Source organism: Rhipicephalus microplus, chromosome 9, assembly GCF_043290135.1.
Source record: "Rhipicephalus microplus isolate Deutch F79 chromosome 9, USDA_Rmic, whole genome shotgun sequence".
In the NCBI taxonomy this organism is placed as follows: Eukaryota; Metazoa; Arthropoda; class Arachnida; order Ixodida; family Ixodidae; genus Rhipicephalus; species Rhipicephalus microplus.
In genome coordinates, this window is record NC_134708.1 from 85,613,219 (window position 1) to 86,189,934 (window position 576,716).

General features: G+C 45.4%; 6 protein-coding genes and 2 non-coding genes across 19 annotated transcripts; 3 read left to right on the top strand and 5 right to left on the bottom strand.

The window, feature by feature from the left end:
- Positions 1-63,387: 63,387 nt before the first annotated feature.
- Positions 63,388-93,963, top strand: LOC119164709 (UPAR/Ly6 domain-containing protein bou). The gene is made up of 3 exons (XM_075874028.1): positions 63,388-63,716; positions 82,092-82,262; positions 86,828-93,963. Exons 1-3 carry the CDS (start codon positions 63,656-63,658, stop codon positions 87,064-87,066), a joined length of 471 nt encoding a protein of 156 aa, XP_075730143.1. The 5' UTR covers positions 63,388-63,655; the 3' UTR covers positions 87,067-93,963.
- TRNAT-CGU (transfer RNA threonine (anticodon CGU)) lies at positions 73,214-73,286 on the top strand. The gene has a single exon. It is a non-coding gene; the product is annotated as a tRNA-Thr (tRNA).
- Positions 93,964-95,806: 1,843 nt separating the features above from the next.
- Positions 95,807-173,960, bottom strand: LOC142771981 (intraflagellar transport protein 122 homolog). 2 transcript variants are annotated; one of them, XM_075874026.1, is made up of 27 exons: positions 172,928-173,960; positions 169,841-170,071; positions 167,855-167,931; positions 164,143-164,276; positions 161,084-161,163; positions 157,528-157,798; positions 152,752-152,890; positions 150,163-150,221; positions 149,855-150,004; positions 146,102-146,290; positions 143,941-144,057; positions 140,893-141,012; positions 136,701-136,819; positions 129,852-130,005; positions 127,315-127,473; positions 124,056-124,222; positions 119,770-119,941; positions 118,498-118,600; positions 118,282-118,428; positions 109,494-109,591; positions 108,514-108,614; positions 107,084-107,249; positions 105,492-105,603; positions 100,542-100,682; positions 98,778-98,854; positions 97,376-97,546; positions 95,807-96,842 (listed from the first exon to the last, which is right to left on the bottom strand). In XM_075874026.1, exons 1-27 carry the CDS (start codon positions 172,984-172,986, stop codon positions 96,753-96,755), a joined length of 3,603 nt encoding a protein of 1,200 aa, XP_075730141.1. In that variant the 5' UTR covers positions 172,987-173,960; the 3' UTR covers positions 95,807-96,752. The 2 variants fall into 2 exon arrangements, with proteins under 2 accessions (XP_075730141.1, XP_075730142.1); XM_075874027.1 differs by lacking the exons at positions 95,807-96,842; positions 97,376-97,546; positions 98,778-98,854; positions 105,492-105,603 and having other exon boundaries at positions 100,547-100,682.
- Positions 173,960-293,392, top strand: LOC142771980 (uncharacterized). Of its 3 annotated transcripts, none has more exons than XM_075874024.1 (7): positions 173,960-174,734; positions 261,119-261,239; positions 268,789-268,940; positions 269,233-269,418; positions 269,962-270,094; positions 271,306-274,904; positions 293,131-293,392. In XM_075874024.1, the coding sequence occupies exons 1-6, from the start codon at positions 174,576-174,578 to the stop codon at positions 274,887-274,889; spliced, it is 4,335 nt and encodes a 1,444-aa protein (XP_075730139.1). In that variant the 5' UTR covers positions 173,960-174,575; the 3' UTR covers positions 274,890-274,904; positions 293,131-293,392. The 3 variants fall into 3 exon arrangements, with proteins under 3 accessions (XP_075730139.1, XP_075730140.1, XP_075730138.1); XM_075874025.1 differs by having other exon boundaries at positions 271,306-274,326; XM_075874023.1 differs by lacking the exon at positions 293,131-293,392 and having other exon boundaries at positions 271,306-280,537.
- On the bottom strand, positions 181,096-181,169 carry TRNAN-GUU (transfer RNA asparagine (anticodon GUU)). The gene has a single exon. It is a non-coding gene; the product is annotated as a tRNA-Asn (tRNA).
- On the bottom strand, positions 191,602-206,573 carry LOC142771983 (uncharacterized). Of its 4 annotated transcripts, none has more exons than XM_075874030.1 (4): positions 206,158-206,573; positions 200,522-200,717; positions 196,386-196,436; positions 191,602-192,895 (listed from the first exon to the last, which is right to left on the bottom strand). In XM_075874030.1, exons 1-2 carry the CDS (start codon positions 206,344-206,346, stop codon positions 200,595-200,597), a joined length of 312 nt encoding a protein of 103 aa, XP_075730145.1. In that variant the 5' UTR covers positions 206,347-206,573; the 3' UTR covers positions 191,602-192,895; positions 196,386-196,436; positions 200,522-200,594. The 4 variants fall into 4 exon arrangements, with proteins under 4 accessions (XP_075730145.1, XP_075730147.1, XP_075730144.1 ...); XM_075874032.1 differs by lacking the exon at positions 196,386-196,436 and adding an exon at positions 205,557-205,636 and having other exon boundaries at positions 206,158-206,569; XM_075874029.1 differs by lacking the exon at positions 196,386-196,436.
- On the bottom strand, positions 285,188-438,128 carry LOC119163162 (DDB1- and CUL4-associated factor 1-like). 6 transcript variants are annotated; one of them, XR_012886222.1, is made up of 35 exons: positions 437,770-438,128; positions 427,901-428,122; positions 426,625-426,701; positions 421,636-421,709; positions 421,020-421,127; positions 399,826-400,014; positions 399,033-399,248; positions 393,131-393,307; positions 390,914-391,072; positions 385,617-385,657; positions 379,523-379,939; positions 377,038-377,427; positions 371,147-371,249; positions 369,630-369,749; positions 367,049-367,120; positions 362,126-362,207; positions 360,369-360,508; positions 359,576-359,657; positions 359,120-359,235; positions 354,865-354,957; positions 352,180-352,469; positions 345,226-345,363; positions 337,049-337,115; positions 325,674-325,745; positions 317,986-318,042; positions 317,187-317,269; positions 310,998-311,340; positions 310,097-310,298; positions 305,763-305,836; positions 300,069-300,161; positions 292,342-292,405; positions 291,978-291,998; positions 291,025-291,094; positions 286,842-286,963; positions 285,345-285,435 (listed from the first exon to the last, which is right to left on the bottom strand). XR_012886222.1 is itself a non-coding variant. In XM_075874022.1 (34 exons), the coding sequence occupies exons 2-34, from the start codon at positions 428,089-428,091 to the stop codon at positions 285,424-285,426; spliced, it is 4,443 nt and encodes a 1,480-aa protein (XP_075730137.1). In that variant the 5' UTR covers positions 428,092-428,122; positions 437,770-438,128; the 3' UTR covers positions 285,188-285,423. The 6 variants fall into 6 exon arrangements, 5 of the variants coding, with proteins under 5 accessions (XP_075730137.1, XP_075730134.1, XP_075730133.1 ...); XM_075874022.1 differs by lacking the exon at positions 291,025-291,094 and having other exon boundaries at positions 285,188-285,435; positions 286,842-286,966; positions 310,998-311,295; XM_075874019.1 differs by lacking the exon at positions 291,025-291,094 and having other exon boundaries at positions 285,188-285,435.
- A 92,289-nt stretch (positions 438,129-530,417) lies between these two features.
- Positions 530,418-531,206, bottom strand: LOC142772308 (ubiquitin-conjugating enzyme E2 Z-like). The gene has a single exon (XM_075874509.1). The coding sequence runs from the start codon at positions 531,204-531,206 to the stop codon at positions 530,418-530,420; it is 789 nt and encodes a 262-aa protein (XP_075730624.1).
- Between the last annotated feature and the right edge of the window lie 45,510 nt (positions 531,207-576,716).

A 576,716-nucleotide genomic window follows, 5' to 3' on the forward strand; every position in this document is an offset into this window, starting at 1 on the left:
GTGGATTAAGGAAAAGGAAAGCCCCCATGCCACCCGTCGCTACAACCTCTCGATGCGCATGCCCTGGTCGCGAGTTGTAAATCACCGGGCGTTTGTTCCCGCGTGCATTGTTTAAAGGGACACTAACGAGCAACAATGACTTGGTTTAGATTGACAAACTGCACTCTGATAAGTTCCGCTGTTATAAGTTCATTATTAGCGGAGAAAATCAAGGTCGAAGTTTAGTTTTCAAATTTCGTGCCGACGGCTCCACGCGTGACTGAGTGTTACATGACTAATTTCTTTATTTTTTGTATTTTCACTACATTGGCTCGATGAAATTTTCTGAAACTTCGCATGCTAGGCTTATAGCTCTCGCAGATGACAATGTACTTCATTTATATCGATTAGGAGCTACGTAGGACCCATTTATGGCGTCACGGTGTTTGTGCGGTATTTTCGAGGTGGCGTCTCCCCTCACATTTTCTTTTCGCGCGTTTTTTCGCTTACCAAGCGTCGTGTTGCAATAAGAGTGGGGTTTTCGGAATTGCGAAGCTGTGCTGTACTAATACGCGAGAAATTGTTGTTCTTTTTAGTGTTTGTTCCTTTAGGTGTTTCGGTAATTTATATTATAATTAAGAGGTATAGGCCGGTTGTAGAATAGAACTACAAGCGTCGAGCAATGGTGTGAGACTGGGAATGATATTAGATGAACACCGAAGAAAATGATCCCGCAAATAATAGCCACAAAACTTCCCCTGTGTTTCCAATAAACTAAACTAAACTCCGTTATACACAGCATATTCTAAGTAATTTCGCGCAACTGAGGAACCCCTAGAAACATTCGCACATTCACACAGTGTGAATGGGGTTCTCAAAGGGTTCCTAAGCTGCACTTATTTACTAACAATATGACGAATTACCGACTAACCCTTAAACAAGTTTTTATGTGATATACACTAGCAAACAGACGTGAGCTACAGGGGTGGTGGGTGGCCCGCTTTTCGCTAGACACCTGACCTGACCAAACTAAGGCAATGCAATGCATGACTTTCTGGCGTGGCGTCGCGCCCACTCTCTATGAGGGGAGAGAGAGGGCGCAACTTTGCGTAGCCGAGCGCCCTCTCCCTGTTTTGAAGTGAATATCGCCTGAGTATGTTTGATCAACATTTCTAGAGCAAGTTTATAACTTGTTCTATGTCAACGTTTCTAGATCAACGTTTCTATATCAAAGTTTTTGTGGAGCGAGGTCTGGGCGCACCTTAACTGATGACTCGAACACAGCTGCACAGCTGGTACGATCTCCCGGCTCACTTTGAGCGATTTGCGAAAGATATACAAGTTTATTTAGGAAAAAGCAGAAATAAAAAGTATTAGTGAGAAAGGCTGGGCGCTCGTGTGAAATTCGGATTTCCATGCACGTCTGGCAAAAGCGGTGCACACTATTGCTCGCTGAACAAATCACAATGCAAGCTGGAATATGGATGAGACCGTGAATATATTGCAGGTTTTTGAATACTGAATGAATTGAGCTAAAGAATGGCTTTACGCTGCAAACGCTAGCCTCAGCGCATTCTATGATATGCAGAAATGATGAAACTGACTAGCAAGAAGAGCTACCAGTGAAAGGACATTATGTAGAAACAGGATACGCGAGCGTTGCTATTTCCGCTTGTCTGGCGTCAGTGAAACTTCCGGTAACCGCATAAAAAGCCGGGGGGAGGTGAGGCAGGATGCGCCGTGAATCTGTTTTTTACAATGCTCCCCAGGTACCCTTGTCTCAATATTTCATCATCGTTATCGTCAGCTACAATCGATCACCTAAATTAATGTGTAGAAATATCAGGCTGGTTTGGGGGTTCATGCATGCCTATTGGAATTGGCGAGCGGAGGATGGGAGCGTACGTTTATCGCAACGTCCCCCTCCATATTGAGTCCATTTGTGGTGTATAGGCTTCAAGGGCTAACTCAATCACAGAATTAGCGTTAATGCGTGGCATCTGAGATTCGCGCGGCTCAAAGCGGATATCTGAAGTGCGCGTTCGTTGCACTGAAGCGCATTCTATTCCTCTTGTTCATGTCCGGAGATCTGGAAGCTCTGTCGCGTCCTAATGGTAGAAGAAGAACCCGAAACAGGGGGCATGCTCCTCGCACTCTTTCGTCCGGCCAATTAACGTCCGCTGAAATGGACAGTCCACTGAATTAACAGTTCGCTTAAAGCATCCCCTGCTGTAACTCCGAGATTTCAATGCGTATGATCGGTGAATATAGCGTACATGAATTGTACATGAATTGTGAACCCCCTCTTCAATTAATTTCAGAGTAATTCCATAACTTGTTATAAGTAATGTCACGACACTAATTTTAGGCAGCCGTAATCTGTAGTACAGTCTTATTACAATTTATGAGTCATTTTGGTAACTCTATTCAGAGTATAAACATGAACATGGAGTGGGCGTTATTTTGTCGTCCTTGAACTTGAACTCTGTGCACTCATAACTGCTTCGAGGCCTTCCCGAAAGGCTTAGCGCGAATTTCTTCGTCACGCTTTAGACTCATTGTTCGACTGCTGTGAAGTATAGTCAAGCACTTTGTCTTGTTCTGTCTCTCCTACCCTTCGTTTCCTCACGCGTAATTAGACGTACAATGCTCACAGCCAGGCAAAACCACGAGCCCCGTTTACCTTCCCTCATTCAGCGCGCACACACAAAGGTACATGAAAGATGCAGCTCCAGGCGTGACATTTACTTGTGGAGGAGACAACTGAAATGTTGATTCTTTCATCGTTTCATTCTTTTTATGTTTATTTGGTATTTTTTCTTAATTTTGTTCTTCCTTTTTGAACACGCAGCGCATCTACTGCGTCAAAACATTCCGATGCCTGCAGTACATTCCAAGAAGCCAACAATAGTTGCAATACACCGCTCAGGGAGGTCAAATTTCAACAACCTTGTCTCTCTTTTTTTCTTTGTTTCTTCTTTTTCTTATTGACAATGAGCTGTCGCCACATTGTACCAAGCGCAGGTGGGATACAATACAACGCAGCGAAAAACTATAGGAGTGCATATATGTTGCACATACTGTGGTCGTCCAATAAATTCATATAGAATACATGGTGAGCCATAGGACACTTCATCGAAGTTTTTTCTATTTTTTTTTTTTTGCGGGGATCGCCAACCAGAGTTGAAGCCAAACTAAGTAACTACATATACAATGGAAAGAAGGAATATGGGAACATTGCCAACGAAAAGCAAGAGTCACACTAGTAATTATACTTCAACTTGATTGATATCTTGGGTTTAACGTCCCAAAACCACTATATGATTATGAGAGACGCCGTAGTGGAGGGCTCCGGAAAGTTCTTCAACTTTGTCAGCGTAATTAAACTACATGACGAATTATAACTGGCCCAGAGTATATAGGGACATCACTTTATTATTACTTTAAAAAAAACAGTGGCATATTTTTGAAATTCCATCAACAAAGTTTGTCATTCGCGAACCAACACATGCACACTGCAGTGTATTCACATCACATATATGCATTGAAATCTGGTATTTTTGTGTGTGTGTGTGTTGCGCCGTCTGCCTCGTTTCTATGCCTGATGTCTAGCAGTCAGTGTGATGTGTCTTTATTATTTTTCTTTCATTTTCTTGGTCAATTTTTTCTGTGTCGTGAGAAACGCGGACGTTATATATACTTTGCCCTAAATTGTGAACGTAGTGAGTAATGTTTTTTTTTTAATGACTCGCTAGTATTGGCTGCATCAACCAAATTACCCGGCCGCAAAAGTGATTCATTGGGTAAGCCCTGGAGGCAAGAAGTGATTTAATTACTGTGACTTCACTGCTGCTGAGTTCGTTATAGGGACTGCACGGTGTTGGCCAAATGCCGCAGCAACAAAAAACACAACAGTGGCCAGTAATGGAAAATATTTGAAATATATATATAGAACATTTCAGAACGCCGCCACGGGCTCTTACAAAAGCAAATTAGAAAGAGTAAAAAAAAAGTTTGAGCGACGAAACGATGTCGCTGAAATCAAAATCAAGTTTTAGAACTGAAAAAAGAAATCAAGGAAAAGAAATCGCCTCTAGAATATGGCTCAAACGCGCCTGTTGTGTTGGATTATCTTGAAAGTCGGACAGCCAATGTGCAAGGAAGCAAAGTACGAAAAGGAGAAGTTGAGCAAATTGTGCTAATAAACTTCTATAATTTGTCATTTGCACGTTATTTTCGCGAATATACCATAGGAAAATTTAGGCTTATTTTGTCCAGAAAGAACGCTACGTAGCTGACGGAAAATTAATGATTGATATGTGGGGTTTAACGTACCAAAGCCACCATATGATTATGAGAGACGCCGTATAGTGGAGGGCTCCGGAAATTTCGACCACCTGGGGTTCTTGAACGTGCACCCAAATTGAGCACACGGGCCTACAACATTTCCGTCTCCATCGGAAATGCAGCCGACGCAGCCGGGATTCGATCCCGCGACCTGTGGGTCAGTGACGGAAAAGTAATCTTGGTCTGATATAGAAACTGAGAAGCAACGCTTTTCTAAATTTCGTGACAGCAAGAATTTGGGATTCTTTACGCACTTCGTATTCTCAATCTGAAAAAAAAAAAGCCATCTAACGTATCCGAGTGCTAACATATATAACGGAGGCGATCCACATGTCGTGCGGCCCTTTGCGCTCATATTGAATGTGTACAAAGGACCCGTATACTGGCCCATAAACGTCAAAATTATCATGGCGGAAATCTCAGATGCGTCATAAAACGCGGTAAAAAAAACCGTCTAATACCTGGTTCACAAACACGTGGCCCGCAGACGCCACGCGCGCGACCTGCGGCCCGCATATCACCATCTTCGTTTTTTTTTCTTTTTTATGCACGTGCATGAGCTGCACAGGCATGACTAATCTTATTGGGGGCACACCCCGCGGTCTATGTGTATTTATACACAACCGAGAAAGAAAATTCAGAATCGGCGTTCAGATTTTACTCCTCTTGAATGTCGAGATCGATATCGTGGTCATATCCCCCTTGGAAATGACTCATATATCACATATTAAACAGATCGTTCCAATGGCGACGTTACCTGACATTCTGTACAAGTTACCCCCCCCCCCTCCCGCTCCTCTCGCTATTCCTATTGACGTCGGTGTCTATAGGAATGGCACAAAGCCCATCGCAGATGACGTCGTGAAGACTATTAATGGCGGTGTGTTCCAATACTCGCTGTAAACGGCTAAATAGACAGCTAACTGGACGGCGGCCATCTTAAGTACCATTACAATTATATAGCCGGCAAAATAGACATATATATTCGAAAAGACCATCGCAGACAAAAACGATGCAGACTACTTTGCTGTCAAAACAAGCTCAGCGAACTGCTAGGACGGCTCGGATCTCACCTGAATGGTCGTCCGCACAGAAGCAGACACTTTTCCAGACGCTCAATGTGAGGCATGTTCAAATTTTTATAGCTTTGAACACGAAGTAAGCTCAAAGAAATATCAGTTACGTTTGTTTATCCTAGGTTTCTCTTCTCGATGCAAGATGGCGTCTCGTCACGTAAAAGCCATCCAGATCAAAGTTGTTATAAAAAAATATAAACCTCCTTGAGAGAATGAGATTTATTGATACATTCTGCTGATAAAAAAAAGGAGCTTGGCTTTCTACTTCGAGCCTCTTAGGTGAATGCACTGGAAACATTCCGACTTTCCTGACGTGTCACCGTTGGTCGTTGATCTTGAACGTACAGTCTTTACACATCCAATCGTGACCTTATTGCTTATACTTATTTCTTTTACCATAGAGCGAGCACTTTCCAGAAGGCCAACAATCATGCGTTGAAAGAGAAGCCGATCGGATGGGGGAGGCCGCGACGGGAACACTTGCGATGGCTGACAGATGTCCGTGGCCGTGACAGATGTCCGTGGCGTCAGTACACCTTCATTGAAGGAAGTTCAGCCCCGGCATTTTTTTTTTTAACGAAATATGTTGCTGACAAATGTTGGATATCCTGCATGCCTCATCGATTAACGATGTATGCCACGTGGTTCGAAGTACCGCGGGAATGACCTTTCAGGGAGGCTCTTAATGTTATCTGGAGCATACGTCGCAAAACCACGACATGATTGTGAAGAACGCCGTATACTGAAGGGCTCCGGAAATTTCGACCACCCGAGGTTCTTCGGCTACTGCAACATTTCGCTTCCGCTCAAATACGATCGCCGCAGCGGACATCGAACCCGCGACTTCCGGGCCGGCCGCAGACGTGGACGTTTAAGGAGGCTCTTGCAAATAGCGCGCACGTGGGTATTGCTGACATGTAGGCGTTGGCACAACGGTAATTCAAATACGTACATTTTATACTATGCACACTAGTTCACCCTTGATTGATTGATTGATTGATCGATCGCAGAGGCATGAGTTGCAAGGAGGGGGGGGGGGGGAGGTAGAAGGCTGGGGTGAAACTATGCGCGGTCGTGCGCGCGGACTTGCCGCCCCAAGTTGACCTCCCGTGTACGGCTATAGGCGGTACTCCGATGCTTGTGCTTGAAGTGTGCACACGACGGAAAACCGCGCTTATTCTAAATTATTGTTCACGGCTTCTGTTACGAAGTTCGTGCACGCGCTGCTCGTGGACGTCCTGCCTTATCGAAGACTCTATAGTCTCTTCGCTCGAGCAATTTTTTTTTTCATCGCGAGACAGACGAGGATGAAAGACCGAGAAACAGTCGTGTACAAACGAGCGCCACGTGCTGAAATGTGCGTGTTTCTCGGTCTTTCGTCCTCGTACGCTTCGCGGAGAAAAAATTCGCTCAATACTACGAACCCAACTGGCTTGCACTGAAGTCCTCTCTCGGTATGGTTCACCTATGGTGCCCCTACCACGTCCTCCTTTTCCCAACCTCTTCGCTGCCCTTTTTCATTCTGCGGTTGCAGCATTGCTGACATTCGATATGGCCAAAACGGTCATTCGGGAAAGCGAACCAACAGCGATTTTCTAGCCGGGAAATACGATACAGGTAAATACATGGCATCATATTAGGTGGAAGGAGACATGGACAATAATAATAATAATAATAATAATAATAATAATAACAAGAAGAAGAAGAAAAAACGATACTAACAAGAAGAAGAAGAAGAAGAAAAAACGATACTAACAAGAAGAAGAAGAAGAAACGATACTAACAAGAAGAAGAAGAAGGAACATTTCAGCTAGCTCTCTCTCCGAGTTTGTGAAATACGAGGAAACAGCGGAGGTGGTCGGCAAGCGCCACGTCGTAGAGAACGCACACTTCTTTCCTCACTTTTTTTTTTCGTTCTATTCATCCTTCCTGTTTCGTTACTTTTCATCGTTATCTTTTCGTACATTTTCTTTCTTCTTTCGTTATAATCTTTCTTTCTTTAATTATATACGGCCCCCTTTCTCCTTTCCCTTCTCCTTACTCATCTTTGCCGACGCTTGCCGTGTGATACTGCACATGGTTATGCAATCGTTTACCCGCTCACCATTACACCTCACCCTCCTCATCACCCCCCCCCCCCCCCGCGCGCGCGTGCTATACTATACTGTGCATGGCTAAGCAATGCCAAGAGCTGCTGGGTACGCATCCGCTATCTGTATCACTGACCGGCGAGTTGGCTGTCTACGACACCGGCCTCATTCAGGGCTTAAACATCACCGCTGCATAAAGGACTTCGCTGTGACACAACACCGCTTGCAACGCGCCGAAAGCTGATTACCACGCTACTTAACTGGCAGAGTGAAATGTAACTCACGTGTTGCAGGGTTGCTGTACTAGCAGGCACGACAGCCGGTGAGCGAGCTTTCAGCGGTTGTAGTGCCGGCAGCAGATGACGCAATGAAAGAACAAAGCCGTACTTCACCGACCGCCGCGCACACACAATCTATTCTATGGACGCGAACGTAGTACACGAACGACAAATGCGAGGTCGGGGTCGCTCCTGCTTCGACGACGGCGCTGGTAGCAGCTGTGCGCCCTTTCCGCAGCTACACGGCGTCGATGACGTCAGAGACGAGCCCCTGCGGTGCGCCGGTGCACCTCGTGCTCCACGTGCGAGCCGCCGCCTACGTCAGCCACGTTTGACGGGGGGAAAAAACGCGCGGGTTGAGCTACTGTAGTAGACGTAACGCGTGGCGCGGTTCCCTTCCTCTCTTTCCTGGAACAAGTTGACCAGACGCGATCTTTTCACTTTCGTTCGACGCGGCTGCGCTTTCCTGCGCAGACGATCCAGCGTTCTTTCTCTCGGACGGCGTGTACAGGTTACCTCGAACTTCGAGGACGCAAAGAGCGCGATCGGCCCGCTACTTTCCAGGACCTTGGAGACGGAAGCAGGGAAGTGTTGCGATCGGCTTCATCGTAAACAAGGTCTGCTGATCGATGACGTGATGGGTATACGTGCAAAGTGGAAACGGCGCTTGTTTTCACAAACGGTGCAACGGTGGCTAGGGTGCACGGTTGCTGACCCGATGGTCGCGGGTTCGATTACGGCCGCGGCTTTCGCATTTCTATGGAGGCGAAGCGGTAGATGCCCGTGTACTGCGCCATGTCAGTGCACTTTAAAGAACACCAGATGGACAAAATTTCCGGAGCCCTCCGCTATGCGGCGTCTCTCATAATGATATTGGGATTTTTGGGATGTAAAACTCTCCATATTATTATTAATTGGTACTGACTGAATACTACCAGAACCGAGCGTTGGGCGAGTTGGTAGTCTATTGTGGATGACATTTTGTGCAAAGAGAGAGAGAGCATAGACTGGCGCAGTCTGTGCTCTCTTCCTTTTTGTGCGTTTTCTTCTTTTTCTGCGCAAAATACCATCCACAAACACACGGGACAACCGCTAGACTTCAATCGTTGATGTTGTTTGAAAAACGGTTGGTGTCTGGAGGTTGTCCCGTGTCTTCATGTGCAGTCTTTGTGCGTGTTTGCTAGTATTATGGAGGCGTTCAGTCTAGAGCTAGAGCGCCGCAATCATGAAATTTATTCCCGCGAAGGTCTGGATAAAAGAATGTTGAAGCGGTGGCGAAAGGCGGGCAAGCAAATGTCAGTTAACTTTGTCATTTGATGGTTTCATGCAAGGCCTTTCCCGTCTCTCTCTCATATGTGGTTTTGTTCTGTGACGTCTGCTTTCGAAAAAAAAAAAAAAAAAAGTGCCGGTATTCGGTCTCTAGAATGAGCGCAATCCGAGCACCGATTTTGAAGTTTAGCATTCTTGCCCCACCGTCATGTTTGTACGCATTGTGATCGTAAGGGATGCCTCGCGAACACACATGCTGCAGACTCGACACGCCTGTTTAGTTAATAAAAACAGTGTTAATAATGGTAACAGGCGAGAAGAGATAGAGAGAGATAAGGGCCAAGTGAACGGAAGGGAGGTTAACCAGAAGAAGATTTTTGGCAATACAAACAGCGTTATTAATCGTAACAGGCGATAAGAGAAAGAGATAAGGGTCAAGTGAGCGGCAGGGAGGTTAACCAGAAGATTTTCGGCTTGCAACCCGGCACATGGAAAGGAGTAAGGGGCTTGAGGGGTAAGCTGGGATGGGGGTAAAAAGCAAGCAGCGATAAAAAATATTATTTATAAAAAAGGAAAAAAAATAACCACATGTACACGCGCTCAAGTACGGCCGTTTCATAGTCGTTTAACGAGGCTGGTCGACCACAAAAACTTCGGAAGCGCCATGTCGCTTTCTGGTTGCATGCTCGAACGAAAGCGGCTAGTTATCGAGGCATGCTGACAGCTGTTGTCTCTGGGAGCCGTTTTGTGCGGGCGATGACGCGGGACGTGCGAGATGCTTTCCTCGCTGCCGCAGTGAACAAGATCGCCCGCAGCACTGTCTGCCATTCCGATTTGGTACGCAGAGCTGTTCGGGAATTACACTCCAAGTAATAGGCAGCAACAGGAATGTTGCTTCGGAACGGAATGGTCCTGAAGGAACTTGAAGTCCCAAGACAACGTCACCACCTGTATTTCCTTTGTGCGCGTTTTCTCGCTTACCTAAGCGGGTTGCTTTCGGTATTATTAAAGTTAAACTCACGAGAACACTCGCTTTGCTTCTTAACGTTCAGGTATACGATTGCTGATTGGTCAGCAAAACTTAGGGCAAGCCTTCTATAGCAGAATAAAACGCAAATGATGTCGACTAAAGAGAACGGTGAGTAGAGCCGCGTGTGACTCTTTGGTGGGCTACGGATGTGCACGCAACTTGCTTGTGCCCTAGTTCTGCCATCGTGCGGCCTAACGCGGGCAAGATACATGGCGCATCAGGCGGATTAAACTTTCTACAGTGTCGATATGTATTTGGCTCAACCTCGGTTTGCAGCGTATCACTGCAGCCGATCACTTACTACGATGTTCAACTGGTCTCCTGACGTGTAGAGTTCTATAGCAAAACGTCAGAAATATTAAATTTCGTTTCTCAGAATGAATGCAAGCGAAATCTAATTGAGCACATATTTGGAGCCTGTAACTTCATTCTTTTAATGCCAAAAAGGAACACGACTGACGACAGGATAATGAAATATTGAACAATATGCTGACTGCAAATAATTGCTCAAACTCGTACAAACCAGCATGCATTATCTCATTCTCTTTGTTGGAAAGTAATAACGACTGCTTTGAAATTATGGAGCGAGTAGTTTGAAAAAAAAAATTGTAGACAGTGTACCATAATTAGCGCCTGAAGGGCCGGTAAATGTGTATACAATTAAACCATGTAGGTGTGGCAATGCGATTGGGTTTCCAAGAACATTCCGTCATTGTTGTGTACCACAGCTCTCCGGGGTATTCACGTGGCGCGCAAGGTCGCGACGTCAGTAACCCCCCCCCCCCCTCGCAAAACGTGGCGCTTCCTTCTCACCACTTCGTCACGTTCTATCATGGGACAACCTTGCTGTGACGCTTGTTTCCACGCTCCGTCACCCGCGAGCTCGTTCCTCCAATAAGGGTGCATGTATGTGCTCATGGATGTGCTAGTAGTGAGACGTGGACGCAATGGGCGCAGTTCCTGTGCACGTCTTGTGGCAGAACGTACATTCGTGTTGCTTCGCAAGTAGTACGGCAGCTTTCGGTTGCCTTCGATTTCTCTCGTTCGCATTTTTATCGCGTTTCGAGAGTTACCTGCGTAAAAACACGAACGGAAGAGCTGTTTCTTTGGTTTAAAGCGGCCCTGAAACACTTTCAAGGGCGAAGCTCCTTAGGTTGTGTGTCTGTCCATCCTCCGATGGTGCATGTAGCCACCGGTGGCACATACCCGAAAGAGCGGTTCTTAGAATGTCCGCTGGATGGCGGCACTTGTATATGATGAATACATGATGAAAAGATGTGAGATGGACGGTGTCTGGAGCGTTCACTAGATAGACGGACGAACGGATGGACATACAGATAGACGGACGGACTGATGGACGCACAAATAGACAGAGGGGCGGACGCACTAACGGACGGACGGACATACAGTGGGACGGCCGCACGAACAGATGCATGGACGAACGGAAGAACAGACGTACGGACGGATGCACCGACAGTCACATGGATGCACGGACGCACGGATGGATGCACGGATGGATGGAAGCAAGAATGAATGGGCGGACGAAAGCACGGACGGACTGACGAACGCTTCGCCCCACGAATCATTATTCACTCCGTGGATATGCTGCGATTTTTTTTTTTTTTTGAGTAACCATGCCCCGCCGTGGTGGTCTAGTGGCTAAGGTACTCGGCTGCTGACCCGCCGGTAGCGGGATAAAATCCCGGCTGCGGCGGCTGCATTCCCGATGGAGGCGGAAATGTAGGCCCGTGTGCTCATATGTGGGCGCACGTTAAAGAACACCAGGGGGTCGAAATTTCCGGAGCCCTCCACTACGGCGTCGCTCATAATCATATCGTGGTTTTGTGACGTTAAACCTCACAAATCAATCAATATTTTTTAATAATCATGAAATTAATTCACTGGAAAAGCATATTGACTCACAAATTCAACGCCGCAAAAATTTTAAGAATCCGTCCAGCACGAGCGGAGTTACAAATATTTGTCACACGCTGCAATCGCATTCTCTCTTCCCTCGCCATCATGTCAGCCCCACCTTAAGAACGCCCACTATGCCTTACGCAGATATTACGCGGACGTACGCAGATATTTTATCGGTTTTGTTATGTTGGTTTGCGATTTGGCCTTATCGTATGTGCCACGAAACTGTTTCATCTGTCAGTATATACTCCACAGCTTTCCGCATAAACTTCCGGTTGGTAGTAAGCGCTTGTCCCTGGCTGTCCTGTCCGCGTCTACAAAGTGCGCTCTTATTTCAAGCAATCTGTCTAACAGCTTCAACAATCTTGTCTGCGTCGGTCGAGGATCCAGTTTCATTTGCTGCGCGAGCAGACGAGTCGCTCTAAGTGCCATATCACCGGGTCCATCATTTGACGGGTACGTAAGTCAACTCGCACCTAGTCTAAACGCGCTCAATGAAGGCCGCATTACAAGCTGTTTATGTTGGGCGAGGGCACCGCATCGGTTGCAACCAAGGCGCTTGGCTCTGGACTCTCCGGCGAATGCTGAGGATTTCGCCTTCAAGCATTGAGAATACTGAGTGCACATTACTGTGAAATGTCTTTGAAGTTCTAGAGAGAATAATTATTTTCCGATGTATTGCCAATATATCTGAATACACTGATGGCAACCTGGGATGGGGTATCTTGAGTACAGCGCTTAAAAGCTGTCGTGGTATTCTAGCGAGATCTGCGACTGTATACCCATTACTGGACGGTTCTCAGGTCCTGTCGAGCTACTCTCGGTGGCTGATTGCCTGGTGAAATACCCAATCTTTTGCCTTGTAAATAAAGCTCATAATTATCAGTGGTACAGCTAAGACAGACGGCACATGTTCGATTTCAGCCTACGACAGCTCAATTTCGATTCGGGCGAAATGCAAGGACGCCAGTGTGGGTTGATTTAAGTGCACGTTGAAGGACACTAGGTGGTAAAAATCAATACGGTGTCCCCCTACTCAGGCTTCCGAGCGTAATCTCATCGTAATTTCGAGCGTGATACCCTAGAAATGAAAAGAACGCCAGACGGGCAGACTTTTATGGAGCCTTCCACTATACACCTTGCCTGCGATGAACCTATTCGTCCCAGCCCGAAGCTAGAAAAATACCCTCCCCCCAAGTTTCGTTGTGTGGAAAGGTACTTCAACAAAAAATAAATCATGAAATTATGTGTTTTTCTGCAACAGTCAGGGTCTTCATCAGTGCCCCCCCCCCCCCCCCAAAAAAAGAAAAAATCCCGATTACAAGCCTGTTATGCTTGGCTTAATTGTATACGTCATGAGAACCTATAGCGAGAGCAAATGACGTAAAACAGAAAAAGCACGCGCTATTCGTGACGTACGTGTGACAGAACTCACCTTATAGTGTCAGTTGTATGGTACGCTGTATTTAGCTGCGCTATAAGTTGCGTTGCTCCTCGCCGATTCTGCGGCACTGTGTCGTCCACTGTATACTCCCTTACAGATCGAACTGGCGATTTCCAATAAGCTGCGAAAAGTGTCTTCAACGCGAACTTGAGTGTCTCGACCAAACTACCGGCGGCCGACACTGATATTGTCTGGCTACAGGGCTATTATAACACCAAGTGCGGCACGACGATTCCCTTTACGATCGGATGTCTAGAGTAACAGAATACAACCTTGCATACTATATATATAGCAACGTACTTTCGTTCCAGGTGTCTATTCCCGCGTAAAACTGATGTGGTAGGCACCCGAGATCAAATCGCTCGGCGAAATGTGCTTTGCGTTTGCACGCTTCGAACTTCTTATCGCCATTACAGCCTCGTTTATTCGTGACGCGGGAGGCGCTATAGCGCATCGACGATAACGGTCCCAAGTTCGCCGCCCTCGAAATGCGCCATGTCTCCTCGTTTCTTCGAGCGTTATGACACATCACCCCGAATATCGAAGGACAGCTGCCGGCGTTCGCCGTCGGACATTGACGCGATAAAGAAAGCGGAGTTGTAAATGCTTACGAAGCCCCGTTTACTGATATCCAGAGTTGATTAACTTTCCGACGCAGTGAATTAGGTTGAAGGTTCTCGAACCTCCTAATTCTGTCGAGTCATATCTGAGGGAGAGAATGCAGGAAGGTTAACTATAGTCAATTACACAACCTAAAAATAATTACGGCGATTCTTTTTTTTTGGGGGGGGGGGATGCAAAGACCGAAGAAACAATCGAGCTGGTATAGGCCTTCTATCCTTTCTTTCAAATCACTCCTTTTCACCCTCCCTTTTCTTTCCCACCACTAGCTGTACCTCTAAACATGAATATCCTATATGTTTTACCATTTACCCTTCTCCTGACTCCCACTTCCCTTTCCCACAACCTTGTGTATTATACTAAACAAGGCTACTCTTCACCCTTTCCCACCCTCCTCCTCGCCCTGGCGCGAACCTTTTCCACTCTTTGTTATGCTCTGCCGTACATGGCTATGCAATGTTTCCTCTTCGCTTTTGCACATCTGCGCCAAGCTTTGAGCGATAGAGGCTTAACCGCGTTCGCCCACTTACGTGACTTCAAACATACCTTACGCGTATTTCCGGCGGGCTGTTTGTTCCCGTACAGACACATGTTCGTGTCTAGACCTTCCTGACAAATGCACAGCCGAGCGTAATATTTTAAGAAGAGCCGACGAGCTTTCAACTGGTAACGTTAACGCGGTTGCGCTAAAGAGCTCCTTTCGCAGGACTCCCGGCGTCTGTGTAGGCGTCATTGGTTGTGAGCGAAAAATGGTCATCTTGTCTGTGACTAGACTAAAGAATCGAGAAAGATTCAAAAAAAAAAAAGCCAGATCCCACATACAGTGGGAATCGATGATATGCGCCACGTATTTCAGCCTAAGATGATATGCGAAGCACGAATGAGGAAGGTTGATATGTCACCTTAAAATCAGCACAACGTTACAGGGCGGACGTAAACTGTGCCGCACATGACTTCCATATGATGGTAATCGTGTTTGGACGTTTCATTTACCTTCGTCGTCTGTTCACGTCACGTGATACCAAATTTGGTATATGTGGAGCTAGCGAAATGACCCCGAGCGCACCATGAGCGTGGTGTGCACGTAGCCACGACTTACATGACTTGCATATCATGATTACCACGTCAGGATGTTTCTTACGTTTGCCATGCAGTCATGTAATCTCAACGTTCCAAAACCAAGATGGCTATGAGAGACGCCGTAGTAGAGGGCTCCGCAAAATCCACCACCTGGGGTTTTTTAACGTGCACCTAAATCTAGGCCTCCAACATTTTCGCCTCCATCGAAGCCGACTTAGCCGGGATTCGATCCCGCGACCTTCAGGTTAGCAGTCTAACGCCATAAGTGCTTGACCACTGCGGCGGGGCTGAAAGATGAGAAGCTTGCAGACGTCAGATGGTTTGATGGGGCGACAAAAATAAGATATATATGAAATAAAAACCTTAGATGGACTCCACTTTCGCAGGTCTCAGCGAGGGCTGGTGGTCAACTGGCATGTCCTTGTTACCGCGGTGAATCAGTGATGGAAGGGACTTTTTCTGTTTGTAGCTGAAAAAGAATGTCACTCTGGAGCGCCTTTGGAGGAGGAAAAAAAAAAGGCTACTTTGCTGCAGCAATGATGTTGTTTAGCCATATCCCACTCAACCAGCACCCTGCCTTTTTTTTTCGACATAATCAATTATAGAAGTAACAATTCCCCATTTCAACACACTAACGTATGCCGAATCATGTTTCCCAATAACTTGTAAGGAATGGAACACCTTGGCTGCATTACTGACTCCATCCACTTTCAGAGCGTCCCGAAAACAATTGTTGCCTAATTACGCCTTTTGTTTTGTTCAATAACAGCTTTATTTTTTTCGTAGCATTCATCGCCATATATTTGGTAGCACGAAAACTCCGTCATAGCATGAATTCTGTTAATTTGTGGTCATATTGCTCCCACTCATTTGTCCTAATTGGTAATACAAGGTGGACGACAGGCACAGCAAAAAGGGGTGGGGTGCTGACACAGGCTTTGAGGGGGGGGAGTCATCCTTACCTCCTCTCCCCTCTGGATCCACTACTGAGTTCTTGTCGCATGAGTGAGATCAGGTCAGATAAACTGCAGACAAGCATACAAAGATGATAGCAGAGAAATTGTTTCCAGTTTTCTTGGGGTTTGCAAACTATTCAGACGATTAAAGTTCTTGGTCTTCATTTTCTAAGGGTCGTTTTAGAGGAGTTCGGAGCTTTTATAAACAAATATCACACTTTCGATCAGCGTGTAGCAATATTGGAGCAATTGGAGCAACATTTTTGTCACTCGTAGATTACAGTCCCTATAGATGTTCCCTGTTAGAAAAACAGAGGTAAATCTAGGGACATTATCGTGGATATATGATAGGCTGCCGCTCATGATTATGATAAATACAGAGGGCCATTACTAAAGGCGAATGAGGGAAAAGGCAAAATAAAATTGAAGAACACCTTGTAAATTCTGCTGAGCTCAGCGAAAGCTGTCGGTCATTTGACTGACTATGCCATGTCTCTTTTTTTCCCCGCTCCCTGTGGAATGGTGCACATGCGGAATGCGTGCGTGTTTTCTTTTTCAATTTTTTTTTCACCGCCAATCGCAGTGAGACGCGTGCCCAATCTGCGTCTGTTTGGTGCCAGTCCGTATTCTCGCGCATTGTGCAGATGTCATTCGCGTTCCAGTGCTCGTAAAGGCCCATTTATCCTGTCACTCCGCTCTTAAACACTTGCAGGCCTGCGTCGCGAATCTGGGCGAAGCGACCTTCTCGTGGGCGATTCTCCTCAACCATATACAAACCATCTTAGGGGAGGTCATCAAGGCCTCGCCCCACACTCTAAAAACTAAGAGAGTGCTGGGCACTCTTTTTGGGAGAGTACTTTCTTGTGCCATATTTCACTCTTTTTTCCAGAGTAAATCACCTCTTGCTGAGGCAGAGTACAGTGATCCCCCCGAACTGGTCAAAGACCTCCCCCTCAACAGAGTAAGATAACGCTGCCTGAAGCAGGGTAGCATGGCCCCATCGAAGAGAGTAACAGTACACCTTCAGCCCGAATTGGGCTTTTTAATTGTTTTTGACGGATCTCCGTGCGCGCAGATTGTGAAGATAGCTAAATACAAACACTATGACAAAAATGTAAATAAAAACGTGACTGAGAGGGGACTCGAACCTTCAGCCTCTAGATGCACTGCCGATTGCGACGGTAACCACTACACCATCCTGATTTTTCTTTTTCTTTATTATACACCACCCTAATAGGCGGATATATAATGGGCGTTTATTTCTTCATGTGATAAGTAATGTTGGTGACGCCTGCATTTTCTTGTTTAGACTCAGATTTGAGTGTCTCCGCGCTTTGCGAAACCAGCCTGACTATAGGTAATGTGTTTACTGTTTTTTTTTGTGCTTCATGAACTTAGAACGCTTATCCGGCACGTTCTTTTACAGTAGAAAAAAAAAGAATATTACTGCAGCAGATTATATGAACGTCATTTGCACTGCCTGGCTAAGTGGTTAGCCATTTCTGCGTACGAAACATTGCGCTTCTGCAATGTACACTAAACAATTTAGTTTGTTCACCTCCTTTGACATATTTTCGGTCATTATTGTTCACCTTCTGCGACTAAAGCTATAATACTTCACTGTAGCCCTGCCGTACGTTATGCTTACGGCACCATCGCCGTGTGCGATGGTCGTAGTGCAAAACATGAATATTAATATAAGAAGAATGTCACAGCCATTTGCGTTGAGTTTCGATCGTGACCGACTGGATGAGACAGTACACGCTTATTTCACTACACAGATCCAAAGCTAAAAAACTTGGATATTAAGAGTTCCAAGTGCCTTCCAGTGCGCTGAAATCCACTGGCGCGCTCTGAAAATGCTGTTCCTTTAGTTAATCATCTCTATCGTCTCACAAATATATGCAGTAAGTTTTACTACATATATGTGTGGTTATTAGATAGTGCTAATCACTCGCGGTGGGCCTACGCATCTAAAAGTAATCAAGAGCAAGAGTATAACTGCTCTTTACTCTCTCATAGCTGAAGAGGATACGGGCTTTTCATTCTCTCAAAAAGAGGAAGAGTAGATAGCTGTTTCACTCTCTCGCTTAATGCAGAGTGTAAATGTATTTCACTCTATCTGATGTTTTGCGAGAGTAGAAGAGCACTTTGAAGACCAACCTCGCCTTTTTACACCTGCGATACCCTCCGCAGTTTTTAGAGTGTATAGAGCTCAGACCCGGACTTGGGTTTCAAAATAAAAGTTTTTTTTCGCTCTCTTTCCCGCGTCAGAACTGTTAGTCAAAGGGAGACGGCACAGCTGGCCCCGCGCCAGGGGGCCGGGCTGACATCGGTCACCGCGAGTATGATAAGATAAAGATTTTCGTCTTAATCTGCAAGCCATGGTAACTAAAATATTTTTTGCGCGAGCACTTCCTACGAAGAGCTAAAGAGCGAAGCATGCAGAAACGTGCCGTCCTGTGTTAATCGTGGGCTAGAACCTAAGAACCTGCTTCAAACTTAGCGTTTAGTGCCGTTAGGTTAAATTATATTATTCGAACATAAAAAAAATTATGGGCAGCGACTCAAGCTGAGGTAGATCTTATCGCTATAGCCATATATGTTGACAAGACTGGTAGAGACACTAGTGCAAGTGCGGTTATCACTTGCAGCCCACTGAAAGTCAAATCCTACTACAATTTCAAGTGGCTACCACTTGTTTAAAACAACGACATTTGAACAGGCTTTGTTTCGAATTTTCAAAATATATTGTTCAGGTTCGATGGGTCATGGCAAATATGTCCATTTTTCTCTATATGTGATATATGTACTATTAGAATTCTGTTCGACAATAATAAACCTGAATCGCTATTCGCTTCGATCCTAAAATTCACCCTTCGCGCGAGCCTACATGTTTCCCATTGCACAGAGCGCAGCCATGTGCCAAAGCTTCACTTACACAAGCAACTTAATCGATTAAAATGTAGTGTAATTACACGATTTATACTTGCCGTAACATCATACTATAAAAAAATACGCACTGAGTCGTCGAAGTACGCTTTAGGGACAGGACATTACTATTGCGTTCAACTCTTAAAGGATCCCCTAATCGCAAGTGTGGTTGGCTATTAAAAAAAAATCGCAGCATATTTACGAGGTGAATAATGACGTGTGGGGTGAAGCGGACGGACGGATGGACGGATGCATGCACGGATGGACGAACGCATTGAATCACGGACTGACTGATGGACGCTTCACCACACTCATCATTTATTCACTCCGTGGATATCTTGTGACACCGTTTTTATTGACATCCAATGCAATGCAACTGGCTACTACGACGACACGGGACATGCGAGCCACGGTATAAGGAGCTTCGCCCATAAAGAAAGGGGGGGAGGGGGGGGGGTGGAGTTGAGCCTCTCACCCCTCCAGTGCTTGCCATCTGCGAAGAGCTTATCCAAAGATATAATGTTTTATTAATGAGGATTACCGCGGTACAGTTTGCGCTCGTTTTTTTTTTTTTTTCACCTTGCCCGTTTACGTCTGCGCTGTTCATGAACCACCTACTATCCAAATACTACGTCACCCTGTAAAGTCATACTACTCAAGTTACTAACTTTTAACTAAATAGTCAGTCGGTGAGCCTTCCATATCGGCTGTTTAGGCCACTCTCAGGCAAAATATTACCTGCACACTTGTAATACACACCTCTGGAACGGATTAATTTAATGTACGCGGCTCGGAACATGATGACCGAACAGTGACCGCATAATGTGTCTCATCTGCCCACAACATACGTATACAGTGACTGATGAAAAGCAACAAATGTTCACTCAACGTTGTTCTTAAAACACTGCATATGTTTCAAGAACAACGGTGTTCATACGTCACCATACGGAGCAGCGATGTATGCGCACAAGTCGGCGCAAAGATGTACAGCATAGCTATAAATATGCACTCCGAAATATGGTATCCAGAGCGACCACAGTAACGCCAAAGAAGAGCGCATCGAACGGTCAAACGATTTACCCGTACAACGTGTCCCATAATCGGCACTTGTCATGCATGAAGCGGCCGCGATAACCTGAATACATCGCGAGTCGGCTACAAATCGGTGAATAAGTAAAATAAGATATGCTACTGTCGTTAACCGCTCATGTAAACATGATATAACTTCGGCGCCGAGACAGCCCCCCTTCCTCATTGAAGAGAACTGCCTGTGTGTGTGTGTCGGGGAAGATACCAGAGCCAAGATCCCCCCTCAAGAAATTGTATGAGAGTGAGAGGGAAAAAAGTAATCAAACCGCTTCGTTGAACGGAGCTATACATGCACAATAAATCTATACAAGTTTACCAGAATGAAAGCTCTTTAGTTCACTAAAAACTCCGTTGAATGACGAACTTTTCTGCACTCCGCAAGCAGCTATGTTTCCCAGAAACCAGCATGCATTTCTTGTGTACTTCGCGCTTCAAAACAGACGATTATATTTTTGTTTTGCGATCATTTCACTACCTCGCGGGGTCTTTTAGAACTAATTCGCCATTGCAGGAACCTACTGCATGCAACTCTAAGTAGTGTACACGAAAAAAAAAGAAAACAGCAAAACATACGGCATTCAGTTAATGTCGATGCCTCGATCAGAGGCCACCGTACCTGGTGTGTGCGCCAATCAATGGGACTCTAAATGGAGTGTCGTCTGCTGTCGGCACCGCGTCGTCTGCGACGAGATATGAATGGCATATACGGTGAAACGAATGCGGAATACAGCGGTTGATTTCGATGCGTCGATAGTCAAATGGCCTCAGGCTTGGTCGCCGCCCTTGCGTCCTTCTAAATCTACGTAATAACGCGCGGTGCCGCTCGGTCTGCTGGGGGTGCCGTTGCGCAAGGACGCCTGGAACGCCGCCAACCCGACGCCGTATGAATCAACCAGTGGCCGCCCGAGCGCCACGCGAGAACTGGGCGCTATAGCAACGGCGTCGTGAACGGCTTTATTGTTACTCGGCCCTGTACCAACAATTCAGGCGTTGAACGACACCAATACGGCATTCTAAAAAACGTCCTAGACGACATTAGGGAGTTTTAGAATAGGTTCCCTAAATATTTGGGGCTTCAATGCCTTTGCCTAGGCACGCCTTGGGTTAAGCAGGTACGAAGAGTTTTCGAATAGGGTGTACGGCACTTTGGACACTAACCCAATGCTGGGTCACTCTAGTCTTGGCCGAGTGCCGTCACTTCAGCGGGTGCCGTCAAGTTTGTCTGGAGCAGAGCTTTTGGGGCAGAGTTTGGGGCTCTTGCTAAATTTGAGAAATAGCGTGCCCAACGCGAAACCCATATCTGGTTTGGATTTTGCGCATGCGCTGTCGTCTCGACGTTATTTTTTGGGGGCCCCTATTCGAAAACGTGCTACTTTCATATTTGCAACGCCGCCGGTTTCGCGTTGTAAGCACGTCAGCCGGGGGGCGCGGCACGTCGTCTGCTACGAAGGTGGGAAACGCGTGAACCGTGCTTGCACGATGATTCAGCTTGTGACGCTGTTCGGGAAACGAGTCGACCGTTCGGAGTACACGCGTTTTGATTGCCGTGCTTCCTGTGCACTCTGGCCTTGCCGGAAGTCGTCTCGAAATTTCAGTTTTATCCCAGTAGTTTCACCGGATGCAAAAGGAGGTCGGTGGAAGTATACGGCGCTAACGTCTGGTGGTCAGAATAAGCAGACGGGTCGCTAGACGGCGTCGTCTGGGTTACGGAGCACCGAAAAATCGATACTCGACAGCTATCTTTAGCGCGGCGCTTTGATCTCTTTTTCTATATTGTGGAAGCCGGGAAAGAATCGGGAAGGGAGGGGCGTACAGGGTTTCTACTGCTGTGATTGGTCACCTTGACGAGCGTATTCAAAGCGAAGGAATATATACAAGCGCTTCCGCACCAGTGAAGCTCGTAGAAAAATATTGTCAGGAATTGATATTCAGCGTGCCGCCACAAAATAGGCTGCATTCCTTTCCTCCTTAGCATCTTTTTTTTTTTTCTTGCCGACTGGCGTCACTATGAACTCTCGAGGTTATGTGCTTTAGTCGGGTACAACTTTAATGTCTGCGGCATTCAGGGCCGGCTGACACGCAGTGAGAGACAAAGCTTCTTGTTGGGCTAGTCTGTTCGTACATATGCTATGTCCGACAAGTGCGGTAAACCCACCCAAGAGCAGTCTAACTTAGGAAGAATTTTCTTCCGCATGCAGAACGTAAGTCTCCTCGCACGCCAAGTTTTGAGGGCTATCAACGCAGCCGTCGCTCTGGGGCTATGAGGAGAACACATAAACGGCCCGTTGTACTGGAAAGATATATATTAAGAGTGTGCAATATTTTGAGGGCTTGAGTTCAGAAGGCAAGTGCGACTGTTCGGGCAATGGCTGTCACTTGAACTTCTGAACAGCAGAAACGATGCCGCGGGAAGAAGAAGGCTTCGAGAATTATAATAGGTAACTGTCATAGGCTAAGGTACTCTGCTGTTGACCCGCAGGTCGTGGAATCGAATTCCGGCTGTGGCGGCTGCGTTTTCGGTGGAGGAGAAAATGCTGTAGGCCCGTGTGCTCAGATTTGGGTTCACGTTAAAGAGCCCCAGGAGGTCGGAATTTCCGGAGCCCGCAACTACGGTGCCTATCATAATCATATGGCGGTTTTGGGGCCTTAAACCCTACATATTTATCAATCAACTTTGTAGCATCTATATTGCAGCCCGTTTAATAAAACCTCCCATGTTGAGATATTTTTCTAGAATAGTTTTCTTCACTCTACCAGTTTCAAACAATGTTCCTTCACTCATTCTTGTGCATATATTTCGTGCACAACATGCATTTTTAAAGACGATACTTGATGACGTCTTTCTTGAGGTACTTCGACGCGAAAATTTTGGTCCATTTGTCCTTCTGTTTAGAAAGAATTTATTATCACAAATGTAAATAACACCCAACAAAACATTCCCTGTTTAGAAAAAGTTTATTTACAGCATGTACAGAACACAAAGGCTTCATACCATTCCAGTAACAGGGCACATACACTTCCCTTCTGTTTCTCCGCTTTAACGGTACTTCAAACGGAACCAATAGATACCCCCATACGGCCAACCCCTTCCGCAGTGCCCACCAATATTGCTCGGGTTTCAGCGTTCATACTTCCGCGATTGTCAATTCGCGATTGTCCGCGATCTGAGGCACCACAACAACACGTCAATATTCTGTATGTGTGGCTTTATACTAGCGAAGGCATACATAAGTAATTCTAAAGACCATAGCGTTTATCACGCTGCGCTAACAGTGCAACGCGATGCGCGAAAAGGCGAGTGTTTCCACCGCTTTGCTAAGACGACACGGTTGTTGCACCTGCCCGGCACTTTGCGTTCTACATCTTATCGCCTCCAAGACGGGCGCGCGCGCCTTCCTTCGTTTTCGAAGATTACAGCCAGATAGCGCTCGTGTCTATACGTGCCTCGATGTGCTCGTTCGCCTTCGCTGCACGGATCGAGACTCTCTAACGCAGCGCTTCTAGAATACAATTAACCGATTTTCTCACGCAGAACATCAAATAAACGTTTTGTTCCCTCTCTCCAGACGCAAGACTATCGTCTTTCGACGACATTTGCAGTGAAACATGCAGATATAGGGCCAATTTTTTTTTTGTGACAGCAATATTTGTTTTTTACACATGTATGAACGTTCCAGTAACGCTGGCGATGGAATTAGTCCTTTCGTTTTCAGTATGTTTGATATTTGTTGCCTCATAAAATATGCAGTTATAAACAAGGTAGAGTTAACTATTAGGCCTAGTGGGTGGTATATGCATAAATTTCGAAATACTCAATTGAAAATGAGACTTTTTTGGGATTCGTGTACATATCTTGTGGAATGACCCGCTTGCGATGCCGTAGTGGAGTGCTCCGGAAATTTCTACCACCTGTAGTTCTTTAACGTGCGCCAAAATCTGAGCACACGGGCCTACAGCATTTTCGCCTCCATCGAAAATGCAGCCGCCGCAGCCGGGATTCGATCTCACTATCTGCGGGTCAGCTGCCGAGTACCTTAGCCACTGGACCACAGCGGCGGGGTGCGAGGCAGGGAGGATGTGTGCATTAGGGCTCAACTGCGTCAGAATTCCCTCACTGTGGCCTTGTCAAAAAATAATTGTCTTTCCTGAGAATGTAATGTTTTAGCGTATGACAGTTGTGGGCTTATTTTGTGTTTTCTGCATTTCGAGAGTATAATAATAATAATAATAATAATAATAATAATAATAATAATAATAATAATGTTTTTCATTTCCACCAACATATATAGGGGGCGAGGATAAAATCGACTATCCGCTAGACTTATGTTTCCAACCCCTTGTGTACCTAAGGCAGCAACAGAACACAACAGTTGACAAAAATGTGCAACATTAACAAAATTAAAATTTTTTCAGCTTTCAAACACACTGCAGACGGCGGCGCTGACACGCACACACACAAAATGAAGCCCCCCACACGCACTGCTACAAACACATATAGAAATATAAATTAAATGTCCCAATATGTAAGTCGCAAAAAATGCACGTTATATGTGTATACGTAGATGTGTACGTTCTTCGAAATAAATCTTGTTGGGAGTGCAGCGTTCCTCTTTGCCCTCCTCTTGTCGTGTGTCGGAGATTTTTTGTTCTTTTAATTTTGCGCGACGTGATCAGTTGAAAATACTCGGTCGCCTGTCTGACTAAGCGCCACGATAAGAACATTCCTCACAGGTGCGATAGCTCGGGGCGCAGGTGGACCCGTGCGTTGACCATGGATCCGCGCCTGGGGGCAACTTGCACGCATGCACGAAAAACGGCGCGTGCGCACGCTTCCAGCCCGACAGCAAGAAGGATAAAAAAAAGAAGCCAGCTGCAGAGAGGTGGGAGCAGGTCTTGGCGGCATTCCGATCCATCATTACACAGCTCTGTTGGAGCACGACGCACAGAGCAAAGTGGGTCGTTCACTGAACTCGCACGCCGCGAGCCTGCAGCCGAGCTCGTATAGAAGTGTCGTTAGTGCTGTTGCCTAAGCCACGTGGAAGCGCGTGGCACGAATAGAAGAAATTCAGAAACGAAACTGGATTCAGAAAAACGAAACCACGGGGTTTTGTCATTCTCAAGAACTATTCACGACTAGTGTCGATTGCAGCAACAAGTGCCTCGGGTAAGCCTCAAAAACAGAGTGAAGCACCCTTACAAAAAAAAAAAAATCGTTAAAATCGAGCTCGTTATAGATAAGGGCAAAATTATATGAACAATATTTACCGATTTCACATTGATGTTTTTTCTCTTTTTTTCTCTTTATTTCATTAAATAGTTTTCTTCTTTTCGTAACAAAGTCAATATTCAACATTAAACCCTTGCTAAGCATCTTTGTGTATTTGCTCGTTAAGTTTACAAGTGCGTACATGACTGTATATATCTTTTTTTTCTTTAATTATGAGCTGAATCACATGTATAGATGAAAACATGTAAATGTACGTGAACAGATGTAGATATTTTGTATTAGTGTATAGATGGTAATGTTTTCCAATGTTGTATATATATATATATATATATATATATATATATATATATATATATATATATATATATATATATATATATATATATATATATATATATATATATAAGGGAAATAAGTGTATACCTAAGGGCTCGTTTTTCCGTGTTTTTTAACACAATAATAATGAGATATAACAGACAGTAAGCCAAGGAATGTACAGGGGAAGTTATTAACATTAATGGAATGTAAATAAGAAGAAAGAAAAGTGGATGAAAAAATTACCAACTGTAAGCAGGAGGCTGTTTTGAGGCTTCCTGCTTACAGTTGGTAATTTTTTCATCCACTTTTCTTTCTTCTTATTTACATTCCATTAATGTTAATAACTTCCCCTGTACATTCCTTGGCTTACTGTCTGTTATATCTCATTATATATATATATATATATATATATATATATATATATATAAGCTTATGAATATGCTAATGATATGTATTTCTTTCCATTTGTTTACATGCTGTACACTTATAATCAAATTAAGGGGACAGGAACCCCGTCAAGCTGCTGTTAGCATTTCTGCTCCTCGCTCTTGCATTTTATTTCTCTGCTGTAAAAAGAAAACGCCAAATAAGTTTGAAAACTTGAAACGTAGAACTGAATTGTAGTTATCCGCAACATCGTATATTGTGGGAGTTTGTGAACAGTTAAATAACTACAGATAACGTGTCACATGCCTCCCTTATCTTTCTTGTTAGCTGGCTTTATTAGGTTGTGTCTGACGGAAGAAGAAGCCTTTGATTCATTCCCGCGACAAGAAAGTACAGACAGTGTCACGAAGCCTTGTACCAGTGTCACACGCTGCACTGACGGTCCCCACGGAGCCCGATCAGGATCAAATTTCTTGACAGGAGTTTTGGCTACCTTCTGCAGCTTGCGTACCAATCGCTTCAGGAACAATATTGGAGCGGTCAGACTCACCACTGTGTGCCCAATGTAACGTCATAGAAGACATCAATCACGTCCTCTGTGAGCGCGCGATATACGCGTCAGAGAGGCATTCTCTGAAGATGGCCTTGAAACTACGACGGGACACAAACCTGGAGTTGACAGATATTCAGGCCCATGGCAGAACAACTCCCGTGCGTTGCACGCCACAAAAACGTTATAAATAATGTGTAGTACATGTATTATGTGTTCATCAGTGTATATATCATAGTCATCACTCGGTACCGGAAGTAGCATGTCAGGTGAAAAGCCAGGCAATGCTCTCCAGCTTTTGAATATATATATATATATATATATATATATATATATATATATATATATATATATATATATATATATATATATATATATATATATATATATATATATATATATATATATATATATATATATATATATATATATATATATATATATATGTGTGTGTGTGTGTGTGTGTGTGTGTGTGTGTGTGTGTGTGTGTGTGTGTGTGTGTGTGAATCTTTCTCTAAAGAGCCAATCATGATCGTGAAATTCGATTCGGATCGGACCCGCCGATAGAAAGTGACCGTGTTTGCACGTGACGTCATAGTCACAGCTCCATGACGCACTGGTTTACCATCATGACGACCTTAGTGCCGTCGATGCTGCATAATCAAATCGCGCTTGACCTCTTTCGATATAATGATGCGGCATGAATTTTACAGGGCCTCTGTCCGTTCATAACAAAAGAGCTTGCGAGTGAGCCTGGGACGTCAGAAACATTGCGTTTGCAGTGCGGTGGGTAAACGTGGCGGTTTCGGTGGCAATTTATTTCGGCGCGAGCGGGGGGAGTGGGGACTACTACACGGTCTGAAACGGGAGCCGGGCGTAGCGATGTTGTCGAGTGTCATTTTGTACTCTGTACACCACGGCAAAAAAAGAAAAAAACAAAAATCAAGAGACGGGAATGGGGGGCACAGGTTTAGTGTGTTACCCCCTTGGCTACGCCTCTGTTAGATGCCCCATGAAGCACGAAAGGCGACCATCGACATCAACAACAGTGCCTTAAAGAAATCATGCAATGACGTCACAGATCGCTGAAATTCATGACGTTGCATGACGTGTCGTCATCGCATGGCATACTCGGTTGGTCATTCGTGAGCCGATTGCCGATGAAAGTGGGGCATGGTAAGCTTGCAACGCCTCCGTTCCCTGAGGTGATGCAATAATAATAATAATAATAATAATAATAATAATAATAATAATAATAATAATAATAATAATAATAATAATAATAATAATAATATCTGTGGTTTTACGTCCCCAAGCCACGATATGATTATGCGAGAGACCGTGGTGGAGGGGTCCGGAAATTGTGACCACCTGTGGTGTTCTAAATCTAGGTACGCGGGCCTCGAAGATTATACTGCCTCCGTCGAAAATGCAGCCGCCGGAATTTGATCCCTCGGGCCATGACCACCAGACCACCGTGACGGGGCGAGGGGTTGCAAAACTACGCTGAAGCAAACATTTTCACGAGGCCCGCGAATTAATACAATCGACTGTGAAGGAAGAGGATATGGCTTTCTTGTCCGATTCCCATTTGTCGAATGCACAAAGGGTCCATTTGCGTTTGTTTAATGAAAATTACGACTCAGTGTGGGGAAATAAAGAAGAAAGGAAATGATCAAATTAAATTTTGTGGACTGTGCGGGTCAAAGTTGTGAAGCAACTATGAGAAACGTCGTAGCCATGAGAGTGTGTGTGTAGGGGGGGGGGGACGCAGGGGTAATTATCACTTCAGATTCATTTCGACCACCTGTGGTTAATTAGCGTGCGCCTATAACGAAGCACAGAAAGTTTTCCCACACTTTGCGCCCATAGAGATGATATCAGTTGTTTATTGCCTTGAGAATGGCAGTAAAAAAATCATAAAACGTGATCGCGCTCAAAGACCCCTTTTTCCGTCGAAGCCCAGCAATGCGCTTTCGAGAACAGTTTCTCACTTCGGCACATTCCTTACATACAGGTCCGCAAGAAATTCTGTCAAGGCCGGTTACGTATACGACCCCGAGGTGCGTTTCGCACATCGGGAGTGTATATGTGAAACAGTGTTTCACTTAATGCGGCACCCTCGTACGAAGAAGACACCGCTTGTCTAAGTCGGTGCGTACGTGCCACGAATAGGGTATACGCCGCTCCATCACGCGGCTCTAATAGCCATCTAGCACGGCTAAGAATGGAAACTTGGAAACGAAAATGTTGTAGGCCCGTGTGCTCATATTTGGTTGCACGTTAAAGAACCCCAGGTGGTCGAAATTTCCGGAGTCTTCTACTACGGCGTCTCTCATAGTCATAAGGTAATTTTTGGACGTTACACCCCACATATCAATTAAGAACGGAAACTTCAGCTATTTTTATGCGTTCATTTATGCTTGATGCAGGCCACATGTGGCACGAGGTTGAATAATTTAGAAGTACAAGGCAGGGGGGTCGACCCTCACGGTCTGCTGCAGAAAATGAACGCACTGGCCTCAGCAAAGTCGAATAATCGTTTTGCAATGGTCGCGTGTGCGCGCTTGCGTGTTTGCGAAATAGCTCTAAAGACCATCGCCCCACTCGAGACAGTTGACTACTTTTTGAAGGCCGATTTTAGTATATAAGACGCAATGATACCCATAAGATAATTACTTCATATTAACAATTACTTTTCTCATGTGTCTTCAATGTGATCGCATTACGTTAGAAATTACAGCTAACTAAAACTAATGACATTATCTTGCTATTGCTTTTGAGATGTAATATTACGACATAGAAATCGCTTTATCAAACGCCTTTCATTCTTGAACTCATACATGTACATGCACTTTATTCGCACCACATATTGGTTTATAGATTCAAATCTCGGAGATTGCCACTTGGTACTCCCATTGCCCTCACGTATACTCAAGCTTGATGTTTGGCAGTCAGATAAACTTTGTTTTGTTGATCGATATTTTATGTTACATTCCAAGAGACTGACGTGCTATATCTTGTTATAAAGTAAGTTGTAAAGGAAGAAGTAATTTTGTTCAAGTTACTCGCTCGAAGTAATTCATTATATTACTTAATTACCAAGCCACGAAAGTAATTCATTGTGTTACTTATTACGTTGACAAGTAATTTAATTGATGTAGAATTATTACAGCCACGCCTGTTCTGTATAGGCTCTTCTGGATGTGACACTTCGAGGGAGGGCGTTTGAAGGCGTGTACGTCATGTCATGGACGCAACTTCTTGACGTAGTGGGGCTCCAACATGGAGGCTTCGATGACGTCAGTAAATGCATGTTCATGAGGTGGTTAACCAGCTTGAATGTGATAACGACGCCGCGCTGGAGCGCGTTTTGCCTCCGTAGACGTATAACCTGCATGCACTGATGGCATTTAAGTGACGTCACCAACTTTGCGTTCCATTATTCTGGTCGTGTAACATGGCGCTTTCGGTGACGTTGCTATATGTAAGCTGTTATGCGTGTTCTACCATAAGTATACCAATGCCCGTGGTGTCATTAAAGTGGTTAGTACGTATAGTCTTCGCTTAATCTATTTTTTTTCTTAGATGTCACTTCATTTGTGGTGACCTGTTTTCCGGCAAATCAGTCGTTAAGACAATAACAATACCTCATTCTAACGTTTTCCTTCTTGTGAATAAGATTAATGGTGGCATTATTTCAACTCCCCAGTTCAATTACCGCGTGGCGTGCTTGCCATCACTAAGTGTGAAGTGTCGTAAGCATATTCCCCTTATTTATTTATTTATTTTACTACCTCAAGAACCTCCGCAGTGGGGGCATTACATGAGGGCTGGTACAAAAGATACACTTGGTACGAGCATACAAAGCTGACATGAGCTCCATGATCGCAAAAAAAAAAAAATACAAACGTTGGGCCAAGAACTTGTACAAAAATGTAAAATTCAGTGGACACGTGAGCTGTAAATATCAATCATAAATGCGAAGGACATCGAACAAAGAAACGGCACCAATATATCACACGATCCCGGGTGATATAAGCGACGACTTGAACTGGTCAAGGTTTCTTAATTGGACCACGTGATCTGGAAGATGGTTTTATTCCTTTGTTGTGCGTATAAAAAATGACTGCCTTATCTTTCATAATTGACTTTCCATCCTCTTCGTTCTGATCTTGTTCTAAAGTTGCGCGTTTCTTCGATAGAAGCAGCGTGTAGCAAAAGTACGCGAGTTGCTAGCGCAGTGTATACCCGCGAGTTAAAGGACTGTTTTTGAAATTTCGCCTCGTCGTGAACTTTGAACCCGTAGGAGTTTCAAAATTTCATATAAACTAGTTCCTTTCGATTCTCTTGCTGCTGGTTCCACCGAGAGCAAAGTTTTTTTACGACACATTGGTTCTTGGTAGTTTTCGACGCCAGCGCGTCGCTGGTGTTCACGTGGGCTAAACGACCGGTATTCGGTTCTGTAAAAGCGTCCCGGGTAAACGTGGCTAACATGGCCGAATCGTCTCGATTTTGACAGTTGAGGCGCTGTGTCCTGCGACCTTTCTCGCGAGCATGGGAATGTTAAAAAATAAAATATAAAAAGCGTGCATTAGTAAAAACAAAAAAGAAACAAATAACAGCATGCGAAACCATCTCCCCAACAGTAAGAATTCTTTTTTTTTTCTTCTTACAGTTGCCGTGTTCTCGCAAATCAAATAGGCTAATCCCCTACCCCGATAAAAAGAAAAAAGTCCCACACGTGCATGAGCATTGCAACAAAGTGCACGTTCTAAACTTCAAAATGGCAGAGGAAAAAAAAACAAACATTTTGAGCACTTGTCTCCCCTACGACAATGCCTTCGAAACAACGCAGGTATGGCATCGATAAAAACGTCAATAAGTGACGGCCTAGAGGAAATGAACTGCACTAGAAGCGGAAGTTGGGCTATTTGGTACATGGTTCATGCTTAGGAAGTAAAAGCAGCGCAAAAATAAAGACAAGGGCTGAGGAAGAGACGACAGGGCGCTGTCGTCTCTTTCTCAGTCCTCGTCTATATTTTTATCCTGTTTTTCTACCCAAACCTAACGAAAATTACGGTGGCACCCCAAGAGCCTTTATCGAGAAGGTGCATATTGCATTGCAATTACAATGAGATCTCTGACGTCAGAATTACTCGTAAGAAAAAAAAAATGAGCCTGACTTTACACCGGACATTTATAAGTGTTGTAGCTGCTTAATGGTGAAGTGTTCTTACGAAGCAAAATAGTAAATAAATAATAACGTAGATGATGATGATAATAATAAATATCAAACAGCTTCGCATTAGTGGTGCCAAGGACTGAAGGAAGACGGAGCTGGGCAGCTTTTTTTGCTCTCTGGATTCCCGTTTCTTTTTGCTTGTCACTGCGCCTTGTATCTATTCTTTATTTGTTTCTGGCAGCTTGTATCCTTTTTGTCCCCCTCCCCCCCTTCTTGCATTTTCTTCCATCTCTGCTTCTATTTATATATTTCTCTCTCTTTCTTTGGCCTTTTCTATTCCTTTCTGTGATGCTCTTTATGCACACTTTTCCTTCTCTCCATCACTTGTCTTTCTCACATACTTGTTACAGTTATGTGATTTTTTTTAAAGAAGAGAAAAGTGAGCCCCGTAAATTTTGTGCCGAGCCCCGCCGTGGTGGTCTTGTGGCCAAGGTACTTGGCTGCTGACCCACAGGTCGCGGTATGGAATCTGCAGGCTGCGGCGGCTGCATTTCAGATAGAGGCGGAAATGTTGTAGCCCCGTGTGCTCAGATTTGGGTGCATGTTAAAGAACCCCAGGTGGTCGAAATTTCTGGAGCCCTCCACTACGGCATTTCTCATAATCATATGGTGGTTTTGGGACGTTAAACCCCACGTATCAATCGATCAAATTTCGTGCCGACTGGGCACAACCGGTCGGCACGAAATCCAGAGAGCGAGTCCTACTTGTTACACTGTACAAGGCTACGTTGTGCTCAGCTGGCGTGCCTGGATATCTGAGTGGCTACAATGCTCGCCTTCTGATCATGAGTTTCAATCCCGCCATAATTTTTCTCCCTCACTCTATCTCTTTCTTTCTCTTCCTGCACTCATACCCTCCTCGCCTGTCAGCCTCAACGGCGGACAAGGCGGCACACGTGCTCGGCGAGCTAATCAGAAGATAAAGGGGAGGATGAACGGTGGCCATGCTGGTTCGTGATAATCACAGTTTTAGGTTCGCTCTGAAAGGACTAAAGCACTCGGCTTAAATGGTGGAGCTGTCAATAAAGGGAAGCCTTTCGCAGTACACAACTTGTATAGACGTCGCTGTGGTCGCCTTCTTCAAGTACCAGCTAGCTGAGATGCTGCGTTACCTCTTTATGGTAACCTCTTGCACGACCATGCGGAGCAAGAAACAATGACATCGGATTAGTACCGGCGCCCCTTCCAATTCTTTGTGTTGCCCCTTGACTTGGCTGGCAAACAGATGGAAGGGGGGATAGCACAAAATAATGCGAGGGGTGAATGACTCTCTGTCGTTCCTTGCACTGGCACTCTCAAATGCGATAAAATGCCACTGCGGCCGCCATCTTCAGGTATCCAGCGCACAACCTGTCTGTGACGAGCTAGTGACAGCTTAGTGTGTCTCAGCATTGCCACACAACTGTTTGTTGATAAATAAAAACTGTGAAGGAGGAAATAAGCAGAAGGACCGGGAGGAGGAGGAGGAGAAATGAAAGGAAGGGAGGTCAACCAGATGCACGTCCAGTTTGCTACCCTGCACTGGGGGAAGTGGTGAGGGGATCAAAAGAGAACAAAGAGAGGGGAGGTGAAGGACACCGTGTGGGTACATGTGACTGTGTCTATATATTGCACGCTTACAAACAGCCACTTAGTCCGGTCGACTTTAGAAAACCTAGCAATGCCCTCGTCGCTTTGCTGGCCTGCGACGCGTAGAGCCATGAACCGAGGACCTTCTTTTCGGAAAAAGGTCTGTTATCTATTCTTGTAACTTTTCGCGTACCACATTGCGTTTGCTCCCGAAGCGATCACATGAACGCAGGAGATGTTCTATTGTCTAGTCACTATCGCATGACTCACATCTAGAGCTATCTGCCATTCCTATGCGAAAGGAGTACGTCTTCGTGAAAGCTACTCCTAACCACAGGCGGCACAGTAAAGGTGCATCCCGGAGGGAGAGGTTCGATGGAACTTGAAGCTTTCTCGATGGGACCAATCTATGTAGGTGGTGGTTCCCAACACTGGGGTATCGAAGGCCCCTTGCAGCGTCGGTTCTCGACAAGGGTATTTGGTTTGCCTGTGCGTCCTCGTGGGCGGATGGGACAGCATCATCAGCAAGGTCGTTACCGACAATGCTACAATGTCACGGTAAGCACTGGAACACTACGTCATGTCCTGTCAATAAAACTTCGTGAAGCACTTCTCTCATTTCATTTACTAGTTGTTCGTGCGCCCTTTGTCATAAAGCTGATTGCAAGCTCTGAAGGGATGCCTTCGATTCGCAGAACACAGCCCGGAAGGGCAGGGAGGTTAGCCAGTTCTTAAACCTGCTGGCTATCCTGCGCTGGGGAAGTGGAAAAGGGGAGTGGAAGATGATAGGAAAGAGGTGGTTTTAAAAAGGGACTGCAATAGACGAGAAAATAAAGGGAAATCTAAAATAAGACACTGCTTAATGTATGTTGCTCAGACCAGTTGTCCGAAAAAAAGTAAAGAAAGCGTAGTAACGCTTTCAAAGCTTTCTGGGCTGAGGTTGCATTCGGTCGATGACCCAGAATCCATTGTCCCGGCAAAGGGCAATCATTCAGTCTATCTAGTGTATCTGTAAGTTCTTGTCTTGGCACCCAGAAGTTCTTGTCTTGGCACCGTTACCCCAGCAGGAACATCTATGGCATCCGTTTATGAAACCATATATCTAAATAAGCGTACTCTATACCGGTACGATGCGTTCCCTTATAATGCAAGCGACAAGGCTATACTGGGCAACAACGTTTCTTGGTGGCTACGGAGGCGGAAGTGAAATGAACTTTATTTGGTCCTGAAGAACTGGTGAGACCCCCCCCCCCCCCCTAAGAGGGGTCCACCGCAGTTGCTGGCCGCGTCAGCACCGGGACTGGAAGACCGTGGCGGAGCTTCTGCACGTGTAGCACTATGCGAAGTAGTTAGTCTGTTTTAGCGCGCGTGACGTAACGCCGTGGAAAGTCACGGGGGCGCACCATCAGCGTTTCATGTAGACGCAGACGCCGCTTAGCATTTGAGTTGTACGTTAAAAGGCGAGACTTTTCCACGCGTTCAAAAACACGAAGTCACAACAGATAAATTAAAAGAAATACGAATATTTTACAGATGTGAGCTGCGTCCTGTTTCAAATAGCTCTACGTAGAAAATGGAGGAATTTTTATGTTTCACGAAAAAAATACAAGCGATATTGTGGAACTACCTTCACTGGCGGTAGAGCTCACCCAATTTGACTCTGTAGCCTCCGCTCCGATGCCAAGAACTGCCATCACCGAAATAGGACCATGCCAGTGAAAAAGAGTCTCAGCACGTGTGGTACGAATCGGTTGTCGGTTAAAACGTTATGAGAAGAAAACCGAAATGTGTGGTTTCACGTGCCGAAGCCATGACACAATCGGGAAACAGCTGCGATTGTGGTCTCCAAATGATAGTTGACAACATGGAGTTTTTTTGTTTTTGTTTTTTTTACCGCGCACCTAAAACCAAGCAGACGAGCATTGAAACGCGGCAGGCTGTCTTGGTCTCTATCCGAAACCGCACCCACATGTTAGAGCAGCTCAACGACACGGTTCAGCCACCGCAAGGGTGGGTTATATCCGAAGGGATATGTCACAGCGAGTATGAAACATCGTCCCTGGATTAACGCTAAAAACAGCGTCTACTAGATACCAGCAAGCTGTTGCCAACAGACGCTCCTCACGCGCGAATAGCAGACGAACGTGATAGCCAGTTCTCGCGATGTACAGACAAGGGGCAGACCATACACCGGTGGAGAGGCGGCAGGACCTTCAAAATGTGGCGGCAGTAAATCCCGCAACAAGAAAACGGTACGCACCTTCTATCGACGGTCTCCTCGGGGAATCGATAATCCACGTCACGGGGCGCCCGGTCACACCTCCCGTCTCCTGCCGTGCACGTAGTCACAACACGCTCGCACGCACCTCTCCGTGCGTTGCCCCACTAGCGACCACGTCGACCCACGCGGCTCGCTCGTCTACGTCGAAATAACGTCCTTGAGGGACTTCGCGGGCGGCATGGCACGACGACCGTTCGTTTCACTCGCCACGAGAGGGGCGCATCTCGTGGCACTGGAGCGAAGCCGGTTATGAAGAGGCTTTGTTCGGTACACCCCCCTCACCCCCCCCACACCTGTCATACCCCATCATGTACCCCCTCACCCCCTTTTTTCAGTGCTTTCTGCTTCACGTCTACCTTCAGGGGTGAACTGGAAGAACAGCGAACCAACAAACGCTAATGACAGGTAGATGATTGTGGGGCTTGGCAGGTGGTTGGAAGGGAGAACTCGGCCTCTTGCTGGATCTGCCCGCTGCGTTGAGGAAGCCGGTGAGCTGCTCTCATCGTTGTAGTTTGAGAAAAGTGCGTTGCACCCCCCGCACCCTTCGCCCCCCCCCCCCCCCCCGATTTTCTCGGCTATTTTTTTCTTTCACAAGGAGTGCGTGGGGCATGTATACATACCACTCTGCCGGCATGCTTTTTCGTCTGATCGGCTCTCCAAGAGTCGAAACACTGCCTGTTCGAGCGTGCAGTATGAAACGGGATTTCGTGATGCACCTTTGTGAAGATAATGTTACCTGTATGGGTCGTCATCATCAGTACACTCTGCTGGGCGAGTCTGTTCAAAATGCATTGCAGGCCATAAACACTATACGACCGCTTAGCGCAAGTCGACGTACTATGAGTTGAGCTATATTAGAAGGGACTTGTTGAGAGCGCTAACTATCGACTTTTGACTGTGCAAATAGGTGGATTGACGAGACAGTTCTTTCTGACCTCTTCTTCTTTTTCTCTGCACAGCATAATAAAACGTCCTTCAAGTGCACCTTAGAGTGGGTCTATCGGGCATTGTATTGGGCTCTCAGTGTGCTTTTTTTTTTGTGCCAAGCAGGGGCAAATATAGTCTATGTGTCTGTCGACTCAATAAACGGTGAGTTAGCGCTAATTGGCATAAGCAAGCAAAGGACAAGCTGGGCGCTAAAAAATTAATAAGTTAACAGGCCGTGATACGGCACGCTGACTAGTCCAATAACAAGTAATGATTAGATTATGATCATGATGACCGAGCTGCACAATAATAATCTCCACCGAGGGAAGCGGCCAGACGCCTTGTGCTACACCTCCGCACATAAAGGCGGCCTTTCGAGCAGACGTGTAGGCAAGACGGAACATCTCGCTGTCATGCGTTGGCCCCGATAAATATGTAACCGCGCGTATCAAGCGAGACGCCCGGTGATTTGCATAAACTACGTGCGCGCGTAATCGAGAACGCGCCGGTGGTTTCGCTTCGTTCCAGATACCTGTTACCGCTGGTCCTTGTTGATATTTGCTTTATTTCGTACGCCTGCCACTCTTTATGAACCACAAGCAAGAAGCGGCTCGTGAAAGGCATGCCCGGACCTCCTGTTTCTCTAACGATCATACTTCCGGCTTCCCACTTTTTTTTCTAGTTTATTTCAGCTGCCGTGCTACAGCCGTTTTTCTTTGATCGATGGCCGAGCCCTTATTTTTTTGTCATTGTGCTAGTCGTCCTTCCTTTCAACCGCCTCTGTTCGGGTCTTAGACACATCCGATCGGCTGCGTAATACCTTATGCAACACCTAGCGTGCGCGCCTGCTCAGACCGCGAATATGTTACGTCATCGGGCACATAATAGCAACTGTGAAGTGAGACCAGCTCGATGAAGTTTGTCAGCCGCTAACGTAGGTTAAAGAAGGGGTGTGCTAACGATGATTTAAACAAACCAAGTGCCTTTGTAATTGAAAGTGCCTTGTGTTGCGAGCAGGTTGCGTTGTATATAGTTGACCCGGATATAGTCATAATTTAACCAGAAGCTGATTAAGAGTGTAGAATGATCACATATGAACAGAAATAATACGTACAGTCGTGGACACGCGCATGCACAAGTAGTGACCAGTATGCCCTCGTTGCAGGAACTGGAATAACAAGTTGATAAACGTCTTTCTTCACATTTACCTTACAATTCCTACTAATAAGATCGCTTACACATTCCTTGGCACCGTCGTCTGTTAGATCTCATTATTTAGCTGAGCTAGTTCCATGTGAAACATTATAACTTGTTAGCAACTAAAAAATTGCAATTTTTTTTAATGCAGAATGGTACACAAAGGGTCGATTTCTGTCAGAGAAAGGTCTTTAAAAAGTTAAAAGCAGCCGTTTTCAATAAACTGTTTTGAAATTCGGTGATTATTGGTATACTACGAGCGTTTCAAAACCATCTAGAAATATAATGGCAAACGCTAAAGCAACGAGAATTGTTTCAAAATAAAGATATCAAGATCGATACGCACCGAGTTTTGATGACCTGCAGATATTTTGTGCCATTTATCGTGCTAGTGGTTTCTTTTTTTTTTCATACGTACATGACAACAATGACAAATAAAATACTGATAAGATTGCATTTCACCTGCTTTTTGTTGTTGTAGGAATGATTATCATCACCAAAAAGAGCACCGTTTTTCACTACATGCGACCTAAATTCGTAAACTGTGGAGTTGACAGGGAAGTATTTTTCTTTTCTTCTTTCTTTGCGGCCAATATTTGTCTATTCAAACGTCGCCTACATCAGTGCAAGGCATTTCGTAAGATGAGGTGGGCATGGGTCGCAACATTACACAATTAGCCATAGATACAACACACAAGATGTATTTCAAGAATAACGCTCTAAGAAAGGACACCACGACAATACAATTGCACCGTTTCAATGCTTCGAGATAACAAACCATTTTTATAAAAACACATTTGACTAGTCATAACACGAAAATCATGACATGTATGTCATTACTGTCATGATTTAAATTTCATGGTCCTGCAGCTCTTGCGGCGGTTTCGTTCCCATGGCATGTTGCAAAACTTGTTTATGGTATTGCATGATTGCGTGGCGAACACAAGCGATAGACCCTAACATCAAAATCATGACATGCGTGTCATGTAACAACATGACTACATGCCACCCTCATGATGCGCTCACGGCCGTTTCGCTAGCGTCACATATACCAAATTTGATATTACAGTATGTGAATGAATGACGAAAGTATGTGACCGGTGCAAACATGAGAATCATGAGATGCGTATCGCGTAACAACATTACTACATGCCACGCTCATGATGCAGTGGCGGCCGTTTCGCTAACTTCATTTATACCAAATTTGGTATTACGGGACGTGAATGGATGAAGAATGTATGATACTGGTGCAAACATGATAAACATGAGATGTGTGTCATGTAACAACGTGACTACATTCTACGCTCATGATGCGCTCGCGGCCATTTCTCTAGCTTTACATGTGCCAAATTCGGTATTACGTGACGCGAATGGACGACACAGGTCAATGACACATCCAAACATCATAATCATGACATGCGTGTCATGTAAAAACATGACTACATGCCACCCTCATGATGCGCTCGCGGCCGTTTCGCTAACTCCACATATACTAAATTCGGTGTTACGTGACGTCAATGGATGACGAAATATATGACTGGTGCAAACGTGATAATCCTGACACGCGTGTCATGTAAGAACATGACACGATGTCACGCTCAGCGTGTTCGCGGCCGTTTCGCTAGCTCCACACATACTAAATTTGGTATCACGTGACGTGAATAGATGACGAAGGTAAACGACACATCCAAACATGATAATCATGACACGGAATTAAGTCATGTACGGCATTATTTACCTCTCACTTCGTAACGTGCTGATTCTAAAGTGACGTATCAACCTTTCTCATTCGTGCTTCGCATATCATTAATTCCCACTGTACGTGGGGTCTGCCAATTTTTTTTTTATTCGCGCGGCTACAGCAGTCACTTGATGTCGCTACGCTAGGAACGCAACTATGGCAATTCTTGCTCACTCAACTACTTGAGCCGTACTTTTATGTTAACACAATTCGTGCGACGCTAAAATGCATAAGCTTTTACCTTCGACATGAGACGAGCCTTAGCGAGTTTGACTTTCACCCTTCTGTTCTATACCACTACGATTTCCACCAAAGTTTGGGCCTATACAGACAGAGCCCGTAGCAAAGTGCTTCTGGCACTTGTTCAGCACTTCGGTGCTTCTGGGTTTCAGGATACACGATTTCGATGAGTAAAAATGACAATACAGCACAGCCGTGGCATCATTTAACACAACTGAAGCATTTTTTGTACGGTGTCCGCGCAAGAAGCGACAAACATTGATGCGACGCGGCTCCAGCAAACGTATAGACCTCCCATCACCGATAGCCGCCAGTCGCACTCGCCAGTATCATCTCTGGCTCTTATGCGAAAACCCAGAATTGCCAGAAATGCTTACAGAACCAATATGGGATAATGTTTCCGGCACACTGCATTCGCTTTTGCCAAGTCGTTAAGTAGTTGCTGCTAACGATAGAGCTACGTCAGTGCGCTGGCACAACTGCGCTGTATGTTGCGGTAATAACATCACAACACTGAATCAATTGCGTGAGCGTATCTATTGAATGAGCCTAGAGGCGTCTTAAACTTCCTCAGAAAGATCATCGCTCCCCTGCGGTCAGCGATGGATCCAGACCCTACCGTACGCAATCCGGACTTGGCGTCACCTTCGACGTCAACCTCAAGGAAGCGCAACAGCCGGGAGGACGACAGCACCAGTGACAGCACCGAACTGTACACGGCGAGTAGTGAACGACGATGATTTCATCCCTGCAGTGAAGCGTAAAGCTAAAAGGAGAATGGTCGGCGCGTCTTCGCCAGCTAGCCTCTCCACCGTCAAGGCAGTGTGCAGTCCCTAACGCCATACCATACTTTTTGTTCCTGTCTACTCTTCAATCAACCTGAAGAACATGAACAAGCAAGTAATATCTGCGCGTCTCGAGGCTATCGTGCCTAATGAGATAAAGGATATTCGGCTTAACCCACTGAAGAATATCTTGGCCATAGACGTTGAGCACCCGGCTGCACTACATACCTTGCGAACAGTCTCGGAGCTTGGAGGCATCAATCTCAGTGCCTACATTCCACAGGATAGTGACACGACGACGGGCGTCATTTATGACGTTGACATTTCCATACCGAACGCAGATTTTCCTGTGCTGATAAAGCCAGCTACTGAGGCAACGGACATATTGCAAGTATGCCGGCTTGGCAAATCCCGTTGCATCAAGGTGACCTTCAGAGGTGATTGCATCCCATCACATGCAAAGGTTGGTCACTTTCGTCACGTTGTCCGGCCTTACATCCCAAGGCCACTACAGTGCCACAACTGTCTAAAACTGGGTCATGTTAGTGCTGTGTGTAGCAACAAGCAAGCATGCCCACGTTGCGCCGGACCCCACAAAGCAGAGGCTTGCCAAGCAACTCTCCTAAAATGCCGCAACTGCAACGAGAACTATGAGACCTCATCCAAAAACTGTCCAGTACTCAAGAAGGAGAGGAGCATTCCGAGACAAATGATGAAAGACGGATCCTCACGAAAGGAAGCGGTAACGGTTGTTCAATGACGACGTTACCGTCGACGGCGGTGCTCGAAGAAAAGAAAGAGCAGTCCTGTGCCGAAAGTGCCTTCACTTACACCGCCACCGCCACCACCACCGACGCCAAGACCACAGCGACCTCCCCCGCCCCCGCCACCAGGTGGGGTACGTCCAGAGGTGCCGGAAGACACTGTGGCGCAACAGAGAACCTCTTGCTCTGACTGGCCCACTTTACCGCGGGTACACGTGTCTACAGAACCACAACACCGACAGTCAACAACGGATATGCCCCCAGCAGGCAGTCTATCCGCCCAAGAGGTACAGGTTTTCTCTGTATTGAGGTCGTTCGTGAGTGTTATTTGTACTCTCTTGCCTACAGATCCCTGCCGCTAAATGCGTGCTGCAAGTCTTCGACACACTAGAACCAATTCTTGCCGGACTTCAGTAACAAGATGGCGCACCATAGACCACATCAGTCTTTCCGAGAAAAATTCAAGCGTGCTTCCACAATTCAGTGGAACACCAGAGGTCTATAGTCAAGAATGCCTGAGTTTAGGCAGTTCATTTTCGCGAGTAAGTTTCCCATCATCGTCATTTGTGAACCACATTTTTAAAAAATACTTCGACTGTCGGGCTATGAATCGTTCGTTTCTTCATCATGCATTGAGCGAAGTCAAGTTGCTGTGTACATCCGTAAAGAACTCACTAATGTTCGCCAAAGAGTAGAGTCTCACAATGGAAATCACTACGTGTGTCTATATGTTAAAAAGAAGAAATTGTCGTTTACGCTGACAGGCGCATATATAGCGCCGTCACGTCGACTGGATTAACAGTTAATAATTGATATATTTGCAACGACCTCAGAACCTTGGATATTGATGGGTGACTTCAACGCCCATCATCCACTGTGGGGAAGCATCAGGACAAATCGAAAAGGCACGAACCTAGTTGATCTCGCATCAGAGCACCGGCTTCAGGTGCTGAACGACGGCAGCCCTACTTATCTCCGAGGAATAACTTACAGCAGTTGCCTGGACTTGACATTAGTGTCATATAGCATTGTCATGAATGTCCAATGGTTCAAAGATATTGAAACTCACGGCAGCGACCATATCCCCACGTACGTGACAGTCACAGGTCTGTACAATTCTTCTTCCCCTGGACACTCAAGACATATTGACTGGAAAGAGTATCAGATATCAGTGGAGAGCAGGTGCATGCACGAACCACCTGAATTCATTCAAGAAGTGATTTGTTGTGCGATGGAGATCTCCACAAAGATATGTTCGAAAGAATCGAGACGTACCGCACTTGAACAAGAGTTGGAACAACTTCGAGTGGTCCGCCGATGTGCCGAAAGACGATACAGACGCACAAAATCTATCTGTGACCTCAGAGAATCCAGACGCATTCAGAAAATATCCAGCGTTGAATGCACAAACTCCAGGAGCAACGATGGAAGAGTTTTTGTGACTCACTAGACCCTCGAAAGCCTTTGTCTACCGTGGGGAGGACTCTTCGAGGTATTCACTCACATCCGCAACAGCGTCACCATTCGCCGCTCTGGCGCTACATCAACGTCGCTCACAGCTTGATGTTTCTGGTGAATTTTGTGCAAAGATCGCCGGCGACATTTCTATACCGATCGATCTATTGCCACAGGACTTTTCAGTTGCACGAGATCAGCAAATGGAGGATGCATTCACTATGGAAGAACTTCATGCGGCATTGAACGCATGCAGACGCTCATCGTCCCCAGGTCCGGATGGAGTGACCTATATTTCCCTACGCCCCCTAGGCCCGCAGGCCCAGCGCTGTCTCCTGGACATTTTCAATAAGTCTTGGCTTGATGGAATGGTGCCTGATAAGTGGAAGTTCAGTCGCCTGGTGCCTTTGTTGAAGCCTGGAAAGTCTTCATTGGATTTGGCGTCATACCGGCCCATAGCACTTGCAAGCTGCGTCGGCAAGGTCATGGAGAGAGAGAGAGAGAGAGAGAGAGAGAGAAAACACAAGGAGAAAGGCAGGGAGGTTAACCAGGGCTGAGCCTCGGTAAGCTACCCTGCACTGGGAAAGGGGAGAGGGGAAGGAAAGTTATAGAGGAGGAGATAAAAGGTCACTGACTGGGCCAACGCGTAACAGTTTCACCATCACAAACGATGAAACAGGCCGGTGTCTTTGAGAAAATGCAACAGTGCTTTCGTTGCTTTTCGGAAATTTGATGGGCAGTGCCATGGTCCCAATACTTTCTCGACAGTGAAAACACTTCTGTCCAGTTGATTTAAAACACTGCGCAGTTGGAGCCTCTCGTTTGTGTATGACGGGAAGTAACATAAGTTCAATAGTCTCATCGACGGCGCAGTCGTTACACTCCGCGCTGTCGGCCATCCCTATCTTAAATGAGTAGGCATTGGTGAAGGCGACGCCCAGACTTAGACGGCACAACACTGTACCTTCCTCCCTAGAAAGACCAGAGGGTAGCCGCAGTCGTAGGGATGGATCGAGAGAATATAGTCGATGATGTGCGAACTGTGATGACTGCCACTCCTGGAGTGTCATGTCCTGCGCCTGCATACTTAGGTATCTAGCCGAGTCAATTCTAGATAAAGGTACGAACACACAGTTTGCTTGTACGTGTGCATTTCTGGCTGCTTCATCGGCGAGGTCATTGCCGGAGATACCGCAATGACTTGGTATCCACTGGAACACAACGTTGTGCCCTTGTTCGGTCGCATAGTGCAGCATTTCTCTGATCTCCCATACCAGTTGTTCGTAGGACCCGCGACGAAGTGCAGACGAAAGACGTTGTAGAGTGGCCTTGGAGTCACAGAATACTGCTCATCTATTAGCCGTTTGTTGCTTGATATAATCGATGGCACCTCGCAGGGCAACAATTTCCGAACCAGTCGATGTGCTCACGTGACAAAGTTTGTAAGTGATGTTGATGTGTCGCGATGGAATGACGGTGGCGCCGGTGGAGCTAGTCTGGGTGGTAGATCCATCCGTCTATACGTGGATTCTCTTAGCGTAGAAAGTGTGTAAACAGTCCAGAGTCGCTTGCTTCAAGCCCAAGGCAGAAAGGATTTTTTTCTATTTCTTATTCCTGGGACGGAAAGGCGCACGTCGCATTGTCGTAGGCTCCACAAGGTGGACGGTGAGCGCGCCAAGGGTATAAAACCGGATGGTAGCAAAGCGCGGTGGGAGCTGACGACCTTAGAGAAAGATGCGTGCGGCCGTTGTTCTGTCAGAAATGTCAAGTGGCTCGATACCATCCGTGAAATGTGCCGAATATGTGCTCTCAGCACGTCGGTTGTGACGTAAGTAGTAACCGGATGATCCCGAGCCAATATCACTGTTCCAGAGGTTTAGGTAGTTCGTGGTAGGCCGAGACAAACACGTAGTGCCTGTGCTTGCACGCTCTGAAGTGCTTGAATGTTTGTCTTGCAAGTTTTAGAAAGCAGAGGAGAACTGTAGCGCAGTACACCAATAAAAAGTGCTTGGTAAAGCAGTAGCATGGAACTCAATGACGGACCCCATCTTTTTCCAGCGATGACTTTCAGGACGTGTACAATAGATACCAGTTTCGCTTTCAAGCTAGTCACATGAGGGCTCCAGGAGAGGTCGCGGTCAACAATGACACCTAGAAAACGATGTCTATGCTTGCAAGAGATGGGCTGCTTATCGAGTAACTTGTCATCGCCTTGCGCGTGAAGGCCACCAGTGCACATTTTTCTGTTTAGACTGTTAGGCCTTGCGTGCGGAGATAGTCAGATGCTTGCGAGCTCGCGACGCTGCCCTCTGTATCCTTGCTCGAACTTGTAGGCGTGTCAATGCAGATGCCCGCAGATGTCATCAGCGTATATTAAAACACTGACTGTTTGGAAGAGCTTCCGCCAGGCCAAGCAAGGCAAAATTGAAAAGAACTGGCCTTAAAACACCACCTTGCGGGACGCCACGGCACGTGTAGTGGTCTGAGGTCGGGCCATCTTCAGTATATACAAAAAAGGATCTTCTTGTCAGGTAGCTTCTGATCCATCGAAACATTTGCCTTCGCAGTTGAATTAACAGCAGCGTGTTCAGTATAGCTTGATGGGAAACGTTGTCATATGCACCTTTCACATCAAGAAAGAGCGCAAGTGCTAGTCGTTTTCTAAATTTCTGCTGTTCTACTGATGACACCAAATCGATGACGTTGTCAATTGATTAACGGCCTCGTCGAAATCCCACACAGGTATAAAGGGAACATCCATTAGATAGGTGATGAAATCGTCAAGCTCTACGTCGGCAGACCCCCGGCAGTCGAACACCAGGAATACTTGGGTTCTCCCAACGAAGATCTTGACAGAGACTTTTCACAGCAAGAAATCAGGGCAGTCCTGCAGACTATCAAGACCAAGTCAGCTCCAGGTACCGCCAAAGTGTCCAACAAGATGCTCCGGAACCTGGACGACCAGGGAACGAGCCGTTTGACAGACTTCATCAACGAGTGCTGGAGAAACGGGAAGATACCCGAAAATCCGACGTGATCCTCATTCCTAAGCCGGGTAAACCCCTAGAAATCCAGAACATGCGGCCCATCTCCCTGAATTCTTGCGTCGGTAAAGTAATGGAGCATGCTTGCCTGAACAGGGTTAACGGCTACCTTGAGTCTAACAACGTATACCGCAGCAACATGATCGGCTTCAGAAGAGGGCTTTCCACACAAGATGCCATGATACAACTAAAGGAGCAAGTCATAGACCCCATTGGACGAGGCATGAGGGCAATAATCGGGCTAGACCTAAAGAAGGCCTTCGACATGGTCGAGCACGCAGCCATTCTAAAACGAATTGCGCAACTCGGCCTAGGCGAGCGCACGTACAAGTACATCAGAAATTTTCTTACGGGAAGAACTGCCACGGTTAGACTGGACGAGGAGGAGAGCATCCAAGTGGACATGGGCAGCGATGGCACACCGCAAGGGTCCGTCGTGTCACCGATGCTATTTAACCTCGTCATGATGGGATTATCAGAAAAAATTAGAGCGAATCGAAGGCATCAATCACACAATTTATGCAGACGACATTACGATTTGGACTACGCAAGACACCAGTGAAGGCGAGATGGAGAATAGACTTCAAGAGGCGGTATGGATGGCACCGGATTGGAATGCTCACCGGGGAAATCAGAACTGCTGCTATACCACCCCAAAAGACTAGGCATACATTGCAGAAACGTAGCAGAATTACACAAAAGAATCAGGATAACCACTATAAATGGCACGGCGATACCTTTGGTTCAGAAGATCGGAGTCCTGGGTCTCTAGATCGAAGCCAGGGGAACCAATGGGGAAACTATAACGCGCCTGGAAAAGAAAGTCATAGCGGCCGTTAGGCTAATACAAAGAGTATCCAATAAACGAAGGGGCATTAAAGAAAGGAACGTTGTACGACTCGTCCAGGCCTTCGCGATCAGCCATGTCGCGTACGTAGCGGCGTTCGTCCACTGGAACAAAGCCGAGAAAGACAAAGTTGACGCGCTGATTAGAAAAGCGTACAGAGCTGCGCTGGGTCTACAGCAATACACGAAGAATGAAAGGCTGCTACAACTCGCAGTACATAACACGCTGGACGAGATCGCTGAAGCACAAAGGATAGCGCAACTCGAACGATTGTCTGTAAACATGGCGGGTAGAGAAATCATGGAAAAGATCTCCATTAATTACCACGGAATTAAAGGTCCCAAGGCGCAGATTCACACGGACGTCCGGTCCGCGATAATTACGGAAAACATCCCAAAAAATATGCACCCTGCACACAACCTTGAGAGACGAAAAAGCCGCACGAAAATGATCCTTAAAAACCACGCCATGCGGGAGGGTGTGCTTTTTGTAGACGCCGCCCGGTATTCCCGAAATAAACATATCAGTAATAGGGTTGTGAATGGCTCCCTATTCGCAATGGCGGTCATAGACACAAAAGGGAAGACCTTGACCGCGGGCTCCGTAAGGACCAGATCGTCGGAGGCAGCGGAAGAAATGGTCATTGCACTGGCTGTAGTCAATGGTCGAAAACACGACAGATTATTGCCATTAGGAATTTCACAAAGGGATGGGTCTCCACCGAAGCAGCCAAAATCCTGAACCGCAGAGCAGAAGACTTCCGGAACGGCAAAATTGTACCCAAATACCTCAAGTGGATCCCGGCGCACATAGGGGAATTAAACATCGAAGACACAACCATCCCTCAAAACCTCAACGAGAAGGCCCACCGAACCGTGCGAGAACTAACCCACCATGACTCGGATAGCGACGGCCCGGCCCCCCGCACCCACCACATAAGTGGGGACGACTCCGGTGGAGGCGATGGGGACGATGGAGGTGATGACAATAATGAATATGCCATAAAAGACAACAGAGACAGACTGGTCACGTATCATGACATATTGGCACATTATAAGCGACAACGAGAAGAATATCCGCCACCGCACAAACAGCTAGACAGATCTCAAGAAACAGATTGGCGAAGATTGCAAACCAGAACCTTTTCAAATCCAGTACACCTGAACAGAGTAAATTCCAGACAATACCCGCAAACAAGCTGTACGTTCTGTAAGCACGAACACGCAGATATGGCACATATTCTATGGCAATGCACACAGGTCACAGTAATATACCGAGAGGACAATATAAAACCGGACCTTCTCGAGGAGCGTGGGCTAAGTGCGCTGAATAGCTCAGATCTGCACGACCAACTGTGGGCAATCCAGCGGGCCCGGAGAGCGGTGGGAAGGCTACGCCTCACCGCACAAAACGTCGGGGTGGCCTGAGCCCGGGCCGGTAACCCTGCAGGGTTTCCTTTTAAATAAAATTTTTCCGTCCGTCCGTCGAAATCCCGCCATGTAGTCGGGGTAAATGTTGTGCCGTTCAAGAAACCATTCCAGGCGCGTGAGAATCATGCGCTCCACGAGTTTCCCAACGCAGCTGGCGAGAGCTACAGGCCGGTATGATGTCAGCACCAGAGGGGACTTCCCTGCTTTTAGAAGTGGAACAAGACAGCTCCGTTTCCATTCTTGAGCAACGATGTCATCTTCCCATGACCGATTGAATAAATGTAGCAGTTGTCGTCTAGCTGCTTGGCCAAAGTGACGCAGAGTCGTATACGTTATCCCATCGGGCCCTGGTGAAGAAGAACGCCTACACAGTGTTAGTGCAGCTTCTAGCTCTTCCATAGAAAATTGAGCATCCATACTTATATCTCGTGGACCGGGGATATCGCTCAAAAGCACATCGGAGCATAGGACTGTCCCGCCGGTGATGTTCGCGCAAAAATCCTCTGCAACGTCAATTTCGCGGCGGTTGAAACGAAGTGCGAGAGCCTTGAAGGGATGACGTTGCATGGCGCCTGAGCGAAGACCCTGTAGAGTTCCCCATACATGAGACAATGGCTTGCGTTGGTCTAATGACTCACAAAAGCTTTTCCATCTTTGATTCTGCAGCTGGTCTATTTGGCGCTGTATTTTTTTCTTGGAGAGGATGCTGCTTACACGCACCGAATGGTACCTGGAACGTTACAACATCTATCCTGATGCTATGGCTGGCTTTCGACGAGGTCGGTCCTCAATTTATAGCGTCATTGACTTAGTGACCTCTGTTCAGCAACAGAAAGCTAAGAAGCGGCTGTCGGTAGCCCTGTTCTTAGACGTGAAAGGTGCCTATGACAACGTGACCCATGAGGCTGTTCTCAATGCTCTTGAAGCAGCTGTACTTGGAGGTCGTGTCTTTCGATGGGTAAGAAGCTACCTTACAAAGAGATCCATGTTCGTTCTAACTGAAGATGGGCCTACGAATAAGCATTTCACATGTCGTGGGGTGCCACAAGACGGCATTTTGAGTCCGACTCTTTTCAACCTGGTTCTGGTGGGGCTCACCAAAACGCTGCCACGGGCGCCTTATATAGCTCTCTAAGCTGATGATATCTGCATTTGGGCGTCCGGCGTAACACGGCCTCAAGTGCGCGCAAGGATACAGAAAGCGGCAACAATGACATCGGCATACCTTCGCCAGCAAGGTTTGACTGTCGCCACAGAAAAATGCGCAGTGGTGGTGTTTACACGCAAACCGATGTCTTTTTACCCATTGTGCATCGATGGTAGAGCAATCGCATATACGAGCAGTCATAAATTCTTAGGTGTCATCGTATATCGTCACCTAACCTGGAGCCCGCTTGTCGCATACCTAAAGAAAAAGCTTATTGGCATTGAAAATGTATGCAAGTTCGTCGCCGGAAAATTATGGGGCCCATCCGTGCACGAAGGCGGCGTCGCCAACGCTTGACTTACCACGAGGGCCCCCGGCGCGCGGCCCGCGGTGCCATGCGCCGAGGACCCACGCTAGAGACCACCGTTCGTGGCAACCGCCACGCGCAGAAGAGACTCCTTTCGCCCGCCACCAAGGCTCGCCTTCCGCCAGGAGTCACCGCCAGTGCTACACCACTGTAACATCCATAATGATGATGATAGTGGTACTCAACGCGAACACAACGCCATCTAATGCCCAGCTGTTGTAACTTGAATTGCGAAAACAAAGAGATCAGCTACACAAGCTATAACAAAAAAAACGCAACACATGTCCCTTCATAATGTCCGAGCACCACGACACCGCCGCCGGTCGACACTGCTGCACTGTCCGGCTCGACTTCACCTCAGTACCGGTCCCGCAACAGCAACGTTGCCGTCGGCGCGACGAACCGTCACTAGCGCCGACACGTCTTCCGGTTGCGACCAGCACTACCGAGGGCGCTGGACTGCTCGCAGTTGCGCATGTCCCAGGCATCTCCATCACCCGACCTTGCGACCGCATTCCTGGCCAGCGGCGCTGACGACGCGCAGAAGACAGCCAGCTGTAGATTACATCCCACCCGCTGCATACATTCCAAAACACTCGAAAGAAACAATGGAGCAGGGCCTAGGGAAGGGAGCTTCGGGCTTCTCCAGTACAGCCTTCCTGTCCTGTTCAACACGTGCAAGACTAACATCCGTGCACTACAGAGCGTACAAGCCCTCCGTCTTGGCCTTCCAAGACGCTCATCGAAAGTGGCAACTATTATTAACGCACAATAACAGCCGGTCACAACGCATATCATTGTCGAGACGCTGAGAGCGCACATTCGGCTTTTATCACGGCTACCGTCACATCATTTAGCGTCTTTGACAGCGCGGAGGCCCCATTCTTCGTTCTACGGTATTGTGACAAAACATCAGGACATATTACCATCTGGCTTCAAACTTGCGATACATCCGGTAGCTGCGTTATGGCGTCTACGTCAAGCTGACGTGTGCTTATCAGTTCCTAGAATCGTTAAGAAGGCACGCATGTCACCGCTAGCCCTGAAGCAATTGACTTTGCGTTTGCTGGACGAAAGGTACTTCGACCGCATACATGTTTACACCGATGGCTCCACTAATTCCAACAGCTCTACAGAAGCAGTGGTTGTTCCATCTGATAATGTGTTGCTTCGATACAAGTTCTCTCACACCACTACGTCGACAGCAGCAGAGCTCGCAGCGCTTCAAGGGGCAGTAAAGTATATTCCTCGGCAGCCACCTAACCAGTGGGCCATCTTTTGCAACTCGGGGTCAGCCTTACAGACACTACGGTTTGTTATTGTGATGCGGGTTCTTGTTGCTGATTTGTTTCTCCTGGTTGAGCCCCGGAGAGTTTTTCTAATAAGGACAAAGCCGTTTGCTTAACAAACAACACCTAAACATTTACTGCAGAACTGAAGCAAAACTCAAACACAAACTGCAAGAAATGAGTAGCTGGCTAAAAGCGGGATTTAGAAGGAAAACAAACATCTAAAGTCCCGAAACTGCCGACGGAAAGTCACAGCTACATGATGCAGTTCTGACGCGGTGATTCGGCGGTGCAGGGAAGAGAGCAAGTTCGATCTCACCAAAACGTTGCTGCTGTAATGGTGGCGACGGCGTGTACCGATGCTCGCTGGCGGCGACGATGGAACGGGACTCGCTCGGTGATGCCTGTGGCGGCCCAGATTCGCCCGATGAGGTGGCTGGTTGCAAGGCTCAGGCCCGTGACCCGAACTGCCGTTGCTGCACCCGCACCGGAATCTGCAGGCCTTGGTCTCGACCGTTGAGGCAGCTCGCCGTCCTTGGAAGGCGTTGTCCGGAGGTCCAGACCGGGTGAAGTCCAGAAGGCTCAGGTCTGCCACCCGACTGCCTGTCTTCAGCTCCCAGCTGTGACCTTCCTCTTGCCTCGTTCACCTCGAACTCCTAGCTCTTTTGCCCTTCAGGATTGGCTTCCTCTGGGGCACACTTGTCTCGTCCCGATTGGCCTTTCAAAACTCCGTGGTGATCAGCCATTGGCCCTTGTTTGCTTTATGGTCTTGGATGCTTGCGCTCCACGCTCTCACGTGTACCGGTCCTCGGCGTCGTCGTTGTTCAGGCGACCCAGCACGTGCACTCGGCCATCCTTTAATTTCGCGCACTTTTCAATCATTCACAATTACGCGCACCAGTCGCATCACCATCGCATCACAATGGCCCCCTTTCGAAGAAGTTTTTCCCGTTGAAAAACTGTCGTTCGATGCGCACCACACAAGCTATCACAACACACCGATGGCACCACACCGCTTCTTCGTTGACATGTCTCACGTCGAAACACCGAGTCCACAGAACGTAACATTCAACCAACAACAATAAAAAAAGTTTTTGGCAGCAACTAAGAACAGTACAAATACAGTCATTAACTCCAGTAACAGTCCACCACACAAGCATAACCTTGTAATAATAACACACAGAACATATTCACTGCCCACACCAACGCGAGACACTCCCGCTCGATTGTTGAGTAGTTCTGTTCTCGAGGCAGTAGCTGACGACTGGCGTATTTTACCGGGTATAAAACACCGTCGTGCTCTTGCATAAGGACTGCACCGATGCAAGAATCGGAGGCGTCACTGCGGAGTACAAATCCACGTTTGAGATCCGGAGCCTTTAAAATAGGTCCAGACGCCAGAGCTTGCTTTAGTGTTTCGAAAGCTGTCTGCCCTTCAATATTCCAATTGATCTTGTTACTCTCCCTTTTCTTTGTCATCTCTGTCAGAGGCCGTGCCTTCTCAGCGTAGTGAGGGATTAGATCACGATAATATCCTGCCAAGCCAAGAAACGAACGTAGTTGTTTCTTCGTAGTGGGTAATGGGGCTTTGGCGATTTTTATGATCGTGTCCTCTACCGGCTGAATTGTTCCATCTCCCAGTCGATGACCCAGGAACACAATCGACGTCATTCCAATCTCCGATTTCTGGGGCTTAATTTTGAGTCCTGCTTCTCGAATCCTATTCATCAGTTCACTCAGAGTCTGCATGTGTTCCTCCCAGGTTGTCGTAGCGACGAGAACATCATCGATATAATGAACGACGTTCGGGATGCCCTGAAGGAGACGTCTCATTAGCCGGGTAAACACTGCGGACGCTGTTTTGATACCGAATGGCATATAGAGGAAATGGTAGTGTCCCGATTGGGTGGAGAATGCCGTTTTTAGCCGGGATTCTTTGTCCAAGGGCACCTGCCAGTATCCTTTCGTAAGGTCAAACTTGGAGAAGAATTTTCTGGTGCCGATCTCTGTAAACAATACATCCGTTCTCGGAATTGGTTCTGCGTCGGAGACCAACACATCATTGATGCGACGGAAGTCGATGCAAGTACGGTAACTCTTATCGGGCTTCTTCACCAGCACCAATGGTGAGTTGTAAGGTGAGTCGGACCTTTCAATCACTCCGAGTCGCAGCATTTCTCCGACTTCTTTCTCAACTACCTCTTTCATTGCGAATGGTAACGGATATTGTGGAGTGTTGATAGGCTCGGACGTTGTCAGTTTAAGACGACACTCTAACAAGTTTGTCTTGCCGGGGACTTCGGAAAAGACGTCTTTATGGGTGGTTAGGAGCTCGTCAATTTCTTCCCTTTGTCTATTCCTGAGGTTAGGACCAAGCTTGATAGCTTCAGTACCAAAGCCCTCAGTAGCTTTAAAGGTAGGCACTGGCGTGTCTGTCTCTTCCTCTTCCACTACAATGAAAGATGCGGACTGGGGTGATATTTCTGGAGGACGCTCTTCGTAGCGTTTTAACATGTTTATATGGAACAGCTTGGTAGTATGTCCCATATCCAGCCAGTAGTCAGAGTCACCCTTCTTTCCTGTGACCCTGAAAGGTCCTTTCCAATGCATCATAAGCTTGTTTTCCGTCGAGGGAAGTAGTACGAGGGCGCGGTCTCCAACCTTTAGCCGACGCATCCGACTTCCCCGGTCATAGTATTTCTTCTGCGTTGTTTTAGCTCGTGACAGGTTTTCTTGTGCCAACTGCAATGTTTTTTCTAGGCGATCTCTGAGATCCAGGACATACCCATATGTTGTCTTCACTTCCTCGCTTTGATTGTCTCCGGTCCATAATTCTTTAAGTAGACTGAGAGGTCCTCGAACATTTCTACCGTAGATCAGCTCAAAAGGCGAAAATCCCAAGCTGGCTTGCGGGACTTCCCGGTACGCAAACAGGAATGGGGCTAATAGTCGGTCCCATGTCTTGGGTTCCTCTTGGCACAATTTACGCAACATTTGCTTTAGTGTGCCATTAAATCTCTCCACTAAGCCATTACACATGGGATGATAGGGTGTGGAGCTGAGATGCTTGATCGCCAACAAGTCATTGACCTCTCTCATTAGCTCCGATGTAAAGCATGATGCCTGATCACAAAGTACCTCACGCGGGAACCCGATTCGAGAAAACATCTCTACCAGTGCCTCGGCTACTGTGGCTGAATCGATGGATGGCAGGGCTATTGCATCTGGGTATCTAGTAGCGAAGTCCACTAGTGTTAGTATATATCGATTACCCATGTGTGATATTGGCTTTAAAGGCCCGATAATGTCCACTGCCACTCTTTCGAATGGGGTGTCTATCAAAGGCATTCGACCTAGTGGTGCCTTACCAACTCTGCTCTTGGGGTAGGTTCGTTGGCATGCGTCACAAGAGCGCACGTATCTCCTCACTGCCTCTTGAACTCCTGGCCAGTAAAATGATTGTAGAACACGATCAATCGTTCTTTTTATTCCTTGATGCCCCGACATCAGGGTTTCGTGCGCCAAAGTAAGCACTTGGCTGCGCAATCTTTGGGGCACTACTACTTGTTGAATCACCTTACCAGATGGTAGGTGATAATAGCGGTATAGCAGCCCCTTTTCTATCTCGAACGAATAGGACTTTGATCCTCCCTGTAGCCCTTGACCTACTTTACTCCTGCAAGAATCTAGGGTCTTGTCCTGTTTTTGAGCGGCACTAAGATCCTTTCGGGTCGTCTTCAAGGTGGGTACATCGATTTCAGATGAGATTGACCGTTGCTCTCGGATTTTGATACCAACCACTGAAGACTTCAGGGTACCATCCTCTCTATCTGCTCCTTTTCCACTCGCTATATAGTTGGGGTAGGTTTTTACCGGAATCCTTTCCTCCCACTTGGTATCGGGGTCATGGACTTCACGTGAACCTGGTACATTTCCGACAATAAGGTCGTAGAGTGGGTTTGTCATGCATTTGACAATAGATGTACCAGAAAAATAAGGTGAATGAATTTCCACCTCCGCCTCGGGAACGATGATGCTACTGCCATCGGCTAAGAATAGCGTAGCGGTAGTACCTATGAGGGCTTCATCGGGTACCAGAGAACGACGCACCACCAGTGTATTGCTACCCGTATCCCGCAACACTGAGACGGTTCGGCCAAAGATTCGGCCCTGTAACACGGGCATTTTGTGTGTGGCAAACTTCGGGTGAGTATTCACGGCGCCCGCCATGTCCTCTTCTTTGTCCGGTGAAAGCTTCACTTCCGTTGAGTGCTCCTCTGGCGACAAAAGACATGACGTCTTGTTGGCTGAACCGTTCTTCTTTGAGCAAGTTTTGGAATCATGCCCCGCCTTCTGACAATATCCACAGAAAGGTTGTTTTGGCCTTGATCGGCACTCCGATGCCCTGTGACCCATTTTGCCACATACAAAACAACGTACTGCTCCTCTCTCCGAGTAGCTACCACTTTTTTCCGTATTGCTTTTAAATTCCACTTTTTCTCGGAAAACTAACAGGTTGACTTGCCTCTGAGCTTCTAAAAAGTTATCTGAGGCCTCGGCCATGTCCTCTAGCTTGTTGAAGTTCTTTTCTCGCAGGAAAAGTGCCAAACGGTGATGACAGTTTCTTAAGAACTGTTTTTCTTTTTCGCGCGTCTCGAGCTCAAGCTGCTCCTTCTTGGCCTGCGTCTCCCGTTCCAACTGTTCCTTTCGAGCTTCTCGTTCCGCAGCCCGTTCCTCTCGTGCTCGTGCCTCCTTCTCCTCGTACCATGCTTTAAAATCCGCCCCATCAATTCCCATGCGATCCGCCAAGGCCATTAGCTCTCGCATATTCGACATGATGTCAACCGCGTCAATAAATGAAGGTGTCAAACCAACGGCTTTGTCCTGTCGCTGCGGACGCCAGTTTGTGATGCGGGTTCTTGTTGCTGATTTGTTTCTCCTGGTTGAGCCCCGGAGAGTTTTTCTAATAAGGACAAAGCCGTTTGCTTAACAAACAACACCTAAACATTTACTGCAGAACTGAAGCAAAACTCAAACACAAACTGCAAGAAATGAGTAGCTGGCTAAAAGCGGGATTTAGAAGGAAAACAAACATCTAAAGTCCCGAAACTGCCGACGGAAAGTCACAGCTACATGATGCAGTTCTGACGCGGTGATTCGGCGGTGCAGGGAAGAGAGCAAGTTCGATCTCACCAAAACGTTGCTGCTGTAATGGTGGCGACGGCGTGTACCGATGCTCGCTGGCGGCGACGATGGAACGGGACTCGCTCGGTGATGCCTGTGGCGGCCCAGATTCGCCCGATGAGGTGGCTGGTTGCAAGGCTCAGGCCCGTGACCCGAACTGCCGTTGCTGCACCCGCACCGGAATCTGCAGGCCTTGGTCTCGACCGTTGAGGCAGCTCGCCGTCCTTGGAAGGCGTTGTCCGGAGGTCCAGACCGGGTGAAGTCCAGAAGGCTCAGGTCTGCCACCCGACTGCCTGTCTTCAGCTCCCAGCTGTGACCTTCCTCTTGCCTCGTTCACCTCGAACTCCTAGCTCTTTTGCCCTTCAGGATTGGCTTCCTCTGGGGCACACTTGTCTCGTCCCGATTGGCCTTTCAAAACTCCGTGGTGATCAGCCATTGGCCCTTGTTTGCTTTATGGTCTTGGATGCTTGCGCTCCACGCTCTCACGTGTACCGGTCCTCGGCGTCGTCGTTGTTCAGGCGACCCAGCACGTGCACTCGGCCATCCTTTAATTTCGCGCACTTTTCAATCATTCACAATTACGCGCACCAGTCGCATCACCATCGCATCACAGTTATGCAGCACGGGTTGTACGGACAATTAGTATATCAGATAAGACACGACTACCGCGAAGCGCTCAAGGAAGGTCACGATATTGTATTTCAGTGGTTGCCGAGTCATTGCGGAATTGTCGGCAATGACCACGCGGATGAAGCTGCTCGATCGGCTCATGACCAAGACCTGCGTACGCCTATACGGCTCTTGAGAACGGACGCTGCAAGGCGACTACAATCACTTTCTCGCCGTATAACTCTCCTACAATGGAATACACCGGGTTTCTCCAACACGCACCTGTATTCGATCGACCCACACTTGCAACTTCGTTTGCCATCAGTGCTCCCACGATGAGCTGAAACTTTACTGTGTCGCATGAGGTTGGGTGTGGCATTTACGAATGCGTACTCTCGTCTCCTTGGAATGGCGAGCACTTCGGCATGCAACATCTGGGCCAGCGAGGAAACGCTTGAGCACATTCTATGCCATTGCCCAGCATACCAGTCTGAACGACGTATTATGGAAGCCAAGCTCCGTCAGCTGGATTTACGGCCGCTTACAGAAGAGAAGATTCTGGGACCTTGGCTGACGGTCTCCCATACACGCAAAGCCACGAAAGCCTTCTTGCACTTCCTAAGGACCACCAGACTTCACGACCGCTTGTGAAAGAACAGTGTGACACCATGCTGTGTAGTCTCGAGCTGACTATTCATCCTTCTCTTTCTTACTCCTCTTCTTTTCTATATCTTTCCTTTCTATTATTCTCTCTGTCCCCCACCCCAAGTGTAGGGTAGCCAACCGAGCCAAACTTGGTTAACCTCCCTGCGTTTCCTCTCTATTTATCTCTCTCTATCTCTCTCAGAAGACGTCGCCCTTTGGAACGAGCGAGAAATGGATACTAAACTTGACAGTAACTGCCGGTAAACTGTACCTGCTCCTCAGTCCACTTGATTTTTTCTTGCGGTTGTGAATTGTAGCAAAAACATAGCGCTGTTACCATTATCGCAATGGCGATCGTTACAGGCAGCAGTTATTTGTGTTTAATAATTGCGCAAATTTTAGTAGCAAGGGCGTTCCCGTCTATCTCGAGTACGCGACAAACAAAACCAAAGTTGAACCGTCAGTTCGCAAGTTCACTAGTTATTTACCAACCACTCTTCCCATAGGTCGGCGTGGCGCAGTGGTTAGTGTGTTTAGTTGGGAATCCGAAGGTTGCGCGTTCAAGTCTCCTTGGTCACGGTGGTTCTGACGCTGTTTCGCGCTCCAGCATTGCCGGCCCTCCACCATCCACCATACGCCACCATACACCATGTGCCACCGGTATTTCCAGCACCGTAATCCACCATTCCTATAAGGAACGTTTTTTCGTGGCCGCTTTGGGCTCGCAACTGCCACTTGCTCGCGGGACGAACGGTGCCTGCGCTGCTGCATCAAGCACGCCCCAGGACCGTATGCCGCAAAACATTCACGCTGCATCAACTGTAGCGGAAAACATTCCGCAAACGAGCCGCGCTGCCCTTCCTGGAAGCTCCAACGCAACGCCGCGATCATCATGGCCTCATCTGACGGCCCCGTGACTCGCCGCCAAGCCATGGAACATATTCCAGGACCCCGGGGAGCAGTGCGATGGTCATAGGGCCGCTCTTTCCGGGATGCGTTCACCGGAACCGGTGGTACGACCTCGGAAGCCGCCCTGCGACCTTCATCGAGTGCGCCCGTCATTCGCATGAACACGACGACGCCACTGCCCTCTGCAGTCGTGACCACGCGCTCGACGGTGACACAGACACAGTGCGCCTCTTTTGCCACCGTCTCCAAGAGTGTGATGACGACACACTGATGGCCCGCTTTCTCGACGCCCCTGCCGGCCTCGCGACGGACACAAAGATAGGCACACTAGCTACATGCGGCAATTCGTGCTGTACCCCGATGCTCCCAGTCGACTCTCTGGAGCGACGATTTTGCGATGCCGCCCTGGTCGCCTTGACACCTTGTGATTGGCCTTCCAAAGCGGCGCAACAATCGGAGTCACCTGGACTTACTCTGTGAGTTTCGAGGACACCAGTGTTCTTCTTGCTCAGGTTAATTCGTTCGCATAGCTGTGCCTTGCCTTTACCGGTCGGTGGCGCGTCGCGTTGGTTCGAGCGCGTGATGGGGAAGGCGAGTCCAATCAATCCCGTTTTCAATTTATCTTCTCTATACCTTTTCCATCCTATCCTTTTTATTACCATTACTCTATCCCTTTGCCGACCTGTTGATATGCCATCTTATATGAATAGACAGTTACGGGCGGCACATTTCTCTCTCTTTTTTTTCGTCTTTTTCATAATCACTTAGAGACCGCTGTGTCAATGGCGTTTGCCTGCTTGGGGGTGCTGCTGCTGTCGCGTGTTTTGTCAGTAATGGTGGTCGACACGGCCGACGGGGCAAAGTCGATTCGTCGCAGATTGACAGCGAAGTACCGCGTACGAGCAGTTTTCGACAGTGAAATCAGCGGAATGGAATACTACTCGCAAAGTATTCTAGGCAACTGAAGGACGCCCTCATCTACCTCGCTCCCCATATACTTTCTCCGGCAGCGCTAATTGTGTTCAAATCGCAGATTTGGAGCAGTTTCTCTGCGCCAGAGTCAAGTGCTCGCTCGCAGAGTCCATCGGCTGCTCCGACTCCGCCATTGGAATTCAACATAAAAACCACCAAGTGATGAAAGTGTTCCAACGTTTCTTTGAAAACACCAAGATTTGTGATCAATATTGAGCGCACTGGATTGGAAGGTGTGCACCGTGGCAATGTGTGTGCTCTGTCAAAACGAAAACTTTTGGACTGACTTATGTAGGACTGCTTATCGACACCACCTTTGCTGTTGACAGGTCCATGCAACGCGGTAAAGCGCCGGGTGTTTTCCGCATAGCGGGCATTCTGGGCATATTCTGCCGAATAGATTTTCCTAAGTAGACTCACACTTCGATATGTATTAGTCTGCAGCTGTCTCCATGGCAACCGACAGCACTCTACTGAGGTCTTTTGGTGTAGGGGTAAAATCCTCCTCAAGGCTCTCTGGTGTTCTGAGAGGCTCCATGGCCTCTGACAGTCTGGTTCCTTGTCGTTTTGTGCCCCCAGGTCGGCGCACGTTCGGGCATTGGCGTCGGCACAGCTTTATAGCCTATCTATCTATCTATCTATCTATCTATCTATCTATCTATCTATCTATCTATCTATCTATCTATCTATCTATCTATCTATCTATCTATCTATCTATCTATCTGGGTACTCTCCTGATCACCCCCTCAACTTGGCGAGAACCAAAATTAATATATGGGAGGGTAAGATGGTTTGGCGAATATGACACGCTGGTCAGTACATGAATAAATATCACAATCCCGTCGCGTACATCGTCAAGCACTTTACCCCAGACAGTGGCACATACCCACGGGCGGGTATGTGCTATGCGGTTATGTGCCACAGCCCACACGCGATTTTGACACTTATTATTTATACCCAGAAACGGCGACAACACACAAGGGTAATTTTGACGCGTGAGCGTTAACAAAAAGCTCACATGGTGGGAGGGAAACATTTATCGAGAAAAGCACTGAGAGTTGAACTAGAAATGCACTTGGGTGGTCTTCTTATTCCAGAAGTCTACATGAGATCATCGCTCCGGGCGCGGGCCACCAAGGAGCGCTCAGCATCGGTCGCGTTCACCCGAAAAAATGCAAAGTATAAGCGTCAGGGTCCCAGTAGGAATCGAAACCCAGCATTCTGCGTGGGAATCAACTGTTCTATCACGAAGCCGAAAGCAGGAACTGTTTTCGAATAGACCCTAATTTTTGTCAAACGTCAATAGTGGTTGCAGTGCTGCCTATCCAATTTTATAGACATTACTTATGTACTCATATGATACAGTCGTCACGTCGGGTCAACGTCAATTGTAGTTATAGTTGTCATCGGCAGAAGCTGACACAGCGAGCGATGGGAAAGGAAAATCATAGGTGTAGTTTAAAGGCAAGAGAACAGAATTGGTCAGGGAACAATCCGGGGTTAAGGATATCATAGTTGAAATCAAGAAGAAGAAATCGAGATGGGCCAGGCACGTAGCGCGTAGGCAGGATAACCGCTGGTCATTAAAGGTAACTCACTGAATTCCCAGAGCAGGCAAGTGGGTGAGGGAGAGACAGAAAGTTAGGTGGAAAGATAAGATTAGGTAGTTTGCGGGTACAAAGTGGCAGAAGCAATCACAGGACCGAGTTGACTGGTGAAACATGGGAGAGGCCCTTGTCCTGCTGTGGGCGTGGTCAGGCTGATAATGACGATTAAGCTGATTCATATAGGGCTACCATCCTCGCGAGCACCAGCGCTTCATATCAGCTTATAGTGTATGGTGTTGCTAATACTCGTGCTCCTGTTGACAAGTGCAAACAACTGGTTATATAGACATCTAGGTCTGTTTAACATATATGTCTGTGCGTGCAGCTTTTGTAAATATATTTATCATCATGTCATAACGTGTCACTCAATGAAAGTTAGTGCGGACCCCTTCCCTCCGCATGCTTCCTTCGCCGTTATCAACTGTCAATTTACATACCTCGTTTCGTGGCAGCGCTTTTCATACCGTGTGGCTGCTTATCGACGCTCGCTTATTCTCCTCCCCGATGCAAGGGAAACAGTGTCATCATTGAGGGTGTTTTTATTGCAATAGCAATTATTACATGGGCACTCTCGGCTGGATTTTGCCGCCGGCGTCGGCGTCGACATGGGCGTCGATGTCATGCACCGTATATGTATACGTATCTGTATATGTGGAAACGCTAGTAGGGAAAAAAATCCAGAAAAAACTACTCTGGCGTGCGGGAATCGAACGTGGAACCTCTGCGTCGTGAAATCGAGGTGTTAACCACTGAGCCACCCCGGAGCACATCCTTCGTCGTTCAAACGAGAAGCTACTTATATCTACCACTTACCGCTTCTCACGAGCATCTCTGGGAGGAATTGTGTTTTCAGCATTACCAGCAAGATGGCGCTATGAGCACGCGTTGCCATATCGTGCGGCGGCGCCCGCTCTAATCTCCTACGCGTACTTTGCCTGGCTTAGAGAAGGGGAGCGACGCTCCCTCGCGCGCCCTTACCCCTCGCGGCGGCGAGGAGGGGAAGGTCGTACGCCTTGGCTGGCCTCGGGCTTTACTTGGAACGATTCTGCTGTAGTTACCGGGTGCACAAAGGTCGCTGCAATGATTGCTGTCTCCGTTTGCGAAAAGCGTGCGCTTTGCAGACACAGCTAAGTAACAAATGAGACGCTTATTCACGTGCATCCGTACCTGTGAGTACGTTTTGTGTGTCATTTGTGCGTGAGGAACGTGGGGCATGTTTCAATCTGCTTTTCATTCTGCGCGTGACCTTTCAATTTGTTGCTATCGCGTTCGTTGCTTCCCCTTTCCAGCAAAGCTGTGACTCTTTTAATCGAATTGTATGTGCGTTGTTTGGTGCATCGATTCCGGTTTCGTCTGCTAATTAGCCGGTTTGATCACTCCGCTCTTGCTAGCAGTGACCGCCTTTCAGAAATTTCAAAGTGGCTGCAAAATATTCGCAGGAAGAAGTTGAATTCGCCCATTTGACTCAGCCGCTTATTTCTACTCGTTAAAAGGTAATTGTGTTAATATTATAATTACTCCCGTAATTAACGTTTCTACGTTTTCGAATATGTATTCTGCCACAGTAAAGAGAACGCCGCAGTTAGCATACCTCGTTTCTGTAGTTTTTCAATTATAGTGGACACATTTCTTCAGACAACCTGTATATTGTGAAGTTAGATCTAACCAAACTGAATTTTAAAGAAGTTTCACGAACGGGACCGTGGCCATTATTTACGGCCCGTCGGGTTGAAGAAAGGTACGCTTCGTAATAACTACGGTACACAGAAAGTAACATACTAAATTCCGCAGTTACCTAATGAGCAGCCCACCGTGATAACAATAATTGAAGAAAGTTCCTCCACTTATGTCTTGAAAAAAAAAAGACACACGCATTCCTTCTAAAAACACAAACACACTTTCATGCCACTTTCGATTTCTCTTTTTATCTCATGTACATAACTTGCATATGTGGCAGATATGCCTCTATTTTTTTTTCTTTTTGTGGCGGTTGTTGTGCATAAGTAGTTGTCCTTGTTATTTATGTGTTACTCACAATTATATACATATTTTGTGTTCTATAAAAATCCACTTCAAGAAAAATCTCAATGTTTGATTATAATGTATACATTCACATTTGTTTTGCTATGTATAATCCGTTATACAGGTGTCTACACGGGAGATTGGCGCTTTGTCAGGCTTTCTGCAATCGCCTTTACGCCGATCTTCTAGGAAGCTATGTATACTGTATCTCTAATTAATATGAAATTAAAAATGAAATGAAAAACACTGTCAAAGCAGTATAGACCAAAGAGGTTGTACTAAAACTATAACCTCCGTGTAGGCGTCATCGCCTTATATAAGCGGAAACATCCAGGGCACTCAGGGCACGGCAGGCAGCCTTAAAAATCCCGCGCCACGACTCGGATCCAACTCGCGTTGTCCGAACTCTCCCCACTCCAAACTCGCGGTTCAGCGCACTCTCCTTCAGGCGAGAGCCTCCGCGAACGTAGGGACTCCGGCCGCTAGGAGTGTCCCTATCATAGCTTGCGCAGGGGTCTCCTCATTCCCAATAAACAGCGTTAAATAACGGAGCGGCGAAAAAAACAAAGGAGGGAGCTAAACGAAATCAACGCAGAAACATGGCGGCTACCGGCCGTGCTGTCTCCGTCGTCCGCGACAGCGGCCGCAGCAGTAGAGACAGAGGGAGCGGGGCTTCGTACGCGCAACAATTTTGAAGAAGGAAAGAGAGCTTCGGTCTCGCCAGGGTTGGATCCTCGCGGTGGGAGGTTCGGACCGCTTCGGCGAACCTTCTCCTCCGTCGTCGATGGCTTACAGGATCAACGCCGTTGCATCGCTGGCGATCTTAGCCCTCTGCATGCGTGAAGGTGAGCCGCCCTTTCACACTTTCGCTCTTACTCTCGCGTTAAATTAAATATCTGCTGACTTTCACTCCCGGACTTGTATACGATTTGAGATTCGCACGGGAAGTTAGGATGTCTTCGGAGCAAACAGACCAGTTCACCTATGCGAAACTCGGCTGCGATTATGCTTGCGCCTGCAGATGAAAAAGCGTGCACCCCTGGTTTAGTTGCGCGCTCATTTGGTGTACTCTCGTAAGAGCTGCGCACGTGCAGCAGATACTGGCGCATACCAGAAGATATGCTGATACCGCGAGAGGCATATTGCTTAAGCTGTTGACGATGCTCCCGATTTGAACGGTATATGCGTAATAGTCAGCGCTGACATTCGCATTGAAAAGAGAAAGACGTGTGTGAGAGAATGTCGGCAGGTTATGTGCAAAACATAAAAAAGTATATCTTGGGAATTCTTAAGGAACTTAACCAAATGTAAATGTCCGTTTACAACAGACAGTTACTATAAATACTAAATTCAAATGCATGTTCATAGAATTGCTCTTTTCCACGTACAGTGCAATCGAATCACAAAAACGCAGTTAGTTTGTTACAGGACGAATCGTCGACCGATAATTCGGGTTTCAAAGGGGGCTGCCAAAATGCAGAAATAAATGGAAAGCCCGAAGCGGCAGCGTCTATAGGAAATTACGGCTGTCTTCCACAAGTGGCCGCAGTTTCTGACTCAACACTGGGTGTAAGGTTTTACAAATGGGGTAAACAGAAGTAAACCACACGCGCGTAAGATGGCGAATTGAGGGGCAAAAACTGATCTAGAATACAAACTTACAGAAAATGCGTCCTGAAAAGTGCAAGGACTGGAACAAAGCGCACCACTGACAGACGAAAGCTTTGAACACTATTTTATATATGAACATGAAATTTTATATATGACAAAAAAAAAACAGAATGCAGAGCACTGCCTACGCCTATTGTTTTACTAGTTTGCGCTTACAAGTTAGGATGTCTTCGGAGCAAACAGACCAGTTCACTTATGCGAAACTCGGCTGCGATTATGCTTGCGCCTGTCGTACCAACCAGCGATGCAGCAGGTTCCCTGCTGCATCGCTGGTTGGAACGACAGCCCGACGTGCCTGGCTACATGACTCCTGGTGAAGAAATGGGCTTCGACATCACAGAGGCCACTGCTACCATCCTCGTCAACGTTTACCCATCCTCAAGACCACTGGCTCGCATCCCACTTCGTTGTTTGTTTTTGGACTTTCTGCATTCAACGACAATGCATTTAAAATAAACACACACACACACACACACACACACACGCACACGCGCGCACACACACACACACACACACACACACACACACTCACACACACACACACACACACACACACACGCGCGCGCGCGCGCGCGCGCGCGCGAACTCCAAAAACTCAAGTGGGGGAAATACACTGCTGCTGCATATCCACCTGCTCATTCTTGAGAAGCTAACCAGTTTATTTATTACAGTTTCATGCCGCACTCACTAGGTTTTACCCACGTTATTTTTTTAACTAATTGGCTTTTTCAAAAAAAATAAAAAATTTGGGAAGTTTCCCCTCTTCATTTATGTTAGATTGGCTTGAGCCCGTTATACCTCCTGGTGGTACGGGCTACCCCCTTTTTTCCTTTAGTTATTTTCACATATAGGGGGCGTAAAACACACACACACACACACACACACACACACACACACACACACACACACACACACACACACACACACACACACATGCGTTGTCGTTATTATCGGTCAAAGCTTCCCTCAGCCGTGCTGAGAACGTGAGATGTTTAAAGTCATGACTGCGTTGTGCGATATTGACATCAGATGCTTACGTTGAAAATCAGGAGGACTTGCTATGTTTTCAAATGGTGCGAAAGTCTTCCACAAGTCTCAGTGACATTTTGCTTTTTCCCAACATCACTGTCGTGACTTTTTCAATGTTGTGACTTTTCCAAAAAAAAAAAAGACTTTTCCGGCCTATTTCACAATTTATAGATTTTAATCGCACGTGTCTAGAAATCAGGAGCACTTGGTCATATCATTTATTCCAGTCAGAGAACGAGTGAAAGTGAATGCGAAGCATTTCTTTGTGTACTGCAGGCTCTTTAGGGAATCTATCTATCTATCTATCTATCTATCTATCTATCTATCTATCTATCTATCTATCTATCTATCTATCTATCTATCTATCTATCTATCTATCTATCTATCTATCTATCTATCTATCTATCTATCTATCTATCTATCTATCTATCTAATCTGCTTACGTCTGGGTGCTCTCGTGATCGCATTCATAAGTTGAAGAAAACTGAAATTAGTACGGTTGGGCAAGAGGATTTGGCGAATATGTCTGGCTGATCACGACACGAAGAACGCAAATGTTTCGTCACGCACATCGTCAAACCCTTTCCTCTAGACACGTGTGGCACACACCCGTGACCACGGGTCGTTGTATGCGGGTGCGCGCCACAGGTGATTGACAGCCTATATGCACTCAGAAACGATCAGAACGGACCTTGACCTTTTAGACGCAAGGGCGATAAGAAACGCTGACGTCAGCAACGTTGACCCGATGAATGAAAAGAATAAATATCAGGGTCTCATCAGGAATCGAAACCAATAATTCCTCGTGACAATCCAGTGTTCGACCACAGAGCCATGCTAGGCCTCGCAACTGTTTTGGCAAGATACCGTTTGCAGGCGTAATGCTTGCACGTAACGTCAATTGCGATTCTATAAAGTTGGCTGCATAATTTTATAAACGTTGCATGTATATGTTACGGCTGTGAACAGCTAGTTATATAAAACATATGAGACTGTTAAACATATGTCTGTGCGTACATTTGTTTATATCCTTTGCGTGATTTCGTAACGTTTCGCTTTATAAAAAATGTATCCCACTCACCTTCCCTCGGCATAGTTCGTATAACGTCGATTCGAATGCAGGTACGTGAGATCTGCCAAATTTTCGCTATCGAAAGACTTTTGAGGAGAAAAAAAATCAAACGGAGCAAACCACACAATATGAATGTGTTTGAGTAATTTATTTCTGCAGACAATTTAATCTGGTGGTAATAAAAATGGATAAATCCTTGTTTTGACACTTCGGCTTTTCTTTTATACTTAAAGATTCCGCTGATCTGACATACCAAAAAAAAAAAAAACGTTGATGTTTGAACATAGTTTTCTCGAAAAGGTCATTGATTGATATGTGGGGTTTAACGTCCCCAAACCACTATATGATTATGAGAGACGCCGTAGTGGAGGGCTCCGGAAATTTAGACCACCTGGGGTTCTTTAACGTGCACCCAAATCTGAGCACATGGGCCTACAACATTTCCGCCTCCATCGGAAATGCAGCCGCCGCAGCCGGGATTCGAACCCGCGCCCTGCGGGTCAAAAGCCGAATACCTTAGCCACTAGACCACCGCGGCGGGAGTCGAAAAGGTCATTGCCATTTCTAATTTTTTTAGATATCTCTCGTAAGTCAATTCTATTGCCTGCCATTCTAAAAAAAAAACACGTTACATTATTTCTGTAGCTAACACGTTGGAGGTTTTAAAAAATTGCTGGAGTGGAAGTTATCGCCCAGGATTGAAGCCGCGCCCACCTTAAGATGGCGGCTGCGGCTTCCATCTTACTATGGGCATATAACGAGCTGTTGGCGTTCGGCGACTGAAAAGGAGCGTTTTCCTCGCACGCCCAACGCGTTTGACGAAGTGTCAGACATGGCCAACTCCGCCTATAGAGGCCGCGGCATTCAATATATGTGCTGCAGTCCAAACACAACTAAGGCAAAAGTTCAGGGGAAGATGAAAGCTTCGAGAGATGAAGACTTCGTAAACATAGGGCGTTGGCAAAACCGACGCTTCGACAAGCAGACTCGTAGTTTTCAAGGCGACAGTCTGGAAGAGAGCAAGTCTGGTTGACGAAACGACACTCCGTATTCCAAGAATTTTTTTATATCCCTTCAAACCGCATTTAAGTTGTTCAGTACAACTGCACGCTAATGACAAGGCCGTTATTTTGAAAGCAACATATGCGCAGCCACGTTGCGCGGTGCGGGGCAAGCTTTGTCTGGCGCACCAGCCGCTTGACATTGAGTGAACAACTCATAGCTGCGGCCATGGAGTTTCAATAATGCAGATGAAGCTCTGGCGCTAGAGTTTATGGGAGCTACAACGCATGGATATGTCTATAGCAAGACGCAAAATCAAGCATGGAATTATGAGTAGAACACGGATTTGTCTAGTTTTCGATCTTTCGACTCCATTTGGATCCGTATGAGCTAAAGCCACTTTTTCGCAAGACGAAATTCAGCAAATGCTCAGCAGTTCAACTTCCTCACCTTAGGCTTTTTTTAGACTCACCAATTCAAATCGGTTCACGAAGTTAACAACGATCCAGTTTTTTTGTTGTTTTTTTACCAAAACAAACGCCAAAACACCACATCAAACAAAGCCACAAGCGCAATCAAAGACCGCAAGCTCGAAGATAAGGCAAATTTGTGTATTACCATCATTCTTATGATGGCTGATTCTGAACGATCGGTGAACCAGTGCATCCTTTCTGTGATTGTCGGGAACGCTATGGCCGCAATCGCTCGAGGCTGCGGGTGTTCACATTGCATCATCGACGCTTCGATTGCGGGCGAGGTCAGCTTGCGCGCAAGTGTGACGGCGAATGAGATAGGAAACGTAACAGGGTGAAAAATAAAAGCTCATGACCGCAGATGAGTAACGTCTGAGTCCTTTTTCAAAGAGCAGCTGAGCTCCAAGTTGAAGCTGACCTTTGTATCATGCGAAGGGGAACTGTTCATACAAAAGTTCGGGGAGTGCATCGGCTCTATGATGCCATCTATATTAAGAGGTCTCTTTTGCAATGAGGTTCGTCGACTGGTTAAACACGAAGTATGTGGTTTAGCAGCAAAACTTTCTCGCTAAGTTGATGATTAATTTATTCTGTTTAGGAATGATCGTGTCCGTTTGCACCAACAACCTCTTCATGATGTTTAGAGAAGGCATTTCGACTGAAGTTTGCCTCGCGAATCGCCAAGAAAATAATTCCATTCGATTTCTATATCTACACTCCCGTTTGCAACATGATTACGTTTTCTCCATGGTCTCTCTTCCCGCGTTCCAATAAGCCACTTAATTCTCAGCTATTTTTCCGGTAACTAAAAACAAAAGTGGGCTTCGCCCAAGGAGGTTTTAAAAAACTGCGGTAGTGGAAATTATTGCCCAGGAGTGAAGCCGTACCAGTACCACCATAAGATGGCGGCAGCGGCTGCCATCTTACTAGGCGCATAAGGAGATGTTGACGTTTGCCAATTGAAAAGGAGCGTTTTCTTCGCAGGAATAACGAGTTTAACGAGGCAACTTTTTCAGGTCAGATAGTGCTCACTATCTAGAAGAATAAGGCTGGGGTGGATCACATCTGGTAAGCATTCTGAAATCATGAATGGTAATCTTCCACTAACCCTCAATGGGAAGATATATAACAGCTGCGTGTTGCCGGTGCTTACCTATACGGAGCAGAGACCTGGAACCTTATACAAAAAGGGTTCAGCCTAAATTGAAGACGAAGCAGCGATCGATCGAAAGGAAAACGATAGATGTAACCTCGAGAGACAAGAAAAGAGCAGAGCGGGCCAGGGAGCAAACCGGAGTTAACGATATCATATATAGTTGAAATGAAGAAGAAGAAATGGACATTGGCCGGGCACGTAGTCTGTAGGCAGGATAACCGCCGGTCATTAAGGGTAACTGACTGGATTCCCAGAGAAGGCAAGCGGGTTAGGGGGAGACAGAAGGTTAGGTGGGCAGATGAGATTAAGAAGTTTGCGGGTATAAAGTACCAGCAGCAAGCACAGGACTGAGTTGACTGGCGGAACATGAGAGAGGCTTTTGTCCTGCAGTGGACATAGTCAGGCTGATGATGATTGTGATAAGTGCATGTATAACTTCTATTAGCACTTGAAATAATGATAGTAAATCTAGACTGCGTGATCCGCCCGACTCTTGGCCGATCCCCCTGAGTGGGTACCAATCATCCAAGCAGCATCATCACCATCACAAAATGCAGGTCGCGGGATCGAATCCTGGCCGCGGCTGCCGCATTTTCGATTGAGGCGAGAATGCTTGAGGCCCGTGTGTTTAAATTTAGGTGCACGTTAAAGAACTCCAGGTGGTCGAAATTTCCGGAGCCCTTTACTATATACGGCGCCTCTCATAATCATCTGGTGGTTTTGGGGCATTGAACCCCCAAAATTAATGTGAATCATCATCAAATGGCATGCGTACTGCTTGGGGCCATGCCATTGTCGCACTACTGCCACGGGACACTTCATGATTCTAAAAAGGGGTGGCTGTAGTAATACAACATTTCTCAAACACTCGGAAAACACAGAAATGCATTAGCATGACAGAAGGAAGGCCACCTGCCTCGCTCTTTCACGAGTGTCCGCAAAGCGGAACTGCAGCTTTTAAAGACGATAGTCACTTTTTGGGGACCTTCGATGCAAAAATTTTTGCCTGTCTGCCTGTCTGTCTGTCTGTCTGTATGTCTGTCCGTCCGTCCGTCCGTCCGTCCGTCTGTCTGTCTGTCTGTACCGTACCGCTTATCACGCTGCACTGACCATGCAACGCTTGCACGAACAGGCAAGTGTTTCCAACGCTTTGCTAAAACAAAACGGTAATGGCACCTACCCGTCGCCTTGCGTTCTACACCATATCACCTCTGAGACGGTTGCGCACACCTTACTGAGAGCCACGCATTCCGTTTTCCAATAAAACTGTCAGATGGCGCTAATGTCTCACGTGTGACGTGACTTGATGCGCTAGCTCGCCTCCACTGCACGCTCGAGCCACTCTAACGCAGCGCATCTAGAATACCGTTCACCGATTTTCTTGCACAGAACACCAAATAAATTATTTGTTCACTCTCTCCACACACAAGACTATCGTCTTACGACGACATTTGCAGATTACATGCAGATACAGGGCCAATTTTTGTCTTAGTTTTGTTTTTGCCTTCATCTTTCTTCGGTGAATTATTTCACTTATGACCCCGCCGCGGTGTGGCTTAGTAACTAAGGCACTCGACTGCTCACCTGCAGGTCGCGTGATCGAATCCTGGCCGCGGCTGCCGCATTTTCGATGGAGGTGAGAACGCTGTAGGCCCGTGTGCTCCGATCCGGAGTCTCTCATAATCATATGGTGGTTTTGGGACGTTAAACCTCACATATCAACCAATCACATTTCATTTGTTAGCGCTCGTCCTCGGTCCTTCTTTCCCTACGTGCTCCGTTGTTTGTGCGCTGGTTATTTCAAGTACGCATCGATTCCAACTCGCCCGTCAGCGTGGTTTGTTGATTCGGAGCCAATCGTTTGGCTCGCAAACAACATGGTCCGTTCGGGACAGTTACACCAAACCGTGACCACCGCGTCGTTACAGCCCTGCGCGACCAGGTCTCGACAAACACGCAGTCGTCATTGAAACTTCAATAACACGCCAGAGGCTCAATGCGTTAACTCGTCAGCCCCGCCCATTCTACGTCATGAACATTGGTTTCCGCCCCCTCTGTTCGTATAACACTTAGCCGGCTTGACGTATATACGCCCTCCTTATTTTAGTATTTAATCTGTTTCACTCGGCAGGCTTCTCAGTGTTGTTTTCTTCTCAGTGACGCAAATTGATGACGCACGTGGCTTCTGCGCATGTGCAATGCTGCGTCAACGGGTGTGTGTTTTCCCTGCATGCACCGGAATTTAACCTTCGCAGAATCTGACGCACGCTGCTCCAAATTAGTAACGTAACCTGCAAAATGCGGCGATCTTGTTTAAGCATTCTAGAGATTGACCTTTGCAAGACCGACACCATGATTGTTACTACTGTGGCAGCAGTATGGGATAGCGCGATACTTCTGCGTCGTGCTTTAACTGTCCGCTTTTTTTTATTTTTTTAAAGGAATAAGTGGGGATGTGGATGAGTGAAAATTCCGGAAGAGGCGGGGCCACTGCCCCTCTACCTCCTAGCGCCGTCATTGAGCTTTACGTGGTCAAGCTATACGATCACGAGGTATACCGTGTAGGAGGACTGGATTATTAGTTGACTATACTTTAGCATGCACACATGTCTAAGTATCAATGCTCTCACGGCTGAAACGCGTGAACGCTAAGTAATGCCCGTACATTCGATTTTCAACATCTTCAGTTCACATAAGCGTAATTTTGACTCGGGGCATTTACGTCACAGCCAACATTACCTTTGGCGGCCAGACTATAGAATAGTGTAACACGACATGGTTATCTCGAGCAATTGCTAATAGCAATATTCATTCCTAATAATATTTATATATATACAGGGTGTTTCAGCTAAAGAGCACCAAGTAATAAAAAAAATAAAAATTAGTGCTATACGCTTCTATACAGCTAGCGCACTATTATTCTTAGCTGTATGTTGCACGTCAGTATATATATATATATATAAGGGAAAGAAGCGTGTACCTAAGGGCTCGTTTTTCCGTGTTTTTAACACAATATTAATGAGATATAACAGACAGTAATGCCAAGGAATGTACAGGGGAAGTTATTAAAATCAATGGAATATAAATAAGAAGAAAGCAAAGTGGATGAAAAAATTACCAACTGTGAGCTGGAATCGAACCTACGACCTTCGAATTACGCGTTCGATGCTCTAACCACTGAGCTATCACAGCGGCCCTCCCTCCATCCACTTTTTTGGGTTTATCTGTGAATTTAGAAGTAGGAGCGACAGTCAGCACCATCTATAAGCCAAACAAAGAGTGTGAAAACACTCTTATGCGCATGTTTGGCGTCACGTAGCACGTGAACTTAATATGAGCGGGCAGCTGATTAATTGTCCCTCTTATACAACCTAAACACACCAAGTCTGCCAGTACGAGACCCTCGTTCAATGAAATAAGGGAAAGAAGCGTATACCTAAGGGCTCGTTTTTCCGTGTTTTTAACACAATATTAATGAGATATAACAGACAGTAATGCCAAGGAATGTACAGGGGAAGTTATTAAAATCAATGGAATATAAATAAGAAGAAAGCAAAGTGGATGAAAAAATTACCAACTGTGAGCAGGAATCGAACCTACGACCTTCGAATTACGCGTTCGATGCTCTAACCACTGAGCTATCAATGTTATATCTCATTAATATTGTGTTAAAAACACGGAAAAACGAGCCCTTAGGTATACGCTTCTTTCCCTTATTTCATTGAACGAGGGTCTCGTACTGGCAGACTTGGTGTGTTTAGGTTGTAAAGAGGGACAATTAATCAGCTGCCCGCTCATATTAAGTTCACGTGCTACGTGACGCCAAACATGCGCATAAGAGTGTTTTCACACTCTTTGTTTGGCTTATAGATGGTGCTGACTGTCGCTCCTACTTCTAAATTCACAGATAAACCCAAAAAAGTGGATGGAGGGAGGGCCGCTGTGATAGCTCAGTGGTTAGAGCATCGAACGCGTAATTCGAAGGTCGTAGGTTCGATTCCTGCTCACAGTTGGTAATTTTTTCATCCACTTTGCTTTCTTCTTATTTATATTCCATTGATTTTAATAACTTCCCCTGTACATTCCTTGGCATTACTGTCTGTTATATCTCATATATATATATATATATATATATATATATATATATATATATATATATATATATATATATATATTTGATTCGCCAAGCACAGTAACTAAGAAATATTGCTTAATGAACTTTCTAAATACTGACTGAACTTCTTAAATATCCTTCCTTTATCAAAATGTCACCCTCTCCCCCACCATCATGTTTATCGTTGGCCCGAAAAGAAAAAAAGAAAGTCTGCCCTGCGTCGATTGCTGTCTCCGGTCTCGTATCTCAATGCACGTGGCAGCCGCTTTTACGTCGAAGTTTATTGCCTTCGTTTCTTTCTTTTGCCCCCCCCCCCTTCTTTTTTTAATGGTACCATTTAACCATCGCTTAATGTCCATCGTAGTCACCGATATCCAGTTCAAGTGATCTCTGTGCGTGAGAAGCCTTCGCTTATTCGTTCAACTTACATTTTAGGGCACTCAAAGCGCCGCGCGTTATGCAGCAATCACGTGGTATTGAATTTCGCGCACTTCAGACCCCGGGAAAAAATTAAGCAGCGTTGTTAAAATACCGTAACTAGAAAATTTTGTTGTTTCTGGATAAGAGCTACAAGTCTTGTATTGAATTTTTTTCTCCAGAGTCAGTATTAAAAAGTTCTTTAAGAAAAAAAACAATTACAGTGTTTGGCCGACCAAAAAATATTTTGACATGCTACATACATCTGAGAATAATACTGCGCTAGCTGGAGACGCGTAGCACTCATTAAAAAAAAATTATTGCTTGGTGCTTTTTAGCGCTGAAACACAACACACACACGTGTGTGTGTGTGTGTGTGTGTGTGTGTGTGTGTGTGTGTGTGTGTGTGTGTGTGTGTGCGTGCGTGTGTGTGTGTGTGTGTGTGTGTGTGTGTGTGTTCTCGCATTTCGTCAATCTAAATGCAACCGTTGTGGCCGGGAGTTGAACCCGTGCCGTCAGTCAACGCCTCCTATATAGGCATTGCCTCAGCATGTTAAACGCCTTATACCCGCTCAACTGCTGAGGCTATTTCTCTAATAACGGCGCACAGCGCTGGCCAGCCGCCTAATGAATACGAGGTTATCGTGGAGACTGCGCGAATCAGTAATTAGGCAATCGCACAGACGGATTGCCGACCGGGCACCAAGCGGTCATGTGCGGAGCCTTTGTTGCATGGCCCCACTTTTAACCGGGGAGTAATTAGTGCATGCACCACGTGCGAAATCTGTACATAACCTGAACACACGCTGAATGAGTGTATATGACTTTAATTACGAGGAAAGAACCGGAATTCGTCCGTTCTATGTGCGCCGGAATCGCGTGTGTCACGGAAATCGGTCGAATCCCGCTATGCGCCCCTGGTCCACTGAAAATGAAGGAGGGTCCTCACGGGCGGTGGACAGTAATTAAAATTTTAGGACAGACATAAGAAATAATTGAGGAATGTTTTAATGAACCATTGAAATTAATCCAGCGATAAACGTCGCGAGCTCATGCTTCACCCTTTATAGTTAAGGAAGTGTATACGGAGCGCTTTGGTGGCGTTTTATTATTATTATTTTTCAGTTTAAGTGACAAGTTCCAAACCCCATCCGCAAATGTTCGCATGCTTCTTATGTTGCCCAAAACTGCCACATGCTATATTAGTCGAAGTATAACGGTGGTATACCCCTTTTAACCGTAGTGTTCTGGGGTTCACAACTACCGCAGCGCCTCCCCCTTCTCCCTCCCCCCCCTACCCTTCATGTCCAGTTGACCAAGTCCGAAAAATGCAGTGGACGCAAACGGCCTGTCATTATTGGTTCAATACATTACGGGTGTAAAATTTACAAGTAAGCAGCTCAACGCAACAACAGGAGTGATTATGGTCGTCATCATCGTCAAATAGCAGTAGTGGTATATGGGGCAGAATTGGCGCCCACCTTTTAGGCGATGATAGGCCAACTCCTACTGCACCTCCGTACGCACGCCTATTATATATGGTTACAACACTCTCGGACATGCACCTTGGGGAGCGAAAGGCAGATACAGGCGCGAGCCCCATCTGGCCCCCCACTGAGAAAAATTGGAAGGCTCAGCCCCTCCCTCCAACTTTCGACAGTGGTCACTCTCGGCTGCACGGTTGAAAAACCTACAAGTTAGGCGTATTCTTCCATCACAACAGTGCTCACTTAATTATGTTCTTACGGGAGAATGAAATTATTAGGAGGCTATGTTACAACATAGTGAAATTTTGCCAACATTACCGCTGTGATAATTTTTCTTCCATGCTCTTACACACACACACGCATATATGTATGTGCCAGCTGATGGATGAGCTACGTTTGCCCCCCACTCAAGAAAGAGTTGGTCAGCGCTAGCTGCTGTGTTACAGCCGTCTAATGTAACATGCATGCCAACGGTGGCACGTCAGCCAGATGTATTTGTACACCTATTATTCGGCGACGGTATGCATGACAACAAGGTGCGCGTATAACGCTTATACGCAATGTGTTTCTAAACGCTCACCGCTTTCGTTTGTTGCAGTCTGGACGCACGCGTTATACCGTGTGGCCTCGCTGGTGGTGATTAATGGTCCGCACCGAATGAAGGAGAAAGGGTTTGTGATGTTCGATCCAGATATAGGGCACACGGAGCGAGACTCGATGAACGAGCGCATATTCTGCATGTATCGACGGTGGCGCGGCTGCCCGTCGGGTAGGTCAATCGTGGTAAATGGGTGGTCGGGACCGGTGTCTGCTCGTTGACAGTGTCTGGCGCTGACCATGCACGCAACGAAAAATGATTGGCGTAACAAGATATAGGAAGGTAGCAGAGAGGTTTGGAGAACAAACTGGGACCGTAATACTAGTTAACTGACGCCATGAAAAAAATTGTCCTGCGATGATAGCGTATTGAGTGTATATAATATAGGTAACCGACGGTCACATAAAAGTTGGAGCGACGTAGTCTGCTGCTCTTGGACGCACACTATAGAGTTTTTGGTTGGGTCGACACGGAAAAGCAAGCTAGTTGGTACCGATTTGCTCTTAAATAATTGAAACCTGACGAAGACAAGAACAATAAAGGAAACGACACACGTGCTTACGAAAACTAAAACAACTAAATTATTTATTTCTTGAAGAGAAAATGTACACGTAAGTCCGACCCTTGCGTGTCGCACTGTGCACAAAGCCAAAACAAACTCAGAAAAAAGAAAGATACAGCAATAAAGTTTTTATTTGTGAGTAAGCGCTCGTGTCGTTGCCTTTCTTATTTTTGTCGCGCTTCAATTACTTAAGAATGTTGATTGAGTCCACACCGACGGCAAGAGTGCTTTGCTCCTCCATTTAATTCATTTCAGCTTGCGCAATAATTACTACCAGAATTACAATTAAGAACAACTGCAATCAATGTCTAATATGTCATCCTTGCCTTGTCAATTGAGTTCGATAATACCGAAGAAACCAGGCACTCGATCAATCAACCTTTTCATCCTTCGTACACAGCCATCTTCATCCTTTCTCGTGCTTGGGATCGTCGGCGAGATTTTGTCCCGGACGGTGCACCCGTGTTCCATCACTGCTAGGAAAGGGGGCATCGTTGTTGTAGCTTGGGTGGGGCAAGTGGTATCTTTAGGAGGGCAAGGGCCCCTTTTGGCGCCCCCCTGCTGACACCCATGCCTAGGTGTAGGTAACGCGAATGGGGGGAAGGCAGCATGCCCCCCTACCCAATCACATAAAGAAGGATCCAAAGTCTGTCCTATACCTTTATTCATACTGAGAAGTTCTTTCCAGCGCGCGAACATTGGAAAAAAAAGGACGGAGTATAAAGAAGAGTTGGCGGCGCTCTTTTGTCTACTCTGTCCTTTTTTCCTATGTTCGCGCGCAGAATAATTAAGCTTGCCAGTACAACTACACAGCAGCTGGCCCAAGGTCCTACTCTTGTAAATTACCTCTACCCAGTCGTACCTCTCCCGCCATTTTATCGCGATGGCGTTAGAGAAATCCATCTTGATTATAGCAGCACCCTGAGCGACGAATAAAAAAAAAATGGCATATCCTACGTACAGTGGGAATCTATGATTTGAGAAGCACGAATGAGAAAGGTTGATATGTCACTTTAAAATCAGCACAACGTTACGAGGTGGCGGTATATGATGCCGTATACGACTTCCATGTCATGATTATCAAGTTTGGCGGTGTCCTTTATCTTCTTCATCTATTCACATCACGTGATACTAAATTTAGTATATGTGGAGCTAGTGAAACGCCCGCGAGCACGCTATGAGCGCGGTATGTTGTCATGTTCTTACATGACACGCGTGTCAGGATTATAATGCATTGCACCAGTCATATATTTCGTCATCCATTGACGTCACGTAACACCAAATTTGGTATATGGGGAGCTAGCAAAACGGCCGCGAGCGCATCATGAAGGGCCCAATATTCTCCAATGTAGCATTGACGCGCGCGCACGCTGGGCACAGCGACGATAGGTCAGCGAAACATGAGTACCCTATAGTTGGACACCAGGCGCGACCAGCGTCCGTTGACGCGGCCCGACGGTAACCGGCGCGACATGCTGCGTTTCGTGCCGATGCGTTACCCAGACTACACTTCGTCTCCCTCTTCTCGTGACGGAGGGACACCGGACGCGCTGAAACGCGCATGCGTCAAAGCAACGCAGCGTGACAACGCCAGCGTGACGCGACGAAATGAACGCCGGCGAGCACGCGCACCACGTCACGTCGAAATGTATTGGTGCCTTGACTGTGGAATGTAGTCATGCTCTCACATGACACGCATCTCATGATTATCATGTTTGCACCAGTCACATTCGTCATCCATTGGCGTCACGTTTGGTAAATGTGAAGCTAGCGAAACGGCCGCGAGTGCATCATGAGCGTAGCATGTATTCATGTTGCTACATCACATGCATCTCATGATTATCATGTTTGCACCAGTCACATACCTTCGTCATTCATTCACGTCCTGTAATACCAAATTTGGCGTTTGTGACGCTAGGGAAACGGCCGCGAGCGCATCATGAGCGCGGCATGTAGTCATGTTGTTACATGACATGCATGTCATGATTTTCATGGTACGGTCTGTCGCTTGTGTTCGCCATGCCATCGTGCCATACCATATCAGTTTTGTAACATGCCATGCGAACGAAAGCACTGCAAGAGCAACATGACCATGAAATGTAAATCATGAAATTCATGACATACATGTCTTGATTTTCATGTTATGGCTAGTCAACTGTGTTCTCCATACAGTCATGTTATGCCATACCAAATTTGGCATCAATACCGTTACCGAAACGGCCAGGAGAGCTCAAGTCAGATAGATAGATAGATAGATAGATAGATAGATAGATAGATAGATAGATAGATAGATAGATAGATAGATAGATAGATAGATAGATAGATAGATAGATAGATAGATACGTTCAAAATCACCGAAGTTCGTTAAGAAATGCTTCGCATTTAAAAAGTCACAGCATTGTGGCAAAGGCGAAGCAATAAACGTGATAGCAACAAATTGGGAGGTCACGCGAAGAATGGAAAGCAGGTCGGAATGTGCCCCGCGTTTCTCACGCACAAATAGCGCACGAAACGTACTCACAGGTACAGATGAACGCGAATAAACGTCTCAGTTGTTACTTCGCTGTGTCTGAAAAGCGCGCTCTTTTTGCAAACGGAGACTGGTGGTGGTGGTGGTGGTGGTATCTTTATTTCTCCAAGAAAACAAAATCGAGGGGACCAGCACAGAGACTGTGCAACGATTTCAGTGACATTTGTGCGCCTAGTAACTACAACAGAATCATTCCGGTGAAAGCCACGACCCTCCCCACCACGAGATAAGGGCGCGCGAGTGAGCGTCCACCCCCTCCTCCCCGCGGGGCAAAGTATGCGTGGGAGACGAGAGCGCACGCCGCCGCGTCGTGACGGTGTGGCGACGCGCGCTCGTTGTGACATCTTGCTGGTAATGCTGAAAACATTATAGCCCCCCCCCCCCCTCGAGATGTTCGTCATCAGTGGTATGTGGTAGATATAATTAGCTTGCCGTTTGAACGTTAAATGACGTGCCCCTCCGTGGCTCAGTGGTTAGCGCTTCGCACTCGCGTTTCAGAGGTCCCACATTCGATTCCGCGTGCTGGTGCCTTTTTAGATTTTTTTTCTTTCTTGCGTTTCCACATATACAGATACGTAAACATTTACGGTGAGTTATGGTGACGCCCACGCTGACGTCGACACCAGCGGCGAAATCCAGCCGAGAGTGCCCATATAATTGCTATCGCAATAAAGTAAGGTGCACAACCTTCTACCTTCTTTTCTTATAGTGCTCGTCCCTCAGTGCGCCTGCCAAAATCAACATTAATTCGTACTAACTTGCTCAAGTTTTAATTCTCATGCAGTTTAGAGAGATTGTTTCGCAGAATTTTCGGTGTCGGCATCGTTAATTGTGAGCGAAAAAACATCGTTGTCCGTAACCAAAAAATAGAGAAAGATGCAAATTAAGTGGCTAATAAACGTCTTCGTTTCGAATGCGAACGGCTTTGTGCGTGGCAAGCAGGTGGTCTACCACAGAGCTACGCCATTGCATGGCAGAAGCGTAGAATCGCGCCTGGCTTTGAAAACACGCGGATTGTGCAGTGATTAGGCGTTTCAAAGGCCCACCCTTTAAAACGCACCCAGACATATTTAATCATCAGCAGCAAAACGAGCAACAAACTGAGGAGCTGCAAAGGTTCGCTCGTTGCCTTATACGGACGCGCAGTGGTCCCTTCATTGATTCGCGAAAGGAAGTCATGGCCTATAGTGGGCACTGCACAACTGGACTTGCAGTAACCATTCTAGGACCGCTTGAAGCTGCCAGTGTTGCGCGCAACGACGTATGTTTCTTTGCGGCACGGTTGAGGCCTGCACCGAGAACCAAAGCAAGGCTAGCAATTGAAAAGACGATCGACGGGCGCGATTACGCTGTCGCGTTCTGTTCTTGAAGGCGAAGCTCAAGCAGCCTACAAGTTTCACATTAGGGCCAAGGCTTGTCCATGCACGTCCGCGGTGTCCGTTTCAACAGGGAGATGCGTGGATGTGAACGAAAAAAAAAATTCACAGCATATCCACGGAGTGAATGATGATGGGTGGGGCGAAGCGTCCGTCCGTTCGTTCTTGCTTCCGTCCGTCTGTGCGAACGTCCATCCATCCGTGTGTCCGTCCGCGCGGGCGTCCGCCCGTCTGTCTGTCTTTCCATCCGTACATCCAGTGAACACGTGTTCGCATACGGAACTGAAACGTTCCGTATGCGAGTCCAATAATTCCATATGTTTTCGTACGGAATCCATATGTTTTCCGTATATTTTACATATATTTTCCATATGTTTCCGTAATATTCTTACGGAACCATACGAAATTATTGGACATCGCATACGGCCCCGCCGCGATGGTCTAGTGGCTAAGGTACTCGGCTGCTAACCCGCAGGTCGCGGGTTCAAATCCCGGCTGCGGCGGCTGCATTTCCAATGGAGGCGGAAATGCTGTAGGCCCGTGTACTCAGATTTGGGTGCACGTTAAAGAACCCTAGGTGGTCAAAATTTCCGGAGCCCTCCACTACGGCGTCTCTCATAATTATATGGTGGTTTTGGGACGTTAAACCCCACATATCTGTCTTTCTATCTATCTATCTATCTATCTATCTATCTATCTATCTATCTATCTACCTACCTATCTATCTATCTATCTTTTCTTTTTCTGGCTCGACCAACGAGGTATTGCGGTGAAACTTTCTCGTCCGCTTCCAATCCCAGCTCTCCTAAAACGTGAATGCTTTTTACGGGATTAGATTCTCATTGCATTCCATTACGATATGAGAAGCTGTGTAGTTTCCGGGTTCTTGCGACATGCAGACGACCCCCGTGCATCTCATCTCTTTGCGAATATTCGATACGGTATACGTGGTATACGTGTACGCAGTCATGCAGCTAGTTGGGCCTCCAGCAACAGATCGGTACTCTTTCCGTTATCCTACAGATACTTTTTTCCTTTCGATTTCTTTTGACCGTTCTTGCTAATATCAATAGGGTAGGGGCGTAGGCAAAACTTTTTGGGGAGGAGGGAGTGGGCACTCTATTTGATCTAAAGTGGGGGTCGGGCAGGCAGACGTGGCACAAGCGCCACTTTGGGCTCTGTATTCCGTAGCGAAAAAAAGAAAATCGAGAAGGGGGCCTGGTCGAGGAGAAGTTGACGGACCTGGTCTGCCACCCCCTGGCTACGCCACTGATCCATGGCCTTCTTTCCATGTCGCGAGCACCAGCTTGGCGTCCCCATATTTTGTTTCAGGGTTACCAGATCAGCCTTATTTTGTCATCATACATAGCTTTCAAAACCTTAGAGATGGCTGATCAAACGCGATTACGAGTGATGCAGTAAAGAATCACGCGACGACGTCATCATTGTCACATAATTGCATCATCAAACGGCATCGTTGTTTGCTCAAAAGTAGATCGTGCAAAATCATGTGATGTTCGGAAACTTTACGTGGGAGGGGGGGGGGGGGGAGGGACAATACATCGACTGAAAAGGCTTCCGTGTTCGCGAATGGTATTAGGCGAATGCCCATACGCGACCCTCTGGAAGTCTTCTTTTTATTGTTTTGTATCTTTGTGTGCCAGCTGGTCAGACTTTTGAGATGTTGTTTCGAGTTGGGTGCGTCCAAAAGGCTGCATCTCTGTTGCGTGCAGCGTCGGCCATCAACTGCTACACGTGCAGCAGCGTGAACGGCACCAACCCGAACTGCCACGACCCGTTCCACCCGGCGCACGCGCGCTACGTGGTCGACTGCACCGTGCCCAAGGACGGTCACGTGGGACGCTTCCCCGCGCACTTCTGCGTCAAGGTCGTCGGCAGGACCCGTGAGTGTGCCCTCTCATACCCACCGCTTCTTTGTCGAGCGCAAGTATTCACCTTTTCATAAACGCCTTCCTGGGCGCCGCCATAGCCCTCCTTGGGCTGTGTGAATTGGCGCGTCCCCTCGAACATGCACTGACAACGCTGCGCCCTTAGCCTTTGTGCTCCCGCGCACAGCCCATCATGGCGGTGTTTTTTTTTTCCTTCCTGTGAAAAGGTGTATACGACAGTGACAATTCTTCTTGGCAGTACTATAGTGGCTGGAAACCTTTATACTTTTGTAGTCACTATAGCATTACTATAAAAGCTGGAAAACCTAAGCGCTTGCTAGCGTGCGCGCACCAGAAAACAGCACCCACTCTTATTTTCAATTTTCATGTCTACCTAGCTTTAATGAATAAAGCTTTCTTCATTATGAAAATAGAACAATTATGGCAAGTTGTTAGTGGAAAGAAATATTGTGCGTTTTAAATTTTTTCATTTTTTTTTTGGACAGCAGCACGTTTGCACGGTACACATGGCGTCCCCGATGCCGGCTGGATTACATGCGTCTTCAAGCTCGCTGTTTCGTTCTCAGAGAAAGATATACTCGAAACGCGACAGAAAACGCCTGTAATAACAGACTAAGCAAGTTATCTACAACGCTTACGCTGGGGTGAAGTGCTGTTAGCCCGAATTGTCCACGAATGACGCATGCTGCGGAGAAGTATATAGCATTCGTCGACTGTCGAGAAACCACCCCATGTTTCGAAAGTGAGTGTAACCTTAAGGAACTGTAAGCGCTATATCCTGTCTGCTTCTTCTTGTCCGCATTTTTTTGCGCGTTTAACCAAAATTTTAGACATGAACATAAACTAACTAGCCCAACTTGCCATCTTGCAGTAGAATTAAGAGCTCGTTTTTTTTTGCTTGACACAATACTGTGTTCTCTCTCTCTATTCTATATATATATATATATATATATATATATATATATATATATATATATATATATATACTCATGGCAGCGCACCCATACATGAAGACAGGCCAACTAGCGCCTGTTGCAGCCTTAATAGTGAGCGAGCAAAACAGTAATTGGAATTGAAATAGGCTGCAAGCTGCCGGACTACTATTGTAGTAACACGATTGTGCGGATACCCTCTACCGTAGCCTTCGCGCCACTGCCCAGATAAACTTTTCTGCCATTTGGGCCGGTAGGTACATGTAGTAGAAAACGAGAAAGAATGCGGACCACCGAAAAAAACAACAGGATTCCATGTTTGTAAACAGCGGTATAGGCGTCGTCGATATACCGAGGCGCGCAGTATCCGGTCAGCCGAAAGCTCGCCAACGTCCTCTATGATCACGCGACAACACGCGCAACAGATGCGAAGCCGAGCACAACGCGCAGGACACTCTCCAGCGTCGCTACAAATGCCTCAGTAAGCCGCCGCCGGCGCCTACCCCTGTTTACAAACATGGAATGGGTCTATAATCTGTATCTATCCTGTGGTTCACTTTGTCGTTTTTCGTGGAGATAAGAGCAGATTCACCTGTACGCGTTTGATTTCGCTTCCGCGGTCGGCGGCCGGCATTTGATACTTCTTTCGCTCCATACTATGATTTTTTTTCGCGCCAAAATTACTATGCGTGACTTCGCCCCGATTAAAAAAAATAAACAAGCCTCACGGTCGCACTAGTCATATTCTTTATTCAAAAAAAACCTTACAGGCCCAAGAACAGGGCATTGGGTAAGGCGGGGGGGAGGAATCGGAATGGTGCAGACACGTAACGAACAGTTTACAGGCAGGATCAGTGCAAGAACTACGAAAAACTATATATATATATATATATATATATATATATATATATATATATATATATATATATATATATATATATATATATATATATATATATATATATATAAATGAGATTAAAATTTAGGCTACACAGGGCGAGGTAAATTTGAGGGAATATAGCACTTGTTGATATGAACATGGCGACAGAGGGATACATTTTAAAATAAAAGACAAGGGGAATATAAATCACCGTTACGCAATGCACTCAGAATACAAAAACAGGGTCACATGGTGAACAGAGTGAGTAGCTGACGGCGAAATGTATCGGGATTAGATATAGAGGCTATTCAATCAGGGAGGTCGTCCAAAGACGAACGGCCCGAGGCAGTGGTGATGAATTGAATGCATTAGTTGACCCGTATATGCACATGAAGCTGGACTGATTATGCAATCTGCGTGAAAAAGAGTGAGGTGTTTGAAGCTGAAGCCGCGTTCGTTTATTAGAGGTAATATATTTCTGGAACAGACAGAGAAGAGCAATATTGCGACGGCTATCCAATGACGGCAGCTGAAGGTCTGATTTAATTTGCGTTATGTTTGACGTGATATCGTAGTTTCGTGATATGAAGCGGGCACCTCTATTTTGAATCCTTTCTACCATAATAATAAAGTAGTTTTGATGAGGAGACCAAATTGCTGAGGCGAATTCTAATATTGGCAGAATAAAGGTAAGAAAGGCTAGTTTTCGAATATTAGTAGGGGAATTTCTCAAGTTGCGGCATAGGTAGCCCAGTGAACGTGATGCTTTGGCACAGGTAGACTCGATATGTGAGGCCCATGAAAGATTCTCTGTGAGAAGAACACCTAGGTGTTTGTAGGAAGTGTGGGATATAAACCACACTAATGCATTGTGTAACTAATTCGATGCGCATGTCATAAACAACATGCATCATTTAAGTTTATTGGCCTTTTATTAAATTACGATAACAATAATTTTACTTATGTGTAACAACATGGACTCCAATTTCATCGTCCGTTTAAGTTTCGTGAATCTAAGCAGATGGCTTTTCTGTATTTGTGTGCATAGTATGTGTCTTGCTATGTAAGTGCATATAAACAGGTATATATAAAATGTAAGTATTTTGGAAGAGGGGGTGTTGCATTGCTACATCTAACCCCCGACTACGTCGCTCCCCCCCGCCTTCCCAATTTTCCCGTGCACAAGCTCCGACATGAGGGCGATTGCTTGTAGCGAGTAAAATGGGCTTCTCCACATTAAGCTCCTTACTGCGGTGAAACCAGCTTTCACGACCTGCGGCGAGCTGTACATGCATGTTCGGATCGACGTAGCAGGTGGTGGTGGTGGTGGTGGTGAAAACATTTAATAACCATTAAATGGTTACAGAGAGGTGATTGGGTTGGGGCCTTATTGGCCTCCTACCCTCACAGAACTAGGTGGAACCCCTATTCCGGGGCTCCATTGGCAAGCAACGCCGCCCGCGCCCGTTGAACCAGAGCCTCTTGGGCCTTCAGGTCTTGACAGCTGAGCAGGGCCGCCTCCCAGTCCTCTCTCGTGGGATTGGGGCAGGTGCCATAACTGCTTTCACAAGGACTGATCGCTCCGAGCATTTGCGAGTGCCGGTAACCAAGGGCGCCCGCACAATAGAATTTTCGCAGTGCCAATTCACCGTGCGGTGAGCACAGAAATACTGCACGGTCGTGGTCGACATGTAGGTTTTTTGAAAAAGTTTCACGTCCGCTAGTTGCTTGCTTGTGGCGTGCGGTAACCTACCGAGATGGCCGAAATCATTAGCTGAGGTTAATGCACGCTGCTTATCAACCATTATAGTACTAGGTCCCAAAACCGCAATACGAAAGACGCCGTCGTGGACGGCTCAGGAGATTTCAGCCACATGGGTTTCTTTAAAGGGACACTAAAGAGGAACACTGACTTAGTTTTGATTAGCAGAGTGCACTGTGAGATTTCTAATGTTATGTTTGACAATCATAAGTTCATTATTAGCGAAGAAAATCAAGGTTGAAGTTTCGCATTTAAGTTTTGCGCCAAAATTTCAGCGCATGACGTCAAAGTTTTCACAATGTATTCTTCATATTTTCGCGACATTGGCTCGATGAAATTTTATCAAACTTCGTATAGTTCTATAGCAGCCACAGATGACAATACGCTTCATTTTTATCGACTACGAGCAACATAGGACCCAGTAGACACCTTGAAAACCTACCACTTTGTCACGGTGTTTGGCGCGATCTCAAGGTGGTGTCTCCCCTCACTTTCTTTTAGCGCGTTTTTTTCGCTTACCAAGCGTCCTGTCGTTATAACAGTATTGTTGTCGGGATTGTAAAATTGTACGTTACTAATACGCGAAAAATCGCTTTCCTCTTCAGTATCTCTATACCACGCACCTAAATCAAAGCACACGGGCTTTCAACAATCAATCAAGCATATGGGCCTCCAGCCGTAGCAGGGGTTAGATTATGTGACCTTCAGGTAAACAGTCAAGTACCATAATCACTAGTCCACCACGGGCAAAGTGTGTGTGCTGTACGCAGATGCTGCTAAAACGTGCGAATATTTTTCTTAGGGGGGGGGGGGGGGGGCAACCCTTTTAAAGTGGTCATTTTTCGCTCTGTATGCCATGGGGAAAAAAAAATTCAGAGGGGGCGGGGAGGGACGAACCATGTGTGTCATTTAGTGGCTACGTCGCTGCACTGGTCCTTTCATTACAGCCACTTTATGCCTTCTCCAATGTTGTCCGATTCTCCAGTGGACACCAACATCGAGCTGGTGATCAGGATCTGCTCCCTGGAGACTATGGACAATTCGTGCGGCGTCTTCCGGTACGGGAACGACGTCCTGCGCGGTTGCATCTTGACGTGCAACAACGACGGCTGCAACGCAGCGCCGCCCCGTCTACAAGGCCACGCCTACGCAAGTTTGCTGCTCCATTTCCTATTGGCCGCCCTCGCCTCTTCCAGTAAAGTGCCGCTGACGTATCCCCCGTGATGGCCGGACTGCATATACTGAGCGAGAGATGCGCGAGTTCACTCCCCCCACAAGACTGTAGCCGATCCTGCGCCGCATGCTCCGACGCCCTAGTGTCTTGCATCTGTTGTGTACCACTCACTTAGCCTTGGCGACTGAATGGCCCAAATGGGGAGCGAATGGTCGACTGCCGGTTAAGCTTCTGAAAGTGAGGTAGATTGATAAAAAGGTAAAGGGCACAGGCGAAATAAAATAGTAGAAGTTATTTTCTAGCAGTATTGTTGATTAGAAAATATTGCCAGCTGGAAAGACTTGCACTTGAATAACTCATGCATGGATGAATGTCCAGTTGGATTTGGTAGATTTCCACGCTGAAATTTGGCCTCATACAAGCTTGATGTTAATTGACTTTCAGCTGACTTATAGCGTATATAGCTGGATTATCAAAAAACCGGAAATATTTTGCACTTAAAGTCAAAATTTCTTTTTTTTTTTCAGTTGGAGTTCAGCAATGTTTGAATAGGCTATAGCTGGATATTTAAGAAGTCATATAAGCCATCGAAGTCCTATGAGCCACCGAAAGATGCACGTGAACCTACCCACGCCCATTGGGTAGGTTCGTGTGCATCTGGACTTCTAAAGCTGTGTCCATTTGTAGACAGTTCGTCAAGAACAGAACTAAACGTCTAGGGTGGTGTGGCCACTGGGGACATTTGAGTACACTAACCATCCTTAAATATTCACAATTTTTTTGTATATATGCCTGTACACAACAAAACACATGCACATACGAATAGGGTCAGACCCCATGTCCTCATGAAGAAAAATTCTGGCGGTGTTTCTATCAGCTGAATACTCTTCCTTCTTTCAATTTTGAGCAGAATGCACACTTCTGAACGGACAAATTCATGTATTATGAACAATATTCGGCGCACGAGCAGTGAACTTGTAACAGCTCAGATTTTTGTGCAAGAAACAGGCTGCTCCCGGATCACAGTAACTTGTTCAAGGACTTTGCTGTCGTTGATTTCAAAGGCTTTGGACATTTGTCTAAATGAACTTGCTTTACAGAAGTACCCCATTGCATCTTTTTGCTACCAGAACAATTCGAACGAAACATTTTTCGTGAACACAGCCCGTGTTTCACAGAACTTGGTGCAGTGTTTGTAGAACCACAATACGAGCCCAAACTTGTACACTTCATGAAAAATTCAGGGCTATAAGCAGGTACAAAAACGCAAGCCCATAAAGGCCAATTCGAAAGAGTGTATCTCACCATTCTCATGACTTGCCAATGAATGAAGCACGTAGCAGCTTCACTTGAAGTAGAAGTTTGTGAACCCACAGATGTTAACAATTAGATCACCATGGTGAAAGTCAGTGTCTGCGGCACCCGCACTAGAAACAAACAATGCTGCTTACACTTGTACCTGGTAGCAAGCAAAAATTTCAAATGCTAGTCGGCCATTCGCTCGTACTAAACGAACTGCCTTGCATAGCCACCTCCTCGTTCAACATGGATGCATAGGTTGCCTGTTGAGCTTCAGTGGAGCCTTCTGTGTTTCTCGATGATGCCTGCCTAGTGCATCTGCACAATGTTCTCAGGAAATGTAGCCCTGATATCGAGACCCTGTGCTGCTGGTGCCCATACGTTCATGCATAAAATATGCAGGAGTACAGCTCAGTACCCCGACTTCAAAAAATTTGACTTTCGGAAAATGGCACCATTTTTAGGTGGCTGCTAGCTTTCGGTATCACCTGTTGCTAATGTGTGCAGGAGGCTATGGCTATTGTCGTCCAAGGTTTTTTCATTGTACTTCCAAGCCAAGTGATAAAGATGATTGCTCCCTGTTGTGAATATGGATATTTATATAGGTGGATACCTTGTTGTTTAAAAGAAACTCTTACTTCTTTGAATGTACTGCACTGTCAAATAGCCTGTAGTGTGCAAAGTACAGAGCCCACTTTCATATGCCTTCTTTGGCCATGCTTTTGATCCTCAAGAATGTGCCATGTGGTGCCGAGCACTCACTTTTACAAGTTGCATAATGAAAAAGTATACATAACCATGTGTGTCTGTAGGCATACATAATGAAAATTTACAGTACGCTAAAAAAACAACCAAAAACTAAGGAAATAAGTGCTGGTTTGTACTGCTGCGCTATGTATTTGTATTTTATGTGCGTATCCTTAAAGGGGCCAAATTAAGCATGTTGCGTTCATCGTTTCTTCTCGAATTGTGGAATGCACCAATATCATTGTCGGAGTGGCGATGCCAGACACAAAGCTGTTATATTACCATTTCTATGAAAAAAGCACACTGTTCTTGGACTAGAGCAACACTCACTGGCCATTTTTGTGATTGGAAGTGATGCACGGGGGAGCGCCAACACAGGTCGTACGTTTTCATTGGTGAGACGTGACAAGCCACACGTAATACTCATATGGTCCCTGATAGGCCACACCATAGTTCACCAAAAATTCCAAAAGTGCTTTTTATACTTCCCGAAATACAAGGGGATTGCCTTCAAATATGAAAATGTGAACACAATTTCAAAATGATGCTAGGAGTGCTGCACAACGACCACCATGAGGCGAGTTGTCCGGTTCGTATCTGTAAGAGGGGTGCGGTTGTTTGAACCAGCTTTTGATGTCAGTGGGAGAGTGAAATTGTAAAGAGAACCTTTTTTCTCATCGTCTGCTGCGCTTTTAAAGTTGGTCTATAACTTTCCTTATCAGGTGTAGCGATTTTTATCATTCTTTTTGCATTCACCGCAGTACTCAGTCCTACTTGAACTCTAGCGGTGCAGAATGCAGGTGAAAAAGCGTCGCAGGCCCCTTAATAGATTTCAATAACGAATTGCATAATGAAGCTCCTGTATAAGTGGTACTGCTCACAGAACGGTCATCTTGAGCATTTTATGCCCTTAATTGCATTTTCATCGCACAGGACGGTAGACAGCTTGTGTCTGCCATAATCATGTTTCTTGTTTCAGGTCAAATTAACTTTATGTTTGGCACACATATAGAAAAGTAAGAAAAAAAATAGGCAGGTGTAGGGAGGCCTTTTTTCACAATCACTGAATTACAGCATGTTTTTTTTCGTACATTTATGTAGTAGAAAAGCCAGCTGATGCATTCAACCATCTCTGGTTGTGCTGATGGTAGGATTACAGCTTTCTCAGCCACTGCAGCTAATAGCGAAAATTTGGGAATAGTAGCCCCACCTGCAGTGTTTCAAAGTATGTTCGCAACTTTGGTGCATGTTGCACCTTGATTTAAAGGACACTTCGACAGCCTTTTTTGTGTTTTGGAGGTTATGATTGCAAAAAAAAAAAAAAGCCAGTATGATTACTTCTACTTCTCACAAAGCCCATAAGGTGCACATCACTTATTAGCAATTTAATTTTTATGACCACTGCCTACAGTTTTTATGTATATGGCCAAAAAAAGTTATTTACATAAGTTAAGCTCCCCTCGTAGACAAGCATCTTACAGAGGTGACCTAAAAGAATTTATTCCATACTGCTGTTGTCGTGGATGACTTAATCCATTGAAGTAAAATGGGCCATTCACAAACAATCCTTTTGCTTTATTTTGACTACCAATAAATCTTTTACGAGAGCAGCTACAATAACTTGTAGTAGCTGAACCCTCTGTTTAAAGTAAACACTGTTGCATGCGCAAGAAATTCCTGTTTTGCATGGTACATCGTCTATACTGATGCATGCTACTTATTTTTTTACCATTGTGAATGTGTTACAGCTTCTTCATGCAAAATGAAACCTTGTCTAGGTGAATTTTTTTTTATTCAGAAAACTGCTAGTGTTTTTATATTTCTTTACAAGTGATTCAATGTTATTGTTGCAATATGTATTAGCAGTTCGTTTCTGACTTTCTCTGTTGCTACATTTCTTGTTTTAAAAGTTTCACAAAAGCGTAGGGAGACAACCCGTATAGTATATGAAGCTACATATGTACAAGCCAAAATGAAATTGTTGGACAATGTCACACAAAGAGTTAATGACACTGGTGTGCAGCATATCAAAATGAATACGGACTCACGCGTACATCTGCACTTTATACATCTGCAAAGAGCACACGCTACTATGCTTTGCATTACAAATGAAACTGATGTGCCTGCTAATGTTTATATAACACAGCTAGCAGTCAGAATATGATCTAAAAAAAATGACATACATATTCTTCTGAAAAGATTCACGCTTTATTCCAAGGGCAACATGATGAAGAAATGGGGCTATCAACAGCACAGCTTTACAAGGACTAGAGCTTTAATTAACTTTCTGCATGATGGTACATCCAAAATTTCAATGCAGCAGTGCTGATACAGGTTGTCATCAAGTACAACAACATATATCAATACAGACATTTGGAGTACTCAACACATGTCAGTACTAAAAAACAAATGACCTGGGAGCCCCAACACAGACAGCCAAATAGAAAGTTGGAGGTTGCCATAAAAGAGGGTCGCACCTATGCACTTAATAAAGGTACTGTGCCCAACAGTTTGGCAGTAGCCAAACAATGCCGAGTAACAATAGATCAAGAAAGCACAAAATGTGTCGCAACAGATGCAGATCACGAAATTTCTCGACACGCTCACTGTGCAAATTATGAGCACTGATTGCATTGTTTATGACCATATAAGAATCCTCATTGATTCTCGAGATAAATGTTTTCAACCTAGAACTGTTTACTCTGAAATTGCAGCGTCTATGACACTTACCGATTTGGCATTAGCTGAGTATGAAATGACTGCAAGGAATTTTTCTGGTAACCTCCCAACTACCCACAACTTACCTTACAGCAAAATTGTTCAGTCATCTTGATTAGTTATAACTAGAGCTGTGCGAATACCAAAGTTCTGGATGTGAAGCGAATTCGAATATTGAAGTATGAGAGCAAACAAAATACAATATTTTTCGAATGTTTGTGCATTATTTCTAGAATATTTTTAGAATACTTCAAAGTGAAATTGCAGAAAAAAAGTCGGAGAGGATTTCTGAGCATAATCTTAGAAGATGGCAACATGAAAGTGTTTCTTTTGGCCAGGCAGATGAAGTTCAGGTGGAGCGGTATTTTGTAATTGTCTTATCAAGAATGAGGCAGTGCAGAAACTGAACTGCATTTATGTATGACTTGTTGCAACCACAAAGTGCTGGCGACAGCATCTTACATGTGAAAGGCAGGGATGCTATTTCCTCAGCCTCGCCTTCTTCATGTAGTTTATGAATACACAAAGTTTATCGCTAGGCTCTTTAAAAAAACACCAGAATAAATTAACAACCAAGTAATGTAATAAGAAAATAAGTAATAAGAAAAAAATGACTATGCATGCAACAGGCCCTGAAAAATCGCAATGTGAAAAAATCATCAATACTCCCTTGACCATATTAGTACTGCAGCAAACCAACCTGACATTTTGATACTGAAGGAACCTAATCACTCCCCTCGACGGCATTAAGAATCAGACCAATTGCTCAAGCACGTGAGAACTCTTCCAGCATAGTGGCCACTTCACAATGAATCTTCCAGTCTACTAATCTCAACAGTTTGCATTGTGTCAGTACCTGGAGTGGTAGTTCTTAGCAAAAAATAAATGCAACTATAGTGCATAGAATAAAAGCAATTTTTAAATTTCACAGCTATCCAACCAAATTATTCGGATGAAAAGGCGGCAGAGATGAACATAAAATTATTGTAGACTGTAGAGCGAAGAAAATGCAACTCCAACGACAAACAGTACATGTTAGGGCGTCCTCACAAAAGAAATCACATACAGAACTGTTCAGTAGTATCACTACAATGAGGAAACAGCATTGATATGTGACTGCTACCTGCAGTTGAAGTTTTGATGCAGTGAGTTATGGTGCATGTGTGCACACATATTTTTTTTTTACGTTTTTCTTGTTCCTTTGGCGAGAACAATGTGCTTTGTTGGCACCTTTGTTTTGTGGTAAACGACTGGTCACACCATGTGTATAACAACTTGGTGGGCCTTGGAAAATATGCACGAGTTTAAGTATAACACTTCAACAATCGAAAATTTAAGAAACTATAAATCAGCTTCCTCAATGGTTTCTATGGGTGCACTATTCCCTTCAGCTGCAACTTACAGTGCATTTGCATAATCTATGTGTTTGAAAAAAAGTATTGCTTGAGGGTTCATAGAAAGTCGTCAAACCAATAAGGGCAATACATTTCTATAAAAGTAATCTAATAATAAATAAACTTGAACCTTCAAGGAATAGAGTGACGTAAGAGCAAACACAGAAAAGTGTTAATGCTCATCTTATTGTCTCGACTGTCCCATGCCAACATAATTATAAATAGGTTTCGAAATAACATGCTCTCTCCAGTCTTGAATAACTTAGCAATTTCGGTTTCCTCCACATAAGCCTATGCTGTTCTACTCGAGCCAAGGGGATGACTGTTGCAATGAACCAAAAGCCTTACATACTAGCAAAATATTCTATAGCAGGTTTGCTTGTAGCACCAAACAGTGGTTTACCTGTTTGCATATGACATGGCACAATTCAAGCAAGTACAGTTTGTGCAAGTGCCATTGTACATAAACATCATTTGTTACATTGAAAAGCACAACCCCACCCTGTTACTTTTTTTACCTTTAAATTTTATGCAGCAGTGTTAACAGTTACCGTTATAGCCAAGAACTGTTTTTTACGTCGTGGTTTGCTGTGAAGCCGTTTGTGACTGAGCATTTATGAAGTATCTGAGAATACTCAATGCAGCTGCGTGCAGTTTTCACGCGTGTATATTTGTTGAATGTAGTATGCCTCCGGCACCAGTTCTGGTTGTCCTGTTCTTTCTTCTCCGATGTTGTACTTTCCCATGAGCATGTGCCAATTATACGAATAAAGACATTTTCGGCTACTTCCCAAGCCTCAACTACGTTTTTAACTACAGAGACAACGAAACAAGATGGGACAAAGTGCTTTACAAGGCCGCAGAAGGGATTGCTCGAACACCTATAGAGGTGTTCCAAGTGTGAAGCAAATGCAAATATGTATTGAAGCTTGAGTTTGAATCAAATCAAGTGTAATTTTTTAATATTTCTTCAGTATTTTTTCAATAGTTTAAAGAAAAATTTACACAGAAAAGTTCGGGAGGATCTGTTAGCATAATCTTATGAGATAGTAACATGAAAGTGTTTCTTTTGGCTAGGTCGATGAAGCGCTCGAGGCGTGGTGTTCTCTAGTTGTCTCATCAAGAATGAAGCAACGCAGAGGCTGATTTGTACTGATTTACGAGATTTCAGGCAACTGATGCGAGGCCGGCAACATTTTAGCCAGAGCAGCAAAAGACAGTATTTCCTCAGCCTTTCCACTTCTTTCAACGTTCCTAGAGGGCCAACTCATGTGACAGGCCAAGAAGCGCTCCCTTTGAGTTAAGTGTTCCTAATCTGCCCAATAAACATGAATGTATAAAAACAGGTGAAATTCTGGATGCTTGAATTCGATTTTATTATTTTTGTTTCACACTTTCTGGTCCGAAACCGCATCAATTGAAGCTGCCAGCTCTGCCACGTAGGTTTCAACCAGCTCTTTTCTGAGACGATCTGTTTGTGGCAATAGCAGGGCCCGCAAAGCAGCTTTATCGCAATGCCGAAGTGAAATGCAGCGATCCATGTAAAAAATGTGAAGCGGCCGTACCAACGACGTAGTGCGGCAATGTGATTACGGATAAGTAGCGCAAATGCACGGAGGCATGGTAGGGGCAGTCAGCAAGTGCACCAGTACAGCTCAATCGCCAACAACTCTTGGTTGTCGCATGAAGCTATAAGCATCTTCAATGAATAAGCATCACCAACTACAAACTGTGCAGTAGTGCATGTGCCCCAGTGCTGTTTGTGGTACGCGTACGTCACAAATGCGCCATGTTGCTATTCATGCCGCTTCTTGACCACTAAGTGCATCGCAAAGACTCGCGCTGCTTTCATTAATGTAATCAGCTCACAATCGCCGCACCCGTGTGCAGTTAGGAATGAAGTGGGCAACATGAACACTTTCATGACAAACGCGTGCTTACGGTGCAGCAAGCACCCAGGCATGCAGTGACAGGGTCAGCTTAATTGGCGATGCACTGCACATTACTAGGAAGGATTCCCTTTACGCAGCAGCAAATGCTATGTATCGACGAAGTTTTAGCGATTGTTTACGCACACACACATATTGGTGAAAACTGGACGAGTCGTCTGCTTTTCTGCCCCAGTCGTCGTTTCCATACACGCTATGCGAGGTAGTCGTAATATATTCCGCACTTTGCTGGTATCAACGGCACTCATTACGAGATGCGAATTTGCGTAGCTAAGCAGGGTTCACGGCAGGTACCGAACGTATTTACGAGAGCTGGGGCACGCGCCAAAATGCCCGATAAGTGTGCGGGGAGGCATTGTAGCCATTTTGGATGTAACTGTGGCATATTGACCACTTGAACTGAATAGAAATGCAAGAATCTCTTTTTTCAAACTGCCTATATTGAATGATTTCATGGTCACCTAGGGAGTTCGATTGGCATAAATCTGGTACGAATCCAATCGAATAGTGACCACTATACGAAAAATATATGAAAATTCGAATATTTGCACAATCCCAGTTCTTTGTTCTTTATGCTTGAAGGTAAGTTCATCTGAGCCTGCTTGTCCTAAACTGATTACCACACACACAAAAAAGTTGGGAATGCAACAGTCCATAATTGACACTGTCAATAACAGCAAAAATAAAGTTAAATCTTTATTTGACACGGCAACTACTCATAGTACTTCTCAGATATTCAAACAAACTAACAGACGGGCAAACAAGTATATAAATAATTAAGTAACACTCTCAGAAACATGCTAAGCACATAAATATGTGTGATAGTTAGAGGTAAATTAAAAAAATTAGCAGTGGCTTAGCTCGGCTATGACAGGGTATACATAGGGTGAGCTGCGGATGGATGAAGGTACGGACCAGCGAGCAAGCACACGCGAGTCACGGGCCAGCCCGCAAGTGACGCGTCACTCCAGGAGCTTCCAGGCCTTCTCCGTAGCGCCAGCTGTGCACCGTGTGACGTCACAGCTCCTCGGGCATTCGCAACAAGGCTCTCGATAAGCCACACGAAACTACTCAAACTCTGCCAGCGTGGCTTATGCTACAAAAACAGTGAAAACTGTGCGATTTCTTAGTTAAAACGTAGTCTTCAAACTTAGGCTATGGCCACAGCTAGAACTCTGTTTTTTTTTTCTTTTTGTGTCTCAGTTCCATTTTTTGAATTTATGCTAGATTATTAAATGCTTTTTTCATATACTCCTTTCACATAACAAATTCAATTTAAAGATGAATAGGAGATGGTGGTGCACCCACTCGTGCCCGATGTTGGCAACTTAGTAGCGATGCTGAAAGAAACAGTAAGAGAGTCGAAGGCACACTGCAGAGTGCCAAAACATAATGTTACAAGTGCTTAACCTACATACTTCGACCAATGACGAGCAACAAACTGCTGTATCACTAGCAGGGGCTCGCCATCGGTCGCTTGGCTGCACTTTCTGGGTACCTTGCCAACCACGAAAACGTGAATACGTGACTGGGTATTCAACCCATGACCTCACATTCAGCAATGAACTGCCTTAGAAACAAGTCCATGATGACTCTATCGATACTTGCCTAAACAGCCCTACCAAAACTCTAGGCACCTGCATCCTCAAGCTTGGTCCTGCAGAATGGACAGGCATTGGTTTGAAGGGTGTGCATCTCAAAATCATCGCCGTGAAACACCTGCAAAGAGGACACAGTAAAACTAGTTAATTTGACAGTCGTTGATTCGGAAAACCGAGTCATTCTGACGTTTCCTTTAGTCCCAGCAAGCAAATGTACTACTTAGTGGCATCAAACTTTCATTAATTCAGTCATATTATTCCCCAACCTGGTTAATTCAGATGATGTTAGGAGCGCATTAAGCGTGAAGCACCGCTAATTTGCGATGCGAAGAAACGATGACTGTTCACAGACAGCCCATCTCTACCAGAGTGCATTTGCTGCATCTCTACCACAGTGCAATATACACTCAAACCTCGATATAACAAACCTGGTTATAATGAAATACTGGTTGTAACAAAGTAAATGAAAAATGGTCTTCTAATAGATACAGTATTAAGAATAGACCTTTATAATAAATTTTTGGGTATAAAGAACTTATTTTTGTATAATATGCAACTTTGTTATAATGAGGTTTGAGTGTTATTAGGCATGTCCCTAAACTTATTTGGCAAAGTATCAGTTGGGTGTGGTGGAATACAAGAACCTTTCACCTTGGCACAACTTGGACACGACACCACCACCACATCCGGCACGACATTTCTGTAGAAGCGGCAGCGCAAGGGTTCAGGCTGCTGGCAGATGACGACATCGCGGGGTCCCAGCATGGCCAGCCCTTCACGATCCAGAATCACTGGTACACCACCGGCCTCTTCTCCTGCTTCCTAAAGGAAAAAAAAAAGAAACACGCCCAACATGCATCACTACAGGTAACAATAGGCGAGCATTCCTGGGCAATGACTTAACCTTTGAGGTGTTTTGTACATGTACACACCTTCTTTTGCTGTTTGTGTTGAATAGTGGCTAAGACAAACTAATATATACAAATGTTTGGATGAATAAACCTTGTGCGTAATAGATGCGTCTTCGTTCAACTTCATTTTGAAGTGCACAGCTTTATACAATGACTTTGCTGACGGCACTACGATTGTTCTACAAGTGGTATGGCACATTGCTTTCAATGGGCCACAACAAAAGCATAATTTTTCTTAATTGAAATTAATACAACCGAAAGTGAAATTGCACTAAACAGTGTACCAGTAAAATACAGGCGAATAGGAAAATGGATACGAGGTCCTCTCTTTATAAGAGGCTGCGCTTTTTCAATAGATCTTTCAGCTTTGTTCTATTGGAAATAATCTATTTGTCGAAAAGTTTCAGGCAAGATCTGTAATATCATGAGCGAGATGGAAATTTGTACATTTTACGAAAAATTCAGAAGAGTTGGCAGGTATACTATTATGTCAATTTCAGGGGCTTACTTTGCCACCTTCCTCCCCAGAGTCACAGAGCCCCCCTCCCTCTGCCTATCATGTTAATTTATGAGGCCATCTTAGCCCCCCCCCCCTCCCTCTGCTCCCATCCATGTGCATGCCTATGTCTACGATCTCCTTTTTTTCACCTTTACTAGATCTGTGTTTCTGTATACTTTTTCTTTTACAGCAGTACGTATATTGCTTTAGAAGCGATGTACTCTTCCATCATCTGCTGCTAATAGTAGCTTAATCGAGGGTCCCATCCTTGTCTATTACTTTGTACTATCATTTGTATACTTTATGCTTTGTAATTAGCATGTGGTGTAATCATAAAACTGATTGATTGACTGATCAATCATTTTATCGCTGAACAACCGTAAGTCTGGCTTCACTGCAGAGTTTTTTTGTTTTGTGGGTGAGCTTACAGTAGATAAGCAAAGCTATGAAAGAAAAACAAACATTATAGGTATGTTTGTATCATGATGTCAAATTTAACTTGAAGTACTTTTAAAAAATTATTATCATTCTAGTATCAAGCCAATAACAACCTTCTCACACCTGTTGATAAAAGGTTTCTATGCTAGCACCTGGAATCTCGCACCTGCATACAAGCCTACACCACTAAATATGCTGAGCTTACCTCTAAGTTGGAGAGCTGGAAAGCAAAAGGGTCTTCATCTCCGGCATCACCATGATTTATTTGAAGTGTTTCAAACCCTGTTTGGGAATCAATCAATAATGTACATTACAACCTTAAATTTTTGTCAGACTAATACCATAGGCACTATTTAAACATCACAAAAGCACATCCTTACAGTGCCCATTCAACCAAACTAAGGCAGCACTTATTCATATAAGGCAGCACTGTTCAAGTGAAGACAAAATTCCAGCTGCACACACTGGGACTTGTGTTCAATGCTATAGAATGGAGATCGAATCTGCATTCTTAGTGTCATAGTCCTTATATGCACTGTTTCTGGAAATGTCTGAAGCAACAATTGTTTGGTTAACTGTGTCACAGGAAAGCTCACTTTACCACTATTAAAAGGGCCAATAGGACTCTTCTGAGCGCTTGAATTCAGCAGCGGCATTCTCACTAATAAACTATTTCAATTCACAAGTAGACACGATAAAATTTGAGCCCTTCAGTGCTTGTATACTACGTTTTGTGTGACACCAGCAGTATAAGTAGCAACACTTTTTTTTAAGTGTTTAGCAACACGTATACTCTGCATAAGCTGCACTGTGTTAACAAGAAGCATTGTCATAATATACTACATATCATAGTTGGTACATTACTATTACACCCAAACCAGTAAATATGGTAATGCGGTAAACAACACTTCTGGCTCGGTGTCGTGTTTGAATACAGCAGAAAAATTCACTAAAGCTGCATTATGCAAGTATGCTGCATTTGCTTGCTGGTGCAAAGAAGTTGATTAACACACACATATGCCCAGCAGCATTATACGAGTGTGCCTGGTTTTTTCTCATATAGTCATGCAGTACAAGAATGTTTTGAACAAAATGTGCCAGAGTACCATGGCACAGTACATAACTAAGTGCTGTCATTTACAGGTATTAGGTGCTTTCATACACAGTACTAAGTGCATTCACAGTATTAATTAATACTTGATTATTCCACAGCATTCATCAAGATATAATTATCCACAGTAATAATTAAGTGCTGTAATTCCCAGCAGCATGTTACTGGAACTGGCATCACAGTAGCGTGCAGTTGCAGCTATATCTGCAAGGTCTTTTTTTCCCGAGTAAGCACGTTTGTCCCGAGTTCCTATCAAAGGGGCCCAGCAAGACTTCTTTTAACATGGTAAAAATACACAGCCAATCGGCAATCAAGGCTCCTGCAAAGAGGCGAGCCAAAAATTGTAGTGCAGCATGTGACAAAAAACTCACTATTGAGTTTCGAAGACAAAAAATCGCTCGCTCTTCTCTCGACAAATGGTGCCATAGGCTAAACATTCACTGCATCATGAGCATGATGTCTACGGCCAGTGGCTGATCTGAGCAAAACGAGTTGCGCAGTTTACTACTTTTGCCACTAGGTGCCCCAACATGCATGCACTGCGCTATGGTCTATTGTGCTAGGATTACACATGATATAGAATTACACCAGTGCGCTGATGGCCACACTGAAAGTGAGCAGCACATCTTAAAAAAGAAAGAAAGAAAAAAAAATGTTCTCAATGTAATGTCACGTGCTGATTTGAACATAGCTACTTCTCGCATCTTTGTAATCGTCCCCCCAAGGACTATTGGATAGATCATTTGTGCAAATTCCCTGTGGAAAGGACACTGATGGCCGTGGGCAGAACTGAATTATTTTCTGAGAAAATTACACGATACGAATGAAACTTGCGCAGTGTAAATCACTCGCACATACCACTGATGATCTGTTGGCTCGGTGACTTTGGCCTGTCTTTCTTCGGCTCCTTCATCACCCTTGCCTTGCCTTCGAGAATTTCGAAGGCTTCGGCGTCCGAGATTCCCTCAGCCAAAGTGAACTCCACTAGGGGTAGGACCTCTGGATAAGGGGTGGGTCAGAACAAATGTGCGCAAGACCAGATCAGAAAGAGCTTCGGAGAATGAGTAAGCATCACTGAAGCCACTTCTTTGAACTGGCCCGACGTCATATTCGCAGCAGAGCCGCCAGCTCTGTTTTCAATAGGCAAATTCGTGCTTCTTTTATCCCAAGTTATCTGCCACCTTTTTTTTATTATGCACATCTTCTTCAGCAAATTTTGTTAACTTGCCACTCACATTTGCTGGTGGCATGTTTGTCAATCACTTCATGTAGCTGTGCGGTGGAAGTAAAGCGTACATTATTCATGCCCTATAAAAGGCGCAATGAACAGAGTGAAGACTACAATGCATACCATGTTAAAAAGTAAATATATGCTTTCGCTTATAATCACACATAATTTTTAAGTGAAAAAAATCACAGCATATCCACGAAGTGAATGATCATGAAGCGTCGCCAGCCGTGCTTCCGTCCGTCCGTTCTCGCTTCTGTCCGTCCATTAATGCGTCCGTCCGTCTGTCCATGCGTCCATCCGTCCGCGCGCCTATCCATCCGTCCGTCTGCTAGTCTGTCTGTTCGTCCGTCCGTGCGTCTATCTAGTGAATACTCTAAATACCACCATCTCTCATCTCGCATCCCCTGTGGCACACACCCGCCCGCTCTAGAGTGGGTATGTGCCACCAGTGGCTACGTACTACTGCATACATACAAGGGATGGACAGATCCACGCCTTAAGGAGCTTCGCCCCTAAATATAACTAAAACTATTTTTTTACCTTCCCTTTTGATCTGAGTGACCTTTATGTTATAATTAATTACCATCGAATATTAATAATTCGAACTCAAAGGGGCCCGAAAATTTGTTCGATTAAAAGAAGTTTGAAATAATGAAAGCTAAATGAACGGAGGGCTCACCATGCATTGGCGTATGTGCATTGAGCAAACACACGAGGGGGAAGTTTCAGAAGATTTACATCTATTCACAAATCACAGGATATCCGTCATCAATTGAAGTAATCGGTGATGCACGTCTGCACACATTTGCCTTGCAGCGAGTCAATCAATTTCACATGCAGCTTGCAAATCATATCTATTCCGGCTTCAGCAATCTCCTAGTAAGAGAAGTTGGGCGCGGCAATGTCCAGTGCCGACACTCTTTAAAGATGACGACAACGACTGCGTCTCCACTACTACCCTCTGCGTCGTAGCCGCAACGTCGCCATCTTTCCTATCCCGTCCTTACTTCCGTCATTCTCTGTCGTTCGCTGTCCCTGCGCCTCGCTCTCTCCCTCCTCTCTTTCTATCTCTTTATCTTTTAATCCTATCCTTTTAATCCCTCCTTTACTCCCCATCTCTCTTGAGATACTGTTGAGGTGTCCTCCCCCTGGGAGACAGTTACGGGGCTCACTTTTCTCTTCTTTTCATTTAAAATCACTCGCGCAGCATATGACGAGAAAAGAGGGGCAACTCCATGCAGAGAGAAGCAGATCGGCATTTGAGAGATAACTAACACTCCACAGCAGCTTTTTTTTTTGCTCTTTTCGCACGCGTCGTTGAAAAGAGAAGGGTTTATGTGGCAGGAACAGGAAAGGGGCAAGCGTGGCACCAGTGCTTGAGAGAGAGCCAACACTCCACCACAGCTTTCTTTCTTTTTCCTCTCTCTCTTTGTGCACAACGTTGAAAGGAGAAGGGTCTCCACGTGGCAGGGACGGAAAAGGAAGAAGCGTGGCGCAGGCGCGTCACAGATCGGCACTTGAGAGAGAGCAAACATTCTGCCGCAGCCTTTTCTTTCCTTTTGTTTTTTTCTTGCGTGCAGTGTTGAGGTGTAGGAGGAGCTGCTGTGGGATTGGGCATGGTGCTGAGAGCATTTTCGGAGCGCGGAGCTGCTGTGGGATTGGGCGTGGTGCTGAGAGCATTTTCGGAGCGCGGTATGTTCAAATTAACTATTGCAAGTGCTTCCGCGTTCGAACTAAAAGGCGTTTTCGCCCGTTGGAATAAATATAGCTTTGACGGGACCTCAGCGCGAGTTCGAACTAACCGGAAGTTCGAATTAAGCGTGTTCGAATTAATGAGATTTGGATGTATTATATTGAAATATATCTTTAAGAATGAGAATTATTGAATAGCCACTAGTTTTTAGACGGTTTTCTATGTCTTACTTCGGTGGCATCTGGCAAGTCTACTCTGCAATCACAATGCGCACAAGAGAATGGCACAGTCCAACAAGTGACATACGATAAATGTAACAAATAATGACTTATGTCTTGCTATGATGTGTAATCACTCCTGAATAACAACTGCATGAGCAAAATGTTTTCAAACTATGTTTAACCCTAGTTACATGTTTTCGTTCTCTCAAATTTCATTTGAATACTTTTTTGAAGGTGAAAAACCTGGAGGCACTGCACCGACCAAAGTAAAAGTTAACAATAAAAACAGAAAAAAAACGTTTTGGCTTCCACACGGAAGCCTAGTTCACAGTGAAATGAAAACATGTGTAAAGCAATTCGCCTTATGCATGTTTCAATATATCCCGCAGGCAGCACGCATATACTGACGGCAGATTACCATCGCTCCTGTTAAAAGTGCGCAGAGTGGTTTGTATCACGAGTGACTCAAGATAAAGACGCCGTGACAGCCCTTTTGAACGGCACCTCAAACAGCACATTTACGACGTTAACAAATAAAATGTTACATTCAGTGCCTTGGCTGAGCATGTGTCAGGTGGTCACACAATCGATTGCGGAAAGGCCTGTGTTCTCGCTAGAAAAAAAGGACTGTCACGACATCTTTATTTTGAGTCAATCGTGATACAAACCATTCTGTGCACTTTTAACAGGAGTGATGGTAATCTGCCGTCAATATATGTGTGCTGCCTGCATGATATATTGAAACATTCATAAGGCGAATTGTTTTACACATGTTTTCATTTCACTGTGAACTAGGCTTCCGTGTGGAAGCCGAAACGTCTTTTTTTTCTGTGTTTTTTCTTTTTAAGTGTTTATTTTGGTTGGTGCAGTGCTTCCAGGTTTTTTACCTTCAACCATGTATCATCCCGACCAGACGGGCTTCTGTCCAACTTTAAACTTCTTAATATGTTTGTGCAAAATGCTCTTTTATTTTTGCAGGATGTTTGAGTGCCCCCCTCCATCTACGTAAAATGCCTCTGCGGCAATGTATTAGTATTCTGCAAATAATGCTCTTTGTGTATGTCACCCACACATAATGAGCCCCTTGCTTACTCCAAACTGGCTTTGTTTCACCCGAATCTGCACCGACTTCACAAGCATGATCCAGTGGGAGCTAAACTGCGTTGCATCCTGTAAGCAAATGCAAGGGATAACCCTTTTTTTTCCATAATAGCTGCAGCCGATAAGGAACTTGCACATGTGTTTTCAAAATGATGTTCAAAAAAATAAAAAATTCCAGCCAGTTCCATCATGCCACCGCAGAGTTAAGCTGTCACCCCTTTTGTCTGGCTCTCAAGTTCTGGTAAAGTTTATTTTAAAGTGACCCTGCGATGCTTTTTCTTTTGCATACACAGTAACAGAAGTTATTAGCCTTCAAACTACAAAACCCCAGAAGAGAACGAGAAAAAAAAACATTCCCTTTTGCATTTTACTCCCCCACTGACATCGAAGGCTGGTAACAATTATGGCGCGCCTCCTACAGAGACATACCAGACAACTCACCACATGGTGGCTGTCGGGCAGCGCTCCTACAGACATTTTGCAATTGCAAATTTTCATATTTAAAAAGAGAAATCCTTTTCCTTTTGTATATGAGGGATTATAAAGAGTGATTTTATAATTTTTAGTGTATAACAGTGTGACCTATTCGAGACCATATGAATATTACGTGCGACCTGTCCCGTCAAACCAATCAAAATGTGATGAAATGTTACTTCTGATCACAAAAATAGCCTTTGAATGTCACTCGTTAGAAAACGGTGTGGTTTCTCTCTTGAAGTAAAATTACAGCAGCTTTTTTTTTTTGGCATTGCTAATTGTGCAATGATATCAGTGCACTCCACAGTTCAAGCAGTGAAAACTATATGCTTAATATGTCGCAGGGCTTCTTTGAGGATTTATTCTTTGCTTCTTGGTTCTTCAGGTTCAGGCATGTGAATTTCACGCAATTCCATTCGCAGCTGTGTGTGGACTCTACAGCAGCACTTCAGAGTGTTTGTTGCATATTTCACCCGTTCATTCATTTAAAACTTCTATCTCGGCTGCGTTGGAACTCGAGCAGCATTTCAAGCACTGCTGCTGTGTATGACGTGCGGCCACGCCCGTAACATTCCACCATGGCCACGACTCTCATAGTACTGTGTGCGACAGCAGACGATGCAGCTTTGTGTGTGTGACTACTCTTAAATTGACCATATTTTCGCAAACACCATTTGTTGTCGTCCTCTCACACCCTCCCCTTTTCCGAGTAAGCATACAACAGTGCGTGTCACGGTCTCCCCCTCCAAGTTAGCTTTACCCTCCATTCCCAAGACTCATGACTTCTATGAGATTACTTTTACTACTACTACTACTACTACTACTACTACTACTACTACTATAATGACAATGGTGGCAGCAGCTGACTAGGTCAGCTTTGTCGTAAAAAATGCCATGAGTTACACATTAAAACAACGTTTGATTCCATTGTAATTAAAAGTACCCATTAAACTTTATGTAAGCATATAACTTTCATAATTTATTTTTTCTCCCATGTCTTGAAAAATAAGGAACAAAAGTGTCTTAATGAGTTTTTCAATATCAACAGCTTTAGAAACAGCAGTATGTGGAGTTTGTTTGCCTACCAAAAGCGATGAAAGAATGAACGAATGGTTGGCTGCAGTTCACACAGCAACGGCCACGTTCGTTTACGAGAGGATTGGTTGAGGAACAGCGGTAGCAGAGAGGCAATAGGTCCTGCATTGAAGGGCAAGGTCAGCCAGAGAGACAAGATAAGACTTTGTGAACCCTGAATTACTATTTCACTGTTGTGACTTTAACAGCGTAGGTTCCATCAACAGACAAAATGATTCAGCGACCTTGAAATGATTACTTCAGCAACAAGGCAGAATTATAAAGGGTGTCTCATAAAAGCTGAGCCCAAGAGACTCAGTTGTAATCCTGATGCTACATTAGAAAAGTTAGCATTTGTCGCGGTGGTCTATAGTGGTCATGGTGCTTGATCGCTGACCCAGAGTTCCAGAAATCAAATCCCAGCTGGGGCGGTCACATTTTTGATGCAGGCGAAAATTTTCAAGGCCGGTGTGCTTAGTAGGTGCTTAGTGCCCTCCTCTATAGTGTATCTCATAATCATATCATGGTTTTACAATTATTATTATTAAAAAGTTTTGGACAAGGCTGGGTAACGTAAGAGCAGGTGGGCACATACGCTTGTCCCGACTAGGCTACGCTTTTACCTTTTCGCCCATCCCTCGATGTTTCTCAGCCTTTTTCTTTCTGCCACTTCTCTACACCTGTAGGCAAACCTCGATTATAACAGCTCTGCCATAAAAAACTCCTACAGTGCGTACATGCCACAGAAATTGTGCAAATCTTGCTACTTGGTACACTGGTCCACTAAATGTCAGCAAGAAAACACAAGGGCGATAAACACTGATTAGAGTCTGTACACTGCAGCATGCATGGTGATTTAGGGCATGTCGTTTCATGATAATGATCATTTTTCATTTACGACATATGGCGAACATAAACCGTGACAGCTCTGCACTAAAATGAGTTTGTACAGTTGAATTGGCAAAGAAATATCACACGATCCCCAGGCTCAGGCAATGATGAAGCAATGAAAGCTTTGTGTCTCGTGATTTACCTCCGGTGCAGCCAAAACTGATAAATAGCACGATAGTATTGCAAGTACATCTTTTCGATAACTAAAACTTGTAGAATTTAAGCAACATTTCTATTTAAAAGCAGTTATTGGACATCTTGCATTGCTTTTCAGTGAATACGCACGCATCTATAGTTGGTAAATAGCCATTTGATGGATGCGTTGGATGATCCTCCTATTATCAGTGCCCGGCAGGCTGACAGCAGTCTGTTGCTGCAACAAAAGAATAGCTATGGAAATGCGATGTATACGATCTTTGTGTAAAACTCCTATGAAAGTTTAATAAAAAGTAACAAGTGATGTGACACCTCAAGTTACCGAAACATGTCAACATAAATCACCCATAAAAGTACCAAAATGGTAATAAGCATGTTTCTAAATTACCGAAAAAGTAACGCATTACCAGGAATGGCATTACCGACAAAACTGCACAGAGTGGACTAAAAAAGCTCCACGGTAAAACATGTCCATTGCTCAGTTATTGCAAGTTACATTTTCCCACATCTTTACTACGTACATGAAAAGCAAGCCCGCCTTTCAGTGCAGACTTACTTGGGCATCGCTGAAGGGCTTTGATCGGACTGTCAGCGCAGCAAGGTCCAACGTGTCCCTGAATCGGAGTGGCACGTGGAGGTTCTGTAGCCGCTCGTAGCAGTGTCGGGCAAGCCGATGGGCGCCAAGGTTACGGCTCTGCTTGGACAGAGCATATAGCACGCCACTGTGTTGCAAGTGCATTAAGGATACAAGTCGTGTTGCGATCCCTGCGCTTTACAGAATACACTGCTCCTGACACTAGTGCACGACAGACATGAAAACTTGCAGACAATTCTATCATGGAAAAACAAGGGAGAAATGCCAGCACATGTTGGAATTATAAAAATATTGAAAGAAGGAACACTAGTAAACTTTGTTGCAGAAAATTTGCAGGTGCTCAACACCCAAAACAAATGTCCATTAGAAATTTAGAGATCAATTTGGTATGCTACTTATATAAAAAATCTGAAGGGGTGCTTTTTTTCTATTGCTGAATTAAAAATTTGATCTCCTAAGCATAAATGGTTATAAATTTTATTAATTCAGCAGCATTAGCATAATGACACCTACAATACTGACTGTCACTATACATTGCATCAATGAGTGAGTGCTCTTGGCTGCAAGCATTAGTCAATGACTAAGCAGGTCTTAAACATTAGGCTTCGAAGAAGTTACCAGAGCTCAATTTGTAATTTTTTTAAAGATCGGTTAGACTCAGACTATACTCAAATATGCAATCTTACAATGCAATTGATATTAACATGACGATTACAATCTGCGCATAGCAAAGCTGCAGAAGCTCACAAGTTGCATGTAGTAGTGATGGGCTCTACATGTAAGACCACGCAGATACGCATAGAATACAAAGATGGCATGAAAGAGGCTTGAAAAATGTCATGCTTCTCATGTAGCAATAGCATTAATGCTCAGCCATGCTAGCAGCTTGGCGCCTCACTGTGCACTATTTGCCGTACCGAGGCTACGAAGTGTGCAGGTGCTTTTCCTTTTAGTGCGTGTAAAGTTTCTCTTGCCATTGGATGTCATGCAGAAAACGAGTCTGAGACCAATATTCTCAAGAAGCTTCCCATTTTAGTTTGGATACGTCATTTCTTGGTTATTTTGAACTACTTGTAAGGTTCAGTTCAAATTGAACCACCGTACCAGTTGCAGGACAGTTAGTACCATTCGAAAATGGCAATATCGGTTCGTAATATGGTTAAAAGAAATGCTAAAGTGAAGCGTTAACCATGGTCGAAGGGTCACAGCTTTGGGCTTCCATGTTGCACTAAATGTTTTCAGGGCAAACCATCAAAAATGTAACAGTCTGAGCACTCACTTTTCTGCACATGTCGATGTTGCTCTCAATGCCGCAAAAACAGCCAGAAGCGAACACACAACATTTGAGCAATGCAATGAGCTTTAGAAAGTTCATGCCTTTCGAAGGATACACGAGTGAAACACCCCGTATTGACTGATGAATGAGCTGGTGGAACAGATAGCGAGACATGTTGAACAGGGCTTCGGGCAGGTATGCCGTGAACGGCTCCTCCTAATGGAGAGACGATGAAAAGCAGTCAATTCAAGTCCTGGCTAGTCCTAGTAGGATCGAATGTTGACGTGACGTTGCCGCAATATGACAAAGAACGTTGTGGCAACATTGCACACTACTCGCGAGTTTTTGCATCACAACACACTTCCTCAATCAATTCAAATTTGAAGATATCAAATTTGAATTGTTTACTTCTGTTTATTTTTAATTAGAACTATTACAGTTTCAGTTATGTATACTTTCAATGGGACCTGCACTAGCCTTTGGCTGTGGGACCATACAGTTTGTGCTTATTTTGTATAGGATATGAGTACAATAAAAATCATTCATTCATTCATTCATTCATTCATTCATTCCTCATCTTTAATGTAAAAGAACCTTTCTTGGGTGGAAAATATTTTAGCAAATGCAGAAGAAGATAAGTGAGGGTTGTAGACACCACAGCCTTATTTGCTTCTTCGCAATAATGCCTTGCACATAATTTCATCAACATGCCCAGAACACATTTAAAGTGCTTTTCGGCAAAGAACAGAGTCTGCAAAGTTAACCACAGTTGGGATGCATCTGAATGAACCTCTGGTACCTGTTAATCTTTTGCAAGAATTGCCATAAAAGAAGCACAATTTCAATTTGTTTTCATTTTTCTGGCTTCCGCCAAAAAAAATTCCACAAACAACATCCATTATTCACAGGGAAGCCGCACCAAATTAAATCATCAGAGTTATGTTAGGACACTGCCAAAAATGCCACATGTACATTATAAGGCAGCTGTCAAAAAGAAAAGACACCGTGCGAGATTGAAGTTTTAATTTTATCAGGTGTGAACCAGTACAGCATGCAATTTTCCAGAAAATAGCAAAACAAACAAGAATTGCTCACAATATAACGGTGAATGTTGTGGTAAATGTAGTAGACATCGGCCAGATCCTGAAGTTTCGCTGAGCGGCTTATTAGTGCTTCCTGGCTAGCAGCATCACCTGGAAATGCAAAAAGAAAAGTCCATCGGCTTGAATGTAAAATTGACTCCAACACCTTCTAGCACATGTGCTTTTGTAGTGAGGCCCCAAGGCTCTAAATTATCAGCCCTGTGTTAACTTGTAAGACTTCAGATTCATTTAAAGAATGTATAGGCATATTTTCTTGAAAATATAAAAAATCAACATCACCGAGTACAACTTGCAGCACCTTTACAGGATAACAATAGTTAAAATGACATTTTCTGAAACTATAGACAGTACTTTTCAAAAATAGGATCAATATAAAGAAAAGCAGATAATTGTGCAATTTCATTTTATCAGCCTTAAATAGTTTTACAACGTATGGATGTGCAGTAAAAATTACACGCAACATAATCCTCTCGTTGAAAAGTGAGATAATTATGGCATCTAAGCTAGTGGCATTGTTATATTTTTACTCTTGTTTATTACCACCTTTATATCTAATAAACAATATAAGGTAGCGATAAAAGCTACTGAAAATAATGTGATATCAGTACACAACCTTTTTTTTATGTAGTGAATTCAGTTGGTTTTATTGTCTACATAAAAATACTATGCAATTGCGGCATTAAACTTCAAAAAAAATTTTCTCAACTAAGACAAAACGTACTTGGATTATAAAATTGCTCTCCGAAAAGTTGATACGACTTCCAATCGTACGCGCGTTCCTGCAAATTTTTTTTTTGAACACCTTATGCTGTCACAGACGTCTCAACATAAGGCAAAAGTAACGTTGTGTCCACCTTCAGACTTTTATTTTGGAGCCTATTCACAAAACAGATGCAAAACAACCAATTTAGCAAATAGTACGTTTTATGGTGAGTTTTATAAAAATAATTCCTGCATTTGATCAACAATTGTCTTTTGTACTAAAATTCTCGAAAACACTACTATTTACTTAACATTACGAAGGTGCTATGGAGTAGTAAATATAAAGGTATTATAAGAGAATGACCTATAATGAAACCACGATGCTCAAAAAACACAAAAAAGAAAGTATTGAAAGAATGCCTGGAAAGACTGATTAATAGTCAATTTTTTTGTACCTGGTTTGTTAAACATTTTGTGAATTCAAATAGAGCTCACATATTCTAAAAACTTTTGTTGCTCAAATTACTTAGGGGAAATAATGTACAACTAAGATGTATATGTGTGTGACTTTCTTAAAGTTCTTTAGAGAAATTGATTTTTGTCGAGCACCACGATTGGTACTATTGGCGTGACCCATACACACTCGAACCCTTTATAAGAGAGACTGATCTAATAAACTGGGTATTAGACACACCACATGCCTACACTGCAATAAGGGTTGATAAGAAAATGCATACATGGCATCCAGCTTTAAGGGACACCTCATGTAAATTGCTAGAATTGCTTTCCGACTTATCTAAAGGGGCTCAAGTGTACTATGTTTGAACTATTCTGTTCAAAACTATGCAAACAAACCTTTATTCACTTTGAATTCACTTCAAAGCAATAATTTATTATCCACCGATCTGTAGACAATGTCTCTTGCTAAGAGAGAGGCTGGGGTGGGGGGTATGCAGAAAGTAAAAGAGAAACAGAAAGGTCGTCGAGGATTACGTTTGGATCGGCAGTTATCTTAGAGGCATATAACACTCTGCAAGCCCGACTGTCACCTGCTTTGAATCATCCTCTTTTAATATGCTGCCTCATAGTTGCACCTTTAGTAGCTGGTTTGAATGTCATAACATCAAGGCACAGATTCGCATTTTACTGCCTTTTGATCTAGAGTTATGAGTGGTTTATGCTGCCAAGGATGAACAACCAGTTGCAATACGGCGCTCACACTAATTTCCCTGTGTCAACTGTGTAGTTTTTACAATGCCACAACATGTGCAGTAATATGTTTGGAACAGTGGTGAACCATGTTGGCAATGTGAATTTGCCTAGTTGAACATTCTTTGTCGCAGTTTTCATGAATTATCATTCATTTGCGCCTTAGAAGAAGACTGAGTATCATGACTACTCCACAAACATTCTATCAGTGCATTTATAAAATATATTTTAGTTATCTATTATATGCATAATTAACCCTGTAGTATTAATGTAACCCAAGTATCAAATTGCCAACTGCCAACAAGTACTAACTAGCTTGATATGCCTTAGTTCTAAGTTTACATTTCTGTATCACTTTTAAGTAAAACCTCATTATTTCGAAGTCACTGGGGCTGTGGGAAATCTGCGAATTAAGTGGATTTCGAATTAACAGAAAATACAAAAAGTGGGGTGCAAAGAACTTGAAATTATTCAAAGTGTAATCAGAGCTGGTTGTTAGCAGCGCTGGCTAGTTTGCTGCTGTGAGGGATGTGTCTTCCAGCATTAAAGGGTCACAGTTTTGCGCAAACTAGAGGGAACGCCAAGACTCGCTACTTCAATTGCAAAAAAGAACAATAAAAACAAAACAAAAAAGGCGTAATCAACTAAAATGCGTGCCTGCGAAAAATAAAATGTCTTCACTGCAATACAGTAGTGACAAGCGGGTAGCGTGTTGCCTGCTCCTCGCTGCGTCAGCACGTCATGATGCAACTTTTCGCCCATACTTTCTAGTAAAATAAAAAAAATTGAGTAATAGACAGTGTGAAGAAATTCGCAATTTTTTGGCAGAAAACATGATCATTGAAGATTTCAAACAGAGTTTTCGAAGCAAGCATAGCAGGCAAGAACTCCTCCAGCAGTGCAAGTGCGCAAATTGCTGGTAAACAAGAGTCTGCATCCACTGTTCAGAAAGTCACTGTTTTGGAGTCTGAAGTGTCCGCTCTTGGAGACGCTCGGAACAGCCGTTGGTGAGTAGCCTCGGCCCCAGCTTGGCGTCGTGGTCTCGGTTCTGGCCTCTGGGCTCGCCCTCTGCAGATGCGCCATCGCAGCGAATCCCGCGAGCGCCAGACAATTCACCCTAAAACCTGCCAGGCTCACTTTACTATAATCCATAAAGCTGGCAGACGAGAGGGGGAAGAATTCACTACCTGCTCAAGTGATCGCGTCCCAAACCAGGCGGGGCAACCCTTTTACCTCCTGACCCAACCCGATACACACTCTTTGAAACAAGTCCTTTGGGACGCGTGTCTAAAAGACCATGTGAAACCACCTGGAACCTTTACGTAATCTCTGTCCTCAGGATAGCAAAGAGGTAGTCACATCTTATGTATTTGTCCCCATTCATATGGAGACAGGTACGTCGAAACGACCCTTACCCGCATGCAAACGTCCTCTGGCCCAAAAAACCCATCAGACTAAGTTTCCCTGAGGCAGTGCCTTCTGCAATCACAGCCATCTCAGGAAACGAGTCAGCATCCTTGCTGCCGAAGAGGGTGTGCACTGACAATGTGTTACCGCATCTTTTGTCACTTTCTGCAGCTTTATCGCTATACTCCATACAACTGACAGTTTGTTTCCAGACAGCTTGCCCATCCAAATCAGTACACCCTGATGGAAGTACCTCCGACTGTATACTCGATGCTTTGATGAGTGCGACTGTTCCTGCTGAGCTGAAGATGCTGCATCTGCCATGTGCCGAGAAATCAAATCATTTCGATTTTCAGCTAGGCTTGTGAACAACCAGCTGTAATCTCGAACTGGCCAACGACACAGTTATCACTATCCAGTTCAGCCGTGCATTCAATGTTTCTCATGCCAGGTATATTCTTTTTACAATAACTGTTTCCTGACCGCCGACACGTTTTGCCAGCAGAGTCTGAAGCTCACGCCTCTTTAATTGAACCTAAAGCAAAAGTATTTATATTTTATCGATACGCCTGTTTTCTTCCTTTGCCTCATGCTCTTTCGCTTCAGTCGGCCGCTTTTCCTCTTTTCCTGGCGCTCTTTAATAATTTCCATGATTCCTGAAGCTCGCTTTCATTTACTGCTGAGGCAAGTAATGCCTGAATGATCTGCAGTTTTTTTATGGCGTTCCCCATGTCCACTCCCAATTCCACGCATAGCAATAATAACTCAGGCTTGAGTAGTGAATTGAGGTCCATGACCACAAGCTCAGGCGTCAAACTCTTCTCCTGATCTATTCTCCATCGATATCACCAAGTGCAATTACGTAAATAGGCTGAAAATTGATGAAGAAAACCTGCCAGCTTCAAGCTTCAAATCTATCTTTAAAAGCCTGGCAAATCTTAAAGGGGAAAAGTCCGACACTCACGTTGCTGCAGTCATGGGTTCCGATGCATTGTCCCCACTTCAGCTGGCTGAAGTTGCAAAGTACAATACCGTCCCACTGCTGCCAACCAGTTGTTACGAAGAGAGAGGCCTCCAACAGTCTCTTGGGTAGTGTGTCGCGAGGGCCAACGCCAGGCAGGGAGCATCCAGGCAGTGGCAAGGCAGCCAGAAGGAAACAAAACATTTATGTTTACAACATATGTACAGAATGTAGATGAGGAAGCCGCTAGATCGGATGCCCTGGCCTATAAGAGGCCGGCGCATTTGATCTAGCGATGCCTTGGCCTCTCATAGGTGCCAAGACGCTCGAGGAGGAGTAGCGATGCCTCGGCCTCTTATAGGCACCGAGACGCTCGAGGAGAAGGGTGTAGCTACGTGCTTCCTACATATCCAGAGTCTCTGAGAGATGTTCCCAGTGTCTCAGGCGGACGCCGGTGTCCCTTGGAGGAAGGCTAGCAAGAGGGCGAGAGCACTGCACAACGCGAAACGCGTTCCACATGCTACTGCAGGCCAGTCGTGCGGTGGCTTCTAAGTAGTCTGGCTCCAGGTACTGCCTCTGGGAGCCTTTCAGCCAGTGGGCCACAGCACGTTTGTAACAATACGTATATTAAAATAGAGGTGTTGCACGTCGACAAAGGTTCAGACGCAGCTTGGCAAAATGTGCTTTATCAGGCAGGTCTGGCTAATGGCGAGCAGCGTGCGCGAGCTACTACTACAGCCACCGATCATCATCGTCTTCTTCATTACCAGCAGAGCGTCCGTTATTCAGATTCATTACAATTACTCCCCGCGAAATAAGGAGCCATTCTGGCGACCTATGGACAAGTAAACACGGGAGGGTCGTAGCAGGGCTTAAGTCTCGAGACGTGGACAATTTCCTGGCCACGACGACGTTGGTCAGAAGATGGTTCCAGTGGCTCAATGAGGTAATTCACTGGTGACGTTTTTTGTAGCACACGATATGGGCCGTGATACTTGGGGACCAACTTGGTAGAAAGGCCAGGTGTAGCAGAAGGGACATGCAGCCAGACGAGTGAACCTGGATCGTAGGAAGTAGTGTTATTTGATGCGTCATGGTGGTGCTTTAAGCATCCTTGGTCTTGGGTTGTGAACTATCTTGCCAGTTGGCGACATTCTTCAGCATATGTAGCGGCTTGAGACAAAGTCGTGGACTCTGAGGAGTCAGGTTTGTACGAAAGAATGGTGTCCATAGTGCAAGAAGGTTCGCGTCCATAAAGGAGGAAAAAAGGAGAGAACGCAGTAGTGCTTTGAATGGCGGTATTATAGGCGAACGTGAGAAACGGGAGCACTCGGTCCCAATTAGAGTGGTCTGACGAGATACACATAGAGAGCATGTCACCAAGGGTGCGGTTGAAGCGCTCTGTCATTCCATTGGTCTGGGGATGATAGGCGCTTGTAGCGCGGTGAACGACGTGGCACTCATGCAGCAATGCTGTGATGACGTCTGACAAGAATACGCGACCACGATCGCTTAGTAACTCCCGAGGTGCTCCATAACATAATACGATGTTGTGAAGAACGAAAGTCGCAACGTCTTTTGCTGTAAACGAAGGAAGGGATGAAGTTTCGGCATACCGCTTGAGATAGTTGACGGCAACTATGATCCAGCGGTTACCGTCAGCAGTGTTGGGAAGGGGACCATAGATATCGATGCCGACGCGGTCGAATGGTCGGGATGGGCATGGTAAGGGTAACAAGGTACCCCTGGCGTGATAAGGGGGAGTTTTTCGTCTCTGGCACGTCGAGCAGGCCTGAACGTATTGTCGTATAAAACGGTACATGCCACGCCAGTAATATTGGAGACGTATGCGAGAATAAGTCTTCAGGAAACCTGCGTGGCCACATTGGGGGTCGTCATGAAACGTGGAACAAATTTCGGATCACAGATGACGTGGAATCACGAGTAGCCACTGACGTCCACCGGGTGCGTAGTTGCGTCGGTACAGCACCTCGTCGCGAGTGGCGAAGTGCTCTACTTGCCGACGCAACGTGAGAGAATGGGGGGAAGTCGTCCGCCCAGCCAGGATGTCTAGAATCGAAGCAACCCAAGGGTCCTTGCGTTGCTCAGATGGCATGGTGATGGTGACCGCAGTGGCATCACAGGTTAGACTTTCGCAGCAGTCCGGGTCAGGGTGTAGGGGCGAACGGGATAGGGCGTCTGCGTCCGAATGTTTCCGGCCGGAGCGATAGATCACGCGAATATTATATTCTTGGAGGCGTAATGCCCATCGGGCGAGGCGACCGCTTAGATCCTTCAGTGACGACAACCAGCAGAGGGTGTGGTGGTCAGTCACGACGTCAAAAGGGCGCCCGTACACGTAAGGTCGAAATTTCTCTATCGCCCAAATAATGGCGAGGCATTCCTTTTCAGTGACGGAATAGTTGATTTCGGCTTTGCTAAGAGTTCGGCTTGCGTAGGCAACCACGTACTCTTGGAAGCTGTCTTTCTGCTGTGCAAGAATAGCGCCTAGCCCGACACCACTAGCATCGGTGTGGATCTCTGTGGGTGCCGATGGGTCGTAGTGTCGCAGAATAGGCGGCGACGTGAGGAGGCGGCGCAGTTCATTGAAAGAATCGTCACAGGTGGCAGACCAGGCTTAAAGGTCTCTATAGCCGGCGAGGAGTTTGGTCAAAGGAGGGATGATCATCGCGAAATTGCGGACGAAGCGCCGGAAGTAAGAGCAAAGGCCTATGAAGCTTCGGAGCTCTTTCATGGTGGTCGGTTTTGAAACGCTGAAACAGCTGTAAGTTTGGCAGGGTCAGGAAGAATGCCGTCTTTTGAAACCACGTGGCCAAGTATCGTAAGCTTCGAGCGGCGAAATGGCACTTCTTTACATTCAGTTGCAGCCCCGCGGCAGAAATACACGCGAGGACTTTCTCAAGGCGGATTAAATGGGTTGCGAAATCAGTTGAAAAGACGACAATATCATCTAAATAACAAAGGCAAACATTCGATTTGAGGCCACGAAGGATAGAGTCCATCATTCGCTCGAAAGTAGCTGGCGCGTTGCAGAAGCCGAAGGGCATGACTGTGAATTCGTAAAGCCCGTCGGGCGTGATGAAAGCTGTTTTTTCGCGATCGGCCTCTGCCATGGGTACCCGTTAGTATCCAGAGCGCAGATCTAAAGAAGAGAAAAATTCGGCTCCCTGTAGGCAGTCCAAGGCATCATCAATGCGTGGCAGCGGATAGACATCCTTGTACGTGATTCGGTTGAGACGTCGGCAGTCCACGCAAAACCTGATGGATCCGTCCTTCTTCTTCACCAATACAACTAGAGAGGCCCAGGGACTGCTTGACGGTTCGATTATGCCACGTGTCAGCATGTCGTCAACCTGTTCATTGATGGCACGGCGTTCGGTAGTTGACACACGATATGGACGCTGCCGTAATGGCGTCTCTTGACCGGTATCTATACGGTGAACAACAGATGACGCTCGACCTAAGGAAGGCTGATTGTGGTCAAATGAGGCTCGAAAACGCTGTAGGAGCTTGGTCAGCTGTTCCTGCTGCCCAGGCGTGAGGTTGCAATCAATGGACTTGCGGAATACATTCATAGGTTCATTAGCGTCAGTTGCGGGTGTAATGGCAGAAGTCGGTAAAAATGGCTTGTCTGGATAGATCGGGTCTTCGAAAATACAATTTAAGGTCTCGAGGCTTCCCAGACACTCGCCGCGTAGCAGGATGTACAAACAAGCAGAAACGTTGCACGCATAAAGTACCGTCGAACCATTGGAAAAGTTGATGACGGCAAACGGGAGGATGATGGTTCGGTGTTGCACACTAGCTATAGTTGGTTGGAACAGGAGCGTCGAGTTAGTGGCAGCAGGGGAAAACACAGGCACTAGGACGGCGGACAACGGCGCGATGCGGACGTCAGCTGCGGCAGACACTTTCGAGGGACTGTGGTGGTCAATATCAAGGCACGGATTCGTCAACAGGAGTTCAGCACGAGCGCAGTCGATGAGGGCCTGATGGGTAGAAAGGAAATCCCATCCTAGTATGACATCGTGAGATGAACGTGGGAGAACAACAAAGTTAACGGCGTACCAAACATCTTGAATAAGAACGCGTGCTGTGCACTGAGCTGTCGGCGCGTTGAAATGAGAGGTGGCTGTACGCAGAGCAAGATTCGTAAGCCGCGTTGTAACTTTTCTCAAACCACAACACAGTTTTTTATTACAATATCTTCTCTTCTACCTTGTGATGTCTTGTTAAATAACTACTGTGTGCTGTTTACATTTACATCATGTAATAAATCTGGTTACTGCTATTGTACTGATTCACAGTGCCACATTTCAGTATGCCATGCTTTTAATTTCTTATTTCACTGCATCCGATCCCTCATGTAAGAAGAGGGGGCTAGTCAAGCTGTTTTAGAGCAACTTTTACTCCTATCAATCTTCACATACTTAACATGACAGCAAAGATTCGATTCCATGCAATTGAAATGACTACTTACTCTCTCTGCTTGCAGACTCGAGAATCTGCCGAGAGAGTAGCCAGTAGTAGTAGCCAGCATCACGAAATCGACATTCATCGACGGCATACTGGGTGAGGCGTTCAAGCACCTTCAGTGCTTCATCCGGACGCCCAGCTTCGTAGAAAGCTGCAAAGAAATTAAGGGTTAGGGCACAACAAGGCACAGTGTCAATGCCGGGAAAAGAATGGCACCAACCTTTTTGGGCATCAACGAAACGATCGTGCTCTGCGAGCCAGTTTGCGTAGTCGCCAGAAATCTTCGCACGAAGCTCGGCATTCTGCCCGACAGCTGCAAATGCCTGTGGAGAGAATGCAGCCACTAGAACAAACTGGGCTTAACGTCATGATAGGTTAGCGATATCGACAAGAGCAGGCAATTTTCACGGCAAAGCCCAGGGCTAGGGGTGGCCAAAGTAGCTGGGTATTTATTACTGGCATTGCATAAAATAACCATTCTGCCCAAAACTTAAAGCCCTTTTAAAAGAGTACTGACACAAAACTGTGAAGGTGAAATAACTTGGGAGATAGATTTGTATGGACATATACACATCACCTACAAAATATCAACAGCTAACATAGCCGAAGTGTGCAAATACATATTCGAACTTCCGCATGGATTTTGAACAGTATTTGCTATTTATTCTGTTATATTTACACCCAAATTTTGCTATTTGAAGTATTGAGACTTCTTGGAAAAAATATAAATATATTATAACAAAAAATAAACAAAACAGTGATATATCAGCACGCAGTGTGCTTTGTCACGTATTTTGGGGTGTTGACGGGCGAAACTACTAGCTACTTCTATCGGTGTTCCAAGCAGTCGCTGAAGTGACATGACGTGCACTGGGCTTGGCCCCGGGTTTCCTGCCGATGCGTGAAATGCCCGTGCACTGTTCTGAGCAATCAGTGAGGGGCGCCATTCGGTGTTTGAAATTAACATACTGTGGCTTCCTTGCTTTCACATGTATGCTAGCGTGAAGTTTACGAAGTTCGAATTTGTCTTCTACAATGCGACACCATAAGCAGAGTTCAGCGCACTACGACTTCCGAGAGGCGAGTTCGAGCGCAGTGCGTAACCGCGGTATCCGTTGTTTCATACTACATATGTCATGCTCTATTGCAAGTGAAGAGAGTCGTTCCACGGTGCTTCAGAGTAAGGCACCGACCTTAAATGCGCCAGCCTTTTATAGGCACCGAGACCCTCGAAAAGGAGGGCACCGCCCGCTGTTGGACACGCGCAAAGTCTCTGACTGACGCCTCCAGTGTCTGTGAAGGACGCGTCAGTGTCTCTTAGAGGAAGGCCAGCAAACCGTGGTACCCGGTGTTTCACACTACATATGTCATGCTCTATCGCAAGTGCAGAGAGTCGTTCCACGGTGCTTCAGAATTGGCACGAAATGGGCTCTTTAATGCTATCTAATTAAAAGTGGTGGTTTTCTGCCACCAACAGCTCTGCTGTACCCACCTCGTCCCACTGGTCAGCCTCGACGTAGAGCTTGACGAGGCTTTCAGTGTCACCAATCCTTTGGAAAACATCGGCGGCGACCATGTGTTGCTTCTGGTTCACAAGCAGCCGAGCACAAAGGGTAAGAGCCTCCTTTTCACGTTTATCTAACCTCTGGGACAGATCGATGAGTCTGCGTAGAAAAACGAATGGGCTTCAGATAACTACTCTTGTACAAACATTCGAATGAGTATTATGGTATTAGAGTTCAATTAGAATTGAAATTAAATCATTGAAAATTTCAAAGCAATAGAAATGAACATGTTGCATGTTACTCTGCATGTAAATGCCCCCTGTGAAGATGGTTTCACTGCAGTAAGTAAGTGCTATGCGGCAAAAACATCTATAAAAAAATGAGCATTGCGGCGCAGTTTTATTTACAAGCTAAAATGAACATATCGCCCTCACATCGATTTACAGTTTTGTAAGTTAAAAAGCTTCTTATACCGGCTTATATGCTCTAAGTATTGCAAATTTTAAAGTGTAACATCCCTTGCACTCTACTAAAAGTCAAGTCCTGCTACTATTCAGTTATTGTTTCTTTCTTTGAACCAAAAAACATGTCATTTGTGCAGTCTTTGTTCCAATGTTTAAAAATACTGTGCAAGTTAGATGGGCGATCACAAGTATGCCCAGTTTTTTTTTATAATCACTGATATATACTGCTTTAATTAAATTCAAAATTATTCGCTTGAAATTCTATTGGAACCTAAAATTTACTATATGCACAAGCCTACAGATGTACATAATACCATTGAACTAATTAGTAGGAATATGAAGAAATCAAGTGAAGTAAATAGATTAACGACCAACAGGCCTCAGCAGACACAAGATGTTGAAGCCAATCACGGTGTTGGAGAAACAAGTATGAACGTGTCATATGCTCAAACACTTTTTAACATCTCGGATGTGAGATAATGGTAAAAAAAAATACCATTCAGAAAGAACGGGAATGCCACCTCCTCCTCTATTTCAATTAGATCTTGATTTCTGCACTAAGATGAACACACGAAAGAACACAGAAAAGGCGCTGCTAACAGTTGACTTATTGCAATGGTTGCAACAAAATACATAGTGCAGTGATGAGCCGACATACCAAGCACATATCCAGATAGATGTTTCACAAACACCGACAGTTCCTTTCTACATTGAAAGCAGTTATGAGATTACCACAGGGGTCACACACGGTGCTGTAGTTTTCCGCTGCTACCGCTGGTGTCCGTAAGCGCTCTCACACGAAATAAGAAAAAAAAGCTCAAATAAAAAATGCCAAGGACATAATGGGATTCTGACTCGGGTCCTGCGAGTCCAATGGGTCCAACCCGGGTCCAATGAAATTCTAATGGGTCCACTGCATGCCAGCCCAGTATTCTACCGCTGCGCCATGCCGGTGCTTTGGACTGATTCGCAAATTTGCCTTAGACAGGCTTGATGTCGGGAAAGAAATCCTGTTAATACGAGTACAGTCGAGCCCGCTTATAACGAACCTGAGCCTGACGCGGCATCCATTCGCTGTATCCCGAAGTTCGTAGTAAATAAAACACAGCTTTTAAAACGTTGCGAGTGAAAACACAAAACTTTTTGCCCAAAAAAGTCTGTGATGCACGTGTTTCGAAGAGCAGAAGCGATAAGGGAGGTCTAGATTTTATTTCAAACGGCAGCCTGCTCTTCACCGAGACCCACGGCATAAGCTGCATGAGGCACTGGCTCCTAAGTTTCGTCGTTCTCGCAATCCGATTCCTCCAAATCGCTCTTGCCGCGTACTTAATTCACAATGCCCTAATCTGTGCACGGTTCTGCGGTGTCAGCATCATCATCGACCATAATTAAACCATCGCAACTGATGTCCCACCCGCTCTGCCAGGTCGGAGTCAATGACGCGCTGCCACAAATCCCCGCCGGAGTTTTCCTGCTCGGAATCTTCAGGCTCGGCATCGGGCCCGACGTCGACGAAGTCGGCCTCGCGAAAACAGTTTCGCGCGCATGTAGCCATCACCGCCACTCACGAAATATTCACCATCTCCACATCTCAATACCAAGACACCCGAAGTGGCAAGCTGGCTACCAGGTGGTCAACAGGCATGAGCAAGCGCTCCGAAACGCGGCACCTAACGCGCGTTTTACGCCCAAGCCAAGGGGTCACACTTTCGAAGTTTTGCTGAGCGACAGGAAAAAGCATGCAAGGCTTTTTCTGGATTAACACGCCAGTCCGCCATCCTGATGACACACGCGCACCTAGAGCCAGCAAGACGCGGAACACACATGCCAGAATGTGTGGTACAGCTCTGGGCCCGTTTGCTGGTCAGAAAACAAAACTTCTGAATTCCAGTCAGCGTAGTTGACGTCGCGGAGCGGTGGAGACGGGTGAAAGAGTTGTGTCAAGAGAGGAGAGCCGATTTGTGAGAGAAGGGCGAGGAGTTGCGATAGAGTGAAGAGAGGGGAGGATGGGGCGGGAAGGCAACCTTGAAAACCAAAACACGCGGGAAGGAGGCAGGTTGGGCAGCTTGCTTGAAAGGTCCGCGAAACGCGCTACTCGCGCGTAGATGCACCCAGAGGTCTGAACACAGCTGCCTGGATCGGCGCGCGTGTGGTGTTCAAAGAATTGGCGGCCATGGTTGAAGAATTGTGTTGTTGCGTTGCCGGGTTCACGTGGCCTCACCGACTTCGATATTTCGCGATTCGTTCCACACAAATTAACAGCCGCTTTTACCCTTTCGCGCGCGTGTGGAGGGCATGCTGAGCCAAGTGCGAAGTAAGTGAGAAGAGGTCCTAAACACGAAAATAATCGCGAATTATCAGAGTGGGTGGGGTAGCATATGCGTGTGCACTAGAACGATGCGATAAGACAAGACGCAGACGATCGGATACAGACGATGTTGGCAAATGGTCTAGTCACTCTAGGCCAGCGACGTAATTGACAGTACCATTGATCAAAAACAGCGCAGATGGCTGACCGGTCTTCGAAATATGGGTGGAAGTGTGAAAACACGGGCCACATCTGGTGATGTGGGATGCTCGAAGTAGCGAGGGAGAAAGGACGGAAGGGTGCGTAACAAAGCGGTCGGGGAGAGGGGCAACCAGAGGGGGCGCAGAGGCGGGGTCAGCGTTTAACAAAAAGAATCTATGAGCACGTAGTCCTCGCCTTATCCATGGATGAAAGTGGTTTCCCGGGAAGTCGGCAGAGTGCTGACTCCGTTTGCGCTCAGAGACGTTCGTTGTAAGTGCGATTTTGTGTCATTGAAACAATGTATATTTTTATGGTCCTATGGATATTGTTCAATTTAAGCGAAAGTTCAGCCTAAGCGGCCCGTTATATGTGAGCTCGACTGTATTAAAGTGCTTTAAAGCAGCAAAGCAACAACCAGGCATCACACAATGCAAATTGTGTAATGAGCACAATTTCCAATGTTTCGACCCATTACAAAAGCCTGTTCTTGTTCCCCTATTAACTGTGGTGCATACCTACTTCAGGCGTAATTCTTCATCATCGTCAGCCACTTCATGAAAAATTGGCACAAAATTCCTTACAAATGTTAAGCGGATATCACGCATCTCCGAAGAATGGTGAAGAATAGCATAGTGAATGCTAGCCTACTACACAGAAGTTATGATTACTTAAGGCGTAGTGGGTACCCAGCAAGTGTGCTTGTAGCAGTTACCCAAAAAGTGTTTAAAAAAAGCTTCGAGAGGCTGCTCTTCCAGCTTTCGCTGTGACAGTGCTGCATGTACCGCGCAGGCTTGGGCTTGGCATTTTTTACTTATTTATGTGGTACGCCTTCGAGAGTTCACGAGCTAATTTGTTTTGGCTTCACGAAACATAGGCTCACACATGCATTTTTGGCAATGGGACAAAAAGTGGGCACCGCCAACTTTCTTTAGATTTTGTGTGCGCCCCCTTAACCGGTCAGTAACTCACCAAATCGCCCAGCAATAAGGAGCATATTCATCTACACTGCCTTTTGAACTGTTCTCACAAGTAGAAGCATAGTTGAAGAAGGGTCAGACACGTGCTTCCTTTTCGCTCTGTGATCTCTTACAGATGGGGCCGAGCCCAATGTAGCTACCACTGGTCGCTAGGCTATGCGCTTTTGCGCTGCCGTCGCATTTCAAGAACTCCATTGCACAATGCTCACAGAACAATCTCCGGGCTGAGAGCTTCATCGCACGCTCCTACGAGAACTACTGTTCTTATAATGTCCTGACTGTCTTCAGAGAGTTTGTTTGTGATCCTACTAGTCCTCACTTACATGTTAGTCCAGCCCTGTTTTCCTGCGATCTCGACTGCTTTCAGGGGTTCACCGGCCAGCAGGTAAAAGTCCGCAGCTGCCTTGGGGTCGTTGATACTGCGTGCCCACTCGGCTTTCTTCAGCATAAGCTGGCGTGTGTCCAGGGTCTCGTCTGAGCCAAGGTATTCCTGCAGGTGAAGGCAGAAAGAAGTCTGTTCAGTTGTTGAAATAAAGGGTTCCTGCAATACTTTTTCAACCTGGTCAGAAACTGCTGTCGATTGGTAGTCGAGGTTCCGATAAACACGAAAGCCAAACATCACAGCCCAGCACGTGGCATGGAATTAGCAACAAAATTTCAATGTCAGCTAGAAATTGCTTGCTCTTTTCTCAACAAATGATTACGCTTGTCCAAATATTCATGCGCTATGAATATTCGAACGAGCAGTTCAGTATTTGAATTTGCTTCGATGCGAATTTAAATTACTAAAAATTTTGAAGTATTCCAAATGAATTAGTAGGTGTATATTAGTTTGTGTGTAACCCCCCCCAGTGAAAATAGTTTCACTGCAGTAAAGGGGGCTATATCATGAATACAAATATGTAGAAAGAATCTGCAGTGTCGTGAAGCCCCACTTCAAGGTTCAATGAACATACATACTACTCTCGCATTTATTCATCATATTTTTTTTTTAAGTTTGAAAGCTTGTTACTCCAGCTAATACACTCTAAGTACAGCCAAACTACTTTATACGAGACAGTGATATGGAAGACAAATGGGTATAAGAGATGCCGGTATGCCTACAATAAAACATGGGAGATAGGAAAATGGATACAATGTCCCCTGTTTATGAGAGACATCCCATATAAAAGACAAGAACTGCTGCCCAGAGCATGCATTTTATAACAAGAACTGCTGCCCAGAGCATGCATTTTATAAAAGAGTTTAACTGTAAAGTAAATTTTAAAACCTGGTAAATTTTACAGGTTATCACTTGCATTCTACAGAAAGTTGCATGCTGCTGCTATTTGAAGTTGCTTGCACTTCCCTTCGAACTACAAAGAACGACATTTGTACACACCCTGTTTCAATAAAAAATATATAAATTGTGCAGGTTAGTGGGGTCATCATAAATATGTTCATTCTACTCAACAATGTGTGATATGCAGTGTTCGAGTTAGATTTGAAATTGTCTGATTAAATCGCTGTTCGCTTCGAACCTAGAATTGACTTAGCGCGCAAGCGGTAAGCCAAATGATGTCGTACACTTGAAATGAACTGCGTCATACCCAAAAGCACAGGAACACGGCTACTAATTCATTTGAGCTCCATGACCTGCACAGGTGCCATCGTGTACCACGAGGTGCCTCTACCACAGAGTTTCCTAAAATTACCTCAAGAAGACTCAGGCGCTGCGTGCAATCATTCAGCCAGTGTGAGAATGATGGGTAAATGATCTGTGCATAGCATGTCCCCTTCCTTTTTTTAATCATCTGTGTGCCACAGCAGAGTTCACAAACACTGCGAGTGTAGAGACATTGCAGCTAACAAGCACACAGCAGGTGAAGGTGACGAAACTGCCCACACCAATTAACCAACGGTCGCTTCCTGCATATACAGTTGAAGGCCCAACAACATGCGCATGATTTTGGAGCGACGACGACAAGATTTGCAGTCATCATGGCTGTCCCGAAGGGCCATCTATTGCTATAACGTTGCACGCATGTCACAGGTTTTCGGAAAACCAGAAAAAAAAAAAGATCTCTTGTCACCCAGAAAAGAGGGTGATGATTTAAGTGACATGGTAGCACCCCTGATTCTTGCAATCTGCTCTACATGCTTGTTATCTGCGCATACTTCAAGAAATGAAAATCATACAGGCTACCTTTTCTACAGTCACTTCTCATGCGAAGAGCAAGGTGATGGCTGTCTTTTGTCGTTAATCTTGTTATCAACCTTATAAATGACTTGTTTTGATGCTTCGGTTGTAGCTTGCAGCAATGATGGTTACTTGCTGCAATGTCAACGTCGTCTGACGTCGTCACAGTCGTTGCGTGAGGTTGCCACGAAGTTGGCAAAGTGTGTCGTAGCGCACCCTTCTGGCAGATACCACAGTTGCAATTGAACGATTGACAGACAAGAAAGCCACAAAACGCTTTTATGGAGTGCAGGGGGTGATGCAGAGACAGCTTGCAAAAGATAGCGCCATCAACCATCGAAGATGACGGAAGCGTAACAAAGAAGCTGTTTCCAAACAGTGTACGTGTTGGTTAGTTGCGCAAGGTTAAGCTACCCAACTTTTCTTTTTGAATTGCTGCATTTTTTTCTGATCCTGAAAAAGCTTTCATAAAATTTGCCCTGCATAATAGATGTACCCCCAACCTTGCTTCGATTTTCTGGAAAAAAAGTGAGTTCATTACGTGAGTATATGCAGTACTTTTTGCTATGATTTCATTCGTTAACATTACACTCTTTCATGGAATTATTTGTACATTTTTCTACTGTTATATCTTTTGTTTGACTGATACCTTTTGCTACCGTTGCTATGAAGTAGTACTTAATAACATAACTGCTTTGTTTATAGGAGGTCCCGACACAATCTCTTGACTATGGCACCTCCTTATGTATACTAGATGCCTGTAAGTTTCTCCCCACCTTCAATAATAAAATTATGATTTTGATTGTCAACTAAGACTGGTTTATTAACCCAAGATGCAGAATAGTGTGACAATCCCAGAATTGTGGGCTGTGCAAGGTAGCTCCACGAAACCAATTTAGTACGCTGGCTTGTGGTGCTGCAGTTACCACACGAAGGGGGAACCACTAAATGCACAAACGAGAAGCCCCCTGTAAAAGCAGTGCATGGCTCCCTCGTTGCAGGCGTGCAAGCATATCTCCTGCAGGGAGCCAACACCAGACAGGAGAGAGCTCATGTGGAGAAAGGCTGTCACAGGACAGTGAAGCGTGCTAGTGAAGCGGGCGGCGCCCGAATGGCTGCACGGCCGAAACGTGCGGTGCATGGCATGCACTGGGCAAAAAAGGCTTTGCTTCATCACCGCAGCTGCCATATTGCCATTTAATGACGGTTCCTGGCACTCGAGACGCAGGATGGGGCTGACACACATGCTTGTTGGGGAATGAGGCACTAAAGGGGAGGAGGGTGCTCTCGATTCCTACAACTAGAAATATTTAAGTTGATCAAACCGGATATCATATCGTCGATAGCTATCAACACCAGCAAATTTATTCGCATGGTAGCAGTGGCATTAGAGGTGCACCAACCTGAGCGAGTTCGAACATCCGCAGATCCGTGTACATGTCGACAGCCTTGGAGTTGCGGCCGGCCTTCTTGTACAGCCGAGCAGCCTCGGAGAACCGGCCCTGCTGGGCCATCACGTCTCCGAGCAGGGACTCTCGCTTCTCACCGCGGGCCTCTTGTTCCTGTCAAACAACATGAGACGTCGAGAATGCAATGCTCAGAAAACAATGTGCGAATTGAATGCAAAAATATGGCATTATGTACGAGGCCAGGCATGTTGTTGCAATGCAGTGTCAAAATTATGCTGACCAGAACTACGAAAAAAAAGGGGGCAGCCATCGCTAAATTTAGAAGAATTATCTAAAAATAGGAAAACTGAGCATTATTACGAGTTATCTGAAGACAAAGCACCTGCAACGAATATCGGGCTGATCAGTTGTCATTGCTCCTTCCAACTGAAAAAACATGCTTAGAAAATTACAGCATGACAAGATTAATTAGTGTGTCCCAGCTTCCCAAAGATAGCACGCAGATATCTATCCTTCATGACAACTTTAAGGGGGCAGGCTGGTTTTCGAGACCAAAAAGCAACAAAAAAATTAACTTATTAAAATTAACATATTTGGTTTCTGCAAGTATTTTTCTATCTCTGTGCAAATTTTCACACACCAGGAAGTGATAACATTTTTGTAATGTTATTCTAACTGTCCAGATTCTCGGTGCTGCTAAGATGCAGAACCTGCGAAAAAATGAGAAACTGGCTTCAAGGCTTCTTTATAATTTGCCGGCACCTGTGTCCGAGGCTCTACTACCAATTTATAAGCACCTTTATAAGGATTGCAAAACATGCGCACCATGATTGTTGCTTTTTGAAGAAGCTGTGTGTTTTCAGTTTGTTTCATTTTTCTCAAAAAAGTAAATTTACGACTGTTCAATTTTGAGGCCTCAATATTTCTGCAGCTAGGGCAGATACAACAATAATTCTTTTGCAATGAAAACCTGTATGTATGTAGAATTCAAGTATGGGAGCAGAATTTAGAGCACAGGCCTTTTCAATCAATTCTTCAACAAAATCGTAACACAATTCCAACTGCTTTTGAAAATTGATAGTTCATTTTGCAGTAAAATAACCAAGAAAGGCCTAAAAAGAAAGAAACTCTTGCATACTTTCAATCTATAGTCATTAGTCTATGTCGGCATATCTTAAATATCACTTTTAGTTAAGCACTTTTTTTTTTTATGGTGGCCTTAAACAATAGGGGGTAAACTTAAGTTATCTCAGGAACAAGATGAGTTACAGGAAAAGTAATTAAATATTTGAAATCAGCAGGAAAAACTTCATAATCCTGTGCAGTTTGATCAAGATCACTGAAGAAATAAACAAAAGTATGTCTAAGACCAGTCTGCACCCTTAAATAACTGCATATGTAGTGCTGACAAGCAACAGTGACGCACGATGCAAAAATTTCCTGTATATTGTTTGATGTATGTAAAAAATTTTGGTCTCGTGGGAAAAACACACTTATTTGTTTTTGCCGACATTAGCCGTACTACCATTTTTATTATCAAATATTAGAAAAATATTTTATTTGATTTCCACCTGGTTTTAATTTCTCAAATTGGCTTCATAGTTACGAATTTGACATTCACACACCCAAAGAGATGGCTGCGTTTGTTGAAAAGCGACGCTTTAAGGTCAGCTTCTTTTACTCAACTTTCCAGTTGAATGACTGCAGTTGGAAAGTTAGCGAACCAATCAGATGTACAGCAACAGGATATCTGTGTGCTTTAGTGGTGCAAGCAGACACAAACGACACCAACTGAAGGGAATTTCAGGGTGGCGACAAGCAGGCTGAGCAAGCCCGCCTGAACACAGCTAGCCGTAAGAGGCTTCTCAACAGCCAGTTACGATGGGTTCAACACTCTGTCAATTGCCGAAGACTGCCATCAGTTGGCTCGTTCCCTGACTAGCGAAGCCCAACATAGACAAAAAGCGTGACATGACGATATTCATCACCCAGCTACCGTATTTCCTGTTCGCACCCTTGTTTGACTACGCATACCCTCCACCCCTGAATTCCCTGGCCTTTCTTCTAAACTTCTGGCACGGTACCACGGTGCATACCGTGTCCTCGATGCCGCCTCACCGGCGAACTACATGTCGAGCCCTTTCCACAATTGCCAGACTTGTGCCATCGAAGACGCGAGACCATACATGTCGACCGCCTAAAGTCGTACAATGACCCCGTCACTCTACCTGCTCCCCGAGTTGCCAGGATGGCTACACTTCAAACCGGGGTTATTATAGTGGAACAGATGCACCATGGGGTATGCGCCTGTGAAAGAGGACAACAGAAGAGCAGTGCTGTGATTGCTCGAGAGCCTGGGCCATTTTTACCAGCCTTGCAATGCTTTATCATACAGTCCATGTTCATTGCAACCTCAGCCTATACGAACCTCATAACACCAGTGTGAATGAGCTAAAAGCTTTTTCACACTGGTGTACTACTGCAAAGAGCTCGTAACAGCTAATGTACTGTACAGCGGCAAGCAACCAGACCTGAAGTGAGCGGACCAAGCGAAGCATGGCAGGCTCCCCCAGCCTCACGGCAGCCCTTTTGGCCACAACGAGGTCGAGGGCCTCCAACGCCTCCTTCGCCAGATATCGCCAGTCCTCCTCGGGCACGCCCAAGCAGGCTATGGTGAGGGCTTCCCTGGGCACAATATGAATGCATTCACAGTTATACGAGACATCGAAGAGAAAACAAGATCTGTCATTTTAGGCAGATGATTACTACCCTTCAAGAATTGTGTCATTGAAAAGATGGAAAACTGAGAGGTCTAGGTCTTATTTATCTGGCTGTAGAGTCTTTCAACACACTGAACCGAACCGAACTCTGAATCGATTACTCACATGCCTAAAAATTTTTTAAAGAAAATAAAAATAATAGAGCTTGCTACTTTAGCATAAGGTAGCAAACAAGGTGCCTTTTCCTCATTTGTATATATCTTTCTCTTTCTACATACTTTAACTACAAATAACTCTCATATGCAAATAACATCATTCACACAGTTGAATGAACATGGGAATATCATGGCTCACTGGAATAAGACGGTCATACAAATTTAACAGTGATAATTGTTGGGGATTCGATGTTCCTTAACCATAATATGATTATGAGAGGCACAGTAGAGGAGTGCTCCGGATGATTTCAATCATCTGGGGTTCTTAAATGTGCATCTACATCTAACCACACGGGCCCCGAGCATTTCGCCACTGTAAAAATGCAGCCACCGGACTAGAATTCAATATCTCTGGGTCAGCACTCGAGCACCATAACTACTGGAACAGCGTGGCGGGTTTCCAGGCACATTATGCATGCATTCACATTCACATGATAGATCTCCGTGATAAAAAAAAAGCATTAAATTAGACAGACAATCACAGCTCTAGAATTCATCAACGCAAAGGAAGGGAACCAAGAGGTGTCATTTTTGTCAATAATGAAAGTACGAAGTTTTTTTAGCAATTCATCTTTACAATCCATCTTTACAGTAACTTTATCTGAACACTTTCATGCTTCCATCCAAAGCACAAATAATCTGCAATAATGCGTGAGAACTGTAAGCCATGCCACTCTGTGAAGGCGGATGAAAAGCAAACCTGTTCAGCACACGCAGAGTTGACACAGATTTTTCAACCATGGTTGATAAAATACCCTGCAAGTAAATCCGAAATGTGTCGTGAAAGTCCTGAAAGAGCACTAACTTAAAGTTTTCTATTTAAGCATCACAGTACTTTATTTACTCACATAACTTGTGCCCTCACATGATTTGCACAACCCTATTGTTTTGACAGGTTTAACAAAAAAGTACATATATTTACTCGTATATCTTGCACTTTTTGAACTGCCCGAGCCAGCTCCCCGGTGCACGCAAGAAGAGACTTGGGACCTTTGATGGGCGTGCCATGGAGTTTCCTAAAATTAACTGGAGGGGACTCTGGTGCTGTGATTGTTCAGTGACCATAAAAATGATGGGTAGTAAGTACACAGATTTGCCTAGTCTTCTTACTTGCGACCGGAAAATCGCACTTGTGGCTTCGTTTATTGCTGTGTTTTAGTTTTGTTTCAAAGGGAAGAACAAACCTTTTTGAACTTTGTGACCCTATTTAAAAAGGTAAGCCTAAGATATTAAGGTGATGAAGGGCAACTGCTGAACATTTGCTGATTTTGGTTTCGTGACAAAACAGCTTTAAGCCACGAAAACCCAAATGGAGCCAGAAGTACAAATATTAGACAAATCCGTGCACTGCCCACCATTCCCATGCTCGCTGAAGCGCCGTGCATTGCAGCACCCATAGACACTAGTGCCAGAGTTCCCTCTAGTGTATATTTAGAAAACTCTATGGGGCGCCCCTTATTGTAAAGCTGGGCGTCGTCGAAGAACCGGCCTTGCTGAGCCGAGCGCAGCCAGAGGGGCTGCGCGTGCCAAGTCGCTTCTTCTGAAGACTTCTCCCGAACAAGACTCCCTAGGACACTGTACCCGAACGGTCAAACCTCTCTGACAACGAAAAGCGAAATGTCGCAAAAAAAAAATGGCACACCTTTGCCGGAACTGCTCGAGCGTTTGCTTCTCTCTACTCCCCATCTCCACCACCGTGAGAATGCACGCTCGGATCACTGCGTCAGAGGCATACAAGGGCCTGTTGTGCCAACTGTTCACTTTGTTCTCTGCGTCCGTGCAGCAACGCATGCTGGGTTGACTTCGGAAGTTTAGGTTTTACCACCCGCTCGTCACGTTTTTACTACTCCCTCGCAATGAGCTACAATAATTACATACAAGGGGAAATTAAAGCTCGTTGTTATGAAGTTTGGCAAAGAAATTGGGAACCGTGCTGTCGCCAAGCACTTCAGCATGGAGTTTTTCGACATGTGACGTTTCACGCGATCGGTACCGGAGAAAGCAGAAGAGTGCACTCTTGCTAATACAAGTTCTCTACCGTTGAAGATGGCCTTTTTTATTATGTGCAAACACTTCGGTCCTCTAGTAACGTTGTGTTGTGGCACCTAGTTTCTCCCCACAAAGTAGAAAATAGTTTAAAAAAATAAAGCGTTCAAATGCGCTCAACAGAACCGAGGACGATGGCTTTTGGGTGGGCGGTGGGCGATGACAGTGGCCGTGACGATGATTCACAATCGGAGCTCTCTATCAGCGATTCCTACTATAACGTGCGTGACCACATCTTGCTGGTTAAAGCACACACAACTTCTGGTAAATCAACAAGTGAACTTATTTTGTGCTCCAATTCAATATTTATTTGTGTTTGTGTGTGTGTGTGTGTGTGTTTGTGTGAGTATACTACGGGCATTAGGATTATTGCACATTATATTGTATGCGTTCGCAAAATATCTGCGTAATTTGTGCACCACACCCCCTTCTCGAGAGCCCAATATCGCGAAAAAAAGTGTGAAATTTATGCAAGTAAATACAGTACTTAAGTCCTTTTTTCCCGTTATTCATTTTGCAACATGCATAATTTTGTCCGGCGTGCTGCATGTGCTTGGTGTTTTGTGTGCTACCTTAATTGGTGTTTGCAGTCTGCGTGTTCTCTTCTTAAGTTCTGGCGGGCCAGTGGTGAGTGGCTTAAGGGGAGACGCTCCTCGAAAGCACTTTTTTTTTGTTATTCAACTTAGAGCTTCAGAAATTGGACCACTGATGCAGTTTTTCCTCCTGATTCCAAATCTGTAATCAGTTTTTACATAAGTGCAATAGTTTGGGAGTTGTGTTTCAAGTAATGGTGAAACTTGATAAGTTTTCCGGGAACTTTCGCGCATACTAAATGTTCATGCAGAGAGTTGTTCAATGGCTCCTTTTGCTCCCTATTAGCCATAGAGTGCCGATATCTAGCTAGAAATTGTGCTCCAACTTTGAAACTATGAAAAAAACATCTGTGTAGCAAACTACCCTTTTTTTTCCACTCGACCACCATTAAATTTATTAATAGATATTTACAGCTGATAGGTTGTGCTGATTCAAGTAGATATCGGCACCCTACGCACTCTCCTCAATGTGTGTGCCAAATTTCGTCGTCGTATGACCATTCTAAGTGCCCGAAACACTTCCCGCAAAAAATGCAAATTGGCCAAAATTGCGAAATGAGAAAAACGCGTTTGAAAGTCTGTATTTACAAAAATGAAAAACGCAGTAGCACGAAACTTGTGCTGAACACATACACACATGTCCAGGGGGAATATCAGTTGTCTAAAACTCTCCAGCACCGTAGGTTTTCCCTTCCCGGCTGGTGCGGCAGGACTCTTCCACCCGGGCCCTCTTGGCTGCACTGCGACGGTGTGCCCTCGCCTCAGCGGTCTGACGCACATTCATCTTGTGCATGCGCATGCTGTCTCGGCGGTCGCTGAGGGTAACCAGGGCCTCCGAAGGAAGCACCCCAAGCTCTTCCAGCACCTTTTCAAAGCTCGCGTGGCCCCGGTTGAACCACAGGACTGCAATGGCTGTGGCTGTTTCCACAGCAGTCCGGGAAGCAAACCGGGTCTTTGGACACAGCAGCCATATTTTGCTGTTCAGGGACTCGGCCGCGTTCTGTGTCTTGCCGTGGAGGCACCGGGCAAGCAGCTTCGCATCTGTGAGACGCTTGTAGATTGGGAGGACTGCCAAACCCTGGGCCTTGGTCAGGAGGGGGGTGTGGCACGGTGCAGGCTGGCCCTGCGCCTCAGCACGTCGGTGCTTGCACCACGAGTCTGGGCCTGCAGGACAGAACTTGTGACTTCCAGCACCGTCTGTTGAGCACGAGTGCAAACATGAGGCCCATATGGCAGTGTACATCTTGTGGACATTTCCCCGATTGTTCACAATGGCCACCTGAAAGTAAGTTTGAAGCTTCTGGATGGTGGTCTCCTTCAGCTTCTCCCCTCGTGGAAGTGGCGTTGGCAGCTTCCGCAGGCCGGTGCCCAGACGTTTCGCCACGTGGTTGGTGCACTCCTCTTTTTCAATTGGAGTGTCAGGGTACACGTTGGCATCACAGACCCCGTTGTAGGCCTTGCTGTCTCCATCGCTTAGGAAGATGGTGAACCGCAGGGGTGTCTCATAGTCCACAGTCCTCTGCCAAATGCGCACTGCAGCTTCGGCCTCCATGGCATGCGAAGAACGGTCGCAATTCTTCTCACAAACGGGATGATGAAACGCCTGCCATGTTTCTTCATCGCCTCCCATGTCGTTATGCAAACTGCACGCCAGGCAGAAGTTGGAAAGCACTTCATAGTCCAGGCACAAACCAGTGTCCAAGGACACTACAGTTCCCACACCATTGTGGCTTTTGTGGCCTCTTTTTTGCCATGTGCCGTCAAACATGACTGGCACGTCACTGTTACCAGCCACCTCTTTGGTGACGCTGCGTGCCCTTTGCATGTTTTCACAGACAGCCTTCACTGCCGCACTGTGAATCTTTTTGCCGATAGCATGGAAGGTCTTATGGTGCATAGGGTTTGGCAATCCAACTACTGCACAAAATCGTGAAAGTTGCTCATGCCCGATACCGACGGCACGCGCTGCAAGCACCACTTTCAGGTTCACGGCAAAGGCGTCACGCGAACTCCCGCTGTCGTAGCTTCTGCTTGCACCGCGGCCGCCATCTGACGCGACCCGCTTCGACGAGTACGCGGACGAAAGGATGCTCTCCGAGCACTCCGCATTCTCGCAGTGTAGCTCCAGAAACGCCGAAAGGCCTTTCCGCTTTTTATTCGGTGCCCGAACTGCGAGTTTACTCTCGTGACAAACGGGGCATGCCGCGCCTGCGACGACGGCCGTCAATGCACCCAACTCGCACAGCACTACGCTTTCGGCACGATCGGCATTCGGCCTGACGTCGTTTTCGAATAACGCGATCTTTTTCTGCGATGCACTCACAAAATTCACTGCAGCGTTGATCTCGTCGTCGCAGTTGCCATGGTCGACGTTGCCGTGGTCGATGTTAGGCCTACCGGCCGCTGGCCCGTCGCGGACATTTTCGTTGGCGGTGGCTTTCTTGTACGTCCTCCGCCGCTTCCCTCTGAACTTGTTCTTACTTCTGTATTTCCGATGGTCGGCAACGGCCTTTTTCGGGCTTGCCATCGCACGAAAACAGCGAAAAATAACTCCGGAAAACAGTGAAGCGAACTACGGCAAGAAAACACGGGTGCTGTCAGCCAATGGCGGCCCTGCGTTAGTGGCGCGCGGTTTGAAACGGCGGGAAAAGACTGTTTTTGTTGCTTTTTTTTTAGATTTTTCGTGAACGTACGAGACTTCAAGAACCGGGATCGTGGAGAGTAAGGACAACTCTACACGAGCCAGCGGCCGCAATATGGCGGACAGCTCTCTTCGCGGCCCCGCGAGCACGTGAACAGCAGCCCGTTTTGTGTAAATTTCGTGATGCCGCGCGTCACTGCCGCTCACTCAGACGCGTTTTTCACTGACTTCTGATGCTTATTTCGCTGTGATATTTTCAGATGTCAAAATATAATGTATAAAGATGATAAAGCAACAAAAAACAGAAAAGGTGAAATTTGGAAAAAAAACGCGACTTTTCGACCCGCGTCTCCCCTTAATTTGCGTGGGACATACATTCTCGCTGATGCACAGGAAAAATACACGGAGCCATTGCCATGGACAACTTCACTTATGGATCAAATCCCGGCCCCGGCAGCCACATTTTTGCGGGAGGCGAGAACGCTCGAGGCCTGTGTACTTAGATTTAGGTGCAGGTTAGAGAACCCCAAATGATTAAAATTTCCGAAGCCCTCCACTGCGACGTCCTTCATAATCATATCGCAGTTTCGGGATTTCAAATCCCATGAATTATTACTATTATTAACTTCACTTATAAAAACAACACAAATACAGTTGAATCTTGGCACCTACATCATGGGTCATGCGAGTGTTAGGGTCATACAAGTTTACCAAAACTCTTAGCTAAGATGCATTTTGCACACAGTCACATTCCTTTGTAAGACACATTGATGTAACAGACAGTTGGGTACTAGAGACGCCAGTGTGCCTATAGTAAAATATGGGTTGATAAGAAAGTGAATTTGTGGTACCCTGCTTAAAGGAGACACCTCATGTAAGAAACAAGAATTGCTTACCAGTGCCTGTCTCTTACAAAGGGGTTCAAGTAAATGTGTTCCGCGTTGGAATAACTTGAACACTCTGCTGGCAGCATTAGGTATCACACAACTGTTGACTTTCACTGAGACCTCTCAAAAAAAGAGGGCACACCTGTGGCACCCTGTTATGAAGTTATTTTATGGAGCCTCAGTTTTTAACGGTATTCAAATCGGTGTTCTTTTTTTTTCCAGATGTGAGGAAGGAGGTGTTATGCCATTTTTAACGTACAATGACATACAGTACTGACCTGAAGCGGTTTTTCTCAATGTACTGGTACAGGCACGGCGACAGGGGAATCTCCACTGTGGTGACACTGTTGTGTTGGAGGCAAAAGAGCTTGCAGCCTCCAAAGCCAACCACAAAGCCCTGCATTTGGGTGAAGACAGGAACGAAATGGTTTGTCATTGGAGCTAAGTACTAACCATGGCAGTTACCGTATTTACAGAATTGTAGGCTGACCTACTTTGTCTTAATTTGATAATCCAAAGTTGGGGGTTGACCTAGAATCAAAAACTACTTTCGGTTGTGAAAGATTTCTGAAAAGATCTTCCCGTATTTTCGCGAGTTTTTGTGCACAGCTTTCAAGCACTGCCATGAAGCCACTTTGGGCACGCCAGAATTCAACTTGGTTTCCCTCGGAGACACCGTAAGAAATTTTTTTTTATGAGATGTGCTCCTGCGCCCTATTTTCGAGTTGATTTACAATCACACAAATACGGTATACGCGGACCAAATAAAAGCCACTAATAAACGACGCCAAGGGTGCAGACATGCCGAAAGGTACCACAGGACGCTGTGCTGACACTAGTGACAGAAACCTGGAATAAAAACATTTCACAAAATGCGATCTGGCAGTCAGGTACTAACGAATGAATGTGACAGGTAATTGGGCGACGAAAATCACAGGACACATTAGCTTTAGTGTCTGTCTATGGTGTAATACTTATGAAATAAATTGAATCAAATTAAAGCGACAGAAAAATCACCCTTTTTGGTCGGTGGGTACCCACTACATTCAAATCATCTAGTAAGTACTTTACCAATTTAGCTACGATGAATAAAGCTACGGTTCCCTTTCCACTTCATTGGGTATTGCCATGTGTCTAAACCGTGGGAGTGATAGCCAGCGCCACATGTTTGCCAAGGCAGCAAGTACAGAACACTCTCTTTGCAGTTTCATCCTGAAGCCTAGGCTTGTGTGAATATTCAAATACTTCAAATATTTGAACAACTGTATTCAAATTTAAATCACTGAAAACTTCGAAGTGTTCGAAGTAACTTCCTGTAAAAGTGGTTTTACTGCAGTGGAGGAATGTGAAGCCAAGAAAGCATCTATTTAAACTAGGCTTGTGCGAATAGTGAATATTTGGTTCGAAGCGAACTCGAAGTGTATAGTGATTTTGATCTAATAATTTCAAATTGAATTCGAATAGCATACATGAGATATAAAGAAAAATGGGCATATTGATCATGACGTAACTAACCTGCACAATATTCTTTTTTTAACTTCAAATAGGGTCTCTATTCGAATGCCATTTCTTTTTACCCTCGAAAGAAATCAAAACAAGTTTGTGAAGTAGCAGGATTTGACTTTCGGCAGGATGCGAGTTATAAGCGGTAAAATATGTAACATTTTAAACTGTATTATACTTAGAGCATAAGAGCTGTCATAACAAGCTTTTAAGCCTAACAAAATGAATGAATTTAAGGTGATATTTTATTTTAATGAGGCGTTGCTACACTTTTTTAAGAAGCCATGGAATGAATTCACTAATGAAGCTTATTGCCTCATGAATTCGCCACCACAAATAATTTTAGATTCCATCCAGGACAAGCGGAGTTGCAAAGATTTGTCGCACGCTGCAAGTGCATTCTTCTCATTTTGACAAAAACACTGGAAGCTAAGCAGGGAGAAATGGCACAGGGAAAGAAAACACGTCGTGCAATCTTTTTGAGCTTGTGGAGTCATTTGCCAAGAGAAGAGAGCCATTTCTAGCTAACTTTGAGAATTCATTCGCCATGCACTGCGCTAAAATATTTAGCTCGCGTGTCCTCAGTAGCCTAGACTACCGATCCCCAGCGCTTTCTGACAATGCTCAAAAGTGTTGCAGAGCCCCTTTAAATTTGAAAGGGGGGCTTTGTGGCAGAGCAGCTTTTTTTTTTTTTTTTCAACAGATGCTTTCACGGTTCAAAGCTTCTACACTGCACTGAAGGCACCTTTACGAGCATTACATTAAAAATTATACGGATTTATTCATTGCTCGCAGATACTTCAAAATTCTCAATAATTTAACCTCGAATCAAAGCAAATTCAAGTACCCTATTATTCATTCAAATATTCGAAGCATTCAAATATTCGCACAAGCCTAATTTAAACGTATAATAATCCAAATGTAAATCTTTCTAAAGATGGTTTCACTGCAGTACAAAGCGCTATGCCGTGAGAACATTTTCTAAAAATATTTTCTAACTGTCATGAAGCCCTATTCGAAGGTTAAATAAACATACTACCCCCAAATCGATTCATTTTTCTTTAATATTAAAAGCTTGTTAAATGTTGTTTCCATACTGGCTTATACGTCCTAAGTACAGTCGTATCCTGCTATAACAAAGTCAGCTACAACAAAATTTCCGCCACAACGAATAATTTTTTATTCCCCGTCAGCCGCCCATAGAAAAAAATGTAAAGAAAGTCTCATCGCAACGAATACCTTTTATAGATGTTTCCGCTACAACGAAGTTTTGGCGAGCACTACCACTTAAGAAAAAGGAACTTGCCAAGAATTTTCACGAAATTCCACTAGCAACTCGGCCATTTGTCGTTGGCTCGTGACATCCAGAGCTTGTGGCCGCATCACAACACCTGTGTCTTTATCGAAGATGCATCTTTTGGCACCAGATGCACATCCCGGTAAATGTTTCGCCATTGACATGCTCGGCGACAGGTCGCTCAGCCATCATTACCCTGATGGTGGGTTTGATGCACGTGCAGGTCACGGCAGAATTGTTCAAGAACTACTGCCATGTTTTTGACGTGGCGCTCAAAACAAAACTACAGCTCGTCATCACTAGCCCAGTGATAGTGAATGACATCCACGGCATTATGATAGCGCACACGAGGTCAGCACGCACCTAGTCCAAGTGCAACTACATTCTACCCCAACCACTGCGAACACGAATCCAGTCATGGTGATCACGGGTGACCACGAAAGTACGCGCACCGATTCGACCCAATACTGCTAACTGCAAGGTTGCAGACAAAACCGGGTCAATGCGGCGATGCAGTTCTGAAGGCACATGCTCGCCCAGCGCAGCGGCCACACATTAGAGAGCTTTAGTGCTGGGTACCGAAGCGGCTTGCATACTCAGGACGTTGGGATGGAGGCATTGCGCATGCACGAAACCCCAAGCACATGCGTCGTTAGAGCGCTGGGGCTAGATCGATAGGGAATACGCTGCGAAAGTGTGCAGCTAACACTGCCGCAGACTGAGAGCAATAAAAACGTAAAACGACCCAAAGCGTTACGGCTTTCCATTACGCTGCACACTCAGCATGCACCAAGGGTCGTCTGAATGTAGTATTTTCTCGTGTAAAGCCACCCGTGATTACAACCAGCACCCTCGACTGCAAATCGCGGGAGAAAGAAAAAAAGTGCCCGCATATTGATGCAAAACCGCCTTCTTTGTATTACAGTAAAGATGCGCCATGAAGCCAACTTATGCACCAAAATTCTCGTATAACTCGCACACCAACTTTAGCTCCTTTTAATTTCTGTATATTTTGATCATGTTACACACGACAAAAAATACTTCACTCGGTGTGCGGCCAGGTACGCCCAAGTTGGCAAGAGTTCAATGCATGTGCTTGCTGGGACCAAAGGATGAGTCATAATCACTAAATTTTGTAGCCTATATTTGAAATTTCGCTACAACGACATTCCACGACAACAAATTTTTTTACATGCCCTGTCAATTTCGTTGTACTAGGATTTGACTGTCGTAAATTTTACAATGTAACATATTTTACAGGTTATCACTTGTGTTCTACCGAAAGTCAAATCTTGCTGCTATCGAAAGTTTTTTCCACTTTCATTGAACCAAAAAAAAAAAAAGGCATTAGCACAGTCCTTGTTTCAAAGCTTTTAAAAAATACTATGCAGGTTTGATGGATCATGACAAATAGGCCCATTTTTCTTTATAAGTGATATACACCATTCACATTTGATTAAAAATTATTCAACCAAAATCACTATTTCCTTTAAGTTCACTTCGAACTTAAAATTCACTATTTACACAAGCCTACGGTGAAGTAGAACCTGTCCTTTAACATCCCACACATCTTACGAATCTGCGCATCTTCAACATTTTGCAGTCTTTTCATGCCAGGATATTGTGCAAGAAGCCTAAACTTCTACACTGATTGTCGAGATTACACCCACCTCCAGTTTTTGCCTCAGTACGGGGAACTCTCCAGCCTTGACAGCCAGCGCTCCGCCGCCTGTAAAGCAGAGAAGCTCGGCGTTCTCGGTGTTCCATGCCACGCTGTTGGCGTTGGGCTCCTAAACGAGGTAAAACATACACAAGTTGTGGGACTAAGTGCATTTCAGACTCTTCAAGATTAACTTGCATAATACCCGTAAGAGACAAAAATAAATAAATAAATAAATAAATATAGCCCGTTTCACGCTATAAAAACGGTCAGAAAACATATATACACACTCAAACCTCATTACAACGAAGTTGAAGGGGAAACACAAGTATTTCGTTATGTCCATTATTTTGTTATATCTATTATAACAGTTTTTGGCAATGTATGCTCAGATGGGCGCACACCTATAAGCATGCAAAGAAGGAAACCGCCTCATGGCCTGATGCACTGCTACGTGACCACACGTGAGACGGCAAATAAACACAGTCGGATATCATTAATTTGAGCACGCTTAGTTCGAACTTCCGGTCAATTTGAACTCACACTGCGGTACTGTCAAAGCTATGTGTATTCAATGGGCGGAAACGCCCTGTAATTCAAACAAGCAAGCACTTGTGACGGTTAATTCGAACATACCGCGCTCCGAAAATGCTCTCAGAACCATGCCCAATCTCGCAACAGCACCTCTCAACGGCACCTCTCAACGCTGCATGCAAAGAAGGAAAAGAAGAAAAGAAAAGACTGTGGTGGATTGTTTTCTCTCTCTCAAATGCCGATCTGCGACGCGCCTATGCCACGCTTCTTCCTTTTCCGTCTCTGCAAACAAAGACCCTTCTCCTTTCAAGGCCGCGCGGGGAGAGAGAGGAAAAAAAAAAGCTGTCGTGGTGAGTTGACTCTCTCTCGAATGCCAATCTGCTTCTCTCCGCGTGCAGATGCTCCTCCTTTCTCAGTGCAGAGGGTAGCAGCGTAGACGCAGTTGTTGCCGTCGTCTTTAGAGAGTGTTGGCAATGGACTTAGTCGCGCGCTACTACGCTTTGCAAACTACGTGCGAAATTGATTCACTCGTTGCAAGGCAAACATGTACAGACGTGCATCACCGATTACTTCAATTAATAACGGATGTCCTCCGATTTGTGAATAAATGTAAGTCTTCTGAAGCTTCTCCATTTTGTGTCCTTAAGGGGGCAGACTGCTCTTAGACATTTTTTGTTTATTTCTTCAGTGATCTTGATCAAACTGCACAGAATTATGCAGTTTTTTCTACTGATTTCAAATGTCGAATTAGTTTTTCTGTAACTCATCTTATTCCTGAGATAACTTAAACTCACTTCCTATTGTTTAAGGCCGCCATAGAAAAAAGGTGCTTAATTAAAGTGATATTTAAAATATCCTAACATAGACTAATAACTATAGATTGAAGTAATGCAAAAGTTTTTTGTTTTTAAGCCTTTCTTATTATTTTACTGCAAAATGAACTATTTATATTCAAAAGCAGTTGGAATCGTATTGAAATTTTGATCAGTAATTAATTAAAAAGGCTTGTTCTCTAAATTCTGCTCCCATACTTGCACCCTACACATATACAGGTTTCCATTGCAAAAAGAATTATTGTTGGGCAGCGAACAGTTGTAAATTTACTTTTTTGAGAAAAATGGAAAAAACTGAAAACACACAGCTTCTTAAAAAGCAACAATCATGGTGTGCATGTTTTGCAATCCTCATAAAGGTGCTCATAAATTGGTAGTAGAGCCTCGGACACAGGTGCCGGCAAATTATAAAGAGGCCTCGAAGTTGGTTCCCCATTTTTTGGCAGGTTCTGCATGTTAACAGCACCAAGAATCTGGACAGTTATAATGACATTACAACAAAATTACCCCTTCCTGGTGTGTAAAAATTTGCAGAGAGATAGTAAAATACTTGCAGATACCAAATATGTCAATTTTAAAAAATGATTTTTTTTTGTCACTTTTTGGTCCCAAAGAGCAGTCTGCCACCTTAATTGAGAGGAAAATCGCTTTGCATTGCAGCGCCGCTTCTTGGTCATGTGACCCGCTGAGCGCTTTCACAATCCTCTCCGCTGGCTGTGTGAGGACGGCTCTCTTGGCCCCGTGTGACGTGGCTGCAATGTCGGCGCGAGAGTTTTGAAAGAGCCGCGCCAAACGAGCGTCAAACTCAGCAGAAACCGATATACTTAACACACAACAGTCGTTTCCTTTTTGATAGACTATTTGATAGACTAACTTAGTTCATTATATCCATTTATCGGTCAATTTTACTTCATTGCAACGAGGTTTAAAATGCATGGTTCTCAATGGAGCTTTCAAGGGAAATTTCACTTACTTCAATACATCCATTATTTTGTTATATCCCGTTATGTTATAAGGAGGTTTGAGTGTATATTGATATTTGAATATATATTATTAAAAATAAATATATTCCATCACATATTATTTTAATTATTTCCTTATACACCCCGAATAATCATGTCATTGCCTCTTCTTTCTCATAATAGAATACTGCCAAGTGGTTGAGCCGGTAAGCAAGGCGGCGATCAAACTGTTAAAGATGAATGTTCTTGCGGAGCAAACTTGTGCTCAGATAATTAAGTAACACCTAATGTGTAAGCAAGTAAATATTGCCAGAAAATGACAAGTGTTGAGCATAGTTGTAAGCTGATAGTAATTTGACCGTTGGCAGAGTGGGTCATCTTTTTTACAATAACGGCAGAAGATTCCGCTGTTATTGTTAGTGCTTGTATTGGCTGGAGAATAAACTCGACTGCTCGTGTAATTCATGCATGCAGTCTTGTAAGAATGGTCTAAAACAATCAAGAAGTTTGTTTCCCAAGCATTGCGGCATGCTTTAGCATTGAAAGCAGTTTTTCGTCGGTGAAGCTCAATCTCAAATACATATAATCGTGGCAATATCAAGCACTTTGAAATAAAATTCTGCAAATATGACACATTTACAAACAGTCCATAATCATTTGTGTGCTAAGGGGTTATTCAGTCGACCTACGCATGAAACAAGCATGAGCAGCACAAGAGAGGCATGCTACCTGAAAGAGTAGCTGCCTGGAGTCCAGCTGGTAGACAAGGCAGGTGCCTTTTTCATCCACGACAGCTAGACGTGTGCGGTCAGCGCTGAGGTCCAGACAACGTACTGGACTGGTCACCTGCGTCGAGGATAAGAGTCGTTAAACAAGTTACGACGCTGAGAAAGAAATTTAGATGTAACGACACCAAGATTTCACCACAGACATGATCAATTTGGCCGACACACAGTGCCCACAGAAAGAAATTCATCAACTGAGGGCAAAGTAACAAACGCTTTCGCTTCCACTGTTCTTCACTATTTGTGACATGTCTGTGACATGTCATTTTCAGAAACAAGATTCATTGTAAAGTTGCACGAATATCTTGAGCAAGTGCATGTACCAGTTTCATGATAATTTTCTTTCCATGAGCAGTGTTCAACCACTTCAGCTGCAGATCCCTAAATAGCAGCTTAGCTGAGAAGTTAAAACAGACCAATGGTAACCACTGTGAGACACACATCATCATCATGTTGCTGTGAGCACACTTTATTGCTTGCACCCATTTCATGACTCAAAAAACAAAAAGGGAAGAAAGAAAGGTCAAATTGGAAGTCCCACAGTGCTAGTTTTCCAAGCGACTGGTGTCCTCCCAAACGACTTGAAAGCACCTAGCCAGACGTGTGCTCAAATCTATTTGGCCAGCACATACCTGATGGCAGCATCTCTCTGCCTCCCACAACACCAGCAGATGCTCAACCTTTTCCCCAGGATTCTGGTGAGCTGAGGTGCACCTAGAGGCATTCCCAAGTAATGGGGCCACTTTTCTGGATGAAGTGACTCTATTGTAAGACAAAAACTTATGGGTTTCCATTTGGCTATGAGAGTTTAACCCAATACCTCAGTCAAAAGGCAGACACTCTAACATTCAGACAGAGGAACGGCAGAATGAAGTTTCGAGTTGCTTGCGTGGACGCCCACCTTCCTTTGCAAAACTCGCTACACCGGACAGCCAAACCTAAAAATTAGGTTGCCTCTTAAAGAGCCACTCACCAGGTTTGACAATTTAGAGCTAACAAGTGCAATGTGTAGACGAGGCGTTCATGATCACGTCTGCCAAAGTTTGCTACGCTACACGCCGCGGAAATCGGTCAAATTGCAAGATGAACGCTGCTCCCCCCTCCCTTCTACCAGCGCGCGTCCTGAGAATGAGGGCATGACGTGCGAGTATGCTTGGCCCTAGGTACGCGGCAATGCAGTGACATTAGTCCTCTACGTAGACAACTCTGCTCTGACGTTGCAAACAGTAACATGTGATATGCAGAAATTATTTAACACGGCATGAGTAGTTTATGTAATTTGTTGCTTGAAAAGATCAATAAAACTCTAGATAAATAATGAGACGCAATAAGGGAATGTTTGCGTCTTTTTTTTATTTTTTTCCCACAAACTGCAAGGAGATGCGAAGCTAATGTGTCGGTGTTTCGCATGCGTTCGTGTCCCCGCGGTCAGCGCATGGTGCAGACGACCACCGTAGAATGCTCCTACGCGTTCGTGCACTCATTGTGCTCACCTATTCTACCGCGTCTAAGCCAGCGTTTGCAAACCATCCCACAGAAACAGGCAGAAGACCACAAAATAACGCTGGTCAACAAAGCAACGCCGCTCGCGTGCTCGAGGGTTGGACTTGTTCTGGCACGTTATGCGAACGTCACCTCTTGGTCACATGCCGGAGAGGGTGGGGAAGAGATTTGGCTTGCGAAGGCTACAAGGAGGAGCAGGAAGGGTTTCGAGCTCGCCTTCTTTCATTCTCGTTTCCCGCCGCTTCAAAAAACCTGTTTTTTCTGCTCGTGATGAACCGATTAAAAAAATTTTTGTAACAAAATGTTCCTCATCAGACACCCAAACACATCCACTGTCTAAATAAAATTTGGTATGGCACCTGGTGAGTGGCCCTCTAATGTTTTTCAACAGCCAATTGTTGGACCACATGAACGTGCAACTTAATTACGGCAGTGTAATTTCATGACCTTTACTTAATTTGCCCTCAGCAGTTTACTATGGTGACGAGTTCCTTCTGCAACAAAAATAACATCAGGTGCTTGTTTTGTGTCCTTCCCATACTACTTGCACTGCCGCTCAGGCACTGCACAGTTGCATATTCCCTAGCAGCTGAGGTGCACACCTTGATAAGAAACAATGGAAAAGGGTTGTCCAGTAGCAGCTGCAGCACCTGCCCGTCTCGCAGGCCAACCAGGAGGCCCTCGCGTCCCACAGGACCGCCGAGCGCCCGGATGTAGCGGATCGCCGACGACAGGACCCACTCCCGCTCACAGGCACCACCACGAAGACGCAAGCACTGCAGCCGCCGTTCCTGCAGTCAATGCAAAACTCACACTTAGCAGCTCTGAACTTCCTGAGAAGTTGCCAAATGCAATGTGCTATAAGTCAGCCGTGGTACAACAGCATGCTCTGTAATTCTAGGCAATAGATAAGAAAGCCCTGTGACAGTTTTTTGTAATCCGCACTGTATTTTTGACCAAGCAAATGAGAAAGAAAATGACTAACTGTGAGAAACAAAGGCAATTAAGTATAAACTAATACGGGGACATAACATTTGAAAAAAAAATTACACCATCTCGCACTAGAGGGAACCATGTGGAGATGCAAAGCAGTGCTGGTGTTCACTTTTGTTCATTTGTTGTTTCCATTTGTATGTTGCATTTGTGTGTGGAGTTGTGTTTAAGTTTTGTACCGCCATGTTACCCCCCTCCCATTTCTCTGTATTACCGTGTGTGTGTTGCAAACACTCAATGCTGCTAGGAGAGTGCAACGAAGCAAGCACGTGCAGCCTTATATATAAGCACACAGCTGTGGCGGAGAAATCAAAGGGAGAGGAGAAACAAAGTGGAGTCAGCGCTCTGTCAGATTTTTTACTCTACCTCCTCCTATCTCCTCGCACTCACTTGAGGAGATGGGGAGAGTTTGCACACGCTCAGTAATCGTGGCCACAACCCACACCTAACTGCTCCACCATAAACTGCTTTGCATCTAAAAAAATTTAGCTTCGCGATAAATTGCTAGCCTATTGAGAGAAAACTCTATCGTTTCTAACTACTTGCACTGCAATAACCGTACTCAATTCACCAGAACACATAACCATGTAACCCCAGGTTGGTACAAGCCACACTAGAGGTGTTTGCCATGGAATGCTAGAGCATGAATATAACCTAGACACTGTCCTGTTAAAAAAAAAGAAGCATCAAAACGGAACACAAATTGGTAACGATACCTTGATTTGTATGAGTTGGTTTGTCTTGGCAGTGTTCACATAATGCACAAACAACGAAGGCGAAAAAAGCACATACGACAGGACTGGTGCTGATTAGCACCAATCTTCGACATTTGCACATTTTACGAACGCTACCAGGAATCGGCAAAGTGCATGGGCATGCCACTTAGAGTCGACACAAACAAAAGCCGGATACACATATAATGTAACACAGCCTTCATCACCAGTTGCAGCATAACACCACATTGCCTGAATTAGCTTACTTTAAACGGGCCCTGAAACACTTTTTTGAGTAACTATGGAATTAATTTACTGGAAAAGCATATCACCTCACAGATTGAATGCCGCAAAAATTTTAAGAATCTGTTCAGTACGAGTAGAGTTACAAAGATCTGTCGCACACTAAAATCACATTCTCTCTTCTCTCGTCCCGACGAAAGCGCTGAAAGCTAAGCAGGAAAAGATGAAAGGGGCAAACAAAAACGTCACGTGTGCGTCGTGACCTTGCGCACTTTTTTTCTTTTTCTTTGAATATGCGGCTTTTTCAGTGCGCTCGCGCGTGGACAAGTGATGGCCTCTTGCGGCAGTCTCTGTAACAACCGAGTGCACCATGTTCAAATCAGCCAATGGCTTATTTGTTACTTATTGGGCTTATTTTCCGTGATTTGTCGAGAGAAAAGAAACATATTTTTAGCTAACTTCTATAATTTATTGTGAATTATAGGCCACGTGCTGCACTATAATATTTGGCTCACATGTTGTCGGGAGCCTCTACTATCGATCGGCAGCGTTATCTGACCATGCTCAAAAAGTGTTGCAGGGCCCCTTTAAAGAGCCATAGTACATACTCGAACATCATTTAGAATGTTAGGAGATCACATGCTGTGTTCACTGAACCAAGTTGCTTGCCAACCAACTTACTCCACTAAAAGTGCAACATTCGAACACATTGCCAACAACAAAAACAAAAGAACATCAGCAAAGAACCACGTGAAGATGAGGTGATAACCTCAATCACGGCTTCTTTATTCGTAGCGGCTGCACTTTTTGTTCCTCGACATTGCATGCACATTATGTACAAAGAATTGAGTAAGGAACATAACGAAATCATGAATTTTCATCACTTCTGAGCATTAGTACAGCTTTGAAGCCCTGTAAGTTGGTATCAAAGCATAAGCTCTTACGAGCCCACAACAAATGCAGATTTTGATGGTGCCATTTCCACCACCACTGGTGTTCGTCAAAACTGTCATGCACAAGGGGAAACAAAGAAAGAAATCAGGTTTCGAGCTGAAATAGATAAAAGGCAATCTCCAGTAGTACACTGCAGAGCCGTGCCAGTGCTTTAAACCCAATAAGTGTCATGTAGGGCGAGCAGCCACTTGAGTAGTCATGCCAGAAAGGTGTGGCAGAAATTTACAATCAGTCGGACCTCTTTATAAGAGACACTGATATAAGAGACAAATGGGTATAAGAGACACCAGTGTGCCTACAGTAAAGTACAGGTTGATAAAAAAATGCATACAAGGTACCCTGCTTATAAGAGACGTCACATATAATAGACAAAAATTGCTGCCCAGAGCACGTCTGTTATAAAGGGGCTTAACTGTAGCACCATGCGTCGATACACATGGTGTAATGAATGTGAGCTTTGCGGCCAATTGTATCAGTGCGCACTACAGTATGATCCCTGGCCATTCCCTTCTCACATAATGTATATTGCTATCCGTGACATGCATGCAACCTAATTAGAATTTCCATACATGAACATATGTGTTACGCCAAGTGATAGCCTTACTACATTTGTATCCCATAACATACTGCCACAAGCAAAATGTAAAGAAGGATGCGGGTCAACATCAGTCCGTCATGAGCAATAGCGTGACAGAATCAGCATAAACTGAAGACTACGAAGGAGATGATGCACGACTGTGGCACGTGTGAGCATGAGCATTCAAAACCACTAAGAAGCCTCCATGGTTATTCAGAAGAAAAAAGAAGAGTGGTGTTGAACAGGACAGTAGAGAGATGTAAAAGAGAAGTGCACAAGGGGAGGGAGTGAAATGTGAGAGGGGCGGCTCGCAGACTTCCTGCATGAAGGCTGCTGCAGGCTTTCACCTGGACACCGACCCAAACTTCTTCAATATTCTGGCATTTGTTAGGCGAACCTACGCCTCTGGCTCCGGGGCCAAGTGTCAGCAGGTGAACACCTACAGGGAATCCGGCTGTTGACCTCAACTCATCATATACTTCCTTCCCTCCGAGTTAGCATCACCACCGCATCTCCAGCCACCGCTGTCTGTGCTATAGTGCATCTCCACCATGCCTCTGTAGTCTCTTTTGTACAGCCCACGTCTACTGAATGAACTTTCTCATGAATGCATCTTTCTTGACTCTTCTTAACATCTGTTTTCATTTGTGCACTTGTTCCTGTTTTTGTAACTTGCTAGCTTCATGACTGTTTAAGTACTATATTGAGTGTCTGGCTGTTTGTATGCACAAATGGTTTCGTCTTTCACTTTTTGATGTTGGTTATGTGACCGTTTTTTTTTTATGAACCTACACGAGAGGGAATCGATTAAATACCCTTTTGATACAGCGATCATGCCAACAGGTGGCATGTGGTGCTATCAGAGGCGCACTAACCTGGCAAAGAACAAGGTGTTCGGAGCAGACAACCAGCAGCGTGCACTCCACCTTGCGGACAATCTTGTCTCGCAGCCTGTAGTGCATGTCGTTGGGCTCGGACGACTCGCTGCTCAGCTCGTACACCATGATTCGTTCGGGCAGCTGGACCTGCACTCGGCGCACGATGGGGGATTACACAAGTTACACAAGTTTCAAGCCTACGCAGTCACTGAAAAGCCTCAGGCAGCCAATAACCAAGATGGGTGAAGACTGCTGCCTACAATTTTTCCATGCAACAACAGTAAACAGTGCGCTGGTAAACTCACGGCAAGGCGGTGCTTGTAGATAGCCAGCTTCTTGACCAGGTCACGGCACTTGATTCGGACTGCAAGGTTATTAAGTCAACAATGGCACACATTAGAACTAATATGCAAATTCTGCACTCAGTGAAGCCTGCATTCATGCCGGCAAATGGAAAAGAATAAAAAAACTGAGCCGTAACCATCACTGCCAATGCAAGCACACAGCTGAATGCTAAAGTTAATGCCGTTATATAGGCTTGTGCAAATATTTGAATGCTTAGAATATTCTAACCAATAATGTAGCATTCATTATTTGCTGCTAATAGAATTCAAATGATTGAAAATTTTGATTTCAGACGAACGAATAAATGCACAATAATCGGCATATAACACCCAGTAAAGATAATTTCACTGCAGTGGAGGGGCACTAAGCTGAAAAAGCACTTGTTTAAATATATTAGTTGGGTGATTCCACGTAAGATTGAACAAAGCATGGCTAGTCGACCTCTTAAATTTATTTCAAAATTTTATATCTTTTTGCCTAATGAGTGGAAAGAAGAGGTCCGCAAATGGTGTTGCCGGAAAAAATTTTTTCGAAGCAGAGTAAATCAATAATGACGAAGAAATAGAGTGCCACACTTACCTGCTCTGCCGTTATTTCCAACTTCGTCGATGAATTACACAATATATGTTAAAACTACATACTTCGAACTTGTTTAGCTAAATATATGCGTATTTTTGCTTATGTTCACTACTCTGAGTAGTGCAGGTATTTATATAAAAAATCTTAAAAATCGTCCCGGAAAACATTTTTTCGCCTACTTTGCAGGCCTTAATTTCAAAAAGAGCCTACGACAGAGCGGTGAAAATTCAGCATTATTTTCTAAGCATGTTTAATTACAAAACTTCCAAAGCTTATATCAATTACACTTTTTAATAAAAAGGTACAATCGTGCTAACTTAAAGAAAACAGCACGCAAGAGAAGCTTCTGACAACAATTAAAAAAAAAACATTCTTGATATTTTTTAAACTTTTCTCACTTATTTTCTTGCACATCAGCTGTCACAATCAATAAAAGCATGTTGCATAATGTGGTTTCACTTGCAGTTACTGCTCATCAAATAATGCCCTTGTGCAAGAATAGGCGATTATACATCGGACTTCCTGCGTGCTAAATATAAAATGTAGGCTTTTACTGCAGTTCTTTAAAAGACAAACAGCACTGAAATACCTGTAGACTGCACTGAGCACGCCGATTTCGAAACTGTTTGGTCACGGGAGTGGCCATGAGTGCTGTATCAACGAGTAAGCAAGCGCGCACAGTCAGGCGTGTTCCGGGGAAAAGAGGGCTCGTTTTCGTGTCCTCAGGTGAATAGACTGCCGTGCAACCGGGCGTAACTTCCACTCATATGCATCGGTGTGCCAGTATTTTATCTGCCCATTGCTCGCCATGAGCCATGAGCTGTTAACACAAAGTGCAGACGTAGCAGACATTGTCTTACCCTTTTGTGTGTTCAAAGTAAACACATACAAAAGCGTGTCTAGAATAGGCTGGTATAATTAAACAAAAGGGTCCCGAGGCGACTGATGTGACTTGGGCACAGCAGGATTCCAGTGCACGTGCTTGGTGGGTAAACAAAGGTGATCAGCCAAGGCAACGTTTCCTTTTTCTACGACGAGATTTTACAGAACAGAGCCTTTTCGCTAGCACATCTGTAGCTGTGGTACCTATGCCACAATGCGTAAGCTAACCTGACGAAAGTGTGTTGAGCAGGTGAGCACCAGCATAAACGGCAACTGTTATCCCCTTCACTACGTCTACAAGCTGCCACAGGCGTGAAAGGCAGAGAATGCTGTACCACAGCCTCAAAAGTTGTGTTTTCATGACACGTGATCGCGAAAGAATCAGTCACGTAACAGGTGCCGTGAATTAGATTGCTACGTTGCCAGCATTCACAGGACAGAAAACGATTTCATTGTTTTTTCCTGAAGATCCCAAATATGACTTCGGCCTCTGCTTTTTTTGCTCCATGTAAGCTGAAAGAATACGGCAGGGACAAGTTACGTATAGTGGCGTAATACACAATACATGGGCTCAGATTAAGATTTGGTCGCTTGTGTGAATACAACTGTACTGACCCCACAAACCTTTTGTACGAAAAAAAAAAACGCACATGTATAAAGGTAGTGCGTATTCAGCAAGGGACACGCTGCATGACAACTTAGTGCCACTACAAGTCTTCTGTATCATCACCTTTTACGTCTAAAGTGACTCCAATCATCGATTCGCCATGGCGGGCAAGTGGTCACGATGGTGGCAGCGGTTATCCCGGTGGTGGTAGCCATGCTTCGATGGAAGCAAAACGCCAGAGACTCGAGTGCTTACATTAAGATACACATCAAGTTAAACCCCATCAATTATTATCAAGGCGTATATTACAGGTGGTTTAAACTTCTGGAGCCCTTCACTACAGCATCATCTCAATTATACTGTGGTTTCGAGGCATGGAGTGCTTACAAATATTAGATTATACAGTCAGTAATTACTAATTGTGAAAGCCAAGCACAGAAGCAAAGAAAGCTGTCTGTCTTGAAAACAAGGGGATGCACACCTTTCTCGTCAGTCACGAGGTGCTGAATGATGACATCCGTCATGTTGTCTCTGTATGCATACCGTTCGCGGTACAAGCTGTGCACTGTTGAGAAGCCCAGCTCAAAGTAGGCTATGGTGCCATCCTGACAACCCAGGGCCTGAAAAAGTAAAGCCAAATTCAGCGGGACACTTTAAACTCTCAACATCAAGACCACCAAGGAGCTGCAGAATGACGTTTTTAACACCGTTAAGCTTTACAAATAGCAGATGCAGGCACACCGGTTCACAGCATGTTTAGACTGAACTGTTTTCCAAGGTATCTCCTATGTATTGACCCAGTGAATGTCATTTGATAAAACATTTGTACTATTGTGCAAGTGCCAGTCTGCCATGTGCTAAGTAGCTAAGATTTCCATCAAAGTGCTCCTCTGCGATGGATGCTCACCCAAAATTACAATGGCGACATTGTCCAATCTTCAAGTGAAGACGCAATACTGGTTACACATGGTGGGTCTTGTATTATGCACGTAATTTTGTCACATCCACATTTTTTAATGTTGTAATACAGGCTAATTGCCTCTCTGCAATGTTTGATAAGGTAACTACTAAGCTTGTGCAAGTATTTGAGCCCTTTAAATATTCAAACGAATATTAACATACTCTAATTTGAATTGTTAAAAATTTATAAGTATCTGAAATAAACAAATACGTGATGTCACTGACAGCTTCTCTGCACTGGAGGCCCTAACATGGCGGCAACTGTGACTTTCTATTTCATTAGAGGGAGTCAGTGTGAGTCAGTGCAGAGGAGCACACAGAGTAGTTTGCAATCTTTGCAATCTTTTGCGCTCTCTCCGCTTTCTTATGTTCGCAAACCGCGCCAAGCAGGAACACCGAAGAACTTGAGAGGCACCGGCCCTAATCTGATGTCACCATTTCTCGGCACATTTGAGTAAGAGTTCATGCAGCATCTCAACCAGCTGGGACCCTAAGATGGCGGCCACGGTACCGTCAATGCGGAGTATGTAAAGTATAAATGTGAATTAGCTCGTCATTCACCCCCTGTAAAGGTGGTTTCACTGCCGTAGGAGGTTACTATACCATGATAGCATTTATCCCCCCCAAAAAAAGCCACACTGCCGCGAAGCCCCACTTCAAGGTTTAAAGGGGCGCTGCAACACTTTTTGAGCATGGTCAGAAAACGCTGTTGATCGGTAGTAAAGGCTCCCGAGAACACGCGAGCCAAATGTTATATCAGAGCATGCGGCCTAGAGTTCACAATAAATTACCAAAGTCAGCTGAAAATTGCCTTCTCTTCCCTCGACAAGTGACGGAAGACGCGAGAAAATCACACGTAGATTTCCCATCTATCAGGCATTGGCTGATTTGAACATGGTGCTACAGAGACTGCCGCAAGAGCCCGTCACTTGTCTACACATGAGCGCGTGATCGCCCTGAAAAAGCCGCATATCCAAAAAAAGAAAAAGAAGAAAAGTGCTCAAGGTCACGACCCGCACGTGACGTTTTTTATTTGCTCCTTCCATCCCTCTTTTCTTAGCTTCCAATGCTTTCGTCGGGACGAGAGAAGAGAGAATGTGATTGCAGTGTGCGACAAGTCTTTGTAACTCCGCTCGTACTGAACAAATTCTTAAAATTTTTGCAGCGTTGAATTTGTGAGGCAATACGCTTTTCCAGTGAAACAATTCCATGGTTACTCAAAAAAGTGTTTCAGGGCCTTTTTAAAGGGCCACTCACCAGGTTTGACAGTTTTGAACTGACAAGTGCAATGCGTAGATGAGGCATTCATGATCACGTCTGCCAAAATTTGCAACGCTATGCACCGCGGAAATGGGTCAAATTTCAAGATGAACGCTGCTCCCCCTTCCTTTTGCGGGCGTGCGCCCAGAGAATGAGGGCATGACGTGCGCGTATGAATAGCCCTATGTACACGGCAATGCAGTGACGTTGGTCCTCTACGTAGACGACTCTGCTCTGACGTTGCCAACAGTCGCATGTGACATGGCGAGAATTATTTAACATGACATGCATAGTTTATGTATTTGTCGGTTGAAGAGAATAATAAACCTCTAGATAAATAATGAGGCGCAAAAAGAAAATGTGAGCGTTTTTTTTTTTTCATTCCCCCCCCCCCCCCCCCCCCGTGAATTGCAATGAGATGCGGGGCTAATGTGCCAGCATTTCGCATGTGCTTGTGTCCTCGTGGTCAGCGCATCGAGCAGACGATAGCCGTGGGACGCTCCTACGCATTCACGCACTCATTGTGCTTATCTATTATACCGCGTCTAAACCAGCGTTTCCAAACCATCCCGCAGAAACAGACAGTAAACCTCAAAACAAAGCTGGTCAAAAAAAAAAAACTATGCTCACGTGCCCGGGGGTTGGGCTTGTTCGGGCACTTCATGCGCACGTGACCTCTTGGTCCGATGATAAAGAGGGTAGGGAAGAGATTTGACTTGCGAAGGCTACGTGGAGGAGTGGCAAGGGTTTCAAGCTCACTTCCTCTCATCCTCGTTTCACGCCGCTTCAAAAGAACTGTTTTCTCAGCTTGTAATTAACGGATTCAAGAAATTTTTGTGGCAAAATGTTCGTCATCAGACACCCAACAACTTCCATGGTCTAACTAAAATTTGGTATGGGGCCTGGTGAGTGGCCCTTTAAGGACCACATTATGCTCACATATATTCTTTTTTTAATTTAAAAGCCTGCTATGCCAGCTTATATGCTCTAAGTATAGTGAATTTTAATATGCTACATATTTTACAGGTGATCACCTGCATTCTACCAAATGTAAAATTCTGCTACTATTCGAATTTTATTCCACTATCTTTAAACCAAAAAGAATGACACTTGCACCAGCCTTGTTTCAATAAAAAAAAATTATACAGGTTAATTAGGTCATGGCAAATGTGCTAACTTTTTTCATACGGGATAATGCTACCCAAACTCGATTTGAAATTATTTAAACCAAATCACTATTCATTTCAAATTTGCTTCGAAGGTAAAATGTACTGTTCACATAAGTCTAGTAGCTGCATTTGAATTAGGCGAGCAAGCTAACTTCTACAAGGGCTAGCTTTTGCAATAATGAATGAAATACTTATTATATCACTGTTTCAGAAAACTAGAGAGTGGGTACACAAAACAAAAAAAACTGCCTGATGCAGCTTGAGGACCGTTCGGTGAGTAATGATCACATGATTACAGTATGTGAGAATGGCTGTGACTGGCGGAACTTTGAATGTGATGCAGCTGCAGACACCTGGCAGTAGGACAGGAAGAAAGGCATGGACAAATGCACTGCCAGCCTAATGAGCTGCAGGGTAAACAACATGTGCAAGCACATATCTAATGGTTAAAATGAGAACATAGAGCCCGGAATCAGTTCCATATAGAATGCTCTAACAGTACCACAAGCATATTAGTTGCTTCACATGAAACTGAATGTGTATCCAACTGCACACTACATAGACGCTTCAACAAGCACTTGGCTTTAGCTTTTGTGTAAGGCATTACAACTGCACTTAAATGTGGAATTTGAATTTTTTTCTTGGGTAATAAATTATGCAGGCTGTGCAAGTGAACCTCTCTTCTTTTTGACAGATGCCAGAATGCAGCGAGGTCTATATAAAATGAAGAAAAGAACTAAAGCAAGGACACTTCATATATGCTGACTAGTACAGCGCCAGTTCAAATGCGGATGTGGTGGTAGTGTTTTAACAGAGGCGAAATGGTATAACACCTTTCCAGACCCCTTCACAACGACATGCCTTGTAATCGTATCAAGGTTTCGGCATGTAAAATTCAACATACCACTATGTGCGTTTTAGATGCGAAGTAGCTCTTTAACTATCCTGTGTAACACCGTCCCTCCATACGAACACTCCCTGCGCCACAGGTGTTGGTGCGGTGGCAAGTAGGTCACGCTGCCACAGCATGTTGACGTCACGCTCCCCTCACAATGTGCACTGACGTCACTCTCTCCCTGTCCTGCCACACGCTCGCCGCGGCACCCCCAGCCGCCGCCTCGTCCATTTGCTCACCACACCTACAGCGACCACCGTTCGCTACACCGCGGACTCGTCGGTTCAGGCGCAATAAACCTGACGCACCTAATGTACACATTAAAACACGTCTGTACATGTCGCCAACCATCGCTCCAAGCGAATCTTCCCGCGCTCACATCAGCACCCGCATCAGCCCGTTCAACCCGTGACACCACCCGTGCGCAACGCTGCTGCTTCGCATCCTATCAGGGTTCCTTTTGGAAAGATGGTCCAAGTTTTTATCAGTTTGCAAGAGTATTTTTAATTTTAATATACTTAGGTTTCACCCACAAAAACTGTAACCAATGTTTGATGTAAATCACACAACAATGTTTGGAAAGATTAGTGAACGTTTGAGATGGTTTTTAACAGAACGATCTCCCAAAAAGAATAGACAATTTTACTTAACAGAACTATTACACACAGGACACAAATAATCAAGATTATTGATGAGCTTACATGAGCACCAGTGATAATGCTGCAATTTTTCCATGACTAATTAATAGAAGACAAGACATTCCACTGATGATGAACCGATTTATGTGCATGCCGCTTTTACTGCTATTTGAGAGGTGCTCTTGTGCCGAGCCCAAGTTCACTCAATGAAGTGTTTTATCGTTACTGACTGCATTAAAATTTTTTTGCCATCCCAACCCCCCCCCCTCCCCGACAATATTACTGCTGTTTTACTTTTTCAGTTACAAAAAAGAGCTGGAAATGCTCCTGCTCACCAGGTGGCTGGCGTCTGGGCGTGCCTGACAGCACCACACCCATGAGGCTTGTTGGGAGACGGGCCCGACGCATATGCCGTCTCGCGTGTAGACACGTGCCTCCCGGCACGAGCCGCCCACCACGAGGTACTCGCCACCGGGAAAATAGCTGACGAAGGTAGGGTCGAAGCCCAATGCCCGCTCGCGGCCAGTCTGCTGGCCCGCCATGTTGTAGAAGGTCAGAGTCTGTGCCCAGTCGGCCACGGCGAGAATGTCTCCGACGCCTTCTTCCCTGAGTCATTCAATCATCAATGGCAGCACATAAATCAAAGACGTCTTCAACCGCCTGCACTGCTCTTTCTTGTCACACTTATTGTACTGTCACTTAGTTCTAGCAGTGAAGAACGAAGCAGTCACGCCATTAACGATTCAGTTACACTTAAACTTCCTCATAACAAAGTTGTATCTCACCCAAAAATAAGTTTAGTATATCCGAAAATTTTTTATAAAGACAGTATTCCTAACACTACAGCTATTGCATGACTATTCTTTATTTACTTCGCTCCAACCAATATTTCATTATATCTGGGTTCATTATAATAATGTTTGAGTGTATACTTACTTAGACAATAGCTTTATACACTCTCAATCACCAGAACCAACCATTGGCATTGTTGGCTTCTAACATAAGCAATATAAACATCAGTGATGCCAACGATGTCACAACATGACGTCATCCGGACACCACGAATTGCGAAAATTTGTGCTATGATCATGAAGTCACTCTGACGCCACCATGATGTCACACTACGTCATGTCACATGACAACGTCACGACATGACATTGTCAAGTTACACTGACTGTGTGATCGTTTGGCGAATCGCGGAGGCAGTGCTACCCAACTTAAATGATTCGTGGTAGTGCCTTCAGATGGAGACGGGTAGTACCAACACATGAACTGTAAAAAAAAAAGGCGGTTTTCTTCTCTTTTGTGAATTCTGATGACACCACAATGAAGACAATAATAGGCACGTAACATGAAATGAACTGGTGAACATAGCAAAACCAAGCATGAAGCTTTAGAATGATATGGGGGGAGGAATATGTCCCTCGAATAATTACATTACATTACTATTTACATTACAGTTTTAAAAAAATGTTAGCCACAGCAGTGATGGAATGTTACAGTAGCTTCCATCAAACGGCTGAAAACCATCGGACAGCAAACCTGTTTAAGGTTTCCGTGGCATAGATAGAATTTTATTAAGTTGATGCAAGTCATTTTGGTTCTTGCACCGCACGCACCGTTTTCTGTGGTCCTCAATCGATGGGGCACTAAAGTATTACGCCTTATAAGTGCCCCATAACATTTTTACAAGATGATATAGAAAAGCTCCACAAAAGAGCTTATCGCCTCCTTTGAAACGAACCTATGCCGCAGTGAAACGAATCTATTGCTGCATAAGTTTTTAAAATCCATCCAGTATGAGCAGTTTCAAACATCTGCTGCACGCTGTAATTGCTTCCTCCTTTTTTTTGGGCCCCGCTGCGGTGGTCTAGTGGCTAAGGTACTTGGCTGCTGACCCGCAGGTCGCGGGATCGAATCCCGGCTGAGGCGGCTGCATTTCCGATGGAGGCGGAAATGTTGCAGGTCAGTGTGCTCACATTTGGGTGCACGTTAAAAAACCCCAGGTGGTCCAAATTTCCGGAGCCCTCCACTATGACGTCTCTCATAATCATATGGTGGCTTTGGGACATTAAACACCACATATCAATCATCATCTCTTCTTTCGTCCTGATGAAAACACTGGAAGCTATGCAAGAATGCATTGAATGAGGGAAGAAGGCATGTCACACGTGCTTAGTGGCCTTGCGAACTTTTTCTCTCTTTCTTTCTTTTCTTTGAAAACGTAGGTTTCAATCGCGTGCACACCTACAAACACACTGCGGCCTCCTGCAACAGACCCAGTAACTCCCGAGCACACCGTGCTCAAATCGGCTAGTGTGATACTTGGGCCTGTGCCACAGTGACTTTTGAGCATGTAGTATCATTTCTCAATGGCAGAGAGAAAGTGATCTTTAGCTGACTTAGAAAATTTATGTAAAATCCAGGCCGCATGCTGCGTTTTAATGTTGGGCTCGCATGTTCTCGAAAGCCTCGACTATTGATAAGCAGCGTTTTTTTTACCAAGCTGAACAAAAAGTGATGTACAGTCCCTTTGCTATCAAAGGGACTGTGCTATCTATCCTTTGCTATCAAAGAAACAAATATGCAGTGTTCAAAGATAATTATGGCCAACATAAAGATTCCGAGCAGAAATAAAACATAAAATTTCTTTCTATCTTAAAACAGGAGTGGTGTGGAGGATGGCCTCCTGCAGGTCCCACCAGAGAGCACTGTGGAGAAGCGAATGCTAACACAACGATCTCTCCAGCAGAGCAACGACCCTGTTTGTGTCCAACCTGAGGCGAAACATACGTCGATCGTTTCCGTAGTCCAAAGAACTGTCGAACACTTTTCCAACTCGAGCGGCTGGCATTCGAGTGAGCAGCCCTCGGGCGAACACGGGATCGCTCCTCTGGCCCCGGGCCATTAACCACCACTTTGTGACATAGCGTGGGTGCTCACATCAACTCCATCGGTGGTGGGTCTTGTTCTATTGACAGCACGATGCAGCTGTATTCCATGATTTGAACCCACAACGCCTTTCATACTCAGTGACAACTACCAATCATCGTAACTAGTCTGGTGATGAAACAGGGATGAATATGCTATATATATCAGTGCATACAGTGGGAAATTACGTTGGCAGATTATAATTAAAGTCGGAACAGTGATTCGTCTAGACTACGCCGTTTTGTGACAGCAGGATATGGCTGATGACAATGTTCCACTGGCAAAGAGCACTTGACAACAAATAGTTTAATGGTCCTGGTGGGCCTCTCATTGATCAGACAACACGAGCAATATGTAGCTTTGTGACAGCAAAGTAGTCATGATTCCACGTATGGGAACTGCCAAGAGACATAATTTTTGCTGTGTAATATATTTGTCTTCGCGATGTTGTCTAGTGGGTTATAATGTATTCATTGTCTATGAGGCCTGATGTTCATCGCACATACACTACTATATAAAAATTGTAGCGAGCTGGAATTGGGCACGTTGCATTCACATATAATGCACCATATGACATGTGAGCTTAGGTAATTATGTGGGCAATTAGTGATCTAAATTACTGGTCTAGGTTGAGTTAATAAGAGAGTTCAATGCTAACAGAAACAGTGAGGAATTTGCTCAAGGAAACCTCAAGGAGGGGAATAAGTGAAGTGAGGAAAGGCAACTGCAGGCGAATATTCAAAACACATGTTCAATGAAGTAAAAATTGTCTTTGTCTGCAGTCACAACAGACACTAAATAAACGCCAACAAAGGGAAAATTTTTTAATGCCTAGTTTGAAATGACTTTTTTGGCATCAGCTACTGACTTCTCCATCACTTACAGTAATTAGCAAATTACGCTTCTTGTTAAGCGCTCGAGATCTCTTAGAAGCACCTGACAGACCTCTCATCAACTTACTTCACAGGGTTCCAGCAGACTCCCCATACGGCCGCCTTCGGTCCACCAGGTCTGTCAATGCGCACGACTTCTTCACCAGACTGCAAGAAACGGCCACATTTAAGGCATACGCTTTCATTCACTCAACAGCTCAGCACAAAATTTAAATAACTTACCTTCCTTTTTGGTCTAAACAATAAACCTGTCACCCTAAAGATGACACAAATAAAAATTTTGACGAATGCTTTATGAGACTAAACTGATTTCATTTTTCCTTTTCAAGCAGTCAATCATCCTCTATCTCTGACTAATGACTGCTTTAAAAAAGAAAAACTGAAATCAATTTAGTCTGATGAAGCATTCTTCGAAAAGTGGTGGGACTTCTGAATATGCCTTAACCCTTTGTGGGTTCACCTACATTTTCCACATGATAACGGAAAGTAGGCCAGTGGAATATTAAAATGACGTGCTCAGATAAGCCACAATTCAATTTTCATTAAGATAAGGCCGTTAGTTTGCAAAAAAAAAAAAAAAGTGGCAATATGTGTCCCACTGACCCATGACGTGCCTTTGAAAAAGTGGGAAAACACCTGTCGCACTTAAAGTTTCTAAAAAAAAACTAAACTTCACCTCTGCCTCCTCTCTCAGCAGCTGCTGCTGCGCCCCTAGAGCGTCCAGCAGGAAACTACAGACATAGGCATACCCTCTCCCAGCGCACAGGGAAGGGTAAGCCGGTGTCATCGTAGAAGCAAAAAAAAAAAAAAAAAACACTGGACCGAGGGACCGAGGACGTACAAGATGGCTTTCGCACTACCAAGGCTACCAAGCACGGGGGAGAGGAGGGGCCACACACTGACGCGAGTGGTACTAGTTTAGCTATTTCCAAGAACTTTGGTCCCACTGCCTCATGAGCACCCCAAGCTGTGATCCGTCGCACGAAGAGGCTCGAAGCAAGTGGTCAAGCAGGGCACTTCAGAAATTGTTTTAAAAAAATTGGCCCCCGTATCCATATACTTCACTGCAAAAAACATCGAGGAGGAGTTGCATGAGATATGGACACCATGTGGCAGTAATGAAAAGAAACGAAAGCTTTTTAGAACGCAGAGCAGCGGGTAGAAGGCAGCATTGGGTCATTTTAGTGAAACGTCAGTAACACCTGTTTTCGTTCCTAACATCACGTTGTCAGCGCTGTGTAATAAACACTGCTGTCTTTAGATTTACGTATCCATGTATTTTTAAATAAAGACACACACTACCTCATACTCACATATTGATGTTGCGCTCAAATATGCACAATATTTGCTTTTTGATTGACAATATTCACTAGCACGGACTCAGCCAAGAGATCAAGAGGGGTGGGCTTTCAGCAAGGGGTTAAATGTTAGCTCGAGTGGCTGAATCGATTGACAGACAGACAAATAGAAAGACAGACAAACGAACCCAAATTTTTGTGCTGAGGTATCCCAAGAAAGACTATCTGTCTTTAAAAAAATTCTGGTGCAGCTTCTTTCTAACTGTGCTACACTGGGTACCTATTGTGCTGTGCCTGCAGCTTTGTCTAATTTCTTCATATAAACCAACCAGTCCAGCTCCTTTCTGTCTTCTGCCACAGTAGATAAGGATGAGCACCTGAATTATGCTTGCTTTTTACCCATATGTAAAATTATGGTTATTAATCAGGCAAGCCTCATCAATGTGGTTTCACTAAATGTACTTACCGAATCCTGTAAATGTACACATGAGCTTTATCCATCTCTGAGTTTTTGTCTTTTATCTTGTACATTTGTTCTCTTTTTCACTTTCTGACTGTCTAGAGCATCGATTACATCATTGTTCCTTTCTTTTTTCACACTCAACTTGAGAAATGTTTTAGTCACAGCTTTTGCTTTCATCGCCACTTACTATAGTGCCAAAAACTAAAGAAAGTTACAAAATAAATTCAAGGGTTTTCTCACTTATGACGCATTGTCCTGCGAAGTAGATACCAATTGAACTAGAAAAGGACATTTATGCATGCCTGCTATACAGTTAGTCCCAACAAGGAACTGCTTCATTTTCCATTCAAGTATTATTAGTGGGCATGGTTATTAGCTAATATGCGGTGCCATTTCTGAAATGAAAACCATAGATAAATACCAGAACTACTTCTCTCGAAAATTCATCAAACGAAAAACATGCCATAAGTTTTAAAGAACAAATAAATGATAATGACAAGGAAAGCATAGGAGATATTAGAAGTAATTTTAATGTATTGATACCACATATTAATACATTAATACCATGTATTGATACCATGTATTGTAAACATGCAAAATATTTTTTATAAGTTTCTTAAATGTTTCTGATCAACGGCAGCAAAAAATTATAGCACTGATGGTTGCATGGAGGGCGGAGGAAGCTTTGCCTGGAAAATAAAAAATGGGCAGGTTCGTTCCACTATCCCACTGTAATGCGAAGCAGTGAGAAAGGTATCTCTAACCTTGATTATTTTTAAGTAGGTGCGTTCATTGAGATGCCGGTGATTTGTACAGGCATTGGTTACTCCTTTTTGATCAATGGGCAACAAAAGGAAAAACACACCGGGAAGAACAAAGTACTATTGTAAGTATTGGAGCTAGTACTAGAGTGTTCTAGCAAGTGTTTCACACGTTGCAATGCACACTACAAGTGCACAGTCCAACAAGCCGCAACGGCCAAGCCAAATGCAGGGGGTAAAAAAAGGAAAACCTATGAAGAGATTGTCACGGTACACATGCAATACAGTTTAACATAGGAAGATGCAACAAAGATAGAAGAACACATCCAACACTTTCGAATGACAGCAAAGAGCACATCAATATCAACCACTGTTCAGTGCTGTTAGGGTGTCATGCAATTTAAATACATTAAGTGAAGACTTGAAATCACGCCCCATACCCAATATGCCCAAATTTTGCCACCCAATTGAGGGACAAGTTTAGTTAAGGCTGCAAAGTGTAACACAGGCTAGAAAACTTGCAGTGGCCTTTCTATCGAACCATTTTTTTTCTTCTCTGTATTCCTTCGTGCAAGTTGAACAAAAAATAGACAAACGAGCTTACTCTGCCACGGATGCTGACAGCGCCAGTCGCGAGTCCGAGTGCCAAGAACTGACCGTCGGGGTTCCATCCCGCGCTGGTGACTCTCCCGCTGGTGCGATGCTTGGAGACCGACTTTTGTTCTGAAGACCACAGCCCTGCACACCCATCATCTCAATAACATTGTCTGTAACGTTCAGGTGCCCTAGTTGTCTACAAAGCTGCACGTTGAAGGTGCCCCAAAACACTTTTCTAAGTAATAATTCGATATCCTAACTAAAGAAGCTTATTGCCTCACAAATGGACTGCCACACGAATTTTTCAAGATCCTTCGAGTATGAGCCGAGTTTTACAACTTTGCTGCATGCTTCCAACACTTTCTCTCGCCATTCGTACCAGCGAGCACATTCAAAGCTATGCAGGAGACAAGGATAATAAGGGGCTTTAAGCCGCGTCCACTGTTCAGCACACGTCACGAGCTTGAGCAGTTTTCTTTCTTTTTTTTTTTCTTAAAATACACATCTAACTCTCAGTGTTGTCACGAAGGAGCGTGTGGGAACTTCATGGCATCCCACAGCAGCTGTGGTAATTACGCAGCTGTCAATGCTTAAGTCACTAGTGGCTAAAGCACTCGGCTACTGACCTGCAGATCGTGGGATCAAATCCCGGCCGCGACAGCTGCATTTTCGACGAAGGCGAAAATGCTTGAGGCCCATGTGCTTAAATTTACATGCACGTTAAAGAACCCCAGGTGGTCGAAACTTTTAGAGCCCTCCACTACGACATCTCTCATAATAATATGGTGGTTTTGGCACGTTAAAGCCCAACAATTACATTATCACAGATGCTCCAGTCAGCCAATAGCCATGGACGTTAGGTTGATGGCACACTCACCGGGGTTTAATGCATCGTTTGTAGAGAGAACAGTGAGGGATTTCTAGCTCACTTTGAGAATTAATTTTCAATTCAAGGTGAGGTGCTCCGCAATGAAACCTTGCCCGCTTGTTCTCGGGAGCCTCGACAACCGATTGACGGTGTTCTCTAACCATTCTAAAAAACTGTTGCAAGGCCCCTTTAAACAGAATATTTAAGCCGTAAGCTGGTGCTGGGATCCACACACAGTTGCAGAAAAGTTCTTTATCAAGAATATACAGGGTGCTCTAAGAAATGTGTCTGAAAATACTCAAGACTAAAGAAAATACAATAATTGCTTGCTGAATTCACGACTACTTCTTCTAGAGCGACACATATCTAGAGACATCAGCTGACTAGATATGTCAGCTGATGTCTAATATGTCAGTGATGATATAAAATGACTAGACATCAGCTGCGGCTGTTGTTAAAGAAACTAACTTTTTAATTAGTGGAAGCAGGTCAACAGGTCAAATGAAAAAAAATTGAAGTCTTTTTTTTTTTTTTGCTAAAAGCCTATCGCCGCTTCGAGATTTTCAAAACGAGACCTGTGGCAGTTACGATGGAGTAATGAAATTCCACCAAAGTCACCCGTAAAACTGAAATCAAAGTGCCAGTAAGTACAACTAGCACATCACCAAGATTACATTAATGTTCATTACAATGATTGCAGTGGTGTTAGTTCTTTTACAACCCTTCTTGGACATGCACCATGTGTGGCACAATCGAAAGTGTGGCCTGCACACCCACGAGAAAAAATTGATAGATGGTTGATGCAACAACATTCGCTTATTCTATACCTCCCGGACGAGTGCAGTTATTGCACCCTCCTGCATTTCGGTTCAGGTTTCGCCTGCAATATTAGCCAAATTTCATCTCTCTAGTAGAATTACCAGTAACCGCTTTTGAAAATCACGAAGTGTCAGTGAGCTATTCTCAAGACGACCTTCATTTCTCCCGTGTGACTCAATTGCCTGACTCCCCTAATTAAAAAGTTAGTTTAGTTCCTTTAATTACCACCACAACTATGTCTTCAATCTTTTCAACATGTCTGCCACCACACACAAGGTAATTATGAAGGCAGCGAGCAAATGACATCATGTGAAACATAATGACGTCATGCTGGAAAATTTCCTGGCACATTTTATGAAACACTTTGTATAGTGATTAAGTAATATGTGTTAAGGTTATTAGGAAAAGTCTAGGTACCAAGAAGGCATTGAAAAATTAGAAGGCCCTAAAGCTTCGCCTTTCGGAGTTGAACGTGATAGCGACATCCTGTTCCTAGTGCATACTTCAAACACTTGGTGCATGAAACCTTTTCGAATTTACTATGCACCCACTACGTGGCCTTATGGAAAAAGGCACATTAGTGTGTCTGCCTCCTGTAGAGGAGTACCAGCTTTCAACCATAGAGCCAATATATTAATCGCATATTCTGACGCCCCAATGAACATTGGGGCATCAGAATATGCGATAACACATGAAATAGTGCATTATTACTGCACTATTTCATGTTGTATTGTGAAGTAAATTTACAGGACCCATGTGTTTATGAAGTATGAAAGCTACTCTGACTGAATTTCTAAACAGAGGAAGTTTTTTTCACTGTTTTCACAAGCAGAGGTGCAGCAGTGCGGTAGAACATCCTCTTGTGCCAGAAACAACCTGGGTTCAATCCCCACTCAGACCCCAACAACCCTGGTTTGGTCCGCGCTCTGCTGCAGGGTTCTTTACCATTTATGGTTCTCGACTTTTCGGTCACGCATAAGATGATCATTTTTCACTCACAACCAACGATGCCGATGCCGGAATTTATGCGAAACGAGCTCTTAAATATAACGCTATTACGTTACAAACTAATTCTTTGCTTGAATGTATGCGTGCAAGCTAAAATAAAGTGCTACAGCTGCAATGAGCAAAACTAGCACCAGTATCAGGCACCAGAGCGAGAATATTGCCAATGGTGAACCTTGTACTCTAGCTCGTCTAAACGAGAGCAGCAACCATAATTCAAGTGTTAAGGTTGGTTTGGTCAGTATTTCTCAGTCTGCATTTTGAAACCCACTTGTAATTTTGCTGCTCCCACAGATTGGAGACTTGCACAGCTATTTTTCCATCGAGGCAGTACAGCCTAGTGTGAACGTGCTCTGACAATGTAATGCATAGAGATAAATACATGCTTCGCAAGTGCACTGAACTTGAGATTTTTACATACATGAAACAAGTGAGGCAGACAGTAAAATGCAGCGTCGAGGAAAAATAAATGCAGTGTTGGGTGCAAGGTTAGATTTAGTTCAAGCTTGATTATAGAGAATGACAAAAGATTAAAAGTGGTACACTGGTACATTTAAATCAAAACTGAAACCAGTGCAAAAGATGGACAACTGAGTGGATCCCATCTTTCATGTTTTCCGTTGACGTCAGTCTGGTTTGATGGACTGTAATTATCACTGTATTGTACACAGCTTTTAATGCGAGATATGAGGCAACAAGAATTGTTCGGAAAATGCACACAGAAGTCCCAATATGATACCGAATAAAAGCTACTAATTGTTTCATAGCCAAACATTCCTCCAACAACAAAAAAAAAAAACTTACGATCTCATGCAATAACATGCAATAAACTTTATCCGACTTTGTCAGATATTTAGCGCCAGGAAAACAGATATACACAAGCACCACTTAATAAAAAGCCGAGTGAAAATATCAATTCTTAAGGATTAGCCCTGTACAACTTAGAGTCTTGTGGAGAACTACATGTTACTCCATGCAGTCTAATGGCATTATATTACACTACAAAATACATTGCCAGTGTGCTTACCAAAATCTGAGCAAGAACAGCTGACGAGAGTATGGGTTAGTGGGTTATAAGTCAGGCACTGAATGGAATCATGGTGTCTGAAAAAAAGGGGGAGAGAAATAGAAAGAGAGATGACAGCCCTTAGAAAAGGCAGTAACATTTCGTCTCCATTGCATGCACGGATGCTTCAGTGGTTAAATGAACACATATGAACATTGATGGCAAGATTCAATTATCCCAACAGAAATAGCAGGCACTACAGTTGTTCATTTGGAAAGACAGGCAGTGGTTAGTAAGAACAGCTGCAGCACAAGCCACGAAGCACGGCATCTTGAATAAGGTTTAGCAGCCTACATCGTGAGCTGTACATTCAGTAGCTAGAGCAGGCATCACATGCAAGCACTCACATATTCAGAAGCATGCTAAAAGGAAACACAACTCTACAAACGAAATAGTAGACCGAACTTAGAGTAGCCTCTTAATTTTGTAATAGCTGATGCCAGGTTCCAATTTGTTGATGCTATGCAATTATGCTCATGGTGTGCAGCAAAAATCAATGAATGTGTAAAATGCAGTTTCACACTTCCATGGTGCCATCCAGGTCTGCATATGAGTGCCACTTTTGAGCACTAAGACGTGGGTCTTAAACTTTTTTTTATAGTTGGGTGAACAGCACCAAATTTAATACACTCACTTGGTTTTTTCTGAAAAGTAGAGGACTAAAAGCAGGTTTTTCTACAGCTGCATTAGAGCTAGAGCATATTTCTTATGGGGAAATTTGGTGACGTTGCTTTGTCAAACAAAGACAAATGCCTATGGCAAAATTGCCAGAAAGCTGGTCTTGCCTGAGATACCACATTTATTTTCTTATAATGTAGATCACTAAATAATCATTTTCGATATTCATACATAGCATTAGGCAAAAAATGTTCGCTGATATTTGCATTCATTTTTTTTATTTTGCATGTAAAGTTGGTTGCAAACAATCGTATCAGCATGCCCGGATAGATGAGTTCCCTGGCACTTTAGCCACACATCATTTAGGTGGAGTGAACTTGTTAAAAGCACTGTAAGAAACATGTTTCTTTAATCTGTCTACCTTTTATTCTAATGTGGTAATTAAGGGGACAATAAATGTAAAAAAGAAGTTATATGAGAGCAAAAGCTCAATGGATGAAAACGTCTCAAATGGCAATATTATCAAGAGCAGGGCCCTGCTTATCGAGAAATTAGGCTAATTGTACCACATGATGTGCGTCATGAGTGAGAAATTTTAGAAATGATCCTGATGATGTGAAAGCGTACGACTACAAATATTCGCTAGTAATCAAACTAGCTGCAATAAACAACCTTAAATGTATTAAGAGCTATAATATTATGCTGCTTACCCATTTCAGTTTGATTTATAGAAAAAATACCCGCCTGGCATTACTATGGGGACAGAGTGAGTGGTTCAAAAGTTCCGTGTTTGCCTGGTCAGGCTGGACAGGTGGTGGGGCCCAGTTGAACAAAGCAAGCAGAAAATTGTTTATTGGCCGTTATTGCTGCTGTGGCTCCCGCTACTTTCGCTCTCTTGCTACTAGTGTCAGCGGCCACATAGTAAAGGTGGGCAACATTGGGCATGCCAACAGTGACGTGCAAAAGATCGCTGTCAGGCGGGTGATTTTAAGTGCGTTAATGCAATGCGGATGGTAAAATGTTATTTTATATCAAAATAAGCACTTTCTTAGCACAGAAGTAGCACTACGAGGTTTCTGGACCACTACTTCAACAATCAACGTCAACTTAATATTTGTCTTAAAGATTTCGAATTTGCAGGAAAAAAATGAATAAGTTTATTAAGTTTAGTTCAATTTACATAACTAATAAAAGAAAAATTTGAGACCCACATCTTTCATTAAGGTTTCTAAGAAAACATGAGAACAAAACCCGTGAAACTGCTCACTAGTAAAAGCAAACTATCTAGCGTCGTGCAGCCGCATTGACAAGATTGCACGATTTACGTACGAATACTTGAGGATTCCCTCGAGGCTTGCCGTCCAGATAATGACCTGCTTGTCCGCACCTCCAGATGCGAATCGTTTACCATCTTTAGCATAGGCCACGCAGTACACGGCGTCCTTGTGGCCTTTCAGCGGCTGGACGAGCGCACCGTCCGACGTGTCGTAAACGAGGACGCGCGTGCCAGCTGCGACTATGAGCTGACTGCCATCCGGCTTGAAGACCAGGTCATAAATACTGCACAGAAATGCATACCAGCCGGTCTATTAATGAGCATTAAATTATTGTCAATTACTAGAAGGAACCACCAAATCTTTTGAAAAGTGGTGAGGTACAGTAGTTACAGCCTTAAAGGATCGAAGGCGAGCTAACTCTGCCTTACAAGTCACCTGTATACCGAGACTGCTATGAGAAAGTGTGACACTCAGCAAATGGTGATATTTTATTTTGATATTAGTCAATTTTGTCACAGCGCGCCTACCGACATCGACACTAACTTGACGTCAGGCTACAGTACTAATCCTGGTGACTTCACGCAGCAGTCTGCATGAAGTCACCAAGATCACACAAAAATCACACACCAGTAACATAAAAATAAATGGCAGCTTCCGCGATGCCTTCTCGATCATCTGCTTGTGCCGTGTGGGCACCATCATCCAGCGTACCTATGAAGCGAGGTGTCTTGTATAGTGTACATGCACGCGAATACAAGATATACCCTTATCAGAGAGCACAGCAATCATTCAAAAAAGCGACATGTGGACAAGGATACATCACAAAAACTTGCGTGTGCACATACTATCACCTGGTGCCGCTGCTCATACGATATTGTGACGTCACAATACAGTCGGAACCAAAACTAGCTTTTAAAAGCTTACTATAATGAATTTTTCAGGGAGCACTCATTTTTACTGGTACATTTACCGGGGCTCTCGGCCGCGTGGCCTATCATTTGATGAAAAAAAAAAAACAATAATTGAAAAATTTCGTGACACTATTCCTTTAAATGTGAGAATCTATGGTCAACTAGTGTGTGACATCGCTTACCCCTTTTAGATGCCATCTGTTGAAAGGTGTCTGTAAATGCGTCATTCACAGATTATTTCAAGGCACTCGATGTTCTGTTGCAGCAAAGATGACATCAAAACACAAGGTTTTACTTGGATTAGAGTAATTAAAGTGAATGAATAGATACCCGAACATTAATTTAAGCTGAAGTCATTCATGTTGCCTTTCTTCATAAAAAGAATATAATTGCAGACTAGAAACACTGTGCAAGTTCGCTTGTTAATTCATTTATTCTTAAGCCGTAACCGACTATGAATATAGAAGTATTTTGCTCTTTCTAGGCAACTAGTCAACACAATTAGCAAAAACAAGCGATGCACACAAAGGGTTATGGTGCAGTGGTGACACCAATGGAGTGCACGGGGAAGCAGCAGCCGCCCGAAATTTATGCTTTTAAAACATTAAAAGCCCGTTATCGCATCTAGGCTGTTCTAGCACGGGGAAGTGCTGGGATCTCCACAAAACACCTGGAAAAGTTCTGCAAGACACATGAATATTCACAAAGAAACGTGCAATAATCGAGCACAATCGATATCATTACATCTTCCGCTTGTTTATTCCTGGATGCTAATACTGCAAAAGCACTTGAAAAATGTCAACTCATCAGCAGTGTAGAAGAACCTATTACATCATGAAACTGTCTACATATACATAAATAAAAAATTTCAATTACAAGGCCTGGCTACGAACTCGCACCTTCAACCGATTGATCTAAGCCGCTTGAGTGATAAGCATGTATTCAGTTAAAGATTAAAAACCATGGACCATCTCCCCGAAGGGAACCCTGATGAAATGCGAAGCAGCAGTGGTGCACACGGCGTTGACCGAGTTGAAACGGGCATCGACGCGGGTGCTAGAAGAACGGTTTGAAGCGAAACTCGGTGTAGCGTTAACTCGAGTGAACGTTCGTTTGAAACGCAAAGACACGGGAGGCGGGACGCGTTGAAGACGCTTGCGCTCGGTATCCTTTGCTCGCGTCTCGTCGGTGTTACCCGCGCGCCGTCTGTATTCTCCAACGCAATCGGTGTTACTGGTCTTTCACTTCCGACGCTTGCATTCGGCTTCCCTGGCTCGCGCCTCATCGGTGTTGCCGTCGCCATTCCCGAACGCGATCGGCTTCGCTAACCCTTGTAATGCCGGCGACAGCCAGGAAAGGTACACGCACATTAGCGGGAAGCATGCTGCGACGGCGTACCGCCCGTCGGCGCGATCGCGCGGCAAGCAGCGGCACGCTGTCCACAATGTCGGCGCCGCGAGATTTCCGAGGCGTGCGCAGCCCGCGCACCCGCTGGCTCGAGGCTTCTTTTCGATGACAAGGAGAGGTCGAGGTCACAGAACGCCTACCAGTTGGAGAGGTGGCGCGGGTGAAATGATTGCGACTAAGGTGCCTCGATTCACGCGCCACCGCTAGAGGAGCTAGCATCGAGGCACTCTAGATGCCAACGTGAGGAGTAAGTAGGCTCGAACGTTGCGAGCGGTGGAGAGGGCGAAGCGAAAGAGAGCTGACACACGGTGAGCACGCGGCAGGCGAGGAACGTCACCGTGCACTGCTAGGAGGGCGTGAGCTAGTTGGCCCCGCTCCAACACCTGTGGCGTGGGGAGCGGTGCGGACGGAGGGACAGCATTACACAGGCTGGTAGAAGAACTGCTTCGCGTCTAAAATACCCTTACCACTTGACAACATAAGCGAAGGAAAAACACGCACGATTTCTTGCAGGATTTAGTGTCGCGCAACAATGCAACAAGCGCTTAGATGTGACAAGCTTTACCGAGTCCAACATCGATTAGCATTCGATTTTATTGTGAAACACTGCGGCAACAGTCGCATCACAGTAGCTCGCATCACTGTAGTAAGATCCCGTTCAAGAGTTTCGTAAGCACTTCCAGCTTTCTAGAGACGGCACTCACAGAACGCCTATATACTACCATTTGCGGTGCTCCCAAGCATAGTTCTCTATTGCCAACGTAGGCGTTAGTGCGCCAATAAAGGTTGTCGGCGTTTGACAGCTGGCTAATTTAGCTTACCATTGCTCGTTATTTTCGCGGTCGTGGACTTTGTCTACCCAGAGCGCGACGGCTCGCATCGCTGCTCGCGGCGTGAACTCTTCGATCAGGATGTCCGTCGAAGATAGTTACAAGCCGAGAACGCAACTTCATAACACACGCGATGCTAACTGTCGCCATGACAACGCTTATTGCTGATGACAATGACCGTTGAGTTGTTGTGAAAGCTTTAAACGGTCTTTTTTTAGTAAACTCTAGCCGTAATAACTGTATATATAAACTAAAAAAACTTTTTTTGTTACGATTGTTCTACAGTAACTAAACAATTGTATTTATTAGTGAATATTTATTATGCTTAATGTCACGCTAAAACACTATTACTCTCTAAGTCTCACTTACCGATTTCGAAGGTCATGCTTTTTGCATATTGAAAAAGATTGCAGTCGTGAAATTGTAGCTTTTATATTATTTTAAGTCACAACTTTGAACATATTAAATTTATCTGTCAGGACAGTTATAATGGTTAATTTTACAACAACAAAATATAAGCACTGTGCATTGCGAAAACTTAGTCAACCATAATTTGTCCTAGCAACAATGAGCCAAGCAGCACAGAATAGTTGATAAGCAAAACAAATCGCGGCTCCTGTCTTCGGTCATGAACTCCCGGTTCAGAGAAATTATCACAGACCTCCTGCACATTTTATATGGCGTACACAATAGCGCTGCATTACATTGAAAGTATCAGTGTTCTAATTGAATCTTGTTTGCGGATACATGTAGGATGAACGACAGGCAATCGAGCGAGCCGTTAACCGTAACTAGCCGCAACTACACACTGGGCGTCCTTTCGGGCGAATTAACCGAATCGCTTTTAGGTTTTCAGAAATGTGACACGACAAGCTAAGTGTTACTTCGGCAATGAGACAGTGTCGAGCGCATGTTGCGACTAATAAAGCACGTCTGAAGCGTTGTTTTTGAAGCGAATCAGTCTCGTCGGCGCACCAAATCGACGAGCAGCCGACAGGTGCTGAGCTGATCGGTTGTTCCTGCCAGGTGATCTTCGTCTCTCAAAAAAACCAAGTGAAAGAGAGAGAGAAACGCAACAGTGAGAGAGAAGGCCTTAAAGGAGGGAGGAGTCGTGCACGTAGTCGCTGGCTGCTACGGCGGATGGGCGACGAGGCGGCAGCTGAGGCGAGATCACTGGGCTAAGTTCGTAACATGAGATCGGGCCGCTAAAATTAGCACCACTTTTCGGCGATGACGTCGTCTCCCCCTTCCGCAGCAGCCCAGCGCCGGAGAGCCTGCGGCGGCACTACACTGGGCGCCTCTTCTGACAGCGTGCTTGCCGCTGTCCACTACCACCGCGCAGTAATCGGGCGGCGGCGGTGGTAGCCGTCCCACACACACGTGCGTACGCTACAAACCAAAGTGATCGACGGAGTGACCACCACATGCCAGTGTCCCACGAAGAAACTCCGCATCTTCTCCGGACGAGTATTGGTCGACGACGGTGCGTCTACGGCTGTTTCGACGTATGTGCTCGACGGTGTTGCGCTGGGGTAGGGTTCCGATGTAGCGCGCTGTTCGTGGCTGATTCAACCGCGGATATATCGTAACGAGATACAAGTGGTGTGCCCTACGGTCGCAAAGACCGCCAAACTAAACCATGGTGGTGCAGCAAGACGCCGAACCGCCGCCCTCGGCTGCCGAGGAGAAAGGCGAGAAAAAACACAAGCTCAGACAGCGGTTCCAGGTGATTCGAAAGCTGGGGCAGGGAACGTACGGCAAGGTGCAATTGGCCATCAACAGGGCGACAAACCAAGAGGTGAGTCATCACCGGCTGCACTTCGCTAGACGTTGTTGCTTACTGCTCTCGTTCTATCTTTTCAAAAGTCGCCATCCGGGGTCGTTTTAAAACCCGTTTAAGCCGACGAATCCCCAAATCTGCGCGCGTACGTCTGCTTCTCGAAAACGCGTAGCAGACGACACCTACACGGACAGCTGTTTTGGTGCTCGAGGCGGTACCACATCAATCCGGATTTAACCGAACCTTGCGGGTTTTGACTTTAGCGGGTGTAGCTTGTCTGAGACAGCGGTCGGGTGCCTTTAATCGCTGCACCGTTTATCGCGTGAGTGGACTTCGATCGAAAGAAAAGCTGTGCACGGTGCCGCAGTGCCCATTGGGTTCCCGTGCGGAGAACACGCGTTCCAGTTTTCATTTTCGATTGCGTGATGGTGTCAGACGGTACGCGACTCGTTAACCTTGATCCCCCGGCAGATCCGTGCTCTCGCTAGAAAAAAAAAGAAGGTAATTCGCGTTTAGGTCTGGCGGATGCCGCGCAGCAATTTGAAACAATAAAGTGGTCAGGCGTCAATCAACCCCGCTCGGAAACGACCGATTGTGTCCTTCTATGCTTCGGATTGTTAGCCGCTGCAAATGACACCCGACCTGACTGATTCATGCGAAAGAATCTGTTGGCAATTTGCAGTGCTGTTTTACCGTTCGGTAATACAGTTCTGTCGTAATTGGCACGCCGCATTTTTTTTTTTTTGTTAGTCTGCAAGACCTCTGTAATAGCGATTTTGATAATCTCATCGCGTTGTGCGCTGTACAATGAGTTGCTCGCGTAGATGGTGACCACGACAGTACGGTGTTATCATACGTACTTCGAATACCAGCGCGGAAACTACGTAAACACACAGAAAAGATCGGACACAAGACGAGCGTTTTCTAACTACTAAAATTTATTGAACCAAGTGGAACTCACAAATAAACAACTCCACACGAGCGCAGGACTGACACGAGCGCAGTCACGCTGAAAAAAAAAAAAAAAAAAACTTGCTGAGCTCGCGTACATCGAAAATCTATCATGCAAACGAGATGTTTTCGAATAGTCAACCATCACGCACAATGTTGACGAAGTTTCCCCGAGTTCCCGAGTCACATAGTACGAACTGCACGCACTAACCTACATAAAATATTGTTATCTGCCACCGCCACGTCCTCCTGAATCAGGATACGCCGTAATTTTTGAGCCATGGACGCGCAACGGTAGTCAAAGTCGTCATGGGTCTCGACTGCTGGCCCAATGGTGGCGGGATCGAATCCCGGCCGCATTTTTGTTGCAGGTGAAGTACTGGAGGCCCGCGTACATTGATTTTAGCTGAACGTTAAACATCCCCAGGTGATCGAATGCTCCTGAGCCCTCCAGTACGGCGTCCCTCATAATCATATCGTGGTTTTGGGACGCGAAACCCAATCTAGCCGCCCTCGACTTCGTTTTCTCCTGGCCGTCTCGTTAATGGGATCTATACCGAAATTTGTGTGGCATACATAGCATGACTGTGTTAAGATCGTAAACGACAGGTCATAACATGAAAGTCACGACGTGCACGGCATGCCGCGGTTTTGCATTTGGTGACGTGCACGACATGCCTGTATGACAAACGTAAGTGGCGGGCGCAAACGTGAAAATCGTATCATGCATGTGATGTGCGGCACGACTTACATTCCACGCTCATATATTGCGCTCTCTTCCGTTTCGCAAGCTTGACATGTGCGGAATTTTCGTTGCTTCAAGAGTTCAAGATAATGATGGTTGTAAACGAGTAGTGGCGAAAAAACTATTAATATATGAAATTTTACGTCCCAAAACGTCAATATAATTATGAGAGACGCCGTATAGTGCAGAACTGCATAAAATTTGACCACCTGGTGTTCTCTAACGCGCACTCAGATCGCGCTGTATACGGGCCTCTACCATTTCACCGCCATCGAACCCGTGACCTCCGGGTCCGCAGCCGGGCACCCTAGCCACTGATCCTGATTTTACACTTCTACAACGCTAATATTACATATGTTAACACGGATTCTAGCCCGACATGACACCTGCATAGTGGGGTTGTGTGAACGAGTCTGAAGAACCACCGGGACTCTGTGGTAGAATACTCGAGCTGCCACGCAATGTCGCAGATTCAAATCCCATATGCTCTTCTAGACTCTCTATACTTCACTGGGGGGGAACTCGAATCCTGCAGAGTGGCCATGCATCGCGCTTTCGTAACGATGCGTAAACGGGTCTCTTCGATTGGCGCCTCGGAAGGCGTGAGTGTTGCGCCGTCTTGGCCGTATACTCGGGGGTGTAGTTTCTTTGTTGCCCGCTGCAACGCGCGTTGAAGGTCTCGTGTAAGCGACCCCTCGCAGTGGCATCCGTGGGTAGCCTTCCATCGCCGCGACGACCCGTTTTATTCCGCGTTGCGTCGTTCGTCCGTGCCGTACCGCGTCTGTTATCCCTGAATGCGTGCGCGCACCCACGACCTTTTTTTTTTTTTCGCGTCGGTCGTGCCTGCGCACTGTGGAGATCGACTTCGCAATGTATTGTTCTCTCATTGATCGTGCGAGTATTTATTGCGAGTCCGTCAATCCTAGGGTGTAGGAACAGGACCCGGATCGGCCGTGATAGTTACTGTATGTTAACTCTATTACTGTATATGACTCTTAGCCGTGAGCTAATGAAGCCGACCGACAATTAAGCCGAGGAACTCTCACGGGTCATTATTGTTTGGTTTCTTAGCTCTACTGATGAGTCTCGTTGAAAGTTGAATGAAATTAAGTGTACTAAAAATCGCTCTCTCCGTAGGCGGGATCCGAACCCACCTGAATGCCAGTACGACGTCACGGACTTCACACCTTTGTTTCTTCCCCCCCCCCCCCCTCCATATTCTGGCCACACTTGCTGGCTAAAATTTTTCCAAACTTGCGCTGTTAGACTATCACTCCCCCAGAACACGAAATAATTCTTTTTTTTTTTTTTCACCGAAAAATGAAGTTGGCCCGAGCGGACTGCCGTCAGAAGTTCGGGGTAAGCTGAAAACGGTGTCGCCACTTGCGCATTCTTGCTTGCCAAATGTGTTGTCGCTTCCATATTAGTTGAATTTAATTGCAACATGTGGGGCTCCCCGAACGGCTGTATAATCATAAGGGACGCCGTAGTGGAGGGCTCCAGCCATTTGCACCGTGGCATTTTTTTTTAACGTCAACTGACCCCGCATGGTACACGGTGCTTCGCCTCCATCGAAATGCGATCGCCGCGGTGGGCATTGAACCCGCGATTTCCGGATTAGCAGCCGAACACCGTAACCGGTACACCACCGCAGCAGACGAGTAGGTTATTTCGGTGTTATGAAATAGTAATTTCACTCGTATGTAAAATCTACTTTCTCCTGTGTTTGTCGGCGCAGCGTTTGAAAGTGGTTAAAGCGCCAGTTCCCTATGTGATCCCGCTATGGAGCATTAAACGAAGCCTTGTAGGAAGATACGTATTTGGATTTTGTATTCAAGGAATCATGAAAAAAAAAATGGCAGCATATCCACGGAGTGAATGATGGATAGTGGGGCGAAGCATGCGTCCGTCCATTCGTTCTGGCTTCCGTCCGTCCATGCATCGTGCGTCTGTGTAGCCGTCCGTGCGTCCATCCGCCCGTCCGTGCGTGCGTCTGTTCGTGCGTCCGCACGTTCATCTGTGCGTCCATGCATCCGCTCCTGCATGCGTCCGTCCGTGCAGTCATCCGTGCGTCCGTCCATGCATCTGTTTGTGTGTCCGTTCGCCCACCTATTCTACACTCCACTATCTCGCATCTTTTCATCATATATTCCCTTTATAGAGGCACCGCCATCCAGCGGACATTCCAAAGACTGAACGAGAGGAGGCACACGCACACTTTCTTACGGCTTGCGCTTCGTGTCTACTTCCCACCTTTAACCACCCCGAGTTCATGGTATATACTAGTTCACTGTATTCATTGCACTGCGGCCCAACGATCGCTAAACCTTTCTAAAATCTAGGAGGTTACGCCTAGCGAGTATAACGTAGCAACCCTTTCTTGTCTTCTGTGCGTTGTTGAACAATAAAAAAATTCGCAGCGTGCGCGTTAACTAAAAGCCGAACTCTCCTGTCTCTAATTTCCCCTTAGCAGCCATTGGCATGTACATTGAGCACTATTTTTTATTGTTCAACAACGCACAGAAGAAATCTCTCACTGGCGCCACCTTGGAGGTCAAAATGTTATACTTGTTACACACTACTACAATGGCTACGAGGGACGAACGGGTGCCGCTATAAGGAGCTTCGCCCCTAAAAAGTTCCGTTAGGTGAATCCTTCAATACAGAACTTAACTTCATGTAAGTTGACATTTTCACTCGCACAAGTCGTTGTTTTCAACGCAGACTTCAAGCGGCGCAGTTTGTGACGCATGAATGTATGCATTTCGCGATCTTTCACCCGACCGACCACAGACGTCCTTGGACATAGGTGATTTCGAATGGCGCTGCGGCTTCGGCACCCAATACCTTGGCGTGTGCCAGTATGAAATCTGTGGTGGACTCGTACGCCCATTTTCAAGCTGTCAGCGAAGTGATTGGCAGCAGGCGTTTTTTGTTTTTTTTTTTGTATTTATGGCAGTCATTGTGTACCGCGTTCGTTAAAAAGGAAGCTGTGGGGTGGAGAATCCGAAATCTACACATGAGCAGCTGCAAGACGTCGTGTTGTGGTGAAACGAGCTCGGTTCAACCAGCCGAAGGTTCCTCACACGCTCGGTGGGAATAGCGTTTTAACATCGCCATAATGTCGCCGGGAGTCGAACCTGCGGCTTCGTGCGCAGCTGGAGGACGTCTAAGCGACAGTGTAGGTTGATCACGCCTCTGAGAAATTCCTTCGAAAAATGATAAACAAATAGCAGGAGGAAGTTTTGCTTTAACACACATACACATAATGTATACCTTATTAACACAGCACCACGTGCTTGCGCAATGGCTAAATGGCGGCTCACACATTTAGCTTATCACTTCCCTCGTTGCTCTCCGTGTATGCGCATTGCGTACGCTTTCAGGAGCGTGAAAGATAGCATCACTCGAACCCCGCTCGAAATTCGTATTGTGCTCGGTCAGTGCTGTGTCGTTGAGCTCTAATGACACTGTGAAAGTGCGCGTTGACCTCTCGCTGGCAGCGGGGCAGCTACAGGTCGTCCCACATGTTCCTTCTCCTTGTGCCTTTCCAGGAGTCCGCGTCGTCTGCTTCGAGGGCCGAAGTTTATCGTCTGCTTCGCGCGCGCCTGCGCATTCAGTGGCACTCACGGTGCCGTTGTCTCGTTTATGTCTTTGACAATGGCGAATACTTGCGGTTGTTGTTTGCAGGGGGGGGGGGGGGGGGGGCTGGATCCTTCTTTGTTCAGGGTTAGCGGCCATGTCCAGCTCCCCTCCCCATCTCTCATCTGTGTGACCGGCAGACGCTGTTGGGCCGCATGGATGCCGTGCGAGCGGCTGCATGCCTTGTGGTCATTCCACTTCCTTTGTCGAAGAACGATGAAGAAGCGCCCGGGCGGGCACCCAAACCTTCTTGTACCCAGCAAACGACTAGGTAGCTAGGGGAGGATGCGGACGAAAGATGTGGTTCACGCGTGTGTTTTTTTCTTCCTTTTTTTTTGTTCCGTTTGTTTTTCTAGATTGTGCGAGGAACTACGGGGAAGCGAAAAGTAAACCGAACCAGCCATAGTTTTGAAAAACGTCGCCGATGAAAAGAATGGGCGGACGCGTGCATGCGGACAACGATTATGTTCGTCTGCTCTCTCGCGAAGCAGACAACAGAGCGCTTCTGCTGGTCTGGTGCAGAAGCTCAACAAAGCAATGGTTCTTGGGTCCTTTTTCTTTCTTTCTTTATTTTCTTATTTTGGTGCAACTTGTTCGCGGACAAAACACGCATATAGAACAATAATTTTCGGCGAATCGATCAGCCCGACAAATCCAGCTTTCTTGCATCGAACAAAAAACAAAAAAAAAAGGACGTGGCGTGAACGTAAACATGTACGATTTTGCCGACGTAGCAGAATTACGCCAATAATTTTGTCCTGAAAGCAAAACCACTTGCCTCCCCGAAATTTGTTTTCACCATAGCATAGAGACAGAGAAAATGACCATTTCAAGGGCTCCCCCCCCCCCCCCCCCCTGAAATCAAGAAGGTGCCCTTCTCCCCCGTAAAAAAAAAAAAAAAAAAAAAAAAAAACTGGCTACGCCCCTGCTTAGTAGTGGCTAGTTACGGTGAGCATATACAGTAACCCTAGTAGCGGATAAACTAATCATGGCATCCCAGAAAAAAAAAAAAAAACTTTTTCCGGAGTGAAAATATTGCGCCGCCCCCGGCAGGGCTCGAACCTCCAACCTTTCGGTTAACAGCCGAACGCGCTAGCCGATTGCGCCACAGAGGCTGGCTGACTGTATCGTGTGTAAAAATGGACGGACCTATTAACCCCAGATTAATTACTCAACATTAATGAATATTTCAACGGCAGCAGCATCGGGAGAAGTGTTGGCAGTGAAAAATAATATGACTGAACTACAGCGATTTTCGATTATCGCACAAACTCTCACCATAAATGGCAGTGTTGCTCCTGAAGGTAGCTAAATTACATTACTAACAATTTTTCTCCAGTTGTTTAAATTATAATTAATTTGAATAACTAACTGCACTTGTCTAAAATATAATCACATTGTATTAGTTTTTTTTGTTTTTGAAAAGTAATGGAATTGGGACGTATGTAACAAAAGTTAATCTTTTCGACGTGTGGTAGTGTGGGCAAGTTGCTATGACATGACGGTAGATATAGCGCGAGAACAGAACGACGACACAGGGACAGCACTCGTGTCCTTCTTGTCCCTTTATCGTCCTTCCGTTCTCGCGCTATGTCTACGGTCATGTCTTCGGTAATTAACCATTCGCAGCGCTTTTACACTAAATGTGCCCGCCGCGGCGGCTGCGTATTTGATGAAGGCGAAAAGGCTCGAAGACCCTGTGCTCAGATTTAGGCGCACGCCACTGAAGAACCTCAGGTGGTCGAAATTTCCGGAGCCCTTCACTACGGCGTCTCTCGTAACCATATCGAGGTTGGAGGACGTTAAACCCGATAACTTATTATTACAAAGAATTTTAATGACACTCGCTCAACTCGTTACGCGTGCTTTGGTATTTCGATCGTCTTTTTTGTTATTGTTTCCCTTTTCTGGTCTTTTTTTTTCTTTTTTTTTTGGCCGCAAGGGATGAGCACATGATGTATTTTATTCGAAAGTACTGGGAAAATGTGATGAGTTATTGCGTATTGCAAACGGTTTGCCGTCTTTCCTGAAGAGGTTTTCCTCCACCGCTCACTGTAACCACCGTTCCACCGAGGCAGACAATAAGTTCACTATAACAAAGGCTGAGCCTTTCCAGGTACAGTGGAAAGGCTCCGAGCTTTTTTTTTCCCCTTTTGTGCAGCCGTCGAGGGGCTTGGTTATTTTCATTGAAATGCCGAGAAAACGTTTGCCCCGGGGCCATGCGGTATGCGTCTTCACCGGCTCAAAGCTCGGCGTTTCGTGCGCGAAGGCTTTTCGATACAAAACCGATTGATGCGTGCGACCCCGGCGGCAGGTTTGAACTTTCCAAGTCGACGTGACGCATATATCCCGGGGTGTATAAATTGTGAAGACACAAAAGAAGCAGGCGCGAACTGTTGCTTACGAAAGTTCAGTAACCATCGGTAGAGCGATTCCTGCAGCGAACACCTTGTTGTTCCTTCGAAGCTTCAGCGTGACGGCTTTGCTGTGCTGTTGAAGCGAGCTTTAGGGTAAACAAGCCTCGTGGGGCGCCGTTCCGCGGAGAATGTTGACGCATGCCCCGACGGGATGCTGCGACCGCTTCCTTCCAAGGCGCGGCTCTCTTCTCGCTTCGTGTCTCCTCGTTGCCCTTTTCCGTACGCTGCGACAGCGGAGAAATAAGATTGATTAAACGCAGACCGTGCTCGCGTGCCTCGGAACACCCCATATTCGTTATGGACTGTTGCTCGCAACGACTTTAACAAAAACAAAAAAAAAGTGAAGAAGCTGTAGGACAAAGTACGAGCCCTGTAGTCACTCAAGCGGCTGTCTCGGTCGTCTGCTAAGCGAAACGCGTCGTCTGCAAACGGCTCGACATCGTCTGCTCTGTAGCTGTAGTCTGCCGTCTGCCTCGTCTGCCGTAGTGTTTCGAAGGGGAAACGGCCGTACTTCAGCGGCGATGCGGGCACGAAAAGCCAAAAATAACCGGCGCCGAGTTTGCCTCATTTGCTGCTGTTCTTCGCGTACCCGTGCCTTCTTGACAGCATAGTTGAGCGGCGCTGCGCGTATACCTTCGCGTAAGCGTGCGAAATTGAGACTTTTAAAGTCCGTCCAGCAGGCCTAACGAGTGAGGGTTAACTTTCCGTTTCGAGGAAAAGCGGACGAACAAGCGGATCGGTAGAAGTGAGCATAGGCAGTTGTTTTTAGCGTGCGTGTTTGCTTTTTGTGCGTGTGTGCCATATGAAAGGCAACCAGGTGAAATGGAGATTTAAAAGTCTGTCAGGCAGGCTTAACCAAGCGAGCTCCGCAGATGTTGACGCGACCGAGTTGCTAGGCCTAAGGTTTCTTTGTCGGGGAAAAGCGGAGCGAACAAGCGAACGCTGTGGAAGTAAGCAGTTGTTTTTAGCGTACGCGTTGCCTTTTTTTTTTTATTTCTGTGCTATATGGAAGAGAGCATTTTGTTCTGCCACATTACTTTCTGTAAGCGATGCGAATCACCCGAAATAGTTGTCGTGCGCTAAGTTCAACTAACCTACAGTCCGGGAAATGCACGCTTATTGTGAGAGCCGTGTAGACGTGTGTTCTATGCGAGTGGCGACACACACGTGGCCTCTGAAGCTCAGTTCCGTTTGACGAATGGGCTCACAGTGAAACAGTGACATTCGTTTTCATGCGAGCTACATTAGCGCATGCTTTTTTCCTACGTAACCTCAAAAAGCACATGGGACTCTTGTCTCGTTGTCTCTTTGGTTGTTTCGCGTGATTTCAGTTACCTGTGATTATCATGAATCTCCAGTTCTGGCCTACATCTATCCATCATTTTAGGCTGCATTTCAAAAACTGTTTTTCACTTCCCATCTTCGTACTCCCGGAAAGCCGGGGATGCAGGCCATCGTACACGAACAACGTCATCTCTTTATTCCCACAATTTTTTCGACCATTTTTTAAGCATGTTTTCCTGCCCCCCCCCCCCCCCCCCACACACACATACAAAACGGGGAACAGAGCACAGACCTATGCTGTAGTCCACTGTATAAAGCAATGTTCTGGGCGATACTGTATAGCAAAAGGAAGTAGAACAGTAAAGAGCGCTCTCAATGAAATGTCCAAGCCACAGCACGATGCACATAAACTGTCTTTTAACGTGTAAAACTTGAAACTACAGACAAAGAAACGGCCGCCTGGAAAGTGTCGTTTGCGCTTCGTTACATTAGGCGACGTATATAACGAGTGTGCCGTGTTCGTGATCTGCGCTGCAGATGCTGGAGTCTATAGATGACGGACTGACTGACCTCAGTACACGGAACTTTCGACCCTAGACAGCGCACGGTTGCGAGACGAGATTTAACTGTGTTCTTGGCGTGAAAGTTTGCAAGTAGGCGCTAATATAGAAAAATAACTGTTCGGTACGCGTCCCAAGACCAGGGTTTTGTCATATGCTCATGGACACCGTTGTAGAATGCACCAGAAATTTCGGCCACCTGGAGGTTATTTTAACACTCAAATTGAAGTGCACGGGCCTCCCCGTCGAAATTAGGCCGTCGCGATTCTATCTCGCGAATTTCAGGTCAGCAGTGGAGCGCCGTATAACCACTATGATGGGGCCACACCAGTACCACCGCTCAGGACTATACACCTTTTCACAGGAAGGAAAAAAAAAAACACCGCCATGATGGGCTGTGCGCGGGAGTACAAAGGCTAAGGGCGCAGCGTTGTCAGTGCATTTTCGAGGAGACGCGCCAATTTGCACTGCCCAAGGAGGGCTATGGCGGCGCCCGGGGAGGCGTTTATGAAAAGGTGAATAGTGTTCCTCTGTTTGACAGCACCGAAGTCAAGTCCCCGTGGACAGGGATGTACCATCACGCGGCAAAGACTTGCAATGGTGACGTCACGCGCGGTGTCCAAGCCGCGGGCGAACTTCTGTTTCGGTTCGGTCCTCGCGATTACTCAGCGTTCGGTGAGCTAAAAATTGAGCTATACGTATACTTCTTATGGGCGAGGAGGGGCATGCTGACAGGTATGCGACAACGCCAAACATGTGTCCGTGACGATGACTGTGTCGGTACCTTCGCTCTTTCGTGGTTCGTCTCCCCCGCGTATGATTCGACGCTGTGACTCATGGAGCTGGTGACGTCGGGCGGGCGCGTCCCTTTTTTTTGTCCTTTCGCCAGGAAAGAGTTGCCCCCGGCGTTTCGGCAGAGTTGCACCCGAAGAGTCAACTTGGCGCGCGCTTCGGCACCGGGTGTGGATCTTCACAGCGGACGCGTAATCGGTGGTGTGTACCGTTGCTGCTCTCGGAAGCCAATCGAGAGTAATATGCGCGAACGTGCTAGATACAAGCAACGCAGCGCAGAAAACGACATGGACCAGAAGACAATAAAACAAAAAACGGCACGGACTGTACATATATTAGGGGCGAAACTCGTTATGGCGTGGCTTGTGCGTCCCCCGTTGTCGTAGTGCGTAGTACAGCCGCGGTGGCGCATACCCGAGAGCGCGGGTATGTGTCACAAGGGATAGACGGGTATGTGCCACAGGAGAAGGAGAGAGACGATCGCGCGACTACGATCCCGATGAAAAGATGCGAGATGGCGTTACATGGAGTGTTCACTAGATAGATGGACGCACCGACGGATGGAAACAAGAACGGACGGAATAAAGCGCGGACGGATTGACGGACGCTTCGCCCAACTCATCACCATTCACTCCGTGGATATGCCGCGGTTTTGTTTTGTCCATGTCGTACTTTGTGTTGCGATACATTTGTAGCGTAGTGCCTTTCAGAATAACGCCTAATTGCTCTTGGGTGTAACAGCGATTTTGAGCGTAATGACTAAGCATAATGACTAAATGCTACAGCTTCAGACGCTCTTTCAAGCGTGATTAATTGAAGCGCGTTACCATAAGCATAATTAACGCATATTCACCCCGCGCGTAACCTTTGTGCGACAGCCGAGGGCTGTGTGACACTGCATACCTATAAAAACACAGTGGTACGAAATTTCGCACAACCCCGGTCGGTTAAAGTCACTCCTAAGTGCCCCTCACACGCACGCACACATGGTCAGGAATCCCAGGCATTTCGGCAGTCGAGGAAGTGTCCCACCAGGTGCCACCACTGAGTCACGTAATAACTTTCTAGCATACCGTCGGCTACGGTATAATGCTAGGAAGTTATTACGTGGTTTCGGCTCGAAAATCTCCGAGCATTTAAGTTTCGTGCGGGACATTATTTCGACTTGTCCAGACCCGAAGGTCGCGGTTTCGATCCCGGCTGCGATGGTCGCATTAATTTGAAAAAAAAAAAAATACACGGCGGACAGGAAAAGGACGGGCATGTCCCGTCCTTTTCCTGCTCGCCGTGTAAACCGACTAGCCTTATCAGCCACTTTGTTAGATCGCATTTAGATGGAGGCAAAAAGCCAAGGTGCCCGTGTGCGCGCTGACAGAGGGCGTTATAAGCGAACTCCATTTAAAGCCCCTAGATGTCTAGATCTAGGGGCTTTAACTCCATTTGGTGGAAATCATCTGAAGCTCTCGACGACGGCAATGCTCAATCATGTCGCCATTGTCGCTCGTCAATACCCCCAGCAGTTAATAAAAAATCACAGCATATCCACGAGTGAATGATGATGAGTGGTGCGAAGCGTCCGTCCGTTCAAGCTTCTGTCCGTTCGTCCATGCATCCGTCCGTGTCCGTCCGTGTGCCCGTCTGTCTGTTTGTCCGTGCTTCTGTCCGTGCATCTGGCCGTCTGTCCCTCCGCCTGTTCCTTTGTCTGCCCCTCTGTCTGTCTGTCTGTCTGTCTGCCCCTCTGTATGTCTGTCTGTCTGTCTGTCTGTCTGTCCCCCCGCCCGTCCCTCTGTCTGCCCCTCCGCCCGTCCCTCTGTCCCTCTGTCTGTCCCTCTATCCCTCTGTCTGTCTGCCCCTCTGTCTGTCCCTCCGTCCCTGTGTCTGTCCCTGTATACCTTTGTCTGTGTGGCCCTTTGTCTGTCTGTCTGTCTGTCCCTCCGTCCGTCTGTCTGTCTATCACTCACTCACACTATCGCCACGTTCTGAGTGAGTCATACAAGCAAGTGGTTAAGAACCGGTCACAAAAGACATGCATCGACAAACCCACGACTCTAGGAGCTTCACCCCTAAAACAAAGGCATTCTCTCATTGATTCATTCATTTATTTGTTAATTCATTCATTCCGGGAGTCGGCAGCTTATCATGCGGCCTTCGAGTTCTTGGCGTCTACGTTTTCGGGCAGTCATGCAGACGTGATAGACAAGCGCACTCCAGTGAAAAAAAGTAATAATCATAACATTAAACTAATAATACCGGGGCAGTGAGAGGTAAAAGAGAGAAGTCACCGTGCGATGCTTTCAACGAGCGTAAAAACTAAAAGGAAGGCATGCACATCTCGTATTCCACAGTCCGCGACAGGAAAGCGGGCAGACATGAAAGGTACAACGCAGCCGTGCTTTTTGATACGCGACCCGAAAAAGCTTCCGTCCGCTGACGCCCGCCGCGCACAGTCCGAGTGAACCGCGTGGGGGCGCAGTGTGCACGCTTTGACTAAAGCCCCTAGATGTGGCTTTAGCTTTGACGCGGCCGACACGGTCCGCCTCCTGGTGCTCTCGTAGCGACATCAAAAACGAACCCATCCCCCCTCCCCCCACAGTTTCGGCCAGTCTGACCTTCATCAGGAACATGTTGCTTGCACTCACATTTATACACTTTTGCACGAAAAATGAGAGGGAAAGAAAGACAAAGAGAGAGAGAGGGGGAGATGAGTAAGACTCCGAACCAAAATAAAGATTTAATGATCATAAAAAGAAAAGAAAGAAAGAAGTAACTCAGGAAAAAAGAAATACGAGGCTGAGCCATTTCTCCGCCTTCAAATAATATACGAACGTTTTATTATATGGTCTTCCTCTTCTATGCGCAAAAAGCCGATTCGCTACAGAATTAATTGGAACAACAGTGTATTTTTTTTACCGCAAGCCCACGCATATCTCGAAGTACATGTCACCCATTAATTCAATTCCGTTCAATGCTGACTTGGCAAAAAGTCGAGCAACTTGGTCCCTAAAGCGTTAACGCGTTCTTGCGTCCCCGGCCGCCCCATCGAAAAGATACAGGGAGAGGATGTATATCTCGAACTGTGCGCAACATTTGTGGTTTACGAAAGAATAGGTATGCCATAAATTGGCACGAACTACAACTCTGTAACACATACACTTGCCCTCAAGTCAATAATCAGAAAGTTAATTAACGAGTTTTTGTTAATTAGCATCTATAGTGTCGTGCTAACTGCGGCAAAGTATTTCCGACTTGGCGTGGAGTTCGTGTGCGAAAACGCAGGAGCCTTACTGTATAATAGGATTTCCATTAAAGAACACGTATTTTGTGTACGTGTGCGTTTGTGAAATCATCACTGATACCCCTGTCACACATTACGTTTTAATGTAAATCGAATGGAATGACATTTGCACCTAATGACATTAGGCGGTTGCTATAGCGTCATTGGAATCGAATGACTTACGCAATCGAAAGAGTTCGAGAAACACATTAACCGTCGCAGTCCAACCGAATGTGAGGTTTCCTCAGAGACTACCTGAAGGATGGCAATCGGCGTTCTCAATCGGACCCCGCCGTCGTGGAAACACGTTATTATTGTTGCTTTTTTAAGGCATCTATAAATTTTACGAGGTCAGGTGTATAGAAGGCTGTCGCAAAATATTTTTACTCTCCACCTCAGTCGCGTCTGGTTGCCGTCGCTGGCGGCCATAATGTAAGCAATAGAAAAAAAAGAACCCGCGAAAAACCACACCAAGACAGCGAAGAAGAACAACTACACAGGAGAAGCGCTGAACTTACAACTCTCCAGCGCTTGTGCTGTGTAGTTGTTCTTCTTCGCTGTCTTCGTGTGGTTTTTCGCTGGTTATTTCTTTTTCTTATTACTATGATCCAACTCGCCCAGAAAGCTTCGTTAATGTAAAGAACCAGACGCCTATGTGCACGTGTGTGAGTGTATCTCCAGCGATGACATCAAGTGGGCTATTTTTCTTAAAAATCAAGTGTCTTCTCCTACCTTAAGCACATTACTCGCACCGCCGATAACAAAGCAACTAAATGCGTTACTTGCTGCAGCTTGGCGCCGTTCATCGCCTCTGCTGTGTAAGCCGTGGGGTTTCTGTCCATTCTATCGGCTGTGGCTACCGGCTAAGCGGATGGCCTTGGTTTGTAGTTGCCATATGTTCTTCGATACAAGATTTCTATGCGTATTTATTTAGCGATGTGACTTCCCGCATTTGACGATAGTTATAGCGCGAGAACAAAACGACGACACAGAGACAAGAAGGACACGAAGGATGTCTCTGTGTCGTCGTTTCGTTCTCGCGCTGTAACTATCGTCACGCCATATACCAACTAGCCCAAGCTGCCACACTTCTAAGTTCCCGCACTTCTTTTAAAATAAACATCTTCACTTTCCCACCGCTGTACATTTTCCATGCAGGTCATTTCTTTTTTTTTTCTGAGTTATTGACATTGATATCATGAATGAATCGCATTACTTGAGAAGCATTTTTTCATGTGTAGCACATCCACGGACCGAGTGGCATTCGTTGCACCGAACGACATTCGAACCTAATGACATTAACACCTCCAGTGTGACAGGGGTGGGTATAACGCATTCTTTTCACCGCTCGCCCATCTTCTATAAGCGTACTTTCACGCCTCAGGAAAAAGTCAGTTTAGTGGAGCACGAAGACAGGACCCCCCCCCCCCCTTTTTTTTTTCGGAAAGGAGGTGGGGCAACTTTCATTTCGTCTTCCATTTTTTTCTTCCTACACGACCGCGCGCGTTGAAGGTTTTGACTTCAAGCCGTCCCGTCTGCGCTCGGTGTGTTTGGCGGTTTGGGTCAGTCTTCACACCGCACGTACGGTGCTCGTCTCCGAGCTCCCTCCCGTGTTTCTTGGCGTCAGTCCGGCGTCGTCGCCGAATACCTTGGCACGTCTCCGCGTCCCCACAGAACGTCCCGGTGACGCAGTCTGTGACGTGCGTCTTTTAGTTCTTCGTTCGCGTGCATGGTCACTCTGTCGTTTTTGAAAACGCTCCGCTCGGCGCCATCTGCTCCGTATTCCGCCCGCGGTGCTTTCCCGGAGTGACGCTCGCCATTTCGTTGCCCCCATTCTATTATAAGTTCCTACACATTCCTTTTGTTGCTTATTTTCTTCGTTGTTTTTTTGTACCGCTTGAGTTAATGTAAAGTATAGTAACGCAGGAAGTCCTCCTTGCTAAGAGAAAGCAGCATCAGTTGTTCGTGAAGCTTACCTTTCATAATCCATGATCTTATAATAATAATAATAATAATAATAATAATAATAATAATAATAATAATAATAATAATAATAATAATAATAATAATAATAATTGCCGTTGTACGTCGTATTCCTTAACGTGACCTTACGATGCACCGTGTACTGATGTAATTTGCGTCCGTCAAATGAAAGAAAAGCACAAGGACATTCTAAACTAATACGGCGATTTGGGCCAGTTGGTACATTAACTTCTTCGGGTAGGCGTGCAGCGCACGTGGCACAGACAAAGAACGTTCATATTTAAGCGATCGCAGTTTTTTTCTTCTGTCCACTCCGTCTGAAATCCGGAATCCTAAGGCCTCTAAGCGCTTTGTCTTGGGGCAGTTGTTTCTGGGCAGGTGTCGCTTTGAGTGGAAGAGGGTAAAGGTAGAGGTCTCTTATTCATTTAAAGAGGGTCGCCAATTCTGCTGCATAGGTATATATACTCAGCCGTACCTTTCACCTCTTCTGTTAATGCGCCGAGTTACGGCAGCAAATGTCCTTTGTTTTTCTCTCTATGATGGCGATCGTGGACCCTTGATGTCGCATTATCAAAAAGGGTTCACTGGCAGGCCTTTGTGAGCAGCGCGTCATCGCTTCGTTTTCGTTCTTGCACGCAATTTCAGAATTGGCTACTGGGGGGGGAGAGAGAGAGAATAGAAGGTCCAATCCCCCTCCCCGTGCACACGATTCTACCCTACTGAAAAATCCTGTACAAATAGGACCCGTATCATACGATGTTATTGGATACGGGGATTATGGGCCATATGGGGGATACAGGGATTATGGGCCATATGGGGGATACAGGGCTTATGGGGCATACAGGGGTATATGGGCCATACAGGAGTTAAGGGGTTTGTGGGTAATATAGGTGATAGGGGTCCGAGGAATTCTCCGGTCCTGCTGAAAATCATAATATAGTGCAAAAAAGAGAGAACAGTCACACAAAACCACACACCATATAATTTTAAGCAAGCATAAACTAGCCCAAAAACAAGTCCTTCCGCAGAACAACCCCGGTTACTTTGGGCAAGTAGTAAGGGTCATAAGTAATGTTTGCCTAAGCATGGTAATAAGGCTATGCCAGTTTATAAAGTGTAAAAAATATGAATATGCCACAATGGGCAATTTAATGGTGCTTCGAAAGTGCAGTTGATTAAAGGGGTGGAAGTGTTGTATGTAGTGTAGTGTCGGGACATTTGAGAAAAACAAGACAAATACTTTTGCATCCTCGAATTTATTTATATGATCAAACATTTTGCAAGGAAGTGTGTTTATCTTTCTCAGCCTGCTAGGTGCATGCATATCTGCTGGCCGATTCACAAATTTTGCAAAACCATTTGCTTAGTACTGGGCAAACACATGTAGCACTTACTAAATACTTTAGCTATTTGTTTAACTGTAAGTTAAAACATAAAGCAAAATACCATAAAGAGTACTGACACAAAATTTTGTGGCTAATATAGCCTACGACATCGATTCCCTTGAACATGCGTATATCTACAAATTGGATGAACAATTATAGCTCAGATGGCCAATTATATGAATATTAAAGTTTGCGTGCCTGAACCAGTGCTATATGCCGCATCTCGCATCATTGAATCACTGAAAGTGACCTGAAGCTGAGTCCCAACTTCCAGGTGCCACCATTGTTGCCGAGCTCAGAGTTGGCACAGCTACATTATTGACATCATAGTCGTTGTTGCCTTTTGGCCACACTTGTGCTAGCAGGCTACTATTCAGTGACTGCTGTGTCCATGCCTAATGTAAACATGTGGAACGTGAGGATGCCCCAAGAAAATCTTTGCACCCAAACGAGAACGATCAACTTGACGACAACGACATTGTGCTGCATATGCAGCAGCAAAAGAATGTGAGCACATAACGCAGGCAGCACGGAAGTGCGTCAGTGTTCTGTGTGTAAGGAGGAAGAAGAACAATACGCCATAGTGGACCATCTCTTAAGCCAGAAGCGCCGAGCGGGAGCTGTTTGCCCCAGCGGCTTGATTACTGTGTCGGTTGTCACCGCCCACTTTCACTATTGATAGACCTGCTGTGCAAGTGCTTACACCTGGAAGCCCCGTTTATGTGTACCATTTAGCACACTAGCTGGCATATATTTGTTGCATTCCGTGGCTCGTGTTCTCAGAGCTGTGCCAAGACAAAACTAGTCTGTAATAAACAGACAGCAATTGTCCATCTGTCCCATGCTGCAGCAAGCAATCCGCCACATTGTGACTAATAGGCTGTCAACAATGTTAATATTGCAAGACAAAAATTTGCGTCAGTACCTCTTTAAGCAATATTCACTAGCCACAACCTCCAAATTTCTCACTGCCAGGGCCCCGTTCAGGGGCACCTGTTTGTCCTCTTGATGCACAAATACTCCAACACGGGGCTACTATGAGGCTCTTGTTCTGAAGCTGAAGGACACTCCACAGGAGCTTTGTGGCCTCCTTGCATCACGACCGCAGCCTCGCCCACTGCTCCTTCTTCTGCCTCTCAAATGAACCTGCAGGAGAAAAATGTCTCTGTGATCGTTTTTTCTGGTGTGGGAGTTAACATCGTTACACTCACTCTCAAATTATTGCTTTAAAACTTAAAACTTACTAGCACAACTACTTCAAAGAACAAAGTTTCAATAGTGAAAACTGATCCAAGAGGTTCCACAATTTTGAATTCAAACAGGTAAATAGAAGGTCTCACAGAAGAATATGCGTGGAGCTCTAGGCACGTGCATGAGTTGTGATCTGTGGTCTTAGCACAGCATTTAGAAGGGCACATGTCTTTTCTACTGAGAACGAAAAATGGGGTGAAAAATGTGAAGTAAACAATAAGTAGGGGTACACAAATATTCATATTTTTGAATATCTTTTGAATAATGTTTGCTATTCGATTCAATTTGTACTGCAAATTTTGCTATTTGAACTATTATAACTTACCAGAGACAAAACAAAGTCAATGTCTGACTGATAGGGACCCTCCAAATTTTTAATATGTTTCACCTCATCACACTCGTATTGCGTGAAAGCTGCCTTTCTGGCTCTGCTACGGTCACAAATGTACTGACTCTAGAAAAGGTTGATCCTAACAAGGAGATGATAGGTGTGGCAGAGGCAAGGGCTTATTTATAGTGGTTTTTGACCTGAAATTTGATCAACTCTTCGGCTGCATGAAATCGTGCATATAAACACATTCGTGCATACATAAATTCAATTGTGCAGTGCCTTATTCTTTATAAGGCAACTACGAAATGCCACCTTACCAACACTTATCAATTTTGCCAAAAGGAAGACTTTCATCTCATAAGAATAAACATTGGAAGCCTCTCCAACTTTTTTCTAGAATTTCACATGAAGTATTTGAAAAAAATTCTAGAAGTATACAAGAAATTTCAGAAAAATATTCAATTTGCACACACACTTCAATATTAGAATTCACTTTGGCACACATACTATAACAATAAAGTTCAAGAGAAGTGGGAAAATCAGAAATAGTTGAGCATTTTATCGGACACTTGTGCCACAGAGAATTATTCTCCTTGTTCTTCAAGCACTTTGAAGATGTTGAAGCAGGCAAAACCATATAAAGCATAGCCAATTAAGGGCACACTTGCACCAGAGAGAGCTTTTCCTCCTGTTTTTCAAATGCCTTGATGGTAACATTTAATGTCCAGCAATTTAAGGGCCCCGGTCATCTACTGTCATCACTTAAATCGTTTTCAAATTGTTCTTATAAAGTGTAGCAGATGGCAGATATACAGGAATTAGGCATACTAAAATGGGCATTTCTTTCACAAATTCAGTATAGTATACACAACACTCTCCATGAAGCAATTTAAGTCGCCCAGCAACCCTTTTCGGGCATGGTCAGAAAATGCTGCCGAGGGTAGTCGAGACACCTGAGAGCATGTGAGACAGACATAATAGGGCAACACGCAGCTTGTTATTCATAATTTATTATCAGTCACCTGAAAAACGCTGTTTCTCCTGAACAAATAAGGCTCCGAATTCAACTGACTGCGCTTCAAGTGCAATGTGTACAACCGAAACCGGAGGCTGCCACATGCCCCTGCACCTGTTCGTGATTACACTGAAAAGAAGCCCCATGTTTGAAGAAAAAAAAGGGGGGGGGGGGGAATAAAAATAAAAGAGCTCAAGTTTAGAACGCACGTTGATAAAAAGGCATAGCTTCTTGTCCCCCAGTCATCCCCTCCCGCGTGGCTTTGAGTGAGCTCACTCGAACGAAAGGTAAAAGAAAGTACGTAAAGCATGTGACGAATTCCTGTAGCTCCGCTAGTACTTCGCAGATTGCAAAATTTTTTCCAACAGTCGATTTGGGATGAATAAGTTTCTCTAATGAAGACATTTGATGATTACTTGGAAAGGCTTTTCAGGGCTTCTTCATTACAAGGCAATGCGAACATGTGCCTGTAACATGAAGGTAGGAACTCTTCAACCTGATATGGTTTTGTTATGGCACAACGTAGTCATCACAATTCCAGCTTCCAGTTTTAAATTTAGTCGACCTGTTCCAAAACTTTACCCACTGTACAAACCACACCTTTAAATCAGTAAACTATTCAAAAATGAAGAAAATGCAATTATTATGTGAGCAAATACAGTACATGGATATAAAAAAGATAAGTGCAAGCAGCAGGAGTGTAAATGGCATGCATGAGGAATGTCGTGGAACTGGTAGAGATTAGTATTAATGCATCAACAGCAAACAAAACAAAAATTTTCAAAAAAAAAGCACAGCTGCCTACTTTGCTGTTTATGAGGGCCAGAACTGTAAGCGGCAGTCCCATCACTGGGTGCTGCCCCTCGAAAAGCAAAAAAAATTTATAATTAAGTCAGCTATAAAATAAGGTGATTCCACACAAGCATGCAACCACAGCTGACACAAATGAGCACTTAAACAGCATTAAAAAAGAAGCGCCCAAGCACAGCCCCTAATGAGCCCTTTGCAGCTACACGAGCTATCAATAGCTGTTTCTCTGAAGCATGCATGCTCCTGCACCCTCCTCTGAAAGAAGGCACCGCGCAATAGCCAGCATGCTTCACACCAAATGCTGGTGCAAAAGCCCCCCGAAAAAATGAGAACTCAGGACACAATGTCATGTGGAAGCCGCTACAGTGCTATGAGAAAAGCATGCAAGAAACTTATTCATTTCAAGCCTTTGCCTTTATTTTGCTATGCATGGATGAGTCATGTCAATATTCCTCGAACCAGGGTGCAAATGGCAACTATTGGCACCCTTGTTCAAGAATTATAGCAATTGAGAATCGATATTAGCAGTTACCTCTTTTGGATTCAATCTCACTTAACTCTACAAAACAAAACGCTGGTTAAAGCAAATGTGAGTGCTCCCAAGAGTGAAGGGTTTTTGTGTTGTTAGTGACTAATGACGAAGTCTGGTGAGTCAACTTACGAGTCCATTAAAATATAATTATCTTTTTCACCTATAGTTTCAGTGCTCCATAAAAGCAATATATTGCATAATAGGTGCTCCAGCTGGCACCTTGCAGTGTCTCGTGGCAGTGTAGCGGCCTCCCTCCACATGGATTTGCGCCTTGAGCTCTCAATTTTCACAGCTCACACATATCTCAATGCACAAGCATTTGTGCACCCGCCTCAATATTTATAGCTGAGAGGCCAGAACTACAAGTGGGGGGGGGGGGGGGGGGGGGGAGTCGAGGTTCTTTGACATGCCCTCCTGTGAATTTCTTCCCGGGACATTCTCATAAAATATCTGAGGTGCCATCTCTTTGAATACAGATTACCTTACTGGGTTGCAGTCACTATATAAAGGTCTGAGATTGAAAGGTTGTAACTGGAGCACCAATTATGCAACACATTGCTGTTAAGGAGCATTGAAACCATGTGTGGAAAAGATCATCAACTGGAGCACCAATTATGCAACACATTGCTGTTAAGGAGCATTGAAATCATGTGTGGAAAAGATCATCATATTTTAACGGACTCGGAAGTCTACTCACCAGACTTGTCAGACTTGCAATGAGCAGCGAGTCTGAGTCCACTAGTAAGGCCTAAGGAAAAAATATATTTCATGAGTGAGTGTGAATGATTCGCAGATTTCTTTTTAACCTATGCAGGGTGCTGCTCAATATAAGCACGCAGAGACAGGGTAAATGCAGAAGTGGTTCAGCTGGTAAGGTAATGTGTTATGATATAGAAGAGTTCTTCGGTTGTCCAGAGAAGTGTTACATTATTAAGTAGTACCATCGATCATCTTACATCGCTGCCGAGAAAAACACTGACCAGAAAAAATTTGAAACAATGCAGTGTGATGTTTTGCATACAAAACAGCTCCTAATAGCACCTTAATAGGGCATCAGTCAGTCGGTCTATGATGAAGATTTTATAGATGATGCTGTGCAGTCACTGAGGAGGTGTTTTGAAAGAGAGTCTCGACACTGAGGAGTAACAAGTATTCACCGACTGCAGCAGGGGAGCTCCTGGTCAATACTGCAGTCTACATGGAGGGACTAGTCGGGCTGGTGATGAAATCATTGCTTGAAGGATTGAATATTCTGGAGTGCCTGAGTTTCATGCTTGCGATGAGTAATACTTGATGATTGTCTCACCATCATTGTTAGACCCATTTGAGTTGTCAAGTGATTTAACTAGCCATTCATTTAGAATAAAATATTGCAATGGCAATTATATGGACACTTTCAACAGCTGCTACCATTGAACATAAGGGCGCAGTTATGAGTGCTGGTGCGTGCTATTTGGATAAATATCACTACACGACTTGTTTACGTGGTGTGCTCTCAGCACTTTCTATTCGTTGAGACTACCGACAGCACAAAAACCCACTCACTCTCCGCAGCACTGACATTGACTTTAACCAGTGTTTCGTTTTGTGAAATGGAATCTCAAGAGTTAAGTGCTAACCTTTGTATAGCATTCCCATTTGCTCCTATTTCCTTCATTGCTTCGTGCTTGTAACAAAACTCTGAGCTAAGACTTTATCTTTGGACCCCAACCAGCATTTGCTGGCGTGCTAAGACAGGGGTACAACAGCCGAAATAGCATATGGAGCAATTTTTGGAGCAGCAAAATGTTACTTTTGGAGCACTAAATTCCAAGTTCGGAGCTGGTTATGGAAAAAAAGAACATGCATTTTTATCATGACATAGCGAATTTGGAGCACTATAAAAAAGGGTGGCTTACATTTAGAGAAAAAACATGTATAAACAGTTCAACATAACCTAAATTATGTAGTGTGAGCATACTATTTACTACTATTTCAATGAAGGTAGTATTTTGAACCACCTCGCTAAGGAACCAATGATAAAGTCTATATTAGCGTTTACTGAACCTGTTAAATCAATTGACAAACTCTGAGAATTTCAATATCAATCTGCCGATATTGTGAGCTTGAAATTTGGAAGATTCGTAAAAACGAGAAGTAGAGGTGGTGAAAAAAAAAATTGGCGCACAATTTAGTTTATTTCTGTAGAGAAGCATAAATGTCACACACTGCTTCAAATGATTGACAGTAGCTTATTTATACGTCAGTAATTATACTGGTACTCAGAATTTAATGGTGTACAAACGCATGAGTAACTGAGCAAAATGTGAAGTGTCCCAGTATCGCGAACAGCCCCTTGTAAATCTCAACACGCTTTTTCGCAGGCACCGGTCTAGTGCGGCAAAGGTGACTCAAGCAGCTTTAGAACGAAAGTCAACAAATTTTCTTACCGCTCACCACCCCCCCTCCCACCCACCCTTTTCAGCATGGGGCTATGTGCCGCTTCGGCTACCTTGCAAGACGAGTTTGACCAGATAAAGTAACGGCGCACCCCCGTTGCCCCGGCGACGGTACTAGATATCTATGGCCAAGACCGTGGCAAGGACACAGCTTCCAGCCAAAATTTGTTATTTGCCACTGCTAAGGTCATCAACACCGGCATTTACAGCACGTCGAAGCCTTATTAAGCCATATCCGCGTTTCTGGCAAGAGAACTTACATTTTCCGCGAAGGGTTGGTGCAACACATTTTTGTTTTAAAGTTCTGCCATCCCGCCGATACGTATCTGTTGTGGTCAGCGGACCGATAGACATGCAGTGTTGTTACTTTATCAGGTCGATCACGTCTCACGAGCATAGGGTGGGTGGCTAGATTATTTTAGGTATATTCTAGGCAGTTTACTTCGGGTTTGCACGCTTTTAGTGATGGTGCAAAGCTGCAGGTGGCCGACATGGCCTGCATTGCTCACCGCAATTAGTACACCTGAAAAAAAATTGAGGCTTGCTGGGCATTTTGGCACAGCGTGGTGCAATTTTAACAATTTCACGGGTTTGGCTCAGCTCGGTGCAACAATCAGGAATTGTATCAAATTGGCGCGATTGGCACAGCTGCTGCACCCCTGCTAAAAGGGCCTGATGTTAAACTGTTCAAGCTTTAGCAGTGCATTTTGGGGGATGTTAAGTCAGCCATTGGAGTCTACCTGGTCACTGCCTCCAATTAAGGGGTAGCGACAATAACTTTTCTGCTCTATGTATCTACTTTGCCATTATTGAATATGACAGCTCTGCAGGTGTATGTAAACACTGCCTTACTTCAGAGCACTGTGTTGATTAGAGAAGACCGGCAAGTCCCAGACTTCCACAAATTTTTTACCCTATTGTAATCATTTTTGAGCATGTAATGATAGCAACCAGAAGTTTATACTAATTTGTTCAGAGCCTTGCGTTCTATTGACCGAACCAAAGTATGGTTTACTTTATTTAAAAAATTGCATTTTTTTGCTCCTGTACATGATTTTGGACATTTTGCACACTTTCTTTAAGATCAAATGAAAGTTATTCTAAAGGATCAAGTTCAGTTCAGTACACCACCATGTGTTGCTTGAGTACGTGCACAAACAATCAGCATGACATCTTTTGCCATTTTAAAATTATCATACTGACATAACAAAAAATGCCATTTCGAGAAGATGGAGTTCTACATATGCAATAAAATTGCACATTTTTTTTTCTGTGCTGACTTATTTTTTTTACTGTGCCACCTTATCTATTTCACTGTGTCTGACTTCGGTAAATGCTTAAACAACACTAGTTGGACAGCCTTTTCTTTTTGCTAAAAAATGCTAACTTCATGCTTTTCGTCAATTTAGAAAGAAAATAAGCTACAAATATACCATATATAAAAGGGCCATTTGCTTTCAGGTCGCTTTTTTCAGTTGATTAAAAAAAGATACGCAGGATGAGGACAATACTGTAATATATCAAGCAAGCGCCCCAACATAAGCAAGTTCCATCCTCTCTCTTTCAAGATATTTAAAACATGTACGAACAACTGAGCAAGCACTCCCCCCCCCCCCCCCCCGCCTTTTTGCCATTTCTGTAGTTTCCTTCACTTTCTTTATTTAGAAGCGCAACGAGGTTGCAGAATCATAGTGAATTCATGCATATTTATTAAAGTGTATCAGTTTCGTTGGAAGCACATGCGACTTTTTCACCATAATCTTGATTTTTTGATGCAAGACAGAGCAAGAACCCCCCCCCCCCCCCTCCAATTCTCGTCACATTCACCATAGTGGGAGCACTCGCTCAGGATTGCACGGTACACGAAAATTGTAGAAAAAGAATCTGCTTTCATGTCTAGTAAACAATGAAAAAGTACTTTCTTCTAACGTTTGCTTACCCTGCTCCCTTCATACACAAAATTAATAACATAACCCTTACAAATATTATTTAGTTCTGTAGCAAGGAAATATGCTGCCCACTGATATTTTGAACTGCTCTTCTGTCAAATTTATGAACAGAATTCAGAACTTATCTGAACACCTGTATACTATACAATGTGCATATTTCTTGCTCTTACTTGCTTTGTACATAAGTTCGATTTATTGTCCTCGCATTTTTGTGTATTCAAGTTCAAGCCATTCCTGCATTGGCCCGAGAAGGGGCCTGCAATATTGTAAAATAAAATAAAAGTAAGCTACTTCGAAATTCACATAAACTTGGTTCCCTACACTGACAGACACACGTAGTTTCAACCCTGTTCAAGAAGCATGAAGTTGGCAGACTTGTCACTTATTCTGCCCATTGAAAACATCAGTGCTATTGAAAGCTAAATTTCTTAACAGTACACACTTGCCTGACAGCTTCTTCTTGAAGCATGTGAAGCCCTGTCAAGGTGAGGCATCATTGGGAAGGACTGTGGTAGCGGCTCAGAAGTTGTAATACTGGTTGTGATGCAGCAATGGCTGAAGTGAAATATAGGTCGTGGTGGTGGTAGCAGCAGCTGCAGTGTTTCTGCCGAAGGTGCCTGACCTGGAGGATATCATTGAAACCTAAGGGGTGACAGATAATAGGCATTAGAAATCATGAAAAAGAATGTTCACTACATTATAGAAATTTGCAACTTAGAGTAATGGACAGCTGAGCTTATTGGTAGAGATTTATGTTGGACTTCTGTGAACATAATAAGCGAGAAGCGTAGCATGTAAAGGGTGTGTCGTGGGTAGTACCTACATTCACAACATAGCTCAGGGGCTAAATAGAGTGATAAACAGATACAACATAAATGCATTATGGCCACCAATAGACTAGGTACTAGGCGAGATATAATGTCATGCTGAAAAACATCGAGAGGGGACAAGAAGCTGGACTCACATTTGTTTCGTAAACACACCAAACATTTTGTTGATTACCATACAGGCGTAAAGTAACATGTTCCTTTTAGCTTCGGCCATACCTACATAGGGAAGATGGGCCAGTGTTAACTATAGATGAATGAAAAAGAAGAGAGCGCGAACTACAGGCTCACCGAAAATTCTATCTTTAAATTGTCGAAGGTGTGTTGAAAGCACAGGCCGACCAAAAAAAAAAAGAGTGAAGCTCACTCAATCGCAAAATGTATTTGCACATATAGCTCATTCAGATTCTCATTTATGGCCCAATCCGAGTTTGAGTGACTCGGCTTGTGAGGGAGTTTGCCGACCTATGGCTGAGAGGGGTTCTGAAGTCTGCCATTCCTTTCCTCCAAAGCCTCTATTTGTTGCTCAATCCACTCGTTCAATTGTAAAAATTTTCTCTTTCTGGAGGAGGCTCAATCAAACAAGCTTCTAATTGCCAGAGCCATCCTACAGGGCTCTTTTTCTTTCTTGAATCGCTGCCTTCTGCGACTTTTTTTTTTTTTTGGAGGGGTGGGGTGGGGGGCCTTGGGAGTGTATATAAAACCCAAAATATTACCACTCAGTAGAGACGCTCTAAATGCCATAAAATCCAGAGTAAGCACTCCTGACAGAGCAAGCACCTCCCTACTTTCTTGCTAAATAGAGGTGCTAAATAAGTAGCCTCTTCTCCTCTACCACCATCTTCACTGTTTTCATTTGCCGAGTGAATGCGAAATAAAGCCGTGTATGCATGGGCATTCAAGAAAGTGCTTAAGTAGACGCACAGATGTGCATTTTTTATTCTCAGTGATTCTTCCACTTCCACGTTAAATATTGACCGATGACTGAGTCAGAGCCTACTCTTCAAACCTTGTCGAATTATCATTCACTCTCCAGGAGCACTTGCCGAGAATTTTTCGATAAACACAACATACTACAAAGTCTGTACTTTCCAGTTACATGTACCTCAAGACTAGAGTTGCAGTAACTACCTTACTAAGTCATATTACTTCATAGGTAGCCATGAATATTCACTTGAATATCATACTGTCTGCTGTGTTGCTGACCGCAACTGCATGTGCTCCTTAATTTATAACTATTCAATAATTGCACATCATATTTGCAGACTGATGTTTATACAGTGATTTACCAACATGAATTTATGCAAATCATTACAAAATTAACTGCTTCATGAACGTAACAAACATATAGTCAGCATGAGTATAACTTGAGAAGCTTGCTTTGGCATGTTGACACTCCGGAGATACATTTCAGCTCATAAAATACAATGCCTATATTTTTCAAAGTCAAACTGGCCTCCGAATAAAAAGCAATTAAAATTTCATGATGCAACGCATATGTGTTGTACGATTTCTTTAGTGTGCCTGTCTATCTTATGAGGTCACAGCTTTCATTCAGTTCTTGACGCAAAACCCATGTAAGCATGCCTCGGATAAGTGTGAAATGTGTGCTAGAATTCAATTTCAGGGTGCTGAGCAGTGCAGTGCAGCTGAAATTCATCGAATATTGAGCAACGTGTACAGCACCACTTTCAATACATGACAGCAAGGCACTGCAATAGTGTAGAAAATTAGAAGCATGATGTACAATATTTACAATGCAAACTGACTGGGAATGAAGCAAGTGTAAAACTATGATTTTGTTGACTGAACGGATCAGATAATTCGGTAAAATCATGGGGTCAGAATTTTTGGGCTGAGTAATTCATTTCCCAAAATATTGCAGTCAGCTCAATACAGCACAGCTGGTATACCATGGTTGGACACAGAGTGAGACTCTAGTGCTGCAAACTGCGTGCAGTCAGTTCCTAAAATGCTGACTGGTCATGAAAACAAAATGATAAACGGGTGCCATTTTGACATTTCTCTGGCACTACCATGATGTACTCCAGAACTAAAGGTGCAATACAAACAGAAGCATTCCGATAAGTGCAAAGAAATTCAAGTGAACCTTCTCCAAGAAGAAGTGCATGGCTGCTGTGTTTGGGGAGATAAATGGTGGTGTTTCCTTGATAAAATAGGTGAGGCTTAAACCCACAAAGACTCATGAGATTTGCCATCTGCATCGGCTCCTAGTTAAAGATATTCGTGACACGCTGTTTCGCTGGCCACGCTTTTGGAGACGTAGACAGGGCTTTTCTTTCAATTGTGTTGAAATTTAGTCATTTGCACAATCATAGTCAGCTGTGCAGCTGTCGAAAATAGCGCCAAACGGGAAAAAATGTTCAGATTCCCTTGGAACAAAGATAGAAAGTTGAAGGAAATTTTGTGGAGAGACATGACGAGTGGTATATGTCTAGCGTAAGGTGAGTAATATTTATCGACAATCCTGCATGGATGGTTTCGTTTGACACATTCGGTATTTATGTACAGGCGCTCCAAGCAAAGATCCATGGCAGGTTGACTACGTGCCATCAAAATATTGGCACGTCGAAAGAGAATCTAAGGCGCCAAGACTGAAGTACAAAAGTCGTTTGGATGTGTAGTTTTCATCAGCACAACCACAATCACTATCTACACAGCTACGACAAGCATACGGCATTTGTTTTAAAATGCACGGCCGCTATGCAACGTGCAGCCAGCTCTGAGCTTGATACAGAAAACAGCAAGACAGAGCAGCCAACAGCCGCACGATATCATGCCAGGGGTGACACCGTGGAATGCACGGCACCAATTGCAGTGATGTATACACAATTAGTAGTGGTTAAGAAGGTGACGACTTCGTACCAGTTGGAAAAAATGATGTGTCAGTAATGCTATGTAGACAAGAAAGGGCGCTCCACTATTCTATATATAGAACAGGTATACAATGTGTTGCTAGTGATTTCAACTGTTCCTCCAAGCATTCATTACGTAGTAAATTTATTCATACCTGATCTGGTACACATGCGAGCAGGACAGGTAACAAGGCTTAACAAACACGGTGCCTGACTGTGAGGTGAGCATCGCCTACACCAGCTTGTTCACAAAAACGATGCAATGCCGAAACGCCTAAGAAGCTCGACTTTACTAAATAAAAGTCGATGTCATTCATGAACATTTTACCAGGCCGTCACCGCTGAACACGTAGTTTTAGTAACATATGATACTCATTGCACATGATGAACGTTGATACAAGATACTATATATCCAACAATCTGAGACAGCGACAGAGTGTTTCAATTGCAAATGCAAAAACAGCTGAGCGCCCTCACTGAGGCAAACACGCAAAAATAAGCACATTAGTCGGTGATGTGCATTATTATGCAAGTGTAAAATTAGTTGAAAGACGTGACAACCAAGGCCACGCCACTTAAAAGAAAACACATAATTGTGATAGCACATACAGTCGGTTGTTTGCCACTTCAAATGAAAATATTATTTGGCAATCACAGCACATGCTTCTCTTTTGTGGTCAGTCGTAGGTGCGGCCATGCTATTGTGTGCTAGAAATTTGCAGCATATGCGTCGGGATACCATGAAGAAAGCGAGTGACACGGATAAACGCCAATACTCAAGGAGTGATGCAGCACGCAGAGAGCCATTGAAATGGTAGCTGGTGCAGATGGCATGAATCCCATGAGCCTTTGCAAGTTTATGCCTCACTTATTCATGGGACATGGCATGACCCTCACTGCAGTATTGTAGGTCTAACTCTCAAATGTCTACAGAGCGCAATTAAGAATAAGCAAAGAGAGACATAAGACACTGTCTTTTTTTTTTTTTCATGACAACAAGGGGCCACAGAGGAAGCAGCGGGAAGTTCAGTCGCCCAACACCATACAGACTCAACTTAGCTATCTCTGATTGCCATATTTTTGCTAACATAAAATGCTGGCTAGGAGGCCTGTGCTTTCACCCGGTCCTGTTCTTCGCTCTGCTGCTTGATGCAGACTCGCTTACTGAACTTCTAGGCGGAGAGTAAAGGAAGTTGCAAGGCAGACAGTTCTGATGAAGCCCTTGATCAACATTTGTTGTGCTGAATACTAAATCACTGAGACTCTTACATTACTAAGTCAAAAGTGTGGTTGCTAAGTATTAGTGCTGTTCTTTTTCTTTGTAAGAATCATCCCGGCAAAACTGACGTATTTACGTGTGGTGCCAGTATTGTTACTAATTATTTCTGTACCATTCTCCTTTCTTGTAATTCCACTGCAGCTTGGGCTATGCTAGGCTGAGGTATTGTGAATAAATAAATTAATGAGTTGGTGCTACACACTGTCAAATGTCTGAATCAAAATGGCAAATATGTACAGATGTAGCTGGTATATGTACCTAAACAATTCAAATTAAGCAGTCTTCATTTTCGCTCTGGTTACTACTTCACGACCGAACAGAACTTGAAAAAAAAAAATTGCAACATAGAATGAGTGACCCTTGCCTAGCCAATTAGCACAAATGTACATGAATGAGCGACTATTGTATAGACGTGCGGCTTGTGAAAGCAACCAGGACATTGGAAGTTAGCATTTTGTATATGTTGTTAAAATAAGTTTTACTATTAAACCACATTTACCTTCCAAGTTCTGACGTTCTTTTCACAGTCACTCTGGTAGAAAAGATTGTGTTGCACGGCGAGTCGTTTTTTTTCTCCATCTGCACGAGGTCAGTAAAAATAGTTTAATCAGAGAACACATAAAGTTGGAGAGCAGGCTACTATAAATAACCACACAAATGAAAACGTAGAATGTGTGACTATTACATGCGAACAATAAATAAATGCAATGTAGTGCAGGTTTGCCATCAGGAATAGCGACGTCGACTTGTTCATATATTAATAACTCTACCAGTGTCACACCGGACATTTCCAGCCCCATCAGGGCCGACCCGAATGCGGTTTTTGATCGCGATCAACAGTGCCAGCTACAACTTAGGTCACTGTGCAGCCGCACATAATACATTTTGATCCAGATCGGTCATGATTGCGATCGAAAGATCCCATGGGACACGAGCGCGCGGTATCAGGTGCAGCATGCCAACATACACAACACACGGATAAAATGTGCCACATAAAAAAATAAAACACACACGCACTCAAACATGTTTTCGTTGTGCCCTCCTTTGTTCGCCTAAACGCACGCCAGCGAAAACGTCATGGAAAATAAAATGACACTCACCTCAAAGAAGGTGGACATCCCTGTAATAGCAGCTCTTCTTGATGTCCTTACCCGGCTCACTTTGCCGATAATGGCCTTTTTTGCCATATCGGCAACGCTCAGCGATATGAAGCACTTCTCGAGGTTGTCCACAACGGCGCGGTAACCGTCTCCGCAAATGACGAACGTGACTTTTGGTGCACCCCGCATTTCAAATGACTTCTCACGGTTTTACTGAACCACATCTGTTTCACACCTGCCGCACAGTTCGAAGAGGCATAGAGGCTGCACACAGGAAACGTTTAAATCCGGTAGCACAAGACAAGCAACAAACCCCTTCGCACAACCTGCAAGCGCCATATTGACGACGAATGACTCCGAAATGGGCTTGTCTTGGCCGCTTGTCGTTAACCGACTCTCCCGCAGTTACAATGAAAAAAAAAAAAAAAAAAACTCGAAGCTGGCGAGAAAGAGAAAACTCATTGACACAATTTCAAATTCATAAACTCACGTTTTTTTGCACGCATAAAAAAGCATGTAGTAAGTTTGATTGGTCTCAATAGATTTTTTTTTTCACGCTACCAAAAATTTGTATTTTGGCTTCGGTAGTGCGGCTCTCAGGTGGTGTTGACTTATAGCTCGTAAACATCCGGTCGCGCAAAAATGCAAATGGCAGTAAAGCATTCTGCGATGACCCGTTGATTCTCATCGACGCAGTAACAAACTGGACCTACCTACAGCGGAGAGCATGTGGAAAAAAAAAAGCTTTTTTGAACTTCACTAAGGTTCCCAGCTGATTATTGTTCAGCAGCATGCCGTGACGGCATACGTTAACTGGCGTACATAAGCATACATAATCGCCAAAAGAACGCGACCAGTACACCCAACTTCGAGGAGACCAACAGAAAAAAAACATATAAAAAATAAAATTCGTTCATGTTAATCTAGATTAACGACGAGAGCATAAAGCGCAGATCTGCGAGATGTTGACTATTTTTTGTTCAATACACAGAGTAATGGTAGAGATATTCTCGTCTGGGCCCTGTAATTAGTGTGTGGTGTTGTTTAGAATTTTTTCACGAACCGTAAGTGTTACATAGATGAGTATTCAGCTGACCTTACTGTATCTGTAAGCATTAATATATTCTTTATCTTGTATATGCATATGCCAGAACTCAGCGTAATAGTGTAAAAACAGCTGAGCTGTGGAGAATTATCTTTGGCTAAGTTGTAAATTATGCGTAAAGCTCTGTTTTGAATAAGGTGGAGCTTCTTTAAAGTGCTGCTAGTAGGAAGAACAATTAAAACGTGAGACAGCTTAACGCACGAGACTGGCCTGCCCATCCCTCAGCAACTTTTATGCTAACCAAACTTCTAGAATTTTACATGGCTAGCACATTTTTTATGTTTCTAGAGCTGCAAGTCACTGATTCCTGTCATAGCACATGCTCTACCCCGTGGCAAAAAAGTGATCCCTCTCGTATTAGCCACGACAATTTCTAGTGAACTTTTTTCAGTCACACTCCTTTTTTACTAACCAAAAATTCTACGAAGATTACGATATTACTTAACGCACATTCAACGTGCAGCTTCTTGTTGAAGCAATGCTAACTGCAGCCACATGCACTCCGCAGTTGTAGAAACATAACATTAATTCGCTACATGTTGCCACTAAAACTGCCAGTGCTCAAGCTTCACGCACACCACTATGTGCATTCAAGGAGCCGCGAACTAAGCGGAACGCCTACAGCCACTTTAGGACAATCGAAGCCTGCCACACTGCATGCGCACAAACTTCATTCATAAGGAACGAAAGCGAGGAGTGGGGAGACAGCCTGTGTGACTGAGGAAGCAAACGAGGCTGCAGTCGCTCTTGATATCTACAGACTCCGCGCTTACTCTCTCGTCTTCGATCTATCGGTTACCCCTCCAACGCAGACAGCGAAGCCGCATGACCGAGGAGCACACGCCTTGAGATCAGCTCTCTCACACAACTGTATTATCGGTGCCATAAGTGCATGGTCATCGGCAGGATTCTCTCTTGAGGGGTGAAAATGGCTGGTGTAGGGCGAAAGCGCTGCCATAGCTTGGGTGGGTGCAAGTGCTAGTGAGGCTTGAGGGGGACAACTACCCTAATTTTTTCCCCTTACTGACACCCATGCATAAGTGTGCAAAACAAAATGAGTAATATATACTAACAGTCTTGTTAATAATAAGTTAAACAAGAAACAAACCAGTATGCTTCTCTATGTGACTCCTAGCTGGCTAGGATCCAGTGTTTCTCATGAGTGCTAATCAATATTAACATGCTGATGTCAAAGTGACGCATAAGAATTCACAAGTTATAAGACTCAATTGCCATCATATTACGGAAATTCAAGCTTGACACAAAGTATTTCTTGGTTTTGTTTTATGAGTGTAATACTTCCTTAAAGTAAATAAAAAGGGCTAACACTGGACACTTCTCTTCAATTCTTTGAAGAATGAATTCTCTCTGCAGTTACACTACACCAATGTTTTCTTTAAACCATGCTTGCATGGCACTGCAAGATTACGTCCCTCAATAAAATTAGAGAGATGTCTTCAAATGACGTTTTCTAGGTCTTTAAAGAAAACTCAAAACAGGCAAGCAGAAAATGCGCAAGTTTGTGTCACACAATTACTCAGATAACATATTTCAAACAATGCAAATTCGTGCACCACATCATTCGAACTGAAGAGCTAATGGTCAAAATACTCATGTCATGCAAACAAAAGTGGCTCAAGTCGTTGTTTTGAGCTTCCATGCATTGCTTTGAATGGTTTATGAGTGTGTTTGGTGGCACAAGCTTTCTTCATCCTGATACTTGGCTGGGCTATCACAGAGAAGGCGCACAATAGCATATGATTCTCCACGCTATGTTTTGTGCACTTCCATCTGAACCATTGAAAATGGCTTGTTGCACGCTTACGTGTACAGCATCATCCCCATTGGACAGCTATTTGTAACAATACTCATGTCACAGCACATGAGCATCTTGTGCACAAAGCAAAGCGTGGAGCATTATTTGCTATTGTGCACCTTCTCTGTGATAGCACGCGTCAGGAACAAGAAAGTTTGTGCCACTAAACACTCTTGTCAGCTATTTTAAGCAATGAGTGGAAGCTCAAAACAACAACTTGAGCCACTCTTCTTTGCAAGACATAAGTACCGTGACCATTAGCTGTTCAGTTGGGATGATGCGGTACATGAATCCGTACAACAAGCTGTTTTCAAGGGTTCAGATAGAAGCACACAAAACAAAGTGTGGAAAATTATTTCCTCTTGTCCACCTTCTCAGTGATAGACACAGCCAAGTATCACAGACAAGAATTCTTGTGCCACAACAACATTCTCAAGAACCATTTAAAGCAATACGTGGAAACTCAAAATGAAAAATTGAGCCTCTTTTGTTTGCAAGACATGAGTACCATTGCGAATAGCTGTCCAATGGGCATGATGCTGTACATGCAAGCATATAAGAAGACGTTTTGAAAGGTTCAGATGGAAGCGCACAAAACAAAGCGTGAAGAATTATTTCCTCTTGTCCACCTTCTGAGTGATAAACACAGCCAAGTATCACAGACAAGCATTCTTGTGCCACAAAAACACTCTCGTGAACCATTTCAAGCAATACCTGGAAACTCAAAATGAAAAATTGAGCCCCTTTTGTTTGCAAGACATGAGTACCATTGCGAATAGCTGTCCAATGGGCATGATGCTGTACATGCAAGCATATAACAAGACGTTTTAAAAGGTTCAGATAGAAGCGCACAAAACAAAGCGTGGAGAATTATTTCCTCTTGTCCACCTTCTGAGTGATAAACACTGCCAAGTATCACAGACAAGAATTCTTGTGCCACAATAACATTCTCATCAACCATTTAAAGCAATACATGGAAACTCAAAATGAAAAATTGAGCCCCTTTTGTTTGGAAGACATGAGTACCATTGCAAATAGCTGTCCAATCGGCATGATGCTGTATAGGCAAGCATACAACAAGCCGTTTTGAAAGGTTCAGATAGAAGCGCACAAAACAAAGCGTGGAGAATTATTTCCTCGTGTCCACCTTTTGAGTGATAAACACAGCCAAGTATCACAGACAAGCATTCTTGTGCCACAAAAACACTCTCATGAACCATTTGAAACAATACGTGGAAACTAAAAATGAAAAATTGAGCCCATTTTGTTTGCAAGACATGAGTACCGTTGTAAATAGCTGTCCAATCGGCATGATGCTGTACATGCAAGCATACAACAAGCCGTTTTGAAAGGTTCAGTCAAAAGCGCACAAAACAAATCGTGGAGAAATATTTGCTAATGTACACCTTCTCTGTGATAGCCCAGCCAAGTATCACGAAGAGGAAAACTTGTGCCACTAAACACTCTTGCCAACCTTTTCAAGTAATGCATGGAAGCTCAAAACAACAACTTGAGCAACTTTTGTTTGCAAGACATGAGTATCGTGACCATTAGCTGTTGAGTTGGAATGATGTGATATATGAATGCGTACAACAAGAAGTTTTCAAAGGTTCAGATGAAAGCACACGAAACAAAATCTTGAGAACTATTTGCTCCTATTTAGCTTTTGAGCAATAAACACAGCCAAGTACATTTTACAAGCAAGCAAGCTTGTGCCACCCAAACACTTATTCAACTATTTAAAGTAATGTGTTGAAAGTTAAACTGTATATTTGAATCAATTTTGTTGTAAGACAGGAGTAGCATTAGAAATACTTAGTTGGCCAGTGGTGAAGATACTTTGATGCAGACGTACAATAAGCCGTTTTCAAAGGCTCAGATGGAAGCACACCAAACGAAATTTCATAATTATTTGCTCTTATTCTGATTCTGAGGAATAAACACAGTCAAGTACCGTTCACAAGTGAGCAAGCTTGTGCGAAGCCAACCAAACTCTCAGATCGACCGTTTTGAGCAGTGCATGGAAAATTGATCTGAATATTGGATGTAGTTTTCTTTCAACAATACCAGTATTGCAAAACCTTTTTAATGTGTTTGTATGTAATTATTTTGTACTTGTACAGATTTAAGACTTAATCGATATTTTTCATTGTGTGTGTTTAGACCAGAGAGCGCAATTGCTATGTCATAACAGAGACGCCTTGCCTCTCGACTGTGTCTTGTGCACTTTTTCCTCGAGGTCCAAGCTTCGTGGAGCTCATTCGCACTCTTCCTTGGCAGTCCTGCATGGCCCTTTGTGCTTTGTGCCTTGGTTCAATGACAGAGCACGTGAGCGCGGCTTGGTATATCTCTCCTGAATATAAGGATTAATTGTCTTTTATCTTCTTGTGTATGTTCATATAATAGAAAATCACTCACTCGCTATTTTCTGTTAGAGATTTCTCATAGAAAGATTATTCATTGCACAAATACAACATTTAAAATATTCTTTTTTTTCATAAATTGAACAGCAATATTTGTGCAAATATAACACGTGTACAACTAAGGTGATCAAATGAAATAAAGTTCTTTGGTAATTATCTGATATACTTATCTGTTATACTTTTGCACATATTTGCATCTCATGATATGAACTAGTTAAAATTGGTTATTTCTTGAGGTTGTGTACAGCCAACTAATGGAGCTGAAAAACTTAGTATTTTAGCCCTTTCAACACACAAAAAAAAAACAAAAATGTTATGCATGCCTAGGTATTTGGTCTAATAAGTTTACTGATGTACTACATTGACTATCAAGGTTGACATTGAGCCCTATCAAGTCCTACGTATGGCCCCCATTCAGCCCCATTAGCTCCTATATTGTGCTAGATGAGAGTCCTACATACCAAACCCATAATGCCTGTATAGCTCCTACATACCCCTATATGTCCTGTCCAGGTCCCATTCAGCTCCTACATACCACCATATAGCTCCTGTATAAGACCCATCTACCCCCATTTGGTTCCTGTACAGCTCCTGTATTAGCTCCTGTAACCCCTGTATTGAAGCACACGGATCCTGTATGGAATTATATAGGTTTTTTCAGTAGGGTAGCCCGTCGACATTTGTCCTACCCAACTACACGGTGTGATTCATAATCACACTACGGCTTTGGCCACAAACTTCACTTTTGCTACCGAGAATAGATGCAGAAAAAAGGGAGAAACGGAAACTGACGATCCCCCAGAGCACGTAGTTCTTCAAGAGGTATGCCTACAATGGCATTCCTTGCATAAGTGGGGACTGTAAACTTGCCCACTGTCGAAATGGTGGCGGAAACGGTGGAGAGCCACGAGGCGATGATGTGCGAGAAATGGAATGCGGCGTGTTATCTCTGCCTACTGTATAACCTTCCGTCGCGGAGCATTCATTTCGCCGCGCTGAACGAGCGTGACGGAAACGCCAGGGTGCGCCGAGACAACGCGCGAGCAGTGCAATCACTGGAGTGCTTCCTCGCAGTCAATCCAGAAGGGTTCAACCGAATCGTTGGGACAGGCCCAGCCCAGATTTTTTTGTTTCAGGTGGAGGAGGGGGGGGGGGGATTCACTTGCTGAATATCTTAATTGACTAGTTCAGAAAAGCACCTATTTACATTACATATTTACGGTGAAACAACGCCCTCCCCTAGAAGGACGGGGGGGGGGGGGGGCTCAAGGCTCCCAACGCCCCCGGCTTTCCCACTCCCTTCCTGGCCTTTCTATTCTATGTGGGGTTTAACCTCCCAAAACCACCATATGATTATGAGAGACGCCGTAGTGGAGGGCCCCGGAAATTTCGACCACCTGGGGTTCTTTAACGTGCACCCAAATCTCAGCACACGGGCCTACAGCATTTCCGCCTCCATCGGAAATGCAGCCGCCGCAGCCGGGATTCGATCCCGCGACCCGCGGGTCAGCAGCCGAGTACCTTAGTCACTAGACCACTGCGGTGGGGCCTTCCTGGCCTTTCTCGGCAACGGGTGTAGGGAAAAAAAAAATGTCCGTGGAATATACGACTCCGGAACACACATGCCCTGAATAAACGTCCCCGGAGGAAACGTCCCCTTTGGCATTGCAGTCTAGGAAAAAAGTCCCCAGGTGAGGAAAATTAACCGAGTAATGAATTAAATGCAAACTCACTCGACAAAAAGTGCAATCTTTATTTCACACTTCGCGAATGTTCGGTCAAAGCGTGCTCGAAGTTAAAAAAAAAATGAATCGTGTGTCCAACGGCTCTCTCGCATTGCTGTCTAGAAAAATAAGTAGTCGCTTGAGGATCTGTGCGTAATTAAAGCGCCTTTGCATCCGTTACGTTTAGCAAAACGCCGGTGAATGCCCAAGGCAGTATCTTTCTTTTCTTGTGTACGTGCATATAACTACCCAGGCACACCTTCGTGCCTCGTTTGTTCTATTTTATTGTCTCCATTCTACAAATAAGTACCGTTAAGTCAACCACGGGGCAAGTACCGATTGAGCTCTCGAAAGCGCACACTTACCTTAAGAGTGCTGGTGCCACCAAGCTGCTGCCTCCAGATGAAATGGACCCGTCAGGGTGGTCCAGTGTCTAAGGCACTCGGCTGCTGACCTTCAGGTCACGGGATCGAATCCAGGCTGCGACTGCCGCATTTTCGACGGAGGCGAAAATGCTCAAGGACCGTGTGCTTAGATTTAGGTATTCGCTCGTTAAAGAACCCAAATGGTGAAAATTTCGGGAGTCCTCAACTACAGAGTCCCTTATAACCATATGGTGGTTTTGGGACGTTAAAGCCCAAGAATTGTTGCTATATCCGGATCAAATGCACGAGAGCTGAACTACCACACCCTTTACGTCTTTTCAGGTGCGTTCGTATAGCTCGATCTTACACTTACACAGATAAGTTGGGACAGTTGGCATGCCATTGTGGTACTTCATCAGTGATTTTTCAGTAAACTGCAATCTTCGCGCACATCTCTTTTTCTCTCTTTTTTTTTTTTGAAAAATATATAATTGCTGACTGGAAGGCGTTCGGCGGTACCAGTGTGGGGACATTTTTTTCCGGGAAAGCTTATTCAAAAGACCTTTCTTCCGTTTTTTTTTTTTGGAACCCCTCGGGATTATTGTTGTTGTGATATATATAGTAAGTCTCATATGCATTTGCATAAGACGATTCGAGTGCGAAAACCGTCTCGTCTGACCATGTTGATCTCCCCGAAAGCTTTCGGCAACCAAGGTGCTTTTGCAATGACTCCGTGATCGGAGGCATTTGGAGGCTCCCTGCACCTCGCGTGGCTTCGGAGCGCCTCCGGGCATCGGCACACCTATGACCGAACGACCATGTCGTCTGATGATGTCATTTTCAGCTGTAAGCAACGATAGGACACCTCATACGAGGTGTCTCATTCCGCGTATAGTGCATGCGGCTCACGTCGCACAGTTCACGGACCTCTGACATTTATTTATTTATTTATTTATTTATTTATTTACATACCCTAAGGACCCGGGAGGGCATTACATAGGGGGGGGGGGGATTAGGAACATTTTCAATATGTGTAAGATACATTAAATGATCAGAAGCACCATTATATAAAGCTTAAATGAAAAAAAAAAGAGTACATACAACAGTGGTGATAAGGATAATAAAAAACATATATATAAACTCTGCAGAAGGAAAGGTACGTTAATAAAAATACAATAGGCTCCAGGTAACAAGAGTAGGCTCGAATAACGCACACAAAAATATTCAAGTAATTCACATGAACAACACCACCTGCATCGATCGTTTGTATCGACATGTTTCAAGCGGAAGTGATGTAAAGGAACGGGACTGCTCAATTTACCATTCGCACAGTGTTTGTGGTCTCTTCCTCGCCGATAGTTATAGCGCGAGAACAAAACCACGATACAGAGACAAGAGGGACACTTGTCTCTGTGTCGTCGCTCTGTTCTCGCGCTATAACTACCGTCATGTCATACCAACTAGCCCAAGCTGCCACACCTCTTCCTTGCAGTGCACAGGAATGGCATAAGTCGTGTATCCAAATGAGGGCACATCTGTCGTGTTGGGTCATATTGTCCTCTCTGAATAACGGGTATTTTGGTGAGACAAATATGCACCGCACAATTAGCGCGTGCTCCGAACTAAGGACTTGTTCCATCCGGAGGGTTCAAGCCGCTGGTCGCGGGATCGAATCACGGCTGCGGCAGCTGCATTTTCGATGGAAGCGGAAATGCCGATGGCCCGAGGGCTCAGATTTGGGCGCACGTTAAAGAACACGAGGTGGTCGAAATTTCCGGAGCCCCCCTTGCGGCGTCTCTCGTATTCGTATGGTGGTTTTGGGACGTTACACCCAACATATCAATCAAATCAATCATCTGAAGGCTACCACCCAATCTTTACGAAATCTCCTTCTCTCTCGCTCGTTCGTGAAGAGCAACGCGTCACCACGGACCGAAAAGCCGACAAGTCAAGAACAGCGTCGCGTTTTGAGGATTTATTGCGATGTTCTTTCTGTACACAGTCCCCGGTTGCCCCATCCATTTCGAAACACGTGCCGTTGCACTTCGACGAAAACGCGCGACACGCAGTGGGCATGAAGGCGTGACGCTCGCCTGCGTATAGGTCTTACGAGTATTTGAAACGTCTCATTCACGTGACCTTCTCGTGGCGATGACGATAAGGCCGCACCGCGTGGTCTTCGCGGTAAAAAAAAAAAAAAAATGCCGTTCCGTTATTGTTGCTCAATGCTCTAAGTACACATACGGGTGTTTGAGCAGAATCGGACGCTTGGCGTGTGACGTGGCGCTTCGCTGCTCTGTTACAGTCTGGGCAGTGAGAGCTAGGCCACGTGATCTCGCGACGTTCGCTAACGTTTACCACGTGACCTTAAGCCCCTGTGCTCATATTTAGGTGCACGTTAAAGAACCCCAGCTGATCGAAATTTCCGGAGACCTCCCTTACGGCGTCTCTCATAGTCATATATGGTGGTTTTGGGACGTTGAACGCTACAGATCAATCAATCAAAATTACCGTGGTAGTTTTATGCATCGTCCAGCTTCTACCTCTACATAAGCTTTACAAAAGGTTTTACTTACAAAACAACTTGCGGTGTGTTGTGATGCACTCATTAACATTTTTGCGCAACAGAATCAACTTGTCATATTGTATCTCAAACACAGCTTGTCTATCGTGGAGGAAGTCTTTGTCCTGCCTTCCCATGCGCGTTATTAGCTGCCACAAACTTAATGTCGCTGCTTATTATTTTTTTTGCGCGCACTGATACAGTTATGTAGTTCCTTTCTTTCTGAACTATAGAATTACGGAATTCCATGCCTGGCCGCAATCGTCCACTCCCGCTGAATGATTTCTTGGCTGCTCTTGTATAGAAAATTTTTGTGTATAAGAACAGCTTGATATCGCGAGGGCCTAATAGTACCACCCATGAGATCATCACGACGTCTGTTTAATTGTCGCAGTGTTCAGTGCATTCATGGTTCGGCTAACGCGCCTTCAACGAATCATTTCTACCGGCTGCCATATCAGATTGGAATGTACCTCCTGACGATATCGTTAGTGAAATAAGTTATGTTAAATTTAAATGTTTATTGTTACAGCACTACTGTCAGCAGACCGAATAGCAGCTGCCTTCTAATTTTCACAATTTTCATGTTTTGCTTCATTTTATATTTTCTTGCTTTCTTTTTTTTCAATCAGTATTTGTGTGTTTATGTGATGCCTTCTCGTGACCTGTAGTTACCTATTGTTACACCCTCCCCCTTTATGTAATGCCCCATGAGGGGCCTTTAAGGGTAAATAAATGGTGATTATTGCGACGATGATGTCGTTAATGTTGCAAGAAATGATTTTTGTTGTTGCTTCGCGTGTGCAATTCGTCTGTTCCGGCCATTTCGCCTCTTCCGGCCAAACCCTGCACCCCTGGAATACGGGGGTGCAGGGTTTCTGGCCGAGTCGGTATACGCTTTTCTCGTGTGGTTGAAGGGTAGATTTGATATATGAGGCTCCGCCCGCCACAGGTGAATTCGGAAGCATGCAGTCACGTACCCCTTTCACGGACGTGCTCGCGCGCATTCACGCGAATGAAAAAAGTCATGGAACAGGATGACACTCGGAACGGGGTATGCAAATTAAAGCCGTTAAAAACCCACTGGTGTCGTATAACGTGGCTAACCTTTTATGACATTCCGGTGAAGAGAACGTAGAAAGAAAGAAGGAAAGAAAGAAGAAAAGAAAGAAAGAAAGAATGAAGGAAGGAAGGTAACAAACGCCATGCCCAGTGGGAAAAGGAAGTTCGCGAAAGTGTGTGTGGGACTGTGGGAATCGCAAATTTTATCGTGCTTACGGCCCCATGGATGAAAGAGCGTAGTCCCGAGAATCTCGTTGAATCGCTCTTCTTGCGAGACTCTCGAAATAGATGACCGCGGCTGTGTGTGGACGAGATAACGATGCGGAGGCCATTATACTCGTTAACCTTCAGAAAGCGTGCGTTGATTGTGCCGAGAAAGAAAGAAAGAAAGAAAGAAAGAAAGAAAGAAAGAAAAAAAAAGAAGGAGGACTGATTGTGTATGGATGCTCTCGAAAGGTGTGAGAGGCGCGCAACAGCTGTTGTTCTCGTCATCACGTACGACGAAGCCTACCTATATAGTCGTTTCGGCGTGATCGCCCTCTCCCTAGCTCTCATTTCCGAGTTACGCTCTCGGTTCTCATTTCTGTTGGTTCGCGCATCTCTCGCTTCCTCCTCTTTTCCGAATGCGCGCTTCATTCGTCTCGCCTGGTAATGAGAATTGGGTTTCCTAGCAATCCGTCGAAAGGCAGAGAGTATACGAGGGTCTGAGCTTGCCGAAAGAATGAGAGAGTGACGTATGCATCGCTGTGGGTGTGATTGAGCGGGAAATATGGCTGCATTTTTTTTTGCATCTTGGGCAATGTTTGCATTCCCCTTTAATAATAATAATAATAATAATAATAATAATAATAATAATAATAATAATAATAATAATAATAATAATAATAATAATAATAATATCGAGGTTTTTACGTCCCAAAACCAGCATATGATCATGAGAGACGCCGTAGTGGAAGGCTCCGGAAATTTCGACCACTTGAGGTCCTTTAACGTGCACCGACGTCGTACAGTACACTGGCCTTTATACCATTTCGCCACCATCGAAATGCGACCGCTGGAATCGAACCCGCGACCTGCGGGTCAGCATCCGAGCGCCGTAACCCCCACGCCGCTACTCGCCTTTGAAATAAGGTGAACACGCTATATACTGGTGCATGGTGTGAGATGGCAGGAACAACAGGATTTTTTTTTCATTTCGTTTACTTATTAACCTCTCTCCACGTGTATAACTGGACGTATTTAAGCTCCCTACCATTCTTACCACAGGGCAGTGTGTGGGCGTACCACAGGGCAGTGTGCTAGGTCCTTTGCCTTTTCTATTGTATATCAATGATATTGTTGACGTTATTCACCCTAGTGTGGAAATAAGATTGTGTGCAGATGATTGTGTTTTGTTCAAAGAAATACGTTCCACTGACGATTTCAACGATCGGAGCACTAGTATTTGCAATATGTATGAATGGTGCTACAAATGGGGAATGTGTCTCAACGCGAACAAATGTATGTGCCTTCCAGTGACTCGCCAAAAGAATCCACCATCGCATACATACATATTAGGGTCTTCACCACTGCAACAAGTAAACTCCTACAAATACCTTGGTGTGACACTCACTTCCAACTTATCTTGGAATCTCCATATTGATAATGTTTGTTCATCTGCCTTTCGTAAACTATGTCTTCCTTAACATAAGCTTCAAAGTGCTCCCACGAATGTTAAACTACTTTGTTATACAGCCCTTGTGCGGGCAAAACTAGAGTACGCGAGCATAGTATGGGATGCTTATACAAAACGTAATATATACACTCTTGAGCGTATTCAAAGAAACGCTCTTAGATTTATATTGAACAAGTACTCCAAGTTGAGTTGCGGCGGTGGCGTAGTGGTTAGAGCATCCGCCTCGCATGCAAGAGGTCCGTGGTTCAAATCCCGATACCGCGCAGTTTCCAACCGGATTAAAAAAAAAAATCTGCGTGTTGATGGAACTGCATTAAGATGCCTGGGGTGCGGCCTCACCGGCAAACACCGCCGAGAACGCACTCCCTCACCAGAGAAGGATTGGCCACCCTGGTGCAGTGTCTGGCCACTACCTCCCACATGCTTACGTCAAATAACTCACGGCCCTCAGTCCCCAGCAGCTGCGAAGCAACTGACCACGGCGGCGGTCAGATCTGCAACGCAGCAGAGGGTGCTAAGAATCTCTGGATCCGGACAGGCCGCCATTGGAACCTGAACTTGGCAACGTTTAACGCTAGAACCTTATCTAGTGAGGGAAGTCTAGCTGTACTACTCGAGGAGCTAGCGAGTGTTAAATAGGATATAATAGGGCTCAGTGAGATTAGGAGGACAGATGAGGCCTATACGGTGCTACAGAATGGGCACGTCCTTTGCTATCGGGGCTTGGCAGACAGAAGAGAACTGGGAGTGGGGTTCCTAATTCACAGAAACATAGCTCGCAACATAGAGGAATACTATAGCATTAATGAAAGGGTGGTAGGTATCGTAATTAAACTGAATAAAAGATACAAGATGAATGTAGTACAGGCTTACGCGCCTACATCCAGCCATGATGACGCTTCAGTTGAAAGCTTCTATGAAGACGTTGAATCGGCAATGAGTAAGGTAAAAACACAGTGTACTATAGTGATGGGCGACTTTAATGCAAAGGTAGGGAAGAAGCAGGCTGGAGACCAGGCAGTAGGAGATTATGGCATCGGTACTAGAAACGCCAGAGGAGAGCTACTAGTAGAATTCGCAGAACGCAATAATTTACGGATTTTGAATACCTTCTACCGAAAACGAGAAAAGCGCAAGTGGACATGGAGGAACCCTAATGGCGAAAATAAGAACGAAATAGACTTTATAATGAGTGCACACCCTGGAATCGTCGGGATGTGGAAGTGATTGGCAAGGTACGATGCAGTGACCATAGAATGGTTCGGTCTCGAATTCGCCTAGACTTGAAGAAGGAACGACAGAAACTGATACGCAAGAAGCCAATCAATTAGCTAGCACTGAGAGGGAAAGTACAGGAATTCAGAGTGTCGCTGCAGAACAGGTACTCGGCTCTTAGTGAGGAAACCAACCTTAGCGTAGATACAATGAATGATAATCTGACGAGTATCATTACGGAGTGTGCAGTGGAAGTTGGAGGCAGGGTAGTAAGACAGGACACTGGCAAGCTTTCCCAGGAAACGAAGAACCTAATTAAGAAGCGTCAAATCATGAAAGTGTCAAGTACAACAGACAAAATAGAACTGGCAGAGCTTTCGAAGTTGATTAATAGACGTAAGGTATGCGATGTAAGAAGGTATAACATGGAGAGAATTGAACACGCTCTGAAAAATGGAGGAAGTGTCAAAGCATTGAAGAGGAAACTTGGGATAGGCAAAAGTCGGATGTATGCACTAAGGGACAAAGAAGGCAAAATAACTACCAATATGGATAGGATAGTTAAAATAGCGGAGGAGTTTTACAGAGATCTGTACAGTAGTCGAGACAACCACGACCTTAATACTATAAGAACTAGCAGTAACCCAGATTACACCCCACCAGTAATGATAGAAGTCAGAAAAGCTTTCGAGAGCATGCAAAGGGGCAAAGCTGCTGGTGAGGATCAGGTAACATCAGATATGCTGAAAGATGGAGGACAGATTGTGTTAGAAAAACTAGCCACCCTGTTTACGAGGTGTTTCCTGACGGGAAGAGTACCAGAGTCTTGGAAGAACGCTAACATCATCTTAATACATAAGAAAGAAGATGACAAGGACTTGAAGAATTACAGGCCGATCAGCTTGCTCTCTGTAGTATACAAGCTATTTACAAAGGTAATTGCTAACAGAGTAAAGAAAACATTAGAATTCAATCAACCAAAGGAACAAGCAGGATTTCGAACAGGCTACTCAACAATTGACCACATTCATACTATCAATCAGGTAATAGAGAAATCCTCAGAGTATAACCAACCACTATACATAGCCTTCATAGATTACGAGAAGGCGTTTGATTCAGTAGAAATATCAGCCGTCATGCAAACACTGCGGAATCAAGGCGTAGATGAAGTATATATAAACATTCTGGAAGAAATCTACAGGGGATCAACTGCTACCATAGTGCTTCATAAAGAAAGCAACAGAATACCAATCAAGAAGGGTGTAAGGCAGGGGGACACAATTTCCCCAATGCTATTTACCGCGTGCTTACAGGAGGTTTTCAGAAGCCTAGAATGGGAACAGTTAGGGATAAGAGTCAATGGAGAATACCTTAGTAACCTGCGCTTCGCCGATGACATTGCATTGCTGAGTAACTCAGGGGACTAATTGCAACTCATGATTACGGAGTTAGACAAGGAGAGCATAAAGGTGGGTCTTAAAATTAATCTGCAGAAAACGAAAGTAATGTACAACAACCTCGGCAAGGAGCAGCGCTTCGAGATAGGTAATAGTGTACTTGAAGTTGTAAAAGACTATGTCTACTTAGGGCAGGTAATAACCGCAGAGCCGAACCACGAGATTGAAGTAACTAGAAGAATAAGAATGGGGTGGAGCACATTCGGCAAGCACTCTCAAATTATGACAGGTAGATTGCCACTATCCCTCAAGAGGAAGGTATATAACAGCTGTATCTTGCCGGTACTTAGCTACGGAGCAGAAACCTGGAGACTTACAAAGAGGGTTCAGCTTAAATTGAGGACGACGCAGCGAGCAATGAAAAGAAAAATGGTAGGTGTAACCTTCAGAGACAAGAAGAGAGCAGAATGGATTAGGGAACAAACGGGGGTTAAGGATATCATAGCTGAAATCAAGAAGAAGAAATGGACATGGGCAGGGCATGTAGCGCGTAGACAGAATAACCGCCGATCATTAAGGGTAACTGACTGGATTCCCAGAGAAGGGAAGCGGGTTAGGGGGAGACAGAAGATTAGGTGGGCAGATGAGATTAAGAAGTTTGCGGGTATAAATTGGCAGCAGCAAGCACAGGACCGGGTTAACTGGTGGAACATGGGAGAGGCCTTTGTCCTGCAGTGGACGTAGTCAGGCTGATGATGATGATGATGATGACTCCAAGCTAGACTCACCCTCAGATTTAATGCTAGCCAACAACATTCCGTTACTGCAGATGCGAAGACAAAAAGCTAGATTAGAATTCCTTGATCAACCTTTGAACAAAAAAAATAGCTCTAGACCCATCCCCGTATTTGACACCCCTTAGTAGCCGGCCCACCCGACACCACCACCCAAAGGCCTTGATCCCATATTTTGCTCGCACAGACCTACTGAAGTATTCGTACTTACCAAGAACCATATGTGAATGGAACTGTCTTACTAATACATGTGATGAATGAACTAACCTACCAAACAACCTTCTTCGCCCTTTATTGTTTCGTTTCGCAATTATTTTATTTGTATGCGTACTACCACCCTGCTTGGACCTCGAGTCTGCAGTATTGAATAAATAAATAAATAAATAAATAAATAAATAAATAAATAAATAAATAAATAAATAAATATTTCTCTATCGTTATTTGTAAATCAACTTGGTCTGAATGAGTGCTCTGTAGTCTTGTTCTTCAAGTTCGAAATTTCTTGTATTCTTTGTGTACAGTGAATTAGGTAGAGAACATGAAAATAGGGGAGTCCCGCATCAAAGAATGCAGGGAGACCTTCGCCTAATAATAATAAATTATGAAACCATTTTTCCTCTCGCTAGTTTGCTCCGCACCTTCACGATTGATCCACGCGTATTTCACAATGAGAAATAATTATTGATTAACTGAAAAAAAAAAAACTCTTACACGTCCAGCTTACTGCGCAAATTGAATAGGATGGAATAGCGATGCCAACCATGCATCTACTTCTGCTGGACTATGTCTGGCATCGTGCTGCCGTGTCGACGAGCAGTGTAACGTCCAGGAAGCGCTTCCGTACGCTCAAACACTTTTGATCTTGCGGGGAAAGAACAATGGTTTTCAGTAATCATCATTTAGCGCGTGTTTCCTCGATACGAAGGAAAACTGACACGAATTTGAGGCACTCCGAATGGAACTTTTTTTTTTTCGTTTTCATGGCGCGCGCTATATCAACGCTCTGCACGAGCCTGATTCACGCAACGCGTATGAAATATTTTGCTTCGACCCAAAAGTTCCCGTCGTCCAGAATCCGCAGGCCAGCCTCGCTGCGGTGGATGTTAATCGCGACAGGTCAACGCAGTTCGCTGGGTTCGAGACGTTTTCTTCCTGCGTGCAGCCTCAATCTCGGAAATCGCCGCCAGAGCACGACTATTCGCTCGTCGTTATTTTGCGTGAGCGAATTGACAGCTCTTGCTATGTATGTCGCGAGTTGCAGTTCTTGCATGACGTCAGACTCGTTGTTGACTCGTCACTGTTATAAGTGGTCCCCTTCGATACCGAGTCCGAAGTTGCCTTTTTCAAGGTAGGGGCATTAAAAAATATATTTGTGGCATTCTCAATTACTATTCTTAGGGTTCTTGACACCCGTATTTATGCTTAGAGCAACAACCCGAAAATATTCAATACTCGTGTCAGTACTCATCTAAACGTTGCGCGCCCGATATACTTCCAGGTTAAGAACATCATGCAAGGCCGGCCTGTCTTAGCCAGGGGCGGGTATAAGATTTTTTTCCCGAATGGTTAGGGGTCAACTTATGAGAAGTCTGACATCTAAAGCTAGTTTTGGTGCATTCGTGCCGCTTACACACTCGGAAATTATTGGGAGGGAGGATCACAACAACTGGACCCCCCCCCCCCCTTTCTGCCTGTGAAGGATTCACTCGTGGAAAAAAAAAAAAAACATTCCTAATTATGAAACCGATGAGGCGCCGTGCTTGTGGAGGCACCTTATACGCACACTCTCAGTACTCTTTGCGAGTTATGAGGATCTCGTTAGAGGACGGTAGATAACCGAGTGGCTCGTCTACATCACACGATCGAGATTCGGCTGGCAATGTAGTCAAAAGTTCGACGATAGTTCCTCTGGTCAGGTATCATGACGAAAATGTGGATGCGGTCACTACCGCATATATGCATCCTCTTCAGCTTACAACGTATATGTAGCACTACGGGTGAAGTCTTCGACGCAGCCGCACAGGACGATTTCCTACAATCAGCGACCAGTACATGCTTTCGCGTTTTATATATATAAATAATCACAGGGTATTCCTTGCCTAGAACGACTGGGAGACGAAAACTGTTTAATTCTGCTCAGTCGATGCATTTGATTTTCCCTTCTCCTAAAGCTTTCTTCACCTATAACGTGCTCTAGCATTGCCCCCGTTATCGGAGGCATTGTAAGCTTTGCACACTCCTTACCCGGTTTCGCACTGCCTCCGTGATCGGCTCACCTTGGAATAAGGGACGATGTGATGTGATGGCGCCATGCAACATCCCGTTATGTCATATTGGCGCGACGACTTAGTGATGACGTCACAGGGCGATTATTATTTCGTGATGAAGAAATTTTGCATTGCTCGTTTGCTGGGGGCATTTCGCGTTTGACGAGGCGTTGAAGGTTTTCACTTTAGCGCATTTCTGGGTCACAGTAATATGATAGTTTTGGGGTTCAACGTCCTGAAATCATGATATGAGTTTGAGGGACGCTGCAGTAGTGGAGGGCTCCAAAAATTTTGACCACCCGGTCTTCTTTGACGTGCACTGACATGGCACAGTACACGGGCCTCTACCATCGAAATGCGACCGCCGCGGCCGCGAACGAACCCGCCACCTACGGCGCAGCAGTCGCGAGCACTGTATAGCCATTGATCCACGGTGCATATGGCGGACATTTTCGAATCGCAAATCCAACGAAAGGTTTCTATCGGCCGCCTTCTGCCCACGCGTCTACTCCTCTGCAGTGGCGTACACAGACCCCATGACTTCAGTTGTTCGTTTCCTCCGCATCGTTCTTTTCATCAAATAAACCGCAAGGCGAGTCTGAGGGGGCGTAGACTGCGTGGGCCGCAAGAACGCTTGAAGGGTGCCGGGCGGCCACTCTAGTTGTTTGTATCGACGGCGGGACGATGCCCACGTTTGCGATTTTCTCTATCGCGCCCCCTCATCTACTCCGTCGTGCGAAGCCCCTATGCTTCGCCCTCTTCCCGCTTGTTTCTTTTCGTTGCAAGCACGTGTGGCGCTGCACGCCAGGGAAGCCCGTTGTTTGTTGGCGTTAGGCCGGAGCTGCTGCCGCGTGTGCGCGTATGCTCGAGAGATGTGCGCGCGTCCGCAAGAATGAACGGCGTTTTTTTGTCGCTTTTTTGTTTCTTTCTTTTGCTTCACTTCGACCCGAGAAACGAAGCAGCGGGAAGGCAGGCAAGGGTTACTTAAGTTTATGCGTGTTCAGAAACGTTGTGGCTAGAGAGGAACCACAACGTCTGTGGGCGTGGTTTCCTTTTAGGTATACCTGTTTCTATCGTAATGGACTTTAGGCGGAAAGTATGTGCGGCCCGATTGCGCTTTTCCATATCCTGAGTATGGATATATACGGCCCGCACCATATGGTCTCTTCTGTACATTGTGGAGTAAATGCAGCTGTAAAATGTATTTATGCGCTAGCTAAAGTAAGGATAAGCCACAAGCTCTGCGCCCAAAATCTTGCGGCGCTTTTCAATCATCCATGTAAAAAATTCGCTCAACAGGGTTTTTTTTTTTTCGAGCCACATAACTATACGTTCTATGTGCTGGTATAAATACCACGCATATGGAAAACTAAAGGGGCGTCGTTGCCGCCTAAAATATTGGCTCGACCTGAGCAGTGACGTCAAAATCTCTGGCAAAATTTGCCAGAACCAAGAAATCCTTTACTTAGAACCAGTGACACCAACATGCGTCTATATAGGGTATTTATAAATAATTACCTATCTACGTATTTTCTAGTAAAGAAAAACACCACTTAACACTTAGGTATTCATGTTGCGCCTGATACACGCGTAATATATGTTTTTTGATCGACAATGTGGGATCGCATGACCACTTTCAGAGACATCACGCAACACTACAGACTGAACAGATGCAAATGTCCACCACCCCACGCCAAACTAAACAAGAAACAGCAGGTTGCCTGGAGACAACTACAGACACACACGTACCCGAATCCGGTGATCCTTCGCCTCTGCTACCCAGGCATTTATACGTCCGACTCGTGTAAGGCGTGCGGAGCCAGAGCGACGCTGCAGCACATGCTGTGGAAGTGTACCGGTAACGCGCAGCAGTCCCCTACGAACCCGGTAGACATGGCAGTCTCGAACCGCGAGGCGCGATGGGAGGCGGCTCTGCTCAGCCACGACCTTGCCGATCAACTGTGGGCCGTCCGGCATGCCCAGGATGCCGCCCGGGTCCAAGGACTCGAGGCCGTCACCTAGGCCGGGGTGCTTGTAGCCCCACCCCGCTCAATGACGCCGGACATGTTCAATAAAGTTTTTACTCACTCACTCGACAATGTCCACAAGTATGAACGCAGCCACCAGTTCAAGATGGCTGGGTGTTAGCAAGTGTTTAAACGTTGTCTGGATGGCTGAATCGTGTGACAGACACTGACAGACAGACCAAAATTTCAGGTATCAATAAGCTTTCTGATAGTTGAAGCGATTGGAAGTTTCTCGGGAAGCAATACGTGCTGCTATTGCAATCTTCAAAACGACCAAAAAGAGCTGGTCGATGGCTGCTGTAGCGGTCAGACTCTCACCGCTACTACCGGTGAAAGGGTGTCTTCTCAGATGCGCGGAATTAAAGGGACCCTGCAACGCTTTTCGAGCATGGTCAGAAAACGCTGCCGATTGGTAGTAGAGGCTCCCGACAACACGCGAGCCAAATATTATAGCACAACACGCGGCCTGGAATTCACAATAAGGTATCAAAGTCAGCTAAAATATTGCTTTCTCTTCTCTCGACAAATCACGTTATGTGCCCCAAAATCAAATGTACATGGTGCGCGCCCGCTCGTTACACAGATCGCCGCGGGAGGCCGCTACCTGTCCACGCGTGCGCGCGTGATCACACTGAAAAAGCCACGCATTCGAAGAAAAAAGAAAGAGTGCTCAAGGTCGCGAAGTGCGCGTGACGTTTTTTTGTGGCCACCCCTCCCTGCTTAGCTTCCAGCGCTTTCGTCGAGGCGAGCCTGAGAGAATGCAATTGCAGCATGTGACAAACCTTTACTCGCACTGGACGGATTCTTGAAATTTTTTGCGGCGTTGAATTGGTGAGGCAATAAGCCCTTCCAGTGAATTCATTCCATGGTTACTTGAAAAAGTGTTTCAGGGCCCCTTTAATATAACTTCGCCTTCAACATAGTTCTGATAAACTTGCGAATAATATAGGCTTAGTTTGGTATGTTAAAATAAATATTTCGTTGGATTCCATTTTAAAAACCGGTGCCATTACGGAGGGAGCAATGCCTAATGAGTGGTGATGGGAATTAGCGCTTGAGAATGTGCACCATTAGGATGGGAGTGCTAAGTCCCTTTGTGTTTCATTGCATTTACAGCATGTTGATTTATTTTTTTTCTAAACACAATCACTAACTGGGACAGCTTTCAGCTCTCCCTTTCAATGTTTACAATTCGCAGGCCCTTGAACACATTCGGTTTTCTCCACCAATGTGTCTTAATAGCATCGGTGGACAACAAGAGCTTTAGAAAATAGCCCGCTGATTTTCTACAGTTTCCTTCCCTTATTTGGCAAAACATATTCAAATAAATGTTTTGAGCTACATAAAAATTACGAAGCATTCCCTTGTATACTTTGCGCACGTTATATTTATGTGAAAAACGAGAGACTATCTTTGCTCTTGAAAAGAACATGAAAACGCGCTTTCAGTTTTGGCGTTAGGGGCTGGTAAATGAGGTGACCGAAAGTTTTTCGGGGTAGAACGCTTGTGACCTTGAAACTGTCTATAGAGTGTTTATGGTGCTCTAAAGCGTTCACAATTTATTCTAAGCGCGGCATCTTGCCCTCTCGCAGTAGAGTGCGAAGTACTCTGAACTGTTAACCACTTTTTCTAAGCACATCGTCTCATCGTGCATAAACATAAATGTGCTGTAGAAGTACGAAGAAAACTTTACGAAACCGAATGACGGGCGTACCACTAATTAACCTGTTACGAGTTCACGTGAAGTGCAAATGAGTAAAATGCGACCAGCTATCGAAAATGGCGACTGGTTGGAAGTTTGTAGTATATATGCTTTGTTATACCTGCTTGTTTTTTTCAGTCTGCCAAGTTCGTACTGTATAACCTAGGTACCTGCGACACAGTAGTGGTGCAGGCTCTTCTCAAATTCTCTATACCCTAGGCACCTGCGATACAGTAGTGATGCAGGATCTTCTCACATTCTGTATACCCTAAGCACCTGCGATACAGTAGTGGTGCAGGCTCTTCTCACATTCTGTATACCCTAAGCACCTGCGATACAGTAGTGGTGCAGGCTCTTCTCACATTCTGTATACCCTAAGCATAGATTACTACCGAGCGCGCGCTTGTGAACTTCTAGTACGCGTATTCTTTTCTGACGCAATCGCCCATGCACGGCCCGTTAAAGGACTCGTTAAACTGCTCCGAGTTTGAAGACGATATCGTGTGGTTTCTTTCTCGCCTTCTCTACCCTTCTCACAGGCGCCATCTCCTCCTCGCCAGTTATTTCTTCAGAAAACAGGTGGACAGCGTCAGTATACTGAGCGTCGAGCCTGTCAGCATTTCAAGCTTCTCGGCCACGCGATGGTGCCGCCACTTGCACGGTCGAGAACGCGAAGTGAAATCAGTTGATCGCGCGGGATATTCATGCGACACACACCAAAACGGGCTTGCGATGTAAATGGCAAAGCAAGGTAGATTGATTGATTTGATTGATTGATTTGTGGGGTTTAACGTCCCAAAACCGCCTTATGATTATGAGAGACGCCGTAGTGGAGGGCTCCGGAAATTTTGACCACCTGGGGTTCTTTAACGTGGCAAAGCAAGGTAGAATACCACTCACAGCTGAAAATCGATCGCTCGTAAACCGATCGAGAGCTTATTTCTTATAGTGACGTCGCGTGAACCGACTCCCTGGCGTCATGCCTTGTACCGGAAGTATACGGGAAACGCCGGGAGAGGAAAAAAAAAAAAAAAAAACACTTTCACGGGGTTCGTATTGCAATCAGTTAAAGTGACTTCTGAAGGAAAAAATATTACATCGTCGTTGATGGCTTGAATAGCGATCCCGAATCCTCGAAGTGCAACTTTCGCGCCAAGAAAAGGCTTATTTTAAAGGGCAGCGTCTCCTGCGCAGGCTGCGTCGCGCGGCGCAGTAGCCAGCCCCAGACAGAAGTGCCTCCCTCGCCGCACGGAAGTGACGTCACTTTAAACATATATTACCTAAAGCTATTTAAATGCATACGTCATTATTGTATAATACCTTAAGCCTTCAAAAATTACTAAGCAGGTGTTTGACGAGATTAGCCTATATTTGGTAATTGAACACATATCACAAGCATATTGAATACAGAGGGTGCCATGGGCGCTTTTGAGTATTTGATAATGTTTTGTAAAGAGCTCCGCCCTATAGAGTCGAAGATAATGGCGTCGAATTTTTCAATGCATTGGGGTTTAGGGACAGTGAAGGCAAAATAGATTTTAAAAGGGTAGAAATAACCAAGAGAATGCTAACTGATTGGTGGCTACAATCGAGGTGCGAGTGAAATCCTTAAACACACAGTGATAGTACTTTATGGCTATGTGGCGTGAGCCACCACCCAATCTCAAGGGCACAGCCGGATACATCTATCCATCCATCGAAACCGCCGAAACGTAAACAGTGGCAAATATGGTAGCTGCGATGTGTGTGGGTGGTAACAACCTTATTTAAAACTCCGGTAAATTCGTGACCTGGGCCTAGGCCGCCCCGAGGAGGACCGGAGACCCTGTGTCGTCGCTGCCTCAAGGGATTGCTGGATGTCTAGTTGATCCTGGAAGTTGGAGCTAGCACGCCGTCCACCGCGCTTCATCTTAGTGTGTGTGTGTGGGGGGGGGGGGGGGGAGGGGTGATTTTAGATGAAAAGAAGAGAGAAGTGAGCCCCGTAATTGTCTCTCAGGGGGAGGACACCTCAGCAGTAGCTCACGAGGGATGGGGGTGAGAAGGTTAAAAGGTAAAGAGATAGAGAGGAGGGAGAGAGCGAGGCGCAGGGACAGCGAGTGACGGAATAAGGAGAAGACAGGAAAGATGGACACGGTTGCAGGAGTCCGAGGACGGGGCACCACTGGTGAGAGCTCTTGTCGGTGACAGGAGATGGCGTAGGGCTAATCCAGTCGGCCAGAGCTACGCTGTCATCGTCGTCGGGGACCGGCGTCAGGAGGTGGCGTAGGACCAGCCCAGTCGGCCAGAGCTGCACTGTCGTCCGAGGGCACAACTGGTCGGCGCGGAATCCAGCGAGCGAGTCATGTGTGCGCCGTAAAGTTTCTCAGTATGAAGTGCGCATTATTGTTGTTGGGCGCACTGCGTTTTCTAGATTGCAATGCCTAGCGTGGTGTTGTTGAAGGTGAAAGTGTCCTTGCTGCCGAGTTTTGCTTGTCACGAAGGGCAAGGTCGACGATTAAATAATTGATTTTGCACAGTTCACGTGTGAATGTCTGGACGCACATGCATGAAACCCCTGTGCGTTTTTGAAATGTTCTTACGAAGCCTGTGATCTCCGAAGGTCAAAGCTACTGCATTGCAGGTTGTGTTGCTAAGTGCGAACTCGTACGGCCGTTGTCATTTGTTGTTACGTAAATGCTCCCGTGCTGTCACACGCTGTGCGTGTTATTCTGCAAGGCAGACAAGCTGTGTTGTGTTGTAGACAGATGGGCTAACGCTCCCGCCGCGGAGGTTTAGTGGCTAAGGTACTCGGCTGCTGGCCCGCAGGTCGCGGGATCGAATCCCGGCTGCGGCGACTGCATTTCCGATGGAGGCGGAAATGTTGTAGGCCCGTGTGCTCAGGTTTGGCTGCCTGCTAAAAAACCCCAAGTGGTCCAAATTTCCGGAGGCCTCCACTACGGCGTCTCTCATAATCATATGGTGGTTTTGAGACGTTAAATCCCACTTATCAATCATCAGATGGGCTAACGCAGTCGGCGCTTGTTCTTGGGCGTCGTTTATCAAGTGCTGATCGCCTAGAACATTCATTACGGTGGCACGTTAGTATTTTGATGCAGCCTGCCGGTTACCTCGTCAGGTGATGACGGTACGCTGAGCGGCATAAAACAAAATTTCCTGTTACATATTCGACGTGGCTACGTTGCAGTGCGTCTGGCTGTCATCAAAACTTTGATAAACCGTAGAAATCAACATTGCTGTCGCGTGCGCCGGAGAAACCGATGCAAGCAGCTGCATTTGAATTTTTCGTGTCGTACTGCGTCTCGCCTATTAAGAGCAACATTTCGCAAAACACTTTATCACAGTAAATATAGCCGATTCTGCGAGGGTCACCAAGCATCCAATATGAAATGGTCTGCGGACAGGAACACCAGCAGCAAGTCAGGCTGACGGGAGGCCGATAAGGAGGTGCAAATGTCAAAACAAAACTTGCGCGAAATAAAAAAGAAAAAAGCTGCTGTGGGGCTCGAACCACCGACCTCACCCGCCCTTCATGTGCCGCGCTAGCCACCTACGCCACAACTGCCGATCGAGATTTTAACAAGCCAGTTTTGTATTGTTGTCATGCTGGATGTAAATTTAACGTTTTTTTTACTTTTACGTCCGTAACATTAGCGGTTTCTGTCGTCACGTCTAGACGTAACGCTAGACACTCCAACTATTCGAACGAAGCTCCTAACCCGAGAATGTCCATGACGTCACTTCCGTGCGGCGCAGCAGCCGTGCCTGTTTCGGAATTAAATCACGTTTTAGTGGTCCGCGGGGCGTTAACGCATTTCAAGTCACCCGCCTGAAAACGGACCTAGCTGATGTAGTAGTTGCCTGGCCCAATGTTGCTCGCCTTTACTGCGCGGCCGCCGACATGCATACGCAAAGGGTTGTAAAAATGCCCTGCATGGCATGGTATCTGAGGCTTTGGTCACAAAACACGCTCGTTTCTTTGTTTCTCAGGTGTTGTTTAGGTGTTCTGTTAAAAAAAATGGTCCTGCATGCATCCGCGTGTTTCTATGCAAATGTCGTCGAAAGACTATAGCCTTCTACCGGCCTTCTTTTGTGCATAGCGTCGCATTTTCAGCGTCGCCCAATAAACGTTAGGGTCTTTCGAATCACGTATCTGCATTTTCTAGTAAAGGAACACACCACATAATACTTAGCCGTTGATGTTGCGCCTAAGATACACGTAATATTTGCTTCTCGATCGACAAGGCTGTCACAGCCACCAGTTCAAGATGGCTGGGCGTTGAGCAAGTGCATAAGCTTTGGCCGGGTTGCTGCATCGTGAGACAGACAGGAGGAGGGCATAAGATTGTCGGCCACTCGGGATCAGCGATAGTCCAGTTTGCTTACTACAGCCGATGTCCCCACGTGCGCGCGATGCGTCGCTGAGTGTGCTGTCTCGCATGTCTCTCAGCGACGAGCTTGCTTTGCATCTGATAAGGGACGAGAGATGATTCGCGTCTTCGGCGTTCTTGGAGTTCTGCGGCGTTCTTGGTGCGTATAGCAAGTATGTGTGGAGGCTTTCAGAAAACGTTGCTGGAGTGAAAGCTCCCGCTACTTCTGAGGGCCCCTCCCTAAATTAGTAGTTGGCTGTAGAAACACAAGTGTCGCGCGGTTCAGCACTTGTGCGAACGTCCAAATCCTAGAATGGCGGAAGGTTAAAAAAAGTTAGAAGGCAGCATTGCGCCCGAGTTAAAAAAAAAAAGGAATGGTAGGTCAGGCACCATACGCAAGCCAGGAGTTTCACTTTAACCCATTTTCCCGATAGGATAAGGGCTTCTCAATTTTTTTCAGCCTATATATATATATATATATATATATATATATATATATATATATATATATATATATATATATATATATATATATATATATAGTGTGTGTGTGTGTGTGTGTGTGTGTGTGTGTGTGTGTGTGTGTGTGTGTGTGTGTGAGAGCGCTATGTACTTCATCTTCATCTGTATGACCAAACCATTGTAGTACTCATCATCGAATGTCACGCGGGCTGGCTGTCTGGCTCGTGCGTCTGGATTAAAAAGATAACCTGCACTACTGCCGTACTGGACGTGGTCTAATAATATATAGAAAGCCAACCTATTTACTGTTTCTCAATTTCGCTTTATTTCATCTGGTTTTGAATATGGTGAATACGCAAAAGTAGCAAGATTCCCCCTCCCCCTTGTCTGTCTGTGTTTACCCATAAAAGAAAGAAAAATATACATAGAAAAGGACACGGAAGACGCGCGTGTTGTAGACGTTAAAGTGAAGTTTTGAGATCCATACCATTTCGCCTTCCCATGTACAGGGTGATGATAACACTATCTTGGGTTTTACGTCCCAAAACCACGATATGGTTACGAGAAGCGCCGTTGTGGAGGGCACCGGAAACTTCTACTGTATCAGGTGTTTGTTATAACGTGCACTGACATCGAAGAATTCACCGCGCTCTCGCCTCCATCGAAAACGACCGCCGCCGTCGGGGCCGAACCTTATAGGGTCAGTAGAATGGAGCACGTTAGCCAGCGATTCATCGAGGCGGACCCGAGTAAAGGGTAGGTAACCGTAACGGTCATCTGGTTAACGTCCCCGCGTTTCCTTTGCTTTGTGGCGTTAAGGAGTAAGGAGGGCAGCTTTCACAACACGGTGTAACGTCCATCACTTCCCTCGATGATAGAGTCGTTCGTGGAAGTCTGTTGTCCCCAAGAACTGCAACCTCGGTTCAGTGGCTGTGCACTGCATGCAGTGGTGTAGCTGGCGGCTTTGGCTGCGTTCCAACGAGCACTCATCCGCAAGGCGCGCCGATTGACATCTGTGACGGACGGCGGCGACGTTATGGATATAGCGGCACGGTCCGCTCGACTGATTAGCCGCCGTCACTGTGCCGACGGCGGTGAGGGAGACGGCGTTTCACCGAGGGCCTGAGTGACGTAACAGTGGAAATGGTGGCGAAGGCAGGCTGTGGCTGTAGAAAGTTTTTGCGTGTCGCAGCAAGTGATAACATTTAGTTATACAAGCAGCGGCATTTGACTTGGCTTATATGCCAGGAGGATAGACAACGCTTGCCGTATGTGCATGCGCATAAACGATAAGGGGCCCTTCGGTGACCTCAATAAAAGGTCACATCGCTATATCGGAAAGTGCTTAACGCCTATACAAGGTCACGATCGAGAGAGTTTCAGTTATTGGAAAATGACGCCAACAAGTATACGAGTGTGACCGGCGCACCTCTCAGGCAACATTTTCTCGCAGGTCCGCTATTGATTCTGTACGGTCATGGCCGCCGAATTTCGTTTACGTTACGCGAGGCCGAAGTGTGTTCGTTTTACGGAAGGGCTGCATACGCGCTGTCGTATATCGTATCCACTTTGAAGTCCATCGGAAGTACGGATGAAGTTCCATTCTTCCTGTAGGAGCCTTTGTCAGTGGCTTCGGCCCCAATTTTTTGTGAACCCGGCCTCATCAAGTGTGGGGCCTATGGGACGGCTTTGTGCTCTCCCATAGTAGAGTACCAAGTACTCTCAGTCGTTAAACTCTTCTTCTATCAACACTAGCTCGCTTCGGGATCGACTGTTCACCGTGGCGTCCGCACTTCGATGTAGACGGAAATCTTTGACGCCCGTGTGCTTTGATTTAGGCGCACGCTGAAGAACCCCAGGGACACGATTCTCGTGGTTGTCCACTTAGGCCTTCACTGATTGGCTGGAGCTCGGCTGCCAGCTCGCCGCGTCTTTCCCGTCTCTCTTTCGAGACGTCATTTTGACGTCACGAAGCTTTCACAGCTCTCAACACGTATGAGAAACACGCAGTGCGTTTCGCCGCAAAAAAAAAAAAAAATGCTGTGCCCAGAGATCCGCTAACGGACTCACATCTTGGGGGCCGTGTGTGAACACCGATTGCGTTAACACTTGAATTAGGTTTAGCGTGGCGCCGCCCACCTGATGCACCTCAAAGGTATTCCCTACATCGTTCTTCAAACCTCTAAACACGTTCACGCGCAAGTTTAGACTTGTCAAGTTTGTTTAGGAGTCATGTTGCTGTACATGTCGTCCACTTTCGTTCTCTCTTACGCTAAGAATGTTCTGGCGGGTTCTGCGCGTCGACGTGGTCGAGAGTGCCCTGATGTCACGGCTCGCCACGTTTTTTTTGAGTAACTGAATACACTTCGCCGAAGTGGACATGCCCACTAGATGGACGCAGCGAGAATAGTTTCCCGGGCGGTCTTAATGTCCGGCTGGCCTATACGGCGACTTGCGATAATCTATGCGGCGTGTTTCATATCACGGGACGGGAAACTCTTGGCAGGCGATACCCTAACAGTCATTAATATAGAAAAGGCCCGCTTAATACGGTGCTTTCGTCTCGTGGTCTGGCTGTTTATGTTATTGCTCTGTGTTCCTTGCTTGCTTTTTGCTGCTGCGCGTTGAGCAGCGCAAATTGTCTATTTCATGGTGAATATACGCAAACAGCGAAAGTCAAAACGAGGAAAAAAGAAGACTGAAGTTACGTCATACAACCTTGTGCTCGGAGCTCATGGGTATATAGTAGAGATGTTTATTTTTCTGTTCTATAGCCATCGGTTTGCTAGCGCACGTGTTGTGTCTTTCCCCAGTCTTCGTTTTTGCGCATTTCTATCGATATCCGCTATGTATCAATACCAACTTGTTCAGTTCTCAATCGTAATTAGTGTATTTGTTTTGCTGTTCACATTTTTTTAGCAGCAGACGCGATGTTTTGCTTTTAATATTGCATCGTGTTAGTTAACAACCCAGAGGCCGCCCACTGTTTTTTATTTTTGTTTCTTCTTTTTGTCGGCACGCAGCGAACTGGAAAGGAGAATGATAAAACCTTGGTGGTGTCGATTTTGATTACCTTGGACTCTTATACACCACGGGTACTTTTAACCGCAATCGAGGCCGATTCAGATCGGACCGCTTGATCGAAATCAACAGTGGGCGCTGCTACACGGTCGAAACCGTGATCCGGATAGAGCTTTTGGCGCTGACGTCATTCGAATCGCAATATATGGGAGCCCTATCGTGATTTCGCTGCCTGGTGCGCAGATAGCGATCGTCTCGATCGGCGTTCGGGCCTGCATGATGTGGCCACGTAGACGCACTTGATCCGGATAGAGCCAAATTCGGAACAGGATTATCCTTCTTCGTCCCCTATTACACGTACCTGAATGCAGCGAAGGTGGGAACATCAACTCGTACATCCCATCGCGTTTCTCTGTGAGCATGCCTGCACGCGTGAACGTAGTGCTGCGGTTTTCACCCGACTGCGTCCCACACAGAAGTGGTTCTTGAATGAAGAAGAAGAGTGCGGTGCCATCTCTCCTAACCCCTGCGGGCGCACATCTCAGCCCTTGCTTTGCAGTAGCAGTGAAGTTAATCCCCCCCCCCCCCCCCCCGTCGCAGCGAGCCGCCTGCGGTAATCTCAAGCGCCTCGATCGAGTTTCGCCGTATACGTTAGTTGCGTGCAGCGGAGCGGCAACGTGCGGGCGACACAGCGATCTCCGTCCTTCTTCGCGGCAAGGCGCGCGCTCTCGTGCCCCGCGGGCGGTTGTCGCGTGCGACCTTTTTTTGTTTGCGTGCAGCGTGTGCACTATATCGCGTGTAAGCTCGCGCTTCTGTCTCTCCCTTTGTATACAGTATAGAAAGACGGGACGTGTGTTCGCGAGGCGAACGGCAATTACACGGGCCACAGATGTAGGACGGGACCATTCTGCCCGTGTCTTTGTTTCCTTAATTCCTCGGCAGGGGCTCATCGAACGCGCACGTGGGAACGGGTTGAGTTCACTGGGCGCTGCGTCGAATCGAGGTATGCATGGGAGTCGACAGAAGGAAGAAAGAATAACCCGCATTTAAAAAAAAAAATATGTCGTAAAGGATTAATAGAAAAGGAGGAAGTCGACTAAGTGCGAGATCGAGCAAGAGGTGTCGTGTATTGACCCTGACATTGAAACAGGAACTCGGTGGCCTACGAAGATTGTGAAAAAAGAAAGAAAAAGAAAAGCAAATCGGAGGAAAACGGTGTAGCTCCAGATGGACAAACTTCGTCATTTAAAACGAATGATTTTATGGGCTTTATTACTGGGGTTTCGGAAGCTTTATTTGGGCCAGCATAGATGAGGTAGGTTGGTAGTAAAGTGTATTGAAGTCCTAGACAAGTGATTGCCCAGTTTTCTTTGAGGGAAGACCGCGTGCTGCTTACACGTCGGGACGCGAAGGCCAAGCATCACAACCGCGTCTTTGCCTTCTGCACCGCTGGGGTTGTTGGAACCTGCCGTGGCACTCAAGCAATGAATACAAAGTGTCTTGAGAGATCTATAATAATAATAATAATAATAATAATAATAATAATAATAATAATAATAATAATAATAATAATAATAATAATAATAATAATAATAATAATAATAATAATAATAATTATAATAATAATAATAATAATAATAATAATAATAATAATAATGACATACTGCCACGTTCCTTTCCTCAAGCTTTGTTATATCCTTCTTACACTATACGTTCAGCGCAAACCGCGCCTTCGATGTTCGAGAAGCTGTGAGGCCGTAGTAGATCGTTTTGTTAAGATTACGCCCACTTGATGGACATTTCAGATTATTCTGGAATCTACGTCGCCGTTAGCGATAACGCTAGAATATTCCATGGCAAGGGTACAAACGCCGACACGCTTCGTCGCTTATCGGTTGATCGACGCCCGTCGCTCTGTTCGCCGCGATCGGTGGAAGACTGCAACTCGACTTTCCGTTTACTGGCCACAGGTTCGCCCAAATAAACAGTTTATTATTCGACTCGCAGTGTGCCCCATTCGTCCACGTCACGACTCCGCGACAATGTTGTGACCTGTGCACATAACAATGTTGCACACGACCGAGATGCAGCAAACTGAACCAGACAAAACTGTTTCCTCACTACGCCTATATTCCGATTCGTGAGCAATCGCTTGACGTTTCAAAGAAAAACAAATCGACAACAAAAAAGTCCACAGTTTGAACCTATCTACCAAATCGCGTGACAGTTATATTGGCATTTTATATAATGCCGGCCAGCAGACAATGCTGACCGAAGCGCCTGCAGTTGAAGTGGAGTAATAATAAAACGGGATTGTGCACTACATTGTGAAGCATATAGTTAACCTAAGGAAAACGCAATGCGAGATCGCTCTTCTGTCTCTTTCATTCAAGTTTAATATTTAATATCTGGGGTTTTGACGTCCCCAAACCACCTTATGACTATGAGAGACGCCGTAGTGCAGGGCTCCGGAAATTTCGACCACCTGGGGTTCTTTAACGTGCATCGAAATCTGAGCACACGGGCCTACAGCATTTCCGCCTTTATCGGAAATGCAGCCGCCGCAGCCGGGATTCGATCCCGCGACCTGCGGGTCTGCAGCCGAGCACCTTAGCCACTAGACCACCGCGGCGGGGCCTATTCAAGTTTAGAGGAACTTTTTGTAAATCGAGGCCGGCCTTAGATTTGAACAAACGTGGCATACACTATAAAGAAATGAGCTGGTTAAAACGTATACCGCTCCAGGCGGTATAATGGCGGAACCAGGTGCTTTCAACTCCGGGCGCAGCTGTAATCAGTTTGACAAGAGTGCCCGTGGCATTTTCATATCCCGCGGTATAATATGTAGTCCAATATATAAGGCCAAGTTCTCCGCTTCGTTAGGCCCAGGCCAGCTATTGTTCCCGCTTCGTTGCATATAATTAGGGCCCCATTAGAAGCGGGGGAAATTGCTAAACGGATCAGCGGTTTCGGTAGGGAAATGCCCCGCATGCGACGTGTATGAGCAAGCAGCCAATTAAGTGTACCGTACATAGCTGGACGAGTTTTTGAAAGTGACACCGTGGGCTACCGAATTCGCGACTTACATTCGGGTAGAAATTATTTAACGCCCACTCTCCGGAAATGTTTTCGGTGAGAGCGAAAGTGCTTTGAGGCCCCGTGCGCTTTAGATTTGGATGCACGTTGAAGAGTCTCCAGGTGGTCGAAATTTCCGGAGCCCTTCACTCACTATATGGCGTCTCTATATGGCGTCTCCACACACTATAGAGGGGGGCGGGGGGTGGCGATGTAGACCTTAAAAATTATTTATACTTTCCATAAATGCTAGCCTGCATACCGGTTGTTGCGGCTTTCATGCCCCGACATATTAATAAATGAATGACCGAATAAGCTTTCAAAATATATAATCGCATTAGTCGATCCCCCGGTCTGTCGTGGACGTTTTCTCAATATTTATTTCTTAATTCATTTAAAATACTGCTGTCTCGATATACTAGACATAGCCTGAGTGGGTACATGAGTTAGTAAATTGAACAACGATCATATAGTGCCATTTGTTGTGATGAAATGATTTTGAGGCACGCCATAATGGCGGGCTCCGGATAATTTCGATAATCTGGTGTTTTAAACACTTTCATCGCGCAAAGCTCGGGGCTCTAGCATTTCATGAACCGAAATCATTGACCGCCGCGGCCGATATCGAACCCGTGGCATGGGGCTCAGCATGCCGAATACCGTAAGTACTGATACACCGCGGAGGCGGACTATACATCGAAATCGCAGAGATGTTTGTTAAACATCGAACGCTTGTTGTTTTGTACTCGGATTAACTGGCATTTGTTACAGTTCCTGTTAACATTTCCCGTCTGGGTAATTTATTTTTATGCCACGCGGGAAGTGGACATGTTAATTTTGTGAAACGTAGTACTCGAGAGCGATGAGCGACTTGCCTGAAATTACCGCCTCGAAGTAGTTCATCACATTACTTAATTGCAAAACCACTAACGCAATTTGTGACCTTACACATTGCAAATATGTAATTTAATCTTTGTAATGGCATGACTGCCAACGCTGCTGGAGGTATACAGGAGGCCAGCGCGCTGGACACGGTCGATTTCACGGCCGAAGGCCAAGTGCGCCAGTCCGTCTTGTTCTGCACGTCGTCCCTGATGGCGTCCATTACAAACACTGACGCAAGGGCGGGGGGGGGGGGGGCGGAACGGGGGTGGCGCGTTACGGTGCGGCGTCGTCTTGGCGGCAGCGTGTCCTCCTCGGCCGTTCCGTTGCGCGTCCGGTGCGTGGCCAGACACGCACGAAGCGCGCCGGGCGGTACACAATGCTCGCGCTCGCGTCATGCCTGGCTGCGCCATTTAAAGGGGGGCGCAACCATCGCATCCACGTACTCCCCCCCCCCCTCCTTCCCTGCTTCCGGCGCAAACACGCGGTCTCGCACTTGCGTATTAGAAGGTGAATTCTTTGCTCTGCAGGTGCCGTAAGGGGTTGCCTAATACCGGCACCTCTTATTCCTTTATTTGTATTTGTTTATCCTTTTGTTGAACCCACTCTATTATCTCGCTAAAGAACTGTGGAATTGCTAGCTGCTGCGTGGCTGGAGCGGAACGCCAGTTCGAAAAATACCCTACGGAAAACGTTTCATATGTCCAATAATTCTGTATGTTTCCGTAAGATTGTTACGGAAGACATGGATTTCGTAAGCTAACATACTAACATATGGAATCACTGGAACGGCACACCGAACGTTTCACTGGGCATAAAAGACACACATAATTCAAATATTGAAGGCGCCTCATCAAATTGAATTCACCGTCGTGTAGGACACGTCAGTGGTGAAGCCAGCAGCAGCACGCGGCTACTACGTGAGCGCGGCTACTACGCGAGTGCCTGCGATACACACGCGTTCAATCAGCGCCTGGTCCAACAGACCGGTAGCTGGCCCTGTGCGTGCCCCTGTCTTCTAAAGGCCGGTCCGAGCGTGGCGTTTCTCGTTGATGCTGCGTCGCGGCTGCGGGACTTTCTGACGCATAGTCTTCTTTTCCACTTTCTCTCTTATTTTCCTACATCAACAGCCACTGCCGTCTTGTCTCTTCTCCCACAACGCCTGTCTTCCCAGGCTTTTAGTGGTTGGAACAAGTTCTCCGCGTCCTCCGTCCAGTTAGGCGCGTCATGCTTGGTCTTATACCTTCTCTCTCTCTCTCTCTCTCTCTCTCTGTGTGTGTGTGTGTGTGTGTGTCTTTATTCTGATTTGATATTCATTTCAACACACGTGATGTTTCTCTGTCAATTTCTGTCAGTTTCTCTGTCAATTTGCGCGGTCTATAAGCTGGAATAGATGACCACGATACTATGGGTTCTGTCTCTCTTTTTTTAATATCATTTTTTTGATGAACGCTTGCCGTAAGGCACAATGGTTGATCTGCCCTACGTGAATGCTATATAATCCGTTCATACGTCAGGCATAGACGTGCGCACACGGAGAGAAAAAGCGGCCGCCTATCTTATCCTAGTCACCTATAAGAGTGGCGGAGGGGCGCACAGTATGCCTCATACACTTCCTTATTAGGGGGGGGGGGGGGGGGCGTGAAGGGTAACCCTGCGCTTGCTTATTAAGTCAGGTGCAAAGATTCGGAAGCTAGTGAGGCTTGTTGCAATTGATGCACTCGAACCAACAAATTGTTTTGATTTCAGCATTCTTAATGTCATTTGTTTTCTTCGCTTTTAAACGCAGTTATAGATAACGATGCTTCGCACTTCAGAACCATACGAACCATACTGTATATACGGTTGTCAGATGGCTGTTCTGGATCTGTTAGCGTCCGTTCGTTTTCGTATCGTGGCCTTAGTGATCGGTTCCGGCAGAGCTCAGCGGGAGCCGATCGCGAAGGCCGCGTTTACACCGACGAAGTCTAATCGTGGCACGCGCGGACTTGACAGATCTTGCTCACTGAACTTCTCACACAACGTCCACAGTGTTGCATATCGCTGTATGAAAACCTGTGCACTATACGTATGGTTGTGCACGCGTCATTTTTTTTTTTGTTGTTGTTGTCGTGATACTCACCGGTCAATAGACAGGGCACGAACTGCATCGGCTTGCAGTCGGACGACGACAGGGAGCGTTCTGCTTTCAAGTAGCCACGATTCTCCTGCCGGAAGTCGGCTTGGTCGTGTCTTTCGGGCAACGTGGCGAGTCACTGCCGGCATAAGCAGGTGCCACTATGGCTCACAGGAAGTTTGTTCTTCAGAGTAAGGGCTGAAAGATCAGATCTTTCTCCTCTCTTCGCACTCAAGAGGTGGCCGCGGTGGAACAGTGGCTAAGGTGCTGACCCAAAGGTTGCGGGTTCAATCCCCGTCGCAGTGGTCGCATTTCAATGGAGGCAAAAAGGTAGAGGCCTGTGCGCTGTCAGCGCACATTAAAGAACACCAGATGGCCAAAACTTGCGGAGCCCTCCACTGCGGCGCTGTTCGTATAATCATACCATGGTTTTGTGACGTAAAACCTGCTCTCAAAGGTACCGATAAGCTTTGATGGCGCCCTCTGGAATACCCCGTTAATGTTTACGGACATAATCAAGAAAAACAAAAAACTCACAGGGTACTTTAATTATCAATTCACCTGAGACGACTCGCACGTGAAAGAAATCTTTTTTTTTTCTCTCAGCCGATGTATCGAGGCTGATAATTATGATGATGACGATATGTAGGGTTTAACGTCGCAAAACCATTATATGATTATGAGAAACGCCGTAGTGGAGAGCTCCGGAAATTTCCACCACCTGGGATTCCTTAACGTGCGCCGACATTTATCTACACGGGCCTACAGCATCTCCACCTCCATCGGGAATGCAGCCGCCGCAGCCGGGACTCGATCCTTCGACCTGCGGGTCAGCAGCCGAGTACCTTACTTAGCCACTAGACCACCGCGGCGGGGTAATGTATCGAGGCTGCACCTCCACTGTTCCGAAAGCTTTCTGCACTTAAGCATTTCCGATGGAGGCGGAAATGTTGTAGGCCCGTGTGCTCAGATTTGGGTGCACGTTAAAGAACCCCAGGTGGTCTAAATTTCCGGAGCCCTCCACTACGGCGTCTCTCATAATCATATAGTGGTTTTGGGACGTTAAACCCCACATATCAATCAAATCTGCACTTAAGGTAGTTTTGCACTTAAGGTAGTTTTGCTTGTTTACGTATTGCCTCCGTGATCGGACCACCTTTTTTTTTTTTTGAGGGAGCTACGATGTCGTGTGATGGCACGATGTTACAGTGTCGTCACAATGACGTCATAAATTTTTATGCGACGCAATCTCGTGATAATTTTTCTCGCGTCACCCGTCCTCGACTTCGCCGAACGCCGATGGTGAAGGGAGAGAGAAAAAAATGAAGAGGAAAATCAGGGAGGTTAACAAAGCTTTGGCTAGCTTGGCTACCCTTCACTCGGGATGGGTGAAAGTGGGAATAATAGAAAAGAAAGAATAGAGACGAAAGAAGAGAAACGGTACGTTCGAGTGGTCGTTTTCGAGCGCTCCGTATGCTCTGAAAAATGCACGTGAAAGAGCGACTAAGCACTGCGCCTAAAATAATCCGGCAAGTATATGGAAAGAAGGAACTAAGTGATCACACCGCGAACCACCTTGTTCTTGTTAGAACTGCTGAATTTACCACTTTCAAACACACCCTCAAACGATCATCCGAATGCGCCGTGAGAAAGAGATGGATCATCAGTCAGCTTGAAACCGATTTCGCGTTTCACGAGGCATCGAAACCATTCGCCGTTGAAGGGCACGACATGATTGATTATGAACTCTGTCGATGTTGGGGGTTTCGTGTCAATATTAACTTCGTGGCTCTTTAACGAACAAACATAAATCTAAGTTTAGGCCACTTCTTATATTTAGTCCTTTTATAAAGCGCGGCCGTCTTTTCTGTTAAGCGAACCCGTGTCCTTGAACTTTAACATACGCAATAAATAGCCTAAAATTACATTGGACCGGCGTTGTAGGCTGGAACCAGTTTTACTGCGGTGTTGAAAGACTGTTCGATAAGGTATATGTTCCCGCAGGAAAGCTAGCTTGAAGAATGTTTCAAGGCTGTGAACGAGCGGCTGTTTGTGAAAGAGCAAAGAAAGATCGAGGTGTAACTTCGGGTGTCCGCAAAAAAAAAAAAAAAAGAAAAAAAACCAGTCGTGCCCCTCGACGGGAGACAGTCCGCACAGCCGCTGTACCGAGTTTGCTCAGCGAGCGACAAAAACCCCGTGCTTCTACTGTGATTGCCACAGTTGGCTGAAGTTTGGACATTCTTACATGGTGTGTGACAGGCTGTGGTTCGGCTCTATTTTATCTACGCCATTTTATGCCCCCCTATAGGAAGGCCACCTTAAGCCCCCGTAAGACCAACTATGCATCAGAACACAACAAGCTTACCGCCGTATTCCAGAACGTCCCTTCACTCAACGCTTCTCCTTGAGTTGAAAAAGTCTATGGGAGCACCGTCTTTTGGCAGACCATGCCACTGCATATCGGCAGTAATCTGCAACGATTTTGGAGAGGTGCAGCGTCAATTTCAGTCAAGCCGCGGCGCAGTGCTCAACTCAGTCATGTGAAGGACGAAATCCGAGTCGAGGAGCGTTTGCGATTATGGGGGTTAGTGCGCGCAGCCATGTTGAGAATGCCCTTCGCGCCATCTGTTGCAAACGTGGTGAAGCAGCACCGTGCACTGCCACGCGAGTGGACGCTCCGCAAGTCAAACACGAAACTTGACGACCCGAATCTGGCTGTAAGCGTGGTTGGCGCTATTCCTCTCCTGGAATTGTGTGCTTGTTTTCGTGTAAAACGTCGGACGGACATTCCTCGAATAGTCCGGAATGTCAGCAGCACGTGCATTGCAGACTGCGGAATGCAACTTCATCGGGTACGTATGCTATCGCGATGAAAAGAAACGTGAACAGCGGAAAGCTTTACTTTTCACCCATTCGAACTGCGGCATGCCTTGGCTGTGGCAATTTGTGCTGTGAGCCGGCGTCTACTTAGTGCTAGGATCCCGCTCCGACCTTCGCTCATGCACCGCATAAGTTCACCGTTTGCCAGTCATGCCTGGCACTCGGAACACAGTCGCGGTGTGAAATTGCCAGACAGAGCAGTATTTTACACTGCTGCAGTGACGCCGGCTTAAGACACAGATTCGCCTAGCGACAGTCAAGGCACGTCGCAGTTCGACTGAGTCGAAAGCCACGCTTTCCGCACCGTTCATGTTTCTTTGCATCGCGATTGTACGCCATTAGAATTCTACCAAACGTGCGCGGTGCGTGTATCCACGCGCGAGTCGTAATATATATCCTACTATTGGAATGCAGCGTGCCGTATAGAGTATGATTTGGTGCCGCGTAGTACCAGCATACTGCACGCAAATTGCTGCTGCGGAAAAGCTAACGTCGCGCTTGAATCAATGCAATGAGTACTTACTCGTGCGCTTTTACCAGGATCGTAGTTTTTCCTGATGATTGCAATGATCCACCGGCGCGGTGGGAGCACGGCGTTTTTCGTTGCGCATGGAAAACACCGCACCGGTACGATTGCCGCTTTGCGTTTTGATCTTCACAGACATGTTCAAATGAATATCTTCTTCCTGCGCTGATTGTTTTCGCGTCCGAAAACGCTGCAGTGGTGGTAGCGGCGGGAATAGGCGCTTTCTCGTATTTAAATAGGCGCTTTCTCGTATTCTCGCCTCCTCCTCTGCACTGGTCCTCTCTAATGCGATAAAAAGCCACAGTGACTGCCGTTTCTGGGTACGCTGCGCTTAGAACCCGTCTGCGACGTCACGTGAACGCTATGTATCGCTTCGCTGTTTTTTTTTTAACATTACGCAATTAGTGTGAACTTCTCCTCCCCCCCAATAAAATAAATATTTTGTTTGTGGTGCAGCTGAGACAAGCAAGTCTCCGCTGCAAGTGCCCTCTTTCTTTTTTTGAAGTAAGTATACGGTTTCTGGCTTGACAAATGCTTCTCTTTTTGAGTTTCGCGATCCAATCTGTCTTGCTGTGGCGACAGCTTGACGTCTATATATGCAGTCTATTTAGTAGCGATTGCGACATGTTCCATCACGCTGCATCGCCACATCACTGCGCAGCGGATGCCTATGCGTTTGGAAGGTTTTGTACACTTCACTCCGTGAAACGTCATAATGCGCGCTCCCAGCTGTTGTAGAATGAGCCGTGCGCAATGGTCGTGCCGTAAAGCTCCCCAGGAGGGAGCTGCATAAGTCATTCGATACCGCGAGGCCCGTTTAGTAAGCCGATCTGTAGGCCAATGTACTCAAAGGTATGAAAGATGGATATACGATACCTACTGCGATGTCGCTAAAAGAAGCAAAAAAAATATAGAAGCACTGATCGTACTTTTGCTCTATAAACGCATCCGCGGCAAATGCGTCTGTGCCGTTTGCAGCATCATTATCGTGCGGAATGTCTCTCTCCGGCCGACGTAGTACACGCAGTCTTATCTCCGTGAATCGTGCGCGTGATGTTTGAAAAAAATACATCGTACGCGCAACGTCCTAGCCGCGCCGCTGCCCTTTAATGCGAGTGTGCTGTGCTAAGAAAAAAAAATGCACAAAAACAGAGAGAAAATATTCGTGAGAACGCTGACCCAGCAGTATACACGTGCAGAGCCGGCCGTGGCACGAACTACGCATTTCGAGATCGCTACACATGCAGCAGAGGCAACGAAATCCTCTGCCCTTGGTGGACGGACTCAATTAGGACAGCCGCTTGCGTGTAGTGCTCACACGGTACACATCCTCCTTCCTCGTCCCGTGGCTTTCGTGCCTCGGGATTTTGTTCGCTGTGCAGATTTCGTGTTTGTTTTTTAACCTTGAACGCGCAGCTTAACGTAACAAATCTTTTAGAATCTCGTGGGTAGGCCCCTATCTCTGGTAAGGGGGAGGGAGGCCTTAGATGCCCCCATGCAGAGGCTCCGGCAGAATTTGTTTCTTTTTTTTTTGGGGGGGGGGGGAGGGGACACCTTGATCTGAACTGAGGTTGGGTATAGTTGGCTAAAATTAACTAGAGGCTTTGGTGCTTCAGTCACCATGGGAATGATGGGTAGCTCACAGGATTGCGGGCTTCGAACAAACACACTTGTGGGTTCGTTTATTGCTGTGTTGGTTTTGTTTAAAAGAAACAAAAAAAAAGGGTCACCTATCTGGTGTCTCCACCATTCTTTCAATATCTCGTAGATTGCCCCCCGCTCGCTGTTCTGCAGCGTAGCTGTCCACATAGGTCGGCAAAAATTGCAGAACTCACTCAAGCTCACTGGCCTCATGAAACTCGGCGAAAATTGACTGTTGGCGTCGTCAACACGAGCTATGAACAAAAAAAAAGTCATCGCTGATGACGTCATCGTATGCCGTAATAGTGACGCTGCAGATCGCCAGTCACTTCACGATGACGTCACCACATGGCATCGTCGCTTACACTAAGTTTCTTATATACACACTAGCAGGAACTCTGACGCTAGTGTCTACGGGAGCTGCAGCTCATGGTGCTTCAACGAGCATAGGAATTATGGGTAGTGCATTTGATTGTAGGGATTCGATTGTAGTGTAGCGATTGGCCGAATCGTCGTATTCGCGTGGCTTCAAGCCGCTTTGTCACGAAACAACCATTAGCAATAGTTATCAGTTACGCTTCACCACCTGAAGTTTTTAGGCTCGCCAATTCAAATCCGGTAACGAGGCTCGATACGGTGTGTTCTATTACGCGAAACAAAACCGAAACGCAGCAATAAACGAATAGTGCGATTCGAGGCCTGCAAGTACGAAGTCTGGGCCAATCCGCGTACTGCCCATCATTCCCATGGTCGCTGAACGATCGCGGCGCCAGAGTCTCATCTAGTTAATATTAGGAAACTCTATGGCCGCTTGGCCAAAGGTGGTGCCGATCACGGAGGCAGTGCAAAAGCCAGGTTGAGGCACGCGCAGAAAGCTCGCTGTGCCTCCAATTCCGGAGGCAACGCAAAACCAGGATAGGTGCAGAAAGCTTTAGGAGGTATCCGTGAAAGCATCAATGCGTGGACTAAGAAAAAAGAAGACGCATACGGATTTCGCCTTAGAGTCCCCTTAGGCGAATTCATTAGGGACCCTTTGAGTCTGTGTTCCCATGTAGATTTTTTCCTTCGTTTTAATCTGGCACATTGTTTTGCTGTTTTACCGGAGCTGTACACATAACATAGGTCGGAAAAAAAGAATGGAATTCACCGAAGAAATGTACTTTGCGCTTTGGACTCACGCGAACTCAGATTTATCAAAATTTTCCTGAGCCGGACTCACTCAGATCATACCCGCCGTAGTATGAATTGTTACACCTGAAGTCCTTGATGCGTCCTGGCAGTATCCTTTAGAAATACGTCGCCAAACGCGTAGTTTCAAAGCTCGCTTCTCATCAATATGGTGACAGAAAAATCAAGAGCTACAGTAGAGGACACTTCGATAGATTACAGCTTGTTATAAGCACCGAGGCCGCACGTTCCTGCACGGAGTGCTTGACCGGTGATTTTCTCGGTTGGTTTTGAAGGTGACCGCTGTTCGGGGTGTGTATTACCCACTTTCCGCGTGTGGAAGATGAGATGATAATGATGAGGATGACCATGAGTCAGTGAATGCTGCCGTACCTGCGTAACGTATCTCAGGAAAGCGTGTTACAGGTGAAGTGGTGGCCAGGCGAAGGTGGCAGCAATAGCGTAATAGACGGACGCGTGGCACAATGGTCGGTTTCATGATTGTAACTTCTTGGGCAGTAAGATACAATTGTATGCACTTGGAATGCGGGTTTTTGCGTGTGAAATTTGAAGCTCGTAATTCAGGCTTCTCCTCAAAAAGTCTCGTATCGCGGTAAAGCCTGCTTTGGTGGAGCCTTTTTACCGTGAAAGATAAGTAGTTAAGAATAATCAAATAAATGTGTATGGCGGAATAGATAGATAGATAGATAGATAGATAGATAGATAGATAGATAGATAGATAGATAGATAGATAGATAGATAGATTAGCCGTAATTTAGGCGTGACAGTGCTTCTACCCAGCATCTACCTTACGTCAACCGTCTGCTATGATGTAGCCTTGACCTATCACCCAGCCTCCACCAATAATCCATCTTCCCGTTGCCATAATGCACAAATATGATGATTGGTGGGTCCCATCATGAATACCGTGTGGCAAACTTCCAGTAGGGCCACTGTCCCTTTTTTTTATCCTCGGCTGGCGAAATCGAACATCGGAGAACCCGGAACCGCTTACGAAACGCGCAACTGAACCGCGCAGTCTCAGTTTGCCAACCGTTCGCTGCCACAGCTGAGAAAAAAAAAGATAACGATAAAAAAAAAGGGAGGGAGTATACGAACATGCTGTGCACAAGTAATAACCATAGAGTGTGTTGTTCGAAGCGGTTCGGATAGGCGAAGTCTTCGGTTGAGGTCTGGCGCGCCGTCCTCCAGCAGCCGAAGTGGTGTGGGACGAGCCAAGAAAACCGCGGCTTTTTTTCTTTCGCGAGAGAGTCGCGCTTTCGACATGCGCTCGCGGCTCGGCGCCCAGGCCGTGAAGCCGGCGACATTTGCGAAACGCGCGGAAAAAGATGCGCCAATGTCGTCCGACTCGAGAGGAGGGTGCTGCGAGTGACTGGCAGCGCGAGGATTATAGGACCACGGAAGAAGACGCGGTGCCCCAGCCGCAATGTCGTCCGATTCGAGAGGAGGGTGCTGCGAGTGACTGGCAGCGCGAGGATTATAGGACCACGGAAGAACACGCGGTGCAGTTCTATGGCCGAATGCGCCGACGCAGGATTTCGTTGCCGCCGACTGTATCGCGACCGAGGGCGACGCCGGAAACTGCCGGGAGATGGGACTACAGACGATCACGTCTGGTGTCTGCTGTACACCACGAAGGGCTGAGCCTGAAACCGAACCAGAATAGGCGGGGCAGGGAGACGTCAAGAGCTGTGCGCTGCATGGGTCGTGGGAAAGCTCAACTACAAGCACTGACAGCGCATAGCGCTGCAAGTGCGGCTAATTCCCGGATGGATGGATGATTTGAGAGTCCCCTTTACTGCGGAGCGATGGCATGTGTGGCACCAGGCGCGACATAAAAAAAAGAAGAAACCTTTTCGCTCTCTTTATATTTCTTAGCTTGTGTTGACCTAAAGTATTGTCTGCTTCGATTAAGTCCTTACCACAGGAGGAAAAAATAAACAAAATAACAGCCAAGTTATATCTTCCTTAACCATTTCTTGACCATTTTGCCATCTTGCGGGATTCCGCAGAAACTATTTGCAATATTCAATGTCCATGCGCTTCGGCTTGTAGATTCACGCGCTGCGCACTGCTAGCTTCATGAATGGTTTATTATTATTATTTTTTAATTTTCAATACTGTTAGGCCTATCGGGCTGTTACAGGGTGGGGCAGTTTACAATACAGAAAAAGTAAATACAAAGAGTATAAGAATATACAAACAGCATAGCACAAAGAGAACAATGCAAACTAAAAAAAAAACACACACACACAGGTATACACAACGCGAACAAAAATATATACAAAACAACAGCACTGCGGTTATACATAAGAATTTCGATGTTATACATCCAGTGATTGCAGTTTTTCGTCAAAACTTTAGAGCGAAATCACACCATCAAATATTTGCGGGCTTAGTTTATTCCAGTTTTCAATTGTCTTCGCCAAGAAGGAATGCTTGCAGACATCAACTCTGCATACGTAATGTCGCACAACATAAGGGCGGGAGGATCGAGGGGATATTCTGCCTGGAGGCCTCTAGTAGAGTGTGGGATCGATGTTTAGCATACCATGATGCAGTTTATATACATATATAAACAACTTTAGTCTTGCCATTTTTCTGCGTGTAGCTAAACTTGGAAGGTTTGCCTTATTAAATCAATGCAGTGAGGGATTCAGTCTTCTGTACTTATAAAAACACTCTCTCGATCTGATTTTTTAGAGTTCATCTGGTAGAACGACCGCACCAGAAAGGCGGTGGTTCCAGGTTTGATCTCCAAACCAGGACGAATTTTACGGCTAAGCTTTCTTTCCGAGCAATCCGTGCGGATTTCCTCGTCGCTTCGTGCTACAATTTCCTTTTCTCAAATTGGCTGTGTGTATCGCGGTGTAGTGTATCAAAGACAGCGCTGACAGCTCTAGGGATTTGTCGTCAGTTTTTATGTACCTTGCAATGGCGCTGTGCTTTAGTGACTGTCATGAAACGAGGGCTCCGTAGCCGCTGTTCACTGTGCAGGGTGCCCTCCTGGACTTCGGGAGGTGGCAGGTTCGAAATATTCTTACTGACAACAGTTGGTCGAAAACGCGTGTTCTCCCTACCCGGCGGTCTGTTTCTTTTCCTACGGGTTGTGTAGACGCCTGAAAGCGTCTTGAGTCCTGCCATTTTCTACGGCTTTAACCAGTATAAATCTTAGGAAACTGTTCACAGCCCCCTCTCGCCCCTCCATTTCCCATCCTATCCAGTCGGGTGATGAAGTAAGTCTAAAAGTTGCAACCTGCCATCTCTGTGTTAACTCCTGCCCTCAGCCGAGTTGGTTCCGAAGCGTCAGGAACGTAGGTCGCCAAAAAAGTAAAGAATGAAAAGATAAATAAAAATTGAAGGGAAAGGGGCAGCTCTCTCAGATTCGCCAAAATTTCCCTCACTCGCGTTCCGTGAGTGGGTTAGCGTATCATTACTTTTTGGATCATGGTCTTAATGTTGTTCTCTAGGGCAAATGTGCCGTGAAAGAGATTGCGGGAAAAGCTCGAACCCCCTCACCCCCGCGCTTTCTGTACTATGTAACTTGCGCCTCTGATCGATAACTATTGTGCTGGCGTATGAACGGTAGTGCGTTGAAATATCTGTGAGCAGACGTGGGTACAGATGCGAGCCGACGTCAGGCTACTGGTAGTAATGCTGAAGGGGAGTATAGATAGGAGCCGGGAATAACAAGCCGATCTGTTTTGTAGGAGCCATTCGAATAAGCCCAGCCAGAAAAGTGATCTCTGTCAAAACGTTAGGATTCCACGCAGAGAGTGGAAAGAGTGCGTGTTAACGTTTGCGTCTTAGATCCAAAACACGTGTGTTCAAAGGGGTGTATAAAGGAAAGAGGTCGTGTGTGTGTGGGGGGGGGGGGGGAGAAGGGGTGATATGGAGTGGCATGTGTACATATAGACACCAGTCACCGCCGGTCGCGGGGTTGGTTCAGCGGCAGTGCTTGCGTGAAAGAGAGCCATATGCGCCTGCTTTCCTAACCGTCGCCCGGCGGCGAAAAAGCTGTCGCCGGCCCGCGGCTTGCATTCTAGGGGAAGGGGGGGTTCGGTCGCACCCGACGGTTCTATTTTGGAGTCGGCGCACTTCTTGCTGGCCGGCCAAGAGTTCACCCCTGCGTGCCGTCTTCGGGGAGGCCGGTGCGGCACCCTGCAGGGCCGAGGCGCGGCCCCGGATAGAGGTCGGCCGACTTTGAGCACTCTTCTCCTTCTCTCCCGTGGCAGAGAGAGAGAGATAGAGTTGTATGTGCTCGCATGATCTCTCTCCGCCATCCACATGACGTCGCGACACGAGGCTCGCTCTTGAAAGACGACGGTGCACTTTCCCCTGCAGCGTGCCGTAACGGTGACACGGAAATTGGATAATGTTCGTGACCCGTTTTTCCGTAATGTCCCATGAAATGTCGACATTTGTCTCCGCCATGGAGATCACTCGACTCGCACACTACGCAGCTCGCCCGAGTGCTAAAATGCATCCGAGTGATCCCGACTTGGCCGCATTTCAATGGTTGTGGGACTGCAGTGTAATTCCGGTTGGGTGGAAATTTCGACTAACCGGAGTGAGCGAGCACGTCCGACTGGGCAGAATGTCAGTACGGCGAAGTACGAATCTCGGAAGAGTCGGGGCGAGTTCGACTGTAGAGGAAATTTCGGCTAACCGAATTCTGCCAGAATCTCGAGTTATCTGGGCGGATTCGGCTATATAGGTGAGAATTCATCTAACCGAATTGAGTCTAACAGAATCTCTGAGAGTCTGGCCGAATCCGGATGGGGCAATTGATATTGATCAGCCGGCCGGAGCTATAGTCTGGCCGAGTAGAACTGAGGAGCGCGACTGAGTATAATCTGTGAGAGTCTCGGTACATGTTAGGCTAATTTAAATCCCTCTCACCAACGAGGGTGCAAACGTGCGTTACTCAACGGGAGCCGTCGGTCCGTGGTCGTGAGGTGACGCTACATGAGCGGTGGCGCTGCTTGCGTCACACGTGCTTCCGAGCGCTTTTCCGCCGGAGATGCAATAGGCGTGTCTTCCCACTCCAATATCCTACGTCTGTCAGATTTCTTCCTTCGTGCTTCTTCTTTGTAGCTCGAAGCAATGCCGCCGCCGTGTCACGCACTGGCGTTGCAATGACGCTTCCCCATTGGCTGCCGGCACAGCTAAACGCTATCTCAAGACACCGTAAATTTAACAGAGCCAGCGTGACCGCCAATATTGTGAACACGAGGAATGCAATACGCCACGCCACGGATGTGTACACGACTGAACAAAACATAACTTCATATGATTTCCGTCATGAGGCACTGGATGAGGGGTCCTCTTCCCCATGACCGCGAAAGCACACGCGAAAGCTAGGTGATGGGCGAGAGAAGGAAAGAACTAGAAGAGAGGGTGGTGAATGGCTGGATCGGGCGCGTCTGGCCGGCGTTGATTAAAGAGAGGAGGCGTTTCTCTGACAGAATCCTGGGCCCTCTGGGTGACTCCGGCTGGTTGAAGTTTCGATGAGCCGGCTGGGTGAGTCTGGCTTAGTGGGATTTTGGAAGAGCGCGGGTCAATTTCGGCTAATTGTGATTTGAGTCTGACAGAACCGTGGAGGGTCTGGCTGAATGCGGCTGGGTCAAATTGCGATCAGCCTTACTTAAAGGCGTAAGCAGAAATTTATTTTGCGGATGGGAGGGGGGGGGGACCTCCTTGATTTCAGGAAGGGTTTGGGGAGGACACCTCCTTGAAATGATCATTTTTTGCTCTGTTTTCCACGCTCTTCCAACTTATTCATAGGCAGCTGAACATCGACATCTCTAGATTCCTATCTATTTGAGAAATGAGACAGTCATGCCACAAACATGCGTTAACATTACAGGAATACCGTTTCAACACCAACTGCTTCAAGTATTCTTTTTTAGGGGCGAAGCTTTTTAAAGCGGCACCCGTTCGTCCCTCGTAGTCGTAGTCGTAGTGTGTAACCTGTGTTACATTTTTGACCTGCAAGGTGGTGCCGGTGGGAGATTTCTCCTGTGCTTTGTTGAACAATAAAAAGTTCGCGGCGTGCGCGTTAATTAAAAGCCGAATGCTCCTGTCTCTCATTCCTAATCAGCAGCCTTGGCATGTACATTGAGCACTATCTGACAAGAAAGGGTTGCTACGTTATACTCGCTGGGTGCGCCCTCCTTAGTTTTAGAAAGGTTTAGCGAGCGTTGAGCCGCAGTGCCATGAATACAATGAACTGGTATATACTATGAACTCGAGATGGTTAAAGGTAAGAAGTAGACACGAAGCGCAAGCTGTAAGAAAGTAAAAGCAGAATTCCCCTGTCTCTCATTTCCCATTAGCAGCCATTGGCATGTACATAGAGCACTATGTGACAGGAAGAGGTTTCTACGTTATACTCGCTGGGTGTAACCTCCTTAGTTTTAGAAAGGTTTAGCGAGCGTTGGGCCGCAGTGCCATGAATACAGTGAACTAGTATATACCATGAACTCGAAGTGGTTAAAGGTGGGAAGTAGACCCGGAGCGCAAGCCGTAAGAAAGTGTGTGTGTGCCACCCCTCGTTTAGTCTTAGGAATGTCCGCTGGATGGTGGTGCTTCTATAAAGGGAATACATGATGAAAAGATGCGAGATGGTGGTACTTGGAGTGTTGAATAGATGGACGAACGGACACACAGACAGATGCATAGATGGACGCATGAACGGACGCAGGGGCGGATGCATGGACGAACGCAGGGACGGACGCACGAACAAACGCACGCACGGACGGGCGGATGGACGCACGGACTGTCACACAGACGGACGCATGCTTCGCCCCACTCTCCATCATTCACTCCGTGGATATGCTGTCATTTTTTCTCCTCAGAGAATGGTATAGATTGCCCTTATTTATATCCAACAGTAAATATTTGAATAATGTTTACCTTCCGTACTTGATTAACGTATTGAAGCCACCTAAACTTGAATTGATGTTTTTCGTGCTTTTTTTCGTAACGTTTACCATTCTTCAATGCTCTTTAAATATCTCAATTTATCAGAGCAATATGTAGTGCAGTTTCTTTGATGTTTATCAGTGACATTTTTTTCTGCATGATTTCAAAGATGTCTATGATGTACCATTTATGTGTACTAAACGATATTTGCCACCCCTGCACTCCATGTCCCCTGCACTCTATGTAACAATATCAAATATCTGTAATCATGCATTTTCACCTGTTCAATGTATGTGCATCTCTTGTGAATTTTGGTTTCCATCCTGCAATTGATACTGGCTGTGTTGTAAAAATAAATAAATAAATGGTGAACAAATTAGGGGGTCGGAGGTCACGGGTTTGGTGTGCCACCCACTGGCTACGCCACCCGTCAGTCTGGCTGAGCAGGATGCCTGCGTCCGGCTGAGCGAAACGTTGATGAACGCGTGTCCGGCTAAGTAGAACCTTGGGTGGTGTGGGGAAGTCTGGCTTAATAAAATTGGTGAGTCCGGCTGCGTAGAAAGTCGGTGACAGCGAGTATGAGCGCGTTCGGCTGAGTGAAATCTCTGAAATTCTGCGCACCGTGCCTAAAACGTACTGGTCAGTATATTTTGATATCATTTTGTTGAAGTCCTGCTCTGGGAAATTTCGACTACTAATGGGAGTGAGCCTGCCTAATTAGAATTCGCTAGTCCGGTTGAGTGTAAATGTCTCGTTTTTTTCGCGCGAGTCTAACTGGGCAAAATTTTGGCGCGTCTAAGTCTTGCGGTTCATGTTTTATACGTTAGTTAAATGCCGACTCGGTGCAATCGTTCTGCCCTTTTGCAAGACAGCATTGGGGGCCGCCGCGGTCACGGCCCGTCGTGTCATCTCTGAGGCCAACCATCTTCCCGTTGCAGCATATGCCACATTGCCGGCTCTCTGGCGAATCTTGTGGTTAACGCGTGCTCTACAACGACGTGGCACTTGTTTTGCCAGGTTTCAATGACCGTGAAGTGACGTCATCAGAGGTTGTTTGTTAGGAAGTAGTCGCAGCGTCAGGGGAGCGATAATGAATCACTATAGCGAGCAGGCGGTGACAAATGGTGTGGAACAATGGAAGTGAGAGAAAATCCCGTGAACAATTTGAGTTGGCGAGATTTATTTAGTTGCCACGGTGGCATGAGCGCTGGGACACCTGGCTTCAGCCTTGCCACTTGGGCAACTGAACATGCGGTCTTAGGTTTACGCGCACTTAAATGAAAAAAAAAAGAAGGGGGGGATGTAAAACAGGCGCTGTAAAAAAAAAACTAACGCGAAAAGAAGAGACGGATACAGAATAAAATTTCAGACACAATAGAGAAAAGTTGTTTTTCTCTTAGTAGTAAATCACGGCAACAGTAGTTGAAAATATCAAATCACCTCGCTTCCCGCGACATTAGCCGCTAAAATAAAATGCTGTTGGCGACGCAATATCGAATTTCTCGCACCAGTCACTACAGCAGCGTCGTAGATCTTGACGGCGTAAGCTAGTACCTACGTATTGTTACTAATGGGTAGCAATGAAACGCATTGTCATCCGAAACGGTCGTATACTCGGTATATCAAGTTCCAGGAAATTTTGGTGAGCAAATGTCGCAAAAAAAAAAAAACGATGAAATTTGTGACGCCACACGTGAAAGTTTCGGCGCCAAATGTAAGAACTAAACCTTGACACTCATTTTTCGTATATTAAAAAATCAATATTGCTTCAATTGAGGTCGTTCAAGTTTATCAGAGTACAGTTCATCACAGAACCATAGCTCCCACCCCCGAAACTTAGATGGAAGGGGATTGTTTTGCCGCGGGCAAGTAATGAAAATAGGTGTTCTTCAAGATTTTCAACAAATGCCCTCCCCCTCCCTGAAACAAAAAAAAAAAATCCCGGCTACGGGCTTTGTTTATTAATCTGAATGGACTCAATTCTTTACCTGATTGTCCATTTCATTGTACCTCTCATTGGGCTCAGTCGGTTCGGAGCTCGGTGGTGGGGTCATGGATTTCGTAAACTGCATGGTGCGTATGACTAAGCGTGTCTTAATCGAGGATTGAAAATAGAACAATCATGCTGCGGGGCTTTGTAATGATGAGAAATTGCCTGAATGCACTACTTATGCGTATCATCAACATAGAGCTGCAGTGCAAACTCTGAGTATTTGCGCGTTTGGGGCCGTTCGCGGAGGAAACGGCGACCAGCTGACGTCGACAAAGCTATAGCTGCGGATCTCGGAATTACTCATCTGAGCGTTGCAGCTGCGTCTGTTTGCGTCCACTCCCGTGCGGTCGGCCAACGCTTCGACCTACGCACTGTGGCGTGCGTCACACGGAAGCCCCAGTTTAAATAAATTAAACCGAATTAAACAAAGTAGGCGTAAATTAAACTGAACTAATTAAACCGACATTAAACCGTATCGTCTCTGGTGGATGCTATGGATATAAGAGATTTGCGAAACTTCATGCCCCCCCCCTCCCAGCAACAAGCTGTGCTAGAGGCCGTGCACAGAGACGCACTCTCTGGACAGCTCTGTCGCATCGCCCGCTTTAAGGGCTTTAGTCCAGATGAAAAACACACACTTTTTTTTTCCCAAAATAAACTGAATTCAACACGCGTGACCTGATTTGAACAGCGCCCAATGCTGTTCTGTATTCCAGTGAATATTCAGTTTAGTGAACTTTCAGTGAAGCGAACTATTTCGTTGGGTCCCTGAAAGTTCACTCTAGTGAGAGTTCACTGTAGTTTTCTATGTTAACACGGTAGGGTATCTAGCAATAGAGCATGTATTCGTTTACAATCACTGCGTATCATACATGGTAGTGGTTCTTGGTGGTGAGGTGCCATTATATCGTCTCCCTATGTGGATTCACGGCTCAGCGCATAACGTGGAGAATAACTGCAAGGAACGTAAAGACGACAGCGTATAAAATACCGGTGATTTGTCAACAAATTTCATTGAAGAGAATGCGGCTGCAAAGGGGAAGGAGAATCGGAGGAGCGTAAAGGAAGGTAGAAGGTGGTCGCTCTTGCGCAATTCAGAAGAGCGTCGCGACGCCATAAGAAGGCATCGTGCGTCGTGCTGTCTCTGAACACAAGCACACAAACGTCGCTCACTGTCCTTCCTTATCTCTCCGTGCACCCTCTACTCTTCGCGGAATGAACTTGTAAACAAAGAGACGTCGATTCCTCTTCTGTTTTTTTACGTGTATATTTGTTGATTCGTTCTTGCTCCGTGTGTGGTCTGGAGCACTTGTCGCCCAGACATCGGATTGAGGGCGACACGCGATACAAATTAGGCGGCGCGCCCTGATGCTTTCGTCTTTCTACCCGCGCCCCCTCGAGTTCTGGTAATACAAGGGTCCTCTTTGTTTTGCGTGGCTCTGCGGCGTCTGCGGGCTTGATTCCGGCGTAGCGACGCGACCCTTTTCACTGTGCTGCAGCTGCCGGCTCTCTCCATCCTCTGCAAGTGAGTGAGCCTGACGGAGAAAGGGAAAAGCCACCGCTATGGACGGTGTAGCTCATGTCCGCGTGGCGCGCCGTCGCTCGGTTTGGTGAAATATTTATCCCGTGTGCGCTATAGTGATGCCTTTTTTTTTTCATATCTTCGTGTGCTTCGCGTGCTTCAAAAGTATGAGCACGCACACACACAGACCCACAAAAAGAGGGGAACAAACATGAAACTCGATGAAGAGCGAAGAGAGACATGAGCTGTCTGCAATGCGACTATACGAAGCGTGTGCTGTTGCATTTCACTTGTGGACTGTTGCCGTGTGCCTTTTTTAATTATGTTTTTTTTCTAATGAAGGATATATCTCTCTTTTCTGTACGATTCAGATGATTTGTAATTACCTTTAATATATTGAGATTGAGTTATTTGTGGCGTGTAGGGCAGAAACCGTACTACACCTATGGTCGTCAACTCTTTCACGAAGGCCTGGAAAGGGGGATGCGTACAATATCATAGCGAGTCAGCAAAATCGGCTTATTATTGTGGTACGTCTTCCAGATAAATTCGTTGTTCTCTTATAGTTGCGGCCCCATGAAGTATCTGAGCTGACAACGTGCTGCTCTCGCTGGAAAGTGTATACTCGTAAACGTAGTCGCACTTCACGCGAAAATTCGCCTGAAGTGGCTGATTGAGAGAGAATTATCGTAATGTGAAGCTGGAGAGGTTAGCCTGGTTTTTCACCTGACAGGCTATACTCCAGTTGCCGGGTAATGACAATGATAAACACACAATACATACAGTTACATACGCGCATAACAGTCACATAACACATACAGTCACCCACACTCACTGCACTATTTACAGCGTTTCGTTCAAGCCTGTGGTCCGTAAGAATGTCAGTAACGCTTTTGTAGAGTAACGCACTGGAGGTGTTCTGCCATGAGCCTAGAATATTTTTCAACTCCAAGTTCGTGTCCTGTTGTATTTTTAAGGCCACCTTCAGAGACTGTTTCTCTGATGCGTATTTCGTACACTCACAGAGGACATCGTTGATGCCTTCAACGACGTTACATTGGGCACAAAATTCTGAGTCGGACATTGCAAATTTGTTCCTGAAGTGGTTCGTATACGCAACGTTTAATCGGATGCGGTGTAAACACGTTTCACCTTCCCTGTTGAGATTTCGCGGCATCCTGAAGTCACACGATGGATCGATCTTGTACAGAGGCCCACATTGAAGCCTCTCGTATCCACCATTAGCAACCACAACACTGCTTTGTGCGAGTTATTGTGAGAACTTCGCGTTCATCAGCGTGAGGCGTGTTGTTGACGATGCGTTAGTTGACATGATAATTTCCAAGTGGACGGTGCGGCACAAATCGTGGACATAGCTGTCGCTACGAAGACAGTTCAAGACTCGGGACAGTCCCGCAAAATCAGGCACGGTTGGTAACCTTATGTAACCCTTCCATTCTTGGAACGTGGGTGAGCACCGAAGTGGACGGGTGCACTTCCGGCTTCGTCGCCGTCCTTCATCCAAGCACACTGGTCCTCGGATGCTCTTACAATGTGCGGCTGTCACACGCTTGCTACTACTTTACGTTGACCTTGCCTGCGCAGCGCCGCGGCCCAGCTAACGCGGTGATGCACTTACTGGTTTTCAACGCGATGTCGATAAGGAGCTTGTGGCAGAATTTCCGGAAATTCGGGACAGACGCAGTAAATGGGTAGACTTTAATGATTTGAAATTAATCCTGAGTTTCTCACTTCGGCATACCTCGCAATCAGGTCGTGGTTTTAGTGCATAAAACATACCAATTTCTTATATATTTTTAAACTGAGCGTCCTAACGTAAGTGTCTCCGCCATCTTGCTGCTATAATTTCGATAGGCTCTACGTCACAGCTGCATTGTAGCAACACACGTTTCCTTAATACCAAAACTGCACTCTTTTACCCGTGGGTTAATGACCAACATATAGCGAAAAAGGTGAGCGACACAGAGCATTGTCATCATTTTTTTTCTATATCCAGAGATGTCTTTGTATTAACATAAAAAACACCCCGAATTCGTTCTGCCTGAATTATAATAGCGCAGTTATTTATTTAACTTCATGATAAGCGCTGTTACATATCACAGTAGTTACCAGAACGTTACTCAACTTGTTCGACTATATACTCCAGAGTGACCTTCTCGGTGCACGCAACTAAAGAGGAGTCGTGTCGTTTTTCTGTCGTTGCAGGTGGCGATCAAGACGATCAAGAAGTCCAAGATTGAGACGGAACAGGACTCTCTACGGATCAGGAGGGAAATCCAGATCATGTCCTCTATACAGCACCCTTACATCATCCACATATACGAAGGTGAGCACGAGTGTTTATTAGCAAGTCATGGTTAAGTATCTTATATCGATATGTACAGTCGCACTCGGTATGACCTGCAACACGGGAGCACGTGGCCTCCAAGTTCAAAGACTGTGCATGGCTTCCACTAGCCCTTATTTCATTGTTAAGCCGACTTCTCTCACTTGGGTATGATCCCAAATAAGAATATAAATAACTTGAAGCAATGATCAGCCTTTAAACTCGTGAAGCCACGCGCTCCCATGTTGCAAGTCAAACTGAGCGCGACTGCATAAACGAAGATGTCGCTTAATGTAAACAGTTCCTTGTATATCCATGGAAAGGAAAATTATAAGTGCCTTAAGGGACAAGAAGAGAGCGGAGTGGGTCAAGGAACAGACGGGCGTTAAGAACATCTTACGCCGCTGTCACGCGGCCACATTTGATCACGATCGTACCTGATCCCGATTCTGCAGCTCTTATACGCGAGCTGCAGAAGGGAGCCGATCACTGTTGAGAAACTTGATCCCAATAGGGCTCGTTGGGCTATCAGCAGGATGTGACGCCGGTATCAGTCGAAACCATGGGCAAAGCGTATAGCGCGAATGCAAGGCAACCGCTGCCCATTAAGAGTCGCAGACAGGATCTCAAGGGAAGGCAAACGTGTGAGGGGAAGGCAGAAAGTTAGGTGGGAACACGATATACTCTGTTAAACGATGTTAAACACGTGGCACTTGAAAGCGCAGGACCGGGTTCATTAGCGGAACATGGAAGAGGCATTTTGCCATTCAATGGGCGCAGTGAGGCTGATGATGATGATGCTTGTGATGATCGTCATCATGAAGACTCCCGGCACAGTCTTGGTCACGCGCGGCTAAAGCTTCCGGAACACGCGGATATCACCATTACGCCATCTCCTCGTGGGTAGTCCGATGGCGTTTCGTACTGAAGAAGCTAGGTTTAAAAATAAACGTGGAACTAATTTTATCCTTCGGAGGGATTACATTAGGTTATAGCCACAGGGAGGTTTTCTCTGCTGTGTGCGAGTACATAAGGGCAACAGAGAGATTACCCTGTTAGCCTATTGTTATTATTTACGGCTACGAGACTACCTGAATGCCTGAGTGAACACACTTGATGATCCTGCCGCCCGATTCTTGGCCGATCCCCCTTTGTGGGCGAGTGCCAGCAAATCCGAAGGTCCATCACCATCATCATCATCGTACTGAAGCACTTGCATGCTATAGCGAGCGTCTCTCGGGGACTCATTAGGAAAGAGCCACCGTCCGCGACATTCATTGCGTGAGCGCTCGAAGGCTGCTCGAAACGGTGCCGCTCGTTCGTTGTATACTCGCGAGGGTCCCGTATATTCCGGTATACAGCTTGAAAGCGACGTCCCCGACGAGTTGGTGGGCACGTGACCTTGGTCCCGGTTACGACACGAGTTGAGACGCCCAGATGCGACGTCCCTGGCTGCGTTTCAACGGTGATGAAGAAAAGGAGGGCGGGCTTATATACTTGGGTGGGCTAACGCTGTGGTGGCGCCGAACAACGGACACTCGTTGACGTCGTCAAAATTGGGACCCGAAGGAATTGCTTCGCATCGTTGGCTAACTTTGAAAGCGAGTCGCTTTTTTTTTTTTTTACGATAAGTCTCAAGGTTGTTGGGGGAAACGCTTGGCGCATGGTGCGGCTGTCACTCGCTATATACTGTCGTCACTGCCAGCAGTTGCAGGCCGTGTCGTGGTAGCCAGTGTATGATGTTCGCGAGTTCGATTCCGGCCGGGTCATGATTCGATGCGGATGAATTGCAGAGGGCCCGCGTGCCGAGGCTCAGCTTATACGTTACTGGGAAACTCAAGTGGACTTAAAGATTATTATAAGGAAAAGTATATGCGGCGTATATCATGACCAATTGTAGACATTTGGCAAGCGTTAGGAACACCACCACAATTCGATTGGGTATTAATACACCGCGAATTTTCGCTACATCTCTCTCGAACAGCAAGCTCGTATAGACGATTAAAAGAGAGACAAATCACACGGTCCCCTATTGCATTCGCCTAAGACAACTCGAAGACGAGATACTTCTTATTTCACTTCTCAATCGATTGCATTGAAGAATCCTTAGCTTTCGGTATTGGGCGAAGCCATTCCATTTCGGTGTCACCTATTGCCTGTTGAGACCAAGCTATGCAACCAATCGTGCAGCTAACCGTCCCCTTTGGGTGAACGTTCATTTGATTGATGTGTGGGGTTTAACGTCCCAAAACCACCATGTGATTAAAAGCGACGCCGTAGAGGAGCGCTCCAAAAATTTCGAATACCGGGGGCTCTTTAACGTGCACCCAAAGCTGAACACACGGACCTATAGCATTTCCGCCTCCATGGAAAATGCAGCCGCCGCAGCCGGGATTCGATCCTGCTACGTGGGGGTCAGTATAGCCGAGTACCTTAGCCACTAGACCACCGTGGCGAGGCCTTCGGATGAACGTGAAAGCGGTAAACGAGAGCATGGCCTTGGCGTCTGGAAAATGCAAATTGTTTATTTATTTGTGATTCGCTGTATGTATTAAACAAATAAATTTATAAATAAATAACTAATTTAAACGTAAAAGAAGATAATAGAGGAAAAATTATATTTTGTGTGACTGTACTATAACAGTCGAGCTGACATCTCAAATGCGGTCGTGCAGGGAAGGTGTGAGCGAAGTAGTAAAAAAAACTCTAAAATAAAGCAGGGACACAAAATAACATATCTTATAGAAAGAGATAGCTTTAAGATGCAGCTTCTGGAAGGCCTTCTCTTTCTCTCTTTGAAACGATATACCTTTTCTTTCTTCTTTTTTTTTTCAAAATTAGATAGCTGTCTTTCATTAACCTAGGGAGATTCTGTTCGGCGGACACTTACACCGTTATCGTCGCTCACTCGTACACATTGCAACCGCTGCTTACCGTGCGTACTCGTTTACCCTGCATACGTTTATCGCTTCACAATAGGCGACCGCGAGTGCCACGCCCAATGGCCGTCCAGCAGACGACTGCGCCGAGTGATCTCGTATGCGGCATTGAATTATTCATCGCCACCCTGCACCCCCCTCCTCTCCCCTTCTTGCATATACGAAGGGCTATAGTGCTGCCAAGTGCTGGGTTTATACGTCCTCCAAGTGCCGTATACCTCAGTTTAACCTCTCCTATGGCTTTCTCCTCATTCCTGTCAAGTGCCGTGGTTCATTAATCCATTTATTTATTTATTTATTTATTTATTTATTTATTTATTTATTTACTTACCTATTCATTCATTCATTCATTCATTCATTCATTCATTTATTTATATATAGCACTCTCAAGGTATGAATACGTCGCAGAAGGGGTGTGGTTTACGTATAAGAAAATAAAAAATAAAACATAACAGTAACAGTGAAATGGAAGCATTATACAGAATAATTAGAAAGAAACTTTTAAAGGCGCTTTTGCGAGCATCTAGTGAAGTGAACTACACATATCATAGAAGAAACAAATGTGTAATGCTACAGTAAGGTTGATGGGACATTTTTAAATCCAGTTGTGTCGGTTATACCACTTGTTAATGCAAGTAAGTGGTTCCAATATCCGGCTGTTCTGGGAACAAATTATTAGGAGCCGTGCAGTAGTTGAAAAATATGTGTTAACCTGATGGCAATTATCGAGTAGATAGATACGGGACCAGTTGTGGCGTCCTAGCTTGAGAGAGATTCTTACTGCGCCACTGTCCCCCACTCCATGTGCACCTGCTTCCACTTCGAGAGTCTCTATATCCGGAGTGGTTTCATCGCTTCTGCGCAGTTTCGGTGGCGTGTTCCTGCCGATGAACTATTTGCTAGAGCAAACATCGAATCCGCATTTGATGCAACATCGTACTCGAATAATAATAATAATAATAATAATAATAATAATAATAATAATAATAATAATAATTGTGATGGTTTAACTCCCAAAATCGCGACATGATTATGAGGGGCGCCGCACTAGAGGGCTCCGAAAATTTAGACCACTTCGTGTTCAATAATGTGCGCTTAAATATACACTAAAATTTCGAGCAAGCAAGCGGCCCTCGCCTTTCTTCGGGAAATTTCAAATATGCGACCTCTTCTCCGCTCCGGCTATTTTCGCTGTTGCATTCGTTTTTTTGATTCGCCGTCCTTGGGGGAACAAATAAAAAAAACAATGAATTCATGCGCATTCAGGAAAGAATTTTATTAGAAGCACCGGTGTGCATTCTTTATTCTTAGCAGCTCTTCTGCCGTCATCTCGAATTTTGATCAATTACTATTTGAGTGAAGAAAGAAAGTAAAAAAATGGCAGCATATCCACTCGGTGAATTATGGTGAGTGGGGCGAAGCATCCGTCCGTCCATTCGTTCTTGCTTCCGTCCGTCCATGCATCCGCCCCTGCGTCCATTCGTCCGTGCAGCCATCAATGCGTCCGTCCATGCATCTGTCTGTGTGTCCATTCGTCCACATATTCATATTGTTTATTGACGCGTCTTGGCATATATTCTGGGCCAGTGTATACGAGCAGCCGGCACCTGCCGCTGGCAAGAACAACTTCAATGAAATCCATACGCTTTCTTGTCTATAACGTTTTTTTTTTAAGTGCTTAGCATTTATGAATGAACACCAAGTCGCCCAACAAAACGTTGTCTTTAGGTTTTTTGTTTGTTTTTCTTTTTCTATGGAAAGTTCGCGTTGATAGACGGGCTGTGGCGGTTAATTTTTTTTTTCGTAAGACATATGGGCGACGCCATCGTAGTCTGTTGAGCCGATGCTATATTGTTTTTATATATTCCGACATGAATGATTAAGGCCATGAAGCATCGTATGTGCTAACTCAACCTTCCTAATTCGTACGCGTCTGCGGTAACACTGTTCGTTTAGTTGTTAAAAATGCAAAACACAATGTTTAACAGCCGAATATGACGGTACTGACACCCATCCGCGAGATAGCCCATGGTGCGCAGCTGCTCCAGAATTTTCCTTCCTCCGTGCACCCTCTGCCGCAGAACGTGTAACATCGCTCCCCTGCTCTCTTCTCTCTTGCTTGTGGACTGCTTTCAGTGGTCTGCAGAAAATAGCGCCGCCTTTCGTTTTGCCAACAATACTACCGCCCCCGCTGGGCCGACTGTTTCCCCGCCTTCGAAGTTGTCAGTCTCTTGTCGAGTGCGCCAATCTCGCGCCGGCAGGGGAAAGCGCTAAACCGCGTGGGCGTGCTCGAAAAAGACGACGGATTAGGAGCCAAGGATCGAGGCGACGAGATAGAAAGTAGCGCACGAGATTTATGGTTTTCACCCCTCATCTCCTTCGCTTTTCTGCCCGAACGAAAGGACGTTCGTTATTCTTGGCTAGAATGCGCGATTTGCTTGGCGCCTGTTTTGCATGTTGTTTCTTTTTGTCTCGATGCATCTATATCGGAAGAGTCGGCCAGCCTGGGTTTTCTCAGACACCGAGGTTCGTGTTGTGTTTACGCGCGCTCGGCGCCGGAAGGTGTAGGCGGCGGAAATTGTGCCAAAATTTCGGGCCAGTACGTTCGAAGGGCAAGGACGACATGTGCGCCTTTTGGTTCCTCACTATGGGAACCAGCTGGAGAGCAGCACTTTTGGGTGCCTTCTTAGCAAGCTGTTGTACAGCGCTGTGCCGCTGCGTGTTCAAGGGAACACCACAGTGTTTGTACAATGCCTTGATCGGCCGTTTTAACAGCGGGTACCGGCAAGCTTTTGGCTTGCTAAAGGGGGCTTGGAAAAGTACTGACGCCTTGCAATGTCTAAGCGCGCGAAATGCACAAAGACGGAGCTGAACATCATAAAAGTCCTTCTTTCTTTTTTCTTTCTTTCTTTCTTTTTCTATATTTCGTTTCCTTTCTTTCTGTATTTTTTTGTTTCTTTTTTTCTTGTTCTTAAACGCAGCTGTGCAATGCCAACGAGCCGAAGAGACCGCTCTAATCTGTCGTCCAAGAGTCGTGATCTTCTTTATGTAGTCTATATCATTTCAGACTTCCCTACATTACGTTTCCACTGGATTGGCGCACTGTAAGCATTTGTTTAGGCTGGTACTGACCACCTCGTGACCATGCAACGTGACCCAGTTGGTGAAGGAAAAAAAGCGGAAATTCGAGGGCTCGTAAATCCGGCGATTGAACATTTGCCAGGAGAAAAATTCTCGCGCACCGCCGCGTTCCTATCACCACTGTTGAACAAAATACGTGCATGCAGAACTTGCAGAAGCGCCCGAAAAAATGCCAGAGTGGTTACGCTGAGCGTTGCAATGGGAACTGCCTAGAAAACCCCACGACGTATATATATGAGCTCACAAGTGCACACACACACACACACACACACACACACACACACACACACACACACACACACACACACACACACACACACACACACACACACACACACACACACATATATATATATATATATACATATATATATATATATATATATATATATATATATATATATATATATATATATATATATATATATATATATATATATATATATATATATCTATATATATATAGCGAAAAGGCAAAGGAAAGGCAGAAAAGTTCACCGGGTAGTATAGTACCTAGCTGGTTGACTACCCTGCAATGGGGGAGGACGGAGAGGAAAAAGCGTGCAGGCAAAGAAAAGGGACAAGTGGTGTTTCATGTGCGGTCACATCACAACGTTAATCGTGTAGTCAGAGGTGTCACAGAGCTCGGTTGTCTCTTGAAAGGGGAGCAGTTCTACCGTTTGTAGCCCACATATGGATGAAGTTCATTGTCTTCTCTTTTTGTTTATTTGTTTTTTTTTAATAAATGTTTTGTCGCACCTGGTTTGAAGCTGCAAGCGCTCGGTTTTCGTTCTTGAAATGATGAAGGAATACGATGATAAGGTTCAGTCGTCATCATTGCCATCATCACAATCATGATGCCGGTATATGTTCAACTGGCCTCGTCACAGTCACGAGCACCAAATGACAAGAAACTTGCCCCCGCCTCAATGAAAGCGAACACAATGCGACCATTTATGTCTCACTCTCTCTTTATTTTTATTGATAATACCGTTAGAGTGAACAATATTTTGATAATGTAGTTGTTAAAGAGAAAAAGCCGCCTTCTGCGATTTTACAAAACAGCGTTTGCTAAAGCTGGCTTCTCGGCAGTATAACTGACTAAGTGGAGAAGCCTGCTTTACGGCCAACACATCGTCGCTGACACTGAGTGCCGCTGTGTTAGAAATGTCGAATTAGAGCAAATAAACGCTAACATAGAAAGCTTAGTCCGGCTTGTCTTTAAGTGCCCGCTTTTGTTTACGCTAATTCCCCATTAACAATGTAAGGCCAACCAGCTCAAGTCTGGAGTGTCACGTTAGGTAACTATAAGCGAGAAAACGGACCAGTTTGGATTGAACGTGGGTCGTTTTGAATTTTAAACCCTGACTTGTATCCTCATACGTGGCTCATCTCGGCGCGGTTGTTCCGCCAAGGTGCAATCAATACACCGAGCAATCAAGATGAGCTCCAGCTCACTTTGCTCGCAGTATTCGAGAACAAGGACAAGATCGTCCTGGTGATGCAATACGCGAGCGGAGGCGAGCTGTACGACTACGTCAGCGAGAGGAAAGAGCTCACCTCCGAGGAGGCGCGACGAATATTCCGCCAGGTGGCCTCTGCAGTCTACTACTGCCACAAGGTAAGTGCACATGAACGCCTTAGATTTATTATTGTTTTTCAATGTCATTGCTAGCACATTCTATTATTGCAAATAGCTGAACATTATTGAAGTAGCTGCAAGTAGCATCTAGCTATGTTGTTTAGCCATGGTGGTACAAAATGCATCTCACGTCTTCGCTTTGTAGTGCTAATGAAGGCGTTCGAATATGTCTGCCCACTTAGGCTCACTTCAGTTTGAATCTTTATGCGCACCTACTCCTTTCCTGATCCGGCTTGCACGAACTTCTCGTGGGGTGAATGTTCATCTGCAGAACAAGATCTGCCACCGCGACCTGAAGCTGGAGAACATCCTGCTGGACGAGAAGGGCAACGCCAAGATCGCCGACTTCGGCCTGTCCAACGTGTACGACGAACGCCACTTCCTGAGCACCTTCTGCGGGTCGCCGCTGTATGCTTCGCCAGAGATCGTCAAGGGCACGCCGTACTACGGACCAGAGGTGCGTGACCTCACTGCTGTGGGCACTTAGGCAGGCGACCAAATCAGCTTTTCTCACAACGCGCACTGCACGACGTGTTTTGGGCGAGTGAACTGGTGTTCCGTCAGGGCAGCAGCGGTTGTTGCCAGGATTATAGGCGTGCGCACAGGGTGAGACATTTGCTTACGTTAGCAATGCCCCGTAAAATGAAGTGACGTCCTGCTGCTGCGCAACTGATTGGTTAAGAGGTTTGCGACTCAAAAATTGAGCAACGACCGGCTTAGCCAAAGCATGCAGTCACTTTACAACCCAAGCGGCCATTTCCGATCAGTCGTATTGCGACTAATCTTATTACACGATTGGTGCTGTTCGCGTGTCGCGTGAACGATCCTTGTACTTAATAAGCAATGTAGGTGCTGTTCTATTTACGTATTCTTTAGCTCACCTCTAAGATGAGCTGCCCCAGTATACACTGTTTACCGCGAGACCCCCCCCCCCTCCCTTGTATGTTTGCATAGTGCACCGACTTGCATACTATGTATAATAAACTCCTTGCTTCTTCAGGTGGACTGTTGGAGTCTGGGTGTTCTCCTCTACACGCTGGTGTACGGCGCCATGCCTTTCGACGGCAGCAACTTCAAGCGGCTCGTGCGCCAGATCTCCGAGGCGGACTACTACGAGCCCAAGAGGAAGTCAGGTGAGCGCCTCTTGTTACTGCTTCTTGTTCCAGCCGTCGATGACGAACGCGTCGCCCAAGTCTACAAACACGTGTACGAAATGCAAAAGTATTGCTTGCTCGCCGCCGTTATTATTAACCATGCCTCGGCGCGTTGCATTTCGAGTATTCCACTAAATTCGCGTAACATTCACAACGCTAAAAAAAAAAAAAGCAGTGTGGGAAGTGTGGCTGGAAATTCCGGAAGTGGTTTTTTTTCTTCTTTTTTTTTGCGGGGAGACAGCTGAGACGTGGCGCAGCTGTGGGGACAATAAAAACAATGTGCGTGCATTGCACGCGTTCAACGACCATCGATATATAGCGGAGTCGAAGGCCTTCGACACCTTGTGCTTCGACCGGCGTGTACACCGGACATATTTAAAATTTATTTCTTATTTTTTTTTTAAAATTGTCGCAAATTTTCCTGATGCTTTCCCTGATACGCAAGAAGTTGGTATTTCCGTAGCCCCGCGCAGGGCTCTCATTAGGAGGGCGAAGTTTAGCCCCACCCCCTCCCACTATATTGGTCGAAACGTGCTGTCGCTTTCCTAAAATTAGGCGATGTAATGCTCTGTCGTGTGGAGGCATGGAAACAACAAAAGCCAAGAGGGTACCCTGACAAGAGCTCGTCCCTTGTCTTTTGTTGTTTTCGCGCGGTTACGCTGCACATCAGGGATCGGCGACCTTTTCAGGCTAACGGCCACTTTCGGTGAGGACGACACCGTGGGGGCCGGACTGCCAACCGGAACGAGAGAAGGGGGTTCGAATTCGTACGCTCGTTATCCGCACAACTGCGCTGCACGTGCCGGGACACCTGCCGCACGCAAACGCAGTGCGAAAGAGTGTCTCCGATTCGCTCTTTTGCCCTCCGCCTGCGTGCGGCAGGTGTTCTCGTATGTGTGGTGTGGCTGTGCGGAAAACGCGTGTGCAAGCCTTTCGCGACGAAGAAAGAAAAGTTGGCGCATTGGGAATATCGTACAGAATTCATTTTAAATCATGCTTAATTTTTGTACACGTATCATAAGCTTGCAAATGTGATGTGACAGACTTGCACTGGACCCTCATACCACCCTGTGAAGGAACGCTAGTACCGAGGCGTCCAAATACATTATTAGGCGCCGTACCCTCCCTAACCATCGATAGCTCTATGTAGAGTAACACATTAAAACATCTCTTTCTCTTCTACTGTGCAGATGCGTCGGGCCTCATCCGTCGCCTTCTGACCGTGGACCCCGCCAAGCGTGCGACAGTCATCGACATATGCCAGGACCGCTGGGTCAACCAGGGCTTCGACCACTCGCTGCTGCAACTCGCCGAAGACATGTCCAACCTGACGCCCGTGCGATTAGACCTACTTTTGGCGCTGGCCCCGGCATCGCCGACGCCCGAGGAAGCCTTTGACAAGGCCGCCAACCCGCCGGACGGCGCGGAGAAGAGTGACAGCTTCGACTTCCAGCCGGCTGAGCAGTTGAAGAACGACGACTCGGCTGACTTCATTCCGGCAGCGCTGGCTGCCGAGCTAGAGAGCCAGAACATCAAGCGCCAGTGCTCGACAGACGGCAGCCTGATGAGGATGTCCAGCGTGTCACACAAGAACAAGAGGGTGCGTACGTCCGACTCGTCTTCCAGGAAGTCGAGCGTGGGAATGCTGGGAGGACCGTTTGTGCACGACGCCGAGTTCGAGGACGAACAGCAGCAGCACCCGCAGGAGGCACCCGCTGAGGCCGTTGACGAGTCCAAAAAGAAGGGGGGCGATGCGACGGCGTCGCCTGTTGTGCAAGACGACAGAGGAGTCCAGGAAGCCCCGGCGACATCCATAAGCGACAAGAAGCCGATAGAACAGGGAGGAGAGGCGGTTGCCGAAAGCGCCCGCAAGCCTGAAGAAGAACTGGCCCAGAAAGAAGAGAAGGAAAAACCTGAAGCGCAGGCCGAACCACAGTCTAAGGACGCCATGGCGCCGACGGAAACGAATGTCGCCGAGAACGCTGCCCTTGCCGAGGCAGCGTCGGTGGAAGAGCAGCCGCCATTGTCGGTAGCGCCCGTGCTGGCGCGAAGAGGCTCGGGGGTGCGATGCCCGGGTAAGATAGTCATTCCAAAATGCCTGAGCACACAGGCGTCTCCGGCAACGAATTCGGCGTCCCCAAAGTTCAAGGACACCAAGAAGCCGCCGCTGCCGCAAACACCCAAGTCGGCTGCCGCAGAACCACCCTGTATCGTTGCTCCGGAGGACAAAGGTGCGAGACCCGCTTCACCGGCCGCCGCAGCGACGGAAGAGTCCACCGCGCCGGAGAAAGTAGTGCACAAGAGAGTTATTCCCGTGCCCAGGCGGCCCAAGAGTAAGAGCCCCCTGGGCGCCAGTCCCAGGGAAAGAGAAGTCGGGTTCCCGACAGCCGCGGCCGAAGGTGACAAGTCGCCATCTGTGGAGAGGAAGCGAGACGCGGTACCTGTGACCTCCAGAGGCATCCTGCGCAGGAGCGCGTCCAAGCCTCAGCGCGAGCTGTCTACTGAAGAAGGCAGCAAGGAACCGGACGTAGCGGACAACGTTCTCCAGAGTACGGCTGAGATCACGCTCAGCAACCGGAAGAAAGCAGAGGAAGAGCAGCAGAAGCAGTCCTCAGGTTTGTGGGACAACGCGGTTCCGGGCACGCCGGAAGAAGAAATTCCCGAACAGGAAGCCCCGCCGCGCAGGATGTCGCCCGAAGGTTCCTCTGCAGACGAGCACGCCAGGCTGGCCGCGGACTCTCCCGTGCGGAGCTACAAGAAGTTCACGTTCGGTAAGGACGGTACATGCATCACGGAGAGCGGTCGCGTCTACGCACAGCCCAAGTCGGACGGCTCGTGGACGACGGTCGAGAAGAAGACCAAGATCACGCGAAGGCCGAGCAACGCGACGAGCGTGGACGAAGAGGTCGTGCGCACTCCTGGCCCGCCACCGAAGGACGAACTGACGGTGCCGCGATCTGCTAGCGGCAGCTCGTCCGAGTCCACCGACATCTTCAACGACATGTTCCCGGACTGGCGCACCTCAAGCCCGTTCGGAAACCTCATGCGAATGAAGAGTTCAATCAAGAAGCTCAACAAGGGCTCCCTGTTCCGCGGCGCGGACCCGTTCGCCAGCATGGAGCCGTTCCGGCGAGAGCAGACGCCCGAGAGGCGGGCCCGCGAGTGGGGAAGGCGCAGCGGCGGCGGCCAGGTGTCCACGTCAACCGACAGGGATTCTTCAGATGAAGACGACTTCGACCTGCACTTCGACAGCTCGCACCCACAAGCCCTGTTCCAGTTCATGCGCAACATGAGTCGCGACTTCCGGAACCACTGGAAAAGCTTCCTGCCTTCCTCGTCTCCTTTCTCGAGGTCTTCCAAGGAGCCGTCCTCGCCGTCCTCCCGACCTCAGAGAGAGACGCTGCTGCGGTTCGTGGTTGACAAGCCGTCGAAGGCGACCGGAAGCGAACCCGGAACGCCGCACAGCCGGGTCGCGGGCGATCCTTTCTCCAAGCGGTCGTCGGGAGTTTGGGACCCCGTCGACAGGGCATCGCTCTTCGGCACGCTGCGAAGGAACAGGCTTCAGGACCTGCCCGGACGTCACCACGCCGACCGCGGCACTTCGCTGGACCGCGGCGCGGGCAACTCAGACTTCTGGGGTGTCCACCAGGATCCGGAAGGAACGCGACACCGGGTCGAAAAGTGGCTGCACTTATCCAACGACAACGCGGATCCTCTCCAGTCACGTGGCGAAGAAGGCGCCCAGCAGCGGTGCCAGCAAAAGTACAACCGTTCGCAAAGCGACAAGTTCAACCTGGGCGAGGAAAGCCGACCCGTCTACCAGAGCGAGATCAGCGTGGAGAGTAACAGGACGGCACCACCGGGGGCTCCCTGCAGCCGCTCCCTGAGCGTCAACGAGCGCGGCGGAGGCCGTAGGCCCCTGGTCCGGATGCAAGTATCCATCAACAACCGGAGCAGCAACCCGAACGCACACATCGTAATCACCACGCCGCCGACGACGTCAGCGCGCACCGAGTGCGGCCTTTGGCCGCAGGACGACTCGGTGCGCCGGGACGACGGTGATTCCCCGGGCGCCGCAGACTCGTCGCTCCTGGAGGCGCTGCAGACACGCGGGCTGAGAAGCCTGCTGTCGCAGCGCAGCGGCTCCCTGGCACGCGAAGTGAGCCCGAGGCGGGGTGAACCTCCCGACCGCCCAGCGCAGTCCGAGCGAGGTAAGCCCGGCGGATCGAGCCTTGCCCCGCCCGAGACTGCATGCTGCATGGAGACTAACTCTCCTAAGGAGGCCACGCAACAGCGGCCCAAATTCATCCCCGTCTCGATGGAGCGGCGGACGAGCGACGCGAGCGTGCACAGCCCCGGCTCGCGCAGTCCGGGAGAAGAGAGCGTCCAGGAGAGGATCCACAGGAAGAGCTTCTACCCGCGCTTCCACGATGACCCCAGGGCGGCCGCCAGGCGCCGCTCGGCTCTGTGGGACACCGAGTACTCGGGCCTCTGGAGCCAGGAGCTGAGAGACCGAGACGACGCGGCGCTGCTGAGGAAGTCTCGAAGCTTGTGGGACAACAACCACGTAAGAGAGCCCAGAAGTCGCTCCGTGGCCAGGACGGCGGCCGGGAGCCCGCTGTCGGTCGCGCCCCCGCAACTAAGCCGGCACGGGCAGCTGTGGGACCTAAGCTTCGACGACGTACCCGGCGACAACGGCATCAGAAACTACCGCTGCAACAGGACAGAGTCCAAGGACTATGATAGCCTTGAAAGTGACGGGCCACCGTCTTAGGAACTACGAAGCATGGTGTGTGTGTGCATGTGTTAATTTAATTGGTGGGGCTGTTCCCCGCATATTAGTGTCGCATGGTGGTGTGATGCCCGGTGCACTAGGCAATGAAAGATGCTCACGGAAGCGCTAGTCCTTTTTTTTTTTCATTCTCCTTCTCTGCTCTTAATGAGCCGAAATTGAATCTGTGCACACAGTTTCAGCATATTGTGGCTGAGAACCAGTGGGTAATGGCCACTAGCTGCTGCGACTGAAGCTCAAAGCAATAGGTACAATATGGCGTCTCTATAACTTATATAAAGCGAACAAAATATCAATTTTTATGTACCAAAGCAATGCGTGCGCGAACAGCGATGCCATTTTGAGCTTGCCGCTAAAAACGCGGGAATACACAGATTCGTTATGTCATCATATGCTGATGTGGCATGCACGATTGGTACAGCTTAATACAGTCATATTTTTCATTCAGTGACAAGCTGGTCATTTATGAGAAGTGTTCCATACAAATGGCATTCTGCAGTGGCTCGGACGTGAGCGGAATAGTACTTTTTTTTTTTACTTTGATGCAGAAAATAGTTCGTTTCTGCGATGATCGACTAAGTTTTTACAAACGTGACGTACACGTTGGCAATAAGATTGTTTTCCGTTTTTTTTTTCTGTTGTGCTGTACTTGGGTTTCAGTGCTTTCTTGGGCTGCTTTGCAAGCTTTGTGTTTCGCGCTGCTAATTCGCTCAGAAGCGAAGAAACTGATACTTTATTGTCTCTCTTGCTTGTACCGCTCAAATACTCTCATCTCAGTCGCCGACTCTAAGCCCATCGTTTCTAAAGCTTGCTTGTGTCCATCCTGGGCACAATCGTCTTGCTGTCGCAGCCGATTTTGTTTTCGCGCTGCCTAGAAAGCCCCTGCCGAGCAAACCCGTTGTGATGCTTTTATTGATCTTTTTTTTCCTCGGATGTTTTTGCAAGCAGGTGAAGTTAGAATGCGCTGTTTTCAAATGCGAAGCAGCTCTTTGGTGGTGGTGGTAGTGGTTAGAAGAGGAAAAAGGCCCCTGATTTCTGCAGCCCAGTAGGGAGCACGGCGCAGTGCCTAGCTAGCTTCTGTAACGCTAACCCTCCGTCCGCACCGCTCCCCTCGCCGCAGGTGTTGGAGCGGTGCCAAGTAGCTCACGCCCTCCTAGCAGTGCGCGGTGACCTCTCTCCCTCGCCTGCCATGAGCTCTATTCCTTCACCCTCTCCACCGCGCGCAACACTCGAGCCCACTCCTCACGTGGGCATATTCTCACCCGCGCCAGCTCTCTCCATTTGTTGGCGAGAAGAAGCCGCAAGCCAACGGGTGCACGCGCTTTGAGAATCTCGCAGCGCTGACAATGTGGCCAGTGCGCCGCTGCTTACCGCGCGATCGCGCCGATGGGTGGGACGCCGTCGCGGCATGCTTCCCGCTAGTACCTTTCCCTGCTGTCGCCGGCGTCGTGAGGGTTAGCGAAGCCGCTCGCGTAGACACCGACAAGGCGCGAGCCAGGGAAGCCGAAGGCGAGCGTCGGCAGTGGAAGACTAGCGTCGCCGACGAGGTGCGAGTCAAGAACACCGAACGCGTTCGAGAATACAGACGGTGCACGGGTAATACTGACGAGAGGCGAGCCAAGGAAGCGGAGCGCAAGCATCTTCATCGCGTTTCGCCTCCCGTGTCTGTGTTTCAAACAAACGTTTACTCGAGTAATCGCTACACCGAGTTTTGTTTCAAGCCGGTCTTACAGCACCCGCGTTCACATCTCATCAGGATTCCCTTTGGGGAGATGGTCCATAGTTTTTTTTTGGATGGACCGACTTTAACGGCACTTTTTTGAAATGGTGTGTAGTAATCGCTGCAGCCATTTTCTTATATTTTAAATATTGTGACGCTTATCGCCGTGGAGCTCAAATCAATGGCTTGCCCCCTTGGCCACAGATTAGAATACTGCTATGTCAGGGTGAAAGGTCACTCCTCGAGTGCGTCTGAAATGTTAATAATATGCATACCATCGCTTTAGTAACAAAGATGATCAGGTGAATGCAAGACAAAATTTGCGCCACCACAAAGCCCGATGACGTGGTAGTTCCTCAGTGCATGCAATTTCAAGTACATATTAATGCCGACACTCAAACAATCTATGATAAAAAATGAACATTGTAGTGCTTTACAAGACTTACCAAAGTGCACTTGATTATTTCTGTTCGATTTCTATTAAAAAAACGAACTTCTTTAGGCTATTTTAGTGAACGGCGCGGGTTGTCCGGAAGTCCCGTTACCACTAGTGTATAATCTGATGGCGCTGTTGCGTCTCCTTGGACTTTCTTCACTACATTTCGGCGCACGCTACGAGGGTTCCTTTATAATGTGGAGGTGTATTTAATTTATAGCCCAATCCCCCTGAAAGGACACGTCTTCATTTACATCTGGACGAGTATACTGCAACTTTGATTGATTGATATGTGGGGTCGGCGCCAATGTTTGTCTCCAAATTACTTGGAAGCATCTCGGACTGCGCCAATGGGGCTCGCCCTGTGCGGCCGTGCACTAGCTCAACAGAGGGCCCAGTGGCGCTTCCATTCATAAAGGCCCCGTCAAGGCCTGACCGCATATACGCGTTGCAGCGCTTCAGCGCGTAGCTTGCCGACGTGGCACCGCGCCACCTCCTTATGAAGGGAGAATGCACGTAGTTTCACGTAGCCGCGCGCCCTCCCTACAAGGAGATGGCACGGCGGCGCCGCGTCACGAAGCCACGCTGCAAGGCGTAGGCGGGGTCAGGCCTACCAAATCACGCCGTGTCCTCCTCCTCGTGCATTTCGCTCTCCCCAGCGGCTGTCGTGACGTCGACTGTCGGATTAGGTGACGTCGCGAACAACATACGCTATCGACTGTGGGTGAACTGCAAGAAGCGCGTGACTTCTTGACGGGTCGTCGGGTCCTCTCCCCACGGAAAGAAAAGGTGCGTGGCTGCTCGCCCTCTTTTCCTTTGAGAGAGGCCGCGGCGCCGCGTCAAGAAAATCACGCGCTGACGCTTTGCAACGGGTATGTGTGGTCAGGCCTTTAGTCACCGCGCGGCGATGAGCAAAACTCCGAGAGTTGGAGAGACGAGTCGGCGATGCGAGCGTAGCGAGGAACGAAAGCAGAAAGGAGTGCATTTCGCTTGTCAAAAGCCGCAACTCTGCTAGCGTTCACCGTGATCTCTTGCACAACTGCAATGCGACATCGAATTTGATTTGCTGATGGCTTAGGGGCCTTGTAAGGACCCTGAAAAATATCTCTGAAGGCTTTTTATAGAATTTGACTCCGCCTTTTTTCTGCCCTGGGCGCAACAGTAAGCATCTTTCGAAAGTATGAACGCGAACATAAGAATCAGTCAAGCACCATGTACGTTTTAAAAATTTCTTATAAGCTATAAAGTGATAGATCTTTTTGACGAGAACTAAATACGTTTGCCTGACTGCATTAAGAATGAAGTGTTGTGATACAACCGCAGAAGCCTTACGTATGTGTTGTGCGATCCGCCTCTTCATGAATTCGAATGGCAGAATAAGCTTACTTCATTGAATCGAATGCACAAAAATCGTGTTTTTTAAAACAGGAAGTTTGTTATAGGGCTGTTTTTATTAAACAGAGGTTCCGAGCTGCTGTACAATTCTTGACAAAAGTACAATTATTATTTTTTTGTGCATAAAGAGCAAAAATATTTATGCCTAGAAAGGTCTAGAAGCCTCATGATAATAAATGACACAGCCGATTGTTGCAATGATCAGCTGATACTTAGTTCAACATATCATTTGGGTGGACCACTCTATTCGCCAGATTCTGCTACAAATCTATGCATGCACGCAGATAGCCATTAAGTAAATAAAAATCTCTACAATAAAATCAAAACCCAGTTAACACCAGCATATTGCTTATTTCGTGGCTGTTTATCACCACTTTCAGAATATGTTGAGCATCCCCTGGGAAATGGTGCATTTCACAGTTTTGCAAACACTATCAAACCTATATAGTGCAATGACAACTTGTGCAAAGACATGAACTATTTGAGAAGTATTGCATCAAAACTTCATGTTTGTTTTTCCTGTTGAATGTTGATGTATTACCTTTTGTCCAATGACCAACTGGTGCTGTTGTCACTTTCTGATACCAGAAATCATGTGCAACTTCTTAATGTCTTTGATGTTCATCATATATTTTTTTAAAAGAATTTACAGCCCCTCCATGAAAAATGCAATGCTTATGATGAACTCAACAAGTCGCTTGATTGTAAAAAAATTGTGCGCTATATGTAAAAATTTTCAGCCAATATCAATAAAAAGAAGAGGTTTTGACAAGTGAAAAAACAATAACCTATATGCTTCATGCAGCTGCACATGTAGACTTTCTATTCATGAAAATCAATAGCCTTTGAGTGGTCAAAGTAACAAGAAATTATTGCTCTATTATTCAGCTTGAATAAGGAGTGTTTGAAAATACGCACTTGTTAAAAAGACTTGGAAGCCAAAACGCTCTGAACTTGTTATATCCGACATATCAACGTTTTACAGCTGTTAATGTTACTTGTTTACACTAAAGATCAATGTGAGACCTTGTGGAAACCGTATTGTGACAATCCGATTGTGGTTTACAATACATGTACTTGGTTCTCCTTGTGTTAAACCCATTAAGACAACTGTGCAATGATGAGTTGTCAACGGCAGAGATGTTTCGTTGGTAGCGTCACAACGAGAACACCAGTGTTAACTTTCTCTTGTAACTGTCCCCAAGTGCAAATGAGGGTGCAATGAATTGTTTTTTGCGCAAGTGTATATGAAGTATTTGTTTGTGAGGCTAGCTATTTAAAATAGGGCATTTTGTGAACAAGACTGTACTCTTTACTACAACCATGTGTTTTCGTTTAAATGTTTCTAGAATTTTCCTCTTTGTATTTGAAGCAAGAATGCTGAAATGGTTAACCAAAAAAGGTATTGCGACTGCTCAAATGAAAGATGTCGCGATTCTTAATGTCAAAGCACTGTAAGACGTCCAAAGATTACTGCTGTAGACAGAGTGAACGCTTTGACATTATCCTTTTGTACTGAATGCTTTTGTGTAACCATTTCAGGATTCCGTAATAAGAGTATCAGCATGAAATTATTTTTTAACGGTGTTGACTGTTGTGATGATACCTGTGTGCTTACATTTTATGATAAAGGCGCTTTCTCCAGTAACATTGAGAGTATGAAGAGTCGTTGTTGCAAATAGGCCCAGAATTGAAACGCTAAGCATAAAAAGGGGCATGGTGCAACATGAAAAACTTAAGAGAGTGCCTGTTTTCTTTTATGTTGAAGCAACCCTTTTTTTTTTACTTCGTCCTAGCTCACATCATAATAGCTCTAGTCAGAAAGCCGGAATGTGAAAGGCAAGTTGTATACATTATCGAAGCTCAGTCGTCAGATGCAACTTCCTGGGTCAAGCGATTTGCTGCAAGTGTTGTTGAAAGTGTGTTGCTTTCATGCGAATGAACATGAAGTGGAGTGATCCGTCCGTGCGAAAGTGTGCAGCCACTTGCAGAATGCGGTGTTGGTGATGTGTTGTTTCCCAGCGACAATAAACGAAAGGATGATGCAACGTGCAGTTGTGTCGTTGGCTGGAACTTGAATCTTCCGTGCTTAACATTATGGGCATGCATGTGTGTGTGATTGCTTCACTAAACGCACCAGACATGTTCAGTACTGTGTATGCCATGAATATTATGACTTGGGACAAATGTGAACACTCCCTACTCGTATGGGTGTACAGCTAAGAAGCGCAGTGTAAAACTTGACGTTTTTTTCTTTCTTGCAAAGTAAAAAACTGTGTCGCACTTGAGAAACAAAATGGCAACAACGGGTAACAGGAGTGAACTATCTGAATTTTGCCTTAAGAGGGCATGGTAGGGTATACGGTATATGTCACTTTTTACGTAATATTTTACAATCCACTGCAAGTATTCACATCGAATTTGACGGGCACACAAAGAAAGCGACTGGTTATTGCGTGGCACCCCTTCTTTGTGCCTCCATTGCTTCTCCTTTCTCAGGCCCATTCCCAAATTATGAAGTGGGTTCACCCATTCAATTTTTTTTTTTTTTTCGTGGAACCACCAAAAGGAGTGTAATGATAATAAGCCGTGTTATTGTAGAAACTCGTAGGTTACATCTGAATTATAAATAGGGTATCCTTTATGGAGTTTTTGTGAAAAAAAAATTACTGCATGCACAAAGCCCCAGAGGGTGACATAATTTCACTTTTTACAAAATCAACAACTTTCACAGTTCAGATTGTTTCCAACTTGTTGGGTTATGCATGCAAAGTTTCATCGATATCGATTCAATATTTTTTTTAGAAAAGGTACATTGAAGTTGGAAAATATTTTTAAAAAGTCATTCGAGAAAAACTGGACTTTTATATGCGCATATTGCTCACCACAGAGGGCGCGTGGCGCACTTTGGTGTGGCATTTAGACCGCTTAGAGCAGCCGCTCAACGTCGGGCTTCCACAGGTTTGTTCCTCAGAGTGAAGAGATTTGTCGGTGTAAAAATTGCAAATTAGATTTTTGGGGAGTTTATCGTACCGTACCACCTTAAGAAACGGTGGCAGCGCACAAACATACTTTCCAAGTTCAAGGAATCTGAATCCGGGAGATTTCCGTAACAAAAGGAGGGGGGGGGGAAACCAACGACAAACAAACAAAAAAAAAACGCAAAAAAAACAAAAGGTGGTGGTGGTGGGGGGGGGGTCTAAATTGCAAGCGCCAACATCAGCGTTGCAGTCTTATAGTGGGTAGGAGTAGCCGAACACACAAGGGTAGAGTTTTCTCTAAGATGAGAGTTTCAAAGGATGAACACAACTAGCAGAATCTATTTATCTATTTCAGTCAAAACAACTGAACCGAGACACACGTAAATGGATGGGACGGCGCGCAGCTGGCTGCCGCAAAAGCGCTGGTCAAAGGTTTGCACACTGCTAGATTTTTTTGACAGGAACCCCAACACGCGTCTGGCCCCTTTTTATTGAGATAGCATTTATATAGACAGTCAAGCTGTGTTTTTTTTTTTTTTTTTGCCGTCGCCAGCACCGCCGTCCTTCATCGTATATGTATGCATATGTGTATATGTATATATATATAAACACTAAAAAAAAAGCAGCCCGCGGTCGGCGCTGAGCTCGTCGCGATGCGCCGACGCGTGCTTATCTCTCACGTGTACTTTGCCCCATGGATGATGCCTGTGCGCGTTCGCTTATCCTTTGGTGGGGGAATCGTGGGCCTTCGGCTTTCACTGAAACGAAAGCGTTAGTTGCCGGGCCCGCAAAGGTCACTTTGGTCTCTGCACAGGCCCTTTTTGCGAAAACAGCGCGCTTTTCATACACAGTGAGGTATGACAACAGGGACGCTTGTTAATTTGTACTCATCGGTACCTGTGATTACGTATCGTGCATCGTTTTTGTTTAAACAGCGCTTTACGTGTCGAGCGGTAAACGTTGTTAGTTCGCTCTCGTCCTGCGAATATCGTTTTCGTGCATGATTCGTGTGTGAGCAGTGCACTGCAATTTCGATCTGCTTGCCATTCTCATTCAAAGTTGTTGCTTTCGCATTTATTGCTTCGCCCTTGCGGCGAAACTGCAACTTTATTTTTTTTACGTATTTACCGCTTTTAACCTACCGCTGCATGCTCCCGGAGCTCATAGATTGCTCTTGCGATGTGGCAAACGGTAGTTCATTTTACGATCCCCATGCGCTTGGCTGCACACGCGCCTTCAAAACTAAGTCGTTTTATGCCATCCACGATAGCATCTTCCGCACTTCTGTTCGCAGAGTTTGCGGGAAGCAGCATTGCTTTGACTGGTTGAGCGCACACTTTCGGGGTTCTGTCAGTTACGTCGTCGCCATGCATAACCGTGTCAAAAGCGGCCGCGGTTTCGTCCACAGCGGTTGTGTCAACTTCAATCACACGCTCTGTAAAAGACGATGCGTGCGCCGGTTGCACGCGTACTTCCAAAGCTTCGAGTACGCTGCTGTCAGCCTTCGTACCGCGATTTGCTTACTAAAGTTTGTATCACCCACCACGATTAGGAAATGTGTTTGAGACATTCGACTTGAGGCCTAATAAACAAAGCAAAGTTTGGCTGGGGAATTTCAAGAAATGCGTATCTGCCGCGGTTTCCCATCACTGAGATTGTACTGTACGTTTAGATGAACGCCTTTTAAAGTCATTTATAATAAAATAGGATAGGTTTGAAAAGCCCGGAGCAGAATGAGCTGCTTTTTTGTCAATGCGGTCAGATCACGCACAAAAACTTCGATTTCCGGAAGATTTTTATGACAACCGTAAAACCGTGAAAAACGGTCGAAATCCGGAAGACTTGGCAGGTATGCACAAAGCAATGCTGAAGCGTGATTGTGGATGGATAAAAACGATGGCTGTTAGAAATGACCAGAGAACACATTTTAGGCACAGACACATTTTGTTCCTTGTGCTACTATTGTGCCAGTTTTGTATAAGAGCACAAATTGGAGCTTAACAAGGACTTAGTTTTTTTATAGTGCCTGTAAATGCCTATTATGGCGTTTGTCTTAAATTGTAACGCATGCCTATAAATGCCTATTCTCAGAAGTAGTGCCTATCTGAACACTACTTAGGCTCAAGTTTTGCATTTCAGTGCCCTTTAAAAGGGTTGTTTAAGTTACTGGGCAACACTGCATGTTGAACTCTACAAGGGTCAACGTATATTGCCAACTTATAAACCCGTTGCTGGCAGCAGTGATGTTGGACGCGCCGGCCGGCATACACCACTTTGCCACCATGCTGGCTGCAGCTGATGAATACGAAACCACTCATAGCCGCCAGAGGAAAGGAGTGAATAGCGAAAGAAAAAAGAAAAATGTGATGTGCACACAGCTTTTGGTTAGTAACTTACTTGTGGTATTCATCACCAGGGAAAAAAACTGGCTGTACACAATTTATAGAGCTATCCGCCCCTTGTTTTTCCCGGTGGTCTGTTTCTTTAGCAGTCTAGCTACTGTGCCCTTCTCAGCCATGCTAAAAAGACACCCAGAAACATGTTGAACAGTGGACACACGACTTGTCAAGCTGTAAAATAAATGGAGACACCGTTTTGCAAACCATGTGGCACAATAGAGACAGCCATGTCTAAGTGCCTGCATTTTTGTGCAGATACGGGTTGCACATGAGTTCTAACTTATTTGCGCTAATGTGAAAAATTTTTTGCCTATGTTTAGGATATCGGAGGCCCAAGACATGTTGTGCCTGCCTATTTTTGGCACCTAAAACGTTTTTTGTCGCTTGGAAAGCTGGCCTCCATGTAATGATTTTTCGTGGAGTGCACACACTGCAAGAGGAACACAGACAGAAAGAAAAGCGACAACCAAACTTATTTTTTGCAGTTTCATATGTAGCAATCAATTCTATGGTTAAATACAATTTTGGAAGGTAGCATCATATTAGGACATTTTAACCTCAAACACTATGTGCATTAGTCTGTACCAATGAGTTTGTAATGTAGGTCAACGCCATAAGTCCAACAGTAAGTGACCTCGGAATCGGAGAACATTGCAGGGTATACGAGTGAGACTATTTTTAATCGCAGAGAAAATTGGCTGCTGTGCTTTCGGTCATCCGAGTGGAACCACTATTGCCTTTTTAAAGCCCATCTCCGGCAATTTCTTCACCATGTAATGATAATGGTAACCGTATATATTGAGCAGATCATGTGTCTAAAATGATTTTGGGAAAACGCTGCAGGTTAATACTATAGTCGCACTACGGTATTATCTTTAGGTGTTTGCACAGTATGGTATTACTGAAACTGCTAGAGCCTCCTGTAGTTACCAGCGAGGAGACTTGTAAATGTACATTACTCTCGCCTTCCTGAAACTGCAGCGGGTCGTTTCCGCTCCCCGGTCCCTGTAGCCAGCCTGATGCTACACAATGTGGTCAGCGAATTTGGGGAAGCCAAAAGAGTGCTTAGAGGAAATCAATGAAATTTGTAAGCGATTTGTGTACCTGCCAAGCCCTGCGATATTGAAATAATTAGGGAAGTGTACGGAGTGACATGCCCAGAAAATTTCAAGATCCACTGACATTTAACAAAGATAGTCTTGAGTTCTATCAGATCGTAGGAGGCAGAGTTTGATGCCATGTTGTGAAGCAGGGAGGCATCTGCCAAGCCGTGGTGCATATGTAGTGAAAGACCACTTGCCATGTTATGGCAAAAGTAAAAAAAAAATCAGACATTGAAGGCAGGAGACTTGAGTAAAAAAGAGGTTTTAATCACTTTCAAGAACAAGAACTTCCGTGTGTTCCGAGAGAAGTGACGAGGCACGCCGTGAACTCGAGTTTCATGCGCAAGGAACACAAGCACGCAGTTTTCCTTCAGTTCATTCGACGCCCGACATAAAAACGATGTGCAGGCAATAGTGAAATTTATTTGCCGCCATGCCGCCATCGCTCCACCCTTCCATGGCAAGCCACCTTCGCTGCTTGATCACCTTGTCCGCTGCAGTTGGGAAAATTTTTTTGCTCAAACGGAAGAGGAAAAGAAATGGGTGCAAGCACATAACAGAAGAACAGGAGGAAAAAAAAAAACAGAAAAAAAAAACAGAGGAAATACAGTCAATTGCCTCTACAACGAAATTCTTGCGTGATAATAGTTTCGTTACATCCTGGCCGAGTTCTTTTCTTTTATGCACATTATTGCAAATGCCTTCTGCTACATCAGGTTTACCTATACAGCACAGAAACTGAGGTGTTACCGACACCCAATCACTCATTACAAGAAATGTTCCCTGACAATTGGCACATGAAAGGCAAAGCATGCGAAGATATTCTAAGAATCTCAACTCTTGGTCTGTTTCTTTCAGTGAAAAATGTGTGCAAGTTAACAGCAGAATGATCAGAGAAGAACAGAAAGGTGACACTGTTTGTCATGTGAATAAGGAATATCGGTAAGGTGAACAGTAGAGGTGCTTATCGTACAGGTACGCAGTAAGTCGAGAAAGCACTCTAGGTTTACATGCACACAACGAATCCTGGACTGTTACGACTAAATATACACAAAATTCGTAATCTTTTTGCTCACTAAAGACGCATAACGTGCACTGCACGACCATGTAAGTATGCTATCATAACATCATTACAAAGAAACTTCCATAACAGAGGTCCCAAGAACTTCGTCGCAGAGGCCTTGACTGTATCTAGGATTTCATCCAACACTCGCGCAAGATTGCATCAGCTCAGCGAGCAAGATTCTGTCGGCATGCAATGCAACAAAATGGAAATCGGGAAAGCACATAACGAGAAGAACGTGTGGGCAGGTGGGAGTAAAATAAGCGACAAACCAAAACACATGCAAGTGGCAGAAAAGCATGTGAGCTAATTAGCAGCCTGGTGGGTAACTAGAGCACGCATTATTGACGGCCTGAGCTGTCAAAAAAATACTGGGAGCGTGGCCTATAGGACTAGGGAGGGAGGATAGTGGCAGGAGAAGAGGCCTAAGACATGCCACAAGGAGTGATGCGGCAGCAGATAATGCAGAATATTGTCTTCGGTACTTGCGCGGGCACCAACATCACAGCGTACGTCTGACGGCGAGTTCTGTCCGCACGCCCAGAGAAAACCCAAGTGTGTCGCCACACACCAACGGTCCACCACTGCACTTCGTAAACTTGCGCGTTATAAAATGACGACGGGAAGAGATTTAATCACAGTAAGCAGACTGTCCTTCCTGCCGGTCAGAGGGTAGTCAAGTTGTAGTATGTTACAAGTCTATAATATAAATTAAAAGTTTTTTTTCCTCTGCCTTCTCTCTTCTCTTCACACACACAATCAATCACCGTGTTTTGACGCTGCGGCCATGACTTGTGGCATTCTCCCGGTTCAGATTTCGTTCAGTGCAAAAAGTACCTGGTCTTCGTCCGAATCGCCCGAGTCATCGGATCCATCGTCGCTCACGTCTGAGAGACTGAACGCCACATCATCCCCATCGTCGTCATCATCGTTATCGTGCTCGTCGGCGTCCATGTCTTCTGCTAAGTAGTGAAAGAACACGGAGGGGGAGGATTGGGAAAGAAACAAGAGCGTATCACAATGGGCCGGTACTGCGAAGCTGAATCAAAGGGGGCTTTCAGCTTGTATGTACGGTACTTGCTTACGTTACCAAACAACAGAAGGAATCTGCACACGCGTGGGCCTTGACGAAACATGAACGACTTGCCAAATAAGCCTTACATATAGGACCACACTTTGCACATCTACCTGTGTTTATGGCCACACGTGATAACTATTTGTGGAGGCTTCAGCCGTCGAGCATCCTTTTGCGGATACTCCAACCTCCGAGTCAATATAAACCCAAGTGCAAGCGCCAATCACAATCACCCTGTTCCAGCCGGATTACCGAAGCTAGATTTGGCGACCTAAAATACTGAAGCCGTAACCATGAGATGCCTAAAGCACCGACAGGCTGGAGAGGTGGCACCATCTAGCGAGACGAAGATGAACCAGGCATGCACAAAATTGTTACTGTAGAAACCTTGTGCATTTCACGTCTGGTGTAAATGCCTTACAGCGGTGCAGTTACGAGCGAGTTCCCTCTTTAATAACTTTCCCTCTCAAAAACACTAGGCAAAAACAAGTGTATCCTTGACTGTGGTTGCACGAAATGTCACAAAATGTTGACAGCATTCATCCAATAACCCGGTACTCCTGCACCCCTTTGAGTATACTAGGATAATGTGCATGCTAAAAACCTCTCTTTTGAATTTGTAGCAGCGGTGATTCAATCTTATAATATAAAAAAATGTAGTATGCAGTTAATATTACCATTTAGTGTTTTGTGCAAACGTAGAAGCACACGTTTATGCACGTATGCAAATGCAATATCGGGAGCTAGAACCTTGCTGAAACATGGGTTCTGGAAATGTGGTAAACGCTATTTTGTATGCTGGTAACACAGTAATGTTAAAAATATATGCCGAAGCTAAAAGCCCCAAACAGTTGAGTGAAAAACATGAAAGAAATAATGGGTTAGCTTATCCGCACACAAAGGAAAAAACAACAACAACATAATGCCATTATTTAGCATTAACATATGTTCAGTGAGCTGACACTCAAGCAAATAATGACAACGGAGAAAAAACAACATCAGCGCCAAGTTCAAAAACTTCATTGCTAAAAAATAGTGCCCAATGCATACTGTGGACAATAGCGTAGCACCCGTTCCAATAATTAAGCATAACTTTCTAAAAAGGCACTCTACTTATGAATCAATGGTCCATGTCAAACGTAGGATACTGTTCTCAAGCAATAAAAAACTAACGTTTTTTCATGAGCTGGAAATAAATATGTTTTCAAGTACTATAGCTTTTTCGTCAATATTGATTTTTTCCATTACTTCTACTGAAGAGCGTACTTAGTAATTGGATAGGATACACATTAACAAATATAAATTAATTTATGCTCCTAGCACATGCCTACCACACCTAAGAATACGACAATAAACATACCACTACAACACAATGAAATAACAGCGGCCACTTAGACAGCTGGCATTGTGATAAACGTCTTGAAAAAGTGGCATACGCTAAGAGTGGTGCTGCTACACCGCACGATCATGAACAAAGAATGCAGATCCTGAAACGCCACTACAATCAGTTTGTAGCATAAGCAGAAACATATGCTTAAAGACTGAGTGAAGTGCACTAGGTGTGAAAAACTGGGGGTTTTTACAACAGCTGCATAACACAGCGTACAATAATACACTGTAACCCGGTGTATAGCTACAAAGCTACCTATATGTTCTAGCATTTACTTCGCATGCTGCATCAGTTGCAATATGTAACATCTGGGAGGCATCACTTTTCTATGAGTACACAATTCAAACACGAAAAGTCTTGCAACGTAATTTTTTCACCCCATTTATTCCTGTCTGCAAACGGTTTTCATGCAGCAGGTGCCAAATGCTGCTGTGACTCTGCACCACTTACACTGTTTAACCCCTTCTAGTTGACACACAAGTTGGATGCACCCAATTTTCTAGTTAATTCTTTGAAGATTCGAATTTGTTGAAACTCGGCTTGAAATGCTAAGGTGACATCTAGATTCTCTGCAATACACAGTTTCTCATAATAAATTATGGCAATTATGGTGCGATTTCATGATATATATTACATTATTACCCAAGAACTACACTGTTACCCAACATTATTAGCAGTCATCAAACACTACTTTCACTTCATAAGGAGGCAGTCGGAACACTAGAAAGTGCAGGTATTACTTATCACGGCTCCCACTTTCAAAGCTGGAAAGAACCTGTGCACTGAAGTGAACATTTGAGTTAAACTTCCAGAAATCACCGAAGAATTATACAAAACACAGTGCCAACAATGAATCGAAAAAGAACAGACAGGCATAGGACTGCCGTCTGTACTGCTCATGGATGCCAGGATTAATGCATTGCTTAGTTATTGGCTTCATTTTTGAGAATTATTTTCAAACTGTCTGAAAATTCTTTGCTTCGGTAAAACTGCAAATCAAGATTTGTGTACCCAATAAAGCCTCTTTTATCAGTGAAATAACTCGATAGTGTTTTTTTTTTTTCAAAGCTTCGACTGCTTTGACTGTGCACCTTTACCTAGGGGAAAAAAAAAAAAAAAGAAACCATTCTGCAGTTTTATGCACCCGGACCACAACATAATTACGAGGCCCGCTGCATGGGGGAACTACGGTATGCCTAAGTGAGCACTTCAATCGATGTAAACACCTTTTTACTGCCCTTTAGACTGCACTGAAATGTTGCCACCACAAGCAGGAGTTACTAGACCAAAACCTTGAAGCTCAGCGGACATATACTTTGGCTTTCAACCAAGATACACCGATAGACTAGAATAATTAAAAAAAAGTCGTTTAGTCAGGAACGAGTCTAGTCAGGAATGGTCACCTTGTAGAGCTAATGCGATGTGTGCAGACACACACTCAAGTGAAATGTATAGGCGGTGTCAAATGAAACCTGAACAGCGGCACGCATTCACAATGATACAATGTGCACCGTTTAGTCGCCACCAGCAACAGGCACATGCACCCGGTACGGCAGTATTGCGCATGTCCGTGCCTGTCCAGAAAAGGGCTTCAATGGATCATGAACAATCAACAAGCAGACATATAATAAGTGTACCGAAGCACAACAGATGCATCGCTACGATATCAAACAAGCAGAAATTATCGATACCATTTAGATGTTATTACAGCACCAAATACCAATTGAGTCAAAGCCCATGTTCGAGCGAAACTGATAGTCTGTCACCCCACAGTACGCATGACGAAAGTGCTTAACAAAAACGATAATGTTGAATCAGGATATATGTACTGTGAAGGAGGTGATAAAAAATATACTGCAGATAATAAAATAGCAATGCAATATGACAGACCTAACCTACAAGAAGCATACTTTGCAGCCTTACAAGCTGCATTGCAATGAAGTTTACAGGAGAGGATATGCAAGTCTGGAGCGGCAAAAGTGTAGTGGCATAAGCCACGCTGTTTTTGAGGAAAGTGGCTTGGTAACTTTTCCCCCCGAAACTGATTCTTTCCGGATTATTTTCACGGACTTGAACGTTCTTTGCTTGCGAAAGAGGTGACCCACAGTACCGTTGCAAGACCCACACTTACACACAGTGCAGCGTTTGATACATTAAAGTGGTGGTGAGTGTTTTCTAAGCACATGTAAAAAAGTGTTGCAGCTTTGCATAAAATTCGGAAAAAGATATAGGTTTTTAACATTAATACCAATTCGAATAGTATTAGCGTGAGATAATAACTATGATGATCTCAAATAGAAATTATGATAGTTAAGATAGCAACTGATTGCAAGACCTAATTTGCGCAAGAGTGCCTTCACAGGCCATGTACTAATACAAGCATGTCGCTAATTTATAGACTGGGTGAAGGCAATATGATCAGATTATGACAGAACCCTCATAACGTCTATAGTCTGCTAAGTGCAAAGATAGCCGCAATTGGCAGGGTAACGCAAGTCGATATGCGAATCGCAGCTGCTCCTAAAATTAATAAAGATGAAAAAACGAGGCCGCACCTTCACAAACGCCGTGTCCTGGCTCAAATCAAGGTCACCTCAGCGATCAACTGAATCAGTGAGCTGTCTTCTTTTGAGGTTTCCGTGAGCATGCAAGTGGAACAGAAGAAAAAGAACGGACCCTACTCTAGCTATCCAGTGATAGCTTGCTTTCTCGCATTACGCTTTACAAGGAAGGTTGGCGTTATGTTCCCGTTACCCCAACTCAAACACGGCAACGGCACTGCTCTATTGTCTGATCATCATTCCGACAGATGTTTTGTGGGACAAGCAGTGAGAATTTCATTCCTTGGTAGCTTTTACCTATTGTACCCATCGAAGTATGACACAAGCGCTAGAGGTATCTAAGCATGTGTAAATTAATCGCAGCTGCTATGCAAAACGTTAAGAACTCAAAGCTTGACACTTTTGGCCCAAGCTGTGCGAGCACACGTGTGATAAAATTGCAGTTCCGTCTTTCGATCGTCACTTGGCACACTAACCCCTGTATTCTTCAACAAGTCCGATTCGAAGTTCATCTTTTGCTTGAATGAGTTGAGCGCATCATCACTGCTTGACTGAAAATGAGGTTGTGCTTCTAAAAAATTGCTGCAAATTATTACTGATATGCAGTGACTTGTTCTGTCTGGAGACAGAAGAAGTTGCTGAGAATCTGTGATAACTTGCTGCTACGGCGCTCCCATAGACTTTCTCAAGTCGACATGGATCCTTCAGGGAAGAGCCGTTTTAGACATTTTAGAATAAGAGGCTAAGGCAAATTTTGGTTGCCTTTCTTGTAAACTTATCACCTCCAGAACAACTGTACTGAATGCTTTTACGAAATCATGACACATGCTGTATTTCCCAGTTTGTATTTTTTTTTCTTTTTCACAACATTTATGCACTTGGCTTGCTCACTGCAGAAAGCATCAAGAAGAGATTTGGAGCAACTGGCTTTGCCAGCACTGACTTACCATCATCATCGTCGCCGGAGTCTTTTCATTCAAAAATGAAACGAAAGAAAGCAGAGAAGAAAATAAATTCTGGTTTCGCACTCACTTGCGACATCTCGAACAGTCTACTACAGACAGTGCCAAAACAGGAGAGTGATTAATGGTAATCTCAAGGGTTCAACCTTAATCTCTACCACAAATTTTTTACACTGTCTGCAGTATTATGCCTTCACATGAAAAATTTCTGATACCAACAAACCTAAGGCTTTGGTTGTACAATAACTTGAAAAGCTTGTCTGGGTGCATGCAGAAATTGACTTTTCTTTGTCTGTTAGACCCTAGATGATGCCGCAAATAGTTGGCGATTTTCGCAATGCTAACTCACCGTCGTCATCATCCTCGTCGGTGTCCTCTTCGGCCAAGTTGTCGGACTCGTCGTCATCTGCATCCTGGAAAACACAACCGACAAGATCAGCTCACTAGGATGCTGATCACCACATCGAACGATAAAATACTGAATGCAAAGTGAGCAATAAAGGTATTAAAAATGGAGGAACTTCACCGTTTACTGCAACTTCCTTGAACTTTGACACCGTCGTTTCTTACAAAAACTCGAACAGTAATACAAGGCCTGACGTGTATTTGAATGCAAAGTAGACTAGTACAAAAGACTGCTAATTTTTTTTCACTGCTCCGTCTTTGTAAAGCCGGTGCCTGCATATGCATTAGTGTCCAGTAATTATGGACTAATTATGAATGCGGAAAGACGTGTCCTGCATTCATACAAACCTCAAGCTCTTTGCAAATGAAGCTAAGAGACGATAACCAGTGGGGAAATGCGTGATAAAGAATAGCGCAAGCTCTAAGACCTAGAGCACTTCAAACATCTACGATTGCTGCCAGTCTGCGTATAAACTCGTGCCATGCATAATGTTTACCGCTGCTGCTGCCGCTGATATCACTTCTTCTGCTGTGAACCCTGCCAAGACGAATAAAATACAACCACTGACCACTAACCGCATGGAGCTAGTGCTAATCTTCCGTGCAGTAATTGGCTTTTGAGAGAGCACCGTGTATCTCGTGTAGAAAGATTATCGAACGCTCATACATACAACTTATACGAAATAATCGAGGCAATGAGTCAATAAATCTCTTTTTCTCTTTCTTTATGCAGGTAGAAACGAAATTGTGATGAACATCAGGTTTTCCTAGACACAAGACACAGTCATGGGGAAACTGCGCAAGCGGTGGTCGAGGTGGCAGCAGCGGCGGCAGCGGCAGTGGCAGCGGCGAGGCCGTAAAACTTCAGTCGCGACGAGAAGCGAGCGGCTTGTTAAGGAGACAGCGGAAAGACGTAGCCGTCTGTGTGAGGAAGAGAAGATATTTCGTGATGAATAAAGAAACTATTTTCATGTTCCTCAAAAATGCCCGCACAATGTGAGCGCCGTCTCGTCCCTATGCAACTTGAAGAGTTTTTGTGCATCGAGCCTTTGAGACAAGCTGGAATGCCACATATGAAGGTAAGCCTTAATAGCATAGTTTTGGCCAAGCAGCTGCTCAAGAGATTTTATAAAATTTTGGCGTTTTCTTAAGTTGAAACTTCAACGTGCATTGTAGGGTAGCGGCGAACCCAGGGTCGGCAGCCTTGTCAGAGCTCAATCAGCTAGGGTCGCACAAAGAAGGCAGATAGGCCTTGTCTTCGGCAGAGAATAAAATTACTCTACATTGAGAGAAATGTACAAAACTGGCATAGAAATATAACAATGAAGTCTATTTTTAGCACGCATGTCACAAAGGTGCAATTTCGTCATAACTGTCATGTTGGCTCTCAGATAAAGTGCCAGGGCGAGTTGGGGGGGGGGGGGGGGGATAGAGGTTCTGATGTTGGGTTTGGGGCTGCGTAATACTGCATACCTGCCAAGTTCAAGTATTCTGAATCCGGGAGATTTCCGCAACGGGGGGAGGGGGGCACAAAAAAACAAGAACAAACAAACAAAAAACATCGCAAAAAACAAAGGGGGGTGGGAGAAGGTCTCAATCGCAAGCGCCAACATCAGCGTTACAGTCTTATAGTGGCTAGTAGTAGTCGAATACACGAAGGTAGAGTTTTTCACTGTGAGAGTCTCAAAGGATCAACACAACTAGCAGAATCTATTTTGGTCAAAACAACTCGCGTGTGTCTTCCTGGTACACACATGAACGGACAGGACCGTGCAGCTGGCTGCCGCAAAAGCGTAGGTCAAAGTTTTGCTTACTACTAGATTCTTTTGACAGGAACACCAAAACGTGTCTGGCCCCTTTTTATTACGATAGCATTTATATGGACATCCCAGGCTATTTTTTTGCCGTCGCCACCGCCGCCATCCTTCACCGTATATGTATACGTATCTATATATATGAACACTCAAAGAAAAAAAGCTGCCCAGATTCAAACCAGTTCAAGCCCCTGAATCTTTAAGCCTCCAAATCTTAAGCCCCTAAATTCAGCCCCTAAATCTTAAGTACAGGGGCGTTTTCCTCATATTAAACATTTGAAGTGTAGCCACCATGGCCAAGAACTAAACTTGAACCAACGCCGTAATTGGTAAGCCACCGCGATACGTATTCCCCAGGCAACTGTAAAGTAGAATGGATGCGGATTTTATCAGGACTGAATGGTACCGAACAGCATGATAGTTTATCCATTGGTTCAGCCGATTTATTCCTTACTTATCACTCGCATTCTTGGGAAGGTAAAAAACAGAGACAGGGGAACACGTTCCCGCATCTGCTATTGCTCTAGGGCAAAAAAATTCTGTGTTAATAACCAAAATGGCTTTGTTGCACCAGTGATTGAGACACCACGGTGTACGTTCCATTGGCAGCTCACCCAAAACGAGTGCCTTCAATGTCCGACCTTGCGACAGCTGTGACCGCCATGACAGCGTACGATCCCAGTACTTTAAAAGGTCAAGAGCATGCAGACTAAAAAATGCCACATGAAGACATGCCTATAAGTATACATTATCTGACCACTCCATCACAGCAATGTATTTTCTAGTGTATAACCTGCACCTCCAACAATGAGCAATAAAAAAATAAACAATAAAACCACACATGATATCACTTTTCTTGTGTTACTATAAAGCAGTGCCGTAAAGCCAACTTGTACTCCAAAATTTGCATATATAATGCACTTCCCAACCAAGCGCTCACCACCTGGCGGCCACGCCTTGAAAAGCGTCCGCTAGGTGGTGAGAATGCGTGGCATCGTAGTGGAAAGATGGCAACGTATTGTTCTATCACTTCCCCAAAGATGCAGGCGAAGCACAACGAAGAACGGCGCAAATCAGAAACTGACGCATTAGAAAGAAGGCGACTGATACTGCGGTAGTTTGTTCACTTCATTCTCCTCGGTGAGTACACAATTATTTAGCGTATCCTCATTCTTATCAGTACTCGAGCTTCTTTAAGCACGAAGTATAGATTTGTTTATATAAGCGAGTACTTTAGGAAATTTTTTGCGTTAACTATGTGACTATTTCTCGCATATGCTTGTTTTCTGCACAAGTCCTAGTGCCACTCATTTCCACCGAACATTTTTGATTTTGAATGTGGGATATAACCACACAAATGCGCGTGCAAAGGTAATGCATGTACCTATGTTTCTGTATGTATTTTTGGAACTTTTGTGCTCTGACTGCAAATATTAAATGGCACAAACTGAAGCCAACCCCGCTGCCAAACCGTGTTAGCGCATCGCTTTGAACAAGTGCTGTCATGTGCCGCATTTTTTAGACTCTAGCAGATCCCAAAAGACAGCTCGCATGCCATGGCTGCTGTGTTCTGCGTCGTTTCATGATGCTCTTTAGTATCACAAGCACTATGGCACAATTGCGAAAGAAAGTCATAATTTTTCCACACCACGTCTAGCTGACAGTGGTGGTGCTGACAGGAGATGCAAATTTGCAACCTGTGCATAGTTAAGGCAGGTTTGGGAGTTACTCCACATATTCACGCCAGTTTATTGTACAAGCACTAAGACACCTCATAAGGTGTAGTAGCAGGCTTTCAGAGCAATTTCAGACTTGTCTGTGGCAACACAGTTAAACCTCTTTATAAGAGGCATGCTTCGGGCAGCAATTGTTGTCTTTTAGATGAGATGTCTCTTATGGTACCTTGTATGCATTTTCTTATCTGCCCATACTTTACTAAAGTCACACTGGTGTCTCTTATAAACGGGTTTGACTGTATAATCACAGGAATGTAAAAAAAAGTCTATTTGTTTTTCCCGACTGCCAGATTTCTAGGACTATTTGATGGTCTCTAGAAAGCACGTGCACGCACCCACGCGCACACGCACGCACGCACGCGCACACACACACACACACACACACACACACACACACACACACTCGCTGACCAATTTTTCGGACCTGGCGAGGACTGCAAAATAGTCCGATCAAATAATGGAATAGTCTGAAAAAGTGGCCAAGCCATGAAAATGAAGTTTATTTGGATTAAAAAAAGTCTAAAAAGGATTCCCAATAATGCCATGCTACATGCTGTGTTTGGAGATGAGCAAATCTGGTTCTACTTGGGCTAAGGTAACATCGCTGGTAAGCGCGTTGGCGATCATTGCCGGCGATTGTTGCGGGCAGCAAAGTTGGTAGCTCCATAGAACCAAGCAAACAAAACTTGGTGCCGATCGCAAAAAGATGCGTGCAATGTCTCGCCTGTTGGGTGGGATTTAACAACACGGTCTCGGTTTCTTTTATCTGCATGGACACCACGCAGTACATGAACCTCCAGCATTTCGCAACCATCGAAACGCTACCATCGGGGCCCAATCGAGCCAGCGTATTCCAGATCAGTAACCGAGCGCCATGACCACGGAGTGCTACTGAGCAATCGGGAACAGAAGTGAGCATGTGACATGCACGACGGCTCGAACATTTGTGACACACAACTAACACGACCATGTGTGCATTGACGACCAGAAAAACAAACACCCAAAAATAAAAACGTACCAGCGTATTAATAATGATGATAAGGCTGACTGAAAAAGAAAAGTTTTGCCATTCTGCAAGCCAAGGAAGATCAAACATGGCCTGTGAAACTGGAAGATTGTGCGCACTTCCAATCTTTTAAGACACAGAACTAGTCATTGCAAGCCAAAGTTGACAAAGCCAAAAAATCCAACATGGCAGTTTTCAAAATCAAGCCGCAGAGCTCGAAACAAACAATTTAGTCCGAAAAATCGAACATTAGAGTGTAAATTCATCCGAAAAATCAGCCGCCAAAATGCATTAGTGCAATGAGAACCTTGACAGTGCATTTGTGAAGTCTGAAATATCAAACAAGTTCAAATTTTTGGAGTCCGAAAAATCCGTCGGTGATTGTATATCGAGCAGTGACTGTGGTTGCACATACTTAATTTGCATCTAAAAACTAGCACACTTTTTGCTACAGCAAATGCGGCACGGCAAAGCACAATTACGCAAAGAGATGCCTCAAAAATGCCTTTGGCCATAACTTGCCTGCGAGGTTCGCTACGCAAAGATCTGGACACACTTATCACTTAACCACTGTCGAAAGTGTAATGTCTTTCTACAGCTGAATACAAATTTTGAGCTCCTATACGTTGCATTGTGAATCTAAAGTCTGCAAGGCAATTCTTTTATTGTTTGTTGAGAATGTAGTGCTTGTCAGCCAAGCAATTCTAAGGTTCACAACAGAACATTTTCAGTGCAGGTAAGTTCACAAGTGTTTGTCCTACTTCAGAAAGTTTCAACATAAAAATCGACCTACCAGCCTTAACGGGTAATTTGCAAAGGGAAGCCAAATGTCACATTCATGACAGGTTTACTTCAGCGCATAATAAAAAATCGTCTAGGATGATGAACATCTTAGTGTGAAGAAGTAACTAAATATGGATGTAAAAAACCATCAAATGGTGGGGACTACGGTCAACATGTAATTATTTATAGTGTTAATACATCTGTTATAGACATACTGCCTGCAAATCTAGACAAAAGATGACTGTTATGTTTTAAGTCTCTCGCACATTTAACTCTGGATTTTTTTTTCATGTTTAGTGCTAAAAAGCTATGGAATAAGTTGGCTTAATTTACCTAGCTTAGCCAGCACAACCATTTACACACTGAATACTACAGTGCTTACAATAACTGGTCATGGTTTTTCACCAAGCTTGTGCGAATATTCAAACGGTTCGAACATTCAGACTAAGATTACTGTATTTGAATTCTCTGTCATTCAAATTCAAATGGTTGAAAATTTTGATTGAAATGAATAAATAGGCGTATATTATTCAACATGTAACCCACTGTAAAGGTTGTTTCACTGCAGTGCAGGATTGCTAAGCCGTGGAAACATTTATCCAGAAAAAATATGCACTGCCACGAATCCCCACTTCAAGGTTAAATTAACATCTTCCCCTCACATAAATTCATAATTTTTTAAATTTTAAATGCTTGTTATACTAGTTAGGATAGTAAATTTTAATCGTGAAAGGTTGGATAGGCGGGGCCATCTGGAGGCGCAAAAAAGAACCTGGCAAGCAGGAAATGTATTCTATTTCTCCGCTGATGCTCATTCGTGATAGCTATATTGCATTGACTCCTCTGCGTATACCTGAATGCTTTGCACGCCAAAACACACTAATATAGCTAACTGAGACACGCAAATGAACATGGCTGAAGCGTGCATCCTCGGGCACCTCTGAAGTGCTGCTTGGAACGGCGTCCATTTCGGAATCACTGCTCTGCAAAAGGTCGATGGAAGCAAATATAGTTCACGACATCACGAATCGCGGGGATGCCAAGCTCCAGACTATCGTATTGAACCCGAGTGGACACTTTGTATGGCGACGACAGCAATGCAAGTGACAAGGCATGACTGATTGTGTCGGCCTAGCAGACGAAACGTTTGCGGAGCAGCTGAGCCTGACGTCACTCTTTTCTGTGGAGAAGTGGTCTGCTGTGGCATGATTTGGAGGTGACCGTGAGGTAGCGCCACTGCTGGTGCTCCCAGCGCTAAAAATGGCGGGCTAAGTACCAGTGATATAAATCAGTAAAAGTGATAGTTATTCGACCCTCAATTGCGTTTTAGGTCGTGAATCGCTGCTATGGGATCTATAGCTACTCTCTGACGCAAAAATCTTGGCATGAGTAAATTTGATGTCAGTGCTCCTTTAAACTAGAAGGAGTGGCATTTGCACAGGCCTTATTTCAATGTTTAAAAGTACCATGCAAGTTAGTAGGGTGATGACAAACATGTTCATTTTTCTTAATTGTATGCAATGTATACTGCTCAAATTTGATTCAAAATTTCTCAACCAAAATCACTATTCGCTTGAAATTTTCTTCGAACCTAAAATTCACTGTTTGTGCAAGTCTATTTTCCACAAAAGAACACAAAGATTTATTCGCTAGCGTATCAATGACATCATGACTGGATGCCATGAGTCCCTATGGATGAAATCAATGCATGCGCTAATGTTCTAGCTTTTTCCTTTCTTTGTATTATCAGGGCCACATATCTTATCACAGCACATCTACTGTTGATGTTTGCTGTGATACCATTGACTATTCTACTACAAAAGTTGCACAATGCTCTTGGACGAGTACTTTGCACTCTTTCTACGGTTTTACAGAATAGGCAGAATTTCGACGCATCACTTACTGCGGGTGTAGCCTTTCTTAGTTGGTACCAGCAATCGCACGTCACGAGACGCATCTGTGCATGGCCGTTGGAACATACATACTTATGTCTCGTGGGCAATATGCACCAACAGTGTTGCGCTCTACTTGTTTTCCCGAAAACAATGCTCAACCTCCTTGTCTCGAGACGCAACAAATACTACTACTTGAATGAATTGTGCAAGATGTCTCATAACTGAACAGCCCAACAAACTGGCCATGCTGCTGTTCGCTCAGCAATACGATAATTTACAAGAACACTGTTTATATGAATACGAGCAAAGCTCGCTGCCACGCACGTACAGCCACACTGGTAATCATGCAAATGCTGATGCCACATTTTCCTACATTATCTCCCAGCCTTCACCAGAATCGACCATGTCAACACAACACGATGAGGGAGGTTGCTCACCTCATCATCGTCCTCCTCTCGCTGTCGACCGACCTCGTAGAGTCGGCAGATGCTCTCCGAGTTGCCCATTGTGGCATCCCTGGTGCCCTGGTTCTGCAAAGATTGGCATTCAGAAAAGCCTTAAAAGGGCGAAGCAACCTACCTGGTGTTTTCCACATTATTCAATTCTTTCACTCAGGCTTCATTCAAGACAATTTGCAATTGCCTTAGGAGATGTAGCAAAAGGCAAACCCCACCCAAGCAGCAGATACAGCAGTGCGACTATTAACAACATGGCTCTGTTGCACCGGTCATTGAGTCCCATGGCGTACGTTCCAATGACACCCCACCCAAAACCAGTGCCATCAATGTCTGACCTTGCGACAACTGCAACCGCCACGACAGCGTACGATTTCAGTGCTTTAAAAAGTCAGTATCGTGCCAACTACTAATTCCCCAGCAAAGTTCATCTATATAACTTTATACTGCAGATTATAGGTCGAAATTTTTTTCATAAAATGGCGTTCCAAAGTTCGGGGATCAATCTATAATCGGAACTGACCTATACGCAGAATGGTGAAGTCAACTTTTCTGAGGGGTCGGACAAACAATTGCCGTCTTCGGCCTCAAGAAGAAACGCGACATTCACTCCCTAACAATGCGGCATTAGTTCATCTGTCACAAAAAACTTCTCATGCATCTCCTACTAACAAAAAAATTTGACGTTTATCGTTCGCGGAAGACTGGATGCATTTCTTGCTCTAGTGGAAAGCGTGCCCTAACAGCGCTTGCTGCGATTCCCTGCAGAGCACCATGGGCGTTCCATGGAAAAGCCAGCAGTGCCATGTGGGCTAGCAACACTGCGTGGGGTACAATAAACCACATGACTAGTCACGTGCGTGTGCCCACAAGCGTCTTCACGTCTTTCTGCGCTCACCCCTGTTCGCCATTTCTGCATTTCACCTCACTTGCGAACAGTGGTGTGCGCGATTTGCGAAGCTCCTTAATGGACGCCAAGATGCCACCGCAATGCCGGCAACAGTGCAGCGCTACTTTCAAGCCGCAAATGATCCTCTACACAGAGTAGAAAAGTAATGCTGAAGCAGGGCGGAAGCTCGATGTGTCAGAAAAGTGCATGAGGAACGGAGAAAATAAACAACGGACCAAGATCTTTGCTGCGCTGTGACATGCCGCTCCTTTCGCGGACCGAAGTCTGGATGATACCCTGCTATTGAGGAGGTGGTTTGAGATGGGTTTCGCGACCAGATAAACCCCGAGTGTTTGCTATGATGATATTGAAGCAAATGCACGTACCGTCAAGGATACGTGCATCCCGCCAACCAAGTTCAAAGCATCAAAGAAATGGGTCACGAACTCTATGAAATGGAACGGCCTCAGCCCAAGGCGACGCTCAACTGTATGCCAAATGTTGTCCAAAGCGTAGCAAGAAAAACAACACTCGTTTTTTTGCTACGTGAGTGACCTGAAGGCACAGCATTCATTTCTGTTAATGATGCCTGTTATGGACTGCCAACCGACATGCTCCGCGCGGCGTTTTCCATATGCGGCATCCCAGTACCACCGGCACCCCCTTTGACGGCGAGCAGCAGTGGCTCGCACGATGTCAAAGACCGTGACTGCCGTAATCTCCTCCCACGCAAAGACGGGCCGTAAGTGATGTTTCCCGGTCAAATAAATGATTGTTCTCTGCATTACTCCCTCTTCTGAAAGACTTAACGGTGTGCTATGGCTGCAGCATGAGCCTGTGTTTGGAGTAAACCTTCTTTTTTTTTAACTCGAAAGTGTTGCAAAATGGGCAGTTGACTACAGCTGGAGTCTGCCTATAATCGGCAATATACGGTAACCAAGTACGATGAAGGATGCATGCGTTATCTGCCTGCTCCATCTCATTATTGTATTTTGTAATGTGTCGCCGGCATGTCCGACAACAAACTACTGAAAATAAAACAGTTAAAAAATCGCCATATGTCATGAGGCTGCCTTCCTCATATCACTGTAAAGCCAGCTAATGTGAAACCAGCTTGTGCCCTGAAATTCACGTACAACCCGCATCCCAAACTTAGCTCTGAATACAATTAAACCTGGATATAACGAAACTAATAAATTCCCAGAAAAATTTGTTACAAAGAGGATTTCATTATATGCAGGTTCGGTACAAATATTCTGAAAGTAAAAGCGCAAATTAAACAAACGGAGAGCTGAAGGCAGAGCTAACCCGAAACACATATTTTACAGCAAAAAATCTGCGTTATTATTGCGAGAGAAATTATATGGACACGCTTGGCGGGCTTTTGCCGTCACCGCTATGTTCCGTAACAAGTCCAAATTGATAACATGCCCTCGCGCATGGTAACTTTCACGAGCGGATAAAATTGCGCGAGCGCTGCTGAAGCAGAGATCAAATGAATCCGCCTATCCCTATCGCCTGAAAAGTGCATAAGATGACTCAGAACTTCTGTCGAATGCTCAAACAGAAAGTAGGCCACCCATCATGAACGAGCATGAAACAATGCGGAGAGGGGGGGAGTGGCTCACTCGAGTAGCAATAATGAACTTTGATTTTAAGGGAGGTCGCCATCGCCGGCGCTCGCACCGGCGTTTTGCAGCATCGCATTTTGCAGGAGTTTGCACCATTTTGCAGGAGTTCGCATTTTGCAGCAGTTCTCAGCGTTTTGCAGGTGTTCACATTTGCTCGCACCAGCGTTTTGCAGGAGTTCCGCGATATTGGCTGCCAGCCTTACTTCTTATAAGATTGCAGTTTTTTTGATATCGCATTCATTGCATTGCATTCAATGCGCATGTCATGTTGCCAGAACAAATCCGCTAATCGCGAAAGCTACCAGCCTGCAAACTTGCGGCGCAAAACAGAAGGGCATGACAAGTGGAGCTCCGTCCTCACCATGGTCTAGGAGAGTTTCCATTAGCGCCTAGTCTCACATCCCCTTGGTGGTGACGATACGGTTGTCCGAAATGAAGAAAAGCCACAATTTCCCCGCAAGGGCGAAGCATTGAATGCTATAGCAACAGCTTGGAATGTAACGCTGAGAACGGCAAGCAGATCAAAACGTGCAGTACGCTGCTCACGCACAAATGACGCACGAGGACGAGAGCGAACTAACGTTTGCTGCTTGACACTTGACCCACTGTTTAAACAAAAACAAGGCACAAGGCGTAATCACAGGTACAGTATGAGTGCGAACTACCAAGTGCCCCAGTTGTTACTTTACTGTGTTTGAAAAGCACACTATTTTCACAAACGGAGCCTGTCCAGCGAGTGAAATGATCTTTTGTGCGCCCAGCAACTACACGCAATCGTTCCGGTCAAAGTCAAAGGCTCGCGATTCCCCCCACTGAAGGATAAACGCACATGTACAAATATCCACCCCCACCCTCACGGGGCAAAGTACGCGTGGAAAATAAGCGCGCGTGGGCGCATCATGACGAGCTGGGCCGCCAAGCACAGGCAGCTTTTTTTTTCTTTTTTGAGCTTTGATTTATATAGATATGTAAACATATATGAATGGCGGCGGCGACGGCAAAAAACCAGCCGAGACTGTATATATAATTTCCATCATAATAAAAAAACGCAAAGCTGAACGTCGGCGAAGGCCACGCCACGCGCGCACAGTGAAACTATGCACGCACGCACAGCGTGGAAAACGAAGAGCGAACGACACAGACACGGATACCGCAGAAAACTATTTGATAAAGCACCCTCCATATCCAGCGTGGCTCCACTATGTGACGCTAAGTAAAAGCGTTGCACAGCCAAAGTACGAAAGTAGGTTTCTTTGTTTGTTTGCTTGGAGTGATGAAAGGGGGCACACCCGCACATGCGCCCGCGGCGGCGAGAATGGCAGTAACGCCGGCTTGTGGGGTGAAGGCCCACCTGCCCGCCTCGCGCTTTCTCACCTGGGGCGCAATGCGCACCACCTCCGCCGCTTAGCGCTTCTTCAGGGGTGGGGCCGCCGCAGATGATGCACGCTCGTACCAAAATGCAGAGCGAAATTTCTAGATTGTCCTTGGGGAAAATTCGTTATATCAAGGTTGTCTCCCACTGTTACTTTGTTACATAGAGGTTGCAAATACATGTGCTTCTATAGAGCAACAGCAGAGAATCGAAAAACTTTGTTATATAAAGGAATTCGTTATATGAAGCTTCATTATGAGCAGGTTTAACTCTATCCCAAAAATGTTTAAGTTATGCGTGAAAAAATCCAGTATATCTGCCAGTATGACAGAAGCTGTTTCACTTCTGCTTCACAGTCTCAATTCCAGTTTTCTCACATCATATTTGGCCCCATTTTTTCTAAACACAAAAGTAAAACTGATAAATATGGTTTTTTTGCTGCTGACAATATTGTCAGACCTACTCCAACAATTTTTTTCCAGTGTACTCTTGTGACCAAAATACCTGACTATATTGCAGCTAAAATTTATAGAGCCCACTATCGTCGGTATTCAGGAATAAAATTTGAATTGAGTCTTACAGAAGGTGTTCACTCCCTACCAGGTGGCGCTAGTGAGTGCACCACCATAGCTGTGGTCCGTCAACGATCCAGCATATGGCAGCCTGATGTTTGGCCATGCCGCACCTCACTAACCCATTTTTTTTTTTTTCGAAAAAAAAAAAAAATATTGAGATAACACATGCTGCCAAGAGCTCTGGTTGCGGTCAGACGATAATACTCACGTGTGAGACCCCAAGTATGCCAACTGCCGCGCTAGCGCCCCCCATGGATGATGAAATGCGAGTATACCTCCTACGGATTGGAACAATTCACTTTAGCCGGAAGTGGCAGAGTTGGCAGGTGCCAGAAAATGCATGTAACCATGCCTATGCCTAGGTAATTAAATTCCTTGCACACTCCAACAGTTCCCCCACAGAAAAAATTTGCCACTAATTTTCTTGTTCAGACCTAACTGACGGGACTGATCGTTCCACGTATAATTAAAGGGCTCTTTTCGTCCCCTCCCAACTAGGTTAGGGCATTAAACACGGGCAAAGGTACCAATACAGCTGGTAAGAATATGAACTGTTAATGATTCATATGTGGGGTTTAACGTCCCAAAACCACCATATGATTATGAGAGATGCCGTAGTGGAGGGCTCGGAAATTTAAACCACCTGGGGTTTTTTAACGTGCACCCAAATCTGAGCACACGTTCTACAACGTTTCCGCCTCCATCAGAAATTCAGCCACCGCAGTCAGGATTCGATCCCGCGACCTGCGGGTCAGCAGCCGAGTACCTTAGCCACTAGACCACCGCGGTCGAGCGAGTATGAACTGGTAGAAGCACCCTAAGTCTCCAAAGATCCCCACTTCTACAAAATGATGTCAGCAAATTGTCTAACGAAGTATAATCCAACAATGCCACTGTGTTCCTTCTCCACCAATAAGAAATTAATTGCCCTCAAGATCCACGAAGTAATAGTGAGCTGGCAAGGAAGCTCAAAAAGACAGTCGCCGTCCTTTTTTTTTTTTTTTTTTTCTTCGTCCTTCATAAATTTTGCCAGCCTGCCACGACTCCCCCTAAGGTGAAGAGTAGTTTTGTTTGGTGTTATAAAAGGTAATAAGGGTAACTAATAAAGCTGAAATTTATCATTTCCTTCTTTGACAGTTCTGCAATCAGGCTCCCAGTGAAGTTGGCACACCCCTTTTAGCATTACTTCAAGGCATTCACAACTCTTACCTCCACAACAGCTAGGAAATAGTCGGACTCATCGGGTTTGAGGTCATAGATGTTGCGCTTGATGTCGATCGTTGCTGAAGGGTGAGAGAGAAAAAAGTTTTAGTGAAACCTCAAGGCTATCAGTGACAAAAAGAAAATTAAGAAGCTTGCAAAATGTAAAACCAGAGAGCTACAATCATCCGTTGCATTTTACACAACAGCAGTACATTCACTCAGCTTATTTTAAACAAGACATGCTACTGTATTTTCACATGTGTCATATGCAATGAAAAACTAGAACACAAAGTGGAAGCATGTGTTCACATAAAGTTCTGCACTGCAGTGACCCTTGATAATTTATGCTGCACCAAAATATTAGAGGCAAGAATCATTTACGATGCAAGTACACTATGCTTCAAAAAACAAAAACAAAACAAAGTACTACCCACAACTGCAAGACCCTCTAAGAAGAAAAAAAAAAAAAAAGGTTCTTTTTTCAGCTTCAGCCTGTACCAACTGTCATGCAAGATTGTCTTACATAATTCACCATTGACACATGGAGCTATGCATGTACCGGAGCACTTGCTTAGGTGACAGATTATTATTTGAAAAAAATCCTCTGTGGTAAAGTGCACACTCCAATTTCTGTGAGCTTGATTACTACTACTAAAAAAAAGTAACTAACATGCAACATTAATTTGTGTAAGTGAACTAGGTGCAATATGGTCCTAATTAAATTTAATTTACAGCATGTTTACTAAGAAAAAAAATCGAGCAATGCCAAACGATTCTGAGAACTAGTCGAACTGTACAGAGAAACCCGCACATATAATGTAGTAACAAGGACAACAGATCATACACTCAAACCTCATTATAATAAGAAAGTTGCATTGAGCACAAATATAGGTTTGTTATATCGAGAAACTCGTTATAAGATTTATTTTTAGCATCATATCTACTGCCAGACCACTTATCGTTTACTTTGTTATAATTGATATTTCGTTAAAACCCAGTTTATTATATTGAGGTTGAAGTGTATTTATTACAAGTTTGATGGCTATTTCTCATATCTTGAAAGATATGTGGTGCTAGGAATTAGTGCCAAGCCAGTAGGTGCCCGGCAATTTTGCGTGCTTCAACTAATCAATTGCAAATATGCAGCATATATATCTATCACTTAGTTACGCAGTACCACTGCTTTCCTAGCTTCTAATTATCATATTGGTGCACTTGCCTGTTGAAGATACTGTTCTAAGATAAAATGCTGTCACCATCACTCAAATAGGCTCTGTTGCACCAGCGATTGAGGTCCCATGGCGTACATTCCATTGACACCTCACCCAAAACCAGTGCCATTGATGTTCGACCTTGCGACAGCTGCGACCGTCAGGAAGGCGTACGGGCCCAGTGCTTTTAAAAGTCAATGGCATGCTGGCAGGAAAATGCCGCAGAGATATCCCCCGAAAAATCCTTCTTGGTATCACCCCACAAGCCGTCTCGCCAATAATACAGCGCTATTTTTGTTGTTGCACCAGACCGCTTGATACTACGTGTAACATTGTTATCATGTATCTGCTTCAAATGTACTAACAGAGAAAATGTAGTTGCAATGGGTCGCCGAATAAGTGCAACTGAGCCGTATATATTTCTGTACCATTTGAGCAGTATTGACTCATCCTGTGCTTATTTGTCAATGCATACCGATACAACTATTTTTTACAAAAAAGGTAGCTCAGCCTCTTACCTAACGACAAAATGTCAGAAAGCCTACCGATTAAATTTTTCTGCATTCCCCAACTTTTCTTGGTTTTCACAGATGATTCGAAGCATATTCTTGGACTGGACTGTGCTCTCCGAGTCGGCCTCTGCCGATAGTGCATCTGGCCCAACCACAATGCCTTCAAGCCTAGCCAAGATAACGGGCAAGACAAGCAAGCCCAAATTTGTCGGTGTGAGCAATATCGTGTTTGAGAATCGAGACACAGTGTAGAAGCAACAGTTATGCGCAACATTTTTTTTCTTCTTCTTAGCTGTTTACCATGGTTGCAGCCAAAGGAGCAACTGTATAAGCTTTGATCAGAGGTTTCGTGACTGTTGTACAGATGACTGTCAATCAGTTTCAGTGACCTTGCCAGGCTTTTAGAAAATTCTGTGACAATTTATGACATATAATCAGCATATTAGCGAAAAAAAAGTACTTAGTAATGGATATTTCAGGCAATCTTTGTTGTGATGTTGCACTCGTTTCTCTTTTGGGGATGTTGGCACACACTGCAAAATGCATAATTTTACCAGATGGCTGCTATGAAACAGTGTGCTGTTATGCAATATGTTAAGCAGGTATGTAAGGCTTTACGTTATTATAATCAGTATAACACAGTGCTCCCAAAATGCTACAGCTAATATTTTGGCATAATGACTGGTATGGACAATTACTAAAGATAACCACATCATGTCACTATAAATCAGACTTATGAAATGTACCGTATTTACTCGAATGTAACACGAGTTTTTTTCAAAATCTCTCTGAAGTGATTTGGGGGTCCGCGTTATAATCGAAGCACCTCAAATCGTACCTTGGCGGTGCTGCCCCACTGGTTCCTTAAAATGGCTACAACAAACCTAGCGATCTTTCAACCTTGTGCTGGCAACATATGCACGCTGGCAACATCGAATCCAATCCAATCCTATCGTTCGCGACGTGTTTTGCGGGCGGTTCATTTCCTTTGTGCTTCCGCGACTTCGGCTCGAGCAAATGGCAGCGCGACGAGTTCAGTACGATGCCCGCTTTAAGACAAGTGCAATACTGATGGCTGAGGAAATCGGGAACTCAGCCGCGGCTCGACGACTAGATGTGGCGGAATCTACTATCCGTGGGTGGAGGCTCTAGCAAGAAGCGCTCTTCAAGAGTGAGCCCGGCCGAAAAGGCTTCCGTGGACCTCGTTGTGGCCGTCACACAGAACTCGAAAAAAAGTGGCGGAGTTCGTGATTGAGCAGCGAAATCACCTATTGGGGGTCAACGTTGAGCTGATTCAGTGGAAAGCCCGAGACGTAGCTCGAGAGATGGGGATCCCGTGGGATAACTTTAAGGCTTCACGTAGATGGGCACAAAAGTTCATGCGAAGAAATGAATTTTCCCTCCGGCGAACAACGTCGATAAGGCAGAAGCTACCAGCAGATTTCGAAGCGAAGCTTGTGGAGTTTTAGCGCTATGTGCTCGACCTGCGCCACTCGTCGCAAATGCCGTTGGGGCACATTGGCAATGCGGACCAAACTCCCGTTTTCTTGGACATGCCTATGTCAAGGACTGTCAGCAAAACAGGTGCCCCCCAAGTTCGCATAAGGACAACAGGCAACGAGAAGACGCGGCCAACCGTGATGCTAGCCTGCTTGGTGGATGGGCGCAAGTTACCGCCATACATCATTTTCCGGCGCAAAACCATCCCGAAGGAGCTGTTCCCAAGGGATGTGATTGTTCGCTGCCAAGAAAAAGGTTGGATGGACACTCCACTTATGATTGACTGGGTCAAGACTGTGTGGTGCCTACAGCCAGGTGCGCTCCTCCACCCCGCCTCCATCCTAGTTCTCGACTCATTTCGCGGTCACCTGACGCCCGAAGTGAAGAAGCTGATGCGGGAAACTCAGACGCAGCTCGCTGTTATTCCCGGAGATATGACGTCCGTGCTGCAGCCCTTAGACGTCTGCCTGAACAAACCATTTAAGGATAGAATGCGGCAGCTGTACGGAGAATAGATGCGAGAAGATTGGGCTTTGACACCTACGGGTAGGATAAAGCGACCTAGCGCCGCGAAGATTGCCGAGTGGGTGTCCACCGCTTGGTACGGGCTGCCGCACGACATGATAGTTTGCGCGTTTAAAAAGTACTGTATATCGAACTATATGGATGGCACGGAGGATGACCTCATCTGGGAGGAAGAAAGTGACAAAGAGGGCTCGACCACCGGCGATGAAAGCGACGAATGAACAAAACTCACTTTATATTTAGAAACTGGGATGTCTTCGCCACTACTATGTGCAGCAAATAAAGGTGCTTCTTTTTCCCCCCGATTTACTCGCGTTACATTCGTGTTTTTTTTTTTTTTTCGGCACTGAAAAGTCACCCCTCGCGTTACAATCGTGGTCGTGTTATATTCGAGTAAATACGGTATTGCTGGCTCTGTGTGGTCAGTGTTCCAAGTCAAAATTATGCTGATATGACACAAACTGAAGACAGTAGATATGAAAGTACATAAATAAAAAAAAACTATAATCTGGTTACAGGAAATGATAAATGAGGACATTGGATTAACTTTGATCACACATCACTTTATTCAAGCCATTCCAAGTAGACTCACCGATAGAGGAGTAGTCCGACGCATGAAAGGTTCGGAATGAAGAGCTGAGGAGCCGCGCCGAGTCATCATCATCCTCAGTGAGCACAGCGCCGTACAAGACATCTCCCGCACCGTTGAAGGTCACCTGACACTGGTCCAGTGCTGGGACCGTGTGCAAAAGCCGGAAAGTCCTCAAATCCCACACCTCGGAGTTTGAGATCACCTAGAGTGGGAAGCACCAGGGAATAGCAAAATAGGACAAGATGCAGTGTATGTCATGTAGCACAAGCGTTTCCATGGTATTACACCAACATAATCACAAACATTGCAGCGCAGCTGAAATTGAACCACTCATCGACACTGAAGTGTCGTGCAGCCACTCGTTTCTCATGCTCCAGCACATGCTCGACCAACAGAAAGTTGTGCCGCTTGAGTGCAACGGTCAATCGCGCGTTCCTATCACACTGAATCGTGGCATATATTATATAGTGTAGTCCATCCGAAGTAACATTATATGATGGTATCATCGTGCGATTCACATCAACTGTAATCGTATGATTGAGATTCTACTGTATAAGCAAAAAGGTTTTCTCTGCGTTCTACAGATGATGATCTTTCGCAAAAGGCGTGACGTTTAAATTTCAATCGATGTCGTTCGTGCTAGCACTGCTTGCAAGTGTTTAGCATTGTTGTTAAACTATGTTTTGACTTTTATTGCGTCATTACTTTGCGATATAATGGTGCAATATAATGTTGTTTTAGATTTTCAACGACACAGGCTATCACACCGAAATAAAATCATCAGATACATCCCAAAAATAGATTTGTCTTTAGGAACCAGGGTGGGTTCATTGTGTGAGTGGGTTCACTGCCAGGGTAATTACAGTAGTCGCTACCCTAATGGAACGTGTAGTTAACACACCTCGAGCCCGTTGGGATGGAAGACACCGTTGACGTGCGGGTTGAACTTGTCAAACTTGTGCAGGGGCGACACTGCGCGCACGTCCCAGAGAACGCCGTCCGAGAGCACAAGCTCGTCGGTCGGGTTGAAGGTGGCCCGGTTGCGAGTGTAGTGATTCGACAGGTCAGGGTCGCGCAGCGACGAGAGCAGGGCCCCCGTGGTCGCGTCATAGATGTGAGCCGTCTCGTGCCGCGTTCCCAGCACTCGGTCCAGCGACTGTTTGCCGAACTCAACATAGTAATCGTCGTCAAATGTAAGCCTGCGTTGAAACAGGTTTGGAATGCGACGCGTCAGTCTGTCATCACTGCAGAGAAAAAGTGTACCAAGCCGATGCTAATTAGACATTTCTAGACAATATATATATATATATAAATATATATTTTAATATTTCACAAGTAATTGGTTTAGAGAATCCACGATTTGCTTGGCTTAATTGCTTTTGATTTTGTTCTTTAAGAGTGAGGCTCTCACCCCAGCCGACTTGACTCTTTTAGGTAGTACATGAGGGTTTATTGGTGAGCTGCCAGCTCGCAACGGGACCCTATCTGGTGAGAGGGTGTTCCATGCTCTCTGTCTTAGAATGGCGCAGGCTAACGCTCCTGGGAATAAACGAGCAGCAATACCCTACTAAGTGCATGGGGGAACACCTGTTGCCATTGCTCACATACCAAATTTGTGGTTTTGGGCCTCACCAATTGCCAAGGTGCTTTTTTTCGTCCACTTTTTACTCCACTACAGGTAAACATTACAATTATAGTTCCCTACAATTAATGTTGCCAAGTTGATACATCCAGCAAACACACCTGCTACAGCTTGCAAATTGCGAATGGGTCATTCTATGCCAAACGTTCAAGCCATTTTCGCGACCATCTCAAATGTATTAGAAAGAAGTCGTGCTGACTTACTCCATTGAAAGCAGTGGACTGGTGGAATATTTCGGTGAGAAAAACTTTTTTGTCATGTGGCTGCCTACTGAACTTCATGGAATGTCGTCCGTCTTGTATGTGAAAAAATTTACTTTAGAGGTACCGCTCCTTCTTTATATACAAAATTTGGTCTACATGATAAGTAAATGTACTTTTGTAAGCTATTTGAAGCTCACTAATATCAGTGCAAGTTTTCTGCCACATACCCAAAGTGCGTTATATTTGAATTTTTTTATTGCAATACTGAACTTTGCATGAATACTTGAACAGTGAATACTTACTCCACAGAAGGTATATTTTTAGGAAAAAAAGTCTTTAGACCTCTCAAACTGCTAATGTTTACGAAAAAAAAATCACAAATTATACAAAATCATCATTTTTGTCCACATTGAGACGCAATTTGCACCATGTGGTGGTCCAATAATAAATCAACTTTATAGTTTAAATCTAGAGCAAATAAACTGTTCTTTTTATTTGGTAAATCTTATCTTGACAACTTTTGCTTTAAGGAAGAAAATAATTATCGAACTTTCCCACTGACGGCACTGGGAAATTTCAAGGCAACAGCTGTCGTATGGGAAGATAGCCGCCAATGGGAAACTTAAAAAATTAAGCACGGCGGTGTTCAAAGAATCGTTTTGTTGCGCCGGCAGGTTTGCGTGGCCTCACCGACTTCGATATTTTGCGCTTCGTTCCGCGTAAATTAACAGCCGTTTTTACACTTTCGCACACGTGCGGAGGGCAAGCTTAGCCGAGTGAGAAGTGAGCGAGAACAGGTCCTAAACACGGAAAGAATCGCGAATTATTAGAGTGGGTGGGGTAGCATAAGCTCGTGCACTAGAACAGTACGATAAGACAAGACGCAGACGATCGGATACAGACAAAGTTGGCAAATGGTCTGGTCACTCCAGGCCAGTGACGTCAACGACAGTAACAGTGATAAAAAACAGGAGAGATGGCCGGCCGGTCTCCGAAAGATGGGTGGCAGTGTGAAAACACTGGTCACGTCAGGCGATGCGGGGTGCTCAGAGTAGGGGGACAGAGGACGGAAGGGTGCGTAACAAAAAGCGGTTGGGAAGAGTGACAACTAGAGGGGCGCGGAGGCGTTTAACAATAAGAATCTATGGGCACCTCGCCGATGCCTCATCCGTGGTCGAAAGTGGTTTTCCGGGAAGTTGGCAGCACGACGCCTCTGTTCGCTGTAACCGATCGGCGGCGCTCGGAGACGTTCATTGTAACTGCGATTTTGTGTCATTGAAACAATGTATATTGTGAGCACGACAAGCGAATGACTCTTCATTCTCTTTAGATATCATCATCACCTGTACAACCGCCGCTCATCTAGGCTATCACAAGACTTATGACAAAATGCGAAGTCGTTGTTTTTGGCCTGACCTCTCTTCAGCCGTCGCCAAGTACGTCGCCGCTTGTGTCCGTTGCCAACGGTGAAAACGACCGACAACTGCTCCAGCTGGCTTAATACAACCTCTGCCCCGCCACCGGTGGTCTAGTGGCTAAGGTACTTGGCTCCTGACCCGCAGGTCGTGGGATCGAATCCCGGCTGCGACAACTGCATTCCCGATGGAGGCGGAAATGTAGGCCTATGTGCTCAGATTTGGGTGCATGTTAAAGAACCCCAGGTGGTCGAAATTTCCGGAGCCCTCCACTACGGCGTCTCTAATAATCATATGGTGGTTTTTGGACGTTAAACCACACAAATCAATCAATTAATGCAACCTCTTCCTTGTCCCGCCTCGCCTTTTGAAGTCGTTGGAATTAACTTGTATGGCCCTGTTCCTATATCATCCAATGGGAATTGCTGGATTGCCACGGTCGTCGACCACCTTACCCGCTACACAGAAACAGCTTCTATACTAACTGGGACTGCCACTAAGGTCACCGATTTCTTTCTTTGCCATATCTTTTCGCGCCATGGAGCTCCACGCATTCTCCTGAGCGATCGTGGCAGTCTTTCTCTCTTCTATTGTCGAGCCAGTTCGGCATGCCTCGAACACTGTTCGCAAGACCAATTCTAGCAACCACCCGTAGACCAACGGCTTTCATCGGACCCTATAGGACATGATCGCCATGTACATTCACCCCAACCACACGAACTCGGATGCAATTCTACCCTTCGTGACATTTGCTTATAATACGGCTGCTCAGTTCACTACCAGCTTTTCTCCATTTTGTCTCATCCACGGTCGCTCGCCGAGTTTCACTCTGGACGTCTCTTCCTTTTCGGCCTCTGCACCCTCGACGGTTCCTTTCTCTGAAGAATTTTTATCTCGTCTCGCACACTGACGCCACCTGGCCCACGTTAACACCGGCCTCTCTCAAGACACTCGTAAGTGTCACTATGACTCGTCTCGCCGTGTTGCGATTTTTTTCCCTGGTGATGAAGTTCTTCTATGAACTCCACTGCGCGTCCCTGGCTTATGCGACAAGTTGATCAGTCGCTTCGTTGGGCCGCACGCGGTGGTTGAACAGACATCTCTTGTCCATTACCGCATTTCCCCTCTTAGCACTAATCTTGATCATCGCTGCCGAGGGACAGAGATAGTGCGTGTATCTCATTTAAACCCTTAAATGCGACGCATTTCATAATACTCTCAGGCGACCAAGCGGCCGCTTTCACCGTGCGGAAAAATTAGTGTAAGCGCGACAAGCGAATGACTCTTTATTCTCTTTAGATATCATCATCACCGGTATTCATCATCTGTAAATATCATCAGTGTGATTTAGCTCGAGCCTAACTGAATAAACCGGTTCCTCACAATATTTTCACGGTCACGCGGATATTGTTCGTTTTAAGCGAAAGTTCGTTTTAAGTAGAGCTGTTATATGTGGGCTCGACTGTACAACAAAATTAAATGAAAAATTGTTTTTTAATCGTTTTATTGCTAGAAATATACCTTTATAACAAATTTTTACATGTAACGTACTTATATTTGTGTAGGATGCAACTTTGTTAAAATGAGGTTCAAGTGCATGATGCGAGTACTACTACAGTTGAAACACTGTATACTGAGCCCATGTTAACAAAACGCCTCATATATCAAAGAGTTGTAAAATACCTTAATATATTTTATATACATATAAAAAGACTTGACATATCAAATTACTTATTGGCCTCGAGGAGATGCTGTGCTGCTATGTGGTGGATGTTTCTGTGACATAAAAGAAAATGACATCAATTGACACCAGCTGTGACATTTTTAATGTCTGCAAAGGTTCAGCCCACCGATCAGTAGTTTTCGTGTTGCAAGTATTTTAAGCATGTGCCTAATCTGCGAAAACCCGATGTGGACGTCAGCGAGTGAGCCAAAGGGCAGCATTGCCGCGTTGTCCAGTCTCACCAGAGCGCATGCGCATGGTGCTGTAAACAACAGTTGTGAAGAGGCCACTCATGTAAAAGGTGAGCTGTTATGGGATTTACCAAGTGCCCCACGTTGGGCGCCAAATGCAGAGGTTCAAAACTGAGACTAGCCAAGGAACCCCTCAGGAAAGAGGCGGAGACAGACAGAAACTATGTTTACTGATCGGAACCAGGGCCGCAACTGCCTGCTGCCAGCGGCTGCCGCGCGCCACGAGCGCACCCGCGATCTTCATTGTTCTCTTCTTCCTACAATTGGCTGCCGCTTCCACAAAGTGAACTACAGCCAGAAGTGCTCACACATCTCCTGTACATTTATGTTTGCTTAGACAAGTGCATGCACCTATTCCTTAGTTTTCCGTATATCATAGACAATATTTCTGTTCGTGTTGAGAGCTGTGCACGATTCGCAGAAAGGTTTTGGCTTCTTTTGAATGGATAAGTAAAGATGTGATTGATATACACTTTGATACTAGGCTTGTGCGAATAGTTAATGTTTAGATTCAAAGCAAATTCGAAACAAATAGTGATTTTGGTCAAATTATTGCGAATCGAATTCTAATAGTATATACAGTATATATTTAAAAAAAAAAAGGGCATATTTGTCATGACCTAGATAACCTACACAAAACTTGTTTTTAAAATTGAAGGTCTGTGCAGATGCTATTTTCGTTTTTGCCTCAAAGAGAGTACAACTTTTAACAGTAGCCGGATTCGACTTTCGATAGAATGCAAGTGATAGCCTGTAAAATATGTTACTTTTTGAAAAAATATGGTGGTTTTGGGACGTTAAACCCCACATATCAATCAGTCAATTAATTTTTCAAATTTACTATACAGTCTACTCTCGTTAATTTAAACTCAAATAGACCTGTGAATTTCGTCTGAATCATCAAAAAATTTTAATTATCAGAAGTTCTCAAATATATGACTGCAGGTGAAGTGACACCACACATTACGATTAGGCATTTATTTTCTGGTATGGAACCACAAAAAGTGTGAATTAACCAAATGATGAAGTTTGAATTAAGAGGCTTTTAAATACATTCAAAGAATAGCGGGGCCAATCAAAAATTTACTTTTGTTTGAATTAACCAAAAGTATAAATTATCAGTTTGAACTAATGCGAGTCTACTGTAGTTGGAGCATATAGGTCGATATAACAAGCTTTTAAACTTTAAAAAATGAATCTATGTGAGGATAATATCCTCATTAAACCTTAAAATGAGGCTTTACGGCAATGCAACTTTCCCCTGGGCACATGTTTTCACAACTTAGCACTGATTCACTGCAGCGAAACCACTTCTACAGTGTCAAATGCGGGTGCCACGTTTTTTTTTTGCATAATTCAAAATTTTTAATAATTATTTTTCGATTAGAAGCAATTCAAATACTGCATTATTCATTTGAATATTTGAGCACAAGCCTATTTCATACTGACTGCTAATTTGCATGACCTTTCATAAAAGCCGCCATACGCACTATTGATGCTATAACAGTAATGTTCACAACACTCGTTCCGGAGAGTGCGGCTCGCCATTTGCGAGAGAATTCTTGTGGGATGATTATTTACTGCCAGTTCGCACCACTCGCTCTGCTGCTTAGTTGGGATCACAATGCTTCCTTTTCAGCGCCTATGCTAGTCTGTATCGCCCATGCTATACACGTCTACTGTGAATGTTTGTTCTAAGAGCGGCGATATCTTATCGGAGACCCCACATGTTTTGAATACTGGGATAGCATTATGCTAATTTTGCTAATTACCACTGAAACACTGCACTTAGTGCAATGTTTTAATCATAATAACTAAGCAATAATAAGACATGCAAGACAGTTGCTGCAACTCACTTCTGGTCAAAGACATCTGTGAAGCTCCACAACGACGAAAGTGGCCTCCGCCACGCTGACGACGTGAGCAAGAACTTCCCATCCTGCGAAAAGTTTTAAAAGCTTTATTTTTTTTTTTCAAAACGTGCGGGAAACAATGGCAACTTTGAGAAGCACCGACTGTAAGAGGCAAAGTTAAATTTGGGGGTAGCCAAGCGTTCACTGTCTATCCTTGGCTATCCTTGAATCTATACACAGTTCGATGCACACTCCTCATTTGAAATGTTGCTGCAACCGTGTATTGCCAACATAGATAGTTTCCAAGGAACTCATGAACTTGTCAATCTTGAAAACTACCCTTATATTTTTTTCTTCTAACAGGCAGGCAAAAAATCCAATCCTATAAGATGGGCGAAGTGATACTACACGAAATGTAAGCTATTGGAAACAACAGAGTAGGAAAAACTGAAACTTAAAGCAGAAAAAAAAGACAGAAAACAGACGACAAGAATGCACACACAACAAGCAACTATTCTTGCAGTTTGTTTTACGAGCAATTTTAACACCAACTGAACTGGCAGAAAATACACTTTCACAAAAAACAATCACAGGTCAATTATTACATACAAGCCAGTTAAAAAAACAAAACAAAAAATGAACGGCAAAACTCAGCTATCTCAACTGCTTCAAGAGAATGGAAGTGTTGCTGTCACTATCATTCGCACTTCAAATTTAAAAATCACACCACATGATCGAGTGTTTCAAACATGCTATTTGACCACCCAAAGTGTTCACTGCACAGCAATCAATGTTCACTGACCTTGGACGGTTGGCAGTGCGTAAGTTCAGACTCGTGGCACGAGTAAGTTGCTTCTTCCTGCAAACAACAAACACAAATTACTCCTTTGCTCAATTAGTTGATTAAATTCTCGGGTTTCACATGCCAAAACCACAGCACGATTATGAGGTGCACCACAGTGGAGGACCGAATGAATTTTGACCACTTGGGGCGCTCCGAGATGCGCCTAAATCTAAGTGCACAAGAGTTTTTGCATTCTGCCCTCACAAAAATATGGTAACTACGGCTGGGAAATGAGCCCGCATCGCCAAACTGACTGCACGCTCAAGATGTCTCCTTGGCATAGCTTATATGCCAGTTGAAGGCAACAATGCTGCCTGCCTTTCTACAATGAAGATTGCACTTTAATTATTAAAACACTGCATAAATTTATGTTGGAATTCACAAAAAGCAAAATATTGCTACGTGCCAGTGCATGGAGTTGAAGAAGACAAAGCAGATAGACTGGCGTGAGCTAATCTGTGTGGCTGGCCCTGCTCGCCTAACCGTCTGTAAATACATCGGTGACTACCCCTCCGAGTCGGTCTCCTTCTCGTAACATATTTGGTGGAGTTGTGCGATTCCCGTCCTTGCTACGGAACTCCGAAGCGGATGCTCCCTCGCGGCTTACATCATGACCACTCAAGACTCGGCTGCATCCTCTCCGGTTGCCCGCTCTTCTGCCCGGCCAGTCAACCCAGCGCCCGCAACAACTTTCGTGACGCTTCCCGCGCTCTAAGACCTCGGCGTGTTCTTGGGCAGTGAAGGTTCCGACGTCGACCAGTGGCACGCCTCTACGAATGCGTCAGCGCCACTTACAGGTGGGATCCCACTCTTATGCTCGTAAACGCCATCTTTTATCTGGACGGAACCCCTCGTGTTTGGTTTGACAACCACGAGCATGACATAACAAGCTGGGACAGCTTCAAGGAAAAGATCCGTGAGCTTTTTGGCAACATCTCTGGTCGTCGTGAAGCTGCGAAAAATGAGTTGTCGACTCTCGCTCAATCTTCCACGGAGCCCTACATCGGTTACATTCAGGCTGTCCTCTCACTATGCCGCCAAGCTGACGAAAACATGTTCGAACCTGAAAAAGTTGCGCATATACTAAAGGGTATTGCCGACTATGCGTTCAACTTGTTGGTATTTAACAATGTGTCATCTGTTGATGCGATCATTCACGAATACCGCCGGTTCCAACAAGCTAAAAGCAGACGCATCTCCCATCAGTTCCAGCGCCTCATGAACACCACTGCGACGTCCTCGTGTCTCGACACATCCACCAGACACCTGTGATTGCTTGACGCGAATCGTCAGGCGGGAACTTGAAGCAGCTGCTCCAGCTAAGGTGGGACCAACGTCCCCTGACCCCCTCTCCGCCAATTACGTTGCCTCTCATTCAAGCGGTTGTCCGACAGGAAATCGTCAGCTTGGGAATTCACTCTATCTCACCGCCTCCCGACCGGCTCTCCCTCAACGTTCCATAATCCGTCCGCATGGCGAACACACAATGACAAGCAGATCTGCTTCTCATGTCACAGAATCGGGCACATTTCTCGTCATTGCAGAAGCCACTGGTGTCCTCCTGCACAACAACCGTCCTCTCGTCCCTTCTATGCTCGTCCTGCCTATCGCCATGAGACCAGCCGCGACCATTTTGCCCAGGAACCTGCTTCTGAACACCGCTACTCCCGCTCTCCATCCCCCCAACGTCACCAGTCTTGTTCTCTACATCCCTGCCAACCATCTTCCCCCGCCTTCCCACAAGGTTCCCTGACAGAAAACTAAGTGTTGCAACCCCCGGAGGTGGCGCTGCGTCGCTCGGACTGACCGCAAATCCTCTTTTGACGATACCGACAAAACGGAACCTCATAGACGTACAAGTAGGCGGCGTACATGTCACTGCTCTTGTCAACACCGGCACTCAACTTTCCGTGATGACAAGTGATTTTCGCCGCAAGCTTAAGAAGGTTCTCACACCTGCGACCACTCAGTTCGTCCGTGTTGCGGATGGTGGAATAGCATCTATCGTTAGAATGTGCTCCGCTCGTGTGAGCATTGCGGATCGACACACAGTTGTTCTCTTTACCGTCCTTGATAAATGCCCCCATGACATAATCTTAGGCCTCGACTTCCTGTCCGCGCATTCTGCCCTCATAGACTGTTCGACCAGTACGCTCCGTCTACACTTGCCCACAACAGAACCTCTTACACAACGGCCGAGTCGCCTCTGCACAACAAGACACGCGCGCCTCCCTCCATAGACACTGACCTACATAGAGCTCGTCCCAATACCACCAGTTCCCGACGGTGACTATGTTCCGACCTCTATCACCGATGTCCTCATAAACCGTGGCATTACATTACCGCACACCATTCTGTCCGTCGCGGGAAAGCGCTATTACGTCGACGATCGCTTCCAACTTAACGCCGCAGCAGACTGACGAGCTCCACCGGCTTCTGCTATCCTACATCGACGTTTTTGACATCAGCGGCCGTCCGTTGGGGAAAGCTACCGGTATGAGCCACTGCATAAACACTGGTATTGGCCATCCTATTCATAGGCGTCCATATCGGGTGTCGGCGGCCGAGCGTCACATTATCCAAAGTGAGGTCGACAAAATGCTCGCCAAGGAAATCATTGAGCCATCCTGCAGTCCTTGGGCTTCTCCTGTAGTGCTAGTCCGCAAGAAAGACGGTGCATGGCGTTTCTGCGTGGATTATCGACACCTAAACAAAATTACCAAAGAAGACGTCTACCCTCTGCCAGGAATAGATGATGCGCTTGATTGCCTCTACGTGTCCCACTATTTTTCCTCCATAGACCTTCGTTCCGGCTACTGGCAGATAGAGGTAGATGAAATGGACTGTGAAAAGATGGCATTTATCACCCCCGATGGCCTATATTAGTTCAAGGTCATGCCCTTCGGCCTTTGTAACGCTCCAGCCACCTTCGAACGAATGATGGACTCCCTGCTCAGAGGATTGAAATGGTCCACCTGTTTGTGCTACTTGGACGACGTCATCGTCTTTTCACTAACATTTGAAACTCATATAGAGCGCCTCTCAGCCATCCTGGGAATCTTCCGTCGCGCTGGCCTGCAGCTCAACTCGTCCAAATGTCACTTTGGACGCCATCAAATCACAGTGCTTGGCCATTTAGTAGACGCCAACGGTGTACTTTCCTGTACTTTCCTGTACCACGATCTGCGAAGGATGCACGCAGCTTTATCAGACTATGCTCCTACTTCCGACGCTTCATGAAAAATTTTGCACACATAGTGAGGCCGCTTACGCAGCTCCTCAAGAAAGAAGTCCCGTTTTCATGGGTCTTCGAAGAGGCTTCTGCGTTCTCGACTCTCGTCGCTCTTCTCACTACTCCTCCGATTCTGGCACACTTCAACCCTGCTAAACCTACGGAAATCCGTACAAATGCAAGTGGACATGGCATTGGTGCAGTCCTGGCTCAGAAACAACATGGCCATGATTGCGCAATTGCATATGCTAGCCGCCTCCTATCCGCCCCTGAACGTAACTGTTCGACCACAAAGCGTGACTGCTTGGCTCTTGTATGGGCGGTGACGAAATTTCGACCTTATCTATACGGACACCCATTTTCGGAAGTTACCGACCACCACGCACTCTGCTGGCTCAACTCTCTGAAAGGTCCATCAGGCTGCCTTGGTCGCTGGGCTTCGCGCCTGCAAGAGTTTTCCTATTTGGAGGTCTACAAATCTGGCCGCCTACACCATGATGCCGATTGCCTCTCTTGGTACCCTGTCGGCGATCCTGAGGACACTGACGAGCCCACGGAGAACTCTATCTTGTCAGTGTCCGACTTTTTTAATATTGGGGAAGAACAGAAGCGTGATCCAGAGCTGCTTGACATCATCAGCCGTATGGAATTTTCCACAAATGATGCTTCAGTCCACTACTTTGTCATTCAAAAGGGTGTGCTATACCGTCGCAATTTCCGACCAAACGGGCCTGACCTACTCGTTGTTGTGCCTAATCATTTGCGCCGCTGTGTTCTCACCAAACTTCACGACGCTCCCACGGCTGGACACCTTGGCGTATCCCGCACGTCCGAGCGCCTCCGGCGCCGTTTCTTTTGGCCAGGCCTTGCTCGCTCGGTACGCAGACACGTCGTCACGTGTGACCAATGCGAACGTCGTAAAACCCCATCGCTGCTACCCACTGGCCATCTTCAACCAATTGACATACCCACGGAACCATTTTACAGTGTTGGGTTAGACTTGCTTGGACCTTTTCCCACATGGACATTGGGAAACAAATGGATAGCCGTTATTACAGACTACGCTACACGCAATGCTATTACGCGAGCTCTACCGACCAGCTGTGCAATCGACGTCGCTGATTTCTTGTTTTGAGACGTTTTATTGATTCACGGTGCTCCGAGACAGTTTTTCACAGACCGTAGCCATACATTTCTATCCCAAGTCATTGCCGAAATTCTGCGTTCTTGTTCCACGCAACACCGCAGTTCTCCTTTTCGTAACAATATTAACAAATTTGAAATGATGAAGATATTTAGGTGTCAATCAGGTCAGGAGCATTATTTTGACAGGCATTATAATAATGCACATTAAAACACTTTGCTTCCTTAGATGCCTAATCGACATAGATGACATTTGCTGAGTTTATGAAAGCGTGTGTTGAGTTAAGTCAAGCAATTTTTGTTCTAATACTATATATACGCAGTTTTTTAAAAATGGCAGGCATTTCACAAGCCTTGTTGAAAGCAATAGTTTACCTAGACTGAGAAAGTTAATAATAATATTGGAGGGCTTAGCAAGTTTTCCGCACTAAGTGCTTTTTATTGTGCACTGGAATCGCACACAACATTGGCCTCTAGCCCATTACCTCTGTCAAAATGTGGCCGCGGCGACCGAAATCGAATTCACCATCTCTGGATCTGCAACACAGCACCACCACAGCAAACTCAACCGTGAAAGTTGCAAAGTAAATCAGATGTTCTACACCCACTTAAACAAAAGTTATGGCATGCTGAACATTCACGAGTGAAATCCCAGTTTTACATGGCCTTGCCCATGAAAAGTTAAGATTCTTAAAAATTACATACTGTGCTAGAAAAATAACAGCATACTGAAAATCAGCATGCAGATATACATAGTCAGCAAGTTTGATTAGGATCAAGAAGGAGCTTCAAATATATATAATAAAAATGGTTGCGCATCTGCATGTTTCACTGCAAATGTCGTCGAACGACAGTCTTCTGTCTGGAGAGAGACAACAGAATGTTTATTTGATGTTCTGTGCGAGAATACGGGTGAATTGGATCCTAGAGGCGCTGTCTGCTAGATGATCGCCATCTGGCAGTAATCTTGTAAAACGAAAGCATCTGCAAAATGCAGAGCCACGGGTAGGTGGCAGCACCGCATAGTTTTAGCAAAAGGCAGAAAAGACACGCCCTTTCGTGCACAGCGAAGCATTGTCAGTGCAGCGCAATAAACACTATGGTCTTCAGAACTACGTATTTATGCATTTTATAGTATAAACAGACACCACGAAATAATGACGTATTGATAGTGCGCCTCAGATATGCATAATATTTGCTTTTTGATCGACAATGCACACAAGTATGAATGCAAACACGAGATCAAGACGGTAGGGCGTTGAGGAAGTGGTTGAAATTTGGCCTGGTAGCTGAATCGTTTCAGTTGACAGACAGAAAGACAGACCAAAATTTCTGCATTGCAGCGTCCCAGGAAAGACTAGTATCAAGACGGCAGGGCGTTGAGGAAGTGGTTGAAATTTGGCCTGGTAGCTGAATCGTTTTAGTTGACAGACAGAAAGACAGACAGACCAAAATTTCTGCATTGCAGCGTCCCAGGAAAGACTAGTATAGTCTTTAAAAAAATATTCAAGAATCCCTTGCAATCAGCAAATAGGCGTGCAATGTCGTGTTCCACCAGTGATTGTGGTCCCATGGCATATGTTTCAATGGCACCTCACCCAAAACCAGTGCCGTCTATGCCCGACCTTGCAACAGCTGCGACTGCCATGACAGCGTACAGTCCCAGTGCTTTAAAAAGTCTGGGGCATGCGGACTGAAAATGCCACAAGTACATGCAACTGAAAATCTGATCTGGTGTTAGTGTAACTTATATTACTGCATTAATAACCAGTTTCTTTAAAACCCGTCAATTCTGAAAATCACATAATTCAGATGCGTTCTCTGACTTTGACAAGCCTATGTATAGTTCAATGGCACCGAACCCTCGTTGTTTCGGCCATCTTTCGGTGCAACCCAGTCAAATCGGACAGTTTTTGTAGCATTCCGAGTGCGACCTGAATTGCGACACAAAGGAGTGAAAACGGCGTTCATGGACAACTGAAACAAGGTGGCATAGTCTACATCACCACTGTTATCAGTGCGAACTGTACAGTAAAGCCAGCGACAATGTTTCACGTTAATTTCCGGTCAGCACATTTCGAGTTGGTTAGGAAGGGGACGTGCTCAGCTGCTCTAACATTGTAAAAAACGTCGCAAACGAAAATTGTAGATTTTAGATACCATATTTACTGCATAGCCCTCGCACTTTTTCTTTTTTTTTTTTTTTGCGAAATATCGATGAAAAGTTGGAGTGTGTGAGAATAACGCGGGGAAGATTTTCTATGAAAACGCACAGACCAAATAAGAAAACTAAGTGGTTGCAAATCAGAAGTCTCACGCCAGCAACTAGCTGCAAACTTTGACAAGAACTAATGAAAACTTAAAAAAAAGAGAAAAAAATGGGGACAAAACATATTAGACACGTTTGGTTGCGCTAGCCAATGGGAGGTTCCAAAAAAAAGGAGCTCACCATGCTTTGGCCAATGAGTGTTCAGAAACTATCCCCTCAGAAGAAGGACGATAAAGGACGTTCTGTCGAATCGACGCCATTTCGGAACGTGGCAAAACGCGCACAAAGAAAACACCTTCAAAATAAAGGCCCAAGATGGCAACGATCGGCCAACTGCCACCAAAGCAAGATTTGCGCAGCAAGATTGAACAAATTTTGCCGCTTGCAATGCGTTTTGCGGCTCCCGTGGCACCTAAAAAATAATTTTTAACCCATTTCCTCAGTGCAATCAATGATAATATTTAGAGAGCAGTTGCCTAAAAATACAAATATGCCTTAAATGCGTTTTTCTCGAAACAGCTTTTTTTAGTAATCTTTTTTTACTATTCTAAGACAAGTATCTTTCTCCATAAAACACACTGATGAGGCAAAATATATACTTATATATTGTTTACATTGAGAAGTTTTAATCTGAGAACTCTATATGTCACCAATTTCATCATCACAGCTTTATTATTAGAGATGAAAATGAAGGTGAAAGGATCATTTATAAATTCCCAGGCAGAATGCCACGGATTTCAAAGTTTACTGTACAAAACGAGGATCTCCTTCAAGATATCCGTCGTCATTGAAAATGAAAAAAAAAATTGATAACATTACATTATTGAGCTGGATTTGACTGCAATAGTATTGAAAACTTGCCAGCACATGCTACACATTCTCGATAAAAGCTCTGAAAACTTGGCAAAAAAAAAAAAAAAAAAACTTGGCAAGGACACATTTTTGATGCCAAAGACAGCAATTCATTCCAGCAACGACCTCAACAGAGACTTGCAAACTCACCAGCCCCGTGTAGAGATTGTAGACGTGAAGTTCTCCGACCAAGGTGCCGAGGAAGAGATACTGAGAGCCAGCCTGCAGTCAGAATGAAGGTAAGTTGAAAGCAGACTGAAATGCGGTTAGGCTGAAATGCAGTGCAAAGCAGCCAATGAAATGTTCACAAACCACTGCTAAGCACTTTACGACCAAGACCTTCCACCACTCGCCCCATTTAAGGGAAGAGGCACTTAGCCATCAGGCATCTTATTATTTAAGCTAGGGTGATGAAAACTTGTGAGATGGTGTATTTACATGTGCATATGTCAAATATGAACTCAGTTTTTATGTACCTCATACAATTTTGTTTTTAATTAGTCATTATTTAAAAGTTATTTTAATCTTTTCAGTAAATTGGCTGTACATATCTTGCTGAATTAAACGTCATTGCATTCTACAATTAGCAAAGAGTGAAAAAAAGCACGTTTCATGGCTCTAGCTTTCCTACAACAAAGGTTATGAAGTTTAGAAGTTCATCCTTCCATTATCAAGGAACGATAATTTTTGTATTTTATTTTTTCTAAAAATTTATGGTGTCCTATAGTTGCATAAGTCATTTTCGTGCACTCACTAAGCATCCAGCTTCTCAGCAAGACAAAAATTATTAAATTCCAGTGTACCAAAGCTGAGAAGCGCTTGTCAAAAGAATGAAAGGGGGCCAAAAAACTGAAACAGAGCAAATGGCAAAAAACAAAAGCTCTGCATATTCAAGGAATTCTACACAAACAAAAATGCTTCTCTTGCATATAAATGCCTCGGAAAGCACTAGGGCAGTAGTCTTTGTCGCACTTTTGTTGTTGCCGCCGCTTTGCTTGTCGCAGAAGCCTGGAAGATGCTGAATGCTTTCGCTCGGCACTCATGATTCGACGAGAATCCTTTTCTTCTGCCCGTCGCTAGCTCATGGTGTTTTGCTTTAGCTGAAGTTCTTTGAGGATACGTGTGGAGGCTTCTTTCATTCCCGATATTGACTTCGGATATTCACTTCAAATGCAGCACATTTAGCCTGACTGGGCACCCTCCCAGAGCTCCACTCACTGTCAACAAGTCCACAGTTGCGGCACTCTGAAATCAGCTTCATCACAAGTCCATATTCACGCTCACCTTTTTCAATAGAAATGGTCTCATTGCATGTCCGGAATTTAGTTGCCTTTCAAGAAGCTTGTTTATCGGGGATAAGTCCACGATCCCGTAGGTAGCTGCCGACGGGTCCAAGTCCTCGTGCGCTGTCGCGAGCCTTCGCAGCTTGCGCTCGCTGGCCGAAGTTGCCGATAAGCTGCTGATCTTATCAGCACTCACTTTCTGCTGTTGCGCACGATTAGCACTCGTCAAAAAGGTTGTCTATTTCCTTATGCGCTGCCTATCGCCGACGTCGTCCAAGGCGGCCGGAGAAACAGGCGGAGATGTCGGCGTTTCATTCGACGGATCGTGTTCCGTCGCTGCGCCGTCCTGTACTAGGTGTGCGTCGGATATAAACGCGCCATTATTTCTTTTTGCTGTGGATTTCTTGTGCTCTTTTCCAAACTTGTGAACGGTGCGGAACTTGTGATACAAGTTTCAAGCGAGGTTCAAAACGTGGCTGAGAGTGTAAGCCTAACGCACTGGCCCGGTGGCGTGCCTGAATGTGCAGACTTGAAAAACGCTTGCTCCAATTTCTCGCTAGCTCGTGCGGGTTCAGGAAGCAGACGAGGACAATGACACGTGAGCGAGATGTACTTGCCGCTTCACGTGCGCCCTACTGCCACATGCAGCAGACAGCTCGGGAAAACGCGGCCGAGAGCGTAGGCCTACCGCACTGTCCCAGCGGCTTCGTCGAGCTCATTCAGCGCCGTACGAGTATACCGTCGAACGTAGAGACTATACAGAGACGCTTGCTCTAATTTCTCGCTAGCTCCCGCAAGTTCAGGAAGCCGACGAGTACAAAGTGACAAACACTCGCTCCTTCGCGTGCGCTCCGCTGCCGCACGCAGCAGACAGCTCGGGAGGCCCGGCGAATCGGAAGGTGCGATTTAGTCACGTGTGCTCACCGCACCAATAGGCTCACGCGACGGGGCTTTTTTTTTTTTATGCGGATTCACGACATGCATACTGAGTGGACGAAAACAAACGGGGCGGGATATGAAAAAAGGACGGCGGCTCTTTCTAATGCGACCAAGACGGCTGCTGAATCCAGCGTAGAACGGCAACACCGCCGCGCTGAAAAAGCCCACTTTTCACGCGTCCATCGCCAAAAGTTCAGCTCACTAACGTCGCATAAACTATTCTCATGGCTAAATTACCAATCTAGGACGCGTGAAAATTGGCGAGATTATGCAACGATAGTGGGAGAATCCAAAGCGATTTTCGGTCTCCAAGACCGCTTCTCCCCTTAACAGCTGCTTTAATGCAACCGGTTGCTAGAAAAGTTAGCAGTGAACAAAATTTTATGGCGCTCTTATTTGGAACGCTATACCGACCGATGTGAAAGCAGCCCTTCACTATTCTGTGGTTGTGAAGAGTTCGATGTTCACAAACAGCAGACTCTCAGTCAACAAAACTCCCTCAAACAAAATTGCTGCTTTAACGGAACAAACTGCCTTTGATGCGATTGGTCTCGTACTTCAATTCTGCGGCCTTGCTCCTCTCTCAGTAAACAAAACTCCTGTTAAACAAAACACATTTTCCTGGTCCCTTCAGGCTACGTTAAAAGAAGTGTATGGTTTGATAAATGATCCGTGTGCTTTTCTCTATCTCTAAAAGTTCATTGTGTAATCTAGTACACTCGAACCTCGTAATATTGGTTATAACAAAGTAAATGAAAAATAGTCTTGCAATAGACAGTGTAAAGAATATACCTTCATAACGATTTTTTGGATATAACAAACTTAATTTTATGTAAGAAGAAAGCTTATTATAGTGAGGTCCAAGTACATACGCATTTATACCAGTTTCGTTTGTGTAACTGTTTGTACTGTTTGCAGAGTTATGCAGTACGTCTAACCACTGCTTCCGAAACTAGCCAGCCAGGCTATAGGACCAAGACTGTTTTCAAAATTCTTGTATAACATGCTGAAAGTGACAAAAAAGAACAGCCCACAATTAAATTAAGGGGGCCGCGGGTCTTAGAATGGTGAAAAATGGCCAAAAAGTCGATTTTGAGAAAATGCGTTATTTGAAATTTTTAGACCTATAAGCACGTGTCCTCAAATTGCGAACGCTGAATTCGATCAGTAAATGGATTAAAATTGATTATGAAGTCGCCACGGGAGCCGCAAAACAACCCACGGCAGGTCAAACTGGTTCAAACTTCCCGCGCGCGCCGCCGGCTAGGCAGTCGGCCGATCGCCGCCATCTTGGGCTTGTTTTGAAGCTGATTCCTTTGTGCGAATTTTGCCACCCTTCAAAATGGCGTCGCTTAGACAGAACGGCTGCCCTCACCCCTTTTTCGGAGCCTCCTTCCGAGCAGCTGATTGGCCGGAGCGCGCGCGCACCAGGCGAGCCCCCTGTTTCTCGCTTCTCATTGGCTGATGCGGCCAAAGTTGCCCGCACTTTTTTTGTATATTGTTTGTCGGCCACCGATTACGTTTGCGCACGTTGTTCGTCTGCTTCCCACACGTGCCTGCTTGTGCTACGCGACCGACGCACCGACTTTCCATCTTTTGCCGGCATGATTGGAGACACTCGTCTAAAGAAGAAGACGCGCCAAGCGTACGGCAAGAAACGGAGGCGCCCGTGGAACGCCCGTCAGAAGAAAGCAGCTGACAACGTGCAGCCGATTTCGCCCAATGCCGCGGAAGCGGCGCATTCCGACGACAGCGCGCAGCCGTTGCCGCTTGTGTCCGAAGCAGTGCACTCTCCTGTGCTTTTGCAGCAGCACCTCATCGGATTGTGTCGTCGTCGGATCGTCATCTTGCACTTCCAGCAGCATCCTAGACCGTGACACGGCGTTTTATTTGGCGGACGAGTTTGCTGAGTGCGCGAGAAATGCAGCAGGCTTGAAGGCATCACTCGCATTGCAGTGCGCGACGGAACGCAAGTTCGAGTTACTAGATATTGATCTGGAGGATGGTGGCAAAGAAAACGGGACAGAATTTGGTATTGTTGATCTGGCGGCGATGCGCTCGTTATTTGGACTTGTCGCGTGCCCAGAATGCGGTGTAAGAAGCGTCGCTACTTCAAAGGCCAAGAAAGAGTACGGGCTGTGTTCGAAGCTCATAGTCACGTGTGGTAGTTGTGACTTTCGCGAAGAGCGTTTTTCGTCCCCACGTATAGCCGATGAAACCGACGCCAAAATAAGGCCGTTTGAAGTTAATATGCGTGCCCTGAAGGCCATCAACAGTATCGGCAAGGGGGCAACGGCTCTGTCGGACTTCTTCGCCGGGATGAATATTTCGCATCGAGGGCTTCAACACAAGTTACCAAAGCCACATGAATATAATGAAAGAAGCCTGCTGTGCGACTGCTGTCGAATGCGAAGTGGCGAGCGTTGCTCGCGTCAAGGAGCTCTATGCGGAGTTCGGCAACGCGCCCGAAAACGTCGACGTCATTTATGACGGCACCTGGCTTACGCATGGACATAGCTCGCATATATGTGTTGGCTGCATTGTTGAGATATATAGTGGTCACGTGATACACCATATTGTGCTATAGAACTTTTGCCTGGCTTGCACCACAAGACCCAAGGAAGGAGAAGCAGGACATTCTACTTGGCTCATTCAGCATGCCCCTCTGTGCCAGAAGAATGTTGATTGTAATGCTGGCCAGATGGAAGTGGAGGCAGCACTACGCTTGTTTGAGCGGTCACTTGAGAAGCACAAGCTTCGTTATACGACAATGCTGTCGGACGGCGACAGCAGGACATCCCATGCACTCACAGAAAAAGAGGTGTACGGCTTCATGAAGGTGGCCAAAAAGGACTGCATAAATCATGTACACAAGCGTATGGGAGCTGCCTTACGTACCCTTGTAGAGGAAAAAAAAAAAAAAGCTCAAGGTGGCTCACTTGGTGGAAAGGACAGACTTACGCAACAAAAGATAAAGAAGATCACCTCATACTATGGCTACGCATTGAGAAGCCACAGGAACGATGTTCCATGTATGCAGAAGGCTGCTTTAGCAACTTTGAACCACATGTCTTCAACTGACGAGGCACCAAAGCATGACCTTTGCCCTGATGGCCCTGAATCCTGGTGCGAATTTCAGAGAGCTCTTGCGAAAAATGAGAAGCCGCCACCACACAAGGACAGCCTGCCCGATTTCGTAACTGAGGCATTGGAACCTGTGTTCAGGCGGCTGAGCGACAATGCCCTCTTGGAAAGGTGCAGCGATGGGATCACTCAGAACCAAAGTAAGAGCCTGCACGCTACGATTTCGCAGCAGGCGCCCAAAACTAAGCATGCATCCTTGCGGAGCATTGAAAGGGCAGTTGCCGAAGCCATCAGCCGCTTCAACCAAGGCACAACCAAGAGCAACGTGAAAAGTGCGGAGAAGCTGGGCTACAGCGCTGGCAATAACTTGGTGCATCGCAGCCTTGAGAAGGACAAGGGCAGGCTGCAAAAATTGCAAAAAGAGCATCTCGACAGCAGTTCAATAAAGGAAAGACTTTCAAAGCGTCACAAGCCAGCCGGGGACTCTGCTTACAGCCATGGTCTGCTGTAAACAGGCATGATGGCAAATAGTGAGAATTTTTGCAAAAATAAATATTCTTTGTTTTAGATCTAAACATTGTGTAAATATATTGTCTATCCAAGGACAACATTATTACATGATTTTTTTGTGTTCCTTTCACTTGCAAGGCACTGCAACGACCACAAAGTAAAAAAATAATAATGCTCATGCTGAGTCAATGACTATTTTACAGTTCTAGAACAAGCTGTGAGCAGTATTCTGGGTGGGTACAGTGAAATTTAGCATGGCCATTTATCCTATAATATAGTGCTACAGAATGATGTCTATAATATCGCTATAGCTTCACTTTAGCAAAAGTTAAAGTTGCTAGAAACTTCAAACGCGTTTTTCTCAGTTCGATGTTTTTGCACATTGCACTCGGCCTTACGGGAGTTTTTCCTATGTTCAACTTGAGTGAATACGACAAAGTTGGTATCATTTTATTCGTCTTGACATGATCTAGGGGGTGATGCTATTTCTATTTCTCTAGCATCACTTCAAAAATTACCATTGAAGATTTCAATGAGAGAAATTTATTGTAATATAGTGACCATAATTGTTCGTCCGTTTTCTTGCTTATAAGATGCCTTCAAATGGATAAAAATAGCATCACCCCCTACAGCAAGTCTCCAGCATTGGGATTATGCATTCACTTTTAGGATTTAGCAAGAATAAATTGCCAAGAAGTCCCGTAAGAAGTATGTAATTAATTAAGATTCAGACCTTTCAAATTTTCTAAACCACTTGAAATATTAAGAAACAAATTAGAGATTTGAAATCAGCATGAAAAACTAGCTTAGGTAGTGAAGTTTGGTTAAGACAGAGCAAAAAATTCAAAAAAATTTTTAGAACCCACGTCCCCCCTTAAGGGGGGAGGTGGCTTTGAAAAAAAACTTTTTTATTTGTTGACCTACAGCAATGAAATTTGGCATGCATACTCATAAGTGTCTAGAATAGGGAAATATGCAGTTTCATCATGATAGCTTCAGTAGTTGTCAAGTTACATAATGCTACACGATCCAATTACATGGTCTGCTCGTGGAAAGCCTAGCGCTGCAACAAAACATGCCAGGAAGCTGCGAATGATGTTGATCTTTACTCAAAAGAAAGCTACAGGGTATGACACTCTCGGAATTTTTTAACAAGTTCTCGTTTTTTTTTTAGAGATCATCATGGCTGCCGACACACATTGTCAGAAACAATGGCACGGACAAATCATCGACTAGAAAAATAACAGGGCCACAAAACAGAAATTGAAGATTGCTGTACCCACAAGCAGTGTTCAGGGATTGAGGGAAAAAAAACAGAATCAAAATCGGTCCAGTCATTCTCGTGCTACTCTTTCCACGAGCAATGCACAATGTCCAAAACACACTTGTGAGAAAAAGCCTGTCGAAGTTTTCGACAGGCTCTTTTTCAATGAACTTTTTTGTTTCTCGTTGGATATTGATGAAAATTGGCACAGACACTAAGAATAACCTCACAGTGCTTTCATAAAAATTTTGAAGCGATACCACAAATACTTTACGAGAAACAAATTATTTCTTCACTGAATCATGTGGAGGGGCTGAGCATGATGTCAAAAAAAAAAAAAAAACAGTATTGAGAAAGCTGCGTTTAAAGTTTCAACTTTTCTTTACGTCTCTAAGACACCTAAAAATTGTGATCTCAGGTTTGTCTTGTGATATTTGACTTCTTTTCATGATTTACTCCTTTTCATGAGTTACAAAGAACAAGTATGAATTTCAAACCAAGTTCTTTGTATGAAGGAGTGGTGTGATAAGTATGACAGAAAAGATTGTAATTGAATAAAACCATATACTGAAATTATTAAACATACTTTTTTGTGCTGAAGTTGTAATTAGCATACTTAAGTACTTGATTACAAATATTCACTGAACTTTTTTTTATTTGGAGAGAAGTTTATTGCATCAGAAAAATGGATCACACCATGACGGCCTATGCCTTCTTTCCAAATAACAAAGTTATGGGCAGAAGACTGGTGGCACGGGAATTTCTAGCAGTATAATTATTGACACGAAACGGGCATATAAAAATTCGTGCCCCTGATTCACACATGCTCTTTCGCCGCTCTAGCCGTGAAACGCATCATCATACAGCCGGTCGCGGAAATTCTAATCTACAGCAATTCATTAACCTCGGAACATTCATAGACGTTCGTGGAGATATCAAGCACGGCTCCAAGCACGTCTGAATCGCATCACAAAAGCTTATTGACAGCACTCCATATGACCGTGGGGTGCGCGACCGCGTGGACAGTGCAGCCGGCGCGTAATGCACTTGCCGGCGGCGTTCGATGACGATCCGCGAAATGAGTAACTACGAAGACAAAAAATCGGCACGCACTGCACTTGGCATCGCATTTTCGAATGACGACGCGCGAAACTGCTAGCCGCTGTTCCGAGCGATCCTTGGCAGTGAAGGGGGGGGGGGGGGGTGACGAGCTTGACTGTGTTGTCTGCTGCCGATGCGTAAAATGCCCGTACAATATTCGGAGGAGCTAGCGAGTGATGTGGTACATTCCTTGCGAAGAAGCACGTCACCAAGAGTGCGCTTGCGCGTCGTTCCTGCCCGCAGTCTCGCTGTCAGCGGAGTTAGGCCTAAAGCCGACTCCGATGACGCGCCGCACTCGTAGACCGCCGCGCGCCCGCTCGTAGTAATCTGATCGTGCATCCGGTGCGGCCACTCGTAGTAATCAGATCGTGGCGCCGCTTACAGCTCCGTTGCTTGCGAAGAAACACGTCGCCACGAATGCGCTAGCGGGTCGTTCCTGCCCGCAGTCGGCGGAGTTAGGGGTAAAGACGACTTCAATGACGCGCGGCGCTCGTAGACCGCGCTGACGCTCGTAGTAACCTGATCGCGCATCCGCTTACTGCTCGTAACTAAAGCGTAGTTATATCTTAAGTGATTATCAAGCCGTGAACACGTCACGAAGTGGCGATTTTCGAGAGCCATGTCCTCGCGACGCACAAGCAGCAGACGACGATCTCCCGGAGCGAGCATCGGGCCAATGGCGAGGCGAGCTGAGGCAACATGGCGGCCACAGCCAATCAAGGGCCTCAAAACGACCTTCAAACATTTGCTTTTTGCTCGCTTGTTGTTAAAGGGAGGAGCCAGCTGAGGCGGGAAAGTTAAACACGGAAAAATGCTCTTTCCGAGGAGCCCAAGAAGCCGGCTCCCGGCCCAAGCATAGCGAAGCTATTATTTTTTGAAAATCGCCGTTTTCTCGCCATTTCCAGAAATATTTTTGCTACCTAGGTGGGTGAAACGAATTTTCCGAAGCACTTCTGCGCGGTTTTCAGTGTAGATATTTTGGAACCAGATAGAAAAAGGGTTCCAGAAACTGAAAACTTGAGTTTCAAAAAAATCGATTTTTTTGCCATTTTTCGCGATCCCAAAGCCGCGTCCCCCCTTAACAGCGGCTCTTGGGTCAAATTGGCTCGTGCTTTAGAAAGCACCTGACTTGGCCAAGTAGCGGCATCATTGAACAATGAAATCGCAAGTGGTTTAAACGAGTGCCGATACATTTCGAGGCATTGCACAGGGGCATTTTTCATTTCCTTGGTGTGCCTTGAAAACGCTGTTCGCATACTGAAGCCAGCAATCATGCATATAAAATTTTCGAACTTGAGTAATGTTTTCATCACCCAGCATCTGCAAAGCCAGTCTCGATGCAACACTTTGTCATGACAAGTCAACACAGATCACTGAATATGCGAATTTCGTGTCCTGCACATGGCCGATACAGCTGAAGTCACTGCCACAGTCCCTAGACGACAATTCATTCATCATCGCTTATGTTTACCATGTGCAACTGACAAGAGACAACAGAGCTGCTGCTAATAGACCACTGGATGCTGTTCTCCAATTCTGAATTTCAATTTTCAATTTTGATAAACTTTTTTATTGTTTTTGAGTACAAGAAACAAAAGGATGTTGGGGGGCTAAAGGCACATAGCCTGTCGAAAGACCCAACACCCTTATACGTAGTTTGTACAGCACAAACAGTTGTAGAGTAATCAACCTCTATTAAAAAATGAAATAACACACAAAAAAACCATCTTTCTCGGCATCGAGACCATCATGAAGAAAGGAAGCAATAGAGAAAAAATATCGTATAAAAATTTTCAAGTTACACTGAATCGGGCTTTGACTATACAGAACTGGTACCTAGCATAATTATTAATCTCTAAGGAAAAAGATTAGAGCATTAGAGACCTATGATACATAACGTAACATAACATGACTTGTGCCGATGACTAGACTCTGTTGACACAACACTGTCAAATCGCCTCTTCTATACCATATTTGAAAATGGTTTTCTTAACAGGGCAGACTAGTCCTAGACATTTTTTGTTTATTTCTTCAGTGATCTTCATAAAACTGCACAGGGTTATGCATTTTTTTCTGCTAATATCAAATATTTAATTAGTTTTCCTGTAACTCACCTTGTCCCTGAGATAACTTAAGTTCACCCCCTATTGTTTAAGGCCGCCATAGAAAAAAAAGTGCTTAATTAAAAGTGATATTTAGGATATGCCAACATAGACTAATGACTATAGAGTGAAAGTATGGAAGAATTTTTTTTTCGTTTTTAGGCTTTCGTTGATTATTTTGCAGCAAAATGAACTATACATTTTCAAAAGCAGTTGGAATTGTGTTACAATTTTGATTAGTAATTAATTAAAAGGCATGTGCTTTAAATTCTGCTCCCATACTTGCATTCTACAAACATACAAGTTTCCACTGCAAAGAATTATTGTTGTACCTTCCCTAGCTACAGGGATATTGAGGCCTCAAAAGTGAATAGTCACAAATTTATTTTTTTGAGAAAAATGAAAAAAAAAACTGAAAACACAGTTTTTTCAAAAAGCAACAATCATGGTGCGCATGTTTTGCAATCCTCATAAAGGCGCTCATAAATTGGTAGTACAGCTTTAGACAAAGGTGCTGGCAAATTATAAAGAAGCCTCAAAGTCGGTTCCCCATTTTTTTGCATGTTCTGCATGTTAACAGCATCAAAAATCTGGACAGTTAAAATGACATTACGAAAAAATTACTACTTCCTGATGTGTGAAAATTTGCAGACAGATAGAAAAATAATTGCAGACACCAAATATGTCAATTTTAAAAAATGAATTTTTTTTGTCACTTTTTGGTCCCAAAGACCAGTCTGCCCCCTTAAGGGCAGCGGAATTAAAATTATATTAACATTATCAAAGGCACTTTGATACTCTATTCACGATTCTTGACACCAGTGCTTTTATTTAAAGCAACAATGTGAAAATTGAATTCGTATCAGTACTCCATCAGCACTTGAGGTAATGAGCATCATATAAAGCTCGAAAGCAGCGCTTCGCACTGCTGTGTATCCAATTTTGAAAAGACGTGTAAAAAAGAAATAGCTAAAACATACCAACAACAAATCTTGCTGACGTTACGTGCATAATGACAGAGGAGGAAACAAACACTGCATCCTATTTAGGGTCCCTTATTTGGCCGCTCATTTTGGTGCCCACGACTTCACAACGGTCAGCAAAATTCAGAAGACTGTCAATATAGACAAGACCGAAACGATCTCAAGCAATCTTTAGGAAGAAGAAGAAGAAGAAGAAAAAAAAATATTGTCAGCTAAACAAGCGCTCGACATGCCTACAGAAATAAATCAAGACACTTACTGAGAATGCACAGCAAGAGTAGCTGCTTGTGCCGTCAGGGTCTCGGAAAGTCCGCACCGAACGAAACCTACAACGCAAGAAACGGTAGTCGGGTCAACTGTTGACCTTTTGTATCAAAAGACAAGTTGTAGATTGGAGGCTCATTGGAAATACAGTAGAACACACAATTATGAAAAAAATTGGCAGAGGACGTACCTTGGGAATCGATGTTACGCGAAGCATGCGAATGGAAGGTGAATATTTTTTTTTTAACGAGACGTTATGAAGCGTCACTAAATACATGTACAAATTCATGCACACACATACGTTAAACAGCCGTGTATGTTTTGTATTAGAAGTTGCTTACACAAGTTGCGTAACAATGCCAACAGCAACATGGACATTAGCAACACCAGAAGCGGTAAGTTGATATAAAGCGCTGGTGTTTGCGCTGGTGTGCGTATGGTAGCCTCAACACTGCTACACAAATCAATTTCGGCCGCCCAACCACAATTGACGTTAACCGGATATGACGGCTGTATCATAGGAGTACACTCAAACATCGTTATAATGCAACAAGATAACGAAATAATAGATATAACGAAGTAAATGAAATTCCCCTTGAAAGCTACATTGAGAACCATGCATTTTAAACCTTGTTGTAAACAAGTAAAATTCACTGGTAAATGGACGTAACAAACTAAATTAGTCTATCAAATAGTCTACAAAAAAAAAAAAAACGACCGTAGTGTGTTAAGTATATAATTTTCTGCGGAGTTTGACGCTCGTTCGGCGTGGCTCTTTCAAAAATCTTGTGCCGACTTTACAGCCACGCGCCGCGCGACCGAGACAGTCGTTCTCCTCGCACAGCCAGCGGAGAGGATTGAGGAAGCGCACAGCGGGTCACATGACCGAGAAGCGGCGCCGCGGTGCAAAGCGTTTTTCCTCTCAAGACGGCAACGACTGCGTCTCCGCTGCTACCATGGCTGCTACCCTCTGCGATAGCTTTTTTTTTTTCCTCTCTCTTCGCGCGCGGCCTTGAAAGGAGAAGGGCCTCTACGTGCAGAGACAGAAAAGGGAGAAGCATGGCACAGGCGCGTCGCAGATTGGCATTTGAGAGGGGGGAAACAATCAGCCACAGTCTTTTGTTTTCTTCTTATGTGATTCAAGAGAAAAGTGAGCCCTGTAGCTGTCTGCATCAGAGTCCGACACCTCAACAGTAGCTTACGAAGGATGGGGGTAAGGAGGGATTAAAAGGATAGGATTAAAAGGTATATACATAGAGAGGGGAAGGAGAGAGCGAGGCGCAGACACAGCGAACAACAGAAAACGACAGAAGTAAGGAGGAGATTGGAAAGACGGATACGGTAGCAGGGGTCCGAGGACGGGGCACCATTCAGCGAGAGCTCTTGTCGGCGGCAGGAGATGACGTAGGCGAGCCAGTCGGCCAGAGGTGCGCTGTCGTCGGAGATCGTGGGGGCACAACCGGTCGGCACGAAATCCAGAGAGTGAGTCCCTTTTCTTCTTTTCCTTCTTCGCACACAGCGTTGAGAGATGCCGCCGCGGGATTGGGCATGGTGCTGAGAGCATCTTCGGAGCGCGGCATGTCCGAATTAATCGTCGCAAGTGCTTGCGCATTCGAATTACAGGGCGTTTTTGCCCATTAGAATACACATAGCTTTGACGGGACCTCAGCGTGAGTTCGTATTACCCGAAATTTCGAATTATAAGATTCGACTGAGTTTATTTTTCATGGCCTGCGTAATCGCGTAGCGGTACATTGGGCTGCGAGGCGGTTTCCTTCGTTGCATGCTCATAGGTGTGCGCTCATCTGAGCATACATTGCCACAAACTGTTATAATCGATATAACAAAAATATAACAAAATAATTACGGCTGCCCTTCAATTTCGTTATAACGAGGTTTCAGTGTACATGTAATGTTTATAAAATCAAATAGCCATTACTGCAATCAGAATTGACGTAACACGAATATTAAGGTCTATTTGCAAAGTATTAATGAAGCCTGGTATGGCTTTGTGGTAGGAGACTATAAAAAGTGGAATATAGGTCGGACAGAAATATATGTCGATTACCCCAACTTTGAATTCCCGAAAAATAAATTTTTAAAGATCGCAAGCTATCTTGGCATACCATTACCTTGACAAATACGCGACAGAAACAGCTGCACTGTAGCGACTTTTATTTTTATTTCGCCACTAATCTTATGTAGTTAGACACCAGAAAACCACAAAGTACTGTCATGAGACTCGTTCACACTTGAGTCTAACGACGTCTGTTTCTCACTAGTTACCTCCCAGAGTGCATGGTCCTCAGTTTCATCTAAAGCATTGCTGGTGCAGCATTTGCAGAGGAAAGACTTGTGCATCATCTCTTCTGGGAGAGATTTACAAGCTGACGACACCCAGCTACAAATGGTCGCGAGCGGTCGACGTCATAGGCGGCCAGCGGGAGTTTTGGGATTGTCGCCCGTCATCCACTCATTGTAGAGGTCGCGCACACGATCTTCTAAGGAATTCTTGAGCACCATGCCTTGTGGCTGGAGGATTATTGTTAGTCCCCCAGGGATCACGACAAGGTCAGTCTTGCCATCGGACAGAGCTCCCTTTACATTGGTGATGAGGTAGCCTCGAAAAAGTCGAGCACCAACATGCAGGGTCGCTGAAAGAGCGCACCAGGTCGCCGATTCCGCATGAGCCAAATCCACTCAAGCATGAAGAACTCATTCATGAACCCTTTTTCGTTCATTCTCACGATAGCTCCCAGGGGAAAGTATTCCTTTGGTAGCTCTTTTTCTTGAAAATGATATGAGGGGTCAGCTCCTTTCCTTCGGCTGTGCACGCAGACATCACTGTGAATCGCGAATGCTTGTTGTCTGTTGTCAAGAGCTAAAATTTCTCGGATCCTTTAGAGGTCACAGTCCGGTTCAAAGGCATATTGAGACAGATCAGAGTTTCACCAGCGTTGCCAATGTGTCCTATTATGTAGCAATGCTGTTGACGAAGCCCCATGACAAAGCGCTGATACTCGACCAGCTTGTCATCGGAATAAGTTTTTGGCACATAGAAGTGCGCCGCCTCAGCGCAAAGCCCTCCCGCTTCATAAATCGGCGCACCCACTATGACAAGCCCAGGGTTCATAGCACCAGAGTGAAACAAAATTCAAGGGTTTTCAAGGACTTTCAATGACCTAATAAATACTTTTCATGGACCTGAAATAACTCTTGAAACTGCAGAAAATGACAATGCCAATTCTTACAGCATAAAGATTTGTACTTTATTTTGTACGATTGGCACCATGAACGCACTCAAATTAACATGGACTGTAGTCACTTTTTGTGTTCTCAATGTGTTTCGTACTCTTCATGCGACTTTTAAAGGCAGACTTCCCCTTTGATGACACGTTGAAGCTCTTCCCACATGGGAGTGGTGCAATCCACTCCCTATAAGCAGCATTGCATAACCAAGAGAGCTGGAATTCCCACTTGCCCAGCATAGCTCCGCCATATGCGATGAGACTCCGAATATCTGCGCGCACTTGCACAGCCTCCACAAAAAAGCCAGGCTTAGCTCTGTCATTGCTACTGTAACCAAGCAAGCACTACCACAACTACAGTGTACTAGAAGAGCACACTGTACTACAACACTGTAATATGGCTAGAGAAACGGATCAGGTTAGATGGTTTGTTGGCTAGAGAGCACACAGCTGCCAGGCACACAACAAAGTTCACTAGATTATGGCTGAACGAGCTTTGATTGACGAAATTCAAAAAATTTTAAGGACCTCAAACAAATTCAAGGGTTTTCAAGGCTTTGAAAATGCCATTTCGAAAAAGTTTTCAAGGCTTTTAAGGACCGCAACGAACCCTGTGAGCCCATGAATAGTGCCCTTGTGAGCCCAGAGTCGCGCACTATCTCTATAGCTTTCCTGCAGATGCACTCTGTTGTCACAAGTAGAGACGTTGCACGCAGCTTCTGGATGAATTAGGCGAGTAGCGTTTCCAGTTCAGGGTGCACTGCTGGTCTGTCCACAAAACAAAGTGTTTTTTTTTTGTTGCTGCAGGATGTGATGCACTGCTTTTGGCTCCTCTAGTATCGGACGCTTTTTTCTGACACACCAAATTCGATGCACCGAATTCCCGTTTTGCCGCCAGGTTGCCGTGCGCTTTGGCATACTCGATAACTTTTTTGCTTAAAGCCATAAACTGCCGTTGACTACCACTCACTTTTGAAGAAAATAGAAAAAAAAAAAAACAGCAGACTGACGAAGATAACTGAAGCAAAATGGCGTTGCTAGTACACTGTAAGCCTTGCCTAGCCTTGCCCAACGGCGCTGCTGCTGATGCTCACGATGGCAATGGAGGCTTTTGACTTCAATTGCCCATTGTTGCGAGACTTTTTTCTACTAAACACTGGTATAAAAGACAAGAGTAGACTTTTCACCATGTTTTTTTTAATATTCGACCTATATTCAGGTCTTTACGATACTTTATTGCCATGGAGAATACTACGGTTTAATTGCTGCTAAGACGGTGACATTTATTCTTTGCATTCGTCGGGTCGACGCTGCCTATGGCAGCTTTTTCTCAATGCCCAGGCGAGTTGCTCATGTGTGTTCTCACCGTACCTAAATACGGTTGATCTGAGATATGTTGAATCACTGGCTATATCGGGCAGTTCAAAAATTCCCTCAAATTTCTCATGCAAGAATATGAGACCGGTGCACACGTATATCGAACGCTGCGCCGCGCTGAAGACCAGAAAGCTAATTTTCTTTAGCAAATATTGATTAAGTTTCAGCCACGTTCTGACAAGTTCCGATCCTTTTTCGTGTGCAAGGTACGCAAAAACGATGTCATTTTATTGCGCTGATATGGTTCGTTGCGTGGCACTTGCAAGGGCATTTGTATGTTTTATGCGCGATCTAATACTTTTACATGGGAAATTCATGGATATTTTTCAACTACTCGATATAGCCAATAATTTGATATATCCTGGATCGACGGTACTAGATAGCTTGAATTCGAAAGCCCTGTGAAAGGGTTTTGCAGGTAACTGGCACCATTTCTTTTTATTTCCACTTTAAGGGGGGACACGGGTTGTGGAGACCGAAAAATCGCGAAAAAAACTAGTTTTTTATTGCATTTTTGAAATCTAGAGCTACTAGTGCACTTATACCGTGAATTTCATGCTTATAATATCATTATTTTAGCCGCTAAGACTCTTTATACGGCGCTTTGTAGCTAAATCTGAGCCGAAATCGACGATGAAATCGCACACTTTCTGTGACGCGCCCCTGCCCTTTCATGTGTGCCAGCGCAGCCCGCTTGGTCTCATTTGAGAGAGCAGTCTTTCGCCTTCAAATTCCCGCCAGAGTGGGTCCAATCTAACCATTGGCAGCTTGTAAAATGAGTGGCCAAAAGAAGTATCAGAGCGCCTTCCTATTCGCTATTTCGCGCACGTGACTTGAGCTTGCCTCCCTATTGATGGAAGCTACTGGCTTCGTCTGCTCTGGGTATTGAGGCACGCGTCCATGCGCGCCATTTTGCCTCAGTGTCAGCGGAGAAGTCTCACAATGTCAAATCTGAGCGCAAATTCTGCACGCGGCACAAGTTTGGTGCGAAAAAGGTGCGAATGACGCTAGTAGCGAATTTCAAGAAGTGCTCCGCGATACAGCAAAACCCCCGAGACGCTACACTCTCCGCGTCCCATGGCGAAGTCTTCGACGCTACCACGGAAGGCCTAGCTATCGCATCAGTTGTCATGGAGCCTGTGCAAAGTCCGTCAGCCGCAGAGCCTTCAAGCAGCGATTGCGTGCGTCTAGATACTATCTATCGGCAGCAATCTCACTTGGAAGAGGAGAGAGCTAAAGCCAAAGATAAGTTATCGGAGTTGTCGTCCGCTGCAGCGACGGAGCAGAAACGGGCATTCGTGGTTGACGGTGTCGACGAAGAAGCTCGGCCGCCTGATGGAACCACGTTCACAATTATAGATTTGGACACAGTGAACAGCGCTTTGTTCGCATTCGCAAAGTGCAAGGCATGCAACGGAGAACTGCAGATTGTCCGCGACGGCCGGGAATTCGGACTCGCCGTGAAGTTGCATTTTGTGTGTTCGACCTGTGGGGAGACTGTGTCGTTGTGGAGCTTGCCGTGCGTACGTAGCGATGAACGTATGAAACCTTTTGCAGTGAACGTTTTGGCTGCGCATGCCATGCAGGCAACGGGGAACAGACAGACTGCGCTGAATGATGTGTTCTCGTTGATGGGCATCAGCCGTCGGGGTCTTCATACGAAAACGTGGCAACACTACGTGAAGACAAAGTTGGCACCCACGGCCAATCGTGCTGCACGCAATTTGACGAGCGACTGCGCGCGGTTGGTTTGCGAACTTTACGCCGAACTTAATATTGGCCACATGGGGAGCATCGCGGTGTCGTTTGATGGGTCGTGGATGACTCGCGGTCATTCGTCGCATATCGGTCTCAGCACCGTCATAGAATTGTTCAGTGGGCTGGTGCTTGACTTCGTTGTTTTGAGCAACTTTTGTGCTGGATGCGAGTCGGGCCCAAAGGAAGGTGACCCTTCTTATGCAGCATGGAAGGAACATCACCAGTGTCAGAAAAACAGTGACAAGAAGGCTGGCGAAATGGAGGTTGAGGCTGCCCTCATCCTCTTGAGGAGGTCACTTGAGCGGCACAATCTGCGCTACACCACGGTGCTTTGCGACGGGGACAGCCACAGTTGCCTTGCGCTACAAGAAGATAAGGTTTATGGGTATATCCCAGTGGAAAAAGAGGACTGCATTAATCTAACCAAAAGCGTATGGGCATTGCTTTGCACAACTTGATTGCAAAACACAAAGGCCCTGGCCTTGAGAGTCTTATGGGAAAGGACCTCTTGACAGGAGACCTGATCTCCAAGCTCACCAATTATTATGGGTGGGCTCTGAAGACGCCCAGTGGTAATGTTGATGCTATGCACACAGCAGTGATGGCCACTTATTACATCACGTCCAATGTGGTAAACCACACTCTGTGCCCACCTGGTCCAAATTCCTGGTGCAAATAAAATGCGGCAAAGGCCAAGGGGGAGCCCATTTCCAAACACCGTCGAAAGCTGCCTCCGCATGTCTGCCAAGCCTTACTTCCAACTTATGAGTGCTTGTCAGACAGAAAGCTGTTGCAACGATGCCAGCGAGGGAAAGCCCAAAATAACGAGTGCCTGCATTCAATGATCTGGGCACTGGCACCAAAGGAGAGACATGCTTCGCTATTCACGGTGGAGGCAGCTGTGGCAGAAGCAGTGCTCAAGTTCAATGCAGGCAATAAAAAGGCATCGGAGGACATTATGAAAGAGCTGAGCCTAAACCCCAGCTGGCAAAGCCGCAGCCGCATGGCTGAAAAGGATTGACGGTGCACGGCGGCATCAGTCAAGAAGCGACAAGCAACGGAGAACATGCACCAGTCCCTTAAAAAGCACCAAACAGTGACTCATAATCTAAATGGCTACATGCCCGGTGCATACTGAGCATTTTCAAGTGCAGTTATGTAGATGAATGAGTTTTATTTCTTTTTCTCAGTTTTCTGAAAACATGCTTTTTGGTGACTTTACTAGTTTGTCGGGTTGATATCTTCCAATCTAGAACAGCTAGAGCATTAATTTTTTCATTAACGTAAAGCCCAATCTGTGTATTACAAAGTGCTGAGAGCAGAATTTCCATTTGCTGCCCATATAAATTTAGAAGGTATTAAATTTCTTTGTATGTGATAGCCATGACATGACTCCTCAACTTTCATCATATGCAGAATCACTAGTTTTTTTTTTTTTTTTAAATTTGAAATCTGCTTGCAGCATTGCACTTATTGCTAATTGCACTGTCTAGCTATACAATAATATTTACTTTTTGATAAGCCCTTTCTTTTCTATTATCTCCAAAAACAATAGAGCGGCAGCATTGTGTATCTTCTAAATTAATTGACCTACAATGAAAATTTTTGGATATTTGAAATCAGTATGAGAAACTACATAAGCATGTATATTTTCGTCATGTTTGGTCCACAAATACAAAAAATATCTCCACACACCATGTCCCCCTTTAAGTCAGCGACAAGGTAATGCCTTGGTCAGATTATAGAACCCAGCTAAGGTGCTCAAAAAAAAAAAGGTGCTGGTACTCACCGGCTGTAGATGAACTTTCGATGAAGCTTCGCACCGTCCAGTCCACCGGCCGGGGGAAACACCTGGCAGCGCTGCAGCCTGGCCGCCATGCTCACGGGCGCAGCATTCCGGTACTGAGGCTCTGGACACCGGTGTGGCCTGAACGAAGAATGCGTGCATGCGCACCCAATGACCAACTCAATGAGCGAGCTCCTAAATCCAGGAAACATGAAATCAGAAAAAATCAGGAGCCGTTGCCAGATTGGAAAACGGGGGCCAAGCAAAGCTTTGCGTGTGCATTACATGCCTACTAACAACTATCTTTCAACCATCTTTCTATCTGTCTTTCTTTCATACTATCTTTCTGCTTTTCATTTCTTTTTTTGTTTCGATCACAATGAGCAGTGCTCCCCCCCCCCCCCCTTTTCTCCATTCAAGGCAGTGGACCTTCATCCATTTGCTCAGCACCAAAGCACGTCAGTTCCGACAGACAACAATGACAGTACTTTTGTATAGAGGCAACAATGACATGACAAGTCACCTCAATAAAGCCCCAGCACATCAACACTCGCCAGCACCAGGTTCGAATGAAATAAATGGGCACCTAGGCGATTTCCTCGTGCTTCATACACTGCATGCTCCAAGCTTATAACAGTGTTTTCATCAACAGAGACAACAGCACATAGGATTGATGATGCACATCTTAAAACAGTGTCGTACTTATAATTAGTTCCAAGCTGTTTTGTCCAGAGTAATTCTAGACCGCAAATATGATGCATTTAGTATATACCACTCAGTTACTCAGTACTACTGCTTTTGAAGCTTTTATACAACGTAGCACTGCGCTTTGCAGTTCCCCATTTTGAACCAAGATAAGAAACAGAAGAACAAATACACTGCTACAATTACTGAAATTGCTCTGTTGCACCAGTGATTGAGATCCCACGGCGTACATTCCATTGGCACCTCACCCAAAGCCAGTGCCCTCCATGTCTGACCTTGCGACAGCTGCGACCGCCATGTGAGCGTACGGTCCCAGCGCTTTAAAAGGTCAATGGAAAGCCAACCGAAAATGCCACAAGCACGTCTGACAGAAAATAAATCCTGGTGCCAGCACACAAGGAACTGCTGCCCAATTTGGAAACAGAAGGCAGGGGGGACAAGTGAAGCTTGGAATATGTGTTCCTGATGCAGTATTTTTTAGGGGTGTGCGTATATCAAAATTTTCTAATACGAATCGAATACATAACTGCAAATGCATTCACTACAAATGCTTATTTAATTCACCGCCGCAAATATTTTTAGAATCCGTCCAATATGCGCAGAGTTGCAAAGATTTCTCGCACGCTACAACTGCATTCTATTTTCTCACCCCAATGAAAGCACTGAAAGCTAAGCAGGGAGGAATGGCACGGGAAAAGAAAATACGTCATTTGTGCTTTATGAAGTTGTGGAGTCATTTGCCGAGAGAAGAGAGCAATTTTAGCCGACTTTGAGAATTTATTGTGAATTTGCATGCCGCGTGCTGCACTATCATATTTGACTTGCATGTCCTTGGTAGCCTCGACTACCGATCGGCAGAGTTTTCTGACAATTTTTCTAAGAAACTGTTGCGGGAACCCTTTAAATCTGAAGGGGGGCTTTGCGGCAGAACAGATTTCTTCTGGACAGGTGCTTTCACGGTTTAGCACCCCTACATTGCAGTGCAACCACCTTTAGAAGTGGTAAATTTGGATTAATATGCATTTATTCGTTCCTTGCAAATACTTCGAAGTTTTCAACAATTTAAATTTGAACCGGACCGAATTTGAATACCCTAATATTCGTTTGAATCCTTGAAGCATTCGAACAATCGCACAAACCTACGAACAAATATTCGTGAACATCGAATGTTCGAGGAATATACGAGTTCGAATATTTTAAATTTTTTAATATGGGGTTATTGAATCGAATACGAATATTACAAATGCAATATTCGCCAAAAATTCAAAACTTTCGAATATTCGCACCCCCATCCATTTTTCTTTATTCTGTCCTGCTTTCTGTTTGTTCCTTTCCTTCACATTAAGCAATGCTCTCACCTAACATATCCTTTCGTGGCCCATGGTGCGCCAGTGTTTACGTAACACAGTTTCTACACAAGGCGATTTACACAACAGGTGGTTTCACCATGCCGGCTGAGGGCCAGACAAACATCAACCATTCAACCTTGTGAGCAGCAGTGCATTAGTGGACAGCCATTATATAGCGCCACTGGCATGCCTCTCTTACAATGAAACACGGTTCTCTTCCATACATTTGGCACTTCCTTTGCATGAACAAATTGCTTGAAACATGCATTAATTGAAACATCACTTGAAACGGTGCCTGAAACATGCAATGTTCAATGTCTTATGCCAAAAAAAAAAAAGTTTGGTATTGTAGTTAAGGGGAGACGCTCCTCGAAAAAGTTTTTTTTTTATTTCTAGTAATAGAGACTTGAAAAGTTTGTTATTAGTATAGTTTTTCATGCAGATTTGAAATATGCAATCATTTTTTGTGTAGCTGCTATAATTATTGAGTTATGCCATAAACAATAGCAAAAAGTTACATTTTTTGCGGGCACTCTTTTATGTACTAAACTTTCAGTAAAAGCACTGTGTCTGATCTTATTTGACTCTTGGTAGATTGAAAAGTGCAAATATTTATATAGATATGTCACAGAAATATTGGAACCAAGAAAAAAAAAATTGTATTGAATGACTTATTATTTTCAATCTCCCTTGAAACAATAAGCTAATATTTTCACAACTAATGCTGGTAGGCATTGCAATTTAGAGTAGATATTTGCATTCTGCATGTGTTGAAGAATATGTGTGCCAAGTTTCGTTACTATACAATGAATATAAGTTTCTAAAAGGCTGCCCGGAAAACGTGAAACTGTCAGAAAAAATGAAAATGAGAAAAACAAGTTTGAAAGTTCGCAAAGTTGGCATTTATTAGGAAATCATTCTTTTTGCATCAAATTGGGGCACAATGAAAAGTACCTTGCCTTGAATGCACTGCAAGTGTCTAGAAGTCCCCTGCACCATAGCTTGGTCCTTCACGGCTCTTGCGGTCAGTGTCCTCAACACGAGCTCTCTTCGCTGTGTTGCGACGGTGTGCCCTCGCTTCTGCAGTTTGCTTCAGGTTCATCTTCCTAATGCGCATGACGTCACAGTGGTCACCATGTGTGGCCAGATCTTGTGAGGGGAGAATTCCAATGCCTTCGAGCACTTCTTCAAAGCCCCTGTGGCCTTTGTTGTACCAGAGTACAGCAAGAGCGGTGGCTGTCTCCACAGTTGTTCTGGAGGCGAACTTTGTTTTTGGACATAGCAGCCATATCTTGCTGTTCAGCGATTCGGCTGCATTCTGTGTCTTGCCATGAAGGCACCGAATAAGGAGTTTCTCCTCTGTAAGGCGCTTGTAGATAGGCATAATTGCCAATCCTTGAGCCTTCGTCAACAGTGGGGTGTGGCGTGGTGCAGGCTCCCCCAGTGCTTCCGCACGCTTGTGCTTGCACCACGAATTTGGTCCCGCGGGGCAAAAGTTGTGGCTACTGGCACCATCACTGGAGCAGCAATGAAAATGCGATGCCCATATGGCAGTGTACATATTTCGGACACTGTCCTTGTTGCTCGTGATGGCGATCTTGTAATATGTTTGTAGTTTTATTATTGTCGCATCTTTCAGTTTTTCGCCTCGTGGCAGTGGCGTTGCCAATTTCCGTAGGGCAGTTCCCAAGCGCTTTGCAACGTGGTTCGTGCACTCTTCTTTGTCAATGGGGGTGTCACAGTATACATTTGCCTCGCAGACTGCAGTGTAGGCCTTGCTGTCACCATCACTTAGGAAGCTGGTGAATCGCAGTGGAGTTTCATAAGACAAGGTCCTCTGCCATATATTGACAGCTGCCGCAGGTTCCATTGCATGGGATGAGCAGTCAGTGTTTTTTTGGCAAACTGGAAGATGAAAAGCTCGCCATATCTCTTCATCCTCCCCAAGGTCCCTGTGTATACTGCAAGCATGGCAGTAGTTCGAAAGAACTTCAAAATCGAGGCAGAGCCCCGTGTCCAGGGACACGACTGTGCCCACTCCATTGTGGCTTTTATGACCTCTTTTCTGCCAGGTGCCATCAAACATGACTGGCACATCTCTGCCGCCGACTGCGTCTTTCGTGATGTTTCGTGCCTGGTGCAAGTTTTTGCTCACTGCCGTCATCGCCGCACCACAGAGCTTCTTGCAAATGCCGTTGAATGTCTTGTGATGCATCGGGCTCGGAAGACCGAGAATCGCACAAAATTGTGAAAGTTGGTCGTGGCCTGCGCCTATAGCGCGTGCTGCCAGAACTGCCTTCACGTTTACAGCAAAGCTGTCACGCGAGCTGCCGCTGTCAAAACGAGCGCTCGTTCCTTGGTCCCCGGCCGAAGCAGTACGTCTCGACGTGTGCGTGAACGAAAGTGCAGATTCAGGGCAATCAGAATTTTGACAGCACAGTTCGAGGAATGCCGAAAGTCCTTTGCGCTTTCCAGCTGCCTCTCGCACGCCGAGCTTCCGTTCGCGGCAGGTTGGGCATTACGCACCCGCCACAAGTGCCGTCAGCGCATCGATTTCGCAAAGCAGCATGTTCGCAGTAGCAGCATCTACCGGTCTACGTTCACTCTCGAAGAATCCAATCTTCCTTTGGGATGCACTGACGAATTCCACGGCAGCGGCTATTTTACAACCACTGTCGCAGGGTTCGGTGACGGTGTTAGGCCTATCCGAAGTCGGAGCGTCTGGGCGTTGGTCGGGGGCGACATCGTCGTTCGCTGCCGCTTTGCGAAGCGTCCGACGCCGTTTCCCTCGATACTTGTGGCGAGTTCTGAACTTTCGATTATCTGAACTGCACTTCTTCGGGCTTGCCATAACGCAAAAATGCAGAGAAACGCAGAAAAACTCGATCGCGACGTCCGAGGCTTTGCTCTTTTGCCGGAGAGATAGGAGGGGGAGGAGCGTGGAGCGCACCGCCGTCCAATGGCGGCCTCGCGCTGTGTGCCGCGATATTCAAAACGCGTGACGTACGCGTTGTTTTTCTCGTTTTTTGTTTATTCTGCGTGAAGGCACGAGACTGGCTACTAGTGGATTATGAAGGATACGGCCTTCGCAGCATGCGTGCACGATTGCAAATGGCGGCCAACGCGTCGTTTTCGCGACAAAACGACGCGAACTTCGCCGTTTTTCGCGACTTTCGCGCATTTCTCGCGTCACCGCTGCCCACTTGGAAGCATTTTTTGATAATTTCTCGTGCGAATTTCAGCTTGATATTTTCAGAAGTAATAGATTATAGTCCAAGGATGCCAATACAGCCGGAAAAAAAAAAGCGAAAATTTTCCGGAAAACCGCGACTTTTCGACCCGCGTCTCCCCTTAAGTGATTTCAGTCTGTGACTATGGGACCTCGTTCTGTATATTCTTACAATGTCTTTAATCTTTTGTTTGATCTGAAATAAATGATTCTGATCCTGATTGTGGCACTCTGCAAGAGCCGCTGAGGTTCTGAAGGAGTGAGAACTCCTGGCTTCGATCTTAGAACGACTTTCTCAAAAAGACAACAGTCCTGGACAACTTCTTCGTCAACTGGAATGTTGCACTCCAAAGCTAAAAAGGTAGATAAAAGTTTTTAAACTTTCATTACCTTTCCAAAAAATTACACAAACTTTCACAGATTTACATGCTAGATTATTTTTTCACCTTCGTAAACAGCTGTATATTTCAGTGATTGTTCATTTTATTTGGCAATATATTTATATTTTCCTTTCTCCTATATAACAACCACTTTTACAGATATTTATCTTGTACACTCTTAATAATGATTTGTGGGGTTTTAAGTGCCAAAATTATGATATAATTAGAGGATCGCAGTGAAGGACTCTGAATATTCCATCAATGTGGCATTTTTTATGTTAACTGACATCACATATTACATCGGCCTTTAAGCATTCTGGCACCATCGAAATGCAACCACCGTGACTCAGATTTACTCCTCCATCTAGGCCGCCTGTTTTCAACCACATTGGCAAACATTGCATCAGTGCATCTGCATAATAGTAATGATCAAAGCTGTGTGAATAGCAAATATTTTCAGTGCGAAGCGAATTCAACAGGCTTGTACGAATATTCAAGCACTTCAAATATTCGAAGGAATATCAGATTACATTCGAATGCACTTTCATTCAAACTTGTATTACAGGAAACTTCGAAGTATTCGAAATGGACAAACAGGTGTACACACTCAAATCTCATTATAACAAAGTTGCATCTTGCACAAACATGACTTCGTTATATCCAAAAAATTGTTATGGAGGTACATTCCTAGTACTGTAACAAGGGTATTTTTTAATCACTTTGTTATAACCAATAATTTGTTATATCCGTCTTTGTTATATCGAGATTTGAGGGTATTAATCCCATTAGGGTATTAATCCCATTGTTATCCTCCATAAAGGTGGTTTTACTATTGGAGGGTGCTATGCTGCGAATACATCTACCCAGAAAAAATCTTGCCCTGCCATGAAGCCCCACTTCAAGGTTAAATGAACCTTGCACAGATCAACCTCTTTCTAAGTTTAAAACCCTGTTAAACCGGGTTATACGCTGTAAGTATAGCAAATTTTTAAACACAGGATATTTTGCAGATGACCCTTTGCATTCTACTGAAAGTCAATTCCTGCTTCCATAAAATGAATGGCATTTGCACATGCCTTGTTTAAATAAAAAAAAAAATACTGTGCAGGTAAGCTGGGTCGTGACAAATTTGCTCAATTTTGCTTATATAATATGTGATATGTAGCATTCAAATATGATTCGAAATTATATGGCCAAATAACTATTCACTTCGAACCTAAAATTTACTATTTACCCATGCCTCCAAGCTACTCCGTAAAATTGTCAATGAAATAAGACTAAAGCCGATACTCACACAAACAGTTCGAAGGGTGGGCAGGCCACCACAGGGTTCTTGCATAGTGCATGCTGGTTGCGAAGGTACTCCTTGACAATAGTGTCCAGCGACAGCGAGTGCGGCGGGTGTGAGGTGGGCATGGCGGAGCTTGTCGAGGTGTACGACAGCCGCTTGAGCACGGGCGATGCCTGGTATGTGCCGCTGCGCTTCTGCAGCGCCGGCATGGACGGTGAGCTGGCTGGTGGTGCTGCATGGTTCTGCAGCTGCCGTGCGACAGAGTCCGTGCGAATGGGTGTTACGGCACCGTTCTGCGCACGAGACGGGGAACCGGCAAAATGAGGAGTCATCGCGGATGGCTTACATTGGTGCACTTCGAGGCAATAGAGAGCTTGGTGTTTTGAGAAAGCCAATAAACACATTAGCAAGGAATGTAATGTATCTAGAGTGTTGTTGTGGCACAATCAATGCACTTGCTGAACTGTGAGCATTAAAGTTAAGAAGCTAAAGGCCTTAATAAACTATTATAGGATGATCTTATAGTGGGCTCAGTCCCCTCAAGTTTTTACGAGTCAATTGACTGTAAGCGGAGAATCGCACAAGCTAACAATTTCTTTGGTTTTGTCGCAAGAAGCTCACTGGATACTACAGACAGAGATGAGCGTTGTCTCTGTTGTTGTTTTTTTTACATACTCAGCCAATGACTGCTATTTTCTTGCTGCATAATTAGTCACAACATCATTAAGGAGCGAGCAGGCTAGTTTAGCCAGTTTTTGACATAAAATTCTGACATAAAATTCCCTGCATATGCAGAGCAATGTTTGGCTCATGAGTTTACGGAACTTTGACTACAGCTTAACAGTATATTGTAACTAAGCTAATAGTGTACTGTTGGACTCTGTTAAGCCTATAACACTTTGGACATGACACCAAGCAGACAAAAGGGGAATGCGAAGAAGAACGCTGTACATAAAACACATACGGCCAAACTCCACTACAACGACATTTCCACTTCAAAGAACGTTTCAAAGAATGCCTCGCTAAGAAATACAGTACCTTGCCAAGCTCTCTGTCAACAATACTCGAGTCCGAAGCGACACGTCAAATGCCCTAGCGTCGGGCACATCTGCCCAACGGAAGAAGACGACACAGCCAGCCTATGAAGAACTTTACAAGGCAGCGTATGCATGGTTTATAAGAAACGAGGGCCAAGAATATACCGATCAGCTATAGCCTGATTCAGCAGAAGGCACTGAACTCCGCCTGCATTTTATGCATCAACGAAAACTTTAAGGCAAGTGTTGGGTGTCTCAAGCGATTTAGGGAGCCCTACGAGATCGTTGGGAAGGTGCTGTGCGGACAGTTCGCTTCTGCAGACAGCGACGGTATGTGTTGTGGACGTCGTCGAACACTGCTGACATCGTCGAGAAGTACGCTGCGTCCAACGTGTACAATGCAAACGAGACTGGGCTCTCCTATGAAATGCTACCAGCAAAGATGCTTCACTTCAAAGGCAAACAATACCACGAAAGCAAACATAACAAAAAGCGAGTCACCATGCTTCTCTGAGCAACTATGAATGCGTCCAACAAACATATTTTCAATATCGGCAAGAGCATTCAACCACGGTACTTCAAGGGCACGAAAAACCTGGCAGTAAAGTATGTTACCAGCAGCCGCTCATGGATGACGAGGGCCATTTTCCCCGACTTGATTGTTGCATTAGACAACGACACGAAAAAGCAAGACCGCAGTGTTTGCTTTCTGCTGGATAATAGCTCAGCGCATCGCCTGGACAGCAATGTCAAGCTGACAAACATTGCGGTGAAGTTTTTCTGCCAAACTGCACATCACTGATTCAGCCTTTCGATCAAGGGGTCATCAACAGCTTGAAGCACGCACAACGATCAAGGCTTCTTCTGCAAATCCTATTGAATACAGAGCATGGCCGTGACATTAAAGCTGACTCGTTCATGGCTGTGCAACAAATGTTGGCCGCCGCATGGATGTTGACACGGCGTGACGTTAAGAACTGTTTTGCGCACGCAGGATTTCAGCCCGAAGAAATGAACTTGGCCAGCACAAGTGACGACGTACAAGCGGCCGATGACATTGGACCATGCAAAACACTGAAACAGCCACAGCATGGGCAGCTCTCAAGGATGCCAGCATTCTACCTGAGAGCGTTGCCTTTAGCCATTACCTTAACGCTGACGCGGAGGTGATCTTGCACGAGGAGCTGAGTGATGCCGAAATCCCCAGGAGTACTCGTGCAGCTATCGTCACCGTCGATTAAATGCATGACGATGAAACCGCACGTAGTGTTCCTGCAGTCCCGACACAAGTGAAGGCGTCTCAGGTCGTGTACTCCTTGGACATCCTGCGTCGTTTCCTTAGCACCCATGACAACGATGTCGTCATGCAGCTCCTCACAAAATGTAAGCAGCGCATTCTGCCGTTGCTCGTGCAGAAGTGCAAGCAGTCAAAAATCGGAGTTTCTTTTTAAGTTTTGGAAATGAACTGTTCCCTCAAGTGTCGTGCATATTCTTTTCTCTTTATCTACCACTTTTTCCGCGATAACAAAATTCCCGCTAGAACGAAATTTTTCGCGGTCCCCGTGAACTTCGTTGTAGCAGAGTTTGACTGCATTTTCTTCAGTGCTTGCCTAATACCACGTGTGCTGTGGTATTAACCTGTTAAACTTACCCTGTTCAGGCAGGGCACCGATGGAATCTTCTCTGCAGAAGAAACGGGTGTCAGGGACGCTGAACCAATTGACCCTGACCGCAATGGCCGGAGCTGTGGGGAAGGATGAATGTTAATGAACATTTCACAAAACTTTAATCTCATGCCATTTCCCTAATATATGCAAGGGCTGTGAAAAACATACATATGGTGACAAAAATGACACTTCCTGCATTATGACAACACTTTGTAGACTGATATTGTGCCTCCAACGTAAGAGGACTTTTGAGCGTGATTGTGATCAGTGTCAAGAATTGAAGCACCTGACAAGTCAGAGAGCTTGGGGGAAAAAAAGAGAGAAGGTCGGCCTGACATGTAAATTTTGTTCTTACAGTAAAAGCTCGTTAACTCGGATCTCACAGGACCGGAGAAAATGTCCGAGTTAACCGAATTCCGAATTATCGAACGAACCATGAAAACAAATGGAAAACGTACACGGCACAGACAAACCTTTATTTCTTAAAAAAAGGTGCGTTATTTTTGCCTGCCTCGCCGTCGGAATTTGACAGAACGATCTTAATTAATCCTATCAGGTGGTGGTGCGCACGTTCACTGTCGCAAGAACAAACGCAGAACCCCTCGAGGACAGCGAGGGCTTCGGCGGTCTCCTGCACGGTGCGGCGACGTCGCGTCGGCTCATCACGTCTTTCAATATCATAACTTTTCTTTCAAGATCATTTGCTGGCTGCTGTGGCCGCTTAACTCCTGTGATGGTCGCCATGAAGCGCGACGGCAGCGACAACGCGCACAAACACAGCCGCAACACGCGAAGTCACAATACAAAGAACCAAGACACGAAGTAGTACCCGAAGTGTTCTGTGGTAGTACACCGGTAGGCGTAGCGAGCAGCTGTTAGTAGACACTAGATGTGCCGGTGGCCCAAGCGCTTCCGCCACAGAACACCTCTTCCGCTGGGTGGTGACTAGCGCCACCTAGCCACGCCCCTTCGTTCACTATCATCATCGTCATATTCTGCTGCAGTTCGCTCGGTTTCGGTTTCTCCAAAACTCCGATTCTGCCGTCGGTTACCGCAAGCGGTGCTTGAGCCTCCAAGCCGCCGAGATCGCGTGACTCTGGAGTCCCGATAGCCCTTTCCAGAGTTTTCCGAGATAACCGGTGTGCGGCTAAATCCCTCTGAATTAATGAGCATTTGACCTAATTGAAATATACACAGTTCTGCCGGGACCACGTCGCGAGTCTGAGTTAACCGGATTTCCGAGTTAACGAGGTCCGAGTAAACGAGCTTTTAATGTATTACGGTCAATGAAAAAAAAAAAAGAAATGCGCCTGATATGCCTGGTCGACTCTCAGCTTGCAAAATGTTTAAGTCACATACACAAAGGTAAGTTGAAAGGCCTTAGCCGAAAGCAAAATAAGATTTCTAGGCTTTCTTAAGATATTTTGGTTCAAAGCAAGGCCTAACTAAGAAAAAAATGCCTTCACCTCCCCATGAGAATTGTGAGGAAATGCGAATGCATTTCTAGCGCCGAGAGAGGGCACAGTTGCCATCAGACATTCGCCTTCACCTACTTCTGCCATTGCTTTGAGAGGCGCCCAGTCAGTGAATGGTCGAAAGTGAGGCGCAAGTGGATGGGAGAGTGGGGTGCAGGGAGGAGAGAGCGAATGGCAAGAGAAGGAGAGGCGAAGCACTGAACCTACCCTCTGCTACACTCTCTTGCACCACATACTCCGGTTGCTAGGGGCGACGATAAGCATGCGTGCCCGCAGCAGTTGCTATGGGAGAGGGACTGATAACGGAGACACCTGCCGGCGCGCGGCGGCCGCCGCCGGATGCCTGACATAGTCCGACTAAGAAATGCATTCGCATTTGAAAAAGTGGAGCTTGCGTAAGCATTTAATATAGGTGGCTGACATTTGCAAACAAAGAAAGCTGCTCCTTAACATCCCAAAAAGAAAGCAGTTTATTGTATGAAGTCAATTTTGTGAAGTTGGGTTATTAGGGTGAAACAACAGTGTGCCGTTACTTCCACGAGTTGTACACACAGATTCTTTTCCCACTTTCTTCTAATAGGAGGTGGAAGTTATACATGGTAACATAGAGTAGGTTTTTTCAACAACACGGTCTGGGCTTCCTTTACCTGCGCTGACATCACACAGTACGTGAGCCTTTGGCATTTCACCCCGCCGCGGCTGCGACCGAACCCCTAGTTCTAGAAGGAGCCAAGTGCCGTGACCACAGAGTGCTACTGGACAACTGTGAACAGCGGCGAGCATGTGACACGCACCACGGCTCAAACACATTCGGCACCAATGCACCAATAACACGACCACAGCGCTACGACAATTAGAAAAAACAAACCCCCAAAATTAAAAACAGCCTATCGGTGTATTAATGATGATGATCAGGCTCACTGTAAAAGAAATGTTTTGCAGTTTTGCTAGCCAGGAAAGATAAGACATGGCCCCCGAAACTGGAAGAGCATGCATGCCAGTGCGCGCTTCCAATCTTGGAGGCCACACAACTAGCCCATAACTGTTAAATTCAGGGATTATGAATCCAGGAGATTTCCTGAACGGGGAGAGGGAGGTGCACTGAATTATTTGTCTATTTTTTTTTCAACAAAAAAATAACAAAAACCAAGAACAAACAACAAAAAAACATTGCAAAAAACAAGAGGGGATGGAGGGGTGGGGTCTCAATCGCAAGCGCTAACGTCGGCGTTGCGGTCTTACTGAGGCTTGGAACGGCCAAACCCACGAGGATAGGGTTTCCCACTGAAGTGAGAGTCTCAAAAGATCAACTCAAATAGCAGAATCTATTTCCGTCAAAACAACTCGCATATATGTCTTCCTGAGACACACATGAATGGACAACGGACCGGACGGCGCAGCTGGCTGCCACAAAAGCGCGTGTCACAGCGTTGCTCACTAGATTTTTTTTTTTTTACAGGAACGCCAAAACGCATCTGGCATTTTTTCATGTCTTTACTGCCTTTAATCTACCGCAGCATTGGCCACGTGCCCTCTCAGCTCATGCATTGCTATCGCGTCGCCGCGACCGCGGTTAGGTGAGCAGCGTTGGCGGCAAATGGTAGTTCCCCATTTGCTTGGCTGGACAAGTGCCCTCAAAACTAAGTCGTTTTATGCCATCTACGATTGCATCTGCCGTGGCTTTGTTCGCTGAGTTTGCAGAAAGTAGCGATGCTTTGACTGGTCGAGCGTTGGACGCACGCAGACTTTCGGGGTTCTGTCAGTTACTTCGTCGCCATACATGATACTAGTATCAAGAACGACCGCGGTTTCGTCCACAGAAGTTGTGGCAACGACAATACACACACTGTAGAACACAGTGCGTGTGCTGGTCGCACGCGTACTTTTGAAGCTATGAGTACGCTACTCTTGGCCTTCATTCGACAGTTTCCGTATCACCTGCCACAATTGGAAAATGTGTTTGGAACATTCGAATAGAGGCCCAATGAACATAGTGAAATTTTACTAGAAAATTTCATAAATTCGTATCTGCCGCGATTTGACATCACCGAGATTCTACTGTATGTTTAGATAAACGCCTCTTAAATTCATCTATAAAAAAATGGGGTGGGTTCGCAATAAGCCTGAAGCAAATTTAGCTGCTTTATTGTCAACACAGCCAGATCACACACAGAAATTTCGATTTTCGGGAGATTTTCATGACATCCATACAAACGGAAGAAACGGTCGAAACCCGGGAGTCCCCCGGGCAATCCGGAAGACTTAGCAGGTATGCAGCCACTGCAAGCCTAACTTGACCAATCTAACAAAAAATCCAACATGGCGGCTTTCAAAATAGAGCAGCATAGTTCAAAACGGCAGATTTAGTCCAGAAAACTTAACATTGGTACACGAATTCGTCCAAAAAATCGATCGCAAAGATGCATTAGTGCAATGGGAACCCTGACGGTGCATTTGTGAATTTCGAAATATCCAACAAGTCCGAATTTTCGGAGCCCGAAACATCCCTCTGTGACTGTAAAGGTTCAATAGTAACAGTATATCTATTGCAAGACTATTTTTCATTTACTTCATTATATCGAAGTTTGAGTGCACAAACCAAGCAGATCTTCAGGGCTAAACACAACGGAAGTGAAGAGTTATTTTCATGAAAGTACGTTTCCTTGATATTGAAACACTCATGTTGAGTGCTATTGAAGCACAGGTGAAACACGCGAGATACACTAGCACTGCCCCAGGAATAGTGGAGACGTAATGAACTCACAGTTCGTGGAGTGCAGACGGTGTTGGACGACCACTGGGGTTGCGCAGAGCTTCCACACAGGGGTCGCGCGGGCAGTCCCGCCTCCTTTTGCAACAAGGCCGCAGTGTCCGTCAAACCTGTCGATGCAGACGCGAACTCTCGGAAACACAGTCTAAATTCATGAACGCGAGGAAGTTGGCACCGCCACCCAATGATGATAACATTGCTTCGCTATTATCTAGAAATGAATGACATTGCCTTTGGTACTAGGTGGTCGCTATTTCTACAAGTGCAAAGTCAGATTTTTATCCGACAGGTGTCTGCATCTTAGAAATGCCTCGAACCCCGAACTGCTGCTGATGCAGCTAAAAGCGTAGCTTCTGATACTTCTTTCTGTTACGCAGAGAGGGGGAACTAGTGCGAAAGTAAAAAACAGTTGTGTGCAGCGCGCTAGGTGGATGGGGGCCACCAACCCACCTTTGGCCTGGAGGTGCTGGTAGATTAGCTGCAGGAGGTCTTTTTCGCGGTAGCTGATCTTAGTCTGCGCCACCACTTCCGACTGAAACGAGAAACAACATGCACAGAAGCACCTTTGTAAAACATGCACTAAGCACTGGACTAACAAACATCAACTTCATGGGCAAGACAACAAACTCCAATCTCAAGACTACAAGGACAGTATTCAAAGAGAACACCAACACTTGACAGTTTTTCCCCATGACTGTTTTTCTTCCCCTCCGGAACCTTCAAGTGGTTTCCATAATTCAAACTGCATTCTAATCATGGATACCAGAGCATGTTCTCTAACACACGCGAGCACCAAAGATCCCGTCACGACGTGTGCACAACTGATCAATGTCCTAGACCCACAGAAAAGACTCACAATTGACAGCCGTGTTCACAGCTGCCTCCCTATTATGAGAGTTTCGTTTTTCTGGGCGCAAGTTTCCACAATAAGGAGATCAACCTTCACTGGTTCTGGTTGCTGCATTCATCACCAGTACAGCCAAAAGTACTGCTTTTTTGCGAGAAGCCATATTTTATTTTATAGACTGGCAATGTTACAAAGTTATTGCACGTTATGTGATGAACACACATGTGAAATGCCTTTGATAATTCATCTGAAATATTGGATGCTCCGGCTTCGTATCATTCACATGCCCATTCTTCTGTCTCCTAATATAATATGCCTATGATTTCTTCGTTTCACGCATGTGTTCGGCGTTTCTGCACACAATTGCAATAACAGACATCTGCATGCAAGGCCCACCTTGTTGATCTTGGCAAGCGAGGATTCCATGCCAGGGCTCAGGGGTGCCCCCGTGACCCTCTCCACCAGTTCAATGCAGGAGGTGCAGAACTTAGCATGTTCCTGCCTCTTGTCCTGAAGAACAGGCTCTCGCATGAGCACTGAAACAATGAGAGCGACAGAGGAGAGACAAAATCGTATCTTAAAGAGTCGTTGATTCGACACCCATCAATTTGCATACTTTGGACTCATTCTCTCATCCCGGTCAGCATATGCGTTATTATATGGCATCAAATTATCGTTGTTATTTCGACCATACTTGGCCGTTTGGCCGCAACCCAGTTAATTTAAGAAAGGAATGAAAATGGCCTTTGCAGACAACCAAACAGGGGCTGCACAGTCTGCGTCGCCATCATGGTCGATACGAAGCGTACAGCGACTATGGCAACTATGTTACAGGTAAACAAAATTGGCTTTGTGAAAACAGGGAGGTTTTGTGCTGCGACCACATTGGGAAAAAAGTCGCAAGTAGCAAAACTTAGGCTTTTACATTAATCTTATGCAAAGTACAGAATGTATGTATTCATCCCAAAATGAAAGTACTAAAAAAAAACATTTGTTTATTGTTTTCTCGATACTTTTGACAATTAAAATTGAGTTAATTCAGGAATTTCTTTCAGTCGCATGAAATCCGAATTGACAAGCTTTCAGTGTATATTTCTTTTCTCAAGCCAGTACAGGGCATTAGCATAGGCTTGAGCGCAAGTTTTTCTAGCTTTATGCAAATGAGGAATGTTGCAATTCCCAGCTCACTGCACAGTTTTGGCCAACCTAAACAAAAGAATAAACACAAGGACTTCTTGCAAAGACCACAAAAGATAAAAAGTCAAAGGATGGAACACAGCCGAAAGCACCAGTAAGAGAATTTTCACAGAAACAAGACATTTAACTGTCCTAGGTGAACCCCCATAGGGTTCATGTAGCTTGAACTTCAAGACAACGAAACGTAGCTACACCACAATTCCACAGCAATGCAAAACTGACGACAAATTTCCCCACACATAATCCACTTGCACAAGACCAGTACATTTCATGATGTACGCAAATACCTCTACTTTGCATTAGAATTGCGCGAAGCACCACCACACCCTTGCATGGGTGCCACTTGTGCGAATATTCGAACGAATACTACTACTGTACTCGAATTCAAGTGATTGAAAATTTCGATGAATTCGAAATGAACAAATAGCTGTATATGTGTCCACATAGAATGAAACCCCTGTGAAGGTGGCTTCGCTGCAATGAAGAGATGCGAAACCGCGAAAACGTCTATCCAAGGGATATATATCCACACTGTCGTGAGGCCCTGCTTCAAAGTTAAATGAACATGTTAGCCTCACACCGAGGCATAATATTTAAAGTTTAGAAGCTTGCTATACCACCTTGTATGATCTAAGTTTTTAAAACATAACATATTTGAGAGGTTATCACTTGCATTCTACCGAGATACAAAGCTTCCTACCATTTAAAGTTGTTTTAATTTCTTTGAACAAAAAAAGGCGTTTGCACAGACCTTGTTTCAATGTTTTAAAAAATACTGTGCAGATTAGTTTGGTCATAAAAAACATGCCCATTTTTCTTAATAATACGTGATATAAGTATACTATTCAAATTCGATTTGAAATTATTCAACCTACACAGCCCCAATACTACCTATTAAAACAGCTACAGCAGACTCTTACAACCATCAGTGATTCAACTGGAGAGTGCTTTTTTACCTTGCAGCTGGCCGCTGGTGAAAAGAGGGAGTTTACTGATGATCTGCTTTACTGTGCTGCAGCGTGCCAAGCCACACAGTGCCTGCAATGAACATGAAAAAAAAAATGAAACATGCATGCTGCAAAAAAAAAAAAGAGGGGGGGGGGGGGCGACACATACTATAACATTCAAATATGAAGAACCTGATGCTTCTCAACTGGTATAGTAGTGAGCTTTGTGCCGAAGGCACATATCTATAGCAATGAAGCCAGTTGGCAATTCCCGATTTCTTTGAAATGCCTGAGCAGCAGTAAGTGACCAATAAACTTGTCGACTTTACACCTTTGCTTCCTGTTCACTGCGTGCAGTTAGGGCTTGAAATTTGTAAATGTGATAAAATCGATGCCTATTCATTATGTGTAGCGTCACCTCACCTGGAGTCATCTGAGAAATTCTGGTAGTTCAAACTTCTTGATAATTAAAACAAAATTCAGAGGTCCCCTCAAGTTTGAATTAACGAGAATCGACTGTATATAAAAATAAGAAGTATTAACACTGCATACAAAAACACAGATCATAAAAAAAGTAGAACACATTGGTAAGACTGTAAAATGAAGAAAAACATCCATTCCGGTAACACAGTTCACGCAAAGCCTTGTTACGGTAACACAAATGAAGATAAAAATATGCGTCCAACGCCGAAGGCGCCATTTCAACTACAGTCGAGCCCGCTTATAACGAACTTGAGCGTGACGTGGCATCCAATCGCTGTATCCCGAAGTTCGTAGTAAATGAAACACAATTTAAAAAAGTTGCGAGTGAAAACACAAACTTTTTTTGCCCCAGAAAGTCCGTTATGCATGTGTTTCGAAGAACAGAAGCGATAAGGGCGGTCTCGAGTTCATTTAAAACGGCAGGGTGCTCGTTCGCCGAGGCCCATGGCATAAGCTGCATCAGGCACTGGCTCCAAAGTTTCACCGTTCTCGCAATCCGATTCCTCCAAATCGCTCTCGCCACATACTTCATTCACAATGCCACAATCCGTGCATGGTTCCGCAGTGTCGGCATCATCATCAGCCGTAATTAAACCATCGCAACAGATGTTCCACCCGCTCTCCCAGGTCGGAGTCGACGACGCCCTGCCACAAATTGCCGCCGCAGTGGTCCTGTTCAAAGGCTTCAGGCTCGGCATCGGGCCTGACGTCGACGAAGTTGGCCTCGTGAAAACAATTTTGCGCGCATGTAGTCGTCACCGCCGCCCACGAAATATTCACCATCTCCGCAGCTGCATACCGGAAAGCCCGAAGCGGCAAGTTGGCTGCCAGGTGGTCAACAGCTATGAGCAAGCGCTCCAAAACGCGGCACCTAACGCGCGTATTACGCTAAAGCCAAGTGGTCACACTTTCGACGTTTTGTTGAGCGGCAGGAAAAAGCGTAGCTAGTCCTCCCGTCGGCCATCATGACCACACATGCACACCAAGAGCGGGCAAGACGCGCGACACACATGCCAGAACGCGTGAAACAGCTATGGGCCCGTTTTCAGTCAGAAAACGAAACTAATTCGAGCCAGCGTGGCGGGCGTCGCGGAGCGGTGGAGACGGTTGAAGGCGTCGTAATCAAGAGAGGAGAGCAGACTTGCGAGAGAAGGGCAACGAGTTGCGATAAAAAGAGGGGAGGATGCGGCAGGGAGGGCGACCTTGAAAACCAAAACACACAGGAAGGAGGCAAGTTGGGTAGCTTGCTTGAAAGGTCCGCGAAACTCGCACACAGAAAAACTTGGAAAAAGTGCCTGCACGCGCAGAAGTCAAAGCATGGCCGCCTGAATCGGTGCGCGTGGCAATGTTCAAGGAATCGGCGACCGTGGTAAAAAAAAACGTTTTGTTGCGCCGGCGGGTTTGTGTGGCCTCACGAATTTCAATATTTCGCGATGCGTTCTGCGCAAATTAACAGCCGTTTTCGCACTTCCGCACGCGCGTGGAAGGCATACTAAGTTCGAAGTGAGCAAGAACAAGTTTTAAACATGAAACGTATCGCAAATTATCAGAGTCGGTGGGGTAGCGTACGCGCATGCACTAGGCGCAGACTATAGGATACAGTCGGTGGCCGACGATGTTTGCAAATGGTCTGGTCACTCCAGGCCGGCAACGCCAGCGACAGTACCAAGGATCAAAAACAGGGTAGATGGCCGACAGGTCTTCGAAAGATCAGTGGCAGCGGCGTCTGGCGATGCGGGGTGCTCAGAGTAGCAGGGGGACAAAGAACGGAGGGGTGCGTAACAAAAAGCAGTTGGAGCATGGGGGAAGGAAACAGCTTTGCTTCCTCCATGGGTTGGGGAGAGCGGCAACTAGAGGGTCGCTAAGGCAGGGTCGGCATTTAACAATAAGAGTGTATGGGCACCTCGCCAATGCCTGATCTGTGGTCGAAATTGGTTGCTCAGGAAGTCGGCAGAACGCTGACTTCGTTCGCTGTAACCGATCAGCGGCGCTCGGAGACGTTCATTGTAAGTGGGATTCTGTGCCATTTAATCAATGTACATTTTCATGGTCACGCAGCTATTGTTCGTTTTAAGCAAAAGTTCGTTTTAAGTGGGGCCGTTATATGTGGGCTCGACTCTATATGTCCCTGCAACGACTCTTTCTTTTGCCATCCTTTCCACCTACCCTTCATTCACAGCTGTACGTGCTGGTTTAAGGGGGGACGCGCCCTTTGAAAACCGAAAAATCGCGAAAAAGTCGATTTTTTGAAAACCACATACTCGGGCAGTATGACTCATAAACTGCCTCTACTGTAAATATCAATGTCTAATTCATTGCGAAAGTATGTCAAATAAATTTGATAACATGCCGCGGCAGCCGGCAAGCGGCGAGCGAGCGCCAAAAATACCCCAACTTCGCGCGCTCGCCATTTCCCAACCGCTCGGCCGATCGCCGCCATCTTGATGTTGTTTTGCTCGTGAATTCTTGCGCTTTTTTTTTCGCCACCCGCGGCAGTGGCGGTGGCGCTCCGAGGCGGGAGTCGCTCACGATTGGGGGGCTCGCGGAAGTTTTCGAATGTCCCGCTGCCTGGATGCGAAGCCGCGATTGGACAAAGCGCGCGCCTCTCGAGGGAATGGGGGAGCGCGCGGCTCCTATTGGCTGCTGCGCGCGATGACGTAGCTGCTTCTCCGGCATGCGCCACCTCGCCGTCTGCACCGGCGCTTGCAATGCCGGCGTTCTTTGTGTGCCCCGTTTGCCATCATTCCGATCGGTCGTCACACGTGCTCCTCTATCTTTTACCGTATTCACGAGACGATCTTCTACCGTCTTCACGAGACGATCTTCTACCGTCTTTACGAGACGATCACTACCGTCCTCACGAGACGATCTTCCGCCGTGTTCACGGGACGCGGATTGTTGCGCTGACGGTCACGATGGGCATTTCGAAGTTCAAGACTCGGCACGCGTTCGGTTCAAGAAAGCGTCAGCTGAAGCTCGTACGCATGGCGAAGCTCACCTGCACGCCCACGCGCTGCGACAGTTGCACCGATGCTTCCGCTTCATCTTTTCAAGACAATTGCGTCGACGCTTCTAGCGACGAGACTTCTACACCATCGGCACAAGGATCCGTCGTGACGAGTGAGGCTGGTGTTTCGTGCTCAAGTGCGCCTGGTGTGTCGCGCTCGCCAACCGCATTGATTCCGGCCCCGAACAGTGAGACCGCGTCGTCGACTGTGCACATCCAAACACGTTTTCGGACGTGCGAGGAGTTGGCGACGGCGGAGAGAGAACGTGCTGCTGTGCAACGAAAGCTTGGCGCTATGCCAGCGACCGAGAGGAAGTTTCAAGCGATGATGCCTGAACCCGAAGCTGCCACCGCTACGACCGAAGGCGAGAGATATTTCCTCGTGCAAGGGGATGCCCTTAGCGACATGCTGTCCAAGACCCCGTGCCCGCGCTGCCTCGCGACCGGGATGAAAGTTCAAGGAGGCACCCAGCTTGGACTTGCCACGAAGCTTGAGCTGGTATGTCCACATTGTGGAATAGTTTCAAGTTCGTTTCAACATGCATCATTGATTGCTGTCGAGACAGCACTGCATGACGCAGTTTTGCGGTATAATGCCGGCTGCTACAGGGCCACCCAAGAGTTGTCGTCATCAGTGGGACTCACACCTGGCCACCTAACCATTCAACGAGCTGCGGAGAAAGACTCTCTGCGTCTGAGAAAGGCTCAGAAACGGATGAATGAGAAGCAGGAAAAGCGGCAAAAAAAAGAGAGCCTAAGGACACATCTAGCTACTCTGCAGGGTCATTTTAGACCATAATAAATGTTTGAAACTTTCGAAGTCAATTTTCTCAGAATGACTTTTTTGGCCAGTGAGGCTGCTTAGTCAGGTGATCTCTCTGGAACTGCTGGTCTGATTTCTATCAGGTTTTTTTTTTATTATGCACCTTAATAAATTGCCCAGGGCAAGACAAGCCCGCCTTTTCAATTTATTGTGTCTGTAATTTGTAATAATTAACTAAAACTTCATTGATGAGAGCCAAATTGTGAACACTAAATTCAGTGCTCTGCTAACATTTTTTGGCAAGGAAATTTAAAAAAAGGGCTCTGTCTTGCCCTAAAGCACCTATCCAGGAATCATCATAGTGAATTTCACAGTGCTAGCACATTTTTCAAATTCTCCAGACCCTGACTAAGGGACCCATGTGGACTACCCTGATAAATGGCTGTAACTTGGGAACCAGTGAACATAACTGCATGAAACTTTGTGGTTATTCAAATGGCTTTGCTATTAGTGTACCCTGAAAAGTTCATTAAGATATCTCAGCAAACAAAAAAGTTGCCCTTCGGAGGTAGCCTCCCCCCTTAATCGACTACATTGGTATTTCCTGACGCTGACGGTGATATCATTAACAACAACTAAGACAACAAAAATGCTCAACATGCAAGGTAACAGGACTCACTTTGCAAGCAAGGGCACGCATCGAATCCGCATCAGTGATGGGGCTCTTCACAGTCAGGAGATTCAGCAACACCTGAAAGGAGAAATTGGTTTGCAAGCCTCGTCTGCCAAGCACGCCTACTGCATTATCCTGCAATGGATGACTACCAGAGAAGCTGAAAGTTTTATCGATACGGACCAACCAAAACAGCCGATTATCCTACGATTTCAACACATTCCATAGCCGCTTTTATAAGCTTGTCAATGCCGTCTCAACCAGCAAGAAATATTTTGCCGGAAAAGCTTACGAAGCTTACTTGATTACCAGCAAGGTGTCAATTATGAAACCAGTGTACACACGGCTAGGCCTAGATATTATATCAGGCTTGCTGGTGATAATCCACGAAATCCGCCGCAGCGGCCTAGTAGACTTGGCGTTCAACTGCTGACCTATGGGTCACTAAATCGAATTCCAGCCACAGCGATCACATAGTCATGAAGGCAAGATGAGTGCTGGGAATGCCTTCCAGCATTTTGGAGCAGCCACTGGAGCAGGCAAAATCTGCTTTTGGAGCAGATACCTCTGTGTTTGGAGCATGCACAGGCTTTTCATGACACACACAGAGGAAAAAAAATTAGCTTTAATTCCGTTTAATGTTTTCTCAGTTTACATAATAATTTATAAAGAAGAAGAAAGCCCACAAAATAAGCACTAAAAATAAACAAAAGCACGATTATGCACAGAAGTGGCGACATAAAACAGTGAAGGATATTGTACGAACAATTAAGCTACCTGCAGCATAAAGTTTTAGCAGAGCATGCGCACACTTGAATAGGCATGTGCAGGGAAAGGCAGGGAAGCAAGAGGGGGGGGGGAGCGCAAAACCAGCCTCGTACATTGACATGAACGGGAGGGGGGTGCTGCGACGAACCTCTGTCCCCTTCCTCTGAAGGGGGGGGGGGGGGGCAATACCTGAGCACGCCTATGCACCCTCCCTTCACATTCGAAGCTTTTTACAGGTAATCCCAGTTGGTACGTACATACGCACCGCGAATGCGGCTAACTGCACACTAAATGTAGCATATATTAACCACCAAGTCCAATATGCACCTTTTACATGTGCCATCGCTGCTAAATAAGGAATAAATACATAGTCAAAGCAAATATTGCCTAAACTGCCCACCACCGAGCCATTTATTTTTGTTTACCAAATTTCAGGAATAACTGGCACTCTCGCATGGCCATCCGATGGCACGTGGTGGGAACATCAAGGCGCATTTCGAGCTGCAAAGTCCGGGATACGCAGCCGACGCAGCAGCTGGCATAGCGACGAAACGGATATAAGCAGCTGTCCACGATAAATGTGTGCCACAACCTGCTACTTAGCGAAAACAGACTCTGCTTTTTTGAGACGCGGTAGGGTCGCAGAAAGCCAATCATCTACTGGCAAGTCACGTGCAGCGCTTCGCCTACTTGTAGTACACACCGTGCCAAGCCGCTTGCGCCCACTCTGCTTCAGAACGTGCACAGATGCGGCGAGAAAGCTATAACACAATGATGCGAGCTTTCTGCAAGCGATGCTCTAGCGGACTGAGGCATGTTTGGGTTCTCGTTATGAAAGCCTGCAGTACGATTATAACAGCGCTACATTTGCTGTCTCGGTACCCGCAACCCACAACGCTGAACTCTGCAACAGTAAGCTACTTTCGTTTCTGCAAAATGATGCACCCTGAACACGGTCCCGTACAATGATCAAGGCGGCAGCGATCGGTGCCCCTGCATGCTCAGGTAGTCGCCAGATATCAAAAGCGTGCAGTAGTCTTAAAGCGACTCTACACGACACACGCAGGGTTTTTTATCGGTGATGTCATACTGGTGCGCTTTTTGGTGGTAGCCACATCGCCTTTGTTCTTTGCCAGTGGTTACCAAAAAAGGCACCGCCGCAATCCCGCGGAAGTAGGAGTAACAGATCAGCCGATTCCGTGCTCTTGCATGCGCAACTGCACGCAAATGCAGCAGCGCAAGTGTACAAGATGGCGACCATCACGTAATATCCACTCATATGCATGCTGTCAACATTACTTTCAATTCTAAAACCACCGTGCGGCGCAGCGATGGCCCAAATCAGACAAAATATTTTTTTTAGCAGTATGGCACGGTAATTTCCAGTTGGCACAGGTTTCCCACCACTGCAAGATGCTAGAAATGCTTCGATTTAAGCGCACATTAACAAACTCCAGATGGTGCCCTCCACTATGACAGCATTTGACATAATCATATCTAGTTTTGCGACGTAAAACCTTAACAATTATTAATACAAGGCACACAACTTGACACCAGTAAAGGGACATACAGAAACCAGTGGGCGTCAGGGAAGGCATAGTGGCTTCTGTGGTGGGCATATTGCATGCAACAAAAGCCACCTTTACAACAGCTAGACCTTGCTGGTATCACGCTATTTACTTCAGCAAGTACTAGCACCACGAAAATTCTGGCCACAGAGCTCTGTAGTGTCTGTTAACTTTAGAAACGATTACCTGAAAGCAGGCTAATTATGCAATCCGGTGCCGTCATTTATGCGACAAATATGGCAAGCTCGTACCATGATGCCGTTGTTGGCCCGGACGCAGTTCCACATCTTGCTCAGCAGGTCCTCACCGCTTTTTATCGCTGCTCGCTTTCGCACGCTGCCCGACACAACTCGGCCAATGCCGCCTCCCAACTGTTGCCACGAGAAAGAGAAAAAGTGTACCGTCATGCATTGTCAACATTGTAATGCCATTCACTACGCCTAATTGAGATACTATAGTTGACTGTCCCAAATTGACCAGTTTACTGTCGTTCTGAGAAACACAGAATAAGTTTAGGCAAGTGTCTTGTTGACTCAAAGCTCCACATTTCGCTGGAAGAAATAAAATGCTCCACAATGACTATGCACACTATAGAGCTTCAGTGTTACCTGTATATGCAATGGCATTTTTGCAACACCAGGTGCAGTGTTTTGTTGAGCTGCAGTCTAATCTGGGAATGGTTTCTTGTGAGTGACAAGTGTTCTCACCAAAAAAATTGAAAACACCGCTGCCTCAAGGTAATTCAAGCACTACAGTAAAATAGGCTTCACTATTGATAATTAGGCTCTGCATTTTTCTAGTTGGGCTCTGCGCCACCAATTTGGCCACTCATGCTTATGCAGCTGTAACCAGGCAAATTGCTAACTTTACTTAGTATGCGAACAAAACTCTCCACTGGCCTCCACAAACTACAGTTGAGTAAGCAGTTTTCAACTGTATTGATAACTCTCTTTAAAAAGATATCCGGTACTAGATATCTTTAGTACAGCAGACTGAAGTTTTAGACTAGGTTAGGTTAGGTCAAGAAAATGTGTTCCATTTAACAGGAGTTTCATTTTTTGAGAGATCAACAGGGTCGCGACCGAGTACGAAGCCAACCACATTAGAAACAACTGTTCCAGATTAAGCAGCAGTTACCTTTAAGGAATGTGCATTTACTGAAAGTTCTTTGTATTTGATGTTTTACCCACAACTTGAACTTGAAAGCATGCTAACTAGACCTTCTTGGTAGATATTAATGGTGGACAACAATGCAATACAATAAAGATGAAAAAGACTAAACGGGACTAGTGCTAGTTCAGTTTGATCCATCATGATAAATTGCAAGGCTTTACGTCTCAAAACCATGTTGTGATCATGGGAGACACCATAGTGGAGGAGGGCTTGGGAAATTTTGACCATCTGGTTTCGTTTAACGTGCACTGATACCACAGAGCCTACGAGCCTCCACAATTTTGCCTTCATTGAAATGCAACCGCCATAATGGGGATCAAACTCGTGGCCTTTGGGTCTGCAGCCGAGCGCCATAGCCATTATTGGGACACCTGTTTGGTCTTTCTTGTCTTCGTTGTGTCGCACTGTTGTCCACCATGAATAACTTAACCCGTCCCTTAAGCTAAAGGATTGCTATGCAGGATGTGCAAATGAAAGCTGCGGAACCAGCATGCCAAAATATCCGCCCTGCATCTGTGCACAGTAGTGCCGACTAACAGCATGACATCACTGTTGTGAGGGCATGCACCAATGAAAAACCACTAAACTTCCTCACCCTTGACATAGGTCCACAGACGCAATTGATCACAACGTTGAGGGCCGACCTTTGGACGTCGGGATCAGCGACTATCTCGCCATCGGCGGCAGCCAGAATGACGCTGGAAAATAAAACAGTGGTTGTAGTGTATTACTACTAAAGGTTTGCAAATACAGTAAAACCCCTTTAATTCAGACTTCATGGGACCGGAGAGAATGTCTGAATTGACTGACGGTACGAATTATCGTGAGTACAAACAAAACACTTGAAAAATGTCTCCTAGACCATCAAATTTCTATTTTTTAATAAAGTCTGTAATTGCGGTTTGCTTCACAGAGGCAATGTGCGGTGAAGTCACAATTTTGAGAAGTTCCTGCAGGTGGCTTAGTCCGCGCACACTGTGTGAGGAAAGTGCATATGTCCTCTGAAATGGCCAATGCAAGCGCAGCCTCCATCATTGTGTGGCGTGACTGCACGTCTGCATTACTTGGGCCTTCGTCAGCCGATTTCCTTTTGCCATCCAAGACTGGCGATGATATCGCTGTCGGTCACTGTGCCGGCCACAGCAAGATCGCTGTCAATTGTGACGTAATCGCCAAAGGGCACATCAGCTGGCATCATGCTTACATAGCTTCCGTCTCACTCTTCGCCGCTTTCCTCGTCGGCCACCACACCCGGGTCAGAAGCATTGTGCATGAAGCCGCTATGGCTGCAGCAGTTGGCGACTACTTCAGGCGTGTGTTGTTCCACGCGAATATGAGCATGTGGATTGCGCTTAGTAGCTTTACTTCAAACTGCTTGCCCATCTCCATGCAGAGCAACGTCCGCTCAAAACCTGCCGTTGATAGAGGCTTTTAACAAACTGTGCGATTCCATGGTTCATCGGCTGCAGGAAAGCTGTTGTGTTCAGAGGCAGAAATAGTAGTTCAATGTTCTCGAGACCAGACACCTTTGCGCACGCACTACAGTTGTCCAGGACGAACAACATCTTTCGAGCCTTGGCCGCAAAGCAGCGGTCGAGCTGACGCAGCAAGGCTTGAAAAAGTTTGGCAGTCATCAAAGCTTTTCTATTAAACTATAGTCACCAGGCAGCTGCCCAATATTCTTAAACATCTTGGCTTCACAGCCTTCCCTATCACTAGCAGCAGCAGCCGCTCTATGCAGTCACGTTAGCAGGCAGAAGAATTGTCACATGCTCTTTACTCCGTTTTCCGCCGACACACGGGTCTCCCTTAAACCCCACTGTCTAGTCGGGCATAGCCTTAAAGAATAATGCTCTCTCGTCAGCGGTGAAAATGTTGCACGGCTCGTACACAGAAAGGTGCACGAATAGTCCAGTCCGCCAGTCCTGCACTACACTTTCGTCAACGGCACCTCTTTCCCCACACACATTGCGGAACACCAGCCCGTGTCGCTTATTGAAGCGGTCGAACCAGCGTTTCGACGCATTGAAGGAGTCGATGTTCATTATCACTGCGAACGTCTCTGCTTGTGTGCTCAAGGGCAAACGTGCATCATGCGATACAGCAGTCCAGCGCAACAGCGCTTCTTTTAGCTTGGAGCACGCTGCCGTTCAAAGCCTCTTCCTCTTATTTCCAAACATGCCGCCGTCATACGCTGGCATAATCTGGTTTTCATTCTTCGCGCAACTGCTCAGCGTTTTTCTTCGCGTTAAACTTTTTTGTGACTTCTTTTCGAGATGCTCTTGCTTGCAATACCTTCAATATTTTGACCTTTGCCACCAAATCCATAACTTCATAACTTCACCTTCTTCGCTGTGGGGGTGGAGGTGGCTGGGGCAGCACGAGACGCAGGGGAAGCCACAACAGTGTCGCTTGCATGGTGGTGATGTGCTCGCACACGAAGCAGACAAGCTTGGTGATAAAAAACGGGGAAAGCACGGTGACAAAAACAACATGAACAATCAGCAAACTTTTCAAGAACAAGCAAACAATATGGCACTGATCACACAATAAGATAGATAATTTAAAACCAACAGCAAAGTACAGGAGAACGATAGCACTCGGCCATCACACACCCGTGTTGGACACTCAAGAAAAAAGAATAGGCAAGCCGTTGGTTGCCTGTTGCCCTGTTGATGACAGTAGTGATGCACTGCCTTTCATTTTGGTTGTAAACGAGGGCCATGCAAGTTAGATTTTTCGCACAAGCTAATTCCTAAGCTTGTGCAAATAGTGAATTCTTGGTTCAAAGTAAATTTGAGGCGAATAATAATTTTGATCTCATAATTTCAAAACAAATCCGAATAGTATATGTACCTCATATTATAAAGAAAAATGAGGGTGTTTGTCATGACAATTTAGCTGACCACACAGGGCATCCAAAGCAGAATTTCCTTCCGCCACGTGACCAATTTTGGATCAACATCTTATGTTTTCTCATACTGCAATATTGCAGCAGGCCGAAAGAAGTAACTGAGGATATGAGCAAGTCAAAACACAACACAGAGGAGAGAAGTAGAACACACACACGCTCTCTCATCTTCGCTTTGTATTTTGTTTGGTCCAGAGAGAGAGAGAGAGAAAACGTTATTTGCACATATTGCAGAGCATTGTAAATAGTTGGGCCCCTATTCCAGGGCTCCGCTGGCCCTAGCCATTATCTCTACCTGTTAGACCAGCCAGCGCTGATCAGCAGTGGCCGAGCTGGACAGCAGTGTTCAAGTTGTGGTGTTCTTCATTGTGATGTGTGCACTCCCATGTGATGTGAAACAGAGTTGGTGTGGCCCCACACCACGGACATATATCTCTGTATGCTGTGAGGCAGAATACATGTAGCCTGTGTAAGTTCGTGTATGTGTCTGTTTGGATTCTTCCTAATGCCACCGATTCCATTGCTGTGAGGTTCTTATGCGATGCTGGATGCAGTTTTCTATTGTCCCTGTACTACTGAAGAATCGTACCAAATTTAGGGTTTATGGGTGTTCGATCCTCTTTTGCAGTGTGCAAGGAAGCTCGGTGATTAGCGAAGCCTCAAGCCGCCTCATCTGCAAACTGGTGCCAAGTGACGTCCTTGTGCCCTGGCGCCACGATAATGGTTTGGGTGTATTCAATTGGAAAGTCTTTATAAGCTTTGGTTAGAATTTGGAAGGCCTTCATACATATTGCAGGTTGTTTGCAGACGACTGCATACTCTACAATGAAATCCACAGCGAGGCAGATCAGGCTATCCTAAATTCATCTTTATCAGTTATAGCTACTTGGTGCTTAGAATGGCAAATGAGCATTAACCTCAGAAAAACAGTATCGATGACCATAACACGCAAACAGAAGTCATTACCTTTTGTGTACAGCATTAATGGCCATAACTTATCGTCTGTCACGCAATATAAATACCTCGGTTTAGTGATCACGTCGGACCTTAGGTGGAGTAACCATGTAGCTCACATTAAAAATAAGGCCATGAAGAAACTTGGATACCTGAGAAGAACCTTGGCTAAATCTACGAGCAATATAAAATTGTTGGCCTACAAGACATTCATAAGACCATTACTAGAATACGCTACTCCTGTCTGGGGCCCTTACACCCAATCAAACGTAAGCGAAATCGAAAACATACAGCGGAAAGCAGTCAGATTTATCTTTAATTCTTACCGTCGTCATACATCCGTCAGTGCTCTTTTACAGGACGCGAACCTCGAAACTCTAGAGGTACGACGCTATCGAGACAGGCTCAAGATGTTATACCTGATTTATCGACAACATGTCAAAATAGATAGGGAATTGTATATTAAACCGTGTAGTAGGCGCCCAACCCGTTCATCTCATTCGTTCAAACTAATCGAATACTCGTGCCGAACCAACATGTTCAAAAAATCGTTCTTCCCTCGTACAATCCATGAATGGAACGCATTGCCTGAAAATGTATTACAGAGCCCAACCATGTCGTCGTTTATGCACGCTCTCGCTCATCTATGACCGAGATGTTTCCTGTGGCGTCTGTCGCTTTCCAGATGGCGTGCGACATTGAAACAAAATCATTACACCCTTCTTATCGTTGTCGAGCAGACTACTGCGTGAACATGCGCTCTTTTGCACATTCTTCTCTTTTTTTTCCCCTTGTAGTTATTTTATTTGTCCTAAACTGAAACATTTTTTTCACCCTGTGGTCCATGTATTTTCTTACCAGTATTTTCAACTGTATTATCGTGTGTGTTTTTACTGGAACCTGTTGTTTCTTGTTTCACATACTGAAAAGATTGTTCAACACTGTTTTTAGTTTTATTCCACAGATTTGTTTGGAACCGTTCTCACAGATTGTTCATCATTTTCTTTTGTGTACAATCCACTCCTGCCTATGGCTTGTAAAGCAAGTTGGCAGTATTAAAATAAATAAATAAATAAATAAATATTCTACCTTTTTCGTAATTTATACACACAGCCTTCGAATCTGTGATTATTGTCAGTGGGGCTTTTCGCTCCCTGCCCTCCTTGATTGCCAGCGCGATCGCTATCTCCTCGGCTTCTGTGATAGAGGGTTAGGCTATGGAGGCACAACTTCTAACGTTCCCTTTTAGGTCTGTGACCACGGCCACCATGTTGTTTGCGTTTGCCTGATATGGTGCAGCGTCTGTAAATCTCACTGTATTCAAATATTTGGTCTTTTTATCTATGTAAGCGACTTTTGCTTTACGTCTTCCAGCATGTAAAACTTGGTTCATGTTTTTCGGTAGGAGACATATCTTGTACCAAGCTTCGACTGAGCTCGACAATCCTTTAGCTCTTTCATGTGCCTGTACTTGTTTACCGAGGCCGATCCTCTGAAGAAGTTTTCTGCCGGCTGGCATCTGTAGGAGGCGGTAAATCTGGGTGGTTACTTGCGCTTCAGTCAGCTCATCAAATGTACAATCGAACCTCGATATATCGAACGGTGCGGCGATCGCGAAATAGTTCGATATATCCAGAATTCGATATAAAAAAATCACGAAAAGAATGCGTCAACAGCTTGCTGAAAACGACCAACGAACCGTTCAAGCGTGGTGCAGTAAATACTCACTTGAAGATTCAAACATAGTATTTATTGTGTTGGTTTAAAATATTGAGCCTGCTTTTTGTTGGCCATGGCGTGTTTGACGACTGCGTCCTTAATATAGTCCAGGCGATCCATAAGTGATAGGCCGGTGCCTTCAATCGCGCCGCAGTGGCGGCGCACAAGGGCCAAGGCAGCTACGACCTCAGCTGATGTCAGGAGCGGGGCACCATCAGCGCTTGCGGGATCCACCTCGGCAGAGTCTTCATTTGGCTGCTCAGCAGTAGCTTTGGCGACAATCTCCACATCCGTGAGCTCCGCCATTCGCGCGACAGGCCCAACTCCGCACAGTGCGCGACAGGCCTAACTTTGAACGCACGAACACTGCGAGCACAACGACCGATGCCTGCCGATGCTACGGGGGCGGAGCTTGCAACAAGTGCGCAGTGTGCCGTTTACACCGTAGAGACTGCAAGCTGCAAGGCTGCGGCGCGCGTACGCCGCTACCTTAAAAGTGGCGCTCTACCGCTACTTTCGAGAGTTGCGGGAAAGCTCGCCGCCTGTCAATAGAGCGCGGGCGGTTTGGGGTGGCTGAGTTCGATATATCCATTATATGTCAAACTTTGTTCGAAATAAAAAAATCAATAATGCATGCGATTTCCCGCATGATATAGGAACCGTTCGATATAGGCAATAATTCGATATATCCGTGTTCGATACATTGAGGTTTGACTGTATTGTGAAGTTTGAGCGCTAATAGCTTCGCAGTTGAAGTGCTTTGTGGTAGTCGCAGAGCTGCTTTATACGTCATCCTTATTATTTTGTCAGCTTTTTCTTTCCCCAAATCCTAAAGAATATGCACCAACTGACCCAGACCACAACTCTGCTAGAAGATGTCAAGAGAAGCCATTTTCACCAACCTCATGCCAGCAGCCGAGCGGACCTGGCCCGAGGGCAGGGCCACGTTTTGGCACAGGGCGATCTGCGCTCGCGGAACCACCGAGCAGACTGCGAGAACGTCCAGGGCGGCACGCACGGTGTCTGCCTTGCCCGAGTGGTTCCAGTCGTACGAGAGCGCTACCGTCTGCAACAGCAGCGACACCCCGCCCAGCCGCACCAGTTCTTCAACGGGCAACCAGCGCGCGCGAGCGGGAAGGAGCTCCAGCAGCGTCCACATGTTCTCCGACACTGCCTCGCTCGTGAAGCGTGCCGCCCGACACCGGTGGCCGACCACCGTCGACACCACCGCAGACACTGGTGTTGACGACATGATGGTGCTGCTGGCGGACGACGACCACGGCTCCACGCTCCTGCATGAGCACAAATTCAAAGAGAGAAAGGGGTGACCCCACGCAATATCACATGCAGCAGGAAATGCCGTAGAAGGTATCTATTTCAGAGGTGATTGATATGTGGGGTTTAACGTCCCAAAACCACCATATGATTATGAGAGACGCCGTAGTGGAGGGCTCCGGTAATTTCGACCACCTGGGGTTCTTTAACGTGCACCCAAATCTGAGCACACGGGCCTACAACATTTCCGCCTCCACCGGAAATGCAGCCGCCGCAGCCAGGATTCGATCCCGCGACTTGCGGTTCAGCAGCCGAGTACCTTAGCCACTAGACCACTGTGGCGGGGCTCTCTTTCAGAGGTGAATAATGAAGGAATGTCTGTCCTAATTACCCAAATTTAAGTTAATTCACACAACTTTATTTCAATGCTATCGCTCTTACATACCATGAAAGAGCAGGTGGTAACATGTTAATTTGTGCATTTTTCATTAATTAATACTAATTGGTGTGCAAGCAAACACAAAGTCCGTCATGTGATATTTTCATACACTAAACAAAAGATCACCTTTTAAGCTAAAATACACGAGAAATTTGTTATTGGTTATATATATTGAGAGAAAATATCATCTTGGTATGGCCCCATGCACAGGGCCAGTTGCCCATCAGTTCACTCAACCACGGTAGTGTCACCAGCAACGTTATCTTCTGCAGCAATACGCAGTACTGGTAAGTTTGATGAGCAGTATTCGTTCACCCAGCGAGCATGTAAAAGTAAGCACACAGTGTTTTGAGCTGGCTAAATTGACACATGGTGAGTGACAGGCCTCTGAAGTTGGCGCATAGAATCACCCACCTCTATGTTGACAAGTCAAAGCACAAACACGAGGATCTGCAGAGGAACGAAGCTCATTGTCATTGGCAATAAAAACAGCAGCTGCAATTTTTGTTTCAGGGTGATATATCCTGACGTCATTAGGATCACAATAACAAGCTAGAGGAAAAAGCGACGTCCACTTCGACTGTTGTTTGGCCGTATTAGCAGCAACAAAAGTTTTCACCTAAGAGTTCAGCTACAGCAACTGGCAATCTGGATCTGCCATACTGGCACCGTAGCTAGTGTTATCCCAAATGTTGCCTCTTTTTTTTTTCCGTGAATATCCGGAGGGAATGACCGAGCAACAAAGATAACTTTTTTGAAAGAAATATAGTTTCTTTGTACGCAGGGAACGTTTTCAGAAGGAAGATAGAGCCGAGAGATTTTCGTGTGCCGACCCGTAAAGTGCTAGCCGCTGTTCCGAGAAATCCTTGGCAGAGGGGGGGGGTCTGACAAACTTCACTGAGCGATCCGCTGCTGATGCGTAAAATGGCTATTGGCGGTTTTAATGAGCCAGTAAGTGATGTGCTTTGTTGCTTGTGAAGAAGCACATTGCCACAATTGCGCTGCCGTGTTGTTCTTGCCTGCAAAGTACGAGGTTCGTCTCGCCACCAGGGGACTAAGACGACTCCGCACGGTCTACAAGCATGACGCACCATCGTCATCCGTCCGAGTATTCGCTTACAGCTCCTAACTAAAGCGTTATTATATCCTAAGTGATCGTTGAACCGTTAACACTTCACGAAGTAGCGATTTTCGACAGCCGTGTACTTGCAACGCACGAGGAGCAGACGACGATTTCCCGGAGCAAGTATCAGCCAATGACAAGGCAAACTGGGAAAAACATGGCAGACACGCCCAATCAAAGTCCTCGTAATATTCAACAATTACTTGATTTTTGTGTTTTTTTCTGAATGGAGGAGCAAGCTGAAGAGACGTATTTGAACACAGACAAATGCTCTTTTCGGTGAGCCCAAGAAGGCGGCTCTCAGCTCTGCCATCGCAAAGGTATAATTTTTTTAATATTGCAGTTTTCTCGCGATTTTCAAAACAACTTTCGTAACCCAGGAGGGTGAAATGAATCATTTGAAGCACTTCTACGTGGTTTTCAGGGTAAATGTTATGGAATCAGATAGAAAAGGAGTTACAGAAACTGAAAACTAGATTTTCAGAAAATCAATTTTTCACAATACAAAAGCTGTGTCCCCCTTAACCCACTCACGAACTTCGACACCAACCTCAAAGCGGACGGAGTTGTCGCAGAGGCAGACTGGGATGGAGGAGGGGAGGACGCCGAGGTCGCACTGGTGATGCTGGTGCCGCTGCTGGTGGCAGTGGCGTTGCGAGTGTGCGACCTCCGCAGGTGGTCCGCCTTGTGCGCCAGGTGTGCTTCGAAGTAACGCTTGAGGGCCACGCATACGTGCCGCGCTGTCTGACGGCTGGCAAACACCTGGTCATCCGACGGGGTCGCCGAGTCGCTGTTGCTACCGCGTACGAAAACGTCCAGCGTGCTCATCACGTTGAGGAGCTTGCGTAGCCCGTCCTGCTGGTCAAAGAGCTCCAGCAGCGAGCGAAAGGGGAATGCCAGGCCAAAAAACATGGTTGCATGGCAACGGCTGGAGTCGTGAGAGCGCTCCAGCAGCCACAAGGCGTACCTGCGTTACCCGAAAAGATGCCAATCACAATTGGGTCTTTAGACTGTCTTGAGGCACAATAGGCCTTCCAATCTCTAACAGCAAGTGTTCCGGCAATGTTGGGGACAAAGCAAAAAAAGAACCAAGGATACGATGAACAGTTTACGACATGCCGCCTTGTGAATTTAATGCGGATTGGAAAAATAACACCTCGAGACCATTAATGTCGTACAGCTGCGCAATTAGGACCAACCACCAACAAGACATTTCATTTGCTTATTTTGTTAAGCACGCTGCCAGTGTGATCATAAGTTAGGGGGCAATTTAACAATACAAAATGTAGCAGGAAATGTAAGCAGCACAATGAATAAGCAAGCGACATTAAGCAGGGCTTACAATGGAAGCTGGTACCAACCTAGAACATTTCAAAGTACAGTCATACCTCAACATAACCAACATAGATATAACAAAAATGAAATACCAGTTATAATGCAATATACGAAAAATTGTCTTGCAATAGATACAGTGTTTGGAATTACATTTATAACAAATTTTCATATAACAAACTTATTTTCGGATATAATGAGGTTTGAGTGTAATGTAATAGAAACTTCCAGCGTGCATGCACAGAAACTACGAAAATGATAAAAATTTGAACTAACAGATAGAAAAGAAAGATCACTAAAAAATAGGCTTGTGCGAATAGTAAATTTTAGGTTGAAGCGAATAGTGATTTTAATCAAATAATTTTGAATAGAATTCTAATGGTATGTATGACCTATAAAAAAAAGGGGGAATATTTCTCATAACTTAAGGGGGGACGCGGCCCTTGAAAACCGAAAAATCACGAAAAAGTCGGTTTCTGAAAAACCACATTTTTGGGTTGTATGTCTCATAAACTACCTATTCTGTAATTATCAGCACCTAATTCAACCGCAAAGTGCAAAAAAAAAAATACTATTTTCGAGGCCGCCGCGACGTCCAAAACAGGCGCAAATCCCGAAATCAAACCAAACTTCGCGCGCGCGCCATTCCCGGACCATGCGGTCGCCCCGCGCCATCTTGGTGTTGTTTTGACCGTGAATTCTTCCTCTCTCGTTCCCCGCCTTGAAAAATGGCGTCGGCAGCACAGTTGAGACGCTATTGGCGTTTTCCCGCGATGCGATGCGGAGCGCTGATTGGCTAGAGCAGCGCATTCATATCTCGCGGGAGAAAGCGTGCCCGCCATTGGCTGCTGTGCAGCAGCAGGGGCGGTCGCTCCTCTCGATGGCGCGTCCAGCGCGCTCGCTTCGTTGTTGCTCTCTGCTCCGTCCGCCTCGACAGACGTCTGCTTACGAGCCGCTCTTCGCCTTGTGCTATCTCTTCGATCATTTTCTCTCGTTTTTTTTTCTTTTTGCACTAGTTCTGTGCCTTTCGTCTTTGTTGTTGCGGGCGATGCCGGCAACGAAGCCGAAGTCAGTGCGGAAGTCCGGTGCGCAGAGGCGCGCTATGCGGCTTGTACGATCATCGAAATTCCGCTATTCTGCTGCGGGTGCCAACTGCGTAGACGCTTGCAGCGACGGGAATGTGTTGTCGGCTGTCGCCAGTCGAGAATCCGACACATCGAGTGTGGCTGGAGCCGCAAATGCACCGAGTGTTTCCGAGATCGCCGGGCTCGACATGTGCTCCGAATCGATGCCATCCAGTGTGACACCGAGTGCTTCTGATATCGCCGGACCCAGCACTTCGTCTGAATCGGTGCCATCGAGCGTGACACCGAGTGCTTCTGATATCGCCGGACCCAGCACTTCGTCTGAATCGGTGCCATCGAGCGTGACACCGAGTGCTTCTGATATCGCCGGACCCAGCACTTCGTCTGAATCGGTGCCATCGAGCGTGACACCGAGTGCTTCTGATATCGCCGGACCCAGCACTTCGTCTGAATCGGGGCCGCCATGGAGCGTGAGTGGACCGTCGCTTCATCTGCGGACGCGTTTCCTAACGAAGGAAGAAATCAATGCGAATGCGAAACGTCGTGACACCGTTTCGCTGAACTCGAGTCTACGCCGGCGACGCAGAAGAAATTTCAACTGATGCAGCCGGCTCTTGCACCTGCAGTGACAAGTGAGGGCGAACATTTTTCGCTCGTTCAAATGAACATCTTTAACGCCGTGCTCAGCCGCACAGTGTGCAAAGAATGTTTGAAAGGTGCTATGACTGTCCGAGAGAGCACCAAGCTTGGACTTGCAACAAAACTTGAAGTCGTGTGCGCCTCTTGTGGCACCGTCGATAAATTATGGACATCACCTCGCAAAAAGGACACGCAGGCCTTCGATGTAAATGTCCGCGCCATAATGGCTATAAAGCAAATAGGCAAGGGGCAAACAGCTCTTAATGACTTTTGGGCTGCCATGAACGTCTCTTACAGAGGTCTTCACCACAAGACGTTTCAAAAGCACTTGAAAGAAACGTTCAGGAAGCCAGAGGCCACCGCTTTGGAGAAGTTTTATGCTGATTCTGCCACAGCAGTGATCAAAACATATAAAGAAATGGACCTCAGCTTCTGCAAGGACATCACCGTAGTGTACGATGGCACATGGCATAAGCGGGGTCACACATCACACATCGGAGTGGGATCGGTAATTGACTTCTTTACAGGTCTCATCTTGGATGCTGTAGTTCTTTCAAACCACTGCCTTGGATGCCAAACAGGGCCCAAACCTGGAGATGCAGCATACGAAAGCTGGAAGAAGCACCACATTTGCCAGAAAAACACAGACGCAAAATCGGGAAGCATGGAAGTGGAGGCAGGCTTGACTCTCTTTGGGCGGTCTGTATCCAAGCATGGCCTGCGGTACACCACTCTTGTGTCCGACGGAGACAGCCGTACCTTCGCTGCCCTCACAGAAGAGAATGTGTACGGGCTAGTGCCAATTGTAAAAGAAGAATGTCTGAACCATGTTCAGAAAAGGATTGGAAGTGCTCTTCGAAACATTGTGCAGAAAAGTGATAAGCCACTGAGTGGGAAGGGGAAGCTGACTAAAGCCCTCATTGAAAAGCTGACAGGATATTATGGTTGGGCCCTGAGAAACAATTCAACTGACCTAACAGCCATGCAGCGTGCAGTGATGGCAACATATCACCACGTCACATCGACTGACCAGGACCCTCACCATGAACTTTGCCCAAAGGGGGCTCAATCGTGGTGCCGCCATAGAGCTGCGGAGGCAAAGCGTGAGCCACAGCCAAAACATAAACACAGCCTACCGGACTATGTCGCTGCAGCTATGCTGCCCATCTACGAAAGACTGTCACAAAAGTCGCTTCTTCAGCGCTCATCATCATCATCATCATCATCAGCCTGACTACGTCCACTGCAGGACAAAGGCCTCTCCCATGTTCCGCCAGTTAACCCGGTCCTGTGCTTGCTGCTGCCAATTTATACCCGCAAACTTCTTAATCTCATCTGCCCACCTAACCTTCTGTCTCCCTCTAGCCCGCTTCCCTTCTCTGGGAATCCAGTCAGTTACCCTTAGTGACCAGCGGTTATCCTGTCTACCCGCTACATGCCCTGCCCATGTCCATTTCTTCATCTTGATTTCAGCTATGATATCCTTAACCCCCGTTTGTTCCCTTCAGCGCTGCCTGGGAGCAAAGACGCAAAATGCATCAGAATCATTCCACTCCATTCTGTGGTCTCTGATGCCGAAGGAACAACACTCATCCTTGATCGCGGTAGAAACAGCACTGCATGAAGCAGTGCTGCGCTACAATGCCGGCTGCTGCAAAGCAACCCAAGTGATATCGGACTCCATTGGACTTCAACCAGGTCATCTGGCCATCCAGCGAGCTCGTGAAAAAGACGCTTTACGCCTAAAAAAGAATTCTAAAAGACACCAAGAGAAGATGGAGGCCAGGCAAAAGAAGAAAAGAGTGCGCCAGGACACTTCTAGCTACTGTGCTGGAGCTTTTTGAAGAAAACACGTGTTTTGAACTTTCTCGGCCTGTTTTCTCAGAACGAATTTTTTTGCTAGTTGTGGTGCCGAGGAAAGCAAGAACTCGAAAACCGTTCATCAGATTTGTGTGCCGTTTTTTTTATTCTGTTCCTGAATGACCTTGCAAGGGCGTAACAAGCTCCTTTTTTTGAAAATTGGTGCTGTTAATTTATAATAAACAATTAATTTTTGATGAATCTGGTCATTACTGGTTACATCAAATTCAAAGTTGCGTGAAAATTTTGGGGGGGGGGGGGGGGGGGGAATTAAAAAAAAACGGCTTTGTAGCGCCCTGGGATAGCTATCAAGGAATGACCACAATGAATTTCAGCTTTCTACTATGTCCTGGGATTTCTCACGACTCTTCCTCAGGCACCCATGTGAAGCAACCAGTTAAACCTCAATAACTCTGAAACTAAGAAACACAGCTTCGTGAAACTTAGCAGTTGTGCTAGTTTTATTGTAGTGAACAACCCCTGAAAGTTTCATCCAGATATCTTAAAAAATAAAGTTCGGTCTCCAGGGTAGTTTCCCCCCTTAACTAACCTGCACAACATTTCTTTTGAATTGAAATAGGGGCTGTATGCAAACACCATTTTTTTTTTTTTTTCATTCAAAGGAAGTCGAAACAACCTTGAGTAGTAGTTTTGGTAGGATGCGATTAATAACCTGCAAGATACTTCATGCTTTAAAATTTATTATACTTGGAGCACATAAGCCACCATAACAAGCGTAATAAAATGAAGAATTGATTTGAGGATAACATGATCCTTTAAAGGGTCCATGCAACACTTTTTCAAGTAGCCATGGAGCCAGTAAACATGCTTGTTGCCTCACAAGTTTACCGCCGCAAAGTTTCTAGAATCAGTGCAGTACGAGCAGAGTTCCAAAAATTTGTTGGACGTTGCAATTGCATTCTCTCTTCTCATCCTGACGATATAGCTGGAAGCTAAGCAGAGTGGAATGGCACGGTGAAAAAAAAAAAAGCGTCACATGCACTTTGTGACCTTGAGCCCTTTTTTTTTTTTTCTTCAAATACGCGGATTTTCAGTGCGATCGCGCATGTGCTCGTAGACAAGCGGCAGCCTCCTGTAGCCGCCCTGGTAACGACGAGCGCGCCATGCTCAAATCAGCCAACGGCTGTGGTCAGAGCCATACATTCCTTCTTGGCTGTGACAAGTGCTTTTTGAGTTTGTAGCGTCATTTGCCAAAGGAAGAAAGCAATTTTTAGCTTTGAAAATTTATTGTGAATTACAGGCTGCATGCTGCGCCATAATATTTGCCTCGCGTGTTCTCGGTAGCCTCGACTACTGATCAGCAGCGTTCTCTGGCCATGTGCAGTAAATTTTGCACGGCCCCTTTAAATTTAAAGGAGGGCTTCGCGGCAAAGCAAATTTCCCCTGAATAGGCGTTTTCATGGCTTAGCAATCTTAGATTGCAGTGAAACCCTCTTTAAAGGTGGTTACATGCAGATTAATATACACTAATTCGTTCATTGCGAACATTTTGAAAAATATTCGATCATTCAAATTCGAATCGAAGCGAATTCAAATACTCAACCATTCAGTGGAATATTCAAAGCACTTCTAAACAAGATAAACAGCTGTGTCTTGCTAAAGGTAAAGGTGCTTGGTCGCCCCTCACCCATTTTTTGCCCTGTGCTAAGGAACGCACACAAAACAATAAATAAAATAAAGTAAAAATAAATAAATGGTGGCACTTACGCAACTAGGTCAGCCAGGACGGATTGAGGTAGCATGCAAACCTGCAAAAAAAAAAAAGATGAAGAGAGTACTATACGTTAAACACAGTTTTGCAATATATATAATTCGATACAACACTTTTAAAAGGTTTACAGCATTTTCCGTGGGCAGGTTGGTCTCGTGGTACTGCATCATGATGACGCAAGGAGGGTGGCTTCATTCAAAGCAACAAATGGGATCCACTCTTTGCCCCGTTCTAATTTTTCTGCAGTTTTTTCTGCAGTTTATAGTTGCAGGGGGGGGGGGGGGGTATAGGCAGGGGTGGGATATATGAAAAAAAATATGCAGGCTCGAGCGAATATTCGAGACTGCGAAATATTCCAACGAATATTAACGTATGTGAATTAACTTCTATTCAAATTCATTTTATTAGAAATTTCAAAGCATTCTAAACAAATGAATAGGTGCGTGCCAATCCGCATAAAATCTATCTGTAAAGATAGTTTCGCTCCTGCACAGATGTACTATAACCTGAGAAAACCTTTTTCAGAAATCTGCACTGCCGCGAAGCTTCGCTTCAACGATGAACATGTGACTCTCACATCGACTTATCATTTTTTACGTTTAGGTTATATTCTTGTTATACCAGCTTGTATGCTCTAAGTATAGCAAATCTTAAAACGTCGCATCTTTCACATATTATCACTTGCGTTTTACCGAAAGTAAAGCCCTGCTACTACTCAAAAGTTGCTGTCACTTCCTTTGGACCAAAAAGAATGACATTTGCACATGTGTCGTTTCCATTTTAAAGGGCCAGTCAATAGGCTCCGACTTTTTTTACACCCCCTAAGCAAGCTCGCTCACCTTTCCTACGCGTGACCAACCTCCTTCCACGCAGCTCGTTAATTGGTCTAAAACATGTCTCAACAACCAGAAATGAGGTCAACGCCGCCGATGGCCAAGTTGACATCACTGCGCGTGGTAGGAGGTTCGTCAGGCGTAGGAAAAATGCACGAGCTTGTTTGGGGGGTGTAAAAAAAGTCAGAGCCTGTTGACTGGCCCTTTAAAGAAGATATTGGGACATCTGAATTTAATAATATATATTGGGCAGGTCATTTGGGTGATGACAAATGTTTTTTTCTGTATGTGATACATACTATTCGAAGTCTATTATAAATTATTCAAACCAAATTACTATTCCTCTGAATTCGCTTTGAACCTAAAATTAACTATTATTCGCAAAAGCCTGATAACATGGCATTGTTGTGAAGACAAAGAATTGTTTTTCTACTTTCAAGCCAGATGCGCCAGGGAAATACAGTTAAATCTCATGAATTCAAACACGCTTAATTCGAACTTCCAGTTAATTGGAAGTGACGCTGCGGTCCAGTCAAAGCTATGCGTATTCCGATAGGCGAAAACGCCCTGTAATTCAAATGCGCAAGCACTTGCGACGGTTAATTCGAACATACCGCGCTTGGAAAGTGCTCTCAGCACCACGCCCAATCCCGTGACGGCATCTCCAACACCTCAACGCCGTGCGTGAAAAAGGAAAAGAAGAAGAGGAAAGAAAAGGCTGCAGCGGAATGTTTGCTCTCTCTCAAATGCTGATATGCGATGCACCTGTGCCACGCTTTTATCTTTTCCATCCCTGCCACGTAGAAACCCTTCCTCTTTCAACGCCGCACGCGATGAAAGAGAGGAAAAAAAAGTTGTCGAGGAGTGTTGGCTCTCTCTCAAATGCCGACTTGCGACGCGCCAGTGCCACGCCTCCCCCTTTCCCGTTGCTGCCACGTAGAGACCCTTCTCTTTTGATTGATTGATTGATTTGTGGGGTTTAACGTCCTAAAACCACCATATGATGACAGACGCCATGGAGGGCTCTGGAAATTTCGACCACTTGGGGTTTTTTTAACATGCACCCAAATGACCCTTCTCCTTTCAACGCTGCGTGCGGAGAGAGAAAGAAAAAAAGAGAGAATAAGCATCCGCACATAGGTTCTTTCTCAAATGCTGATCTGCTTCTCTCTGCGTGGAAACGCTCCTCCTTTCTCGTCATGCCCTAGCTACGCTGCAGCTCGGCAGAAGGTAGCAGCCGAGACGCAGTCGCCGTCTTTAGAGAGTGTCGGCGCTAGACATTGCTGCACGCAACTTCTCTTGCCAGGAGAATGAAGAAGGCGAAGTAGAAATGCTTTGCAAACTGTGTGCGAAATCGACTGACTCGCTGCAAGGCAAACGTGTGCAGACGTGAATCACCGATTGCTTCAATTAATGACGGATGTCCTGTGATTTGTGAATAAATGTAAGTCTTCTGAAACTTCCCCCTAGTGAATTAGCTCGCCACTGCATCGTAAGTGCTCCGTTCATTTAGTTTTCATTATTTCTAACTTCTTTTAATTCGAACAAATTTTAGGACCTCTTAGAGTTTGAATTCGATCAGTTCCAATAGTCCAACCCGACAACGCCACATTTAGGGACATGCCTCGTACGGGCTCGTACGTGAGTTAGGCTTACACCGGTGACTCGGCGACCGCCGTTGACCGCGTCGAGTTGGTTATCCTCGTTGTCCTGAGCCATAGCGGGGATCTTTCTGAAGTTCACAGCGAACGAACCACCGCCACACCCGCTTCACGATGGTGAAGCAGACGCCGAAAGCGCCCCTTGGCCAATCGGATGCCTAAATTTGGTCACGTGCCCCAAGCAGCCAATTGAATCGTGCGCTAGTGCTTCTAGATGACGCGTTTTTGCTAAAAAACCAATGAGTAAGGTGAGCCAACGGTGGCGGGATATTGAAGATGAAGAACGACCCTTACAAACGAGACCAAGATGAACACGATAGCTCGTGTGTAACGGCAACAGTTTGGCGCGGAAAAAGCGCGATTTTAGCGTCTATTTGCACTCACATTCATCTCACAGGGATGTTATAAATTGATATTGTGCCAGAAATAATGACGCGAGAAGCTAGAGACTTCTCAGATAAGCGTAAAAATAGGTGCCGCTTTCAAAAATGTCAGCTTCAGAAAGTTGAATTTTTCGCGATTTTTGGCCTGCTAAGACCTGTGTCCCCCCTCAATGAGATCCAATATATTTCTTCATTGAACCTCGTGGAGGGGCTGGGGGATTTATAAAACGACAAAAATAGTTGGCAATTACTGAACACACAGCCAAATATATGCTGAAGGGGGCAGCGTTTTCAAAATTTTTTTGCAACACTAAGTTTTGACATTTTCTCCAGCGACACTGCAATGAGCACACTTGCACTACAAACAAGAAACCCTACGAAAAATTTTTTACGGAGTAAAATGAAAAACTAAGATGGCAGCCACCTGAAGCACAGTTCAAGGAGCTTTACAAAAGAAAAAGAATCAAAATCTGTGCAGTGGTTGCCTAGATATCTGCTCCACGAGCTGAGCATAATGCCAAAAAACAGTTTTGAGAAAACTGCGTATGAAGTTTCACCTTCTCTTCACGTCTCTAAAACACCTAAAAGTTGTGATCTTAGGTGTGGCTTGTGACATTTGATTTCTCAGGCATCTGGCCACTGCCGAGTGTGCCTTTGTTGCCTATATTTTTTATAACCTTCTTTTATTTACAAACAACAAATATGAATTTCAAACCAAGTTCTCCGTATCAAGGAGTGGTGTGATAATAGGAATGACAGAATAGATAGTAATTGAACAAGGCCATATACTGAAATGATTACTTTTTTTGTGTTCAAGCTATCATTAGTGTAATTAGGTACTTCTTGATTATTAACATTCACTAGACATTTTTTTTATAAAGAAAAGTTTAGTGCATAAGTAAAATGGCTCACAGCCTATGTCTTCTTTCCAAATGACTAACAGTTATGAGCAGAAAACTGGTGGCAAAGAAATTGTTTTCAGGAGTTTATTTAATGACGCAAGTTGGGCGTATAAAAGCTTGTGCGCCTGCTTCATACATGCTTTTTTGCCACTCTAGCCGTGAAACGCATCTTCATATGGCCGGTCGCGGAAATGCTAATCTACGAGGCTTTCATGGTCTTAGAACATTCACAGACGCTTGGGGTGATACCAAGCAAGGCTCCAAGCACGTCTGAATTGAACAACAAAAGCTTATTGACAGCCCTCCATATGACCGTGAAGTGCGCGGCCGCAAGGACAGCGCAGCCGGCACGCGATGATGTCGGCGGCGTTCGATGACGGTGTGCGAAATGTGTACCGACGATGACAAAACTGGCACTCAGTGCGCTTGGCATCGCATTTTCTAATGCCGTCGCGCGAAACTGCTAGCCGCTGTTCCGAGCAATCCTTGGCAGTGGAGGGGGAGATGGGGGTGGTGACGAGCTTGACAGTGGGGTCTACTGCCGATGCATAAAATGCCCGTCAGTGGTTCTGAGGAGCTAGCGAGTGATGTGCTTCGGTGCTTGCAAAGAAGCACGTTGCCATAAGTGCTTTAGCGTGGCATTCTTGCCCGCAAAGTTCGTCTAGCCGTCACTGAAGTTAGGCCTAAAGACAACTCCGATGACGCGGCGCGCTCGTAGACAGCGTCATTGCTCGTAGTAAATCCAGTTACAGCTTCGTTGCTTCCAAAAGTACGTCGCCACGAGTGTGCTAGTGCGTCGTTCTTGCCCACAGTTTCGCCGTCAGCGGCGTTCTAGCCTAAAGACGACTCCGATGACACGCCGCGCTCATATATTGCGCGCCCGCTCGCGATGACACGCCGCGCTCATAGACTACGCGCACGCTCTTTGTAATCTGATCGTGCATCCGCTTACACTCCTAACTAGAGCGTAACTATATCCTAAGTGATTGTCAAGCCGTGAACACGTCACGAAGTAGTGATTTTTGACAGCCATGTCCTCGCGACGCACAACCAGCAGACGACATTTTCCCGGAGCGAGCATCGGGCCAATGGCGAGGCGAGCTGGGGCAACATGGCCGCCACAGCCAATCAGGGGCCTCTAAACGATATTTAAATATCTGCTTTTTGTGCACTTGTTTTTAAATGGAAGTGCCAGCTGAGCAGAGAAATTCCAACAGGGAAAAACGCTTTTTCTGATGAGCCCAAGACGACGGCTCCCTGTTGCGCCCGCGCGAAGGTATAACTTTTTGAAAATCCATGTTTTTTTGCCATTTCCAGAAAAACTTTAGCTACCTAGGAGGGTGAAACGAATTTTTTGAAGAATATCTATGCGGTTTTCAGTGTAGATATTTTGGAATCAGATAGAAAAAGGGTTCCAGAAACTGAAAACTTGATTTTTTTGCCATTTTTCGCGTTACCAAAACCACGTCCTAAGGGTCCTCCCAATTTTTCAAACTACAATGAGCTTCGCTTACCCTCTCCATGGCATCCTCAGAGTAGGCCAAATAGTAGAGGCAGATGGATACGCCCGTGGCGGCTACTGACGGCCGGTGAACCTCCAGCAGACGCTGCAGGCCACCCACGGTGATGAACTCCAGGGCAAACTTCTTGTGGCACAGCAAGGCTGCCAAGTACTGCACGTGATAGGGGCAAGAGAGGGTTGCTCAAAAACTGAAGATATGGAAAATTTGCTCAGATATAAAAATTAAAATGTGGGGCTTTAGGGCCATCACGGTGCAGAAAAGAGTAGATAAAAGTGCTAGATTGCTGCTTAAATGGAACTGCTGCTGCTCATACGACTGGTTTCATCCTTGAATTAAAAACCCCTGTTCATCTCTCAGTTGTTTGAATTCCTGTCAAACAGAACAAAAAATGAATGACCCCTTCCCACTCTTTCAAGATTACTCGAAGGTTCTTTTCCTTATGCAATGAATCACATTCATCCCCCGATACATTTCTACTAGGCTTGTGCAAATATTCAAAATTTCTCAGTATTCAAAATGAATGAATAAGTGAATAGTAATCTGCATGCAAACTCCTAAAAAGGTGGTTTTAATTTGCAGTGTACAGGTGTTAAGCCATGAAAACACCTATCCAGGGTAAATCCACGCTGCCACGAAGCCCCACTTTACGCAAAAAAAAAAAAAAACCTTACGCTCACATTGATTCAACATTTCATTGTGATAGCAATTATATGGACAGTCTCATAGTTTTTTGCGGCCGCCGTCATTCACATATAAGTATATATGTACACACACGCACACGCTCACTCACACACACGCACACACTCACTCACACACACACATATGGGAAAGGATGTGCTAGCTTCCTCTTTCTGCAGAGCGAACATTGCCTTTCTGGCTGCGTCATCTGGGCGCAGTCTCATCTCGTGAGCGAACAAGAGGGGGGGAGGCACTTATGGTTGCCGCTCCATGGCGGCAACGATTAGCGCGCTCCTTGTGCCCCCACAGAAGGCAGGAGTTTCTACGGGCTGCGCTCTCAGCACGAAAAAACGGTGCCAAAGTGTACCTGGAGTGGCTGTATTCTCTTACACCAGTGTTTTGTAGAGTTGCGTGAGATCAGACCTGAATGAGGTGGCTGCCAGCCTCACTTCGTATAACATTGCAATTTGTCGCTATAACAATCATTGCTTCACCTTTTCTGTGGAACTGATTTTGTGCAATCATCCCTGCCAGAGTGGTGAACTGCACTTGACAACATGCGCGCGAGATACTTAGCCACCGGGAAAGCTTCTTGAGAGACAGCTAGGCCTCCAGCGGCTATGCACGTTCTGCAAGTTCTGCACTGTTAGCAATAAGTTAGTCGCGTTCATCTGCACCTGTGAATTCATTTTATGCATCATTTGTGCGAGAAAAACGCAGGGCACGGTTTTATTTGCTTGCTATTCTTCGCGTGACCTTCTTATTTGTTGCTATGACATTCACTGCTTTGCCTTTGCGGCAAAGCTGCGACTTTTGCTTGAAGTTTACAGATTTGTTATATAGGCTTATAAGCTAAATATGGCAAATTTCGAAATGTAACATATTTTACAGGTTATCACTAGCATTTTACCAAAAGCCGAATCGTGCTACCATTCAATGTAATTTCCGCTTCTTTTGAACAAAAAAAAAAGGCATTTGCACAGGCCTTGTTTCATATTTTTAGAAGTATTGTGCAGGTTAGTTGGGCCATGACAAATGTGCCCATTTTTCTTATTAATATATGCTATATACTTATCAAATTCGATTCAAACTTATTCAACCCAAATCACTTATCGCTTCAAACCTGAAATTCACTATTCGCACAAGCCTACTTTCTACACCTAACACTCCAGATTTTCCCACCTCAAGCGGTGATGCAGTGCCTCTCAGATCAGCCTAACTTTCACCAAGCAACAATGTCATAATGACGTCACAAATTTTGCTGATCGTGATGTCATCACACAATTTTCTTGTATCACTTAGCGTTGACACCTTGCAAATGGTTACTTTTCATGTTTACTGAGGCATCATAGGTTTTCGCAGTAATCGTTACCTAATACCTCTAGGTTCAGTTTAACAAGTCTACAGCAGGCAGGCTTGTCTTCAACGATATGATAATTACCCGACATTAAGGTGTGTGTGTGTGTGCTGTTGCTGATAAACTAGTAGCACTTCAGTTACATAAAAGATGAGTGCTAAACTTTAGTTCACCTTGAGTGCTTCGAAGGCTAGCCGGACGTCTCGATTCTCCTTGAGGTTTGCGTAGTGGAGCAGCAGGTGCAGGGTCTTGGCCTCTAGCACGGCACCCAGCAGCTCCTGGTACTCACCCAGTGGTGTCAGGTACTGAAGGATCAGCCGCTGCTGCATCTCCACCGTCAGGGGAAACACCTGCACGAGACACGACATGGCTCTAAACGAATGCATTTAAACTCAAACCTCATTATAGCAAAGTTGCATCTAGCACAGAAATAAGTTCATTATATAAAAAAATTCAGTATAAAGAATATTCCTAACATTTCATCTATTACAAGACATTTTTTTCATTCACTTTGTTATAACTGATGAACGTTATATCCGGATTCGTTATATTGAGGTTTGAAGGAAGGAAACTTTACCGTTAGATTCGCACATTCTCTGGTTAAGGGGAGACAAGGTACTTGAAAAAAAATTATTTTTAGATCAGTTTTGATGAAGCTTGGTGAGCTTATATATACTATTTGTGTGCTTATTTCGTACATGCTATTATTTTTTGTGTATAAAGTATAGTTTCTATATTATTAGATATTAAATAAGCAACTTTTCTTCTAAACTTACAAAGTTACAAAGTAAATCAGCATATCACAATAATTTGGAATCGGAGCTGATTGCAGAGCAACAATAATGAATGTTCTAAACAAATTACAAAAAAGTTATGGTACATTGATTATTTGCCAATGAAATCCTAGCTTGTAATTGACTCCCTCAGAAATGTTCAACATACCATACCTTTTGTTCAAATTGATTTCTAAAAGAGCGTGGTTGATCCCTCTCTTTAGGAATCGATATATCATATTTACTCGCTTTATTCTCGCACTTTTTTTTGTGGAATACCAATGCAAAGTTGGGGTGCCAGAATTACGCGGGAAAACTTGCCACGTAAACGTACAGAGCCAAAAAGAAAACGAAGTGGCCGCAAATCCGGATTCACACACCAGCAACTAACAGCAAGCTTTGAGAAGTACTAATCAAAATCCAATAAGGTTCAACACAAGACAAGATTTATTTGAGACGCAAAAAGTGCAAGCAAATAGTCAAGAGTTAAAATACCATACGCAAAGCTTGTGGGCGTTGCGGTAGCGTTCTTCACTCAACAGGAGCCCTCAAAAGGTAAGCGTTGGATGTTAGTATTGGGCTGAAAGCTGTTTAAGGGGGGACACTGTACTTGAGACGAAATTTCAGATATTTTCATGCATTTATAAAGAAAATTCACAGCGTGATTGAGTTTTTGATGCTGATTTCAAAATGCAATTACTGTTTCCTTAAACTAATTACTACTTTTCTAGATATCCTAAAATGAATTAGCTATTGTTTGCCAGTATAATGAGACAGGAAATTTGTATTGCAGAGCTACTATTGGCACATGCCTTTATACTAATGAACAAAAGCTACTCAATGGTAGGAGTGCTTTTTTTATTTGATAAATTTGGCAAGGTTTGTCGCACCTTGCACTTCAGTGTTGCAGACACTACCCCTTTATGCACCAATTTTGGGCAAAAATTAAATTTTTGAAGATAATAATAAAAAATTCACACCTACCTTAGAAGTTTGGCAGCTTGGGCTAATTGGTATGGCATGACGATAGTTATAGCGCGAGAACAAAACGAGGACACAGAGATAAAAAGAAGGACACGAAAGACACGAGTGCCGTTGTGTAAACTAAAGTTACAGCTACATGTCACAACAAAAATAACAGTTCCAGCTGCTCTGGAGGCAGAGATATCTTTTAGACAAGTTTGCAACTGCAGCAAAATTTGAATTCTGAGAAATCATGCAAAAACATAACAAGTCCATTTTGGGCAGACAGTAGCATGGAAAAGCTGTTTATTTACAATGATTTGCAAATTCAGCTTTCTCAGTAGGCACTAGGCATGTAGTCCTTTTTTGCGTCACCTAAATGGCGTTTTTTCAATGTCCGCTGCATGTTTTCCACAGAGGCACACTTGCGAGCTAATACGGTCGCCTTGGGCTTGTCTCCCAACTAGGCCGCTTACCAGTTCGGTGACGCCTATGTGCGACGAATGTGCGCGCGTAATCCGCGATACGTCCTATAATAAAGCGGCTTTCCGGCTTGTCCAGATTGAGTTGTTAGTGTCGCAGACCGAACTCGTGCACTCGCTCACCAATTTCAAGTCTCCAAGGGCAGCGAGGTGTTAGTTTCCTTTTCACGTAAGATTGCCACATTTTCGAGTGGAGGCGGCGGCGAAATATGTTCATCGTTGCGGACGCATCGTTACAAGCACTCTACCTGTTGCCAGTAGCCTTCATTGCGCAGGCGGCGAGCACGTTCACCGTAAACGGATTGATTTTCTGCTGTTTGCCGACGCGCGGCGAACTCCACTCTGGCGACCCGTCACGCAGTGCACGTGAGACGGGGGGAACCCGCGGCATCGGCGCGTTTAGCGATAAGACTGCGCTTCCGTTCCATCGTTGCGAAGATTGCTACCTCTTGTAGCTTCACTTCTGCTTTTTTACTTGCCGTCCTGTAACTGTTAAAGCTCCAAAACATTGCCGCTTTCAGCGACATTGTCGACAACCGACAGGCTCGTACGTGAGTTAGGCCTACACCGGTGACTCGGCGACCGTCGTTGAACGCCGTGAGTTTGCTATCCTCTCTGTCCTGAGTGATAGTGGGGCTCTTTCTGAAGTTCAAGCGAACGAACAATCACCACACCTGCTTCACAAAGTAGTGCGGCGAGAAACTTCTTCACTGTGGCAGGCAGTCGACAGCACCATGACAAAATGGCACATGTCCGTGCGCGTCACGATGAAAAAGCAGACGCCGGAAACGCCACTTGGCCAATCGGGTGCCTAAGTTCTGTGATGTGCCCCTAAGCATGCCAATAGAATCGCGCGGTGGTGCTTCTCCATGACGCGTTTCTGCTGAAAAACCAATGAGCAAGGCGAGCCACTGGTGGCAGGAAATTGAAGAAGAACGACCCTTCCGAACGAGACCAAGATGACCACAATAGCTCGTATGTGACGGCAACGGTTCGGCGTGGAAGAAGCGCGACTTAAGCGTCTACGGTATTTGTGCTCAGATTCATCTCACAGGGGTGTTATAAATTGATTTTGTGACAGAAATAATGACACGAGAAGTTTGAAACTTCCAAAATAAGTGCAAAAATAGTTGCAGATTCCGAAAATGTCAACTTCAAAAAGTCGTATTTTTTCGCGATTTTCGGCCTTTTAAGACCCGTGTCCCCCTTAACAGAATCCTCTGCAGTCTTCTTCTGAAGAAATATAGTTTACCATCAATACCAGTCTTAGGCACACGGCAGGCCCAACACGCCTTGGTGGCTCTCAGCTGCCGCCACCAGTAGCGAACACAAAACTCGTCGACTCCGAAGGGCCTACTGGCGGCCCTGTTGCCGTTGTTTAGTGCATGATTAATCACTTTCAACTTGAAAGCAGCCGCGTAACTTCCGTATCCCCCCATAACGTAACAAGATTACGAACACAATATACACATCACGCCGCGACGCCCACTTGCCACTTTGGCTTGGATTAGATTGGATTGAATCTCGGTGCAATAATAGTACGCTCCATGCTTAGGAAGCGCCAGATGGCGCACGCTATCATAATTAGTGGCTGGAGCGAGAAGACGTTTTTACTGCGGCAATTTTCGGGGGTGCGATAATTACTCGAGGAAAAAAAGGGAATCGTGTTTTTGCCAGGCAATGTGGCGGGTGTGAGAATTATGGGAGTGCAAGGATTACGTGAGTAAATACGGTAACACTAAAGTGAAACGTGCCCTCACAGAGGTGGCTGAGCATTCATTGTGCACTGTTTCGCCAAAAGGGCAAAAGAATGAATGCTACAGCAACAAACTGCTATGTCACGCGAGGAATGGCAAGCAGCTTGAAACTTGCAGCGCACACCTCAAGCTGAAAGCCGGCACGAAGTGAGAATACACCCGACGAACTGGACAGCCAACTGTCACATTTCTTACTTCGTATGTGAGCAGTGCGCTCCTTTCCTGCAGCCACGGCAGCAAGCAAATTGACGTTCGTGCTCTATTTTAACTACTGTAACTTCATATCAAACATGCAGTGGAAGCACAAGAGGTACAGAGCCCCAGAATCCCGAGATAGCATGCGCAAGTGAGCCACCACCCACTACGTTGGAGAACATCTATACACACTTTGACCAAGCCTTGCGAAGGCGCGCACGCACAGCGACGCAAGGGGGGCGTGGCACGACATGCGCCGGTAGTGCCATCTCACTACTGGTTACTAAAACGCGCTGAAGTTTCCGAGCTCCAAGGACTACCAGCGGTACATAGTGTACATAAATGGCTGGCCATTCACATGCTGGAAAAGGGTCGCTTCGTGTTGTAGTGGTTAGCGTTGCGCACTGAAGAGCGCGAGGTTGCTGGTTCAACGCCCCGCTGTGGAACGTCGTATCCGTAACAGAAATACGTCCCGAAGCCGAGGTGGACCCCGGCATAAAACACTCTCGTGTTAAAAAACATCCACTTTTCTTCAACTGCACTCAGCTTTGATTCAAAATTATTGCGATATGCTAATTTACTTTATAGCTTTCTAAGTTCAGAAAAAAATCTTGCTTACCGAAATACACATGAAACATTTTGTGTTTGTAAAGCTACACCTTATACAAAAAAAATAATGGCATATTTGAAATCGGCACACCAATACACGTAAACACACCCAAGTTTCATCATAATCAGTCAAGAAATAAACTTTTTAAGAGCAGTGTGTTCCCTTTCTTGGAGAAAAAAAAAAGAACTGAACTTGAGCTTTATTTCACTTCCATACATGGTACAGATAGCAGAAACACAGACAAAAAGCCACATGACGGCTGGACAAGGTCTGTGTCCCTTTTTTTCCTACCAAGTTTTCAAGGATGACCAAAAATCACAGCACTATTATTGTATCACAAACTTTTTCATGTTTTGCTGAACTGTTCTATCAGTCCAGCTTATCACATTATTAATGTCAAAGCTGTACCCCCACCCCTTCCACCTCCCGCAACTACACAACCACACACACTTGATATACAGTGAAACCTCATTAAAATGTATCTGCTGGGAATGTGGCATAACTACCGCACTAAATAGTAGTATGCATTGACCAACACGTACAAATCTGCACGTTTTGACAAGCACCATCCCCGCCAACAGAGAAATAATAATCGTGCCACAGCAAATATTACCTCAAATGCCATCAAAGCTTTTCCATCTTTTTTCTAAAACACGGGAAAGATTCCAAAACTCATGCAAGGCTGCCAATAACACGGAGCGGTGATGCTGAGCATTATGAAACTATTACAGGATCTGAAAAAAAGAAGGATACAATTAAGGGCTTGTTTTCTTCGTTAGACACGATATTAATGTGATCTAACACACAATCGTGCCAAGGAAAGTATAGGGAATGTTATATGAGGCAGCTGTAGTATAAACGTGAAGAAAGAAAAGTGGATGAAAAGATAACTAGCCCACGGCAAATTATCTTTTCATACACTTCTCATCTTTTCATCCAAATGATCCGGTTCGAGCTATGCCAAGACCGATGAAAAACATTGTCGCAGCAAATATAACCCAGCAGTGACTCCGAGATTCGTAACAGCGGTGTTGCACTGTAAGCGCTCTGCTAGTATATGGAGTTCTGCAGGAAGGTAAATGGGTGTCGAAAAATACCGCGTTGTAACCAGTCCTGCGCTATTTGCAGTTACATTATAAGTGGCCTTCACTGTAAAATATCATTGTAGGTCAGCACTCGTGTGTCTTGAGCCTTCTGTATGTTTCATCTTCTGTGCCTTTATATCATTATGTGCCGCTACATCATCAAAAAACAGCGAGTCCAGAGACAAGAAACGGGAAACAGCCGATATTTGCCTGGTTCGAGCCGATCATGAGCGGTTCCAGTTCGGCCCAGCTGCTGTTGGAACACTCGCTGATGAGAGGCGTCTCCGAGGGGCTCTTGTGAGACGACCCCTGCTGCTGCAACGTCGAGGCCTGCTGAGGCGTGGACAGGGGCCCGTCTGTGGCCGCGCCGTTGAGGTGGCTGAAAGGTCGCTCCGGCGGTCGGCACATGATCTCTTCGGGAGTCACCTGCGAGCAGAATGTGGAAGAGACACACCAACAGAATTTGAGTGCAGGAGCCCAATGAGCATGACCTTGATCGGGGAAAGTCGTTTCAAAATCGACAGGGACAGAGAAGAAGATGGTAGGATGACATTGTGACGCTCCTGAACTGGCACACTGAAACCTCGATATAACGAACCCAAGTATAACAAAATATTATAACAAAGTAAATATAGAATAGCCTTGACATAGATATTGGGTTAGGCATATACTCTTATACAGAATTTTTGGATCTAACGAACTTATTTTCTTGTCAGATGCAACTTCGTCATAACGAGGTTTGAGTGCGACTAGAAAATCTCATTGCGATACAGTTTCGGAAGTACTGGCGGCTTACATCGGTGATCGCTTGGAAACCCCCATAAATTCCCGTTGATTACTCGTACGAGCATTGCCGTACTAGCACAGTAACAACTACAGAAATATGTTCAAGAATCATGACCAAAGTTATGAAAAGACATGACAGCGGAGGATGTAACTGCTCAGTCTAGTGTTGGAAAATAAAGGAGCAGAGAGTCATGGCGATGGCACCACTTTTGCTTGCCTGTGCGAGCTCCCAGAGTCGTCGCAGCATGGCGGGCACCAGGCGGGCGTTGGCCTCCCGGTAGTTGGCCGCAATGTCCTGCACCTCCATGGCTGCCGCCAGCAGGCCAGTGGCATACGCGTGCAGTAGCGGAGGCGTGCTCTCTGACTCAGCCCATTGGAGAAGTCTGCTCACCAGTCCTTCCGTGTCCTGCGAAGCGCAAAATGATCAGTACATCGCTTCCTAGAAAATCATGCTAGGCTCTGTATTTCATCATGGACAAGTGTTCATTATAGAGCGCATACAAACTCATGCCCCGAGCAGCAAGATTTCCAATTCGCTCCCATGTGTGGTTTTAAACCCAGCTCCGCTAAGAGCACTGCCACAGCAATGAAAATATAAAAAAGAACATTTCTTTGCAAGAGTTCAGCCGTTGAGCTCTGAAGTGCTTGAGCAGAGAATAAAAAAATTTGGCCCCGTATATGCAGGTTACACTGCAAAGGTCGTTGAAAGACAATAGTCTTGCGTCTGGAGAGAGTGAACAAAACGTTTATTTGATGTTCTGCGCAAGAAAACCGGTGAGTGGTATTCTGGAGGCGCTGTGTTAGAGTGCCTTGAGCGCACAGCGAAGGCGAACGAGCACATCGTCACGTCAAACGTGAGACATGAGCACCATCTGGCAGTTATCTTGGAAAACGAAGCGCGTGCGCGGCGTGCGCGCTTGTCTTAAAGGTGATAAGGTGTAGCACTCAAGGCGACGGGTAGGTGCCATCACTGTGTCGTCTTAGCAAAGCATTGGAAACACTTGCCTTTTCGTGCAGGCGTTGCATAGTCAGCGCAGCATTATAAGTGCTACGTTCCTTAGAATTACTAACGTATGCCTTTTCTAGTACAAGACACAGATGCAGAATATTGACGTGTCGATATGGTGCCTCAGATATGCACAATAATGGCGTTTTAATTGACAATCGCATAAGTATGAACGCTGAATTTTGAGCACTAAAGGTGGGCGCTACGGATGGGGTCGGCCGTTTAAGTATCCTTAAGGGAGGACAAACAGAGAAATGTACAGACAGACAGACCGACCAAAATATCTCCATCGAAGCTCCCCAAGAAAGACTATCGTCTTTAATATCCCGACACCGCCAAGGACATTGCTTGAAGTAGGAGGCCACGGACTATGGTGCCCACTACACAATACAGGTAACAAGACAGGACCGTTCACTATAGATGTGCAAATAGGAAAATCTTGGGTGTGAATCGAATTCGAATATTGAAGCGTGAGCGAGAATCGAATATTTTTTCGAATCATTATCGTGTTATCGTGATTATTTTTGGAATGTTTGAAAGTGAACTTGCGAAAGAAATGTTGCAGAGGATCTTTAAGCACATTTTTATTCACTAGGATTGTTAAAGTGCTGGAGAGATTGTGCTTTCTAGTTTTGGCAAGGATGAGGCAATGCAGAGGCCGCACTGTATTTATTTACATGATTTGGAGCGACCAATGTGGTGTAACAACACTTTACACATGAAAGAAAAGGGAGCCGTTTCGTCTTCTTCACTCTTATTCAACTTCTATAGATGCCTAACTGATTTTATGGACAAGGGTGTCGAATTCGTAGTTGCTAATCTGCCCTGTAGACGTCAGTGTAATAAAACATCCTAAATTTCAGATGCTGAACACCTTTGTCAGCTTTCTTTTTGGACTTTCTGCTATGAAACGACTTTAATCAAAGCCCCCCCCTCTGTCGCACAGATTCGAATTAATGCTTTAAGAGTCCATCCATTTACGGCCGTAGCAGAGCCCTAAAGGCAGCTCTGCCGCAATACCAAGCATGTAATGCGGTGAAGCGTGTTGAAAATATCAAGGGGCCACTGTAACGGCACACTTGGAACCAGCGTTGAAGTCCATACATTTACAACCGAAGCAGACTCTGAAAAGCAGCTTTGCCGCAAAGCGACAATGTTGTGGTGTGAAGCCTAGCAAAAATCTGAAGGAGCCACTGTTAATCAGACGTTGACTGTACAGTAAAACCCTCGTTACAACAAAGTCAATTTATTCGATTCATCATTTTATTGAAGTGTCACGCTGTCCTGACCCCAATGCGTGTATTTTAGACCAGATTACTCGAAGCATGTTGATAGCTTCTTTCGCTTAGAGCAAAGTAACAAGGTGTAGATCTGTTGCCACGGCAATGCTAAAAGCAGGCGAGTGGCCGCCCACATCGCTGAAGCCCTTGCACACTTTTTTCATCCCCGTCCTGCGCCGAGCAGTCTTTTCTGCGCTGAGCGAGGGATGTTCACACTAGCATCGCCAGGCTAAAAGCGCACCAGTGCAGACTGTTCTTCGCAGCGTGGACTTGACCTTTCATACCGGATGATACTATTCCAGTACTATCCCGTACAGATGCTACTGCCAGAGGCGCTCGAAACTTGGCGGCTGCTCCTTGCTACCCCACTGCCTACGCCGGTGGTGTTGCATGACCAGTTCTGAGCCTTTCCATCCGTGTTTCGAAGACACACATGTGCATGTGTTGTGCGAGATCTGTGTAAACCCGTGACGTGTGTACGCATCGTGTGTGCTTTTAATGACCATCAGGTGAAAATGGCTTGGCCGGTGCCAGCATGGAAATGTCTGGCATTGGAGCAGAAAGTGATACGCGAGGTGGAAAAAGGAGGCTGGCGAAAGTCTGAAATTACAAGACAATTTGAAATACCACGGTCAGCATTATCAATTGTTCTGAAGAATAAGGATGCTGTCCATACAGGACGGCTTCGAGAAGTGTAAGCAAAATTTTATGTCCCGCAACAGCTGGTTTGAACGTTTTGAAAGACGGCATGGTGTGTCTTAAAAATAGATTGTTAGTGAAAGCACAGCCGTGGACCGCGACGTGATGGGCGAATGGCGCAAGCATCGACTGAGCGTGCTACTTCAGCGTTATGAAAATCGAGGTATTTAAAACTTGGACGTGGCGACATTATTTTAGAAACCATTGCCGAAGCGCGCACACACTTCACCAGGCGAGACCTCATCAAGATGTAAACAAAGGAAAGAACGCGTTGCAGTGTTGTTCGTAGCTAACGCGACGGGGAAGGACAAACTTCCTTCGCCGATTCTGGAGAAGGTGGCTAAGCCCGTGTGCTTCCACAACGCAACAATACTTTAAGACTGCACATACAGAATCAACAGGTGAGCATGGATGACCGCAGCCGCAGAGTATGCGCACTCGCTCGATCGAAAGTTTAGGGCAAAGCGAAGGCGTGTGCTTTTTGTTACGGACAATTGCCCCAGCCAAGGCACAATTGAAAATCTGCAAGCAATCACTTTGGAATTTCTACCGGTGCTTACGACCGCAATATTGCAGTCCATGGACCAAGACAATATTGAGACAGCACGGAAGTTATATTAGAAAAGCCTTACACAACAGATGCTCGCTGCGTGTGATGCCAATAAGAGATACAGCGTAAACTAATTTAGAGCAGTGCATTTACTATGCCATTCATGGAAAAAACTGGCACCTGCAAAGATTGCATACTGCTTTGCACATGCCCGTTTTTTCTGCTTCGCATAGTGACTGTAAAGATTGCGAAGATTTCAATGAAGCTGTGAACAGCATCATAGCCGGGGATCTAAAAAGCGACATTTAATCATTCATGATGGCTGACGCAGATGTGCCCGTCGTTGCCCCAGCCATAGATGCCGAAATAATAGACTTGCTTGGAGGCCCCAACAAGAAAGATGAGCCGCTAGATGAACAGCCTTGCAAAATACATTACTTACTTGCGTAATTCTCGCACCCCCCACATTGACCGGCAAAAATACGATTTCCTTTTTTTCCTAGAGTAATAATCGCACCCACGAAAAATGCCGCAATAACGTCGTCTACTCGTTCCAGTCGTTGATGATCATAGCGTGCGCCATCTGCCGCCATCTCTTAAGCATGAAGCGTACTATTATTGCACGGAGATTCAACCCAATCCAAGCCAAGCCAAAGCGGCAAGTGCGGGTTGCGGCGTGTTTTGTATGTTGTGTCGGTAATCTTGTCATGTTATGGGGCAATACTGAAGCTACACGGCTGCTTTCAAGTTGAAAGTGATTGATCATGCACTAAGCAACGACAACAGGGCGGCAAGTAGGCCCTTCGGAGTCGACAAGTTTTGTGTTCGCTACTGGTGATGGCAGCTGAAAGCCACCAAGACGCGTTGGGCCTGCCATGTGCCTAAGGCTGGTATTGATGGTAAACTACCATCAATATATTCTTAAAATATAAACTACCATCAGTATATTTCTTCAGAAGAAAACTGCAGAGGATTCTGTTAAACAGCCATCAGCCCATTACTGACATCTAACGCTTACCTTTTGAGGGCTCCTGTTGAGTGAAGAACGCTACCGCAACGCCCACAAGCTTTGCATATGGTATTCTAACGCTTGACTATTTGCTGGCACTTTTTGTGTCTCAAATAAATCTTGCCTTGTGTTGAACCACTGCTTTTACTGTTGAGGTAAATTTTAATTAAAACTTCTCAAAGCTTGCTATTAGTTGCTGGTGTGTGAATCCCGATTTGCGGCCACTTCGTTTTCTTTTTCACTTTGTACGTTTTCGTGGAAAGTTTTTCCCGCGTAATTTTCGCACCCCCCAACTTCGCACCAGTTTTCCGCCGAAAAAAGTGCGAGGATTACGCGAGTAAATACGGTACCAACAGCAGCGATGGAAGTGACATTTCGCTTTTTGGAGCGGATTCCGGAGCAGAAAAAATGATTGAAGCAGGCTCAAGTGTTTTCAGAGCAGAAAAAAATGGCATAGCTTAGTGTTCCTATTGGTGTTTTTGGAGCAGATAGATGTTCCTAACGACTCCTGAAGTCTAAAACATCACTTCAGCAGCTAATAAATATTTATATTTATTATTAAACATGCCGTACGCTAGTCTGCAGCTACCATATAAACCGGAACGTAAGTCGAGATATATTCAATAAAATAATAAGCTAAAGTGGCTCCTCGTCTTGTATTTCGGTGTCTAGCCAAAAGTGCGCCGCTGTCTGGCAACATGTGTCTTGCATGTGCTTGAGAAGCCGGACGCGGCCATATCTGCCTCCAAATCCAATCGCAGGCTGTTCTTTCTTTTTCTGTCTGTTTTCTTTGCGTTCGTCATTAGCTTCTGATCTGTTGAGAGTTTTTGCTCCACTTGAGATTGCGCTGCATTTTTAGTGGTATTTTTTTTTTTCCGTTCATTGAATATGAGTAGCGGTACGAGGAGGCAGTACTCAGCTGCGTTTTAACTAGATGTTGTTGAGTTCGCAGAAGCAAACGGGAATATGGCTGCTCAGCGCCACCGTGGTGTATCGGAAAAAAAGCGTGCGCTATTGGAGGGTGCCGAATGGGAAGCTGCAGATGTACAATCCTCTAAAAATGTCGTTCCGTGGACTAAGTGCCCTTCATCCGCAGCTGGAGTATAAGCTAGCGAACTTTGTGCAGGAAGTTCGTGCGCGCTCTCTGCCAGTGACCGTGGATACCATTCACAAGAAATCCGTGGAACTCGCTCAAGAAGCTGGGCTCACAAGAGAAGAGTTTCGAGCACAAAACTTTTGGGTGCGTAGATTTATGCGACGCAAAGGATTTTCTCTCCGGCGGCGCACATCAACCTGTCTGAAGTTGTCGGAGGAGTTCGAGGACAAGCTTATGAACTTTCAGCGCTTCGTGAACCGGTTTCGGGTGCAGAACGACTATAGTCAACTGCCGAAAACTGAATGCAAGCAAAAAAACGCATTATTTTACTGATAATTTTCAATGCAAGCACAAAAAAAAAAACGCACCATTTTGCTAATATTTTTTAATGCAAGAAAAAGACGCAACATTTCATTGACATTTCTCGGATCAAGAGGGTCAAGCTCAATAACTGCACTGTCGACAATGCAGCTTCCGCCACACATCTTCTTGAACTTGAGGTCATTCCTATGCTTAAAGTTTCTCAGCCAACCATCATTGAACTTAAAATCCATGATGTCCATTCGAAGCGCAAGAGTTTCCGCTTTTTGTTTCAAGATGCAGCCCGAGACTGGCAACGGCTTGGCAATCATTGAATTAAGCCACATGACGAGAGCGTCCTCAAGCTTTAGATGAACACCTTGACTTGCATTCATCTTTTGGGCACCAGACGGTTTTTCGGCCGCTTCCAAGATCTTGTCTTCGTTCCTCAGGAAATCTGAAACTGTTTGCTTGGAAACGACGAACTCCTTGCTCACGTCAGCCTGCGATCGGCCACTCTTCACTAACTTAATAATGGCGGCTTTCTTCTCCATCGTCAACCGACGGTACCGTTTTCCGCGCTTCGATGCCATCGGCGAGGATGACAAAGGCGAAGTGGGGGCCATCGCAGGCAAGCGAAATCTTAACGATGTGAACAAAGGAGTTTGCTGACGAGCGTCGAAGCACCTAGGCTTAGCGTTGCAGAGCGCACTTCACACGATCGCACAATCACGCACTAGGCTAGCCAAACACCATGTGGGCTGCGTGAACAAAACAGCGCGACGGCAGGCGACGGTGCCTCAGGTACTTCGGAGGTGGCGCTGGTAAACATTCAAGATAGCCAGCGTGGCCAGACCAAATCGGTGTGTGACTGCTAGTTCTAGATCGAAGTGGTAAAACGCTTTGCAAAAGCGCTGTGCGGGAAGCCAGAATGGCACGCACGAGCACAAGCGCTAAAGCGAAAGGAACTGTATTGGCGTTGAAAAATTTCCGGGTGGACAGTTTCGATTGTCAGCGAAGCACTCTTGCAAGATAAACACAGCCAGTGTTAGGAATCTCGGAGGCCGTGTGCGTTTCTCCGATAACGATCAACGAGTCCCAGCAACAGATGCCACCACAGTAGACCAGCGCGCTCATTTGTGAGATTGTAATCGTGTGTGACGCAGTTGTGGTGGTTTCCACTGGAGGTCAGTGGTGGTTTCCGACCTTCCGTCGCGTCAAAAAGTCCGGAAAATTGGACTCCGGGGGGTTCGAGCGTCCGAAATTTCAGACTTCCTTATACATTGATTTTATGGGGCTCGTGGCGGTGCCGCAAAGACGTCCGAATTAACAGGCATGTCCGAAAAATCGGCAGTTGACTGTCCATGATGGGGCATATTGGCAATGCCGATGACACCCCCGCGTGATTTCACATGCTTTCATCGGCCACGATCACGCAGCGCGGCGCCAAAGATGTGAAGCTGTTGTCCACAGGCAATGAGCCCTCGCGCTTCACTGTCATGCTGGCATGCACAACAGATGGTAGAAAGTTTCCGCTCTTCGTCATTTTCAAATGCAAGACAATGCCAAAGAAAGTGGTCCCGTCCAGCGTTGTCGTTCGCGTCAACAAAAAGGGATACGTGGACGAGGCCATGATGCTCCAATGGATAAGAGTAGTGTGGAACCGTCGGCCAGGTGCATTGCTGCGTCTTCGCAGCACACTGGTGTTGGACGCGTTTCGTGGTCACTTTACCCACGCTGTGAAACGCGCACTCGACGACGAGAAAATGGACCTCGCCGTGATACCAGGTGGTATGACGTCCACCCTCTCGATGTTGTGCTGAACAAGCCGTTGTTCAAGGTCCGAGTGCAGCTGGGGTCAAAAGTGGATGTCCGGCGACAACCCAGACACCGACGGGCCGCCTACAGAGGCCTCCACTTGCGACTGTTTGTGGCTAGGTGCTTTCCGCCTGGAGTTCCTTGCCAGATTCCATGATGGAAAAGGCTTTCAGGAAATGTTGCATCGGCAACTCGATGGATGGCACATAGGGCGACGCACTGTGGGAGGCGGCCAGTGACAAACTCTCGTCTTAAAGACAGTGGTGCTTCATCGGACAAATAGGAGCAGTTGCGATGGCGCTCGAGGGGAGCTCGGACGATCAGGGTGCGGTGCGACCAATTCGCAAATAAATGTGGTTTGGCAGTTTTGGGTTGTTTCCCTTTTTTTTTTTTTTTCCCGGAACCTGCACTTAGGGGGTCGACCTATATTTCCACTCGACCTACGGTCCGGTTTATACGGTAGTATACAAGCCGTATACAGTCGTGCCCAAATATAACGGCCCCACTTAAAGTGAACTTTCGCTTAAAAGGAACAATATCCGCAAGACCGTGAAAATATAAATTGGTTCAATAGCACAAAATCACACTTACAACGAACGTTTCGGAGCGCCGCTGATCGGTTACAGCGAACGGTGTGAGCAGTCTGCCTACTTCCCGGGAAACCGATTTCGACCATCGATCAGGCATCGGCGAGGTGCCCATACACTCTTATTGTTGAACGCCGACCCTGCCCCGGCGCAGCTCTAGTAGCCGCTCTGCCCGACCGCTTTTGTTACGCACCCCTCAGTCCTTTTCCCCTCCCCCCGCTACTCTGAGCATTCCGCATCGCCAGACGAGGCCCGTGTTTTCACACTGCCACTGATCTTTCTAAGACCGGTCGGCCGTCTACCCCGTTTTTGATCGCTGGTACTGTCGTTGACGTCGCCGGCCTGGAGTGACCAGACCATTTGCCAACATCGTCGGCCACCGACTGTATCCGATAGTCTGCGTCTACTGCACGCGCGTACGCTACCCTACCGACTCTGATAGTTTGCGATTCGTTTCATGTTTAGGACTTGTTCTCGCTCACTTCGCACTTGGCTGAGCATGCCTGCCGCGCACGTGCGGAAGCACGAAAACGGCTGTAAATTTGCGCGGAACGAATCGCGAAATATCGAAGTTCGTGAGGCCATGCAAACCCGCCGGCGCAACGAAACGATTTTTTGACCACGACCACCGATTCTTCGAACGCCGCCGCGCGCACTGAACCAGGCGGCCATGCTTTGACTTCTGCGTGCTCTAGAACTCTTTCCAAGTTTTTCTACGTGCGAGTTTCCCGGACCTTTCAACCCAACCTGCCTTTTTCCCGTGTGTTTCAGTTCAGAAAGTCGCCCTCCCGCCGCACCCTACCATCTCTTTATCGCAACTCCTTGCCCTTCTCTCGCAAGTCTGCTCTCCTCTCTTGATCACAACCCCTTCGCCCATCTCCACCGCTCCGCGACGGCCAAAACGCTGGCTCGAATTAGTTTCGTTTTCTGTCTGGAAAATGGCCCAAAGCTGTTCCAAGCGTTCTGGCATGTGTGTCGCGTGTGCGCGTCTTGCTCGCTCTTGGTGTGCGTGTGTGGTCATGATGGCTGACGGGAGGACTAGCACGCTTTTTCCTGCCGCTCAACAAAACGTCGAAAGTGTAACCGCTTGGCTTGAGCGTAATTCACGCGTTAGGTGCTGCGTTGCGGAGCGCTTGCTCATAGCTCTTGACCACCTGGCAGCCAACTTGCCGCTTCGGGCGTCCCGGTATGCAGCTGTGGAGATGGTGAATATTTCGTGGGCGGCGGTGATGGCTACATGCGCACGAGACTGTTTTCGCGAGGACGACTTTGTCGATGTCGGGCCCTATGCCGAGCCTGAAGCTTCCGCACAGGACCACTGCGGCGGCCATTTGTGGCAGCGCGTCGTCGACTCCGACCTGGGAGAGCGGGTGGGACATCTGTGGCGATGATTTAATTACGGCCGATGATGATGCAGACACTGTGGAACCGTGCACGGATTAGGGCATTGTGAATGAAGTGCGTGGCAAGAGCGATTTGGAGGAATCGGATTGCGAGTACGACGAAACTTCGCAGTCAGTGCCTCATGCAGCTTATGCCACGGGCCTCGGTGATTGAGCACCCTACCGTTTTAAATGAACTCGAGACCGCCCTTATCACTTCTATTCGAAACACGTGCATCACAGACTTTTTGGGGCATAAAATGTTTGTGTTCTCACGCGCAACTTTCTTTTAAAAGCTGTTTCATTTACTACGAACTTCAGGATACAGCAAACGGATGCCGCGTCATGCTCAGGTTCGTTATTAGTGGGCTCGACTGTAGTAGCATCATTGGCGTAAATCATGGGGTGAGGGTCAAGGGAGTGCAGACTTCCTTGTGTTCAGGCTGGGGAGGACAGCCCTTGGAAGTGTCCCCCTTGAAATTTAGCTTTAGCACATGATATAATTGGGTTAACAGTTAGGTATAGTGCAATAAACTTTTTAAAAGGCTTTCTATCTTTTACTGCATACCCGTGTTAAGGGAAGACACAGGTCTTAGAAGGCCAAAAATCCCGACAAAATCGACTTTTTGAAGAAGACATTTTTGGAATCTGCAACTATTTTTGCACTTATCTGAGAAGTTCTAAGCTTCTCGCGTCATTATTTCTGGCACAAAATCAATCTATAACGCCCCTGTGAGATGAATCTGAGCACAGCTTTTTCCACGCCGAACCGTTGCCGTTACACACGAGCTATCATGGTCATCTTGGTCTCGTTGGAAAGGTCGTTCTTGACCTTCAATTTCCCGCCACCAGTGGCTCGCCTTGCTCATTAGTTTTTCAGCAGAAACACGTCATCGAAAAGCAGCATTGTGCGATTCTATTGGCTGCTTGGGGCCCGTGACAAAACCTAGGCACCCCATTGGCCAAGTGGAGTTTCCGGCGTCTGCTTCTCTGCGAAGTTGTCATGGCTAATTTAGCTGTACTCAACTCTTGTGTTATCGTGCAAATATGGTTTTTCACAAGTTTCGGGAAGATCATTTTTTCCAATTGGAAAAGTGCTACAGCACGCATTGCAGCATTCCAAACTTTGCACAACGAAATGCTCTTTCCAAAAAATGTATGTTTTAGAGCAACAAAAATATTGCCACGTTCCATTTCCCAAGTTTTTGTTATCGTCCCAAAACACCACACGATTCTCAGCGCTAACCGCGCCTGCAGTTTTCGAGAAGGTTCCAGACTGTAGTAGATCATTTCGATAAGATCACGCCCACTGTGCGAACGGTACAGATTGTTCTGGAACCTACGCCACCGCCAGCGATAACGCTAGAACATTCGACGGCAAGAGTATAAAATGCCGACGCGCTTCGCCGCTTGTCAGTTGCTGATCGAAGGCCGACGCTCCGTTCGCCGCTATCAGTCCGAGACTGCTATCTCTGCGAGACTGCTGCTGTAATTGGACTTTCCTTTTACCGGGCACAGGTTCGCCCAAATAAAAACAGTTCAATCCCAACACGAAGTCTCCTGTCTTCGGCCACGTCACGACCCCGTGACATCTGGTGGAGGTGCTGCTTCGTTCATGTACCGGACGCCCCCGTCAAGCCGTGAACCCAGCCCACGTCGCGGAGAAGACACCGACGCCAACCAGGAGCAGCGAACAAGCCGCCGACAGCAAGGGCTACCACCGGAGTACGGACTTCTATTAGACACGGCGCGGAAGACCAAGGCCATGACCGCAGCGACAATGACAACCGCAGCGTCCCAGCCCACGATGGTCATGCATCAACCCAGGGAACCACCAATTTTCCATGGGTCATCGTTCGAAGACCCGGAGTCCTGGCTAGAAATATACGACCATGTGGCCGCCCTCAACCACCGGGACCATGACGAAAAGCTGCGTCGTGTGTTCTTCTATTTAGAAGACACCGCAAGGACCTAGCTCGAAAATCGGGAGTCAACGCTCCAAACGTGGGATGTTTTCTGCGGCGCATTCCTGCAAACGCTCGCGAGCGTCGCTCGCAAAGAGAGGGCCGCTGCTCTACTAGAGACCCGGGTTCAGCTCCCAAATGAGAAGGTTGGAATTTTCACAGAGAAGATGACCCGCCTATTTCGTCACGCTGACCCGGACATGCCTGAGGAGAAGAAAGTTTGTTTCCTCATGCGAGGGGTCAAACAGGAGCTCTTTGAAGGACTAATGAGGAATCCACCGAACACCGTCCAAGAATTTGTATCCGAGGCAACCACCATCGAAAAAACCCTTGACATGCGCACCAGACAGTATAATCGTCGCCTGACTCCAGAATGCGCTGCTGCTCAAACCAGCGACCCCGAAAACCTGCGTGAAACGATCCGAGCAATCGTGCGGGAAGAGCTGCGCAAACTGTTGCCTTCGGCGCACCCTCAAGTGGATTCGATCGCCGACATTGTGCGAGAAGAAGTTCGGCAATCACTTCGAATTCCCCAAACACCGCTGCCCGAGCCAGAAACCATGAGCTACGCCCCTGCAGTGCGCCACAACGCTCCTCCCCGTCCACGCCAAAACGCCGCCCCGTCGCACTTCCGTAGCCAAACACCACCGCCGCCACCACCCCCACCGACGACCTACCGTTCACCAGCGGGCCAGCGCAGTGCACCGAGGAAAACCGACGTTTGGCGCACCCCTGACTACCGCCCACTGTGCTACCACTGCGGCGAGGCCGGGCACACTTACCGCCGTTGCCAGTACCGACAGATGGGACTGCGTAGCTTCGCCATCGATGCACCACGTCCGCAGCCAGGTGAACGGCCACGAGACATCGCCGACTACCTGACAGGAACTCAATGGACACCCCGAAGTCCTTCCCGTTCGCCGTCGCCCAGCTGCCGCATGTCACTGCACCCCCGGCAGTACTCCGGCCCAACGCGGGGCCGGTCTCCTAGCCCGTATCCGGGAAACTAAGGGCAGCAACCGGTGGAGGTGTGGTTGCTGTGCGACGAACTACCGAAGATCCTCCTCCTTTGACGACGCCGCGACGGAGCTTTCCGAACACAATACCAACCAGGCAAAGCCCTGACGGCGAAAGCTCACTTACCGAAGGTGGCCTGACGACGCAACAAGGAAGCAGCGGAACAAGCAGACGCAGCAGTGACCCGACGCCACGCCCTAACTGTAATGCGAGACGGCGAACTAGCGACCTCGACGTTCTTATCGACGGCCACAGTGTGACCGCTCTCGTCGATACTGGAGCTGACTATTCTGTCATCAGTGGGTCGTTCGCCGCGAAGCTAAAGAAAGTTAGGACAGCTTGGAAAGGCCCTGAAATCCGCACAGCCGGAGGTCATCTCATAACGCCTGCAGGAATCTGCACAGCGAGAGTCACCATAAACGGCCGTATTTATCCTACAGACTTCGCAGTCCTACAGCGTTGCTCGAGAGATGTCATCCTTTGCATGGACTTCTTATGCCTCCATGGTGCTGTCATCAACCTAAAAACAATGTCGATAACGTTATCCACAGAAGAAGCACTACCGCCGCGCACGCCGTCAGGACACCATGCCTTGAATGTGCTGGAAGAACAAGTCACCATTCCGCCTCGCTCAAGCGTCATTATTTCAGTCGGCGCTCCTAAATCACCTGACTTGGAAGGCGTCATTGAAGGCAGTCAGCATCTGCTGGTCACCCGAAATATTTGCGTCGCAAGAGGAATTGCAGAGCTGCGGGGAGGCAAAGCAATGGTTATGCTCACAAATTTCAGCAATGAGTACAAACATGTGAACAAAGGAACAACGGTCGCATACATCGAAGAAATTGTCGAAGCCACCAGTGCTTTCGCCCTCGCCGATTCTGCGGAACCTGCTCAAAGGAACCAAGCCCCTCCCATTGCTTTCGACGTCAATCCCAGACTTCCGAACGATAAGCAAGAACAGCTCAAGGCCCTGCTCCTGCAATACGAAGATTGCTTTTCGTCGTCATCGAAAATTCGGCAGACCCCAATCACGAAACATCGCATCATAACCGAAGAAAATGTCAGACCACTCCGTCAGAGTCCGTACAGGGTTTCAACGCGAGAACGTGAGGCCATGAAGAAACAATTCGATGAAATGCTGCGGGATGACATTATCCAGCCGTCCAAGAGTCCATGGGCATCCCCCGTGGTGTTAGTGAAGAAAAAGGATGGGACCCTACGTTTCTGCGTCGATTATCGCCGCCTGAACAAAATCACAAGAAAGGACGTGTATCCTCTCCCACGAATAGACGACGCACTTGATCGGCTCCATAACGCCAAGTACTTTTCGTCAATGGACCTCAAGACTGGCTATTGGCAAATCGAAGTCGACGAAAGAGACCGAGAGAAGACGGCGTTTATAACACCGGACGGCCTCTTCGAGTTTAAGGTGATGCCCTTCGGCCTTTGCTCAGCACCTGCAACTTTTCAACGCGTTATGGATACAGTACTGGCAGGATTGAAGTGGCAGACTTGCCTTGTGTACTTGGACGACGTAGTCGTGTTTTGCTCGAGTTTCGACGAGCATCTTCGGCCCCTTGAAGCTGTACTTGAAGCCATCAAGACTTCCGGACTCACACTGAAGCCAGAAAAGTGCAGATTTGCGTATGAGGAGCTCTTGTTTCTGGGGCACGTTATCAGCAATTCTGGAGTTCGTCCCGATCCACGGAAAACAGCCGCCATCGCCGACTTCCCACCGCCCACTGACAAGAAAGCAGTGCGCCGATTTCTGGGCCTGTGTGCCTATTATAGGCGGTTCGTGAAAAACTTCGCCCGCATCGCCGATCCTCTCACTAACCTTACCAAGGCCGACGTGGAGTTTAAGTGGGAAACGCCGCAGGAACACGCTTTCCAGGAGCTTAAACATCGCCTCCAGGCGCCTCCGTTACTTGCCCATTTCGATGAATTCGCCGAGACAGAAATACATACTGACGCAAGCAGCGTAGGTCTTGGCGCCGTTCTTGTGCAGAGGGCTGATGGACTTGAAAGGGTTATTAGTTACGCCAGCCGATCGCTATCCAAAGCAGAAGCAAATTATTCCACAACAGAAAAGGAGTGCCTCGCCATCATCTGGGCTACGTCGAAATCTCGCCCCTATCTCTACGGCAGGCCCTTCAAAGTTGTGAGCGACCGCCACGCATTGTGTTGGCTAGCCACCTTGAAGGACCCTTCAGGTCGCCTCGCACGGTGGAGCCTGAGACTTCAAGAATATGACATTACTGTAATTTACAAGTCCGGCAAAAAAAACACTCCGACGCCGACTGTCTCTCTCGTGCGCCTGTCGACCAACCGCTACCCGACGACCCGGATGACGACTTTTTCTTAGGAACGATAACTACCGACGACTTCGCTGAACGACATAGGGCCGACCCGGAACTTAAGGCCCTAATAGAATACCTCGAAGGCAGGACCGCCGAAGTCCCGAAGGTATTCAAGCGCGCACTTGCGTCGTTCTTTCTACGAAACGGTCTTCTACAAAAGAAAAACTTTTCACCGCTTCGAGCTAAGTACCTCCTTGTGGTGCCTTCAGCTCTGTGACTAGAACTCCTGCAGGCCCTGCACGACGATCCGACGGCAGGGCACCTCGGTGTGTCTCGCACGCTCGCGAGGATACAAGAAAAGCAGTACTGGCCACGTCTTACCACCGACGTCACTCGTTATGTGAGAACATGCCGGGACTGTCAGCGACGCAAGACACCGCCGACAAGGCCAGCGGGACTTCTGCAGCCAATTGATCCACCTTGCCGACCTTTCCAGCAGATTGGTATGGACCTACTGGGGCCGTTCCCGACGTCGGCTTTCGGAAACAAGTGGATCGCGGTAGCTACCGACTACCTCACCCGCTACGCCGAGACAAAAGCCCTGCCAAAAGGCAGTGCATCCGAGGTAGCTAAGTTCTTCGTCGAAAATATCGTCCTACGTCACGGCGCCCCGGAGGTCCTTATCACCGACAGAGGAACGGCATTCACTGCCGACTTAACTCAAGCGATCTTGGCATACAGCCAAACAAACCACCGCCGGACGACAGCGTACCACCCACAGACCAACGGCCTCACCGAGCGGCTTAACAAGACGATCGCCGACATGCTGTCAATGTACGTCGATGTCGAACGCAAGACGTGGGACGCCATTCTTCGGTATGTGACCTTCGCATACAACACGGCAGTGCAGGAGACGACGCAGATATCTCCATACAAATTGGTCTACGGAAGGAGCCCGGCAACGACGCTCGATGCCATGTTACCCAACGTCACCGACGAAGAAAACCGCGATGTGAGCGAGTACCTTCAACGCGCCGAAGAAGCCCGACAACTTGCGCGTCTCCGTATCAAGAATCAACAGACGACCGACAGCCACCGTTACAACCTTCGACGACGCTTCGTGGAATACCAGCCCAGTGAACGTGTTTAGGTGTGGACGCCGATACGCCGACGTGGACTAAGTGAAAAGCTTCTGCGACGGTACTTCGGACCGTACAGGGTGGTTCGACGTCTCGGCCCACTTGATTACGAGGTTGTCCCCGACAGCATCACGAACTCTCAACGACGCCGATCGCGACCTGAAGTCGTCCATGTCGTGCGCCTCAAGCCGTTTCATGCGCGTTAACAAACTGAACCCGTGTTTTTTTGTATTATTGTTGTATCGTAATTTTTTCATTGTACTTTCTTGCATTATTATTGTACTTTCATCTTTAGTTAAAGCATCGGGACGATGCCTTTTTTCAGAGGGGGGCAATGCCACGTTCCATTTCCCAAGTTTTTGTTATCGTCCCAAAACACCACACGATTCTCAGCGCTAACTGCGCCTGCAGTTTTCGAGAAGGTTCCAGACTGTAGTAGATCATTTCGATAAGATCACGCCCACTGTGCGAACGGTACAGATTGTTCTGGAACCTACGCCACCGCCAGCGATAATGCTAGAACATTCGACGGCAAGAGTATAAAATGCCGACGCGCTTCGCCGCTTGTCAGTTGCTGATCGAAGGCCGACGCTCCGTTCGCCGCTATCAGTCCGAGACTGCTATCTCTGCGAGACTGCTGCTGTAATTGGACTTTCCTTTTACCGGGCACAGGTTCGCCCAAATAAACAGTTCAATCCCAACACGAAGTCTCCTGTCTTCGGCCACGTCACGACCCCGTGACAATATTTTAGAATGAATAAAAAAGTGATAGGTGTAAAATTTTGGTCACAAGGTGGTAAAAAGTGCAATAAAAAACAGTCTGTAGGCAAAAATATTCAAAACGAAAAATTCACAATACAGCCGAATCTCATTAATTCGAAAACTCTTAATTCGAACTTATGGTTAATTCGAACTCACAATGAGGTCCCGTGAAAGCTATGTGTATTCCAATGGGCGAAAACGCCCGGTAATTCGAACCTGCAAGCACTTGCGACGGTTAATTTGGACATACCGCGCCCCGAAAATGCTATCAGCACCCCGGCCAATCCCCCGGCGGCACCTGTGACACCTCAACGCTGCGCTGAAGGAAATAGGGGAGACCCACTCAAGTTTGCCCGGCGACGCCAGCGCTTGCCTTTCCCCTGCCAGAAAAAGCGCACAACAGTAGAGCCTTCCGACCCTTCCGCTCCCTTTGGCTTCCACGCATTTGCGAAGCACGCGCTGCACGTGAATTGTCCCTCGTTCCGCGATGTCACCCCAACAGAAAAGGGGATGACATCGCTGCGTCGTCAACTGTCACAATAACCATGCAAACACGAAGAGGTCGACTCCACCAGTGAAATTCTACCGATTCCCAAACCGATGGTACGAAACAAGTAGACGACAGAAATGGATTAAAGCAGTGCGCCGAAAAAAGTATGTAAACAATTTTTTTTTCATAAACATTAGCGCGCGCACAATACATTCAAAATTACGTGTGTTAATTCCAGCGTCACCGTTTCTCTAATCTATCGAGTTACTGGGAGATGCACGTCCCCATCTTAAACGTATAGATTTTCAGCGCCCGTCTTTAGAGCACTGTTAAAAAATAGTGAATAAATATTTTATGCTGCTACTATTATTCGATATTGTTGGGGACGTAGTAGTTGAAGCTGTGTGCACATGTGGTATCGGTAATGTGTTGTTATATATTTTTAAATCTACGTAGCGCCGACGGAAGTGTGTGGTTGCCAAAAGCTTGGAGAACTATCAAAAAAAGAAAAAAATGCATTAGCCGTTGTTGCACGTCCGTTGGCAGATACAGTGAGCTAGTTGTTACTGAGTGTGCAGGGGCAGCCCGAACAACACGGTGCATTTTTGATACGTGACCAAGATAAAATGCCTTTATAGCAATGCGCTCTTCCCCTGCAGATTAGACACACACAAAAAAGTTTCTCTGAAAGCTGGGCGCTCATCACGATGGTACGCACGCTGTTTGTGAACTCAAAGTACCCGCGATGAGAACGGTGATAATGCAAGGAAAGACACGCGAGATAGATGTCAATTATTGTTGTGGGTCAGAAAGAAGCCCCAAATAGACCATTTATTTTTGAAGTGTTGTGTATACACCGCACGATAACTTGGGTAGGTGCTAGTAAATTAAGGTATCCCAACTAATAGCAGTCACAGCGCAAGAACCGCTTAACCTAAAGCACGAGAAGCGGCCTTACCCATCCATCCAGGAACAAATATAGTGCACAGTACACAGAGTAAACCAAATAAAACAAGTATATAATAATGAACGTACAGAAAGTTTTATTCACCTCTAACGTTGAAACAGCGTCGTCTTCCACTTGCGAAACGCACTTCGCTCTGACAAGGACGGCGTCGTTTGCTACAACTTGCTTCGCTGCCCTTTTACTAAATTGCTGCCACGAAAAAAAATCCTTAATTGCGGCATCCTAATAAATGCGGACAGAGCGCACCGCACGCGACGCGAAACTCTCAAAAACACGTGCACAACGCGTGGAGCGCGAGCAAAGAAACGCGTTTTCAAGGCAGGTTGAATGGGACAGCGGAGGGGCGAAGACTCGAGTAACCAGTTTTCTCCCCGCATTGACTGACAGCGCCACGCTCCGCAGCGCCTCCCTCGGCGTGGGTCTACCCTATGGAAAGGAAAGAAAAGGTTGCGATAGAATGTTTGCTCTCTCTCAAATGCCGATCTGCGACGCGCCCATGTCACGCTTCTCCCTCTTCCGTCCCTGCCACGTAAAGACCCTTCTCCTTTCAATGCTGCACGCTAAGAGAGAGAGAGAAAAAACTGTAGCTGGGTTGAATGAATGTGTGATTGAAGGAAAGGAAAAAGGCACTATCTTCTGCAGCTCTTGCCCTTTGCGGGATCCCGGCTCTGCGCCTTGAGAGGGGGGGGGGGTTCTCACATGCTGGTGCCACGTTCCCCCTTATGCCGTCCCTGCCACGTGACCCTTCTCTCAATGATGCCCGAATAGAGCAAAAAAAAAAATAATAATAAATCAAGCTGCCGTGAAGTGTTGGTTTTCTCTCAAACGCTGGTCTGCTTCTCTCTGCGTGGAGACGCTCCTCCTTTTTTGTCCCGTGCTGGCCATGCTGCGGCTGCAAAAGGCTCCGCTATGCAGTCGTTGTCGTAGTCTTAAGAAAGTGTCGGTGCTGAACGTTTCCGCGCGCAACTTCTCTTGCTAGGGGAATGCTGAAGCCGAAGTAAAAATGCTTTGCAAGCTGTATGCAAAATTGATTGACCCGCTGTAAGGCAAACGTGCGCAGACGTACATCACCGATTACTTCAATTAATAACAGATGTCCTGCGATTTGTGAATAAATGCAAGTTTTCTGAAACTCTGCCCTCGTATGTTAGCTCAATGCGCATGCGCCACTGCATGGAGAGCCCTCCGTTTATTTAGCTTTTATTAATTCGAACTTCTTTTAATTCGAACAAATTTTTGGGTCCCTTCGAGTTCGAATAATCGAGATTCGACTGTACAAATTTTGTAGATAAATGACCCAGGAATAGTATAAAAATAATGAATGTTGTACAAAATGTTTCTCTTTACACAGACAAAGAAAATCAGAACCGAGGTGCTGCTTCGTTGCTCGTGCCATGTTGTGAAGCATTGCATGGTTTTTTGTGAGACACAAGTGTACTTGCACATTTTTTCTCACAAAATTTTTGTTGTGTTGCGATAAGAGTCACCTTGTGTTTCAACAGAGGTAGATGGATGCCCACAATGTGAATAAGCCCTCTATAAATGAGATGCCCAATGAACTTCGCTATTTCATCTAGTGTCGCCTCTTCCCATGAGACACCTTACACCGGATAGGTTGGCATTCCAATATATGCATCCAAGCATATTTTTTTTAGATTTTCGCACATATCGTATTGAAAAAAGTACAATACCGCCGCAGTTCTAAAACGTTTTGCACTGCTTCGTAGTCAGGGCCAAGATGCGCTTCGGGAGCCTTCTAGTTAGGAGAATCTCTGCAGCGAACGCCAGCCCACAGCGCTCCAGCAAAGTGTGGACCACACACGTAACCAGAGTAGCTATAAGATTGTGTGCAAAGGTTAGAAACTATACGCACTTGCGGCGGAGGAAACTACTTGAGGGTGTAAACAAAACAAACCCATGAACGACTGTGGATGTATCAGGCTGATGCAAAACATCGTCGCCATAAAACTTGAAGCTGAGGTGCTGTCATCCTCGAGCGCTAAGCTCGTCGTCACTCAATTCAGGTGAGGTTGCAAGACAGTTTCGAGCAGCACATGTGTTTTTCAGCGTTCATGCACACCCATGCGTGCGTGACGACGACATCAATGGAGTGACTAGTGACACTAGATGCGACCTTGTGTTTGATGTAATGATGCAAGCAAAACCAAAGCTGCTGTAAACACTTTAACACTTCAACACTTTAAACACACTGCAGACCTTCGCAAATATTTTTTGTAGAACAAATTTTTCCTGACTCCTAGGAACAGCTTTCTATTGAATATATCGCATAAATTTCTGGCTATCACTACTGCTCAACATAATAAAATTATGAAGCTCACACTTCAATTAAATATTTGGCTTGCAAAGGTTATTTTCGATACACAACTTTGATGTTACTGTACCATAATTACAAGGTGCACACGCGTTTGTCAAGTTCGCCAGCCTAGTGCACTTTTCCAACAATACACACACATTGGTTTGGCAAAGGTCTGTCAAAAATCACTATATTGCCGAAACGGGCAAATTCAAATTGATTCTGAAAGTTCAGTGCCTGCACTAACTACCAGAAAGTGCCGAGTGCATGAGAAACAAATTCAACATGCCAAAATCGATGATCCAAAAGCGTCGATCACCGGTGATCGATTTGGATAGGCGTGGTAACGAAAGAATTAAGGGGCAGTTGCCAATACCGAATTACTGCTCGTAGCGAAATTTTTTGCCACCCCGCCTACTTTGTTATAATGAAGGTTTATTGTATTTGTCTACAGGAAGTTTCAATGCACTCCAACCTTGTTATAACGTATCTAGATATAACAAAATATTGATTATAACGGAATAATTTAAGAATAGCCTTGCAAGATGTATAATGGTAGGGAAAATATGTTCACAACATATTTTCGCACATAATGAACATATTTTCTTGATAGTTGCAACTTTGCTCAAATGAGGTTTCAGTGTACTTCGAATAGTAATGTTCTGGTGCAAATCGACCCAAATAGCAAACTAAATTCGAACTACTATTGGTGTTACTTTTTCAAACAATACCTGAAAGACAACGGACGTTTCCAGTCCCGGCAGAATGTCCAGGAGGAGACGGCAGGCTATGGTGCTCAGGTTGCCACCCTCGCGGCTCAGCACGTAATGGTTGACCAACTGCGGGAGAAATGCAAGTGAACACGTGTGTAGCTGTACACAGCATGCATATGTGGTATCCAGCATAGCACACTCAAATACTGGCATCACAGGGGCACTTCTGATCATGAGTAAGGATCAAATTTCTTGATCACAATCAATCACGGTTTCCACAACACAATTCAAACTAATCTGCACAAAGTTTGGCACAAAGGTCAGTCAAGCAAAGAGTCTTGACCTAATTAAAATTACTAAACGTGTTTTGTCCGGTTCTCATAGGAGACCCTCTTAAAAGTCCTCATTTCCAGCCTACCTCTGAAGATTTTCCACCATCCATATGCTGATGGAATTTCGTTATTCATAAAGTTGAACTTTAACAGTTGCCATGTAGCAGCACCGATTCAAATGTGCCCATCTGATGGAAGATAAGGTGCCCAGAAATACCAACACAATTTAATTTCAAGATCGCTTATTCTTTCCTTTACAGGCCCATTTTAATGCCTCCGCACATGGAGGGGAGCACGCTTACCCTGTTCATGAATTCATCATTCTTGAAGAGTGCCTTGAGTAGATGGCCTAGGGTGCAGTCGGGGTGGGCGCGGCCTGTAAGCAACAACAACAAGAACAAAAAAAAAAACAGTTACCACTTCAATGTGTATTAAGGAGAGTGGCAATACAGTTGAACCCCTTTATAAGAGACACTGATGTAAGAGACAAATGGGCATAAGAGAGACTAATGCGCCTACTGTAAATGGGTTGGTAAAAAAATGCATACAAGGTAGCCCGTATATAAGAGAGATATACTATAAAAGACAAGAACTGCTGCCCGAAGCATGCCTCTTATAAAGGGCTTCAACTGCATAATAATAATAATATTATTAATAGTAATATAATAATATTAATTGCCCACTTCACAATAAAATAATACAAGTATCGGGCCTGCCAAAGCCAAATGCTTGAGCAGCAGGGCCTGGCAGCAGCAAAAAACAGCCATCGAAGTAATACATTTGCTTATATAAAATACAACAATAATAATAATAATAATAATAATAATAATAATAATAATATCACATATGTATGTACTCACTCCTGCGATGTCATGCAATGCAATGTGACAGTACATCCCATTCAGCAGCAGTGGCTACGTTTGTGTAGGCTTTCTTATGCTACATCTAAAGCTCAACACACTGAAACCCCATAAATACATACCTGCTGGGGACAGCGGCATAACTATGCTCTAAATGTACTACGCATTAACCATGAGCTACAAATTTGCATCTTCGGACATGCACCATCGTCGCCAACAAAAAAAAAAAATGTATGCTGCGCCACAGGAAATACTGCATGAAGTGCCCACCTCAAGGTCATTTCCTTGAACACAGGTCCCCTGCGGACCCGCATCGGTATTCTACCACTGAGCCACGCCGGTGAGGCCTTTTCTTTCTTTTTAACAAACCACAGAAAAGATACCGACTCTTGCACAACCACCACATAGCACGTGGTGGCGGCGCCAAGGAGCATTTCAAAACTAGCGCAAGGTCCTGGATACGCAGCGTTGTATAGTGACAGAATGGACACAATCAGCCGTCCGTGATACGGTTGTTCTCCAATCTGCTTCCAAGAAAAGTGGTACGGTTGCAGAGAGCCAAATTGTTTACTGCATGGCTAGCTGTGTGTGCTTGTTCAGCACACACCGTGTCTGCCCATACACTTGCTGTAGAGTACGGCCACTCCGCTTCAGGCCATATACAGATGTGCCGAGTGGCCTGCTGGGTTAATGCGGTGACGATTAGCTTTTGCAAGCAATGCGCTCTCTGCAATGCTCTAGCGGTCCTAGCTGGCAGCGGACGAAGGAGCATTTGCGCAGTCGCTGAATAAAAGCGTGCAGCATGGTTACAACAGCACTACACTTGTTGTACGGAGCGCGTGTTGGCATTATACAGAAAGGTTTCTCGGTGCCCACGATCTGCCAGGCTGAACTCCGCGTCAACGAGCTGCTTGCATTTCTGTAGAGCGGTACGCACTTGAACACGGTCCCGCACAATGAAGCGGCAGCAATCGACGGCCCAGCGCGTTCAGGTAGTCGCCTATTTAAAGCGTGCAGTAGCCTTAAGGAGAGTTGCGGGTCGAAAAACGCGAGTTTTTTTCAAAATTACCGATTTTTTTATTTTTGCCTGTTTTGAAAGATTAGTGCCTGAACTGTTAATGAAAAAAAAAAATACAGGCCGAGACTTCACTGGAAATGCTTTCAAATTGCATCCAAAGAGCACAAGGTGCCTGTTAAAAGGTCCAAAGTGTGCAGTCTTCGAGCACCTTGCCGCCAATAATGCGCCGCCGCCACTTGCCATTGTTGATCGCATGAGCCGAAGAGTCGAGCCTCACTCTTCAAATAACAACAGTTTCCCTCGCTGATGCAGAGCAAATATTAATTGACAGAAGCACGCTTCTGCGTATTTTTCGAGCTCCGCAACTGGCTTATCACGTGGTACGGATCGGGAAACCGCCATTGGCCGCTGCGTTCCAATATGTGCAGTGAGGCCTATTGGAGGGGTCCATGTCTTGTCGAGCAGCGCAGCTGAGCAATGCTTTTCTCGCGTAATTATGAATGAAAAAAGCCATTGCTTGCAAGTGAAAGCCGTTGTGCGGCGCGCTCTGTAGTATTAGGCTACGAGCAGCTGGTCCGATTTGTGGCAGTTGTTGGCTTGCAAATGCCAATGCATCAGAAGTCATTCAAACCTGTCAGCCCGAAAGTTCGTGATGCGGCAATGGATGACGTCAGCGCCAATCTTGAGAGGTCGAAAGAGCTCGCAGTGAGAGAACTTAGCAGGGACGACATTGCCATTAGGTACGACGGTATGTGGCACAAGCATGGCCGCAAAATGTCATGACACTGGACTTAGTTTGGATTTCGCAGTCCTGTTGAACTTATTCCTAGCTTGCAATTGGCACATGGCTCTGCAAGATGGAGCGGAAGTTTGGCAAGCGTTTCATGGCCCTGTCTGTGAGCGAAAAGTCTGTGAGGAATCGGCTCGAAAACACCGAGAGGAGCAAACTTATGGCGCTAGCGTATTTTATTGGCAGCGGCCACTACAAGAAGGATTGTTCTTTTTGGTTGTCAAATTTCATCAGATTTAATGATGTCTTTCAAAAATAAAAACTAACTTTTAACATTAAAACTTTTTTTTTTTTCAAAACACAAATTTTGCCATTTTTTTCAATGTGCCCCTTCTTTTTCGGGCACCTTTAGTGCTCGGATCTGCATGAAATTTTGCCCAAATTTTTTCCAAAGTATGATAAATGCAATTAACCAGATTAAATTTCAATATTTTATTGTATATTAAAAGAAATTGTATGTAAGCCTTTACTAGGATAGGTGAAATATGGACTTTTTACATCAATTATTTTTCACACCTATTAGATATTTTGTATGTGCTTCTTAATTAGATGAAGCAGGACTGATAGTTGGACTAGTTGGTGATACATTATGGGCAGTACCAGCGCACAGCTCACGAAACGAAGAGAAGAGACACAAGCGCTGACACAAACAGTGCTTGTATGTGTCTCTTCTCTTTGTCCCGTGAGTTTGTGCACTGGTACTGCCCAATATCTTAATTAGTTGTTTGCATTCTACACTTTATTTCAAACACTATGAACTATGAATGGTAAAAAATTACAGAAGTTCAGGGATGAAAAGAGGGTGGGCAAAAGGGTTAAGGTTTTACTTTGTCATGTTGCAGAGCTAAAAGTATGCAACTTGCATGGAAACTAATTATATATTTGAAATCAGCATAAAAAGTTCTATAAACAGCTCAAGTTTCATTGCTATAAGGTGAATATTAAAAAAAAAAAGTGTCTTCGAGTAGCATCTCCCCTTAAAGTGACGCTACGGCACACGCGTGTCCGAAAACGTAGCCGGGGATTCGCATACTGTGATAAGGCTTACCGTGGCGATAAGTCATACTGGTGCGTTTGTCGGTGGTCACCACCTCACTTTTGTTTTCCAGATGAATACTCGCGTCGCTACAGCTGCACGGAAGTCTGACCTGAACAACTGATTGGCTGACCTCCCCACTTATCGACATGACAGAAAACCGTTCACAGCGTATTGTGGCGTCTGCAAGTTCAGGGGCGCACTGAAATTTTCTGGCGCAATATGTTATCGCGGTACACAAATAGGTAAGCACTAACCGGTAGATATAAGACGAACACTACGCCTTAAGCAATCTGCGAACGCATTAGTCTCTGTGAGACTCCATTGGAATTCGTTGCAACTATGTCTTAACCGTTGGTATGCTTAAAGCAGATACATACTAAAGAGGCTTGACTGTATAATAAACACCGGTATAACAGATCATGGTTAAAACAAAGAGAACAATAGCCTTGCCACTGATACAGTGTTAATATACGTTTACACTTGAACCTTGTTATAGGAGACATACACAGGGAAGCAATTCTTGTACCTTTTATAAGATGTCTTTTATAAGCTGGGTACCTGTATGCATTTTCTTATCGAACCCCTATTCCAACGTAGACACCCTGGTGTCTCATATATTCAAATGTCTATTAAATCAGAGTCTCTTATGAAGGGCTTCGAATGAAAAATGAATGTTCAGATATAACTAAGTATTTCTGCGGCAGGAGCAACATTTCCATACACTCAGACCCTGATATAACGAACCCAGATGTAACAAAATATTGGTTATAACAAAGTAAATTAGGAATAGTCTTGCAATAGCTGTAGTGTTAGGAATATACTTTTATAACGATTTTTCGGATATAGTGAGGTTATTTTCGTGTAAGATGCAGCTTTATTATAATGAGGTTAGAGAGCAGTGTTTCTTCTGCCTTCATAAGAGCAAGATACATTGCTCTTTGGATTAGATCAATTATCTGCATAGTCCATATGTCCTGACTTGACCTAATTGCAGGAGCGTAGGCAGAAATTTTCTTTTCGGGGAGGGTGGGTGGGGGGTGGGATTTTTTTTATTTTAAGGGGGGGGGGGGGCAGTGTGCTACCCCCTGGCAATGCCACTGTCTCGATGTGATGCGCATGACAAACCGATTGCTTTCGGGAAGAGACCGTGATATTCCAAAGCTCTTCAATGTGCCGAATCCCCGCACCAATATCAAAAGTTTTATTTTCCTCGCACCAAATGAATGCAATAAAAGAGTGATTACACACACATTTTGAGCTTACAACTTCATTTTCTTTATGTAAAAATGGAACACAACACCATTTGCTGAAGAATAATTATTATTTAATTATATGCTAGTTAAGATTATTTAGTGAAGCTCATACAAAACACTGCATTCCTTCATTTTGTTTTTCGGAATGTAATGTCAAGTGCCTTGAAATTATAATCAGTGACTTTGACACGTTTGGAGACAGTGCGCCATAATTCACATCTTAAAGAGATATGCAAACAAAAAATAATAAAAGTGTGCATGCCAATATCGATACGTGAGAAAAAACTCCACACTAAAGACTTCGAATGCAAATCGCTGGCTGCCCACTTACTGGGATGTCGATCGTCAAAAGGGTCTGGGTCCATCTTGAGGTACGCTTCAGTCTCCTTCTCGACGAGCTCCGCGATGCTGCAGAGATAAAAACAACACACATAATGGCTTTTCTGGGAGATGGACAAATGAAATATTTCCCTCAGTACTGTTTCATTTTTTTTAGACGCAAACATGAAATTCGAAAATGAGAAATGACGAGTTCTAGAGCAAATATGTAACTCTGTTTTTAATACTAGGTTTGCCAATGCAAACGTCTGCAGAAAATAAACTAAATAAATAAACCTTGTATTCCCATTCGTCAACCTATCATTTTTAGTTTCGACACAAGGCTGAAGCAATTAATGCGATAGCAACACATTGAACTATTATGCGAAGCTAGGCTAGGAGATTTAGTAACCATACGAAATGTACTGAACATGGTCGATTGTACTTGAATTGACAGCAACGCAGTAACCACAGTATCAAAATAGGTGTTGTGAATTGTGACTGTGTGATGCAACGTCTGACAGGAGGCGAAGTCTCATTCGAGAAATGTGACAAGCCATTGGTTTTCACGTCGAAGTACATTAACGTTGATGTCTGCAGTGACTATCACCGGCACATCCTATAGGCAAACCGCACGGAAGTTGTGCAGCAAAAGTTCATGACATCAGTCCACAAGGCTCCTGGTGAGATGTACACTGTTGTGACGACAAAGCCGTAGGGTGTAACGGCACAAGCGTCACTACCACTAATCTGGGGCAGCGAGTTGAGTTTGTTCCTCTAAAGTGACAGTGCTCGTAACAGTTTTTGTAGACGAATCGAGGCCACACCAAGACTATTCAAGTTCACTTCAGCGTGGATATAAAATTCCCGAAATCTAGAAGTATTTGAAATGAATGAACTGACATATTTCACCACATTATACCGTGCCTGAAAAGAAGGTTACCCGGCAGCATGGGGCTGCAATGTACAGAAACCACCTAATCAGGGGAAGTGCACACTGCCGTGTGGCCACAGCTAGTTAAATAGCCTTCTGAATTAATGGCCCTTCTGGATGAAATGGCACTTGTCAATTATTTGAAATCGAAATGCCAAATTCAAATCAAACCCAAAGCTTTTGAATTTAAAGGCTGTGGGTTCAGATCCTAAAGACACAAATGATGATTTTCATTCGCTTTAACTTCTTTCAGGTTGTGTCAAAATAATTACACTGCCAATAGTATTTCCTATGCTCTCTTCGGCTGAAGTGTCTATTGGCTTCTTTAGCTGTAAGTGGTTAAGACGAAACATACCTCGTCAGCACGGGAATGGGGTCAGCCCCAGTGCCATTCTGGGACTCCCACTGCTCCAGCAGCCGGAAGAGCTCAGACACGGAGTCCAAAGTTCGAATGGAGTCGGTCGAGGATACTCCGCCGCTGCCCACACCGCTAGAAGCAGAAGCAGCAGCGGGAGCTGCTGCGGCTGCAGGTGCCGCCGGCTCCATGGCTAGGGTGGGTAACCCAAGCCACTGGACACTGGAAAGAGCACGGGAGAGGGAAATGTGGGCAGACTGTCAAGTCAAGGCAGAAAGCACACCTGAAACATGGCATGACAAAAATGACGCATTTTACATATTCTTCTGTCACATGGGCACAAGAAGTGACTGACAATAGTTTATTAAGGCCTTGAAATCTTGATTGAAGCTTTTTTTTTTGCTGACCTGCCCCATGTATTAACTTAAATACACTTCACCTAATGACGATAATAAGAGTGACTTTTGAAACCAGAAGTTTCAGGGGAGTAAAATTAATGAAAATAAAAATTTTTCACAACATGCACTATAATTCTGCTAATTAAAAAACAGCATAATAGGCAGTTATAGTCTAACGCAAGCGTGATAGCAGAGGTTAAGGGAATAGAGTTACCCTGCCAAATACGTTCAATGCGGGCAGCGTGTTATAGTATATCAGGATAGCATTTACATGCTCAAGCTATGATGGTGGCGCACCCAGCAAAGGATGAATGCATTAAAACAACTAACTGAAAATTCTCGCCCTGTATCCCAGTGCACAGCAATATTCTTTTTCGTAAGAACAAAAATACACAAATATGAACTACGCACCAAAACACAAATTTTCATGCTGCACACTCGCTTACACCGATCCTCTAGTTTGGCCTAGGGAAGTTTGAAATGGGAAGCTGTCTCAAAAAAATCACAGCATATCGACGGAGTGAATGATGATGAGTGGGGCGAAGCATTCGTCAGCCCGTCTGTGCTTTCGCCCGTCCGTTCGTTTTTGCTTCTGTCCGTCCGTGCGACCATCCATGCGTCTGTCCATCCATCCATTCGTCTGATAGTCTGTATGTCCGCCCGTGCGTCCAAATATTTAGTGAACACTCCAAGTACTGCCATCTCCCATCTTGCATCCCCTGTGGCACATACCCGCTCTAGAGTGGGTATGTGCCACCGGTGGCTACATACTACTACATATATACAAGGGACGGACAGACCCACGCCTTATATTAAGGAGCTTTGCCCCTAAAACTAGGCTAAGTTATTCATAATGCTCGGTCGTCATAGCTACTTGAACTCAAGCAAAGCCATTATGCACAGTCGTTAGCTGCAAAAGAGGTGGATCTGCGTCAACTAAGGCAAACTTCAGTTAAAAGCGGGCGTTCAAACTGCCATCATGTTTTACGTACACTGTGTAGACCACGCAAACTTGCTAACGCTAAACCTGAAGAATAGTGTACGAACGGTACACACTACGGGTCTTTTAGCATACTGTGTATGCGCATTTCGATCTCGCTATTGCGATAAGCCTGCGAAACTAGAACTGTCTAATGATGCCATAAAGTTTCCCCCTGCAGAAGCGATGGTGTAGAGACACAGAAGAAAAATGAAAAATTTTCTGTGCCACGCGCATTTCATGTACTCTTCCTGCCAATGATAGCGGGGCAAGCACAATTCATTAAAAAAACGGTCTTTCTGGTTTTGAGGACATGCAAGTCACAACAAGTTCATTAGGACACCGCTTCTAATTTCACTGTTCATAGTTGCGACGACAACCAAAAATATAAGTACACAAGGCGTGTTCTAACAGAAAGCAGCCTTCTCCACAAATAAAGACATACAATTTTTAGAGAAAAATGTCTCTACAAGGTCCCCCCATGCAATGTGCACAGTTTTCAGGCGGTAAGTTGTAGCAACACAGTGTCACGAAAATTTGACATTTACCTTACAAGAAAAAAAGCTATCTCAAATTCACATGTAGAAACTGTATGGCTGTAGCTCCACACAGACTGCCTCCCAAAGACACAGACAGAAAGAAAACAGAAGGGAACATTTAAAGGAGTACTGACACAATATTTTGTACGAGAGTCAACTTGTGGGATATGTATGTGCCCACACATACATCATGTACAAAATGTCGCCAAATATGTCCAAGAACATATTTAGTGATCCTAGTGGCACTAGTGCAAGAGGTCCGTGGTTCATGCAAGAGGTCCGTGGTTCAAATCCCGGTACCGCGCAGTTCCCAACCGGATTAAAAAAAAAAAAAATCCGCGTGTTGGTGGAACTGCATTAAGAGGCCTGGGGTGCGGCCTCACCGGCAAACACCGCCGAGAACGCATTCCCTCACCAGAGAAGGATTGGCCACCCTGGTGCAGTATCTGGCCACTACCTCCCACATGCTTACGTCAAATAACTCACGGCCCTCAGTCCCCAGCAGCTGCGAAGCAACTGACCACGGCGGCGGTCAGATCTGCAACGCAGCAGAGGGTGCTAAGAATCTCTGGATCCGGACAGGCCGCCATTGGAACCTGAACTTGGCAACGTTTAACGCCAGAACCTTATCTAGTGAGGCAAGTCTAGCTGTACTATTCGAGGAGCTAGAGGGTGTTAATTGGGATATAATAGGGCTCAGTGAGGTTAGGAGGACAGATGAGGCCTATACGGTGCTACAGAATGGGCACGTCCTTTGCTACAGGGGCTTGGCAGACAGAAGAGAACTGGGAGTGGGGTTCCTAATTCACAGAAACATAGCTGGCAACATAGAGGAATACTATAGCATTAATGAAAGGGTGGTAGGTATCGTAATTAAACTGAATAATAGATACAAGATGAAGGTAGTACAGGCTTACGCGCCTACATCCAGCCATGATGACGCTTCAGTTGAAAGCTTCTATGAAGACGTGGAATCGGCAATGAGTAAGGTAAAAACACCGTACACTATAGTGATGGGCGACTTTAATGCAAAGGTAGGGAAGAAGCAGACTGGAGACCAGGCTGTAGGAGATTATGGCATCGGTAATAGAAACGCCAGAGGAGAGCTACTAGTAGAATTCGCAGAACGCAATAATTTACGGATTCTGAATACCTTCTACCGAAAACGAGAAAACCGCAAGTGGACATGGAGGAGCCCTAATGGCGAAAATAAGAACGAAATAGACTTTATAATGAGTGCACACCCTGGAATCGCGCAGGATGTGGAAGTGATTGGCAAGGTACGATGCAGTGACCATAGACTGGTACGGTCTCGAATTCGCCTAGACTTGAAGAAGGAACGACAGAAATTGATACGCAAGAAGCCAATCAATCAGCTAGCACTGAGAGGGAAAGTACAGGAATTCAGAGTGTCGCTGCAGAACAGGTACTCTGCTCTTAGTGAGGAAGCCAACCTTAGCGTAGATACAATGAATAATAATCTGACGAATATCATTACGGAGTGTGCAGTGGAAGTTGGAGGCAGGGTAGTTAGACAGGACACTGGCAAACTTTCCCAGGAAACGAAGAACCTAATTAAGAAGCGTCAAATTATGAAAGTGTCAAGTACAACAGACAAAATAGAACTGGCAGAGCTTTCGAAGTTGATTAATAGACGTAAGGTATGCGATGTAAGAAGGTATAACATGGAGAGAATTGAACACGCTCTGAAAAACGGAGGAAGTGTGAAAGCATTGAAGAGGAAACTTGGGATAGGCAAAAGTCGGATGTATGCACTAAGGGACAAAGAAGGCAAAATAACTACCAATATGGATAGGATAGTTAAAATAGCGGAGGAGTTCTACAGAGATCTGTACAGTAGCCGAGACAACCACGACCTTAATACTATAAGAACTAGCAGTAACCCAGATTACACCCCACCAGTAATGATAGAAGAAGTCAGAAAAGCTTTGGAGAGCATGCAAAGGGGCAAAGCTGCTGGTGAGGATCAGGTAACATCAGATCTGCTGAAAGATGGAGGGCAGATTGTGTTAGAAAAACTAGCCACCCTGTTTACGAGGTGTCTCCTGACGGGAAGAGTACCAGAGTCTTGGAAGAACGCTAACATCATCTTAATACATAAGAAAGGAGATGACAAGGACTTGAAGAATTACAGGCCGATCAGCTTGCTCTCTGTAGTATACAAGCTATTTACAAAGGTAATTGCTAACAGAGTAAAGAAAACATTAGAATTCAATCAACCAAAGGAACAAGCAGGATTTCGAACAGGCTACTCAACAATTGACCACATTCATACTATCAATCAGGTAATAGAGAAATGCTCAGAGTATAACCAACCACTATACATAGCCTTCATAGATTACGAGAAGGCGTTTGATTCAGTAGAAATATCAGCCGTCATGCAAACACTGCGGAATCAGGGCGTAGATGAAGTATATATAAACATTCTAGAAGAAATCTACAAGGGATCAACTGCTACCATAGTGCTTCATAAAGAAAGCAACAGAATACCAATCAAGAAGGGTGTAAGGCAGGGGGACACAATTTCCCCAATGCTATTTACCGCGTGCTTACAGGAGGTTTTCAGAAGCCTAGAATGGGAACAGTTAGGGATAAGAGTCAATGGAGAATACCTTAGTAACCTGCGCTTCGCCGATGACATTGCATTGCTGAGTAACTCGGGGGACGAATTGCAACTCATGATTACGGAGTTAGACAAGGAGAGCAGAAAGATGGGTCTTAAAATTAATCTGCAGAAAACGAAAGTAATGTACAACAACCTCGGCAAGAAGCAGCGCTTCGAGATAGGTAACAGTGCACTTGAAGTTGTAAAAGACTATGTCTACTTAGGGCAGGTAATAACCGCAGAGCCGAACCACGAGATTGAAGTAACTAGAAGAATAAGAATGGGGTGGAGCACATTCGGCAAGCACTCTCAAATTATGACAGGGTGGAGCACATTCGGCAAGCACTCTCAAATTATGACAGGTAGATTGCCACTATCCCTCAAGAGGAAGGTATATAACAGCTGTATCTTGCCGGTACTTAGCTACGGAGCAGAAACCTGGAGACTTACAAAGAGGGTTCAGCTTAAATTGAGGACGACGCAGCGAGCAATGGAAAGAAAAATGGTAGGTGTAACCTTAAGAGACAAGAAGAGAGCAGAGTGGATTAGGGAACAAACGGGGGTTAAGGATATCATAGCTGAAATCAAGAAGAAGAAATGGACATGGGCAGGGCATGTAGCGCGTAGACAGGATAACCGCTGGTCATTAAGGGTAACTGACTGGATTCCCAGAGAAGGGAAGTGGGTTAGGGGGAGACAGAAGGTTAGGTGGGCAGATGAGATTAAGAAGTTTGCGGGTATAAATTGGCAGCAGCAAGCACAGGACCGGGTTAACTGGCGGAACATGGGAGAGGCCTTTGTCCTGCAGTGGACGTAGTCAGGCTGATGATGATGAGTGGCACTCTTTCCTAGCAGACCTTCTCAAGAGAAAGAGGGGGGAAGCAGTGATGGAAGCGACATTTTGCTTTTCGAAGCAGATTCTGGAGCAGAAAAAAATGGTGTTTTGTTGCAGGCTCAAGTGTCTTTGGAGCAGATGCATGTTTTTAACGACTCCTGAAGTCTAAAACATCACTTCGCATCTAATAAATATTTATATTTATCATTAAACATGCTGTATGCTAGTATATACCTAGTATACAAGCAATAGAGTTGGCATAAATCATGGGCCGAGGGGAGGGGAGGTCAAGAGAGTCGGGATTTTTCTGGTGTGGCTGTGGATGACACCCCTTGCAAGTGTCCCACTTGAGATTTAGCTTTAGCATGTGATATAATTAACAGTCAAGTATAGAGCAATCAACTTTTTAAAAGGCTTTTTATATTTTACTACGTACCTGTGGTAAATGCCCTTCAGCTGCGTCAACTATGGAAATCGAAAAAAAGGTGAAAAAAAGACACTGAATAGAACAATGCAATTGCTCAAGCTTGGACCCCATGCTATTATTTTTAATTTTATTTGCAAGCATGATTCAATTCCGACATAAATAAAAATACATCTCCGATTAAAAATAAGAATTGGGCACAATAGCCTGATATGTGTCACCCCTTGAGATTTTTCTGGATTTACACCCCTGAGTAGCATACCAAGATGATAGTTTATACAGCATCCTTTTTGCTTCACTTAGGCTCACGGGATGGTCCCATGGTTCGACTTCATTTTTTTTTTTTTTAGTTTTCCAACATCCTTTCCGAGCATGCTTGGAGCAGTTACTAGCAAATATTGCACTTTGTAGCAGCATGAAGCAGCATTTCTCTTTTGGAGCAGTTTGGAGCTATTGGAGCAGCACTTCCATCACTGGGGGAAGGCTTGGGCAAAAGCTGATGTCCTCGCCTTTGCGGCGCATTTTGGTGGGGTCACGTATTTTAATGTCTCAAAGGGAACTGTAGTAGCACCCGAGAAGCGCTTATTGAAAGGAGCTGTGAACGTGATGGTTGTGTGCACGCACTTTTGTGTGCTCAAATAGCAGCTACGTTTACCTGAAAAGCCCTCTGGGCATAGCCTCACTTCTTGCTCTCTGAAACAAACTGCGAGTGAGCGCTATAAAACCATTTCCAAATAATTGACCATCACAAGCTAATGAAAATGAGCTTTCTAGCCGTGATAAGTAGAAGGTTAGCTTACTATTGCAAGACAATAAATTGGCCTCATATCTGCATGTTTCTGCAAATGTCGCCGAAAGACGGTAGTCTTGCGTGTGAAGAGAGTGAGCAAGACATTTATTTGATGTTCTGCGCAAGAAAATCGGTGAGTGGTATTCTGGAGGCGCTGCGTTAGAGTGCCTCGAGTGTGCAGCGGAGGCGAACGAGTGCATCAAGTCACGTCACACTTGAGACATGAGCGCCATCTGGCAGTTTTCTTAAAAAACAAAGCACATGGCTATGAGACGGGTGTGCGTGCCCATCTCAGAGGCGAAAAGGCGTAGAACGCAAGGCAAAGGGCCGGTGCCACCACCGTGTCGTCTTGGCAAAGCGTTGGAAACAGTCCCCGTTCCGTGCAAGCGTTGCATGGTCAGCGGAGTGTGATAAGCGCTATGGTCCTTAAAATTACTTATGTATGCCTTTTCTAGTAAAAGACGCACATGCAGAAAATATACGTGTTGTTATAGTGTCCCAGACAAGCACAATTATTGCTTTTTAATTGACAATTGCACAAGCATGAACGTTCAATCTTGAGCAACATTTGTGGGCTCTGGATGAGATCGGCTGTTTCAAGTTAAGAGTGGACAAACAGACAAATGTACAGACAGACAAAAATTTTTGTGTCGAAGGTCCCCAAGAAAGACTATCATCTTTAAAAACAATATGCAAAGTTACTGCATCAGCGCTCCTTTTTTTTTTTTTTTTGAAGACACCATGAATTACTTTTCCGCACTGGTGAGCAAAAAACATCCTGCGAAAAGTGGATACAGCTATGATTCGAAACTTAACTGTATTGGGCATGTTATCAGAATTGGTACTATAGTGAGATGACCCACAAGCAACAGTACGTGCAAAATGTAGAAATAGACTAACATAAAATATCAACATTTTTCTGCACTTCAGACTTGCTTAAAAACATCTCTGTATACTGGAGATCTGACAGGAAGAATAAACTCAAAAATTGTGCCTGTGCCCATTAAAAGAGCAAAGTAATTTTGCCAGTTCTTAAGCCTTCTCAAAGGAATCAAATGAGCTCTTCAAGTAGTACTGACAAAAAAATGTTCGGTTCTTATGCATCAAATGAAAACCTAAGACCTAAGGGTGCCTAGAAAATGTAACCCTAAGCAAGGGTGCACCCTGAAATATATGCCAACTTCACAACACAATATGAGCTTCTTTTCATGTGCTCACGCAAGATATCGTCAGGTTTCCACAGACACTCCGCACCGTTGCACTGCTGGTGACGCACAAGTGGCCATTTTGAATGTTTAGATGACTCAAAAGTGGCTATATTGGAAGTTTTGCTACCTGACATTATCACAAGTAGCGAGACTGCTGCGTGAAGCCACCAGGATTAGCATCATAGCCCAACGTACGGCCAGTGTCGATGACGGTATGTACGCTATAAAAAAATTTACTTTAATATCAAAATTAGATTCGTATTTGCCAAGCTTCACACTTGCTCAGAGTCATCTGTGTAAGACAGATTTGTACGGTGGGGTAAACGCACCTTCCAAAAATGGTGTCAGTACCCCTTAAGCTTAGCACACAGACTCCACAACATCACAGATATTGTTGTCGTAAAAGTGATCAACTTGAAGTGGTAGAACTTCTTCCCTGGCTACATATTGTCGAGACGTGAAGACAGAGGTCGTATTTGAAGACGCTGAGAAAACAGCAGCGGGTCGGTCTTTTTATTAGCCGTGCGCGCGAGAGAGTTTCTCGTCTTTCTCGTTGCGTTCTGCATAAAAGCGTGAAGATGCGCTGTCGCCTTCGTCTTTTTCCCGGGACGCACGTGACAATATTCATCCTAGCAGGCCAACTTAGCTAAACTGTTTGTTAACTCAAACATTTTTAACAGCAAATCACTCAGACACTGCAAATGCCAACATGCCTTGACCTGTCTGTGGCTGGTATTTTGTATCTCTTCAGAGGGCACATACACGTGTTAATCTGCGTTACTTGTTTAAAATTGATTTGAACACGTACACCAACGGCGATACATGCGTTAATATACATTTGTGTAGCTTCATACAGACCCTTAAAGACACAATCATTGTGAAACGTGCTTTCTCAAAGCGGTTACAACACACCGTCAAATATCTCGGTAATAGTCACTGAAACTACACACACACAGCATACCCAATTATTCCAGTAAGAGCCGCTAACTGCGACCTATGGTCAGTTCACCGCTGTAAACATCGCATACGGCAGCAGAAACGAATCCGATTAGTTGGAAGTCGTCTGACCTTCGATTAGGACAACTTAGCGGCACAAGTGTTTGAAAATGATCTTCAATTTATAAAATCGCGATTCCATCTGGTTTCCGCGACTAAGTTGGCGATAAGGAACAGCTCCCTCACGTACTGTACACTGAAATAGGCTAGCGGCGAGATAAACAACAAATTGCGCGCCGAAACGAAGATAGGATACGGCCCGACTGATTCTGCCGATCTAAATTTGTGTAAAGTGCGTTCCTATGTACGCGGGTGCATTTGCATTTCCATCAAACCGAAATGCGGACGTACCCACGCCTTCGCTATCGAAAACGTTCTGAGCATGACGCTTTACAATCGTTGTAGGACGAAAAGTTGTACGCCGTCTTGGCCTAACGGAAAGTTGCCGTTGTTCATCAAGGGCTCGCGAACGAAATCACTCGACTGAGGGTTCAAAGTTGAGCGAGTTTCAAAACCGAAGAAAACGCGCAAACGTTCGGCGGACCCACAGGTTGCTAGACAGGGCGATTCACACCTGAGGATTCTGTTTATCGCAATCTTGTTTACCTTACGCCACTACACCGGCCGCAATCGTCCTGCATTTGGTTCAAAAAGGGCCGGTTGTGATGCGACATACAAGTCAAGGGCGATTCAAACCGAATACTTCTGAAATTAGGATCGAGAGCTTACCTGAATGAATGAGCGCGGGTGGGAACGAATCAGCTGATGGATGTAACTTGGAAAAGAGTTGGTAACAGTTGGATTAGCAGTTGCTCGGTTTAGCTAGACGCGCGCGGCGAGAAGGCGTTGTCAAATGGGTTGCAGCAGGCGGTAGTGTCACGGTGAAACAACGGCAATAAACAAGTTCGCCGGACGGCGCCAGGAGTTAACCCTAGCGCATCGGTGCGCCCCGAAGTCGCGAGGTCTTCTGCTGGCGCCCTCCGAAGATGCACGGACCGTCTGCAAGCGCGCGACACGGCTTCGCCTGACCAAGAGAGTACGTCTGTCTACGCGAACAACGGAGTCTATACTCACCCGGCTTGGTGGTAAATGGAGTGGCCGGCTGTTTCTTTTTCGAGAAGACGACGAAGAAATGCACGTTCACGCACAACGCGAGCCGAGGACTCACAGTCGATGCCACGTGCTTCCAGGCGCCGCAAGCAGTAGGCACTACACGAGCTGGCTCAGTGGCGTGACGAGCGTGTAACGTTGATCCTCGTAGCGTAGCGGAGCTTCTCGAAGTGCCGTGGCAACGCGGTACGCGCACAGGATGCGTCTCCTCGAGATGGCGTACGCCGACACCGGACCGGCTCGACACAGAATACGCCTTGTTTTTTCTTGTTTGCGTCGCAGAACGCGAGGCGGCGGAGCCGCCATGATGACTTTTGCGCGCATGTTCGTCCGTTCGTCTCGCATTTCGTCACCTGCCTTTCTCTTTTGTTTTTTGTTTCCAATAACAAAAACTGCTCTTAATCAAAGGCTTAAATTGTGTTCACGGTTTCTTCTTATCAATATTAACAGGTTAAGCGATTTGTTTTAGAAAACCACAAATTCCAGAAAAAAAGCGCTGTTCCTTTAAAATTTCGGAAGATGGCGCTCAACTACCAGCGGTAATTTTGAATATTTAAAACAGTGGCCTGGCCGAGGAGGGCACTGGCATTCGGTAATCAACCCGATAAAAACAATCTCATCTAAAGTTCAGGACAAAAAACAAAATTGTGTCGATCCTTCTGCAGAAAAAAAAAGGAGAACGTCGTTATGCGTTATCTAGAACGAAATAACTGGCGTCATGTCATTTGTTCACTTCGAAGATGCATGTTTGAACAGCCAAGATGTGCTTATATTTTGGGGGCTTGGAGCGGCCAGTTTTCACACCTTCTAAATATAGCCGCCCTACTTAGGTAGAATTTGGTGCGTTTACAATCGTTTTAGCTGTCAGATGAGCAGGAAAACCCGTAATGTAGACTCTGAATGCGGTCCAGCTGATAAGTATTTTCCCGTTAGAGACAGCGCGATAAATGAATGCAAGGACAGTTGCTGTCGCCTGTACTTTTTTTTTCGCGCCATTTTAAAGATAAAAGGAAAACTGTTGTCACTTCAATTTAACAGTTAGCGGGGTTCGATTTGTGGCTGGTCGAGCAACTTGTGTCCCGGAAAAATTTCATTGAACCGGGAGAACCATACAATAAAAAAAAATGAAGCACCCTTAACCTTCACGTTTAAGAGTTGAAAGTGATAGCGACATCCAACCCCTAGTGCGCCCTTCAACCGCTAAGTGAATATTTATATGTTTTGTTCACAGCACAGGAAAATGAGAATGGTAGACTTAGCCGATGCCAGGCACAAGCGGTCACTTTTTATATACGTGGTTTCCCAGCTGGCCGCTCTCGAGCCAACAGTCACCAGCATGTCCAAATTACGTATTCCCACAGGCTACTGCAATGCTCAATGGGGAGGCTATAGCCAAAGCTGTTTTCAGATCGCGAAACGGCAGTGGGGCACTTGTTGGCCGTAATCGCTGTCATTGTAATTAGAAACGAGGAAGAAAAAAAAACTTTTCTAAGAATGTCAGCCACGCTTAATGAGTGCTATCATAGATTCAAGCATGAGCGCCTTTCATAGCGGGTAAGCCACCGTGCTGCCATGCTTCACTTTTTAAGATGAAACAATGGAATCAGCCAGGGGCAACAGATACCACCGGTGAAGAATGTCATTCACAGCGACAGGTGTTATGAGCAAAAATCAGAGTATTGCTCTATTTTAGGAATAAGTTTGTTCTTTATTTAAATATTTATATGCATTAGATCAAGCACAGCAATTTTCTAGGTCATCATTAATCTTTCTATTATATCTCCATTATTCTAAATCATGACCATATTTTTTTAAAGCCACTCAATTTTTGGCCAATCCTCCATAGAGCGTATGCGCCACGGATGATAGGTGAACAAGAACGAGATCACAACTCGGTTCACGTGCAGTTGCCGCCACCGGTGGCTGTAGCCACATCGCGCGAAATTAAAAAAAAAACAGAGAAAACCTAGCAGCAGTGATTAAGTGGGGCTAAACCCGGGTCCACTGGATGTTAGCCCCAGTATTCTACGACTGAGCTACACCGGTTTTTTTAATTGTTTATTGCTTACTTTTAAACATCATAACATAGTGCATAGTGCATAGTGGGCACGAGAGCAGTGGTCTCTGCACAGCTCTAAGCCGCTATTTCTTCACCATGCAGGCCTTCTTTGCGAACATCCTGCCGTGGTTATCAATTTGCTCTGCTGGCTTGGCGCATGTAGGTGCGCCGCTACCGACAACGAACCTCGTCAGCGTAGCCGATCAACACATGCCGAGCTCTGACGCCCCTTGGGTGCTCTTTGAGTATCCACCAGCCCCATCGACGACAGCAGCAATCGCCACCGACAGTTTTAAGAAGCAACACCTGGACACCGCCTTCAGTGGGCACGAGAGCAGTGGTCTCTGCACAGCTCTAAGCCGCTATTTCTTCACCATGCAGGTGTGTACTCCTTTACTACACGCTAAAAAATCTGACAACCGCTGTCTACTGCTGTTCCCGTGCCCACGGGTGTTGTGCGAGACTCTGTGTGAATGTTTTTCAATGGCTCACACCTTGCTTTGTTCCGGCGACATTGAGACTAACCCTGGACCCAATACCCGTGCCACAACACAACAAGAATTTCATGAGTTACCCGAAAACCCTGCCGAACAAATGAATGTCTTATTCCATATGTTGAAAGACGTGCACTCGCGTTCGTTACAGAGCTCACAGTGTCAGTCTGAGCTTGCTATTGATGTAAAAGCAATTAAAGCCGGACAAAAAAACATTCACGTTGAAATTACTGGTATCCGGAAGCGGCTTGACGAATTGGAAGAAAAATCGATCAAACTGGATACTATGACTGAAGAATTAGCAAGTGTGCAAAAAGCCGTAGAAGAACTAACCGACGAGAATAACCACGTGCAATCTAGACTAACCGAGCTAGAGGACAGGTCCAGAAGGGACAATTTAATCTTTCATGGTGTTCCAGACTCTAGAGAAACGTGGCAAGAAACCGAGGCGAAATTGACGAATTCTATTTCTGCTATTCTTGACAGTTTTTCCAGCGAGTCATTTCAAAGGGTGCACCGTTTGGGTAACCCTTCACCCACTAAGTGCCGCCCCATCGTCGCCAAGTTCACTGACTTCAAAACGAAAGAGAAAGTGCTGTCACTGCGCAATCAACTAAAAGATAAGAATATTTCAGTAAGCGAAGATTTCTCTGTGGCAACGAGGCAGGCACGTAAAAAACTTATTGACTTTGGGAAAGCTCAGGCCGGTTCTTCACCACTTAAGCTGCGTTACAACAAGTTACTACTAAATAACAAATGTTACATGTATTTTCCCGAGTGCGACAAAGTTCTAGAGGTGAAAAAACGTACCAATTATGTCAATAATGCGAGAGCTTCTTCTTCTGTGAACACGACTACATAGGGTTGCGCGAGGGGAGGTGACCACAAATCAAATCTTCAGGTATCTGTCATTTTTTCTAACGTTAGAAGTGTACTAAATAAATATAATTCTTTATCATCAGCTATTGATACATGTAGCGCAAAAATAGTTGCATTGACTGAAACTTGGCTCCATGCGCATGTCCGCGATCAAGAAATCTTTGATGACGCAACCAATTTTCACATGTACCGTTGTGATCGGACAGTGCGCAGGGGAGGCGGCGTTCTTCTGGCAGTCTCAAAAGACACTCCTTCTTCCTGTATTCATATTAACACTGAACTAGAGCTAGTCTGGGCTATAGTAACCATTGGACACCATAAGATAATATTAGGTGTATGCTATCGTTCTCCCTCTTCACCTTCAACATTTGTCGATGAACTTCACGACGCAATTAATATAGTTTGCACACGATTTCCATCACATCCCCTGTTTCTCCTCGGAGATTTTAACTTTCCTAGTATAATGTGGAACGCATACGCACCCTACTCTTTACCGTCTTCGCCGCAACCAAATGAATTCATTAACCTATGTTCAACGTTTTCCCTGACGCAAGTAGTGGCCTTACCGACTAGGGCAACTACTAACAGTGCTAGCATTCTTGATCTGATACTAACAAACCGACCAGACTTTGTTACCGCTATAACCTACGCACCAGGTATCAGTGACCATTCTTTACTTTCATTTTCATTTAATGCACCCTGTCCTAATAGAGATAAAAAAAAGAAAAAGATACGGGACTATAAAAAAGCCAACTTTGACAAGATAAACAGTGAACTAGCAACTTTTCTAGACATATTTCTAAGCAGTTTTGATACCCGTTCAGTGCAGTGTAACTGGGATATGTTTGCAGATGAAGTTGAACAACTAACCAATAAGTATATCCCTTGCCGTACTATCACAACTAACGCACGTGCGCCATGGTACAACGCGTACATCAAACGCTTATCTAACCGAAAGAAACGTTTTTATCGTGCAGCAAGATGTTTACCCACTAACCACCCACGCTGGGCTGCCTACAAATCTGCATCATCCATCTACATATCTGCACTAAAATCCGCTAAAGACAACTTCCTCACTCAAGTCCTGCCGTCTATGTTACAAACAAATGCAAAAAAATTCTGGCGAGTTATTAACCCCCTATCTGACAATCATATTTCCTTGATCGATTCATCCGGTAACGAAATTAGTGAAGCCCTTTGCGCTTCTGTTCTCAACGATTCCTTTATCCAAAACTTCTCCGTAGATAGCCATAATGATTTACCTAGCGCAACCTTGCACAATTATTCACCCATGTCATCCGTGATTATCGAAACTCTTGGAGTTGTACGTCTCATTGAATCACTTAAGAACGATTCATCTCCTGGTTATGATGGTATTAACACAAAATTTTTAAAAAATACTAGCGCTTATAGTTCCATTATAGTTACTAAAATTTTTCAACAGTCACTAGATACTTCTACTATTCCTAGTCAATGGAAAATCGGAAAAGTCGTTCCACTCCATAAATCTGGTAATAAACACTCTTCGAATAATTATCGTCCCATTTCTTTAACCAGTATTTGTTGTAAAATGCTCGAGCATATAATATTTACAAACATAGTCAATTTTTTAGAATCAAATTCATTTTTCACGTCAGCACAACATGGCTTCCGTAAAACATATTCATGTGAAACACAGCTAATATCATTCACTCATCACTTACATCAGATCCTTGATAAATCATCCCATGCTGACTGTATTTTTTTAGATTTTTCAAAAGCTTTTGACAAGGTTTGCCATAGACTTCTACTTTACAAACTACACCAACTAAACCTTGACGGTAACCTACTAATGTGGATTGAATGCTTTCTCACTAACAGATCACAATTCGTTACTGCCAACTGTCATAATTCTCCATTTCGCGAAGTTCATTCTGGCGTTCCGCAAGGGTCCGTCTTAGGTCCCTTGTTGTTTCTCATTTATATTAATGACCTGTCATCAGTTGTATCATCAAAAATTCATCTATTTGCTGACGACTGTGTTATTTTTCGAGAAATTACTACCGATAATGACATTAATATATTGCAGTCTGACCTTAACGCTATATCTAACTGGTGTGATAAATGGCTAATGGACCTAAACATTAAAAAGTGTAAAATCATGCGTGTATCAAGAAGTTGCACTACTTCACCTATTTACTATCTTAATAACATTCCTTTGGATTCTGTTAACTCTTATAAGTATCTTGGAGTTCACATAACAACTAACCTCAACTGGACAACTCATATTGAATACATCATTATCAATGCTAACCGCATGCTTGGCTATTTACGACGTAACTTTTTTAACGCTCCACATGGTTTAAAACTGCTACTTTATAAAACACTAATACGCTCTAAACTAGAATATGCTACAACCGTGTGGGACCCTACCTATAATAACCTGGTAACTTCCCTTGAACTTGTTCAGAATAACTCCGTTCGTTTTATATTGTCCAATTATAACAGAACCGCTAGCATTTCAACCATGAAAACTTCACTTGCACTTCCTTCCTTAGCATCTCGCAGAAAAGCCTCCCGTCTAACTCTATTTCACAAGATCTACCATCATCCCATCTTGCATGCCCAACTACTACTTCGCCCACAGCACATTTCCCACCGCATTGACCACCATCACAAAGTAGGCATCCCTTCATGCAACACAAAAACTTTTTTCAATTCTTTTTTGCCTCGCACATCAAAGGAGTGGAACAGACTTCCCGGTGACATTGTTGCTATTACTGATAACAATTTGTTCCGTGATGCTTTAGCTAACATTGTGTAATAAGTTCTTTTTTTTGTGTTTTGTTGCAACAGCTAACATTGTATATTTAGGCTTGTTGTTGTATTACCTAACATGTATTATTATACAGCATATTAACAAACATTGTGCTCTTCCAAATTTATTTGTACGATTTAACCGTATTCACTGCTTTTTTTGTTAAATTCAATATTTTATTGTAAATAACCCACCCCCCTCTGTAATGCCATTTGGCCCTGAGGGTAAAATAAATAAATAAATAAATAAACAGTACATACAGAGGTAATGAACTCAAGGTTATATAGTGACTAGAATTCTTTTAAACGTTTGAGTGGCTCAAGATGTTCGAGTCGCTCTGGAATTGGGTCTTTAGTTTACAACTCTTCAATAAACTTCGTGATTATTTGACAGAAATATTCAAGGATGCGCAGTGTATTGATGTCGGCATGGCGGACAGCCTTGTACTTTTTTTCCAGATACTGTGAAGCCCGAGCATGTCATCACAGTATCATAAGGTGCTCCATCGTCTTCTCCATTAACTGGTAATAATAACCTGATCCCGTGGGTATCTATCGGTAAATATCTTTTGATAGTTCTCTGCAGAATGTCCCAGAAGAACACCCCTTCCCATCAATCGACAGCCATTCTTTTTTTTTTTACTCAGGCCAGTACATTTCAGCCACGTCCAGCAGGATACAAGGGGATGATGCTCTGAGGTGCCGACCAGTGCGGACGCGCGAAGACCGGCTCCTGCTTTCAAGAATGCTTTCCTGTGGTATTCACGAATTTGTCGCCGAGTTTTCAGTCCCATCGTGTGCTTAAGTTCTCAAGAAATCAGCAGATACCACCTTTGTGCTGGTGAGTGGACTTTTAAACCGTTTTTGGACATTTTTGCACGGCAACACTACCGGGGGATTTAAGCCTAACAACCAAGGAGGTGATTGCCGCCGATGCGCCGACCCGGCGCCAACGTGACTCAACGCTCTGCACGTTCCAGAACCTGCAACTGAGAATGGAATACCAAGTAGATGGAGAGGACATCTCTCCAGAGGATTGCACGGGAGACATGGGTTGGAAGGAAGCCGACACGAGACACTCAAGGAATAAGCAAGCCACGGTTAGCGTTCCTGCTGCCAAGGGTTCGACTAAGGCTGGCGTTGCGGGAGACGCTCGAACCAGTCGTAGTAGGTATGATACCAAGCATACAATCGTGCGAGCTGGACGCATGCCGCCACTACCCAAGGACTTCAGCAAAATTGTGCTACGACCACGTGGAGGATTAAATATCTCGAGAATCGGCACTGGAGCCGTGGCAGACGTGATAGTACTGGCGGCTGGCATCAAAGAGAAGGAGGCCATGCAGGACATCATCTGTTCCAACTTGCAGCAGGACATTATGGTGGCAAGCACTCCGGACCAAGAGAGAGCTTCAACATACCTCAAGGTCAAGCAAATTGAAATTGGAGGCAAAGTTTTCGAGGTTAGCGCGTACGCCACGGCACTTGTAAAGGAGTGATTCACGGGATCCCCGTAAGCGATACTCAGGACATTTTCACCCGAAAGATTGTGAACGCGAACAACCTGCTCGCGCTGCAGGCCAAGAGAATCAAGGACACCGGCACAATCATCATAGCGTTCGAAGGACACAAGGTGCCCAGATTCGTGAGATATGGACCTTCACTTTTGCAGTGCATGCTCCCTTTACCGCAAGAACATCGATATTTGTTACGTCTGTGGAAAGTGGGGACATCGGTCTGACGTCTGTCCGAACCCAGCTGAAACCATCTGCAGAGGCTGCGAGATCAAGAACCAAGATAGCCTGCACCAGTGCAATCCAAGATGCAGGCTGTGTGACGGTCGCCATCCCATGGCAGACAAAGAGCGCAAGAACAGGTTCTTAGTGCCATACGTCGTCAGACGCAGACGTTGGGAAAGATCGCGAGCAGCCGCAGAAGTCCGGGACGCATCAATCACATCGAGTCCAGACATCAACTACAAGCAGCTTATTCCAGCTTACGGGACCCAGAGCATCCAGACTACTCAAGAACAGGAAAGGCGGCCCCACTCCAGGGGGAGGTCGCGTTCCAGAAGAGGTTCTAGACCCAAGGCCCGCTCCCAATCACGGCGGTGCTCGAGTTCTCAAGGTCACCATCAGGGTCGGGATCAGCCTGGGCGGCACCCGAATGGCCAGCTGCCTGGCGTTCAGTTCGAGATCACGGCTTCACACCCGGGGAGGACGCCTGCAGTTGCATCGAAAGGCAGCTGGGCTGAGCGATTGCACAACGGCGCGGCAGAGGTGATGACAGGTAAACTGCCAGAGCAGGATAGAATTGCACAGCTAGAGCAAGAAAACGCGAGACTTACAAAATCGAATGACAGGCTATCAGCTGAGTTAAAGGAAATAAAAATTCTTCTCACTAAGCTAACCAGCGCGCAGTCTTCACAGCCAATGCCCCAGCCAGTCGATGTCCCTGTGGCTAAAAACGTGGGAGACTCGAGAACCACAAAAAAGAGAGCAGTCATGGCAGAACACGTGGAAGCCAACCAAACGAGCATGTCAGATATGAAAGAGGTCTTTGACACGCTCAGCAAAGTAGTAGCCAATCTTAGCGAGCAGATGAGTAGGATACAGTCAAGCGTGGCGGCACTGGAATAGCACATGACTTTGCGCATTCCAAAGGTCGAAGCATATCTGCACAATACAGCAAGGCCTCCTATGCACCAAACTCACCCCTTCGGCCACCAATACTAGTGGTACCAAACCTGTCGACAGGTGCAGCATCAGGCTCTGGTCGCCCATGTAATAACCATGATGGCAGCGCTACGTGAAGTATTTCGCATCTGGCAATGGAACTGTAGAGGTTACCTTAAAAAGAAGGCAGCCTTACAGCAGTATATCAGGAGCAGCCAAGAAAAGCCTCATATTATATTATTACAAGAGATTCTTTCACCGCAAGCAACGTTGCCTGGATACCGGCCTGTAATAGGGGATACTGAAGGGAGGGGAGTCTGCACCTTCGTATGCAACAAACTAACGCACGTAACTCACGACATCAAGATAGAAGCAGGCCGGATGGAACACGTAATGATAGAGATCGTGCCAGGTACCAGCAACCGTCTGAGCATTTTCATTCTTAATATATACAGCAGTCCAAAGGAACAAGAGCAAGGGTTCAAGACGGTTGTAAAGAAAGCTGTTAATATCGCCGGGGAATGTCCACTCGTCATAGCAGGTGATTTCAACGCCCCTCATCATACATGGGGTTACAAGTACAACACTGGGAAAGGAAATCGACTTTGGCAAAGTGCCAGTGAACTTTATCTCACCCTAATCACAGACCCCAGCCTACCAACAAGGCTTGGTACATTTTGCTGCAGGGATTCCACCCCGGACCTTACATTTGTAAGGAACATCAAGAAGACCCAGTGGATGAACCTTGCTGTAGACCTAAGGAGTGACCACTGCATTCTTGCCGCTACCTTCTTCGTGGAGCGTAAAAAGCAGAGAGAATTCCACTTCACAGAATGGGATAAGTTCAGGAAGATAAGGATGGAAAGGCAACGAGATGGCCACAGATAAGGCTTGGAGCAGTGGGTCAAACAGAATAAAGATGACATCAAATCCGTCTCCTCCACCATTACCACAGATTTTCCGGTTGACAAAACGGATAGCCGGCTCGCTCATCTTCTTGAGGCAAAGCAAGCACTACTGAACCGTTGGAAGGGTCAGCGCCTGAACCGAAGACTGAGGAAGAAGATAGCTGAGGTAAACAGATCAGTCGAGGAACATTGTCGCGCACTATCCAGGCAGCAATGGGACGAAATCTGCAACTCCGTCGATGGTCAGATGCACAATGGCAAGACATGGAATATGTTAAAGCGTCTCCTCAACGAAAACACCACCAAAACAAATCAAAAGCGTGTTATCGCTCGAATTTTGCACAAAGAGATAGGGCGCACTACAGAACAGCAAGTTGTGCAGCGGCTCGTGCATAAGTACCTCCCAATCAAAAGAGGATTGGCACCACCAAGTAGACAGTACCAGGGCAGGCCCAATCCAGGGCTTGAGGGCGACTTTAACATCGAGGAGATCAGAAGAGCCTTGCATGATCTCAACGGCAGGTCGGCCCCTGGCCCGGACGGTATATCAAACAAGGCCCTTCGTAACCTAGATGATGATTCAATTGAAACCCTGAAGGATATGATCAATGCAGCATGGAAAAGGGCAGGGTGCCAGAGCAGTGGAAGCTGGCCAGGACGATCCTTATTCCTAAGCCAGGAAAGCCCCCAAGCTTGGACAACATGAGGCCAATATCCTTGACATCATGTATCGGCAAGGTTGCAGAACATGCCATACTGCACAGAATAAACAAGTACTTGGAAGATAACGACATATATACACACAATATGGTTGGATTCAGGGCAGGGCTATCCACACAAGATGCATTGAAGCTTATCAAACACCAGGTCATCGACAACGAAACGAAAGACGTGAGAGCCATTCTGTGTCTAGATCTAGAAAAAGCGTTTGACAACATGCACCACTCATTCATACTCGAAGCAATTTCCGAGCTTAGTCTGGGGAAAGCTTTCTATGACTACGTATGGTCCTTTCTTACAGATCGGAAAGCCGTGATGAAGATTGCAGATATCGAGACCGCAGCAATCGAACTAGAAGCAAGGGGCACGTCGCAAGGGGCAGTGATTTCACCAATGCTGTTCAACATTGCCATGATTGGACTGTCAAAGAAATTATCGAGCATTGAAGGATTGAAGCACAACATCTACGCAGATGACATTACCATCTGCTGCACAGGTGGAAGCGAGGGGCAGATTGAGAGCATCCTGCAAGAGACCGTAGAAGAGTACCTTCGTCCTTCTGAGCTCAAGTGCTCCTCGAGTAAGTCAGAATTTTTACTGTATCGAACTGCACGTCGGGGACCAAAACCCAGGGGATGGAAGCCGTTAAACCAGATAAACATCCCCCTCCGTACAAATCAAGGGGATTCCATCCAGAGGGTCGACTCCATCAAAGCCCTGGGCATGCTGATAGAGTCTACCCGCGCCAATAGCAAATCTATAGCCAAGTTAACTTGGAAAACAGACAGTGGTGTGCACCTCATACGCAGAGTGGCCAACAAAAGAAATAGGATCAAGGAAGACAACCTCATCAGGTTGATGCATGCGTTTGTTCTAAGCCACTTCACGTACGAGGCAGCAATGCACAACTGGTCAAGAGCAGAGTCTGAGACACTGAATGTGCTCCTCAGGAAAGTTATCAAGAAGGTCCTGGGCCTACCCATACATACCAGCACCGAGCGTCTGCTTGAGCTTGGCATTCACAACACGCTCGAAGAAATAGCAGAAGCCCAAGAGAGAGCACAGTTTGCAAGGTTATCTATAACAAGGTCGGGGAGAATGATCCTGCAGGAGCTGGGCCAACACCCAATGGCAATCAGGCACAATTACAATGATATCCCCGACAACATCAGGGAGAATATCACGGTGTCTCCTATACCAAGAAACATGCATCCAGAACACAACGTCAGAAGAAGAGTAGCGAGGGCCAGGACTATACTACGTCAAGTCTCAAACGGGGAACGAGGGGTCGTATTTATTGACGCGGCTTCCTACGCCAGCGGGAAAGCGTTTGTGGCAGTGGTGATCCATGGGGCTGGCCATGTCGTCAACTCAGCGACGGCCAGGACGAAAGACCCAATCATTTCGGAACAGGTGGCCATCGCCTTAGCACTCAAGATGGACAACATTGAAGTCGTCTACAGTGATTCCATGGCAGCACTACGGGCGTTCGCCAAGGGGACGGTCTCTGAACAAACGCTGAGAATACTGCAAGGCAAGAACATAACGCATCATCTTCTGAGTTGGTTCCCAGCTCACCTTGGGCAAATAAACGATTCCCCTCCTAAACTCAATGAAGCAGCACACGAGGCGGCGCGAGAACTCTCCAACCGCGCCTCACCGGGGATGCGTTCTACCGTTGAAAGGGATAATCGGAAAATTCTTACAACATATAACGAGCTCACTAAGCATTTCTACCTGTCTAGAAGGATTTTCCCTCCACCTCACAACAATCTAACCCGGCCTCAAGCACTTACATTAAGGCTTTTGCAAACGCGGATGTACCCTACTTTGAAAATGTTACACATCATGTACCCTGACCTATACCCAAGCAATCTTTGTCCACATTGTGGGGAAATAGCTTCATTAGAACACATGCTCTGGCAGTGCACCAAATTCGCTCATTTATCGCACATCACCTCTGCCAGATGGGAGGCGGCAATCCGCAGATCGTCCTTGGCAGATCAGCTCTGGGCTGTCCACCAAGCCCGCGAGGCGGCTGAGGAGCTTGGCATCTCAGTCCCCACGTGGGAGCTGCCCGCAACACAGTGATCTGTGTTTTGGAGGACCAAATAAAAGTTTATCCAATCCAATCCTGTAGAATACAAACTCCTGTAAAGTGGTACCGGTAGAACAATGTCGTAAATGGCTCTATACAACCTTTTTCGCTTTAATCCTGCTAGGTATTCCCTCAAAAAACGTGCCAATAAAGAATCGCATTGACCAAATACTTCTAATAGATAACCATAAAGCGCCCCATGCACGTAATCCGAGCTGACAACGAGTGAAGGTAAAACTCTTCCAAGTCTCAGCTGAATAACTGAGCAAACGGGTCTCTTGTGTCTCCCAGAAACATAAAGCGACATTTGTCTCCAAAACTAATGTGACAGACTGAGACCACCGATCCGGGCACGACGAAAAAGATTAGTGCGACTACACCATGCCCACACTGATCTCCATATAAATACTGCATACACACGGTGCAGCTTCTGCACATGTATACGCGAGCAATTTAAAACCTGTAACGTGTACCAGATTTTACAGATAAAGAAAATTGTCAGATCCTACGTGCAGAGGGAATCGATGATATGCGAAGCATCAATGAGGACTGTTGATATGTCACTTTAAAATCAGCACAACGCTACGAGGTGGAGGTAAATGATGCCGTACATGACTTCCGTGTCATTATTATCATGTTTGGATGTGTCGTTTACCTTCGTCATCTATTCGCGTCACATTATAACAAATTTAGTATATGTGGAGCTAGCGAAACGGCCGCAAGTACGCAATGAGTGTGGTATGTTGTCATGTTCTTACATGACATGCGTGTCAGGATTATCATGTTTGCACCAGTCATATGAATCGTCACCCATTGACGTCACGTAACACCAAATTCGGTATATGTGGAGCTATCGAAACGGCCTCGAGTGAATCATACAGGGCCCAATATACTACAACGTAACGTTGACAGCAACGCTACGTTAGCAAAACGCGAGCATTCTATAGTCTCTGACACCAACCACGACCGGTGCGACCTGCGTACGTCGGCGCGGCCCGACGGCAACCGGCGCGAAATGCGACATGCTGCATTTGGCGCCAATGCGTTACCATGACAGCACTGCGTCTGCCTCTTTTCGAGATGGAGGTACGCTGGACGCTCTGAAACGCGCATGTGTCAAAGCAATGCAGCGCGCCCCTGCGAGTATACACCTTTTCACAAGAAGGAAAAAAACACCGCCATGATGGGCTGTGCGCGGGAGTACAAAGGCTAAGGGCGCAGCGTTGTCAGTGCATTTTTGAGGGGACGCGCCAATTTGCACAGCCCAAGGAGGGCTATGGTGGCGCCCATGGAGGCGTTTATGAAAAGGTGAATATGGCAGGCAGGACCGACGCCTGGCGTAGCAACGCCGGCGTGATGTGACGAAACGAACGCCGTCGAGCACGCGCACCGCGTCACGTCGAAATGTATTGATGCCTTGACTGTGGCATGTAGTCATGTTCTCATACGACACGCATCTCATGATTATCATGTTTGCACCAGTGACATACCTTCGTCATCCATTGACGTCACGTAATACTAAGTTTGGCATATGTGAAGCTAGCGAAACAGCCGCGATCGCATCATGAGTGTGGCATGTAGTAATGTTGTTATATGGCATGCATGTCGTGATTATCATGTTTGGATGTGTAATTTACCTATGTCGTCCGTTCGCGTCCCGTAATACCCAATTCGGTATGTGTGAAGACAGCAAAACGGCCGCGAGCGCATCATGAGCACAGCATGTTGTCATGTTGTTACATGACACGCAACTGATGTTTAACATGTTTGCACCAGTATCATACGTTCTTCATCCATTCACATTTTGTAGTACAAAATTTGGTATAAGTGAAGCTCGCGAAACGGCTGCCAGCGCATCATGAGGGTAGCATGCAGTCATGTTTGATGACACGCATCCCATGATTATCATGTTTGCACCAATCACATACTTTTTCATTCATTCATGTACCGGAATACCAAATTTGGTATATGTGAAGCATTTAAATGGCCTCGAGCGCATCATCAGCGTGGCATGTAGTCACGTTGTTACATTACCCACATGTCATGATTTTCATGTTAGGGTATGTCACTTGTGCTCGCCATGCAATCATGTCACATCATACCAGTTTTGCAACATGCCAAATGAACGAAACCACAGCAAGAGGTGCAGGACCATGAAATGTAAATCATGACATTCACGACATACATCTCATGATTTTCATAGTAATGACTAGTCAAATATGTTCTTCATACAATCATGCTATGCCATACCAAGTTTGGTATCGATACCATTATCGAAACGGCCAGGAGAGCTAAAAGTCGTAGGCAGCTAGATAGATAGATGGATAGATAGATAGATAGATAGATAGATAGATAGATAGATAGATAGATAGATAGATACGCTCAAAGTCGCCGAAGTTCACTAAGAAATGCTTTGCATTAAAAAAACGCAAAGCTGAGCGTCGTCGGAGAGGGGGGGGGGGGGCACACCATGCGCGCGCAATGAAAGTATGCACGCGCGCACGGCGTCGGAAACGAAAAGAGTGAACGACATGGACACAGATACGAATAACGCGGAAAGCTAATCGGTGAAGTGCCCTCCATATGCAGCGTGGCCCCACGTATGTGACGCTAACTAAAAGCGTGGCACTGCCAACGTACAAAAGCAGGTTCTTTTTTTTTAAATTTTGGTTTGGGGTGGGGAGGGGGGGGGGGGACCCGTGCATGCACTTTCTGTAGAGTGACATAGAATATGGGGAGTGTCCAAAGCGCTGGCTCCCGCGTGAACCTTTTGCGGTAAACTTCAGCGCCGCACCGCTGCTGCTCCGGACACGTGCAGCAGTGGCGGCTATGATATACTAGGAGATATGAATGCGCACATAGAAGATATAGATGGATATACTGACCCAACAGGCAAAATTGTCATTGATATGTGTGAAAGACATGATTTGATGATTTGCAAAAGTACCGCGAAGTGTGAAGGGCAAATAACATGGGAGGTCGGAAGGCTGCAGTCGACGATAGATTACGCACTGATGTCACATAGGATGTATGATAAGCTCAGGGGAATGCACATAGATGAAGGTGGCTCCAGAAATCTGGTAGTGATCACAAACGTATCAAGGTAAGATTTGGAAGCGCAGTGAAACTGGGAAGGAGACAAGATGAGCAACTACAGGAATTGTTTTTTGATTCAGAAAGGCAAATAGAAATAGCTACTAAACAAATTGAGGAAGTAATCACTGAAGATAATAAAACAGTGTTGACATACACAAATCTAATTAGACTGTTGGAACTAGAGCTTGCTAAGGCACATGACAAGTCACCCCGGAAAAGAAGACACAAACCGAAGAGTTGGTGGGATGAGGAAGTTAAGAGAGCCATAGCAAAACGTCAGGAAGCCTCTAGGGAACACAGACGTGTTAAGCAGAGGGGTGAACCGACAGATGATGTTGAAAGAAAATAGGAAATCCTTCTAAGCTGTAGAAGGGATGTATCCCTTCTGAACAATGAAAAGATTAGAAGAAAGGGAGATCAGTGGCTGGCTGAAGTACATAAAAAAGATAGAAAGGCAGCTGCGAAATTTTGGAACCATCTAAACTCCCTAATAAATGAGATGAGCCTAGAGCAGAGGTTTATAATTACAGCTCAATGTGCTAGGCTAGAAGGGGACGAAGCTATTGAATATATAAGAACAAGGGTGACAGAAAAATTTCAACAAAGAAGTGCTTTATGCACCACAATAGACAAGGATGAATCAAGTGGCGCAAAGGCTCCATTTTCACAACGAGTGTGGGGAAGGGCTGAGAAGAGGGTTCCTAGTAGTACATCAACAGGCCCAGATGGCATTCTAATTATGCTGATAAAGACATTATGTCCGAAGTCTAAGCAGGCTTTGAGAGAGGCAGTGAGCAAAATAATAATCGATGGTGAAGTCTCCGATGGATGGAAACCTAGCAGGATTAGCATGATCTATAAAGGGAAGGGGGACAAAGATGACGTAAACAGCTACCGTCCTATCATAATCGTGAAATCAGTGGTCTACAGGCTGGCAATGCAGATTATAAAGGAAAGACTGCAGGCATGGATATAGGATTAGGGGGTGCTGGGGGAACTGCAGAATGGGTTTCGGAAACACAGGAGGTTAGAAGACAATCTGTTCTCACCGACCCAGTGCATCTAAATAGCAGAAAAAGAACGCAGGCCCCTGTGGCTAGCATTTTTGGATATCAAGGGAGCATACGATAGCGTGGTTCAAGAGGACTTGTGGGGAATACTCGACACACTAGGTGTGGAAGATGGAGTCACTAATCTTTTAAAAGATATCTATAAAGGTAACAAGGCAGTTATAAATTGGTAAAAACAGGTATCCAAGCCTACAGAAGTAAAATGGTGGCTTAGGCAGGGGTGTCCTCTGTCACCCTTGTTATTCACGATGTACCTACAAGAATTAGAAGCCAAACTAGAGGGAAGTGGACTGGGCTTCAATCTCTCTTTCGTCAAACAAGGAAAACTCATTGAACAGGCACTACCAGCATTGATGTACGCAGATGATATAGTGCTAATGGCCGACAAGGAAGATTTGCAGAGATTGATGGACATCTGCGGTAATGAGGGAGATAGGTTAGATTTCAGATTCAGTAAGGAAAAATCAGCTGTCATGATTTTCAATGACAACAAAAATAGTGAGCTTAGAATACAGGAGGTCACGCTAGAGATAACAGATAAATACAAATATCTGGGCGTATGGATAAGCAATGGGACCGAGTACCTGAGGGAACACGAAATATACGTTACGACTACAGGTAACAGGAATGCAGCAGTGATGAAAAATAGGGCACTGTGGAATATCAATAGGTATGAGGTTGTGAGAGGAATATGGAAAGGGGTCATGGTTCCTGGTCTGACGTTCGGCTATGCGGTCTTGTTCATGAGATCAGAAGTTCAAGCAAGATTAGAAATTAAGCAACGAGGAATAGGTAGGCTTGCCTTAGGAGCTCACTGGAATACACCAAATCAGGGAGTACAAGGTGATACGGGATGGACATCATTTGAGGGCAGGCAAGCTAGCAGCAAGATAAAAATTGAGAAGCGATTGAGAGAAATGGGGGAGGAGCGCTGGGCTAGGAAGGTATCCAGCTACTTGCACATGAAGAATGTCGATACAAAATGGAGGAAGAGAACCAGAATATTGACTAGTAAATACTTAAAAAACAGCAGGGGGCCAAACCAAAAAGAATTATCCATTAAGTAGAAGGTGAAGAAAGCTGAGACGAATATGTGGAGAATCGGCATAATTAAGAAGTCCGCACTAGAGATCTATCAAAATTGTGAGCAGGAAATTGCCAAGGAACGAATCTGTGATAATACTCGGGGTAGTTCTCCACTGTTTGAGGCGAGGACGGGAGTATTGCGAACCAGGACTTATCGGGCCAAATACGAAGGGGTAGACACGGTATGCAGTGCATGTGGAGAGGAAGAGGAAACTTCCGAACAATTGATAATGTTCTGTAAAGGGCTTTACCATATAGTTCAGGATGATGGCGCAGAGTTTTTCAAAGCACTGAGGTTTAGGGACAGGGAGGGCAAAATAGACTTTAAGCGGGTAGAATTAACTAGAAGGAGGTTATCTGATTGGTGGCTAAAGTCAAGGCAGGAGGGAAAATGAAACACCTCACTGCAAGGTACGAGTCCCCAACCTCATTATTTAAAGGAATAAAAATTAAAACTAGTTTTTGGTTCACTAAGTACTACGACTTGGTGGCGTTAGCCACCGTCCGATCTAAAGGGTACAGCCATATCCATCCATCCATCCATCCATCCATCCATCCATCCATCCATCCATCCATCCATCCATCCATCCATCCATCCATCCATCCATCCATCCATCCATCCATCCATCCATCCATCCATCCATCCATCCATTCATCCATCCATCCATCCATCCATCCATCCATCCATGCATCCATCCATGCATCCATCCATGCATCCATCCATCCATCCATCCATCCATCCATCCATCCATCCATCCATCCATCCATCCATCCATCCATCCATCCATCCATCCATCCATCCATCCATCCATCCATCCATCCATCCATCCATCCATCCATCCATCCATTAATCTGTGTGTCTGTCCATCCGTGAGTCCGTTTGCAACTGCTCAGTGAGTCATCGAACTAGGCGGACGCGTACGAGCTATAGGAGAGACAGACCCACGGCTTTAGGAGCATCGCCCCTAAAGAATATGAAGACAGGGTGCAGTGGGCACCATGGAAGTGGGCTTATAGTAGTTGGCCGAAGACATTGGAACATATACGTCCCGCTTATCTATTTGCGAAAAAAAAACTTTGCCACACATCATTTATTGCAAATAGTGCAACGTGAAGTCAATGAAATCTTATTTAAGTATTTGTAATGTAAAGGAAATTTCTTTTACAGTGATTTGAAGGGTTTTTGTAGTGGTTCATTGGCGTCGATTTCTTGTTCTTGTTAATCTGCTCAGGTGACTCATATCCACTACAGAGAATTGTCCAAGAATTGAGTTTCGGACAATATTCTTACAGAAGCTTCTGAAATTTTTTCTCCGCGGGATTGATAGAACATGCCAATTGAAATGGCGGGGAATTTCTTCTTGTTCTGAGTTTTCAGAGAGGTGACTTTAGCTTCCAGTCTTTACGTGTTTCTGTAAGCTTGCGTAATTAGTGGACAGATCGGAACAATCTCCTGTTAAAGTGCCCCGCTAATCTATCTGCGCAATCGCGAATATTGGTGCATGAAAATGGTTTCCCTGTAAGTTTCGATAAGCTTCCAAATATCCAGGGACAACAACTGCACTTAATATTTTTTACAGCCCAAGCAAGAAATAGACGAAATAGACGAAAAAAAATGCCAGCCACATTTTTTGTAGGGGCGGGGGGAGCGAATAAATGCGCCGCAGAATGAGGGGGGGGGGGGGTGTTTATCGCGTGAATGCTGCCTAATTCGATATGGTTTAGAAAGGCTTAATTGTTATTTCGTCGTTTTTTAAACGCGAGAGCATAAGAGAGCTCATGTCGCAGAAATTTCACCGTTGGCGTCGGCATCGTTGGTGGTGAGCGAAAAATCGAGAACAAAAGCAAAGGAAATAAAAAATTAATAAAAACTTTGACGCCATTCAGGATTGAACCCAGGCCGTTCGCGTGGCAAGGAGGTATCTCAGCACAATGCCACGATGCCACTTGCAGCTGCTTGGGGAAGAAACAATACATGAATGCGATAGAAAGAGTGTCTCTAACGCTTTCGTTCGACATGTGACACGACGAAAACGAGCCCAATCGGCGATTGGAAGGCGCATTTGGGAGGCCATCAAACTACGTTAAAAAATGCCGGGATAATGCAGCCACCACCTCCGAAAACACACAAGAACGTTCAAACAGCTCTAAAAATGGACAACTACGACCATCTAGCGGAAAACATATTATGCCTCTCCAGAGGCGTTGATACAGCAAACAGCAAACGATAGATAATGCACTGCCATCTGTGAGGCATTGTGACTTTCTTTAGGGTCCCTGAGATTTCGAGCGCGTGGCATGTATTTTGGAGGCTATGCGACTATCGGTTTGGATTGTTAACAACTCGGTGATCGGCGACATGACGCGGCATGCACCTCGTCGATTGGTCTAAACCAGTTCTGAACAAACAGTAATTAAGTCAACGTCGCTGATCACCGAGTTGACGTCAATGCGCGTGGGAGGAGGTTGGTCACGTGCAAGAAAAATGCGCAAGCTTTTCCTGCGCGTTACGGAGCCTGTCGACAGGCGTTTTAAAGGTGAAGCTTAAAGGGGCCCTTTAACGCTTGAAAACATCTTTGCCGATTGCATCACTCGTAGTGGCCCTCGCCAGAACTACTGCGAGCGGAGATGACGCTGGAAGGTTGCCGCCATATGATTGGATAAATTGAACGTCAAATGTGATCACGGCATTTCATTAACACATAAAATACTATCGAATTTATTTTTCATTAGCATGATTTTTTCACTCAAAGTGACAGAGAATAAAGCTCTCCGACGTTTCGAGCTTGAAAACTACAAAGCTGGTCGAAGAATGCGCCGAACGCCGTGCGCTGGAGAAAACGCACATGCGACGCTCCGGGCACCGTTACTTAAAGAAACTAAAATAAAGAAATGTACGTCATTGCGAAAATAAAGATCAGTAAAGTTACAAAACATTACAGAAGCGTTTCGCACGTGTCGCATGTGTTTCGCATGTGTGTTTCGCATGTGTCGATCTGACTCGTTTCGGACGAGTCGTTCCCTCTTGAACTACCACATTGTTTGTTGCCATCGCAACGGCGTCCTTGATACGCTGGACGTAACAGGCAATATGTCATGCGAACTTCCTGAACGGCAGGGCTTTCAGTTCATTTCATTGGGTAGCCTTCCGACGTCAGAGGGCGAGGGAAACACGGTAAGGTGAGCCCGCCAAAATCGAGATGAGGGTAAGCATTCATTTCACTGTATATTGGAATCTGTACGCTGAATAGCTTTGCATTGCGTGGCCCTATCACTGCCGTATTTGCGGAACTTATACCGCTTAAGGCGTCAGTGTACGCAACCAGCTAGAAAAACATGTAAAATGATCAAGTCGTGTAAAGTGTTAGAGGGTTACTTTAACATCACCGGTGTTTTTGTAATAAGAACGCGCGTATAGAAATGTCAGTGGACTTATGATTACGCTGACACCTATTTCTCAAATTGCTATTGCAACTGCGGCATAACTATGTTGCTGAGCATCCTTAAAGCATTGCAGTTGTTTCGCCGCAAGGTTGCGTAGCTAGTGGCTAGAAGGAGGGGCTATATGATCTATCTATCTATCTATCTATCTATCTATCTATCTATCTATCTATCTATCTATCTATCTATCTATCTATCTATCTATCTATCTATCTATCTATCTATCTATCTATCTATCTATCTATCTATCTATCTATCTATCTATCTATCTATCTATCTATCTATCTATCTATCTATCTATCTATCTATCTATCTATCTATCTATCTATCTATCTATCTATCTATCTATCTATCTATCTATCTATCTATCTATCTATCTATCTATCTATCTATCTGTCTGTCTGTCTGTCTGTCTGTCTGTCTGTCTGTCTATCTATCTATCTATCTATCTATCTATCTATCTATCTATCTATCTATCTATCTATCTATCTATCTATCTATCTATCTATCTATCTATCTATCTATCTATCTATCTATCTATCTATCTATCTATCTATCTATCTATCTATCTATATATATATATATTGTCACGCAGTTTATTTACGTACAGACCTACTGAAAGGCCGAGGAACGCCAGAAGAGCGAGGAGCACCAACAGGCCGAAAATACTAAAACAAACGCAAGCTCGGGTCGCGCGTGTGCACCAACGCTGTGGCTTGCCGTTTCATGCTGCTTCGTCGTCGTTCGCATAGTTCCCTACATTGGCCCCCGGTGAATAGCGTAGCCAACCTGGCGACTTAAGGCGTAGTCACTATAGCGGGGTCGTAATACGGCTTCGGGCGACTCACATGCACAATTTCTCGGCCATGACGGCGTAAGTCATGAGACTGTGTCAAAGGCTCAATCTCATAATTGACTGGTGACGTACGGGCGAGAATGCGGTAGGGCCCGTGGTATCGTGCCAGTAATTTCGACGAAAGGCCAGGAGTGCTCGGTGGAATCCAGAGCCAAACGAGAGCACCAGTCGTGAAAGTAGAGAGATGTCGGTCGGTGTCATGCCGTAGCTTCTGGTGGCCTTGGTCCTCGGTTGTCAGTGAACGGGCCAATCGCCTGCAATCTTCTGCGTACCTGGCAACATCAGAAGTTGCAGTGTACTCAGAGGAGTCGGGCGTGTATGGGAGGATAGTGTCCAGCGTGTACGATGGTTCGCGTCCGTACAACAGAAAGAAAGAGGAGAACCCTGTTGTCGCGTGCGTAGCGGTGTTATACGCATACGTGACGAATGGAAGGACAGTGTCCCAATTGGTCTGGTCTGAGGCTGTGTACATCGTCAACATATCACCGAGAGTGCGAATAAATCGTTCTGTGAGGCCATTCGTCTGCTGGTGATATGCTGTCGTCATGCGATGAACCATGTTGCACTGAGCGAGCAACGCTTGAATGGCGTCAGACAAGAAAACACGCCCCCGGTCGCTCAAAAGTTCGCGGGGAGCACCACGGCGAAAAACAAAGTTGCGCAAGATGAAAAACGCAACTTCCCTCGCGGTTGCTGCGGGTAGTGCTGCCGTCTCCGCGTAACGCGTGAGGTGGTGCACGCCGACAATTATCCATCTGTTTCCAGAAGACGACGTGGGAAGTGGTCCGTATAAGTCGATACCGACGTGGTCAAACGGACGCGCTGGACAAGGCAGAGGCTGAAGTGTACCGGCAGGGCGTTGAGGTGGGACTTTACGTCGCTGGCATGCAGTACAAGCACGTACGTACTTGCGGACGAATGTGTACAGGCCGCGCCATTAGTACCGCTGACGTAGACGGTTGTACGTTTTGAGAGCGCCAGCGTGAGCGCTTTGCGGGTCGTTGTGGAAAGCAGTACAGATTTCCGAGCGCATGTGGCTGGGTATCACTAACAGCCACTTCCTACCTTCCGACGTGTAATTCCGCCGATAGAGCAGGTCGTCTGGAATAGCGAAATGTGTGGCTTGACGGCGGATAGTTCTCGAGACCAAGTTAGCTAACGGATCAGCCAGAAAGGCGAGGAGTTGGGAAATCCACACATCTTTGCGTTGTTCCGATGCCATGTCTGTGAAGTCGATTGGTGTTATGACAGCTGAAGAAGGTGACGAAGAGGCTGGGTCGGCTGGTAGCGGCGAGCGGGATAGCGCATCAGCGTCGGAGTGCTTGCGGCCGGATCGGTATTCAACACGAATGTCGTATTCCTGTAGGCGAAGAGCCCAACGACTAAGGCGCCCCGACGGGTCTTTGAGCGATGATAGCCAACATAGAGCGTGGTGGTCCGTGACGACTTCGAAAGGGCGGCTATAAAGGTATGGGCGGAACTTCGTCAAAGCCCAGACAATTGCGAGGCACTTTCTCCGTGACGGAATAATTACACTCGGCTTTCTTGAGGGTTAGACTCGCGTAAGCGACCACGTATTCTTGGTACTCTGGTTTTCGTTGAGCCAACACAGCACCAAGACCGACACCACTGGCGCCGGTACGGACCTCCGTAGGTGCATTGGGGCCAAAATGACGTAGTATTGGAGGTTATAATAATAACCGCCGAAGCGCGGTGAAGGATTCGTCGCACTCTTTGGACCAAGCAGAAATGCCTTTGGACGTTGTCAACAGGTTGGAGGCGCGATGATGGAAGAGAAGTTGCGCAGAAATCGATGAAAGTATGAGCACAGGCCGATAAAGCTTCGAAGCGTCTTGAAAGAATGGGGCTTCGGATAGTCGGCCACGGCGCGGAGTTTCGCCGGATCCGGGAGAACACCCTCTTTGCAGACGACGTGACCCAGTATAGTGAGCTGACGTGCGGCAAAATGGCACTTCTTGATGTTAAGTTGAAGGCCAGCAGAGGTGAGACACGTGAGAATAGCACGAAGACGAACAAGGTGAGTCGAAAAGTCGCGAGAAAAAACGACGATGTCGTCTAGGTAGCAAAGGCACGTGTTCCACTTGTAGCCGCGAAGGATGGTGTCCATCATCCGTTCGAAGGTAGCTGGGGCGTTGCAGAGTCCAAACGGCATGACGTTAAACTCATACAGCCCATCAGGTGTTACAAATGCATTCTTCGATCGGTCAGGATCAGCCATTGGAACTTGCCAATATCCTGAGCGTAAATCTAAAGAGGAGAAATATTCTGCTCCTTGCAAGCAATCGAGAGTATCGTCGATGCGTGGCAACGGGTACACATCCTTCCGAGTTATCTTATTTAGCCAGCGGTAGTCGACACAGAATCGGATAGACCCATTCTTTTTGCGCACAAGTACAACAGGGGACGACCAAGGGCTCTGCAATGGCTGAATGACACAACGCTTGAGCATATCGTCGACTTGTTGATAATACGGCGCTCTTGAAACTCGATATGGTCGTTGGCGTAAGGGAGCATAAGTACCGGTGTCAATGTGGTGCGTGATGTTCGCTGTGCGACCCAAAGATGGTTGAGCACAATCGAAGGCAGAACGGAACTCTCGAAGAAGGGACAAGAGTTCCCTTCTTTGTGTCGGCGATAGCTCAGCGGCAACAGAGGGCTGGAATAAGTCTGGCGCGGGCAGTGTGGCCACAGATGGCGTCATAGCATTGAGCTGGAGGTGAGGTGGGTGTTCGGTGAACTCCAGAGGGCACAACAGGTCAACGTCTTGTATTTTACCAAAACATTATCCGCGAAGTAAGGTAACTGGCGACGATAGCGAGTTCGCGACGAGCATGGTGGTAGCACCGGATTCCATGGTGAGTACGGCAAAGGGCAGGTGTAGGCTATGTAGGCGGGTAAATACGTCAGACGGAGTGAACAGAACAGTTCCGGCAGGAGCGGCCGTACAGGTGAGGGCTACAAGGGTGGATGTTCTCGGCGCTATTTCCGTGTCTGCAACAACGACAAGTTTGTAAGCTTCAGAAAGAGAATCCACCAAACAAGAGGTTGGCAGTGGTGTAAGGGCAACTTCTGCACGCGAGCAATCTATGATGGCCTAATGACGCGAAAGAAAATCCCATCCAAGAATGACTTCGTGGAAGCATGATGCCAGCACAAAAATTCAATGGCATAAAGTTCACCTTGGATAAGGACACGTGCAGTGCACACAGCTGTAGGTTCTATGCACTGCGAGTTGGCCGTGTGGAGCATCAGGCCCGAAAGAGGCGTCGTCACCTTTTTCAACTTGCGGCATAACGTCTCACAGATTAGGGAAACGGCGGCCTTTGTGTCGATAAGCGCTTGTGCGGCAGTCCCCTCAACATTGACGTCAATAACGTTTTGTGGCGAGAAAGATGGAGGCCTTAAGCAGTTCGAATTGTATGCAGCTGTTGTCTCCGGAGCTGCAGCGATCAGTTTCTCTCTTCCGTAGCAGGTCGGCGACGCATAGGTGACAGGTAACGTCGTCGGGGCGATGGTGACCGATGGTTTGCGTAGGGTCGAGGACCGTCAGTGGTGTACCTTGATGGCGTCCTAGACGACGACGCCATTGGCCTGCCCACGGTGTCGACTGGAGGGGGATCTCGGCGACAGTGGCGGGCGACGTGTCCAGCGATACCACAGGCGAAACAGATGGGTCTATTATCCGGCGTCCTCCAAGCGTCTGAGCGACGGTAAAATGGAGCTGAAGATCTCACGTAGGGATATGGCGCAGCAGTTGGGGTTGTAGGCACGACATAGGGTGGCGTGGTAGGTTGAGCATATGGCATACGCTGTTGCGTAGGCCGAGCAGCGACGGCGGCGTACGTGAGAGGCGTAGTGACTGGTGGTTGCTGATGCATCGGCGGAAGGGCCTCAGCGATTTGGGTCCGAATGACGTGTTGGAGTTCCGGTGCCAAAGCTTGCGTGGGCTCATGTGTCAGTGGCAGCAGTGACAGCTGGCGCGCTACCTTTTCGTGGACGAAGCCCTTGATTGTCGAAAGCAGCGGCTGCTGATCGGTAGGATGGGCAGCTAGGTGCAAGCTTGCGAGCGTGTCTGGCATCGTGAGGGCTTCACGAGCAATTGCGCGCTGCCTACGCAATTCATCGAAGCTTCGACAGAGGGAAACGAGGACAGCAATTGTGGGGATATTTCTAGCGAGCAACATCTAAAAGGTGCCGTCATCAATGCTTTTCAATATGTGCCTGATTTTTTTCTTCCTCGGGCATGGTAAAGTTGATGCGGTTGCATAGATGCAACACATCTTCAATGTAGCCCGTGTAGGTCTCACCTGGTTGCTGCGCACGGTGACGTAAATGGTGCTCGACTTGAAGCTTGCGTGCCACAGGTCGTCCAAAGACGTCCGTAATAGCAGTCTTGAATGCAGAATACGTAGTAATGTCAGCTGCGTGGTTATTAAACCACAGTTGCGCGGTGTCCGCAAGGTAGAACGTGACGTAGCCCAGCTTACTTGGGTCGTCCCATTTGTTACTTGCGCCGACTTTGTCATACCTCGCCAACCAATCTTCGACGTCCGACTCAGTGGAGCCCGTGATGATAGGAGGGTCTCGTCGAGGATACACGGCACCGCAAGTGACATGGACGGTCGAAGGTCCCACCTGGAGAGGCCGGTGGCCATGTTCGTGTCACGTAGAGGCGGAAGCATACAGGAGCGAAGTTCCAGGTTTGTGCGGGAGTCCACACACCTCCACCAGATGTCACGCAGTTTATTTACGTACAGACCTACTGGAAGGCCGAGGAACGCCAGAAGAGCGAGGAACGTCAACAGGCCGAAAATACAAAAACAAACGCAAGCTCGGGTCACGCGTGTGCGGCAACGTTGTGACTTGCCGTTTCATGCTGCTTCGTCGTCGTTCACACACACACACACACACACACACACACACACACACACACACACACACACACACACACACACACACACACACACACATATATATATATATATATATATATATATATATATATATATATATATATATATATATATGAATGTATGTATATATTGTTACGGGGTTGGTGACATATGCACAAGATGTAAAATGTTAATTCTTGTCACAAAAAAAGAAGAAAAAGAGTGATTTGGGAGAAAGAGCACAGGCCAAGCAAGAATAAACGTGCCAACCACTGGCACGCGTATGCACGCGCCTACGCGTCAAAAGCGTCTAGTCGCGGCTGTGGAGGAAAAGGGCGCGCAACCACTGGCACGCGTCGACCGCGTTGACACCCACGCGTCCAAGGACGATGCACAATGTTGCTTGATCTTTTGGCTTAGAACTGTCCAAGTTCAGCACAGAACGGCACGTTCTCAACTGGAGCGGGTTTGTATGTTTTAGAGGATTTGAGAACAAGTTAAGAAGTTGATAGTGCTTCACCCACCACAGTTTAGACTATTTTAGAAGCAATTGAAATCCCGGTGCCCAAAGTAACTACAGCGGTATGCACCAGAAATCAACATCGGCGCGTGCGCCGCTCCTGCGAATTCGCGTCTAGGATACTGTACGTCTATCATAGGCTTGTGCAGGGTTGCCCTTAAAAAAAGGGGGGCAAAAGTTCGTCGCAGTGCCCCCTCCCTCTTCTTTTAATAGGGAGGAGCTGAATTAGCGCCCCCTCCCTATGTTAATATATGGAGTGGATATTAAGCCCCCCCCCCCCTCCTCTCTTCGGTGAATAAGACTGCCCTCCTAATCAGGTTTATAAAATACCGGGTTTCTATACCTGCCCTACCAAACTTACTAATAATATCGTGAATGTGCTGGTGCCTTCAGTACATTTACACTTTATATTTCATAACCCTCAGCTTAATAATCACGCCTGAAACTTCATGATCTGACAGATTTAAGTCATAAGACTGCAATTGAGGCCAGATTAGCAGGCTTTCAATTTATGTGTGTGTTAGAAATACCCTCTAATGCAACAAAGCACACCTGGTTCTTATTGGTACAACAAATATTGGTCATAAGATAGGAACGAAATACTCTGTAGAATGCCTTCGGGCATTTTAGATAGTCTAAATGTGCTCTGATGCTACTAACTGGGCCTGACACTTCATGATGTGACAGATATCGGTCATAATATTCGAACTGAAACCTTAATACAAGACTTCTGGACGTTGTCTTTAGTCAAAGTATTCTCTAAAACGACAAACGACACCAAACTGTTCATGAAGTCACAGGTATCGGTCATAATATTGTAACTGAAGCCTGTATGGAAGACTTCTGGACGTTGTCTTTAGTCAAAGTATTCTCTAAAACGACAAATGACAGCCAACTGTTCATAAAGTCACAGATATCGGTCAAAATATTGGAACTGAAGCCTGTATGGAAGGCTTCTGGACGTTGTCTTTAGTCAAAGTATTCTCTAAAACGACAAACGACACCAAACTGTTCATGAAGTCACAGGTATCGGTCATAATATTGTGACTGAAGCCTGTATGGAAGACTTCTGGACGTTGTCTTTAGTCAAAGTATTCTCTAAAACGACAAATGACAGCCAACTGTTCATAAAGTCACAGATATCGGTCAAAATATTAGAACTGAAGCCTGTATGGAAGGCTTCTGGACGTTGTCTTTAGTCAAAGTATTCTTTAAAACGACAAATGACGCCCAACTGTTGATGAAGTCACAGATATCGGTCATAATATTGAAACTGAACCCCTTATGGAAGACTTCTGGACGTTGCCTTTAGTCAAATTATTCTCTAAAATGACAAACCGCACCCAACTGTTCATAAAGTCACAGATGTCGGTCATAATATTAGAACTGAACCCTGTATAGAAGGCTTTTGAACGTTGTCTGCAGCCGAGATGTTCTCCAACGCAACAACCTACACCCTACTTTTCATGTTGTGACGAATTTAGGTCATGAGGCTGTAGTTGTGCTCTGTGCGGAGGGCCTTTGAATGATAAGGGTATTGGAAATATTCTCTAATGCAAGAAACCGCATCAGGCTCTTAGTGACAAACAGATACTGGTGATAAAAATGGAACCAAGGACTTCGTAGAATGCCTCTGGGCATTTTTTGTAGTCAAAATATGCTCTAATGCAACTAACTGTACTTGAAACTTTCATAATAAGACAAATATTGGCCATAAGACTGCAACTGAACCCTGTATGGAAGATTTATGGACGTTGTCTGTAGTTAAAGTATTCTCTAAAACGACAAACCGTGCCTAACTCTTTATGAAGTCACAGATATCGGTCATAATACTGGAACTGAACCCTTCATGGAAGGCAGCCGAAATGTTCTCCAAAGCAATAAAACACACCCAACAGATCATGATGCAACAAATATTAGTGATCAGATTGGAACTTAGCACAGCGTGGAGCACTTTCAGATGGTATATTTATTTATTTTCAAATAAGGCAGCCCAATGTGAGGCTACTGCAAAAGTGGCGTACATATATACAAAATGAAAGGATTTAAACAGTAATATCACAATAGGTGTGCCAAGGTAAACAAATATCACTACCCTTGAGTGCACACCGGTAAGAAATCAGAGAAATAGAACATTATTATAAAACAGGTGCCTCCAAAAAGTCAGACACACTGGTATTAGAAATCAAACCAAGTAGATCAATTCTGTGTTTAATAACTTTATTTGAACGTGTTAGAGAGCACTACAAATGACTTCTAAGCTGGATGGTGATTGCGGATCAGTGCTGTGTTGAAGGCTCCAGCACTTTGCTGGTAGTTTAAATATCCTTTACCATCTACAAAATGCATCTGACACTTCTTGATGAGACAGACATTGGTTTTGAGATTACAGCCAAGCACTGTGGCTTTCACATGTCATCAATTGTCAAAATACCCTATAATGCAATAAAGCATGCCCAAAATTTTTGATGGGACAAATACCGATCATAGGATTGCACCAGAGCACCGTACAGAAGTTTTGGCATGTTTTCCTACAGAGCTAAATTGGATATGCTTAAGTGCATGCATATATATATAATCCAAGTTAATGCATATACTAAAAAAACTGAACAGAAATGAAGCACTCTTTGGAAACAGATACAAATATTCAATGTTCGAAACCATCGAATAATATCTTCAGCTCATTAGAGTTTGGAGGACCAGATAAATACATGCACAGTTCGGAAAGGTTTCATAAGTCACAATGGGTACTTTTTGCATTTCTTCTATACAAAATGCAGTACCACACTAGTGCACCTTCATCCATTCTGTGCATATATGTGGTGATCTTCTCTTCCAACTATCGTGTCATCGTACAGCTGATTTCAAATCAGGTGCTTCTCACAAGGTTTTCAGTTATCTGTCCAGCTGTAAACAAAACGCGCGTTATATTATAGTAAACTGTAAAACGACGGAGAAGCGCCATTGTATGCCTACAGTTATGAGTATCAGAATGAACTATACATTAAGTGTGTGTGTGTTAGAATGCCTCCAAACAACGTATGTGCTACTGAGCATGGCAGAGAAGCAGAAGAAGCGAGAACTGAAATAGCAGGCAATACCAGCAGCACTTAATCATGCAACTTTCTTTTTCGATCACCACAGCAACGCACGCTCGAATTTCTGTCTCGTACGTGAATGGAAATGAGACTGCTGACAGCTGAATGTTTCAGCGTTGATGGTACCCTACACGAAATCACCTCACACTGCTACCAACCAGCGCACGCTTGTTATTAGCTTGGCAACACACGAAAACGATTTGAACCGAAGCCAACGAATGTTTCAGCGTCGTACAATCCGCGAATACACTTCTATAAGTACGTACGTTTTCACATCACCGAAATGTGTTGGCTAGTGCGAGGTTCGCTTTCAGCGATGATGAATACCGATGTTGAAAACAAACACAGCGCAGATAAAAACTCCTCCGTATGAACTACGCGATGTTTCGGGCGTCGTATATGGTGTCTATGTTACGACGGAAACTACCGTAGAGTTTTTTCAGACGAGGTTCCTCGCATGTGCTGGTTCATATGAACCAGACGTTAGAGGCCTGCGCTGGATGCAGATGACACCGCTCTGAATCGCCTCCATGATAGGCGAGGGCTCACGCTCAAACCTTCGAACCTCTGAAGTCTGTTTACACTCGTTTTATCACAGAAAAAGACAGATCAAAGCACAATAACACTGACATGCTCCTTTCACTCGGCCGACGATCGCACTCGGGACCGGCGCTAGCATAGCCGGCCGGCATTCGCTTGATTTGCCGGAGTCGCTCGAACTCGGCACGAAACTGCGTCACGCTGGTAGCACTAGCAGTCGTTCGTCGTGTCGTTGTCGTTCTAGATTACGAAGTGGTCATTCAGGAACGTTTGGAGTAGTTTCCATGCTTGCACCCAGCACTCGGCTGTGCCTTCGAAGCGGCGGCCAATAGGCACAACATCACAGAACACCTACAACATTCGGAATGATTCGGAGGCATCGCGGCACCTGGTTGGTTGGCACCGCTGTATGTGTGCTGTCGTTGCGTACGCGTGGCAAAATTATCAAGCCCGGCTTGATTCCTCCCGCCTCCTCGCGTATGCCCCTCCAACGCCGACGCCGAGAGGCGCATTTGACGCTTTTTACGCGTAGACGCGAGCATACGCGGGCCAGTGGTTGGCAGATGGGAGAAATATAAACAGGCGCCCCGCCGCGGTGGTCTAGTGGCTAAGGTACTCGGCTGCTGACCCGCAGGTTGCGGGATCGAATTCCGGCTGCGGCGGCTGCATTTCCGATGGAGGCGGAAATGTTGTAGGCCCGTAGGTGTTCTGTGGGCCCGTGTGCTCATATTTGGGTGCACGTTAAAGAACCCCAGGTGGTCGAAATTTCCGGAGCCCACCACTACGGCGCCTCTCATAATCATATGGCGGTTTTGGGACGTTAAGCCCCACATATCAATCATCAATCGATCGATGGATAAACAGGCAGATCTTCTTCTCCTTTGGTGAGTCAGCGCAAGGGTGTCGTCAACGCGAAGCCGGGGCCTTGCCTCTGGCGGGAAAGTTAACCCTTTCAGCTGTGTTTCTGCTAGATGCGAAGCAGCTTTAGGTCGGGGCTGTGTGTGTCATTCTCTCATGCGTCCGCTTCTTTCCTGCTCATGTGCCAATTCTCTCCGCTTGCCTTCTCTCCCGGCACCTGTGGCTTGAGCACTGCCTTCGCTTCGTTTCTAACTTCTGGTTTCTGTCTCTCCACCACAGCTGAGAGCTTGTTTATTTCGGCACGTGCCCGCTCTCCTTGCACTCTTCTTCACACCGGGGCTGACGATGTCTACGTTGATGCCAGTTGTAGTGGAATCGGCAACGTATATAGCTGCGACAGCAAGGCAAGCTGTGAAAGCAATAGCGCAAGCAGCGTCCTCTTGAAAGTTCCGCGTGAGCCAGCACTGGGAATAACGTACGGTCTCTGAAATAAAGACACAACAGGATTCGCTATCTGGATTTCGTTTCGACCGGTTATGCCCCCACGATCTCTGACGACAGCGCAGCTCTGGCCGACTGGCTCACCCTACGCCATCTCCTGCCGCCGACAAGAGCTTTCGCTGAGTGGTGCCCCGTCCTCGGACTCCTGCGACCGTGTCCATTTTTCCTATCCTCATTCTATAGTTTCCTGCCGTTCGCTGTCCCTGCGCCTCGCTCTCTCCTTCGTCTCTCTATCTATTTTTGTTTTAATCATATCTTTTTATCCTTTTTAATTACTCCTCGCCCCCATCCCTTGTGAGCTATTGTTGAGGTGTCGCACTCTAATGCAGACAGTTACGGGGTTCGCTTTTTCTTGTTTTCTTTTTAAGAATCACATAAGTAAAGAAACAACAACAACACGTACAACCGTCCCTCTCCTTAATTCTCATAATAGCAACATAATAATTACACCATTTCCCACCAAACAGAAGCGTGTGGGGCTGCAAAGCGGCGCTGGGGTTCACTTTGCGGTGCGATGAATACATACATGGTATTGCACACAATGGAGAGGGAGATGGTAACATAAGTGGTGCACAACATATACACAACTCCACCAACAAATAATACATGCATGGAAACATACAAATGGAGCAATGATGGAAACACAAAAAGCAAGCGCTGCTTCGCATCCCCACATAGTTAAATTTAGTAGGAAATGGTGTGATTTTATATAAGACGGATGATAACTGTGTATAGCGGCGGATAAGAAGAAAATTAATACACCCTAACACAAGGACGCGAGAAAGACTGCAGCACCACCACACGGGCTGAGAGTGTTCTGCTAAAGTTATCAAACTATGCAAGTTGAAGTGATTCTTCGAAAATGCGCAGCATCGTTGCGCGCCAAGCAACCATCTCAGAATCGCCCCCTATAAAATGCCCTTACAGAGCACTAAGCATCACCGGAGTCGTGATGAACGTCGTAAGACTTCCGCGGAACCGGAAGGCATCTGAACCGTAATTGGTGTCCCATGGCTTCGAGGCCTGGAAAATAATGGATTGCCGACAGGATTGTATAGCCCAGGTTGGAGAATTACGCCTGATGGGGAGGCAGTGCCCCCGCAGCATGGTCCAGGGCATGCACTGCAGCGAATGCTGTAGTCGGGTTTCTCTTTGGCGTGTAGTGTGTCCGCGTGACTGTTCCATGACAGTGACGGGGGCGCACTTTGCCCCGTAGAAGTGGCAAGCACGTTGGCGGACGGAGAGCGGGTAGTGTGAGCGCGTACGATAACATAGGTAAGGACGTTGAAGCGGCACCAGTCAACGCTGGTTCAACGCTGATCGTCCATATATATTTATGGATATGCATGTCAATCCTGTTACACGTGTCTTCGACACCGTCAGTACGAATATCGCATTATGTCCACTACTCGCACATGTAGTCCAAGTAGCATGGAGAGAAAAAAAAAACTGTTACTGCGATATCGCCTGTCGGTGATCACACGTGAATGCTTATACCAAGTTAAACCGTTCAGTTCTGTACACTTTTGTGGCCTCTATTTGTTTGGCTGCTGCTTACATGACAATGCAAGAAAAATGTAGTCTACTAATTACACCAAAATTACGCTGAAACGTTGCATCATACTTAGGCAAGTCTCTAGAAATTATAAAATGTCTGCAAAGAAGCCCATGTACATGTTCGTTCTTGCAAACAAGCTTATTGTTCATGCTTTTGGCAAATTTTGTTGTTAGGTTTCTGCTGACATGAGCCGCAGTGGACCACCGCGTTATACATATTGTTACGCATGCCTCGGAAGAAAACGAAGATGGGTGAACATGCTGGCTGCCCCAAGCTGGAGAAAAAAAGGAAGACGACGACACTGCGATCATCAACCTGTTGGCCGCTCCGGCGCTTCCCTTCGCGACCAAAATAAACGGCCCCCTTCAGCCGTATATGTCCTGGTCCTCTTTGTGCGTAAGAGATTGGTGGAAGCGTGCTGGGTAAGACAAGCCCAACGACGGGAGCTTCACTACCTGGACTACGCCGCAGCCGTCGCCTTGCCGGACTCCCGCCTGCGTCGATCGTATTGACCCAAGATCAGCCATCTAACGCTTCAAGGCCGACTCCATTAGGTTCCGTGGCCTACTACCGAGTCCCGCCAACCTTCGGAGGAAAATCGGGAGAGGATGTCGACGCGTGGCTCGTCCAGTACAAGCGAGTCAGCAAGTCTAACGGCTGGGATGCCGTCGCTCAGCTCAGCAATGCGGTCTTTTGCCTTACGGATACTGCGCTCGTGTGGTACGAAAACCACGAGGACACACTGACAACGTGGGACGTTTTTGTTGCAGAGCTGAAAGCGTGTTTCGGCGACTCGAGCGTCAAAAGGAAGCGGGCAGAGCAGACATTGTCTCAACGTGCGCAGCTTTCAGGTGAGACATGTACCACGTATATAGAGAATGTGCTGAAGCTGTGCAAGGTGGTCAATGATCAGATGTCAGAAGACGACAAAGTAGGACATTTGCTGAAAGGCATAGCCGAAGATGTCTATAATTTCTCATCGGAAAAGAGCACCTGAGCTCGGTGTCTGACGTGATTCGGCATTGCCGAACTTTAGAACAGCTGAAAATGCGCAGGATTGCTCCAAAGTTCGGCCGGCTCACAAAAGTTACAACGGTTGCCAGCATCGACACGAGCACCTGCCCAGACCTGTCCTCGACAATTCGAGAGATTGTTCGCGAAGAACTTTTTCGCTATAGAGAACAGATGCATTCAGCAGTTGATCACCCTTCTGTAAACGACCAACACTCGGTATATGTGCCACGTGAGGCTGTGACTGCGCCGCCGCCTTCTACGACCCCTTGGCAATCGATGCTTAGTGCAGTAGCTCTTGAGTATAGCGCACCCCCACAGCCAAGGAGAGCACCACGCTTGCCAGCTCCTCGCCATGACCGACGCCCCCAGCGTCCGCCTTCTTCGCGACGCCCGGTCTATCTCTATGATATACGGAACGAACCAACCCACTTCGCCAGGGAAGACGATGTTCGTATCATCGACGAACAAAGAGAGTTTCGACCTCTCACAATTTGCTACTCCTGTTGTGTACCAGGACATATGTTTCGCGATTTTGCAACCATCGACGTGTAGCCCCACGGTATGGCTACCCACCACACTTTGCACGGCCTTCCGAACGACTTCGCGATGACCCGCGAGCAACGTACTATGGCCCACCACAACACTCCACACGATCGTCTGATCGACCGTACGACGACCCTAAGGCAACACACCTGCTGCCTCGCGACGACTACTGGACACGCAGCTTCCGGAACCACTCCCCTACATCTGACAGGAGCTTGACGCCTCCACCGCCTCGTGTCCCCCGTTCTCCTTCACCACGGCGTCGCAACACGTCTCCTTTGCCTCAGGAAAACTAGCAAGCACGGCCGATGGAGGTGAGGTCGCCGGAGACGTGCTAATATCAGAAATACCTCCTGTGTTGATGCTCAAGAACAAAGAACGTGTTTTTGTTGACGATGTGCCCGTGATGGCTTCGGTGGATACGGGGGCAACCATTTCGGTCATGAGTGCGTGTTTTAAAGATACCTTGGGGCGGAAGGTTTAATTTAGGTGGAATCAAGCTTCGAAGTTTTGCGTAGTGAGTGGTGAGGCACTGCATCCTGTTGGTGTGTGTCAAGCTGACGTGTTTCTCGGAGGCCGCGTTATCCCAACGGAGTTCGTGATTATTCCGCAGGCGGCACATGATGTTATCTTGGGTATGGACATTTTGAGGGAGTGTGCTGCGACCGTCGACTGCCGCACAGGGACAATAGTCTTGAGTAATCACGTTCCGCCAGCACTCTTGGAAAACCCTGTGTATGGTGAGACGGCATTGTGTGTCTGTGGTGACACTATCATACCACCGTTATCAACCGTTCGTGTACCTGTTGGTTGCAGCGACAGCTATTCCGCCAACTTTGATGCCAACGTAGAACCAGTGTACAACAACTGCATGAAAAAGAATGTGTTGATCCCACATTGTGTGGTGTTGATCAGACGTGGACGCGCTGGTTTATAGACTGTCAATTGCTCTACAGAACCAGGGATGTTACCAGATAGTCTAAAGTTAGCCGTCGTCAGTGGACAACACGAGCCCTTACTGGTGACCAAGCTTAGAGATGCGCCGGAAGAGCATCGTAGTCACAGTTTCGAAACGGCTCTTCTGTCAATGATGAATAAGTCGCTGAGCACAAGTGAATGCCGAACATTGGTCAATGTACTTTCGAAGCACGTCTCTGTATACGACTTTGCGCAGAAAGACAAATCACCCCTAATCCCTGCTTCTCGGACATGTCACACTATCAACACGAGTTTGGCCAATACGATTAGACAAAAGCCATACCGTGTTTCGCCATACGAGCAGCGGATTATTAATGAGCAGGTGAGCGAAATGATTGAAAACGATATCATTCAAGAGTCGGTAAGTCCATGGGCAGCTCCAGTAATTCTTGTTAAAAAGAAAGACAGATCCTGGAGATTTTGCGTCGATTATCGCCGATTGAATGCTGTAACAAAAAAAAAGACGTGTACCCACTTCCACGTATTGATGATGCCATAGACTGTCTGCATTCGGCCTCTTTTCCTCTGTGGACTTAAGATCAGGCTACTGGCAAATTCCCATGCATCCTGAAGATAAAGAAAAAACAGGCTTTGTAACCCCTGACGGCCTTTTTGAATTCAACGTGATGCCACTTGGACTGTGCAACGCACCGGCGACGTTCGAGCGATTTATGGACACTGTTCTTCGTGGCTTGAAGTGGAACATTTGCATGTGCTATCTCGACGACGTCGTCATCTTTGGCCGCACCTTCAGCGAACACAATTCACGTCTGGATACTGTACTGACTTGCATAAGAAACGCTGGCCTTGTTCTTAACTCAAAGAAATGCCACTTCGGAGATCGACAAACCCTTGTTCTCGGACACCTAGTCGATCAGGAGGGCATCCGTCCAGATCCCCAGAAGACAGCAGCCGTTGAAACGTTCAATGTGCCGCGCTCTGTGAAGAAGCTCCGCAGTTTTTTGGGGCTTCGCTCCTATTTTCGCCACTTTATGCCTAAATTTGCCGATGTCGCGTATCCGCTGACATGTTTGCTACGGAAGAATACTCCCTTCGAGTGGACTCCGGAGTGCGACTCCTCTTTTCGTCAACTGAAGTTCCTCCTAACGTCGCGGCCTGTTCTCCAACACTTCAACCCATCAGCTCCAACCGAACTGCACATAGATGCCAGCGGCATAGGAATTGGTGCCGTCCTAGTTCAACGCTATGGTAACCGCGAGCACGTGATTGCATACGCAAGTCGCTCCTTGAGTAGGCCCGAGCAGAATTACACTGTCACAGAACAAGAATGCCTCGCGGTAGTATTTGCGATTCAGCGGTTTCGGTCTTCCCTATATGGACGCCCTTTTGCAGTCGTCACCGACCACCACTCATTGTGTTGGCTCGTCAACCTTCGGGATCCTTGCGGCCGTCTAGCGCGCTGGGCTCTTCGGCTCCTAGAGTATAACTTCATAGTCTCGTACAAAAGCGGTCGACGACACGCCGACGCAGATTGCCTTTCGCGCATGCCACTGAGCACTACAGAGTGTGACGCCGATGACCTCGATCACCTCGTAGCTTCTGTGTCACCAATGTTTCCCGACTTCAGTACTTTCAAAGATGAACAGCGAAAGGACACCAGGCTATCATCGTTTTGCACAGCTCCTACGGCATGCCATTTCTGTGTACGCAACGGACTCCTATATAAGAAGAACTTTTCCAGCACTGGTGCACGTTTTCTCCTGGTAGTGCCAGAAAGCCTTAGGACAGCGATTTTAGGTGCTATGCACGACGATCCTACGTCCAGACATTTAGGTTCTGCGCGGACGCTTTACCGTGCTAAGGAACGCTTTTATTGGCCAGGAATGCGACAGTCAGTCGAGGCGTATGTGGCCAGCTGCACACAGTGTCAACGCCACAAACGCCCATCTATTGCTCCGGCTGGTCTTGTACAGCCCTTGCCACCTTCAAGCACACCTTTCCAACAGGTGGGCATTAACCTCGTGGGCCCTTTTCCAAAGTCGGCTAAGGGCAATCGCTGGATAATTGTATGTGTCGATTACTTCACGCGCTACTGCGAGACGGCGGCCATACCAACCGCAACTGCCAGCGACGTCTCTGTGTTCCTGCTGCAGCACGTTATCCTCCGACATGGCCCACCTCACGTGATCATCAGTGATTGTGGGCGACAATATACGGCAGATATATAAAAGAGCTGCTTCGATTGAGTGTGTCCCGCCTTCGTCACTCGTCGCCATACCATCCGCAAACGAATGGGCTCACGGAGCGCACTAACCGTACAATTGTAAACATGCTCTCTATGTATGTGGCATCCGACCACGAGAACTGGGATGACGTGCTACCATTTATAACGTACGCGTTCAACACCACTAAGCACGAGACAACAGGCTATAGCCCCCTTTTCTTGATGTACGCATGACCGCCACTGCACACACTCCACACAGTTTTGCCATTCTCGGCGCACGAGAACCCCTCAGTCACCGAAATACTCTGCCTTGCAGAAGAGGCGCGTCGTATTGCTTGTCTACGCACTTTGGCATCACAGGAAAAATTGAAGGTACGCTATGACGTCCGCCACCGGTCTGTAACTTACCATCCAGGCGACTTAATGTCGCTGTGGACCCCGGTACGAAGACGCGGGTTTTGCCAAAAGTTCTTGGCCTCATACGACGGACCGTTTGTCATTCTCGACAAAATCACGAAAGTCACATACACAATAGCTCGCTTCACGAGAAGTGGTAGAAGAGCCGCTAAAACTCAAGCAGTCCATGTCGCTCGACTGAAGTTGTACACACCAAGGTGAATCAGTCACCTCGCCCGGCGGGCTTCGTCTGCGAGGGGAAGATTGTTACGCATGCCTGGGAAGAAAACGAAGATGGGTGAACATGCTGGCTGCCCCAAGCTGGAGGAAAAAAGGAAGACGACGACACTGCGATTATCAACCTGTTGGCCGCTCCGGCGCTTTCCTTCGCGACCAAAATAAACGGCCCCCTTCAGCCGTTTACGTCCTGGTCCTCTTTGTGCGTAACAATATATTGTATGATTGGTGTGTCAAGTGGTCACCTGTAAATTGTTATCTGCATAAAAAGCGAGTGCTTTGCCTTCAGCGCAACTTTGGCATGCTCACTTTTTGCTTAACACCTAAATCTAAACCTCGTTATACATTGAAGGTGTCATCATCATCAGCTTGACTACGCTTACTGCAGGGCAAAGGCATCTCCCATGATCTGCCAATCAACCCGGTCTTGCGCTTTTCATTGCCATATTATACCTACAAACTTTTTATTCTCATGAACCCACCTAACTTTCTGTCTCGCCTTCGTGCATTTGCCTTCTCTGGGAATCCAGTCAGTTACCCTTATTGACCAACGGTTATCCTGCCTACGTGCAATGTGCCCGGCCCATGTCCATTTCTTATTTTTGATTACAACTCTGATATCCTGAACCCTGGTTTGTTCGCTGACCCACTCTGCTCTCTTGTCTTTCAAAGTTACACCTATCATTTTCCTTTCTTTCGCTCAATGGGTCATTTTCAATTTAGGCTCAGCCCTCTTTGTAAGCCTCCAGGTTTCTGCTATGTAGGTAAATACTGGCAAGATGCAGTTGTTATATACCTTCCTCTTGAGGGTTAGTGGCAGATTACCATTCATGATTAGAGAATGCTTGCTGAATGTGATCAACCCCATCTTTATTCTTCTGGTTGCTTCACTCTCATGGTTCGGCTTCGTGGCTCCTACCTGTCCTAAGTAGAAATATTCCTTTACAATTTCCAGCGTCTCTCCATCTATTGCAAAGTGCTGTTTTCTCCCGAGACAGTAGCACCTTACTTTAGTTTTGTGGACACTCACTTTTAGACCTACTTTTCTGCTTTCCATGTTCAGTTCTGTAGTCGTGAGCTGTAATTCATCTTCTAAGTTACTCGTTGAGGCAAAGCCATCAGCAAATCGCAGGTTACTAAGGTACTTTCCATTATCTCTTACTCCTAACTCTTCCCAAGCTATGGTCCTGAAAACCTCCTGTAAACACGAGATGAATAGCACTGGAGAGCTTGTATCTCTCTGCCTTACACCCTTCTTTATTGGAATTTCCGCTTTCTTTATGGTGGCTGTGCATCCACTGTAGATTTCTTCCAGTATGCTTATGTAGCGTTCTTCGATGCCCTGATTCAGTAGTGCCTGCATTACTGCTGAGGTCTTGACTGAGTCAAACACCTTCTCGTACTCTATTAAGGCTATGTATAGGTGTGTATTGTATGTGAAGGTGTTATTTGATATGTTTATGGCACACGATAACGTTAACATTATGGTACACTCCACAGTGCAGTTAAGTGCGGCATATTTCGGTTGGTGCATCTTGTTTTCATGATCTTTCAGTAATTTATTTTGGGCAGAAAATATCAACTATGGTCTTGTTGCTTTCTCCCACTTCGTAATGCAGATTATTTAATAGAAGATCACATCTCATACAATAATAAAAGGACCAAGGCAGTGGAGGGCCTTGCGACTTTGATCATGCACTACCATATTGCAATTTTCAACGGCAACTTAAAGACCACTGCTTGACATATTTAATGCATAATAAATTCCATTGTTGCAACATTTGTCTGTGTAAACTTTTGGTTGTGAAAACATGCTCAGACGATCGACAACAGCTGGTCCATTAGTTTTTAAAAAGCACTCAAATGGTACTCCATGTCTACTGACTATAGCACAGCCTAATAGTATTTGTCTAAAATATGTGGTCAATAGGTACGAAACAACAGCTGCGGCACTTTAAGCAAGTGATTTGCAGGTAAATAAAAGCTGGGAGCACTTGATCACTGCACTATTGGGAGTCTGTCACCATGTACAGATCTTTTGTACTTGCATATGTTTCTGTGCTTGCAGGTTCATTCACAGCAGAGCAGAAGGAACCTACGTTGCTCTCCATTAAAAGCATAATAAAAAAATTTGATTAACCTCTTGCAGCCATACATTTCCACTAGGAAGTTTGTCTGGTTAGAGTTAGTGTAGAAGGTAAAAGTACTTATGATCTTCAGATGCTATAACACCCCCTGAGGAGGCTTTGGTGGTCAAAAAGAAAATGCTTTCTTAGCAGAAAAACGAAGGCAAGGCTCTTTTTGATTATTATTACAAAAAGCTTTTGCTAGTTTTTGGCAATAGAATTTTAACGCCCTTCGCTAACACCAAAAAAAGTCAACCGTTTTTCTAGGTCTTAAGCTCTTTTGCTGGCCTCCAAACAATGTTATACTAAGCTCTATTTTTACTCTTTATATAGCTTTTTTCCTATCCTTTTATAACAAACTGCTAATACCTGAACAATAAATGTCTAGAAATTCAAATTATTCGGATTTTCTTTAGTCTGTCAGGATGGTGTTATAACATATTGAACTTCACTGTAATGAATAGAGTATTTTTGCTCTGATTTAACAGGTGCTGTTTCAATTGCTATGCATTTGCACAGATTGTCAAACACATCACAAATGAACTAATAACAAATGCATCAACTTAGTAAACAAAAAACTTGTATAATTCAAATGTGGTGTTTTATTGTATCTCATGAAGAGGGTAACATCATTCAGTGAAAGCATTGCTGGAGATCTCCATAGTCATAGAACTAATTTAATTTAAGTAATTAGTATTGAGGTTCCACTTTATTGCATGTACATGTAGTAGCACCATATTTATCCTCTTCTTTAGGCCTCTGCATTTCATTATAGACATTTGAACAAACCGGAAGTGTCGTATTATTATTGCCTCTGACTCTGACTCAATTTCACTCTGACTTAGCAAAGTATTTGATGCTAGATGCCAAAAAAGAGATTAATATGTCACATCTCCCATTCACCATGAAGAGGTTTATTTTCAAACTATTGTTCAAGGCAGTGACGTCATTCAGCTTTCTGCTGTAGAGCATATGAGCAGGACGCTATACCATCGGTCGCATATACATGCTTTTTTGGTCTACACATGTAGCTTTAAAAATCATCAGTGGAAATGCGGCTGTCTTTATTTAAATATGAAACAGTGCATTAAAAGAAAGAAAGTCTGTATCTCTAATCTGACCCTAAGGTAAAGGGAAATGGTACCGTACAGTCAGGGGTGGATCCAGCCAATCATTTTAGGGGGAGGGGGGTCGCTTAAAGTAACACCGGAGAGAGGGGCATGGTCAATACTTTTAGTTTGTTTATTAGCTTAAAAACTCTATTATAGCATAAATATGACTAATGCATTTAGTTGGATATTCTACCTTTTGATTACTTACGGCAGCATAAAACCGCGGTCACTATCAACAATGTTATTGCACACAGTGTACCTTTCGATGTATCTATCTTTTCTTCCTCGGCCCGCGTCTCTAGATGCATGACATTGCGGAACTTTAATCTTCCACCCACTAAAAACGTGTATGGTGATTGCTTACTACAGTTCGTAGGAGCTAAAGTGTGGAATAACATACCACTTCAGATTAAAGATTCTAGGGTTTTCTTGAGCGCACTCAAAAAATATTTGCTACATGTAGATCTATAGTAATGACCATGTAATAAGCCTTACACATAGTTTGATGTTTTGTCAATACTTGATTATTTCATAATTTATGAACAAAGTGCAGAAATGTGTACCTTCTTGTATTTTGTTCGTTTGTTGAAAAATCAGCGTTTTTGGATGTTTTGATTTTTTTCTTATATACAAACTGTATTCTGCTTGTATACTTTCTCCCGTTAGACCCCTTACTAGCCTATAGCTATGTGTCTAATCAGTATTGTGCATTTCTTGAAATGTGGTCATAACAACCTCAATAAAATGTAAAAATGTAATGTAATGTGTGCTTAAAGGATTCCCAGTCATTTGTCCTAATCGGTGATAACAGGTGGACGAAAGCACTGAAGAGAGGGGGAGGGGATATGACAGGCTTTGGGGTGGGGGGTGATCGCCTTTAGCGCCCCTTTCTAGATCCGCTACTGCGTGCTGTTCTGCATAAGATCACAGGATTGATTCCGAACCTCACGAGTTGCATTATAATAGTTATAATATGTACTAGTGCCCTAGTTCCATGCACTCAGGGAGATTATGAGGTCAAAATAATTAAGCTTTAACATGAAACACTGCATCTCATAACCACATTTTAGTTTTGCGACATGAAACAATTGAACTTAATTTTATTAATTCTTCTCCAAACCAGCATAGATGTACAGTGCTTGCAAAATTCTGCTCGCAGTTTTTTTCATGTGAATGTGTGGTTCATCACAGAATTTGTGGCATTATTTAGCAGTGTGATTTTTCAAGGCCTTCCTTATCGCCATGATCTTTTTTTCACATTTGTTTAAACCAGAAGACAAGTTGACCAGGGAACATTTACTGCATGGGAGGATGTTTGAAACATTTGGTTATGTGTTCAAGTTGGCCCATACACACACCTTTTGCAAATCAACAAAATTTATTCATCTTCATTAGGCAAACTAATTCTATATAATTGTGCAGCAGTCATGCAGCTATACTTTCAAAAAATAATGTTTCAGGACAAATAGAAATGTTTAATAAAAGTTACTGACAAGAAAATGTAAAGTTAGGCGTCTGTCATAATCATATGGCGGTTTTTGGATATTAAAGCCCACATATCACCGCAAAGGATAAGGTAGCCTTGCCTGAAAAAATTGCTTGTTATTTACTACACACGTCAAGGATCAATATGAATTCTCTGCAATTAGGGACAAGTGCAAATCTAGAAAAAAAGTGCATCTTAAAACCAAACGAGGGAGCAGATAAACATAAATGCCACTGAGCACTTTTACTAAATATTCAATCCAAGATTGCAGCCAAATAAGCACCTGCAAACATATGTGCTGGTAATAACAACAGAATGCTCAGCTTGAGGTTTTAGATACAGGAAAAATAAATAAACTAGGAAAACGACCACATGTTGGATGATGAAGCCAAGACAATGCTTTATTAGCAGTTTTTAAAATGCTTATCTTATGGTTTGTTTCAATAATATTCCTGACTTAGCTCGTTGTGCACTTGGCTGGAGTGCAGATTCATTTCCGCCACTGTCACTTATCCTCCTTTGAGGCCCTTGGCAGCAAGTACGCCTACCTGTAACAGACATGGCAAATTACCCCACCTCCTCTTTTATTTTCCTGTACAATTCAAGCAGCAGCCTATCTTTCCACTCCTAAATAGAGGTGGCGGTGAGTAAGCTGTGCATGCATGAACTTCACTGCATGACTCGGGCTGCAATTCAAAGCATAAACTATCATAAAAAACTGTAATAAGTGTCCACTTTGTTCAGACTACAGATATTTGAGCAAAATTGGTTGAAACACAAAAATATGAAAACAGGTGTGAATTTTTACTGCAAAGTATCGCACAGCTAAAATAGTGTGAAGAGAACACTCGCCGATAGAGCAGCTTAATTGGTGGCAAGCGTTCCTTGGTTGTACGGGTAGTCACATTCAATGGGCCTCTTGTGCAGCCCTGGCAATGCTATGAAAAAAAAGCACATGCTAGTGTTTCCGTTCCAACTTCAATCGCGAGTGGGCACTGTAAAATACAGAGCGAACGCCCCCTCCCCTCCTTCAATGATTTTTCAACCTGTTCCCCACTACGGAATTCCGGAGCAGCAGTTCTTTGGAACCAAAGTTCTGAGAGTCCTTATATATGCGCAAGATTGTTTAAACACTTTTACAATGTGATGCCTCGAGGCTGCATTCTGAGTTGTCCCAAATTGTCTGAACATTTGTAGAACATCTTTCCCGTCTTGTCATAACACCTGACATTTCACACAAAGATTCTCCTCGTGTCTGTAAAACAGTAAATGCATGTGTATTCAATACAGCGTTTTATTATAAACACAGGTGTGCATTTTTCTTAAAATCATTTTTTTATTAAACAAGTGTCCGAGACCAAACAAGGGGCCCCTTCCAGATCATTTTTCAGCGCCGAGGGAGTGATTTCTCAGGATTTTACAGTAGTATGAAGTTGTCGGTAGTGCTTGGGCCAGTGTGCATCTCTCACTTTAAAGTACTAAGAACTTGGAAACTTGTGCCCCTACGTAAAGAGAATAAACACAGCATAACAAATACGTTTGCACTGTTTCAAGTTTTAGCTCACTATGGTGAAACTCGCATGTCCATCAAACAAGTTGTGTGAGTGAGGGCAATCTTCAGCCATGTGTAGCCTTTGAGCTTGTGAGGCAGACTTCCCACGTTACCAGTCTTAGTCAGCATGGCTATATGCTGTCGTCTTTTATGAAATGGAAATTGTGCGCACGTGGCCTGCGCTCAGCGGCGACTGGCTACAGTACCATCAAACTACAGCTGAAGAAAGCGTGCCTGCTTCTGTTTTTATCAGCGCTTATTCAACGGCCATAATTATTTCTTTTGTTTGCCAATAGATGTCTTCAAAAGGCGATGTGCTTTGTTTAGCGGTTGTTTTGGTTCTTCCGATTCAGTTAGTAAATAATAGTAAGAGAGTATCGACACAAATACTGGACGGGTCATTTCTTTTGTTGCATTGAGTGGCCAATGACCCCGTTATCTTGTCTGCAAACCTTTTTTTTAACGGAGCAGACAAGAGTTAAATTGTTTAAAGACATTTTCATAGTGCTCTGCTCGGGCGTATGAACGTCGCCTCACAAGGTACCACAGTGCTGCAGACTAGTGAAACTGCATATTTATTGCTTGTTTCAGAAATGCAGTGCACAGGCTTATTTAACTGTACATGTATTGTGTGACTGTTGCAATAAATTGTCCTCTGTGCCATGCTTCCTATCTTCCATCCTCCTAGGAACATACTTATTGAGATGTGATATACCTAGCAATACAACTACACTGACTTTCATTTCTCTTTGGGCAAGGTGAATGAGCTGGTCAGCTACTCTAAATCCTTCTTGTCAGTTTTTTTTCTTTGGGTGTTGAAGGAAGACTAAAGGGCGAAATAATTTTTCGTATACTATTGAAGTATGATTTCACAACACCACGCTTACTACGACACGACGCTTGGCAAGTGTGAAACCGGGCAAAAAAAATGTCACACCAAACACAATGACATCATTATTTCGATGACGTTTGCTGGGTTCTACATAGCTTTTAATTGATAAAAATAAAGGACATTGTCTTCTGTGGGTGTCATAGACCTAGCATATGAAGTTTCAAAAAAGTCACAGGGCCAATTGCAAAGTTATGAAAAAACATTTAAAAACGTTTGACGTCACGCATAGACATTTCTGCACAACTTTCAATCGTGAAACTTCAACCTTAATTTTCTCCACTAATTATGAACTTGGGATAGTGAAACATATGACATTGGAATTAGAGTTCTCGGAGTGCAGCTTGTCAATCTAAACAAGGTCACAGTTTCTCTTTAGTATCTTTGTAATCCTTTTGTAAAATACACACAAGAAGCTTGTGAATCAAGTGCAAAGCTGCACAGAAAACTGGTGTTGGGAGTACAGAGTTTGTACATTGTGATTTCACCCATTTCGCATTGCTGCAGTGAAGGGAACCATACTGCTTGAGACTACAGCAGCAGAGGCCTATAAATCCCTCCAGAGTTTTCTTCCACAGTTTCAACCACATGGGTTCAATAGTGGCAAAACATGACATTTTTTCCACTTTTTCTTTACAACTCTATCATAAACAGACACTCCCATATGCATTTTTCTTGGTTTAAATGTTGTTTTTTGATCTTTCAGTGGATAAGTTGTCTTGAGGTAACACTGATGTTATTGAAAATAGAATCATTACGAAGAATAGATTCAATAGCTTTGCTACTAGCCTCCTTTCTGACATGGATTCATGACAGTTGCATTAATTGGCAATTGTAAGAAGTCTCACCCTAGTAGTGAATTTACAATGCACCACCCTTTCAGCGAAACTAACTTCCTAGATATGACGGTATTTATTGAAACATTCTTTAATTTGAGGTATGAAAAAATACAAATCCTTTGGCCACAAACATATAGCACGCAATGCTAATCAGAAAAGAAAAATGAACAGGGCAGAGCCAAGTGAAATTTTGAGGAGGAAGGATGTGCAGGAGAAGCATACTCCACCCCCACTTGAACTAGACCAAGAAAAAAAAAAGGCCTTGGTCTGGTTTACAATGTTGTTCTTGCTGCTAATATGTTTGGCCCAATTTAATCTTCAGTGTTGAATTCTTCTTGGAGTTCTTTCTTTTACAGAGAAATCAAAGGTTACGCTCTACATAATGCAAACGAATAGCCAACTTTAATACATAGACTACACAAGCCATCATCTATGACACGGCAAAGAAGAAATATTCATCAGACAGGCAAAGCGTTTAAGAAGCCTCTGTAGCGACAACGATCACTATGCTCACCGATTGAGCAAGCCAAAGGAGACATTTGGTGAAATGACCTGCACAACACTCTGAACAAAATCCAAAATGAAGCTTGAAAATGAGGGAATCACCACTAGCTGAACATGTCCCATAGCACAGCCTAACCTGCCGCTAGCCTTTGCAATCAAATACTGAAATGCATTTCCAAACTTAAATAATATCTTTCGCAAGTATTACCCAACATTATCTAGCAACTAGCCTCTTCGGAAAATGTTCCCCGAAACGTTAGTGCATGCAAAAGTAAACCCGCATTTTTTTGTACACATAATATTTAGTTGTCAGCTAAGATTTAAGACCTGCAAACATCTTCAAGATTATGTTAGAATCAAAAGCACTTAAAGTGATTTATGCATAGTATAAAATCTAGTTTTACCTGCACGAGTTCAAACATTATCCACATGATTACATGTACAAATTGTCACAAACAGGACAACATTTTAACATGGTGTAGTAGCACAACTTCGACAGGGACACAGAGTACAAGAAAACACGACACTCGCTTTTCTTGTCCTCTTTGTCACCGTCGAAGTTGTGCTACTACGCCACATGTTAAAATGATATTTCACCAACTAGTCCAGCTCTACACCCTACTGAACAAACAGGACAACCTGTTAACGTTTCATTAAATAGGCATCAAGCAAGCATGGCAAATGACTGGAAGCAATGGTGCAGCAATTTATAGTGGCAGGACATATCTTCAACAATCTTGAACCTTAAATACAGTAACCAGCTTTTCGAAAAAGAAAAAGTGCCGCACCTTATTCACAAGTTTAATACATTCCAGCCAACGAGTATAAATGTTTCAAAGGGGACACTTGAGCCAATTTGACATGGCACATACACAACGAAAACCCATAAAAAGAAGCCATTATTCAAGGAATTTTAAGGCTATATATATAAATATCCTCATTGTTAAGTGGTGCTTCCTCGAGGCAAAAATAATTCAGAAATTTCGTCTTCTTTTCTACCCATCCATGCAAAACACTTGCTCCCTCCTACCCCTCATTTCTTCCTGTTTCACGAGCTTTTGATTGATTGCCTTTTTTACCCTGGCTCAATCCATTAAAGGATATTGGCTTTTAACTCACCCAATTCAGCATGCCGACTTCTTGTTTTCATCTCCCCGTTTTCGCATGTGGCCTTCCCTGCTTTGTTTAAGTTGGAGGAGAGGGTATGAAGAATATACATAATGCACTAAACTAGGCAAGGAATGAATTTTGGCCTTGTTGGTACAACATATGTGAAGTGTTTTGTGGTAATTTGCTGATTGTTAGCACCAGTGTATCCCACATTCCCTTCATCTTGATAAGTTTGCCCTACACAATTCATATAGGTCGGCAGTTGCAGCCTTGAAGAAGTCTGCATGTTGAGACGATGGCTCTAGCGACAACCCGTGTTCACGAATGTTTCATCTCTTTAAGCTTGTCTTCCTCACAACTTCTGTGTTTTTTGGTTTCATAACATGACACTTCTGATTTTTAAAAAAATAATAAAATTGGTACTGCTTTGTGTAATCCGTGTTAATAATAGCTCATTTTTGTCTGTATTTTGGTAGATTTTCAATGCACCCATTGTCTTGGTCACTTAAGAGGAATTGTTTAACTGAGTTAGTGAAACAACGATTGCTCTTCTTCGTTTATCTCCAGCCATCTTTTGTTTATTTCCTGCCATCTTGCATCTACAGACTTGTACGTACTATACTAAGACTGTAAATATGAAAGAAACAAAAAGAATGATGTTCTTACATTGTAGCACTGAAATTATAATGTTTAGTAATTGCGTGTTTTTATTTTATTACCAGCATGTCAAGTGCCCGAGGCATGAGTGCTGGCTAACCGATAAAGAGTTCATTCCTGGGAGAAAATGAAAAACACCCCCCCCCCTCGCCGACGCTAATCTGCAATTTTTTTTTCAGTGGTTCAATAATTCAAATAGCATAACCATTCAAAAAGCGGGCCAAATGTGACGTATCATCCTGATTTGTCATGCAGCACTGAGCAGCTGACTCGTCCGTCACTCAGTGTCAGCGCAGCCCATTTTTCCTGGTTGAAACGCTCCCGCTGTAGATCGGGCACAGCAGAAGAGCGACACGTGATCCCAAAACCAGCAACTTGTTTAAATTACACACACAATAAATGTACATAATGATTACACATATCACAACAAGAGAAATAAGCAACACGTACGGCGGAAGTAAGGTAAACAATGAAACTCTTACTTTTATTGTCAAGATCTGTATTAGCCTTTACAATAATCTCATCAGGCTGCTGTACAAACCGAGCAACTTGCGCATCGAGAACGTTTTCGAATTGTGGTACATAAACACAGAGCGGTATTACCATCACTGCCACGAAATTAATGGTGCGTAAGTGCGTTCACCCGGAGATTAGTTAGAGGTTGACAGCTTACCCGTCCTTGACACGAGGTGCACTATGAACCTGTGAACATTTGTGTTCATCACTGTCGTCATTGAAGAGTAGATTTATCGCGAGGAAGAGTGCTTTCCGCAAATAAACACGTAGCTTGAACTTCGCGCTGGTTCAACGACTAAACCGGAAGCCGCCATGACACTTTTCCTCACAGGAAACAGACGCAGTGCAAACGAGCCAACGTAAGCCTAAGCAACGTTTCTAGACTAGGTAAGTTGCAAAACTGAGCGATGTTGCGCGGCGCGGCCGCTGCCAGTGACAAATGTGGCGCTGCTGTCGCATCCAGATTCACTCACTGCATGCTCGCTCACAGAACACCTAGCTCACTCGTGTCACTCCCGTAACGTCCGTCGCTGTGCATGTTGCAGTGCGTCGATATCTGTGGAGGCTTCTTTCTGCGTGAACATTTTTGTGCTTCAGCGCGCCCTGTTCTGCTTTGAATGTGTTGCGTGTTTTCATCATGCCCGTATGTTGCGTTCTCGGCTGTAGAGTAGCTACGTGTAATGAGAGACACCACATTTCTTTTGTGCCCACGTGTACCTGAGCAGCGAGAAGTATGGGACCACGCTATTCCTCGTGCGGATAAGAAAGTGCCCAGCACCTCACGTGTGTGTGATATGCACTTTCATGAGAAGGACATCCTGAAGACTTTCACTCACGTCATATGGTAAGAAGGTACAAATCGCAAGAGGAAAGTGGGACCTCGTCGAAGGAAGCGTTCCACGAATATTCCTTAATTTGCCCGCTTACCTTTGTCGCGGGGCCCGCGACAAAGAAGCGAAAGCGGCCCGATGGGAGTGGGGTATTTTCCCGAATATCATCGGCGAAAACGAATAGACTATCCCTGAGCACTGAGCTCGAAGACGGTGAAACAAGTCTCGACATGCCGTCAACTAGTGGCGTCATTTCGCTTCAAGACATAGAAAACGGTTTTTTTTGCATGCTGGCGGAACGTTGTTGAAAATGGCGAGACAAAACGTCTTATGGTGTTTCTAGGGCTCAAAGAAAAAAAAAAGCGCTTTTTGTGGAGAAATGCGTTGTCGTCGCAGAAGACATGACAGTCACCATTAGCAGCCGTCACTATCGCTTAGCCAAGTCGCCTGGCAAAGCAGATACCATCATCCAATGGGCAAAACTTCTGGAGGACATAGAAAAGCTGCAAGTGTGTTCATGTTGTCCCAATGCGTCAGAAGGCAGACTCGTGTGTAATGACTACGAAGTGCTCACCGATACCCCAAAGTGCGGTCTCTGCTCGAAGCTTTGGCTGCAGCTGTGTTAACAGATTTCATTAGAGGAACTCCAGAAGAAGCAGAGGGAAGACATGCTCAAGAAAATGGCCGCACGCGTATCTTTTCGACGGTCTAATTTGCTAAAGAATGCGACTGACATGAAAAAAAAAAGCTGACTACTTAACCAGACAAAAGCCACAATATTGCGCCACATAGTTGTAATTTATTTTGAAGCCCAAAAAACACAACCACAAAAGAGGATGCCAGACATTGTAATTGGGTTTTTCGCGTCTAAAAATCTATTGCGAACGTACACCAACTAGCAACTAACCGACAGACTCGTATGTTATGCTATATATATCAAGCATTGTTTATTGTGGGCAGTTTAGAAAACCATAAGTATACTGTATTTGCCTTACACCACTAAATATTACGCTGTATTAAGTTTCTGCGGCAGCACAACAAATCTCGATAATATACTGTTGGCAAAGCTCTTTCAGGACGGCCGCCACGGCGTCTTGCCACGACGATCACGCGTTTTCGTCTGCTAGCGGAAGCTTGTTGCGCCGCCAGCGCCACCAAACCGGAAGCTGTCCCGGCGCCGTGTGACGAGTAGTCTGACGCGGGGAGTTTTGCAACTTACCTAGTCTAGAAACGTTGAGCCTAAGTGGTTGCAAGCAAAATTCAACGCAGCTACCACCGCAGACACAACAGTGATTACCGGCGATTTGTGCTTAATACGTTTTAGTTTTTAATCGGTCATTTTAAATGTTTGACGAAAACAATCTCTTCACATGCTTGAATACGATAGTCATCATCAGTAAGCCCGCGAAAATTGAATGCGCAACCTTAGGGTACCCAAAAATGCCGTTTTTGTGGTTAATAATAATAATGTTATTATTATTATTATAGCTTGCAGAAAAATTGCAAAGCTTCACTGAAAATGGAGGAGAGCCACAGTTACACGCATTCTCAGCACTGCCCTAGAACACTCGTATGCGAGGTCTTAGAACAAAAAAAATTATGACTTAGAGGAAATCAACAAAACCATAACTACATTGATTACCAAAACGCAACTGCAGTTAAGTTAAAGCACTAGGGCAAGAAGTAAGCAAACTCTCCCAAATCACAAAAAAAAGAAAAAAGAAACAACAATCTACAAAAGCTACCCACTCAAGATCTAAAGTTGAATAAACTCAGCTAAAAGGGCTGATTAACAAAGAGAAAATTGGCGACATGGGGATTTACAGCACCAAAGAATTACATGAAGAATTCAAAGAAAGGACAGAGCATGACAACAGGAAACTAATTACGAATGCACACTCCAACAGATAGAGTAAGTAACATAATCAGCAGTCTCAACATCTATAGTAAGGTGGCAGAAGACTTTTACTACAGCTCACGAATAAGCCACCTACCAGAGAAATAAGCCGAAGTTCAACAAAACACTTAAACCCTATGACTAAATATAAACAAAGTTAGAAAGAAACAAAATCAGAAGCCTAACCAGGAACTAATCTTCTTGGATACCCTACCCTGAGAAAATGGAATAGAGCCCTACAAAACATGACCAATAGAAAATCATGCAGCGAAATTGTTGACCTGATCAAAGATGGAGATCTCGTGTTTAACAAGCTTGTGACACTTTCTGCACAATGCCTCACGTACTGGCGAATCAAATGTAGAACAGAACCGTAAAAATGACAATACCAAACAAATACAGAAAAAAAGAAATGAAAGATTTGAAGAATTATACACAGATCAACAGATGTCCCACTGTGGATCATAGTCATGCGCTGTCAAAGTGAAAAATCTGCCAAACGGAATACATCCATTTACATCTATAGCTTGCACAGACTAATAAAAGACATTCGACTCGGTAGAGATACCAACAGTCTTAGGGTAGCTAGTGCATAATGCATGCATGAATACCCTAGCCAACATCTACAGAGAGTCCACAGCAGACAGACAGACAATGAACTTTATTAAATTCTTGAGGGGCGACTACAAAAGTTCCTTTATGGGGGAGGAGCTGTCGCAGAGCAGAAAAATTTTATTCGTGAAGTGGCTCTCGCAAGGAGACGAAATCTGAGCAATATTTACAGCATGCTTAGCAGCACTATTTAAGCCACCATGTTGATAAGAAACACGAATAAACAATTACAAAGAGTATCTCAGTACTTACGATTTGCAAATGACATTTTGCTTTTCAGCAGTGGTGCCGTTGAAATACAATGAACTGAGGGTCTAAACCGAGAAAGTGTTCAAGTAGAGCTACAGATAAATAAGTAAAAGACAAGGATCTAATGTTAGGAGGCCAAACAAGAGAACGACAGTTCGCAACGGCACACTTGAATCCTTACAATATATTTGTATTTAAGTCATATATTCACAGGACGCACTACTCATGAAAAGGAAATTCACCAACCAATATGGATGGGCTAAAGCTTCAATGGCAGACATTTCCAAATCATAAAAGACAATTTACAACTGTCCCTAAAGCAGAAAGTGGTCAACTATTGTATGTTGCGAGTACTAACATATGGTGCAGAAACTTGAATGATAGTAAAAAAAAGAAGAAAGAAAAAACAAGTCCAGAACAGACCAAGAACTATGCAAAATAGAAACAGAAAATGGTTAGCATAACATAGAGATATTGAAAAAGCAGAGCTCGATAGAGAACAAACAGTGCTAGACGACATTCTAGCTGACATTAAGAAAAAAAAAGTGGACCTGGGCAGGTCAAGCAATCTGAGGGAGAGACAAGTGACCAGTTCGAGAGATTGTGTGGCTACGAAAAGATGGGGAAAATAGCTGAGAAAGGAAGAAGGCTAGATGGGATTTGCACGCATAAGATCGATTAAGCTTGGACAGGGTTGGGAAAATTGTAGGTAACTGGGGGAAGCCTTTGTATCGAATCGGACATAAAAAAAGGCTGATATACAAGAAGAGCATGTGTTATCGAGCTGTTGCACATCGCAGGTTGGTTTCAGTACCAACAGGTTATTCAACTCACATCACAGTGCTTTGCTTTTGTAATGTAGTTGTACTACAAACTGCTTTTCGACATGTTTCTAGCAACGTTGAAACATATCTGGAACATTTATCAGAACCATGTACAGCCATGTCCCAGACTCTGTATAGTGCATCTGCAGCCAGGCTTAATCCGGGGTACTTTGCAGAAGTTGTGGGCTCCGACGTGGTGTGCACAGGAGCATGCGTGACCTAATAGACAAGCACGGCTGTTTTGCACAATTGTGAGCATGTTGAAAGGTGTGCCTGTTTAACCGTAGATGCATGGTTCCTCAGGGCACTTTCAGCACGTGAATGCTGAGAGAAGACGAGTTTCGACTGATAACACATGCCTGACTAGGCACTTGTTATTGTGCCTGGTCAAGTATGATACGGTTGGCATTGCAAAACTTCTTTAGCACCAACCACTCCAGTTCCAAACTAAAGCCCATTGCATGAAGGAGGTAAATAAATAAGCGCGCCTGCCACTACAATTCGGATTTTAAAATTTTACATATTTGCTAACACAACCAAATGAAGGCATGACCTCTCCGAAAGGCTATGTTCTACAAGAAGTGAGTGCTCTTTTTGGGGAAGTCACACCTTCATTTGGTCATGTTACGAAAGTATGTGAAATCATGATTTGTGGCAGCAGGTGTGCTTTCTTTACCTGCTTCGTTCACTTTGCTTCAGTTTGGACCTGGAGTAGCTGGCACTGAAGAAGTTTCGCGACGCCAAGCGTTCAGCAGCCCACATCACTGAGGAAAACTGGAACCTGAAAATGAGGCATGCCCGCTTTTTCATACTGAAGAAGCCTGCTCGCACGACCTGGAAAAACCTCACTGGGCTGGGAAATGTTCACACTGCAGAAAGTGTGCGCTATGTACTCAACAAAGGCCCAAAATTTAGCCATGAACCTCTGTGGCTGGCTCACTAATTACTGACATTGAACCGACGAGTTGCGGCAAAAGTCGAAGTCGCAGTCAGGGACTATTGCTTGCAAGATAATGTCTAAGCTCTAGCAAAAACAGTGGAAAAACCCTCTTCGTCCGGAGAATACGTTGATGGGTGTTGTCATTTTTCAAGTGGAACAATTTGTGCCCATTTCAAGTGGATAAAAGTAGTGGCTCCATAGTAAAGCATGTAGATTTGTATAACTTCAAGGCAAGACAAGCAGTCTACATGAACTTCATCAAGTTAAAAGTCATCAAAACAAGAGTTTTAAAAAGCAAGGCAGTGGCTCTGAGTAAGGACTTGAAACTTGCACGACTAGCAGAGTCTATTGCATACTGCAGCTAGAAAAAAGAACACCCTTTCTGTGTTTTTTACGGCCAAGACACATAGGCCGAGTGTTTCATTCAGGACGATTATGAGTCATTGAGGTATCTGGCAGAACATGATTAGTCTGTTTTTAACGAAGCGGCTAGACTCAGTTGTCATGAGAGACCCAGTTTAAACTGGAAATTTCCCATGTATCATCCACTTTCATGAAAGAATTCTTCGATGGGTACTTGTTCTTGGTAGATGTTGAAGACTTATTTTATTTTGCCCTGCACGGTGAATTGTTTTTCTACATAAAAAGTTGCACAGACGAGAGTGGTGTGGTTGCCTTCAGGAATGCCCCGGGCATGGCAGAATAAGCTTTTATGGCCCTTCTCAAGTTTTATGTTAAAGGTAGCTCGTATGTTGCTCCTGTGTCGTGCAATTTATTATGTTTGACCGTAACCACTTTTACTACGTTCCACTAACATTTTAATTAGTGGGAGGTTTTGGAAGTTCTTACGTAGGACGATAATTTTTTTATTATTTTAAAGCAACTAACCACCGTCACATATTAGCGCAGTGTTAACAATGTTCCTGCAGGCTTTCACAGAGTGAAAAAGGATTGGTGTTTACACATGAGTTGAAGGCTTGTGGCTTTTTGCAATTTTTGGCTTAGTGATTTACCTTGCAGAGTCGTCACGGCTGTTGGGTATTTTGTCTAGGTGTGTTGAAGAATTGCTTACATACGAACTGACGCATTCCAAAACTGTGAAAAGGGCCATAACTGAACAATGCCCAGAGTATGCATGTGCAGGGTCGTGCTCACACGTTACGCAGAAGACTTTTCTAAACCAATTGGACAGGTTGCCTGTGGTTGGTTTTCTTCACATGCTCCTTAACGCTGTGCTGAGTTGCTCCACCAGACTATCAAGAGAGAACACCACGGTACTGGTGTAGAGCAAGAGCGCAGAACAGCAAGGCCTGGGGTTTTACCGTATATGCACCGAGCTGCACACAACCTAAAAATCGTCGTGAACGGAGATGGCATGCCGATTCTTTTTTCTGTGCCACGAAAATCATCTCAGCTTTCTCATGTATACTATTTGATGGAAGCAACAAAGGTGGGTACGGTAAGAGGCACGCCAATCATACACAAAATGTGTCAACGTGGTCGTTTAATAATTTCCACTATCCTATGGCAAAATATGAACGTTGGCTGGGCAAGAATATGCGTGAATGAGCATGCACAGAAACATGAGCTTCCGTTAAAAGATAAAAATGGGGCACATTTGCTGACGCATTGCGATTCTCATAAGTGTGAGCCGTACCTGGATAAGGTTTAGATTATTGGCAGAAGCAGGGACACAACTACTCGAGAATGCATGGATGCATTCTGTATAAAATCGCGAGGTTCATTAGGTATCAGCGATACTTTGTCTTTCTGGTAGGTAAAGAACAAGTTCTCAGATTGTGATTAGCTAGTACGCTCTCAATGTCAGCCTAGCTTACTCCACATATGTGTGCCTATAATTTTTGATGTAGGCTATGATGAATAAACTGTCGAAACTTTGAGCTCCCCTAGACCCCTTTTCTCATTACGTTGTCATTAAAAACAGCCATATCTTTGTGGCTTCTACAAGAACATGTACCGATTAGAATAGCAAAGAGTACTTATATCTTGACATTCGTGTCTTAAAAATACATAGGGGCAAATTTGACACAGAAGAGGGACACCATGTCTGGGTGATGCAGAACAGGGAGACAGGTGGCTATGAGAAGTTACTGATATGCAATGACAAGGGGAATGAACACAGTGATTGTGCGAGCATTCCAAGCTAGAAAAAGGCTAGGAGTGACCAGTGCCTTCTGTCATATAAGCCATGAAATAGCAAAAGCAACCACCGTGACCTCTGCCCCCATCTGGAACGTAAGAGCACTGCCAAAGGCTGCATTCATTGTTCTTCCGCACAGGCTTACGGCATGCAGCTCCATAAAAGTAAAGCGAGGGCACATAAATGCTTCAATGTGGTAGTGTCAGAGCGCCTACTTAAATCTGTTGCAGCAAATTATAAAAAGATCACTGCTTTTTTAAGTAGCCGTTTAAAAAAAGCTTTAAAGTGGTCCGAAGACAACATGCTACAGATATTTGCTGGTGAATGAAAATTTTTCGTTAGATTACAAACTTCGCTAGATGGTTTTGCTAGATAGATTTATTAGTATTTATTAGTAAAAATTACACATTGGGGAGCCATGAAACTTTCGTAAACAGGGGGTGGGTGCTGGAGACGACGTTTTGACAAGTGGACTTATCTTTTACAAGGCTCAACAAAATTTTGAGAAATTTTGTTCAATACAAGAACCATATTACTTTATGATTGTGCCTATCCCAAGAAAGGAAGTTATTTGTAATATAGAGGAACCTAGAAATGTAACTTCATGCTATTTAATATTGCGCACACGCACCAACGAAGACAAAAAGCTTGTATCCTGCACTGACTACTAAACGGAGACAAATGTGCTAATCTGATAGTGAAGGAAACATCACATCCTTTTGATTAAAAAATAACACGCAGGAAAACTAGTAATAAGACACAAAATGACATTGTACTTCCTAAAGAACGAATTGTCCTTCAATTTTTTATGTGATACTTGATTTAGCAAGACCGAACACATACATGTGCTAGAACGTATACATAGTGTACTTGTGATGTCACTTCCGCCAATGTCGCCATCTCCTGCCATGCCCGGGTACCTCACTGGGTACCTACAGCAGTTAGCGTGCTTCAGCGCGGTTTGTTGAGGGCTCGTCATCTGTTGCTGTGCGCGATGTTTGAAGAGAAGCTGTGCGGTTTTTCGTTGTCATGCTTTAACGAGCTGATCGGGCCAGGAAGGCCTCGCTTGTCCACTCGATACAAGACCGGAAAATCAAAACGTGTGACACGTATACCAGCCACCACGTACACCAGCTGCCCGCCATGATCTACGAGGGCCCATTATCTCGCTTTCACTACCAATTGCGAGGTCTAAGAACAAGTGAAAGCTGAAAGTCTCTCGAGCCGCAATTTTAAAAGTGGATGAGCGAAGCGCGCAGCTCCCATCGAGCACGAGTCATTGTGCAGAGCTAGGCAAGTTTACAGGAGATATATTATTAATAACAATTTTAATATATTGCTGCGGCCCACACCGCCAAGGTGGCAGTACGGCTCCCCGAGTGTTTTAAACATTGCTGATATTGATCATCTTTGATTGAATTTGTGGAAGCAACCAAGGAATATGTTATGCAAGGTAAAGACTTCGCGTGATGCGTGCCGCGCGGATGCCGGTCACTTTTTTCACGTACGTTATGACTGGCTTTTTACCTTGTATATTACTCTTGTTGTTGTGCGCTAATATACAGTATTGTCCCTGAAAATGATGCAGACCGTTTTAGGGAATCAATCGACCAATATTTAAAAAAAGCTGAGCCCCCAACTCGAACCTATCCGTTATACTTCAAATCGAGAGTGAACGAATAGCGTTACACATTCATTTTCACAGTTTGTTTGAATGTAATACCTGAATTTTTACAATCGCCTTCACAATTTTAACTGCCTCCCTGACACGCTGATCGTGCACGCAGCGGTCGCGGACAAGTTTGTATATAGAGTACCTATCTCTGTTTGCCGGTACGTGCTTGGATATAGCACTTACCCGTAATAAAGTTACACCTGAAGATGCAGATATCACCGCTTCTTCAAGTCGTTTTTGTTAATCTGTGCAAGCAAAACATGCCAGTGCTTTTTGTAAAATCACAATGTGCGTTCTCAATTTTAGGTAATAACTTTCGGCCGAGAGAACACCTTGACGCTCCGCTCACTCTTCGTGGACTGTTTTATCAACTTGCCTCGCCAGCAGCTGATAATTGGTCCAACTTGCATCGTTAGGTAAAACTGAACGGGCGCACGCACGAGGAAACAACACGGCAGCGATCGGCTACGGAGTCAGTAGGTACCCAGGCATGTCGATGGCGCATTTCGAAAGCGTCGAATCGGCGCTGCGTGACGCACGTGTACACTATGTATTGTAACACAGGGCAGGACTACACGGACACTACAGAAGGGACAAATCGCTCTTGTGCCCGCATATTCGTGCGCTGTGTTAAAATATGTTAAAGTACTGTAACCAACTGGCCCAGCTTTCAGTCCTTCTGTGTACACGTGCTTATTATTACAGACCTAGCTACACAGTATGATGCACCTTTTCTGCATAATTTTGATATAATAGCTTTGTATATGTAGTAAACTGTTTTTCTTGCATGCTCGTCTACTGACGCAACCAGCAGTCAAGAAGCTAGAGACCACAAGAGCGCACAGAAAGGGTTTGAGCATTCGCACGTGCAATAATAACGGTGTCAGACGGGCACTTTTGATTGCAATCAGCTAGAGCGTCTGCGCCAAACTCGATCCGGCGCAGCAGCGACAGACCTGTCGATCTCGACCAAAAGTATTCGAGTGACACCAGTATTAGTCACCGCTAACTGGCCAAACTAATCGGATCAAATACGGTGCAGCCATCATCTAACTGCGATATAAATGGGTACGACATAGCAAACAAGAACCCGTGTGACAGTGTTGTTGCCAAACAAGTACAGTGTGTCAGACCCTAAATCTCATTCGGAAGTATGTCTGCACAAACATGATCACGCTTACGCGGGTGTAACTCAACGCTACGGTTTGCATGAACCAGCCAACAATAACGTGTCATCAAATCTGCAGGGAACTAAATTTGTCAAACAAACCCCCACACAGCACACACAAGACAGCCAGCGCTTGAGCATATCACATCGACGCGGGATGTTGGTCATTCAACGCCACCGCTTGCACGAAACACCCACGGCACTCGATCACACCCTCTGAAAGATCGGTCGGCCGAGAATCACTTTCACATCACCAGATTATAATACCACAATCCTTACACACCGCCGCAAAACACTAAAATCAACCTTGACCAAACTAGAGGAAGCGCTGACAGTCGACGTCAGCGCACCACTAGGGACTAAAGAGAGAAAAATAGACTTTATTAATTTCCGGCAGATTGCTGGGATGGGCACCCACCTAGGGGCCAACGGAGAGACCGTGTCTCCCGGCAGCTTCCTTGGCCTGCTGGATCGCCCAAAGTTGTTTGTCCAGGCCCGAACTGAGCAGCGCAGTCCGCCAACGCGCCCGAAGGTCTTCACTAGGGACTAAAGCGCCTAGAGATTTTCGCGCGATTTGGGTGCCTAGCAGCGCGCGGTTACGAGAAAAGCACCTAGGCCGTGGCCACTCGTATTAGTTCGCGCCATGACTCGCCGTGGCGCTGCAGTGACTGTCTGCAACGGTGCTGGAATGTAATGTCGCTACTCGGCTAGTGTACAACTGCCAGCCAAAGTGTACAACCCTTGTCAACATGCGCCTATATTGCCGTCCAAACCATGTAACGGCCCATTGTCTGTTGTTGAAAGTATTGCTCTGGAGAATTCCGCGTGAACAGTTCCAAAGTCAGAAGGGGGTTCATCACTTGACGACGCAGTCTGCCAGGCTTCGTCTCATACATGCTTTTGTCGCTACTCACATCTTGTATGCGACTTCGTACCTGCACTTACAGGCGCATGATGAAGATTGTTTGAAAGCCACCCTCCGTAGAATCGTCATTTGAGCCCTATATCTCCTGATCACTACTTCCAATGCAAACGTATTGCCTTGGCAGTGTTAACCACCATCCGAAAGCTCTGAGGGCTCACAAAACAAATCAATCCACGCGCCTGGCACAAACCCAATCAGGCAGACGACTCCTGGATTGCCTACATATTGGGCATGAATTCTAGACAGAGAAGTGGGTATGAGGGCCCGAACATGGGCTACACAGAATCCATGTTTCACCCATCCAGACCAATATGAATCGCATCCTGGTTGTCGAGAGGCACGAAATCTACCTCTCGGCACCAATAAGGGTTTAATCGAAACGTGGTTTACGGTGTCATCGCCGGCCTTTACAGTAGAGTGTTGGTGTACGGCCGCCACAGTACACCAAGACAGGTAGGTAGATGATCTGTTCTTCAGAGCACCCAACTTTACTCATGCTTAGATGGATCTCACACCTAGCTGCCATAATTGTTGGACGATTTTCCGCGAGTAGGTTACCGCTCACTAATCTGGACTCCTGGCCATCAGAGCCTCGCAGGCAATGAGGCCACACTCTCCCCGGGCCAGGGCTTTGCCCATCTCCTGTTATCCCGAGGAGAACGCTCCTTTACCAACTTTTAGAGAGATAACTACACATTACCAGGACTCAAACCGCCACTTTCCTGCGCCACGCAAAGGACTCAGGAAGGTAGACAAGAAAATTTTTCGTCTAGTCACTAATATGGTACTGGTCCTGGTTGTGCTTAAGCATTTTGACTCTACCTTTAGTGGTTTCTGCCAGTACTGTGCACAGGTGCCTGACATCTACCACATGGTTTGGGCATGCCAGATCAATGTTTTTACTCCGCAACCCCAAATTAACTGAAGAGGCCTGGGAGGCAGTCCTTCTCAGCTGCCAAAACCTTCCGGCACGACAAGCCGTGGTCTGAGTCGCCAGTACAGCGAACACGATCAATGGCGCTGCAGAGTGGGGACTCCACCTAGTAATAACGAAGCTAAACGACAAGGGGCTGATTTTTCTTGCTAACGCCCTGTTTTTAATAAGTATTTACCGCCACCACCGGCACCAAGCCGGCGCGGAAAGCGCAGAACAGTCACACCCAAAGCTCAATAGGCTGCCTTCCTAAAGCCTCCTTTGAACACTCTTGGGCCAAGTACTACAAGCACATTTGCGTGGTACCCACAACACCTTGAGTCGTCGTAATTTTTAGGTCGTGGGGCAGCGTCTACTATGCTAATATTTGTCCTTCATGAAAGCCTGGTACCCGCTTTTCTTGTAAGGACGTTTGTGCATTTTGTTGATGCTGTGCCACACCAAAATGAAGAATCATGCTTGGGGCCTTCCAAAGAATATAGGTGTGGTGAAGTGGGTCGACACCGCCCTAGACCTCGCGAGTGAACATTACGTCATCAAGGATTCCTTCGTACTTGCCCGCTTTAGGACGAAAAAATGCAAGGTATTCGACTCGCACGCTTTCTGCAAAATTTCCAGCTGACCGAGTATCGATGGCCGCGACACACTCTTAAGGATGGTACACACGCATAAGGATGGATCAGAGATGACGCCATGACAGCAATTAATGAGTTGAAACTATGAACAACAGGTTGGCCCAACTACTAGAAGCGATGCAAGTGATACTCACGAAGTCGTATGGGCAGAATCATAACGGGAGCCTCTACAGGAAGGGTTTCCGAAGTGAACAGGGTGCAAAACCCTGCGTAAACAAAAATGGCCCGAACTCTGGAAGAACGTCGAGAGTCAGCTCATATCTGGGAATATCTGGGGTCTTTTCAAACACCGTCTCGATCAGGGCAGCACCAGGTCCAGGCAGAGGCGACCCCTTGTGCGAGACATGCATCGTGCTACCACCTCTGCTACAGACAATTTGGTTGTCAACAAGCTCATTGAAAAGTACTGAAGTCTCGGATAGCTTTGCGCCCACACAGTTTCCGGACTACGTGGGGTGTGGCGTGCTGGAGGAGTTGGACGAGGGCTTTACTTTGGCCGATAGCCGACAGGCTCTCTTTTCTCTAAATGGCAAATCCACCCCTTGCTCTATCGGCAGAACTAGTATGATGCTCAATAACCCTAATGGCGGATCCATTGACTTCATCACAGAAAATATTGATGAGTAGTGGTACCGTGGGAAGGTCCCCGCCCAGTGGAGGACGGTTAACACGGTACTAATCCCGAATCCCGGTTAAGCACCCAGAATAGATAATCTAGGAGTAATTTTCTTAACTTTCTGTATCGGTGAGGTCACAGAGCATGCCATGCTGAAATCGACTCAAGGTGAACCTCGAGACCAATGACGTGTACACCCACAATATGAGTGGTTTCAATGCTGGCCTCTCCATACATGAAGTCATGAAGCTGATAAAGCATAACATCGGCGACCACAGCATGGGAAATACATCTTTGAAGAAGACCTTAAGAAGGCTTTTGACAAAATTTCTCACAAACTCACTCCACAGTCTACTGCCAGCCTAGGGCTATATTAGAGGGTCAACGACTTCGTGAGATCTTTTGTTAACCAGAAAACTACCTAGCTCAAGGTCGAAGGTTACTTCTCACAAGGGATCACCCTCGGTTCACGTGGTATGCCTCAGGGCTCAGTTATTTCACTAATACTATTTCACATCCTGGTGATTGTGCTCTCCAAAAGCTCACAAAAGTTCAAGGAGTCAATCACATCATCCACACAGACAATATAACGATCTGGTGCACCAGCGGGAGCGATAGCCAAGCTGAGGAAGCCAGGCAGAGCACAATCGATGTGATCGAACGTTTCCTCCGTCTCACCGGACTCGAGTGCTCCCCATCAAATTAGAAACTACTGCGCTGCAAGAGAAGACCCCGAGGTGGTGGCCACCGAGACTAAAGGCTTGTGTCCCAAAGTGAAACGTGAATTTTCACTGGTGACGGATCACCAGAGCCCAGCGTGGACTCACTCCGAGTATTGGGCATGTATATCAAGTTTAACGGCGATAACGGATCCGCACTCAGACGGATCACCGCCAAGACAGACAGTGCCCTCGGCCTCATCTGGAGGATTGCCACAATGCAGTGGGAATCAAGGAAGACAATCTCATCTGCATCATACATGCCTTTGTGTTCCGCCACCTTTCGCATTCCACGGCCATGCATGAGAGGAGTAAGCTCAATTTCGTCAATAAGAAGGATTGTCAAGCTCACCCTCGGTTTGCCTGTAAGCACTCGCGCTGAAAACCTGTTCAAGCTTGGTGTTCACAATACACTACAAGAGATAATCGAGGCGCAAGAGCACTCACAGCTGCTAAGGCTTTCCGGAAGCATATCGGGCTACAAAACACTCGACAATTCGGGCCTGAATTCTATCAACCACTGCCCCAATTCTACGCGAATTCCCATACACATCAAGTCTTCACTGAACGCCGCACCCATCCCCGCAATATAATATGCACCCTATGCACAACACCGGTCGCCGTTGGGCCAGGGGTAAAGCTCTGCTCGAGGACGTCCGTAGCAAGCTTTGTGGATGCTGCGCCGTGTGTCCTACAAGAGGCATTCAGTGTTTCCATCGCCGATTCAAATTCCACGCTCATTTGCTCCGCCACTGTACGCAAATCGAAACCCGTGATTGCCAAACAGGTTGCAATCGCGTTGGCTATTCTAGATAATCACATAGAGTCAATATACAGTGACTCAAAGGCGGCTAATAAGGCCCACGAAACCGAGATAGTAGCCCCTTATGCCCTCCGAATTCTCCGAAGCGTCATAAGTATCACACACGATTCTCTCACAAAGTTTCCCGCTCACCTGGGGTCGATTGAGGGTTCTACTACTAACCCTAGGAAGGGCGCACACGAGGCCACGTGAGGACTCACTGACCGCACCGCCTCTACAGCCCCTCTGTCTGGCGGGGAACCCTTGCTGACGTACAACGACATAACAAAACATTTCTATCTGTTAAGACAGGTACTTCTGCTCCCACATCCTGCCTTGTGCAGGGCGCAGACAGTTACACTAGGACTATTCTTGATAACATGTACCCTGAACGGTAATTAATTGGGTATCGCCCTGCCTGCTAACTAGTAGCAACATTCAAGGATGTGTTGTAGGATTGTGAAGTCATTAGCTTTGCTTTCAGCGGGGTCAGGTGGGCGGCGCCTATTACGCAGCCCCGAGCTTTACGATCAAACCCTAGCCGTAAAGAGTGCCCGTGGATGGGCCGCCAAGCTCAGCTTGACGGTCTCTACGCGGAATAAGCAGGGTGGAATGGTGTCTTCGCTACGTTTTCTCAGCTCCAAATTATAGTATTTTATCTATCTATCTATCTATCTATCTATCTATCTATCTATCTATCTATCTATCTATCTATCTATCTATCTATCTATCTATCTATCTATCTATCTATCTATCTATCTATCTATCTATCTATCTATCTATCTATCTATCTATCTATCTATCTATCTATCTATCTATCTATCTATCTATCTATCTATCTATCTTTCTTTCTTTCTATCTATCCATCCATCCATCCATCCATCCATCCATCCATCCATCCATCCATCCATCCATCCATCCATCCATCCATCCATCTATCTATCTATCTATCTATCTATCTATCTATCTATCTATCTATCTATCTATCTATCTATCTATCTATCTATCTATCTATCTATCTATCTATCTGTCTGTCTGTCTGTCTGTCTGTCTGTCTGTCTGTCTGTCTGTCTGTCTGTCTGTCTGTCTGTCTGTCTGTCTATCTATCTATCTATCTATCTATCTATCTATCTATCTATCTATCTATCTATCTATCTATCTATCTATCTATCTATCTATCTATCTATCTATCTATCTATCTATCTATCTATCTATCTATCTATCTATCTATCTATCTATCTATCTGTCTGTCTGTCTGTCTGTCTGTCTGTCTATCTATCTATCTATCTATCTATCTATCTATCTATCTATCTATCTATCTATCTATCTATCTATCTATCTATCTATCTATCTATCTATCTATCTATCTATCTATCTATCTATCTATCTATCTATCTATCTATCTATTTGTTGCGCCTCAATGCGCCGCTCGTCAAGGAAGAAGTTGGCGTTTGGGCCGCGCGGCGGCTGCAGCGCGATAATAAAAAAAATCAGTTCGAAAACAGAACGCTGTCAGGGCTGGATCTTTCCCGTGTTAGCTCCGACAGTTAATGGTGATCCGATAAAGAACACACAGCCCCGATCATCCCACATGGATCCCGCTGGCTCTGCTACCAATCCTACCGGTCCTGACGCCCAAGAAGACGCCAAACCTGGTGGTGCTGCAGTCACTGTGATTCAACATGTCAACCTGCCACCATTTTGGCCCAACAGCCCCAGCACATGGTTTTTGCAGGTCGAGGCGCACTTCCGTCTACGGCAAATCACCAGCCAACAGACCAGGTACTGGCATCTGATATCCGGCTTACCTCCGGACGTAGCCGACGACTTAGCTGATATTTTAGCGTCGCCGCACCCGAGCCATCCCTACGACACGTTGAAGGCAGCTATCATTTCCCGCATGTCTGAGTCCGAACACAGCAGACTCCAACAGCTCATCAGGGCTACAGAGCTCGGTGACCGTCGCCCATCACAGCTCCTGCGACGCATGCGCCAGCTCCTTGGCGGCCCCTCCGCCCCTCAAGAGGAGAAGCTGCTACGTGAGTTGTTCCTCCAGCGCTTACCACAGAGCATGGTCCCGGTCCTCGTAGCTGCAGGAGATGTCCCAGTAGACACACTAACTGAAATGGCTGACCGAGTGGCGGACTACTCGTGGGCACATAACCTCAACGCCGTTACCACACCGCCACCCGCCACGGCTGCAGACCCGGCACTCACGAGCATCGAGAACCGTTTGGACGCCATTGTCAGGCGCCTCGATGACTTTGTACCTGCGCATCGTTGACCGTCTTCCAGGTTCCAGATACACAGTCGCTCCTCGACGCCTCCACGTTCTCCGGAACTTCGGCCACCCGACGCGCCGCGAAACGTTTCATCCTCAACCGTGTGCTGGTACCACCGCGGATTCGGTGCCTCTGCTCGCAAGTGCACTCGCCCGAGCTCCTGGGCGGGAAATGCGACGACCGGCCACTGACGGCAGCAAGTGGTAGTGGTCGAAAGTCATGCCGCCTTTTCTATGTTTCTGATAAGATCACTGGCGCTTGCTTCCTAGTCGACACAGGAGCCCAGGTTAGCGTCATTTCGGCCTCGTGTGCAGATCGCCGTCGCAACGAACAGACCTGCCCACTCCAAGCGATCAACTATTCCGCCATTCGCACATACGGCCAACGCTCTGTTACATTTGACCTTGGAATACGCCGTACGTTCCGCTGGATTTTCATCCTCGCTGACGTCTCGCAAGCAGTTCTTGGAGCTGACTTCCTCAGTTTTTTCAACCTTGCTGTGGACATGCATGCTCATCGCCTCATTGATCTCAACACCCGCCTCTCCATCAACGGTGTACTCTGTACTTCCTCGCCAACGGGACTGCGAGCTCTCACACCTGCTTCGCCGTATGCAAAAATACTCGACGACTTTCCCAGCATCACGTAGCCGCACACCAGAGAGTCACCGGTGAAGCATTCCATCACTCACCACATTGTGACCACTGGACCTCCCGTTTTTACACGACCCCGTCGACTATCTGGAGAACGCCTCGCCATCGCCCGCCGTGAGTTTGAGCACATGCTTGAACTCGGCATTGTGCAGCCTTCCTCCAGCAACTGGGCGTCACCACTCCACATGGTGCCGAAGAAAGATCCTGGCGACTGGAGACCATGTGGGGATTACCGCGCTCTCAATGCCCACACTTTACCACACCGCCATCCACTTCCTCACATACAGAATTTCACATCAAATTTGGCTGGGTGCACAACTTTTCTAAGATCGACTTAGTGAAGGCTTACCATCAGATTCCTGTAGAACCCGCCGACATTCCGAAGACGGCCATCACCACCCCATTCAGTCTGTTTGAATATGTGAGGATGCCTTTTGGATTGCGCCACTCTGCACAGACCTTTCAGTGCACTATCAACGAGGTCACGCGAGGACTCGATTTCGTATTTTCCTACCTTGATGACCTCCTTGTAGCAAGCTCATCCGGCCCTGAGCATGAAGCCCACCTGCGCACCCTGTTCCACCGCCTGGATGATTACGGCCTCGTAATTAATCCCAATACGTGCATCTTCGGCGTCTCTACAATAGAGTTCCTAGGCCACCTTGTCACTTCAAAGGGTATCTAACCACTCGCCAGCAAAGTGAAGGCTATTCAGGACTTTCCACCACCGACTTCACAGAAGAGATTCCGAGAATTTCTGGGCCTACTAAACTTTCATCGCCGCTTTCTTTCAAAGTGCGTCACATTCCTAAAGCCCTTGACCAACCTTTTGGCTAAAAAGAAAGACCCGGCTGCGCCACTCGAGTGGCCCAAGGGCGCTGCATCTGCCTTCGGCACTGCCAAGAAGGCTCTGGCAGACGCTACCATGCTCATACATCCCGGCCAGGATGCCCCAATTCGTCTCATCACCAATGCATCAAGCGTGGCATTCGGCGCCAATCTCGAGCAGCACGTATCCGGTTAGCAGCCCCTTGGGGTTTTCTGGCAAAAACTGAAGCCACCAGAGACAAAATACAGTACATTTGCCCGAGAACTCCTCGCGGTATACCTCGCCATCAAACATTTTCGTCAGTTATTGGAGGGCCGGGACTTTTACGTCGTTACAGACCACAAGCTCCTGACGTTTGCCTTGCATCGCAATCACAGCAATTATACTGCAAGTGAGATCCGTCAACTATGCTTTATTTCCGAGTTCACTGTGGATCTCAGACACATACATGGGCCGGAAAATGCTGCTGCTGATGCACTATCCCGCATCGATGCCTTGTCAACCCAGCCACCACTAGACATGGTAGAGCTAGCAGCTGCCAAAAGCAACGATCCTGAGCTGCATCGTCTTCGCTCTTCATCCACGTCTCTATCGTTCACGGAGTGCCAGCTTCCATTTTCTACCTCATTAATAACGTGCGAAACGTATACTGGTGTCCCTCGGCCCTTCGTGCCTTCAGCTTTTCGTCGTGCAATTTTTGATCAATTGCACAACATGAGCCATCCTGGTATTTGTGCGACCCAGAAGCTAGTCACATCTCGTTTCCTTTGGCCAAGCATCAATGCTGATGTCCGACGCTGGGCGCGAATCTGCCTTGACTGCCAGCGCGTTAAAATTCTCCGTCACACTATCACGGCAACATCCCCGTTTCGGCCTCCAGACGCAAGGTTTTCTCACGTCCATCTCGACATCGTCGGTCCTCTTCCGTCATCGCAAGAAGCCTGTTACCTGTTGACATGTGCGGATCGCTTCACCCGATGGCCGGAAGCGTTTCCCATTTCTGACATTAAAGCACCAACAGTTGCCAAGACTTTCACAAACGGTTGGGTGTCGCGCTTTGGATGCCCTTGTGTCGTCACCACTGATCGCGGTCGTCAGTTTCAACCGGCCCTTTTCACCGCACTTGCCAATATTCTGGGCATTCGACACATCCACACAAGTGCCTACCATCCTTTCGCCAATGGCATGGTCGAACGGCTTCATCGACAACTGAAAGCTGCCCTCACTGTTCACCAGCCAAGGGAACGTTGGCTCGACCACCTCCCCTTCGTACTTCTGGGCATCCGATCAGCATTGAAAGTGGATCTCGGCTGCTCATCAGCCGAACTAGTCTATGGCGTTTCCCTGCGTCTTCCAGGAGAATTCTTCGAGCCATCATCGCCACCTTCCACTCACGATGCCTACACGTACATTTGAGTGCTGCGCACCACGTTTCGGGACCTTGCTCCTGTGATTCCTTCCGACCGACACCCCCAGTCTGTCTTCTTCAGTCAGGATCTGCATGACTGCAGTCACGTCTTCGTTCGGCGTGACCAAATACGGCCACCACTAACACCAGCCTATGATGGTCCATTCCGCGTACTTCATCGTACATCTAAGACGTTCACGCTGGACATCGATGGCCGTGAAGACGTCGTGGCTGCTGATCGACTGAAACCTGCGTATATCGCCGCTCTCGCGGCCGCGGGGTTTCAATCTAAAGTCTGGATGCCAACATCCAAGCATGTCCACTGGGCGACTCCTCTGGTAATTCCGACGGCTCTCGCTCTACGGGGGTGAGCCTTGTGGCGCCTCAATGCGCCGCTCGTCAAGGAAGAAGAAGTTGGCATTTGGGCCGCGCGGCGGCTGCAGCGCGATAATAAAAAAAATCAGTTCGAAAACTGAACGCTGTCAGGGCTGGATCTTTTCCGTGCTAGCTCCGACATATCTATCTATCTATCTATCTATCTATCTATCTATCTATCTATCTATCTATCTATCTATCTATCTATCTATCTATCTATCTATCTATCTATCTATCTATCTATCTATCTATCCATCCATCCATCCATCCATCCATCCATCCATCCATCCATCCATCCATCCATCCATCCATCCATCCATCCATCCATCCATCCATCCATCCATCCATCCATCCATCTATCTATCTATCTATCTATCTATCTATCTATCTATCTATCTATCTATCTATCTATCTATCTATCTATCTATCTATCTATCTATCTATCTATCTATCTATCTATCTATCTATCTATCTATCTATCTATCTATCTATCTATCTATCTATCTATCTATCTATCTATCTATCTATCTATCTATCTATCTATCTATCTATCTATCTATCTATCTATCTATCTATCTATCTATCTATCTATCTATCTATCTATCTATCTATCTATCTATCTATCTATATAGAACTCATGTACGGCATAATTTACGTCCGCCTCGTTACGGTGCGCTCATTTCAAAGTGTTATGTAAACCTTCCGCATTCGTGCTTCGCATATCATCCCCACATAAGGTGGGATCTGCCAATTCTTTAAAGCATGCGGCGCGTGTGGCGGATAGCACGCCCGGCATCATTTCGCCTACCCAGGGGTCATGGCTTCGAATACTGTTGACGAAATTTTTCTTTTTTGTCTTCTATTGTGCGTATTTTTTCGACGTTAATCACGTGATGAAAATACGCCATAAAAGTCGTGGTGGACTTCAAACAGAAAACACATTTGTAGCTCTAACGACATAAGAAGACAGTATATGATAGAACAGTGCTTCGCACCGGGGTCGTCTGCATGGTGGACCAGTTTTCGACCACAGAGTTATGTTGGTGCTCCGAACCTCTTTGCGAAAAGACCTTTTAAAGACATCATGCCGGGAACTAACATGTTAGCATATGTATTGTGTTCAGAGTGAAACAAGAAACAACAACAATTACAATGCGAATAGATGAACCATGCGTCATACAATACGAATCTCGTAACGGGTGTGCAGTCGAATGCTCCCAACCCACTACAAAGGGTTTATTCATAATCGTTCATGTTCGTCAGCCACAGCATCAACAAAGAGCACATGAAGCCTTGCAATCCATATTGGCCGGTACCCCGCTTCTGTACAGAGCGACGAATAATGGTGTAGTGGGCGCTTCCAAACTTCCCAAAATTAAACTAAGGCTGTAGGGAGACCCTTGCAAACTGCTTCAATTAGTGGCCCCGTAGGGTTCACAAACTTCGCCGAAAGTGCTGTGTGTACAGGAAACTCATTTAAAATCTAAAAACACGAATTTTTTGCGTCGGTATGTTCTCTTCCGAAAGGACAGAGATGATGCTGCGGCATCATCCGGCGGTGTAGCCATTATTGTTAATCAAAAAGTAGCATGCACACATTTACCACTGCAAACAAAACTAGAGGCAGTGGCTGTTCGGGCAGTTCTTTTCAACAAGCTCGTCACCATCTGCTCTCTGTACATACCCCCACAACACCGTCTTGGAAAACGAGAATTCGAGTCTTTAATAGACCAACTACGCGTGCCTTATCTGGTCCTTGGTGACCTGAATGCTCATAGCAGTCTATGGGGTGATTCTCGCTGCGACGCACGAGGTCGTCTCATTGAACAGTTCCTTTTTTCCTCCGGCGCCTGTCTGTTGAATAGGAAACAGGCAACATATTATAACCTTGCCAACAAAACCTACTCTTCCATAGATCTCAGCGTCGCATCTCCATCACTTGTGCCATTACTCCAATGGAAAGCTCTAAATAATCCCTACGGAAGCGACCATATTCCTGTCGTTTTGAGTACACAAACATCATACGAATATCCTCCACGAGTTCCCAAATGGCTTATACACAAAGCCGACTGGGAACAGTTTCATAACAAAGCTCACTTATCTTGGACTGACATATGTACGCTAAGCATAGATGAAGCTGTGCAGTACTTCACAGCTCTCCTTATTAACACAGCAGCCAAATGCATCCCACAAACATCTGGACAGCCCGGCAAGCGACACGTCCCATGGTGGAACACAGAGTGTCGTAATGCGCGAAAGGAACAGAACAGGGCATGGAGGTTGCTGCGCAACTCGCCGACAGCAGAAAACCTTGAGAGCTTTAGGAAAATAAAGTCTCAAGGCAGGAGAACGCGTCGGCTGGTCAGAAGAGAAAGCTGGCAGAAGTTTTTGTCAGGGATCACTTCATACACACAGGAGGCTAAAGCCTGGAACATGGTCGGTAGGATAGCAGGAAAACAAGTACACACACTTCCACTCGTAAACACTCAGGGTGATACCTTGGAAGATCAGGCAAACTTCCTCGGTGCACACTTTGAACGGGTATCCAGCTCGTCCCACTATACTGACACTTTCCAAAAATACAGAACAAGAATAGAAAAGCAGAAACTAGAACACAAATCCACTAGATACGAGGCATATAACCAAGCTTTCAGCCTAGCTGAGCTCCGAACATCTCTAAACTCCTGCAGTACTTCTGCCCCAGGTTCTGACCGTGTGGTGTATGAAATGTTAAAAAACCTACCAGCCGAAACACGAAAAACCTTACTTTGTTTATACAATGCTATCTGGTTTTCTGGCACTATCCCTACCTCCTGGAAAGAGGCGATTATTATTCCCATTTTGAAAGAGGGCAAGGACCCTTCTTTAGCTTCAAGTTATAGGCCTATTGCACTTACAAGCTGCTTGTCCAAAGTATTCGAAAAAATGATAAACTGCCGACTTCTACATATTCTTGAAACAAACAATTTGCTCGACCCATTTCAGTGCGGGTTTCGAGAAAGTAGATCCACCACAGACCACCTCGTTCGTATCGAGGCACAGATAAGAGACGCCTTCGTCCATAGACAATATTTTCTCTCTGTGTTCCTCGATATCGAAAAGGCGTATGATACAACATGGCGTTTCGGAATTCTAAGAGACCTGTCCCACCTTGGTGTGCGCGGAAGAATGTTTCATATAATCGAAAGTTACCTGTCAAACCGGACATTCCGTGTCCGTCTAGGCAGTGTGCTCTCCCAAACATTTGTCCAGGAAACAGGCGTGCCACAAGGTGGTGTGCTTAGTTGCACACTTTTTATCATCAAAATGAATTCTTTGCACTTGTCCATTCCCCGCATGATGTTCTATTGTACATATGTCGACGACGTTCAGCTTGGCTTCAAGTCATGCAACTTAGCCATGTGTGAGCGGCAGGTTCAGATGGGTTTAAATAAGGTCTCCAAATGGGCAGACGAAAACGGATTTCGACTTAACCCACAAAAAAGCACGTGTGTCTTGTTCTCTCGAAAGAGAGGCATGCACTCTGAACCTGACATTCGGCTGAACGGGCAACGTCTGTCCGTCAAAGCCGAGCATAAATTCTTAGGCTTAATCTTGGACAACAAGTTGACCTTCGTATCGCACATCAAGTATTTAAAAACAAAATGTTTAAAAGCCATGAATGTTATAAAAGTGTTGTCACGTACTACGTGGGGTAGTGATAGGCAATGCCTCATGAACCTCTATAGAAGCCTTATTCGTACCCGCTTAGATTATGGGGCCGTTGTCTATCAGTCTGCCACTCAAAGTGCCTTGAAGATGCTTGACCCCGTGCACCATTTGGGCATCCGCCTTTCTACGGGTGCTTTTCGCACCAGCCCCGTAGAAAGCCTTTATGTTGAGTCAAATGAGTGGTCGCTTCATCTACAAAGAACTTACATGTCCTTTGTTTATTTCCTTAAGGTGAAAGCAGACAAGAAGCACCCCTCATACTCTACAATTAATGATTTGTCGAGCTCAACACTGTTTCAAAACAGGCCTTCGATGAGGCAGCCCTTCTCAATTCGCCTGAAGTGTCTAGCTGAAGAAACTGAAGTGTCACTTGAACATAGTTTAATGGCTCCTGTAGCATACCCGCCACCGTGGCAGTGGCAGACTATAGACTGCGATGTGTCTTTCCTAGAGGTTACAAAACATGCACCTATTGCCCATATCCGAACATACTTTCTCGAACTTCAACACAAATACACATGTCCTGAGTTCTTCACAGATGCCTCCAAGACTAACTCCTCTGTGTCCTACGCTGCTGTCGGCCCATCCTTTTCGGATGCTGGCCCTCTACATCCACGCACATGTATATTCACAGCGGAAGCTTACGCGATACTGGTGGCAGCTAAACACATCAAACAATTACAAATACAAAAAGCAGTAATTTATACAGACTCCCTCAGTGTGGTAACGGCTCTGCACAGTCTTAAAAAACAAAAAAACCCAGTCCTTGTCTCACTTTACTCCATTTTGTGCACACTCTACACACACAAACAACATGTTGTAGTGTGCTGGGTGCCAGGGCACCGTGAGATCCAAGGCAACGTGAGGGCGGATCAGCTCGCTGCATCCGTCCATAAGAGCACCGCCATTACATCCATATCAATCCCGGCCCTTGATCTTAAGCCGTCTCTCAAACTAAACCTCAGGGACTACTGGCAGAGCAAGTGGGATACACACACACAAAACAAACTACACGTTATCAAGCCACACCTTGGCCATTGGCCACCAGTATCAAAATCACGTCTAACAGAGGTAACACTAACAAGACTCAGGATAGGGCACACATACACGACACACACACATCTTTTATCCGGTGGTGATCCACCATTGTGTGATAAATGTTGTGAGGTTTTAACAGTTCTTCACGTTTTAATCCAATGTAAAGATTTAGACACTCTAAGAAGACAACACTTCCCATTACCCTACCGACAACATATACCTTTACACCCTGCAATGTTTGTCGGTAGGGAACCACTTTTCACCCATAAATCATTGTTAGCTTTTTTAAGAGATGTTATTTTTTACCATGTATTATACCCAGGCATTGCGTAGCGTGACCTCTCAAGAGAGGTCGCTGCTGCTGTGATTACATTTAAAAGCACTTGCCTCGCAGCCCTTGGACACAAGGGCACTGATGAGACAAGTGTGCTAGTGCCAAATAGTTTTACATGTTTTTATTATCAACACTTTTGTCACCCTTTTAAATATGCATATCACGCCACTGTCATGTCTTTAATACTTATGTTTTTACCCGCATTATCGCGAGGAATTTTAAGGCCCCTATACAGCCACGCAACATATCATTGTCCGCATCTCTATACTCATTGAAATGGCGCTCTTTGGCCATCAATTGTCCCTTGCGCCATAAAACACCACACATCATCATCATCAGGGTTCACAAAATATTCTAGAAATGCCACTGTTACTACTTTCGTTGTGTCTCTGCTGGACTTTCCCCACAGCTCTCGCGTTCTCTTTATATATTTTTTGTACCAGCCACCTGACCCCTTGGAAGAAACCTTTAAGCTTTTTGCTTTATCAAGGACTTTACTAAATAAAGAACGTGAGCTAGACATCCTACACTTTTCACAAAGTCAAGCGAATATCGGCAAGCATCTCTTAAATTTCATAAAGAATAAGCTAAATTCCTTAGTCCATAATTTATGAGAAAGAATATAATGTTTTCTTAAAAATTTTCCTGGGAGTTTAAGACACGCGAAACTTTCTGATACATTTCTGTCAACTGGCGCTTTTACAGAACCTCCAAGGTCAGGCCGCCTTTGACCAGGCAAATATGTCATGCGATGACGTCCCCATGTGACATCGTAGTCCTGTTTATAACGCCGGGAGCTTTTAAGTGACAAAACAAAGACGCCACAGGTTTTTATGGCCTACGGCATAATATTGTTTGTATGACTGGGGTCGACATTCACGGTCCCTTTCTTATTTGATGAATAATCGAATGGTCTCACCAGAATGATTTACAAGAGTGAATCAATGAGCAAGCGCAGAAGTTTTTAGTCATATTTACTCATACAGCCAAAGAGAATTTCGTCCTGAATAATCTATGATCCACTCCAACCGGCATTTAGTGCATCATTGTAGGATGAGTGCTTGAGTCCAGTTTTAGGGGGCGGCGTTCGCGTCATCGGGCTGAATTTTCTTCGACACCTGTGCCTTCAGATTTTCAAGTCGGCTGATCAAGGCATCAAACCCATGCGATCCCAGTCCTCCACAGAAAGGATTTTTGATGAGGGTGCCATTCAAGTCCAGATGGCTTTGTAGCCAAGCCACGTCCTTGTCAAACATGTCGACAAAAAGTGCGAATACTTTTTGCCGGAGTTCATGAGGGCACGGTGTTGAGTCGTCCAGAGAGCTTTGCACGGACTTGCATACTGACATCCTAATAGCTTCATATCGGACGTAAGTGTGATACTCTGCTGCTTCCTCACTGTGTGCTTGCCGGTTCACATTTTTCTTGAACGGATGGTCGAAGAATGGTTCAGCCGTTAGTATACTCTGTATGGACAATAAGACCGAGCACAATGTCTGAGCGGAGCTCCACTGCGGTCCAGCATAGGTTCCGAGAATGCTGATTGAGACAGTCCCATTGTTGAAAAAGAATGGGTGAATGGTGTGACGTCCATCCATAGACACAAACTTCACCTTTGGGGGACTGATGGGGTAGTCCTTCGGTAACATTAATTCAAAAATCAGGATAGCATCCTCGTATGGTGTATCCGCGGGTCCAAGCACAATAGAGTAGATCGTCGCCATGTTGTTTTCGTCTGGGAAAACAAAAAGTCCTGGCACCGGGTCTTCAAACGAAATTACGATTTCTTTCTTGACGCGCACCAAGGATATAAGCGGTTTCTCCTCATCGCTTTTGAATTCGCTTGCTGAGCGCGATGCCATCAGGACCGTCAATATCAAATCCTCTCTTTGACACAGCAAGGGCTTTGTCATTGAAAAAGCACTCTCGTCTTCTTCGTCTGTGTGATGTGACCCACTTCGCGAGGTCGGCCAAGACAGCATTTTCGAGCGTTTTCGTGATAACTCCAAAAAGACAAATTCATTGAAAAGTAATTAAAAATAAAAAACGAAATAACAGTAAACTTCATCGCGAAGTTCTGCTATTTCGAGCCACTGAGGCATATGTTAATCTATCTGAATTCAACGAATTTGATTGCAGTTCCTAAATGTGCCACGTCATTTCCGTTACAAACGTTTCTTGAGTGAAGAGTAAAATTGTATGCAATTTGTGGACTGAATTAGGTAAGAAAATGCCCGAAATATATCCCTGCAGCAAAATGTCAAAACAGAGGAACCAAAGCATTGTATCTTAATCAGAGGATATGATTAGCAATGGAAAACGAAACCGAAGAAGACGACGAAGTGCGCGCGAGAGACGTCAATGTGAAAGCGGGTGAGCATTGTTGTTTCTCGACTTCTTCGTCTGTATGCTACAGCTTGTATTCTTTGATGGTGCGCATATTTTCGTATATCAGTAAGCATGTACGAATCAGCTTAACAAAACGTTTGATTAAAAATCCACGACCAGACATAACGTGGCGTTGAATATTATGTACCCTTGGTAAGAATTTCCAGAGACATCCATACGGCGTCTCTCATAATTTTTGGTGGTTTTTAGGCGTTCAACACAACTCATCAATCTATCAATCAACCAATTCATCAATCAATAAATCAATCAATAAAAACTTTCTATCCATAGAAATTACGGTGCGGCAGTATGGTCAGAGCAGTCCTGCGTAAATGTAAGTGCAACGCAGAGGTTCAGCATAAAAATATGGTTATCAAAACTTGCGATTATATAAAAGGAATCGACGGAAGCTTTCCTGAACAATTTATTGGCTGATATTTTTACCGCGTTTATTCTTTCAGGCATATCGGTACCAGTTTTAAACTTTCTATAGCTGGACTCTCGTATGTATCTCATGGCTAGAAGTAAAAAGATTACTCGGCCATCGAGAGATATTCCTACTAATAAACTGACCATTTCGTTTATTTATTACCCCCCTAGTGCCTGGCACTCATGATAATGGTAGAAAGCTTGAAATACAGTTGTTTTATTGTACAGAATTTCACTTGGTCTTTTGAGCTATCTGAAGCTGCAAGCGCTTTGCATTCTGTCAATAACCGACAGTTAAATTGCATGACCTGCAAGGAACGCTCAAGAGCAACCGTCCAAACGCGCCTCGCGTCCTGCAAGAAACGCAATAGGTGTCTGTGTGCGCTCCAGGGAACGCGTATCGGCGTCGCTGAGACTAGCAGTCCGTCTCGGACAGAAAAGCTTGACGAGGAGCGCGTGCATGAAGCGTGCTTTGCTTTTGCGCAGGGAGCTCTATCTCTCTCTCTCTCAAAGCAAAAACATCATCATCATCATCATCATCATCATCATCATCATCATCATCATCATCATCATCATCATCATCTCTATCTGGCTTTCGCTGGCCCTCTCGTCTGTGATATAACGGCGCTTTCATAGAGTTTCTTATAGATACGCTAGAGGGAACTCTTGCAGTACACTGTCTATGGGAGCTGCAGTGCATGGACTTCATCGAGCATGGCACTGATGGGTAGTACACGGATTAGTCTGATTGTGGTACTCTACGTTCCTTGTGGCTTCGCGTGGTTTGAAGCTGCTTTGTCATGAAACAACAATCGGCGAATGTTCAGCAGTTTCGCTTCACCACCTTAATTTTTTAGGCTTACCATTTCAAATAGGGCAGAGAAGTTCGAAACAGTTTGTTTTTTCCTTCATAACAAAACTGAAACGCAACAATAAATGAATGCGATATGCCGCCCGTAACTACGAAGAGTAGGCAAATCCATGCGCTACCCATAATTGCCATGGTCCCTGAACAATCGCAGCGCCAGAGTCAACTCTAGTCAACCTTAGGAATGTCTGAGGGCGCGTCAGTACGCCCAATAATAAATATGTATACCCGTGAGTAAGAAGTCTCGCGCAAGAGTTTCTCCTTCCATGGTGCCTGGGCCTCTGTGGCCTGTGCCTACTCCTCAGTCGCATGAAGTGGTTGGCAGGAGCGATATTACTCAATATAGTTACACTGATTTTGATCAAAGCTAGTTTTCGAGGCGCCAATATTAGACCTATGTCATGAACAGGAGTAAAATAGGGCAACCTAGAAAGGAAATACTTGCCAAGCATTCGGCAAACCATTCGTATGCGAGAATTTTAAATGCGAATGAATTTCTTTGTCGGGCTACGTCAGGCATTCGGTGGCGGTGTCCGTGCGCTGGCAAGTGTTATCTCTCCGCTCTCATTTCCTCTCCTTTAGAAGCAGTGGAAGGCGCACGCGCTTATGCTCGCCCCTAGCCTAGCAACGGGAGCATGTGGTGCGCGACCCTAAAGGAGAGAGTAGGTGCAGTGCCTCGCCACCTATTCTCCACCACTCACTTTTCCCTCTCTGTGCCCCACTCTCCCGTTCACTCGTGTCACTGTTCGATGGCTGGGCGCCTCTCAAGACAATGGCACAAGTCGGTGAACATGAATGTCAGGCAGCAACGGTACCCTCTCTCGGCACAAAGGGCCATTCGCATTTCCTCACAATCTTTTTCGGGGAGGGGGGGATATTTATTCCCCTTCACGGAAAGGTATGTGGCAATCTGGTTATTTGTGCACATACCAGGACATTGTGTAAGTTCTTGAACCTAAGAGTTTTATAATGGCTTCTGAGGGAAGGCTCATCATATTATATAATAACATTCTTATATCAGCCATTTTTTGAATTACCTAATGTTCACATTTATACTATGCAGTCTTCTTTTGCAAAAAATATCTGGGGTGTGTGAAAACTTGGCTGAGAGCGAAAAAGGAGACTAGGTATCTAGTAAATGTGAGTTGATATCTTACCTCTATGGTATCAAATTTTAATAAAGTCCACAACAGACCACATGGGTTATCGACAAAGCAATATTAGCAGCCACTTTCCGCGATACAATGTTAACCACGAACCTGTGTAGTCCCAGACACATGCGCTGCGCAGATCGCTCACGTATTAACAGAGCCTGAGTGTTATTTGCACAGAGCCCGAGCTTCATGAAGATGGCAACCTGAGGATAGCATAAATCTAAATACAATACTCGGCTGGTGTACAACTGCCAGCCAAAGTGTACAACCCTTGTGAACATGCGCCAATTTTGCCGTCTAAACCATGTAACGGCACATTCTATGTTGTTGAAAGTATTGCTCTGGAAAATGCAGCGTGAACAGTGCCCAAGACAGCAGGGCGTTCATCACTTGACGACGCAGTCTGCCATGCTTTGTCTCATACATGCTTTTGTCGCTACTCACATCTTGTATGCGACTTTATACCTGCACTTACAGACGCAAGATGAAAATTGTTTGAAGGTCACCCGCCGTATAATCGTCATTTGAGCCCTATATCTCCCGATCACTACTTCCAATGCAAACGTATTGCCTTGGCAGTGTTAACCACCGGCCGAAAGCTCTGAGGGCTCACAAAACAAATCAGTCCACGCGCCTGTCACAGACCCCATTAAGCAGACGGCTCCTGGATTGCCTACATATTGGGCATGAATTCTAGACATAGGAGTGGGTATGAGTGCCCGAACATGGGAAACACAGATCCATGATTCACCCATTCAGATCAATATGAGAAGCACGCTGGTTGTCGAGAGGCATGAACTCTACCTCTCGGCACCATTAGGATTTTCTCCAAACGTGTTTTACAGTGTCATCACCGGCCTTTACAGTAGGCGGTTGGTGTACCACCCGCATAGTACGCCAAGACAAGTAGGTAGATGATCTGTTCTTCAGAGCGCCCAAATTTACTCATGCTTAGATGGATCTCACACCTAGCTGCCAAAATTGTTCGAGGCTTTTCCGCGAGTAGGTTACCGCTCACTAATGTGGACTCCCGGCCATCAGAGCCTCGCAGGTAATAAGGCCACACTCTCCTCGGGGCATGGTTTTGCCCATCATCTGTTATCCTGCGCAGAACGCTCCTTTACCAACTTTTAGAGAGATAACTACACATTACCAGGACTCAAACCGCCACTTTCCTGCGCCACGCAAAGGACTCAGGAAGGTAGACAAGAAAATTTTTCGTCTAGTCACTAATATGGTACTGTGCCTGGTTGTGCTTAAGCATTTTGACTCTACCTTTAGTGGTTTCTGCCAGTACTGTGCGGAGGTGCCTGACATCTACCACATGGTTTGGGCATGCCAGATCAATGTTTTTACTCCGCAACCCCAAATTAACTGAAGAGGCCTTGGAGGCAGTCCTTCTCAGCTGCCGAAACCTTCCGGTACGACAAGCCGTGGTTTGAGTCGCCAGGACAGCGAACACGATCAATGGCGCTGCAGAGTGGGAATCCACCTAGTAATAAGGAAGCTAACCGACTAGGGGCTGATTTTGCTTGCAAACGCCGTGTTTTTAATAAATATTTACCGCTACCACTGGCACCAAGCCGGCGCGGAAAGCGCACAACAGTCACACCCAAAGCTCAATAGGCTGCCTTCCTAAAGCCTCCTTTGAACACTCTTGGGCCAAGTACTACAAGCACATTTGCATGGTACCCAGTACACCGTGAGTCGTCGTAATTTTTGGGTCGCGGGGTAGCGTCTACTACGCTAATATTTGACCTTCGTGAAAGCCTGATACCCGCATTACCCTTGTAAGGACGTTTGTGCATTTGGTTGATGCTGTGCCACACGAAAATTAAGAATCATGCTTGGGGCCTTCCTAAGAATATAGGTGAGGTGAAGTGGGTCGACACCACCCTAGACCTCGGGAGTGACCATTACGTCATCCAGGTGTCCTTCGTACTTGCCCGCTTTAGTACGAAAAAATTCAAGGTGTTTGACTCGGACGCTTTCCGCAAAACTTAGAGCCGACCGAGTATCGATGACCGCGACACACTTTGAAGGAAGGTACAATAAAATCAGAGAGGACGCCATGCAGCAACCAATGAATTGAAACCATGAACAACAGGTTGGCCCAACTACTAGAAGCGAAGCAAGTGCTACTCACGAAGTTGTATAGGCAGAATCATAACGGGAGGCTCTGCAGGAGGGTTTCCGAGGTTAACTCTGTGATTGAGGAGCACTGCAAAACCTTGCATGAACGAAAATGAAACGAGCTCTGGGGAACGTCAAGAGTCAGCTCAGATCTGGGAAGATCTGGGGTCTTTTCAAACACCGTCTCGATCAGGGCAGCACCAGGTCCAGGCAGGGGCGACCCCTTGTGCGAGACATGCATCATGCTACCACCTCTGCTACAGACAATTTGGTTGTCAACAAGCTCATTGAAAAGTATTAAAGTCTCGTATAGCTTTGCCCCCACACAGTTTCCGGACTACGCGGTGTGTGGCGTGTTGGAGTTGGACGAGGGCTTTACTGTGGCCGATACCCGACAGGCTCTCTTTTCCCTAAATGGCAAATCCGCCCCTTGCCCTATTGCCAAAACTAGTATGATGCTCAATAACCCTAATGGCAGGTTCATTGACTTCATCACAGAAAAGAATAATAAGCAGTGGTACCGTGGCGAGATCCCCGCCCAGTGGAGGACGGTAAACACGGTACTAATCCCGAATCCCGGTAAAGCACCAAGAATAGATAATCTAGGAGTAATTTTTCTAACTTTCTGTGTCGGTAAGGTCACAGAGCATGCCATGCTGAAATTGACTCAAGGTTAACCTCGAGACCAATGACGTGTAAATTCACAATATGAGTGGTTTCAGTGCTGGCCTCTCCGTACATGAAGCCATGAAGCTGATAAAGCAAAACATCGGCGACCACAGCATGGGAGATACATCTTTGAAGCAGACCTGAAGAAGGCTTTTGACAAAATTTGTCACGAACTCACTTTAGAGTCTACCGCCAGCCTAGGGCTGTAAAAGAGGGTCAATGACCTCGTGAGATCCTTTGTTAACCAGAGAACTACCTACCTCAAGGTCGAAGGTTGCTTCTCACAAGGGATCACCCTCGGTTCACGCGGCATGCCTCAGGGCTCAGTTATTTCACTGATACTACTTGACATCGTGATCATCGTGCTCTCGAAAAGCTCAGAAAAGTTCAAGGAATCAATCATATAATCTACACAGACAATATAACGATTTGGTGCACCAGCGGGAGCGATAGCCAAGCTGAGGAAGCCAGGCAGAGCACAATCGATGTGACTGAACGTTTCCTCCATCTCACCGGACTCGAGTGCTCCCCACCAAATAGAAACCATTGCTCTCCAAAAGAAGACCCCGAGGTGGTGGCCACCGAGGCTAGAGGCTTGCGTCCCAAAGTGAAACATGAATTTTCACTGGTGACGGGTCACCAGTGCCCAGTGTGGACTCACTCCGAGTATTGGGCATGTATATCAAGTTTAACTGCGCTAACGGAGCCGCACTCAGAGGGATCACCGCCAAGACAGACAGTGCTCTTGGCCTCATCTGGAGGATCGCCAAAATGCAGTGGGAATCAAGGAAGACAATCTCATCTGCATCATACATGCCTTTGTGTTCTGCCACCTTTCGCATTCCACGGCCATGCATGAGAGGAGTAAGCTCAATTCCGTCAAATAAGAAAGATCGTCAAGCTCACCCTCGGTTTGCCTGTAAGCCCTCGCAATGAAAACCTGTTTAAGCTTGGTGTTCACAATACACTCGAAGAGATAATCGAGGCGCAAGGGCACTCACAGCTGCTAAGGCTTTCCAGAAGCATATCGGGCCACAAAATACTCGACAATTAGGGCCTGAATTCTATCAACCATTGCCCCGATTCTACGCGAATTCCTATACACATCAAGTCTTAACTGAACGTCGCACCCATCCCCGCAATATAATATGCACCCTATGCACAACACCGGTCGCCGTTGGGCCAGAGGTAAAGCTCTGCTCGAGGACGTCCGTAGCAAGCTTTGTGTATGCTGCGCCGTGTGTCCTACAAGAGGCATTCACTGTTTCCTTCGCCGACTCAAATTTCACGCGCATTTGCTCCGCCGCTGTACGCAAATCAAAGCCCGTGATTGCCAAACAGGTTGCAATCGCGTTGGCTATTCTAGATAATCACAGAGAGTCAATATACAGGGTCTCAAAGGCGGCTATTAAGGCCCACGAAACCGAGATACTAGCCTCTCAAGCGCTCCAAATTTTCCGAAGCGTAATAAGTATGACACACGATTCTCTCACAAAGTTTCCCGCTCACCTGGGGTCGATTGAGGGTTCTACTACTAACCCTTAGAAGGGCGCACACGAGGCCGCGTGAGGACTCACTGACCGCGCCGCCTCTACAGTCCCTCTGTCTGGCGGGGAACCCTTACTCACGTACAACGACATAACAAAGCATTTATATCTGTCAAGACGGGTATTTCAGCTCCCACATCCTGCCTTGTGAAGGGCACAGACAGTAACCCTAGGACTATTCTTGATAACATGTATCCTGAACAGTAATCAATTGGGTATCGCCCTGCCTGTTAACTAGTAGCAACATTCAAGGATGTGTTGTAGGATTGTGAAGCCATTAGCTTCGCCTTCAGCGAGGTCAGGTGGGCGGCGCCTAATACGCAGCCCCGAGCTTCATGATCAAACCCTGGTCGTAAAGAGTGCCCGTGGATGGGCCGCCAAGCTCGGCTTGACGGTCTCTACGCGGAATAAGCACGGTGGAGTGGGGTCTTCGCTACGTTTTCTCAGCTCCAAATTATAGTATTCTATCTATCTATCTATCTATCTATCTATCTATCTATCTATCTATCTATCTATCTATCTATCTATCTATCTATCTATCTATCTATCTATCTATCTATCTATCTATCTATCTATCTATCTATCTATCTATCTATCTATCTATCTATCTATCTATCTATCTATCTATCTATCTATCTATCTATCTATCTATCTATCTATCTATCTATCTATCTATCTATCTATCTATCTATCTATCTATCCATCCATCCGTCCATCCATCCATCCATCCATCCATCCATCCATCCAACCATCCATCTATCTATCTATCTATCTATCTATCTATCTATCTATCTATCTATCTATCTATCTATCTATCTATCTATCTATCTATCTATCTATCTATCTATCTATCTATCTATCTATCTATCTATCTATTTATCTATCTATCTATCCATCCATCCATCCATCCATCCATCCATCCATCCATCCATCCATCCATCCATCCATCCATCCATCCATCCATCTATCTATCTATCTATCTATCTATCTATCTATCTATCTATCTATCTATCTATCTATCTATCTATCTATCTATCTATCTATCTATCTATCTATCTATCTATCTATCTATCTATCTATCTATCTATCTATCTATCTATCTATCTATATCTATCTATCTATCTATCTATCTATCTATCTATCTATCTATCTATCTATCTATCTATTTGTTGCGCCTCAATGCGCCGCTCGTCAAGGAAGAAGTTGGCATCTGGGCCGCGCGGCGGCTGCAGCGCGATAATAAAAGAAATCAGTTCGAAAACAGAACGCTGTCAGGGCTGGATCTTTCCCGTGTTAGCTCCGACAGTTAATGGTGACCCGATAAAGAACACACAGCCCCGATCATCCCACATGGATCCCGCTGGCTCTGCTACCAATCCTACCGGTCCTGACGCCCAAGAAGACGCCAAACCTGGCGGTGCTGCAGTCACTGTGATTCAACATGTCAACCTGCCACCATTTTGGCCCAACAGCCCCAGCACATGGTTTCTGCAGGTGGAGGCGCACTTCCGTCTACGGCAAATCACCAGCCAACAGACCAGGTACTGGCATCTGATATCCGGCTTACCTCCGGACGTAGCCGACGACTTAGCTGATATTTTAGCGTCGCCGCACCCGAGCCATCCCTACGACACGTTGAAGGCAGCTATCATTTCCCGCATGTCTGAGTCCGAACACAGCAGACTCCAACAGCTCATCAGGGCTACAGAGCTCGGTGACCCTCGCCCATCACAGCTCCTGCGACGCATGCGCCAGCTCCTTTGCGGCCCCTCCGCCCCTCAAGAGGAGAAGCTGCTACGTGAGTTGTTCCTCCAGCGATTACCACAGAGCATGGTCCCGGTCCTCGTAGCTGCAGGAGATGTCCCAGTAGACACACTCGCTGAAATGGCTGACCGAGTGGCGGACTACTCGTGGGCACATAACCTCAACGCCGTTACCACACCGCCACCCGCCACGGCTGCAGACCCGGCACTCACGAGCATCGAGAACCGTTTGGACGCCATTGTCAGGCGCCTCGATGACTTTGTACCTGCGCATCGTCGACCGTCTTCCAGGTTCCAGATACACAGTCGCTCCTCGACGCCTCCACGTTCTCCGGAACTTCGGCCACCCGACGCGCCGCGAAACGTTTCATCCTCAACCGTGTGCTGGTACCACCGCGGATTCGGTGCCTCTGCTCGCAAGTGCACTCGCCCGAGCTCCTGGGCGGGAAATGCGACGACCGGCCACTGACGGCAGCGAGTGGTAGTGGTCGAAAGTCATGCCGCCTTTTCTATGTTTCTGATAAGATCACTGGCGCTTGCTTCCTAGTCGACACAGGAGCCCAGGTTAGCGTCATCTCGGCCTCGTGTGCAGATCGCCGTCGCAACGAACAGACCTGCCCACTCCAAGCGATCAACTATTCCGCCATTCGCACATACGGCCAACGCTCTGTTACATTTGACCTTGGAATACGCCGTACGTTCCGCTGGATTTTCATCCTCGCTGACGTCTCGCAAGCAGTTCTTGGAGCTGACTTCCTCAGTTTTTTCAACCTTGCTGTGGACATGCATGCTCATCGCCTCATTGATCTCAACACCCGCCTCTCCATCAACGGTGTACTCTGTACTTCCTCGCCAACGGGACTGCGAGCTCTCACACCTGCTTCGCCGTATGCAAAAATACTCGACGACTTTCCCAGCATCACGTAGCCGCACACCAGAGAGTCACCGGTGAAGCATTCCATCACTCACCACATTGTGACCACTGGACCTCCCGTTTTTACACGACCCCGTCGACTATCTGGAGAACGCCTCGCCATCGCCCGCCGTGAGTTTGAGCACATGCTTGAACTCGGCATTGTGCAGCCTTCCTCCAGCAACTGGGCGTCACCACTCCACATGGTGCCGAAGAAAGATCCTGGCGACTGGAGACCATGTGGGGATTACCGCGCTCTCAATGCCCACACTTTACCAGACCGCCATCCACTTCCTCACATACAGAATTTCACATCAAATTTGGCTGGGTGCACAACTTTTCTAAGATCGACTTAGTGAAGGCTTACCATCAGATTCCTGTAGAACCCGCCGACATTCCGAAGACGGCCATCACCACCACATTCAGTCTGTTTGAATATGTGAGGATGCCTTTTGGATTGCGCCACTCTGCACAGACCTTTCAGTGCACTATCAACGAGGTCACGCGAGGACTCGATTTCGTATTTTCCTACCTTGATGACCTCCTTGTAGCAAGCTCATCCGGCCCTGAGCATGAAGCCCACCTGCGCACCCTGTTCCACCGCCTGGATGATTACGGCCTCGTAATTAATCCCAATACGTGCATCTTCGGCGTCTCTACAATAGAGTTCCTAGGCCACCTTGTCACTCCAAAGGGTATCTAACCACTCGCCAGCAAAGTGAAGGCTATTCAGGACTTTCCACCACCGACTTCACTGAAGAGATTCCGAGAATTTCTGGGCCTACTAAACTTTCATCGACGCTTTCTTTCAAAGTGCGTCACATTCCTAAAGCCCTTGACCAACCTTTTGGCTAAAAAGAAAGACCCGGCTGCGCCACTGGAGTGGCCCAAGGGCGCTGCATCTGCCTTCGGCACTGCCAAGAAGGCTCTGGCAGACGCTACCATGCTCATACATCCCGGCCATGATGCCCCAATTCGTCTCATCACCAATGCATCAAGCGTGGCATTTGGCGCCAATCTCGAGCAGCACGTATCCGGTTGGCAGCCCTTTGGGGTTTTCTGGCAAAAACTGAAGCCACCAGAGACAAAATACAGTACATTTGCCCAAGAACTCCTCGCGGTATACCTCGCCATCAAACATTTTCGTCATTTATTGGAGGGCCGGGACTTTTACGTCGTTACAGACCACAAGCTCCTGACGTTTGCCTTGCATCGCAATCACAGCAATTATACTGCAAGTGAGATCCGTCAACTATGCTTTATTTCAGAGTTCACTGTGGATCTCAGACACGTACATGGGCCGGAAAATGCTGCTGCTGATGCACTATCCCGCATCGATGCCTTGTCAACCCAGCCACCACTAGACATGGTAGAGCTAGCAGCTGCCAAAAGCAACGATTCTGAGCTGCATCGTCTTCGCTCTTCATCCAAGTCTCTATCGTTCACGGAGTGCCAGCTTCCATTTTCTACCTCATTAATAACGTGCGAAACGTATACTGGTGTCCCTCGGCCCTTCGTGCCTTCAGCTTTTTGTCGTGCAATTTTGGATCAATTGCACAACATGAGCCATCCTGGTATTTGTGCGACCCAGAAGCTAGTCACATCTCGTTTCCTTTGGCCAAGCATCAATGCTGATGTCCGACGCTGGGCGCGAATCTGCCTTGACTGCCAGCGCGTTAAAATTCACCGTCACACTATCACGGCAACATACCCGTTTCGGCCTCCAGACGCAAGGTTTTCTCACGTCCATCTCGACATCGTCGGTCCTGTTCCGTCATCGCAAGAAGCCTGTTACCTGTTGACATGTGCGGATCGCTTCACCCGATGGCCGGAAGCGTTTCCCATTTCTGACATTACAGCACCAACAGTTGCCAAGACTTTCACAAACGGTTAGGTGTCGCGCTTTGGATGCCCTTGTGTCGTCACCACTGATCGCGGTCGTCAGTTTCAACCGGCCCTTTTCACCGCACTTGCCAATATTCTGGGCATTCGACACATCCACACAAGTGCCTACCATCCTTTCGCCAATGGCATGGTCGAACGGCTTCATCGACAACTGAAAGCTGCCCTCACTGTTCACCAGCAAAGGGAACATTGGCTCGACCACCTCCCCTTCGTACTTCTGGGCATCCGATCAGCATTGAAAGTGGATCTCGGCTGCTCATCAGCCGAACTAGTCTATGGCGTTTCCCTGCGTCTTCCAGGAGAATTCTTCGAGCCATCATCGCCACCTTCCACTCACGATGCCTCCACGTACATTTGAGTGCTGCGCACCACGTTTCGGGACCTTGCTCCTGTGATTCCTTCCGACCGACACCCCCAGTCTGTCTTCGTCAGTCAGGATCTGCATGACTGCAGTCACGTCTTCGTTCGGCGTGACCAAATACGGCCACCACTAACACCAGCCTATGATGGTCCATTCCGCGTACTTCATCGTACATCTAAGACGTTCACGCTGGACATCGATGGCCGTGAAGACGTCGTGGCTGCTGATCGACTGAAACCTGCGTATATCGCCGCTCTCGCGGCCGCGGGGTTTCAATCTAAAGTCTGGATGCCAACATCCAAGCATGTCCACTGGGCGACTCCTCTGGTAATTCCGACGGCTCTCGCTCTACGGGGGTGAGCCTTGTGGCGCCTCAATGCGCCGCTCGTCAAGGAAGAAGAAGTTGGCATTTGGGCCGTGCGGCAGCTGCAGCGTGATAATAAAAAAAAATCAGTTCGAAAACTGAACGCTGTCAGGGCTGGATCTTTTCCGTGCTAGCTCCGACATATCTATCTATCTATCTATCTATCTATCTATCTATCTATCTATCTATCTATCTATCTATCTATCTATCTATCTATCTATCTATCTATCTATCTATCTATCTATCTATCTATCTATCTATCTATCTATCTATCTATCTATCTATCTATCTATCTATCTATCTATCCATCCATCCATCCATCCATCCATCCATCCATCCATCCATCCATCCATCCATCCATCCATCCATCCATCCATCCATCCATCCATCCATCCATCCATCCATCTATCTATCTATCTATCTATCTATCTATCTATCTATCTATCTATCTATCTATCTATCTATCTATCTATCTATCTATCTATCTATCTATCTATCTATCTATCTATCTATCTATCTATCTATCTATCTATCTATCTATCTATCTATCTATCTATCTATCTATCTATCTATCTATCTATCTATCTATCTATCTATCTATCTATTTATCTATCTATCTATCTATCTATCTATCTATCTATCTATCTATCTATATAGAACTCATGTACGGCATAATTTACGTCCGCCTCGTTACGGTGCGCTCATTTCAAAGTGTTATGTAAACCTTCGGCATTCGTGCTTCGCATATCATCCCCAAATAAGGTGGTATCTGCCAATTCTTTAAAGCATACGGAGCGTGTGGCGGATAGCACGCCCGGCATCATTTCGCCTACCCAGGGGTCATGGCTTCGAATACTGTTGACGAAATTTTTCTTTTTTGTCTTCTATTGTGCGTATTTTTTCGACGTGAATCACGTGATGAAAATACGCCATAAAAGTCGTGGTGGACTTCAAACAGAAAACACATTTGTAGCTCTAACGACATAAGAAGACAGTATATGATAGAACAGTGCTTCGCACCGGGGTCGTCTGCGTGGTGGACTAGTTTTCGACCACAGAGTTATGTTGGTGCTCCGAACCTCTTTGCGAAAAGACCCTTTAAAGACATCATGTCGGGAACTAACATGTTAGCATATGTATTGTGTTCAGAGTGAAACAACAAACAACAACAATTACAATGCGAATAGATGAACCATGCGTCATACAATACGAATCTCGTAACGGGTGTGCAGTCGAATGCTCTCAACCCATTACAAAGGGTTTATTCATAATCGTTCATGTTCGTCAGCCACAGCATCAACAAAGAGCACATGAAGCCTTGCAATCCATAGTGGCCGGTACCCCGCTTCTGTACAGAGCGACGAATAATGGTGTAGTGGACGCTTCCCAACTTCCCAAAATTAAACTAAGGCTGTAGGGAGACCCTTGCAAACTGCTTCAATTAGTTTCCCCGTAGGGTTCACAAACTATTCTAGAAATGCCACTGTTACTACTTTCGTTGTGTCTCTGCTGGACTTTCCCCACAGCTCTCGCGTTCTCTTTATATATTTTTTGTACCAGCCACCTGACCCCTTGGAAGAAACCTTTAAGCTTTTTGCTTTATCAAGGACTTCACTAAATAAAGAACGGGAGCTAGACATCCTACACTTTTCACAAAGTCAAGCGAATATCGGCAAGCATCTCTTAAATTTCATAAAGAATAAGCTAAATTCCTTAGTCCATAATTTATGAGAAAGAATATAATGATTTCTTAAAAATTTTCCTTGGGAGTTCAAGACATGCGAAACTTTCTGATACATTTCTGTTAACTGGCGCTTTTACAGAACCTCCAAGGTCAGGCCGCCTTTGACCAGGCAAATATGTCATGCGATGACGTCCCCATGTGACATCGTAGTCCTGTTTATAACGCCGGGAGCTTTTAAGTGACAAAACAAAGACGCCACAGGTTTTTATGGCCTACGGCATAATATTGTTTGTATGACTGGGGTCGACATTCACGGTCCCTTTCTTATTTGATGAATAATCAAATGGTCTCACCAGAATGATTTACAAGAGTGAATCAATGAGCAAGCGCAGAAGTTTTTAGTCATATTTACTCATACAGCCAAAGAGAATTTCGTCCTGAATAATCTATGATCCACTCCAACCGGCATTTAGTGCATCATTGTAGGATGAGTGCTTGAGTCCAGTCTTAGGGGGCGGCGTTCGCGTCATCGGGCCGAATTTTCTTCGACACCTGTGCCTTCAGATTTTCAAGCCGGCTGATCAAGGCATCAAACTCATGCGATCCCAGTCCTCCACAGAAAGGATTTTTGATGAGGGTGCCATTCAAGTCCAGATGGCTTTGTAGCCAAGCCACGTCCTTGTCAAACATGTCGACAAAAAGTGCGAATACCTTTTGCCGGAGTTCATGAGGGCACGGTGCTGAGTCGTCCAGAGAGCTTTGCACGGACTTGCATACTGACATCCTAATAGCTTCACATCGGACGTAAGTGTGATACTCTGCTGCTTCCTCACTGTGTGCTTGCCGGTTCACATTTTTCTTGAACGGATGGTCGAAGAATGGTTCAGCCGTTAGTATACTCTGTATGGACAATAAGACCGAGCACAATGTCTGAGCGGAGCTCCACTGCGGTCCAGCATAGGTTCCGAGAATGCTGATTGAGACAGTCCCGTTGTTGAAAAAGAATGGGTGAATGGTGTGACGTCCATCCATAGACACAAACTTCACCTTTTGGGGATTGATGGGGTAGTCCTTCGGTAACATTAATTCAAAAATCAGGATAGCATCCTCGTATGGTGTATCCGCGGGTCCAAGCACAATAGAGTAGATCGTCGCCATGTTGTTTTCGTCTGGGAAAACAAAAAGTCCTGGCACCGGGTCTTCAAACGAATCCACGATTTCTTTCTTGACGCGCACCAAGGATATAAGCGGTTTCTCCTCATCGCTTTTGAATTCGCTTGCTGAGCGCGATGCCATCAGGACCGTCAATATCAAATCCTCTCTTTGACACAGCAAGGGCTTGTTGTTGTTGTTGTTTCCCTGTAGAAATGGCTCGTACCCAAAGAAGGGGATTGGCCGATTTTAAGGTGAATTTGCTCTAAACTTTCAGCATTGTGTCATTCCTACAATTTTTTTTGTAACTTAATTTTGATTTGAAATACCGATATCAAGTTTGTAGAAAAAAAAATAAGAAAAATTTTGAGACAGCAATTTAGCAAGAAAATCGTTTAGTCGCAGTGATGTATTCTTGAACGGCGAATAAAACATCCCTGTGGCTGAAACCCAGTGTAGAGGCTCCAAATGAAAGAAGATCAGGCTGTGATAGTTGCAAGCCCAGTCTTTGAAGAGGTGGTGGTAGTATGCTTTGCCTGAGTAAATCGAAACGGCGACAATGTAATAAAAAATGACTGATCGTTTCCTCTTGATTACAGTAAATGCACATAGGGGAATTCAATATGCCTAATCTATGCAAGTAAAAATTGAGGGAGGTAACGCGGCAACGAAATTTCGTGATCACAACTTCCATCATCCTTGATTTAGTCAGTTCACTGCGCCAGGGAAATAACAAGTGTTTGTACTCTGGAGAAGCCGTCAGTGCAGGGTCAGATAAATTTTGCCTGATTTTAAGTGTGCGAAATCGCGCCACCGTAATGTATACTGTATGGGGGAAAATAGGAATAATTGGTGTCGAAAGGGATGCCTTCGCAAGAGAATCAGCTATTTCGTTTAACAACAAACCTTTGTGCCCTGGTGTCCTGAATAAATGAATACTTCGGAGATGACAGGGGATCAACGATTTAAAAAGTTTTACTATAGGTGAGTGACCAGATGCGGACAGAGAAGAGCACACTGATAATGAATCAGTTATGACTGCTACAACTGGAATGGAAATATTTACCTTTCGCAAAGCTAACATTATTGCCATGAATTCAGCCAGAAAGACAGGAAGAAAGTTCGGTAAGTCACTGAATTGTTGTTGTTGTTGTTGCCCCTTCGCACTGGCACATACCCACTATGGGGGATTGGCCATGAAATCTAGAAGTATCCTATATGAGATATATTAAAAGGTTTATCCTTAATGAAAAAACTAATGATGTAATAGAAAATAATAATTAACTAAAAAGGAATATTAAACTAAACAAATAATTGAAGATTGAATCAAGAAGAGAAAAGGTGAGGTAATACTACAGTGGAAGACAGAAATTTTGAGTAGACCAGACAATCGAGCTTATCTCACCCGGTCACAATCAAATGAATATGCAAATTTCATTCAAAATTAGACAAGTGTCTTCAGAAATATATTTAAGCAGGCATTATTATGACATGCGCTTTGATTCTCGAATGAAATTGCATACAGCATCGAATACGCTCCTGTGGCAATGTCCCAAGCTAAAGGCACCGAAACTTAGAACATTATCTGCAGTTAAATTTAAACCTACTGCTTGAAACGGAACAATTAAAAGTCTTTTCCTAATTAATGAATAGTTTTTACATGTTATAAAGTAATGCTCTATTGTTTCCGTTTCTTCACAGAATGGACACAGGGGGGATATCGCCAGACCAGCTCTGTGCAAGTAAAAGTTTAATGGAGGGACACGACATCGAAATTTGGTTAAAATAACTTCTAACTTTTTAGATTGACTCCACTGAGGTTTCCAGGGGTATGTTAGGTGCTGATAGTCCGTATATTTAGTAATATTTTCCATAATATCCGTATAAATAGCCCATTTTCTATATCTGATCGACACTATGTGTTCCGATTCTGGTAGTACCGAGATCACAGGGCCATCAAGTGTGGCTCGAGATAGTGAATCGGCTATTTCATTCAACCGTATGCCACAGTGTCCCGGGACCCAGACTAACTTCAGGAACTTCACATGAGGTGGAACTAATGTTTGTAATGTCGCTAGAGCTCTTGATTGTTCTGAAGCTGTGAGAGTAGTACACAGCGAAAGAGAATCAGTAATTATCATTGCACTCTCTTCGTTTGAAGGAAGTTTTCGTAGCGCTAAAATAATAGCCAGGAGCTCAGCTTCGAAAACCGGAGTGAAGTCTGGTAGTCTTACCGAGAATGACCAACCGAGGTAATCTGAGACGATTCCTACTGCTGCCTTTTCTTTATTCACAGAAGCGTCTGTGGCTATTATGTTCTTTATTTCCGCATGAGCTATGTAGTCTTCTAACCTGTCATTTAAGTAACTCGAAGATTGAAACTTAGATAGTGGGGGAAAAATTTCATCACATTCTATCGTAATATTGTGATTTAATGCTTTGGTTCCAATTACCGATCTGATATCCACCTTTATGCTTTCAAGTTTCTTTTGTACAAAAATAATCTGGGGAGTACGAAAGCGTGGCCAGTGAGCGAGGAAGAAGGCGTCGGGGTCACTAATAAAGGCATATGCAGACCGTCTCGCTGATAAGCCGTAAAATTTCAAGTATGTTTGTACTGTTAAGATACGGAATCGGCAAAGAATAGTTGGTATGCGAGCTTCCTGATATAGTACATTAATAGCGACATACCTGGGGAGTCGCAAACACAACCGTAACGCTTCTCGCTCTAATAGAACTAACGGTTTAATTTTGTACGTAGGGCCACCCGAAAATAATATACACCCAAATTCGAGTATTGGGCGCATGTACATTTTATATATCATTAATAAGGTGTGTCTACGTAACCCATATTTTCTGTTGCTCAACCTTCGCAATAAGCCTGAAGCTCGTTGTGCCTTTGCCACGTTATAGTCTATGTGAGGGCTCCAGTTAAGTTTCTCGTTATAAATAATGCCCAAATATTTGATAGACTCTACTTGTGGAATCGGTTCCTGATTATAAAGTACTGAAATTTGAATAGAATCTGCTATAGGGAACACCAGGAGCGCACTTTTACTGATGTTTAGAGACAATGAAATTGAATGCAGCCAAATTTCAAGAGAATACATGTACTTTTGCAATTTTTGATGCAAAGAATAAATGTCACTGTCTGCAACGAAAAATGCAATGTCGTCTGCATAAATGTAGACAGTGATATCTCGTTCAATGGGAATTGAGCTCATCAACACATTGAATAACAGCGGAGATAGGACCGCCCCTTGAGGTACTCCACGTTGCTGTTTGAATTTAGATGAGTGACATCCATCCTTTGCACAATAAAATTCTCTCGATTTTAGAAACTCTGCTACCCAATCAACAATATATCGCGGAAAGTCACATTCGTGTAAAGAATTCAATAAAATTGAGTGCTCAACGCTATCATAAGCTTTAGCTATGTCTAGTGTTACTAGTACCGCGTATTGTCGTCTTTTTCGGGCAAGCTGTATTCGGCTCTCTAAGTCGGCATGAGCACACCAAATTGAGCATTCGCTACGAAAACCTATTTGAAATGGTTTCAATATTAGCTTGTCAGCCATCCAAACTTTTATTCTATTATTAAGAACTCTCTCTATAATTTTGATCAGGTGAGATGTTAGAGAGATTGGTCTGATGTTGTCAATGTTAAAACCTGACCCTTGTTTTTTTAATATGGGAATCACTCTAGCTATTTTCCAGTCATGTGGTATCCAGGCATTGCTTAAGGAATAGTTTATAAGGTTGAGGACGTCGCCGGGTGATATCTGGAATAAAATTTTAATCATAGGAACTGTTATACCGTCAGGACCAGGAGCCGAAGAGGGTAAGTTTCTAATTACGCTTGACATTTCGGACAATGTCACTTTTTCGTAGTCAGTCTTTATAGAGGACTTTTGCCAGTTGATTGTCAAAGTCGACGAAAATCTGTTAGCTAAACCTCTTCCGATTGCCTCTAACGAATTAGTCATTTCTTCCGTCGATAACCTGTCATAATCAGAGTTAGCTAGAGACGGCAGAATTTTGCGCGATCTCATATATCGGAATAACGCTTTCTTATTTCTAGGTTTGGAAAGAAAGTCGAAATGTTTTTTGTCATAGTCTTCTTTAGCTTTAGCCACGGTGCGCTTAAATGTAGCAGCAATAAACTTGTAATCTGCCCAATTTTTGGGGGACTGATTATGAATTAGCTGCTTCCAAGCCGCTTGTCGTCGTCTATGATCACGAGAGCACTCAGAATTCCACCACTGACTACAAGGCTTTCTCGTATCAGACTCAATAGAAAATTCTGCTTTTTTGAACGTTCTTTTAATTACCGCACTTAATTTCATGGCTTTATTTTCATCGTTGTCTTCAGTGGGGGTAGTCAAAGCAACTTCTAGGTCATTTTTAAATTTGGAATAATTGATAAAGGTTCGAGCTTGGGAGTAAGATGGAATAATGGGGCAAGAAATTTCAAACAGTACTGGTAAGTGGTCACTGTTGGTGGCGCAGTCTAGAGTAGTCCAAGATACGCTAGAAATACCCGAGCTTATAAAACTCAAATCTAAGGCAGAGCGGGATCGGTCTCGGATAAATGTGGGAGTTCTAGCGTTGAGGCATGATAAATTATGGTCTATAGACCAGTCCCACAAGCGTTGTCCACATTGATCAGTCCTAAAACCCCAACTAGTGTGGTGAGAATTAAAATCTCCAACCATAATTTTTTCTGTGCACCACGAACTAACAGCCATGTCTAAACATCGCGTGTCTTGTACACCCAGAGGAAAGTAAAGATTTACCAGAGAGAAGGGAGAGCATCCAGGCAAGGTGATGTCTAAAGCGAAAATTTCACATTCGGGGGATATACTTTTGTACGAAGTTTTGATCTTTGACCTAATTTTATTATTGACAAAGAACGCTAAACCTCCACCTTTGGATGGGCGATCCAGGCGAAAAGACCGGAAATTAGGTAGGAAAAACGAATTATGTGCTGACAGCCACGTTTCTTGCAGTGCAATAATGTCTGGATTGAATTTACAAGATAAATACAATAAATCTGTACTAGCTGAATGAATAGATCGGCAGTTCCAATGAAGAATTTTGATAGAACCTATCATTTTGACAGAATTGTTTCGGCAACTACCTTATCTAAAATGCTGTCTTTAAGAAAATCGCTCTTCGATAGGTTCTCCTTCTGGTATTTTTTGTTTTTTGAATGTTTTGAAGAGCCAGTATTTTTGTAGACAGGGGATCGAGTGCGCTTTAGGGATTTGATGTCCATGTCCATATCATCATAATCCTGATCATCCTCTAGTATGTCTTCACCTATCCTCTGGTTGTCTGTACAAGAGGGCCCTGCAGCCTGTACCCCTGAAGGAGATGACTCTGCGTCTGCTTCACTTGGTGGGAGAGTTACGTTGTCTTGGGAAGTATCCTTCATATCTCTTGGTGTCCCATATATTTGCGTCAACTGAGTGGCTACAATATGAGATAAGGAGTCACAAAGGGAGGTGGCCAGGCGATCTATAGCTTTCTCCATCGCTTTTTCAATCATGTCTGCAATGGACACTGAAAGAGAAGCTTCTAAAGTTGCATTATGTCGGGCTGCAACACCAGCATATCCCTGGGTTCTTGCCTGAATTTCAGCGATGGCGTCTTTTCGTGAACAGCGTCTGCGATCAACAATTTCCATAATTTGAGTCTCCCGCGCTTTGGCTGAGCAATTAGCGTTATCTGCGCAGTGCTGCTCATGACAAAGACAACACTTTTCTTCAGTACAATTGCATTCATTTGCAGTATGTGCCTCACCACATTTTCGGCATCTGGGAGCTGACCTACATCCTTTTAAAGTGTGTCCATAGCGCCAACATTTCTGACACTGGAGGGGACGAGGTGACAGTTGTTCGACTCTGAATATTAAAGGCCACGCCTTGATTTCAGTGGGGCGAATCGACCCGGCAAATGTGACAATTACAGACTCAGTAGGGATCTTTGTCTGTTCTACAACTCGTGAGCATCTATAAACTGCAATAGCACCTGCCTCAGAGAACATCTCTAGGACCTCAGCTGGAGTCATGTTGATGTCTACGCCTCGGACAATACCTCTGACGCATGCTAGGTGAGGAGGAATGAAGGCGCTCACCGGATTGGTAGCGAACATCGAGCATTTAAGTAAGTCTTTGACACAGAGCTGGTCAGGAGAAAAGCAGACAATGCCTCCCTTGCCAAACTGCCGGACCTCTGTGATGGTGTGATAGTGAGTTGTCGCTGCTTTCACTGAAAGTCACTGAAAAAGCACTGAAAGTCACTGAAAAAGCACTTTTTCAGTGACTTTCACTGAAAGTCACTGAAAAAGCACTCTCGTCTTCTTCAGCACTCTCGTCTTTCAGTGAAAAAGTGAAAGTCACTTTTTCAGTGACTTTCACTGAAAGTCACTGAAAAAGCACTCTCGTCTTCTTCGTCTGTGTGATGTGACCCACTTCGCGAGGTCGGCCAAGACAGCATTTTCGAGCGTTTTCGTGATAACTCCAAAAAGACAAATTCATTGAAAAGTAATTAAAAATAAAAAACGAAATAACAGTAAACTTCATCGCGAAGTTCTGCTATTTCGAGCCACTGAGGCATATGTTAATCTATCTGAATTCAACGAATTTGATTGCAGTTCCTAAATGTGCCACGTCATTTCCGTTACAAACGTTTCTTGAGTGAAGAGTAAAATTGTATGCAATTTGTGGATTGAATTAGGTAAGAAAATGCCCGAAACATATCCCTGCAGCAAAGTGTCAAAACAGAGGAACCAAAGCATTGTATCTTAATCAGAGGATATGATTAGCAATGGAAAACGAAACCGAAGAAGACGACGAAGTGCGCGCGAGAGACGTCAATGTGAAAGCGGGTGAGCATTGTTGTTTCTCGACTTCTTCGTCTGTATGCTACAGCTTGTATTCTTTGATGGTGCGCATATTTTCGTATATCAGTAAGCATGTACGAATCAGCTTAACAAAACGTTTGATTAAAAATCCACGACCAGACTTAACGTGGCGTTGAATATTGTGTACCCTTGGTAAGAATTTCCAGAGACATCCATACGGCGTCTCTCATAATTTTTGGTGGTTTTTAGGCGTTCAACACAACTCATCAATCTATCAATCAACCAATTCATCAATCAATAAATCAATCAATAAAAACTTTCTATCCATAGAAATTACGGTGCGGCAGTATGGTCAGAGCAGTCCTGCGTAAATGTAAGTGCAACGCAGAGGTTCAGCATAAAAATATGGTTATCAAAACTTGCGATTATATAAAAGGAATCGACGGATGCTTTCCTGAACAATTTATTGGCTGATATTTTTACCGCGTTTATTCTTTCAGGCATATCGGTACCAGTTTTAAACTTTCTATAGCTGGACTCTCGTATGTATCTCATGGCTAGAAGTAAAAAGATTACTCGGCCATCGAGAGATATTCCTACTAATAAACTGACCATTTCGTTTATTTATTACCCCCCTAGTGCCTGGCACTCATGATAATGGTAGAAAGCTTGAAATACAGTTGTTTTATTGTACAGAATTTCACTTGGTCTTTTGAGCTATCTGAAGCTGCAAGCGCTTTGCATTCTGTCAATAACCGACAGTTAAATTGCATGACCTGCAAGGAACGCTCAAGAGCAACCGTCCAAACGCGCCTCGCGTCCTGCAAGAAACGCAATAGGTGTCTGTGTGCGCTCCAGGGAACGCGTATCGGCGGCGCTGAGACTAGCAGTCCGTCTCGGACAGAAAAGCTTGACGAGGAGCGCGTGCATGAAGCGTGCTTTGCTTTTGCGCAGGGAGCTCTCTCTCTCTCTCTCTCTCAAAGCAAAAACATCATCATCATCATCATCATCATCATCATCATCATCATCATCATCTCTATCTGGCTTTCGCTGGCCCTCTCGTCTGTGATATAACGGCGCTTTCATAGAGTTTCTTATAGATACGCTAGAAGGAACTCTTGCAGTACACTGTCTATGGGAGCTGCAGTGCATGGACTTCATCGAGCATGGCAATGATGGGTAGTACACGGATTAGTCTGATCGTGGTACTCTACGTTCCTTGTGGCTTCGCGTGGTTTGAAGCTGCTTTGTCATGAAACAACAATCGGCGAATGTTCAGCAGTTTCGCTTCACCACCTTAATTTTTTAGGCTTACCATTTCAAATAGGGCAGAGAAGTTCGAAACAGTTTGTTTTTTCCTTCATAACAAAACTGAAACACAACAATAAATGAATGCGATATGCCGCCCGTAACTACGAAGAGTAGGCAAATCCATGCGCTACCCATAATTGCCATGGTCCCTGAACAATCGCAGCGCCAGAGTCAACTCTAGTCAACTTTAGGAATGTCTGAGGGCGCGTCAGTACGCCCAATAATAAATATGTATACCCGTGAGTAAGAAGTCTCGCGCAAGAGTTTCTCCTTCCATGGTGCCTGGGCCTCTGTGGCCTGTGCCTACTCCTCAGTCGCATGAAGTGGTTGGCAGGAGCGATATTACTCAATATAGTTACACTGATTTTGATCAAAGCTAGTTTTCGAGGCGCCAATATTAGACCTATGTCATGAACAGGAGTAAAATAGGGCAACCTAGAAAGGAAATACTTGCCAAGCATTCGGCAAACCATTCGTATGCGAGAATTTTAAATGCGAATGAATTTCTTTGTCGGGCTACGTCAGGCATTCGGTGGCGGTGTCCGTGCGCTGGCAAGTGTTATCTCTCCGCTCTCATTTCCTCTCCTTTAGAAGCAGTGGAAGGCGCACGCGCTTATGCTCGCCCCTAGCCTAGCAACGGGAGCATGTGGTGCGCGACCCTAAAGGAGAGAGTAGGTGCAGTGCCTCGCCACCTATTCTCCACCACTCGCTTTTCCCTCTCTGCGCCCCACTCTCCCGTTCACTCGTGTCACTGTTCGATGGCTGGGCGCCTCTCAAGACAATGGCACAAGTCGGTGAACATGAATGTCAGGCAGCAACGGTACCCTCTCTCGGCACAAAGGGCCATTCGCATTTCCTCACAATCTTTTTCGGGGAGGGGGGGGATATTTATTCCCCTTCACGGAAAGGTATGTGGCAATCTGGTTATTTGTGCACGTACCAGGACATTGTGTAAGTTCTTGAACCTAAGAGTTTTATAATGGCTTCTGAGGGAAGGCTCATCATATTATATAATAACATTCTTATATCAGCCATTTTTTGAATTACCTAATGTTCACATTTATACTATGCAGTCTTCTTTTGCAAAAAATATCTGGGGTGTGTGAAAACTTGGCTGACAGCGAAAAAGGAGACTAGGTATCTAGTAAATGTGAGTTGATATCTTACCTCTATGTTATCAAATTTTAATAAAGTCCACAACAGTCCACATGGGTTATCGACAAAGCAATATTAGCAGCCACTTTCCGCGATACAATGTTAACCACGAACTTGTGTCGTCCCAGACACATGCGCTGCGCTGATCGCTCGCGTATAAACTGAGCCTCAGTGTTATTTGCACAGAGCCCGAGCTTCATGAAGATGGCAACCTGAGGATAGCATAAATCTAAATACAATACTCGGCTGGTGTACAACTGCCAGCCAAAGTGTACAACCCTTGTGAACATGCGCCAATTTTGCCGTCTAAACCATGTAACGGCACATTCTATGTTGTTGAAAGTATTGCTCTGGAAAATGCAGCGTGAACAGTGCCCAAGACAGCAGGGCGTTCATCACTTGACGACGCAGTCTGCCATTCTTTGTCTCATACATGCTTTTGTCGCTACTCACATCTTGTATGCGACTTTATACCTGCACTTACAGACGCAAGATGAAGATTGTTTGAAGGTCACCCGCCGTATAATCGTCATTTGAGCCCTATATCTCCCGATCACTACTTCCAATGCAAACGTATTGCCTTGGCAGTGTTAACCACCGGCCGAAAGCTCTGAGGGCTCACAAAACAAATCAGTCCACGCGCCTGTCACAGACCCCATTAAGCAGACGGCTCCTGGATTGCCTACATATTGGGCATGAATTCTAGACATAGGAGTGGGTATGAGTGCCCGAACATGGGCAAAACAGATCCATGATTCACCCATTCAGATCAATATGAGTCGCACGCTGGTTGTCGAGAGGCATGAACTCTACCTCTCGGCACCATTAGGATTTTCTCCAAACGTGTTTGACAGTGTCATCACCGGCCTTTACAGTAGGCGGTTGGTGTACCACCCGCATAGTACGCCAAGACAAGTAGGTAGATGATCTGTTCTTCAGAGCGCCCAAATTTACTCATGCTTAGATGGATCTCACACCTAGCTGCCAAAATTGTTCGAGACTTTTCCGCGAGTAGGTTACCGCTCACTAATCTGGACTCCCGGCCATCAGAGCCTCGCAGGTAATGAGGCCACACTCTCCTCGGGGCATGGTTTTGCCCATCATCTGTTATCCTGAGCAGAACGCTCCTTTACCAACTTTTAGAGAGATAACTACACATTACCAGGACTCAAACCGCCACTTTCCTGCGCCACGCAAAGGACTCAGGAAGGTAGACAAGAAAATTTTTCGTCTAGTCACTAATATGGTACTGTGCCTGGTTGTGCTTAAGCATTTTGACTCTACCTTTAGTGGTTTCTGCCAGTACTGTGCGGAGGTGCCTGACATCTACCACATGGTTTGAGCATGCCAGATCAATGTTTTTACTCCGCAACCCCAAATTAACTGAAGAGGCCTGGGAGGCAGTCCTTCTCAGCTGCCAAAACCTTCCGGTACGACAAGCCGTGGTTTGAGTCGCCAGGACAGCGAACACGATCAATGGCGCTGCAGAGTGGGGACTCCACCTAGTAATAAGGAAGCTAACCGACTAGGGGCTGATTTTTCTTGCAAACGCCGTGTTTTTAATAAATATTTACCGCTACCACTGGCACCAAGCCGGCGCGGAAAGCGCACAACAGTCACACCCAAAGCTCAATAGGCTGCCTTCCTAAAGCCTCCTTTGAACACTCTTGGGCCAAGTATTACAAGCACATTTGCATGGTACCCAGTACACCGTGAGTCGTCGTAATTTTTGGGTCGCGGGGTAGCGTCTACTACGCTAATATTTGACCTTCGTGAAAGCCTGATACCCGCATTACCCTTGTAAGGACGTTTGTGCATTTGGTTGATGCTGTGCCACACGAAAATTAAGAATCATGCTTGGGGCCTTCCTAAGAATATAGGTGAGGTGAAGTGGGTCGACACCACCCTAGACCTCGGGAGTGACCATTACGTCATCCAGGTGTCCTTCGTACTTGCCCGCTTTAGTACGAAAAAATTCAAGGTGTTTGACTCGGACGCTTTCCGCAAAACTTAGAGCCGACCGAGTATCGATGACCGCGACACACTTTGAAGGAAGGTACAATAAAATCAGAGAGGACGCCATGCAGCAACCAATGAATTGAAACCATGAACAACAGGTTGGCCCAACTACTAGAAGCGAAGCAAGTGCTACTCACGAAGTTGTATAGGCAGAATCATAACGGGAGGCTCTGCAGGAGGGTTTCCGAGGTTAACATGGTGATTGAGGAGCACTGCAAAACCTTGCATAAACGAAAATAAAACGAGCTCTGGGGAACGTCAAGAGTCAGCTCAGATCTGGGAAGATCTGGGGTCTTTTCAAACACCGTCTCGATCAGGGCAGCACCAGGTCCAGGCAGGGGCGACCCCTTGTGCGAGACATGCATCGTGCTACCACCTCTGCTACAGACAATTTGGTTGTCAACAAGCTCATTGAAAAGTATTTAAGTCTCGTATAGCTTTGCCCCCACACAGTTTCCGGACTACGCGGTGTGTGGCGTGTTGGAGTTGGACGAGGGCTTTACTGTGGCCGATACCCGACAGGCTCTCTTTTCCCTAAATGGCAAATCCGCCCCTTGCCCTATTGCCAAAACTAGTATGATGCTCAATAACCCTAATGGCGGGTTCATTGACTTCATCACAGAAAAGAATAATAAGCAGTGGTACCGTGGCGAGATCCCCGCCCAGTGGAGGACGGTAAACACAGTACTAATCCCGAATCTCGGTAAAGCACCAAGAATAGATAATCTAGGAGTAATTTTTCTAACTTTCTGTGTCGGTAAGGTCACAGAGCATGCCATGCTGAAATTGACTCAAGGTTAACCTCGAGACCAATGACGTGTAAATTCACAATATGAGTGGTTTCAGTGCTGGCCTCTCCGTACATGAAGCCATGAAGCTGATAAAGCAAAACATCGGCGACCACAGCATGGGAGATACATCTTTGAAGCAGACCTGAAGAAGGCTTTTGACAAAATTTGTCACGAACTCACTTTAGAGTCTACCGCCAGCCTAGGGCTGTAAAAGAGGGTCAACGACCTCGTGAGATCCTTTGTTAACCAGAGAACTACCTACCTCAAGGTCGAAGGTTGCTTCTCACAAGGGATCACCCTCGGTTCACGCGGCATGCCTCAGGGCTCAGTTATTTCACTGATACTACTTGACATCGTGATCATCGTGCTCTCGAAAAGCTCAGAAAAGTTCAAGGAATCAATCATATCATCTACACAGACAATATAACGATTTGGTGCACCAGCGGGAGCGATAGCCAAGCTGAGGAAGCCAGGCAGAGCACAATCGATGTGACCGGACGTTTCCTCCATCTCACCGGACTCGAGTGCTCCCCACCAAATAGAAACTATTGCTCTCCAAAAGAAGACCCCGAGGTGGTGGCCACCGAGGCTAGAGGCTTGCGTCCCAAAGTGAAACATGAATTTTCACTGGTGACGGGTCACCAGTGCCCAGCGTGGACTCACTCCGAGTATTGGGCATGTATATCAAGTTTAACTGCGCTAACGGAGCCGCACTCAGACGGATCACCGCCAAGACAGACAGTGCTCTTGGCCTCATCTGGAGGATCGCCAAAATGCAGTGGGAATCAAGGAAGACAATCTCATCTGCATCATACATGCCTTTGTGTTCTGCCACCTTTCGCATTCCACGGCCATGCATGAGAGGAGTAAGCTCAATTCCGTCAAATAAGAAAGATCGTCAAGCTCACCCTCGGTTTGCCTGTAAGCTCTCGCAATGAAAACCTGTTTAAGCTTGGTGTTCACAATACACTCGAAGAGATAATCGAGGCGCAAGCGCATTCACAGCTGCTAAGGCTTTCCAGAAGCATATCGGGCCACAAAATACTCGACAATTAGAGCCTGAATTCTATCAACCATTGCCCCGATTCTACGCGAATTCCTATACACATCAAGTCTTAACTGAACGTCGCACCCATCCCCGCAATATAATATGCACCCTATGCACAACACCGGTCGCCGTTGGGCCAGAGGTAAAGCTCTGCTCGAGGACGTCCGTAGCAAGCTTTGTGTATGCTGCGCCGTGTGTCCTACAAGAGGCATTCACTGTTTCCTTCGCCGACTCAAATTTCACGCGCATTTGCTCCGCCGCTGTACGCAAATCAAAGCCCGTGATTGCCAAACAGGTTGCAATCGCGTTGGCTATTCTAGATAATCACAGAGAGTCAATATACAGGGTCTCAAAGGCGGCTATTAAGGCCCACGAAACCGAGATACTAGCCTCTCAATCCCTCCGAATTCTGCGAAGCGTAATAAGTATCACACACGATTCTCTCACAAAGTTTCCCGCTCACCTGGGGTCGATTGAGGGTTCTACTACTAAGCCTTAGAAGGGCGCACACGAGGCCGCGTGAGGACTCACTGACCGCGCCGCCTCTACAGTCCCTCTGTCTGGCGGGGAACCTTTACTCACGTACAACGACATAACAAAGCATTTCTATCTGTCAAGACGGGTATTTCAGCTCCCACATCCTGCCTTGTGAAGGGCACAGACAGTAACCCTAGGACTATTCTTGATAACATGTATCCTGAACAGTAATCAATTGGGTATCGCCCTGCCTGTTAACTAGTAGCAACATTCAAGGATGTGTTGTAGGATTTTGAAGCCATTAGCTTCGCCTTCAGCGAGGTCAGGTGGGCGGCGCCTATTACGCAGCCCCGAGCTTCATGATCAAACCCTGGTCGTAAAGAGTGCCCGTGGATGGGCCGCCAAGCTCGGCTTGACGGTCTCTACGCGGAATAAGCACGGTGGAGTGGGGTCTTCGCTACGTTTTCTCAGCTCCAAATTATAGTATTTTATCTATCTATCTATCTATCTATCTATCTATCTATCTATCTATCTATCTATCTATCTATCTATCTATCTATCTATCTATCTATCTATCCATCCATCCATCCATCCATCCATCCATCCATCCATCCATCCATCCATCCATCTATCTATCTATCTATCTATCTATCTATCTATCTATCTATCTATCTATCTATCTATCTATCTATCTATCTATCTATCTATCTATCTATCTATCTATCTATCTATCTATCTATCTATCTATCTATCTATCTATCTATCTATCTATCTATCTATCTATCTATCTATCTATCTATCTATCGATCTATCGATCTATCTATCTATCTATCTATCTATCTATCTATCTATCTATCTATCTATCTATCTGTCTATCTATCTATCTATCTATCTATCTATCTATCTATCTGTCTGTCTATCTGTCTGTCTGTCTGTCTGTCTGTCTGTCTGTCTGTCTGTCTGTCTGTCTGTCTATCTATCTATCTATCTATCTATCTATCTATCTATCTATCTATCTATCTATCTATCTATCTATCTATCTATCTATCTATCTATCTATCTATCTATCTATCTATCTGTTGCGCCACAATGCGCCGCTCGTCAAGGAAGAAGTTGGCATTTGGGCCTCGCGGCAGCTGCAGCGCGATAATAAAAAAAAATCAGTTCGAAAACAGAACGCTGTCAGGGCTGGATCTTTCCCGTGTTAGCTCCGACAGTTAATGGTGACCCGATAAAGAACACACGGCCCCGATCATCCCACATGGATCCCACCGGCTCTGCCACCAATCCTACCGGTCCTGACGCCCATGAAGACGCCAGACCTTGCGGTGCTGCAGTCACTACGATTCAACATGTCAACCTGCCACCATTTTGGCGCAACAGCCCCAGCAAATGGTTTCTTCAGGTCGAGGCGCACTTCCGTCTACGGCAAATCACCAGCCAACAGACCAGGTTCGGGCTTCTGGTATCCTTCTTACCTCCGGACGTAGCCGACGACTTAGCTGATATTATAGCGTCACCGCACCCGAGCCGTCCCTACGACACGTTAAAGGCAGCTATCATTTCCCACATGTCTGAGTCCGAACACAGCAGACTCCAACAGCTCATCAGGGCTACAGAGCTCGGTGACCCTCGCCCATCACAGCTCCTGCGACGCATGCGCCAGCTCCTTGGCGGCCCCTCCGCCCCTCAAGAGGAGAAGCTGCTACGTGAGTTGTTCCTCCAGCGGTCACCACAGAGCATGGTCCCGGTCCTCTTAGCTGCAGGAGATGTCCCAGTAGACACACTTACAGAAATGGCTGACCGAGTGGCGGACCACTAGCGGGCACGTAGCCTCAACGCCGTTACCACACCGCCAGCGGCCACGGCTGCAGACCCGGCACTCACGAGCATCGAGAACCGTTTGGACGCCCTTGTCAGGCGCCTCGATGACTTTGTACCTGCGCATCGTCGACCGTCTTTCAGGTTCCAGATACACAGTCGCTCCTCAACGCGTCCACGTTCTCCGGAACTTCGGCCACTCGACGCGCCGCGAAACGTTTCATCCTCAACCGTGTGCTGGTACCACCGTGGATTCGGTGCCTCTGCCCGCAAGTGCACACGCCTGTGCTCTTGGGCGGGAAATGCGACGACCGGCCACTGACGGCGGCAAGTGGTACTGGTCGAAAGTTATGCCGCCTTTTCTATGTTTCTGATAAGATCACTGGCGCTTGCTTCCTAGTTGACACAGGAGCCCAGGTTAGCGTCTTCCCGGCCTCGTGTGCAGATCGCTGTCGCAACGAATAGACCTGCCCACTCCAAGCGATCAACAATTCCGCCATTCGCACATACGGCCAACGATCTCTTACACTTGACCTTGGACTACGCCGTACGTTCCGCTGGATTTTCATCCTCGCTGACGTCTCGCAAGCAGTTCTTGGAGCTGGCTTCCTGAGTTTTTTCAACCTTGCTGTGGACATGCATGCTCATCGTTTCATTAATCTCAACACCCGCCTCTCCATCAACGGTGTACTCTGTACTTCCTCGCTAACGGGACTGCGAGCTCTCACACCTGCTTCGCCGTATGCAAAAATACTCGACGACTTTCCCAGCATCACGAAGCCGCACACCAGAGTCACCGGTGAAGCATTCCATCACTCACCACATTGTGACCACTTGACCTCCCGTTTTTACACGACCCCGTCGACTATATGGAGAACGCCTCGCCATCGCCCGCCGTGAGTTTGAGCACATGCTTGAACTTGGCATTGTGCAGCCTTCCTCCAGCAACTGGGCGACGCCACTCCACATGGTGTCGAAGAAAGATCCTGGTGACTGGAGACAATGTGGGGATTACCGCGCTCTCAATGCCCACACCTTACCAGACCGCTTTCCACTTCCTCACATACAGGATTTCACATCAAATTTGGCTGGGTGCACAATCTTCTCTAAGATTGACTTAGTGAAGGCTTACCATCAGATTCCTGTAGAACCCGCCGACATTCCGAAGACTGCCATCACCACCCCACCCCATTCGTTCTGTTTGAATATGTGAGGACGCCTTTTGGATTGCGGAACTCGCACAGACCTTTCAGCGCACTGTCAACGAGGTCACGCGAGGTCTTGATTTCGTATTTGCCTACCTTGATGACACCATGTAGCAAGCTCATTCGGCCCTGAGCATGAAGCCCACCTGCACACCCTGTTCCACCGCCTGGATGATTACGGCCTCGTAATTAATCCCAATAAGTGCATCTTCGGCGTCGCTACAGTAGAGTTCCTAGGCCACCTTGCCACTTTAAAGGGCATCCAACCACTCGCCAGCAAAGTGAATGCTAGTCAGCACTTTCCGCCACCGACTTCACTTAAGAGACTCCGAGAATTTCGGGGCCTACTAAACTTCTATCGCCGCTTTCTTCCAAAGTGCGTCACATTCCTAAAGCCCTTGACCGACATATTGGCTAAAAAGAAAGACCCGGCTGCGCCATTGGAGTGGCCCAAGGACGCTGCATCTGCCTTCGGCACTGCCAAGATGGCTCTGGCAGACGCTACCATGCTTATACATCCCGGCCCTGATGCCCCAATTCGTCTCATTCCTTCAACTATGCTTCATTTCCGAGTTCACTGTGGATCTCAGACACGTACATGGGCCGGAAAATGCTGCTGCTGATGCACTATCCCGCATGGATGCCTTGTCAACCCAGCCACCACTAGACATGGAAGAGCTAGCAGCTGCCAAAAGCAACGATCCTGAGCTGCATCGTCTTCGCTCTTCATCCACGTCTCTATCGTTCACGGAGTGCCAGCTTCCATTTTCTACCTCATTAATAACGTGCGAAACGTATACTGGTGTCCCTCGGCCCTTCGTGCCTTCAGCTTTTCGTCGTGCAATTTTTGATCAATTGCACAACATTAGCCATCCTGGTATTTTTGCAACCCAGAAGCTAGTCACACCTCGTTTTCTTTGGCCAAGCATCAATGCTGATGTCCGACGCTGGGCGCGAATCTGCCTTGAGTGCCAGCGCGTTAAAGTTCACCGTCACACTGTCATGGCAACATCCCCGTTTCAGCTTCCAGACGCAAGGTTTTCTCACGTCCATCTCGACATCGTCGGTCCTCTTCCGTCATCGCAAGGATCCTGTTACCTGCTGACATGTGTGGATCGCTTCACCCGATGGCCGGAAGCGTTTCCCGTTTCCGACATTACAGCACCAACAGTTGCCAAGACTTTCACAAACGGTTGGGTGTCGCGATTTGGATGCCCTTCTGTCGTCACCACTGATCGCGGTCGTCAGTTTCAATCGGCCCTTTTTACCGCACTTGCCACTATCCTGGCCATTCGACACATCCACACAACTGCCTACCATCCTTCCGCCAATGGCATGGTCGAACGGCTTCATCGAGAACTGAAAGCTGCCCTCACTGCTCACCAGCTAAGAGAACGTTGGCTCGACCACCTCCCCTTCGTACTTCTGGGCATCCGATCAGCATTGAAAGTGGATCTCGGCTGCTCATCAGCCGAACTAGTCTATGGCGTTTCCCTGCGTCTTCCAGGAGAATTCTTTGAGCCATCATCGCCACCTTCCACTCACGATGCCTCCACGTACATTTGAGAGCTGCGCACCACGTTTCGGGACCTTGCTCCTGTGATTCCTGCCGACCGACACCCCCAGTCTGTCTTCGTCAGTCAGGATCTGCATGCTGCAGTCACGTCTTCGTTCGGCGTGACCAAATACGGCCACCACTAACACCAGCCTATGATGGCCCATTCCACGTACTCCATCGTACATCTAAGACGTTCACGCTGGACATCAATGGCCGTGAAGACGTCGTGGCTGCTGATCGACTGAAACCTGCGTATATCGCCGCTCTCGCGGCCGCGGGGTTTCAATATAAAGCCTGGATGCCAACATCCAAGCACGTCCACTGGGCGACTCTTCTGGTAATTCCGACGGCTCTCGCTCTACGGGGGTGAGCCTTTTAGCGCCTCAATGCTCCACTGGTCAAGGAAGAAGAAGTTGGCACTTGGGCCGCGCGGCGGCTGCAGCACGATAATAAAAAAAAAATCAGTTCAAAAACTGAACGCTGTCAGGGCTGGATCTTTTCCGTGCCAGCTCCGACATATCTATCTATCTATCTATCTATCTATCTATCTATCTATCTATCTATCTATCTATCTATCTATCTATCTATCTATCTATCTATCTATCTATCTATCTATCTATCTATCTATCTATCTATCTATCTATCTATCTATCTATCTATCTATCTATCTATCTATCTATCTATCTATCTATCTATCTATCTATCTATCTATCTATCTATCTATCTTATCTATCTATCTATCTATCTATCTATCTATCTATCTATCTATCTATCTATCTATCTATCTATCTATCTATCTATCTATCTATCTATCTATCTATCTATCTATGTATCTAGAACTCATTTATGGCATAATTTACGTCCGCCTCATTACGGTGCGCTCATTTCAAAGTGTTATGTAAACCTTCCTCATTCGTGCTTCGCATATCATCCCCACATAAGGTGGGATCTGCCAATTCTTTAAAGCATGCGGAGCGTGTTGCGGATAGCACGCCGGGCATCATTTCGCCTACCCAGGGGTCATTTCTTCGAATAATGTTGACGAAACTTTTCTTTTTTGTATTCTATCGTGCGTATTTTTTCGACGTGAATCACGTGATGAAATTACGCCATAATTGTCGTGGTGGACTTCAAACAGAAAACACATTTGTAGCTATAACGAGATAAGAAGACAGTATATGATAGAACAGCGCTTCGCACCGGGGTCGTCTGCATGGTGGACCAGTTTTCGACCACAGAGTTATGTCGGTGCTCCGAACCCCTTTGCGAAAAGACCCTTTAAAGACATCATGTCGGGAACTAACACGTTAGCATATTTATTGTGTTCAGAGTGAAACAACAAACAACAACAAATACAATGCGAATAGAAGAACCATGCGTCATACAATACGAATCTCGTAACGGGTGTGCAGTCGAATGCTCTCAACCCATTACAAAGGGTTTATTCATAATCGTTCATGTTCGTCAGCCACAGCATCAACAAAGAGCACATGAAGCCTTGCAATGCATAGTGGCCGGTACCCCGCTTCTGTACAGAGCGACGAATAATGGTGTAGTGGGCGCTTACAAGCTTCAGAAAATTAAAACTAAGGCTGTAGGGAGACCCTTGCAGCCTGCTTCAAATTGTGGCCCCGTAGGGTTCACAAAATATTCTAGAAATGCCACTGTTACTACTTTCGTTGTGTCTCTGCTGGACTTTCCCCACAGCTCTCGTGTTCTCTTTATATATTTTTTGTACCAGCCACCTGACCACTTGGAAGAAACCTTTAAGCTTTTCGCTTTATCAAGGACTTTCCTAAATAAATATTGTGAGCTAGACATCCCACACTGTTCACAAAGTCAAGCGAATATCGGCAAGCATCCCTTAAATTTCATAAAGAATAAGCTAAATTCCTTAGTCCATAATTTATGAGAAAGAATATAATGATTTCTTAAAAATTTTCCTTGGGAGTTCAAGACGTGCGAAACTTTCTGATATATTTCTGTTAACAGGTGCTTTTACAGAACCTCCAAGGTCAGGCCGCCTTTGACCAGGCAAATATGTCATGCGAAGACGTCCTCATGTGACATCGTAGTCCTGTTTATAACGCCGGGAGCTCTTAGGTGACAAAACAAAGACGCCACAGGTTTTTATGGCCTACGGCATAATATTGTTTGTATGACTGGGGTCGACATTCACGGTCCCTTTCTTATTTGATGATTAATCGAATGGTCTCACCAGAATGATTTACAAGAGTGAATCAATGAGCAAGCGCAGATGTTTTTAGTCCAATTTACTCAAACAGCCGAAGAGAATTTCGTCCTGAATAATCTATGATCCACTCCAACCGGCATTTAGTGCATCATTGTAGGATGAGTGCTTGAGTCCAGTTTTAGGGGGCGGCGTTCGCGTCATCGGGCTGAATTTTCTTCGACACCTGTGCCTTCAGATTTTCAAGTCGGCTGATCAAGGCATCAAACCAATAAGATCCCAGTCCTCCACAGAGAGGATTTTTGATGGGGGTGCCGTACAAGTCCAGATGGCTTTGTAGCCAAGACACGTACTTGTTAAACATGTCGAGAAAAAGTGCGAATACTTTTTGCCGGAACTCATGAGGGTACGGTGTTCAGTCGTCCAGACAGCTTTGCACGGACTTGCATACTGATATCCTAATAGCTTCATATCGGACGTAAGTGTGATACTCTGGCGCTTCCTCTTTGTGTGCTTGCCGGTTCGCATTTTTCTTGAACGGATGGTCGAAGAATGGTTCAGCCGTTAGTATACTCTGTATCGACCATAGGACCGAGCACAATGTCTGAGCGGAGCTCCACTGCGGTCCAGCATAGGTTCCGAGAATACTGATTGAGACAGTCCCGTTGTTGAAAAAGATGGGTGAATGGTGTGACGTCCATCCATAGACACAAACTTCACCTTTGGGGGATTGATGGGGTAGTCCTTCGGTAAGAATAATTCAAAAATCAGGATAGCATCCTCGTATGGTGTATCCGCGGGTCCAAGCACAATAGAGTAGATCGCCGCCATGTTGTTTTCGTCTGGGAAAACAAAAAGTCCTGGCACCGGGTCTTTATACGAATCCACGATTTCTTTCTTGATGCGCACCAAGGATATAAGCGGTTTCTCCTCATCGCTTTTGAATTCGCTTGCTGAGCGCGATGCCATCAGGACCGTCAATATCAAATCCTCTCTTTGACGCAGCATGGGCTTTGTCACTGAAAAAGCACTCCCGACTTCTTCGTCTGTGTGATGTGACCCACTTCGCAAAGTCGGCCAAGACAGCAATTTCGAGCGTTTTCGTGATAACTCAAAAAAGAAAAATTCATTGAAAAGTAATTAAAAATAAAAAAACAAAAACAAAATACAGTAACCTTCATCGCGAAGTTCTGCTATTTCGAGCCACGGAGGCATATGTTAATCTATCTGAATTCAACGAATTTGATTGCAGTTCCTAAATGTGCCACGTTTCATTTACGTTACAAACGTTTGTTGAGTGAAGAGTAAAATTGTATGCAATTTGTGGATTGAATTAGGTAAGAAAATGCCCGAAACATATCCCTGCAGCAAAGTGTCAGAACAGAGGAACCAAAGCATTGTATCTTAATCAGAGGATATGATTAGCAATGGAAAACGAAACCGAAGAAGACGACGAAGTGCGCGCGACAGACGTCAATGTGAAAGCGGGTGAGCATTGTTGTTTCTCGACTTCTTCGTCTGTATGCTACAGCTTGTATTCTTTGATGGTGCGCATATTTTCGTGTATCAGTAAGCATGTACGAATCAGCTTAACAAAACGTTTGATTAAAAATCCACGACCAGACTTAACGTGGCGTTGAATATAATGTACCCTAAGTAAGAATTTCCAGAGACCTCCATACGGCGTCTCTCATAATTTTTGGTGGTTTTTAGGCGTTCAACCCAACTCATCAATCTATCAATCAATCAATTCATCAATCAATTAATCAATCAATAAAAACTTTCTATTCATAGAAATTACGGTGCGGCAGTATGGTCAGAGCAGTCCTGCGTAAATGTAAGTGCAACGCAGAGGTTCAGCATAAAAATATGGTTATGAAAACTTGCGATTATATAAAAGGAATCGACGGATGCTTTCCTGAACAATTTATTGGCTGATATTTTTACCGCGTTTATTCTTTCAGGCATATCGGTACCAGTTTTAAACTTTCTATAGCTGGACTCTCGTATGTATCTCATGGCTAGAAGTAAAAAGATTACTCGGCCATCGAGAGATGGTCCTACTAATAAACTGACCATTTCGTTTATTTGTGACCCCCCTAGTGCCTGGCACTCATGATAATGGTAGATTGCTTGAACTACAGTTGTTTTATTGTACAGAATTTCACTTGGTCTTTTGAGCTATCTGAAGCTGCAAGCGCTCTGCATTCTGTCAATAACCGACAGTTGAATTGCATGACCTGCAAGGGACGCTCAAGAGCAACCGTGCAAACGCGCCTCGCGTCCTGCAAGAAACGCAATAGGTGTCCGTGTGCGCTCCAGGGAACGCGTATCGGCGTCGCTGAGACTAGCAGTCCGTCTCGGACAGAAAAGCTTGACGAGGAGCGCGTGCATGAAGCGTGCTTTGCTTTTGCGCAGGGAGCGCAGGGAGCGGACGGAGAGAGGGTAGTGTGAGCGCGTACGATAACATAGGTAAGGACGTTGAAGCGGCACCAGTCAACGCTGGTTCTACGCTGATCGTCCATTTATATATGAATATGCATGTCAATCCTGTTACACGTCGGTTTGACACCGGCACTACGAATATCGCATTATTTTCACTACTCGCACATGTAGTCCAAGCAGCACAGAGAGAAAAAAAAAGCTGTTACTGCGATATCCCATGTCGGTGATCACACGTGAATGCTTTATACCAAGGTAAATCGTTCAGTTCTGTACAGTTTTGTGGCCTCTATTCATTTCGCTGCTGCTTACATGACAATGCAAGAAAAAAGCAGTCTACTAATTACATCAAAATTACGCAGAAACGCTGCATCATACTTATTCAAGTCTCTAGAAAATATAAAATGTTTGCAAAGAAGCCCATGTACATGTTCGGTCTTGCAAACAAGCTTATTGTTCATGCTTTTGGCAAATTTTGTTAGGGTTCTGCTTACATGAACCGCAGTGGACCACCGCATTATACATATATTGTATGATTGGTGTGTCAAGTGGTCACCTGTAAATTGCGATCTGCATAAAAAGCGAGTGCTTTGCCTTCAGCGCAACTTCGGCATGTTCTCTTTTTCCTTAACACCTAAATCTAAACCTCGTCGTACATTGAACGTGTCATCATCATCAGCTTGACTACGCCTACTGCAGGGCGAAGGCATATCCCATGATCTGCCAATCAACCCGGTCTTGCGCTTTTCATTGCCATGTTATACCTGCAAATTATTAATCTCATGAACCCATCTAACTTTCTGTCTCCCCTTCGTGCGTTTGCCTTCACTGGGAATCCAGTCAGTTACCCTTATTGACCAGCGGTTATCCTGTCTACGTGCAATGTGCCCAGCACATGTCCATTTCTTATTCTTTATTACAACTATGATATCCTGAACCCTGGTTTGTTCACTGACCCACTCTGCTCTCTTGTCTTTCAAAGTTACACCTATCATTTTCCTTTCTTACGCTCAATGGGTCATTTTCAATTTAGGCTCAGCCCTTTTTGTAAGCCTCCAGGTTTCTGCTATGTAGGTAAATACTGGCAAGATGCAGTTGTTATATACCTTCCTCTTGAGGATTAGTGGCAGATTTCCATTCATGATTAGAGAATGCTTGCTGAATGTGATCAACCCCATCTTTATTCTTCTAGTTACTTCACTCTCATGGTTCGGCTTCGTGGCTCCTACCTGTCCTAAGTAGACATCTTCCTTTACATTTTCCAGCGTCTCTCAATCTATTGCAAAGTGCTGTTTTCTGCCGAGACTGTAGCACATTACTTTAGTTTTGTGGACATTCACTTTTAGACCTACTTTTCTGCTTTCCATGTTTAGTTCTGTAATCGTGAGCTGTAATTCATCTCCTAAGTTACTCGTCGAGGCAAAGTCATCAGCAAATCGCAAGTTACTAAGGTACTTTCCATTAACTCTTATTCCCAACTCTTCCCAAGCTATGGTCCTGAAAACCTCCTGCAAACACGAGATGAATAGCACTGGAGAGCTTGTATCTCTCTGCCTTACACCCTTCTTTATTGGAATTTCCGCTTTCTTTATGATGGCTGTGCATCCACTGCAGATTTCTTCCAGTATGCTTGTGTAGCGTTCTTCGATGCCCTGATTCAGTAGTGGCTGCATTACCGCTGATGTCTTGACTGAGTCAAACACCTTCTCGTACTCTATGAAGGCTATGTATAGGTGGGTATTGTATGTGAAGGTGGTATTTGATATGTTTATGACACACGATAACGTTAACATTATGGTACACTCCACAGTGCAGTTAAGTGCGGCATATTTCGGTTGGTGCATCTTGTTTTCATGATCTTTCAGTAATTTATTTTGGGCAGAAAATATCAACTATGGTCTTGTTGCTTTCTCCCACTTCGTAATGCAGATTATTTAATAGAAGATCACATCTCATACAATAATAAAAGGACCAAGGCAGTGGAGGGCCTTGCGACTTTGATCAATGCAATACCATATTGCAATTTTCAACTGTAACTCAAAGACCACTGCTTGGTATATTTAATGCATAATAAATTCTATTGTTGCAACATATTTCTGTGTAAACTTTTGGTTGTGAAAACATGCTCAGACGATGGACAACAGCTGGTCCATTAGTTTTTAAAAAGCACTCAAATGGTACTCCATGTCTACTGACTATAGCACAGCCTAATAGTATTTGTCTAAAATATGTGGTCAATAGGTACGAAACAACAGCTGCGGCACTTTAAGCAAGTGATTTGCACTTAAATGAAAGCTGGGAGCACTTGATCGCTGCACTATTGGGAGTCTGTCACCATGCACAGATCTTTTGTACTTGCATATGTTTCTGTGCTTGCAAGTTCATGCACAGCAGAGCAGAAGGAACCTACGTTGCTCTCCATTAAAGCATAATCAAAAAATTCGATTTACCTCTTCCAGCCATACATTTCAACTAGGAAGTTTGTCGGGTTAGAGTTAGTTGAGAAGGTAAAAGTACTTATGATCTTTAGATGCTATAACACCCCCTGAGGAGGCTTTGGTGGTCAAAAAGAAAATGCTTTCTTAGCAGAAAAATGAAGGCAAGGCTCCTCTTGATTGTGATTAAAAAAAAAAAAACCTTTGCTAGTCTTTGGCAATAGAGTTTTAACGCCGTTCGCTAACACCAAGGAAAGTCAACCGTTTTTTTAGGTCTTAAGCTCTTTTGCTGGCCTCCGAACAATGTTATACTAAGCTCTATTTTTACTCTTTATATAGCTTCTTTCCTATCCTTTTATAACCAACTGCTAATACCTGAACATTAAATGTCTAGAAATTCAAATACCTCTGGAGACAATATTTTCACAAATTATTCGGATTTTCTTTAGCCTGTCAGGATGGTGTGATAATGTATTGAACTTCACTGTAATGAATAGAGTATTTTTGCTCTGATTTAACAGGTGCTGTTTCAATTGCTATGCATTTGCACAGATTGTCAAACACATCACAAATGATCTAATAACAAATGCATCAACTTAGTAAACAGAAAACTTGTATGAATCAAATGTGTTTTTTATTGTATCTCATGAAGAGGGTAACATCATTCAGTAAAAGCATTGCTGGTGATCTCCGTAGTCATAGAACTAATTTAATTTAAGTAATTAGTATTGAGGTTCCACTTTGTTGCATGTACATGTAGTGGCACCATATTTATCCTCTTCTTTATGCCTGTGCATTTCATTATAGAGATTTGAACAAACCGGAAGTGTCGTAATATTTTTGCCTGTCTTTGTCATATTTCACTCTGACTTAGCATAGTATTTGATGCTAGATGCCAAAAAAAAGAGATTAATATGTCACATCTCCCATTCACCATAAAGAGGTTTCTTTTTAAGCTATTGTTCAAGGCAGTGACGTTATTGAGCTTTCTGCTGTAGAGCATATGAGCAATACTATTTGTTTGTACAGGACGCTATACCATCGGTCGCATATACATGCTTTTTTGGTCTACACATGTAGCTTTAAAAATCAACAGTGTAAATGCGGTTGTCTTTATTTAAATATGAAACAGCGCATTAAAAGAAAGAGAGTCTGTAACTATAATCTGACGCTAAGGTGAAGGTAAATGGTACTATAAAGTCAGGGGTGGATCCAGCCAATCATTTTAGGGGGAGGGGGGTCGCTTAAGGTAACACCAGAGAGAGGGGCATGGTCATTACTTTTAGTTTGTTTAGTAGCTTAAAAACTCTATTATAGCATAAATACTATTAGTGTGTGCTTAAAGGATTCTCTGTGATTTGTCCTAATTTGGGATAACAGGTGGACGCAAGCACTGAAGAGAGGGGGAGGGGATACTGACAGGCTTTGGGGTGGGGGGCGATCGGCTCTAGCGCCCTTTTCTGGATCCGCTACTGCGTGCAGTTCTGCATAAGATCACAGAATTGATTCCGAACCTCAGGAGTCGCATTATAATAGTTGTAGTATGTACTAGTGCCCTAGTTCCATGCACTCAGGGAGATTATGAGGTCAAAATAGTTAAGCTTTAACATGAAGCACTGCATTTCATAACCAGATTTTAGTTTTGAGACATGAAATCATTGAACTTAATTTTATTAATTCTTCTCTAAACCAGCATAGATGTACAGTGCTTGCAAAATTCTGCTCCCAGTTTTTTCACGTGAATGTGTGGTTCATCACAAAATTTGTGGCATTATTTAGCAGTGTGATTCTTCAAGGCCTTCGCTAGTGCCATGATCTTTTTTTCGCATTTGTTTAAACCAGAAGACAAATTGACCAGGGAATATTTACTGCATGGGAAGATGTTTGAAACAGTTGGTTATGTGTTCAAGTTGGCCCACACACATCTTTTGCAAATCAACAAAATTTCTTCATCTTCATTAGGCAAACTAATTCTATATAATTGTGCAGCAGTCATGCAGCTATACTTTCAAAAAAATAATGTTTCAGGACAAATATAAATGTTTAATAAAAGTTACTGACAAGAAAATGTAAAGTTAGGCGTCTGTCATAATCATATGGCAGTTTTTGGATAATAAGGTCCACATATCACCGAAAAGGATAAGGTAACCTTGCCTAAAAAAGTTGCTTGTTATTTACTACACACCTCAAGGATCAATATGAATTATCTGCATTTAGGGACAAGTGCAAATCTAGAAAAAAGTGCATCTTAAAACCAAACGAGGGAGCAGATAAACATAAATGCCACTGAGCACTTTTACTAAATATCCTATCCGAAATTGCAGCCAAACAAGCACCTGCAAACATTTGTGCTAGTAATAACAACAGAATGCTCAGCTTGAGGTTTTCGATGCAGGAAAAAAAATAAATTTTGAAAACGACCACATGTTGGATGTTGAAGCCAAGACAATGCTTTATTAGCAGTTTTTAAAATGCTTATCTTATGGTTCGTTTCAATAATATTCCTGACTTAGCTCGTAGTGCACTTGGCTGGAGTGCAGATTCATTTCCACCACTGTCACTTATCCTCCTTTGAGGCCCTTGGTAGCAAGTACGCCTACCTATAAAAGACATGGCAAATTACCCCACCTCCTCCTTTATTTTCCTATACAATTCATGCAGCAGCCTATCTTTCCACTCCTAAATAAAGGTGGCGGTGAGTAAGCTGTGCATGCATGAACTTCACTGCATGACTCGGGCTGCAATTCAAAGCATAACTCTCATAAGAAACTGTAATAAGTGTCCACTATGTTCAGACTACAGATATTTAAGCAAAATTGGTTGAAACACAAAAAATATAAAAACAGGTGTGAATTTTTACTGCAAAGTATCGCACAGCTAAAATAGTGTGAAGAGAACACTCGCCGATAGAGCAGCTTAATTGGTGGCAAGCGTTCCTTGGTTGTACGGGTAGTCACATTCAATGGGCCTCTTGTGCAGCCCTGGCAATGCTATGAAAAAAAAGCACATGCTAGTGTTTCCGTTCCAACTTCAATCGCGAGTGGGCACTGTAAAATACAGAGCGAACGCCCCCTCCCCTCCTTCAATGATTTTTCAACCTGTTCCCCACTACGGAATTCCGGAGCAGCAGTTCTTTGGAACCAAAGTTCTGAGAGTCCTTATATATGCGCAAGATTGTTTAAACACTTTTACAATGTGATGCCTCGAGGCTGCATTCTGAGTTGTCCCAAATTGTCTGAACATTTGTAGAACATCTTTCCCGTCTTGTCATAACACCTGACATTTCACACAAAGATTCTCCTCGTGTCTGTAAAACAGTAAATGCATGTGTATTCAATACAGCGTTTTATTATAAACACAGGTGTGCATTTTTCTTAAACGCACTTTTTTATTGAATAAGTGTCCGAGACCAAACAAGGGGCCCCTTCCAGATCATTTTTCAGCGCCGAGGGAGTGATTTCTGAGGATTTTACAGTAGTATGAAGTTGTAGGTAGTGCTTGGGCCAGTGTGCATCTCTCACTTTAGAGTACTAAGAACTTGGAAACTTGTGCCCCTACGCAAAGAGAAGAAACACAGCATCACAAATACATTTGCACTGTTTCAAGTTTTAGTTCACTATGGTGAAACTCGCATGTCCATCAAACAAGTTGTGTGAATGAGGGCAATCTTCAGCCATGTGTAGCCTTTGAGCTTGTGAGGCAGACTTCCCACGTTACCAGTCTTAGTCAGCATGGCTATATGCTGTCGTCTTTTATGAAATGGAAAACGTGAGCACGTGGCCTGCGCTCAGCGGCGACTGGCTACAGTACCATCAAACTACAGCTGAAGAAAGCGTGCCTGCTTCTGTTTTTATCAGCGCCTATTCAACGGTCATAATTAATTTTTTTGTTTGCCAATAGATGCCTTCAAAAGGTGATGTGCTTTGTTTAGTGGTTGTTTTGGTTCTTCCAATTCAGTTAGTAAATAATGGTAAGAGAGTACCGACACAAAAACTGGACGTGTCATTTTTTTGTTGCTATGAGTGGCTAATGACCAAGTTATCTTGTCCGCAAACCTTTTTTTAACGAAGCGCACAACAGGTAAATTGTTTAAAGACATTTTCATAGTGCTCTGCTCGGGCGTATGAACGTCGCCTCACAAGGTACCACAGTGCTGCAGACTTGTGAAACTGCATATTTTTTTGCTTGTTTCAGAAAAGCAGTGCACGGGCTCATTTAACTGTATATGTAATGTGTGACTGTTGCAATAAATTGTCTTCTGTCTCATGCTTCCTATCTTCCATCCTCCTAGGAATATACTTATTGCGATGTGATATACCTAACAATACAACTACACTGACTTTCATTTCTCTTTGGGCAAGGTGAATGAGCTGGTCAGCTACTCTAAATCATTCTTGTTAATTTTTTTCTTTGGGTGTTGAAGGGAGACTAAAGAGCGAAATAATTTTTCGCATACTATTGAAGTAAGATTTCACAACACCACGCTTACTACGACACGACGCTTGGCAAGTGCGAAACCGGGCGAAGAAAATGTCCCACCAAACACAATGACATCATTATTTTGATGACGTTTGCTGGGTTCTACGTAGCTTATAATTGATAAAAATGAAGGATATTGACATCTGTGGGTGTTATAGATCTAGCATACGAAGTTTCAGAAAATATCACAGAGCCAATTGCAAAATTATGAAAAATACATTTAAAAACTTTTGACGTCACGCATAGACATTTCTGCACAACTTTCAATAGTGAAACTTCAACCTTAATTTTCTCCACTAATTATGAACTTGGGATAGTGAAACAGATGACATTGGCAATAAAGTTCTCGGAGTGCAGCTTGTCAATATAAACAACGTCACTGTTTCTCTTTAGTATCCTTGTAATGCTTTTGTAAAATACACACAAGAAGCTTGTGAATCAAGTGCAAAGCTGCACAGCAAACTGGTGTTGGGAGTACAGAGTTTGTACACTGTGATTTCACCCATGTCGCATTGCTGCAGTGAAGGGAACCAAACTGCTCGAGACTACAGCAGCAGAGGCCTATTAATCCCTCCAGAGTTTCCTTCCACAGTTTCAACCACATGGATTCAATAGTGGCAAAACATGACATTTTTTCTACTTTTTCTTTACAACTCTATCATAAACAGAGACTCCCATATGCATTTTTCTCGGTTTAAATGTTGTTTTTTGATTTCTCAGTGGATAAGTTGTGTGGAGGTAGCACTGATGTTATTGAAAATAGAATCATTTCGAAGAATAGATTCAATAGCTTTGCTAATAGCCTCCTTTCTGACATGGATTCATGACAGTTGCATTATTTGGCAATTGTAAGAAGTTTCACCCTAGTAGTAAATTTACAATGCACCACCCTTTTAGCGAAATTAACTTCCTAGATATGACGGTATTTAATAAAACATTCTTTAATGTGAGGTATGAAAAAAATACAAATCTTTTGCCCACAAACATATAGCAGACAATGCCAATCAGAAAAGAAAAATGAACAGGGCAGAGCCAAGTGAAATTTTGAGGAGGAAGGTTGTGCAGGAGAAGCAGACTCCACCCCCACTCGAACTAGACAAAGAAAAAAAAAGATCTTGGTCTGGTTTACAATGTTGTTCTTGCGGCTAACATGTATGGCCCAATTTAACCTTCAGTGTTAAATTCTTCTTAGAGTTCTTCCTTTACAGAGAAATAAAATGTTACGCTCTACATAATGCAAACGAATTGCCAACTATAATACATAGACTACACAAGCCATCATCTATGACACGGCAAAGAAGAAATATTCATCAGACAGGCAAAGCGTTTAAGAAGCATCTGTAGCAACAACGATCACTATGCTCACCGATTGAGCAAGCCAAAGGAGACATTCGGCGAAATGACCTGCACAACACTGCACAAAATCCAAAATGAAGCTTGAAAATGAGGAAATCACACTAGCTGAACATGTCCCATAGCACATCCTAACCAGCCGCTAGCCTTCGCAATCAAATACTGAAATGCATTTCCAAACTTAAATGATATCTTTCGCAAGTATTACGCAATATTACCTAGCAACGAGCCTCTTCGGAAAATGTTCCCCGAAACGTTAGTGCATGCAAAAGTAAACCGCATTTTTTTGTACACATAATATTTAGTTGTCAGCTAAGATTTAAGACCTGCAAACATCTTCAAGATTGTGTTCGAATCAAAAGTACTAAAAGTGATTTATGCATAGCATAAAATCTAGTTTTACCTGCACGAGTTCAAACATTATCCACATCATTACATATACATATTGTCACAAACAGGACAACATTTTAACATGGTGTATGTAGTAGCACAACTTCGACAGGGACACAGAGTACAAGAAAACACGAAACTCGCTTTTCTTGTCCTCTGTGTCACCGTCAAAGTTGTGCTACTACGCCACATGTTAAAATGATATTTCACAAACTAGTCCAGCTCTACACCCTACTGAACAAACAGGACAACCTGTTAACGTTTCATTAAATAGGCATCAAGCAAGCATGGCAAATCACTGGAAGCAAAGGTGCAGCAATTTATATTGGCAGGACATATCTTCAACAATCTTGAACCTTAATTACAGTAACCAGCTTTTCGAAAAAGAAGAATTGCCGCACCTTATTTACAAGTTTAATACATTCCAGCCAACAAGTATAAATGTTTCAAAGGGGACACTTGAACCAATTTGACATGGCACATGCGCAACGAAAACCCATAAAAAAATAAGCCAATATTCAAGGAATTTCTAAGGCGAATCATCCTCATTGTCAGGTGGTGCTTCCTCGAGGCAAAGTTAATTCAAAAATTTCTTCTTCTTTCTGCCCATCCATGCAAAACACTTGCTCCCTCCTACCCCTCATTTCTTCCTGTTTCATGGGCTTTTGATTGATTGCCTTTTTTACCCTGGCGCAATTCATTACGGGAGATTGGCTTTTAGCTCACCCAATTCACCATGCCGACTTCTCGTTTTCATCTCCCCGTTTTCGCATGTGGCCTTCGCTGCTTTGTTTAAGTTGGAGGAGAGGGTATGAAGAATATGCAAAATGCACTAAGGTAGGCAAGGAATGAATTTTGGCCTTGTTGGTACAACATATTTGAAATGTTTTGTGGTCATTTGCTGATTGTTAGCACCAGTGTATCCCACATTCCCTTCATCTTGATAAATCTGCCCTACAAAATTCATATAGGTCGGCAGTTGCAGCCTTGAAGAAGTCTGCATGTTGAGACGATGGCTCATGGACAACCCATGTTCACGAATGTTTCATTTCTTTAAGCTTGTCTTCCTCACAACTTCTGTGTTTTTTGGTTTCGTAACATGACAGTTCTCATTTTTAAAAATTAATAAAATTGGTACTGCTTTGTATAATCCGCGTTAATAGTAGCTCATGTTTGTCTGTATTTTGGTAGATTTTCAATGCACCAATTTTCTTGGTTTCTTAAGAGCAATCGTTTGACTGAGTTAGTGAAACAACGATTGCTTTTCTTCGTTTATCTCCTGCCATCTTTTGTTTATTTCCTGCCATCTTGCATCTACAGACTTGTACGTACTATACTAAGAGTGAAAATATGAAAGAAACAAAAAGAATTATGCTCTTACACTGTAGCACTGAAATTATAATATTTAGTAATTGCGTGTTTTTATTTTATTACGAACATGTCAAGTGCCCGAGGCATGAGTGCTGGCTAACCAATAAAGTGTTCATTCCTGGGAGAAGATGAAAACATCCCCCGCCCCCCGCCGACGCTAATCTGCAATCTTTTTTTCAGTGGTTCAATAATTCAAATAGCATAGCCATTCAAGAAGCAGGACAAATGTGACGTATCACCCTGATTTGTCATGCAGCACTGAGCAGCTGACTCGTCCGTCACTCAGTGTTAGCGCAGCCGATTTTACCTGGTTGAAACGCCCCCACTGTAGATCGGGCACAGCAGAAGAGCAACCCGTGATCCGAAAACCAGCAACGTGTTTAAATTACACACACAATAAATGTACATCATGATTACACGTATCACAACAAGAGAAATAAGCAACACGTACGGCGGAAGTACGGTAAACAATGAAACTCTTACTTTTATTGTCAAGATCTGTATTAGCCTTTACAATAATCTAATCAGGCTGCTGTATAAACCGAGCAACTTGCGCAGCGAGAACGTTTTCAAATTGTGGTACATAAACACAGAGCGGTATTACCATCACTGCCACGAAATTAATGGTGCGTAAGTGCGTTCACCCGGAGATTAGTTAGAGGTTGACAGCTTACCCGTCCTTGACACGAGGCGCACTATGAACCTGTGAACATTTGTGTTCATCACTGTCGTCATTGAAGTGTAGATTTATCGCGAGGAAGAGTGCTTTCCGCAAATAAACACGTAGCTTGAACTTCGCGCTGCTTCAACGACAAAACCGGAAGCCGCCATGACACTTTTCCTCAGAGGAAACAAACGCAGTGGAAACGAGCCAACGTAAGCCTAAGAAACGTTTCTAGACTAGGTAAGTTGCAAAACTGAGCGATGTTGCGCGGTGCGGCCGCTGCCAGCGACAAATGTGGCGCTGCTGTCGCATCCAGATTCACTCACTGCATGCTCGCTCACAGAACACCTAGCTCACTCGTGTCACTCCCGTAACGTCCGTCGCTGTGCATGTTGCAGTGCGTCGATATCTGTGGAGGCTTCTTTCTGCGAGAACATTTTTGTGCTTCAGCGCGCCCTGTTCTTCTTTGAATGTGTTGCGTGTTTTCATCATGCCCGTATGTTGCGTTCTCGGCTGTAGAGTAGCTACGGGTAATGAGAGACACCACATTTCTTTTGTGCCCACGTGTACCTGAGCAGCGAGAAGTATGGGACCACGCTATTCCTCGTGCGGATAAGAAAGTGCCCAGTACCTCACGTGTGTGTGATATGCACTTTCATGAGAAGGACATCCTGAAGACTTTCACTCACGTCATATGGTAAGAAGGTACAAATCGCAAGAGGAAAGTGGGACCTCGTCGAAGGAAGCGTTCCACGAATATTCCTTAATTTGCCCACTTACGTTTGTCGCGGGGCCCGCGACAAAGAAGCGAAAGCTGCTCGATAGGAGTGGGGTATTTTCCAGAATATCATCGGCGAAAACGAATAGACTATCCCCGAGTACTGAGCTCGAAGACAGTGAAAGAAGTCTCGACATGCCGTCAACTAGTGGCGTCAACTAGTGGCGTGCAAGACAAAACGTCTTGTGGTGTTTCTAGGGCTCAAAGAAAAAAAAAGAGCGCTATTTGTGGAGAAATGCGTTGTCGTCGCAGAAGACATGACAGTCACCATTAGCAGCCGTCACTATCGCTTAGCCAAGTCGCCTGGCAAAGCAGATACCATCATCCAATGGGCGAAACTTCTGGAGGACATAGAAAAGCTGCAAGTGTGTTCATGTTGTCCCAATGCGTGAGCAGGCAGACTCGTGAGTAATGACTACGAAGTGCTCACCGATACCCCAAAGTGCGGTCTCTGCTCGAAGCTTTGGCTGCAGCTGTGTTAACAGATTTCATTAGAGGAACTCCAGAAGAAGCAGAGGGAAGACATGCTCAAGAAAATGGCCGCACGCGTAGCTTTTCGACGGTCTAAGTTGCTAAAGAATGTGACTGACATGAAAAAAAAAACTGACTACTTAACCAGACAAAAGCCACAATATTGCGCCACATAGTTGTAATTTATTTTCAAGTCAAAAAACGACAGCCACAACAGAGGATGCCAGACATTATAATTGGGTTTTTCGCGTCTAAAAATCTATTGCGAACGTACACCAACTAGCAACTAACCGACAGACTCGTATGTTATGCTATATATATCAAGCATTGTTTATTGTGGGCAGTTAAGAAAACCGCAATTATACTGTATTCGCCTTACTGTAATTATACTGTAATTTGCAATTATAGTGTATTGCACCACTAAATATTAAGCAGTATTAGGTTTCTGCGGCAGCACAACAAATCTCGATAATATACTGTTGGAAAAGCACTTTCAGAAGGGCCACCACGGCGTCTTGCCACAACGACCACGCGTTTTCGTCTGCTAGCGGAAGCTTGTTGCGCCGCCAGCGCCACCAAACCGGAAGCTGTCCCGGCGCCGTGTGACGAGTAGTCTGACGCGGGGAGTTTTGCCACTTACCTAGTCCAGAAACGTTGAGCCTAAGTTGTTGCAAGCAAAATTCAACGCTGCTACCACCGCAGACACAACAGCGATGACCGGCGATTTGTGCTTAATACGTGTTCGTTTTAATCAGTCATTTTAAATGTTAGACGAAAACAATCTCTTCACATGCTTGAATACGATAGTCATCATCAGTAAGCCCGTGAAAATTGAATGCGTAACTTTAAGGCACCCAAAAATGCCGTTTTTATTGTTATTAATAATAATAATATTATTATTATAACTTGCAGAAAAATTGCAAAGCTCCACTGAAAATGTAGCAGAGCCACAGTTACACGCCTTCTCAGCACTGCCCTAGAACACTCGTATGCGAGGCCTTAGAACAAAAAAAATTATGACTTAGAGGAAATGAACAAAACCATAGCTACATTGATTACCAAAACGCAACTGCAGTTAAGTTAAAGCACTAGGGCAAGAAGTAAGCAAACTCTCCCAAATCACAAAAAAAAGAAAAAAGAAACAACAATCTAGAAAAGCGACCCACTCAAGATCTAAAGTTGAATTAAGTCAGCTGAAAGGGCTGATTAACAAAAAGAAAATTGTCGACATGGGGATTTATAGCACCAAAGAATTACATGAAGAATTCAAAAAAAGGACAGAGCATGACAACAGGAAACTAATTACGAATGCACACTCAAACAGATAGAGTAACATAATCAGCCGTCTCAACATCTATAGTAAGGTGGCAGAAGACTTTTACTACAGCTCACGAATAAGCCACCTACCAGAGAAATAAGCCAAAGTTCAACAAAACACTTAAACCCTATGACTAAATATAAACAAAGTTAGAAAGAAACAAAATCAGAAGCCTAACCAGGAACTAATCTTCTTGGATACCCTACCCTGAGAAAATGGAATAGAGCCCTACAAAACATGACCAATAGAAAATCATGCAGCGAAATTGTTGACCTGATCAAAGATGGAGATCTCGTGTTTAACAAGCTTGTGACACTTTCTGCACAATGCCTCACGTACTGGCGAATCAAATGTAGAACCGAACTGTAAAAATGACAATACCAAACAAATACAGAAAATAAGAAATGAAAGATTTGAAGAATTATACACAGATCAACAGATGTCCCACTGTGGATCATAGTCATGCGCTGTCAAAGTGAAAAATCTGCCAAACGGAATACATCCATTTACATCTATAGCTTGCACAGACTAATAAAAGACATTCGACTCGGTAGAGATACCAACAGTCTTAGGGTAGCTAGTGCATAATGCATGCATGAATACCCTAGCCAACATCTACAGAGAGTCCACAGCAGACAGACAGACAATGAACTTTATTAAATTCTTGAGGGGCGACTACAAAAGTTCCTTTATGGGGGAGGAGCTGTCGCAGAGCAGAAAAATTTTATTCGTGAAGTGGCTCTCGCAAGGAGACGAAATCTGAGCAATATTTACAGCATGCTTAGCAGCACTATTTGAGCCACCATGTTGATAAGAAACACGAATAAACATTTACAAAGAGTATCTCAGTACTTACGATTTGCAAATGACATTTTGCTTTTCAGCAGTGGTGCCGTTGAAATACAATGAACTGAGGGTCTAAACCGAGAAAGTGTTCAAGTAGAGCTACAGATGAATAAGTAAAAGACAAGGATCTAATGTTAGGAGGCCAAACAAGAGAACGACAGTTCGCAACGGCACACTTGAATCCTTACAATATATTTGTATTTAAGTCAGATATTCACAGGACGCACTACTCATGAAAAGGAAATTCACCAACCAACATGGATGGACTAAAGCTTCAATGGCAGACATTTCAAAATCATAAAAGGCAATTTACAACTGTCCCTAAAGCAGAAAGTGGTCAACTATTGTATGTTGCGAGTACTAACATATGGTGCAGAAACCTGAATGATAGTAAAAAAAAGAAGAAAGAAAAAACAAGTCCAGAACAGACCAAGAACTATGCAAAATAGAAAGAGAAAATGGTTAGCATAACATAGAGATATTAGAAAAGCAGAGCTCGATAGAGAACAAACAGTGCTAGACGACATTCTAGCTGACATTAAGAAAAAAAAGGTGGACCTGGGCAGGTCAAGCAATGTGAGGGAGAGACAAGTGACCAGTTCGAGAGATTGTGTGGCTACGAAAAGATGGGGAAAATAGCTGAGAAAGGCAGAAGGCTAGATGGGATTTGCACGCATAAGATCGATTAAGCTTGGACAGGGTTGGGAAATTTGTAGGTAACTGGGGGAAGCCTTTGTATCGAATTGGACATAAAAAAAAGGCTGATATACAAGAAGAGCATGTGTTATCGAGCTGTGTCACATCGCAGGTTGGTTTCAGTACCAACAGGTTATTCAACTCACATCACAGTGCTACTGCTTTTGTAATGTAGTCTTACTACAAACTGCTTTTCGACATGTTTCTAGCAACGTTGAAACATATCTGGAACATTTATCAGAACCATGTACAGCCATGTCCCCGACTCTGTATAGTGCATCTGCAGCCAGGCTTAATCCGTGGTACCTTGTAGAAGTTGTGGGCTCCGACGTGGTGTGCACAGGAGCATGCGTGACCTAATAGACATGCACGGCTGCTTTGCACAATTGTGAGCATGTTGAAAGATGTGCCTGTTTAACCGTAGATGCATGGTTCCTCAGGGCACTTTCAGCACGTGAATGCTGAGAGAAGACGAGTTTCGACTGATAACACATGCCTGACCAGGCACTTGTTATTGTGCCTGGTCAAGTATGATACGGTTGGCATTGCAAAACTTCTTTAGCACTAACCACTCCAGTTCCAAACTAAAGCCCATTGCATGAAGGAGGTAAATAAATAAGCGCGCCTGCCACTAGAATTCGGATTTTAAAATTTTACATATTTGCTAACACAACGAAATGAAGGCATGACCTCTCCGAAAGGCTATGTTCTACAAGAAGTGAGCGCTCTTTTTGGGGAAGTCACACCTTCATTTGGTCATGTTACGAAAGTATGTGAAATCATGATTTGTGGCAGCAGGTGTGCTTTCTTTACCTGCTTCGTTCACTTTGCTTCAGTTTGGACCTGGAGTAGCTGGCACTGAAGAAGCTTCGCGATGCCAAGCGTTCAGCAGCCCACATCACTGAGGAAAACTGGAACCTGAAGATGAGGCATGCCCGCTTTTTCATACTGAAGAAGCCTGCTCGCACGACCTGGAAAAGCCTCACTGGGCTGAGAAATGTTCACATTGCAGAAAGTGTGCGCTGTGTACTCAACAAAGGCCCAAAATTTAGCCATGAACCTCTGTGGCTGGCTCACTAATTACTGACATTGAACCGACGAGTTGCGGCAAAAGTCGAAGTCGCAGTCAGGGACTATTGCTTGCAAGATAATGCCTAAGCTCTAGCAAGAACATGGGAAAAAACCCTCTTCGTCAGGAGAATACGTTGGTGGGTGTTGTCATTTTTCAACTGCAACAATTTGTGCCCATTTCAAGTGGATAAAAGTAGTGGCTCCGTAGTAAAGGATGTAGATTTGTGTAACTTCAAGGCAAGACAAGCAGTCTACATGAACTTCATCAAGTTAAAAGTCATCAAAACAAGAGTTTTAAAAAGCAAGGCAGTGGCTCTGAGTAAGGACTTGAAACTTGCACGACTAGCAGAGTCTATTGCATACTGCAGCTAGAAAAAAGAACACCCTTTCTGTGTTTTTTACGGCCAAGACACATAGGCCGAGTGTTTCATTCAGGACGATTATGAGTCATTGAGGTATCTGGCAGAACATGATTAGTCTGTTTTTAACGAAGCGGCTAGACTCAGTTGTCATGAGAGACCCAGTTTAAACTGGAAATTTCCTATGTATCATCCACTTTCATGAAAGAATTCTTCGATGGGTACTTGTTCTTGGTAGATGTTGAAGACTTATTTTATTTTGCCCTGCACGGTGAATTGTTTTTCTACATAAAAAGTTGCACAGACGAGAGTGGTGTGGTTGCCTTCAGGAATGCCCCGGGCATGGCAGAATAAGCTTTTATGGCCCTTCTCAAGTTTTATGTTAAAGGTAGCTCGTATGTTGCTCCTGTGTCGTGCAATTTATTATGTTTGACCGTAACCACTTTTACTACGTTCCACTAACATTTTAATTAGTGGGAGGTTTTGGAAATTCTTACGTAGGACGATAATTTTTTTATTATTTTAAAGCAACTAACCACCGTCACATATTAGCGCAGTGTTAACAATGTTCCTGCAGGCTTTCACAGAGTGAAAAAGGATTGGTGTTTACACATGAGTTGAAGGCTTGTGGCTTTTTGCAATTTTTGGCTTAGTGATTTACCTTGCAGAGTCGTCACGGCTGTTGGGTATTTTGTCTAGGTGTGTTGAAGAATTGCTTACATACGAACTGACGCATTCCAAAACTGTGAAAAGGGCCATAACTGAACAATGCCCAGAGTATGCATGTGCAGGGTCGTGCTCACACGTTACGCAGAAGACTTTTCTAAACCAATTGGACAGGTTGCCTGTGGTTGGTTTTCTTCACATGCTCCTTAACGCTGTGCTGAGGTGCTCCACCAGACTATCAAGAGAGAACACCACGGTACTGGTGTAGAGCAAGAGCGCAGAACAGCAAGGCCTGAGGTTTTACCGTATATGCACCGAGCTGCACACAACCTAAAAATCGTCGTGAACGGAGATGGCATGCCGATTCTTTTTTCTGTGCCACGAAAATCATCTCAGCTTTCTCATGTATACTATTTGATGGAAGCAACAAAGGTTGGTACGGTAAGAGGCACGCCAATCATGCACAAAATGTTTCAACGTGGTCGTTTATTAATTTTCACTATCCTATGGCAAAAGATGAATGTTGGCTGGGCAAGAATATGCGTGAATGAGCATGCACAGAAACATGAACTTCCATTAAAAGATAAAGATGGGGCACATTTGCTGACGAATTGCGATTCTCATAAGTGTGAGCCGTACCTAAATAAGGTTTGGATTATTGGCAGAAGCAGGAGAACAACTACTCGAGAATGCATGGATGCATTCTGTATAAAATCACGAGGTTCATTAGGTATCAGCGATACTTTGTCTTTCTGGTAGGTAAAGAACAAGTTCACAGATTGTGATTAGCTAGTACGCTCTCAATGTCAGCCTAGCTTACTCCACATATGTGTGCCTATAATTTTTGATGTAGGATATGATGAATAAACTGTCGAAACTTTGACCTCCCCTAGACCCCTTTTCTCATTACTTTGTCATTAAAAACAGCCATATCTTTGTGGCTTCTACAAGAACATGTACCGATTAGAATAGCAAAGAGTACTTCTATCTTGACCTTCGTGTCTTAAAAATACATAGGAGCAAATTTGACACACAAGAGGCACACCATGTCTGGGTGATGCAGAACAGGGAGACATGTGGCTATGAGAAGTTACTGATATGCAATGGCAAGAGGAATGAATAAAGTGATTGTGCGAGCATTCCAAGCTAGAAAAAGGCTAGGAGTGACCAGTGCCTTCTGTCACATAAGCCATGAAATAGCAAAAGCAACCACCGTGACCTCTGCCCCCATCTGGAACGTAAGAGCACTGCCAAAGGCTGCATTCATTGTTCTTCTGCACAGGCTTACGGCATGCAGCTCCATAAAAGTAAAGCGAGGGCACATAAATGCTTCAATGTGGTAGTGTCAGAGCGCCTACTTAAATCTGTTGCAGCAAATTATAAAAAGATCACTGCTTTTTTAAGTAGCCGTTTAAAAAAAGCTTTAAAGTGGTCCGAAGACAACATGCTACAGATATTTGCTGGTGAATGAAAATTTTTCGTTAGATTACAAACTTCGCTAGATGGTTTTGCTAGATAGATTTATTAGTACTTATTAGTAAAAATTACACATTGGGGAGCCATGAAACTTTCGTAAACAGGGGGTGGGTGCTGGAGACGACGTTTTGACAAGTGGACTTATCTTTTACAAGGCTCAACAAAATTTTGAGAAATTTTGTTCAATACAAGAACCATATTACTTTATGATTGTGCCTATCCCAAGAAAGGAAGTTATTTGTAATATAGAGGAACCTAGAAATGTAACTTCATGCTATTTAATATTGCGCACACGCACCAACGAAGACCAAAAGCTTGTATCCTGCACTGAATACTAAACGGAGACAAATGTGCTAATCTGATAGTGAAGGAAACATCACATCCTTTTGATTAAAAAATAACACGCAGGAAAACTAGTAATAAGACACAAAATGACATTGTACTTCCTAAAGAACGAAATGTCCTTCAATTTTTCATGTGATACTTGATTTAGCAAGACCGAACACATACATGTGCTAGAACGTATACATAGTGTACTTGTGATGTCACTTCCGCCAATGTCGCCATCTCCTGCCATGCCCGGGTACCTCACTGGGTACCTACAGCAGTTAGCGTGCTTCAGCGCGGTTTGTTGAGGGCTCGTCATCTGTTGCTGTGCGCGATGTTTGAAGAGAAGCTGTGCGGTTTTTCGTTGTCATGCTTTAACGAGCTGATCGGGCCAGGAAGGCCTCGCTTGTCCACTCGATACAAGACCGAAAAATCAAAACGTGTGACACGTATACCAGCCACCACGTACACCAGCTGCCCGCCATGATCTACGAGGGCCCATTATCTCGCTTTCACTACCAATTGCGAGGTCTAAGAACAAGTGAAAGCTGAAAGTCTCTCGAGCCGCAATTTTAAAAGTGGATGAGCGAAGCGCGCAGCTCCCATCGAGCACGAGTCATTGTGCGGAGCTAGGCAAGTTTACAGGAGATATATTATTAATAACAATTTTAATATATTGCTGCGGCCCACACCGCCAAGGTGGCAGTACGGCTCCCCGAGTGTCTTAAACATTGCTGATATTGATCATCTTTGATTGAATTTGTGGAAGCAACCAAGGAATATATTATGCAAGGTAAAGACTTCGCGTGATGCGTGCCACGCGGATGCCGGTCACTTTTTTCACGTACGTTATGACTCGCTTTTTACCTTGTATATTACTTTTGTTGTTGTGCGCTAATATACAGTATTGTCCCTGAAGAGAATGCAGACCGTTTTAGAGAATCAATCGACCAATTTAAAAAAAAACTGAGCCCCCAACTCGAACCTATCCGCTATACTTCAAATCACGAGTGAACGAATAGCGTTACACATTCGTTTTCACAGTTTGTTTGAATGTAATACCTGAATTTTTACAATCGCCTTCACAATTTTAACTGCCTCCCTGACACGCTGATCGTGCACGCAGCGGTCGCGGACAAGTTTGTATATAGAGTACCTATCTCTGTTTGCCGGTACGTGCTTGGATATAGCACTTACCCGTAATAAAGTTACACCTGAAGATGCAGATATCACCGCTTCTTCAAGTCGTTTTTGTTAATCTGTGCAAGCAAAACATGCCAGTGCTTTTTGTAAAATCACAATGTGCGTTCTCAATTTTAGGTAATAACTTTCGGCCGAGAGAACACCTTGACGCTCCGCTCACTCTTCGTGGACTGTTTTATCAACTTGCCTCGCCAGCAGCTGATAATTGGTCCAACTTGCATCGTTAGGTAAAACTGAACGGGCGCACGCACGAGGAAACAACACGGCAGCGATCGGCTACGGAGTCAGTAGGTACCCAGGCATGTCGATGGCGCATTTCGAAAGCGTCGAATCGGCGCTGCGTGACGCACGTGTACACTATGTATTGTAACACAGGGCAGGACTACACGGACACTACAGAAGGGACAAATCGCTCTTGTGCCCGCATATTCGTGCGCTGTGTTAAAATATGTTAAAGTACTGTAACCAACTGGCCCAGCTTTCAGTCCTTCTGTGTACACGTGCTTATTATTACAGACCTAGCTACACAGTATGATGCACCTTTTCTGCATAATTTTGATATAATAGCTTTGTATATGTAGTAAACTGTTTTTCTTGCATGCTCGTCTACTGACGCAACCAGCAGTCAAGAAGCTAGAGACCACAAGAGCGCACAGAAAGGGTTTGAGCATTCGCACGTGCAATCATACCAGTGTCAGACGGGCACTTTTGATTGCAATCAGCTAGAGCGTCTGCGCAAAACTCGATCCGGCGCAGCAGCGACAGACCTGTCGATCTCGATCAAAAGTATTCGAGTGACACCAGTATTAGTCACCGCTAACTGGCCAAACTAATCGGATCAAAGACGGAGCAGCCGTCATCTAACTGCGATATAAAAGGGTACGACATAGCAAACAAGAACCCGTGCGACAGTGGTGTCGTCAAACAAGTACAGTGTGTCAGACCCTAAATCTCATTCGGAAGTATGTCTGCACAAACATGATCATGCTTACGCGGGTGTAACTCAACGCTACGGTTCGCATGAACCAGCCAACTATAATGTGTCATCAAATGTGCAGGGAACTAAATTTGTCAAACAAACCCCCACACAGCACAAACAAGACCGCCAGCAATTGAGCATATCACATAGACGCGGGATGTTGGTCATTCAACGCTACCGCTTGCACAAAACACCCATGACACTCGATCTCCTCTCTCTGAAAGATCGGTCGGCCGAGAATCACTGCCGCATCACCAGATTATAATACCGCAATCCTTACACACCGCCGCACAACACCAAAATCAACCTCGACCAAATTAGAGGAAGCGCTGACAGTCGACGTCTGCGCACCACTAGGGACTAAAGCGCCAAGAGATGTTTGCGCGATTTGGGTGCCTAGGCGGCGCGCGGTCACCAGAAAAGCACCTAGGCTGCGGCCACTCGTATTAGTTCCCGCCATGACTCGCCGTGGCGCTGCAGTGACTGTCTGCAACGGTGCTGGAATGTAATGTCACTACTCGGCTAGTGTACAACGGCCAGCGAAAGTGTTATTGACAAAGCAATATTAGCAATATTAGAAGGTTATTGACAAAGCAATATTAGCAGCCACTTTCCGCGATAAAATGTTACCCACGAACCTGTGTAGTCCCAGACACATGCGCTGCGCTGATCGCTCGCGTATAAACTGAGCCTGAGTGTTATTTGCACAGAGCCCGAGCTTCATGAAGATGGCAACCTGAGGATAGCATAAATCTAAATACAATACTCGGCTGGTGTACAACTGCCGGCCAAAGCGTACAACCCTTGTGAATATGCGCTTATATTGCCGTCTGAACCATGTAACGGCACATTGTCTGTCGTTGAACGTATTGCTCTGGAAAATGCAGCGTGAACAGTGCCCAAGACCGCAGGGAGTTCATCACTTGACGACGAAGTCTGCCAGGCTTCGTCTCATACTTGCTTTTGTCGCTACTCACATCTTGTATGCGACTTCGTACCTGCACTTACAGCAGCATGATGAAGATTCGTTGAAGGTCACCCTCCGTGGAATCGTCATTTGAGCCCAATATCTCCCGATCACTACTTCCAATGCAAACGTATTGCCTTGGCAGTGTTAACCACCGGCCAAAAGCTCTGAGGGCTCACCAAACAAATCAATCCACGCGCCTGTCACAGACCTCATCAGGCAGACGACTCCTGGATTGCCTACATATTGGGCATGAATTCTAGACATAGGAGTGGGTATGACTGCCCGAACATGGGCAACACAGAATCCATGTTTCACCCATCCAGATCAATATGAGTCGCACGCTGGTTGTCGAGAGGCATGAACTCTACCTCTCGGAGCCATTAAGGGTTTTCTCTAAACGTGTTTTACGGTGTCATCACCGGCCTATACAGTAGGGGGTTGGTGTACCGCAACCATTGTACGCCAAGACAGGTAAGTAGATAATCTGTTCTTCAGAGCGCCCAAATTTACTCATGCTTAGATGTATCTCACACCTAGATGCCGAAATTGTTCGAGGCTTTTCCGGGAGTAGGTTACCGCTCACTAATCTGGACTCCTGGCCATCAGAGCCTCGCCGGCAAAGGCCACACTCTCCCGGGGCCATGGCTTTGCCCATCCCCTGTTATCCTGAGGAGAACGCTCCTCTACCGACTTTCAGAGAGATAACTACACAATACCGGGACTCAGACCGCCGCTTTCCTGCGCCATGCAAAGGACTCAGGAAGGTGGACAAGAAAATTTTTCGTCTAGTCAGCAATATGGTACTGTGCCTGGCCGTGCTTAAGCATTTTGACTCTACCTTTAGTGGCGTCTTCCAGTACTGTGCGGAGGTGCCTGACGCCTACCACATGGTTTGGGCATGCCAGATCAATGTTTT

What these genes read in the sequence shown, in the direction of transcription:
- LOC119163162 (XM_075874018.1), bottom strand. Translation starts at nt 428,091, where the DNA reads ATGGAGCCGGCGGCACCTGCAGCCGCAGCAGCTCCCGCTGCTGCTTCT. An exon ending in TAGCCTTCGAAGCACTCAAG is followed by an intron (nt 391,073 to 393,130) that starts GTGAACTAAAGT and finishes TATCACGTGCAG; the next exon opens with TACTTGGCAGCCTTGCTGTG. An exon ending in CCGTCTGCACTCCACGAACT is followed by an intron (nt 354,958 to 359,119) that starts GTGAGTTCATTA and finishes CCTTCCCCACAG; the next exon opens with CTCCGGCCATTGCGGTCAGG.
- LOC142772308 (XM_075874509.1), bottom strand. Translation starts at nt 531,206, where the DNA reads ATGGCATCGCGCTCAGCAAGCGAATTCAAAAGCGATGAGGAGAAACCG.
- LOC142771980 (XM_075874024.1), top strand. Translation starts at nt 174,576, where the DNA reads ATGGTGGTGCAGCAAGACGCCGAACCGCCGCCCTCGGCTGCCGAGGAG. An exon ending in ACAGGGCGACAAACCAAGAG is followed by an intron (nt 174,735 to 261,118) that starts GTGAGTCATCAC and finishes CTGTCGTTGCAG; the next exon opens with GTGGCGATCAAGACGATCAA. An exon ending in CGCCGTACTACGGACCAGAG is followed by an intron (nt 269,419 to 269,961) that starts GTGCGTGACCTC and finishes TTGCTTCTTCAG; the next exon opens with GTGGACTGTTGGAGTCTGGG.
- LOC142771983 (XM_075874029.1), bottom strand. Translation starts at nt 206,346, where the DNA reads ATGCGGGGTGCACCAAAAGTCACGTTCGTCATTTGCGGAGACGGTTAC. An exon ending in GGATGTCCACCTTCTTTGAG is followed by an intron (nt 200,718 to 206,157) that starts GTGAGTGTCATT and finishes GTCACCCCTTAG; the next exon opens with GTTTCAATGATATCCTCCAG.
- LOC119164709 (XM_075874028.1), top strand. Translation starts at nt 63,656, where the DNA reads ATGGCTTACAGGATCAACGCCGTTGCATCGCTGGCGATCTTAGCCCTC. An exon ending in AGCCCTCTGCATGCGTGAAG is followed by an intron (nt 63,717 to 82,091) that starts GTGAGCCGCCCT and finishes TGTTGCGTGCAG; the next exon opens with CGTCGGCCATCAACTGCTAC. An exon ending in CAAGGTCGTCGGCAGGACCC is followed by an intron (nt 82,263 to 86,827) that starts GTGAGTGTGCCC and finishes CCGATTCTCCAG; the next exon opens with TGGACACCAACATCGAGCTG.
- LOC142771981 (XM_075874026.1), bottom strand. Translation starts at nt 172,986, where the DNA reads ATGCGAGCCGTCGCGCTCTGGGTAGACAAAGTCCACGACCGCGAAAAT. An exon ending in TACTGAGGCAAAAACTGGAG is followed by an intron (nt 136,820 to 140,892) that starts GTGGGTGTAATC and finishes ACCCAAATGCAG; the next exon opens with GGCTTTGTGGTTGGCTTTGG. An exon ending in AGGCTGACCAGTGGGACGAG is followed by an intron (nt 118,601 to 119,769) that starts GTGGGTACAGCA and finishes TTCTCTCCACAG; the next exon opens with GCATTTGCAGCTGTCGGGCA.